The sequence below is a fragment of the Homo sapiens genome, chromosome 5 (genome assembly GCF_000001405.40).
Source record: "Homo sapiens chromosome 5, GRCh38.p14 Primary Assembly".
Lineage (NCBI taxonomy): Eukaryota > Metazoa > Chordata > Mammalia > Primates > Hominidae > Homo > Homo sapiens.
The window spans coordinates 5018183-5594898 of NC_000005.10; the positions used below are offsets into that span (position 1 = coordinate 5018183).

The 576716-nt window shown below is 42.5% G+C and overlaps 2 protein-coding genes, 5 long non-coding RNA genes and 5 pseudogenes across 18 annotated transcripts, besides 44 other annotated features; 4 read left to right on the forward strand and 8 right to left on the reverse strand.

Moving 5' to 3' along the window:
* Positions 7907-8296: an enhancer, noted in NCBI's record as "active region_22317". NCBI's record gives its function as "activates an Ori minimal core promoter by ATAC-STARR-seq in GM12878 lymphoblastoid cells {active_cell/tissue: GM12878}" and the evidence as "EXISTENCE:reporter gene assay evidence [ECO:0000049][PMID:35858748]".
* Positions 8307-8486: an enhancer, noted in NCBI's record as "active region_22318". NCBI's record gives its function as "activates an Ori minimal core promoter by ATAC-STARR-seq in GM12878 lymphoblastoid cells {active_cell/tissue: GM12878}" and the evidence as "EXISTENCE:reporter gene assay evidence [ECO:0000049][PMID:35858748]".
* Positions 8497-8576: an enhancer, noted in NCBI's record as "active region_22319". NCBI's record gives its function as "activates an Ori minimal core promoter by ATAC-STARR-seq in GM12878 lymphoblastoid cells {active_cell/tissue: GM12878}" and the evidence as "EXISTENCE:reporter gene assay evidence [ECO:0000049][PMID:35858748]".
* On the forward strand, positions 16177-51822 carry LINC01020 (long intergenic non-protein coding RNA 1020). The gene is made up of 7 exons (NR_026994.1): positions 16177-16355; positions 20488-20616; positions 39380-39646; positions 41382-41499; positions 48721-48922; positions 49641-49844; positions 51171-51822. It is a non-coding gene; the product is annotated as a long intergenic non-protein coding RNA 1020 (long non-coding RNA).
* Positions 21662-21761: an enhancer, noted in NCBI's record as "active region_22320". NCBI's record gives its function as "activates an Ori minimal core promoter by ATAC-STARR-seq in GM12878 lymphoblastoid cells {active_cell/tissue: GM12878}" and the evidence as "EXISTENCE:reporter gene assay evidence [ECO:0000049][PMID:35858748]".
* Positions 21782-22021: an enhancer, noted in NCBI's record as "active region_22321". NCBI's record gives its function as "activates an Ori minimal core promoter by ATAC-STARR-seq in GM12878 lymphoblastoid cells {active_cell/tissue: GM12878}" and the evidence as "EXISTENCE:reporter gene assay evidence [ECO:0000049][PMID:35858748]".
* LINC02121 (long intergenic non-protein coding RNA 2121) lies at positions 51010-60129 on the reverse strand. Its single transcript, NR_134266.1, has 2 exons — positions 60022-60129; positions 51010-51333 (listed from the first exon to the last, which is right to left on the reverse strand). It is a non-coding gene; the product is annotated as a long intergenic non-protein coding RNA 2121 (long non-coding RNA).
* Positions 98919-98968: an enhancer, noted in NCBI's record as "active region_22322". NCBI's record gives its function as "activates an Ori minimal core promoter by ATAC-STARR-seq in GM12878 lymphoblastoid cells {active_cell/tissue: GM12878}" and the evidence as "EXISTENCE:reporter gene assay evidence [ECO:0000049][PMID:35858748]".
* Positions 107864-108155, forward strand: RN7SKP73 (RN7SK pseudogene 73; annotated as a pseudogene).
* ADAMTS16-DT (ADAMTS16 divergent transcript) lies at positions 113903-121872 on the reverse strand. The gene is made up of 4 exons (NR_109915.1): positions 121774-121872; positions 115686-115888; positions 115455-115588; positions 113903-115050 (listed from the first exon to the last, which is right to left on the reverse strand). It is a non-coding gene; the product is annotated as an ADAMTS16 divergent transcript (long non-coding RNA).
* Positions 121354-121920: an enhancer, noted in NCBI's record as "H3K27ac-H3K4me1 hESC enhancer chr5:5139649-5140215 (GRCh37/hg19 assembly coordinates)". NCBI's record gives its function as "activates a minimal SCP1, AML or CMV promoter by ChIP-STARR-seq in primed H9 embryonic stem cells {active_cell/tissue: H9 hESC(primed)}" and the evidence as "EXISTENCE:reporter gene assay evidence [ECO:0000049][PMID:30033119]".
* Positions 122148-302122, forward strand: ADAMTS16 (ADAM metallopeptidase with thrombospondin type 1 motif 16). Of its 4 annotated transcripts, NM_139056.4 has the most exons (23): positions 122148-122357; positions 122482-122584; positions 127948-128273; positions 163862-164123; positions 167870-168069; positions 169543-169626; positions 171789-171948; positions 173503-173608; positions 181950-182087; positions 190911-191064; positions 204607-204702; positions 214186-214334; positions 216832-217004; positions 218787-218917; positions 220969-221092; positions 221499-221743; positions 223871-224009; positions 244475-244601; positions 285086-285287; positions 285390-285584; positions 288322-288546; positions 299952-300099; positions 300841-302122. In NM_139056.4, exons 1-23 carry the CDS (start codon positions 122286-122288, stop codon positions 300954-300956), a joined length of 3675 nt encoding a protein of 1224 aa, NP_620687.2. In that variant the 5' UTR covers positions 122148-122285; the 3' UTR covers positions 300957-302122. The 4 variants fall into 4 exon arrangements, 3 of the variants coding, with proteins under 3 accessions (NP_620687.2, XP_047272830.1, XP_047272831.1); NR_136935.2 differs by lacking the exon at positions 218787-218917; XM_047416874.1 differs by having other exon boundaries at positions 285086-285584.
* Positions 123956-158032, reverse strand: ADAMTS16-AS1 (ADAMTS16 antisense RNA 1). The gene is made up of 2 exons (NR_198969.1): positions 157813-158032; positions 123956-124189 (listed from the first exon to the last, which is right to left on the reverse strand). It is a non-coding gene; the product is annotated as an ADAMTS16 antisense RNA 1 (long non-coding RNA).
* Positions 127280-128479: an enhancer, noted in NCBI's record as "P300/CBP strongly-dependent group 1 enhancer chr5:5145575-5146774 (GRCh37/hg19 assembly coordinates)". NCBI's record gives its function as "activates an origin of replication core promoter dependent on BRD2, BRD4, P300/CBP, MED14 and CDK7 cofactors, with strong dependence on P300/CBP, by STARR-seq in HCT116 cells {active_cell/tissue: HCT116}" and the evidence as "EXISTENCE:reporter gene assay evidence [ECO:0000049][PMID:35650434]".
* Positions 157021-157521: an enhancer, noted in NCBI's record as "H3K27ac hESC enhancer chr5:5175316-5175816 (GRCh37/hg19 assembly coordinates)". NCBI's record gives its function as "activates a minimal SCP1, AML or CMV promoter by ChIP-STARR-seq in naive H9 embryonic stem cells {active_cell/tissue: H9 hESC(naive)}" and the evidence as "EXISTENCE:reporter gene assay evidence [ECO:0000049][PMID:30033119]".
* Positions 157522-158022: an enhancer, noted in NCBI's record as "H3K27ac hESC enhancer chr5:5175817-5176317 (GRCh37/hg19 assembly coordinates)". NCBI's record gives its function as "activates a minimal SCP1, AML or CMV promoter by ChIP-STARR-seq in naive H9 embryonic stem cells {active_cell/tissue: H9 hESC(naive)}" and the evidence as "EXISTENCE:reporter gene assay evidence [ECO:0000049][PMID:30033119]".
* Positions 160918-161661: an enhancer, noted in NCBI's record as "OCT4-NANOG-H3K27ac hESC enhancer chr5:5179213-5179956 (GRCh37/hg19 assembly coordinates)". NCBI's record gives its function as "activates a minimal SCP1, AML or CMV promoter by ChIP-STARR-seq in naive H9 embryonic stem cells {active_cell/tissue: H9 hESC(naive)}" and the evidence as "EXISTENCE:reporter gene assay evidence [ECO:0000049][PMID:30033119]".
* Positions 160918-162404: a biological region, named in NCBI's record as "OCT4-NANOG-H3K27ac hESC enhancers GRCh37_chr5:5179213-5179956 and GRCh37_chr5:5179957-5180699".
* Positions 161474-161768: a silencer, noted in NCBI's record as "tiled region #429; K562 Repressive non-DNase unmatched - State 24:Quies". NCBI's record gives its function as "represses a minimal TATA promoter and a strong SV40 promoter by Sharpr-MPRA in K562 cells {active_cell/tissue: K562}" and the evidence as "EXISTENCE:reporter gene assay evidence [ECO:0000049][PMID:27701403]".
* Positions 161662-162404: an enhancer, noted in NCBI's record as "OCT4-NANOG-H3K27ac hESC enhancer chr5:5179957-5180699 (GRCh37/hg19 assembly coordinates)". NCBI's record gives its function as "activates a minimal SCP1, AML or CMV promoter by ChIP-STARR-seq in naive H9 embryonic stem cells {active_cell/tissue: H9 hESC(naive)}" and the evidence as "EXISTENCE:reporter gene assay evidence [ECO:0000049][PMID:30033119]".
* Positions 164263-165086: an enhancer, noted in NCBI's record as "OCT4-NANOG-H3K27ac-H3K4me1 hESC enhancer chr5:5182558-5183381 (GRCh37/hg19 assembly coordinates)". NCBI's record gives its function as "activates a minimal SCP1, AML or CMV promoter by ChIP-STARR-seq in naive H9 embryonic stem cells {active_cell/tissue: H9 hESC(naive)}" and the evidence as "EXISTENCE:reporter gene assay evidence [ECO:0000049][PMID:30033119]".
* Positions 165087-165911: an enhancer, noted in NCBI's record as "OCT4-NANOG-H3K27ac-H3K4me1 hESC enhancer chr5:5183382-5184206 (GRCh37/hg19 assembly coordinates)". NCBI's record gives its function as "activates a minimal SCP1, AML or CMV promoter by ChIP-STARR-seq in naive H9 embryonic stem cells {active_cell/tissue: H9 hESC(naive)}" and the evidence as "EXISTENCE:reporter gene assay evidence [ECO:0000049][PMID:30033119]".
* Positions 181316-181832: an enhancer, noted in NCBI's record as "OCT4-NANOG hESC enhancer chr5:5199611-5200127 (GRCh37/hg19 assembly coordinates)". NCBI's record gives its function as "activates a minimal SCP1, AML or CMV promoter by ChIP-STARR-seq in naive H9 embryonic stem cells {active_cell/tissue: H9 hESC(naive)}" and the evidence as "EXISTENCE:reporter gene assay evidence [ECO:0000049][PMID:30033119]".
* Positions 223498-223999: an enhancer, noted in NCBI's record as "H3K4me1 hESC enhancer chr5:5241793-5242294 (GRCh37/hg19 assembly coordinates)". NCBI's record gives its function as "activates a minimal SCP1, AML or CMV promoter by ChIP-STARR-seq in primed H9 embryonic stem cells {active_cell/tissue: H9 hESC(primed)}" and the evidence as "EXISTENCE:reporter gene assay evidence [ECO:0000049][PMID:30033119]".
* Positions 224000-224499: an enhancer, noted in NCBI's record as "H3K4me1 hESC enhancer chr5:5242295-5242794 (GRCh37/hg19 assembly coordinates)". NCBI's record gives its function as "activates a minimal SCP1, AML or CMV promoter by ChIP-STARR-seq in naive H9 embryonic stem cells {active_cell/tissue: H9 hESC(naive)}" and the evidence as "EXISTENCE:reporter gene assay evidence [ECO:0000049][PMID:30033119]".
* On the reverse strand, positions 240368-403947 carry LOC101929200 (uncharacterized). 6 transcript variants are annotated; one of them, XR_001742583.3, is made up of 6 exons: positions 403221-403947; positions 402569-402658; positions 301515-301596; positions 298980-299022; positions 274385-275492; positions 240368-240581 (listed from the first exon to the last, which is right to left on the reverse strand). It is a non-coding gene; the product is annotated as an uncharacterized LOC101929200 (long non-coding RNA). The 6 variants fall into 6 exon arrangements; XR_007059119.1 differs by lacking the exon at positions 240368-240581 and having other exon boundaries at positions 270399-275492; positions 298980-301596; XR_001742584.3 differs by lacking the exons at positions 240368-240581; positions 274385-275492; positions 298980-299022; positions 301515-301596 and adding exons at positions 371944-373021; positions 374766-374898.
* Positions 253113-253773: an enhancer, noted in NCBI's record as "H3K27ac-H3K4me1 hESC enhancer chr5:5271408-5272068 (GRCh37/hg19 assembly coordinates)". NCBI's record gives its function as "activates a minimal SCP1, AML or CMV promoter by ChIP-STARR-seq in naive H9 embryonic stem cells {active_cell/tissue: H9 hESC(naive)}" and the evidence as "EXISTENCE:reporter gene assay evidence [ECO:0000049][PMID:30033119]".
* Positions 274854-275148: an enhancer, noted in NCBI's record as "tiled region #1512; K562 Activating non-DNase unmatched - State 13:Ctcf". NCBI's record gives its function as "activates a minimal TATA promoter and a strong SV40 promoter by Sharpr-MPRA in K562 cells {active_cell/tissue: K562}" and the evidence as "EXISTENCE:reporter gene assay evidence [ECO:0000049][PMID:27701403]".
* Positions 307407-308374: an enhancer, noted in NCBI's record as "H3K27ac-H3K4me1 hESC enhancer chr5:5325702-5326669 (GRCh37/hg19 assembly coordinates)". NCBI's record gives its function as "activates a minimal SCP1, AML or CMV promoter by ChIP-STARR-seq in naive H9 embryonic stem cells {active_cell/tissue: H9 hESC(naive)}" and the evidence as "EXISTENCE:reporter gene assay evidence [ECO:0000049][PMID:30033119]".
* Positions 322796-323297: an enhancer, noted in NCBI's record as "H3K27ac hESC enhancer chr5:5341091-5341592 (GRCh37/hg19 assembly coordinates)". NCBI's record gives its function as "activates a minimal SCP1, AML or CMV promoter by ChIP-STARR-seq in naive H9 embryonic stem cells {active_cell/tissue: H9 hESC(naive)}" and the evidence as "EXISTENCE:reporter gene assay evidence [ECO:0000049][PMID:30033119]".
* Positions 323298-323797: an enhancer, noted in NCBI's record as "H3K27ac hESC enhancer chr5:5341593-5342092 (GRCh37/hg19 assembly coordinates)". NCBI's record gives its function as "activates a minimal SCP1, AML or CMV promoter by ChIP-STARR-seq in naive H9 embryonic stem cells {active_cell/tissue: H9 hESC(naive)}" and the evidence as "EXISTENCE:reporter gene assay evidence [ECO:0000049][PMID:30033119]".
* Positions 333720-334220: an enhancer, noted in NCBI's record as "H3K27ac hESC enhancer chr5:5352015-5352515 (GRCh37/hg19 assembly coordinates)". NCBI's record gives its function as "activates a minimal SCP1, AML or CMV promoter by ChIP-STARR-seq in primed H9 embryonic stem cells {active_cell/tissue: H9 hESC(primed)}" and the evidence as "EXISTENCE:reporter gene assay evidence [ECO:0000049][PMID:30033119]".
* Positions 357450-358662, reverse strand: ALG3P1 (ALG3 pseudogene 1; annotated as a pseudogene).
* Positions 377196-377775, reverse strand: MTCO1P30 (MT-CO1 pseudogene 30; annotated as a pseudogene).
* MTCO2P30 (MT-CO2 pseudogene 30) lies at positions 377790-378153 on the reverse strand (annotated as a pseudogene).
* On the reverse strand, positions 378295-378786 carry MTCO1P31 (MT-CO1 pseudogene 31; annotated as a pseudogene).
* Positions 401101-401170: an enhancer, noted in NCBI's record as "active region_22323". NCBI's record gives its function as "activates an Ori minimal core promoter by ATAC-STARR-seq in GM12878 lymphoblastoid cells {active_cell/tissue: GM12878}" and the evidence as "EXISTENCE:reporter gene assay evidence [ECO:0000049][PMID:35858748]".
* Positions 403229-403741: an enhancer, noted in NCBI's record as "H3K27ac hESC enhancer chr5:5421524-5422036 (GRCh37/hg19 assembly coordinates)". NCBI's record gives its function as "activates a minimal SCP1, AML or CMV promoter by ChIP-STARR-seq in primed H9 embryonic stem cells {active_cell/tissue: H9 hESC(primed)}" and the evidence as "EXISTENCE:reporter gene assay evidence [ECO:0000049][PMID:30033119]".
* Positions 403742-404252: an enhancer, noted in NCBI's record as "H3K27ac hESC enhancer chr5:5422037-5422547 (GRCh37/hg19 assembly coordinates)". NCBI's record gives its function as "activates a minimal SCP1, AML or CMV promoter by ChIP-STARR-seq in primed H9 embryonic stem cells {active_cell/tissue: H9 hESC(primed)}" and the evidence as "EXISTENCE:reporter gene assay evidence [ECO:0000049][PMID:30033119]".
* Positions 403742-404367: a biological region, named in NCBI's record as "H3K27ac hESC enhancer GRCh37_chr5:5422037-5422547".
* Positions 404118-404367: an enhancer, noted in NCBI's record as "active region_22324". NCBI's record gives its function as "activates an Ori minimal core promoter by ATAC-STARR-seq in GM12878 lymphoblastoid cells {active_cell/tissue: GM12878}" and the evidence as "EXISTENCE:reporter gene assay evidence [ECO:0000049][PMID:35858748]".
* Positions 404398-404727: a silencer, noted in NCBI's record as "silent region_15891". NCBI's record gives its function as "represses an Ori minimal core promoter by ATAC-STARR-seq in GM12878 lymphoblastoid cells {active_cell/tissue: GM12878}" and the evidence as "EXISTENCE:reporter gene assay evidence [ECO:0000049][PMID:35858748]".
* Positions 404495-472038, forward strand: ICE1 (interactor of little elongation complex ELL subunit 1). Of its 4 annotated transcripts, NM_015325.3 has the most exons (19): positions 404495-404817; positions 418236-418294; positions 418898-418932; positions 421713-421731; positions 422930-423041; positions 424986-425062; positions 426107-426144; positions 429245-429327; positions 429539-429578; positions 429659-429715; positions 436370-436456; positions 439150-439559; positions 442254-447044; positions 448152-448320; positions 450646-450806; positions 455376-455566; positions 457791-457897; positions 468539-468637; positions 470967-472038. In NM_015325.3, exons 1-19 carry the CDS (start codon positions 404734-404736, stop codon positions 471146-471148), a joined length of 6801 nt encoding a protein of 2266 aa, NP_056140.1. In that variant the 5' UTR covers positions 404495-404733; the 3' UTR covers positions 471149-472038. The 4 variants fall into 4 exon arrangements, with proteins under 4 accessions (NP_056140.1, XP_011512301.1, XP_047273003.1 ...); XM_011513999.3 differs by lacking the exons at positions 468539-468637; positions 470967-472038 and having other exon boundaries at positions 456488-457831; XM_047417047.1 differs by lacking the exons at positions 450646-450806; positions 455376-455566; positions 457791-457897; positions 468539-468637; positions 470967-472038 and adding an exon at positions 447915-447996 and having other exon boundaries at positions 448152-448241.
* Positions 404788-404927: a silencer, noted in NCBI's record as "silent region_15892". NCBI's record gives its function as "represses an Ori minimal core promoter by ATAC-STARR-seq in GM12878 lymphoblastoid cells {active_cell/tissue: GM12878}" and the evidence as "EXISTENCE:reporter gene assay evidence [ECO:0000049][PMID:35858748]".
* Positions 476601-476650: a silencer, noted in NCBI's record as "silent region_15893". NCBI's record gives its function as "represses an Ori minimal core promoter by ATAC-STARR-seq in GM12878 lymphoblastoid cells {active_cell/tissue: GM12878}" and the evidence as "EXISTENCE:reporter gene assay evidence [ECO:0000049][PMID:35858748]".
* Positions 476691-476770: a silencer, noted in NCBI's record as "silent region_15894". NCBI's record gives its function as "represses an Ori minimal core promoter by ATAC-STARR-seq in GM12878 lymphoblastoid cells {active_cell/tissue: GM12878}" and the evidence as "EXISTENCE:reporter gene assay evidence [ECO:0000049][PMID:35858748]".
* Positions 479111-479635: an enhancer, noted in NCBI's record as "H3K4me1 hESC enhancer chr5:5497406-5497930 (GRCh37/hg19 assembly coordinates)". NCBI's record gives its function as "activates a minimal SCP1, AML or CMV promoter by ChIP-STARR-seq in primed H9 embryonic stem cells {active_cell/tissue: H9 hESC(primed)}" and the evidence as "EXISTENCE:reporter gene assay evidence [ECO:0000049][PMID:30033119]".
* Positions 479636-480158: an enhancer, noted in NCBI's record as "H3K4me1 hESC enhancer chr5:5497931-5498453 (GRCh37/hg19 assembly coordinates)". NCBI's record gives its function as "activates a minimal SCP1, AML or CMV promoter by ChIP-STARR-seq in primed H9 embryonic stem cells {active_cell/tissue: H9 hESC(primed)}" and the evidence as "EXISTENCE:reporter gene assay evidence [ECO:0000049][PMID:30033119]".
* Positions 492813-493609: an enhancer, noted in NCBI's record as "H3K27ac-H3K4me1 hESC enhancer chr5:5511108-5511904 (GRCh37/hg19 assembly coordinates)". NCBI's record gives its function as "activates a minimal SCP1, AML or CMV promoter by ChIP-STARR-seq in primed H9 embryonic stem cells {active_cell/tissue: H9 hESC(primed)}" and the evidence as "EXISTENCE:reporter gene assay evidence [ECO:0000049][PMID:30033119]".
* Positions 502108-502754: an enhancer, noted in NCBI's record as "OCT4-NANOG-H3K27ac hESC enhancer chr5:5520403-5521049 (GRCh37/hg19 assembly coordinates)". NCBI's record gives its function as "activates a minimal SCP1, AML or CMV promoter by ChIP-STARR-seq in naive and primed H9 embryonic stem cells {active_cell/tissue: H9 hESC(naive and primed)}" and the evidence as "EXISTENCE:reporter gene assay evidence [ECO:0000049][PMID:30033119]".
* Positions 502755-503400: an enhancer, noted in NCBI's record as "OCT4-NANOG-H3K27ac hESC enhancer chr5:5521050-5521695 (GRCh37/hg19 assembly coordinates)". NCBI's record gives its function as "activates a minimal SCP1, AML or CMV promoter by ChIP-STARR-seq in naive and primed H9 embryonic stem cells {active_cell/tissue: H9 hESC(naive and primed)}" and the evidence as "EXISTENCE:reporter gene assay evidence [ECO:0000049][PMID:30033119]".
* Positions 505047-505326: an enhancer, noted in NCBI's record as "active region_22325". NCBI's record gives its function as "activates an Ori minimal core promoter by ATAC-STARR-seq in GM12878 lymphoblastoid cells {active_cell/tissue: GM12878}" and the evidence as "EXISTENCE:reporter gene assay evidence [ECO:0000049][PMID:35858748]".
* Positions 517743-518243: an enhancer, noted in NCBI's record as "H3K4me1 hESC enhancer chr5:5536038-5536538 (GRCh37/hg19 assembly coordinates)". NCBI's record gives its function as "activates a minimal SCP1, AML or CMV promoter by ChIP-STARR-seq in primed H9 embryonic stem cells {active_cell/tissue: H9 hESC(primed)}" and the evidence as "EXISTENCE:reporter gene assay evidence [ECO:0000049][PMID:30033119]".
* Positions 551250-551786: an enhancer, noted in NCBI's record as "H3K27ac-H3K4me1 hESC enhancer chr5:5569545-5570081 (GRCh37/hg19 assembly coordinates)". NCBI's record gives its function as "activates a minimal SCP1, AML or CMV promoter by ChIP-STARR-seq in primed H9 embryonic stem cells {active_cell/tissue: H9 hESC(primed)}" and the evidence as "EXISTENCE:reporter gene assay evidence [ECO:0000049][PMID:30033119]".
* Positions 552336-552975: an enhancer, noted in NCBI's record as "H3K27ac-H3K4me1 hESC enhancer chr5:5570631-5571270 (GRCh37/hg19 assembly coordinates)". NCBI's record gives its function as "activates a minimal SCP1, AML or CMV promoter by ChIP-STARR-seq in primed H9 embryonic stem cells {active_cell/tissue: H9 hESC(primed)}" and the evidence as "EXISTENCE:reporter gene assay evidence [ECO:0000049][PMID:30033119]".
* Positions 555498-556057: an enhancer, noted in NCBI's record as "H3K4me1 hESC enhancer chr5:5573793-5574352 (GRCh37/hg19 assembly coordinates)". NCBI's record gives its function as "activates a minimal SCP1, AML or CMV promoter by ChIP-STARR-seq in naive H9 embryonic stem cells {active_cell/tissue: H9 hESC(naive)}" and the evidence as "EXISTENCE:reporter gene assay evidence [ECO:0000049][PMID:30033119]".

Below are 576716 nucleotides of genomic sequence, written 5' to 3' on the forward strand. Positions count from 1 at the left end.
CCATTTCTCTGAACAGCTAAACAGCTGTCATGGCCTCCACCTTTCCTCTCCCAAGCATTCTCTGGCTACTTGTCCTGGCCATGGCTTTTGGATTGTGCTTTGTTTGTTTAATGCTCTCTGAATGAGGCATCCAGAACTAATGTGGCACCCACGGATGGGGCCAGAGAGACATCAGAGAAAGGCTCCTGCCTCCTTGACCTCGGCTGCTGGAGTCTGTTGATTCAGCCCCAGGCGACTCAGCCCTTTGGGCTCCCACATCACACTGATGATTCATTCTGATCCCAGTCAATTAGGCCCTCTTTTTGAACACATGCCCCTGTAAGCTGGGGCTCTTCAGTTCTGCTTTGGAGGACATGGTTTTGGATCCCAAATCATCTCGGCTACCTTCTGATGAACTGTCTGACAGCTGACACTGTAAAGATATTCCTGGTTTCACTGGTGACAGGAAGACAACGTAAACTCAGCTATTAGTGTTGGGCCCACAGCCCAAGCTGCAGCCACAGTCACAGTGTCATCACTGCACCATGCCGGCAAGGATGGGGTGCTTGTCTAGGAGCTTTGTGAGCACAGACAGGATGCTGCGTGCCTTTGTAGAGCCAGTCTGTGGTGTCAGGCAGGCAGGAAATGTGCTACCCTTGAGTGAAGCAGGATCCCACACATTTGGCTTGGTTGTCTGAGACCAGATTTGGAAAGCACTAAATCCTGGCCTAAGAAGCCAGGGCTTTATTCTGCAGGAACTGGAAAATCATTGTAACGAAGGGCTAAAGAAGTATTTGGAAAGGTTAACTGGTGGAAAGGTTAAGGATGAACTGAAGATAATACGGTTAACTTTTTATGAACCCCCACAAAGAAGTCAATGTAGGGAAAACTTTGAGTTACATTGTGAGTAAAATAAGAATAATTGTGACATATTTTGGATATAAAGTGAACATATAAAGTCAATCATTCATTCAATACCGTAGCACTTTTGTGTTTTCTCAAAAGAAAACATCCAATTCAAGGTGGGTGAGAGTCAGGTGTGTTTTTTTGTTTTTTTGTTTTTTTTGACGGAGTTTCGCTCTTGTTGGCCAGGCTGGAGTGCAACGGTGTGATCTCGGCTCACTGCAACCTCCGCCTCCTGGGTTCAAGTGTTTCTCCTGCCTCAGCCTCACGATTAGCTGGGATTACAGGCATGAGCCACCACTCCTGGCTAATTTTGTATTTTTAGTAGAGATGGAGTTTCTCCATGTTGGTCAGACTGGTCTCAAACTCCTGACCTCAGGTGATCTATCTGCCTCGGCCTCCCAAAGCGCTGGGATTACAGGCATGAGCCACCGCACCCGGCTGAGAGTGAGTTTTACACAAAATTATTCTTGCTTAACAGGAGTACCAGCATGGTAAGACACATTTGTGGATGCACAGAGCCAGCATGATGCGGTCAGAGAGCAAAGTATCACAGCACAGCAACTTCCTACAAGAATCATTTCTGTTGGCTGCTAAATATGTGATGTGTTCACATGGTTCAAAACCTCTCCCTCTCACCTTGGGGTCCATGTACCTAATCCACACCAGGCCCTCTGCCCACGCAGTTTCAGTTTCTTAGGAATCTTTCCAGTATTTCCTTATAGCAATCAGGCTCCCTTCTGCCTTTTCCTGCTCTTATTTCTTTGATTCTAAAAAAAAGTGAACAATGAAATAGGACACAGTCTAGAAACTAATCCAGAAGCTGAAGTGCACAATGGGCTTCTTAGCACATGTTTATCAAAGACTTATTACCACAACATCCAGTGTGCCTTGGGCTGGAGCGGGTGCCGGGGAGACAGAGCTCTTGTGAGTTCAGAGCTCATGTCCTGCTGAAGGGCCAGGAAAGGCATGAAGAAGAAGCTGATTAAATTATGTCAGGAAGCATCAAGTATTACAAAGAAAAAATAAAAAGCAAAGCAGGATCAGAAGAGTGATGGAGGGTGGGGATTGGGGTGGCCTGATCTGTGTGAGAAAGTGACCGACGGGCAAGACGTCAGAATTGGTTTCTGCCCATAGGGACCAAACAGAAACAACAACAGCAACAACAAATAAAAATTAACGAACAAAGCCATCATGAGCTGTGATAAGTGATCAGAAGGAAAACCGGGAGGCTGGATGATGCATCAGCTCAGCCATGATGTTGGATCTGTAGCCAGTCACAATGAACTGACCCCCAGGTGCATCCCAGTTTGTACTGTGGAATTATTACTCTGTTTTCGACTTAGTGCTAATAGATACTGTGGCTGGTTTATCCAATGGATGGAGTTCACTTTTTCCCTGATAATCCTGTTTTACAGTTTCAAGATAAAAGTAAAACAAAAAAGAAACGAACAAAAACAAAAACCCTATGTAGAAAGTGTTGGGGAGAGGCACGTGGTACAGATACCCCAGACAGACTTTTCTAGAAACCACCTCTCATCTGTCTTGGGCAACATGAGGGGGTACTTGGATTTCTGGGCTGGTCATCCTCTTGTTGCTATTTCATGGAGGACACTGACATTCAGTGCTCCTGGCAAGCTCACTATGCAAATTTATATTATTTTGCCATTATAAAACAAATACACACTGGCATATCAAAGGAAATTTAGAAAATAAAGATTTTTAAAGTCCATTGGCATAATAAATTCAGAAAGAGCAGCTATTTTCAAAATAGTATGCCTTATTGTAAGTCAGTACAGAAACAAATTGTTGTAGCCAAGAGCTCACTGACAGGTGAAAATACTGGAATAACAGAGTAGCAGAATTCTAGAACGGGAAAGTAATTATTAAAAGGAGGAAAGAGCAGAGGCCAGCTTTCTTTAGCTGCCTGCCATTCGCTTCCTGTGAGGTGGATTGCAGATACATCAGGAAGAGAGAACAGGGTTTCACATTTCCCCTGCTTTTTACTCATAAATGTACAGGCTTCACCCAGCCCCGCCCTGGAAGGGAACATGAGGCACAATGTTAAGCAAAGAATCACAGAGATGCATTTATTTATTATGTGTGTTTTTATTTTTTTATTTTTTTGAGACAGGGTCTCACTCTGTCACCCAGGCTGGAGTGTAGTGGCACAATCACGGCTCACCACAGCCTTGACCTCCCCGGCTCAGGTGATCCTCGCACTTCAGCCTCCCAAGTAGCTGGGATTACAGGCATGCACCACCATGCCCAACTAATTTTTGTATTTTTTTGTAGAGAAGGAGTTTCACCATGCTGTGTAGGCTGGTCTCGAACTCCTGGACTGAAGTGATCCACCTGTTCAATCTCCCAAAGTGCTAGGATTACAGGCGTGAGTCACCACGTCTGATGGAGATGCAATTTTTTAAGAAACCCATATCAGTTAAAGATCTAGATTCTTGGTATAATAATGCAACAACATAGCATGAGAATAAACCGTTGCCCTGGCATGCGGAATGATTCAGAAAGCTAGGGAAGCAGCAGCCCAACAGAAGCTTGAGACTCACAGAGGAGGGCATGGGGAGCTCCTGGAGGTGCCATCTGGGCTTGTCAGTGCCATAGTCAAATTTTCATATCTTCATCATCCCGTGAGCCAGAACCTAGGGGTAGAAAATATGCAGAAGGAAAATATACACAATGCATCAAACCATTGCCTATATTATGACTAGATCCAAATTAGCCTTGGGGTATAATGTTTACTTAGTTTACATGCATTATATACTTACTGCAGTAAACAAATTGAAATGTTCATATCACTACTGTACAGAAATGAACACAGGTTCCCTTAATTTTGACACTTTTTGCTTGTTATTTTATTAAATCATAAAGAAATGAAATAAGTCACATGTCTGAACCTCTCGTACCCAGCTCTGGTCACAGGGCCTCCTGTACCTGGGACTAGAGGTGCATTCCATTGTACGAGAATTACTTGATTTTTTCCAGTAGGTTTCCAAAATCAGAGTGATTTTTCACTTGAATTATTTCCTTAGAAATGCATCCCCAAGGAAAAGTGCTACACAAGTACATTTTATTACACTTTTGATCATCAATTTACCAGACCTACTCTTTTATGGAACTGATAATATGAATCTTTCAGTAAAATATGTCTTGCAACACTGGCCCATCATCATCCTCTATATAAAATGAATATACATATGAGCCCCAGAAAAGGGGAATCTTGAAGGCCTAGGTTACAATTGCAGCCATGCCATTGATAGAAACCAAAGTCCTAAAAAATTCCTCTAAAGCCATAAATGAACCAGATATACAAATAACTACATGTGTAAACCTATAAAAATCTTTCTGAAAACAGAAAATATTCGAATAAATTAAGAGTAGATTTGGTACTTAAGACAGTATGTTAAGTATATTGATTTCTTCACGTAACTATGTAAATTAAAGGAAATCGCAATCAAAATTTCCACCATTTTTGGAAGTTGAAAATTCAGTCTTCTGGATAATTCAGAACTAGGCAGGAACATTCTGAACACAGGGAGAACAGGACCTTGCCACTCAATAATATTATATAAAATAAAGCAGCAGTAACTAAAACCGTTCATACTAAAGAAGAATTAAAAGATAGACTGATAGAGCAAGGAGCCCAGCTACATACCAAGTACACATGGCAACTTAATATTTAATGAAGACAGAATTTCAAATGAAGGGAGGAATATATAAATTAGTTAAGGCAATATATAGATTAGTTAAGAAATGGTATTAAAATAACTGCCATCTAGAAAATGACAATGGGTTAACATTATTTCTTACATGAAGAAATATTTTTTAAAATAATTGTGGCCTATGAAATTGTTTTTCTAAACATGAGTGGTTATGTAGATTAGTATATATAACACAGTAATTATTGTGTTGCAAATTATATGCTGAACAAAGTCAAGAAGCAAATAATTTACTCAGTGAACAAAGTCAAGAAGCAAATAATAATGGGATAAAAAGTATTGCAAGGAGGTATTTCAAAATAGCATGTCATTATTTTTGTAATAAAAATTATTTAAATGAAAACCCAGATACACCTATTTATAAAAACATAGTTCCAATATCACAACTGCGTTAAAAAAATTCAAAATCCTCTCCCAGAAAAAGTACTAACTAGAGAGATTTTAATGAGAATTAGGTATTTTTTTTAAGAGAACTACAAATATTATCTAAAAAATGTAAAACAGATTCAAATATATAGAAAAGTGTAACGTGTGTTGGGAGTTAAAATGGATGCCAAAGGACATTGATCTAACTATTTCTTAGTCTCTGAATAACTTGTGGGGATCCTTTAGAACTAAAAGCCTCGCGTAGATGTCTTGTGTACACTGCAAAATCCAGCACGTGTGTGACATTCACAAAGACCTTTTGACATCATCCCAACCACTCACCTAATATGAAACACCAAAGGGAAAATATCCTCAAATAGTTTTTTTTTTTCTGTTTGTGTTTGTGTGTTTTTCATGACATAAGTGAAATACAAGGGGATTCAAACTTCCCTTTAAGTATTTAGCTTGGTGCTTGACAAAGCATCCAACTGAGTGGCTAATTAACTAATTAATTTGAATTAATGTAGTAAGGGAGGTGAAAGAGCAAGATCTGCTGGACTCCTGTAGCTACCATCAGGCAGCTGTGAGCAATCAGAAACACTGGTTTGATAGAACTAATTCAAGTGTGTGTGGTTTTCATCTTCTGGTGGAATTCTTTGAGTCTACAATATGGACACAAGGGGCTCAACTGAAGTGAAAATTTTCCAATATGCAGACGGATTTGTAATTAACGTAGAGAATTAGCCAACTGTCTCTTGTGGGCATGGTCTTATTTCATGGCCAATCCTATTCCATAAAGGAATCTGACACTTTTCTAACCACAGGGGATTGGAGACAGAGCTTTCATCTTGTGTTTGTATATCACCTCCTTTCTCCTTCATTATAGGGGGTTGAATTGTGTCACCCTAAAAAGACGTGTTCAAGTCCGAATCCCCAGTACCTGTGAATGTGCTCTTATTTGGACACAGGGATTTTGAAAACTTAATCAAGTTAAGATGAGGCAATGCTGGATTAAAGTGGGCCCTAAATGCAATGACTCTTTTCCTTATAAAGTGAGAAGTGTCACAGAGACACACAGAGGGAAGAAGGCCACCTGTTTATTCACATTTTCAACTTTATGCCATCTATTCCATCCCGTTATTTGGAAGTCAAGACAACCCTCTTAGCTTTCTTCCTCAGTGCCGTCTCCTGAAACCCAACATGGAGAACCACACAGTTTAGGTACAGGATGGAAGATCCAGACCCCAGACAAGATCGTTGCCTCTCCCCGCACTGTTTACTCTATGGCTACAAATGATCGCCTCTGAGAATGTCTGGATCTAAATGAGTGAGATATTTGTTGTGGTTTGTTTAGAAAGCCTTGTATAGCTTGATTGAGGGTATTGGTGCAGGAAAGTCTTTCTAGCCCCATTGTGAAATCTCTGTGCCTCCTTCAGTTTCCTCATTTGTAAATTAAGACCATTTTACCCCTGTCGTGGGGTTGGTACATCACCACACTCACGGGGCTTACAATGAGCGCATACACCTGCATTTGACCCTCGCTAATCACACTGTGATTAACCAAAGAAGTGAACATGATCTGAATCTGTGAGTCAGGAACCAAGGTAAAGACCCAAATAATATGAAAAACCCAAACCTACATGAAAGTCATGGGATGGTGGACTTTTTGTCATCCCAGGACAGCTGGCCTGTGTTTACCCAAAAACTGGGCAAATTTTCATCCTTAAAAATGGACAAGATGCCCAACACCAGCTTCCTTGCAAGTGCTCACTGAGCTCCCAGCTCCAACGGAACAGATGAAATAGAACAGTGAGTTATCACCAAGAGTGAGTTTTCTATTGAGCAAGATTTTGCCTAGCACCTGTGATCCATGGGATCAGTGAGGCTGTGCTGGTTGTGGGATGTCACCTGGTGGCGGTGATGGGGAGGAAGTGATGGAGAAAAGGTGAATGAAGGAACAGGAAGACCCCTGAGAGGAAGGAAGCATCAGTCTGGAGAAGCTAAGAAAAAAAAAAAAAAAAGAAGCATCCAAGACATTAAACAGAATACAGAAGACCAGATTAGAGGCTCGTTTCAATAGTAGGAGTTATCAGGGATAGGCCAGGGAGGAAGACAGCGCAGCCTGGGCTCCCAAACCATTCTCAGCTGACTTTCCATGTGGCTTTAAAAGGAGCTGGACTGGATGGGGTCTGGACTGTGCACCTAAGGGGACAAATCTCATATTTAAATTTGCAGAAATGTGGGGGCAGGGCCAAGATGGATGATTAGCAACAGCGGCGATCTGAGGCTCCCATCAAAAAAAAAACCAAACAACAACAACAACAAAAAAACCATAATAAGCATGTAAATCCTTCACCGGCAACCAAGATATCCAGGTTATCTCATCAGAACTGACTAGGAGGCTTGCGTGATTCGTGAAGAGAAAGGAAGAGCAGTGTGGTGCGACAGCCCACCCGAGAGCCACACAGGGCATGGAAGCCCCTCCCCACAGCCAAGGGAGGTGGTGAGTGAATGTGCTACCCAGCCGGGTGAGACGAGAAGTCTTCTTCCAATCGAAGGTTTTTCTCAGTCGGCTCATGGTCTCACGGGCTTCTAGGAATGAAGCCTTGGACCACAGCGGTGAGTGTTACAGCTCGATTGGAGAAACGCGCGGACCCAAAGAGTGTGTGGCAGCAAGATTTACTAAAGCGAAAGCAAAAGTAAAGCAAAAGCGAAAGTAAAGCTTCCACTTGGTGGAAGGGAACCGGGAAGGGTAGCAGTTTCTGGCTTGGGTGTCTTATGCTTATATCCCCTCATGACCCCTCCCCTTTTCCTTTTTCTGTCCTATAGAATTAGCTTATTTTCTATCTGCTTGTGGGTTGGCGGGCCTGATTGGTTAAAAACGTCAGGCTGCAGCTAGAGCTTAAACTCCCTATATGATTGGTTGAAGTTTCAGTCCCTTAGCTTGCAGCTATGACTTATTTTGGCTTAGGGGAAAGTCCCCTTAGGGAAGTCCCTGTTGACTCAGGAAGTCCAGCCAACTTAGCCACTTAGTCCTTCACGGGGAAAACGTGCTTTTTCCACGGAACTGTGCAACCCATGGATCAGAAGATCTTACTCACAAACCCAGGCCACCAAGGCCTGGCATCCCCCAACCCCAGAGCTGCACAGATTCTCAACAGCCTCTCAGCTGGAATCTGCTGAAGCCGACTGATCTCCCGGGGGGAGGGGCGACCAGCACCAGAGCTTCAGTTGCCTGCTGTCTACACCATTTGAGCTCCTTGGGTGAGGGGCAGCAGCCAGCACTGGGACCCACAACCGCCTAACAAGCTAAGCTCCCTGGGAGGAGGAAGGGCAGCATCTATCTCTATAGCTCCAGGCTGCGCTTTTCCCCTGCTGGCACCAGGGAGGCTGGACTGCTTGGTCCCAAGATGAGTCCCCAACAGCCCAACACGCCGGCTGTGGCAGTCAGCAGTGGAGTGCCTCTTCAGGCCTGACCCTGACTCATCCTTCCTCACTGGGCAGGGCTTCCCTGCAGAAACTCCAATAACTCCAGCCAGAGGCTCAGGAACAGAACCTGGATCTCTCTGGGCCTGAGCCTCTGGGGGATGGGTGGCCACAGTCTCTGTGGACCAGCAGACTTAGGCTTTCCTCCTGGTAGTTCTGAGGAATCCAGACAGCCCAGATGAGTGGGTTTCCCCCAGCGAGGTACACACCCTCCACCAAGGGACAGTCAAAGAGCTTCATTAAATGGGTCCTGTTCCCCATCCCACCCAACTGGATGAGACTCTCCAACAGGTGTTGTCAGACACCCTATACAGGATCGATCCTACTGGTATTAGGTTGGTGCCCCTTGAGGTCAAAGATCCCAGAAGAAGGAGTAGGCACCTATCTTTGCTGTTCTCCAGTGTTGGAGTAAGCCAGATGAGTAGGGCCTGAAGTGAACCCCCAGCAAACTGCAGCAGCCCTGCAGAAGAGGGACTTGACCATTGGAAGAAAAACAAACAAATAGAAAGCAACAACAGCAGCAGCATCACCACTAACAAAAAAAAAAGCCCCCACAAAAACTCCATCCAAGGGTCAGCAACCTCAAAAATCAAAACTAGACAAACTCATGAAGATGAGAAAGAATCAATGAAAAAATGCTGAGAACCCAAAAGGCGGGAGTGCCTCTTCTCCAAATGAACACAGGGTCTCTCCAGCAAGAGCACAGAACTGGATGGAGGATGAGATGGATGAATTGACAGGAGTAGGCTTCAGAAGATGGGTAACAAAAAAATATGGTGAGCTAAAGGAGCATGTTCTAACCCAATGCAAAGAAGCTAAGAACCTTGATAAAAGATTAGAGGAGCTGCTAACTAGAATAACCAGTTTAGAGAGGAACATAAATGACCTGATGGAGCTGAAAAACACAGCGCAAGAACTTTGTGAAGCATACACAAGTAACAATAGCCGAATCAACCAAGCAGAAGAAAGGATATCAGAGTTTGAAGACCACCTTGCTGAAATAAGGCATGCAGACAAGATTAGAGAAAAAAGAATGAAAAGGAATGAGCAAAGCCTCCAAGAAATATAAGACTTCATAAAAAGATCAAACCTATGATTGTTTGGAGTACCTGAAGGAGACAAGGGGAATGGAAACAAGCTGGAAAACACACTTTAGGATATTATCCAGGAGAACTTCCCCAACCTAGTAAGACAAGCCAACATGCAAATTCAGAAAATACAGAGAACACTACTAAGATACTCCACCACAAGATCAACCCCAAGATGCATAATCATCAGATTCTCTAAAGTCGAAATGAAGGAAAAAATGTTAAGGGCAGCCAGAGAGAAAGGCCAGGTCACCTAAAAAAGGAAGCCCATCAGACTAACAGCAGAATTCTCAGCAGAAACTCTACAAGCCAGAAGGGATTAGGGGCCAATATTCAACATTTTTAAAGAAAAAGGATTTCAAATCAACACCCTAACATCACAATTAGACAGCTAGAGAGGCAAGAGCAAACTAATTCAAAAGCTAGCAGAAAACAAGAAATATCTAAAATTAGAGCAGAATGGAAGGAGATAGAGACACAAAAAACCCTCCAAAAAATCAATGAATACAGGAGCTGGTTTTCTGGGAAAAAAAAAAAAAAACATTAGATAGATCGCTAGTTAGATTAATAAAGAGGAAAAGAGAGAAGAATCAAATAGACACAATAAAAAATGATCAAGGGTATATCACCAATGATCCCACAGAAATACAAACTACCATCAGAGAATACTATAAACACCTCTACATAATAAACTAGAAAATCTATAAGAAATCGATAAATTCCTGGACACATACACCTGCCCAAGACTAAATCAGGAAGAAGTTGAATCCCTGAATAGACGAATAACAGGTTCTGTAACTGAGGCAGTAATTAAGAACCTAGAACCAAAAAAAAAAGCCCAGGACCAGACAGATTTATATCCAAATTCTACCAGAGGCACAGAGAGGAGCTGGTACCCTTCCTTCTGAAATTATTCCAAATAATTGAAAAGGAGGGACTCCTCCCTAACTCATTTAATGAAGCCAGCATCATCCTGATACCAAAACCAGGAAGAGACAAAATGAATAAAGAAAACTTCAGGCCAATATACCTGATGAACATCAATGTGAAAATTCTCAATAAAATACTGGCAAACTGAATCCAGCAGCACATCAAAAAAATTTATCCGCCACGAACAAGTAAGCTTCACCCCTGGGATGCAAGGCTGGTTCAACATATGCAAATCAATAAACGTAATCCAGAACATGAACAGAACCAAAGATAAAAACCGCATAATTATTTCAATAGATACAGAAAAGGCCTTTGATAAAATTAAACATCCCATCACGTTAAAAACTCTCAATAAACTAAGTATTGATGGAACATATCTCAAAATAATAAAAGATATTTATGACAAACCCACAGCCAATATCATATTGAATGGGCAAAAGCTGGAAGCATTCCCTTTGAAAACTGGCCCAAGACAAGGATGACCTCTCTCACCACTCCTATTCAACATAGTTTTGGAAGTTCTAGCCAGGGCAATCAGGCAAGAGAAAGAAATAAAGCGTATTCAGATAGAAAGAGAGGAAGTCAAATTGTCTCTGTTTGCAGATGACATGATTCTATATTTAGTAAACCCCATTATCCCAGCCCAAAAATCCCTTAAACTGATAAGCAACTTTAACAAAGTCTCAGAATACAAAATCAATGTGCAAAAATCGCAAGCATTCCTTTACACCAACAATAGACAATCAGAGAACCAAATCATGAATGAACTCCCATTCACAATTGCTACAAAAAGAATAAAATTCCTAGGAATACAGCTAGCAAGGGATGTGTAGACCTCCTCAAGGAGAACTACAAATCACTCTTCAAGGAAATAAGTGGAAAACAAATGGAAAAACATTCCATCTTCATCAATAGGAAAAATCAATATTGTGAAAATGGTCATACTGCCCAAAGTAATTTATAGATTCAATGCTATACCCATCAAACTACCAATGACATTCTTCACAGAATTAGAAAAAAAAAACCTATAAATTTCATATGGAATCAAAGAAGTCCCCATATAGCTAAGACAATCCTAAGCAAAAAGAACAAAGCTGGAGGCATCAAATTACCTGACTTCAAACTATACTACAAGGTTACAATAACCATATCAGCATGGTACTGGTACCAAAACAGGCATATAGACCAATTGAACAGACCAGAGAGCTCAGAAACAACACCACACCTCTCCAACAATCGGATCTTCGACAAACTTGACAAAAACAACCAATGGGGGAAAGGTCTCCTATCCAGTAAGTGGTGCTGGGGAAACAGGCTAGCCATATGCAGAAAACTGAAAGTGGACCCCTTCCTTACACCTTACACAAAAAATAACTCAAGATGGGTTAAAGACTTAAATTTAAAACCCAAAACCATAAAAACCCTAGAAGAAAAGTTAGGCAATACCATTCAGGACATAGGCATGGGGAAACATTTCATGATGAAAAATGACAAAAGCAATTGCAACAAAAGCCAAAATTGACAAATGAGACATAATTAAATTGAAAAGCTTCTCCACAGCAAAAGAAACTAGCATCAGAGTGAACAGGCAACCTGCAGAATAGGAGAAAATATTTACAATTTACCCATCTGACAAACGTCTAATATCCAGAATTACAAGGAATTTAAACAAATTTACAAGAATAAAAACAACCCCATCAAAAAGTGGGCAAAGAATATCAACAGACACTTCTCAAAAGAAGACATTTACACAGTCAACAAACATATGTAAAAAGCACAACATCACTAATCATCAGAGAAATGCAAATAAAAACCACAATGAGATACCATCTCACACCAGTCAGAATGGCTATTATTAAAACAACACGAAAAATAGATGCTGGCAAGGCTATGGAGAAATAGGAACGGTTTCACACTGTTGTTGTCAAAATAAATTAGCTCAACCATTGTGGAAGATGGTATGGCGATTCCTCAAGAATCTAGAACCAGAAATACCATTTGACCCAGCAATCCCATTACTGGGTATATACCCAAAGGAATATAAATCATTCTACTATAAAGACACCTGCTCATGTATGTTTATTGCAGCACTATTTACAATAGCAAAGTCATAGATCCAACCCAAATGCCCATTAATGACAGACTGGATAAAGCAAATGTGGTACATATACAGCATGGACTACTATGCAGCCATAAAAAGGGATGAGATTATGTCCTTTGCAGGGACATGGATGAAGCTGGAAGACATCATCCTCAGCAAACTAACACAGGAACAGAAAACCAAACACTGCATGTTCTCACTCATAAGTGGGAGTTTAACAATGAGAACACAAGGACACTGAGAGGGGGACAACATATACCAGGTCCTGTTTGGGGGGTGAGGAGTGAGGGGAGGAAACTTAGAAGACAGGTCAATAGGTGCAGCAAACCACCATTGCACATGTATACTTATGTAATAAATTTGCATGTTCTGCACTTGTGTCCCAGAATTTAAAGTAAAATAAAAAATATAAATAAATAAATTTGCAGAAATGAGTGACATTGCCTTAACCTTCTTTTTACTTACTACATTTGCTTTTAATTATGTCTATAACTATTATACCTAGGGATTATTATTGTAACTAATCATTACATTTAATATTAAACATTTGATAAATGCAGAAAAGCATAAGGGAAAAAATAACAATGGCCCCATAATGATACTATTCAATGATTACTTTTAATATTTGGTAAGTTATCTGATTCTTCAAAATGATATCATGCTATTTTAAAAACAAATTTTAAATAATGGAAAATTTTTTTCAGGCAATTGAATATTTTGCCACAAAATTATTTCAAATGACTCTGTAGCCATAGAGACGGACTGATTTACATCTCCAATTCTTTTTTATTGCATAGTTCATTTGTTTTTAGGCTTCAGCATTAAAAATAAGGCCATGTCAAACATACTTGAGACACAAGGCTGAAAAATGTTTTCTTTCTACTGCTTTTGTTTCTACTACCCCTCTCAAAAATCTACACCTTCATATTCCAGTTGTGTTTATACGTTCCAGTTGTGTTTGGCTCTGGGTTCCCACCCATTTCTCATCCTGAATTGTAATTCCTATAATTCCCACGTGTCAAGGGAGGGACCTTGTGGGAGGTGATTTTATAATGGGGGCATTTTCCCCCATGCTGTTCTCGCGATAGTGTATGAGTTCTCACAAGATCTGATGGTTTTATAAATGGTAGCTTTTCCTGTGTTCTGACACGATCTCTCTCACACACACCTGCCACCATGTAAGGTGTGCCTGCTTCCCCTTCCACCATGATTGTAGCTTTCCTGAGGCCTCCCCAGCCACGCAGATCTGTGAGTCAATTAAACCTCTTTCCTTTATAAATTACCCAGTCTTGGGAAGTTCTTTATAGCAGTGTAAAAATGGACTAATACAGGTGTTTAACCATAAACTGGGAAATCATAAACATTTTCATTGTTTTAAACTTTTCCAACTTGACAGGTGGCAATAATTTCACATTCATATTTGAAATGTATACCCCACTGATCATCACTGAGATTAGTCAATTTCAGGGTTGATGGTATTTGTACTGGTTATTTTTAAAATTCCGAATTGCTTATTCTCATTCTTAATTATTTTTTCAGATTCTATCTTTCTTAATTATTTGCGGGACATCTTTGTGTATTAATGATATTAACATTTATGAGTCACATTTATTGTTTTTTATTTGATTTTGGATAATATCATCATATAATGATTTCAAATTTCTGTAGACACGACTCTAAATCTTTTATTCTATAGTTTCTGGTTTAGGTTTTTGTTGCATACTTAACTTGGCCTTTTGCAACTCCAAGTTCTAATAAATAAACTACTTTTTGTTCTTTTTCTGGATTTAACATTTAAATAGCTAATCCCTCTGCAAATTGTGTGTGGGCGTGTGGGGAGGAGATGGAGAGTTTGACTTATTTTCTTTCCATCCCCTAGATTCTAATCTGCCTGGCTAGGCTCAGTTCTTTTTTTTCTCTCTAAAAGAGAGATGAATTTTATAATTATGTTTTAGAAAACATATTCTTTTATACATTTTGAAAAGGTTATGTCATAGCCATAGATTCATTTGATTAAAAAAATAAAGATTTCACATTTTCATTTGTGTCAGATGTTTTTAAAAATCCTAATGTACAGGTTGGATTCACTGGGAAGCAGCCTCTGAAATACAGATGAACATCCTGGAAGTTTTTTAGGGAGTGATCACAGGACCAATACCTATGAATGGAGGGGAAGAGAGGAGAATCGGGCAGAGGAAGAAACGGGTTGAGGTGCAGCCCCAGTGAGATCTCTGCTAACCCTACAGGGAGCAGACCTTATATCTAAAATGCCCCCTAAGAGCGTTCTAGAGTTGGTGTGAGGAGACAGAGCCTATATACTACTGCATTAACCAGTCATTGTCAAGGCTGCCCAGAAGGCAGCAGGACCTTGGGCAAGGTGACTCTCAGCCAAGGCAATTCCTGAAGATCTACCAGCCCAAAATGTTTTCGGCAGCCAGGGAAATGGAGTCCTTCTGTTCTGGAAGGGGATCTGGGAGGTGGAGCCCAACACCCTTGAAAGCCCACTGTTGTGGCCTCTCTGATAGGGTCACTACATGTGAGACCTGGGAGCAGCTCACCCAGGAGGCTGCTAGCATGTCCTCCTGGAAAAACTTAGCAGAGGAAATTTCCTGGAATGAACTACAGTCTCTGCCACTACAGCCAGCCTCAAATCTTCAAATGATGCTCATATCTTTCCCTTCTTTCCATACAAGGCTGTCATCACACTTGGACAGCATCTCTTCTGGTTTGCCTGGGCCATGAACCAGCTCCTGTCCCTGGAGGTCTGAGTCTGTGTTTATCATGCTCTTATCAGGGAATGGTTCCATTCACTGCTAAAACTGGAGAAGAAAGTCCTAAGAAATACCCACGTGGATACCATGTGTCAAGCTTATTTCTCCCCGGCTCCATGGAGAGGTGACGGCACACCCTACTGAAGGCAGGGGCAGCTACCTTGCTGCAGCAGTAGGACCTCTTCTAGGTGGCCTGGCATGCCATGTGCACTGCAGCACCTCCCTTTCTATCAAGTGGGCCATTTAGTCTGATGTGGTGTCACAAGAAATGCCATACTGGGAATCAGTCATTCTGTAAGAGGGTTCCCTTCCTTTGGCACAAGCAGTCTGAACTGCCCACGTGGTGACTGGAGTTTTGCATTCAGTGGAATTCTGAGTGTATCCTTTGGAAATCAGGACTTCTAAAATCCACAGAAATCTCAACTGTCTAGATGAAAATCACACATTCACAAGTGGATATGATGACTGAAGAGGCCACTTCTGCTGAAACCTAATGATTTTATATGTTGGAAATGTAGCACATGAAATGGTCATTGACTTAGCACCTACACTGAATTTTAAAAAATGACCCCTCATCCTCACAGGACATCACCTCTGAGCTGGCCCAGCAGATGTATCTTCGTAGGCTGTCCCATTATTCTGGACTGGACGCTTCTGATGGTGTGATGTGTGGTGAGATTAGTGCTGTGGTCACGTCCCCACCGTCACGTCTCCGTTTTTATAAAGTGGGTCCCTGGGTATGACGTGATGTCACATGAAATGCCTTATTATGCACCAAACATTCTGTAAACCCCCAGAGCAACAGAATACTGTGCTGAGGCCCCAAAACAGAAAGGAAAGCTCACCACCAGAATGTGCCTTTTCCTTATCAAAAAGAATTGCTGCCCCTTACAGGACAGGAGGACTCCAATTGTGACCAAGTTGGAGCAGCCTTGAGCCACAACTCAGACTTATTTTCATTCTCTGCTCATTGGCCATTAGGAACCCGATCCTTATGGTATGTTCACACTGTCTCCAGGCTGGGCACAGTGGCTCACACTTGTAATCCCAGCACTCTGGAGGCCAAGGTGGGTGGACGGCTTGAACTCAGAGTTTGAGACCACCGTGAGCAACATGACAAAACGCTATCTCTACAAACAATATAAAAATTAGCCTGGTGTGGTGGTGCACGCCTGTGGTCCCAGCTACTAGGGGCTGATGTGGGAGGATTGCTTGAGCCTGGAAAGTGGAGGTTGCAGTGAGCTGAGATTGCACCACTGCACTCCAGCCTGGGTGACACAAGGAGACGCTGTCTCAGTAAGTAAATAAATAAATAAATAAATAAATAAATACCTGTTCACAACTCATTCACAGAAATAATGCTAACTTTTATGGTCGATGCATGATGTATACCGTTTTTTGGTAAAAATGTTGTAATTGTAAACATATTTTCCTATCTTGATGGATATTTGTTATAAGCAGTGTCAAACATTTCATGGAAAGAGGTGTTATATACATATTATACATAAATTCATGAACTTCTTTATCTTTCTTTCCTCTGACGTTAGATGTTTAGAATTTTTTAAATTGTTTGCTCTCATTGGTAATGCCACCAGGGAAGCTTGGTTCATCACATCTGGGAGAACAGATCCTTTTTATAAATGCCTAAGAGATGTTTTGAATGATTCAAGTTTTGACTGTCTTTAGAGCTTTCCCCATATGTTGCCATATGGATTTCAAAAGGTTAAATTTTTACATGTATAAAATTATTTAATACATGCTCTATTATATTTTAACATAATAAATATATGAAATACTTTTTTTACATTTTTTAAGTTAACTACTTTAATAAATTTATCATGGTAGTTTTTAGCTGATGCATACAGATTGCCAGGCTATTTAATCAGTTAATCTGAAAATAATTATAGATCAAGTTTCTTAATTCCAGCTTTATTGTAAATATAAAACACACTTGATATTTACTAAAAAAGTAAAATGTAGATTGTGAAGTCATCTTATATAATCACAAGTCAATAGGAGTCAAATTAACAAGATTCTGTATTTATAGATTATAAAGAATAAGAGTTTATAAAGGAACCTAGTTTCTTTTTGCTTACACAGCATCACCCAGCCCTCCACCTGCACCACTGGAGGGATGGCAGGTGTGGAGGTTGGGCTGGTGCTGGTGATGGAGTGAGATACTGGAACAGTGTCTGCTCTCTTTGTACAGCAGCAAGGATTGGAGTGAACAGTGCTGTCTTGTAGCCCCAAGAGTTTATGGGAATTTTCAGCTTCTCCTATTTTTATCATTCTGATCGAATGTCAATAAATTCATACAAGTAAAATAATAAAAAATAAAACCCTCATATTTCCTTATTTGTCAAGATATGAAATTAGTTCTAGTGAATCAAGAACACTAATATTTTGGCTACTTAATTATATCTATGAGTAGATGCTAAGTTTAATTTTAAAGGGATCTATAATAGAAAAAAATACATTGTGATTCTTTATTATGACTTCCTTTCTAGATCATAAAATCCTTTTGAGTCTACCTTCAAAAATATTTAGCTCACCTCCCTCTCTTCCACCACCACGGGGCTGTCACATGTCCTGTGAGGCAGTCACTTTGCCTTCACCCGTTGGATGACCTGCCACCCAATCCTGCTCTCTTCCCACAGAATTATCTTCCAAAAATGCAACTCACTTTATGTCAGGCTCCTGCTTAATAAACCTTTGCTACCTCTCCCTCAGGATGAAGTCCTAATTTCTCGTCACCTTATAAAAAATGATTACAGGCCAGACGAAGTGGCTCATGCCTGTAATCCCAGCACTTTGGGAGGCCAAGGCGGGTAGATCACGAGGTCAGGAAATCGAGACCATCCTGGCTAACACGGTGAAACCTTGTATCTACTGAAAATACAAAAAATTAGCCGGGCATGGTAGCAGGTGCCTGGAGTCCCAGCTACTTGGGAGGCTGAGGCAGGAGAATCACTTGAGCCCGGGAGGCAGAGGTTGCAGTGAGCCAAGATTGCACCACTGCACTCCAGCCTGGAAGACAGAGCAAGATTCCGTCTCAAAAAAAAAAAAAAAAAAGATTACAATTTGGCCACAATCAGCATTTTTTTTTTAACCTCACTCTTCCCATATAATTTATGCCCTAGCCGGCCGGGCGCGGTGGCTCACGCCTGTAATCCCAGCACTTTCGGAGGCCGAGGCGGGTGGATCACGAGGTCAGGAGATCGAGACCACCCTGGGTGACATGGTGAAACCCCATCTCTACTAAAAATACAAGAAATTAGCCGGGCGTGGTGTTGGGTGCCTGTAGTCCCAGCTACTCAGGAGGCTGAGGCAGGAGAATGGCTTGAACCCGGGAGGCAGAGCTTGCAGTGAGCCGAGATCGCGCCACTGCTATCCAGCCTGGGCGACAAAGCGAGACTCCGTCTCAAAATAAAATAAAATAAAATAAAATAAAATAAAATAAAATAAAATAAAATAAAATAAAATAAAATAATTTACACCCTAGCTAAGACCAACAAAATGCAGTTAGCTGATAGATAGATGCGCATGGAATGACAGGGCAGTATGAGGTGATGCATCCTAACTCAATTTGATCTCTGAAACGAATTTCTAGCTCAGAAAACGAAATATAGAATTAATCACAGTAAAAAGTGGGAAAATTCTTTTATATAAAACATTAGATTTGGAAAGGCAAAATACGAAGAACAAAATAAAAATATAAGCCAATGTAAATGTAACCGCATTCACTTTTATTAAACTCTGCTCAGAAACTAAAACTGAATCTTGATGGATTATGTCATAAATCCATGAAAACTGAGCTTTTCAGAATCAAGAGCTTTCACCCTGGTCTCCATCCTCACCCCTGTTGTCTGTATCATACCTTTTCCCGCTGCCGCCTTCTTTTTCCAATTTTCACTCCAAGTATTTCTTCAAAAATCAAAAAAATTACCCATTTTCCAAGGGATCCCCATGTTAGCTTTTAGTTTCATTCCTTTGAACCCCTAAGAAACTCTTCTCTATTCCTATCACTATCCAAAGCCTGTAAAAGTTGGTCTTACAGTACACTGTTGGTTTGGGAAAAAATCTTTTAGAATTCTTGGACCTTTGAAGGGAGTATGTGTAGTATAGGTTTTCTTTTTCCCTCTTGGTTTTGAGAGAAAGCTAAAAAGATAGGGAATGGGTAGAAATTAAACAATGGCTTCAATAAACGGGGAAAACAAAAGTGAAAACAAAAACACTAAAAAATAGAAAAAACAAAAGTCTGCAAACAGCTTCCATGTCTGCTTCTCTGTTTCTTAGTGTTTGTAACATTTGAGTCAAAACAAACCTGTGGGTTCAGTGTTTCTCTGAGCAGGTAGGAGGTTGTCAGCCTAAAAGAGTCAGACTGAAGCTTTCATTCATGAACCTTCACATCTGATCAACTTTCCAATCTCAATTCATCAGCTAAACTGTTCACTATGCAGAAAATCCTTTGCTCTGAAGCCTTAGGGACAAGGTCAGTTTTTTGGCAGAAACCAACTTTTTAATATATAGCTATTATATATATTGGCTATATATTCTGCCTACAACATAGGCAGAATAATGGTCCCTAGTAGTGAGCACATTCTAATTTCCAGAACTTGTGATTACATTACCTTATATGACAAAAAAGACTTTGCAGATGTGACTAAAGTTAAGGACTTTGAGATGGGAAGATCATCCTGGAATATTCAGTTGAGCCTTAATCTAATCATTTGGATCATTAAGAGTGGAGAACTTTTCTCAAATAGGATCAGAGAAAAAGATGGTCAATGGAAGCAGGGCCAGGGAAATGCTACATAGCTGAGTAAGACGATAGAGGAAGGGGCTGTGAGCCAAGCAATCTGGACCACCGCTAGAAGCTGAAAAACTCAAAGTGGCTGATGCTGTCCTGGATCCTCCAGAAAACATCACTGACATTTTTATTTTTGCATAGTGAGACTCATATCAGACTTAAAGACCTGTATGGTAATAAATTTGTGTTGTTTCAAGGCACTGAATTTTTTGCAATTTGTTATGATAGCAGCAGAAAAGTAATGCACCATAGTTCACTTTCGAGTTTTTTTAATTATGATTTTTTTACAGATGTTGTTGCTATGATTTTTCTTTTTAAGACCTGCAGTGACCTGCTGCTACCAGAACTGACTCGCTTCAAAGTGACGGATGAAACCCATATGGAGATATTCCTGGGGTGGGTAGGCCAGTTGGAAGACAGAGTGTTTACACCTGAGAGAGGACTTGAGGTGAGTTGAGTATAGGGCTTGATTATGAGTTTAATATCTACTTCTCTCACTGGACTGCTCCATCACTGAGGGCAGGTTTATCTGTCATGTTCCCCTGTGCTATGTTTTTTTTTTGTCCCTACCTAAGCTCATGTTGAAATTTAATCCCCAGCGTGATGGTATTAGGAGGAAGGTATTAGTGGAAGATGTTTGAGTCACGGGAAAAGATCCCTTGTGAATGACTCGGTGCTGTTCATATGGTAGTGAGTTTTCCATCTCACGAGATGAATTGGTTCCTAAAGGAATGGATGAGTTCCCTTGAGAGTGGGTTGTTATGAATCCAGGACACTCTCAGGTTTGGTCCCCTTCAAGTGCCTGATTCTTCTTTGACCTTCTCACTAGGTTTGGTGCAGCACAGGAGCCCCCACCAGAAGCTGAGCAGAGGTACAGCCTACAGAACCATGAGCAAAATTAACCTCTTTTCTTTATAAATCACCCAGCCTCAGATATTTCTTTGTAGCAACACAGAAAGGAAAAAGACACCCTGGATGCTCAGTTCTTGGAGAAGCACAGGTATTTTGCCAAAGTGCTTAAGAGCAGGCCTCCGGATGTCTGACTACCTAGGTTCAAATTCCAGCTGGGTGGCTTCCAAGCTGTGTGCCATGTGCCTTTGGGCAGGTAAGTCAATGCACCTCCTGTGCCTCTGTGGGGCCAGCAGCAGTACTTCATAAAGGATAGGTTGCTGAATTAAGTATATTATGGTCATGTTTCAACTAACATGTACCTAATATGTGCTAGGTTCTCCTCTGGGCACCCTGGAACCATCAGTGAACAACAACAAAAAAGAATCCTCTGTCCTCTTAGAGCTTACATTCTAGTGTGAGAACACAAATAATAAATATACTAAATGACAAATAGAAAAACAAAATAAGGCAAGGAAAAGAAATAGTATCAAAGGCAGCTGGTCATGATTTTTAAAATATACTGACTATGTGTATTAGCTGGTTCTCACACTGCTAATAAAGACATACCTGAGACCGGGTAATTTATAAAGGAAAGAGGTTTAATTGACTCACAGTTTGGCATGGCTGGGGAGGCTGCAGGAAACTTACAATCATGGCAGAAGGGGAAGCAAACACATCCTTCTTCACATGGCACCAGCAAGAAGAAGTATGAGTGAAGCAAGGGGAATGTCCCTTATAAAACCATCAGATCTTGTAAGAACTCACTCACTGTCATGAGAACAGCATGGGGGAAACCACCCCCATGATTCAATTACTTTCTATAGGGTCCCTCCCATGACACGTGGGGATTATGGGAACCACAATTCAGAATGGGATTTGGGTGGGGGATTTTGGCCAAACCATATCACCAGGGTAGGCTTTATTAAGAAGGACATTTTGAAAACGCTTAAAGGTGGTGGGAGAATTAGTCATTTCTGTATCTATGGCAAGGACTTTCTCAGCAGAAAGAGCATCTGGACAAAGGCCCCGAGGCTGGAGGAAGCCTAGTGGAATGGAAGACGGTGGCCAGAACATCTGGAGTAGAGAGAACTGGGAGAAATTTGGTAGTGAGGAAAATAATGTGGGGCTAGATTATGTGGAGTCTAGCAAGCCATTTTAGAAGAAGAAGGAAGGTTTTCAGCAGTAAGGGATACCAGGAAGAGACATTTACAATGAGCCACTCTGGCTTCTATATCTAGGACAGACTCCAGAGGATGTGGGGTAGGGTCAGGGTCAGGAAAGTAAACACCAAATCCAAGGCCACTGGGAAACAGGGGCATGAGATTGTGGTCCCTCAGAATAAAGTGGTAGTCCTGGAGATGGTAAGAAATAATAAGATTGCTGGACAAGTTTAAAATAAAGCCAAAACAATTCCCTCACTCTAAGGATATGGAATGTTCAAGAGTGATAACAGATGAGAATGACCCCAGGTTTGGGGGAGGCAAAACATTGGTAGAGCAGGGCAGCTAACAGCTGAGAAGGGAAGGCTGGGAATGGGCTCAGTGTTGAATGTGTGGAGAATCCAATGTGGGTAAAGCACCAGTGGAGATGTCGAAAAGACAGTTGGACAAAGGAGGAAATGTCAGGAGGCCGCAGTGTGGACTATGAACTTGGGCATCAGCGTGTGAATGGTATTTGAAGCTGTGAGACTGCATAAGGTCACAAGAGGAATGTGTGTGGACAGAGAGGAGAGGAAGACTGAGCTCTGAGCCATAAAAAGTAAAAAATCAGAGGGGAAAGAAAGGAAAATTTGTTATGAGAAAAACCACAGGAGTGTGGTATTGTGGAATCTAAGAGAAGACATGAATCAAGAGAGAGGAAGGGGTCAGCTGGGTGGAATGTAACTGGTCCCATTGGGTTTAGCGACACAAAGATCTTCCACAATGTGTTTGTGGAGTATAGAGGACAGAAGCGGGTGGAGTGAGGTTAAAAGACAAGAGAGGGAGAGGAAATGGAGTTAGTGAGTATAGATAACTCTTGACAGCTTTATTGAAAATGGGAGCAAAGAAATAGGTGATTGCAGGCAGAAGAAATGGGGTTAGGAGAAGGGTCATCAAAATTGGGAGAAATGACAGCATGCTTTTGTATAGATGGTGATAATCCAGTGAAGAGGAGAAACTTGGCAATATGGGAGAAAGTGGAGAAAGCTCTGGGGGCCGTGCCCTGGAGTCAGGGGAAAACAGAAGGGTGGCACACATCGCTGGAGAAGCTTGCTTTGGTGGGAGCACGGACGGGGCATCCGGGGAAGAGGTATAAAGGGGAAGAAAGTGGAGACAGGTGCTGGCAGATGAAGAGCTAAGAGGAGGGAGTTTGGGGCATTATTTTCTTATTGTTCCTATTTCTCAGGGAGGGGGAAGCCAGGTCACATGGGGAGGAGGTGGACAGCAGTGGCCGGTGCTCAGCAAGGCTCCAGGGTGCTGATGCTTCGACAAGCCATAGGTCGGAACCCTAGAAGACAAGCAAAGCTGCCTGTTGAATTATTGAAGAAATGCATGTGATAAATCTTATTTGTGAGAACCGAAATACTAATTTTTATAGTTCTATGAGCTTCGGCTAAATTTTTTGTTAAGTTACGGTCACAATAATGTGTTTTATGTTTCATTTCAATGTACACTGTAAAGAATTGTGATAGCACATAATCAGGCCTATTTTAGCAGAAAAATTGAAGTGGTAAGTATGCTAATAGTCTCAAAACAAGAATATATGAACTTTTCTCTGAACTGTATTATAATGAAGATGAGGTAAGGAAAGCTCTCTCTCGTGACCAAAAGAGGCATGAATTTGGTGTCTATACTAAAACCTGGGCCCTTGTTGCTCAAATTATTTTTGAAAATAGATAAAGTATGATAAAAAGAGAAAACCAAATAAGAGGACAGAAATAGAGAGATCATAATTTTAAAACAAAGCAACTTTCAGCATGAGCAAGGCAAGCTGAGAATAAATAAAAAGAAGCTACTTCAGAGTAGAAAATCAGATTACAGAGCTCATGACTCCAAGATTTTTACCAGTAAGAAGGGCAAAAAAAATAAAACTGGTTTGAGTAAAAAATAAAAAGCATAAATGAACCTCAGAGGTCAATGTCAGGCCAAGTAAAAAGGTTATTTCATAGAAATCCCAGGAAACTCTTGTTGGCAACAGAATGGTGGGCTTCTTGGACCCAGCTTCTGACTAGAAAGGCAACTTTTCTCTCTTGGTTTAAACCTCAGCTATCTAGGTTATAGAACCTGTGTCAGAGAGTAAGGGTCATGCACTTGATATTAATGATTGCATAGATGGGCTTGTTTTTTTACCATGAAAATATGGAATTCATTTTCTCACCTTGCTTAAAAGTTCTGAGTACTTTAAACCCAGTAACTGACCAATCTCTGGATTGTCTTCATGGGATTCTTACTCAGAGCTTCTCTGAGCTGGCAAACAGACGCTTCAACCATGGATGTCTGAGGAATTATAGAATTCTACCTTGTGAATGGAAAATTGAATAACTCAGGGTTCTGAACTTGAACTTCAAACACCCTTGAGAAAAGTGACCAGTCTGAAAAAGAATGTAATCTAAATTCCCATGCTTCAATGGAAATATGCCCTCTGGGAAAGTTCAATGAGGACTAACTGGTTTTCTACAATGAACTTCAGTTTATAAATGCATTCTAAATTTGTCTATCACCCTGGGATTCTTGTAATACAAGACAGCAAAACAGCAGGATGCCTTCTGCCTCTCTCCTCTGTGGTGGTTGTAAAGGACAACTGACATCCCTTACCACTACTTGGGATCATGCCAGGAAGGGTCCAGAAATAGCATTTATGCTAAAGGCAATGGCTCTGAATTCATCAGCCCAGCTTGGATTTGCAATCCTTCTGTACATTTGGAGTAACAACTACCTTATTCACATGCATATATATGTTTGATGGATATAAATAGATGACATAGATATAGACATAAACAGGTATCTGTGGGTCTATTTATTAATTTTAAAAGAAACATTGTATTGCATACTTGCAATTTGCCAAAAAAGTAGATTTTAGATACTCTTACCACAAAAAGAAAGAAAGAAAGAAAGAAAGAAAGAAAGAGAGAGAGAGAGGGAGGGAGGGAGGAAGAAAGAAGGCAGGGAGGGAGGAAGGAAGGAAGGAAGAAAGGAAGGAAGGAAGGGAGGGGAAGGGAAGGGAAGGAGGGAAGGGAGGGGAAGGACGGAAGGAAAGGGAAGGAGGGAAGGGTAGGATGGAAGGGAAGGGAAGCAGGGAGAGAGGGTATACTTATCTTGATGTGTATATATCAAGATATGTATATCAAAATATATACCTATATATATCAAGATGATTGTATCAGAACAACATGATGTACACCTTAAATATATATAATTTTAAAAACATACAAAGATAAATATTTAATTGCTATTTCATTTATTTATTTATTAACTTTTAAGTACAGGGTACATGTGCAGTTTTGTGACGTAGGTAAACCTGTGTCATGGGGGTTTATTCTATAGATTATTACATGACCCAGGTATTAAGCCTAATACCCACTAGTTATTTTTCCGGATCCTCTCCCTCCTCCCACTTTCCATCCTCTGATAGGCTCCAGTGTGTGTTGTTCTCCTCTACATGTTCATGTGTTCTCATCATTTAGCTCCCACTTATAAATAAGAACATCTGGTATTTGCTTTTCTGTCCTTGCGTTAGTTTGCTAAGAATAATGGCCTCTAGCTCCATCCAAGTTCTGGCAAAGGACATGATCTCATCCCTTTTATGGCCTCACAGTATTCCATGTATTCCATAGTATTCCATGTATATGTACCACTTTCTTTATCCAATTTATCATTGATGGATATTTAAGTTGATTCTATGTCTTTTCTATTGTGAACAGTACTGCAATGAACATACGCATGCATGTATTTTGATAATAGAACAATTTGGATTCCTTTGGGTATATACCTGGTAATGGGATTTCTGGATCAAATGGTATTTCTGTCTCTAGGTCTTTGAGGAATCGCCACACTGTCTTCCACAATGGTTGAACTAATTTACATTCCCACCAACAGTGTATATGCATTTTGTTTTCTCTACAACGTCACCAGCATCTGTTATTTTTTTACTTTTAACACTAGCCATTCTGACTGGTGTGAAATGGTTCTCATTGTGGTTTTGATTTGCATTTGTCTAATGGTCAGTGACGTTAAGCATTTTTTCATATGACTGTTGGCCATATGTATGTCTTCTTTAGATAGTTCAAATAGTTGATGAGGATTACCTAGGAATTTAAAATATGCTTGATATCTCTTTCCAAACCTGCTAAAATATTTATTTTCAAATGGCAGCTTTCCATGTCACTGCATGGGCATCTGGTCCTGCTCTCTGGGCTCATGTGTATCTGGCTACATACCAGTGAGAAGCATGAGTGACCTGAATTCTGCATTAGAACACTTTTCTTATCTTTTAATAGCTTTGCTACAATTTTCTAAACATAACTCAGTGATCCTCTATTCAGAGTTTAATTTTATCACTGGATTTAGAATTTAGAGAAATAAATGCTCCATAATCATTGCAGTATCCTATGTCCCTGATAGAATAAAGAAAACTGCTCACATGACAGCAATGGTATTGTTAAAATTTAAATGAACTTTCAGAGGTTCATGGTATGATTATAGGTATGAGTGGAGGATTATGTATAAAATTATCCATGCATTAATTTTTCATCCATCCATCTTGCATACATGTATATACAAATATGTATTTATGCATATATACATATATATCTGTGCATGTATGTTGGTAAATATACATGTTTCTGTCCTTTGCTCTGTCTCTCTTTCTGTCGTTTTATTCTGCTTAATAATCACATGATAAAATTTCTGTATAGCTGCTCAAAGAGATCAGGTTATTCAAAAATCTCTAAGCAGTTGTGAAACCCAAGGGACATGAACAGAATCCTGCACCGCAGAACCAAGTAATCTCTGTATTCAGGTTATTTGGAAGAGTCCTGCAAACCAAAGTAGAGTTCATAGGAAAAGCCTATTGAGGCTAATTACCTTGATGGAAACTGATAAGTAATTGCTCATCTCATATAATCCGTTCATTTCATTTCAATTCATCTCATTTGTTCTTCACAAAAACCGACACTTGAGGATACCAGGTTTGAGACTGTGCTCCTCTACCTCTGAGCCTTGGTTTCCTCATCTACAAAACAGCAGTAGCAATCATTCTCTTGCCAAGATATGAGAGAGGATGCAATGAGGTGATGAGAGCAGAGTACCTTTTTTAGTACCGTCAATGATACTAGTGCTGCTTGCTATTAGTCAATAGCTGTGTGGGATCTCAACACAACATCCTCGGCCTGGACCCCTGTTTTCTACCTTTGGCTGGGCTTTAGATCAGAAACAAACATGGCAGGAATTCCTGCCATTGGCTTTGAACCAGAAAGAATCCCTAGAGTGGGGGTCCAAGCCAAGCTCTTGAAGGAGAGCTGAGCACCAGCCAAAGACCAAGCAACCAGGCCACATGGGCAAGACGTGAACTGCAATAAGGGTCAGAGCCAAGGCTCACAGGACATAAGCAGAGCCTGGCGGAACCTGGTGGGCTTGGAAGCATGCAGAGGGCACAGTAGTCAGGAGAATGAAGCTGGTGCTGACCTTCCCCAGTAGGAGAGTGGACAGTGGGTACCTCAGACTGACTCAAAGTAACCAAGTCAGGGACAAGTTTTCTCCCAACAAAAAATGACAGTTAATCCTCAATCGCAGGCTCAACTCTCCCTATCTACACAATCAAGTCTTACGTAGCCACGACAAAGGTAAGAATTCTAGTCTAGAGCATTGGGATGTAGGCTTCATCTGAACTCATTCTGACAGCTCAATTCTTTGGTCGGAGGACACTCACCCATGCCTGTCTGAAAAAGTGGACTTTCCACCACTGCAATGAGTTTTCTCTTTCCTATTTCCTGTCTTTCAGGGAGTCCAGATTCATGTGTTGGTACATTTTAATCTATCCTTAACTGAGTTTTGTCCTTTGACATGATACAGGATATTTCAAACAAAATTTCTCAGATGTGCCTGAAAAAGCATTTGCCCACTTATTCTCTTCTGTGATTTAAATTGAAGTTGGTGGTTTTTGTTTGTTTGTTTGTTTGCTCTTTTATTATGACAAGTTATCTTTTGGAATATAATAAGCTTTTGTGACTGTTTTATAATGTTACACTTTGGATTTCCTTGTCCCATTTGTATACCTGGATTCATATACAATAACATTTTGTATCTATGCAATTATAAGGAAAGCATCTAAGAAAAAGATGGCAGATACTATAGCTGACCGTTGAGGGCTGATCCCCTTTGCAGATCTGTTTAGACCTTAGATCCAATATTTATTCTGCTTTTCTACTCTGTCCTTGTTCTCAACATAAAGAGACAAACTTCTTGAAGCTGGAAGCCACATGTTGACAGACGTGGTGATTTTTGTCAAACTCTACAGAAAACTTAGGTTTTCCACATCCAGTTTTTTTCCCTTGTTTTTTTTCTTGGGGCTGTTACACAGTCTCAACTAAAACCATGAACTCTCGTTTTTAAATATTCTGTCTACAGGCAGGTGACAGCAACTTCACATTTCAGACAGAAACATTATGAGTAAGAACCTGGGTCAGGCACATGCATTTTTTTCAATCGTTTCATTGTGGATGATGAACCAAGCCAGGTGGGACCTTGAAAATACTGACTGATTTTTTTTTTCTGGGGTTTTGGCCAAACATGGAACTTTTAATGAAGTTCCATGAGCACTTTTAATGAGCACTTCTCTTGTGCTCCTGACTGAAAATTGCATTCTCAGAGGCAGCTATTAGGTGAGTTTGGGATCATGTTGAGTCCAACACCAGCTACTTCTGATTTTTAGGACGAAAGTTCCGCTTCATAGGACAATTGAATTCGGTCCATGGGACTTCCCACTGTAATAAAGAACTGCCCAAATTTTAATGTTTTAGTCAGTCCTGGCTCAAGCATAACCAGGTGATTTTGCTGTAGTTTTTACATGAAAACTCTAGTGAAGGAGGGTAATGTGTTTCAGTTTCAGTTATGCAGAAGAGCTGAGAAGAATTACTAACCAGGGTATATGCCTTTGAAATCCCCTCTTTAGTTTTTTTTTCCCCTAAAATGAGATCTTTTCAATCCTCTTGGTTTGTGTCTGAAAATCTCAGTGGCCTGAGAACACAAAGGAAATTGATTCAAAGACTTTGGAAAACTTTGCAAAGGGGCTGTCATTCGACTGGCTTCCTTTGTCAGGTGCCCAAATCTGATACTGCCCCATGGAAAGGGTATGAGGGAGATGGAACTCGCCCCTGACCCAGTTCCTTTTCAGCCCTGCCTTGGAGTGGTTGTGCAAAGAACAATCCCCACCATAGCCAAATCCATAATTGTTCTGGAAAGTGTTTTCCCTACGGTTTCTGATAAGTTCTTTGTAGGTGAACTTTCCTCACCAGCCAAGGAACTATCCAAGCTCCACGAGGTTAAACGATTTCCCCAAAGACTATTACATCTTAATCCAATCAAGGAAGCAATCTCATTTTTCTGAATGCATTACCAAAATGTTTTCAAGCCTCCATTGCATGTATCTTTCTAGAGGAATAGTTTTATGTTCATCGAATTGAAAGAAAACTTTTTAAATGCCAAAATGACAGGACACATTGATATTCCTCAGGTCAAGCTTAGAAATGCAATTTAAGTTTACCTGGCAACTGAAAATATTGTTAAAACAGATTAATGCACTCCAAGAATTCAAATTATCTACGTGGAAAAAATATAAAAATCTGTGTTGTAGGTTTAGAAAACAGATGGGCTTATAAAGTATAACCTTTCGAAATTGATCAGCAAAGCCCCTCTTTATTAATCCTAGTTAAAATATAGCAGCTTAGGGAAGTTGTAGGGCCTCAGATGTATCAAATAGAGATTTTTCCTGTAGGAGCTGAAAGAAGAGTACAAGTTTAAAAGAGCTCCACAGTTCCAGGAAGGCTCCCTCCTGAACACACGTGGGCAGCAACCTTAGGCACCTACCCACGAACAAAGGTTGATGGGCAAGCCTCATGCTAACAGGACCCCTCTTTCTAGCCAAGTGAAAGGCAGCCACCTAGAGCTTTCACCAAGAGGTGCACATTGCCAGTGCTTGAAAGGGAATCACAGGTGACTGGTCTGTGCATGTTACTTTTCTTGCCCACTCAAGTAGATTGTCCTGCCTTGTGTCTCCAAATTTCTGCTAAAGGAGTGACCCCTGGGAGGTGACCTCCCTTAGACAAACTTGGTTTACGGTTCCCAACACTGACCCACACTGAGATATGACCTTGGACCAACTACTTAAACTCCTCAGTGTTTTAAAAACAGTTTGCACGACACACATTTTACCCTTTCCAAGCCAGAAAGGGTATCTTTCCAACAGGATGTCCTTCTTCCTATTCCCAATGGACCTTTTTTTGGGGTCCCACTTCTTTACCTGAAAGACCCATCCAGGCAGCTGGTCAGCCTCTCTTCTGATCCTCCCTGGGCCCACTGCCCACCTTCCCAGCTCTCATTGTCTAACGCAGCACTGCCCAACAGAAAAACAATTCCAGCTACATAGGCAGCTTAAAGTTATTTTAGGCCGGGCAAGGTGGCTCACGCCTGTAATCCCAGCACTTTGGGAGGCCGAGGCGGGGGGATCACCTCAGGTTGGGAGTTTAAGACCAGCCTGACCAACATGGAGAAACCCCGTCTCTACTAAAAATACAAAATTAGCTGGATGCGGTGCCGCATGCCTGTAATCCCAGATACTCGGGAGGCTGAGGCAGGAGAATTGCTTGAACCCGGGAGGCAAAGGCAGCGGTGAGCCGAGATCGCGCCATTGCACTCCAGCCTAGGCAACAAGAGCAAAACTTTGTCTCAAAAAAAAAAAAAGTTATTTTGGTAACCTTAGTAACCACCTTGAAAAATAAAAAGAAACTGTTGAACGTTATTTCAACAATATATTTTGTTTAACCCAATATATTAAAAATATTATCACTTCAAAATGTGATCAATGTTAAACCGTAGGTGAGATAGTTTACTTCTTTTCGTACTAAAACTTTTAAATACAGTGCGCCTTATACTTACAGCACATTTCAATTCAGACTAGTCTACTTTCGACTGCTCAGCGGCCGCGTTCAGCCAGTGACTAGCATATGAGAAAGCACTGGTCAGGAGTAGAGCAGCAGTGTCCAGTTGTGCCTGCTGGCCCATAGTCACTGTCCTGTCCTATCTGTTTTTTGTTGTCGTTGTTGCTGTTGTTTGTTTGTTTTGAGACGCAGTCTCACTCTGTCACCCAGGCTGGAGTGCAGCGTCATAATCTATGCTCACTGCAACCTCCGCCTCCCGAGTTCAAGGGATTCTCCTGCCTCAGCCTCCTGAGTAGCTGGGATGAGAGGTGTGTGCCACCATGCCTGGCTAATTTTTTGTATTTTTAGTAGAGACAGGGTTTCACCATGTTGGCCAGGCTGGTCTCGAACTCCTGACCTCAGGTGATCCACCTGCCTTGGTTTCCCAAAGTGCTGGGATTACAGGTGTGAGCCACCCCGCCCAGCCCCTGTCCTACCTGTTTTAACTTCAGTGTGCCATGATGATATTTTAAAACCTAATAATGCCCTCTATCTACTGCTGAACTAGTAAAATAAATGTCTCTTACATTGATGTGACAGGCCCCTTGTAATATCAGTAAATATGTTCCTCTTTCTCTCCTCTCTGGTTTCTTAATCTGTGGTCAAGCTTTACCCCTAACTCACCTTGGAACATACTGCCCTCCATCCGCCTCCACACCATCCCTTAGTTCCCTAGAAAGAAATGTGACCAGATCCCCCTGCCTGCCAAGACCCTTAATGACCCTCATCCAACATCCCTCCTTCACTGGACGCATCATCCCTTTACTGATGAACTCTCATCCAGTCCCTCAACGGCAGCAGGAGCAGCGTGTTGCCATGTGTTGTAGTTATTTATCTGAAACATCACAGCACCGTGTACAGAGCCAGCTCTATGAGACCCTCCTAGAATGCCTAGTGCAGGGATTATGTGAAGGTGGACCCTGAATTAAAACCCTTTCCCTTTTCTCTTCTTATGCTATGTAGAAGGGATCCTAGTGCCCTATCAGTAGACTATCACCTAATTAGAGCTTGTTGAGCTAGCTTAGGGCGCGCATGGAGACCATGAGCATTTGCAATGAGTTTTAGCATATACCTGGACTTATCCGTGGAATGGGCAAGGATATGCGGAATGGCTGCCTCATTAAAGACCTCTGGGCTTCTCCAGCTAAAGGCAGAAAACTGTTGTGTTTGATTGTATCTCTTTGGTTGCCTGGATAATCTAAAGCAATCTCAACTCATTTGATTTAGTCACTGAGAAGCCTGTCATTGTTCTGAAATCACTTGTAAGTTTTCACTGAAACTGGAAAGTTTTTCTTTGTTTGGCAAGATACATTTATAATTTCTTCTACAATGAAAGCCCAGGTGAGAGGGGTCCAAGCAAGCAGGTGGCACAGAAGCATTTGTTGGGTGAGATGTACCTGAAATCACCTGCATCTCCTTGTTGGCCTACGGAATGTCTGGCCTGCAGGGGCCTCTGGATGGGGGTGTGGGTGCTGGGTCTGGCCTCAGTCTTCCAGATGCAGGCTGTGGTCATCAGTCTGGTTCTCCCTCACTGCCTCTTTCCTCTGTTTTGAAGCTTAAGACAGAACTTGACACAGTAATTCCTGGCCTGATCCTGGGTGACTCAGTACTCATTCTCATCTTTCCCTCTCCCTCATGACGGGAATCAGGAGCAGATCTCCTTCACCCCCACCCTGTATAACCCTTTATTAGCTTTACTGTAAACAGATAAAGAGCTTTCTCTGGTGCATTTGGCTACGTTTTCCTTCTTGTTTTTTCTTGTCAGTGACACATGCTGTTTTATTCTTGATCCTAGCATATCTGAACCTTTTGCACCATTCAGTAAAGAGAAAAGGGGAGCTCAGGTGAGAAATATAGTTTTATTATTTATTAATTAATTTCTTATTAAGTTCAAATGTTGTTGATTCCTTACCTAAAGTCTAACAACTCTCCCCATTTCGCATCCAAGCATTCTCAATATTTGCTTTAGACAGCAACAGCAGGATGGCAAATGGACCCTAGATTCCCTCTGCTGGGTCAAAGGATGGCCCAATAAGCAAGTACTCGATAATTATTAACAATAATTGAGAGAAAGATGGAATATGGAGTATTTGCCTTTTAGGAAATAGAGTGTTCAGGTTAATATTTTTCTAAAGGAAAGAAAAAGCGTGACAGAGCTATTCCCAGACTTCCACAGTTTAAACTTGGGCCAGTGGTCTAGGGTGTCTTAGGGGTTTGGTGGAAGGAGATTCCTGAGGGTAGCCCCTGCTCACATATATACTCTTTGCCAAGGATTCCATGCAAGTAGTTTGTGTCACTCTCTTGCTTCAGGTATTTTTCTATGCAGACCAGGATTTTCTTGCATTCTGATCTATTCTCAGAATGAGGAATAAAGGGACCCTAAACAAACACAGGTTTCTCTCACCTCACAATAAATCAGAAGTTCAGTAAAATAATGGGAATGTCCTCTAACTTCAAACTGGGTTCAGATTTTATCAAAGCACTTTACTTGTTTGCTCTGAATCATTCAACAAAGTTACCAATTTTGTTTCCTTTAGAAGGTAATGCCAAAGCAAGTTCTATTTGGTTGATTAATTGATTGTTTGATTACATGTTAATCACAGTGATCTTAAAGTTACTTCCTGCCATTGGGATAACTTCCAGGAGTAGGAGGAGTGGTCAAGATGTTTCAGAGTCACTTAAGTCCATGAGCACATGTTCAGCCTCAGCAGCTTCTGTTCTGATCAGGGTCTGTGCAAAGTCCTTGAAGATGACAGAGCAAAGCCATCGGAGGATGGTTGACTTCATGCTCTCTGCACTCCCTCCAACAAGGGGCTCTGACACTGGACACCTCATGATCAGGCCCCCAGGGCATGTGCTTCTCCCCATGGGCAGCAGCATCTGACCGGTCATCCCTGTACCTTCGCTCCATTGCTTCATTGGTCCCAGTAGGAAGCTGAGCAGAAGCACCTGGTTTCTAGGAGCTGATGAGGGCTGCTGGCAAATGAGTGGATAGTTTCCCAGAAAAGTAGTGGTCAGTGATCATAACAGGGCACTTAATGCTTGGAGGCAGGGGGCATACCATTATTCCAATGAGCTCCAGGACCTCAGCAAAGTTGATGCAGGCAGTGGAGTATTGGTGTTTTGACAGTAAAAGGAAGCAACACTTGCACCGGCCCATCTCGAACAACTAAAAGTTGTAGCTGCTCATCCCTGGAGAGGGCTCCCACTTCACCAGGCACTGTGCCAAGTTCTTTGTGTGTTCTGTCTGGTGTACTCCTCACAATAAGCCAGCTGAGGCAGATATTGTCATTAACCCATGCTGCAAATAGGGAAACAGAATCTTATAGTAATCACTAAGTGACTCGTTAAATTCACAGCCAATCAAAGGCAAACCCGGGGTTTGAATTCAATTTATCTTTCTGTCTGCTGCTTATGCTAAAATTCCGCCCCATTTCCTTTCTCTTATTTGCCTGTCTTAAAGCTTCAATTCTATCGTCACCTCTTCTGTAGAGTTTCTTTGATTTATAGAGAAGCCTTGGAGTTGAGCCTCTCCAGTCTCACTTCCACAATGGTACAGCAGTCAACTTGCTATGGTTAGACTAACCATAACTCTGCTGTTCTAGAGACTCTGAAGTCCTGGATACCTGGACTATATATTTCTGATGTGAGGATTGCTAGCCGCTAGTACCATACAGGTAATATACATATGATGAAAGGAGGAAAAAGAAAAACAGACAGAGGAAGGAAAGAAAGAAGAAGGGGAGGAAGAACACAGGAAGGAAAAAAGCAGACCCTGTCATTCTTTTCAAAAGACTTAACCATAGCCATTTACCTAAAAAGAATATTAATTACTTCTATTGTATAAATAAAAAAAACTAAAAGACAACTGAAGGTGGCCTGAATTTTTTCATTGTGTAAAAATTAATGGGACTGTATCATTAGATGACCCACAGGAAGAAGGTATCATACACCTATTCACAGCGAGTAAGATGTCAGAACATCTTACTTACAGATGGCTATTGTGTTTTCTATCAATAGCCAATTTCTGGAATTTAAATTTAATACATTTTAAGAACGATATCCTGAGACTTACATTATCAATGATCACACTTTCCTTATCTTGAACTAGGATAATAAAAATACGTAAAAAAAAAAAAAAAGTCAATTTTCTAACCTAAAAACCTTTGAAACAGTCACCCTCAGCATAGAGCACGGTGCCAATAATACTCAATGAATTCTTCTTGAAAGCATGTGTAAATGCATGAATGTATGAATCCATAAGGAAATGAATCTCTCTGAACCTTAACATTTAGGCAGTCAAACTGGAGATGGGAGTGGAGAACAAGATACAGTTGAGCTCCCCAAACAATTACCACGTAGTAAGATAGCACTGAGAAAGACGCCAAGAAGGGATTTTATTTTTAAAATAAGGAAAACTAAGAGATACAGAAGATAGATTGAGAGACTCCAAACACTCTCAGTGGCAGCTCGAGAAGATGAAAAGACAATGACACAGAAGTGAATAGTCTAAAAGTTAATGGCTATTTTCCAACTTAAAAGTTCTGCTTTTTCTGTAGGACACTCAATTTGAGTTTAGAGTGAGTTAAGAAAAAAATCCATATTGGGACATAAGCTAGTACAATTTAGAACAGCAAGTTAAAGAAAAAAAAGTAAAAGTTATAAAAAATGTTTTGAAAAGAAATATCTGTAAGAATAACCGCAGACACATCACTGGCAAATTGATGAAGAAATCAATGAAGTATGCTCAGGGTACCTGAGGGAGGAAAATCAATATTGAATGATGTTCTAATCCATGACCATTAGAATTTATGATGCAATAAAGACATTTTCAGTCTTATTTAAGACAGTTTACAAGCTTTCTACATTGAAAGGAAGGACTACATATTAAGAAAAAAAAAAAAAAAAAGCAAAGTGCCTATGGAGGCATGGTGTGGATTACGAAAGTATGCCCAGTAAAGACCTTACTAACATCTATGTGTTCATATAACCAATTCTGTGTCTAAATTTGACTTTTGTGTATTAAACAGTTGCGGTTAAAATTCTATACAACAGGTTGAGTGGTTCTTTAGTTAATAGCTAACGAATACCATGTTCCTTGTCCTGCTGTGGAAGGAGGATACAGGACCTAAATAATTTTTGACACTGTTGAAAAAATTTAGAATAAATCCTATTTATGTAAGTATGAATAAACTTAAAGAAAGTAAAAGAGAATTTAAAAAACTGTTTTAATATCATATAAGGTAATATTAGAAAAAATAAGGAAAGAAAGAAAAAGAAGAAAGAAGAAGGAAGGAAGAGAAAAGCTTTACTGCTAAAAATTATCAAGTTTTTAAATCTTCCTAACATTTCTCTCCAGTGGTTGTGAATTCCTCATGTTGTGAGATGATGCTCTGCCCTCATAAGGAAGAAACCAGCTCTCACTTCGCATCCTCCCTTGCAGCTAAGGTGCAAGCATGTGACCTTGGCTCCAACAATAAGCATATTTGAATAGGCATGAGTGAGGCTTCTGTTCAGAGTCCAGAGAATCTAAAAAGCAGGTGCTTTGCAGCATCCATTGTGGTGAGGGTAAGGGCGGAGACCTACTCTGCCAGGCCAGCCATAGCACCCAGGCCCAGCGCTCTCAGTGTTATCTACAGGGGCTGTGCCCACAGCTCGGTGTTCCTCTGCTGGGGCAGTCCTGCTGTGCCACATGGGTGTTCCAGCAAAGGATGGTTCTCTGGCCTTCTGTGACACACTCTGACGGTCTCTAGTATGCCTAAATAAGTCTCTTTCCTGCTTAAATTAGAACTGATTTGTAATATATAGCCAACAACTCTGAATGGCATCATGCATGGTGAGGAAAACACAGTTTCACCATGGTACTATAACAATTGATCCAGGCAGCATTCTTTGCTGGACACAGAAAATAATGAATGTGAGTTTGCTAAATAGTAATATTTACATACATTCACTGTTATTTGTTTTTTTACAACAGGAATAAAAACTTTAGGATGGGTTAACGTAACACAACCTTAACCAAGTGATCCAACTTAATATCCTCAATAATAGGACAAACTGATATCATCTGCCTACAGTTATGACACCCTGAGGAGGAAACATCACTTCTTTAATATTCCTGCCAAAAGAAAAGAAAAGCATGACCTCATAACCTGAATTCAATCAGGAGGAAACATGCAACAAACCCAAATTGAGGAACATTCTACAAAGTAATTGGGCTGAATTCTTAAAGTCAAAATCATAAAAGATGAAAGCTGAGTAAATTTTCTGGATTAAAGGAGACAAACTGGACATGGCAATTAAATTTAATGTCAAATTCTGAATTGGATCCTGGCATATAAAAAAGAAATGTAGCTACAGAAAACATCATTGGGAAAATTAATAAAATTTGAATATGAAATATGGATGAAAAATAGTATTGAATCAATGTTACATTTTCAATTTTGATTACTATACTGATACGTAAAATCCCTTTGTCTAGCTGAGAGGATGTGCTGAGGTCATCAGAAAAGATTTTGCAAATATGTTGTTAATTTAGTCTCCACTCATAGCTGAGATTTTATCCTGAGGACCTTTTTAACCTAATGGAAATACTGGAGATGAGAAACAAGTTTCTCTCCCAAATTTGAAAATTCTGGCTCTTCCATATTCCCTCTAAATTCTAATTGCAAAATGCTCCATTCTTCCTCTAGCTCATCTCTTTCTTGCAATACCTTATTATACTTAGCTCTAAGAGCCAGCTGAACATTCAACATTCTGCTTCAAAATTTAATTGTTCAAATCAAAAAGTTTATTAGGTACATTTGCTATCTCCCAAGTTAGCAAGCATGAGGGCTTTACGATTTGTTCCACCACCACATGACATGGGTCACCATAACTCCAGACTCAATTTTCCTCCACTTCCTCCAACCTTGACCACAATGCAAAGACAGGAATCTTCGATTTTTGTTATAGTAGCACCAGCACCCCAATTCTGCATAGCAGTTCTGCCTTAATTACCTATTGTCATGATAATGATGTTTTAGAAACTATCCTCAGATGCCTTAAAACAATGTAAATTTGTTATTGCTCATGCATCAGTGGTCAGCTGGGCAGTTTTACTATTCTCACCTGGGCATCTGTGGTCAACTGCAGGTCTCACCTGTGGTCAGCTGCAGGTCTGGTGAGTGCCTCTGCTGATGGAGGCTGGGCTGCCTGACATGTTTGGGGTCAGTGGCTGTGACCAGTTTATGATGGTTTCAGTTGCAATGGCTGAGACAACTGGGCTCTCATCCACGGGACTCTCACATTCCTCAGTCCCTCCACACATGTCATCACGGTAAATGCAGAGAGCCAAAACCCAGCAAGCCCAATTATGCAAAAAGGCACATGGAAATTTAGTGTACGTTGATGTGATTTTCTTCGCATCCAATTGGTTAATGTAAGTCACATGGCTGAGTCCAAGGCAGAGTTGGAGAGAAGTAAAAATTATAGAACTGAAGGAGTAGATATGGGGAGACTTATTAGGATCTTTCTGCAACCAACCTACCACATGGTGACCTGGTTTGTGATGAAGAAACCACTGATAATCAGTGGGATAAGTCTTAGAATCTCCATAGGTAGCGCTAGGTGAATCTGATATCTACATTGAAAAAATGAATTTTGACCTCTAACTTATGCCAAAGACAAAAATTGATTTAATTGGACCACAGAATTCAATGTGCAAGATAAAACAATAAAGCTTCCAGACACGTCCCTGCTGATTTATTACCAGTCTCATGATGGGAGTTGCCTTTTGAAAACACAGATCAGCTCATAAAGTCCCCTTCTCAGAAATGTGACATGGCCCCACTGTCTTCAAAATAAATGTCAATCCTTTTATCGTTGCCTTTAAAATCCTTCTAAATCTTACCTCAAGCTACATCCCAAAAGGGACCTCCTCCCCTAGACATGCCAGGAGCTGCTCGCCCCGGAAAGCAGCTCTGTTTGCAGAATCGCGCACCGGCTCTGCACACTCCCACTCGCTTTTCCGGTTGCTCAGCTTTCTACTCCCTCTTTATTGGTAAAATATAAATTGCAATTTCAGGACACATTTTTTTAAGTATTAGGCTCTTGAAACTTTCCAGAGTACACAGGCAAACGTAACTCCCTCTCTTATGTGTCCTCCCAGAATTTTACTCAGTCACGTTGCTCACTGCTGCGCACTCCTGCAGACGCATCCCAGTGGACTCTGCGCTGCATCCCCAGAGTACAGCGAGTTTCCCGCCTCCCGTTAGAGATCCAACACATATTTTTTTTGAAAGAAGAAACTGATGGAAGACAGGAAGCAAAAAGGAGAGGAAGGAAAGGGATAGGAAGGAGGGGAAGGAAAGGGAAAGGAAGGAAAAGAAAGGAAAGTGAACTTGAAATCCTACAAGGTCTCAAAGTCAAAAAACATGTAAGTCAATTATCACAGAAAATAAAAGAACTGCTACAAGGGCAAGTTACTGGGCCAAATCTGTCACTATTACAACATAGTATGAGTGTGTTCATTTTTGGTCATTGTAATCATTGTTGCTTTGGTTATAGTCATCTATTTTATAATTTGTGGTGTCCATTTAGTTATCTTTTGTAAAAAAAAAATGTATTGTGCATGTGTATGTGTGAGAGACAGAGAGAGAGTTTTTCACAAATGGAAAATGAAGATACAATTTGGATATGGGAGAAATGGAAATTTATTTTAATGCCTGTTGACATTTATTTCACTTTGATAACCATATTATCTCCCACCCTTAATTTTAGAGATTGCTAGGAGGAAAGATGTTGCATTCTTAATAGATCAAGTAATTTAACTTCCAATAATAGTTTAAGCTAGATTTTCCACCCTGCTATTGTTTGAACGTTTGTGTCTCTCCAAGATTCATGTTCATACTTAATTCCCAACGCAGTAGTATTAAGTTGTAGGGTCTTTATTAGGTGATTAGGTCATGAGGGCTCTGGCCCCATGAATGGGAATACTCCCCTTATACAAGGATTTGAGGGAGTCTGTTCATCCCTTTTGCCATGTGAAGACATAGCTAGAAGGTGCCATCTTTGAAGGAGAGTACGCTTTCACCAGACAATGAATCTGCTGGTACCTTGGTCCTGGATTTCCCAGTCCCCGGAACTGTGATCAATAAATTTCTATTAGTTATAAATTTCTCAATCTAAGGCATTTTGCTATAGTAGTGTGAAAAGGCTGAGACACAATGATTCTTTTACTTTTCATTGTCATCAAGGGGAAAAATATCTTTTAAAAGTAGTGGAGAGTAACCATCCAGTGATCTTTCTAGACCTCATGGCTGATGTTGGCTCGATGACCCAGAATAAATGCTTTGAACCAACATTAGTTTTATACTTAGGGCACACCCATAGGAACCTATTATATTTGCAACTGGTTACACTTTAATCAATCCCAGGCAGCTGAAGTAAGTCACACAGTTTACATCTCTTGCTTAACATAAGCTGAGATATATTTCCTGAAATATTATTAGTCCTGGAGTGATTTTCCAGGCAGCCAATGCCAAGGTTTATTTATTTTTAAAGAAGTCTGAATGTTATCAATATTTGACTTTGCTAATAAGATATTTGAAGAATTTCCTTATTTTTTCTCTTTGTATATGATTTAAATAGAGTAAAAGCCTAATATTTTAGAATCACATGATTATTTATATGCAAATTAGATTGAGGTTACCTTACCAAATTCATTTGTTATTATTCAAGTACATACCGTTTTACTGGTCAAAGGTTTAGATTCTGTTCCTTCTAATTGATCAGTCTGATTGCTTTGCTGGTACAGAAGCTACCTCTGCGTGAGTGTCTGCATTGTAGATTTCTGCAGAGGTGCAGATGAGCTATAGATCTGCCGATTTGGCTTATAGATCTCCACCCCTCCTGCCATGCCAGCTCCTTCTTTACTTTTAAGTGCACTTCAAACACAGCATAAAGGTGGTTTGGAACTCAAATAAAACAGAACTTTGTTGAAGCTGTTAGTAGAAAAGGCAATACTTTATAATTTGGGCATAGACTCAATGTCAATTTCCCAAAAATTGTAGCAAAATTCTACTTACGAAATGTAATCAATAATTGCCTAAAAACATTCTGTTGTACTCGGAGAATGTGTCTGTCTTCTAAAATGGTGTTTTAATTTTTAGGATTGCTGTTTTAGAGAATTGAAGATCCTTCATCTTCAAGAATCTGAAATCTACCATGATCTTCACATGTAGCCAAACACAATGGGATGTAGTCATTTAAGAGTGCTGTGAAGGCAGTGTATGTGTACACAGAAGCCCAAAAGGCTAAAATTGGGTGGAGAAGGAGAGAAAGTTGGGTAAAAAATGAAGTCATCATAGTTGGGTGGACAGATACTTGATCAGTGGGCCAGACACACCACCACATGACCACGGCAAAGCGGCAGACATCACTCCATCCTTGGTCCCACATTTTAAGAGAGAAATAGCAATAACTGTTCCAATTTTATCTCCTGCATATTTGTTAAGGGATAATCTACAAAACAGGCACATCGACTTGGAGGTCGTAGATGAAAGCTAACTGACTATAGAGCACTAAATTTTTAAATTCCAACCCAAAGACAAATAGACTTCATATTTTACATTACTCTGATGTGGAATGAGAAAAGAGCTCTAGTGACATTTCAATTTATCATAGCTAATCATATGAACATTATTATATAAATGGGGATTCTAAAGCACTAGGTTTTAAAAAGCCTTAAAGGATAATTTTAAAATACCCTCAAAAATGTATAAAGCCATGCACGGAAATCCTTATGTCTCCCAATTTCTTGCTGAAGTGTCAAAACCAATGCAACATGAAAAGAAATTATCGAATTTGTAAAATATAAAGAGGGTGTAGTTATGTGCCTGAAACGTGGAGCAGCTTTGGCAGAAGACTGAGCAGTCACAACCTACTCGCTATTGGGAAGCCTCTGTAGAAAGAGGGGCAGTGCCTCTCAGCCCCCGAATTTCCAGGGCCCATGAGAAGGTCTTGGATCCAGGTGTCTGAGGACCAAAGATGAGCTGAGTGAGCAGAAATTCTTCTTGGTCATGTTCACCCAGGTTTGGGGGAGGGTACACTCAATGCATCACCAAAGGAGTGCTGTCAATTGTTAATGTCTTCATCAATGAATGTAAGCAAACTAAACTGCTAAAAATACAAAAATACTAAATACCCTACTAAAAATACAAAAATTAGCTGGTTGTGGTGGTGCACACCTGTAATCCCAGCTACTCAGGAGGCTGAGGCTGGAGGATCTCTTGAACCTGCCAGGTGGAAGCTGCAGTGAGCCTGGAACATGCCAATGCACTCCCACCTGAATTACAGGAGTGAGACCCTATAAATTTAGAGGGAAAATAGAAAAACTTAAAACATTAAAACCACTATGCTAACCCTGCCATGAGCACAAAACAATATGGAAGAAACAAAGCATTCTGGGAAATAAAAATCTGACTTCCAAAGTTTAAAATGTAATAGAAGTAAATAACATACAAGCTACCACAAAAATCTAATTAATGAATTAGAAAGTTAGTTTAAAAACCTCCTATTATTTAGAGAAGAGGTAGAAAATAGCTTTCATCTTGTGCACCAATTATTACTGATTGATAGTGGTTGCCTATGTTAAGAAAGATTCTGAGGTACTGCTTGGGTACCAATTCCATGGTTTGACTCCTGAATTTCAATTAAACATCACTGAGGGACTATTTAATATAAAGAAAATAAAACCTACATCTACTTGGAATAGACAATTTTCCTGCAAAGAAACCAGAATCAAATTGGTTTAGATGTCTGTGCAGCCATATTTACCTAATTCTAAGGGAAAATGATTATGACTCTTGAGTTCAACACTCAACTAACCCTCATACATGTGCAACAGCCAAAATTAATTAAAAATTACATAAATAAAATAGGAAATATATCATTTAATACCTCTTTTAACACATGAATTTTTTAAATTTTTTATTATTATACTTTAAGTTCTAGGGTACATGTGCACAACGTGCAGGTTTGTTACATATGTACACATGTGCCATGTTGGTTTGCTGCACCCATTAACTCGTCATTTACATTAGGTATTTCTCCCAATGCTATCCCTCCCCCATCCCCCAACCCCACAACAGGCCCCGGTGTGTGATGTTCCCCGTCCTGTAACACACGAATTTTTTAAGTGAACCAGGATAAAGAAATCAATAAAGAGGAAAGGATGGTACAGAAGAAAGATATCCGACAAATGGACAACATTAAAGCATTTATTTAAACAGAAACAATTGCCATGCATGTATTTTTGAAGCTTAATGCAAATACTTTAAAAACATTCTTGCTTTATACTTAAAATTTAAATTTGCACTGAAATGTTATATGACCTCACTCCAAACTCAGAAATGGTACCTGGATAAGGGAAGAAGAGTAATACTCATCCAGGAGGTATTATTTCACTCTTGATGTTAATTAAGAAATCGAGATTCAACTATATGTTCTTTCAAAATGTGAGTGTGAAATTGCAGAACGGAAAACCTTTTCAAAAAGTCCTCCAAGGAAGGCTGAGGCTTCCGCTGGGAACGAAGAACCAAAATGAAGGATATGGAGTGAGGCGACAAGATGGCGACCACATACGGTTTGAGTTCTAGCTGTCAACGTCCCGATGAATTCTTTCTTTTTAGAGGTGCTTTCCCCAGGCGATTCTTGGTCAGCCTCTCCGCCAAAGAAGAAAACACCCATGTCAGTGACACTTCCTGTGATTCGTTCTGCTGCCCTCCTGGAATAAAACTAAATTAATCTATCCTTTTGGGGAGACTCTTTTCATGTGTTTGCTGACTTGCATTTAAACGGTTTCCTTTAAAATTGTTTTTTTAATATGGATGTTTCAGTGACCAAAAATAGAAGAGTTCGGTTTCTTCTACTGCAAAGAACATGTTCACCTTGTGGATAGCAAAACGGTTGAGCTTTTTATAAATTCCCCAGACCACCTCCAGCCATTTGTGCAAATTAACACGGGGCTAAACTTGGAAACCTGATCTAGTAATTCAAAGTAAAATAATTAAGAAATAAGCATGGTTGTAAATTATAAGTAAAATGAAATATGTTCATTTTAATTTAATGTAGAATTTGTTCAATATTAATGACACATATTTACAGAAACTGAATTGGAAACATAGTAATTATAAATAATGGGAAGAGAGAGTTTTCCTTTTTAATCTAATATGCTTAGTCAATGTCTTAAAGGTTGGCAAAGTCAAGAGCTGCAGACCTAAGGCAGCTGGCAATCTGCCTATGGAACTTCTAGAGACAAAAGGAAATTAGTTACTATTTAAACACCAACCAATGGGGCTTTGGGAAAAGAAGATTCCAGGCTCTGATTCCCCCTGGGACCCTCCTAAGCCTTCCCAGGGTGCTCAGGCAGAAAATGCAGAGAGCACTGTGCACCAGGATGTTATTAAAATAATTTAAAAATACAAGCCCCAGGAAGCTGCGAATTGGGAGAGGAGTTACACACTGATAATAAATATTTTTGTAAAGCTTAACAGAAGAAGAAAAACTGCCCTGTGAACAAAACTGACTACAATTTCCCCTTTTAATTTTAACATTGATCAAGTAAATTTGCAAAATCTGAGATTATATGCCCAGCTAAGTGTACACTAAGTGTACATGAGCATGTGTGCACATACAGAGGCACACGGGAAACTTCCCATGCTACGGGAGGCTTGACGAGAAAAATAAGAGAACAGAAAGTGGATGAGACCATGAAACATGGCCATTGTGGGAGAAGAGGCAGTTGGACTGAACGAGACAGATACTACCTAGGCTATGGAGCTTCTGTCAGTTCTGGAGCAAGTTAGCTCTGATCTGGATTTGAACTTGCTACTCTAAGTCACATTATACATATATATATATATATATATATATATACACACACACACACACCTATATATATATATACCTATATTGCTACAATTAACTGTGCAGCCAGATGTTAAATTTTGTTTTTTCTGGTCTCACCTGAGTCATCAAAGCTGAGAAGAACATGTCTCAATCATACCACATTCTGAAAAGAGATGCAGAACTGTGCATACAGTACATGTGGTGGCCCAAACCTGGTTCTGAGACTATTCACTCACGTCCAGAGTATAATAGAGAATGTTAATGATTTACAGTGAGAAAAAGATTGAGGATTTATCAGGCAAAGTTATTGGAATGCTCTACATTCCTTTCTCACATCAAAACAAACAAGTGTCTTGGAGAGAAAAAATCAGAGAGCAAAGGTGATCTGCTGGAATGAAGACTCACATCTATCTCCCTACCCTCACCCCTGCTGGGGGCTTTCTGAGCTGCAGAAGCTCCCTGCGAAGCCCTAGGGGAGTTCTCTGGGGAGAGCATTCACTGTGCACCTCCCAGAGCGTGTAGGAGACCAACATTGACACTAGACTCTCATCTGGGCAGGTAGGAGCAGCCCCTGCTGGCCAGTTGAGGGGAGTTCTTGTGCCAGTGGTTGGGGCATGACACTGACCTGTCCCATGGCCCAAGAAGATCCTTCCAGAAATAGATAGGATTGCATAATGTGGAAGGCCCTGCCAAGAACCCTGCCTGCCAGGGGATGCAATTCTATCAGAAAGGAACTTTGGGGTATCCTGGAACAGAAGGCACAGGGTGCCACAATCAAGCGTAGGAGCAGAGCTCAGACTTTGCCAGGGAACCACAGGCTGAGTGGACAGCAGGTCTGTGAGGTTTCTACAGGTACCATGAGAGAAAGAGAGACAGAGCCAGCATGCCCCCCTCCTTGCCAGGAACATGGCACTAACCCAGATAGCTGCTGCCTCATCCAGAAAGACTTTCTAACCCTTTATGTCTCCACTTTCCAAGTCCTGACCTCCACCCAAAAGGAGGAGCGAGGAAAACCAGGCAGGCTGGCATCCTCCTGCTCCAAATTGTCAAGCTGGTGATGGTCTCTCCATAGGGAAGGATGTATGCCTTGGGTGTTATGAGAAATTGAAACAGGAAACAGTCTCAACTTTCTAAATTGCTAAAAAATGAGCATGTCCTACTGAAACTAATGGAAAAGATGGGAAACCTGTTTGACAAAGTGTTCAAGGGTGAGACGGGAGATTTGAGAAGCTAAGAATGTGTCCAGAGGTGAGGCAAAAGACAGTGAAGTTAATTTCTTGTTTATGAACGGAAGTAAAATGTGCACCATGCTCATTCCCTAATGTGGGGTAATCATTCATAAGCATATCTTCATTTGTCTTCCTTAGGTTCTTAACAGTTGTCCCTTCTGTACAGTGCTATAGTTGTCATGGGTCCTGCCTATGGCATTAGGTTTTAGCACTCACAGTGGAGAACACAGGAGAAGGTCATCCTTGCCCAAAGACTTGCTCCAGCCTGTTTGCTCCACATTTAGCAGGCATAAATGTATAAGAGATCAACTAGGTTGTTGACTAAGGAGGAAAATTCCTATCATAAAGAATAAAACAAGCCGGGCATGCTGGCTCATGCCTGTAATCTCAGCACTATGGGAGGCCAAGGCAGGTGGATCAATTGAGGTAAGGAGTTTGAGACCAGCCTGGCCAACATGGTCAAACCCCGTCTCTACTAAAAATACAAAAATTAGCTGGATGTGGTGGCAGGCGCCTATAATTCCATCTACTCAGGAGGCTGAGGCACGAGAACGCTCGAACCTGGGAGGCGGAGGTTGCAGTGAGATGAGATGGCACCACTGCACTTCAGCCTGGGTGATAGAACAAGACTCAGTCTCAAAAAATAAAAAAATAAATGAAAGAATCAACACTTCGGAGCAAATTATAGATATGGGAGTGGAAGGGGTGTATGTCAGAAATACCTTCAAGGATTCACGTTGAATCATTGACAGTGGTAATACCATTAAGAAAATTGGAAAAAAATCTATAGGGAATCTGTTTGGAGAGGCCCCTGACAAAGCTTTGCTTATGTGTGTTTACTGATGCCACGGACATCCAAGCAGATGATAGGAGCAGAAGGCTAAAGAAGTTAAAGGTCAAGGAGTAATCCAAGGAGAGAAAGAAATGAGCCAACACTTAACCCATGTTTGAAGCTTGGGTGGTGAGAGAGAGAATGCGCTTCTAAGTTTAGGTCCTGTTTGTCATTAAAAAAGCTAGACTCATATTAATGTGTCAAGTGTTATAAATGTTATGAAGAAAATCCTACAGGAACACAAATGAGGAAGTGATTCCTGCTGGGTGGGAGGCAGTCAAAATTTAGCCGACTCTTGAAGGATAGATGACAGATATGAGGATAGACCTCAGGAGGGAGCTTCCAGCAGAAGCTGTGATGTGATGCCAGCTGTAGAGGCAGGAAGCCCAGGGCGGCTCACGCTGCCAGCCTCTGGGGTCTGAGGAGGGCATACAGCAAAGCAACTTGGTGGGGATAGGTGTCACCAGATCAGATGAGAGACAAGGACTTGTATCTGGTACTAATTTTTGTGAAGTAATGGGTCTATCTATGGTGCTAAGACAGGCAGAGGGCTTTGATGAGAACTGAAGGTTTTTTGGAACAAAGCAACAAAGATGATAAGGATGATAGCTGGAGAGATGAAGAAAGAGTCCTCCTCCTCTCCAGAAGGGTTTCTGTGGGAGCTCATGGCAGTGGGAGCTCATGGCAGAGTGATAATAAGAGCACAGCCAGCACCGTGGCAAAGGGGAGGGCAAGGGAGAGGCACACAGGCTCAGGGACAGATCAATTGCCAGGCGAAGGAAACCAGGTGAAACTGAAGACAGCTGTCAGTTGTTGAGCCTAAACCTCAGAATCATGGTGAGGAGCATGTTAAGTAACAACAAGCAAAGACTCGGTCTTGTATTGGACATGAATACAAGGCATTGCTGGGACACCTAGATGCACACCTGGAGCCAGCTGAACGAAGGTAGAGAGAGAAAGTTGAGACTGCACTTGAGACGGGAGAGTTGAAGCCATAGACCTTAGATGGGTGGTTCTCGGACTTCAGCCCACTGCAGCAGCACCTGGAGGACTCCTTACAGCACAGACTGCTGGACCCACACCCAGAGCTTCTCAGCCAGCAGGGCTGGGAGGAAATTGGCACTTCCTGGGCAGGAGATACTGGTGCTGCTAGTTGTCTGGGGACCACACTTTAGAACTACTGCCTTAAAAGTCACTGAGGAGGCAGTGGCTCAAAGTGTGGTCTCTGGACAACTAGCAGCACAAGTTCTTTCTATGGGGAAAGAACTGAAAAGAACTGAAACAAAAACAGGCCCCCGCCCTCAAGAGGGGGGAAAAAAAGTCAGCCCTGTTCCCCTGAGAGTCTGATTTAGTTGGCCTGGGCCCAGATGATGTCATTGGTATTTTTATTGCTCTCCAGGTGGTTCTGACATGCTTCCAGGGTTGAGAAACACTGATTAAGGAGGAGAAAAGAAAGCAATTTATTTAAAAATTTTTAAAAGAAACAGACAAAAAGCCCACTTTTTTTGGCACTGATCTAATTCTCTTTTCTTTCCTCAGGAAAAGCAGTTGAAATACCATTAGTTAACAGATTGCCCAATGAAGTCGATGACAACTGTGATAACAAGTTACTCACTATCACAGCGTCTCCAAGAGATGAACAGTGGATGATGCTTCCAAAGCACAGATGTCCCTCTCCTCCTCAACCTTCTCTCCCCAGAAAGATGTCAACACTGTGGAGATTGTGCTATGAAGATACCTGGTGTGGCATTGCAATAGATGAAATATTAAGGGCAATTCAACAATTTTCTGAACAAATACATGGATTTAACTTGAAGTTGAATTTAATTTGACTTCAAGAAAAATTATATTTCTGGTCCTCCTATGATCATGCACTAAGAATTATTTAACTGCAGATACAATTGTTACCTTTAGAGCTAGAAGGCCTCATTTTAGAATTAAAATGAATGGCAACCCAGACAGATAAAGTCGAGTCGTGATCATCCCACTGCGGAGGCAGAGCCAGTGCTGGCCATCCCCCGACCACCCCAACACACTCCAGGTCTCACACATTTAATCTCTCTCTCTGCCAAGGGAATTTTTTCTTTCCATTTATTCTTAGAAACAACTAAGGGAGTTTTAAGTTAAATACATGCTGCCAAATTGAATCCAAGGAAACTAAAGTCAAATATATTAGCAAACACTTAATGTCCTCTCCATTTTGACATTTCTCCCTCAATTCCTATTTCTGAGTAAAGGCTGTTCAGATGAATAAAAACATATTTTCAGAAATCTGAGCTCATAAGACCTATAGGTCTGTGAAGTCACAGACCGTGCACTGTCAGCAGTCAGCAATTCTGCTGGGTTGAATTGGCATGTTTCAAACTATGTATTTTTGTTAAAAAAAAAAAAAAAGGTGTGTAAATGCATTTACAAAATAGTTTGTACTCTTTCCCAGTAATTCATAGTTGCCTTCACAGCACCCAGTTCCGGATTTCACACCAAGCCTTTGCTGAGGATATGAGAGTAATAAAAAGGGGAGCCCTGGTTCTTCCTCTCCTTTAGTGTCTTTCCTGGAAGTGGACTGCGAGAAGAGCTTCTTCAGCCACCTTCTGCCTGCAGACAACCTCCATGAGTTTGCTTTAGAAGAAGGCTTCAATTTGAAGAAAGTCAAATAAAACAAGGTAGACTATCATTCCCATAGATGCAAAAGAAGGTGAACCCAGATTCAGATCCTAAGTCAGCCATTCTGCAGGGAACTCTTAGGTGTCCAGGTCAGAGGCTCTACTCAAACTGCCTCATCAATATTGATTCCTCAGTTGTTGCAAATATACCACACTCATGCACGTTGTTAATAATAAAAGGGGAACTGTAGAGGACGGGGTGGTGTATATGAGAACTCTGTACTTTCTGTGTAATTTTTCTATAAACCTAAAATAGCTCTAAAAATAAAGTTTATTCAGAAACAAAAAAATTAATCATCTATCCTGAGTAAATATTATATAAGATTTATCTAAGTTTTTACCTACTTCTTCAAATGTGCTGACCTTTACTGAAAATCTTTTATACATTTTGAATATTCTTTTCACTCTATTGAAATGCAGTCCTCCTGGTAATTTTGTTTTGTACTGTATACCCAGTGTATTCTACATCACCAAAAGCTTTAGAGTAAGTTTCCCAGCCTACCAACCCCACTAAATGCCCACATGCTGAAAGCATAGTACAATAGTCTCTTTAATATCACAGGTTTCAACTGCACAGGTTCTTATATGTGGATTTCTTTTTTCAATCAATACATTGGAACAATTTTGGAGGTTTGCAACAATTTTTAAAAACTCACAGATGAATTGTGTAGCCTAGAAATATTTTTACAATTACAAAATGTTAGATATGTTATGAATGCATAAAATATGCACATTAATCTATTGTTTATATTATCAGTAAGGCTTCCAGTCAGCAGTAGGATATTAGTGATTCAGGTTTTGAGGAGTAAAAATTTATGCATGGATTTTTTTTTCTATGCAGAGTTTGGCTCCTTTAATACCCCGCTGTTCCAGGGTGACTTGTACACACTTATTTCTCTCTCTCACACACTCACATACACACACATCCACACACAGGCACATCCACATTACCAGAGGCCACATCAAAGAAACTTAAATGGAAAATCTCAGCAAATGGTATGAGGTGGGATTCTAGGATTTATTTTAAAAATAGTATTGAATGTTGTGTATGTGATAATTCAAAGAATAAAATGGCTAACATAGAATGTGGAAAGGCATATTAAACGAATTCATTTCAGCCTATTTAACTGGAGTCACGAGAAGGAATTTTTAAAGACTACTCATATATGCCCTTTTTTTTTATTAACCCTAACATAATGTAGATAGAATTTAAATTTCTATTATATTCCACATTTCACAATTGATTATGAAGTCAGACTCCTAAGTAGCGGCTCTGTAGACTCAGCTCTCTCTTTTTTTCTAAGATGGGATTTCTCTGCTCATCAGGTCATTGTGTTTGCAATTGATCCTTGGAGACAGCGACATCTGCGAAGCTTCCAAGCCACGGTGGTTCCACCTTCACAAGTATCCTTCAAAGGCATCCTGCAACCACCCCATCCATCCAAGTACTCCGTTGTAGGATTCAAAAGCAAATTGCAGGGTTTGCTGCCTGGCAGAGAAGCATAGACACAAAGCATGAGAGAGCAAAACCTATGAGTTGACCATATCATAAACACAAATAGATATATGCAGAATACCAGCTAAAAAATAGGCAATAAACTTAAACAATAGGACTATGAGTAGACATAGCAAGTGCTGGGTAGAGATGACAGTTTTGTGTCCTGTTAGAGCTAAGTCAGAAATCTGGGTCGAAGTGAATGTGAGGGAGGAAAAGGCCATTACAATATTTAAGAAGCAGCTCCAATATTTTTAAAACGTGAAGGAAAACTTGCAAGCAATCTCTAGGGCTGGAGGGAGAGAAATGCAAAGCCCTCTCAGCCTGCTCCACCATTATCTTTTGCATTCCAATAACTGACATGCTGCTGAATGTTATGACTATTTGTTTATTGTTGACTGTTCTTGGCACTGCTCAGTGTAGCCAAAGATTCCTTGCCTACAAGAAAGTCTTGCTCAGACAATAAACCACGGAGAAAGAAAATTGTCCTTGAGAATAAGGGCATTTCAGAGGGAAAGGAATTCCACCAGAGGCAAAGAAACCCCCGTCCACCGCAGAATTCGAGCTCAATATCTCCTATGTCTATCTGTGAAAGCCATCATGGAACTCAAGGGCAGGAGGGGGTGGTACACAATGGTTTGTATTGTAATCCCCTGTTTTCAGACACATTTTTCTGAAAGCATAAACTTTGCTGGCTAGGACTGTATAAACCTAGCGGGATTTTTTACTTTTTCTTGGAAGGCATTTGTCTCCCAGCATCATAAAACTTAACAGTCTGCTTTCATAGTAACAGTGTGACCTTGTAGTCCCCGATCCTAAGTGTGTATGTGTACAATGTATAATTTCCCTTTGTTTCCTCTGAATTCTCCCTCTCCATCCTTTGTCAGTCTAAACGGGCTTTCGTTTCTAATTTCTCTCTTTATTTTCTCCAGCAATGTACTAACTTTGCTTCTAGATTACCACTGTGCCTGATTTTGAGGTTGCCATTTTAATTTTAGCAAAATGCTTGGATTTATGGGAATCATCAAAAAGGCAAGATCGTTGGGCTCGTTGCCCTTCCTGGGACTCTCTTTTCACTTTGGTGTCTGCTGTGTTAGTGATTTGATATCAGACCAATCCATGAACCCTTCATTTTAAACCAGGAGCCCAAGGGAAATAAATAATGCCACCAGAGAGAAATGAGAACCCAAAAGCTATTACTAAAATGAAAACGTACTCTCTCTTAGACCTGGCAAATTGTACTAAGACATTCAGATAGTGTATCCAAATGTTATTCAACCCACTCATAGCCATATTCCTTTGATGGCACTAAGGTGGTACTTAAAAAGGAGCAGGTTCCATCTCAGAATCCCCAGCATCATCCCAGATAATCAAGACCATGCATCCTCTTCAGGGATCCTGTTTCCCTGGCGGCTTCTCACCCCTGAGCCTCACTGCCCTGCTGTGCTCTTCATTACTCTTTCACTAACATGCAGAAACAATGCTTTTCTTTCCAGTGCCTTCAAAATTTGGCCAAATTCTCCACCAAACTTCACGAATTATTCATTACCTCACATCCTTTATCCAGAACAACAAACGAACATGTGTTTCAGTGAGCTGAATATTCTGGCCCAGCCCTGCTCTGTCATGCCTGAATGACCATTTTTTAAAATGCCAAAGACGAGGAAAGATAAAACACTTCTAGGGCCATTTTGAGAGCTTGGTCTTGCAACCCTTCTCAGCCTCCTCCGACCCTTCTTTCTCTCTCCCTCATGCTCTGTGCTCTGCCTGTGTCTCGGCAGCCTCCTTTTTGACACTGACACAATCCCATGATCCAGGACATTGGCCTGGCTCCCCGCTGCCCAGGAAAGGAGGGGACACCTGGAAGTGCCTATAAGGCAGCTCTTCTAAGGTGGAGGGAGGTGGGAGGAAGCAAGGTAGATCAAAGATCCCCTCCCTCCCTCTCCAGAATTTTCTGAGGTGTGATCCCTCCCTTCAGCTCTCCTGGAGAAGTCCTATGGACCATAGGGCCACCTGCTGAGAGGCTGGTGGGCCTCCTGGGGGCTCCTGGAGCAGGGGCAATGCTGGACATCACACCACTTCTGCTTCACAGTGTTCTTGTCTCACCACCCTCACCACCTCATGAAGGACTGGCACCTACTTCTCACCCCAGGCTCTGCTCTATGGGGGACGAAGGCTGGCTGAAATGTCCTTCCTGCGAGACATGAAGGTCAACCTTGGAGAGCTCCAGGGACATGAGCATTGAGCTGTCCAGCAGTGTAGAAACGTGCACACTTCTCTGAGCTTCTGTGTGTCCCGACCTGTTGTTGAGTTTGGGGTGGAAAAATGGTGACCGACAATGAAACAGGAACCTCACAGCCTGTCAGTCACCAGGAAGGCAAGTGGACTTCTCCTCTGAGGAGCAGAGAGGAGAACCAACTGTGTGGCCTCTTTCTCAGGTTTAACTTCGTTGGAATAAAAGCTGCATATGGCACTGTGTATTGATCAGGATTCTCTAGAGGAACAGAACTGATAGGATAGATGTATTTATAAAGGGGAATTTATTAAGGAGTATTGATTCACACAATCACAAGGTGAGGTCCCACAATAGGCTGTCTGCAGCTGAAGGGCAAGGAAGTCAATCCAAGTCCCAGAACCTCAAAAGTAGGGAAGCCGACAGTGCAGCCTTCAGTCTGTGGTTGAAGTCCCAAGAGCCCCAAAGCTGAAGAAATTGGAGTCCCATGTTCATAGGCAGGAATCATCCAGCACAGGAGAAAGATACAGGCTGGGAGACTAAACCAGTCTAGTCTTTCCATATTCTTCTGCCTACTTTTATTCTGGCCATACTGGCAGCTGATTAGATTGTGCCCACACAGATTGAAGGTGGGTCTGCCTCTCCCAGGCCACTTACTCAAATGTTAATCTCCTTTGGCAACACCTTCACAGACACACCCAAGAACAATACTTTACATCTTTCAATCCAATCAAGTTGATACTAAATATTAACCATCACACACTATGACATCCAAGTCTTGACCCATTGAAATTCAACCCTTTTGGACAAAAACTCACTTCCTGGTTACAGCCCTTTCTTCATGCACAGCTCAGGGAACAGAGGAGGCCAGTGAGAGGGTGTCTCCAGGAGGAAGATGCCCTGGCTCTAAGCTTCTTCTCTGGAGCTGGGGCTCAGTCAAAATAAAGTGGTGGTGATGGTCCTGCTGGATGGCTTTGTGTTCCCAAGTGTTTTACCATGTACAAAGAAATACAGAGGGTGTACCTATAGAACAACCCAGTCAGATTTGTTTCCAGCCTGAAATCTCTGGGGACAGGCCTCCAGACCGTTTTGTATTCATTGTGTTTTCTTTGTCCCCTTTATATTCCGGTGAGTCCCTCAGATCCAGATCTTTCAGGATTCAGTTCTAATGCCCTTCCACGGAGAGGGTTCCCCAACACCTTCCTGTTCTATTCTGGTGGCATTGCTGCCATCACTGTTGTGAGGATGGAGGTCCTGCCTTCTGCCTTCCTTGCTGTGTCATCCTTCTTTCTAACGTGGCATTATTTTCCCCTATCCTGCACTGCCTGAGCTTATCACTCTGGCATGGATGGATTTTTGATCCCCCTTTCCTCCTGGTGGATGCAAAGTTACTTATGTCAAGTAAATGGTCTGGATTAAATTAAGAGTCAAAGAGTTTTTATCTATTCCTGACAGTGATGTCATCTGTCACTTTTTAATGTAGTTAAGTATCTTACCCTTTTGTTGTTAGGGAGATGCTGAACTAAATCTATGATCACTGTTCATATCGACAGAGGTTCTGGGGAATCACACTGATAGCCACACAACAGTACTGGTGCTCAGTAAAGGGCAGCCACGTGGCAGCAACTTCACAGACCATTGTAAACATAATGTCACTCAGCAGAAACAAGTTGCCTTATTGGTATGCACATTCCCATGCAATGGACTTAATTATGTCTCCCTGATATTCATAAATTAAACCCCCAATCTCCAATGTGATGGTATTGGGAGGTGGGACCCTGGGAGATAATCATGTTTACATGGGGTCCCGAGAGTGGGATTCTGATATGTTTGGATTTGTGTCCCTGCCCAAATCTCATGTCCAATTGGAGGATGGACCTGGTGGGAGGTGATTGGATAATGGGGGCGAATTTCCCCCTTGCTATTCTCATGATAGTGAGTGAGTTCTCATGAGATCTGATGGTTTAAAAATGTGTGGCACTTCCCACTCTTTCTCTCCTGCTGCCATGTGAAGAAGGTGCTTGCTTCCCCTTCACATTCCACCGTGATTGTAAGTTTCCTGAGGCCTCCCAGTCATGCTTCCTGTTAAGCCCGCAGAACTATGAGTCCATTAAACCTTTTTTCTTCATAAATTACCCAGTGGTTCTTTATAGCAGTGTGAAAATGGATTAAATATAGGTGCCCATGACAGAATTAGTGCCCTTATAAGATGAGACTTTGGAGAGCTCACCCTGTCCCTTCCCATAAGCCAGAAAGACCCTTAAGCAAGAAGGTGGCTGTTAGCAAGCCAGGAAGAGTCCTCATCAGAAACCAACCAAGCTGGCACCCTGATCTCAGACTTCCAGCCTCCAGAACTCTGAGAAAACGCATTTCAGTTGTTTAAGTCCAACAGCCTATGGGGTTTTGTTATGACAGCCAGAACTCACTAAAATACCTTGTTTCTCAGATGAGGAACTGAAGCACCAAGAGGTTAATGAACCTCCCCTAGACATACAACCAAAGATGCAAGGGGCTGAAACTTTCATCTATTTCAGTTGACATACAACCAACCAATTAAGTTGAAGTTGATAGAAGCATTCAATTTCTAGATAACCTAAATAAAATTACCTGAATTTCTAGATGATTGAGTCCCATTTATTTATAAACTTTTGAAAGAGACTTTTAAAAATTCTCTATCTCATTATTTTCTTACTTTAAAATTTTTCACATTGAAATAATGTTAAATTTATGGAAGAGTTGCAAAGATACTACAGAGAGTTTCCAGGTATCTTCCACCCAGCTATCTCTAATGTTATCAGTTTACACATGTTGGGGTTCAGAAAACAATGCCTCAAAGTATGGTGCTTTGACCTGCTGGCCTCTTTGAACCAAAGGAGCAGCCCCAGAACCAAAGTCTCTATGACGCCCCCATGCAAGATTCTTGTCCTTCTGCCACTTCAGAAGTACAGGCAAGGGACCTTATCTGAGGTTCACTTCCCGAACTAAGGGAAGTTCCTCTGGAAGGAATGCAGTTGTGCAGAGCCTGCTTCTTATAATTTCATAAAACAATGAAGATTAACTCATGGGAGAAGAGACTAGAGTGGACACCACACCCAGAGCCCAGATAGACTCTGTCCCAGGCATTTGTTGGTTCTTCAAGCCCATTCATCTCCCCCAAAAATCATTTACTTTTCTTCTAACAGTGCCTACAGCCCCTACTTCCCTTTCCCCTGTGAAAAAGGTTATATAAGTCTCATTGGATTGTTAGGTATTGTGATATTTCCATGCACCTAATAAATTTATGTCTTATCTCCTATTAATCAGTCTATTTCAGTTCATTTCTCAGATTCAAATATCAAACCTCAACAGGGGAGAGAAAGGGTTCTCTTACCCCAATATGTAATTTATTGTTATATATTTATTAAAAGTAAAAAAATAATATGAGTGCAGTACCAGTAACTAAATTCCAGGCTTCATTCAGACTTCAGCAGTCTTTCCACAGAACGGCACCCTTCTTTTTTTTTTTTTTTTTTTGAGACGGGGTCTCACTCTGTCACCCAGGCTGGAGTGCAGTGGTGCAATCTTGGCTCACTGCAAGCTCTGCCTCCCGGGTTCACACCATTCTCCTGCCTTAGCCTTCCGAGTAGCTGTGACTACAGGCGTCCGGCACCACTCCCAGCTACTTTTTTGTATTTTTAGTAGAGACCGGGTTTCACCGTGTTAGCCAGGATGGTCTCGATCTCCTGAACTCGTGATCCACCCTCCTCGGCCTCCCAAAGTGCTGGGATTAGCACCCTTCTGTCCAATGCAGGACTCCACATCACCAGGGTGGTTTCCTGGGCACGAAGCCCAAGGAGTGCCAGGGCCTGGCCAATTCTTCAAGTTGCATTTATTCATGTTACCTTCATCTCTTCTGATTGTGGCAGCTTCTCAGTCTTTCCTTGTATTTGACAGTTTTGAAGATTGCTTGTCAGGTGTTTTGTTGAATATTCCTCAATTTGGATTTATTTAATGTCTTCTCATGATTAGCCTGGAGTTATGGATTTTTGGTAAGATGCCATAATTTTTTTTTACATTGACTTCATAAGTGAAAACAAATTACTTAAAATTATTTTAACAAATAGAGAACTCTGGCAAAACTATCGTATGTCAAATAAATCCTATTATTTGCAAAGTATACCATTTCCGTTTTGATTGGTGAGACAATAAATATTTATGGATACATCCAGCCTCTGCTGATTTGTTTTTGTTGAAGTAAATTACACATAGTATAGAATTAAACAGTTTAAAGTGTAACCATTTTAAGTGTACAGTTCAGAGGCAGTTAGTACATTTATTTATGAAGTAAATAGGCAGATAATATAGGAGAAGAATTACATCATGATTCAAAATTAACTTTAAAGCACAATATTTAGTTGTTCATTCTTTTCTTTCCACAATGTACAAATTATGTCTCATTATCCTCAGAAAAAAATGGGCATCCATTTGCCAGTTATGTATATGTGTGTGTTTGTGTACATATGCATATATGTATATTTCACACACGTCTGTGTGAAGAGACCACCAAACAGGCTTTGTGTGAGCAATAAAGCTGTTTATTTCACCTGGATGCAGGCGGGCTGAGTCTGAAAAGAGTCAACGAAGGGAGATATGGGTGGGGCCGTTTTATAAGATTTGGGTAGGTAAAGGAAAATTACAGTCAAAGGGGAGTTGTTCTCTGGCAGGCAGGAGTGGGGGTCACAAGGTGCTCAGTAGGGGCTTTTGAGCCAGCATGAGCCAGGAGAAGGAATTTCACAAGATAATGTCATCAGTTAAGGCAGGAACAGGCCATTTTCATTTCTTTTGTGGTGGAATGTCATCAGTTAAGGCAGGAACCGGCCATCTGGGTGTGTACGTGCAGGTCACAGGGGATATGATGGCTTAGCTTGGGCTCAGAGGCCTGACAGTATATATGTATATACATGTATATATATGTGTGTGTACATATATGTGTACATATATATATATATATATATATATATATATATATATATATATATATATATGATGGTCATATACACCATCAAATGAGTTGCAAGCCTGCTTGTAGAAAATGTTTTCCAGTATCCATGTGAGCAGAACTTTAGTTTATAAACTTTAGTTTGTAAAGAGAAAGAGTAGTACTTATCCAAGGGGAGCAACATGAAAGCATTTGTTAAATGGCATGCTGCTCGTCCTACGCACTTCTCTCATGAATCCTTCCACCACCCACCACACCGTTGGAACTTTCCAGATGTAAATGCATAATGTTGTAGTTAATTTACTCAATTTTTCACTTTGTCTTACATGTATTAATGGAAAAAAAAAGCTAAACTCTGTAAAATACTTGAAGAGGTTTATTCTGAGCCAAATATGAGTGACCGTGGCCCAGGACACAGCCTTAAGAGGTCCTGAGAACACTCCAAGGTGGTCAAGTTACAGCTTGATTCTACACATTTTTAGGGAGGCAGAAGTTACAGGCAAAGACATACATTGATACCTGTAAGTTATACATTTAGTTAGCCTGGAAAGGCAGAACATCTAGAAGCAAGGGGGCTCATAGGTCAGAGGCTGGATTTAAAGATTTTCTGATTGGCAATTGGTTGAAAGAGTTAAGCTTTGCTGAAACCTTTGTAGTCTGCAGAAAGACATACTTGTGTTAAAATAAGGGAAGTTGTAGAAGCTGATGTTCTTGTCATGTAGATGAAGACTCCAGGTAGCCGACTTCAGAGAGAATATATGGTAAATGTCTCTTTTCCAACCTTAAAAGGTGTCAAACTCTGTGGAAAAGATCTAGTAAAGGAAGGACATTCTCTACAAAATGCAAATTTCCCTCACAAGAGAAGGCTGTGCAGAGCCCCTCCAAAATATGTCAAAGAAATATTAATATATAGTGGGGTAAAATACTTTGATTTCCTTCAGGATCTGTTTTCTGCCATGTGATGCTATACCAGAGTCAGGTTGGAATTCGAATTCAGTATCTTATTGCTACAAAGAGTCCATTTTATCAGTCTTAAGATCTCCATTTTAGCATTAATGCTGGTCTGTTATGCCAGCTTCCTAAAGGGAGGAGGGCATAATGCATGTCTGGCCACCTTTTCCATCATGACCTGAAGTGGTTTTTAAAGTTTCTTTGGGATTTCCTTTGCCAAAAGGGAGGTCCGTTCGGTTGGCTGGGTGGCTTAGAATTTCATTTTTGGTTTATGTATGCCTAGCTAGAATACATGAAAGTTTGCAAGCAGAAGCCACAGCAATTCACCTTTAGAATCCTAAATTGAGTATATCATTTCCTAAATAATATCTTAACAGATACTGATCCCTTGCAATGACCCTCAGGAAAGCTCTCCTCTGTCTGTTAAGCCTGTGCTGCCCAATGCTGGACTTCCCTTACAATGAGCCACAGATTCCCCAGCAGAATAAAGGCTAGGACTGTTCTGCTCCAAGAAACCCACCTTGCTCGGTCCAATCCTGCATTTCTGGAACTTGTTTGATCACAGATATCTTCGATCAAGAAACAACTGTTAGCATGCCGTTTGGGAGGGTGCGATCCTAGAAAGTTTTCTTGTGTAGAGTAGAACCTGGTTACCGATCATGATGTTTTAAAGCACCAAAATAGTTTTGTTTTTGTCTTTGTTCTTTTTCATCTGTGATAAACAAACCCCAAAAGGCATGTGAAACACAATGAAAAGGCACGCAGCACAGCTTGGTCACATGGAGAGCACTCAAAAGCTAACTGCAAGGGCATCACAGGGGCAAAATCAGCATTTATATCATGCGCCTGTGACTTTGGTTATGTTAACTAAAATCCTGGTTACTCACTTTTCAAGTTACCCCCAAGACAAGAGTGAGCCTTGATCAGAAATGTTAGAGAGGAAATTGGGTGTTTGCCAAAAGAAATGTGCAAACATGAAACAAACATTTGCTGACTGTTAATGCTTTGTCAGCCTAAGGGCATTCTTTAATGCACTGAAAGGAAACCAGAGCATAAACGAGGTGATTCCCTTGCATTTCCTCACTCCCCAGTTGGGGGCGGAGTGGGGGGAAGCAAGCATAAGCCATGTGCTTAGCATAAGGATTCATTGTTAAGGACCTTCTTAACCTCAAAAGGCAGCCTGTGCCAGTGATGGCTTCCCCCCAGCAGGTTAGGATATTCATACACAGAAAGCTGGTGTTACAGGGGCACAGAGCGGGTGGCGAATCATCGTGAAAGCGGTAAATTTTTAAGTCCTGGCCAAAACAGTGTGATGAAGATAGTCCTCTCTTGAGCATGATGACCCTAGCTGTCAATAGCCAGCGTGTCCTCCACAGCCATGGCCAAGAAAAACCCTTGAGTAAAATAGGACACAAAACTCTGAGAACCTGAGCAGGGTCCCTGGGGAAGACAGGAGCATCCATCAGGGGATGCTTGATGACAGCACAGACTCTGAAGCCAGGAGAACCATCCAACCCCAGCCTGTCCTGGTGCTCTCCAGCTGTAGCCACCACTTAACACCTCTGTGTCACAATTCATCCTCATCTGTAGGTAGGGGTAATAACAGTATTATTACAGAAAGGGTCCTAATCCAAACCCCAAAAGAGGGATCTTGGATCTCACGCAAGAAAGAATTTGAGGTGAATCCATAGAATAAAGAAAAGACAAGTTTATTAGGAAAGTAAAAGAAGGAAGAATGGCTACTCCATAGGTAGAGCAGGGTATTCCCGAAAACAAGAGGAGGAAGGCACCCACCCTAGGTGTAATGCTTGCTTACATACAGGATAAAAAAAAAATCATGAGTGATGTGCTCTACTACAAGGGTTTGTGATAAAAGATTAATTTTCATTAATTACAATATTTTGCAAGAATTGATATTGTTATCTTTAAAGCAAAATTAGGAATGCTTTTGTTCTCAAGCTATCAGAATATCAGGATATTCCTGGGCCTCGGTCTGTTTAGTAAACATTATTAATCTGTTCTCTTAACTGTAAACATCTAGAGGCTGGGAATGCCAGACTCCTGGGAATGAAGCCCAGCAAGTCCAGCCTCATTTGTCCAGGCTTCATTCAAGATGGAGTCACTCTGGTTCGAATGCCTCTGACAGTATCTCCTTTGAAGGGTGATTGGTGGTGATTAAAGAGTTCATAAACAGAGTCTCCAGGAACTGATCATCAGAATGGAGGGTGTTGTCTTCTTGGTACACTTAGGAGCAATGTAGCCAAGCCTGACTTTAAGATTCTCTGGATTACTAGCGTTGCTCCTAACCTGCCTGGAGTAACCTGATAGGGAGGAGAGAACACACCAGCAGTGGACCTCATGGGAAAGAGGGGAGAACTTGAACTTCACACATCACTGCTCTTCCATTCACTGCCGTTGCCCCACACATGCTCCAGGCCTTGCTGGCTCTGAGGAGATGCTGGCATACAGGCTGGGGGCCTCAGGAAGAGCTTTTCTACCCATGCAATGAATGGGAAGTTGTACATACTGGAGGCAGGGCCACTGAATCTTTAATCACCGAACAGGCACTGCTGTGGGTGACGTCGCAACCATGCTGGTCACTTCTGTTTATTTTTCAGTATTTATTTACAATGTTGCCTTTGGACAAGCTGCTTCAGTATTTTCCACTTTGGAAAAAGTCGATGCTTTAGAAAATTACGTTTATAAGCCAGAGTGTCGGATATGCTCTCAACAGTTTAAATTAAAAAAAAAAAAAAAATTGACACAGCCTGGGCAACATGGCTACAAAAAATACAAAAATTAGCCAGATGTGCTGGCACACATCTGTAGTCCCAGCTACTCCAGAGGCCGAAGTGGGAGGATCGCTTGAGCCCAAGAGGTCAAGGCTGCAGTGAGCTGTGATTGTGCCACTGCACTCTAGTCTGGGTGACAGAATGAGAACCTGTCTCAAAAAAAAAAAAAATTTGAGAACACCCTAGGGAATATGGGGAACATTCTCTCTCTCTTTTTCTCTCTGTCTCTCCCCATTGTGGCTGTGTATCTGTGTGTGTTTGTGTAAGGAGAGCTACTATGCCTGTTCAGGCAAGATTGCCACAACCTCCACTTTTAGCACAGGGTGAGCTGGTCTGTGGCCATACCTCAGCCAAGATCCTCAGTGTGACTCCACCACCCTGGGAGCTAAGGAGTTCACTCTGTTTGGATGAAGGGGGAATCTCTCGGCGGGAGGGAAATGGAAGTCCCAGGATAATATATAGCAGGGAGGCTCAAAAAGAACCTGAGACACTACAGCAGTGTGTTGTGTTAACCCCAGTTACTCAGTGATGAGCGTGGTCACTGGAACACTAGAAATACCACTTGGGATCAGAAATAAGTTATGTAAAGAGTGAACAATTAACTGAGGTCGTGAGGTGGTTTGAGCAACGCTGGTCACCCAGGCATTGTCCCATCAGCTCTGGGTCAGGTAGGATGTTATTTCACAGCATCCATCACTGCTTATCATGCAAAAGGGAGACCAGTTTGCTTCATCACATGTTGACTGTCTTATGTCCTCAGTTTCACTCCCATGTGCCTGCAGGGCTTCATGTAAAACCCAGTATGAAAACTGGCAATGTGCAGAGGGACTTGGACACTTAAATCTATAAGCTGAACATGCATATTTCAGTTCTTGATGCCCAAGAAAAAACAATGGTAGTTAGTACACTGATACTGAGCAAAGTAATATCATTCAAAACAGCTGCCCTATTACAGTGACAAACTGTAAGAAACACATCAATTCATTCACATGGGAATAGTTAATATGCGAATACCAATATAAATAAAGAAAAAACATATTGCTCTTACTTCAGCTATTAACTAGGCTTGAAAAATTAAACATTAATTCCTTCTGTCATTTTAGGACATTATTGTCCCCTTTGTGTCCTAAGATATATATTCTTTTATTCTCATCTGGTCTTTATAGATAACTGTGAGTCATTCTGGAACTGTTTTAGTCTTCTAACCTGGAAGTCACATATAGGAGAGTTAATCACTCCTTCTGTCCCCAGAAGTAGTAGACTTGGGTTAAACAAAACCGATATGCATTTCTTTTTCACGAAAGACAAGCTGGCCAGGTGGTGGCACGCTGCGGGATGGGCTTGGCAGGATTTTTGGAGGCTCCTGATCTCTGAGGATAGCACCCTCCTCAGCACTCCACACACAAATACCACTTCATTGTCCAAGATTGTCACTAGTGCTCCAGCCATTGCATCTATTTCCAGCCAGCAGGAAGGAGGCAGAAAAGAGCATTCTTCCTCCAAGGACATTACCTGTTTCTGCTCCGCTTATATTCTGCTAGCTAGAACTGATCTCTTGACATCAACAAGCTTCAGCAAAAACTGCAAAATGTAGTCTTCATTCAGCATGACCCCTGTGCCCAACTTAGAATAAAAAACAAGGGGTCTTATCATTCAGCAAGAAGGGAAAGCCCCTACTGGGAGCTGCTGGGCCAGCCCAGCCATATTCATTCATCTTATGACATGAGTAGATTCTTCAAGTGTTCACAGAGGTGACATTTATCTTGTGCTACAAGTTCTTTTTATGTTTCTGGGTTATTTGGAGCCATGACTGTGTAGGAAACTAGACTATTTCACTTCAAAATATGTGTGAACTAAAAAAGTAAAAGTCACAAGATCTGTCAGTCCTTCACTCCCCCACACTGTCACCTCTCAATCCTCTGACTCTCCCAAAGCACAGGACAAAACTGTTCTCTGAAGTGTCCTTATCTACCGAGAAACCAGACATGTCAGAGAGAAACACAATTGCCTTCCCTGAAATTTCATTAACCAGAGAAGGTTTTTTTTTTATTTTTATTTTTATTTTTTTTTTGAGACGGAGTCTCGCTCTGTCGCCCAGGCTGGAGTGCGGTGGCCAAATCTCGCCTCACTGCAAGCTCCGCCCCCCGGGTTCACGCCATTCTCCTGCCTCAGCCTCCCAAGTAGCTGGGACTACAGGCGCCCACCACCACGCCTGGCTAGTTTTTTATATTTTTAGTAGAGATGGGGTTTCACCATGTTAGCCAGGATGGTCTCTATCTCCTGACCTTCGTGATCCACCCACCTCAGCCTCTCAAAGTGTTGGGATTACAGGTGTGAGCCACTGAGCCTGGCCTAATCAGAGAAGATTAAAATTCGTGTCACAGAGGAAGAGATTGAAAATTAAATACCACACCCGGATCCCAGAGAGACTTAGAACTTTTTCTGTTCACGGGTCTCATTCACCCAAAAATAATTGTTCACAAGATAATGTCTGCCTCATGGGTCCATTCATTCTCCCCAAAGGTCATTTGCTCCTACAGCCCCATCTCCCCTTTTTTATGATGAAGTGCATATAAGAATCCATACCCCATTGGGTTATTGGGTAACCATGTTCCTGTGATTTCTCCATGCTATGCACATTAAAATAAGCTTGTACCTCCTGGACATGATTTGGCTGTGTCCCCACCCAAATCTCATCTTGAATTGTAGTTTCCATAATCTACAATGGGAGGGACCTGGTGAAAGGTAATTGAATCATGGGGCAGTTAAGTTACTCCCATGCTGTCCTCGTGATACTGAGTGAGTTCTCACAAGATCTGATGGTTTTATAAGGGACTTTTCCTCCTTTGCTCAGCACTTCTCCTTGTTGCTGCCATGTGAAGAAGGATGTATTTCTTTCCCCTCCACCATGATTGTAAGTTTCCTGAGGCCTCCCCAGCCATGCTGAACTGTGAGTCAATTAAACCTCTTTCCTTTGTAAATTACCTAGTCCAGGGTATGTCTTTATTAGCAGCATGAGAACAGACTAATACAGACTTTTTTTCCTATTAATCTGCCTTTTGTGGGTTGATTTTCAACCAACCTTCAGAGGGTAAAGGGGAATCTTTCCCTTCACTCCTACAGATTTGGCACAGTGAGCAGGGTAGACCCAAACCACTCTGCTCTTCTGGAAGCCACAGTCAAAGGAACCCAGGATATGACAACCAGAAAAAAAAAAATAGATGATAAGTTCTCACTACTCCCAGTCTCTTTCTCTATGAAATCTCTCTCTCTGTGAAATGTCATCACTACACATCTCTTTTTCCCTTCCAAATTTAAGATTAATGAGAGAAAAGCATTGTATGGCTAGTCTTAGGGGTAGCAACTCTGGTATACTTTTGGTGTGAATATTTATATGGTCTGATCCTTTTCCTTTCAGAAATAGTCTTTGTTTTTCTTTTCTCTTTCTCTTTTTGTATCATTGTGTTGTAAAGAGGGGTACCTTAAGAAAACATGATAAGGTTCTGCTTCATCTAGATTTACACCCTGAGAACCTGGCTTTTGTAACCAAGTGGGAAGGTTCTTCCCCTTGTCTCTGCCAGCTGGGAGCATGACTTCAGATTACATCTAGCGACCATTCTGAAAGGACTGGGAATCTCAAGACATGTAAAATTTTGAGCAGCACGCTCTTTGTTCTGAATGTGCCAAGCTCTCAGGAGAGTTCGTCTTAATAAGTTCCATCTCTATTGTCTGTCTAGTACTGGAAAAGTCCAGTCCCAGAAGTGCCCGCCTGGCAGCCCAGGTTAGCAGGCCTGTTACTGGAGCCACCTCCACATGCCCCTGCATCCATGTGATTCTGAGACCAGAGGCATCACTCACACTGCACCATCCTTAACTGCCCAGGGCAGCAAAGTCCTTTTGCTTTCCTAACCTACCTCTGAAAGTGAATTTTTTAGGATCATAAGGACTGCCTCTTCTATGCCCTCTCCAGGAATGCCTCTTGTTTATACAGTAAAAACATATCCTAAGCCTGGAAGGTGAGCTCCTGGTCTTTCCGTAAAGAGGCTTGTTAGATTGAGTCACTATTGAAATAGGTACACCACTAGAAGGTCTAATCATCTGTGGCCAGAAGATAAATTATTGGCATTAGAAACTCCTATATTTTAAAAATATTTTAGAAATCTCTCATTCTAAGCAAGGCCTTTTTTATATTTACCGAAGGATCAAGTTAAAAGAAAGATGCATAATAATGTCATGACTAGCCTTGGAAATTCTCTTGACAAAACGGAAGAACAAAAATCTAACCTAAAACAAGAGTTAAAATCCTTGAATGTTCCAACTGTCTTCTTCGGATTCCCTGAGGGATTTGTAAAAAAAGGCACCCACCCTTAGACCAGTGGTTAAAATTGAGCACTTACACTGCTGTAGCCTGAATGCAGTTCAATTCCCTGATTCCCTTTCAGGGGGCCAGTCCCTTGGAAATGTAAGCCCTTAAACTCACAGGATAAAAAGAAAATATTTATGAGAATTAGTTTAAATTATTTGTATGTTCCTTGACTTTGGGGTACCCATTTATTATCATTCTTTCTTCCCCCCAGTGATAGCTTTTGATTTCCTATTTGTTTTACTGTTTGTCTCTTTGAATTTTCCATCTATCAGTGTACAAGCTTGTTGGGTTTTTGAATACAGGTAGCCAACCAAAAAGGTGAGAGCCCTGGAGAATATGGCCAGAGATGTGGGTCGCTCCCCATTTGCCACAGGCAAACCTTCCCTTCTTTCAGTCATCATTGTGAGGGGTCTGGATCTTGAAAAGGCTGCAGCTTTTGCTTCCTTTTTAGAGACCTTGGTTAACCCCATAAAGGGCTTCTTGGTTTTATTATCACATGTGCTTATTTGTTTTGGTTTTAAGTCATTTGTTTAGATTTACCTCTGGTTTAAAGCTTTGGTTTATATCCAGAGTGTGATAGTATCTTTTTTCTCATTTATTTTTCTGCCTCTAATGGGCAGAAGAGACATGCCTCCCACCACCTCTGGTATTTGAATTGGTGAACAGATAAGCTGGGATTCTCCCAGACAGGGTGCTGGGTGGGGGAACATTGAGCTCACAGCTGCCATTCCTTTGGTTCCAGCAAAGGCCAGCTGCTTGTGTGACAGAAGGTTTTCTACTCGTAGATTTAAAAGAATTTTTTAGAGCTCTACAGTCAAATGTCAGCTCTTATTCTTTTGTGATCTCTTTTAAATACTATGTCTTCAGTGGGAATGTCTTAGTCAACTAGACAAATTTTTCTCTAAGCCTTGTTAACTATAACATCACTGGCCTTTTGGAAAGCTTAACATCTCCCCTAATTGGCTCTTCTAAGACTTGTTCTGATTCTTTTTCATGCTTTGTTTTCCAGAGTTTACACAACTTTTTTAAAAAGTTATCTATTACTTGCAGGAATTTGGTATACTTTTGGAAACAGAATCAAAACATTTGATTCCCTGATCCCTCCAGAATTTAGAAACTATTCACGGATATTTTTTATGACACTATAGTTATTTGCATAAATTCAATATGAATCTGTTTTCTTTTGTAACAGGACACAATTAGAAACACTGGTTATTTTACCACAGATTTGAATGGAATATCATATTTTCATATGTGAACAGACTGCTTTGAGGGACTGAGGTTAACTTTCATGGAACCAATAAAAAGCCTCTTGGAAAGACTGGCCTGGCACCTTTTCTACGCAGTTTCCTTACAAGATTCCTGACATCATAGTTAAGTAAATAATGTCATTTTCTGACAGGCCTAGGAACCTCAAGATATTTGGAAGACCTCAAGAAGAGAGTAATTAACCCAACTTAAACAGGCAGTCTGGGGCAAGTCAAATCCTTGGATTGGCTCCTTATTCTAGAGAAGTTTCTAATGGTTTGATTTGAGATTCCTTATGAAAAAGTTTCAACAAACCCAATTTAGATAGGTTCTATATCATAAATCACTATCCTTGCTGAACTTATATAATCAGAACAAAGACTAATTTTGCAAACAAATTGGTCTTACTGTGATTTTCTTTGGTAAAAATTAGGAGACTAGAAAAAGAAAAATCATGTTTCAGAAAAAATAAAAAAACTATACTGTACTTGCTGTTTGATTCTAGCCTTGTCAGTTTGTTTTTGAGTTTTTGTCTTTAAAAAAAAAAATCTGGATTGCAATCCTGAATTTTTAGTTTCTTCCAATATCTGGGCTTGACCCTCCAAACTAATGTTTTCCATTTTTCTCCCACCCTTCTGGCTGGGAATCACTAAGAAATTTTTTCTGAGGTTGAAGCTAGTCAACTTAGCTTTTTTAAAAAATCACTTCGAACTTTGTTTTAAACTGTTGTCTGTTTGTAGGTCCCATTTAATTCCCAGAAAGAATCAATCATTCACAAGATAATTTCTGTCTTCTGGGTCCGTTCATTCCCTTTGAAGATCATTTGCTCCTACACCTTTCAGCTTCCCTTCCCCTACAAAGATGAATACGTAAGCATTCGTGTCCTATTGGGTTGCTGAGTGACCATATTCCTGGGACTCTGCCATGCTAAACACATTAAAATAAATTTGTATGTCTCTTTTCTCCTATTAAGCTTTGCTTTGTCATTTGATTTTCAGAGAACCTTCAGAAGGTGAAGAGTAAACATTCCCTAGGCCCCACAACTGGATGCTTGTTTTCTGCTTTTCTGATACTTGAGCTGTTCCTAAAAATACCACATCTTAACATGCATTGAAATCTGTAATTCAACCATTACAATTCCCTTTAAGTGCATTTTGCAAGTAAAACCAAAACTTTAGTCCAAATGCCCGTTGTGCTGTCACTCTAAGTTTTTATCCTATAATTGATAAACCTGTCTAACAAGTCTATTCTCCTTTTGGAATAGACTTCTTGACCAACCCATGAGGATCACCAAAATCACAATCTCATGCCTTCACATCCAAGGCTCATGGACCATAGGCCTTCCTAATTTCTGGAGAGTCCCAGTGACTGGCAGACTCCACATGCCATTATCTTATCCAGGGAACAGGATGGTCATTTTTATATGATTTCTGTGGGGAATCCGAAAGATTTCTTTCTTCCAGTGGCCACTCTGGACAGTCACTACTGTAATACATGTGTGTGTTAACTTTGCATGTAACAAATTATTTTTTCTTAGAGTAAGGGAGGAAACCACCCCTCATATTGTCTTATGCCCAATTTTTGCCTCTAAAGAAAGAAGTAAAAACTAAAAGGCAAAAATGAAATCCACAGGCAGACAGCCTGGCACCACTCCTGGGGCCTGGTAGTTAAAGATCGACCCCTGACCTAACTGGTTATGTTATCTATGGATTCCGGACTTTGTATGGAAAAGCATTGTGAAAATCCTTGTCCTGTTCTGTTCTATTGTGATTACTGGTGCATGCAGCCCCCAGTCACGTACCCATTGCTTGCTCAATCTGTCACAACCCTCTCATGCAGACCCCCTTAGAGTTGTAAGCCCTTAAAAGGGACAGGAACTGCTCACTCGAGGAGCTCGGTTTTTTGGAGACGTGAGTTCGCCTATGCTCCCAGCTGAATAAAGCCCTTTCCTTCCACAACTTGGTGTCTGAGGGGTTCTTGTCTGCGGCTCGTCCTGCTACAAGAGAATCTAAAAATCGATAGAAATATTACCCCACTCCCTTTCTACAGGTGCAGAAATTGAGGCTTATAGATGGTAAGTAACATAGTGGGAGATGAGAAGGAAGTAACATAACATCACAGGCATAGTTCTAGACACAGTCCACTGTAGTGCCTGGTCAGGCAAGGTGGGGCCTCGCACTATATCCTGAGACTTCGTTAAACTAAAATGTGTTTTTAGATGAGATGGCAGCAAGATGCTGCAGACTTTGTTTATATGTAATTCCTATAAGCATAGACAAGCCAATTTATTGTGGTTTCAAAACGAATTTAGTGGCCGCTTTTCTTTACACTGCTATTGTTTCGAATCAAATGATGGGTTGGTTAATGTGAATTTATATGCCTCATTCTTGCCAGTTTTCTCCCCAGAGATGAATTGTTATGTTGAGAGTCTTAGCATTTATATGAGTCTTTTATTTTATGTGGTATTGGAATATTGTGGTTTGTAATAAGAAATACATATTTGGTTTCTGCTCCTGGTTTCTGGCGCACAGCTATTAAAATCCTTGTAATTTTTGACTGACAGAAATGCTATGTGCATCTTCTGTTCGAATATTTGTTCATTGACCAAAGTTCTTGACATATAGGCCCTAATCCCATAGAATTTTCTAGCAATAGGAACGTCTTTTGTTCCTATGGCTTGGTGTGTTCCTGGATGGGGGCTGGTCACCAGAAACACAAAGCCATGGCTAGAAGCTTGGAAGTTTCAGTCCCACACCCCTGTCCTGTGAGAAAGGGAGAGGGGCTGGAGACTGAGTTAATAATTGACCACACCTATGTGGTGAAGCCTCCATAAAAATCTTTGAACTGGAGTGTTCAGAGAGCTTCTGTGTTGGAGAATACCTCTACATGCCAAGGGGGTAGTGCATCCCAACTCCACGGAGACAGAAGCCTCTGTGCTTAGGTCTCTTCCAGACATCGCCCTATGCACCTTTTCATCTGGCTGTTCTTCTGTATTCTTGATCAATTCTTTCTAATAAACCAGCAACATAAGTTTTTCCCTGAGTTCTGTTAGCCATCAAAGCAAATGATCAAGCCCAAGGAGGGGGTCATAGGAACTTCTGATTTATAGCCAGTTGGTCAGAAGAAAGGAGAGCAGCTCCAGGGACAGCATGGATTGTGATTGGCATGTGACGTGGGCAGAGCCCTTATCTTATGGGATCCAACATCAACTCCAGATAGATAGTGTCAGAATTGAATTTAATTATATAACATCCATTTGGTTTCTGGAGAGTTGAGGAATGGGTTGGTGTGGGGGAAAACACACACACACACACACACACACATCTGGTCACACAAGAGTTGGATATGAGTACAAAGGAAAGCCGTTTCTTTCTCTAATAGTCAGATATTAACCAAACCCTGTTGATTTTCTACTTATGATCCCTGGGACTATAATCTGAGAGCTCCCTCAAAACCAGCTTTACCCTCACTACCCGTAATTCATTTTGTTTCAGTAAAAAGTATTATTACCTGTTGCTTTCTAAAAGAGTAACCGAGCTCTAGAATAAAGACAGCTGGTGGACGAGATACCAACAGTGTGGAACGAGCCCTTTCCTGCCTTCTCCCTCTCTTCCTTTCCACCTTCCCTTCCCCTAATTCCCTTAATACTTTTCCCCTATTACTAATAAGGCCATCTAAATTACTAGAAAAATGATGATATAAAGGTATACAGTTCTAGGGAAGATTGTAACTATCAATAGCATCATATTAAATTACTTAACTTTTTGTGCTGTTATATGGTTTGATCTAAGTCATCTTATGTGATTTTCAAAGGAATTATTCTCAGATACAAATGAGGATATTGAGTCAAAATTATTGTGTGATTTACATTAGTTTCTATAACTAGCAACTCAGAATTTCAAAGGCAAATGAAAGTCTCATCTCTTCCTCATTGTCTCTCTATACAGAGCACAGGACCTTAGCCCATGAACTTGACCTTCACAATCATCTCCTCACTTTACCATCATGCCAGTTACCTCAAAGGAGCCCAAAGAGGAAGTGGAAATAGGTTTCCAAGTGCTGTGATAGGTTTTTTTTTCTTTTTTTTTATAAATGAAACTAATATACTTTTAAAGTTTTCATGATAAGAGAAGTTAATTCCAGTTGAACTTATAAACACTCTAAATAAAGAATAAAGAATACACTAAAGAAAAACTCCACCAGTGTTTCCTGCCAGACTTGCACATATTAGGTATCAGATATTATGGTTTTGCAATCCCAGGTGCTGGGTTGATAATTCCCCAAAACGGTGTATTAGTCAGGGTTCTCTAAAGGAGCAGAACTAACAGGATATACGTTTATAGAAAGAGGAGTTTATTAGGAGAATTGACTCACACAATCACAAGGTGAATTCCCACAACAGGCCATCTTCAAGCTGACGAGTAAGGAAGCCAGTCTGAGTCTCAAAACCTCAAAAGTAGGGAAGCCAACAGTGCAGCCTTCAGCCTATGGCTGAAGGCCCTAGAGCTCCAGGCAAACCACTGGTGTATGTCCAAGTATCCAAAAGCTGAAGAACATGGAGTCTGATGTTCGAGGGCAGGAAGCATCCAGCATGGGAGAAAGATGAAGGCTGGAAGACTCAGCAAGTCAGCTCCTTCCACCTTCTTCTGCCTGCTTTATTCTAGCCACACCAGCAGCTGATAAGATTGTGCCCACACAGACTGAGGGTGGGTCGGCCTCTCCCAGTCCACTGACTCAAATGTTAATCTCCTTTGGCAACAACCTCACAGACACACCCAGGAACAATACTTTGCATCCTTCAATCCAATCAAGTTGACATTCAGTATCAACCATCACAAGTACACCCCTTGTCAACTTGAACCCATACATATCTCCTGAAATCAGACATAATCTTCAAATGAAGACAATAATAAGGTCATAATTACATCTAACATAATACAGCTATCCTTCATACAACCGGAAGCGCATTAATCCTTAACCTAAATGCTATTACATAAAGTTACTAACACTTAAATTCTGATATGAGTCAATAAATCTTATGTCACATAATAAAGGAAAAAAGAAAGGAAATAAAATAAAGATATTTTTAGTACAAGTGTATACATACACAAACAGGTTCTTAACAAAATAAGGAGGAAATACTCATGACAATTACAGTCCTCGTTTCTGCAACTGGTCTTGCAGTCGTAGCTGGTATTAATGACTACCTTCTTCTACTACCCATTTTGTATTCCCTTTTCCTTCAGCAAGCACCTCAGCAGGCAGTGTTTTTTACCTCGTGGGGTGACCCAAACCTTCATGCCTGAAGGGTCTGGGCCATTTGTAGTCCTACCTGGATTGGGCTGTTGTATTTTTCCATTGACCTTAATCACAGGGCATGGTAATGCTAACAGACGCCCTAAAGGATCTCCTCTATTCCATGCATACTCTGCCTTACCTCTGTTTTGGAGTAGTAGACTGATTTTGTCTTGATAGTCCGGGTCAGTCACCCCAGCCAACACTGTAACTACCTTCTTAGCCTGTTGATTTAGAGGCAGGAGGAGCCCGAAGTGTCCAGGTGGCAATCTTAACTTCCAGTTTAATGGAATCATTGTCGTGTCTCTTGGTGGCAGCATTCCTCCCTCTAGAACCAAGACATCTAGGCCAGCAGAACATAATGTCGCAGAACAGGGAGCAAAAATTTTGCTAGTGGATTACTAGAGGTGATGGTGAGTGGTACCACTTCCACTTCCACCCTACTATGGTCATTGGAAAGGTTATACAGATAATTGATATTCATAGAATGGAATATTACATAGCAATTTAAGTAAGTAAAGTGGGCTATAAGTATGAATATGGATTACATCAATAATAAAATGTTGGGATGTTAAGAGAAAAATGGTGGGCCTCAAAAGTCATTCCATATAACAAATGAATGGTTGAAAATCTTTATTTGGACAATTAAGTCTCAGGAGGTTAAATGGCTCTTCCAAGATATAAACCATGGTTCCCAAAAATAGACATCCAGGGCCAGTTGACAGTGCTTCAGACATTCTAGACTGATTATCTCTGTTCTGTAACGCCCCATAGAGCATGTAGGAAAAGCAAAAGATTCACAAGTATTCCAGATTTTAAAAAAAATAAAAAAGGATATGCTTACAATATTACAAATGACAGTTCTTGTTTTATATAAATACATTAAGTTATGTGACTATCACAGATGGCCCAGTGACCAGGACTAAGTTTGCATCTGAAAGCATCATAGTATGGAGGAGGGAGAGTTCTGCCTGAGGGCCTGGGTAAGATTGATTGGTAGGGTTTATGTAGACAGCCTAGAGTGCTCCAAGCACCCCCATAGACTGCTGGCTCCTTTAGTTGCCCCTCTGACCACAGATGGCTCCTATGCCATCTGAAGTCTGACACCCAGAATGTCTCCACAACCTTCCAAATAGAAAACTTTCATTCTTGTTTTGATTCCATCAGCAACATAGTGGTGGCACTTGGGCCCCTTGGCCAACATGGGATCATAGATTTCGTTGGCTTCATGGATGCAGGTTGTATATGACTTTCACATGTTGAGAAGTATTCTTCTGGCTGCAGCATATTGATTTTATTCTTTCCAACATGAATTTCTTATGAAATATTTCTTTGGTGGCTATAATCTCCATAAGGACTCGGAAATGCAAGAGGGTTGCTAATTCTGACAGCTCTTCATCCTGGGCTTAAGTGCATGGATAGATATGTACACTTACCTGCTGTATTTTTGTTTGTTTTTCACAATCTGCCTCTTTTCCAAGAAATTCTCCATAAAATCTATTTTCATACATCAAGAATCCTTAGTTCATATATTTTTGAGTCAAACTTGATGATTTTACTTTTATTGCTTTATATTGTGTATGTTTTACACACTTTTCCATGTTAAAAACTTGCCAAAAATAATGCTGGAATGTAATTATCAAATGAGGAGCACAACATTTGGGTCCAACTTTGTCAAGTAGCACCATGCCAACATGAACTGAGAGCCCTGTTTTCAGAGAACAAGCCAGGCATAGAGCTTTGCTCAGCAGATCCGTCAGCCTAGCACTTACTGGCTTCATGCAGGATCTTGCCCAGTTCTCTGTACCTCAGAGAGCTTTTTCCTTCTTCCAAAGAAAGTGTCTTCATTACGTAACTTTGATCTACTTGTGGGCAAATCTGAGTTTCAAAGATTATGCTTTAAATCTTCTCTCCTACTATAACTTCCATTGGCAAACTGTGCTTGGCCACTCTCCTTAAAACGAAAAATTCTTAAAGTAGAGGTAAGTAGCTTTTATGTATGTGACCAGTTACAAAACCGTTCCAGTTTTTATCCCTTCTAACTGAGAATTATGTACTGACTCTATCTACTTGAGTGGCAAATTTGGAGATGAGGAAAGGAAGTGGTACTCAAGAGCACTGGTTTTAGTATTTGCTCCTCAATTAACTTTGTCAACATGAGCGCATCGCTCAATCTCTCTGAACCTCAATGTAGCTGTAAAATTCACACAGTGACTCCTCCTATGCACTTAATAAGGCTGACATCATGAATGGGAAAGCCCCTTGTAAGCTGTTCACAGTTACACAAATATCAGTGTTTTAGTTTAGGTTCCCCCAAAAAAGAGACCCTGACATAAAAATTCAAGTGCAATTAGTTTCTTTGTCAACAGATGATGGGAAACATCAGAAGAGAAGCAAAGAAAAGCAGTAAGTGTTTGAGCCAGCAAGTTACCAATTGGGGAACTCTTGAGAGTGAGAATGAAGCATACACCTCAGTGTATGCATCCCAGAGAACGCTGGGCACTGAGGTGTCCACCACCAACTCCAGTAAGTTATTGGTTAGAGGGTGGATGTGATTTCCTCCACCTCCTATGTTCCCTGAATGAGCAGCCTGGGGCAGAGCGAGCCCTTGGTGGAAGAGAAGCAGGTGCTCAGCAGCTGGAAGTCAGACTAGTCTGCTTTGACATTATGGTACAGAGGAGATGCAGGTGGGGCAGCAACAGCATCTGCTGCCATCAGTATTGTCATAGAATCCTCTCAAGCTTGGGCACCACTGATGATTCTGTTACCTAAGAGAGTTAGCATCTTGCTGTTCTCTTGATCAGTCAATTGTGCTATATTTTTTATTGATACCAAGTACACCTACATTTTTCACTGTGAATAAATTTTAGCATGTTTAATATTTATTTCATTATATTTATTTAGATTTAGTGTATGTGAAGTTCTTGTTAAGATCTTTTGCCATTTTTCTACTGCATTCTTCCTTGTTTTCCACATGGATTTTTTTTAACTTTATTACATTAAAACAATTAACCCTCAGCCTTCATGAACTAACTTTTTTCAGGTCAACTAGTATCTTAGTTCATGTTCTGCTGCTTTAACAGAATACCAGATGCTAGGTAATTTACAATAAACAAATTTATTTGTTTCATGGTTCTGGAGGCTGGGAAGTCCAAGATTGAGAGGCTGCATCTGGTGAGGGCCTTCTTGATGCATCATCTCATGATGGAAGGGCAGAAGGGTAAGACAGCACACACATGAGAGAAAGAGAAGGGGGCAAACTTACCTTTTGCCAGGAACCCACACCCCTGATAAGAGCATTGATCCATTCTTAAGGGCAGAGCCCTCATGACATAATCACCCTCTTAAAGGTCCCACCTCTCAACATTGTTGCATTGGGGATTGAGTTTCCAGCACATAAACTCTGGGGACACACTCAAACCACACCAGCTTGTAATTTTCCTTTTTAATCATTTTATTTTAGTGTAGGGAGGTTTTTCATTTATATGTAGTCAAAATTATGACTTTTTTTTATTGCTTTAGGGTTAGGCCTTTTGTTTTGGTAATAATAGTAAAGTAGGCTGGACATGGAGGCTCATGGTGGCTCATGCCTAGCACTTTGTGAGGCTGAGGCCGACAGATCACTTCAAGTCAGGAGTTCGAGACCAGTCTGGCCAACATGGTGAAACATTCATCTCTACCAAAAATATAAAAATTAACCAAGAACATGGTGTGTGCCTGTAGTCCCAGCTACTGGGGAGGCTGAGGTGGGAGAATCGCTTGAACCCCGAAGGCGGAGGTTGCAGTGAACCGAGATCGAACCACTGCACTCCAGCCTGGGTGACAAGGTGAGACTCTGTCTCAAAAAAAAAAAAAAAAAGTAAAGTAGAAGCAGCAAGATTAAAATTATTTAATTAAAAGTATATTCTGGCCAGGCATGGTGGCTCACACCTGTAATCTCAGCACTTTGGGAGGCTGACGTGGGCAGATCACTTGAGGTCAAGAGTTCGAGACCAGCCTGGCCAACATGGTGAAACTCCATCTCTACTAAAAATACAAAAATTAGCCGGGCATGGTGGCACATGCCTGTAATCCCAGCTACTCAGGAGGCTGAGGCAGGACAATTGCTTGAACCTGAGAGGCAGAGTTTGTAGTGAGCCGGGATAGCACCACTGCCCTCCAGCCTGTGAGACAGAATGAGACTCCGTCTCAAAAAAGAAAAAAAAATGTATATTCTACAACAGGGTGATGCCAGCAGTTGATACAATCACTATTTACATACCTTTTTACACCATCTCAGCAAATCAGGAAGCCACGGGAGCAACTTTCATCTAACAGTTCCCTATAGAGCATGTGCACATGAAGACAAAATAGAAGTCAGTATGGGTTCTACAGATATGAAAAGAGGATCTCAGTTGTTCTGTTAGTAAAAAAGAGCTTGTCCCAGTCTTTCCTAATAAACTTTTTTGGGATATTCAATTAAAACACTTACAGCTAAGAAAAGACCAAAGTGCCTCGATGATTAAATGTAACATGATATCCTGGTGGGATTCTAGAATAAAAAAGAACAGTAGGTAAAACTAAGGAAATCTAAATAAAGGATTTAGTTAATAATAATGTATTATTTTGCTTTATTTGTTGTGACAAATGTTTAATACCAACCTGAAATATTCACTAACAATAAAGGAATCCAGGTGCAGAGTATAAGAGAGCTCTGTTATCTTTGCAATTTCTCTGAAACTCTAAAACCATGCTAGAATCAACAAGTTTATTTAAATAAAAAATACTTCCTAAAATATAAACAAAACTTAGAGTTAAACATGGTCATTAAAATAGAAATTAACAACAAATGGGAGAAACTATATACGGGCTACAAATAAATAGTTAACACATTTATTTAGACAATTGTACTAAAAAGAATTTGTTTAGGGTTAAGCCCAGAGTGAGAAAAAAAAAAAATAAAAACAAGATGGAAAAACAATAAACAGATATACAATCTAATTAGAGAGATAAAAAGATTTTGAAATAAAATAGGAAAAGTAGTTAAGAAATATGTAGGGCAGATTGACAGAAGCAAGGACATGTCTAAATAGGATCTCCAGAAGAGAGCAGGAAAGAGTGACAGAAAGCCAATATTGAAATCGGCAATAAACTGTTTCCAGAATAAAAGAGACATGAGAATCCAGATTCCACGTGTACACCACATGCTGACTAGAATACATGGAAATAAATCTGTTTTAGAAAACCTGAAAGCTAAAAGGCTTTTGCTCATAGATTCGCTGGCTGTGCACTGCACATGGACTGTTTTGTAATGGCACTTTTTAGTTTGTAAAGTATATAACATGAACACCTATACGTGGTGGACCTGCAGGAGAGAAAATAAAAATACCAACGGTGGAACCACTGTTAGATTGAGAGTAAGCATCTCCCTACCAACAAAATCTGCCAAAACAATGCTCTGAGGGGCAAAATTCTATCAACCCAGAAGTGCGTATTGACTGGAGAATAATTTAACCTTAGGAAATTAATAGAGTTCATCACATTGTGGTATTGAGGGATTAAAAAGATATCTACTTTAATAGTTTCACAAAGCTTTTTATAGAATTTTAGACAGTATAAAGTTGGCCTTCAGTATCCTCAGGTTCCACATCTGTAGATTCTACCAACCTTGGATCAACAGTCTTTGAAAAAATAACTAACAACAAAAATAACAATATAACAATTTTGAAAAATATAAATAAAGAGATATACAGAGGCTGGGTGTGGTGGCTCATGCCTGTAATCCCAGCACTTTGGGAGGCCAAGGCGGGCAGATCACTTGAGGTCAGGAACTGAAGCCCAGCCTGGCCAACATGGTAAAACACCTTCTCTACTAAAAATACAAAAATTAGCCAGGCGTGGTGGCGCATTCCTGTAGTCCCAGCTACTCGCGTGGCTGAGGCAAGAGAATTGCTTGAACCCAGTAGGCAGAGGTTGCAGTGAGCTGAGATTGCACCACTGCACTCCAGCCTAGGCGACAGAGCAAGACTCTGTCTCAAAACAACAACAACAAATGAGCAATAGAGTATAACAACTATTTAGATGGCATTTACATTGTATTAAGTATTATAAGTAATCCAGAGTTGATTAAAGTATACAGTAGAATGTGTAGGCTGTTATACATGCAAATACTCTCATCCCTTGGTATTCATGTGGGATTGGTTCCAGGACCTCCATGGATACCAAAATCTGTGAATGCTCAGATCTTTTATATAAAATGGCACAGTATTTGCATAGAACTATAAACATCAATATACCTTTAATTAACTCTAAATTACTTGTAATACCTAATGCAAAGTAAATGCTATGTAAATACTTATACTGTGTTGCTTTTTATTTGTATTAGTTTTTACTATTGTACTATTTTTTATTCTTTTTTTAAAAGTATTTTCCATTCATAGTTGGTTGACTCCTCATGTTCAGTACTCTCAAATACACAGTGTCAACTGTATTATGTCATTTTATATAAGGAACTTGAGCATCTGTGGATTTTGGTATCCACTGGAGTCCTGGAACCAATCCCCTGTGGATACCAAGAAACAATTGCATCCTCCTGATCCACACTTAGTGATTGACTAATGCATGGCTGTTTTTATAAATAATTTGGAATTGTAGTGTTATTCTTATTAAAGTTTCTAATGAAGCAAGATTATTTGCCATTATCTCTGTAATTCACATTTTTCTGTAAGCAATAAGTATTACTACAAGACTGGAAGGAATATGAGAAGTCACAAATAACAGAAAGTTTTAGTGGTAAATAATCATTAGTTATAAAAAGTACATTGGTGTGCTGAAAAACACAAGAAAATCAAGACTGGTTAAAAAAGAAATCAAAAAGCCCCAAAGTTTCTATAAATTAGAAGTAACTGCTTAGAAAATGTTATTGGAAAACAATATTAATAAGTGGCACAGAATTTAAATACAGGACTTTTGTGAACAGAACTATAAGACCTTTTCAGAGGACATAAAGATGTGAACAAATGGAGAATCTCCTCTGTTACTCAGTGGGGAAGAGGCACCAGTGGGAGGTGAAGAGTTTGGGAAAGGCCTTTCAGGGAACACCATAGCCAAAACCCACGCAGGAAAACATTGATAGAGCTGAGAACCAATGTATTTAAAAGATTTAAAAGATTGCTAAAGTCCATTGTCCACTGGGAAGAAAATGTGTGTAACATAGACAGTATAAGAGAAAATGTTTCTATTTTAATATTAATGAGCTCTGTCTTAGTTTATTTGGGCTGCTAAAATAAAATACCCTAAACTGGTGGCTTATAAACAGCACATTTATTCCTCATGGTTCTGGAGACTGGGAAGTCCAAGATCAAGATACTATATTCCGTATCTGGTGAGGGCCACTTTCTGGTTCATAGATGCCCATCTTCTAGCAGTGTTCTCACCTGCTGGAAGGGCAAGACAGTTTTCAGGGCTCTCTTTTATAAGGGCACTAATGCTATTCCCAAAGACCCCACCTCCTAATACCATTACCTTGAAGGCCACAACTTCAACATATGAATTTGGAAAAGACATAAACATTCAGACCATAACATGCTCTTACAAATTAATTAGAAAAGGCTATTCTGTCTTAAAAATAGTTTCACAAAGTGAATTTTCAATGGTCAGAATTCCAAATGGTATCCTGTGCATCATCTTCACTTGGGGGTCTCCTAAGCTTTGCTCCTGTCCCTCATCGAGCCTCCCTGTCCCTTCCCAGGGTCTCTTGCAGGCATGCTCCCTTTGATTCTCCCATTCATTGTCCAGGTGCAAGGTCACCTGCAGGCACAGATCTTAGATCCCCACCCATAGGCTTTCCCTGACACCATTCCCATTCCCAATGGCCCCAGCCTCTTCCATTTCAGCTCTGGAGAGTGGGCACTGACTGTGGAAGGTTCTGGCCTGGCTCTGCCCTTCATCTCTGTCCCCGCCTGCTCTGGTCTTTGCTTGCAACCCCTTTTACCCAGTGACGTGTGTTCCCAGATTCCCTTTGGGCTGATTTCCCCAGTGAGCATTGTCTCACATTATTTACCTGTTGGTTCTTACCTCAAGCCAGCCCTGCCTTTCCTCTGCCCTGCAGAAACTCTTCAGTACTTTCTTGTTTATAGATGGCATATTGGATTTCTTTTCCCATGTGTCAGTGCCAATGCCAGTTGTCTTCCATTTACCCCATTCTTCTTTTCACTTACTAGAAATTCAGGAGGCAGTCATTGTGTAGGGGGTCAGATCTTCATCCAGAACCTGACCTGCCATGTCAGTGGGAAGGCTGTAACTGATGCTCAATCAGTAACAGTTCAATAGAAAATCATAAAACAAGTGTTTTAGAAATGGCAAAAGAATTTTATTTGAGCTGAAAAATTTTAACAGAGGTCGAATTACACCAGAAACAACACAGGATTTACTAGAAAATCTTGACTATAGTGCTGGATGTGTTAAATTGGTTAAATTTAATAAACCAAACACATTTGTTTTTCTTGTATTGCTAAAAAAATTAACCATTCTTTATATGCCTCTCTAAGTCATTGTTTCTTGGAAAAACAAACAAACAAGTTACATTTTTTATAAAGTCTAGTTCTTTTAACAATTCTGTTGAACTATAATTAATGAAAAAAAGTTGTAGATATTTAATATGTACCACTTGATGAGTTTGGAGATAAGTATACACCCATGAAGCCATCACCACAATCTATGCCACGAACCTATTCCTCACCTCCAAAACTTTTCTCCTACACTTTTTATTTACCATTACTATTATTGTGATAAAAACACTTAACATAACATCTACTCTCTTCATGACTGTAAAGTGTATAATAAAGTATTATTAGCTCTAGACACTATGCTGCATAGTAGAGTCGCAAAAATTACTTATTTTGCATAATTGAAATTCTGTATCCTTCAACTATCACCTTCCCATTTTCTTCTATCCAGTTCCTGGAAACCAGCATTCTATTTTATGATTCTGTAAGTTTGACTATTTTAGATTCCACATGTAAATGAAATCATATAGTATTTGTATTTCTGTGATTGGCTTATATAACTGAATATAATACCGTCCACATCTATTCATGTTGTTGCAAATGGAAGAATCTTTTTATTCTTTTTTAATGTGGAATAAAATATCATTGTGTATATATACCACAATTTCTTTCTTCATTCATTCATTGAAGGTCATTTAGGTTGCTTCCATGTCTTGGCTATTGTCAATAATGTTTCAATGAACATGGAAGTACAGATAACCCTTCAATATGTTTTTTTCAATTCCTTTGAATAAACACCTAGAAGTGAGATTGCTGGATGATATTTTATGTTCAATAGTTAATAGTTAATTAATACTAATAGTAAATATTTTTATTTTTCTGAGGAACCTCCATAGTGCTTTCCTTAATGGCTGTACTAGTTTACATTTCTACCAACAGTGTACAAGGACTCCCTTTTTTTCTATTGCTTCTTTGATCTATATGTCTGTGACTACAACAGTACCATGCCGTTTGGATTACTGTAGTTTTTAAATATGTTTTGAAATCAAGAATTGTGATGCCTCCAGCTTTCTTCTTCTTGCTCAAAATTGTAGAAACTCTAGTTTTCAATCGACATTTGAAAACGTTTTCTGTATGTTTAATCCTTTAATCTCTAAACGTTTTATTTTCTGGTTGTTCATTTGCAAGCATCATCTTTTTGGTTATAAAAACTGCCAATTGTTATGTTACAATCATTCATTAAGTATGTTTGTTATTGTCATTGTTTACAGAGTCTGTCTTTCTCTTTGATGACCTTGAATAAAGACAATGAAACTTAGCAATGTGACTGGAGGTGCATGTTTTTTTGTTCCTTTAGGAGAAAGTGTAGGAGAAGTCTTTGGGATTTTATCATAGCAAGGGTGAAGAAAGAGGCGAGACCCTGAGGTCTGCAAATGCCCCTGAAATATCAAGGCCACTTGTCATGAAAGGTGTCATATTTTAATGAGAACGGTTCCAGTATTCCATGAACCATACTTGATTCTCATAAGTACCAGCCTGCAGGGCAACATAGACACAAGGCAGGAGGAACTAAGTAGGGGAGACCCCCAGCCAGTGGCTGCCCTCCAAAGATCAGGAGGCATATCTTTCTTCCATGATTTATTGCCTTTTTCATATCTTCTTTTCTTTATCACTAAAATTCAAATTCTTTCTGTTAGTAGATTGTGATAAAATAAAGTTAGACCCAGGAACTCTGAGTCAAGTACTATATTTGCTACTCCCTAAATGATAAAATGATGCTCTCTGGCTTGGGATTTTTTGGGTTTTCCTTTTTGTGAATAGAAAATAGTAGCCACCCAACAGAATTGATGCACAACTTACAAGAAATACACTAGAAATGAGTGGCTCTCGATGAGTGTTAGCCAAGTCTGGAAGAGTCTCACAGTGCCACTTGAATTAATTCTGAAGTTTTACTCCTTAACAAAGGTAAATAGTGGTATTGAAGAGTTGAGAAACTCTCTCCTCTAACTCCAGACGTATGATCAGTCCTCCTCTTAGGTACAATTCAAGCCCATGTGCAAAGTGGCCAGACTTCTCTGTTCTTGCCAATAGGTCTCCACCTCTTCAGAAACCAAATACTGGACAGCTGGTGACAAAGGGTGACAAAAAATGTTCAACTTATGCAGTGTGATGAGAAAAAGCATAGATTGAGTTCCTATATAAAGCCTGTACCCAACATCTAGCATGAACCTCAGTGTTTGATCAGAAGTAAGTAGAGGCTAAGCCTAGAAATAAAATAAAATAAAATAAAATAAAGCAAAACAAAAACATAACAAACGCGAGCATGCCTATTGCATTCTAGAAACTGTTCTAAAAACTTTTCATATATTAGCACATCCAAAGCTTGCAGCAATCTTGTGAGTAGAGGCTGTAGTTAAGCTCATTTTAGAGATGTGTACAGAGACAGGGAGTGACTTGCTCAGGTCCCCCAGGGAGTGGGCTCTGGCATCTGTGTTCCTGATAGCTGCTCTAGATAGCATCTCTGTGCTCCAGAACAGACCTGTGGTTACAATACTCTGGATTTAGGCACCATTTGCTGAGAATGGAAGAACATAGAATTTAGGGCCTGTCCTTTAAAGAAAAAGAATGTGAGAAGAAGAAATTTAGCTAGAAAAACAAAAAAGGCTATCGTATTTGGCAATCAAGATGACATGAGTGACATTTACAGAGAGGTTTCTGGCATTTACCTGGGGTATGTAGGATGTGGAAGGGGAGATGCTCAGGCTTTTTGCAGTAAAGAGAAGAACATTATGATAGTAGCTTAAGCAAGCCATAGACTCAGAAGACCCTTTTAATGGGAGGAAAGAACTGGGTGCATTCTTAGAAGAAACAGAGCCACATAAGAGGAAAATATAGAAGACACAAGAGAGAGAACTGAGATACTCACAGCAAGAATCCAGAGGAAGCTAGGAGTTGAGGAGACGGAGTCCAGAGCATGGATAGAAGAAATGGCATTGTTAGATAGGAGGAGCGCTTGTCCATCTAAGACAGAAGCACAGGAGATGAGCTTGGAACCAGCGACACCACCTGCAACTCTTCCCCAGCTGCAACATCACTAATGTGATGAATGTGCCCTTACGTTTATCCGACACATATATAAAGTTCATTGTGTGGATTGGTGAGGCAAGATGACCACCCTAGCAAGTGGGTGGCAGTATAGGATCAGCTCATTCAACTCATCAGCCCTATAGTGTAGACAGTTCTACCGAACACTTGTGGCATACTTACTCCTGAAATTCTGTGCCCAAAAAGGAAAGTTAAAAGATGTCTCTCGAGATGGTGTCTCATGTCACAGCAGAGACATAAGCAGTTTCCAAAAGCTGTTGTCAAGATTCAGAATCAGAACGGTCCGGCCAGCTGTGTGCCTCACATGTAAGCATTAACGAGTGTCTTGTGTTTATGATGCTTTGAAGTTGTTACAAGAGATAGATCATTAGATTAACACATACTGTACAAATATTCCATTATCCTCCAAATTCCCCACTGAGAAAAAAAGGCAACTGCAAATCTAATTTGAAAGATTGGTTTGAAGAAAAGCTATGGCAAGCTTCCCAGAGTCTTGTGGTTTTCTGGGTCCCTGACCCTGCATTTGTCTCCTGGAATCACCTCAGCAGTGTGAGCAGGGCCACCAAGCCCAAGCTGCCGGGAGCAGCTGGAGAACACATCTCCAGATTCCTCAAGTGACCAAAAGGAAATGAATTCAGTCACCATACATATTCATACACACATGTATAAAATAAATGTGCATTTTTATATTCAGCCTACTTAATTAGAAAAGTCCCCTGGGCTGTCACTGTCACTGAGTTAATAGTGAGCTTTCTTAGGATTTGCCAAGAATAAAGACATGAAAATACATAGCAAGTCAAGGAAAGATAAGCATCGTCTAAATAGAAGGGCTTATGCTTCAGTTCTTTTATGAATTACTAGCACTTTCATATTTTGTGAGGTTTTCTTTAGAGATTCAATACAATATGTAGAATATAGCACATGATAAAAATTTGATAGCACGATAGAAACTGGATTTTTAAAAGAGATGAAAAAATGAAAGAAAGGAAAGCAATGAGGCCAAAATTACTAATTAATGATCCATTTAGAGGTCAAATAATGAGTATTGGATAAACAAAGCGTGCATGTTCTATTTAATTTCATTTATTGGTCACCACTGTGCCTGAGACGATTTATAATCTCATTTCTACACTCTGTTTTTTTTTCTTCTTTGCCATATTCCAAGCAAAACATCTAATGTGCTGTATTTTGGGGAATAAATGTTGATTCAGTATTTAAAATAAGCATCTAAGACTAGTAAATGCTGTAGAACATATACAGTTGAACAAGAAAACATCTTATTAAGGAGGTTAACTAAATAAGTTAGGTAAGTTAATGAATAAGAATATATGGCAGAATTTAAGTATCAAGAGAAAAGAGGATATTAATCATGCCTTTTTATTGTCTGTATTTTTTATGTTTGACATCTGGGGCCTTGCTAACTCTGGAAAGATTGCCCCTTACAGGGCTAGCTAATTGCCAGAGATATTAAAGGACTTGCCTGCAAATGTACCTTCCATATGCAAATCAACCAATCCAGAGCTTATACCTTGGACCACCAACTTTATTGACACTTATACTCAGGGCTACTACTTTCCTGTCCTAATTACACCAGAATCAGGTAGCAGATAAGGGACACCTCCTAGCCCCCAGTGCATGCTGAAATTATTGAAACTAGCCAATTCTAAGCCTGTCTATACTGTCTCGGCCTGTTCCTTCCTGCAGAAACCACAAGGCAGGCTCTTGCTCATGTTTGCCTCTCATTCCCTCTGCCTCCTGGCTAAGCTGGTGTTTCCCCATGTGGACCTCCATGGTATGGCATTCCTACTCCTCTTGGGATCTGTAACAAACTATCTTTTCAATGACTATTGAATGACATTGCAATGATGATTCACCATACCTGAATAACAATAATAAAATACAAGTTTAGATAGAGAAAGTGATGACAAATAAATGGAGACATCATGTAGGCAAGTCAGGCTTCAAGAAGAATATAGCATTGGCCCAATGTATAAAACATTGAAAGGGTTTGAAAGGCAGAGAAGGAAAATCCTGTGTCCACAGAAACAGCACCAGAATCAAAGTCAAATTGAGAAATTATGCTTGATCAACACAAAGGTCAATGGATGGAAGTTAGACCACATTAAGCTTTCTGCAGATGAGCAAAATGGTAGTGGAAATTAATTCTATAGTATAGAGTATAGATAGGAGAAGACAGTGCCTGAGCGTACTCCAAAAGTCACCGTGGAGCCTGAAATAAATCAACCTTCCTTGACAGATAGGTAGGTAAGGAGGTAAAAACAACATTTAAGTGCCTTTTGCCTTTACATAAATTGCCTTTCTCTTTTATTTTTTTCCATAGGCATGTAAAATGGGTAGTCTCATGTCCCATTTACAGCTGGAAAATGAAGAATCCCAGAGTTAAGAGACTGCTCAGTGTCCAAACATGGTAAAAAGCAGAAGATTTGTTAGCACCCAAATCTAACTCAAAAGTTAATACCACAAAACATTCCAGGTAAAGTGAAATTGAAGGGCATATCAAAGGAAAATAAGAGAGAGAGGTGGAGGGAGAAAAAGAGAGAGAGAAAATAACTAACATAACCAACATAAATCTAAGATGGATAGAAAATCTGCAAGGATTTCTACTCATCAAAAGGACAAACACCACCACCAGTTTTTCAATGACCATTGAATGACTGTTCAGTGATGATTCATCATACCTACATAACAATAATAAAACACATTTTTAAATAGAGGGAGTGATGACAAATAAATGAAGATATTTATTTTGTGGTCAGTATTCCACCTGTTCTTTGCCTCTTGAAATAGTACTCATGTTTAAACATGCTAGAAAAATGACATGTTTGTTTCCCATTCCATGTCACACGACTCAGCATCTCCAATTCTAGAAATTTCAAAACCTAGAGACCTATTCCTCTACTTCCAGCATTGTTTTTCATAGTAGGCAGGCACCTTACTCCACACCTCTGCAATTCAATTTGGAGATGGAAGCTTCCAGAAGAGGACAGGCTGGGAACTAGCTTTTGATCATGCCACATTGCATTTCTGGAGATCTGGGTGGGGAGGAAAGGCAGGAGATGGCCGGTAAATATGAGCTGGATGTTGTGCTAACCTATGCATCCTACCAATGCAGAAGGGCAAGCAGCCATGCTAGAGGCAGGAGATGACTCCACTTCAGCAGTCTCTGGGCAGCAAAGGCTGTTAAGCACTGAGAACACAACTGAAGGCTACACATGCTATTTGTTTTCCATAAGCAGAGTCAATGTTCATAATTTGTTATTGTTGATCAGATCTCAACTTGTACAAGTTGCAACATCTAACTATAATGTATTCATCTTTGTAATTACTGGCAAAGGTTGTAAGTCACTTGCAGATTTTAGAGAAAATGAATGAGAAAATAACAACAAATAATTCAAAAAATATGAAAAATGAAATCACATTCAAAGTTGAATTCAGAGGCAAATACATAGCCTTAAATGGTTTATTATTCAGCAAAAGTAATGAAAACCAAAGAATTAAGCAAGTACTCAATGATACTAAAAAATCAATACATTTGCTATTACTAAAAATTTAGAATTTAAATCAAGGATAATAAATAATAAAAACAATACTTAAAAGACCTGATTTATAAAAGGCTGTGTATTTTTTTTTTAAGTATAATTCTAAGAAAGATTTAAGGACCAGATTTTACCATAAGTTACCTATAGGTTCCAAATAATAAATTCCAATATATAGTAACTTAAATTATGCAATATATTGGCATCAATTATGACAGAAAAGGATCAATATGATCAGTATATAAAGAGCTACATAAAGAGCCCTTAAAATCATGAAGGAAAACTTTAACACCCCAAAGTACAAAGTCAAAGGCAATATTTAATTTACTGAATATATATGAATTGCCAATAAAAATAGAAAATACTTCTCATCTTACCAGTGCTCAAATATGCCAAAAGCAGAGGGTATGGCTGAATCCTTTGCTATCCACATATCTCCACCTTGGCTCAGAGAAAGGGAATGCTTATTTCCCCCTTACCAAAGGGTTGTTCTTCTCAGGGGACTCTTTTCCATCTTTCCTGGGCCTTACTCCCGTGATTTATCTGATGGGTGATACTGATGGATGACTGGTATTCATTGGACCTTATTTCTCTTTAGAGTGACTCTCTTAAAATAAGGATCACATATGTGGCATAGACGGTTGTCCATTGCTTCCTCCTGAACACATTTGTTCGAGTTCATGCGTTTGTTCTCCAAACCTGGAGAGTCAGACCACTCACTTTATAATTTACATTATAACTTGCTTTCTCTATTTGCAATGCGGTGGTCCAGTCAAATGCAATTGCTGTGTATATCACCATAGATATATGTATTTTGATTCCCAAAATTCTAATGTTTTTAAAATTTGAGGTCAACACTACTCAAAACATGCCAGAGAATTGCGTCCCCTGAAGGGTCATGTGTTGGAAACTTAATCCCCAACACAACAGTGTTGGGAGGTGGGGCCTAAGAGAGGTGTTGGGTCATACAGATAGAACCCTCATGAGTGGAATAATGTTATTATCACAGAAGAGGGTGGGTTATCCAGAGAGTAGGTTGTTATAAGTGAGTCCAGACCCTGTTTTCTCTATCTGATATTCTGGCTTCTGCCCTCGCCTTTCCAGCATGAGATAACCCTAGCCAGGTTTTGGTGCTATGCTCTTGGACTTCCCAGACTCCATATGAGAGAAATGGTCTCCATAGGTGAGAAATAAATTTATTTTCCTTGTAAATTATCCATTTTGTGGTGTTCTGTTACAGCAGCAGAAAACAAACCAGGAGAGAACACCAGTCTGATTGCTTCCTACATGGAAGGTGTGATATTTTAAAAATGTATTTTGAAAGCAAATAGAATCTTAGGACCCCAAACTCACTATGCCAAAGGGAAAGTTAAGGTTGGGGGCTGAGTCACACAATACTGCCTTTCTTTTCTTCCCAAGGAGATGTAATTTCACTACTCTATGTCTCACCCATAGGCCAGGTTTCTACAATCATAGGGCCACACGTTTCCCCAGATGACCTCCCTCAAAAATTGCTTACAAGGAAGTTCCTTGTGAGCAGTTAAGTCTTTCAGAATACATAGCTTTCCTGTAAATTAGCCTTAAAACTGAGTTCTGTTGAATCTCACCTTGGAAGTGTCAATTACCAGCTTATTTTCACAGGTACAGGACAAGACCAGAAATCATTCCCCCACCTAGTCTGAGATGAATGCATAACTGACTTTTCCTCTACTCTCTCTTTTCACATTTACTGTATCTTCAGTAAAATGTAGACTTACTGAATGCAAGATAAGGCATAATTGACTTGTCTTCTACTCCCTCTTTTCACATGTAAAATGTAGATTTAGTGAGACTACTCAGAGCTTCACAAGAATGTAACCATTTGTCTCACTGCCTTACCTTCCCTTTTTTACCTCCTGCTTGCTCTTTCCCCATTAAACACTGCAGTTCCCCAAGTTCGCTTTTTAAAAAAACACAGGTCATGTATAGTCCTGTGACTTACGGAGTTTGTTGTTGTTGGTTTGTTTGTTTTCTTTCTAGGTGTGTCTTCCTCAACCTTGGCTAAATAAACTTCCATGTATTGAGACCTGCCCTAGTCACTTTTTGGTTAATAGCATCTTGGTTGGAAATACTTGAATTCTAGGACTACTCAGCACAGTAATCCCTTTAAATATTATGACCTTATACTTTGTTAATAGAACTACTATTAGACATTCATTGGGACCTCTCTTCTAAAATTCACGTCTCTCTATTCTTATAGACATTGGAGAAGCTTTTATCATTTGGTGATGCAGGTTAAGAGAGTCCCTCAGATTGATAGCAGTTCATTAATACACTCTTCCTCTGTTGTCATACATTGCTTTCTTTCATTACTTTGCTCGTTTTAAACGACAATACTTTTTATTTCTAAGATTTTAAAATGTTTTTCATAAGTACATACCTACTGCATTTTGTAACACATCTTTCTTGCTTCATAACTTCCTCTTCTTGATTCTTGATTATTATTTGGTCTATTATTACTTTCAGTACTTCTAAATAAATTTAATGATCCTTTTGCAAAAATCAAAGAACTAAGCACATAATTATACTAAAAAATCTATATATTTGCTATTACTAAAAAATTAGAATTTAAATCAATGATAATAAATAATAAAAACACTATTAGAAAGACCTGATTTATAAAAGACCTTGTATTTAAAAAACAAAAAAAAACTATAATTCTAAGAAAAAATTTAAGGACCAGATTTTACCATAAATTACCTATAAGTTTCAAATAATAAATCCCATTATGTAGTAACCAAAATTATGCAATATATTGGCATCAGTTATGACATAAAAGAATTAATATGATCAGTATATGAAGAGCTATATAAAGAGCCCTTAAAAATCACAAAGGAAAACTTTAACACACCAAAGTATAAAGTCAAAGGTGATACTTAATTCCTGGACCCTCCCAACAAGTAAACTCAGAATATTCTCAGCTGGCATTTGCCCATGGACACCTGATGTGGACTGACAGATACCATCTTGAGAAGCGCTTTCAAATCACTGCAGGGAAACCCATGCCTGCTGGAGGGCTGCCCTGTGCCACCAGTTATGTTTAATGCCACCAGGAGTTTCCCCTGGGGACAAGGCCTCAGCCTTTGGGGGTGGAGCCGACCTTCCCTAGCCAGTCACCTCCTTTCTCAAGCTCTCAAATCCCTCCCATCACTTCTCATTATTATACTGAGGGCAGTGCCCATTTCTCTGTGGCAGAAGGAATGTCCACCACATGGCTGGCCAATTCTCACCACCATCTGCCTCCACTTCTCCTCTTCCAGAGAGCAGGAGCAACTTGACTACTGGCAGGTTCCAGCGAGCGGCCTGAGGTGACCTGCACGCCCCTTTTGGGTTCTCTTTTATGGAGTCCAATTCTCTGCAGAAAGTATATGCTCTCTATTCCTTAGTGGGGTGGGGGCTCTGTCCCTGTCGGAGAGGCTCATCGTTTTCCACCACAGCCTATAAAGGTGTGTGTGTATGTGTGTGTGTGTATATATGTGTGTGTGCATGCGCGTGCATGCGCGTGCATGCACAGCTCAGTCTTTTGAGATATGTTTGAGTAAGGCCCCATTGCGACCACTCCCTGGCACCTACCCAGGCTGAATAGCCCATGGATGTTCATCTGGAACTCCAGCTTTCTACAGGTGGACTGGCTGGCTCCTGGCAGCACAGACAAAGACCAGCTTCGGGTAGACAGCATTCTTGGTCGCAACCTCAAAGAGCACAGCCCTGAAGGCTACAGACTTTGGCACTTGTATGTGGGGTGACTCCATGCATGCGCTAGCCTCACAGGTGCAGGGTTGGCTCATAACCAGTGTGGATCACATGCGGTCTGGTTACTTACACATGCAAGTCTACTGGGCTGGCCACTGCAGCTGACTTTAGCCCGAACTAGGCAGACATAGCATCTACTGAAGCAGGTGCTGAGCCAGGAATTACATTATTCGTGAAAAATATTTGTTTCCTAATAAAAGCTCACCTGGACATAGGCAAGGTTTCAGTCACTCTCCAAGCTTTTAGGGTATTGAGGTTACATTTTTTTTCCCAGTCAGTTTTTAACTGTGTCGACTTGAATGGATTAAGAAATATGTAAAAAGCTGGTAAGGCTTTACTTCTGGTGTGTCTGTGAGGGTGCTCGTGGAGGAAACTGGCCTGTGAGTCGTCGGGAGGAGTGAAGGAGGTCCACCCTCAATGCACGTGGGCACCATCCAATCAATTGGGGGCCTGGATAGAGAAAAAAAAAAACCAGGGATAAGTAAGGTGATTTCCTCTTTCTCTCTTCTAGAGCTGGCATGTTCCTTTTCTCCTGCTGTCGAACATCAGAACTCCAGAGTCTCTGACCTTTGGACTCCAATAATTACACCAGTGGCCCTCCAAAGTTCTCAGGCCTTTGGCCTCATACTGAGAATCACATCAGCCTCCCTAGTTTTGAGGCCTTTGGACTTGGACCGAGCCAATCTACTGGCACCCCAGGATCTCCAGCTTACAGATGGCCTGCCATGGGACCTGTCAGCCTCCATAATCAAGTGAGCCAATTCCCCTAATAGCCCCTTCTTATCTATCTATCTATCTATCTATCTATCTATCTATCTATCTATCTATCTATGTATCCATCTATGTATGTGTATGTATGTATGTATTTATCTATCTATCTTGATCTATCTGTATATCTAGATCTATATTTATCTGCATCTATGTCTGTATCTCTATCTATATCCTATTGCTCTTTCTCTCTGCAAAACCTTAACTAGTACAGTCAAGAATGCACATGTGTCTCTCTCTGTCTTCTCTAACTCATAAGATCAGATCTCTTGCCATGAAGCTTATGAATGAGGGCTGGAATAAACCGCAGGACAGAGAAGAGGTGCCTGGGTCTAGGGGCAGGCTTGCAAGTACTGGCTGGACCTCATTAATTAGTGTTTGTTAATAGAAATCAAAGAGGACATGAACAGGGGTACACAAATAGAGAGAGATGAGGGAGGCAACTCCTGCAGAGGGCAAGCAGGTGCTGATCTGAAAAACACCTCCCCAGGCCAGAACCCCGCAGCAATGGGGACAGCCTGAGCCATGCAGCAAGAGCTGAGCTAAGGCAAATGATTGAGGATGGAGCCTGGGGATCGTTTGAGGGTCAGGGACCTGGTGTTTTGAACAGTGGCAATGTGTGCAGGGACTGGCGTGCCAGTGAAAGGATCCAGGGAAGACCAGAGGCATCATCAACTCTTCATTCTTCTGACTTCCTTCAGCTACAAGCTACCATAATTTAGCTCAGCTAAAGCAGATTTCTCCCCAGGAAAGGGCTATCTCCTCTCTTTTCACTGCCTCTCTCTCAACCCAAAATCCATCAGACACACATTTCTTTCATGTTGAAGTACAGGATATGCAGAGGAACATACCAAACTCCTACTTTGCACAGGCTTCTAAGGAAACACCTAAACCTGGACAGGCTGGGAAGGTGTTATCAAGTCAACTTTAAGATACTTACCTACACAATATGCTTATGGATTTGGGCAGGGCAGAATCATTGTTAACTGCATCCATGCTATTTTGTACTCTTCGATTTGGTGCCTCATTTGTGGGTGAATCTGGGATGGGCAAGTCTATTATGGAATTGCAAACCTATTATATTGTAGGACTCTGAGCCCCAAGCATACTGGTACTTGTATCAGAAACCAGAGATGGTTCCCAGAAATAGAAGCAGACAGTGAATGGGGGAGAAGTTGCTGATTAAGTGCAGGAGCACCCTAACTGTCACCACTTCAAAACACCAAAGCATCTCAAAGAGCAGAAACTCTCCACATCATAGCTGTGGAGGCGGCCAGACTCCCCTTAATTATTATGGATACATAATTATTATACATATTTATGGCTTACATGTGTCATTATGATACAAGCATACAATGTGTAGTGATCAAATAACGGTAATTGGGGTATCCATAACCTTAAGCATTTATCAGTTCTTTGTGTTAGGAACATACTAATTCCACTTTTCTGGTTATTGTGAAGTACACAATAAATCGTTGCTAACTATGTTGGTCCTATTGTGCTACCAAACACAACTTATTCCTTCTATCTGACTGTATTTTTATGCCCATTAACCATCTCTTTTTTATCTCCTTCTCCCCTTCACTCTCCTTCCCAGTCTCTGGCAACCATCATTTACTCTCTGCCTACAGGAGTTCAGTTTTTTTGGTTCCCACATATTAGTGAGAACATGTGATATTTGTCTTTCTGTGCCTGCCTGGCTTATTTAACTTAATGTTACGACCTCCAGTTCCATCCATGTTGCCATGAATGACAGGATTTCATTCTTTTTCGTGGCTGAACAGCATTCCATAGTGTATATACACCACATTGTCTTTACCCATTCATCTGTTGATAGACACTTAGGTTGCTTTCATATCTTGACTATTGTAAATAATACTGCAATGAACATGCAAAGGCAGATATCTCTTTGATATGCTGATTTCCTTTCTTTTGGATATATGCCCAGCAGTGAGATTGCTGGATCATATGATAGTTCTATTTTCAATTTGTTGAGGAACCTCCATATTATTGTCCATAGTTTTTGTACTAATTTACATTCCCACCAACAACGTTGAAGAGGTCTCTTTTCCCTCTATCCTCACCAGCATCCATGATTGCCTATATTTTTGATAAAAGCCATTTTAGCTGGAGTAAGATGATACCTCATGGTAATTTTGACTTGCATTTCTCTGATGATTATTGATGCTGAGCATTTTTTTGTATACCTGTTGGCCATTTGTATATCTTCTTTTGAGAAATGTCTGTTCAAGTCTTTTGCCCATTTTTAAATTGTATCATTTGGGGTTTTTCTACTACAGAATTGATTGAGCTCCTTATACAGTCTGGTTATTAATCCCTTGTTAGATGGATAGTTTGAAAATATTTTCTCCCAATCTGTGGGTTGTCTCTTCACTTTGTTGATTGTTTTCTTTGCTGTGCAGAAGCTTTTTAGCTTTATGTGAGCCTATTTATCCATTTTTACTTTTGTCGCCTGTGCTTTTGTCCTGAATACAGCACACCAATGGGTCTTGAGTCTTTATCCAATTTGCCAGTCTGTGTCTTTTAATTGGGGCATTTAGCCTGTTTACATTTAAGGTTAATGTTTTTATGTGTGAATTTGATCCTGTCGTTATGATGCTAGCTGGTTATTTTGCCCGTTAATTGATGCAGTTTCTTTATAGCATCGATGGTCTTTACAATTTGGCTTGTTTTTGCTGTGGCTGGTACTGGTTGTTCCTATCCATGTTTAGTGCTTCCTTCAGGAGCTCTTGTAAGGCAGGCCTGGTGGTGATAAAATATCTCAGCATTTGCTTGTCTGTAAAGGATTTTATTTCTCCTTCACTTACGAAGCTTAGTTTGGCTAGATATGAAATTTTGGGTTGAAAATTCTTTTCTTTAAGATTGTTGAATATTGGACCCCACTCAATTCTGGCTTGTAGGGTTTCTGCCAAGAGATCTGCTATTATTCTGACGGGCTTCCCTTTGTGGGTAACCTGACCTTTCTCTCTGGCTGCCTTTAACATTTTTTTCCTTAATTTCAACTTGGTGAATCTGACAATTATGTGTCCTGAGGTTGCTCTTCTCGAGAAGTATCTTTGTGGTGTTCTCTGTGTTTCCTAAATTTGAATGCTGGCCTGCCTTGCTAGGTTGGAGAAGTTCTCCTGGAGAATATCCTGAAGAGTGTTTTCTTACTTAGTTCTATTCGCCCCCTCACTTTCAAGGACACCAATCAAACAAAGATTTGGTCTTTTCATATAGTCCCATATTTCTTAGAGGCTTTGTTTGTTTCTTTTCCCTCCTTTTTCTCTAATCTTGTCTTCTCACTTTATTTCATTAATTTGATGTTCAATCACTAATATCCTTTCTTCCACTTGATCAAATCGGCTATTGAAGCTTGTGTATGCTTCATGAAGTTCTCGTAGTGTGGTTTTCAGCTCCATCAGGTCATTTAAGCTCTTCTCTACACTGGTTATTCTAGTTAGCCATTCGTCTAACCTTTTTTCAAGGTTTTTAGCTTCCTTGCGATGGGTTAGAATATGCTCCTTTAGCTTGGAGAATTTTGTTATTACTGACTTTCTGAAGCCTACTTCTGTCAACTCTTCAAACTCATTCTCCATCCAGTTTTGTTTCCTTGCTGGTGAGGAGTTGCATTCCTTGGAGAAGAGGCGTTCTGGTTTTTAGAATTTTCAGCCTTTCTGCTCTGGTTTCTCCCATTCATTTTGGTTTCATCTACCTTTAGTCTTTGATGTTGGTGACCTACGGATGGCATTTTGGTGTAGATGTTCTTTTTGTTGATGCTGATGCTATTCCTTTCTGTTTGTTAGTTTTCCTTCTAACAGACAGGCCCCTCAGCTGCAGGTCTGTTGGAGTTTGCTGGAGGTCCACTCCAGACCCTGTTTGCCTGGGTATCACCAGCAGTGGCTGCAGAACAGCAAATATTGCTGCCTGATCCTTTCTCTGGAAGCTTTGTCCCAGAAGGGCACCCACCTGTATGAGGTGTCTGTTGGCCCCTACTGGGAGATGCCTCCCAGTCAGGCTGCATGGGGATCAGGGACCCACTTGAGGAGGCAGTCTGTCCATTATGGGAGCTCAAACGCCATGCTAGGAGAGCCACTGCTCTCTTCAGAGCTGTCAGGCAGGGACGTTTAAATCTGGAGAAGCTGTCTGCTGCCTTTTGTTCAGATATGCCCTGTCCCTAGAGGTGGAATCTAGAGAGACAGTAGCCATTGCTGAGCTGCAGTGGGCTCTGCCCAGTTTGAGCTTCCCTGCTGCTTTGTTTACACTGTGAGCATAGAACCGCCTACTCAAGCCTCAGCAATGGCGGACGCCCCTCCCCCTACCAAGCTCCCGCATCCCAGGTCGATGTCAGAATGCTGTGCTAGCAGAGAGCATGGCTCCTTGGGTATGGGACCCACATAGCCAGGCACAGGAGGGGATCTCCTGGTCTCCTGGTTGCAAAGACCATGGGAAAAGCAGAGTATTTGGGCAGGAGTGTACCACTCCTCCAGGTAGACACACACGGCTTCCCTTGGCTGGGAAAGAGAAATCCCTGACCCTTGTGCTTCCCAGGTGAGGTGACACCCTGCCTTGCTTTGGGTCACCCTTGGTGGGCTGCACCCACAGTCCAACCAGTCCCAGTAAGATGAACCAGGTACCTCAGTTGGAAATGCAGAAATCATCCATCTTCTCTGTCAGTCTTGCTGGGAACTGTAGACCGAAGCTGTTCCTATTTGACCATCTTGGAAACACCCAGATTTTTCTAATTCTGTAAAAAATAATATTTTATATTCTTATAAGGGTAGCATTGGATCTGTATATTGCTTTGGGCAGTATGACCATTTTAACAATGTTGATTCTTCCAATCCATGAGCATGGAATATTTTTCCATTTGTTTGTGTCATCTCTGATTTCTTTCAGTAGTGTTTTGTAGTTCTCCTTGTGAGAAGTCTTTCACCTTATTGGTTAGATGAATTCCTAGGTATTCTATTTTTATGTGGCTGTTGTAAATGAAACTGTGTTCCTGATTTGGTTCTCACACAGACTGTTATTAGCATATTGAAAAGCTACTGATTTTGTACATTAATTTGCATCTTGAACCTTTACTGAATTCCTTCATAAGTTCCAGGAGCCTTTTGTTGGAGTCTATGGGGTTTTCTATGTATAGAATCATATCATCAGCAAAAAGAGAGAGTTCAACTTCTTCTTTTCCTATTTGGATGCCTTTTACTTCTGTCTCTTGCCTGATCACACTGGCTAGGACTTCCAGTACTGTTTTGAATAAGAGAAGTAGGAGTGGGTATCTCTGTCTTGTAGCAATTTTCTAGGGGAATAATTCCAGCTTTTTTCTGTTCAGTACGACATTGGCTGTGGGTTTGTCATAGATGTCTCTTATTATTTTGAGATATGTTTCCCTGATGCTTAGTCTGTTGAGGGTTTTTATCATAAAAGAATGTTGGATTTTATTGAAGGCTTTTTCCGCATTTATTAAGATGATCATATGGTCTTTGTTTTTTATTGTGTTTATGTGGTGAATCACATTTATTGATTTTCATGTTGAACCAATCTTGCATCTCAGGAATAAAGCCTACTTGATCAAGGTGAATTAACTTTTTGATGTGCTCCAGGATGCTAGTATTTTGTTAAGGATTTTTGTGTCTATAATCATCAGGGGTATTGGCCAAATGTTTTCTTTAATCATTGTTTCTCTGCCAGATTTTGATATCAGGATGATGCTGGCTTCATAGATTGAGTCAGGGAGAAGTCCCTCTTCCTTGATTTTTTTTTGGAATAGTTTCAGTAAGATTGGTATCAGTTCTTCTTTGTATGTCTGGTAGAATTTGGCTGTAAATCCATTATATTAGTCCATTCTCATGCTGCTATGAAAAAATACCTAAGACTGGGTAATTTATAAAGAAAAGAAGTTTAATTGACTCACAGTTCTGCATGACTGGAGAGGTCTCAGGAAACTTACAATCATGGCAGAAGGCACCTCTTCACAGGGTGGCAAGAGAGAGAATGAGTGTCAAGCAAAGGGGGAAGCCCCTTAAAAACCATCAGATCTTGCAAGAACTCATGAGAACAGTATGAGGGAAACCACCCCTGATTTAGTCATCTCCATCTGGTCCTGCCCTTGACATGTGGGGATTATTACAATTCAGGAGAGATATGGGTGGGGACACAGAGCCAAACCACATCATTTATCTGTTCCAGGGCTCCTTTTGGGTGATACAGTTTTATTTTTTATTACTGATTCAATTTCAAACTTGTTATTGGTCTATTCAGATTTTCACTTTCCACCTGGTTCAAAATTGGGAGTTTGTGTGTTTCCAGAAATTTATCCATTTCCTCTCAATTTCTTAATATGTGTGCATAGAGTTGTCTTACTAGTCTCTGAGGATCTTTTGCATTTCTGTGGGATTGGTTGTAATGTCTTCTTTGTCATTTTTTATTGCATCTACTTGGATCTTCTCATTTTTTGTTCTGTTAATCTAGTTAGCCGTCTATGAATCTTGTTTATTGTTTTGAAAAACCAACTCTTGGTTTCATTGACCTTTTATATGGACTTCGGGGTCTCAATTTGTGTAAGTTATTATCTGATCTTTGTTATTTGTTTTCTTCTACCAGCTTTGTGGTTGGATTGCTCTTTTTTTCTTCTTATTCTAGGTGCAATGTTAGATCATCAATATGAGATCTTTCTAACCTCTTCAGGCAGACATTTAGCACTATAAATTTTCCTCTTAATGCTGCTTTAGTTGCATCTCAAAGATTTTATGGTGTCTCTATTTTCATTAATTTCAAATAATTTTTTGATTTTTGCCTTTATTTCGTTGTTCACCCAAGAGTTATTCAGAAACAAGTTGTTTAATTTTCACATTTTTGTGTATTTTTGAAAGATCTTGGTATTGATTTGTATGTTTATTGCACTGTGGTCTAAAAGTGTCTTTGGTATGAGTTCACCTTTTTTTAAATTTATTGAGACTTGCTTTATGGCAAGCTTGTGATTGATCTTAGAATATTCTCTGTGTGTAGATTAAAAGAACGTATCTTCTATGGTTGTTAAATTGAGTATTCTGTAGATTTCTATTCAGTCCAATTGGTCAAGTACTGAGTTTAAATTCATAATTTCTTTGTTAGTTTTCTGCCTCAATAATTTGTCTAGTGCTGTCAGTGGGGTGTTGAAGTTCCCCATTATTATTCTGTTGCCATTTAAGTCTTTTCATAGGTCAAGAAAAACTTGTTTTATTAATCTGGGTGCTTTAGTGTTAGGTGCATATATATTTATGATAGTTACGTCTTGTTTAATTGAATCCTTTATCATTATGTAATGCCCTTCTTTATCCTTCCTGATTGTTTTTTGTTTGTTTGTTTAAAGTCTGTTTTATTAGATATAAGAATAGTGACACTTCTGCTTTATTTTCTATTTGCATGGTAAATCTTTCTGTAGTTTTGTTTATTTGTTTGTTTTGTTTCGGTTTGGTTTTTTTTTTTTTTCTGTTTACTTTGAGCTTGTGGGTGTTATCACAAAGTGAGATGTGTTTCTTGAAGACAGCAGAGGGCTGGGACTTTTTATCCAGTTTGCCACTCTGTGCCTTTTAAGTGGGGACATTTAGACCATTTACATTAAGGTTTAACATTGATATACATGATTTTGATCCTGTCATTATGTTGTTGGCTGTTTGTTTTGTAGACTTGATTGTGTAGTTTCTTTATATTTTATTTGGGCTATGTGCTTGATTGTGTTTTTTTCTGGTAGCAGGTTTCAAACTTTTATTTCCATGTTTAGCACTACCTTAAGGATCTCTTGTAAGGCTGGTCTGGTAGTAACAAAATCCCTTAGTTCTTGCTTATCTGAGAAGGATTTTATTTCTCCTTTGCTTATGAATCTTAGTTTGGCAAGATATGAGATTCTTGGTTGGAGTTTCTTTTCTGTAGGAATGCTGAAAATAGGCCCACAGTCTCTTTTGGCTGGTAAGGTTTCTTATAATAAGTCTGCTGTTAGTCTGATGGGCTTCCCTTTGTAGGTAACCTAATCTTTTTCTCTAGCTGCCTTTATGATGTTTTCTTTTGCATTGACCTTGGTAATTCTGATGAATCTATGCCTTGGTGGATCTCATGATCATCTTGTAGCTTGCAAGGGTTATTTTGTAGTTTTTGAATTTTTATGTCCTCCTCTCTACCAAGATTGGGAAAATTTTCATGGACTATATCCTCAAATATGTTTTCCAATTTTCTATACTCTCTCTCCTTCTCTTTCAGGAATACCAATGAGTTATAGATTTGGTTTCTTTACATAATTCTATATTTTTGGAGGTTTTGTTCATTTTTTGAAATTATCTTCATTTTTGTCTAACTGAGTTGATCAGAAGAACCAATTTTCAAGCTCTGAGATTGTTTCCCCAACTTGATCTATTGGGTTTCAATTTTCTGCTAACTCCTGGTGATCTTCCTTCCCACTTAGATTCTGAATTCCACATCTGCCATTTCAATCATCTCCATCTCGTTAACAACCTTCCCTGGGGGCCTAGTGTATTTGTTTGGAGGTAAAGAGCCACACTGGCTTTTGAGTTGGTAGAGTTCTTGCACTAATTCTTTCTCATCTATGAGGGCTGGTGCTCCTTTAACTGTGGTATAAGTTGAGTATAGTCAGTTGGCTTTATTTCTGGGTATTTGTAGAAGGTCAAGACTGTGCAGAATCTTTATCTGTGGCTGGATTTTTTTCTTAGTTTTCACAGGCACTGTATACTGGCAGCATATTTTGGTGTTGTATTGTGGGCTTCAATCCAGTCGGTGGCACTTAAGAGTATTGGCCAGCAGATAGGCTCTTAGCCTTTTGGCGCAGTTGGCAGAAGTGTTCTGTGGTAGGGGAAAGAGAGATTATCCCCCTCACATGGTCTGCTTCTGGGCTTTGAAAGAGCTACAACCAGTCACTGGCTCTGCACCCATATTTTCTTTGTTAGGTGCTCTGGTCCATGGGGATCCTTCAGGCAGAAGCCATGGTTGGCAGACAGGCCATGCCCTTTCCAGGCTGGTTCTGCAGAGGGAGGTATGCCCCAACCTCCACCAATCCACAAACCCAGGTGTCTCACCTCTCTCAGTGTTCTGAGAGTGAGGGCTCCCCTCCTGCTTGGGTGCCACCCAAGCCAGTGAGTCCTGACTGGCTAGGAGCAATGAGGGTGGGTGGAATCATCTGTTCCACCATCTGACATCCAAGTGCTTCCTGGGAGAACATGGGGCTGTGCCCACCTGCAGAGTTCAGGCAGAAGTGGGTCCACTGTGCTGGAAGTCCCAGCAGGCATGACCCATTCAACTAGGAGTGGGGAGGGTGGGTAGAGTTGTCCGCTCTGCTCTCCGGTTCTTTCTAGGGAAACACAGGGCTGCACTTACCACAAAATTCAGGCAGAAGCAGGACCAGTTTCCTGGAAGCTGTCATTGAGCCTTGTCTAGTGAGGGTTTGTGGAGCAATCTTACTGCTTCCAGGCACTGTCACTGTGGCCGCTATGGGGGCTATGGCACTGGCACCAGGCTTCTCCAGATCCCAAGGCCCATGTGGGGCCCCACAGACATGAGTGTTGCCTCCACAAATCTGCAGGCACTTTCTTTATTGGTCTAGAGGCAAAGAGGTTTAGAGGGAGTCTCTCATTCTCAGCATTTCACAGGCCCTTGTGGAAAGTTTGGATCCCGTGGGGGCTCTCACTCATTCACCCTTTCCCCATGTTGAGGAGCTTCTCCTGGCTCCATACCAATCCCAGATAGGCAGCTACTCAGCTTCATTCTTCTCTGTTCTCCCCTCACTCTTTTGATGGATCCCCATATGGTTTCTTAGATAATCAGCTTCCAGGATCAGTGTTTACTCATCACTTTGTCCCCTCTCTTTAACAGTGGTGATCAGGAGCTGCCTCTGCTCTATCATCTTGAGTCTTTAAGCTGATCCTTACTCCACTCTAACAAAAGACTACAGCTGAATGAGAATGAGTTCACTGTGTTCTTTGAGAGTTAATTCTAGCATATCTGAAATTGACCTAACCTACATGGTCCTGACAATGGACAAGGCATGCTCCTCTGGTGCTTTGATTGCCCTTCGCTCTTAGCACCTGCCTCTGTGCGTGCTCGTGCCACCCCAGCCTTTTAACCACTCCTGTCCCGTGGCTTTGCTGTGCTGCTCTGTGTTGATCTGTTGTTCCTCCGGCCCAGCTCTGTTCACTGGCAGTGCCAGACTCCTTGCCAAGTGCCTATTGAGGTATGAAAGCCCACTTAGGCCTCCCCTTGTTTAGTTCCTTCCCTGGAACCTGATTAACCCTTCTTCACTTCTAGTCATCCCATCCTAAAGAATGAAAAAGGTGCAGCCCAAATAATTTAAAAATATGTCGGCATACATTGAATTGAAAGGCTTAAACATCTCCTTGAAGTCTGGCTATTTGGTAAAGATAAATAAATAAATAAATAAATAAATAAAGGCTTAAACTTTCTTCATGTCCTAAAATATAAAGGTCTAAATTCTCTTCTACTCTGTGCTGACTGCTGAGGGAAGGAATGAGAGAAGGGGTACAGAGATTGAATGTCCATGGTTAATAAGCATTCCACTGGCAATTGAGGGCTTTCTATGCCAGCCACAGTGTTTCTGGGCAGAAAAAATAAGGTCATTCTTTCAACAATTTGCACCACTAAAATACATAGTGAGAGCTCCTACTTTTTGCCTATCATGAAAGCAGAGTTTGAAGTTTTTGAGGACAGGCTGGAGGATATCAGCTCTTCTATTACTGTTCCAGGAAAATAATAGCCATGGATTTTTTTGAATATCATAAAAGGCAAAAAGGAAACTTGTATGTAGACCCATTCCATCATCCAGGCAACTAACAGGTATTCAACCTCACCACGTGCTGGGCACTCTCTGAGTACAAGAGATACAGCAGTGATCAAGACATTCTAGGGGGAATGCAAATGATCAACAGGGCACTGAACAATTATGTTATGTGATTCCAGGCAGTAGAAGAGTGATAAAGAACATAAACTAGAGTGAGGGGATAGGGAGTGATTATCTCCTCTGAGAAAAACACATCAGTATGGTCAAACCATATGACTCAGAAGGGATAGGAAAAAAAGAGAATGACATTTCCCCAGGCCTGTTGTTTTTCACCAAGAATGCTTTTTATACACAGTGATTTTTCAATGTCCAAATTAGTGATTCACAATCAGAGTGTCTGCCCTTGCTAGAGAGATATGTTAAAGGTTTAAGTCAGATAGCATTTGAAAAAGTGTCATCTACAATTCCATTGATTTACTTTGCTTTAATTGTTATATATGCAGTTTTTTACATTCTAAATTACGTTAAAGGAAATTATCAGATATGTACATTATCAAGCTTGATTTTGTTTAAGGATATTTCAGAAACAATAGTCAAATTCATCAGTTCTTTTGAGAGGACAGATAGAAAAAGATAGAGACTGAGACATTTTTATTTTGATTATTAAGATGTGAAAATTAGGCATTGAAATTTCTCATGAGAAATTATTGCTCAGTTATCAGAAGTTAATTAGAGTTTTGTACTCTAGTGATTTTACACACTATTAATTTTGTTCATAAAAGAAACAATACTGTTATTATAAGTACGCTGGTCTTACTCCATAAAATTAAATCGTATGCTTACCAAGTTGGAATTTCATAATTTGGAAACTTGAATTTTTTCATCTCTCGAAGATAGAATGGGACAGCTGAACTAAAATCACTTCACAATGGCGTCTTGATGCTAATTAGCTGTACATATCAAAGTTTTCCACTTGAATCTGTCCCAGGGCATGAAGAACATCATAAACTGTGGTATTTGCAACATCATGGATGATATTCATTATCTCTGAAAATAATCCAGACTTTTCCCATATGCTTTTGCAAAGATTAAGACTGGGTTGTCTTCTCCTATAATTTTTGTGAATCTGATGGGAAGTTTTCCCATTCGTTCAAGGTACTTACAAATGAGATACGATATGGGAAAAATGAATCAGATTTGTCACAACAGATTTGCTGTGCAGTTTGTGGTCTTTGGGATGCAGGAATGCTAAATTCTGTTCAAGAGCTGCAATCTTTATCCTGGAAGGATCACTGGAACTATTTCCCATGTAAATCAACCAGATTTGGAAGCAACATTTAGAGCAAAGAAAATGTTCATGTTGATTTTGAATTTGGTCTTTACTGATCGGATACTGCCAGCTATTTTTTCCCATTTGTTTTATTTTTTAATAATTTGTATTATTTTTCATTTAAATGTATTAAATTTCATTTATATTAAAGTTTTACTAAACTTACATTGCAGTTCCTATGTTCCAGGTATTGTTCTAAGTTCTTTACAAATATTAATCTATTCTATTCTCATAACAGCCTTCTGAGTTGGATTGTATTTTTATCATGCCCACTACACAGATGGAAACATGAAGACTTTTGAAGCTCAAGAAATGCATCCATGCTCATATCCTGTTCTCCCTGCTATGTACTTACCTGAAAAAATATTTTAAATTAATTTAATATTAGTGGAACAATTAATTTAATTTTATATTTCAGTTTTCATTTGCAGTATGTGTGTATTTTAAGAGTATATTGTTAATTTCAATTCTTTACAAAATCTAAGACATTGTTTTGTAATAAACAAATTTAAGCTATTGCGTATAACAGATTAAGTTTTTTTGGATATTCTATTCATCTTATGCCTTCTAATTTTAATTTTTCTATTGCTACAGTTGGCTTTTTTTCTAAGTAGCCAATGTCTATTTACTTCTATAATATATTCTGCTCTTTTTTATCAACAATATATTTCTTTTGACTTTTCAAAAGGATTTTAGTTTATTTCTGATTTTCAGTTATGAATAAAACAGTATTCCCTCATCTGGAAGACAGAATTTCATAGAATTTCACTTCACTTTTCCGCCACTTCTTCCCTTTCTGATCCTTGAAATTATTGTGAACAATATGAAGCGTACCATTTTTATTAACCTCATTTAGCTAAAGATACATATGCATATATAGTTTTTAGAGTAATTGTCTTTGTCATTTTATGGTTTCAACAGTTGTATAAACTCTCAGCTTATCTTTTTTAATGCTAGACACTACTCATTTAATATTATACGTCCTCAATAATGAGCACATAAGTATACAGATCTTTCTAAAGCTGGAAAACAAAGCAAAACTGAGTGTAGGGCTCAAAAAAGTTCATGTTGTTCCAGGCAAAATGAATGGCAAAATGCACAGCCAGACACATCTTGAAAAACACAAGGTCAGAGACACATGAAAATCCTATGAGGATCCAGTCGGAAGAGCAAAAGGGGTTACCAATAAAATAACAAATCCGAACTTGCTTCCAGATTTCTCCTCTGCAAAAGTACGTGTCAGATCACAACATGACATGTCTGAGAGAAAAAAAAGCTGTGGTTTACAATTTCTGTTCCAAGTTGATGTTTTTGGTAATGTAAGGAGCAGATATAAATTGTCAAACATGCACTATTTGTCCCAAGTGTTCCTCACCCATGATAGTTTGACTTCAGTTCAAGATTTTCCCTCCTCTGCCTTGGGAACTCCTCACTCCACGTTGGCCTCCACTCTGTGAGGTACAGTGGTTGACGTGTTCTGGGCTAAATATCTAAATTGTTGATACAAGAGCATGAAGTTCTAAAAAATATGAGCTAAAAGTGAAGGTGAAAAACATATAATGATTTACTCAGTTAATAGAGACTTTTTAGAGACTTTTTTTGTCGTGAAAACTAAATATGCAGAAGCAAACTGTATAAACACAGTGGAGCAAATTAAAAAGGAATCGACACTCAGAAAAATCAAAAAATATACTTTAATGCAAGTTAAGTAATATAGGAAACAAAAGAAGAGAAAGATCAAATTAATGCCAGGAGATAATTTATATACAAAGCAAAGGATGCTCAACAACATACGTAATGGGCTTCCGAATTACAAAGAACAGAATCAGGACTCAAGCAGATGCCAGATACCTGTACTCTACAATGTCATTGATGTGGCTCCAACATCCAGTGACAGGGGTTTTCTTTGCAGGGATTGGGGATGAGGATGGAGGAGGATAGAGAGGAGGTGTGATAAAACACACTGTTATGTTAAATATACATTTAGGTTTTAAGATGAAACCCCAATTTAACAAACATTAAATTGGGGAAAATTAACTTCACAATGGAGGACACATGGACAAGAATGAAGACTTTACTGATCAAAACTGGGGGTAGGCCTGGTGCAGTGGCTTGCGCCTATAATCTCAGTGTTTTGAGAGTCCAAAGCGGCAGGGCTGCTTGAGGCTAGAAATTTGCAACCAGCCTGGGCAACAAGGCAAGGCCCCATCTCTACAGAAAATTGAAAAATCAGTTGAGCATGGTGGCATGCATCTCCCGTCCTAGCTACTTGGGAGGCTGAGGGAAGAGGATTGCTTGAGCCCAGGAGTTTGAGGCTACAGTGAGCTGATTGTGCCACTGCACTCCAGCCTGCACAACAGAGGAAGACCCTTTCTGCAGAAAAAAAAACCAAAAAACTGTGGATGAAAATATTTATAAATGTAGATAGGAAAGACACATATATTTATGTATTTACATTAAATATATTATCATGAATTTGCAACGTGTTTGGAAAAGAGCCCAATTAATAAATATATTCTTAATAAAATATAAAGTGCAAAAATAAAATTATAAGGCACAGTAACCATTCACACAGCCCTCTGTATTTCTTCAAAATATGTGATCAGTGAAACATTGAAACTAACTGTTCAATGTTGTCTTTCCCACTGAGTAATAAGCTTAATGGGGAAGGAACCTCCATGGTGGATTCTCAATAAGTAGATAATTATTCATAATTAAACATGATTAATGAGAGACTAATAAAAAAGTAAGAAACTATTCTAAACTGATTGAAGATCTCAATGAAAGGAACTCTCTTATAGGAGAACATAAACTGAAAAACTGCTTCAAGAAGACGGAGAGGAAGTGAAGGCAATCTGGCTGCAACATGTGTCACCAGGGTGGATTGGGCTGATCTGGCTGGCTAGCTAGATGTCCCCTTCATCCCTCACTGCTCCATGTGCATCTCTCCCAAAGCTGCACACTCAGTCCAAGAGGACAGCCAACCCCAGTAGAAGAGGACTGGTCTTCAGTCAAACCTACGTGAGTAATTATGCTCCCCTGCTAAAACCTCCAAACAAGCTCTTAAGATGATGGAGGAAGGCACAACAGGCCATTAACAATAAAACACATTGAATAGTTAGGCAAAAAATTTCCTCCAAAAAATAAATCAGACTCTAATAATTGTACAAGTGTTTTGTCAAATCATGAAGAAGCAGATAATTTTCACTTGTTTAAAATGTTCCAGAACACAGAAATCATTTGGGAAAATGTCCAGTTAATTTTACAAGTGGCTAAAGCACCAAAAACAAAACGTAAAAAGGGAGGCAAACGTGTTTTAATTGCTTCTTTTTTGCCCCATTGGTGAGGGAGGAATTCCTGCCCTAAGGTTATGGGGAGGGCCAAGTGCATGACACATGGTGCTGGGCAGAGGGGAACGTTTATTAGTCACCTACACCCACAGCCTGGGGAGGAGGACGCTGCACTCCATGGAAGGTCACGTGGGGCTGCACTTGGAACAGACTGAACAACAAGGGCTGTGGAGAAGACTTTGTAGTATCAAGAGGATGAGGTGCCCCTGTTCCCATGGGAGGGTGTGATTGGCCTGTTTGAACGATTCCACGAGATGGCAGAAGACTGAAATCTTCTACTCAGGAATAAGCAGACACTGCTTCATCCCAGTGAAAAGGAAGGTTGTCAATTTTACCAGATGTCAAGACAGCATATAATAGTGACCCTTTTTAGGTCTTACACTACAGTATGTCTAGGGACAACACACAGACACCCCCCAATACACAATTGACAAATATTTCTTATTATTATTTATATAAACATACTCAACAAAATACTCTAAATTTGAATTAATCAGTACACTTTCAATTTAAATTTTAGTTTTATATATTAATCAATATAGTTTAAACATACCAAAATAAAGCAGGATAAATTCATGAATAGCATTGTTCAATTTTTTTAAGTTAGGTAATTACATTAATTAATGGGGCAAAGAAGAATTAAAACTTTTAGAAATTGAAAAAGGAGACACATCCACTCCCCCAACCCATATCAGAGGGATACATTAGAATTACTTAAAAGGTATAAAAAAATCCCCGCCTTCTCATATTTTCTTAATCTCCGGAATGAGAATCATGATGGAGATTTGGGTTTGTTAAAGAAGAAAACTAATCCAGAGAGATTATGTTAAACATTCAATATTCCTTACCACTAGTACTTCTTAGCAAACTAGAAAAGAACTCTTTTTAGCATCATAAAACAAATCTACTGGAAAACAAGGGCTAATACCATCCTTAGGAACAGAATGCAAGAGCCATTCCCACTACAGTTAGGAATAAGACAGCTGTGCTCCTGATCACCAGTATTTCGCTGTCTCTGGAAACTCTGTCCATGAGCTAAAGTAGGGGAAAAACTAAGGTGTAAATACCAGAAAAAAAAAATAGACAATTATTTGAGATAATGTAATTTCATCTTTTTGGAAAAAGCAAGCAAATGAATTAAAAGTTTAGTAGACCTCGTAAAAACAGAGGAAACTGGAAAATAAAATACCTGTACCATTTCTATAAGTTATTTATTTTATTTAAAATAAAACCCTGCATATATAGCACTAATAAGTTTCAAGGACTGTTTTAAGATTTTTTAAATCTTAAAAGACCGTTTTAAGATTATTTAAATATTCACTCATTTAATCCTCATAGCAGTTATGAAGTAAGTGCTATTATTGTCATTATCATTGTCTCCATTTTACTGATGAGGACACTGAGGCTTGGAGCGGCTGAGTGATGTGTCCATACTGACTAAGTGAGCAAGCCAGGATTTATGCCCTAGACCCGGGACATCTGGTTTCAGAGCCTGTGCTCTGATGCAGTGCACCTGGCTGGCTTCCTTTCATTATTTTAACATTCTGGTTAGAAAATGAGATACAATGAGCCAATTGAATTCAATAAAAATATGAATATCCTAGGAATAAACAGTATAAGAAATGTTAAATACCTGTGTGAACAAAAATACACGTATTATGTTTAGAAGTATTTTTAAAATAGGAATACATGAAAAAAGTATTACTTGTCTCATAATATTGAATATTTTAATAATTTTGATATTATCTAAATTAATTCATAAATGTATGTGATCCCAATCAGAATCCCAATGGGATTTTAAAACTTGATATAAATAAACCTAAAATAATGTTGAAAGAATAAACAAAAAAGAATAGACAGAAAATTGTTGAAAAAGAGTAGTAAGAGAATACAAGTCAGCCGGTGTTAAAAATCTATCATAATAAAAAATAAAATATATTAATAACAATTAAAACAGTGTTTTACTGACAGTAGAAAGCCAAAAATACTCCAAATACTTATTATTAAACAAAGTTAAATTTTTAAATGAGTGGTGATAAGAAGTGAATTATTATACAAGTAATTGAGAAAAATGGGATATTTTTAATCCTTTAAAAAACTGAAATTTAGATCTCTACTTTATACCTTGTAAGAAAATAGCAATTTAAATCTATAATTTTGCAAATGTATTAAAATAATAAATACGTTCAGAAGAAAATATGAGAATATTAATTTTGGGAAATATTTCTAATTTGGGGTGCAGATAGATGTCTGAAGAAACATATAAATAGTGATATTGTTTGGCTGTGTGTCCTCACCCAGCTCTTGTGTGGAATCGTAATTCCCAGTGTTGGAGGAGGGGCCTGGTGGGAGGTGATTGAGTCACGGGGGTGGACATCCCCTTTGCTGTTCTCATGATACAGTTCTCATGATATCCGGTTGTTTGAAAGTGTGTAGCACCTCCCCCCTCTCTCTCTCTTTCTTCTGTTCCTTTCATGTAAGACGTGCCTCCTTCCTCTTCACCTTCCGCCATCATTGTAAGTTTCCTGCGGCCTCCCCAGAAGCGGAAGCCTATACAACCTGCAGAACGGTGAGCCCATTAAACCTCTTTTCTTTAAAATTACCCAGTCTCAGGTGGTTCTTTAAAGCAGTGTAAGAATGAAATAATACACATATACAAATAGCAAACACATAAAATATTGACACTTAAAGCCAGCACCAAACCTGGGACAAGGAAGCTAGGGTGAAACCAGTCTCCTCTCCAGGAGAAAAGAAATATCAAGAAAGCTTTGCCAGTCACAGTCAAACTAAAAATTAAGCCAAAACACGATTGCATTCAAGCAGAGGTGGCTGTCAAACCAGTGATAGAAAACGGAGCATAGAAAGGAAGACCAGGGCTCCTCTGGAGAATCACTTCAGGGCTGTCTGTGGACCACAGAGCTCAAGTATGCTGAGCTGAGCAGAGAAGGTGCCACGTGGAAGATGGGGCTCACAGTGCATTCAAGGGGAGCAGGGAAAACAGAGGCCACTTTAGCAAGTTCAACGCAGGGAACTGAGACTTCCACACCAGGGCCTGGGTGGGGAGGCAGAGGCAGGAACCCCTCGGGGGTGAGGAATACATAAGAGACCACTGCAGCCTCTGCTGCCCACAGCACCATGGTGGGTGATTCTCGAGAGGTGATTTCCTGCCCCTAAATAATGCCAAAACCCATCTGCCCTCTGCCCTTGCTGACCCGTCTCTTTGCCTCTGCAACCAAAGCATGTGCCCCTCCCCAGCAAAGCCAAACAGGGCTCCTTCCAGCAAGGGAGCCTGGGCAGACTGGTTTTGGATCATGCACAGCCTCGGAAGGGCGGGCTGGCAGCTGGTATCACCACTCATACCCAGCACACAGTGTGCACCACATCTTGGCGTTTTCTTAGCAGTATAATCTAAACTTTCTTCCATACAGTCCTGATAGAAAACATGCTAGAATGAGTACAGCACTCTAGTATCCCAGATCCCAGCCGAGGTCATGCACAAATAACCCGAAGGTCATGCCTGCACCAAGGAGCTGGCAGATGCAAGATGGAGATAGGTCTGGGGGTAAAGCTGTATGTACAATACGTCAACTGGCCACTGTGGCTACTATAAAGGGTCACGAATGATCGTGAAGTGGATTCACACACACACACACACACACACACACAGCTAATGAAACTTCAGCTCTCGGGCCCTTCACTTGCACTGACCCTTTCTAAAACCCCAGTACCAATTTTATATTTGTAACTGTATAGTTTATCTTAAGGAGAACTCCCAGATGGTGAAAGTGTAGGTTCCACAGAGCCTGGATCTCCCACTCTGTTCAGCTCTAGCTGCAGCAAGTGCAGCCACCTTCACAGGACTCGCAAATGAGCAATACATGGAGAGAGGAAAGACTACAGGATTTCTGTGCATGATGGACACAGTGGCATGATTTGTTTTGTTTTGTTTTGTTTTGTTTTGAGATGGAATTTCGCTCTCGTTGCCCAGGCTGGAGTGCAATGGCGAGATCTTGGCTCACTGCAACCTCCGCCTCCCAGGTTCAAGCTATTCTCCTGTCTCAGCCTCCCAAGTAGCTGGGATTACAGGCATGTGCCACCACGCCTGGCTAATTTTGTATTTTTAGTAGAGTCAGAGTTTCTCCATGTTTTTCAGGCTGGTCTCCAACTCCCGACCTCAGGTGATCTGCCCGCTTCGGCCTCCCAAAGTGCTGGGATTACAGGCATGAGCCACTGTGCCCGGCCCCAGTGACATGATTTTTTAATGTGCAAAGGAAAGAATAGAATGTTTTAGAAATTGGGGAAGAAATGAGTTTAGATACCAGATAGCACTGACTACTCCCTGTGGGGTAGGATTGGATTTTCTTTGGAAGCTGGAAGAGGTGGAGGGAGAGAAGAGAGTGACTATAGAAGTAGACGGGTCATTTATGATGGGATTATGTTTCAAATACCCCTTGCACAACGCCATTGAGGAGAATATTTGGCATCCAAGGGCCCTTTTCAATATGGGAGTGTTTCCTCTTGGGTAATATGATGCTGATGTAGCATTAGATGTTTGCTTTTGTTTGCAGTTAGCTTCACACTCCACCAAGGTCAGTCACAGAAAGAGGGGGTTTCTGAAGGAGGGTCAAGCATGCAGAGGAACAGTGACTAGGGCTCCATGGCACTGGGACAGAAGGCATCAGGCTGGGAGGCCTGGGGGAAGAGCCCAGCCTGCTGCATCCCATAGTCCTGGTCAGCCCACTGGGCTCCCACAGTGGCTGAGGCGCTGCTGCTGGGTGGTGAAACTGAGCACGTCCTCCATCCCTAGTCAGGAAGGCCACCTGTGCCCTGTGCCTCACTCAGGCCCCCTCTCCTGTCTGGAAGCTGAAGGAGAAGCTAAAGTGATAGAGAATAAAGGGGCAGAAAAAGGGGGTGCCAGCTCTGTCCTGGTTGGGACAGCACCTTCAGGAGCCCATAAACTCTTTCCTCTTCTCTTTTATTGTGGACCACTCAGAGGGTTTCTCCTCATGAGACTTCCTCTGACTCTGGTTTTCTTCTTATTTATCAATTAAAGAAGAAAGTGTTTAAAGCAGATACCAAATGTAGTTTTTCCACTGCTCTGTCCAACGTAGTTATCCTGCCAAGAAGCGATGAATGGGCCAGGAGTGGTGGTTCACACTGTAATCCTGGCACTTTGGGAGGCTGAGGCGGGAGGATCTCTTGAGCTTAAGAGTTCAAGACCAGCTAGGGCAACACAGCAAGACTCTGTCTCTACAAACATTTTTCAAAAAAATTTTAAAAAGAAGCAATGACATTGCTGAAGATATAATCTAAATTCCGTAGCCCAGTTTGTAAAAATTAAACATATCAACATTTCTTAGAGAAACATTGCATTATGATTACTTACAGAATAGTAAGATCAGGAGTGAAGATGGCTTTGTCATTCTTAGATTTTAAAAGTCATTCTTTGATTTTTTTAAAGTGAGATAAGGAAAAAAAAAAAGAAAATCTAACCATGCCAACATCTGGTTTTAAATTAGAAGAAATAATTCCACATTTTAAAATGTATTTTATTGGCTTTTTAAAAAACGTACAAAAGTCATACATAATTGCCATTACAATCTAAACAGCGTGAAATGTGTCTCAATATGAGGCCCACGGTCCCTGCTTTTCACCAGGAATCACCCGTACATCTTTTTCTCTAGAAATTATCTTAGAATTTAAAAACTCAAACAATGATATACACAATACTTGGGAACTTTACATTACAGATAGATAGACATCCATACACACACATTTGCATTACGCAACTGCTTTGCATTACAGATAGATGTCCATACACACACATTTGCATTACGCAACTGCTTTACATTACAGATAGATAGACTTCCATACACACACATTCGCATATGCACACTCCAACCAAACTACTCCTGCACACACACAGAAGCATGAACAGTCACTGCACACGCGCTTCAGGGTGGGGCCACTTCCGTGCAGAGAATATCTAAGGGGCTGGGCACGCTGTTGTACCCAGAGCCATCTTCCCTGACGGACACTCAGTGTCTTCACTGCCACACTCCCAGCCGCTCAGCTCGAGCCACCTGGTGTGATTCTTCTGCCCCAGCTCCGTTTCAGTGTCTGCAATGGTGGAATTGCCCCGGGGAATTCTCCAAATTGAATCCTGACATCCAGGCCCTAACCCTTACCCGTGACGTTGGGCTCTGGTGATGGGTCCAGAAATCAGGAAGTTTACAACTCCTGAGGGATTCTGAATGCAGCGCTGAGGGAGGTCCGTGGCCCCGATGAGCCTTCTCGGGGTGGGGTTCACTGGGAGCGGAGCAGCTGTCAGGGTGAGTGTAGCAGCAGGCTGTTCTTAGTGAGGCAGCGGGAACCTCCTCCCTTGTTGGGGCTAACCCCAGTGTTCACAGGCCTCCAGGTTTACCAGGCAGGACTAAGCCTTCATCCCAAGTGCCTTCTCCGAGGAAGCACAGGGCACCTGAGCCCTGCCACCTCCCCTCTGGCCCGAGGCCTCTGCCTGCACTTGCTGCCAACAGCCTCAAGATGCCGGCCTCCCCCAGCTCTCCTGCTGGCAGGCCACAGACCACACACATGCCTTTCCTCTGAAGACCCTCGTGGAGGCGCCCCCAAGCCCCCCCAGCAGCAGGATGGAGTTGTAGAGTGTCCTCCATTAGGCCCTGGGATGGAAAGAAGATTGTAATGGATATTCACGTTACAATGTTTCAACACTCTTTCCTGGGGGATAGAAACGTCATTGGCTCTGGCTGATTGTACGTGTTTGCACGCCCTGAAGGCCTCATTTTAACTTGATCACCTCAGTAAAGACCCGATCTCCAAAGAAGGTCCCAATCTGAGGTATTAGAGTCTAGGCCTTCAACATAAGAAACGGAGTGGGTAGATTCAACTGGAAACACTGATTAACCTACTGTGTTCCAACAAATGAAGAAAACCAAGGCTCTTCTTCACTACCCCTGGAGAGCATGACTGGGGGGAAGGTGCAGAAAGCTGCCTCTCAACAGCCCCACCCCCCACCGCACCCCCACTCCCACCAGCGTCACGGCCCTGACCTAACACCATGTACCTCTGTCCTCGGCCTGGCACTGCCCGTGGTGCAGATACTCCTGGAAGGCATCACACAGGAAACACCATTCCCTAGATCCAGTCTGCATCTCAGGTCACTGACGAAGGTAACATGGGAGCAGCAACAACATGTTCCTTAGATCAAAATCCACAAAATGGTGAGGTTTGAAATGAAAAGCCACAGACCGACGGCAAGCAAGACTACCTTCTCTACCCCTCCCTGTCTTCACACCTTCGCAATGTGGTCTTGCAGCTTCTCCCAGGAAGCAGCAGAGTCTCTTCCCTTGTGTCTGAGCTGCCCATAGAGCTTGGCCAGTAGAACGTGGCAGAAGCAGTCATGTGGGTACAGCAGGCCCAAGCCCAGTCTTCAAGGCCTTCCATGCAGTTACTCTCTCTCAGAACCCAGTACTACCGGGAAAACAAGCCCAGGCTGGCCTGCAGGAGGGTGAGAAACTGTAAGAAATACAGCTGGATCTGACCACTTGTTCCATTAATGTGAGCAAGCCCAATTCTACTCAGCCAACAACCCAACCCCGTGGACAGCACACCTGCGTGAACCCAGCCAAGATCGACAGGGCCCATCATGACCACCAGATAACCAGCCAGGACGCAGATGCACAGGCAAAAAGAACTGGCTTTTGTTTCAGGTTTCGGGGTATTTTCTTACGCAGCAATAGCTAACTGATACACCAAGCTCCGACAATTATGCCGCCTTTGTACCCATTGGAAGAAAGTATGTTTGGCAGAAGCCAGTGTTAGTATGGACCAGAAGTCTTCAGGGAAAAGTGCTGAGACTTATTTCCTGAGGTGTCTGAGTGACTGATCTTCTATGTGCATCTTCAGCACTGGGGAAGAGTGAGGGGTCTCACCGCAAGAGATGCTATGGAATACCAATAGCAATAATAATAAAATAATAACAAATATTTAACTTATTATTATTAGAAAAAAGATAATTATTGTATAATTAGATACATTATTACTATTTAACCTAAGTATTTCTGTGTTTAGTAATAAAAGGAAAGGAGCTTATAAATGCCATATTGTGATTGTCATTGGTTTGCAATTTTCTTTTCTTCTTTTTACTAAAAACAGTCAAGTCTCAAAGTAAGGGAGGACGACAGAAACAAGAGTGCAGTCATGAACAGGATCTTCGTGTAAACCGTGGGCTGACGTGATCTGGTTACTGCCTAGGCATTTGAAGGACGTGTTTGGCCTGTGGAGGGAAGGACGCTAATCCTATTAGCACCGAGGAGCTGAGATGCTCAGGTTCAGTTAGAACTTGGCCAAAGGATCTTGTGGAAACACAGGGGGCTGGGACAAGTGTTGCCAACCACTCCGGAGGCACAGTTCTTCCAGAGCCCTCTGATTTCTAAAGTTATACTGAGTCCAAATTCATAGTGAGTTCTACATTTTATATAATTCATTTAATATTTCTTCTTCAAAATATCTTTTTCTTGTGTTTTACTATGTGACCTTCTCACATTGTCGGGGTGCTGTGAGCACTGGGAGACAGTGCGGTGCCTCACTACTTTTGGCCTATAAATCATCTTATTGCGGAGGGGCCAAGAGCAGGGCTGGGGAAGAGTAAGTATATGAGGCCTGAGCGCTGTGCCCCTACGGTGGGTCCGCAGACCTGCTGGACCTTCCTGGGGCTTGGTTTTCTCAACTGTAACCTGCAAAGAGGGACTAGAGCCACCCATAGGCCTCCAAGCTGGAAAGTTATTTGACATCATTGTGTCTGTGTTTTAATGACACTGTGTTCTCATAATTTGTATAAAGTAATAAAGAACGACTCTAATCTTTCAGAAAAGAATATGAACTACAAAAATTTTGCACACAATCATTGTAATTTTTTCCACTAAAGACAAGTGTTGATGCACAATACAATGCTACCTTCTTTGAAACCTGACTAGTTTCAGCTGTGTGTGAGATGAGGAAGGAACAAAATTACAGACTAAACAGAATCTTTGTAGGGCACAAACACATCCAATTCTTCTCTGTTTCGGTTGTATGGATGGTGGTTTTACATACAAGGTAATGTGCCCACTTGCACTGCTTTAGTTTAAAGTTTATGCAATTTAGAAAAGGGTTATGACAAAGTTTGGTCCTTTTAATCTAAAATGCCATTTGTTTCCACATGAGAAAGGGCCCTGGCTCCTTTCATTGTGAAAGGGCACTGGGCATGGGAGAGCATGCAGCCGTTAGAAGAAACTCTCTCTCAGATCCTTTGCTAAGCACTTTGTTTTTATTTTTAATTTAATTTTTATTCTCTATTGAAACGTCTACTTGATATTCAAAATGACCTAAGTAATCAGAACCTCTGTCTGAAAGGAAACAAGTGCTAACTGTGAATGGTCTAAATAATTTACAGCAACATTTTTCTGTGAAGGGCCAGATGGTAAATAGTTTAGGCTTTGCAGGGCACACAGTCTCTGTTGCAGTGACTTAACTCTGCCATTGTGAAAGCATTCACAGACGATCTGCAAACAAATAAAACTTTATTTACAAAATGAGTCAGCTGGCCAGATTTGATCTTAGGCAGTAGAGAGTTTTCTGACCCTGGATGTAAACAAATGATGACAAAACTGCTTTCCTAAACTTTGACCTCAAAGTTAAGAGTGCTAAGTTCTTGAAGGGCTGCAAAGTGAAGTAGTTTGAGGCTGGCGGTTTGTTTTGACTCTTCCAATATTTGTTCTCAGGGTTACTTTGCTGGGACACCTTTAAACTGAAGGGACTCCATATACATATTTAGATTTCCATTTTACCTTTAAAAATTAGGCAGGTCTGGTCCCCAATACTGTATGGCACCAACCCATGCGCTGGCCACTCAGTGCCAGGAGTCCCTTTTAAGGCAGACACGTGTGCTCCAGTTTGCCCCTCCCTCTCCATCCCTCCCTGAGACGGACAGGCAGCTGCGAGTTACTGCCACCATGTTAGATGGCCAGTCTTAAACTCGGTCCACTCGTGTGTTTTGCATCTCAGCTCCCACTCTGGCCTCTATAGCCTGGACTCAACCACCCCTCTTTGTTACCTGGAGACATTCATACTGCAGGATGAGCGCTGAAATCCGTGCACCGCTAGAGGAACTGGGAAACACTAGTCATTTTAAAGAATGTTGTTTCTTTCTTCACAATGAAAAGAGACTCATTTAGCACTGCTCTGGTCTTACTGTTCTTAAGCATACCGTAAGAGTGAATCCTTTTATATCAGCCATTCTTCTTTTTTTCCATCTGTTTGAACTTACAGAAGAGGGCCCCTAGGTATCTCCATGTGATAGACTGGAAAAAATCTCACTCCCTTTCATGTTACACTGGACACAATTAGAAGTACGTAGAGATCCCCATTTATCAAGCGTGCAATGTACTCAGGACAAGGGAAATTCTGCCGGCAGATTCTGGAGACTTCCAGGCACTGCCGAACCCCCCCTTCAAGGTAAGTGTAAGCTCCCTGAGGTGTGAGCTGAGGCAGACGCTTGTTAGGCATTGGCAGAGAGGAAGGGTGGCAGGTGTTTTAAGGTCCCTCCCAATGCCAGGCTTTATGTAAAAAATATTTGCACTTTGAGGAATGGTTTCAAATAAATGAATAAGAGAGGGAGTGTGTGTTGCTATGGAATGAGGATGCCCATACACAGCCAGGCGGTTCTACTGCCCCTACCTGGGGTCTGGGGCTTCAGGACAGCCCTAGCAGGGCGCCTGCTGGGAGCTCTCCCTGGGTACCCACAGACTCGCGACAGGCTGGGCAAAGAAAGCCAGAGCCCAAGACACCATTTCCCCCATTCATCCCCCTCTCCAAAGTGTGCAAAAGAGGCAACGTCAAGCTAAGCTGGCTGTGAAGGACACTGGAACCAAACAAAGGGCAGCTGAAGGCCCAGGATCCACATAAGGTGTGTGATGGGAAAGCAGCCACGGATGGGGAGCGCCACACACACACACGTGTGCAAACATGCACTCCCACGCGCGCAGTCCTACTGAGAGGTGACAGCGTGCTGGCAGTCCTCAGAGCCCTCGCTTGCTCTGGGCACCTCCCCTGCCTGGGCTCCGACTTTGGCGGCATTTGAGGAGCCCTTCAGCTCCCCACTGCACTGTGGGAGCCCCTTTCTGGGCTGGCCAAGGCTGGAGCCCACTCCCTCAGCTTGCAGGGAGGTGTGGAGGGAGAGGCACGAGCGGGAACCGGGGCTGCGTGCAGCGCTTGCGGGCCAGCTGGAGTTCCGGGTGGGCGTGGGCTTGGCGGGCCCCGCACTCAGAGCAGCCGGCCAGCCCTGCTGGCCCCGGGCAATGAGGGACTTAGCACCTGGGCCAGTGGCTGCGGAGGGTGTACTGGGTCCCCCAGCAGTGCCGGCCCACCGGGGCTGTGCTCGATTTCTTGCCGAGCCTTAGCTGCCTTCCTGCGGGGCAGGGCTCGGGACCTGCAGCCCGCCATGCCTGAGCCTCCCACCCACTCCATGGGCTCCTGTGCGGCCCGAGCCTCCCCAAGGAGCGCCACCCCCTGCTCCACAGCGCCCAGTCCCATGGACCACCCAAGGGCTGAGGAATGCGAGCGCACGGCGCAGGACTGGCAGGCAGCTCCACCTGCGCCCCGGTGCGGGGATCCACTAGGTGAAGCCAGCTGGGATCCTGAGTCTGGTGGGGATGTGGAGAGTCTTTATGTCTAGCTCAGGGATTGTAAATACACCAATCAGCACCCTGTGTTTAGCTCAAGGTTTGTGAGTGCACCAATCGATACTCTGTATCTAGCTGCTCTGGTGGGGCCTTGGAGAACCTGTGTGTGGAAACTCTGTGTATCTAACTAATCTGATGGGGACGTGGAGAACCTTTGTATCTAGCTCAGGGATTGTAAACGCACCAATCAGCGCCCTGACAAAACAGGCCACTCGGCTCTACCAATCAGCAGGATGTCGCTAGGGCCAGATAAGAGAATAAAAGCAGGCTGCCCCAGCCAGCCGTGGCAACCGGCTCAGGTCCCCTTCCATGCTGTGGAAGCTTTGTTCTTTTGCTTTTTGCAATAAATCTTACTACTGCTCACTCTTTTTTTTTTTTTTTTTTTTTTTTTTGAGACGGAGTCTCGCTCTGTCGCCCAGGCTGGAGTGCAGTGGCGGGATCTCGGCTCACTGCAAGCTCCGCCTCCCGGGTTCACGCCATTCTCCTGCCTCAGCCTCCCAAGTAGCTGGGACTACAGGCGCCCGCCACTACGCCCGGCTAATTTTTTGTATTTTTAGTAGAGACGGGGTTTCACCGTTTTAGCCGGGATGGTCTCGATCTCCTGACCTCGTGATCCGCCCGCCTCGGCCTCCCAAAGTGCTGGGATTACAGGCGTGAGCCACCGCGCCCGGCCTACTGCTCACTCTTTGGGTCCACTCTGCTTTCATGAGCTGTAACACTCACCGTGAAGATCTGCAGCTTCACTCCTGAGCCCAGCGAGACCACGAGCCCACCGGGAAGAACGAACAACTCCAGAGGCTCTGCCTTAAGAGCTGTAACACTCACCGCCTAGGTCTGCAGCTTCAATCCTGAGCCAGCGAGACCACGAACCCACCAGAAGGAAGAAACTCCGAACACATCTGAACATCAGAAGTAACAAACTCCAGACGCACCACCTTAAGAGCTGTACCCACTCACCGCGAGGGTATGCGGCTTCATTCTTGAAGTCAGTGAGACCAAGAACCCACCAATTCCAGACACACTATGGGCTCACAGCGTGTACTCGCGCACACGCAGTCAGGTGTGGATGTACACCCGCGCACACCCAGGCACATGTACACCCGCGCGCTCACACACCCCATCCAGCTACAGCAGAATTCTGGCCAGGCTGTTGACCGCACACCTGCTGCCTCCTTGGCCACCCTGTCCACACAGTAGCCCGATCGACCCCCGTGGCGGCCGAGACCCAGGCCCATCCGCAGCCCTGAGACCTCCCTAGGGATTGCACCCAGCAGCCAGTCACCGGCCTCCGCGGCCTGGCCAGTTGAGGGTGGCCGTGACCGCGGGGCCAGGAGCGCCGCCACATCTCGGGGCAAATGGCGCGGGGGAAGAGTTTCCTCCTCAGCCTCCCCGTCTCCGATCGCTCCGCAAACTCCAGAGCGAGGCACGCGCCTTTAAAGGCAGGTCCGCGGCTCTCCCACGTCCTGGCGCCCGGTTTTCCGCACCCAGTGTCCCCACAGCTGTGCCCGGGCACAGAGGCGCGGCCAGACCGCACTCCGCGGGCTGCAGGTGTCCCGGCCTCTGGCGGCGCCGGTGCGGCCCGGAGGTGGGAGCCCGCGGAGCCACTGCAGTAGCTGGAGTCCCGCCGAGTCCCCAGCCCCAAGGCAGGGCAGGAGCGCGCACCGGCCGGAGGTCCATGCTGAGCATCGCCCGCGCCGGTGCCCGGCAGCCTCTCCAACTGTGTGGTCCCCGCGCGGGCAGAGAGGCACGGACTGCAGGCCGTGGGCAGCTCCATCTTCCCGCGTCCTCCTCCTCTGGCGCTGCCCGCTGTCTCCCGCCTTCCCTCTGCTCCCCGCTCGCCTCCGCCTCAGCGCCCCGCTGACCTCGCCTCCTCCCCTCTGCTCTTTGTCCCTGCACTCTCCCCTCCTCGGTCCTCTGACCCCCCCGCCCTCACCTCCTCCCCTCCTCTCTCCCCTGCCCGCCCCGCGCTCTCCCACCGCTCCCGCCGCCCCCGCCGCCGCGGCTGCCACTCCGCCCCCCGCGCCGCACGGAGCTTCAGTAATAACCCCGGCGCGGCGGCGGAGTCGCTGTGGGGAATCCTCCCGCGCTCTGCCTGGGTCGGGTCCTCCCTGCCCGCTCGCACGCTGCCGGCCGGGGACCCTCCGGTGGCCCCTAGCCCCTCGGAGCGCTCCTGGATGAAGCCCCGCGCGCGCGGATGGCGGGGCTTGGCGGCGCTGTGGATGCTGTTGGCGCAGGTGGCCGAGCAGGTGAGTCCCGGGCGCTCCCACCAGCGCGGAAACCGCGGGTCCGGACAGCTGGAGGCGAGTCCCCCGCGGCTCCTCTCCCGCGGACCCCGCCGTCTCACCGCGATGTCGCCGCTGTTTTCCGCAGGCACCTGCGTGCGCCATGGGACCCGCAGCGGCAGCGCCTGGGAGCCCGAGCGTCCCGCGTCCTCCTCCACCCGCGGAGCGGCCGGGCTGGATGGAAAAGGGCGGTAAGTCCGTGAGGTGGGGGCTTCTAATCCTTGCCATTTAGCAGCTCGTAATCTCCGTGCCGCTGGTTTATTAGGTGCTGTGAATGTTCACGACTCTGTGGAACCCTACTTTTAAGATGCTGTTGTGAACTTTTTTTTTTTTTAACTGTATGAGCGAGCCCCGATGAGTGGATTTCCACCAATATTTACATTTTATTCCCTGGCAAAACGGTTTGCCAGAGTTATTGATATAACATTAGGAAAAAGGTGAGGAAGTTCATTTTATTTTATTCTAAAGAGCTTAGGAAGAATCTAAAGCTATTAATGTATGCATCAAAGCCGTCATAAAGAGCAAATTACTTTCTTTTCCGTCCCCTTCTACATCCTCGGATCCTCCTTCCCGTCCCCAACCTTTCCTCCTTCTCCTCCTTTATAGATTAAAATATTCCTCTATCGTTGCTTATTCTCAGTGAAGGAGATAAAAGAAGCGCTTAGCATCTCAATACCAAAGTTAATGCTCCAACAATCAGGGCGTACTTCAAACATAATAGTGCCTGAAATGGCTAATCAGCTGATTGTGACACCATCAGCAACGTTCATATCCTGGGCCACAATTTGACATGAGGGCAAGTCTTATTCTTTTTCAATGCATGCTTTTACTTCTGCCACTTACAAGTGACATTTGGAAATTTGCTGTCTTATGGAAAGGGATCTCTGTGTCTTCATACTGCATCAGGTAAATGAGAACGCAGGTGTGTCGCACTGGTTGCTAGGTGGTTTTTTAACCTGAACCCATCCAATGACAGTTAATAAATATTATTTTGCATTGTTACCAACAATAAATTGCCGTATCAAATGTTAATATTAATTGACTTTTATAGGAAGAACTAGGTTTCATTCTCTCAATGTATTTCCAGAAGATCTAGAAAATTAAAGTTAACAATTCAGAATTTCTCAGTATAGTTATTTCAATTTGATAAAATAACATAAAGGCAAGCACTTAATATATGCATTAACTTTTGAAATTATTCCCTGCCAAATGAGTACACAAATAGTATATAAGGTGACCGGTGTCAGATTGACGCTCACCATAGTACCTTTTTGAGAACCACCAGGGGGCGCTAGGTGCAAATGATATAAAATGTTAAAAAAAATTGTCACAGTGAATTTACAAGAGAAAGTTAATTATCTGTCCATTTACAGACTATCCTCTTGTGGTTGTCCTTGTCCTTTTTAGGGTTTTGCTTACAATACTAAAAGTTAATTCTTACAATTTTAAAGGTTAATTCTAATTCACCTTTTTAAGTAAGATTTTTGTAAAAAAAAAAAAAAAAATTCTAGTTCCCTAAAACCATGAAAATTCCAGAGGGACTCAGGAGATTTCCACAATAGTTTATGGCATTTATGAAGTTTTATTTAAGATAAAACACATTATAGACACAGAAGAAAGAAGAAGAAAAGCCAGGGCTTCGTGCCTAAGTGTGCTTTTCTCCTAAAGTGATTCAATCTGCTTCAGCATCCTCTCTGGGAGTGGGGTGCCAGTGTGCTGCTCTGAACACCTGGCACCACAGTTGTTGTCACAACGTATCGTCTCCATGACAACCACTTATCTGGCTTGGTAAGAACCTGAAGGGGAAGAGGCAAACCCTTCTTAGTGAAGTTCTAGCCCAGTGGACACAGCACACACCCTCCTCCCCTACCTTCTATGCACTTTAGCTCCTTAATTATAAATGGCTAATGTGTGAGTCTGGACATCCACAACAAGCTTTTATGCCACCAGAGAAAAGATCCTCCTCAACAGTGTTGCCTGTTTCCCTCTGACCTGGAGCAGAAGAGCTAGAAGACACTTGGTGACTGCTGGGGTCAACTTACTGTTGCCTGTCTAGGTATCCATTAGACAAGTTGGTTCTGAAATAACTAATTGTAGCCATACATTTTGTTTAAAGTAGCGCATGACTCAAACTATTATTGCAAATCATTCTTGGTGGCTGAAGTAATTACAAAATAGCAAAGAGAACAAAGCTGGAGGTGTCACACACTACCTACCTGACTTCAAACTATGCTACAAGGCTACAGTAACCAAAAAAGCATGGTACTGGTACCAAAACAGATATATAGATCAATAGAACAGAACAGAGACCTCAGAAATAACACCACGCATCTACAACCACCTGATCTTTGGCACATCTGACAAAAACAAGCAATGGGGAAAGGATTCCCTATTTAATAAATGGTGCTGGGAAAGCTGGCTAGCCATATGAAGAAAACCGAAACTGGACCCTTCCTTACACCTTATACAGAATCTAACTCAAGGTGGATTAACTATTTAAATGTTAAAACCTAAAACCAAAAGCAATTGCAACAAAGCCAAAACTGACAAATAAGATCTAATTAAACTAAAGAGCTTCTGCACAGCAAAAGAAACTATCATCAGAGTGAACAGGCAACCTAGAGAATGAGAGAAAATTGTTGTAATCTATCCATCTGACAATGGGCTAATATCCAGAATCTACAAGAAACTTAAACAAATTTAGAAGAAAAAAACAAACAACCCCATCAAAAAATGGGTGAAGTATATGAACAGACAATTTTCAAAAGAAGACATTTATGCGGCCAACAAACATATGAAAAAAACCTCATCATCATTGGTCATTAGAGAAATGCAAATCAAAACAACAACGAGATACCATCTCACGCCATTTAGAATGGCAATCTTTAAAAAGTCAGAAAACAACAGATTCTGGAGAGGATGTGGAGAAATAGGAACACTTTTACACAGTTGGTGGGAGTGTAAATTAGTTCAACCATTGTGGAAGACAGTGTGGCGATTCCTCAAGGATCTAGAACAAGAAATACCATTTGACCCAGCAATCCCATTACTGGGTATATACCCAGAGAATTATAAATCATTCTACTATTAAGACACATGCACACATATGTTTAGTGAAGCACTATTCACAATAGCAAAGACTTGGAACCAACCCAAATGCCCGTCAATGAGAGACTGGATAAAGAAAATGTGGCACATATACACCATGGAATTCTATGCAGCCATAAAAAAAGAATGAGTTCATGTCATTTGCAGGGACATGGATGAAGCTGGAAACCATCGTTCTCAGCAAACTAACACAGGAACAGAAAACCAAACACTGCATGTTCTCACTCGTAAGTGGGAGTTGAACACTGAGAACATATGGGCACAGGGAAAGGAACATCACACACCGGGCTTGTTGGGGGGTGAGGGGCAAGGGGAGGGATAGCATTAGAAATACCTAATGTAGATGGCAGGTTGATGGGTGCAGCAAACCACCATGATACATGTATACCTATGTAACAAACCTGTACGTTCTACACATGTATCCCAGAACTTAAATTATAACAAAAAAAAAATCAATGGTCACATGCTCACTAGCGAACATAATAACAATGCAGAGAATATAAAATAGAATTGTGCTAGTTTCTCTTCCTACCCCCCTCTGCCTTTACTATTTGCCTTCTGCATTTTGTCCAGATAATCTACAAGAATTTACTTATTGCCCTGTGTTCCTTACAGGCTACACTTTTTTTCCTTTAAAAGGTCACTTTGGCTTCAGAGCTTACAACGTACTTTGAAAGCTCATTATTTGATCAACTTTGCCTCATGTGGTGAAATAATATTTTAGATTTCATTCTTTTAGAGTATATTTTTACAAGCTTTAAGGTATTCCTTTCTATAGCTTTATGGTAATTTAGTTACCAATTATCCGTTGTTGATTATTGTTTAAAATTTTACCTCATTACAAATAATACTTCCATGAAAATATTTACATAAACTTTTTAAAATTCGTCTGGGATTATTTCCTCAGGGTGATTTCCCAGGTCAAAGTATTTTGCAACTCATTGCCAAAGCCGACTTTAGGAGGGTAGTGTCATTTTTATTTCCTGATATCAGCAGCGTTTGAAAGAGGTGGCCGGTGGTGGACTGATTTTTTGTTAATGCGATTGATTTCTATTTAGAAGGCTATACATCTCCTGCCACCTGTCCCACCCTTCTGTCTCTGTTTTCTGGATTCTCCTTCCCTGCTATCCTCTTAGGGTGCTCGTGAACATTCCTCTGCTCTTAGAGAGTTACAGGCTCTGTCTTTGAGTCTGGAGCAAGCTGCAGTCAGGTGCCATCTAAGCAGCCAACTGTGGAAAGAGTGGGAAGGGTGGAGCCCGTGGGAGATGCTCCTGTTGGGTGGGCGAGGCATGGAGCTCTGTCCGTCTCCCCCAGCCTTTTGGAATTGAGCTCTCCGAAAACAACTGGGGCCTCACGGGAGCCTTGCAGGGCTTCTTGGAGTTCAGTTTGCCTGAACGCGGAGATTATGAGCCTACCACTTATATATATGAGTTTTTAGATAGGACAAACTTTTCCTCTTGCAAGATTATTGTGTTTGAAGTCTTTCAAATACGTCTTTCCCATTTATGGAAAAAATACTGTATTAATAAAGACACCAAATCACTGTGAGAATAATTAAAATACATACATTTACAGTGAAATTAATTATATTAAAAACATTGCAATACTCAAAGCTCATCATTTCATAATTATTTCACTATATTTGATAATAATCTAGGCTCTTGAGGCCACTGGCCTCTTTTGCATCTGTATGGTAGAAATATCACACACTGGGGGCTGCTGCGTATCTCTGTGCACTGAATATTCAGTGATGGCACAGCAGTCATTGAAATCAGCCATGAGGGGAAGATTTACACCAGGGAAATTGGCAAATGCCAAAATCCAGGTCGTTCTTCTCCAGACAGCGGGTTGTTGAATGTTTATTACCACAGCATTGTGTTTATGTAAACATGGCTTACCAGTAGTTATTTTGCATGATAAATATTATATGTGCCCCCAGTAAAGGACGAATATTTTCTCTCTTCAAAATAAAGGTCATAAGAATATGACTTATTTCATCTGAGAATAATTTGATTTCTTAAAGAGTAATCACCTTTTTATACACAATAAAATGTGCTAACCTTCCACTGTTTGGAACAAGCCATCCTGCTTTCTGTCATCCTTCCCCTGACTCAGCTACAGTGGTAGGAGCTGGTGGGAGGTGAGGAGCATGCCCCTGAGTGGCTGGGAGGGCAGATGACAGCTGTTAACATCACCGCATCACTGTTGGAGAATTTCCTGGCTTGGTAATAGCACATTATGGGGCCCTTGTTACAATTTTTTTCTTTAAACTGTGATGTTCCATATTGCACACTTTGAATTCAGTATGGGTAGGTGTTGCATTTTTCTTCATCATTTTTGACTGGGTGGAAAGGTCATGTGGTAAAATAATATTATATCTTAAGACTTCCTGATTCTTCTCGGAATTCCGAAATGACTCAGCCTCTGCTCACTCTTTTGATTTCAGAATATGACCTGGTCTCTGCCTACGAGGTTGACCACAGGGGCGATTACGTGTCCCATGAAATCATGCACCATCAGCGGCGGAGAAGAGCAGTGCCCGTGTCCGAGGTTGAGTCTCTTCACCTTCGGCTGAAAGGCTCCAGGCACGACTTCCACATGGATCTGAGGACTTCCAGCAGCCTAGTGGCTCCTGGCTTTATTGTGCAGACGTTGGGAAAGACAGGCACTAAGTCTGTGCAGACTTTACCGCCAGAGGACTTCTGTTTCTATCAAGGCTCTTTGCGATCACACAGAAACTCCTCAGTGGCCCTTTCAACCTGCCAAGGCTTGGTGAGTACAGCGCAAGCCCCAGGTAGGGAGGCGAGGTTGGTGATGGTGGAAAGGAGAGCGTAACCAGGACTTTCCCTCGATTTCGCATAGATGTTCTTCTAGTACTGCAGCGCAGATTAAGCAGGAGGAATATTGCCAAGTAAAACTTTTCCAAAAAACATTGCGTGCCTCCTCTGGCCTATTTGGAAACAGTGTGCACACCCACCCTGCTGCTGCTGTTCTAGAATTATTGTGGACGAGCACTTCAGCTTGAAACTTGTGTATAAGAACCGCTGGCCAAATCTGAATTCTTTAGCTTCTTAGGGGATGTTTTTACTCTAACTTACAGCTTCTAACTGACAGAAACTGGAGAAATGTCTTCATTTTGAATAAAACAACACAATTCAAGAGATTGGCCATGAGGATTATTTGATCAGATATTTGAAAGACTTTGAATACTGTACATCTTTCATTCTGATGATGATAATCTGCTTACACATTAGGGCATTCATCCATGGCAGGGCGTTGCTGGTCTTCCTGGACTGATGAATCCAGGGGTGCATTCCCCATGTCCTGCATATCGGGTTTGGAATGGCACATCACTTCAATGCTTCTGGTGCTGCAGTTTACAGGGACGCTAGAGCCGGGGGCTTATGGCCGAGCTAAGAATCTACCTGCATCCCTCAGGCCTACCCAAGTCAAAATCTCAATGGCTTGCTTTTTACTTAAAATATTTTCATATATTTAGGGAGAAAAATCTTTGGAGATTCTTAGATTCTTGGCAGCAAATGAATTGCTCAGGTGCAGAGGAGCGAAGTGTGACTTAGACAGCAGAGTGAAAATGTGTGGTCAACAGTTCAAGGTCTTGAGGATGTTAAAGGTTTGGCCAACAGGTCTGGGACGTTTATTGCTTCTCTAGAAAAAGCTTTCAGTGTGTCTTAAATTTCATTCCCTCTTTGAGGAGAGGGAATTCAGACCCCACATCTCATAAAGATTTTGTGTGTGTGAATTTTGGATGCTGAATTCATAACCAATTTCTTAAAATACTAAATATATGCAAATGCTAAATCCTGTAAAAAAATTTTTTTAGATGTTAACATTCTGCTTTTTAGAGAAATTTGATATGAGTTGATCTCATTGCTATTTCACTTGTAAGAAGTTTTTGGGTTGAGTTGCCAGGGATAGGGTGGTGGTTATTTGGCGCTCTTGTTAAGCATGAAGACAATGGGGCTGATTTCTTCCACACTCTCCCAAGAAAAATAAGTCTTCCTTAACGGACTAGAACTCTTCATGAAATGCACAAAATGAAGATACATCTTCCTTGGTTTTCTTTCACAAGGGCTTAAGCCAGAAATGGAAGCCATCTGTGTGGCAGCGAGGTGTGCCTTGCCCTTTACACTTGGGTAATTTTGGATTTGGTTGTGGAAATTGGTGAGGTGCTTCTTGCTAACCCAGCAAGGATGCAAGCTCCCTGAGGCCCCTGGGTTTCCCTGAGCCAGGGAGGCTGAGCTGTGCCCTGGAATCTGTTCCCTGAATCGAGGTGGTTTGCAGTAGCTTGAAATTTCTGGCTCTTTTTGAGCTTGATCAGAGTTAACAGGAAAAGTTAACAGTAAAGTAAGTGTATAATTATAATGAAAGATAAAGAAATTATAAATAACAGAAAAAAATGCTTCTCTGGATAATAACAGTGGTATCTGATACTGTAGCTGTTGGAAGAGAAATTTATATGTCTTCTTCATTAATCTTCCAAATACTTGTAGTCCAGCTTTACTGATATTTTGTCCATAGATGGTCACTACAAATGAGACCTCAACCAGACTTAAGAGTGTGAGGCTTAGTGTTTTCGTCATAAGACAGGACAAATCAAAGGCATTTGAAAGAGCCCTGTTCTTATTTAGGTATCTTTGCAGAGCCCAGGGGCGATCACTTTGAAAAGAAGATCTCTTCTAGCAGGAAATGCTCTATATTCCATTCTATCTGTTTAATTTGTAGGATAAGAATATTACTTTCAAGTGTAAAAATATATTGCTTAATTATTACATAATATCTTGTATCATTTAATTAGAGAAAATGGTTTACAGTTGTGAAACAATGCAATTTCCAAACTGGTACATAGTTTTTCACCCTGGTTCTGAGATTCTGCATTTGGAAGGATTTTGCTGTTGTCCACTAATGATTGGTTTGAGGAATAGTGTGAAAGTGAATCATTGAGGTGTTGTCCTATTTATAGTAAACAAATATTCATAAAGAAGAAAGGAAAAACTAAACAAACATAATACATTAAATCTCATGTTCACAGTGACAATTTGAGTACTGAATGACCTTGAGAACTATGTATGGCTGCAGCCTAGCAGACCTGGGCCCCAGGAGTTTATTGTCTAATGAGAGAGGCAGGACACAGGCAAGTCCCTTACGGGGGAGGAAACGGGGACAGGCATGGGAGCCAGAAGGACCCAGAGGAGGATGCCTCTGCGTGCCTTGCTGGTAGGTGGAGAGTGTCAGGGTAGGATTTTAGAGACTGTCCAGAAACCAAGTCCAAGCCCTGTCCTCATAGTAAAGTTAGAACGTGATGCCCATAAGTGAAGGAGTAACAAGCAGTCCTGGAGAAGACTGCTGGCATCTGCCAAGCTCACAGATCTTGTAACACTACCTATAAATGTTAAGAGCTTAACATTTGCATATTAAACCCAAGTATAATATATTCAATGGGATCTGTAAACCCTAAAATTATTTCTAGAGTTTACCCTGGTATTGCCACCAAGTATCTTGACTTAAAATATTTCTTATTCAGTTAAGTAAGGGTAATTTTTGGAAAAAGGGTCCCTGTTATATTTATGTCTCTACCAAATTGTCATTAGAGATCTGTTTGTGGTCACCAAACACAAGCACATAAATGTGTGTCACTCAGGTACTTTCCAGTACTTGGTTAAATAATGGATAGACTTAGAGGGCTAGTTATAAGTAAGAGACAATGATGACCATGGCAATAGCACAAAGAACAATAATGACTTACTGAATGTTATACTTTGCTAATAGCTTTACAATTGTTATCTCACTTAGCTTGAAGATAAGTCGAAGAAATAGGTACTATTTTTAAAACAGCTTTATTGAGATGTAACTCACTCTTTAAAGAGTTAATTAGCTCTATTCATTTAATAGAGTTTCACCCTTTACAATGTATCATTCAGTAGTTTTTAGTATATTAACAGAATTGTGCAAATTTCACTAGAATCTAATAGGAGACATTTATATCACCTCAAAAATAAACCCTTATGGGCAGTTCTCACTTCCCCTAATTTCCCCATTCCCATCCTAGGTAGTATAGGTTTGCCTAATCTGGCCATTGATTATAAACAGAAGCATACACTATGTGGCCTTTGTGACTGACTCATTTCACTTAGCATAATGTGTTCAAGATTCATCCACGTTGCAGCACATACCAGTACTTTATCCTTTTTTATTGCTGAAGTATACCACATATTTTATTTACCTGTTTATCAGTTGATGGACATTATTGTTTTACTTTTTTTGGCTACTGCGAATAATGCTGCTATGAACATTTGTGTACAGGTTTTTGTATGAACATGTGTCTTCATTTCTCTTGGGTAAATACCTAGGAGTGTAATTTCTGGGACATATGGAAACTCTACACTTAACGTTTTGAGGAATTTTCAAACCATTTTTCATATTAGCTGTACCATTTTATATTACCCTAGTAATGTCTGAAGTTTCCTATTTCTCCACATTCTTGCCAAATCTTGTTATTGTTCTCTCTTTTTAAATAGCCATCCCAGTGAGTACGAAGTAGTATCCTTTGTGGTTCTGATTTACTGGGTAGAGATTATTGGCTTGTGAAGTGGGTTCACTGTGCAGAGGTTAGCAACTTGTCTGAGTTTGGTGAGACAGCAACCCCCACACACAAGTTACATGAAGTGGCTTTATTACTTAGAGATAGGTAGGGCAGCAAGGGACAGCTGAAGCCTAGGAATCATCACGGGCCGGTGCACAAGGCTCAATACAGCAGCCTGAGTGGATGAAGTCTTGTCTGTGCATGCAACATGGCTGGGGCACCCAGAAAAGCAGCCCACCCTGGGTTTTATACCCGGGCACATGACGTGCTGGACAAGTTCTGCAGTTCAATCATCACAACAAGTTCTACACTTCAGTCATCACGTCATACCACAAGGCAGGGACTGCAACAGAGTCCAGGTTGTTTCTGCCCTTTCCTCCCTATCTCATGATGTTGCATTTCCAGCACATTTTGCAGTCATTCTTGAGAACGGCAAGGAAGAAAATGGGGAGGACTCAGTTGGTCCATAGTCATCCGTAGAATTGTTCTGCATAGGTTGACAGTTTTTTGTTGTTTTACTTTCAGCACTTTCAATATGTCATCCTACTGCTTTCTGACTTCCATTGTTTCTGGTGAGAAGTCAACTGTTTATCTCACTGTGGTGTATTATGCACATTGCATTATGCATATGTTAGTATGTATATTTTGGTATCCATTATGCATATGTTGATATGTTTAATGATGTCCCACATTTCTCTGAGGCTCCATTCATTTTTTCTTCATTCATTTTTCTCTGTCTTCTTCGTTTATCTTCAAGTTCACTGATTTTTTCCTGGCAGTTCAAATATATTATTAAGCCCCCTCATAAATTTTACATTGTGTGTACTGTACTTTTCAATTCCAAAATTTTTATTTCTTTCTTTTAAAAATGTACCTTCATTCAAATTCTCTGTGCAACACTGCCATCATGGCTTCCTTTATTTCTTTTCTCTTATTTATTTATTTATTTATTTATTTATTTATTTATTTATTGAGCTGGAGTCTCACCCTGTTGCCCAGGCTGGAGTGCAATTGCACAATCTCAGCTCACTGCAACCTCCGCCTCTCAGGTTCAAGTGATTCTCCTGCCTCAGCCTCCCGAGTACCTGGGATTGCAGGTGCACACCACCATGCCCAGCAAATTTTTTGTGTCTTTAGTAGAGATGGGGTTTCACCATGTTGGCCAGGCTGGTCTTGAACTCCTGACCTTGTGATCCACCCGCCTCAGCCTCCCAAAGTGCTGGAACCACAGGTGTGAACCACTGTACCTGGCCCATTTTTATTTTTAATGTATTTTTATCATATATATTTAAGGTGAAAACATGATGTTTATACACACACACACGCACACACACACACAATGAGAAGATTACTACAGCCAAGCAAATTTATCCATTATTTCCCATAGTTCCCTTTGTGTGTGTGTGTGTGTGTGTGTGTGTGTGTGTGTGTGTGTGTGTGTATGTGTGTGGGGGGTAAGAGCACCTAAAATCTACTCTTTAATCAAATTTTCAGTATACAATACAGTATTATTAAGTATAGTCTTCCTGCTGTACATTAGGTCTTTATACTTATTCATCCTATGTAACAGTAAGCTTGTATTCTTTGACCTACTTCTCCCCATTTTTTCCTCCTTTCTGCCACTGGGAAGGAGTGTTCTAATCAATACTCTACTTGCTACTTCTATGTATTCAACTTCTTTTTTAGATTCCACGTGTAAGTGAGACCATATAGTATTTGTCTTTCTGTGTCTGGCTTATTTCACTTAGCATATTGTCTTCCAGGGTCATCCTTGCTGTCATAAATGGTTCTTCCTAGTTGCTCACAACCAAAATCTTTATTATTTTTGACAATGCCCTTAGGCATGAAATTCCCACATTCTGCTCCAAATAATTTCAGGCCCTGGAGGCAAGCTCCTTGTTCATGCAGCCTGTCTCTTCTCCTGGGCAAAACCTCCAAGACACCGAATTGCAGATGGGACTGCTAGAATGGCTTGCTTCTCCCACTGTGACACCCTTACTCTATGAGCAGAGCTCCGGTGGGGATGGTAACCCCTTGTCTTCCCTGGTTGTGCTTCCTGTCTTGAAACTTTAACCTACAAGTGAGATGGAGTGGAGGTATTCAGGGTTTCATTGCTGTCGGCCTGATAAGCCTGGAGAGTAGTGTCCATTCTATGTGTAGGGGCTGCTTGGCAGAAGACAAACAAGTTCTGTTGGCCATGCCTGCCTGGAACAGAGCTTCTGCAATATGGAACTGAAGGAATTTCAGATGCAAGTGGCTTGCCTCCCCTGTAGTGCAAATGGAGTCTCAGAATAGAAGTTGGCTGGGGGTAAGGAAATAGGGATTCCTTATCTTCTTGGCTACACATGCCTGGAGAAGAACCTCTGTTGCATTTAGCTGGGGCCAAGGTAAAGACTTAAGCAAACCATGGCTCAAACACTACCAAATTTCACTGTTCTGTTCAAGGTTTATTAAAATGTTTTTCAGTAATTGTTTCTCCATATTTTATGCACTTAAGATAATTTCCAAGGACTTTAAATGGTTGAAGCCTGTGTGTGTGCATGCATGTGTGTAATTTTCAGCAATAAGTGGTTCTTTCACTGGGGTGAAATCCCACATTGCTCCTCAAATTGCCATTCTGGAAGTCTGTCTTCAATAGACACTATTATTAACATATTTTACAGATTATGATCCAAGACCACTTTATTATCCCCATTTTACAGATGATCCCAAAGCTAATTCTTCAAAACATGGGAATCCAGAACTAGCACTTGAAACCACAGTACTATTTCACTTCCCTTAATCATGGAGCTGTTGCTGCCTTACAGGGACCTGTGAGCTCATGCACATGAATTTGCATTGTGTCACCTGAACTTTCTCTAAGGGGTAATGACTTTCTCATTGGTTTCCACTTCAGTGCCATCTTCCTCAGCATCTAATGCTGTTTGAGCTTAGTGACCACATTTGCAGTTTGTAATGTTAAATTTGCAGTGTGTAAATATTAAAGCACATATGTGTACTTTATTCCATAATTATTTATTTACAGGTTTTTTAATACCAGACTATGAACTCTTCAAGAGTCGTTTATCATTCATCTTTGTATCCCAAAGTTCTTGTTAAACATTAACCTAAATTCATTTTGTTCTTGTAATGAGTGATTGTATTTCCAATTTACAAACAGAAATCCTATATCTTCTCAACCTCTATTTTTGGGTATTAATAAAGGTAAAATTAGTTTTATAATCCACTTCATCTGATTTCTTGCTATGACTAATGTCAAACACTGTAAATTTTCTTTTGAAGTGTATAGTTTATTAATAAATCGTTCAATCACTAGGGTTTTTAACAAAACTATTTTTTAGAAACTCCATTAGTCAATATTTTTAAGTGAGGGTTGTTTAAAAATGTTTTCTGTTGCATATGATGGGAATAGATTTTTCTTAGGATTTTCTGAAAGTTCTGTACTTGGATTAGAAAAAAATATATATAATCTGTCGACTGCCATTGGCATAAAATCTGCATGAAATTTAATTCGTCTTGCATAAAACATGATGTTTGTCAAGGCATTAATGCACAGGATAGGTATCATTTTTCCTAAAGTCTAATTATTGTTTTCAAAAATGTTGGAATACTTGTAAATGTTGTAATTCTCAGTTCTGTCTATACTCTCACTTGATTTGACACTTATTCAGGGCCCTGGTTTGAATTGTACTGGGTTTTATTTCTACCCACAAACTCCAGGGATTCCCTGGAAATTCTAGTCATTGAGAGATTTTTCTAAAACACTCAATAAATCCTAGGAAACTGTCTGAAATGCTGCCAGATTTTCAACTGACTTTAAAAAATGTTCTTGAGCCAGTATAATAAAATAGGAATAGAGAGGAAGAACCCACATGGGGGTATGATCAGAAGAGATACTATGATTTTTGAAAGAAAGGTGTCACTATCTGAGAAGACTGCTGATGGCATAAGCAGATGAAAATGTCAGTCTTGGGAGGCATGTGAGACAGCTATTAGGTTTTTGGATAAAGAACGGCCAAAGCTGGTGGTGACTAGGAAATTTAAGGTGGTTGTGAAGAACTAATTGAAAGTGTAGATAATTTCTTACTTTTCTGCTAATTACATAAGAATAAATATAATAGTGCAATTTGGAAATTAACAGAAATGAATATATTTCATTAGATCAAATAATATTTTATAAGGTAATCTTTCAAGTTTGAAGTGATAACAGATTTTTCTATTAATTTACTGTTAGTTGTAAACAAAAATTAGATGACTAGAGAAATTTAGCTATAAAATCTATGGTTTTGTTCCACTTCTCTCATTTTTGAAGTGATGAAACTGAGATCCAAGTGGAGTGGAGTCACTTGGGCAATATCACAAAGTCGGGTGGAATTCAGACAGGTCTAGGGTGCGTGTCTTCAGATTCTCTGTCCAGCGATGTTTTCACCAAGAATCACTTGATGATATTACTTCATCATCATGAAATAGGGATCAGGTGGCATAGCAGAAGTGAGATTTGTAGAGTTCCATCCTCAGCCTCACAAAGCAGAGTTTAAAAGGATAGTTTGGAGTTAAGAGATGACTTCTTAGTAATGCTCAGACCTGAAACTTGATTCCCTGGGTGTAACAGAAGATGATCCCTGTGGCCACTAACTCTCGGGGATGATACAGGCCTGGGACTGTCTGAATGACAGGATGTCTGAAATCTACTTTTAAAGAGAGTGCTTGCTATCTACTTTTAAAGAGAGTGCTTGCTCAAGCAAAAGTCCAGTACAAAGAGAGTAAAAGAGTCCAAATGAAACCAAGCTCTTGAAGGCAGGATCTTGCTTTGCCTGAGGTTTAACGAGAGCAGCCTGATTGTATCTGCTTAACATGGATATGACCTTTTTTTCCTCCTTAAATGTTACCTTTTAAGAAGGAAGTCCACTGGGTCTAGACAGGAAGCCCACTGGGACAGACAGGAAGTCCACAAGGAACAGATAGGAAGTCTGTTAAGGGCTTCCTTGGCCCACCCATCTAAACTCGCCCAGTCCCTGTTTCATTCCTATCCCTGTTTCCCACTTCCTATCCCTATTTTATTTTTCTGTTTGGCATTTATTATTAACTGTATCAATCACAGTCTAGTCAGGAGACAGAAACCACACAAATTATTTGAAGAGAGAGAATTAATACAATGCATTATGTAGGCATTTGAGTACTGAAAAATTAAACAGAGAATATCAAAGCACCCTAGACAACAACTACAAGAATATACTGCCCCTGGGGCTGAAGAAACTAAGGGGAGAGTTTGGGATTTTCAAAATTCAGACGTTTGGAGCTGGGCCTCAAATCCCTTAGTAGTAGGAGCTAGCTGGTGCTAGGACTCTGAGGGAGAACAGTGTAGCTGGTTCTTTAAGTAAGCTACAAACTAGAATCAGCGGCTGCAACTGGAATGATCTGCCACAGCAAGGGTGAAGTGAGAATGACAGGAACAGGAGGCAGGAAGCCCACTGGGGACAAACAGGAAGTCCACCCCTGGGAAAAACAGGAAGTGAGGGAACAGACAGAAAGTCCACAGGAGCTGACAAGAAGTCCACAGGGGACAGACAGGAAGTGAGGGAGCCAACAGAAAGTCCACAGGGGTTAGACAGGAAGCCCACTGGGATGGACAGGAGGTCCACAGGGAACAGACAGAAAGTGAGGAGGCAGATAGGAAGTCCACTGGGGCTAAACAGGAAGCCCAATGGGACAGACAAGAAGTCCACAAGGAACAGACAGGAAGTGAGGCGTAGACAGTCCGCAGGGGCTAGACAGGAAAGAGCAGGTTCTTCCACCTTCCTTAGACTGTCCGCATTGTGTGGGCTGTTGGTGGATGTGAATAGAGAGCAGGTGGCAAAGCAGAAATGGGATTTGTATAGTTCCAGGTTCACATCAGGAAACAGAGTTTAAAGGGAGAACTTTGAGTTGAGAGGCGATTTCTTTGTATAATCAAGCTGCCTACTACCCTAAGTATTGAGAGAATAACTACCAGGGATGTTTGACTTTTTCTTGCTTTATCCCCAACACTTTCAATAGTGCCTGGCATATAGTAAAGCCCTCAATAAAAATATGTGCAAAGAATGAATGATTTTTGCAATGGAGGAACAAGACTTCTGTTGCCTTACAAAAATCATCTGCACAAACACCAATTTGGATGGGGGAAAAGAGATCCCAAAAACTGAAGTAGGAATATTCCAGCCTTATATAGGGAAAGGAATGGGCTAACTAAACCTTGCTAGGCCTTGTGACAGGCTTATTCTTGTATGGGGCTGGAACTGTCAGACACAATGTGTCCGGACATTCCTCCCCCATGGTAGGCTGCACTTGACCTTTTACTGCTTTGATTAAAATTAAGCCTCCTATGTAGCTTGCCAGGAGGGAGAAGGAACAGTTTCCTCAGTAGGCTTGGGGGTTGTATTTCATGACTCATACAGGTATAAATTAGCACTCAGGGGCTTGTGTGTGTGTCTATTTTCAGTCTAAGTTTGGCTACTCTAAATCACTTCTGAAGGAGAAGTTAGGGTATATCTTCTAGAGGCCTGAGGCCAGACTCTGTATCAAAGGGAATTTACACACTCAGTGGAGTTCTGTCCTTCGTGATTGTGGACAACAGCTGTTCTCAGTAATCCCCTACCAACTCTCAAGTGCCATGAGCCGCAGCAGTGAATCAGAAACTCCTAGTTGCACTTGCTCTCCTGTTGATCCTCCATCCCCAGTGATTCCAGGCATGGATCATTTTTACTGACTTTGATTCCTTTTAAAATAATAACATCCATCATTTGTCATTAGTTGAATGTATTTTTCACTACTTAAGAGTTTAACTTTTTTTTTTTTTAGGAAGAACAGCATGTGTTTAAAATCAAGTAAATCAGCATTTTAAATTAGTAGCAAAATCAGTGCTAATTTTGTATCTTCTATAATTTCACAGAAATATATAGAAACTAAATATATAAAAACTAAATTAAAATAATTTATTTGAAAAATGTCTACCTAAAAATAGGTTGAATTTCTATTTTTTCTTCATATTTAATTGATAACAAATGGAAATACCAAATAAGGGATGTACTGGCATTATGTAAAATCTTAGCAGTTTTGTAGCAAAAATAAGCCTCTCTGGGATAAAACTTAAAAAAAAATCATATGCTGATCACTCCCTAGCTTTATATATATGATTAAATGGCTGGTTGCCTTTAGTTTAAATATGGTAATAAAATAATAGAAAGCTTCAATAGTAGTGACATGATGCATCTGGTGGCTCTAATTTTCTGTCACTGAATAGGTATTTGTACAGCCCTTAAGACATTAGAAATTGGACTCAAAACATGTCAAGTGAAATGTGTCTTAAGCAGTTGGTGATTTCTTTTAGTATCCAAAATCCGTGAGAAGTAATTGTCTCAATAACCCTAGGGTCCTTTATTCTTTTATCATAATTTAAATCTGTATGAGTCTTTTCTTCTTAGGTGAAAAAAAGCAAGAGCTTTTCCTTCAATGTGTTAAACCCCTCTTTACGTCCACAGTTGTTGAGAACTTTTTCAAAGAATGTTATTTTTGATTGAGCTTTCCTCCACATAAGGCACTTCAAGTTGTGCCCTGTGGAACTTCCAGCAAAAGTGGGCAAGGGGCCTGCACCAACTTTTTGTAAGTTCCAAAATAAAGAAATTCCCCGTCCCCTCAGGGTTTTAGCGGATGCTGTTGCCTCTGCCTGCAAAACGACTCCCATCCCATTCCTTCTGGTTAAATGTCACTTTGTTCTTTAGGTCTCAGTTGAAAAGTCATTCCCATAAGTAATATCACACTGTTTCACTGTTGCTCCAAGCCAGGGCAGGCTTCCTTCTTATGCATCCATACTACACCTTATTTTTCTCTTTATGAAGACTTATCTCAATTAAATTCTTATTTGGGTTACCAGTTTAGCATTTACCCCTCCCTCTCAATAGACAAAGAGCATTTTAAAGGGCAGCACCATGATTGTTACGATTCCTACAGTACCACCACTGCCTGGCAGCGTTCCCAACCCATGAAAGGAACTGGATGGATGGGTGGGAAGATGGGTGCATGGTTGGATGAATAAGTTGATGGATGGGTAAATGGATGGAAGAAAGATGCTAGTTCTATCTGTACTGGAAAGAGTCTCTGTATCTACAGAGGGAGTGCATTGACTGCAAAAGGCCCAATCTAAAACTGGACCTAAGTTGCATTTGGGAAGCATACACTCCCCAATCAGCCATCATGCAGGTCCAAGGAGTGTCTCTGAGGCCCTGGGAGCATATCTGAAAAGCAGGGAAGCAAATGGGGCAAGTGCTGTTCACATGTGGGTGATCTCAGGAAAGGCCAATTGGAGGTGAGCACTTTTCAGTCCTAACCATGTGAGTCACTTTTCTAGTTACAGATAAAGAAAATCTCTACACAAATTCTAAATAATAAATGTTGCAATACACTTTAAGTAACATGATATGATGTAATTTATATGAAGTACAACTCAAGCAACTAAGTGGCATTTGTCCAGCTCTTAGCCTTTTGTATCTACCGCTTAAGCATAGAGAAGTTGTAATTTCTGTGCTTCAGTCTCTTAGGCATGTCTTATTTAATTACCAAACTTACTCCAAGGAGAGATTGCCTATCGTGTATTAAGATTCTCATGAATAGGCACTTTCACCACCCTGCATCCTCCACAAAAAGTGATACAGTGACCATCTATACTGACACCCAAAGCCGAAAGGCTGGCGCTTCTCGTAAAATCAGAAACATGCTCAACATTTACCTTGTTTGGTTAGTTAAGATAAACCAGATAATAATCAATGTCTTTTATCAAAATCCAGAACCAAGTGAGTCAACAAGCACTTCAGAGAACCTACAATTGAAGGACTGTGGAAGTCATTCTGCAAAATAAATCAGCAGGAAAACATGAACTCTACATGAGAAGAAAGATATTGACTTAGACAAACATTCAAACGAGAAGCAGAATAAAAATGCTTCTTAAGTAAATGGAAAATATGATGGAAAAACATGGCTTTTTGAGTCAGACAGGTCTTGATCAAGTGTGATTTATCTTACTAACCAGCTAGCTCACTACCCTGGGCTTCAGCTTTCTTAATTCACAATTAACACTGTGGCCTCCTAGGGCTGAGTGAGTTTTGAGTAACAACATATGAAAGCCCTTAATACAGGGCTTGGCACAAAGTAAGAACTGAACAAGTATTTGTTCTCCTCAGTCCCCGCCGCCCCCACTCATTATTGAACTGTGTAATACAAATAAAATCTAATCAGAAAATCAGTGCACATTTTGTAATGCAAGCCAGTTCAAACAGAGTTAAGGAACCAAGAGGTGAAGTTATACTGACCTTCAGAGAAGTCCCACAGATGGGATGGCAATAGGATTAGAATGTATTTTATTACATTAGAACCTTCAGAGTGACTTATGAAAGCAATTAGGATGATAAAAAGACATATCATTTGAGCAAGCTATTTAAAATGTGAGAGTGTTCTGCAATGTTTAGAGCCATTGCTGACGCGCACATTTTGAAAGAAAGTTGTCTATTCCCAACACCGGGAGATCACTTGTGCTTAACAAGTTATCATAAACAAGGGAAGTGCCCAGAATAACCAGCATTTTGATTTGTATTCACCCTGAGGCAGTCAAAGGAGCCATAAACCTTGTTTTTATTTGCAGAGATGACCTAACTGAAGATGGGGGAGTTGTTACTATTCCCTTTGCAGGTTATCATTAGGTAATAAATAAAGAATGATGGATTGCAGCTACTAAGCCAAAAAGAAGCTAGGATCTTTTATAGCACATGTCTAGCTGAAATGTACAAGTATGTGTAGAAGACTTGGGTGAGTAAATATTGAATGTTTAAGAATAAAGGGCTGTGCAGAATAGGCAGACCATAAGTAAAAGCAAAAGTCATTATCTGTTCCTTAAGAAGGCCCCAAATTTAATGTAGCCTTATCTTCACCATTCAGCACCATTGTTCTGAATTTCTAGTGTTGCTTTGACATGTAACATAATTATATGTTTACTACTTTAAAACTTTCTTGGATCTAATGTCAATCCTAATTATCTATTCTGCCTTCAGTAGTTCAGTATATTGTCCATTGGGAAATAGTGGTGGGCTCATGCAGTCTAGTTAAATCCCACTGACTCCCAGTACTTTGAAGTTTGCTGTGATTACCCCATGAAAAGTTAGAGCAATACCTCCTCTACTAGATGAAGAACCAGAGCTACTTCGTTTATAAAAATGTAGAAGAATTATCTATGCCCACGTATTTGAAATAGACCCAAGTCTAAAGTCTTGAAATACCTGCAACTGCAACCCCAGGCTGTGGTGGGTGCAAAATCTTTATGGGATAAATAATTTCCTCTGAATTTGGTTTCTCAAATACTGACTGGGTCATGCACAAGTTTACATTTACTTAAACTAGTGAAAGTGCACCTGATCTTGTCTTAAAACTTTACAAACTTAAAAATATACCAAAAAAAAAAAAAAACCAGCTTTACTTGACCTCAGGCCTAAGTTACATGTGTGCACCATTGGCTGAGAACTGGCAAACCCAGCTTTTAGTCCCACCAGAGAGGACAAGTGCCCTGGGAGCCCTGTGCCTTTATGTGTATACAAAAAACACAGTGTTCGATAGATTTGGGCACATTTGTCTTAAAGTGTTAACTATCTTAGAATAATTTGCTAATCTCACAGATTGCAATTTAAATGTAAAAATATCTTAAAAGCCCATACCTTAGTAATCACATTATTGAGTGTCAGCTTTCAGTTACATATACACTAGTTTATTACCTATATTTTTGTATGCACATGGCATTATCTATACTATGATAAAATCAAGAGTTATCTGTTCTATCCAACAGACATATGCAACTATGAAGGCCAAGCATATTAAGTACGTTTTGACATTGTATCACATTCCATTGTACAGTTTGCAGATTCATCCTGTTATTTGGCAATTATTCACAGTTTAGATTTCACCTTCATCTTCTGCACTCTAAAATGGATTAGAGTTGGATACTTTCAAGAGGTCATTTTTGTTTGATCTTGATTTCAAAGTCAACAACAACCAACTTCTTTCTCCAGTTTCCACCTTTCATCCACCCTTTGTCAATGGTGTGGCTGACTCCAGGCTCTGTCATGGGATAAGGGGACATAACACAGCTGTCCTAGATACAATGCACATATGGGTGAAACTGTAGAGTCGATAAGTATAATGGACAGTTAATTATCATGTTGGGCAAAATATCAGTAGATACGTAGATGTGTCAGAAGAGTCTGGTTGCTGTTGCCACCATGTGTGGTTGGATGCTGTGGATAATTTCTTTTGTGATGAGCTAAATTTCCAAATTTCCATACTGTCTTAATTCACCTTCCATTCACAGGTCCTTTCCACTATTTTTCTCTTCACATTAATACCATTCTTGTAGCCCACATTCACAGCCCTTACCTAGAAGAGTAGCTTCTGATGCACTCAATAATATATTTTCTATCATAGGAAGAGCAGACACATTCTTTGACCTGCTTCATTTATGTGGGTCTTCAGAAATGGTTCTTCTGCTCCCTGTAACTAGATAATGGCTGGGGCAGGGGACAGGGACTGTGAAAGTTTTATGCAAAGGGCATTATTTATCTTACTGTTCTTTTTCAACACACATATCCCTTTTCTCCAACTCCCAAACCAAAGCTTGGGAGAAAAACGTTTTCTCATCTTTAGTGTACCCCAGTACCAAGGCATACTTGTAATCTAATTTCCATACTTGGTTGTTATGGAGCAAGCCTATGGTGAATTCTGCTTTATTACGATAGACGTATGCATGTTAAAGTATGTGCCAGTGATATAATTTGAATAGTTTCCAATAAAATCTGAAAATGTACCCATTATAAGTCGGGAAAATAATTGATATTGAAACAAGCACCTACTGTATGCCAGGCATTTAAAAAATTATTTTAGGCAGATTCATTACAGGAGCTACTATTGCATTTAATTATATTAACATTATGAGAAACATTTTTATTCCTATTTTATTTAAGGGAAATCTGCCAATCAGACCCATTATCTAACCTGCCAAAAGTTGACATCTAACAAGGGTGAGAGCCCGGAAACCACAGCATGGCTATGGGATCTCAGTGTAAAGGCTGAGCATTTGACCAGGCATCCGTTATCTCCTCCCAGGAACATTCCCATGAGCATCCTTGGAGTCTAATTGATTGTTTGGGCAACATTGGGTATTGGAGGGAAAAGAGGAACTTAGATGTACAAAGTCTGTGCTTTTAATCACTTTGGTGCATGCACGGGGAACAGCTCTGCAATTCTGTATGACCTTGCTGAGAAAGCCAGGATTCCTACAGAGAATTCTGGAGGGCTTCTTTAACTTTCATAGCTCTGGTGGCTATCAGCTCCCATGATTATATGATTGAGTGATGAAAGACCAGAGAGAGAGAGAAAAAGAGAGAGAGAGGAGAAGAGAAGAGAAGAGAGGAGAGGAGAGGAGAGGAGAGGAGAGGAAGAGAGAATATGGTAGACAGACAGAAAAACACATACATTTAAAGCATTTTTAGATCAAAAACTAATTGAAAGAAGCCTACAGAGATTTCCAGTCCTAGAGAGTGGATGGTCTCCTTAGTTCAGCTTGATTCACAGCTATCTGGAATTCTGCATTTATTGTGGACATAACAGCAATAGTTCCAACAGCATTATTTCCATTTAATGTGGCCAAGCCAAAAATGCTCGTGGAGAATTTACAGGAAGGTGACTTCAGGGAGCTTCGTGGTAACAGCCACCACTGCCTGACCAAAAAGGGTGAGGGTCTCACCTGCAAATTGCTGAGAGAATAGGTATTGGGGCATTTTTATTTATTTATTCACTTATTTTGTGGAGAAAAATATGTAACTTGCCAGGAACCATCCTTGTCAATGAGTGACAAGCATACACACTGCTATACAGTGATTTTAGAAAATTCTTTTTAGAAACCTTTTGTTTTGCTAAATTATTTTATTGGGTAACCTGAGCATAAATAACTTCACTGCCTGCTTTGGTTTGGCTGTGTCCCCACCCAAGTCTCATCTGAATTGTGGTTACCGCATCATCTGAAGATTATACAATTTGAGCTAGCATCCTGAAAGATCATTCATAACTTTTCTAATCCCCACAGGATTCTGACATGTATGAGAGTATATGCAGTCATATATACAACTGGGGCTGGAATTTATGAATGGTCAAATTTGGTAGCCACAGCAACAGATGTTTAAGGTAATGGCCTGGGGTGTTACATGTGTAAGGGAAGTCATGTAGAATATGAGTATTGGTACAAATTATCATCCTCAGGCCCTACAGTGCAAAAGCCATGATGAGGCCATGTCTTTAGTCTGTGTCAGTGAACTTAATGGATGGTTGTTGTACTCAGTATTGCTTTCGATATTTATCTATTTGCCATCAGAAAATTTTGGTGTCTAAGGTCAACTTGCTTGAGAGTAAGGAAATGTCAGTAATAACAAACTCCACTTAAAGTCAGATGGTGTCCTAGCAGTCCTTTGGATATGTGGTGGACACCCCACAACACCATGCTTTCCTGCAGAGGCCATGTCCTGCTCCCTGACTGCAGGGCTGAGGAGAAAAACAAACACAACAAACAGAGCACAGGGTGAACAGGAACTAGCCCTTTGTGATCCATGTGGTGTATCCCAGTGTTGAGTTTGTGAATCTTACTAAACATGTCCTTTATCACACCCCACCCACACCGGCTGAGGCAGAATATTTGGGGAAGGAAGATCTTCTGAGATGATTCCCACAGACAAGAGTTCTGAGTATCATGGGTAGATATGCAGAAGGCGGCAAACTCCATAGGTAACCTTCAACCTATCAGTCCCGTTTTCAGCGCAGATACATTCAGTTCCTGTTGTATGCCCGCAGCTGGGAACCCACAAGTGAAAATATCTCTGACCTTCCATTTCGGGCTGCCCTGTGCAGTGGCAGTGTGGAGGAGGCAGGAAACAACTGGTCTCAAATCATAGCTGCCTTTAGAGTGACGTTGCTGAAAGGGAAACAAAGACTCTTGTCCACAATCTTGCTGTGTTCTGCATAAGTCAAGGGGAGCGAGTTTGGCACATGACGCCTTCCTGGCACTGGCTGCAGTCTCTCAGCTTTCTTAGTTGCCTCTGTGTTCTTTTGTAAGGAATCTAGCCCTTCAGTCAGCCTTCTGAGTCTTTGTGCTGCACTGTTAGACTGATTCTCTTCCAAGGGCACTCTCTCTGAATGACAACAGCACAATGCCCTGGGCACCAAGGAAGCACCACGGTGTGGAGGAAGTGTCTGGAGTAGGAGCCCGCCAGCCCTGGGCTCACCGTGTCCTGGTCACCCTCCAGGGCTTCAGCTTTGTTCTGTTTTCTTTTTCCTTTTTTTCTTTTTTCTTGAGACAGAGTCTCACTCTGTCACCCAGGCTGGAGTGCAGTGGCACGATCTCAGCTCACTGCAAGCTCCACCTCCCAGGTTCACACCATTCTCCTGCCTCAGCCTCCCGAGTAGCTGGGACTACAGGCGCCCGCCACCACGCCCGGCTAATTTTTTGTATTTTTAGTAGAGACGGGGTTTTGCCATGTTAGTCAGGATGGTCTCGATCTCCTGACCTCATGACCCACCCTCCTTGGCCTAGCTTTGTTCTGTTTTCTAAATGCTTTATTGAGGTATGATTTACATAACTACCCCTCACCACTTGAAGTGCACAGTTCAGTAATTTTTTAGTAAATGTGGAGTTGTGCAACCTTCTTCACAGTTCAGTCTTAGATTATTTCCAGCACCCAGAAAGCACTCACATACCCCTTAGCAGTCACTCCAGCCCCACCCCAGCCCCAGCAACCACTCCTCTGCTTCCCACCTCCAGTGCCTTTTTTGGCCATTTCATAGAAATGGAATCACACAACACTGGGTCCTCTGCTCCGGCTTCTTTTGCCAAGTATAATGTGTTTGGATTCATCCATGTTGTGTCTATCAGTACTTCCCTCCTTTCCATTGCTCAGCGGCGCCCCATCGTATCCCACTGTGTTTATCCATTCACCAGTTAATGGACATTTGGATTGACCGAGCTTCAATGTGTTATCTACACAAATGCAGCTGCTAATCCCTACCTTGCAAATCTGTTCCAAGGATTATGGATAATATAATAATATGGTATAAAATACCTGGGACAGAGGCAGAGGTGTAGTAGGTGGTTAATAAGTGAATGCTATCCATGTTGGTATGACTAAGAGAAGAACTATTAATATTGTGTAACTTTCCTGGAAGCTGAACCCTAAAGAGCATCGTTGTGAGAGACTGGATATCAACAGCAAAACCGGTAGGAGAAGTACCACTAGTGTCAGAATTAAATAGAGAAAACAGCTGATTCATGAGCTAAGTGCCAACTTGATGAGCTCAGCATAGAATTTGCCTCAGGCTGGCAGCCTGCTGTGGCCAGAGGGAATGGAGCCATGGGGCCGCACACTGGGATGGAGTGAGTGTGAGTGCAAAAACATGGGTGAGTTCAGCAATGGCTTATAGGTCCAGGTGACAACCCCTCATGACCCATGGGCTCTGATGAGAAACACATGTGCGTGCCTGGCTTTCTCTCACCCCGCCTGCCAGTGTGGCCGCCTCCTCTGCCCTTACTCAGGCAATAGCTATCCTGAATCATCTGCGACTCCCTCGCACTGTCCTTAGCCTTTCGGTCATTTTCAACAGCACAGAGTCCTGCACCCACTTTATCTCCTGTCTTCCACAGGTCCCCATGCACTGCCTTTATTCTTTAAAAATATGTCCTGTAAACTTGATTGATAACTCTAAAATATCTCTTTTTTTGCCATCTTTGAAGTTTATTTAATCTACAGTCATCCTGTGAAATAGTTATGGATTTATCCTCTAATTGGGAACATGGAAACTGGGTATCTGGACATACAGTTACTCTCTCCCCCTGCCCCACTCACCATCACACACACACACACACACAAACACACATACATACACACACACACACATGCACACACACGGAGCTCATGCCCTGAAGACAGGCAGAGTCAGAACTTGCACCAGCTCTCTGACCTCAGAAGCCACCACTGGCTATCCGATGACCACTGTGTGTGCTACAGACCTGGGTCTAATATGAGCTGCACCTTTAAGAGCAACATGGCATGGCTGGAGGGTCTTGAGCTCCCAGAGAGCCTGGGGGAAACCAACACTGGCCAGGGGGTGCAGGCTCCTGGGAAGGCTTCCTGCGGGAGTCCTGGGCTGTATTCCCAGAGACAACGCTGCAAAGTTGTCAGTAGAGGGTGATCTGGTTTATAAATCAGTAGAGAAAAAAATTATAAGGGATTCCAGAGTGATAGTAGCCAGATGACAAGTGTAGCTCTCTGAGGAAGAAGATGGCAATGTCTCAGATAGCACAGAAAATCCCAAAACTTTGAGCTGTCCCTTCCATAGGATGAGCTAAAAGATAATTTCCAAGACAGTGTTTCCAGTTGGAAAATAAGGCCCTGCTGAACTATTATTATTAATTGGTGAAAGTATCATATGTGAATATTTTGCAAAGAACACACATGTCAGTGGCTGCCACGTGGAACTGCAGGTCCTTACAGCATCTCTTCCCTCCGCTGGGCCCACGGCCTTCCCTCCTGTATGCTCACAGCCAGCTGCTCGCTTCATCAAAGCCGTCACTGAAATAATAACCCTATTTAATGATGACCCTACCTGATGACCCTATGTAAAAGTCAAACCCTTTTTCCTGCACTCTGACATCTGTTTTCATCCAGAATTGTTTATTTCTCTTCTTCTTTTTTTGTACTGCTCATTACCTGTTAACTTCTTATGCTTCACATTTTATGATGACTACTGTTGATTATCAGTTCCCCCACCCACATTGGAACCTAAGCTTCATGAGGATGAGGATATTTGCATAGTTTATCCATTGTTGTGTCTGGATTGTGTAGTAGAGTGCCTGTCTCATAACAGGCAGTTCATGAATAGTGACTGAATGACTGAACAAAAACACTACACTCCCTGGATAAGAGAGACTGAGTTTGTTCCACGGTATGGAATGAGATTCATGTCTAAAGGTGACATAGGGTATCTTATGTCCCAGGAATATATTCAGTCCTTTGACTGATGATCATTTGCTTCAATATTTCTCTTTGTGTCTTTGGAATGTACAGGTACAGGATCTCAGAATCTTAAGTTTTGGTTGTTCTTAGTTCAGATGTTTTTGTGTCAACCAAAGCAGTCTTATTGATTAATCAGTCTAGGTTGGCGTGTTCTAAATATTTTAGCTGGGACAGTTTTAGAAGGTCGCTAGTGAGTGTGATTTCTAAATTGCCCCTAACTGGGCTATGTGTGCTACTTATACAGAAATATCGTAGCCACTTCTCCTTTGTCTAGCGAATTAGCCTTAAGTAAGCTTTCAAAGATGTGTTAATTACCCAGGGTTCCAGAGCCTTGCTCTCCACAAGTGCTTTGCCCTGGGATACAAATGTCTGTGCTGTTCAGGGTAGTAGCCACCCGCCACATGTGGCAATTGAGGAGTTGAAGGCCTAAACGTTAAATTTTATTTGATTTTAATTTATTTAAACTTAAATTTGAATACCCATGTGGGGCTGTTCAGTAACTGGAGAAGTGAGTTTTTAACTGTATCCAATTTTAATTAATTTAAATTTAAATGTGCATAGCCACATGTGGCTCATGTCTACCATGTTGAGTAGCCCACATCTGGAAGGCTTCATCTAATAGACTTAGATCCTTTTAGTATGTTGGCCTGAAAGATGTCACAGAATTGAAAAGCGTAACAAATATAACTACAAATGCAACAACAAATTCACTAATGTAAAGTAACAATACTTATTATGATGACATTTAATCTCCAAGAAAAGTTCCATCACTTATTTTAAATCTCAGTCATATATCATCTATTTTCTTGACCTTTTAATATTTTCCTTCATTCCATTTTTATGAGGCATGTCCATTTTGGTGTAAAAATTAGCTCTTGAATTGTCTTGACTCCTTTAATATTCTCATTGTTTTACTCTTTTACGTCTTTATTTATCCGAAACATTATTATTATTATTATTATTATTATTATTATTTTACAATTCCTTTCTGGTTTGCGGGTGGTCATTCTTTGCACTTTTTAAAAACTCTTCAAGTTAATGCCTAGTTTATTTATTTTCTTTACTTTTAATTAAAAAAAAGCATTCAGGACTTTAAATGTCTCTAATTGCACCATAAGTAACTATCACCATTTTTATTATATTTTTATTTTTTTATTATATTATTATATATATTATATTATATATAATATATAATTATATTTTTATATATTATATTATATATAATATATATAATTATATTTATATATTATATTTATATAATAATTATAATTATATAATTATATAAATATAATATATAATAATTATAATTTTATAATTATATAATTATATAAAATATAATTATATAATTATATTTTATTATATTTTATTATAGATAGAGCCCTTATTTTCCACTTTATAATTAACTAATTGTTATAATCTTCTTTTCTTTTTGATCTAGTAGTTACTGATTAGCAAGGAGCAGCTAACAAGCTGGGTCAGGAGTATCCTAACACATTGAATCTGGGATAGCCCCTGAGCCCCGGATTCCTCTCAATAGTACTGTGCAGTGCCGCTTCCTCCATCTCATGAGGTAGTGTTACGTATCCTACCTCATACCCATAGCATGGGTATCCTATGGCATGGGGGCTAGATGTTTTGGGATTTGATTTCTCACTTCCTGGCTTGGAAACTCAGGTTGATGGCTTAATCCTTCATAGGTATCAGTTCCTACAACCTCTTCACAGGTCTACAGCAAAGACCAATAAACTAATACCTATGAAATGCAGTTCCTTGCATAGATGACAGGCTCAGTAAATGGAAGTTCTATTTAATAATTATCACTATGCTCCTTCTGGCAACATTTCTTGTTTCAACGTAGAAGGAAATACTAGCCTTTGGAAAACATTCATGCTTAGCTGCTACGAATTCTCACAGAAGGCCCCTCCAGTTTTGTTAAATGTCCAGCGAAGGCTGAAGAGGGACCTAGGAGGACCCCCACATTCATTCGTCATTGCCCAGCACACTCAGTCTCCTGGAATTTTGTTTTCCATGTTAGTTGTACTATCTGGGACCTCTCATGACTGGATGTGCACTGTGGAATTCCTAGGTGGGCCTCAGCTGGCTTCTGTATTATCACCTTCCTTGAGCCTTTGGTGTACTGGTCCTCCTCTGTTGCATCTGACAGAGCCATTAGTGATTTTCCTCCACATGGCTGGTTTGCCTTTCTGCAGCGTTGATTCTTGTCATTAACATTTAATCACACGATTGCTCGCTAGGTGTCCTTGCTGCATGTTCATAGACCATTCACGGGCTTCTTCTGTGGCTCCTTTTTGAGTGAGAAGCAGGTCGTCCACGCCCAGTTTCTGCTGAGAGGGTGCTTACTGAGTTCCTGTTCTCGCCTGCTCATGTGCCCTCGGGTTCTTGTCTGGACTTGGGTGGACAGCAGAAGTGGATGTGTCTACTCCCTGGAGATGTGTGTCACCTCCTAATTTGATTCTGCTGAACTAATGTTGAGGCTCTTCACCTTCATCTCTAAATATTGGGTCATTTTCTTTATCCATTTGTTTTTTGATGGACATTTAGACTGCTTCCAAACCATGGCTTTTGAGAATAGTGCTATAATAAACATGGGAGTGCAGATATCTCTTCGATTTTCTTCATTTGGATATATACTTAGGAATAGGATTGCTGAATCCTATGGTAGCTCTATTTTTAGTTTTTTGAGGAATCTCCGAATTGTTCTACAGAGTGGGTGTACTAATTTACGTTCCTACCAATAGTATACGAGGATTCCCTCTTCTCCACATCCTCGCCAGCATTTTGTTGCCTGTTCTTCAGGTAAGAGCCATTTTACTGAAGTGAGATAATATCACGCTGTAGTTTTGATTTGCATTTCTCTAATTTTCGTATACCTGTTTGCCATTTGTATGTCTTCTCTCGAGAAACGTCTATTCATATCTTTTGCCCATTTTTATTTTATTTTTATTTCTATTTATTTATTTATTTAGAGACAGAGTCTCACTCTGTCACCCAGGCTGGAGTGCAATGGCGCGATCTCGGCTCGTGGAAACCTTCTCCTCCTGGGTTCAAGCGATTCTCCTGCCTCAGCCCCCCGAGTAGCTGGGATTACAGGCATGCGCCATCATACCCGGCTAATTTTATATTTTTAGTAGAGACGCGGTTTCTCCATGTTAGTCAGGCTGGTCTTGAACTCCCGACCTCAGGTGATCCGCCCGCCTCAGCCCCCCAAAGTGCTGGGATTACAAGCGTGAGCCACCACACCCAGCTCTTTTGCCCATTGCTAAATCAAATTCTTAGATTTTTTTTTTTCCTGTAGAGTTGTTTGAGCTCCTTATATATTCTGGTTGTTAATCTCTTGTCAGATGGGTACTTTGCAGACATTTTCTCCCATTCTGTGGGTTGTCTCTTCACTTTGTTGATTGTTTTCTTTGCTGTGCAGAAGCTTTTTAACTTGCAGGGATCCCATTGGTCCATTTTTGCTTTGGTTGCCTGTACTTATGAGGTATATTCAATAAAACTTTGCCCATTCTAGTGTTCTGGAGAGTTTTTCTAATGTTTTAATAGTAGAGATATGTCACTTCTTTGGTTAATTCCTAGGTATTGTATTTTATTTGTAGCTGTTATAAATGAATTTACTTTCTTGGTTTCTTTTTTCAAATTGTTCATTGTTAGCATATAGAAATGCTACCGATTTTCGTATGCTGATTTTATGTCCTGCAACTTTACTGAATTTGTTTATCAATTCTAATAACTTTTTGGTGGTGTCTTTAGATTTTTTTCAAATCTAAGATTATTTCACTGGCAAAGAAGGATAATTTGACTTCTTTCTTTCTAATTTGAATGCCCTTTCTTTCTTTCTCTTGTCTGATTGCTCTAATTAGGACTTCTAGTACTATTTTGGATAACAGTGGTAAAAGTGAGCATCTTTGTTGTGTTCCAGATCACAGAGGAAAGACTTTCAGCTTTTTTCCCATTCAGTATGACACTAGCTGTGGGTCTGCTGTATATGGCTTTTATTGTGCTGAGGTATGTTCCTTCTATACCCAGTGTTTTGATGATTGTTATCATGAAGGAATGTTGAATTTTGTCAAATGCTTTTTCAACATCAGTTGAAATGATTATATGGTTTTTGTCCTTCATTCTGTTCATGTGATGTATCACATTGATTGATTTGTCTATGTTGAAGCATCTTTACATCCCAGGGATAAATCCTACTTGGTCATGATGAATAATCTTTTTTGTCTTGTTGAATTTGGTTTGCTAATATTTTGTTGAGGATTTTTGCATCAATGTTCATCAGGGATATTGGCTTGTCGTTTCCTTTTTTTTGGTGTGTTCTTATCTGGTTTTGATATCAGGATAATACTGACCTCATAGGATGAGTTTGGAAGTATTACCTCCTCCTCTGTTTTTCAGAATAGTTTGAGTAGGAGTGTATTAATTCTTTACATGTTTGGTAAAATTCAACAGTAAAGCCATCAGATCCTGGGTGTTTCTTCCCTAGGAGATTTTTAATCATGGCTTTGATATTATTATTTGTTATTGGTCTGTTCAGGTTTTGGATTTCTTCATGATTCAACTTTGGTAGTTTGTATGTGTCTAGGAATGTATCCATTTCTTCTAGGCTTTCCAATTAGCATATAGCTGTTCACAGAAGCCTCTAATCATCCTTTGTATGTCTGTAATGTCTCCTTCGTAATCTCTAATCTTATTTATTTGGGTCTTCTCTCTTTTTTCTTAGTCTAGCTAAAGGTTCATCAATTTTGTTTAACTTTTCAAAAAACCAACTTTTCGTTTTATTGATCTTTTTATTGTTTTCTTTGTTTTACTTTCATCTATTTTGGCTCTGATCTTTATTATTTTTCTTCTATTAATTTTTGGTTTTGTTTGCTCTTGCTTTTCTAGTTCTTTAAGATGCACCATTAGGTTGTTTATTAGAAGTTTTTCTACTTTATTGATGTAGGCAGTTATACCTATAAACTTTTCTTTTAGTATGCTTTTGCCTTATCCCATAAATTTTGGTATGGTGTATTTTTATTATCATTTTTCAAATAAATTTAATTTTCTTCTTAATTTCTTCATTGACCCACTGGTCATTCAGGAGCATATTATTTAATTTCCATGTGTTTGTATGGTTTCCAAAATTCCTCTTGTGACTGATTTCTAGTTTTATTTCATTGTGGTTAGAGAAAATACTTGATAGAATTTCAGGGTTTTTAAAATTTTTTAAGACTTTTTTGTGGCCTAACATATGGTCTGTTCTTGAGAATTATCCATGTGCTGAGGAGGAGAATGTGTATTCTGCAACTATTGGATAAAATGTTCTGTAAATATCTATTAGGTTCATTTAGTCTATAATGCAGATTAATTCTAATGTGTCCCTGGTGATTTTCTGTCTTGATAATGGGCATTGAAATCTCCAGCTATTTTTTCATTGGGATCTATTTCTCTGTTAGCTCTGATAACAATTTGCTTTTTATATCTGGGTGCTGCAATATTGAGTGCATATATATTTACAATTGTTGTATCCTCTTGTTGAACTGACCCTCATCAATATATAATGACCTTCTTTATCTCTTTTTATAGTTTTTGTCTTGAAATCTATTTTGTCTCGTGTAAGTTTAGGACTCCAGCCCTTTTTTTTCCCATCTGCATGGAATATCTCTTTCTATTCCTTTATTTTTAGTCTATTTTTATTCCTTTATTTTTAGTCACCTATGGGTGACTATAGGTGAAATTACTTGTAGGCAACAGATCATTGGGTCTTGTTTTTTTTTTTTCTTAATCCATTCAGCCACTCTATGTCTTTTGGCTGGAGAATTTAGTCCATTTACATTCAATTTTATTATTGATAAGTAAGGACTTACTCCTGCTATTTTGTCATTTGTTTTCTGGGGTTTTTTGTGCCGTTTTATTTCTTTCCTTCTTGTCTTCCTTTTAGTGAAGGTTATTTTCTCTGTGGTATGTTTGAATTTCTTGCTTTTTACTGTTTGTGTATCTTTTGTACTTTTTTTTTTATTTGAGGTTGCCATGAGCTTGCAAATAATATCTTATAACTCATTACTTTTTTTTTTTATTTTTGAGACGGAGTCTCACTCTGTCCCCCAGGCTCGAGTGCAGTGGCGTGATCTCGGCTCACTGCAAGCTCTGCCTCCCAGGTACATGCCATTCTCCTGCCTCAGCCTCCTGAGTAGCTGGGACTACAGGTGCCCGCCACCACGCCCAGCTAATTTTTTGTATTTTTAGTAGAGATGGGGTTTCACCATGTTAGCCAGGATGGTCTCGCTCTCCTGACCTCATGATCTGCCTGCCTCGGCCTCCCAAAGTGCTGGGATTACAGGATAACTCATTACTTTTAACTGATGACTGCTCATCAGGATTGCATAAACAAACTAAGAAACAAGTAAAGAGAAAACTAATAAAAATTCTGTGCTTTAACTTTGTCCTCCAGCATTTTAACTTTTTGTTGTTTTTACTTGTATTTTAGTCTTATTTCTCAAAAAGTTGCTGTAGTTATTATTTTTGATGGTTCATCTTTTAGTCTTTCTACTCAAGATATGAGTGATTTACAAACGTAATTACAGTATTATAAAATCTTGTGTTTTTCTTTGTATTTACTATTTCTAGTGAGTTTTCTACCTTCACATGATTTTTCTATTGCTCACTAATGTTCTTGTCTTTCAGACTGAAGAATTCTCTTTATCATTTCTTGGATGACAGGTCTGGTGTTGATTAAATCCCTCAGCTTTTGTTTATCTAGAAAAGTCCTTATTTCTCCTTCATGTTTGAGGGATATTTTCTCTGCATATATTATTCTAGGATTAAAGTTTTCTTCCTTCAGCATTGTAAATATGTTATGCCACTCTTTCCTGGCCTGTATGGTTTCCACTGAGAAGTCTGCTGTCAGATGTATTGAAGCTCCATTTTATGTTGTTTTTTCTTTTCTCTTGTTGCTTTTAGGATTTTTTTTTTCTTTATCATTGATCTTTGGGAGTTTGTTTATTAAGTGCTTTTAGGTAGTCTTCTTTGGGTTAAATCTGTTTGATGTTCTATAACCTTCTTGTACTTGGGTTTTGATATTTTTCTTTAGGTTTGGGAAGTGCTCTGTTTTATTCCTTAAATAAACTTTCCATCTCTCTCTCTGCCTTCTCTTTAGGTCCAATAACTCTTAGATTTGCCATTTGAAACAATTTTCTAGATCTTGTAGGCATGCTTCATTCTTTTTTATTCTTTTATTTTGTCTCTTCTGACTGTATTTTCAAATAGCCTGTCTTCAAGCTCATTAACTCTTTCTTCTGCTTCATAAATTCTGCTATTAAGATTCTGATGCATTCTTCAGTTTGTAAAATGCATTTTCAACTCCAGAATTTCTTCTTGATTCTTTTTAATTATTTCAATCTCTTTGTTAAATGTATCTGATAGGTACTGCCTGGCTGCCTCCAATGCTCATTCAAGGCCCAAGGTGTCTTCAGTCAATGTGTGGTGAATGCTGCCAGGACTGAGACTCACCCTTCAGGGCAGTAGGCTCCTCTCTGACCCAGGGCTGACCCTGAAATGCCATCCAAGAGCCAAAGCCTGGAATTGGTACCTAAGTTGCAAGGTACCTAAGTTGCAAGGCAAAATCCCCATTACTTTTCCTCCTACTTTCCTTAAGCAGAAGAAGTCTCTGCCCATAGCCATCACAACTGGAAATGTGCTACGTCACACATGAAGCTAGCACATCTCTGACTCTCACCCAAGGCCCATGTCGAGTACTGCCTGGGTACCACTGCTGATTATTCCAGGCCCCAGGGCTCTCTACTCAGCAGGAGATGAATCCTGACAGGACTGGGTCATTCCCTTCAATGCAGCTGGTTCCCTTCAAGCCTAGTGTGTGTCTAGAAATGTCATCTGGGAGCTAGGTCCAGGAATGGGGGCCTCAGAATTCTACCTGGTGCCCTATCTTACTGGGGCAGAGCTGGTCTCTGAATTGCAAGACAAAGTGCTCGTTAAACTTTTTTCTCCTCTCCTCAAGTAGAGAGGAGTCTGTCTCAGAGTGGCAAGCTGTGCTTTCTGAAGCTGGGGGAGGGCTAACACACTCACTCCCTTGGCCACCTTGGCTGGCGTCTCATTAAGTTGCATGCCCCCAAGTCCACCGGTTGTACACCCAACATGGCACCAGAACTTGCCTAGGAATTTCAGTTCTTGTGGCCTAGACTGCCTTTCAGGTTTATGTAGAACCTCAGAGCACTTTCACCCACAGTGGCAAGGCTTACTGGATCTCAGGTTCTGTCCACTGGGATGGTTCTGACCCTCCAGCTTGCCCTGGTCTGGTCTAAATGTTCCGTCTGTGGGTGTCGGCTGAGTTCTGCCCTGTGTTGCTTTCCACTGTGATAGGGCAGCACTGAATTCCAAGGCCAAGTCCCATGATCGCTGTTCTCTCCCTCCCACAATCACACAGATTCTGTCTGTGCCATGTGGCCACTGCCAGGAGATGGGGAAGGGGTGGCTTTGGCAAATCAAGACTGTCTCTCCTACCCTCCTCAGAGCCTCAAGTGACTCTTTCAGCAATATGAGGTTAAAACCATGTACTGTGGTTGCTTACCTGAATTGTGGTTCTCATGAAGGTACTTTTTTGTGTGGATGGTTGTCCAATCTGGTGCTCCTGTGAGGAGGAGGTTTGGTAGAAGCTTCTGTCTGGCCATCTGGCTCTGCCTTCTTAATATCAGCTTCTCAGCAGTCTTGTGCTGTTCCTCACTCACAGCTGGCTGCCTCCACCTGACCCTCCCCTTGACACCACAGGCAAGGACAATGGTGAGAACGTCCTCTCTCCCACTGAAATGTTTCCTTGTTGCACTTTGGGTTTGAGAAGTGCTGTGCTCCTGGGTCCTGCCCTTCTTAGAAAACCCTAAGAACTGGGTAAGAAGTATTTACCCCTGACAGAGGATCACCTTTCACTCCAAATTCCTTCTTCAGCCAGGGATGGAGGAAGTCACAAATATTATCATCTAAGCTCTAATCAAAAATTATATCACTATGAAGATTAGATTGTAGAGTTTGGCAAGAAATCTTGGTAAATTTAATTAATGTCCAGGTGAATTAAATGAGTATTAAATACTAAAAATATGAGAGCTCTTCATGCTCTCAGAACAAGGCCAGAAATATGGATGTTCTCAGTGTTGTACCCTTGAGGCTTCAGTGATGAGATTTTAACGTACAAAAAAAATCACTGCTTCTCCTAGTGAACAAGGAACATATAGATACAGGAATGGTTTTGAGTAAATCCACAGTCAATGATAATTTGGAATAACCAAGGATAATCATAGCGCATTCTTAAATTATACTATTAAATTATACTCTGCTTTCTCTAGCCTTCTTCCTGCCATAGAATTCATCCAAAGCCTGATTGGCTGATGACTCAGGTGTGCCCAGCTGTGCAGAAACCATGGGAGGCATGTTGGCCATCTGAGACAGTATTTGTGGGGCACATAGACAGTTGGCACTTCACCCAAGTCACACTTCTGCTGCTGGGATGTTTATTACACTGATCCAGTTTAGCCAGGCCACAAGATCCAGGTAGAACTCAACAATTCCATCTATGCCTATATCCAGTCAACCTCCAGATGACTCCTTCCCAGTCCTGCTTCTCCTTCGTCCAGCCCTGCCTCACCCTTGCCTCCTCTCCTCCTCATGCACAAACAACAGGTATTTATGTTTTACAAATATGTGCTGATATCACTGCAGGAGGAACTGGGGTTTGCGAGAAACCAAGGACTGAGTCCTTTCTGATGGATTATGATGATGGGAGTAACTCATCACTCGCAAGATTCAGCTTTAACCAGAAACTTTGTCAGAGTGTCCAGTGTCAAAGCCTTAGTAGTTTGAGTCTATACATAAGCAACTGGAAAGTGACCAGGGGACAAGTTTAGAGCTGGGCAAATGACTGAAATTGTGAAGCCTGGACTTCTTTGGGTTTAAGATGATGCATGATTCCTGTGACCAGCATATCAGCCCCGTTGTCCTTGAAGACAGAAAGGTTGAGAGAGCCCAGTGCCTAAGTCAGGTGTAGTGGAGAGAGGAACAAAAAGAAACAGACACAAAATTTCTTGGAGAAAAAGGAAGCTTTTTGGTTTATTTAAGATTTTAGCCAAATTTTTTTTTCAAGATATCACATATAATCACACAACAAGAATTACTGTGGCTTTTGGTGTAGATTCATATTTGGCTCTGAGGTTATAAGAAAATAAAAAGCAAAGTTTCACTTTGATTAAAGTTTGATAAAAGTTGAAATTATCTAGTGTTTCTGAAATATCACTAAGAAGACCTAGAATGAATAGAATATTCCCAAAACAAATGACACTTCAGGAGAAAAGATGGAGGAGAGTAAAAATGAAATTACTTGATAATTAAAATGCATCTTTCTTATAATGAGCCCAGTTACTTCTTTACTGTGTTTATTGATAGGTGGCTCTCATGAATAGGGCGCATGGCGTCACCTGAGACACGCTTGGAACTGGTTCACTGGGAGTCTGTCTCATTGCTGTAGAAATAACCTCAGTGACTGGGCGTTTATTCATTTCTTCTTAATTTCTATTTTATTTTTTGATTTATGAAACTTTAATGAGCAGTTTCTATGAATCTCAGCAGATCCCAATTAATACAAATCTACCAACTTTTAATGATGAATGCCAACAAATATACTACAGTAAACATCCTACTGCCGAGCTTCAATATTTTCTTTACTTACATTGCTCAGAGCTAGCATTTCCCAGCAGTAACACAACACATATTCGTTCGTTTCTTATGAAGGCAATATAAGTGTTTGGTGAGTTTTTCTAATGTAAAATGATTTCCAGAATTGGTCATGAGAAAGGCAGACCCTGTGAGAGCGAAGCCTGTCCTTTGCAAAGCCTGAAGGACTTGGCCTTTTCTGAGGCCTGGTTAATAATCCACCCGCCTGACATTCCAGTGGTTACTGTGAGCTACAGGCAGGTTCCCCTAGACATTTTGAGTTTCCAAACAAATATTCTTCATTCTGATAAGAAGAAAACATTAATCTTCTGCAATTTACCTTATCTTTTAGAATAGCTTGCAAACTAATAATGAAACAAGCTAATGAAGTAACTTTTTTGTGTTTTTTATTATCTGTTGTTTATCAAGGCATATCAAAATATCAGTCTTATCAGTTACTATGTTCTATGTATTTAATGAAATTGGAGATTATTTAAATACTGAATATTGTAACTCAGACTAAATTATTAATGAAACAAGTATAATGCTTGATGACTTGGTTAATGAAAACTCAAAAATCTGCCAACTGCAGCTGGACACCTTTGCCTGGGGATCCGGTCCTCTCACCCTGGGCCACCCAGAATGTAGCCTTGAGCCTGGGGGAAAGGAGAGATGGTTCTGAATCTGAAACAGCTGTGTTGGATCACAAGCGTGTAGGCCAGGAACCAGAAAGAGTGTAAAAAGCAAAGCAGCAGGTCAGAAACAAAATTGTGTTTGGGATGATTGTGGTGCTGGGTGCACCAACACTCAGGGCTTCAGAGGGATCTCCAACTGCAGAGTGAAAAATTCCTCAGGGGCTCTCTGAATTATCAGAAGGAAAGCAAAGATCATCAGGGCGAAGCATAATATTTTACATCCTTCGTTTTATTAATTCAGCAAATCTTGTTTGAATGTTCACTAGATCATATACTTTAAGTATATTAAGTCTTACAAACTCGTGACAAGTAGCTGTTCTTATATCTGCATCCTAGATGACAGAGCAGCACAGAAAGGCTGAGTAAATCATCCAAAGTCACACAGCTAATAAGTATGAGAATGGGATGATAAATTCTGCAGTGTCCGACTCACCCGGCCTTTCCCTTCTATCAGTCCGCTGCAACCTGCAGGGGAGATGCTGAATCACATCTATTCTAGGTTCTTAAGGAGCCAATCATCTTCTGAGGGGGGGTTTGAAAAGTGAGCAAGTGTTTGCATATCAAAAAGTGTTGTTATTGGTTTAAGCCATGCATGAATTTTTCTTCTTTTTTGGTTTAATACCTAAACTGGTTACCTTCGGTAATGGAGAAACTAATTGGGTAGCGTTATACAAGGTTGAACACATTGATGACTGCTTACGCTTCTCAGTTAGTTAAAATACAAAAAGGTTGAAAGCTAATTGGCTTTAACCATTATTTAATTTATTTCACACTTGGCATTCCCTGGTAGAACTGTAAAAGGTAAAGTGTTGTTGTGTCTTCGTTTAGTTCCCGGAGTTCTAGAAGGCCAAGAAGGTTCCGAAGTAATTCATGAATAGCACTGCAGGAAAGGCTGCCTCTGCCCTCTCCCTCAATCCTGGGCATAAATTCTAAGAATTTCACTTTCCCATGGCTGTGTGGTATTTGGGCCCCAGGAGGTCTACCCCCCATGGTGGTGCTGATGGCTTCATTGATAGTCTACCAAGCTTACCTTTGTCTTGCCTCCTCTCACCCCCAGTGGTAACACTGCAGCCAATGCTTCCTCTCCCAATATTTGATAAACCTACTCTCCTCTGTCTTTTATGTCTCCCACCCCAAATCCTATTTTCCTTGAGAGTTGTGTTTGGCGTTTTCTCAAGGTCTAGGAAATGCTCCTCCAGGCCTGCAGTTCACACTGTACAAATGTCTGGACTCATCCAGGACAGCCCAGCCCCATGCAGGGCTTCACTACGTGGACATTAATGTGAGCGAACTCTCCCCGCAACTCCCAAGTAAGAATCAGACCCAGGCTCCCCACATCAGAGGCAAATTTAGAATGGACATTGGATGCCGTGGGTCAGCAGCTGAGAATACCTAGTGAGTGTCTCAGTCAGTGGGCAGCACTAGATTTGCAAAATCACTGAAAAAAAAATCAGCATAATAGTAATACTAATAGTTCAGTATTGCAGAGCTCTAAATGATACCCTGATGTTCTGCAGGAGTAGATTGCATTATAAAATTAGAGCAATATGTAATAACATTTATTAGGACTTTTAAAATTCATCTGTAATCCAATGATCCAGCAATGCCATTGACATTATTTTAAAAGAATGGATGCACAGACCTGAACTTGAGTAGTGCAGAGAGCTATAAAAAGGAAGTATAATCTTCTTGCATCCCTCCTACTCAACTTTCTCCTCCTGAAGAGGCTTTTCCCCCTGAAGATGGTTATTGTTCCAACATCAACAATTTCTCTTCAGTCATCCAAGAAAATTCTTTAAGTGTAGATACACAATTTTTAAAATGAACATAATTGAGAGCATGCTATATACTGTATTATATACTTTTAACAAATTAATACCTTTTGGAAACCCTGTAGCATAAACCTTAAACTTACAAGTTCTGAAAGTACTCTGATTTTGTTCTAATCCTTACACTATATTTCCTGGCGAGCTGACCTTGAAAACATTACTGAATCATTCTACATCTCTATTTCCTCACCCATAAAAAGGGGGCACTGATGCCTTACAGAATGTAACTATGGATGAGTAATCAATAGGTATTACGTAGAAAATATGGGCCACAGCTTCAGAAACTTAAAAAAATGTTTAATTATAATTATCATCAGTACGTAACTCTAACTTTTAGTGGTTATATAACCTCCAATTATACAAATATACTTTAAAAATTGACCCTGAATTTACTGGTAACCATTTAAATTGTTTCTTGTTTTTATTATTTTTAGTTTTGTTATTATAAACAAGGCTGCCATACACATTCACACCTGTTCACTGATATTGAAGAAATTCTTACAAGAAATATTTGGCGAGAATTCCCAAAAGTTAACTCCCTGGAGTTGAATTGTGCACGTTAACTCATAATGTCTGTGGTGCACAGATATATGGGCTGGCCCTGGGGCTGCCTCCTGAGTGGGGCCTCAGTTTACATTTCCCAGAATGTAAGATTGCCTGCTTGTCCTCATGCTCACCAACAATCGTGCTACCAAGATCTTAAAAATATTTGTCACCCTAAAAGGTAAAAAAGCAATCGATTTTGTCTCTCTACGATTTTTAACGTTGTATTTAGTCTGTTTTGCCCTACAGACATTTTTGGTATTTTTATAAAATCACTGCTTTCCTATTTCCTTTAATATCTTGCTTAGAGAAACCTTCCTGATTCCCTAAGAACAATTTTTATGCTTTCCTCTAGATTAATTTTGTTAAGTTACCCTTTTCTAGAAAGTGTTACATTTGCTTTGTTTTCAAATTCGTTTTAACAGAGTTTTGCACATTACCCTATTAGGATTCTAATTTTGATCACTTTATCTGAGACCCCTCACCAATATGAATATTTAATATTTAAGTGTGCACGTGTTCTTTCTTGCACCGTCATTACTTTTGGTGTAAATTAACTGACTTTGGTATGCTGTGCACCCTCTGTCCCTTTCTCATTCCTGGAGTCCAGTCCTGGAGCAGCTCCACGCCAGCCTTTCTCCAGGTATGCAGAGCCAGAGAGCTCAGACTGTGTGTGGAGGCCTTTCCCATTGCTAATTCTCAGCCGGGGTTTTTGAACCTTTCCAATGTTCGCTCTCACTGGAGGGAACAGCATGCTTCCAAGAGAATAATAACAAATGCAATGCTTGGAGAATCGGCCCTGGCTTCAACCAGAAAGTCTAATTGTGTTTTCTTTCTTTCCTTTTATTTTTTCCAGTCAGGCATGATACGAACAGAAGAGGCAGATTACTTCCTAAGGCCACTTCCTTCACACCTCTCATGGAAACTCGGCAGAGCTGCCCAAGGCAGCTCGCCATCCCACGTACTGTACAAGAGATCCACAGAGCCCCATGCTCCTGGGGCCAGTGAGGTCCTGGTGACCTCAAGGACATGGGAGCTGGCACATCAACCCCTGCACAGCAGCGACCTTCGCCTGGGACTGCCACAAAAGCAGCATTTCTGTGGAAGACGCAAGAAATGTATGTAAGGGCGAATCTTTGTGTGTATTTAGTGATGCTGACATTTATGTAAGCTGATGGAAGCTTGTACATTTTCTTCAAAGCATGTCTGCCCACGGGGTGAAATCTATGGACTGTCGTTGCTAAACTGAAGCAATGATTCCAGAGAGAGTCCCTTATCTGTAAGTTCAGCACGGGACATCTCTCCATGGCAGATGGATGGATAATGGTAAATGATGTCTTTTTAAGAATTCTTTCCTGGGTAGATTAAATGACACAGTGTGCAGAAGTGCAGAATCTACCAGACATCTTCAAAAGAACCCAGGCATCACTACTCAGTCATTCTATATTTTTGAGGTTTAGATTTATTCAAGCCCACATAGTTTTCCTGCTGAGGTAATTCATTTATATGCATGCTTATATACATTACCACATCAAAAGGGCAGACTCAGTGTGACATAGTAGACCTGCGATTTATCACCAAAGCTTTATCAGAGTCTTTTTTTGTCATGAACATTTAGGAAATGGTTTATTATTTACATTTTTATGTAGAAACCTCTCAGAAATTCAAGAATTGAAGTTGGGTGCTTTCTGGAATGTCCCTCACTTCCTTGAGCTCTCTCCTCAAACATCACTGGGTGAACCTTCCTCAGGAGTCTCTGGACTGCCCCCTCTCCCCCTGCCCATTGTTTCCTGCGTGGTTGGTTTCTATGACTGCTTCACCCAGCACCCTGAATAGAGGCAGGCCTGTTGCAAGTACTTAGTGAATCTCGTTGAATGAGTGAACGAACAAAAATCTCTTGGCACCTACAACAACAGAATCAGTGCTTGTTAAACCATCAGTGCCTTTGTGTCCTCTGAACCCCTTTCGTCCTACCCCTGAAAGTCATGTGCTGCATTCAGATGACTTGAAAACCTCACACCCAGATGAACTTAGTGGGCTCAGGTGCAGGGGAGGTAGCAGGAAGAACCATGCTGAGAACAAACGGAGGTGAGCAGGAGGCTGAGAGAGTTGGGAATCCTGAGGTTGGGTGAGTGTTTGAAAAGGGCGTGCATATCGGCAACAGCTGCCCGAGGCTGCCGTGACCGGCAGGTCAGGACCCAGATGCGTGGCGGAGGCTTCCCCAAGGTCAGAGTCAGGACTCTGCTGCCAGGGCTCACGGTGTGGTTGTGGTCAGAGCAGGACAAATTCCGTATGCCAGGGAGAGGAAGTGGCCCACACACCTGGATCTCAGCAGGAGAGATAGCAGGGCCGTCTTAACCGCTTTGACAGACCACACACCAAGCTCTTAAGCAGACGCCACAGTGGACCTTGAAAACATCAAGCAATGCAGACCACTGTGAGAGGACTGCGATCCTTTCGTTCCTCTCTGAAGGTGGTCGCCATGACTCAGGCTGGTGGCACAGCTAAGGCACAGCTCTGTGTGCAAGGCAGTAGAGATGACCTCAGTGTGGTGTCCACATCTGCGCGTGTGTGCATAGGCATGGGAGTGTGCGTGTGTGTGTAGTGTGTGTTGCCTTGAGAGACACTTCAGAATTGTAATAGTGGTGGTAAGTGAAAGGCAGTTATTTCAAAAAGGATGCTAAACTCTATAACACATTCTGTATTTGAAAAGTGGAAAAAAGTTCCCATGGTTTCATAATAAAACTAGCGAAAGAAAGCTCAACAAACTGCCTCTTGTAGGTGGAGGATATTGGTGATTGACATCCTGCTGTTTGCCAAATATTTCCGTCCCCCCTGGGGTATGCAGGTGATAGTACTACACTCCTGGGCCTCGAGTGGCCAGGGGCCATGTGACCAGCCCAGGCCCCGGAAAAGTGAGCAGAATCAACAGCGCTGCTTCCTACTGGAGCGTGCATCCTCAGGGCCCTGTGTCACCTGCTCATGGACGCACCCCCAGGTCCTCGTGTCACCTGTGCATGGATGCACTGCACCCCCAGGGCACTGTCACCGATGCATGGATGTACCACAGGTCCTCGTGTCACCTGTGCATGGATGCACTGCACCCCCAGGGCCCTATGTCACCTACACACAGATGCACCCCCAGGGCACTGTCACCGATGCATGGATGTACCGCAGGGCCTCGTGTCACCTATGCACGGACACATCCTCAGTGCCCTGTGCCATCTGTGCATCGATATTTCCATGTTGTCCCTGAGGCTTTTGGACTTTCCCTTGAACTCAGGGCAGTCCTGCTCTTCTGTCTTGGTGGAATTCACACTTACAATGATTCTTTCCTATTAGAGTCCCCAGTTCAGAAAATGGGAGCCTTTTCTGTGTTCACTTAGGCATTTTTCGGTGGAAAAGGGCAAACAGAGGCAGGTTGATTTGCTGAAAACCAATAGTGAGGTTGGACCTCAGGCTGATTAGTGGGCCTGCTGCCCTTCAGGTGATGGTGGGTGTGCAGCTGGGGCCTGTGTGTTCTGGGGACAACGTTGCAAGCTCCATATTGAGGGGCAGTCATTTGCTGAGGGGTTTTCAGAGCCGAGGCCCGTGAGATCACCACCCCACGGAGTTTCTGACCCCTGCCCCCAATACTGAGGGCCTGTAGCTGCTGAGCCCTGTGCTAACATGTTGTTTTCATCCTAAAGCCATTTTTCCACCAGGGGTAATTAAGAACAAGAGTTCTAGGACCACACTGTCCAAATCTGAAAGCTATTTCCGACACTTTCGAAGGAAGGGGTGTGAGCCAGTAATGTTCCTCTCCTCTGCCTTCATGACCTCATCCTTAGAACCCCATGCTCAGCCTGGGGTACAGACTGCACGAGTTACACAGAGACATCTCCTAGGGTGGAGCTCACACCTGCGGGCATTGCATAAACATTAATGGCAAATGAGTGCTCAATAAACATTAGCTGGTATCATTATTATTCTCCAAAAGCTTTATTTAATTTTGGAAGTATGTTAGCAAAGGAAAATGAAACGTGTTGGATGTACTAGTCAAACAAAATAGCATCTGCTTACAGTATGCTCCGTGAATACAGTCTGCATAGATTTTGTGTGCATGCCACCTAAATATCTGGGCTTTTTGAAGTCCACTTTCACACGAAACAATTCTAACCACATTTTCTGAGGCATCCACTAAACCTAATTGTTTTCAATGTAGTGTTAACCTAACAATTATACATGCCAAAAATATTTTTAAAGGGATTACTTCAAGAGGAAAGTGTATGCTTTGTCTTCTAATCAAATACATAAATATTTATGGTACTTTCTAGGAAATTAAGCTCTTCAGTGAAGTGGAGCTGCCTCAAGCATTTTATAATCTATTGGAAACAGTGTAGACAAGCTAGTTATGTGTCCAGACATTGAAATCAACTTTAAACATTGTCAAGTCGTTAAAAGTCTTCAAGCAGGAAAACAATGCAAGCCAGCCAGCTCGTGTTCTTGTAATTGTTTGTTCCATTGCTTTGTCTTTGCAGAGGAATCTGTTCTACAAATCCCTATGCTCAAAGTCTCTGAACCCTTTTGCTACCAGATGTTAGGAGTTACAGCCAAAGAGTGCCCTCTCTTGCTGTTTTAAATTAGGATGAAATTATATAAAGGGAAATACAGCCATGATTTCCATGATGCCTAGACTACATGAATTTTACTTAAATTTAGTGTGCTACTTTAATACAAGTTTCTGCATCACAAGGTTTTAAAGGTTTATGTGGTTTTTATCATGAGTGTTCATTTTTGAGACCAAATTTCTCTATGACGAGTTACGGCCCTGATTTTGTGTGTGACTTGTGCTTCCATTTGCCCTCCATGTGTCCCTCCATAGACATGCCCCAGCCTCCCAAGGAAGACCTCTTCATCTTGCCAGATGAGTATAAGTCTTGCTTACGGCATAAGCGCTCTCTTCTGAGGTCCCATAGAAATGAAGAACTGAACGTGGAGACCTTGGTGGTGGTCGACAAAAAGATGATGCAAAACCATGGCCATGAAAATATCACCACCTACGTGCTCACGATACTCAACATGGTAGGATCATCCTTCCAGTTGAGGCCACCTGTGTCATTGCACTTCGTAGGGTGTGTGTGTGTGTGTGTGTGTGTGTGTGTGTGTTTCCATTTTACTTGTTACCTGTGGATTGATGTTCCATATATGAGAAATATTTTATTGGTGATAACTCATTTAGTTTTCTATGCTCCAATGAAAAGAGCCATTTTCAGAACTTCATAGACTAATTCAGTAGGAAAAATCATTTGACCTTCTCTATAAGCCTCTGTAAGCCTGTGAGATGTTTTGGGCTTACTGGCATCTATTTACTGGAAATCTCTAAGGGGTTGCTGAGCCACTGTAGTGCAGTAAATCTGATTATCAGCATTAGATGTGTGATTTTAGATGGCTCTATAGAAATGCCCAACTTTTTAGAAATACTAATGTTCAAATGCTAAATATAAATTATTTTATCTATAAAAACAGGAAAAGTGCAACCTTTTAGAATATCACCTCAGGTAAAATGTGTTTGTGTCTCAAATTGGCAGCTGTATTAATCACTGAAGAGTGATGAGAGGTATACTAAGCCTCATTTCATGTAAGTGAAATCTAAATAACAGAAGACAAAATATTGGGTTGCCAAAGTGTGTTTTTAAGAATAGTTTTAATGACAATATTTTAAAAGTATGTCTTTGCATTCTTCTGCCTCAATAAACAGAGTACCCCTGAATGTGCCCATCTTTCCATGATGTCATGTGATTACTATGGCTAGTGTTATTTTTGGTAGACTGAACCACTAGATTTCTGGGCTCCCAGGAAGCTGAGGAGGCAGTGAAATAGAGCCACCTTCCCGCTGCACGGGGTCAAAGCAAGCACGGCCCTGTTGTCCTCAGCAAGCTGCTCTGACGCGTGGAAGTGTTTGCCTCTCTTCTGTAGAGCTTTTCCAATATTTCCGCAGCGCAGTGGCAAATCACTTCAGGTTACATTCCATGGTGGACGTGCTGTTCCTGCTCCCCACCCCAAATGCCACTGTGATCACTCATTTCCATTTCCATGATCCATCACCTCTGATATCACCTCTAATTGTGTCTTTCTCTCATCATCTCATTACCATGATTTTTTCTTTCTCTTTCTTGTATCCTCTTGGAATCCCATAAGTGCGAGAGTTTCTCTTGCACTTATGGAATTCCTTGCCAGGAGAGCTTGAGAAGTGATTGGCTTCTGTCATCATCATGATTAGCTTAAAAATCCTCTTTATATTCTAAGGGGAACCCTTACCAACCCACAGCCTTGTGATCCTTTCTTAGGTGTTTGACCGTAAGAGGTGGACCCCACTCCCAGCTGAAGCTTCGGCTTTTTACCGTGATATGATTAATACATCTGTCTGCCTAGCAATACAAGAAAGTTAACAGTGCTCTGTCACTGAAGAACAAGGGCGTTGGATTCTAGGCCCGCTAGTAAGTAGGGGGGAAAATGCCATTTATGGGGCTGACATGGATTTCCTGTCTTTTTCAGGTATCTGCTTTATTCAAAGATGGAACAATAGGAGGAAACATCAACATTGCAATTGTAGGTCTGATTCTTCTAGAAGATGAACAGGTAGTTTATCTTTGAAACTATCTACTCTTTTTATTCCTAGAAAAATAAATGCAAAATAATGCTTTTTTCTTTAATATAATTGTTCTATGGGTTCTTCTCTCTCGAGGGCAAAATGTATTTAATATTTTGTGTCTACTGCAAATGAGTGTCTTTTCAATCCTTTTAAATGTTTTTTGGATTTTTTGTGGGGTTTTTTGTGCAAAAGTGGTAAGAAATTATCCTTTAATTGGCCTGTAAGAAAATGGCATGTAAAAGCTGCCTTCAGCATATAGGTGGGACACACACTAGGAATACACAGCACAAAATATATCTTAGCCATCGTGAGCTTTCAGGATGCCAGTGGGAATGAGCCCTTTCTGCTTCTTGCTAGGAGAGTATAAATGTTTTGTGGTCTTGAAGTTACATTGTACTGTGTGGCCCTGTGTTGCTTTATTCAATTATCTCCCAGCTCTTAACCTTCACCATCTACAGTCTGAGATTTTTTATTTTTATTGAGATTTCTATGGACTTTCAAGCGCATTTCCCTCACTGCATGCAAAAACCCAGATTATGCTGGGTCTTGGTAGCAGTGGGTTAAAGATCCTTTGCCTTCATTTGGGACCCCCGTAAATGCATAGAGGTGGTCCCTTCACAGAAAGGATGGACATGAACACCTTGTGGCCTAAGTAATGGGGAGGCATTTTAGGCACAAAATGTTCTCATTTCCATTTTTCCCCAAGCTAATCATTGACTGGGCAAAGGAGAGTGGGTACTGGACAGGAGCCAAGAGCCCAGCCTCAGCTCCACCCTTGCTGACGTTTTCAGAGTCTCCTTTTAGCTACAGTTTTCTTATTTATAAAACAAAGAATTTTTTAGATGAAACCCGAGATCATTCATAAGATCTAAGATGCCTTCGATGTTAAAGTTCTGGGATGCTGCTCTTTTTCTGTGCATGGTGGGGGCATGTGTGGACAGGGCTATTTCTAGTCTGACTAGTCAGGGAAGATACAACCTCATTGTCTTTTGTGTGAGTGCGCAGTTGGGGAGGGGGTTGCTGAACATGCCGGGCTTCTCAGGTGACAGGTTAATTATTCCTGGTATTAAAACCTCTTCACCTTGGAATTCATCCAAGCTGCAAAGAATAAGCGAGGTTATCGTTTGATCGTACACCTGTGTTAACTTTAATTAATGCAGTTTTCCTGGAAATCACCTGCTAAAGAACGCAAGGCTTGCCCCCGTGTTTGTGTGTAGCATTTTGCTTGGGTATATTTGACTTTCTGTAAAAACAACATAAACATTTCAGGAGAAAACATATTCAGTGTCTGAGAGACAAAAATTTCAATACGACATCCTAACAGTGCAAGCTTTAAACAAGCCAGTGTCCTGAAGCTGAGGTAATTAAACCTGGTGTTGTCCCACCAGCCATAGGAAACTAGAGCATGCCGGTGAATAAGGTTCAAATAACTTGGTGCAGGCTGGTCTGATGCATGTTCTTCTGTGTCTCGAATTCTTCCGTTCCCAAGAGTTCCAATGTTCTACGCTCTGTTACTTCATCGTTGCGTTATCTGAACCTAATGGAGACAGAGGAGGTTGAACATGGCTTGCAAAGTCTCCTTTTAGTTGCAGTTTATTTTCCAGAAATAAAGCTTTACCAATTGACCCACCTCCTCTCAGAAATATACTGCCTTTGTAGAAAAGATATTTAATTTAACACTATAATAATAAGTATTAAAAGACTTATTTATTGGAAATCCCACTTGCTTAACTTGGTTATGAGATAAACATATCACCATCTAGACGTGTTTTTGTATATGTATGTACAAAGCCATGTATAAATGATTCTGTGGCTTTACTTAATTTTGAAAAGTGTTTTTGAAAGATTTTTGAAAACAAAAAATTCATGCACAGAAGTAATCTTTCTTGGGTCATTGAACATGCATTCAGGATCAGCCAGATACATTTCAATTGTTTATGTATGGAACCAGAGAAACGTGCCTAAGTGTGTACACTGGATCTGTACGGGTTTTATAGAATACGTAAAATACACGCGTTAGCTTATATGCCATCCAGATCCAGCCATGTATTTGAAATCCAGGTCAATAATAGTTTGCTGTGATGACAATGCATTATAACATGTTTTCTCTTCATTATCATGGGGTCCTCGGTCCTTGTCTCTTGCACAGCCAGGACTGGTGATAAGTCACCACGCAGACCACACCTTAAGTAGCTTCTGCCAGTGGCAGTCTGGATTGATGGGGAAAGATGGGACTCGTCATGACCACGCCATCTTACTGACTGGTCTGGATATATGTTCCTGGAAGAATGAGCCCTGTGACACTTTGGGTGAGAACCTCCAGCAGAGTGTGAGGACCGTGTGTGGAATGTGCACCCCTGGCCGTGACACAGTGTTGAGTATTTTTGCCCTTGTTCCTTGTTAATAAGCAGTAGCAGCTTCTTAGTGAAGGTGTAAAGACTCACTTCCCTGTATAAACTTTAGCCAAACATAGAAGTACGCTTGCATTCATCAAGAGTGATTATTGAACAAGTAAATGTCTTACAGATTCCAGAGTTCCTATCTCTTCTAACAAAATAAATACATATATATTTTTTGTTTCTTCTACTGCTTGTGCCAATGGGGTGGATAGATCGAAGGCTTTCTCATTATATAGTGGAAATAGTACATTGATGAGTATCTGTGGAGATACTACGACCAGATTATATTTCCTGTTTTTTCCCTTCTCTCTCTGTATCTCAATCTTAGCAATGTTTTAGACATTTACGGGGCTGGGTGTGACTTGTAGAGGCAGCACTTTGTGATTCTTTCCGGATGGTCTGTGTAAAACACTGTGCTACTGACCAGGATTCCGCTGAACATGTCTTCTAACTCTCCGTTTCTTCCCAAGTTCCTAGGGAGGAAGGGTTTTTGTTTATAAAAACTTTCAGATAAAGCCCAATTTAATAGCGGTTAGTCTTATTGTGCAAAAGCAAGTTAACGTGGTGTCCCGGCTGCTTGTCCTTAGACAGCCCTCCTCACCCAGTTGGCTCTTGGCTGGACTCCGAGAACTCAGGTTGTAGGATGGTTCCCACTGCCCTACCTCCAAAGAGTGGCTCATTGTGCCTAAATTGTGTGTACAAACAGTGTGGTTTCCTTCTGAGGTTCTGGAATTTTGGCAAACTTTAGGCAGTGGGTGCCTATGTGACCAGCTCCCAGAGAAAACCCTGGACACTGAGTTTCTAATGAGTGTCCCTGGTGGACAACATTCACCTTCATTGCCACGACTCATTGCTGGGGAAGAAAGCACATCCTGTGTGACTCTGCAGGGCAAGGACCCTTAGACGTGTGTGCCTGTTTCCCCCGACTTCTGCCCATGTGTTTTCCCTTTGCTGATTTTGCCCTGTGTCCTTTTGCCATATTAAATAATAACCATGAGGGTGACAAATGCTCGTTATGACAGATGTGAATCATTAAAGCTGGGGGTGGTCTTGGGGACCTCCCAGCACACCCATTCTCTACAGCACCTTTTCACTTGGTCTTTTGGGAACATAGGTGTTTAGAATAAGGCAAAGACCTTCCTCCATCTGCAATAGATTCCACGCTTTATTAGAGCCTGCCCCAGGCTCTAATAGAGTCACGCCCCAATTAGAGCCTGCACCACGAACGTTACATAGAACCATGAATTGTGTTCCACAATACAGAGAGTCCTTGGGCTCCCTGGAAGGGAGTCCCTTCCCCTACCTTATCAAGTCCCCTTTATACGGTTGTCTAAGTGTTTCCCATTTCATATTTTCCCATATGAACATAAGAACTAAATTTCACTAAGGGGTAGAAAATAAATATACTATGCTTTATTTTATTACAACACCGCTATGTGTTCTTTTGATCTTTGTCCTTCACAGGATTTGCACCCATAAGTGGAATGTGTAGTAAATATCGCAGCTGCACGATTAATGAAGATACAGGTCTTGGACTGGCCTTCACCATTGCCCATGAGTCTGGACACAAGTAAGTGCATCTCCATGGGAGGATGGCATCCCGAGTTTTTTCCTTACTGGATGATTTCCATGGAAATATTGACTCATCAAGTCAAGTCCATGAAGGGAATTCACATATATCCAACGAGAATGCCATTGACAGTTATAAAATGCTGTCACTTAGGACTTCTGTTTCTATGTCCCACATCGTGCAAATTTTATTTTTATTTATTTACTTTATTTTGAGACAGGCTCACTCTGTCAATCAGGCTGGAGTGTAGTGGCATGACCTCAGCTCACTGCAATGTCTGCCTCCTGGGCTCAAGCAATCCTCTTACCTCACCCTCCCAAATAGATGGAACTACAGGCATTCACCACCATGCTTGGCTAATTTTTGTAATTTTTGGAGTGACAGGGTTTCGCCGTGTTGCTCAGGCTGTGCACATTTGAAAGCCACAGCAATGCACAAGTTTCCATGTCCCTGGGTCTTTCTCCAACACTCCTGTACACACCTGTGCCTAAGATTGAGGATAGCTGTATCTGTCCCGATTCCTCTGTCCCGTGTTTTGAACGTGGTCTGGTGGGCTGATCTCATTCCATGGTTAGCTGCTAACAGGGGACTCTAAATGATGAAGAACAGTGTCAACCCTCCCATTGCTTCCTGCTGTTACCCTCGCGTTTGTGTTCTTGTATATATTTATGTATTTACAATTTATAGAGATGCTATTTTTCATTGGTACTCCAAGCAAGAGTTTGGAAGAGTGGGTACTGACAAGAGATCAGGCAGGCCTCTAGGAACTGATTTGCCTCCCTTATTCCACCTCTGACTGCACCATTAATGGCTTGGAAATAAAAGTTTCAGGGAGCCCCACGAGCCTGGGGGCTCAACACAGAGGCCAGTCCTAGGTTGGCGGTCTCAGCAATGGGCGGTGGGTCATTAGTGTTTTCACCTTACATGAAATGCTTACAATTGTAGAATGAACAATTTCTAGCAATTATTTGTGGAAACTATTATTCTTAATACAATTTCTGAGGCCAATAATTCTGTGAGCTGCTTTACCTTGAAGTATCGTCTGTTAAATAAAAAAATCAAGGGCCCATTTCCTGCCCAAGCAGCTGGGGACTTCCTGCAATCACCCTGAGTAATACCAGAACCACCAACTGGAATGCAAATCTTTTCCTGCTATGCTGCAACAATACTTGAAATTTCTCCTAGAAAAATTTACAACCAGGAATTATAAGTTTTTATTTTTTTTAAATTTCAACCTGATTTTATTGGCAAAAGGAAAACCAAGGCAAGTGTTTGTGATTTGTGGTTTTGCAAAGCTGACTTATCCATTATTGGAAAATGGACTGAGGCCTCAGACTTGTTCAAAGCAGTGTGTGTGTGTGTGTGTGTGTGTGCGCGCGCGCACATATACGTGTACATGTATGTTTGCGTGTGTATACACATGTGCTTGTGTTTAATGGAATTCCACGAAGGTTCTGCACCCTTTAGCTGTGTGAACTGATGACCTGAAAAATGAAGCTTCATATCTTATTACTGATCCCTTCATCACCACAGGTAATGATTGACTATTTCATTGCTTAGAAAATTACACCTTCACTTTATAAAGCTTTCAGTTGAATCATAGTTGTATTTTTAATAGTCTGCTAGAGTTAAAACTTCAAAAACTCTCATTATTGTAACAACATGAGGCTCCTGCTGTCCTCTGAACCATACCTGAATTTAATTAAACAATCAAGGCAAGAAATATTTAAGTCACTGAGGGCTTAGCCAGTGAACGTTCGATAAGCAGTTGAGATATGGGAATTGGCAGTGCCAGCCGTTGCAGGTGGTGAACTTAACTAAGTTAAACTAGAGGCATCCGACACAAGGCCCTCAGTTGATCTTCAGTGTCAAGCAAGTATCAGTGTTGGCATTTATTTTTCTTAGAAGTCAATTATTACTATTTCCTTTCCTCACTCAAATTGGGTGTAGTTGGAAAAAGATTTTCTCCAAACAAGAAAAAAATATTTTTTCTGGAAAGTCAGAATCTAGATGTGAATAAAGAAAGAAGCCAGTCGGGCGTGGTGGCTCACTGTAAACCCAGCACTTTGAAAGGCTGAGGTGGGAGGATCACTTGAGCCCAGGAGTTCAAGACCAGCCTGGGCAACATAGTAAGACCCCATTTCTACAATAAATTTAAAAAATTAGCCAGGCATGGTGGTGTGCGTCTGTAGTCCCAGCTACTTGGGAGGCTGAGGTGGGAGAATCGCCTGAGCCCAGGAAGTCGAGGCTGCAGTCAGTTGAGATTGCACCACTGCACTCCAGCCTGGGTGGCAGAATGAGACCCTGTATAAAAAAAAAATAAAAATAAGCCCTGCATGTGGATGAAGGAGAGTCCCATTGCTAATATAGGATTAACTGCCAGAAAGTATCAGATCTTTCTTGAACACCTGACTTCTTCAAGTTCTCTGAGACAGAGAACCTGGAGCTTGTCAACGAAAAACCTGCTGACCATGTTGAGAAAATAGAAAATATATGTATCTATCATGTGCTAAATGCCAAAATGAGTGGCAATAATAGTAATAGTAGTAACGGTAATGATAATAGTAGTGTCTGCTCTTCATGGAGCACTTTCTGTAAAATTCACCTAGCAATTTCACATACAGCTCAAACCATGGAAACCACCCAGGACAGTTCCTTCTGTCGCCTTCACTGACTTAGGGGAGACTATGTGGAATATTCAGCAAATGTGTATGAATGGAGTCGGGGAATGAGTGACGCAGGGCGTGAGCAAGCAACAGGTGAGGAGTAAACGTTTCAAATGAATTGTTAGCTGTGACCACCACTTCAAATGAGAAAGGCTGTGATGTGTAAGACTCAATGATAAAACTCCGTGTATCTTAGTTGAACTAAACTGAAGACAAACACATTTGTTCAGTTCATGTATTTAGTGAGTTTTATTTTTGGAAGAAGGAATGATAAGTTTGATGCATGGAGCAAACATCAGAGCATCAACGGTCTGCTTTTATCAATGAGCTCCAAGCAGAGTCAAATTTTTGAGTTCTGTACGTCAAGAATTAAAAAGCAATTCTGAATTTATTATGACTTTTACTATTAAAAAACGTGTAAAACATACTGCTTCGAAGGTAAATTTTACTTTTTCAGTTCTGTTTACATTCGGAGGACATTATTTGGGATGGAGGAGTACTTCTCCATGCCTGCAACTCATAGGTTTCTAACCTTTAACTCAAATAAAGATTTCAGTTAGTGTCCATCCAATCTGTCCTCCTAAGTTCCACTTTTTAAAAAAATCTCAAAATATCATGTAGTTTATGCTAGGGAATGTGACCTAAAAATAGAAATTACTAAGAACAGGTGTTTGGATTTGTGTTGGAAAGAGAGGAGGAGAGACTGGAACCAGAACTGAGATATGTGTTCTCCTGTAGTACATGGGATTGAATCAGGATTTGTATTAAGCTGGTGGTACAAGGAGAGTTTCCTGGTTATGTTAAATCACTTGACACAGGACATGTGGTTTGCTAAGGCAGGTGCTGAAGCATTGGCACAGATGCACCAAGGGCTGAACTGCGCATTTGGGAGAATATGTCATCTGTGCATGAATCCATCTGAAAAATTCCCATTTGCTAAGGGAAGTCATGTCATTTGATGGGTAGGGCTCTGGGACTCAGATTCCAGATCAGCACAGTGCTACCACAGTCTGATAGTGACCAGGGAGGGTGCCCTTAACAGCTCTTACCTAGGTTTCCGATCTGCAAAAACAATAGAGCACTATATGCTCCGTAGCTCATATATGCAAGTGTAATTTAGGTTGCATTATTTGAGCTGTACATTCCACTTATATAAAATAGGCTTAAATAGCCAAGTTGCATTATCACTTGAGACCATTGAGGTGCTATAAAACAAATATATTAACTGTGTGCAGAAGTATTCATTATTCATCAGTCTGTCTCTTGCATTTCCCCAAGTTTATGGACCCAGTCACTGGGCACAATTTGCATTCTGAGAGCAAGGCATTGTGTAGGAGTCTACAAAAAGACTAGTGATCTATGCCCTTCCAAAGTTTAAGAGAAAAGAATAAATAGATATGCCATGCAAGATATCAAGTAATGAGAGCTGTCGGTATTGCAAGAGACCACACAGGGACAATCAGGGAGGTCTTAAAAGAAGCAGCATTGGGCCGTGTGTGGTGGCTCACTCCTGTTAATCCCAGCATTTTGGGAGCCCAAGGTGGGTGGATCATGAGGTCAGGAGTTCCAGACCAGCCTGGCCAAGATGGCGAAACCCCATCTCTACTAAAAATACAAAAATTAGCCGAGTGTGGTGGCAGGTTCCTGTAATCCCAGCTACTCAGGAGGCTGAGGCAGAGTAACCTCAGGAAGTAGAACTTGAACTCAGGAAGTAGAGGTTGCAGTGAGCCGAGATCACGCCACCGCACTCCAGCCTGGGCAACAGAGAGAGCCTCCATCTCAAAAAAAAAAAAAAAAAAAGCAGCATTGGTGTCACTATTGGTATCACTAGTAGTTAGCTTGAAAATACCATTCAGCTCAACCACAGTCACTGGAGATGCCCCTTTCAGTATTTGATGATGACATGTGCCTCCACCCCATTTGTGGCTGTGCTTTGTCACCAGTCTGGGCCTCTTCCAGTGCATCAGGGAGGCATGTGGTGATTTTTAAAGACTTGAAGAATATTGGAGAAAGCCAGCCCCTCTAACCATCATCTGGACTGGGGATTGTCAGGCTGCTCTCTGGGTAGCTGTGGTAGGTCAGAGCATCAGTTCTTACCAATTTTATTTGTTGTCATTCCTCTTAGGATTTCTTGTCTGTTTCTGTGTCCAACAAGTATTTGAAATCCATTAATATTTGGCCAGACCTTCCCATACACATGCATGCACATATGCATACCAACCATGAATGGCACTTAGGTGTTATATGATTTGACCAAGACCACATTTGGATCCTGGAAGGGAATAGAAGTTTTGAATTTTCCTTTCTGATGTGCACAGTCCCAGGCATTCTGTACAGTTCATGAGGAAGGTTTTACTATCCCATTTTATATATAAAGAAACTGAGGCTGGGGGGGTCAAGTAATTTGCCCAATATCAAGCAGCTTGTGAATGACAGAGCCAAGACCCTGACTGAGGTCCCTGCACCTCCACAGCCCATGCTGTCTCCCATTTTCTTCTCTGCCCATTTCCCTCAGTTCCCCGCAACTGCTGTCTTCAGCTCAGCCTTCTATCTTTCATGGAGGGTGAGCTGTGCTTCTCCAGATGCCTGCATGAAGCCTGCGTCAGGGCTCTGGGCAGCTCAGTCTTACCTGTGGTCGCCATCATTATGCCAAAGGTAGACTTTGCCATCCAGATAACATTGGCCCATGGTTCCTTTAAGAATGTCTCATGTCCTTAACCACTACTGTCTGAACAGCCTGAAATAAGTGATACAGCCTCTACAAACACTTGGCTGGTTATTCAGCATTCTCAGTATATCATTAATAATAAACAAATACTTCCCAATAGTAATTGAATCACTCAAAAAATATTGTAGAAGATGATAAAAGCATGACATTGAAATATAATTCCCAAATTCAATTTAATCTGAAATTAGATTTCCGTCTGGGTATTTGAGTTAGTGTTACAGCAGAAAAGGTTGTCCTTCCTTCACTTAACAAACACGAATAGAAACCTGTTAGGTACTGTCAAGTCCACTGGCAGTGGGGCTGTGAGCATGGATAAGAGGCGTCTCTGTCTTTTAGAAACTTATAAACTAGTAAGGGGAAAAAGATAAAATATATTTATGACTTTAGCAAATGGGATGATAACCATTTTAAAGTACTATGGTGCACAGGAGCAAGATATATTCTCTGGTCTGCATAATTTGAATAGTAGTTATAGTTCTTGGTTGCCACATAGCAACCTTATCTTCAAAATGTGTTCTATTCATTCTTCTGTGACTTTATTAATGGTGGTATTAAATGTAATCACTGTGTGCTACTTTTTTATGCTGATCTGCTGGCATTCATTGCATTACAAATGTGGGCATTGTACTGATTGGAGACACAAATTGTGAAATAGTGGTGCTGAGATTTTGGTGGGAATCAGAATCACCTGGGGATGTGTTCCAATACACCCAAATGCCAGCTCCTAACCCTCGACCCACAAAATTAGAACTATACCACTGCAGGCTTGGGTAGCTACATTGTGCTCTGTATCTCTCAGATGTTGATGCATCAGAGTTTGAGACTTGATACTAGAAAAAAATCATTGAAAATACTTTAAATGTAAAAGTTGAAGACCAAGATTTCCCCAGACTTGGGACATTGTGGACTTTGAATTCCTTAGAAAGGTAGGCAGACACGGTAGCAAGTTTATCGAGGGCAATTTCTGGACCGTAATGTGTCTTCTTCATTAGCAGCTCAAGGGCCAGCCAGCGGAGGGTAGTTTGGTATTTCGTGTTCCTCCTTTTCTCCCTAAGGCAGCCTCCCATTTAGGATTTCAGCCTGAATCTTTTTCACAGCCATGACACATTTCCTCTGCCATGTGGTTACCCTGGCCTTGATTAATTGCCTTTAATAGAACTTCAGAGAATGGGTGGAGGCTAAAATGACTACATCTACATCACCCTTGGTACTGATCAAGAATTTTGCAGAAATTCAGCAGTATTTGCACGCCAGATTTCCTTGGATACCGCCTTCAATCACGTTCAGGTTACACTATTACATGAATCCCAGCTAGGCTGTGACATCAAAGTGTCAAGGTTTCAGCCTTGACTCGGTAACCCTGGATGTAGTCTTTCTCCAGTCCTCGGTCTTGCTGTCTTTATATTAAAGCTACCTTGTAGAGCTGTGTTGAGTTTTAAATTAGAATATAGGTTACAAGCGTACCATAAAAGCTGTAAAATGGTGCGTGCTTATAAATGTTAATTACTATATTTACTAGTAATATATTACTAAATAGCTCTAAGCAAAGCAGTTAAATAGACAAATGTGTCTTCAGCCTAGGCAACAAGTACAGATTCTCTTGACACCTTTTGGAGCTGACTTTCCCCTACACTGGTGTCTTCCTGTCCCTGCTGCCTTCTGTCCACTCCTTATGGAATTCTTGGCAGCATAATGTCCCACATAAATAGAAACCACCATGTCCTTCTTTGCTTTCCCTCTCTCTTGCCTTCCCCCTTTTCTCTGCATCTCACCACATGAGACCCTGTGCTCTGGGAATCCATACAATGGCTGGGTGCCAGACATTAATGGCAATAGTGGCTTAGCTCTGCAAGAATGTATTTACCTTAATGAGAGGTCTTCAGAGCCACAAGAGCTCCCAAGGAAGTATGTTGTGTTCTTCTGGGATAGTTGAAAATGGGATCATTGAAATGAGCCTTGAGAGCACTCAAGGCCCTCCTACAGCTTTCACAGGTTAAGAAGAAGAGACTTGCTGATGACGGAGGTAGCAGCCCTGGAAAATGTGATTCTCACAGGTGCACGGCTCCATTTTCTCAGGTGTTATTAAGGGAGTGTTAATTGGCATTGTAGGATCTCAACACCTCTGATGGCCCCCATTAAGGGTTCCTATAGCTGCTGTAGCTTGAGATGTACCTGTACTCTGAGCCAGGTGTGGATCTCCAAAGTGGTGTGGTTTTCACATGAAGGTAACCTGTGCTTCTTCAAACGACACCCATAAATACATGAAGCCATAGTCACCTGTTGGGTTTCTGTGGAGCTACTCTCTCCAAATAGACAGACAGATTCAGGTCAAGCACAGCCCGCCCATCACAGCCTCCAGCAGTGCAGCCCTAATAGTTTGAGATGGAACATCCCCAGGTAGGGGTAGAGACAGAATGTCAGCCCACCATTAGTTGCAGTAGCTGTTTGTAGTTCTCAAATTGCAGTAAGCATCAAACTCGCCTGGGGAGTTTGTTTGGACAGCTCAAACGCCTGGATCTCTCTTTTCTGAGTCAACAATTCCTGGGTAGAAGCCTGGCATCTACATTTCTAACGAACACCCATGGAAACTCTAACGATCCTGCTGAGCAGAAAAGAGTGTGGAGAAAAAGAAGCTACATAGAGCAGTGTTAGCCTAATCAAGAAGATCCCAAGTCCCTCCACCCCATTCAATACGCAGGCATCTGGACATTTCTATGATATTGGTGTACACTTTGAGGCAATTTGGTGGATGGTCCATTCTTCAGAAACTGTCTTGGAATACGTGAATATTCTTAACCAATTGGCAGTTGTGACTTTTATTTTTGCCTGCCTAGCATATAGGGGTGAGGGAGTCTCACAGTCTTGACTTGTAATTGTTAGAGGGTATCAGATAATTTAAACTGTTTTTGTTCTGAAAGAACCATCTCTCTCTCTCTCTCTCTCATAGCTTTGGCATGATTCATGATGGAGAAGGGAACATGTGCAAAAAGTCCGAGGGCAACATCATGTCCCCTACATTGGCAGGACGCAATGGAGTCTTCTCCTGGTCACCCTGCAGCCGCCAGTATCTACACAAATTTCTAAGGTAGGAACTCTTTAAGCTGGTCTTGTGATCTTTCGGGGCCTTTGATGCTCACTGCCTGGTCAGCCAGATCCTGTGCAAGCAGCCCCAGGCTGTGCTTCCTGATGTGGTTCCCTTTGAAGGTGTCTTGAGACATTCAGTTGACCGAAGAGTTTGCTAAAAATCTCCTTAGAGCATGGAGGCCTGTTGGCTTAATCTGACATTGATTCAAAGGGAATCAATGACTTGAGACTAAAAGGGAGCCATAAGACACTTACCAAAATATTTGTCACTAACATTTAAGTTTTACAATTCTCACTTCCATAATTAGGAATCTTCAGGAAGTGAATAGAAAGATCGTACATGTACACATCTGTATACACAATAATAAAGCATAACTTTTTTTGGTTTTTCTTCTTTCTCTTTATTTTTTCTTTCTTTTCCTTCCTTCCTTTTCTTTCTTTCTTTTTCTTCCTTTCTCTCTCACTTTCTTTCTTTTTACTAAATGCATTCCTCATTAGGTGAAGAAACTTGAGTATATAAACTTTAACCTAGCTCTAATATTCTGTAATCTTCAATAATATTTTTAGAAATTTTCTCTAAGCACTAATTTATTTAGGAGATAAAACATTGGGGAGGTAGGGTTTGATCCTTGAAAAATAGTAGATTTGAAAATTTCAGAGAAATGAGGAACTTTATGAAACGTTCTTAGAACTGCTAGTTTATATGCTTGTTCCCTAAATCTCTTTGGCTTTGAGTTTGAAGTTTGGTTTAAATCTTAAGCCAAAACTTTATTTCTGACATTACAGTCCAGTGTGAATTGGAAAGTCTCTGCTCCACACAGTCATTCAGAGACCCAGGTTTCTTCCATCCTGTGACCTTTCCTCTTCCAGGACCTAGTTCCCCACTGCAGCCATCCGGGGACTGAGGACAGAGAGAGCACAGGAGGGTGTGCGGGACAAGGGTGGTGTTCCTGGAGGAACTCATATGACTGCCCAGAAGTGCAAGGGGCATTGAGAAATGTCCTCTACCCATGTGCTCAGGTGACAGAGAGCCATCTGTGCCACATGATGAACCCCAAATCCTATTGCAGAAAAGTAAATAAAAATATTTTTAAAAATTTAAAAAAGCAAATAAAAATTTTAAAATGAAGAACAGAGGGAAGGGCACAAATGTATAGATTCTAAGGAACTAGCTAGTTGTGATAGGAAAGTTTGAAATTTGACAAGAAGAATTATATTTCTATTATTAAAAAGTAGGGCAAATACTAATACTTCCAACAAAAGCAAAGGGTTTTTTTTTTAAGTAACAGCTTTAATGAGCTAAAATTAATACACAAAAACTACACATATTTAACGTATACAGTAAGATGAGTTTAGACGTTTGCATGCACCAATGAAATAATCTCCAGGGAGATTCCAGCAGGTTTGGTGGAAGAAAAAAATAGCTTAGCAGCACCCAAGAAGTCCCCAGGCTAGGAAACGAGATTATCTGCCTTCCAAGTCTTTGTAATGTACATGTCTTTGCAGTCAAAACTAGGAACTAGTTATTCCAAACTGAGAACTAAGAACAAAGTTCCCCTATCCTATTAGATCCTGTAGACTCTTCAGTTCTCAACCGGCCTCTCTGGTTCCTTTCACTGACCTTACTTCTTTGTGTCCTACCTTTTTTTTGTTTTCTTTCTTCCTTTTTTATTCATATATTTAATTAATAGAGCTCTTTTTTTCTGTTGCACAAATTAAGTCTTCTTATTTCTAAGACACTATTTGAGTAGCAGGATCACACCAGTACTTCTGTTGGTTTTACTCCAGTGTACTTTCTGGTGGTCTGTTGCCCCAGGGCTCACCTGGGGCTGGATTGCCCCTATGGCTGCGTCTTCCTTCATTCTCTAGGGATCCTGGCTTCCCATCTTCCCAGCCAGGATTTTGATCATCAGCCTCCAGGGGCTGTGTTCCTCTAGCTTCCTCCTTTTTGGTGTTCCTCCTCCAAGGACTAAAGTATGTTAACACATTAAGGAACAACTGTGTTTCATAGTTTATGCCACCCAGCATAAGTGGCAACAGTTTGGACGATATGTGTATCTTGGTAATATAAACCTGTATTCTGGGAATATACACTTGATCATTTTTTAAAAAAAAATTATATTACCAAAAAAAGACAATGTTAAAGCTATTCTACAACTGACATGATGCATAGGAGTACATTTAGCATTTGTTTTTCCCTGCATGGTATTCTCAGAGTCAAGCTGGGGATTGTTAGCATTGTTTTTAGCTGTTTCTTGCAGCTGTTCACATTTTTCTCTCTGTGTGTGTGTAGAAATTCTACTCTGGGTAACAAGGAAGATTATTCAGTTTAGGCTCACCATGCTGTTATTTGCATTAACAAGGAAAATTCGGAGTTTTCTATATTCCAGATCCTTTCTATAGTTTTCTAGATTCAGAATTTTTTAAACCTCTTTTTCATCTTAATCGTTATGAGGAAGATACAGTAACACTTTTTCTATTTTGAAATATCCTCTGACAACTGAAAAAATCAGGGGATTATAATTTGGGTGTGTAGTGAGAACACCCAAGTTATTAAAGTCCAAAAAAAGTTTTGAAACTGCCAAGAAATATAGGCAGACTCATGGAAAGAAGATAATTACATGCTCGGGGAATAATTATTTTGAGGACGTTGAAAATAGAATGCCATCTTGAAGACATAATATAGTCCTAAGAATGATTATTAAGGTACTGGAATTAAAAGCCATTTTCTTTCTATGATACTGGAACACCTGAACTATAAGTTGAAGTGTGCTGATGTGTTTTTGTGTGCATCCAGCAAAACACTACTGTAGCATTTCAATGATAAACATTTATTTTCAGGGACTTTACCAATTTCTTTTGACCACATGAGTATAAATAAATAGGTAAGGTTTTACGTGCTTACAGATTTGTTTTCTTGAATGGTGAAATTTTCCAAGAAAGTCTCTTGTTGTTAAATTCACTATTAAGATTCATTTTACTCGAAAACCAGTTGCAAATTGGACACTTCTATAGTGTGTTAAATCTTGATTTTTCACTGACTTAATGAATCTGAGACTGTCTTGTTTGATTGTTTGCTGACTTTCTGATTTCCAAGTAATCAAAATACTGTTATATTCTCCACCAATTAGGTGGCTCTTTGGATATGATCCCAACAATGAGCAAGGATAAATGGCTACCTTTTAAGATGAATCTGTTCTCCTTATTAGTAGTCTAGCATTTGATAGTGGGAAAAAATGTAAGGGAACTCAATTGGCCTGAAGTTTTCAGCACAACTCTTCTCTATTCTTGGTAGAGTTATGAAGGCTTGATAGTTTTTTGGAGTGAATTCATCAACCTAGTCAATAAAGTCATGTGTCATTTTCCATTAACCGACACAGACCTCATCACATTACTCATGTCTGCATCCAGGAGGCCTGTGACTTAGGGAAATTTTAGCTCATTATTTTAAATTTCATGACAACAGGGACTCATCTTCAGTTACTTTTTAAAAATTTAAATCATGCCCTGCAGATCAGTGAAAATGCCAGCTCTCTGACCACGTGAATCTGAACACATCAAAGCATGAGAAAGGTGACCATCATCGCAGGGAACTTGGAGTGTAAGCGGCGCCGTACCCCATACTACTTCTGTTGATGGGAAAATGAGATCTGACCTGACAGCCCATTAAGTGTGTTTTTGTGCATAATGGAAATAATACATTTCGAGTCACACACTGCTCTGTGATACAAAGCTCATCTTAAATCATGGCCAGTTGTTGTCTCTGCAGTGCCAGGGTGACTCTAAGACTAGAGGGCAGGCACTTTCCTGCGGAGGAGAGAAGGACCGAGGGAATCAGTTCATGTCTTGTTCACGCATGTCTGGGAAGGTCTTTGGTGGGTAATATAACCTTTTCTGAGGGCCTCAGTCTTCTTAACTGAAAAATGATGGGATATAACTAAAAGATCTCTCAAGCTCTTTAACATTTTTTGATTCACCACTTAGAGTGGGAAAGGGATTTTGAAATGTTGTAATGATACTTTTGACCTTCCTTAATGTGTTCATTAACATTATTTTTGTTTTGGTACGAAATATATACAGAAAAGTACAAAATTATAAGAGTGCCTACAGCTCAATGAATTTTGGCATGATGAACGCAATAGTGTAACTAACTTCTATGCAGATCAAGATACAGAGTGTGGTAGGGACTTTAGAAGCTGCTTCTCCCCACTCCAAGGGCTTCCGCTCTTCCCCAAAGGTAACCACCATCCTGACATGGAACCCTGTGTATTGGAATCAGGAGTTATGCACCCTTGTGCAGTTATGAGATTCATCCTTGTTGCTGCATCTAAATATAGCATTAGTCTACTTAGTTATGTTGCATATAATTTATATACTAAATATATAAATATACTAAAACTTATTCATTCATTCTGTTGGTGATAGACATTTGAGTTTCCAATTTTTGGCGATTACAAGGAACAGCACTGTGAATATTCTCTTGGTTTGCATATGTGTCTTGAGTGTACATAGGAATGGAATTTTCAGAGTCATAAATGTATAAGCACAGGTGCAATAGACAGTACTAATCAGCTTTCCTAAGTAGCTGTGTGAAGTTACACTCCCAGAAGCATTTGTGAAACTTTCAAAATGGTTTCAAATCCTTCCCAACACTTGGTCACGTTGATATTTTTCATTTTAGGTATCTGGTGGGTGTGTAGTTTCATATCAATGTATTAATTAATAAGATTGAATACATTTTATATGTTTAATGGCCACTTGAATAACCTTTTCCTTTTTAGTAAAGTGCTATAATCTTTTGTGCATGTAAAAAAAATAGACCCTGTTTTTTTTCTTCTCTCTTGGTGAGAGTATTGTATACATTCTGAGTATAAACATTTTGTCCCATTCTGGAATATACGTATTATAAAATCTTCTCTGACTCTGTGACTTTTTATTTACACTTTTAATGGTGCCTTTTGCTAAACAGAAATTTTTATTTTTTTAATGGAATCCAAATTATTAATGTGTCTTTAGGGTTGGTGCTTTTGTACACTGCTGGAAAAAAAGAAAAAAAAAAAAGCTCTACTTGTCCCAAAGTTGCAAAGGTGTTCTTCCACATGATCTCCTACAAGTTTTATTGTTTGCTTATCACATGTAGACCACTTAATTTTTGTATATGGCATGCAAAAAGTCAACATTCATTTTATCCATGTGGTTATTGTGGTCGATTGATTATAAAATGGTTGCAATGATTTTCCTTTCTGCACCCACACTTTTGGTGGTTGGACCATTTTGCATTCTCACTGGAGGTAAATGAGAGTTCCTGTTTCTCCACATTCTCATCAGTGTTTGACATTGTCAGTGTTTTGGATTTTCACTATTCTAAGAGGTGTGTAGTGGTGTCTCACTGATGTTTGCCTTTGCAATTCCCTAATGACATATGATGTTGAGATCTTTTTATATGCTTATTTGCCATCTATATATTCTTTGATTAGGTGTCTGTTCAGATTTTTGTCCACTTTTTGTTATTCTTGTTGTTATTCTTACTGTTTCTTGTTCTTGGATTGTAAGTGTTATTTATATGCTTTGTGTAACAGCCCTTTATTGGCTATGTCTTTTACAAATATATTCTCCCACTCTGTGTCTTGTCTTCTCATTTTCTTGACATTTATTTCACAGAGCAGACATTTTTTATTTTAATGAAGTACAGCTTGTCAATTATTTCTTTCATTGATTATGCCTTTGATGTTGTATCAAAAAAGCCATTGTCATATCCAAGGTCACCTAGATTTTCTCCTATGTTATTTTCTAGAAGTTCTGTAGTTGTGCATTTTATATTTAGCTGTATGATCCATTGTGAGTTAGTTTTTGTATGGGGTATAAGATCTGCCTTTGGCCGGGCGCGGTGGCTCACGGCTGTAATCCCAGCACTTTGGGAGGCCGAGGCGGGCGGATCACGAGGTCAGGAGATCGAGACCATCCCGGCTAACACGGTGAAACCCCGTCTCTACTAAAAATACAAAAAATTAGCCGGGCGTAGTGGCGGGCGCCTGTAGTCCCAGCTACTTGGGAGGCTGAGGCAGGAGAATGGCGTGAACCCGGGAGGCGGAGCTTGCAGTGAGCCGAGATCCCGCCACTGCACTCCAGCCTGGGCGACAGAGCGAGACTCCGTCTCAAAAAAAAAAAAAAAAAAAAAAGATCTGCCTTTAGATTCATTTTTTAGATTTATTTATTTATTTTATTTTTTGAAATGGAGTCTCACTCTGTTACCCGGACTGGAGTGCAGTGGTATGATCTCGGCTCACTGTGACCTCTGCCTTCCGGGTTCAAGCGATTCTCCTGCCTCAGCCTCCTGAGTAGCTGGGATTACAGATGCACACCACCATGCCTGGCTAATATTTTTGTATTTTTAGTAGAGACAGGAATTCATCATGTTAGCCAGGCTGGTCTCGAACTCCCGACCTCAACTGATCCACCTTCCTCAGCCTCCCTAAGTGCTGGGATTACAGGTGTGAGCCACCGCGCCCGGCAGATTAATTTTTTTACGTGTAGATGACCAATTGTTTCAGTATGATCAGTTTAAAAGGCTATCTTTTCTCCATTCCATTGCCTTTGCTCCTTTGTCAAAGATCAGTTGACTATATTTATGTGGGTGGATTATTGGCCTTTCTATACTGTTCCACTGATCTATTTGTCCATTCTTTGTAACTTTATAGTAAGTCTTGAAGTTAGGTATTGTCAGTCTTTGTTCTCTTCCTTCAGTATTGCTCTGGTTATTTTAAGTGTTTTGCCTCTCCATATAAACTTTGGAATCAGTTTGTTTATATCCTCAAAATAACTTCCTTTAGTTTTGATTGACATTGCAATGAAGCTATAGATTAAAATGGGAAGAACTAATCTCCTGACAAGATTGAGTCTTCTGATCTATGGACATGAAATATCTCTCTATTTAGTTTTTCTTTGATTTCTTTCATCAGTTTTGTAGATTTTTCTCATGTAGGCTTTGCACATATTTTGCTACATTTATATCTGTTTCATTTTTGGTTGCTAATATAAATGACATGTTTCTAATTTTCAATAAATTCTGTTTGGTTGTCACTGGCATATAGAAAAGCAATTGACTTTTGCATATTAAGCTTTTATCCTGCAACTTTGCCGTAACTTATTAGTTCCAGGAGTTGCTTGGTGGATTCTTTCAAATTTCTACCTAGACAATCATGTCATCTATGAACAAAGATAGTTTTATTTATTCTTTTCCAGTCTGTATGCCTTTTATGTAATATTCTTGCTTTATTGCACTAGGTAGCACTTCCAATACAATGTTGAAAGGGAGTGGTAAGAGGAGTCATTCTTATTTGTTCCTGATTTTAGTGGAGAAGCTTTAAGTTTCGCACCATTAATTATAATGTTAACTATATTTTTTGTAGATGGAAGTTCTCCTCTATTCCTAGTTTGCTGGGATTTTTTTTTTTTTATCATGAATGAGTGTTAAATTTTATCAAATGGTTTTTTTCTTCATCTGTTGATATGATCGTGTGGTTTTTCTTCTTTAGCCTATTGATGTAATAGATTACATTAATTGACTTTAGAATATTGAACAGACCTTGCAGACCTAGGATTAATCCCACTTGGTCATAGTATATAGTTCTTCTCATGCATTGTTGGATCCAATTTGCTAACATTTTGTTGAGAATTTTTGTATCGATGTTTATGAGAGATAAGAAAAGCTTTCTTTTCTTGTACTATGTTTGTCTGGTTTTGGTATTAGGATAATGCTGACCTCATCTTAAAATTTAGAAAGTATTCCCTCTGCTCCAATTTATTGGAAGAGATTGTAGAGAATTGGTATAAGTTCTTCCCTAATCTCTGGTATAATTCACAGAGAACCCATCTGGGCTATATGTTGCTTTTTATGCACGGAGTCCTGAGCTCTGAAGCAGTGGAACGTGGGACTGGGGGTCCTAGAAATGAGCCAGAAATCTTCCAGTCAAGGTGGACAACCACTCAGAGCCAAGTTTGGAGGATGATCTGCCATTGCTCATTGTATTGTGATTCTAGGTTTTTGTTTTTTTGGTTTTCTCAGGGAAGGGCCTATTGAAATTTGTAGGAGGGATTTAGTTGCTATTTGAAAACACAAAAATGTTTAAATACACTTTCCCAAATGCATAAATTATACCAAAGAACATCCTGGAAGAGAAGAGGATAATCTATTTATGGAAAAAGAAATTATTACTTGTTCTTTAGCCATCTACCAATGATTTCAGCAAGGTTAATTTTCTGCTTGACTTGGGGGTCATCAGAAATCATCCTGAGCACAGAGCATTGCTGGTGGAAATCCAGTGATCCAGGAAGAACCTCTACAATCTCGAAGATAATATACATGTCCCCTAGCCTAGAGGGAAAAAGAATGAAAAGCAAAGAAACAAAGAAAGTTCCAGTCTTTGAAATAGAGTATGTTTTATTTTTATAATGCCCATCTTTTGGTTGATTCTGCCAAGAAGTGTGCATAAAAGATGTCCATCATAAGAGCTTCTCATGTTGAACACTGGTTGTAATTATTCAGTTGCACTTTTCCTCATGATAAGTTTAAGAAATTTAATAAGTACAAATCGTCTCCCTGGAACAGGTACAATGTATAATAAACAATTTCAGAAAATGGAGTCTCTGTATTTAAATATAATTAAGATAAGTATTATATTGTAACTCAGGAGAAAAAAAGTTCTCCTCTTTGTATACACAATATATGTTGTAAAATTACATGGGGGAGAAAGGCATAATTAGTTGTAAGTCCTTTGGTTACTCTACGGGCAGTTACTAGTAGCTCATCTCCTCTTTGTTTCAGCACCGCTCAAGCTATCTGCCTTGCTGATCAGCCAAAGCCTGTGAAGGAATACAAGTATCCTGAGAAATTGCCAGGAGAATTATATGATGCAAACACACAGTGCAAGTGGCAGTTCGGAGAGAAAGCCAAGCTCTGCATGCTGGACTTTAAAAAGGCAAGTGATTATTGGCACATGCTCAATGCAACATGATTCATAAGACTGTTTTATTTAGTGTAACTGATGTTGATATATTCTGCATTTATTGGGTACCTACCAAATGTCAAATCCTGTATGTTAAGGCTGGTCCTGTATAACGGGAAACACATGTTTCACTGGCAAAGAAGACGACAGGAGATACTGTTGTGGGTATCAGTTTTCATTTGAGAACCGACTTGGCCTGTTAGGTTGGATCTTTCTTTCTGATTTATCGTGTGGGAGCTCAGCAATAACTTTTAGTCAGTGTAAGTTGGCAAATTAATACTCTGCATTTTTTTAAATGATTTTAAAAAAACGAAGTCCCCCTCCTCTCTCCCAATATAAGCATACTTTACTATAAAGCAGCAGCTTACCTAGGGCTACTGATTAATAAATTTCCCTCAAACAAGGTATTTATAGAGTTGTCTCTCATAGAAGGTAATACCTACTCCGTCAACCCCAGGAACTTTACCAGAGTGATTTAGTAACAGAAATTGCTCATGTAACACAGAGACATATGCTCTTGCTAGAAAGGGAAAATCGAGATTTAGGAACCTGCTCTATCAAACACAGGAAAAGCTACCCATAAATTAAATAAAAGTAACTATTTTTAAGGTTTCTTTTATTCTAGTTTATAATAAAATCAAGAAGAAATTAGAGAAAAATATAATCCTCCAGAAACTTCCAAACATTTCAAAATGCATTGGGAATACTCCCAACTTAAATCTAACGTGATAATCATCTTTCTTCTAAAGTCAAGCAGAGCTCCCCCAAAGATCAATTCCAGCTATGTGCCAGAACTGGATCCTTATCTCTTCAGCTGGGGAGTCCCAGACTGGAACAAGATCTGTAAATCCGTCAGCAGCAGCAGACATTCTCAATACTGCCTTTTCTTATGGGCAGAAGATGTGAATTCCCTGAGAAATTTTTTTTTTAGTGTTACTCTTCTGTTTGTTAAGGAAAATGGACATAAAACTAATGGGTTTTTTTCAAAGATAGGATCTTCTAGATTGTGCTTCTGGTTTCCATGGTAGTTAGCTTTGTGACCACGGACTGTGTCATTCATGGTGCCCTGTTGTCATTTGGAAAACATAGGCAATGAAAAGTTAGATGCAAGGTGCATTTTTATTATTGAGGACATATTTACATGGAGAGAAACACATTCATTTTACATGTACAATTTGAATTTTAACAAATGTATTCTCACATGTTACTGGCATCTTAATCAAGACACGTTTTATTTGCATAAGCCAGAACCTTCCCTGTGCCCCCTCCTTCAACCCCTCCCTGACTCCAGTAACAATTATTCTCATTTCTATCATAATTGCTAAATGTTGCCTGCTCTTGAATGTTATAATTACCTTGCTCCATATAGTAACATTAAAAGTAAATTGTATAATATTTCACCATTAATAAGTATGATGTTAGCTGCTGGTTTTTATACAGATACTCTTTATCAAACTGAGGAGGAAGTTCATCTCTAATCCCAATTCGTTCAGAGATTTTATCACACAATTGTGTTGAATATTGTCAAATCTTTCCCTACGTCTATTGATATAGTTATATTGTTTCCTCCTTTGTTCTATTAATGTGGTGAATTATTTTGATTGATCTTTAGTTTTTTCCATTGGACTTTGAATGTCAAGTCAATCTGCCTTCCTGGGATAACCTCACTTGGTCGTAATCTATTGTTCATTTTTATAATCTGCTGAGTTGATTTGCTGATATTTGCTCATGATTTTTACATTTGTGTTCTTGATTGATATTATTGGGAAATTTCTTTCTCATAATTTATTTTCAAGAATTGATTATCAGAGTTGTGCTGACCTAATAAAATCAGTTGACAGTATCCCTTCCTCTTCTGTTTTCTGGAAGAGTTTGTAAAAGATTGGTGTTGTTTCTTCCTTAAATGTTGATTAGAATTCACCAGTGAGCTCTGTCTATGGAAAGGTTTTTGTAATTACTGATTCAACTACACTAATAGATAAAGGGTTATTCAGAAGACACTCCTAACTAGACTGATCAATTTCATTGGAAAAAGTAAAGAAATCATTAAAAGTGACACTAAAGGAGATATTTTTTCAATGAATGGTTATGAATTCCTTTAATTACTGTAAGATCTATAATGATATATCCCCTTTCATTCCTCATAATGATAATATGTATTTTTAAATCTTTTTTTCTTATCAGTCTAGTTAGGAGTTTATCATATTAATCCTTTCAAAAGCATCAATATTGGGCTTAATGTTAATTTGTAAAATTTGTTTGTTGGATTCTTTTCTATTTCACTAAGTTCTGTCTTGTCTTTATTATATTCCAAGGCTAGTATGCCTGTCTTTTTCGTGCCCTTTGAAGTAGCAGCTTGAATCATTGACTTTAAACCTTTCTTATTTTCCTAATATAACCATTTAATATATTTAGAGCTATTAATGTCTTTCTAAGCACATTAGCTGTATCCTGAAAATGTTTACATACTGGGTTTTTAATATTATTAAGCAAAAATATTTTCTAATTTAACTGGTAATTTCATTAACCAACATATTACGTAGAAATATATTAAATATTATTTAATTGCCAAATAATTCTCCAGATAACTTATTAGTTTTGATTTCTAATTTCATAATTTTGTTCAGAGAATATACTCTACATGTACTTTTGAAATGTATTGACACATATTTCATAGCTTAGCCTATGATCTGTCTTGGTGAACATTCTGTGGAGACTTGACATGAATATAAATTCTGCAGTGGTTGGGTAGAATATTCAAGAAATAACTGTTTTTTAAATAATATTTCTTACATCTTCTGCATCATCCATCATATTTCCTACTTGTTCCACCAGTTTTACAAAGATGAGTGTTAAAATCTCCAGCAATTATTACGTATGTTTCTATTTCTCATGTTAGTACTATTAGTTTCTGGGGTTTTTTTTGTTTTGTTTTGTTTTGTTTTTTTTTTTGAGATGGAGTCTTGCTCTGTCACCCAGGCTGGAGTGCAGTGGCACGATCTTGGCTCACTGCAAGCTCTGCCTCCCGGGTTCACGCCATTCTCCTGCCTCAGCCTCCGGAGTAGCTGGGACTACAGGTGCCCACAACCACGCCTGGCTAATTTTTTTGTATTTTTAGTAGAGACGGGGTTTCACCATGTTAGCCAGGATGGTCTCGATCTGACATCATGATAATTTCTGTTTTATATATTCTGAAGCTTCATAATTCGGTGCACATACATTTAGGATGGCTATGTCTTCTGACTCTTTTCTCGTTGTAAAATACCCTCCTTTATTGTTGGGTAATATTACTTTGCTTGATTTCTACTTATTTGATACTAATATAGCCACATCAGCTCACTTAGGATTGCTCTTTGCATGATCACTTTTTCCATTCTTTTGCTTTCAATTTATGTGTGTGTTTATATAAAATGTGTCTGCTGTAAACATCCTTTTGCCTAGTATTGCTTTTCTGTTCATTGAAACAAACTCTGACCTTTTACCAGCATGTTTAGTCTATTTATATTGAATGTAAAAATTATATAGTAGATTTCAATCTACTGTTTTACTATTTGTTTTCTATTAGTCTCATTTCTATTTTGTTTCTCTGTTCCCTTTCTTCTGCCTTCTTTTAGATTAAACTATTTTTTAAATTCAGTATTTTACCTTGACTTGCTTTTTAACTGTACTTCCTTATGTTAATTGATAGTGGTTGCTTTAGAGATTACCGCATGCATCCCTAATTTAGAGTCTATGTAGAATTAACTTTGTGCCCACTTCGTGCAAAATGCAAGGTCCTTACAACAAATAAATCCATGCATCCCTCTTCCTTGCACTATCATTGACATATATTTCATTTCTCTGCAAATTAAATGCAACAAAATGCAATGTTGTAGTTTTTGTTTAAAAATAGCTGCTTTTAAATAAGACAAGAAATTAAACCATCTTTTATATTTATTGTTTAGTATCTATGTTTTCCTATAGGTCTGTTTCAAAGTGGTATCATTTCCCTAAGGCCTAAAGAACTTCCTTTAGCATTTATTCTAGCACGTATCTGCTAGCCACAAATTATCTCCAATTTTCTTTATCTGAAAATGTCATGAATTCATCCTCAGTTTTGAAGATGAAAAGTGTTTGGATAAATCAGTGAAATATACCTTTGGCTTATTGTAAGTTTTAGTTCCAGAATTCCATTTTTTATAGTTTCTGTTTATCTTCTGCATTTTCCCATTTATTCATTTATCTCTACTTTTCCTTGAATAGTATATTATTTTATGTTATAGATACTTCTATTATATTATGTTATTACATATAAGGTGAGTCCTTTTGATCCCCGAAGACTTTGCTTTATTCTTCATTAGGGCTCATCGCTTTCAGTTTTCTCTGGGCCCTGTGGTGTAGCCGGTACTCTCGTGTGTGGTTCTTCCCCATGAGGCATGGACTTCTGGGCTTTCCACTGAATGCCCAGGATGCTCATTGAGGTCTCTCTACTCTGTGTGAGCCAAAACTCTAGTTTCTCCCAGCCCTATGCATCCTCTGTCTTGAAGCCCTCATCAGCTTTCAGCCTGCAGCTGTGGTCCTCTGCTAGGACACCTGGAATCTCCTATGTGGCAGCTGCTCACCCCTTACCGTTAGGACCTGCAGCAAAACCTAAGACAGACACCTGGGGCCCCCAGCCCAATGCAACTTTTTTCTATATGAGCTGACTCTCAACTAGCTGCTGAACAGGCCTCTACTCTGACCTCTGCATCCTCCAGTCAGTGAGACTGCTATCATCCACCTGGTATCCACCTCCCAACAGCGGGGTCTGCAAAGTGCTCCCAGGCAGAGAGGTGGGCAAATGCGGCGTTCATTCTCCTTGCATGTTTTCCTTCTCTCGAGCATCACAGTACTGTGTTGACTATTGTCAAGACCTGAAACAATTGGTCCATATATGTGGTGTATATAACTTCATAGTTTTGTGGCAGTTTTGTTTTGTTTTGCAGAAAAGTGAATTTGATACCAGTTACTTCATAGTGGACGGTGGGAGAAGTAAAGTATCTTTTAAAATTGAAAAAACAGTACATCTATTAAAATCACATAATGTCAGATCATTCCTTATGATATATAAAATTGTTCTTTAACACAAACTTTATGTATTTTCTTTTTTCTTTTATTTACTTATTTATGTTTTGATGGAGTCTTGCTCTATCGCCCAGGTTGGAGTGTAGTAGCACCATCCCAGCTCTCAGCTTACTGGAACCTCTCCCTCCCAGGCTCAAGCAATTCTCATGCTGAGTAGCTAGGGTTACAGGTGCATGCCACCATGCCTGGCTAATTTTTTGTATTTTTTGTTGAGACAGTGTTTCACCATGTTGGCCAGGCTAGTCTGGAATTCCTGACCTCAAGCAATCCGCCTGCCTTGGCCTCCCAAAGTGCTGGGATTACAGCTGTGAGCCACCGCACCCAGCTTTGTATTTTCTTTTAAAAATTAGAAGCTATTTGTGTGGCCAGTATCTCTCAGACACCAAATCTCAAAATTACATATGGTGTGGCAATTAGAGATTTTTAAAAATTTTCTATGTGAATTGAAACATCTCAGAACAATTTAAACTATAAAACTTATTTTTTTTAATGAACACCTGCTCAATTTTTATTTAAAAGGGCCTATTTTGTTCAGATGAAATGTAGAGATCAGGAAGTTTCTTAATGGGAGGATATAAAACAAGAAATAACAATAAGAAGCAAATGGCCCAGTGCCCAGACCAGCCCTGGGCACAGTAGAGTCACTCAGAAATATGCTAATCTAGATGATGGATGGATGATATTTTAGGAAGGGATGAATCTCTTTTAAATAGCTAACATTATTTCCTTTGAAAAGTGAATAGACAATGTAAATGCATATGCATCCTTTTTTTGTATATGTGAATGTATATTTGATGTGTATGTATGTTTACATACTTATGTATAATATGTGACACATATATGACAATGGCTTTTTCTGTCACTGATGTAGAGTGATAATCAGGATTAGTGATAAAAGCATCTCACTGCTTGAAGAATAAATAATGACAATGCCCTGTATATCTGACTGTAACATCAATTGTAACTGCATTCTTTTTTTCCATAAGTCATTGGGGTACAGGTGGTATTTGGTGACATGAGTAAGTTCTTTAGTGGTGATTTGTGAGATTTTGGTGTACCCATCACCCAAGCAGTATACACTGCACCATATTTGTAGCCTTTTATCCCTCGGCCCCCTCCCTCTCTTCAGTCCCCAAAGTTCATTGTATCATTCTTAGGCCTTTGTGTTCTCATAGCTTTGCTCCCATATATCAGTGAGAACATACAATATTTGATTTTCCATTCCTGAGCTACTTCACTTGGAATAATAGTCTCCAGTCTCATCGCTCACTGCAAATGCTGTTAATTGATTCCTTTTTATGGCTGAGTAGTATTCCATTACATATATATATATATATGTGGTATATATATATGTGGTATATATATATATGTGGTGTATATATATGTATGTGGTATATATATATGGTATATATATGTGTGGTATATATATGTGTGGTATATATATGTGGTATATATATGTGGTGTGTATATATATATATATGTGGTGTGTATGTGTATATATATATATATATATATATATATATATATATATATATATATCACAGTTTCTTTGTCCACTTGTTGATTGATGGGCATTTGGGTTGGTTTCACAATTTTGCAATTGTAAATTGTGCTGCTATAAACATGTATGTGCAAGTATCTTTTTTGAATAATGACTTATTTTCCTCTGGGTAGATACCCAGTAGTGGGATTGCTGGATCAAATGGTAGTTCTACTTTTAGTTCTTTAAGGAATCTCCACACTTTTTTCCATAGTGGCTTTACTGGTTTACATTCCCACCAGCAGTGTAGAAGCGTTCCCTGTTTACCACATCCACACACAAACATCTACTGTTTTTTGATTTTTTAGTTATGGCCATTCTTGCAGGAGTAAGTGGTATTGCATTGTGATTTTGATTTGCATTTCCCTGATCATTAGTGATGTTGAGCAGTTTTTCATATGTTTGTTGGCCATTTGTATATCTTCTTTTGAGAATTGTCTATTCATGTCCTTAGCCCATTTTTTTTTTCTTACTGATTTGTTTGAGTTCATTGTAGATCCTGGATATTAGTCTTTTGTCAGACGTATAGATTGTTAAGATTTTCTCTCACACTGTGGATTGTCTGTTTACTCTGCTGACTGTTTCTTTTGCCACGTGAAAGCTCTTTAGTTTAATTAGGTCCCAGCTATTTATCTTTGTTTTTATTGCATTTGCTTTTGGGTTCTTGGTCATGAAATTCTTTTTTTTTTTCTATTTTTTTTTATTATACTTTAAGTTTTAGGGTACATGTGCACATTGTGCAGGTTAGTTACATATGTATACATGTGCCATGCTGGTGCGCTGCACCCACTAACTCGTCATCTAGCATTAGGTATATCTCCCGATGCTATCCCTCCCCCCTCCCCCCACCCCACAACCGTCCCCAGAGTGTGATATTCCCCTTCCTGTGTCCATGTGATCTCATTGTTCAATTCCCACCTATGAGTGAGAATATGCGGTGTTTGGTTTTTTGTTCTTGCGATAGTTTACTGAGAATGACGATTTCCAATTTCATCCATGTCCCTACAAAGGACATGAACTCATCATTTTTTATGGCTGCATAGTATTCCATGGTGTATATGTGCCACATATTCTTAATCCAGTCTATCATTGTTGGACATTTGGGTTGGTTCCAAGTCTTTGCTATTGTGAATAATGCCGCAATAAACATACTTTGACAAACTGAGAAAAACAAGCAATGGGGAAAGGATTCCCTATTTAATAAATGGTGCTGGGAAAACTGGCTAGCCATATGTAGAAAGCTGAAACTGGATCCCTTCCTTACACCTTATACAAAAATCAATTCAAGATGGATTAAAGACTTAAACATTAGACCTAAAACCATAAAAACCCTAGAAGAAAACCTAGGCATTACCATTCAGGACATAGGCATGGGCAAGGACTTCATGTCTAAAACACCAAAAGCAATGGCAACAAAAGACAAAATTGACAAATGGGATCTAATTAAACTAAAGAGCTTCTGCACAGCAAAAGAAACTACCATCAGAGTGAACAGGTCATGAAATTCTTTTCTAAGCCAGTGTCTAGAAGGGTTTGTCCAATGTTATCTTCTAGAATTTTTATAGTTTCAGGTCTTAGGTTTGAGTCTGTAATCCGACTCAAGTTGAAGAGTGTAGTACAGACAATTTGAGGAAGTGAATCTGGTAGTGTGCCATTCACAATATTGAAGCACCACAATGCAGTTTCAGCCCAGCCATCTGAAAATGTTGGTTTTACCTGGGGTGTTATGTTGTGGTGTTAAACCTTAACCAAGTTGGTATTACTGAAATTGGTTTTTGTGAACATAACTCTTAAATTATGGACTAGAATAAAAAGAGAGAGGCTTCATTAAAGATAGTATACCTTAGCTACAAAGATAAAGCAAGAGTAAATACTCTGCGTAGGTTTTGACTCTTTTCTGCCCAAGTTAGGTATTTGTTATTAAAAACATTTTGTCTTCATCGTGTACCTATCATGCTTTATCATCATTGCTTTGGTGGCCTGACCCTGCAATCTGAAACATAAGCCGCCAGAATTGCTTTGAAATTTGATCACCTCAGCATCCTAGGTACTGTTGTTAAATTGGGAGTAACCCCAAAACCCAGCAAGTCTTACATTCCAACTGCCTGGACTCTAGAACCGTGATTTAATAGGATCTTTGTTCCAAGAAGACTCTGAAGTTTCATTAAGGATATAATGACCTACAACAATAGTGCTTTAATAAAACCATGGTATGTTATGTACCATAAAGTTAGCAGTTAAGTCAAAGTGATAAAGTTGGACAGGACAATTGGTTTTTGGCTGCTCATTTGTAGTTTACTTTTCTTTTTTTAACTTTTTCTATTTAATGTTTATGGATACAGAATGGTTGCACATATTTATGGGGTGCTTGTAATACATCGATACTGAAACAGAAGAGTTCCATTTTCCCCCTTGCAGGACATGAGACAGGGGTGTGGCTCGCTCCTTCTGTCACCCCTCTGCTCAAACCCCTAGTGGGAGCACGCAGACAGGCAGGTACAGAGACTGTGGGGAGCACTCTTGGGCTCCGGCCCCACGGCAGCCTCTAGGAGTGGGTGTCTGCAACTCCCAAAGCCCAAGTGAGCATGTGTTACGGTGTGCTCCTTCAGCTTCTCCATCTGTGGATGGCTTGTGTTAACCAGTTCAATAGACCCTGTGCCTTATTCCAAGGGCAGAGGGCCAGTGTGACAGCTTTCTGTATCCTAAGCTCTTTCCCAGTGTACTGGAAAAACTGGGTCACCCCTGTGGCCTCAAAGATGAGTGCGAGGTTTTATTGAGTAGTGGAGGTGGCTCTCAGCAAGGTGGATGGGGAATCAGAAGAGCAGGATGGAGTGGGAAGGTGGTCTTCCCCTGGAGTCAGGCTGCCCAGTGGCCAGACCCTTCTCTGGCTGCCCCCAGCTGAATTCCCCTTAGCATCCAGACATCCCTCCTCTCTTCCTCTGCCACGTCATTCATCTTTCCACCGTCACTGGTCTGCCGGTCTGCTGGTGTCTGCTGGTCTGTTCCTCTGCTTCTCTTGACCACGTTCAGCCACTGTGTGTGCCCATTAAGGTCTCAGGTTTCCACGGGCACAGGATCGGGGGCGTGGCAGGCCAGAGTAGTCTTGGAAAATGCGACATTTGGGCATGAAAACAGGAGTGTCTGTTCTCACTTAGGTCTGTGGTACAGGCCTGAGTGTGGAGCCCTCTCCAGGGACCCCCCCTTCTCTACTCAGCAACTCCCTGCCCCCTCCCATATCAATACAGGCGTACAATGTGTAATATTCAAAGCAGAGAAACTGGGATATCCTTCACCTTAAATGTTCATCATTTATTTGTGTAAAGAACATCACACTCTTCTAGTTATCTTGAAATATACAATAAATTGTTGTTAACTATCGTCACCCTATGGCCCTACTAAACATTAGGTGTTATTCCTTTTATCTAACTGTATTTTTGAACCCATTAACCAACTCCTCTTTATTCCTCCCATCCCCCTCCACTACACTTCTCAGCCTCCGGTAACTATCATTCCACCACTACAAAATCCATTTTTTCACTTCCACGTGTGAATGAGAATGTACAATATTTTTATTTTGTCATCGCAACTCTTTAAGACACTATAGTTTTTATTCGTTTGTATGGGACAGAGTGTCATGTTTATTAAATGGCAGACAAGTACATCTACAGGATACCAAGGTCCCAAATTATGTTTTAAGTGTTGAAAGACAATACCGTGGGTTATATGATCGTCAGTTTCTTCTAACTTTGTGATTTATTCCAGCCTTGAGGACTGGAGTTGGGGATTGAGCAGGTCCCAAAATGAGGCTGAAAAACACAGATGGCATGAGCCGAATCACAGACTGAATTAGAGAGCCACATGACTTGGCAGTGAGCTGTCACCAGCATCCTATATTTGAAGGCTTTATACTTTAAAAAGTTGAAAGCCCAAACCTTTAACAATATCATCATCAGTATTTATTCTGCAAAATGCTCCCCAAAACTAAAACCTAAGAATATTCTGAAGTTACTCTGAATGGTAGTCTGAATCATGGTCATCTTAAGTCATCTTTGGCTTTTTATGATCACGATTTCCTGATTCTTGCTAATGTTATTGTACGTAAAGCTTTCCTGGTCCTCTGTCACTGGTTTTCACAGGAGCAAATGACTACATGTTCCATGTGCCCAGAAAGCATTTATTGAAAGACGAGTAGCAAGCACTGTACCAGATAATGATAAGGAACATAGTAAAATAATTTAACTTTTTTTTTTTTTTTTTTTTTGAGATGGAGTCTCACTCTGTCACCCAGTCTAGAGTACAGTGGTGCCATCTCGGCTCACTGCGACCTCTAACTTCCAGGTTCACGCCATTCTCCTGACTCAGCCTCCCGAGTAGCTGGGACTACAGGCACCCGCCACCACGCCTGGCTAATTTTTTATATTTTTAGTAGAGACGGGTTTCACTGTGTTAGCCAGGATGATCTCGATCTCCTGACCTCGTGATCCGCCCGCCTCGGCCTCCCAAAGTGCTGGGATTACAGGTGTGAGCCACCGCGCCCGGCCAATAATTTAACATTTTAAAACACACTTTACCTTGTATTATTTTGAGTAGCCTTAGAAACAGCCCTGTGAATTAGGACCCTAGATCCCTAAGATCACAGCAGCCACACGGCAGAGCCCTGAACGCAGACGGAGACCTGTGCCATTGTCTCCTCAAGCCCTTAAGCGAGAAAGGAAAGGTGCAGTGCCCTAGTGCCTTTACTTCAGGTGCCAGGCCCTGAGCTGAACACATTACCTATAACCACTGCATTTAGTCCCCAGGACAAGTCCACGATTAGACGTTGCTGTCCTCATGTGCACAGTGAGGACTCAGGGGTCCTGCCTGCCCACATCTGCTTGCAAAATTCACCCTGGAGCTGCTTATCTACCTGGGAATCCCAAACTCTACTGGACCATTGTGGCCATCTCCCAGATCACCCAACCACACAAGCAGCTTCTGCTTTCACCCTCATTCATTCAGTATGAAGGAATCTGCTTTCACACTCATTCATTCATTCCTTAGGTATGCATGCTCAGCCTCCTGAAGCAGGAGGTCTCTACGCCCCATCGGTCCAGGAGGCCTCTGTGAGCCGCCCAGGGGCTGCTCAATCTCTCTCCCTAGTCTCCCGTTCTGACCTATCATATTGCCACCCAGACATCGAGCCGGTGTGCACAGGCTGTGGTTTTAAGGGAGTTTATTTTTATCCTGGCATTCTATCAAGTTGTCATTCCTGCAAGCAAATAGAGCTGGCCAGTTGTCTGTTTGGAGAATTACATTCAGGACCCTTGAATTCATGGGTTCCTTGGGTTCTGCATACATTTTTTTTAATCTCTAAACTCCGTTCTGGCCAAGAACAGAGGCCCCTGACACCATATAGTAATGAACGTAATTAAAGCCTGTCTGAAAGAGAACATACCCGGGTGCTCGCAGCAGTCTTCATGGGAGCAGCCATAGGAGCATCACTGTTTGTTCCCTGCTGACAAAGACCTCAGCCAGGCAAAGCCCTGGCCATTAACACAACACACTTATCACAATGGCGAGGATCCCAGGGGACTCGAAAGATCATGACATTTCATTGCACAGTGATTGTAACCATATGAGATTTTAAACCACAGCGCAATATGAAAGCAATTGATATCTGAATTAAAACACTGAACGTTTACTTGTTAACATTTCAAGCTCCAAAATCTGGTTTATTAGTGAAGGAGATATAGCCAGGGAAAATACGAAGCTGTGTCTTTAATAAGCACCTTAACTTCTAAGTATATAATGAAATACATGCAGGAGATTTAAGAACTGGTGTTAAAACCCTTCATGAGATGACTCACACAATGCAGAAAACCTTCCTTTAACATGGTGGAAATATGGAGTGAGATCACCAGGCAGCAAAATGCCATCTTCCCAGCTGCACTACGTCGATGTGTTTCACTGCCTTGCATTTTCTTCATGACATGAATCACCCAGTAGATGCATCCATTTAATTTCTTGGGGGAATAATGCAGCACTTGTTTAAATGTTCTGAACACTTGTGCAGACAATTTAAGAAATGTTTTCAGCATGTCCAGTTGAGTCTACCGCCAGCATTCCAGAAGGTTCCATCATTTCACAAGTCCTACTGTTTGCCCTTCATTGAGACATTCCTTTGGACTCAGTAAAAACAATTCCTTGCACTCGGAGAGTCTTTTATAGTTTACAAATCTTTTTCATTGGGGCATCTCTTTCTGTATGCGCCAAATGGTGATTTACAGCAAATTCCTTCTTTACCCTATGAAGACCAAGAGGCAAAGAAGGTCATGTTCACAATGGAACCTCTTGCCTGGCAAGATGCCTCACATATTTTAAGCCTTAATCACAGATTTGGGGATGGTGGATGCATGGTTAAATGGATGGATGGATGGATGGATGGATGGATGGATGGATGGACAAGTGAACAAGCATCCTAAACATCCTTAATTTAAAAATAAGAATTCAGACTTGGACAGATTCAGGAAGGTGGGGTTGAGAAGGATACATTATGAAATATTAAGTTTAGTTTTTTTATTTTAACTTTTTATAGTTTTCTGCAATGTCTGAATTAAGCATATTTTACATTTTAATTTAGAAAATATAATTTTGTTAAAAAGATAATATATAAATAAAACAAATAAAGTATAAGAGATGGAATTAATTTGAACCAAGTCTAGAGCATGAGTCTCCTTACACCTTACTCTATTATATGCTATCATATTGCTAAGTAGGCATTCGCTTGTAAATTATATCTGTTGTTTTCACCTTAAATCTCTCAGTGATATTTTTATTATAGATGAATTGACAATATGATGTAATCCTAATGACCTTTTACAAAATTTCTTTAGGACATCTGTAAAGCCCTGTGGTGCCATCGTATTGGAAGGAAATGTGAGACTAAATTTATGCCAGCAGCAGAAGGCACAATTTGTGGGCATGACATGGTAAGAAGCTAACTGTAGGTACAGCATCGTATTCAGATGCTAGTCTTTCAACCCATGCATCTTTGCTCCTCTTGCATAGGTATTTTTAAAACATGTATTTCTCATATACATATGCATACCCATGCTCCTATCAAACACTGTGTTTATTTTATATTGATAATGTGAAGAGGAATCCTTTTCTCACTTTTGTGAAAATAAAATTGATGAGCTACCTGGAATTCATAGACATAGAAATCAGACAACAGGTGATGACAGATTCAGTCTATTGAGGGGAAACATTAAGCCATTGACCACCATTTATCATGGAAAGGACCAGCATTAAACAGTGCTGTGAAAGCCACAGAACATCGGTTTGAAGACCCTGGAGCACATCATTTTCACCTATTGTTGCCTCTGTGAGAAGAGAGAGAGCTATGGTAGAGAAAAGAAGAAGTATACAAGATGTTGCAGCAATGTGGACGTAGTTGGAGGCCATTCATTATCCTAGGCAAACTAATGCAGGAACAGAAAACCAAATACTGCATGTTGTTACTTATAAGCAGGAGCTAAACACTGAGTACACATGGACACAAAGATGGGAACCATAGACCCCGGGGACTACTTAAGGGGGGATGGTGGGAGGGGGCAAGGGTTGAAACACTATCCCATATTGTGCTTGCTGCATGGGTGATGAGGTTATTCGAATGCCAAACTTTAGTGACACGTAATCTACCCATGTAACAAATCTGCACATGTACCCCTGAACCTAAAACAAAAGTCGGAAAAAAAAGAAATATACAAGATAACAAGTTTATTACTAAATGGTAAAGAATGACAATTTCATTATTAAAACTTTAAAAAATTATAATACTCCATACTAATATTTTAATTCTTTTGATTTAACTTATAATTACATTTTTTAAATATAAAAGACTATTAATAAAGATAGATCCTGGACCCACATTATCACTATAACTATTTTTGCTTTTTATGTATCTGAGTTTTTAGTGGCATTAGTGAATATGAAATGATATTTAGGCATTGATCTAGTATGGTGTTTGAACATGCCTAAATATCATTGTTCTATTATGTTTAAATACCAAAGAAAATATATCACATCTTATACATATTCGAATGTGACTACAGACAGAAAGGTTTTAAAATGTTAACAACAATGCTAACACACGTTTTCAGGTTAAATTATTGCAGTGCCAACTGAAGAAATGAACAGAAATAAGATAAACTTATTGAGAATAGCCCCCAGCCACCATTCATTCTGGACACATTGCTAATATGCTTTTTTTTTCAGTTCCTCGAAGGGCGTGAAATTGATCATTGAATTCTTCTAATTCATTGAATTCTACTAGTGATCCAGTGATCCAGTTGATTTAATCCATAATATGTAATGGTAATAGCAATGCTTTCAGTTTCTTTTCTGTTTTTTGAGACAGAGTCTTGCTCTGTCACCCAGGTTGGAGTGCAGTGGTGCGATCTCAGCTAACTGCAACCTCCGCCTCCCAGGTTCAAGCAATTCTCCTGCCTCAGCCTCCTGAGTAGCTGGGATTATAGGCGCCCGCCACCACACCCAGCTAATTTTTGTATTTTTAGTAGAGACGGGGTTTCACCATGTTGGTCAGGCTGGTCTCAAACCCCTTGACCTCGTGATCCACCTGCCTGAGCCTCCCAAAGTGCTGGGATTACAGGTGTGAGCCACCACATCCGGCCAACTGCTTTCAGTTTCTTGAAAGAAAATGAGTATAATGAGATATGGCATGGAAATTCTAATTGTCAAAGGACATCAGGTAATTTACTTGAGTGTTAAGCTGCAGATAATCATGACTTTTCTGCTGTCATTGATTAAAATGGATTATTCAGGTGATCATTTGCAAAATTATGCCTGTTTCTTAAAAGACCAACAGCCTTTCTGATGTTGCCTTTGAGCTATTGCCTGCATGAAACACAAGGTGGTCCTCCAGGCATCCTGCTTTCTGTGTGGTCAGGTGCTACTTTTCCCTGGGTAATGTAGTTGTGATGCTTTTTCACAATAACCTGTACATTCTGGTTACATTTTATTTATCTCAAAGGCACCATTAAATTGATTTCCATTGATATTTGACATTATTTTCCCTTGTATTTCAAATATAGCTTTTTCCTTTGTACCAAAAAAAAACAAAAAGGCTATGCTGAGATAGAGTAGGTTCCTAAAAATTACACAGCTGAACCATGGTCCAAAGCAATAAAGTTCTGTCCAGGGTCACCTGGCTGTTCAGTGGCCAGTGTGGGACTCTGTAAGCCAAAGCAAATAACTGAGGCAAATCTCAATGAATGTAGAGGTTTACCTTTCCAAAGTTGGGGATGTGCTCTGGGAGGGGGCGGGACAAAAATCACAGGAGGACCTGTGATCCCTGCTCTTTCCAAAGAGGACTTTAATGACTTCAGTATATAAAGAGGAAAGAGACCGGGCGCAGTGGCTCACGACTGTAATCTCAGCACTTTGGAAAGCTGAGGTGGGCAGATCACGACGAGGTCAAGAGATCGAGACCATCCTGGCCAACACGGTGAAACCCTGTCTCTACTAAAGATACAAAACTTAGCTGGGCGTTGTGGCGCATGCCTGTAGTCCCAGCTGCTCGGGAGGCTGAGGCAGGAGAATAACTTGAACCCGGAGACGGAGGTTGCAGTGAGCTGAGATCATGCCACTGCAATCCAGCCTGGGCAACAGAAGGAGACTTGGTTTCAAAAAAAAAAAAGGAAAGAGGAGCAAAGGAAGCAGGAAAGAAGAAAGAGGGGAGAGTAGACAAATAAGGCCAGCAGTTGCATTCTTTGGAAGCTTCAGTCAACACTCACTGAATCCACATTTTACATGTGAGTGGAGGATTGAAGATTCGTGAGTATAAAGAAAACATAGAGTAGAGGAAGCAGGCAAATATGCATTTGCCTGGGGTGAGTGGAGAGATGAATTTTAGTCTTGTCTTTGCCCTGTATCTGTGAAGATAATTAATTCACATGGTCATGGTGAAATTAATTCATTAATTCACATGGTCATGGTGAAATTAATTCATTAATTCACATGGTCATGGCGAAATTCAACAGAGCTCTGTTTTAGGGTAAAGATTTGGGGGCCCACAAAGAACTTCCTTGTGAGTAATTTGTGAGGGAGTCCACCCATGGAGACACGTGGCCTTCCATCTTCGCATCTCTCTATTTAGAATCAAAATGGGAGGCGGTTTTTGCACGACTCAGTTCTCAAGCTTAACTTTTCCTTTTGGTATAGTGAGTGTGAAGGTCCAAGATTTTATTTTCCTTTCATACGTTGTATTTTCTCAGGCTGCTGACAAAGATATACCTGAGGCTGGATAATTTATAAAGGAAAGAGGTTTATGGACTCACAGTTCTACATGACTGGGGAGGCCTCGCAATCATGGTGGAAGGCAAAGGAGAAGCAAAGTCATACCTTACATGGTGGCAGGCAAGAGGGAGCTTGTGTAGGGGAACTCTCATGTATAAAACTATCAGATCCCATGAGACTTATTCACTGTCATGAGAACAGCATGGGAAAGACCCGCCCCCATGATTCAATTACCTCCTACCAGGTCCCTCCCGTGACACATGGGAACTGTGGGAGCTACATTTCAGATGAAATTTGGGTAGGGACACAGCCAAACCATATAAGACATCCAAGTCTCACGTAAACAGTCCCTTTTGATATTAGTTGTGTGTCTGTGTGTCGTTGGTTTGCATGTACCCCTGAGGTTTATCAGTTTAGATGTGTGTGTGGCCAGCGGTCAGTATCCCACTGTTGTTCTTCTTGATGGCACCTCGTCTCCTCTCTCTGCTACTGAGGGTGCTGCTGAGGCTCCACAGTGGTTGCATAAGGTGGTAACATAGACTGATATTTATTTCATTTTTAATGCCAAATTCTAAGCTTAGTACATTTCATCCTCAAAACAGCCCTACAGGTGAGCCTAGTGCAGTCCCCATTGGACATTCCAGAGTTCTTCTGGGAAAGAGACCCTGGGTTCCTCTGTGGTCACCCCAGGAGAAATCCAGGGCAAGGGGTGGGGACCACAGCTGAAATGCGTATCTGATGGATTCTAGCTCTTCGGTCACTGGGGACCTCTCTTGTGAAATCAAACCAGCTGTCACTGTGTGATTCTATCAGGTCCAGTGCTAGGCACTTGGCCTAGTCCTTACATTGAACCCTCCCTCTGAACTCATTCTGGTAGTTTCTATCATCGCTAATTTCAGAAGAGGACACCGGGCTCAGAGCACATGGGTGCCTTCCCCAGGTCACGCAGCTCGCAGAGCAGATCTATGATGCCCATTTGATGACTCAGTGCTTTTTTTCCTGCTTTAATACACTGCTCCCCTGCATCTACTGCGTTTAGGTGTGACGTGCTTATTTTGTGAACAGTAATCGCCACAGGCGTAGGGACTGTGTTGCGGCATCTTACTCTCTAAGATAAAGCCTTTTTCATAAGTCATCGTATCTGTCAATAAAATACAAAACTGTGATAAAGTCAGTCCTAAGAAACCTAATTGGTATTTCCGTGGAAATCTATATATATATTTAACACAGCATTCTTAATTTTGACCTGATGGCTCCACCGGTCTGTTGTGTGCCTAAAATTAGATCTAATACTGTGTGTGTGTGTGTGTGTGTGTGTGTGTGTGTGTGTGTGTGTCTCTACATGCACTTATATTTCCCCCAACCTCCTTAGCAGAAGATACAGTGCTTTCTCATCAGATTCTCAAAATTTTTTTGTTTTAATACTTTTTAAAAGTAGGAAAATCATTTAAGGATACTCTAACAGAAATAACAAAAGATGTAAAAACCAAAGTTACTTTTGCACTGTCTTAATAAATGCATCTTTTGGTGTTTCCTTTGCCATTACTTTTGATTGCAAAAACTGCAATTGCTTTTGCATCAGCCTAATACAAGGAATTGCAACAGTCATTATCACAGCAAAAGACTGGAAATAATGCAAATGTCCATCAGTAGAGGACTGGTTGGATAAACACCCCATGGAATATTATGTATCTGTAAAAATGCGATGAGGGACATGTCTATATACTTCTGTGGAATGATGAACAGAACATATTGTTAAGTGGAAACGTAGGATGGAAAAAATTCTGTGTAATATGCTGTCATTTATCAAAGAAAAGGAAATACTAATCAATAGCTATTTGCTTACATTAAAAAGGATAAACCCTAAATGCTGAAAAAGCTTGTAAATATTTTAGATAACTTAAAATGCTGTTAAATAATCCCTAAACATCAAAGGCAGAATGAAACATTTTGAATGTATCAAGTTGTTAGCTTAACCAGAATCCTAACAGAAGAATTATTTCAAGAGACTTTAAACTCCAGTATTAGACTGTACATTCCAAGTGGGATAGATTCAGTGGAGAAAAAAGATGCTACAAATAATTTTAAACTGTTTTCAGTAATCACGTTATTATTGATGGATTTATTTTGCTAGGATAAAGGAAGTACTAACTGTGCTTATATTGTTAAGAACCAAGATTTTTAATATATAAAAGAGATACAAATATAAAATCAAAGAAGCTAAGTAACATTTATAGTCCTAAATTTAAAATTAATACATTTCTAAGAACTAATGAAGTATTTTTTCTTTAAAATTAAAATTTTTAAAGATACACTCACACAAAAGCTCTATTTACCAACTCAGTAACAATAACCACCCTTCAAACAGATTAAGAGGCTGTAGCCTCTTAATCTAGTTTTCTCAATAAAAGGAGCCAGAACTTTTTGTATAAATGGATGATTCCAGGCCTATAACAAGTGTAAACAGTGTAGTAGAGGTTCCTCTTCAAAGAGACTTTTCTCCCCATCTAATTAGGAATAAATACTAACTTCCCTTAGAAGCAAAATTTATTCAAGACCCGTGCTAGCATTCTTAGATATCTGCTAGCCGTAATAAAGAAATCAATGTACTTTGTGTTCTTAGCTCCCACATTTTAGCCTGAATATTTGCCCTGGCATGCTTATACTGGTCCAAGCAAGCATTAGGTCATAGCCTGTTCCTCTTCCTTATTTGAAGGTGTTTTTACCTTTGTCAGCATTCCACAAGTTACTTCTTCCTTCCTTTGTTCTCCTCTGCCTTTGCCTCTTTTAAGAAGTTCTAAGTTGGCCGGGCGCGGTGGCTCACGCCTGTAATCCCAGCACTTTGGGAGGCCGAGGCGGGTGGATCACGAGGTCAGGAGATCGAGACCATCCTGGCTAACACGGTGAAACCCCGTCTCTACTAAAAATACAAAAAATTAGCCGGGCGCGGTGGCGGGCGCCTGTAGTCCCAGCTACTCGGGAGGCTGAGGCAGGAGAATGGCATGAACCCGGGAAGCGGAGCTTGCAGTGAGCCGAGATTGCGCCACTGCAGTCCGCAGTCCGGCCTGGGCGACAGAGCGAGACTCCGTCTCAAAAAAAAAAAAAAAAAAAAGAAGTTCTAAGTTGCTAACCAATTGGGATAAATAGAGAACGTTAGGTTCCGTTCCAGTCAATGGAAACCAGACACTGCAGTAAGGTGGATGTGTCAGGTTATAAATGACCTTGTATCCTTTGTTCGGTGTACTCTGGTGGCAAAACTGCTGGCGTGTATACCCTTTCTGCAGAAAGTAAACTAGCCTTGCTGAGAGATCCTTTGTCTCAGTGTTGATTTTTTTAACACCAAGCAGCAGTTCCCAACACAAGGAATGTACAAGATGAGCCTCGGATACCTTGCTGAGTCAGAAAGCTAGAAGCCTGCCAAAGATTCCTGGCTCCTGTCAAGAGGAAACTCAAGAAACATTTCCAAAAGAAACATATGACATTAGCATATTTTTCTTTATCATTTAGAGAAAAGCATCGTGGTTTTCCTGTACGATCTCAAACTCAGGGTACTGAGATATTTGGTGAAGGTTGTTTTTTCTTAAAAGAAGTAATCCAGCCAGTCATGAAAAAGAAAAAAGAATTAGAATATCATTAGCCTTGCAACACTCAAAGATGTAAAGGATCTGGGAAATGATTGTTAATGGCTGCTAAAAGTATTAGGTGGGAAGCTGATGGGGACCTTTGCAAGTCAGCCTATATTCCCTGAACACTGAAGCATCCTAACACCAATGCTCTGGGCCTCACCAGGCATTCTGTGTGCATATACATGAAGCCATCAATGGTGCAATCTTGCCAAAAATCCAACTCTGAACCTAACCAATGCCTTAGATCCAATTGCCTGATTATAGCAGATCTAGAGAACCCAGGGGACGTGTTCAATGGCACCACAGAGATGGAGCTGGCAAGATCCAGAATATGGGAAACTCCCAACAAACAGATCCATTATTTTATCACGTGAATTCAGGAAAAACAGAACGTCAAGGGAGAGTTTGAATGTGGAGAGAGACATGAGAAGCATGTCAGCTGAATGCAATAAACGAACCGTGTTTTGATTGTGATTCTATGTTAACTGAGAGAAAATAAAATACCAAATTGGAATTTTGAATACTCACTAGACATTTGATGATATTAAGGAATGATTGTAGGTTTCTAGGTATGATAATGGTGTTGTGGTTATGTTTTTTAAAGTTCTTAATTTGGAGAACCCTTAGTGAAAGAGCTTCGAAGAAATGATTTCAAGTCTGGGAGTCAGTGTTGGGAGAGAGAAAGTGGACAAGCATTTATGTGAAATGAGACTGGACGTGAGTTATTAAATGTTGAGGCAGGACTGCAGGTTTCAAGGGCTCCTGTACTATTTCCTCTACTTGTGTATATCTTTAAATCTTTCATTAAAAAATAAGCTTTTTACAAAAACAAAACAGTGAAAGCTATTACCATGTCAATACGCCTTTCTGAGTCTATGAACTTTGCCAGGTAACAACAGCAAATCAACAACGATGTTATGATGCACATTGAGTTTGCTCACAGATTCCTGGTAAAAACAGTGCTTCTTTGATAAACATCCTTGCTTTTGAGACAGCGCTCCTGTCTTCCACTAACCTGACCTCATTCTGGGGCTTCGAATCCTGTTCTTCATCTTCAAACCAAGAGAGATTTTCCCAGAAATATTTTCAGTTATTCAACCTGTTGAAATTCCATTTTTATGTTTCATGTCTCCTGCATTAGAAAGCTATGACCAGATGGTTTTTAAAAAGGGGGGAAAAGAAAACGACAACAACTAGCACACACCTGGCATCTCCTTCCTCTCTGACAACCGGTGCAACCTCACTCCTGTCCCCACACCTGTAGGATGCTGTCCAAGAGCAGGAGCCTATTCCAGGCAATGGGCTTCTCCTTGAGCCTGAGACAGTGGACTTTGTTCTACACCGGGTGGGAGGGCAGGCAGGGATGGAAGAGATGATGTTGTTTTGCTTAAAGAAAAGAAATGAATGGATGAGGCTTTACTCTTCAGAATTTCTTGTTTTTAAATGGAATTGTTCTTACTTAAATAGCATTAAATGGGGCCATTTGAACTGCCATAGTATGTGCCAACACTGGTCAGATATCAGTAGTTTGATATGTGTTACCCTAATACCTCAACTAATAATAGAAGTATTACTTTCCTCCTATGAAAGTAGCCTTTTTTTTTTTCTGTCAGTACAAATCTAGTGGCTCTAATCTTGGAGATAAAAAGGGACTTGACTTCAGGTCTCCCCAGCCCACAGACCAAGCTCTTCTCACTCCACTGGGGCCAGGACAAGAGACAAACATCTTCCTTCTTCCTCGCAACAGACAGTCTGGACAGTCTGGACCTTTAAAATCTTAGAAGTTCATACCAAACCACCCAGGGAACCACCGCTGTTGGACACGGTGTTAAATAGTGCATAGCACTGATGTGTGGTGCAGTGAATTTGCCATGCGGAATTTAGCATGAATTAAAATGAATGAGCACTTGTCTGGAGAAAGGGGAAGAGATAGCATCTCCAGCCTTCGTGGGGACAGATGAAATTCCACATGGATTGCTTCATCACCCTGGAAGCTGCGTGACCTCTAACATGGCATCAGTTAATCGTCCCAAGGCTCCGAGCCCAGGTGCTTTGGGGGGAAAGCACAGACTATGGGCCTGAAATGACAAGGTGTTGAGCCATGTGGAGCCTCCAGCTGTGCTTTCCTACCTGAGACTCTCTCTGTTCTGAACATGAGATGTGAAAAGCACCTTGTTTTCAGGACAGGTCAGAGTTCACCGACTTGGGAGTTGAACAGCCAGACTAAGTATTCAGATAACACTCCTTCATTAAAAGTGTCAAGTTTCCGGGAGATCAGACATTTGAAAATGATTTTTCTATTCATTTTCCCTGTATGTGAATTTATAGGAGGATGCTAGGTTGGGTAAGGAAAAAAAAAACAACATTGAATGTACTGTATTTATATTAGGTGCTGCTTGAGTGTAGGGGGAGGCTAATGTCTGCATAGTTTACAAAATTCCCCACTGCTCAGCCTTATAGCAGTGATGAGATGAACCCATCTATCCATCTGTGTGAGTCAAGTCAACTTATTTATGTTGAAAATTTTAGTGGTGCCGGGGAGGACAGTGTGTGAAATATGGTGATGAAGGCCCCAAGCCCACCCATGGCCACTGGTCGGACTGGTCTTCTTGGTCCCCATGCTCCAGGACCTGCGGAGGGGGAGTATCTCATAGGAGTCGCCTCTGCACCAACCCCAAGTAAGTATGCCTTGACCTCCTTCCTCACAAACGACTGATTTCCATGCCATGAACCCTCCAAGCAGTATGCCTGTGTCTCAGCTCTTTTTTTTTTTTTTTTTTTTTGAGATGGAGTCTCGCTCTGTCACCCAGGCTGGAGTGCAGTGGTGTGATCTTGGCTCACTGCAACCTCCGCCTCCCGGATTCAAGCTATTCTCCTGCCTCAGCCTCCCAAGTAGCTGGGACTATAGGTGCCACCACCACGCCCTCCTAATTTTTGTATTTCTAGTAGAGACACGGTTTTACCATGTTGGTCAGGCTGGTCTCGAACTCCTGACCTTAGGTAATCCACCCGCCGTGACCTCCCAAAGTGCTGGGATTACAGGTATGAGCCATCGCGCCCGGCCTCAGCTCTTAATAGCAAGCCTGTACTGTACATATAATCGTAAGAAGCACTGAATAGGAAAGGTATTTCACTCAAGCATTTCTTAATTACCTCTCTGTGCTATAACTTAAGATGCTTATAACTACCTGACCACAGCAAAAAAATAACAGCAGCAACAGTGATATTCAGGAATTGAATTTTAACCACATTTACTTGACATACCAAGGATCTGCTTAAAACAAATAAATAAATCATAAGAAAAGTGTATAGAATACAAATAAATAAGATCAGTAAGAACAATGGTTTTACGTGGAAAAAAGCAAATTTGGGGGTTTTCCATCAAATATATTTACCTTCACAACAGGAGGTTTAACTGCCAGCTTCTGTAAGAAGTAAGAATGAATGTGAGAAGCATCACCAGTGTGCGGAAGTGAAGAGGCTTTAATTTTTAATTTTTTAAATTTAACTTTTATTTCAAGTTCAGGGGTAGAGTATAGGTTTGTTACATAAGCAAACTTGTGTCACGGGTGTGTGTTGTGCAGATTATTTCATCGCCCAGGTATTAAACCTAGTATTCATTAGTTATTTTTTGCAGTCCTCTCCTTCCTCCCACCCTCCACCTTCCAACAGGCCACAGTGTGTATTGTTTCCCTTTATATGTCCATGTGTTCTCATCATTCAGCTCTCACTTATAAGTGAGAACATGCGGTATTTGGTTTTCTGTCCCTGCGTTAGCTTATTAAGGATAAAGGTCTCCAGGCTCCATCCATGTTCCTGCAAACAACATGATCTCTTCCTTTTTTATGGCTGCATGGTATTCCATGGTGTGTATGTACCACATTTTCATTATCTGGTCTAACATTGATGGGCGTTTAGGTTGACTCCATGTCTTCGCTATTGTGAAGGTGCTGCACAATGAACATTCATGTGCGTGTGTCTTTATGGTAGAATGATTTATATTCCTTTGGATATATACTCAGTAATGGGATTGCTGGGTCAAATGATATTTCTTTTTGTAGGTTTTTGAGTAATTGCCACACTGTCTTCCACAATGGTTGAATTAACTTACACTCCTACCAAAGTGTATAAGTGTTCCTTTTCCTCCATAACCTCGCCAGCACCTGTTATCTTTTAGCATTTTAATAGTAGCCATTCTGACTGGTGTTTTTCACATCTCCCTTTGCCCTTAAGCTTGTTTAAGATGTGTCACTTGGCTTGTTGTTTCAGTCCCATCTTTAAAGCATGAGCTCACCTCACCCCCTACGCCACGCTGTACCCCTTGCGCTGCCCGCATTACCAGTGTGTACATGCAAATTCTCTGGGGTGAGCTGTCAGTGCCAACCAGCAAAGGTGACTGGTTCTTTAGTCTTGGTCTTTGGGTCCTGGCCTTGTCACCAGAAGACTGGTGGTGGAAAGAAATTTTGGTCTTGAAAGCAAAGTCATTGAACTTCCCTCTGAGTTCCACATTCTCTCAAATGTGCTATCCTGGGAAAGTGTGGTCCTCCTCAATCAGCCCCTCCCTGTGCAGGGTGAGGACAGCCCTGCCCACCCTGCCTCACCACTGCAGAGGCACTGGGCCCAGAGAGGAGCAAAGACAGGCCAGCCTGCCCTGCTGCTCTTGTAAAGGATTCACTCAATAGAAAAGGGAGTGCAACCTTACCATTCGTGTGTAAGAATGTGTTCTAGACCACTTAGAAATCCACTTTTCCAGCTGGGCGTGGTGGCTTCTACCTGTAATCCCAGTACTTTGGGAGGTTGAGGTGCACGGACAACAGGGTCAAGAGATCAAGACCATCCTAGCCAACATGGTGAAACCTCGTCTTTACTAAAAATACAAAAATTAGCTGGGTGTGGTGGCGTGTGCCTATAGTCCCAGCTACTCGAGAGGCTGAGGCAGGAGAATCACTTGAACCCAGGAGACAGCGGTTGCAGCGAGCCGAGATCACACTACTACACTCCAGCCTGGGTGACAGAGCGAGACTCCATCTCAAAAAAAAAAAAAAAAAAAGAATCCACTTTTTTCCTAATTACCCATTCTAACACTCTTAGCTTCATCTCTCCAATAAGCCTAATTTTAAAGAATTTAGTAGCTACTAAAATATAAAAATTCTAACTTCAAAATACACATTCCAGGCCATCGCATGGAGGGAAGTTCTGTGAGGGCTCCACTCGCACTCTGAAGCTCTGCAACAGTCAGAAATGTCCCCGGGACAGTGTTGACTTCCGTGCTGCTCAGTGTGCCGAGCACAACAGCAGACGATTCAGAGGGCGGCACTACAAGTGGAAGCCTTACACTCAAGTAGAAGGTAAATCTCAAACTGCTTTCGGGTAATAGCCTCATGCTTTACTACCTTTACTTTTTAAAGAAGTACATGATTGAGAGTGTGGTGCACAAATAAACCAGACGTCGCTCTGGGAGGTGAGGGTCGCATATTCTCTTCTGGAGGTTAGTTTTATTTTGCCAGCCCCACCATCACGACCTCTTATCTAAACTTCACCAGCGGTGAGGTCAGAAATCAACACACCAGATAGAAAGCGTGTGCATAATACAATGAAACTCATCAAAGAAGTGATAAAAAACACAAAGTAGATCCTGCATGGAAATTGAATCAGTATGTTTTTGAATTAAGAATTACAGTAGTTGTTGCTATAAGCAAGTTACCCATTGAATACTTATAATTGTCAAAGAATGAAAAAGAAATTTCAGTATATTTTAGAAAATGGAACAATTTTGAAGCATAGTATGTTCAGAAAGTCTTGATCTATAACTATACACCAAGAAGTTTATTTGTGGCATGTATAAGACTTTACTCCCCAGTGGGAAAGAAATAAGTGTTGTTTTCATGATTAAAATAACTTAAAGTCAGTAGCTCAAGTGGCATAATTAAGGAGAAATTCAAAGAAAACCTAATCATCTCATTGCTTGAAACTGGGAACATTGCCCGAAAAAATGACAGAAGCCCTTTGGATGTACATAAGTGGGACGTCCCATCTGACATTCCCATTCATCATCTCAGTGCATACAGTGTTTTCACAGTGTCAGGTTCATGCAGTTAGAAAATTCTGAAAGGAAATTACAAGCAATTTCCCGGAAGCATGTTTGGTTGTCCCTTTACTCCTAAATCTGTACAAATGTAGCCAGTATGATACAGGCCACTAGGGAGGAGAGAAAGGTAGAATGAACTTTGAAACCGTGGTTCAAAAATGTGTGTGTATTCCTCCTGACTGCCAATCTTCAGTGAATAAGCTCATTAATCATGGAAGCACACAGTAATCATGGACGCACACACTAAATTTGATTCTTAGAATTATTCAGTTGGGCCTCTTATCTTGAATGATAAGGAAAATATCTGTAGATGAGTCTCAGGCCTATAAAAATTTCTAAGACAGATGAAATTTTCATCATTAATTGTCCCTCCCCTTTTTTTTTTACCAAGAAGAGAACAAAAGGGGCAAAATGGTTTGAAAAAAAGTTCATATTAAATATAAACCAAAAACCTTGAAATGGATTATTTAGGAAGGAAGTAAACTTCCTATTTCTCTAGGTACCAATATTTTAAAACAGTTTATTGTATTTGTGGAAAACATTGTTCTCGAGACTTCATCTAAGTTATTCCTTTTATTAGTTTAATTTTTATGTATTTTACCAAATGCGTTAAGAAATTCAGTGATGTTTTTGATTCTTTTATTACATTTTATCTGTAAGAATTTTGTGTGTTACTACAAAATGGCAGTTTTTTTTTTTGGATTTCTACAAGATAGTAGTTAATGATACTAGTGAAATAGTAAAGCATTAATGTTGTAGCCAACAAATATTTATTGAATGCCTACTATGTGCCAAACACTGTATAAAAATCAAAGGTCTTAAAGGACACTGTAGAGTAAAATTTAACATTGAAGCAATAAATAAATTTAAAGAAACAAAACAAAACATAATGAGGCAACCATTAAAAATGCCATTGTAATGTATTATTGTGTGGGAGTTATTTTATGGGGGAAGAAAGAAAGTCTATCTAAAATTCAGAGCAAAAATGATCAGAGCTTAAGTATTTTTCTTATTTGTGTTTGTGTGTGTATTTCTTTTTAAGATCAGGACTTATGCAAACTCTACTGTATCGCAGAAGGATTTGATTTCTTCTTTTCTTTGTCAAATAAAGTCAAAGATGGGACTCCATGCTCGGAGGATAGCCGTAATGTTTGTATAGATGGGATATGTGAGGTAATCATGATCCTTCATTCATTCAACAAATGATTCCGGACAGTCTGCTTTGTGTCAAGCATCCTGTAGAGGCTAGAAAGACTGGACATATGAGACAAGCCTTTCCCTCTAAGTTGCAGCCCAGTGGGGAGAAAGCCAGAAGAACACATTGATGACATGCTGCTTTGCTGCAGTGGAAGTGTGTGCAGAGCATAAGGAGAGGGAGGGGCCCGTTCTGTCTTAGATATGGGTCTGGGACATTCGTGGGGCTCCTAGGAGAAGGGAACATCCACATCCAAGCTAGATCTGAAAGGGTGAGTTGGAAGAGGGATGTCAGGAAAATAGAGAGGGGACGTGGTGGTGCCAGATGCATGGGTTGCTAGCCACTGATTCAGTCATCAGAACGCCCAGAGGGAAAGTGGGGGACTGGGGGATGCTGTGGGAAGGGTTGGGGTAAGAAGAGGGTCTCCAAGGCCGACTCCAAGGCTGGATAAGGAGTTGGGATTTTTATCCTGTGTCCATGTAGATAGAGCAGGCATTGAGTCTGGGAACAGTGGAGCCACAGGATTTGGTTGCGGTTTGTGGGCAGTAGTGTGGAGAGTCAGTGAAGCAGGGGTGGGTGAGAGCCTGGGCCACTTCGCAGCTCGGACAGAGGCCTCAGCAACATAGAGCAGCTACACTTTCACTGAGGAGGGCGGGCAGACAGGGATGCAGGAGACAAGCTGGGGAAGTGTTGGTGGCTAAAGGAACTTAAGTGACTGATGTTACCCTTACCCTGATTGGCAGAGGGAAGGGGTGGAAAAAAATGTTATCATAAACCAAGTGAAGGTGTTAGCAGATCAAACACATTGCATGTAGACAATGGGGTTTCAAATGAAGAAGTTTTTCAATCTGCATATCCTACGGAGTCCAAAAACATCTTTTCTAGTTCTCGCTTCCCCTAAATTATTGACCATGGTAAAGTTGAATCATCCACTGAGATCCTTAGTGTAATCATTTTGAATACATGAGGGTTAGGCTGGATGATTCCATTAAGATCTCTTTCATTGTACCTCAGCTGTACAGTCCTCAATTTTGTCTAATTGTTAATTGATGTGTTCACTATTTTATTGTATTTTGGTATTCTTAATGATATAGTGTCATAATCCCTTATTTGTAACTCTGAAATCCAAAAACCTGTGAAAATGTGGGGGACCTGAATTTGTTTGGTGGCAAAGCCTGCCCTGAACTGATGTGAGACTACTGATTGGTTTTATTTATCTCACTTACTGTAAATCTGTAGGGTTTTACTATAGAAACATTAATTAGTTAATTATGGGATGCCACCCTAAGCCCTTGTGGGATTCTCATATGCATTTCATACGTCACCTTTTAGACATAGGTCTAAAATTTTAATTTTAGAAAGGTAGTATCTATTACCTTTATAAAATTAAAAAACACTGTAAGTTGTGAAATACATCTGGCCCTATGGATTTCAAGCCAAGAATTGTAGTTATTTTGCTTCTGAATGGATTTTTTTTGTACATATAGAGCCTATTCTCTTTGTTAGAAAGTGTAATACAAACAAACATCAGAGTAATTTTAAAGAGCTCCTAAAATTCTAAGGAAGTGAATAAACATGCCCTTTATGTAATTACTACTGAGGAGAATTTCTGTGTGTCATCTGCTCCTTCTCTGTCATTGCATGAGACAATTAAAGCCCACAATGGCATATTTTGTTAGAACCTTGTGTAGACACATTGCTTGTCATTGTACTAAGCCCTTTAGGTCAGTGTGAAATTCACCCATCGCTCCAACATGACAACCTACAGGTTTAATTTGGGGCCACTTGTGTAACAATACTAAAGAGGACAGGTTACGGTTCACGGTTTAAAAGCTTCCTACATTTTTGAAGGGTAACACTGTAGCCCCGCTGTGCACATATTAGGTATCCAATAAATATTTGTTAACTACCCTATGTTGGTGAAATTTTCAACTCTAGTGGGGAGGAGGTTTCTTGCATGAGATTGGTGACAGTATTGCTGTGTTGTCCTTTCTTTCATGAATGACATGTGACCTCATGGGCCCTCCAGAGAGTTGGATGTGACAATGTCCTTGGATCTGATGCTGTTGAAGACGTCTGTGGGGTGTGTAACGGGAATAACTCAGCCTGCACGATTCACAGGGGTCTCTACACCAAGCACCACCACACCAACCGTGAGTACTTTAGAGCTGCCTGCAAGCCTTGGGCAAAGAAGATTGTAACTGGGGCTTCTTAGCAGAGCTTGAGGTGACAGTGAAAACAGCAGGACTTCCTTCCGCTGCCTCGCTTCCTGCCTCAGCTGGCGCTTTGCTTCTCGAGCCTCTTGCTTTGATTGGAAGTGGTTGCTGAGTTATTTGCAATAAAATTGTTCTTAGGAAAAGTGACCATCACAGGGGCTCTGCTCCAATTGATAAAAAGCAGCCGGGTGTAGTTCTAAGGCAACTGATCACCAGAACACGTCTTCACCCAGTTCCAAATGTGGATTCTCAGGTTTTGTTTACCGAGGACTGGGGTTGCTTAGAGATTTTGCCCCTGCTTTCTGGAATGAAAAGCTGTATCTTCCCCATTTCCTTTATCTAGAGTATTATCACATGGTCACCATTCCTTCTGGAGCCCGGAGTATCCGCATCTATGAAATGAACGTCTCTACCTCCTACATTTCTGTGCGCAATGCCCTCAGAAGGTACTACCTGAATGGGCACTGGACCGTGGACTGGCCCGGCCGGTACAAATTTTCGGGCACTACTTTCGACTACAGACGGTCCTATAATGAGCCCGAGAACTTAATCGCTACTGGACCAACCAACGAGACACTGATTGTGGAGGTAAAGTCCAGCCTCTTGATTTTGGGGCTTGGATTTTGGGGGTGTTCTGGTGTCTGTGTAAGTTAATGGCTGTTGGCATAATTTTAAGAAGAATGTAAACAGTTATAAAAAGAGTGATCCATCCATAGCCGGAATGAGGCAGCAGGCTTGTTTTTATCATCATTCACTTTTTGGTGTATGATTACGTTTGTATTTAAGTGCTCACCTGTGTTCCCATTTGGGGGTTTTAGCAGTAGGTGTTTGCAGAAGTCTTCTTCTGTCCTGTAAGCTCGATGGCTGTGAGATGCGGCCACTCTTGGGGGAGGGAGGTGGGGTCTGACTTCGCCTGTGTCTGGGGTGGGATCAGCATTTCTGCTGCGTTCTGTGGCAATAGGAGAGGAGAGCCCAGAGGTGAAGCCCCTTGCTGTGTGATGACCTACCTGTGTCACAGCATTGACCTTGGCGGGCCACAGCTCCGCAGTCACATCAACCCAGTGTCCAGTGCGGGGGTCACCCCCTGAACCGAGCAGTTCTGTTTACTCATGAATGCAGAGGCTCACAAAATATAGTCAGATTCTGACAACACCATCCTCGCATGCGACTGTGCAGATGGCAGTGGTGGGCAGTGGATGTTCTAACTCCCCACCTTGTTATGTTTCTGTGCACAGTTGAAAGAAGGTTCTTGGTTCAAAAGTTGCCCCATCCACCTACACCTTGCTGTGGAGGTACAGCCACCTGGATACCCCCACCTGTTCCCTGGGACAGGCCGCCCTATCCCATCCTCTTGCGTCTTCCTGGGAGATGCCTCCCCAGGCATTCGGGGTGTGGTTTAGATGGAGCAGCTGCTGCATCTCCACAGGTCCTACTTCCATCTCCTGTCCTGCCCCTGAACTCTTTCATCCTATCCCTTTATAAACAAATTTATCTTGAATTCTTTCCTTGATCAATTTATCTTGAATTCTTTCCATGATCTTTCCTTGATCACGTCTCCCACCATCTAAGGCTTTTAGCTTTAACAATCAGAGAGAAAGATGCCTCCGGGTTGAAAATAAGTGGGGCTTGTTAGGAAACTGTTCTCCACGGAAGAAGAGTTGCAGAGCCTCAGAATGTCAGGGCTGGAGAGTATCTCAATGGCCTTGCAGTGCAACCCCCTGTCCTGGGCTTATACCTGTCCCACAACATCAGCACCACTGAGACTGGAGCTGTGTCATCAAGCAGAGGGTGGAGCATGGGGCCAGGACACTCAGGGGAGGGTGAGGATCTTTTTCTACATGGGCATCATATCAGCATGCAATGCCTGTCAGGTGCAGGCATGGGATTTATGTCAACAGGTTATGGTGAGTTTTCCAGAAAAGTCTTCCAACTAAGATTCAAGGATCTAATACATTTATGAGAGAAATGGTGGCTGGTCCATATGATTGGGTTTCAAGCTAGGAAATGTAGAGTCCAAACCCATTCCATGCCCTAAACTATGACTCAGTGATCTTCTTTACTAATAAAACACCTTTTCCTGCGGACTTAATGGGTACCTGCCCGTAGGCAAAAGTCCCCTTCATCTCTCCCCATAGAAAGTGCTCTAACTTAACTTTGGTCAGGCATGGATCATACCTATTGCTGTTGAAGTGTCCTGCGTTATTTGAATTCACCAGGAAGCATGACGATGCTTTGTAGGTATCTCTTTCTGATTTGCTCAGATGCAGGGATTTGCAGGGGATCCCTCAGATGCAGGGATTTGCTCAGATGCAGGGGATCCCAAAGAAACACCAATGAGATAGCCAAATGCTTTTGTTAGGATGTATCAGATTATCACATATACCCCCAAAATATGTGTATCTGTTATGTATCAATAAAAAATGATAACTTAGAAATGCTTTTTCTAAGTTGCAAAAGTGTTTGAAGTTTTACATGCGGGCATACACTAACTGTAAGGAGAAGGTACAGTCTAGACATTTTTTTAGATGAGCTTGAATCTAGATGGGAGGGTTCAGAAATTTTATGTAAAGTTTGGATGATAGTCTGAATGTATTTTATCATCATAACAAACTTCTTGTTGATTGATTATTGTTTTAAGTAGTCTAAATCCCGTTAGCATGTACTTGCTGGTTTTGCATTAATTTGTTTTATTTTTTCCCCTTTCTTATTTTGTAGCTGCTGTTTCAGGGAAGGAACCCGGGTGTTGCCTGGGAATACTCCATGCCTCGCTTGGGGACCGAGAAGCAGCCCCCTGCCCAGCCCAGCTACACTTGGGCCATCGTGCGCTCTGAGTGCTCCGTGTCCTGCGGAGGGGGTAGGTGCCTTCCAGTGCTGCTCCTGGAGGCAGCATGTCAGCCTTCAGCCACTGCGTACATTGCACTGGCCTTTCTTGAATCCTAATGAGCAGCCCGGGGCTTCTCCCTGCCAGTAGCAGTGACATTCCCAAGGTGGGGAGTGGTGGTCCTGAGTGTCACTTGTCGGCCCGAGCTGCCTTCTCCAGTCTATCTGCTTCAGTGTGTGACTCTGAGGAAGTCAGTAGATGCATTGCTTCCTACTTTCCATCTAATTTAAGGTTTTTTAGAGGATGATTTTGTTAATTGAGATGAGTCAAATGAAAGTCACGGTAATTATGAGATACATCATGTTGACGGTGAGAAACAGACACTACCATGGAAAATACACTGACCTAGAGTGGGTTTTTTAATCTAACTAATCTTGTTCAAAACGTTTCCTGGAAAGAGCTTTGCCTGCAAGTCAGATAGTCAGATTTGTCCAGAAAATAAAAGAATATTTTGAAAGTTCCAATGAAAACATCAAGAAAAAAACATGTCAAAAAGAACTGCACATGTCAATTGAGTGCCTTGTCGCCTTCATACTGTAAACAATGGAAGCTCACATTTATATCGGTAAAGCTACTTCCACTTAAAGGAAGTTTTTAGCCAGAGCCAATATGTACTGACTGTCTGATATAAACAGTGATGAGTAAATATTTGCAAGTTTAAAACAACATAGTAAATTCTATCTGATATGTATAAAATACACAAGTTTCCATCTGGCCAAATGGATTTCAGCTTTATGCAATCTAGGTTTTCATAACTAAGAAGTTAATTTAGACAATATTATGTTTAAGTAAAAGAAAATGGTTCATAAATGAGAACTGGCATAAAGTTAAGAAGGTAGTGAATGAACAAAAATAAATAAAAATAAATTTACATGTTCTCAATAGTTGCTCTAAATAAATAAGGTGAAGAAACTAAAGGAAAACTGAAAGATTAACAAAAAGTTTAAATAGTCCTAAAAGTTAACACTATGTGCTTGACATATGTTCATTCTTCCCAGTATGAACTAAGGATGAAATAGTTAAATTATGGATGCTGGTAAAGCTAATGACTGAATGAAATACTGTCTTAGGAAAAACATGACTACCTTCTGCACAGAAGGATAGCAAGCATGTTGCTCTAATAGTGACCAGAGAGAAATATGAAGGAAATCTCACACTAGTGATATGGCCCAAGTCAGCCACCAGTTTACTTTATTTAGAAAGCAGTGGAACAGAAGGACATTGTATGCTCTTCTCTCTGTGTGACGTGGGACATTCCTAACCATATGTATTTTTCCTTTCTTTTCCCTCTGATCTTAAAACCATAACCATGTTTTTATGGATTATGTTGAATGCACTTGATTTTACCTCTCCCTATTTAGGATCTTCTAATAAATAGTAGTTGGTTAGGATAATAATAGAATCAGAAAACTTCATATTTGTTTAAGGAAAGTATGAATTTTTGAACTCTTTCTTGTACATTTTCATTTGGTAAAAAATGTATAATGAATTCCATGGAAACATCTGTAGAGAATGGCCAGTCGATGATTCTGTTTCAATATACCAGATTCACTGGTGTCTTTCCTTTGAGCATCAAGCATTCAGGGGAACTCAGTGTTCTCAGCTGCTAACAGGCTAGTTGTTTCAGTATCCTGAAACACTGAATGGATGATTAGTGTATTTGCAAGTCACCTAACTATCCCTAAGGAATAATTGAGAGTTTCTGGGGGAAATCAACCCAAAATCCATTCCCAAATCACTTTTCTAAAGAGCTGCATTATAGAGCTAGTGAGTTCTGTTTGTTTTTAATTTCAGTGGAAAACGGGGATTCTCAATTCAACAGCGGGATGGAGTACAGGATGTCTGTATTTCCCACATTCTGTAGGATAATGCTCTGCAGCCTTCCTTGTAAAAACCTGACCTCTTCATAGGACAGAAGACTCAGAACCTAATCAAGGCATGCTGTCACTGCCCATGTGTGTATCATTAGGAAGGGGAACACTTGCAAATGGTATCCTGCAGGGTTTGAACTATAGTCGATCCTCCTCTGTTTTCGTAGATGGATAAAACCACAGCCTTTCTCTCCTGTTCTCTCTCTTTCCTTCCCTAGTATCCCCAGAATTACTTTCTATAGAAGCAAGATGAAAGCAAGAAGCACGTTATTGCCATGTATTGAGCACCTACTATGTGCTTTCACATATATTATCTTGTCAAAACCTTCGACAGGGTAAGGGTAGAAAGACCACAGGTTTGAGGCAGCCATATCAGATTCAAGTCTTGGCTTCATCAGGCCATGCTCCTTAGAAATTTTGAACAAGCCTTTCATGTCTGTGAAGTTTAAAGATTGTATGAATACCAATGCCTGGAAGCAATCCTTATTATCATCTCAGAGGTTACAGGTAACTTGGTTCAAACAGGTTTACTGACTCCCATTCTTATGTCACCCCACCACAGCCAAACTGCAACTTAGCACATTACTGATGTTCACATTCTTTAACAAAGATTATTCTGCCAGGGAAGCACAACGTGTTCTTCGAACTTCCTGTCTTCCTTTCATAATACAGCTTCTACCTGGCAATGGGCGTTGCAGTCCATTGAACATAAGATTGAAATATCAGCAATGAGGAGACGACCTTACACGTAGGCGGTGCTCATGTTTCATGGCCATTCAGGGTGAAGGCTGATCTTCTTCAGTTCTGGTATTCAATTTTCCCTTGATCTATGTTTGGAGGACTTGTCAAATTTCCCCCAATAGTCTTAACTAAGATAGTTATTCACTGAATGTTAATTACAGTGACTGCTTCTGAGATAAGGGCTTTTATTTCCCAAGATCTCATTACTCAATTTTAAGTGGTTATTTTGATTAAGCACTTTTTCAGAATTTACTGTCTCTGCCTTGTAAACTTTAGGAGTTTCAGGATTTGATGCTATCCGATGACATAGATCCTTTGGAACTAAATCCTCAATTACTTTAAGTTTATTAAATGCTTCATTAGGTGTATCCCATTGGAGGCTTCTAAATTTCAAAAGTTAAATCAGATGATTTAAATTATGTGGTATCTGACAATAGCATGTTTTAACTGCTTGGATGATTGATATTGGAGGGTGAAAATCCAAAATGAATCTCATTCTCAGTTTTTCAATTTTGTGAGATAATAATTAACTTTGCCAATGAGCAATAACCTTTGATTATTGTTCTCATTTCTTAGAGGGTGAGGTCAATGCATCACCTGAAAATTCTTGACCTGATTCCCAAAGGAAAAGGGAAAGTATAGATGGTATTTTCCTCTTATCTGCATATTGTATAATTTTTAAGACTTCTACTTGCATAGACCTCCTGATGTTCTGAATTTGAAACGTTTAAATCATCTTTTTCTTAGCTCTCTCTTTGAGAATTTAAGGGTCTACGAGGGGCAGTTATGGAATTCATGAATGGGAAGAAGACAGCTGGAAAATTTCTCCCACCTCTTGCTTCATTCCAGAAACATTACTTTGCATCAAAAGAGGACGGATAAATCTTTTTGATTTAAAGAGATCTCATTTCCTTATCTCTTACAATGGGCCCATCTCTCTGTAGGAAATAAGGTTTTCACACAGCCAGGTAATGCCTTTTATCTCCCTTTTGACAGCTTCTTCTTCCCTTTTGACAGTTTCTTTTTTCTCTCCTCTCACTTTTATGACATAACTGCATTTTTTAATTTCAATGTTCCTGCTTCGTCATGCTCTAACTGGACTCTCAGTGAGCATCTGGGGCATTGGTAATGGGACATAAAACTCAAATAGGGAAACAGCATGCCAAGAATATTGCCCAGAACCAGTTTATCTTATTGTGTCTGTCTCTGAGACAGAGACTTTTTGGTGTGGTAATGACTTCACTAGACTTTTGTTTACCTTGTCAAAACATCAGTTTTTTCTCAAAATTATATACGCTGTCATCTTTTAAAGTCAGTATCTACAATTCACTTGGCCCAATGTATTCCAAATCACTAATCTTCAACCTCTGACTTATTTCCAAATAAAAATACTTATTAAAATTTGACCTGTGTCTTAAATTGTCCAACATGTATGCTGTAATGTCTGGGGATGATGTGTTTTTATTCAAATGGAAATATTCATCCAATTCACAGCAAAAATTTCTCAGACAAATCTTAAACTGGCTTGAAAACCATCCTCTCTTACATTTTTTTCAATAATATTCTCTTCACCATCCACAGATATTTCTAGGGCTTAAGGTTTAATTCATTTAGGGATTAGGTTTGAAAAAAATGATTGAAATCGCTTGCAAACTTGCCTTACTTTGCTGATATCAAACCATCCATTTATCCATTCATTCATTCATCATCAGTCAGCATATGCTTGGGTGTTTGGATCTGAACCTTAAACATCTTAAAGCCACCTGAGGAAATACAAGAGACTTTTGCTTGATTTCTTCTCTATCTGAATTGAGCAATGAAATGCCAAAGTCGGTGTTGCTTTACATGAAAACTATTTAGTGCCTCTTTAGTGTCATAGCTAGTTGAGGTATTGTACATTTGTGCATCTTAATCGGGGAATCGAGTACTTCGATCCAGTGATTTTTTCTTAAATGTGCGAGCCGCTATGCTGAGTTCGGAGTGTATAAGGACAGATGGTATATACTTGGCCCTGTCCTCCAAATCATTTGCAGTCTGGAGCAAGGAGTTACCCATATGCCCATGTGTGACAATGCAAGATGATAGACTGCGTTGTGTTCCAAGAACTGTGAGAATTCAGAGAGATCTCCAGGCCTGTGGGCAGGAAGAGTCTCAGCTCAGCTGCAGTTGGGACGCCTGTCTTCCTCTGAGTTCCATTGCTGGGATGGCTTTAAAGAGCAGCAGTGGGCTTTGGTTCCTACTGCTCATCTGATTGGCTAACATTTCTCCATCTTTTTCACAGGAACTGCTTCAAATGAGATCTTCCCCATCCTCACTTTGTGTGCTAGAATGTTCTGAATCCCAGAGTGGGTGTGTCTCTTTCTCTTTTAAACTTCAGCTAAAGGGTTGGGTCCCAGAGTTCAACTTGAAATGATTCTGGTTTCTTCTTCCCTGCCTTTGGTCACCTTTGAGCTGATCTACTAAAAACGTCTCCCGTTCTTTATTCTTTATCTAAGTCCCTATAAATTACAAAATATATTACCCCCCCGCCCCCCGATCCCAACCCCTTTCTTCCCAAAAAAGCAGAGAGAAAAACAAAGGTTTGTTTCCCAGAGAGTGGGGTGTATTCCTCAGGGGCCTGGGCTGTGTGATGTCACCCAGGCCCATTTCATCAAGTGTGCTCAGAGGTCCAGGGTAAAACAAGGAAGCCCACATCTTCCCAAAAAGCAGGAATTCTTTCCCATTCCCAGAGTCTGTGCAGTTCCAGCAAGCCTCCACTCATCAGGGGTGCCGGGGTCCCTCCCACGTTCCCACTACGTGGCCATGGCCTGTTCTTCTCCACCTTCGCTGTGCAGGTCACTTGTACCCACAGGTCTTAACGTCTGCAAATTTGGAGCCCTAAAAATGGGCGATTACTGCCTATATCCAGATGGGCTGCATTTCCCTTTGCCATTGACAAGTCAAGGCTGTCAGGGAAATCAGCTAGTGAAGCCAGCCCCTGTGAAGCAGGGAATCTGCCTCTGGTAAGACATGTGAAGGTGCCTCAGCCTCCAAGCTCTAGTAAATGTTGGGATAACATGTGTCCACAGCAATTGTGCAGGGCCAGCCTGTCACTTAAATACACTGGGAACCATTCAGAATTTGGACTGCATCCAGGAATACACCTTTGAGCTATCTTCCCTCTTCCGAGTTCAAGGTCCTGTAATGCGCATGCATGAGGCATCAATAATATATCTAGCACATGTGATAGAAACAATGCATGCTTCTTTTGAGAGCTCATGCGTTCATTTATGGAACACCGTCTGGTTTTCCATGTAATTTTGCTTACAGAATTCGTTTGATTTTTTTTCTTTTTCTTTATAAAAGGAGGATAAAGCTTTTGGCAACAGCTGGAATTCATTCTATAGTTCACATTATGGAAAAGTCAGCAATTTTTTGATGAAATCATGATCTTTCAGACTTAAGACTCTTCTTCTAGACAGCCTGGCAAACATGAGGATTTTTAAGCGGTTTCCAAAGACCTGGCCAGAGTTGGTTTCTGAAAAAAGATGAAAGCAGCGCCCAAGCACATTGCTCATCAAACTCACCACCCCATGGGCAGGGTTTGTCTTTCCACAGCTAATGGATTGTTCTCTCCAAGTTTCTTACATTACCTTTTGAAGCTTATGCCCTTCCTTTCTCTTATCTATTAATATAGATCATTTAGAAAATTGGCCTGCGTGATTCTGGCATTCAAATAGATTCTGTGATTTTTCTTTCTGACAAAGTTAAGTGATTGTAAGTACTGCTGAGAAGTTGCTTCATGGACGTGCCATTAGTCAGAGAAATAATACCTGAGTCTCCATAAATGTTCGGAGAAGTAATATCTGAGCTTAATTGCCAAGGAGGCTCTCCATTCCATCACGTGAGATGCATCTGAAAACATAATCATCCAAAATCTGGTATAACAATAGACCTTGGAAAGCCTCAATACCAGTGGACATATGGCTGTCTGTACATATTTTTACATTCTCAGAATATTCAGACATTTGGAATTAGTCAATGGAATAAACATTTAAATTCACTTTTGTGTCTTACTGTTTATATGGCTTGGTATATTAGGGTCCTCCAGAGAAACAACCAAAAGGACGTATCTGTCTATCTGCTCATCTATCTATGTAGAGAAAAAGAGACTGATTGGGAGAGATTGGCTTACATAATTCACTGAATGCAAGCTAAAGAAACAGGATAACCAGAGAGGTGTCTTCCAGTCTGAGTCTGAGGTGATGGCTGAAGGAGAATGCTGTGAGTCCTGGAGCCTGAAGGCCTAGGACCAGGAGTGCTGATGTCAAATATAAGAACTTAATACTTTAGGTCTAAGTAGACTAATCCAAGATCTTGAGCAAGCAAATTACATGTGTATTGTCATAAAAAGTCTCTGATTAAGGACCCAAGAAAAACCCTTTGAAAACAGACAGAGTATGCAAGAACTGGAGTGTAGTTTCTTTTGCTTAATTTTTAGTTCTTGCAGTTTTTCCTACATGTGAGGCGGACATGTAAGAAGTAGATGTCTTATTACTGGATAATGGAAACACGGATTGGCACGGTGTTCTGAACATGAGATGGGAGAGTGCCCTTGACTCCCTGCATGAGACCCGTGAAGGGGGTGACTCGTTTACTCAGCCACCCTGCTCAATCCCTTATGAGAAGGAGCACACAAGCAGATGGGTATAGGAACCAGAGTGAATGAACGTTGGAACTGGCTGGTGGCTCCTGCGTGGCGGAAGCAGGCTTTGCACGGGCCCTGCAGTAGCATCCAAGTGTGTTACAATACTCTCTCAGCTCTGCCATCCAGGAAAGGGTGTCTGCGACCCCTGGAGCCCCAGAGGGCCTGTGTTACAATCAGTGCTCTTTTAGCATTTGTAGACTGCTAAGTATTAACCAGCTCAGTGGAGGGTCAGGTGACAGCCTTTTACACCCTGCCCTCTTGGTACCCGAGTTCTTGTCCAGCGTCCAGGAATAATCATGTCACAGGAACAAATTGAAGGGTGGTGAACATGGAGGACTTTACTGAGTTGTGAAAGTGACTCTAGTGGGAAAGGGAACTGGAAAGGGGGTGGAGTGGGAAGATAATCTTCCCCTGGAGTCTGGCTGTCCCCAGCCAAACTCCTCTCCAACCATCCCTGGCTGAACTCCTTTCCAACCATAGTCTCCAATGTCCAGCTACTTTTCTCCTCTCGATGTTCACATGCTTCTCTCTTCCGTGTATGTGTGTGTCCACTGAGTCTGAGGTTTGGGGTTCTTATGGGCACAGGATAGGGGGCAAGGTGAGCCAAAAGGCAACATTCTTGCAAGAAAACAGGAAGAGTTCTCACTTTGCGCTGTGGGTCCAGGCTTAAGGGTGGAGCCCTCACCAGGAACCTGCCATCTTCTACCCAGTATTTCCCTGCCTCCTGTTCATATCAAATAGACAACAGAAAAGCAAGAGTTTGAGAGAGGATTTAGGGAGAAATCCTATAGGGGAACTGTTCTGATAGGAGCCATGCAGAAAATAAGGGACAAAATCAAAGATATGGAAGAAGAAATCTCAATGTCCCTGGCCAGCCTATGACCTCAGATTTTCAGGTTCTCCAACCAAGCAAAGACCTTCTGATCTCATGTGTTTCCCAATAGTGCTGGATTAACCATGAAAAATGGTTTCTTAAAGCATAACTCAAACCTACTCTTTAGTAACCCAACCATGTGACACCTGTGTGATCCCTGAGAGCTCAGGTATGAGTGTTGGGGCCCAGGCCCAGGAGCAGGACCCTGGTGTGATGGATGGTGTGGTGGAGAGGGTGCTGTTTGGGACTGACTTCTATTCTGCCTTCTGCTAAGAAAGGTACTTGAACTGGTTCATCACCCTGTCTGTCTCTTCTCTCTGTGTGTGTGTGTGTGTGTGTGTGTGTGCGCGCACTCCTGGAGAGGCACAGAGATGTGTGTTTTAAAGGGGCTTCTAAGGTCTCTCCAGTTTGATATTCTGTGGTCTATGTCAGTCAACAATATATAAGATGAATCAAAGTAAAACCAAATGTCAGCTGCCTGGTAGTCCCTGACTCCTTCCTCCCTCCATTCGTCCCTTTAGGCCTTTGGATTCAGAGTCCTCGGGGCAGTCAGGGGAAGAAGAGGCCATAGCAGTGGTGGACAGAGAGTGTAGGCAGATAAGAAAGTTCAGAGCAGTCGGGGCCTCCTCCCCAGTGTCCTTGAGCCAAGCCTGCCCGGGGCGTCAGCAAGACAGGATATCCACCTTCATGAAGGCTCAAATTTGCAAGTTTTGGGCATGTTTTTCATTGCGAATGTCATAAATAAATGGAAAGTAAAGAACACAAATCATTCCTGAGACACCCCTCCTTGAAAGACATCACTGTAAGCATCTTGGTGCACCCATTCGGTCTCTCCCTCCATGCACAGCTCTGCAAATGCATACCTTCCTAGTGATCAGCTTTTTCTATGTCACTATGTCATCTGTATCCTTCATTTGCAGAGAGTTTCTCCTTAGGTATGAGCATGAACAGCCCACTTCTAATGTGGCAGCTCACATTCTTGAGCAATTATGAATATATCCAAGTGCTATTCCTACTTTCAACAGACTATAAACAAATAATGCTTCTATACTCCAAAGAAAGTTCCTTAGAAATTACAAATATTGGCTTCATTTTTATGGAGAGTGTTTCAAATGGGGTGGTTTCTAAAAGTCTAAAACCTTTTCTGTTGGGAAAACCCTGACTACAAATATGTGTGCATGTGACACACACACAGAGATTTTTAGTTTTCTGTGGCACAGAGACTGAAGGGAGATGGAGTTGTAAAGATTCTGATTTCACTTTCATGAACCTGGGTGCCTACCAGGGGTAAGATCACTGTTTCAGAAATCTTGTGGAAGAGTAACTGAGATGCTCTCTGCATCGTAGGACCCCAGGCCAGCAGATTCAGCATCACTTGGGAACTCCTGAGAAATGCAGATTCTCGGGCCCCCAGCCCAGACCTACTGAATCAAAAGCCCTGGGCATGGGGCCAAGTACTCGGTGCTTTTTTTTTCTTTTTTTTGAGACAGAGTCTCACTCTGTCACCCAGGCTGGAGTGCAGTGGCGCGACCTCGGCTCACTGCAACCTCCCGGGTTCCCGCCATTCTCCTGCCGCAGCCTCCCGAGTAGCTGGGACTACAGGCGGCCGCCACCACGCCCGGCTACTTTTTGTATTTTTAGTAGAGACGGGGTTTCACCGTGTTAGCCAGGATGGTCTTGATCTCCTGACTTCGTGATCCGCCCGCCTCGGCCTCCCAAAGTGCTGGGATTGCAGGCGTGAGCCACCGTGCCTGGCCGTCGGTGCTTTTAATACTACATCCCCGTGTCTACAATGCACAGGAAAGTCGCTTTCCATTGTGTTTTCACCAGGGGACTTCTCTCCAAACACATCCTGTGCAAAGGACACTCACCAGTCCTTGGCTTGTACTCCAGGGAGCCCCCAGAGAGATTTCTGGAATCTCTGGCATTCAGAAGTCACAATGAGAAAATGATTGCCCTGGGGGGAAAACTGCATTTTAAGGAAAACAATAATTCCACTGAATGCAGCAGTTAATTTTAAAGTGGCATTTCAGGGATTGGGATAGGGAAAGGCCCACCTTTACGACCTTTGAAAGGTGAGTGTAGACGCCTTAGTGCATGGGGGTGAAAACTGAAGACAAGGGCTTCCCTGGAGAACTCCCAGGATGCAAGCCTGAGGATCATTAGCGGACCGCCCCCCTCATATGACTTTAATCATGGTAATTTTGTAAAAAGAGGAAAACAATTTCTGTTAACAGAATCCCAAACCCTACTGATCTTTATAGATTAAAGTCAAAACTTTACCCTCAGAAGCAAATTGAAAGCCAAACCCATGATGGAATATGCTGCAATAGGTTCCATATGTTTTTGTCTCCATCAGCCTAGGTCTCTGCGTGTACACCAGGCAGTTTCCGTCCCCCTATGCAGGAAAGGCCATGCCATATGTAAGCATCAGCTTGCTCCCACCACCTTCTCTCAAGGGTCCCCTGTTACTCATCTTTTCTTGTCTTTTTGCCCCAGAGGGGATGCTTCTCTCTAAATGAAATTCTCCACTGGTGCTCTTTATCCCATTATCCACATTTCTTATCATCAAATATACCCTCTTTTTCATTCCATGTCATTCTTCCCTCTCCTTCCCAACCATTCCTTTTTCTTAAATGTGCTCATGCCTCCATAATCTTAAACTCTTCTTTCTCCTACTTCTCTTCTTCCTTCTTTGCTTTTCAGTGTGAAGCCTGTGAATGCAAAATATCTAAGACAGGTCTTGGTCAATTAGAAAGTTTATTTTGCCAAGATTAAGGACACTCCTATGACACAGCCTCAGAAAGTCCTGAGACATGTGTCCAAGGTGGTCAGTGGTGCAGTTTACTTTTGTACATTTTTAGGGAGACATGAGACATTAATCAATATGTGTAAGATGTACATTGGTACAGTCCGGTAAGGCGGGACAACTCAGAGTGGGAGCTTCCAGGTTACAAGTAGATACAAGACAACAGGTTGCATTCTTTTGTGTCCTTGATCAGCCTTCCACTGAATACACTATTTAGTCTGGCTCAGCACTTCTGCATTTTTACATAAACAATAGGGGTGAGGAAGCAATCAGATATGCGTTTGTCTCAGGTGAGCCTCAGAGGGATGACTGACAGAAGGGGAGGCAGGTTTGCCCTAAGCAGTTCCCAGCTTGACTTCTCCCTTTAGCTTAGTAATTTTGAGGTCCCAAGATTTATTTTCCTTTCACAAGGTTTTCATCAATGCAACCCGCACTTCCTGCTTGCGTTCCCACCCAGGGACCACCAACTCATCCCTAGTGCCTCAGTTTCATCTCTGCAACCCACATCTTCGAAGATTCTCCAATCCAGACCCCACCTGGTCACCACATCCACAGGCTCTTTCTCAGCACTTCCTCCCTGGCCTCCCTGCAGCCTTCGACAGCTGGTCACTGCTCCCTTGAAACTTCTTTCCTCTGGACTTCCAAGACCTGTTTATTCCCATGAATGCGGATGTCTAACAAGATCAGGGCCCTCCTTTCTTTGTATTCTCCCTTAGAGTGATGGTTTATCGAATGCTTTTCCCCACCATCACTACCCAGGAAAGAGCTTGTGTCTTTTCGCGTGAATCTCTGCCTCTATCTCTGTTCTCTCGTCAGTCCTACACCTACGGTGGCCTGAAGGGCACCTTTGCTTGGTTTGCCCCATTGTAGCGAATTCACACTGTCTTGGCAACAGGGGTCATTTCCCAGTTACCTCAAAGACTTCTCTGGGCTTTTTACATTCAGGCTTGATTTTTTTCAAGTTACCCAAGAATCTCTGATCATTCATCTTGCTCTCCCTGTTTCTAGTCCTTTCTTTTCCCCACTTCCAATAATCAGTTATCAGATCCATCTTAACACCTATTCTCTTGAGCTTCCTAGATACATAATCATACCACATAAGCTTTCCCGTTGTCATAACTTTCATGCGCCCTATATTCTTTTAATTTTGTCAAATTGTGTCAGCCAGCATCTCCAAAATAATTTTAACTTATAATAATTTTTTTTATTTCTGACCTTAATGGGAATATTTCTAATGTTTCCCATAATGCTAGCTTCTAGGTTTAAATAAACATACAAGTACCTATATTTATATATGTAGATACAGATATACACACATAAACACACAAACTCATACAAATATTCAGATATATTGATGTGAGTAAATATCCATCTGTTGTCTGTTTCATTAATATTTTTATAAAAAATAGAGGGTAAATTTATGAAATGCTGAACTTTATTACATTTATGGAGTTTATGTTTGTCCTTTAATCCATTACATGGTGAAATATATTAACATATTTTCTTGACATTGAACCATCCTTACATTCCTGCTATGAATCATTATCTGGTGATTTATTTCTTTCTAATATGCTACTTGATCCTGCCTTCTCTTAATTTATTTAGTATTTCTCACATTAATACTCCTAAGTATTATTGAGCTGTAGTTTTCTTTTGTGTGCTAAAATATACTACATTAATTTCTATAAGTGTATTTTTTATGCTCTGGAACAATTTAATAGCTTTGGTGTTAACTATCTCCTAGCATTTGGTAAAATATATTTGAAGCAGCTGAATCTGCTGCTTTTTGAAGGAGTTAGATCTTTGATACATTTTTATATTATTATGTATGGTAATTGGACTACTTAGATTGTTTATCCCTTCTGGAATTAGTTTTTCTAATTAAGAAAACCATCTTTTTAAATGTATTATTTAAAATTTAATTTTATATATTTGAAAAGAGTATCCCATTAGATTATTTTCATTTCTTCTACATGTAAATATTTTCTTATTCTCATTTCTTATCTTGCATGTTTGTACTTACTACTTATATTCTTCATGAAGTCAATGTATCAGTGACAGTTTCACCAAAAAAATAGAAACCTTTCTAGGTATTTCACCAAGAAAATAGAAACCTTTCTAGGTATTTCAAGCAAGAAGTTATTTAACACAGAGGATTTGTTGTTTACAAAATAAATAGAGAGATTGAAAGAGTAAAGGCCAGACATCTGTAGCTCTCAGAGTTACTCCGGATTTTGAAAAGTCAGAAAGTTGCAGAAAATTTTAGAGATCATTGGTGATGATTACAGATAATCCAGCACTGGAGCAAGTGATTCCCAGGAAAATGCTTGAAGATGGCCACAGACCTTTGCATCTGCCAAAGCCCATCCTTACATCCACTGCTTCCAGAGATGGGAGCATGTGGCTTCTCACTCCTCCACCTTCCAAATCTCATGCTAGTGCCTCTGATTAGTGGGATCTAACTGAAAGCTTCACAGATATGAGAGTTAGAAAATGTACTCCTGATTTTTAGAACCTGTGATACAGAGGAGAGTGTGAAAGAAGAAGGTATGCAAAGTTGTATGTTATTATGTTCAACATATTGACCTCTGTTTCTAATATATTGACTTTTGTTTCTATATCAGATCCCTCTTTCTGCTTTCTTGGGCTATCCTTTATTTCTAACATCCTAATTAAAAATATCTGGTTCACTTATTTTTATTCTTACTCATATATTGACATAAGTATTTAAGGCCATGAATTGTCCTCTGAATACTGCTTTAGCTACATTCCACAGTTTATCTTTTGTAGCATTTTCATCATTATTTTCTTAAGTAAGTTTTTTTGGAACCTGCTACCTGATCTTCTTTTTGCTCTATTTCTGTTAATTGCTAAAACTTTCAAAGGAACACTTTACATTCCTCTTTTATTTCCTAATTATATACTTACCTTATGTGCTTTTCATCCATCAGCATTCTCAACTGAAGATTCTACTGTCCCTCATAAGAAGCATTTGGAAACCCATGGCAGTATTTTAGTTGTCATGATAATTGGGAGAGCGATGCTACTGACATTTACTGGGCAGGATCCAGGGAAGCTAAAAGTCTTGCAATATGCACTGCTGTGCTGCATAACAAGGAATGTTGTTGCCTAAAATGCTAGTAATGTCTCATTAAGGAAAACAAAAGATTTCTAAAGTCACAGCTAAGACATAACTGGCCAAGGCAAAACTTGCACCTGCATTGGATAAACACAGTGTTTTTCATTGAGTTTTAAATTTTTTTACTACATTGTTACTAAATTATCACATGACTTACTAGATCCAGACTTCCCTGTTATCCAATTAACAGGTAAATTTCTGGGACTTGGACTTGGGACTTTGCCCACACTGAGGCAGCTCAAGAGTGAAGCTAAACAAATGTCTCCAATAAGAAAGAAAACTAAGGACATTAATAAAGCCAACTTCTGTTTCTATTTCAAAGCAAAACAGATTCCTTATTTGCTTAGTTAAGAGACCGTACCTTGTGCAGAATCATCAATGATCATAAAGGCATGACTCTTTGTTCAGACTTGAACAGAAGGTTTGAATTTCACATGTTTTTAATTTCAAAACAGGAAACCAAACTGAAGCCATTATTTATAGAATCACACCTCCTAAAAAGCCGTAAGAGTTTGGTTAAGAATTAAAAAATGGACTTTAAACTTGAAAAGTAAGTGTAAGGAAAGGAACAGATTAATTTTCATTTGTATTCATTAGACTTCTAACAGTTTTAGAAAAATAGTGTGGTTATTCAGTATGTTTCTTATTTAAATCGGGTTATCATAACTATTACACTTAAGGAAGTCCGTAAGATTTTCTGCAGAACATTTTTAAACAAACATTTGTTTCTTTTTCTAATTTAATAGTCTCTCAGCCCTAGTTAGCAAGTGGAAAGTAGGTCCATAAAACATCTTCATATTGCATCTCAACATTAATGCATGAGTCAGTCATTGAAATTGTGCCCCAGTTTGCCCTTAAGTAATACATAAAGAAAAGAATATCCCCTATTTTGATAATGTTTGGGGGGATAAGTATTAGTTAATCCACTACTAACTTGTCCAAGCTTATATAACAGAATTATCCAGTGGCTCAAAAACTACTTAATAAGTGAAGTGACAAACTAATCCATGCATGCTACTGAAATTATAACAATGAATAACACATGCACTCTGCCCCCAAGAAATCTGTTCCAACAGATGACACACAAATGTTAACAGAACCTTATAATTAGAGTCACCATGTAATGCATTACTGGGATGCAAACTGGGATGTAATGCAAATTGCGACGTAATGCAAACTGCAACGTAATGCAAACGGCAATGTAATGCAAACAACTGGGATGCTTTGAGAGGAAATGATGTTACTGCTATCATTTTTCAGGGCAAATGTGCATAAAGCTGAGCTAGCCGGACATGAGCTGTTTTTATTCACAGCACTTCTGACACCAAATTGGTGGGGTTTTTCCACACTAACAACCAGTTCTCCAATTCTCTAGATGCTGGCAGCTTGGTGTCCTACAATTCAGTTCAGTTCTGATACTGACTACCTGGAATTAGCATCAGACTCCAGAGGATTAAGAGCTCAATTCCCCAAGACTTTCCTCCCCTCAGATGCCAGTTTCCAGTCTTGAGTCTCATGGGTACCCACAACTTGCCTACAAAGTCAGGGGTTCCCACAGGCTTTCCCTTTCAGGTTTGCTAATCTGCTAAAATGGCTCATAAAACTCAAGAAGCCACTTGATTGACGATCATGGGTTTACTACAAAGGTTACAAGTGACAAAGAGTTACATAGGTCTTGAGATCTCGAAGGGTCCCGAGCACAGGAGCGTTTGACCCCTTGGAGTTGGGATGTGCACCCCCACCATGTGGATGTGTTTACCAACTACCAATCTCTCTGAACTCCGTCATTAAAGAGGTTGAATGACATCGGAATGATTGATTGAATCATCCGCCGTTAGTGATTAGCCAAGTCTCAAGCCTCTCTCCCCTCTCTGGATGTTGGTGAGGTCGGGGAGTGGGGACTGAAAATTCCATATTCCAGAGATCACAGGGGTCTTAGGAGCTGTGTGTACTAATGACACCTGGGTAAACTCAAATAGAAATCAATGGTGGCTTCTAAGACTGCCCAGAGCAGACTTACACTTCTCAAAGTGTAGTCCTTGGTCCAGCATCAGCAGTAGCAACTGAGCCTTTGTTAGAAATGCAAATTCTAAGACCCAGCCACGGACCTGCTGCAGCTGAAATCCAGAAGCACAGCCTGGCACTCCGTGTTTTAATGAATGAGCCCTTCCAGGGTGCCCTGATACCAACTCAAGCTTGAGAACCGGTGAGCCAAGGAATCCAGAGAAGCAGGTGTTTGAGTTTGATTGAAAGGGATGAGAAGAAACCTGCTGGCGAAGCCCACAGGCATGGCTGTAGAGGACAGCACTCCAGGTGGAGAGAACAGCAGGTGGATGGTCCTGGGGAGTCAGAGGACATAGGAGAGGTTGCAGGGCAGGGTCACAGCATCACAGGCCTAGAAGGGCAAGGCTGGGAAGTCCAGAGCTGAAACACAGAAAAAATAGGCTTTTAATCTGGGAGTGGCAGGAATGTGTGCATGCATATGTATATGTATATGTATATATATATATAATTTTTTTTAGTATTTATTGATCATTCTTGGGTGTGTATGTATATTTTTAAAAGGCAATGCCATTTTTAAAAGGACATTCATTTGTTGGAAAACAGAAGCTGATCCAGAACAGAGTGCTGCTCTCCCCTCCTGAGGGCAGGAGCCGTTGTGAGGCCTTGGCTATGAGGCATTTGGGGCACATTGTTGCCCACCCCTCGGTACCCGTGTCCATGCTGGGTGTGACGTGGTGGCTCACAGAGATGGTCCACTGCTATCTCAGGGACACTGACAGCGATAATTTTCTGGGACATCACTTCCTTTCACAGTGACTTCCACTCTGCGGCCATTTGGGTTATCGTGCACAGCTACTGTGAATCCTGTACACACCTGTGCATGTCTCTGGCCTGCTGAGTCCCACCTGAGCTGCAACTGAGCCTTGTCCAGCATCACTGATGGGGCAGGATCCTGTGACCACTCAGGCTTCTGCAGATTCCACTTCTGCTCTCATCTCCAACACAAGGACACATCTGTTGAATCGAGGTTCAGGCAGCTGAGCATCATAATTCTAGAAGCCCACCCTGTTTACTGTAAAAAGTATCTGAGACAGGTCTCAATCGAGTTTATTTTGCCAAGGTTAAGGATAGGCCAGGAGAAAGGAATACAGAATCCCAGAAACACAGTATGTGGTTTGTGCCTTTCTCCAAAGATGATTTATTTTGAGAGCTTCAATATTTAAAGGGGAGAAGTGGGCTAGAGGGGAAAGAGTAAGGTTATGGTCCCACTACTGAATCCACAGGTTGCAAGGGAAAAGGAGCAGGCAGGGAATCATCAATTGAGTATTCATCTCACTCAGTAAATCGGCACTGTACACAAGATAAGGTGAACATGCAGTAGCTACCAGTGGGGATGTTTAACCTTGTATCTGCAGCTTTCTTGTTAGGAACAAAAGGAAAGGCAGCTTTTTACATAACTCAGCTTTCAGCTTCATTTTTCCTTTTGGTGTAGTGAATTGGAATCTTGAGTTTTTATTTTCTTTTAGCATTACTCTCACCCCGCTGTGTCATCCCCTTTCAAAGGCTGCCCTGAGCAGCTCCCTCCCCCGACCTCCACTTCTCCTGCCTGGGGGGACTTTGGACACTCAAAGGCCAATCCCAAATCCATCTTTGATTTTCCTAAATTGATCTTTTAGAACAGATGTTGAATCTACAGACTTACCAGAGTGCTGGAAATATTTACTTGTATTGCCTTTCTGTTGCCCCAAGGGATTGAGGTCCATCTTCAATGGACGCCTCCTTGGCCCTCTTGCTTTTAGTCTGTAGTGGTTTAAATCTTGTACTTTCATAGAAATATTCTTCTTCAAGAGGCTGAATATGTTAAAATAATTTTCTTACATTTCCAGAGTTTAAATCTTGTACTTTCATAGAAATATTCTTCTTCAAGAGGCTCAATATGTTAAAATAATTTTCTTACATTTCCAGAGTTTAAATCTTGTTCTTTCATAGAAATATTCTTCTTCAAGAGGCTCAATATGTTAAAATAATTTTCTTACATTTCTAGAGTATATATCAAAGTCATTTTTAAATAACCTATTCCTGATCAGAGATCACTAAAATCAGAGAAATAATTGCAAAATTCACCTTAAGGGAGCACCATGTGCAAACCACTTACCTGGGTTAAATATATAATTCTGCCAAGTTAGCAGAGAGATGACTGGTTTTACCAAACTGTGAGGGTCCTATGTAACCACTCTTTCTGCTTTATCAATGCTCAAAGGGCTAAACCTCAGGAAATGGGTGGTTTGGGGCTTAGAGCCATGAGCTCCGACAGTGGCTCCTGCTTTGGAACTTAGGAGAGCTGCCCTCCTCTTTACACTTGAGAAAACTGATACTGTACGGAGTGCAACTTTCCCTTCTGAAGGGCCCCACTCCTTTTGACTAAGAAGCCCCAAAATGTCCAACTGGTTTTCAGTGTATATTTTAGAGACTTTCAATTTTCCTTAAGTCAGGAAGGGTTTGACTTCTGTGGAACTGGCATGAGGGATTTTTGTGCCTCGTGTCTACAGTCTGTCCCTTTGCTCCTCTGAGACAATCTCTTTGTTGTATTTCCTTATGAGCAAACTCTGAGTTGTCCGAGTCCATCTGAGTTGTACACGGCTTGGGCTGCAGAGGAGTGAGAACAGGTGTTCCACCCAATCCACAGGACTTCTTCATCGGTATTTCCAAGGGGAGTGATAAAATCACTCTTAGATCTGAATATATTGTGTGTTAATATTAAATCAACACTGGCTGGTTCTATTTATTTTATCCCCTACTGCATCAACTCGTTTGAGATAGGGTTTCCCTCTATCATACAGGCTGGAGTGCAGTGAAGTGCCATTTCGTCCCACTGCAGCCTCTACCTTCCAGGCTCGAGTGATCTCCCCTCAGCCTCCTGAGTACGCGGGACTACAGGTGCATGCCGCCATGCCTGGCTAATCTTTGTATTTTTTGTAGAGATGGGGTTTCGCCACATTGCCCAGGCTGGTCTCAAACTCCTGGACTCAAGCGATTCACATGCCTAAGCCTGTCAACGTGCTGGGATTACAAGTGCGAGCCACCATGCCTGGCCCTGCATTCACTCTTTAATATCATTCCTCAAAGTGTCTTTTAGTTATAGCCTCTTTTTTTTTTTTTTTTTTGTCAGAGTCTTGCTCTGCCACCAGGCTGGAGTGCAGTGGCACAATCTCTGCTCACTGCAACCTCCAACTACCTGGTTCCAGCGATTCTTCTGCCTCAGCCTCCTGATAGCTGGGAATACAGGCACGTGCCACCACGCCCAGCTAATTTTTGTATTTTTAGTAGAGACGGAGTTTCACCATGTTGGCCAGGATGGCCTCAATCCCCTGACCTCGTGATCCACCCGCCTCGGCCGCCCAAAGTATCTCTTTTTTATTGTGGCAAAATATATGTGAAATTTGCTATTCTCACCATTTTTGAATGTACATTTTACTACTATTAAGTACATTCACATTGATGTACAATCATCACCACCATCATCTCCAGAACTTTTTCATCTTCTCAAATGGAAACTTTCTGTCCATTAGACATTAGCTCCCAACTCCCCCTCCTCCAAGACCCTGGCCAGCATCATTCTACTTTCTATCTCAATGAATTGACTATTCCTGGTACCTCACTTAAGTTAAAATCCCTTTGGGATAAATTTAATTAATTGAAATATTGAACAAATATAGGAATGTTCACAAAGTCTTAAATAGATAGAGGCTGAGAATCAAACAAACTTCTATTTCCATTGACTTCCTTCTATACAACACCTAAGTCATGATTGTTAAAGTTAGCCTTTCAGATTTAGCTCTGTGCATTCTCTGGTGACAAACTGCTTGTTAGTTTGTTGTCTATGTTTCCTGCTGATTTATTACTGTTTCTTGTTGTCATCTCAAGTGGAAATGTGGAACAGGTGTATTTAATATTGGTGTTTCTGCTGAAAATCCACTGGTGTTTTCAACTATGGAAAGAGTAGAAAAGAAGCAGGTACATTTCAGCAAATGTATGATGACATCAATCGCAAAACAAATGTTGACTTTAAAGATGTTAATATAAAAATATGGAGGGAAAATATGTGCATCTTAGAATGAATGAAATTCACGAATTACAACTTATGAAGACAGGTCAGAAAAGTGGAGTATTAATAGTTGGCCAGTTGGTCATTAACACAAACACATGCCAGTATGGCTAAGATTCTTTGAAAGAGATTTTATTAGCTCATCATCTGCCTTTTACTGTGGGGCATGCATGTGAGTCTTTATTCTACATTTCATCCTTGCCTGCAGGACAGATGACCGTGAGAGAGGGCTGCTACAGAGACCTGAAGTTTCAAGTAAATATGTCCTTCTGCAATCCCAAGACACGACCTGTCACGGGGCTGGTGCCTTGCAAAGTATCTGCCTGTCCTCCCAGGTAAGAAGCATCGCGTTCATCAAAGCAGGTTTCCCAGTTTGCAGACGTGCTCAGCGAGTCTTGCAGCTCCTGATTTCGAGAGAGAAGTGCTGATTGCCATCATGTCACTCATAACAGTGGAGAAGCAAAGGGGACAAGAGCTGCCTGGACAAGGGACCTAGAGAGTGTGTTTAGGCGGGAAGTGGTCTGGAAATTCTTGTGACTGTAAGTGGACATTCTTAGAATGGCGTCCTGTTTGTTGTATTTGTGCTTTAATTGGTTGCAGGCTGGCAGGAGTGATAACACGCTATGGTGATAATGATGCATTCTCTCTGCTGTCCTGTCCACTAGTGTGTGCTTTTCTTGCTGAATGAAACTTGCTGGAAGAACCCATCACAAGGCCTGCCAGTGGGGAAGGAACCCTGGATTCCTCAGTGCCTTGCAAACATACAGCTGTGAGGACTGGAGCCACAGAAAGCCAGGGCTCTTGTCATCCACTCTACCCTCACTGCTACTGCCCCTAGGAGTTCCTAAACCCAAGCTCGGGTTCTCTGAGGCAGGAGGTGGGGAAGGGCCCCTTGAGGCAGCCATGGTCCTGCTGCACTGTCAGGAGCCATCACGTCTGGGCAAGGCCTTCATCCCTCTGGTCTTCATTTTCTTCATCTTTACATGGGACATGTCACAGAAGGTTGTGAAAACCAAGGCAGGATTTTTCTCAGGCTCTTTGCTGGACTCCCAGCAGGGGTGCCTCTCTACTTGGCCTCCTGAACTCAGCCCCTTGTGGGAGGGAGCATGTGAGCAAGTGAGTACAGGATCCAGCTGGTCACTCTGAAGACACAGGAGCAAGCTCTGTGCAGAGCCCACAGCCAGACCAGGCGTGTTGCCTGGAGGGGAACACAGTGGCACCCAGGCAAGGGTGCCCGTGACCCCAAATCCCCAGAGGGGGTGTTAATGTGCTAATTAGCTCTTTTAGTTCCATCATCCACAGCCCAATGGACGGAGGTGTGTTCGCAGCTCAGTCAGCCCCTGACCCTGTAGTGGGGGGCAGCTGCCCTCCACCAGCGGGGGCAAAGGGCCAGCCTTTCTGGTACCCACACTCAGTGGGCCCCGAGCTCTTGTCCACCATCCAAGAAGAATGAGGTCATGCTTGACCACTGAAGGATGGTGAGGGCGGAGAATTTTATCAAGCGATAAAAATAGCTCTCAGCAGAGAGGGTAGCTGGAGAGGGGATGAGAATGGCAGGTCATCTTCTCCCAAAGTCAGCAGGTCTCCTCCCCCAAGTCAGGCCATCTCCCCTCTACCAACTGAGCCTGGGGTCTTTAGAGGCACAGGATGGGGGCCGGCCAGGCCATATGTACTATTGGAAAGGGCAACATTTGATTGCTTAAAAGGCATTATTGAGAAAGAACCAATCGGAAGAGAGCAGGCAAACAGGAATGGAAGTTCTCGCTCTGGTCTGTGGGTTTCAGATTCTTTTTGGCTTGAAGCTGGGGTTTCACAGGGGACCTGCCCCTGTCTGCCTAGGATTTCTCTGCCTCCTGCCTCTATTAAAAACCACCTGAGATCACATATTTACAGAATGAAATTCTAACTCCAACTAGATCTTTCAAATAGCTCAAGGCACTCAAAGACTTAATACAAGATAATCTAATACATTTTGATAAAGATCCACAGTAGCTGGCAAATTGATCCCAAGTTTGCTGAACTATGGATCAAAAGCATGAAGCTGGGTACTCTCCCCGAGGCAATAAAATACAGGAAGGTGGGAGGCACCGTCTCTTTTTGTAGGTGTTACCCCTGGTCTCTCTCTCAGTAAAGAGAAGGAGGTCACTTACCAATATTTGAAGGGCCAGGACCCCTCTTGCAATCACAGTAAGGAGGACACCTCCTTGGGAAGATCTTGTCCTCCCAGCACACCTGCCCCTGATGTGATCGGGGACCTGTCACCTTATAAAGCCACCAGCCCTGCCTCAGCCACAGTTCCTGAACCACCACTCCCCACAATCTGCTATCAAGAGAGAATTTACACAAGAAATTAAGTGCTTAAGATGCAGCACACTGAGGCATGGGACACCCTCTGGGGGACCTTCCCAGTGTCAGCCAGGGCCTGTGGAGTTGATGGACACACACGACGATGCTCCATGGCCCTCACCTGTCCCTGAGCCAACCCTGTGGGCCACTGCAGGAGAGCTGGCTGCTGGCCTTTCCCACCCAGACAGGCCTCCAGCCTATGCTGAGCTCCATGACAAGAGCACAGCCCACTCATCAGGGGCTCCCTCTGTGCCTGGAATGACACACCAAATGCAGACACACCCTCATCGTTTAGGAAATAAACCCCATGGCTGGCTGAGGCAGAATGTAGCATGGCACAGTTGTCAGCAAAAGTGATCTTCCTGTCCGAAGGAAATGGAGGCCCCTTGCTGAGTTGTGTCAAAGACAAACAAAGCCAAACACTAGGTAAGGTGGTCAGGACAGATTTTAGTCAGTGATCCCTGCTGCAATAGGGAAAAGATTGTGGCCTGAAGTGAACTCACCTTCGATCAGCAGAGGGACTGGGCATTTTACAGGGAGAATAGAAGAGCGGGAAGGGGCTGAACCAGGGAGAGCTGGGGAGGTGAAGAACTGCAAAAAGCGTGAAGAAGGGTTGGTCCTTGTGGAATCTCGGTTTGCCAACTGGCGGTCATAGAAGTGAGGCTCCCACCTTCCCACAGAGCCTGGGAGACAGGGGTCCTATCTGCAGGTGTCAGCCAGAACAAACAGGAAATTCTTTGGGAAGCCTTGAGATTTCTCAGACAGGCACTTTAAGAGGGGCTGGGGTTATCTTAGGGATGTAGCCTTGAGCTGTTAGAAACCATGTTGGTGTTTGTTCATGACTTTATAAGCCAAGGTGAGGCCTTGTGGTAAAGTGGGCTCAGAGGAACCTGGCTAGAGTTTGGCCAAGGACAGAACATTGTCAACTGCTGCACCAACTTGACCTCACACCCCCTGCTCCCCGGACAGTGGGGTCTGCTTGTGTTCCAGTTGGTGTTGACATCACTGTAACCTTGATTGAAGGTCCTTGCCTTGACATATGGAAGTTGGGAGCATCACTTCCTGTGCTGAATTCCTCTTTCCATACTGTGTTTAGTCCAGGTTTCTTAAGGGAGAAGCATCTGTGATTCCTCAAGGCACCGAGTTACCAGTGCTATGAAGTGGGGAAACCAGTAAATTAGACTTAAAGAAGTGTGTGTGTGTGTGTGTGTGTGTGTGTGTGTGTGTGTGTGTGACTTTCACATGCAGGAGGGACTAGTGTTACTAGTTCCATGTGGAAGTAAATCCATCAGGATGTTAAATCTCAGGGTAATTGGAAATGTTGAGTGCTTGAATGCTATTTCTCAAGCTAGTCATGTTAGTGGATCAAGCATACCCTTGCAGTCTAGTCAGCCCTGGTCTACTCTGTGAAGCCCATCTAGAGAGAATGCTAGAGAAAACTCACCCCAACACAGGAACAAGCTACCAATGTCTGGGCTCCTAATTGTGTGCTTTGAGGTATCACATAATTCAGATATGAAGTGATAGTTGGGACACCCCTGAAGAGGCCCCTTTGCATCTGCAAACCCCACAGGACCAGGCATAGAAAGCAGGAGAGCTGGTGACCCCAGGGCAGCAGAGAGAAGCAAAAGCAACGGCAGAGTGGAGCAACTAAGTCCTTTCCCTAGGACGGGCCTCCGCCCTACCGCATGGGGAGAATGCTGGCAGCTGCTTCAGTTCTTTCTTGGAAAGAGCAGAAGAGTTCATTTAAATCACAGTTGCCCATTGTTGCAATCTGCTTGTTGGTTGTTTGTTTTCTTTCTTGCCGCCTCCCCCATACTGCCCAAAGGGACGTCCTACTTGACACTCACTGCAAGAGGAAACCTGGGATTTTGGGGATGGCCCCAGTGGGAAGGGAGCTCTCCTCCTCCTGGGGCTACTCTTCCTGGTGTTACCCATACTTCTTCTTCAACCAAACCTCAGGTAGAACATGCTCAACAGATTATGTGGCGCTCGTTTACTGTCACTCTTAGTGGTTTGCTGTTTCTATATCATCTCACCCTGTTTTAAATCTATCAAAACATCACTTTCCAAGCGAGACCATAATACAATTATTGAATTTCAGTAATGGAAATCTAAGCAGTCTTATGTTGTCAGGCAAAATTGCCCTTACCACCAACCATTATCCAAGAATGACATCCTCACCTCTTGTATTCACTTAGATAAATCTTTGTTCCTGGTGCAGAATTTTCATACTAAATATGTGGGAAAATCTCTTTGGAATTGAAACTGGAGGAGCTCCCTTTTCCCCCTCGCAGGGTGTGCGATGAGGGCGTGGCTTACTTCTTTGGTGGCCCACTGCTCAAACCTCTAGGGGGAGCGGGCAGATGGGCAGGTTGTGGGGCTCCGACCCCACAGCAACGTCTAAGGGTGAATGTTTACAGCTCCTGAACTCCCAGTGGGCATGTGTTACGGTGTGCTCTTCTAAGTTTGTCGTCCCTGGGCAGCTTGTGTTAATCAGCTCAATTAGACCCTTTGCCTTATCCCGAGGACAGAGGGCTTTCTGTATCCTGGGTTATCGCCTTGGTGTGCTGGAAAAATTGGATCACACATGGGCTTGGAGAATGAGTACAAGGTTTTATTGAGTGGCGGTAGCTCTCAGCGAGGTGAATGGGGAGCCAGAAAGGGGATGGAATGGGTAGGTGGTCTTTCCCCTGGAGTTGGGCTGCTCCACAGCTGAGTTCTCCTCCGACCGTCCCAGACAAACTCTGGTTGATGGCCTGCCGGCATCTGCTGGTGCCTGTCAGCGTGCCCCTCTGCCGATGTGTTTCTCTCGATGTCAAATCACTTGTGTGTTCTTCCACCAATATGTTTCGCTCGACGTCCAGCTGCTTGTCTATGTGCTGGCTAGGGCCTCAGGGTTTTTATAGGCCCAGGATGGGGGCATAGTGGGCCAGGGTGGTCTTGCAAAATGCAACATTTGGCCACGAAAACAGAAATGTCTGTCCTCACCTAGGTCCATGGGCACAGGCCCGAGAGTGGAGCCCTCACCAGGGACCGCCCCCTTCTCCTCCCAGCACTTCCCTGCCCCGCTCCCATATCAGAATCAGATCTTTGCTTTGTCCACTAATACATCCCAATGGATGAGAATCGTGCCTGGCTCACGTGGGACCTTAATAGGTGTTCGTAGGAGACACGGATGAACCATGGTCCCATTAGGCCAGGAAGAGACACTTCAGGCTTGCGGTGTGGCCTTGGGGAAGTGGCTGCACCTCTTTATGCCTCAGTTTGCCTGGCTGTGAGATGACAAAAAGAAAATGTGTGCAGTCACATCCCAAGATTATAAGCTCTGTGACCCCACTCTCCCTTGGGGCTGTTCTGTAGAGAAGCTTGACAGATCCTGTCTGGATTGCCACCATTGAGAAATAGGCACTACTCAGACATCACAAAGCTTCTGGAATCAACTGTTCCTTAATACATCTAAACCACATTTGTATGTTCCCACGTATCTCCCATGTAAAGTATCTGCCTCACGTCAGCCTCCTTCAGGAGCTCCCCTGGGAGGACCCCAAGATAGGAGCATTTGCGGTATCCTTGACTCACCGTACGTAGCACTGCAGACGAAGGTCTCATCAGACGCTCGGTCACCACAGCTACTGCAACTGCGACTGCTACTGCTGTGGTCAGTTTGTCAACATTAAATCCACCCGTGGGATCCTTCCAACGCACCTACCTCTCTGTTCCTTGACTGTCCATCAAATGGTCTCCCCTGATTCGGTCTCTCACGCCTGCCATCAACAATAACTGCCCAGAGGTATCCCTCAAGGTCCATTTCTCCTTCCCGTCTTTGTTAATAGAAGCCGCTGCCCCATACACTGCATACATCCACCTGCACAGGGATCCCGACTGGACACTATTTCTGTCCTCCCAGGCTAAGGTCTGGCCCATGGGATGTGAGCCTATGCCCTCCATGCTAAGCCCTCAAGAGGCAGCTGCTCCTTCCTCTTTCTCTGCCCACCTCTGTGGCTGCAGCAGGTCCTGGCCTTAGTGAGCAGCTGCAGCCCCTCAGGCAGGGGTCACCTTCTAGGGGAGTAGAGGGCCAAGACGGAGGTAGTCGAGCCTGGTGACCTGGAGAAGGACTGCGCTCCCCGACCCCACAACTGCCCACCAGCTCAGACTCGCACAAAGGGAACCGCTCCCTCCCTTGTTAAGCCATGCCTGCTGGGTCTAGTTGGTGCAGCTCAGCCACATTCTGAGCTCATACACACCTCACCTGTGACCTCTCGGTCCTTAACACCCCTCTCCAGACAGGCCATGCCTCTTGTCATGCAGCTCCTATGCTTCAAGATCCACACTGAAGTTGTCCTTCTGTCTCACTGCATGGCTGATCGTCCCACCGCTCACTGCCCAGGACCCCGGAGCCCCCACCCAGGCCAGAGGCTGTGGCAGTGCTGGAACCCTCCCCTCACCAGCACCTGAGCTGCCTTGCTTCACCCTCGCTCCCCTATACTACCCTGGTCACCTCAGCCTGGATACCCCCAACTCTTGACCCACTGTGCACATGGAGCTCAGCAGTAAATGCTACCCCCAAAATCCCATGTTATCACTCTAAAAGTGTGGTCACCCAAGGATGGTACACAATCCTTACACCTGCCCCTGGGTCATTTGCTCCCCACCTCCCAGGACATTGAGTTCACATCACCTGCAATCTCCTCCATCTCCCTGCCCCACACTCTCCACCTGGGACCTCAGACTAAAGAGAAGGAAGCAATGACCAGCCCTTCCTCTTGCCAGAATCTCCCTGTGCCTCCAACCCCGCTGCTCTGCCCTCCCTCCCATCACAAAGGGCAGATGGTCCCGAGCCTCTAGAGGAGCCTTTGGAAGTTACTATTTTTTCCATATAAGTGACCCATTTCGCCCAGTGGTTCCTGTTGTTTTTCTGGCTGGGTCTCCTCTGCCTCCACCTCTCTACGCTTGGTCTTTCTGGTATTGAGAGATTTGGAGCTGAAGACATCCCTGCGTTCTGCTGTGTCCTATCTTCTACACTTGACTCTCTCAAACACGGTTTAATACACACATGCTGTCAAGAGCACTGTGTGCTGGAAGAAAAGGTGCAGTTCAGCAGCAGAGGGCCAGTCTAGGGGAAGCTGGAGCTGATGTGTCCTACAGCAAGTAGAAACATGAGACTGAGGCTGCCCCAAATCCACTTCAGTCAACCCTGGAGCCCTCCATCCGATGGCACCCTTTGACATGTGGACCTCCTATTTTGGAATGTTCATATTGCCCTCTGAAAGGGGAAACTTTGAGACAATACAGAAGCCTCTCTGTGAACCCAATGCCATGCTTTCCTGCCTGGGAGAATCTTAAGGAGAACCAAGTGGATCTCCCCGTCCATCGCCCACAAATAGCCAGGGCCTGATCGCACATGGAGCTTAGTAAATTTCTGTCTCACAGGAGAAACAAGATCTCCAGGCTCCCTTCCCACAACTCTCCTGCACTGGAATTCTTTCTATGGAGTGGTCTGGTTGCCATGGGTTATGTCCATGGGCCAGAGTCAGACAAAGGCGCTGGGCGGCATTGCACCTTGTCAAAGGTGCAGCCGTGACACTGCCTGCCTCCCTGGGCTCGACCCTGCCTTCCCCACTTCGGGCATGATCCAGGTCTCCTGTCTCCTAGGATAAGGTGAGGATTCCACGTAAATGCTCTCAGGTGTGATAAACACTCACTAAATCTTGGCTATGATTATTGTTGCTGTAAAAGGAGAAAGAAATTCACAACAGTTATGAATTTAGTCTATAAAGCAAAACTATCCATGGCAAAAACACAGAATAATGGACCTACATGGCATATGTCAACCCTTGGGGATTGTTGTTTCATTGTATGATTTTAACAATTGAGTTGGGAACATAGATTTTAATTTAAAATGTTGCTTTACTTTTCTTCTGAAATGCAAAATATATTTCTATTATGTCCTGGATACTAACAATTTTTTGTTCCTGATTAAATGTTCAGGAAACCCATGTTCCGTTTCTCTGAGGATGGAGTGTGCATCTTTCTTACTGAATTCTGCCTCCCTGAGAGGCTTCCCTGGCCTCTAGGCTGCAGGTACTCCGAGCTCTGTCCTCAGCAGCCTGGCAAAGCTGGAGCCACAGCCCCGAGGGAATAAGCCGCACTCTCCTTCCCCACAGTTCGTGCTCTGTCTGACACTAAGTGGGGCTCAGTGGGGTGTGATCTGATGTTTCATGTTCAACTTGAAGGAGGGTTCCACAAGGATTGAGGGGTGGAACCTGTAAAACATCTTAATCCACAGCCTTATCACTTTTAACTTAAATGAAAAAGGAAACCTGCTGTGCTGGCTGGAGCCCCAGCCTCCTCCTCAGCACCCAGAGGCCGTCCTGCAGCCTTGCAGGCTCCTGCAATTGCATTGCCAGATGGGATCCCCTAAGTCCTAAATCTCTGCAGGGGGCAGGGTGTTGGGTGTCTAGAAGTCTTCTTGCTGGAGATTCTCTTAAAATGGCTGTGCAGCCTCGGCCAGCAGGAGTATCCTGGAGAAATAACAGGCATCAGCAATTCCCAGTGGCTCCTCCAGGACCGGGGAGCTGTGCAGCCTGTGGCTCCCGCTCCTTCCGCTCCTCCCGCTCCTCCCTCACACGGAGGCTCCTCCCTGCGCGGGCACTGCCCAGACAAGCAGCCTACGGCCCTCCCGCGGCTGCCCCGCCCCCATCTGCATTCTAGCATGAATCAGGCCTTTTTATCACTTGCTTTTGAAACATGGATGATAAATCACACAAATATTTATTCCCTTTATACTTCTCAGTTTATCTAAATGGAGTGGCTCTTCGGGTCATTCATCTTAACTCTCGTTTTCTAAGCATTAACACTAATCACACACCTGCCAGGACAGGGGATTGAAGATACAAGAGGAAATGCTTTCCAGATGGTAAATGGAGACTTCCCCTCTGTTTTCAGGACTCTTCTAGGGATGCCAAGTAAGAGTCTAGATAACGCCGAGTAAGAGTCTGGATCACATATCGTGATCAAATGCTTTGTTTTCTCTGTAGCCCCGTCTCCACTTGATATTTGGATGGCTTATTCTTCTTGCTTATACAAACCCATTAGTGGAATAATTCCTTTTACAACCAAGATACATGGGTCCGTAGCTCTGCCTGCTGGTTGCACACTCTAGAAATGAAAGATAAGGCTCAGCAGGGCAGCTTTATTTCCACTGCTCTCCTATAGAAACACTTGCAATGAAAAGGGGGGAGCAATTTCCTTTTCTGTAGTTGCTTATCTCTTTTCGATCTGAGGCCGTGAAAATACTAATCACCCAGTAATGCACCCGTTACCAAGGGAATGAAAAGAAATCTGGTTGCTTAGGTGGTGTTTGTGTAGGAGAGGGTTTTGCTCACAGGAATGCTGGAGAAGTGAACATCTCGGTTCATTTAATTATCTAAGTAGCTGAGCGTTCCCAAGCAGCAGGATGGGCTTCCTGGGAGTGAGACCTGCGCAGCCTCCAGTGCTCCCTGCTCAGAGGAGCCTCCTGTGTAGTTTTATTCTCGGCTGTTGCTGATATGAAATTCCAAAGGATTTTTTTTTTTTTTTTTTTGAGATGGAGTCTTGCTCTGTCACCCAGGCTGGAGTGCAGTGGCGCAATCTCGGCTCACTGCAAGCGCCGCCTCCCGAGTTCACACCATTCTCCTGCCTCAACCTCCTGAGTAGCTGGGACTACAGGCACCCGCCACTACGCCTGGCTAATTTTTTTTTTGTATTTTTAGTAGAGATGGGGTTTCACTGTGTTAGCCAGGATGGTCTCGATCTCCTGACCTGGTGATCCGCCTGCCTCGGCCTCCCAAAGTGCTGGGATTACAGGCGTGAGCCACTGCCCCCGGCCCCAAAGGATTTTTAACAAGGGGCCTGGCACATTTGTTTTGCACTGGGGCCCACGAACGGCACAGTCAGGGTGGCAGGCAGCCCCACTTCTGTGTCAACATGGCTTTCTGGAATATTTGGGGATTGTATTAGAATGCTTGGTGTTTTAGCAAATCTACTATGCATTCATTACTTGAGTTCAAGAAGCCATTCTATACTGTTGTCAGATCATGGGTGTGAGCCTCCAAGGTCCGCAGGCAGTGGCTCTCTGCAGTTACTTTCTTTGTGCTTCTGGAATGAGAGCCAGTTTTACTCAACTTTGGAGTACTTGCAGGGGGAAGAAGTAACCATGAGGGGCCCTTCCAGAGTCATTAGAGCTTTGTTCTGTAGATCCCAAGGTTTGCCCTCTCTGCTGAGAGAGAGCCCAGTGGGGTGGACACGGGACTGTGTGTCTCACCCACAGAAGCCACCGTGCTGAGGCCCACCTGATCGTCTTTGGGTACCTGTTTGCCCTCCACTGTGCCCTTTGCAAAGACATCTAACCAATCTCAGTCTAATCAGGGAAACCAGAAGTGCTATGGCCCCTCCAGAATGAGTGCTGGGCCTGGCCCAGTGACTCACGCCTGTAATCCCAGCACTTTGGGGCAAGTGGACGGCTTGAGCTCAGGAGTTCGAGACCAGCCTGCCTGGGCAACATGGTGAAACTTCAGCTCTACCAAAAATACAAAAAACTTAGCTGATGTGGTGGCACACGCCTGTGCTCTCAACTACTTGGGAGGGAGAGGTGGGAGGATCACTTGAGCCCAGGAGGCAGAGGTTGCCCTGATGGCACCACTGCACTCCAGCCTGGGCCACAGAGTGAAAACCTGTCTCAATAAATAAATAAATGTATGAAATAAAAGATAAACACTGTTAGGGAGCTGTTCAGCTACAGTGTGACGTCACCAGATCAGGTAGGAATGCCGTGGCTTGAAACTGTCTGATCACCTCAATGTGCTGATTCTGAGGTATAAAAGATGACACCTTACTGTGTCTCCCCTGGGGAAAATGTGACTTTGCACCAAAACAATGAGCTTGAAATGTATTTAAGCAGGTACAGACATTGGCCTGCATACGTCTCTAATGAAAGTCAAGTGATAACTATAGACAAACACAATAAACCGTAAGCCAGACTAATTGAACTTATTTCATGAAACACTGAAAAGGAACATAGAAACCATTGCAGAAGCAGTGGGGATACAACATTAACTTTCTGAATTTGAATATGTCATTGTACATCTAGAAATGTGCCTTAAGTAGTCCTGTAAGGTATTTTGTACTTTGAGTTTTTATATTTTGTTTGCTTGATTTTCATTGTGTTGTATGTGTATGTGTTTTGTTTTATTTACTTATTTTTAAAGACCTTTTTTTCCAGCAGTTTTTGCTTCATTTCATGGCAACATTAAGCAGAAAGTAGAACATTCCCATATATTTCCTAGGCCCACACTCGTCCACCCTTCCCCACCATCAACATTCCCCACCGGCGTGCTCCATTTGTAAAAATTTGTGAGCCCACATGGACACATCCCTATCACCCAAGTCCATAGTTTACATGGGCGCTCACTCTTAGTGTCATACATGCTGTGGGTCTGGACAAATGTATTCTGACATCAATCCACCATGATAGTATAATATAGGGGAGCTTCACTGCCCTGCAGATCCTCCATGCTCTGCCTGTTCATCCTCCCTCCCGACCAACCCCTGGCAACCGCTGCCCTATTTACTGTCTCCACAGTGTTGCCTTTTCCAGAATGTCATATAGTTGGAATCATACAGCATGCAACCTCTTCAGATTGGCTTCTTTCACTTAGTCACATGCGTGTAAGTTTCCTCCATGTCTTTTTGTAGCTCATTTTTTCTTAGCATTGGATAACATTTTATTGTCTGGATGCACCAGGTTTATTTATCCAGTCACCTGCTTAAGGACATCTTGGTTGCTTTACTTTTAGTACATTTTTAGTATTTTATATGTGTGTGCATGTGTGTATATGTGTATATATATACATATATACATATATATACACATATATATGCATACACACACATGCACACACAGATATATATATATACACATATATGTATATCATCCATATAAGAAAGGGCAGAAAGATACCTTGTGAACTAAAGAATACTTCTGGTTTTCAGGAAACTTAGCTGGTTATTTAGGTTAAATCATTAAATTTTTCATTTCTGTTTTCTGGGACTCAGTGTGGTTGGCTCTAAAATTCACTAAGATTTCCCACACTCAGCGTAACTGTCCCCTAATAATTAAAACCGTGGCACATGCTTCAAATATTTTGGAATGAGAATGCAAAACAAACTGGTGGATAGATAGAATAGATAGCTTGCATTACAAATCTCTATCTATGTCCATGCAATTACTGCAAATGTGCTCATAAGTGCTTCCTGAAATATTTGCTGAAAAGTGCAAGCTTCATTCAGAATCAAGGTTCTGGGGTTGGAGGGAAGAACACAATATATTGTTTTTAGATACAATTAGGCACCATTGCTCTATTCTCTGACCCATCAATAATTTAGAATTGTGGTTCTATATTTCCAAATGTATGGAAGCTTCAGGGTACATTTTTTTCTGTTATTTAAAGTGTTCTTATATTGAAATCAAAGGAAGTTTTAAAGTTATCTTATTTTTGGCATTTTTGAGACTTCCTTTATGGCTTAACAATGGGAGTTTGTTATAAATATTTCCCGTGAGAATCAAGGAATGTGTTCTGAATAGGGTTATTCATATGACAACTAGATCAAATTCCATAGTTATTTATTTAAATCTGTTATGTTCTTATGTTTGTCTACTTTCTCTGCTTCTGAGAGAAGTCTATTAAAATTTCACATTATGATTGATTGTTTTTCCATTTTTTCTCTTAGTTTTACTTTACAATTGACTTTAAAATTCCACTTTGTATTGTTAGATAGTTATAGTTTCTGCATAAATTGTTCTTTTGTTATTAAGTAATGACCATCCTTATTTCTGATCTTGCTTTCCAATTTATGATTTATTTTGTCTGAAATTAACACTACGGGCACCAGCTCCATTTATTATTATTTTTTGACTCGGCTTACATTTCTTAATTATTTTTATTTTTAAATGTTTGTGTCATTGGGTTTACCTATGTCTTTAGTAAATAATATTCTGCTGAATTTTAATTTTATCAAATGAAGAATCTATTTTTTTTTTTTTTAAGACGGCGTCGTACTCTGTCACCCAGGCTGGAGTGCAGTGGTGCAATCAGCTCACCGCAACCAACATCACCCAGGTTCAAGCAATTCTCCTGTCTCAGCCTCCCGAGTAGCTGGGATTACAGGCATGCACCATCATGCTCAGCTGATTTTTGTATTTTTAGTAGAGAAGGGGTTTTGCCATGTTGGTCAGGCTGGTCTTGAACTCCTGACCTCAGGTGATCCACCCATCTTGGCCTCCCAAACTGCTGGGATTACAGGTGTGAGCCACAGTGCCCGGCCAAACCTATCTTTTCTTTTAACATAAGCTGAATCTCTTCTTATGGAGTGTGGTTATATTTGGATTTAGGTCCACCAATTTATTGTATGTCTTCTACTTACCATGTCTTCTTTTCTTCATCTTACCGTTTCATGTCTCTGCTCATTTCTAACGAATCTGTAGAATTGTCTTTATTCTCTTCTATTTCTACTACTGCTGGAAGTGATATATTCTTCTATAAGACCACCACTTTCTGATTTAAAATAGATAAGACAGACCCGAGTGTAAATTACTGTAACTTGCTAGATATCCAGGATTACTCACACAAGATTATCTTAAAACTCTGAGGAATAAGGAATTTATACAAAGAGCGAAGTGAGCTTAAACTGAAGATTAAATCTTTTTGCAGACCTATGATGCAGAGTTCCTAGATTTTCTGTGCACATTCTTCAAGGGGTGTTGGAAAGCAGCAGGCCGAGAGCCAGGCGCTACGCAGCAGACACACTAGCATGGACAGTCTCTGGGGAGGCTGGGCCAGCGAGCAGGAGAGAAGGCATCGCTGATTCACACAGTGGGGCTGCTTGCATTTGGAGTGGGGTCAGCCAGGACTGTTGAGCCCAGAAACAGGACCCAGCACAACTGGCCCCGGAAAGAGAACATCTCCCTCAGAGTGTGACCACTAGCCTCGTTTTTCTCTTTTTTCTTGCCAAAAACAAGAAACAAAACAAAATGAAGGAAAATGAAAAAAAAAATCTTCATTAACCCTGTGTTTATTAAGAATAAATATGTTTTAGTGTCACGATTTCTTTCAAGATACTCACCGAGGCCTCGTTTTCGAAAGCACTGCACTCTGTTAAAGAAAACATGGCGAAACATTGCAGTCTTTTAAACCATGCTTTGATTCTGAAAATCGCAGATGCTAAATGTGTTGGACATGAAACCTATGAAGATGTCACTAATTTAGAATTTGTGATTTTCAATGACAGAGTTGGATTGAAATCTCCCCCTTACGCTGTCTCCCAGCATGAGGTTTGCTAAGGTAATTTAAAAGAATAGTCAAATGTCAGTGGAAGGACAGATGCTTCAGCCGCATCACAGAAGAAAACCAGGCTTCCTCCCCATTCACCAAGACAGCTTTTATCAGGGAGATAATATATACTACAGCATGTGTTCAGTTACTCGGCAGATACTTACTGAGTGACAGACAGCCCAACACCTGCCACGGACTACATGGTTTGGAAATGGCCCCTGAGCTATAGGGCCAACGTGCTAGAGAGGGGCGCTTGCTCACCAGGCTGACCAGTGAACGCACAGAATCATTTCAAGGTTTGAAATGATTGCAGTCATCATAAAGGAAGACCACAGTCTCCTAGAATGCATGGGTTTGTCTGGATCCAATGCAAGGCAAGAATCCATGCAAGAATTCCTCTCTCAGCTCCAGCCACCCACATTGTCCCAGAGTCTGATTTTACTTTTACGCCAAATGAAATTCCAATAATTAGGGCTTTTTCATTGTTTTGATGCATTTATGATATATTTCCTTAATTTACAAAGACTAAGCTGGGTGTGGCGGCTCACCCCTGTAATTCTAGCACTGTAGAAGGGTGAGGCCGGAGGATCGCTTGAGATAGGAGTTTGAAACCAGCCTGGGCAACACAGTAAGACCCCATCTACACAAATAGTAATAATTTTAAAAATTAGCCAGGTGTGATAGCATGCACCTATAGTCCTAGCTACTCAGGAGGCTGAGGCAGGAGGATTGTTTGCACCTGGGAGGTCAAGGGTGCAGTGAGCTATGATCATGCCACTGTCCTCCAGCCTAAGTAACAGAACAAGACTCTGTCTTAAAAAAAAGAAAAAAAAGACTAAAGAGAAGTAAAGAGAAGAATCTGTTTAAATTGTTAAAATTGAACATTTAAACTAAATGTAGGTTTTTGTTTCTGACATCTATTATTTCAGTGAACTTATTACTTAGTGACCACGTGAACATTGTTTAAACCCTTCATTGTATTGTACTTTAAAGCCATCTATGAGAAGTCACAGCTCCCTGCCCCAGCCACTCACCCATCTCCAACCTCAATGACCCGGTGCCAAGAATTCCAGTGACTTTGGTTCTCCATTCTGGTATTCTGATATTTGGAAATAACATGCATGATAGCCGGTTTCTATTTATTGATTTTAAAGATTATCCTATTATCCATTGCAGGTGAGGACTTGGCCTTTTTGTGGCACCTTTTATCAGTTTTATATCACTCAGCTCTCTTACCACCAAATTCGTGTCCCTCCGTCCTGCTTATGTGATTAGAGCCCATGGTTACTCATTGTCATCACTCCTTATTATTGTTGCTAGCTAAGCAGAGCTCCCTGATTCTATCTTCTTACATGTATAAAATGTTATTTGTCTAGAAGCTAATGATTGCCTGACTTTTGTTTGCTTAGGTTTGTTATATAAATTCCAAAAGATATATCAACTTCATGGATTCATTTAACAAATATAATTGAGTGTCTACTATGTGTCAGGCCCTTGGGACACCTTAGTGAATAAACAGACAAAGCTCCCTGTCCTGGAGGAGCATGTGTTTAAGTTGGGGGTGACAGAGTCAACAATAGATACAGTGTTTATTTAGACCATATGCTTAGACTTTATGTTTATTTCTCTTTTTGTTTATTTATAGATGTTTATAAACATAATGTATTTTAAATGATAGCACATTTTAGAAAGTGATAAGTGTCATGGATAAAAATGAAAAAAAGGGGGAAAAAACCAATAAAAAACCAACCAAACAAACAAAAAAAACAAAACGAAGGGAGAAAGGGAGATTAGAATTCCAAAAGAAGGGGGTGCAGGTTGTAGGTAGACTGAATAGAAAGTGCCATTTGAACAAAGGTTAGGAGGAGGTGAGCATGTGAAATGTCCACGCTCTATTTCCCCCACACAGGCCAATCTCTCCATCCCTTTTTCCCTGCACTCCTCATTCCCAGTGCTGCCCTCCTTGTTCCAGCCCAGGCCTGTCACCCTGCTGGAGCTTCCTGTGTGTCTCTGCCATGCTGAACACCCTGTTTGTGGATGCCAGGCATTGTCTGTCTGTGGGAAACACAGAAGCAATCTTCTGACTGCCTCCAAGGCTTCTCAGCTAACAAAGAGTTAGAGAACAGGATTCTGGGGTGGAAGTCACTTTCCCCAGGAGTTTTAGCGTAATGTCCTTGACTCCCATCCACTGTGGCTACTGAGAAGTCCATTGTTCCTCTAATCCCCAGTCCTTCATTTGGAAACTGTCTTTTTTTCATTTTCCTCTCCCCTTTCTGGAAGCTTTAGGGACTTTTACTTATTCCTGGTCTCTTACGTGCTTTAATGGCTTGGTATTTTCACTCATTTGCTGAGTCCACAGTGGTTCTTTTCAATTTGGGGAAAAAAGATTTTATTAATACTCTCCTTCATTTGTTTATGCTCTTGCCTTCTGAACTCTAACACAGTAGACAAATGTTATGATGTTCTTGTGTTTTCTTTTCAGATGTCCATCTCTTTGTCTTTTTATCTTGGAAGTTTTTTTGAATTTTATCTTCCAGGTTTTCTGCTTTTTGTTTTGCTTTTGTTTGTTTGCTTGTTTTATACCTGATTACCCTCCTTCATATTTTCAAATGCTCATTTTATTTTTTGGTCTTTGTTTCTTCTCTTTTAAGGCATCCTGCTCTACTTGTTTCTCTATAAAGATACTAGAGTTGTTTATTTTCCTTCCCTCCCTCCCTTCCTTCCTTCCTTCTTTCTTTTCTTTTCTTTCTTTATTTCTCTTTTTCTTTCTTTCTTTCTTTTTCCTTCCTTCCTTCTTTCCTTCTTTCTTTTTTTCTTTCATTTTGTTCTTTCTTTTCTTTCTCTACTCTTCTCTTTGTCTTCTGTAAAGTATTTTTATCTGTAGAGTATTTTTCCTCCACAATCCTTCCAGTGTCTGAGTGGTAGATTTTGCTCCTTTTTTGTGTGTGTTGATATCTTCCATAAATATCTAATAATCCTGAACTGAATCCTGAATCCTGAATCCTGAATCCAGGCACGTTAAGACTGAGTCACCAAGACTTTACTTAGATGTTCTCAGTGTTGAGAGACTCCTTCATCAATGGCTGGGCAGGAAGCCTTTTATTTCTGCCTTGCCACCTCCCAAATTATTTCCTCCAGGTTCATCCATTTCTCTAGAGAAGGATCCTGTGGCGGAGTGAAGGACAATGGAGGGGTGTGTGTGTTTCAATTTATTATTGCTAATTATTACAATGAACATCTTATGACTACTTAGTTGTAAGTTGTGTGTCTTATGACTACTTAGTTGGAGGTGTGTTTGTATTCCAGGGGTGCATCAACATGTGTGCCTAGTACTCTGAAGCACAGAGACAAGGTTGGGAAAGTGTCTTGGAATTTCCCGTTTAAACACCTCTGGCTGAGGTTGGTATCCCCAAGTCAGTCTCTGCAATGGGAACCTCCTTCCTGGCCTTCCTTAGAATTGGGGATGGTGGTGGAGAGGTTTAGTACATGCTAAACCTATCTGTTGAGTAACGGAATTCTATTGTTGCTTAAAGCGCCACCTAATTAGTCATAAGACATTCATTATAACAATTAGCAATAATAAATTGAAGTTAAAGCAATTGAAATATGGAAAAAATGATATAAGCCTATAATTAAATATATTGAGAAGAAAATAAAGTAAATTACCTCTAGGGGAACCTACTCATCCCACGTTGCTCAGAACTGTTCTGGTTTTACAACTGGAAATCCCAAGTCTGGGAACCCTCTCAGGCCCAAGCAAACCAGCGCAGCTGTTTGCTCTACCCTATCTCTTCATGTTTGATAAACATACTGAATTATAGTAGAAAATGTTAATCCAGTTATTTTCCTTCTAGCCAGCAATATTCACCATTGGATGCTAAATAATGACAGTTCTTTAAAAAGAGAAGCAGAAATGTCCAGGGAATACAACTGGAGTGTCAGTGCAGAAATGATAGTAATTACTGGGGAGGAGAGCATCACATGAAGCCAAGAAAGCTGAAGCTTTAAGGCTCTTCTAATCGCAAGTTCCTAATTTTGAAAATACTCTTCTTACAAGGGGTAGCCCTAAGTTACATAAGCTCCAGGCCTCACAAAACCTCCAGGATCCACTCAGATAATAGATAATAGCGCTTATGATGATGATAAAAGGTTTTTAAAACTTTTGTATTAAAACATGTATTTTAACACTTCGTTCCTTATATCAAAATAAATCTCATTTTGATCAAAATCAAATTTAAAGTAATCAAAATGTTTGAAGAGAATATGAGTAAATATTTCATAATATTAGAGTATTAAAAACTTTATAAGTATATCATGTAAACAAGAATCTATTAAGGGAAACTTCATTGCATAACACAAATATAATGTGTAACAGCAACAAATCAGTGTGTCTGGCAAGATGCTACAACAAAATCCCATGATTGCTACACAGAGCGTGAAGGTTATGCCCTGAGGACCAAACAGTTTATCTCCCAAACCAGGCCATAAATTTTGTATTTAAAACATGTGTAGATGCAGAGACTGGGGAGTTGGCCACTGGGGATTGTAGAGTGAGAAAAATACCAGGGACATGCTTAATCCACTACCCTATTGGGTGGTTTATAGGCAATGAATGTAAATGACTCCATATGAAAGTGTATTTCACAGACTCTTATTTTTACCTTATTAATTTTTCGTGTGTGTATGTGTGTATTAGGAAAATATGTAAATACAGACACATATCTGTGTGTGATAAAAGTGAATAATGTGTGTTTGAGTGGGTGTATACAAAATACAGAAAACGAAGGCCCTCATGATGAGTGTAATAACGTGACAAGTTACTGCATTATGATGATGAGTGTGATAATGCATTGGTTTGCTCAGAACAGTAGTATATGCTCACCCGTTGAGCCTTTGTTGGCTAGCAGCCTCCGACCCTCATGAGTGGCTGGTTTGGGAGATAAACTGTTTGGTCCTTGATGCATAACTGTCACGCTCTGGGTAGTGATCATGGCCGTTCATTGTAGCATCTTGCCAGACACATTGATTTGTGGCTGTTACACATTATATTTGTGTTCTGTAATGGAGTTTCCCTTAATAGATTCTTGTTTACATGACACATTTAGAAAGTTTTTAATACTCTAATATTATGAAATATTTACTCATATTCTCTTCAAACATTTTGATTACTTTGAATTTGATTTTGACCAAAATGAGATTTATTTTGACATAAGGAATGAAGTGTAAGGTTCCCAGTTATTCTTCCAATGCCTACCAATCTGTACCAACAACATTTATTGAAAAATTCATTTTCTCTGCATTGAGTTGGAAGGCCAGCCCTCTCCTCACTTAAATCCACATGCGGTTCACAAAGCCTGACTGTCCTTCCCCGCCCTTCCCTGTGGCGCTGGCTTCTCCTCCCCACTGTTTCATCCCTGCAGTGGTTCCTAAAGCTTACTCCCCAACAGGGAAAGCCCACCTCTCAACACTTGTCTTTCTTAGAAGGTTTAGGGCTCTTCCTGAATGTTTTTCCCAGAAGAAATATATATTCTTGTTGTCAAGTTTAAAAATAAAAAATAATCTTTCTGAAATTTTGGTTGGGATTACATTGTATTATTAGATAAATTTAGGCAAAGTTGAAAACTCAAAAACTTGGAAGCTACCTATCAGAAACCATTTTAAAAAATTTTTACTTTAGTCACTGTTTTTTTCAAGAACAGTTTATAGATTTATTTATGTAGGGGAATATAAGTGTAGTTATTTTTTCCTTAATAATGTTTAATAATTTTTATTAATATCGGAAATAAAATTTTATATTTTATTTAGTATTATTTTTATAGAGTAAAACATTCATTGTGTAATCAGATCCTAAAATTTTATATTTTTACATTTTTTCAAACAATAATCATATATTTTAATATCATAAGTCAATACTGATAATTTTGGCTTCCCTCTCTAGTGTGTATATCTCTTATTTACCCCTGCCCTTAGTTTAAAGGCAATGACATATATTTCTAGAACAATACTACAATGTATTTTTTCCTGTCCCTGATCTCAGTTAGAATGTTTCTGCATTTTCACAATTAAGTGCTGGCTCTTATTTGATATGTATCACATATTACATTGTAATTTTTTATCTGATTATGGAAACATTCACTTATTTCCATCTTCTCAGCATGACTAAATTTTTGCTCATGGCTTTTCTCCTACATAACTATTCTATAGTGGCCTTGGAGAAATTGTAAGAAAAGAAGTTGACAAATGTGTTTTTTAAAGTTTGTGACAATCTGTACACAACACAAGGAAGAGACCCATGCCCCTCCCCCCACCTCCCCCCCAGAAAGCCCACAGGACTCTGTCACCTCAAGCTCTGTGTCTACCAATCCTTGGTGACTTTTTCTTTTATCAAGAAGATTGGCCTTGTCCAGTCACACAGGATCCTGGGCTCAATAGGCAAAAGGTGTAAACTCACGAGACCCCAGGATCACAGAGTCACAGAGGATGCTGAGTGTTGACTGATGCTCTGTGTCTTTATGTACATGACACTGTGTTAGCTCCATCAGTGAAGAACACTTGAACCCATGCACATTTCCATCACTCAAAAGAAGTGAGCAGTCATGACTTTATATTTGTGAAGAAAAGTGCACCTCAATCTATAACCTTAGGTGAATGAAGCTTGGGGTGTGTGAGTAATTAAACCATCCTTGCACTCCTGTAATGAGCCCCAGTTGATCTTTATGTATTCTTTACTGGTCTGGTGGCTTTAATAGTATTTTCTTTATAATTTTTTATACATTTCATAAGATTGGTCTATGATATTATTTGTGTGTTACCTTTCAAAAGATGTCTTATATTGTTTAATCTAAGTTTACTTCTTATTTGAATTATTTAACTTTTTTAATGTTTACTTTTCTTTTATAGCTTTTGCTATATGACTGTCTTCTTTTTTGTACCCTTTGGTTATTTAGAAAACACACCATATATTTCTAATACTACTATAGTTGCCTCTACAATTTAAAATCATTGCTTATGCCACTCTTTCTTGATTGATTAATGTTACAAATTAAACTAAAGCCATAAAGACCTTCACAGGCAAAATAAAGCTATTGGCACATTTCTACCTCTTTCATTTTCTAGTCCTCTCATTTCAGTTCAAGCTCCAACCTTTGTTATAATTGCTTGCAGTTTCCTTATTTCAGTTTCACTTTAATATTTTATATTGTGTACCTCTAACCTTTCAATAGTAATGCATGTAAATTCTGTTTTACAATCTTCACCACAGTTGTTCAGGTTGAATTGTCTATGTAAGTGGATCCAGTGGCCTTGCCAGTCCTTCTGTGCCATAGCTTTCTGATTCTCAAGTTTGATGGTATAATCTCCCTGCTCAGAGAGTGAGCATCTCAGGAGTGTTGTTCAGAAGGATGATTGCTCCTGGATTTCCTGGCTGCTTGCTGCTTCTCTGTTGCTCCATGCCAGCTCGTTAATAGAATTCTGTCTTGTTTTCTCCACTTGGTGTCTTCATTGAATTCTCACTCTCTTATGTTACCTGACAGTGTAATCATGTTTTGTGAAATTGATTTGCTTAAGTCGGTCTTCTTCCAGAATATTTTTAAAATTTTAATGCCATATACCCTTTTCACATATGTGTTTTTGTAGGGAGGGGTTTGTAATTTTTCTGTAGGTTCCATGTGAGGTTTCTTTTTTCCCAACTCATTCTGACCAGGGAATTTCCATACAAGTCATTTATAGACCAAAAATGGAGCTGATCTCCCTGCTGCAGGCCTTGTTCCTCTGGCGCACTTATTCTGAGTGCTTTATGGAACCAATACCAATGGCTTGTAACAAGAATAGTGCTTTTGTTTTGGTTCTTTTGAGATGTTCACAGTTTGTCAGCCTTTACTTGATTTGGGGAAAAGGAATCTGTACTACCTCACTTGCACCATCTCTCCCAAAATGACCACCATGATGTTTAAGATAAAAAAGAAGTTTCAGAGAGATGTGTTTTTTTAAAAAAAATAAAGCTATCAAAGAGTGGTCCACACCCATCAAATAATTGTATGGCCTTATAGATACCAAAGACATTAACTCAGAATCTGGTGTGTTGACCAACAGAAGCGTTATTTCTCTCTGAAAACCATGCTGCCTTTCCACCTGCAGTGAAGGATGCTTGTGAAAGGTTTCTTCAGCACTGGCAGTGGCCACACTCTCCCAGTGGCCACTGTGCCCACATCTGGGATGCGCCTTTAGTCTACCTCTGAATGGTGGGTCTCACAATGTTCCAAACTCGGGTGCAGCCCCGACTGCCTGTCTGTGCTGGGATCCTGGCTCCACGACGTGCTCCTGCAAGCCTTGGGCACATTTGTTAGTATTTCTGCACCTGTTTATTAATCTCTGAAATGTGCACAATAATCAAAGCTACCACACAGATTTGTTGTGAGAATTAAAAATTTCATGCAGGTAAAGCACCTCATTAAATACTAGCTATTAGTATTATAGGAACTCTGTAAACTAGAGGGATTTGGACATTGGATTAATCAGCAGGGATCATCTGACTGTAGATGGTTCAGAGACTTGCAATAGATGTTGATTTCTTTAAGACAATGAGATTTTTCAATGTCTGTTCAAGGCCACTTAATGCCTTTTAACTCATAATACACAACAAACCATATATTAGATATCTGCATTCAACTCTCCAGTAATATCAGCATTTCAGATGCCTTCACTTCTTCTTCTTCTTCAGTAGAACCTTTTCTTTACTTCAAATAATTGAATTTCCCCAGTGCTTTCCTGAGTTTGTGAATGCTAATGCAATTCTCTGTTGCGACTTGTGCGTATGTAGACTTTGCATCATAGTGGCATCTCAAGGAAGACATCACAACACTGCCTAAACTACCCAGATGCTGCTCCTCTGTTCTACATATGACCCTTCGGAATGAATCATTATAAATGCTACATGGGTTGGCTGCTTTCCCATTTAAATGGGATGAACTAGAGAATGAGGTCTTTAAATACAGCCTTTCTCTACCCCCAACTCATTGTAACAATACTGAGCATATGTGAAACCACTGAAATCTAAAATAGAGTATTTTCTGATGTCTGTATTTATATACATAAATACCACAGAATGATTAGGCCTTTTTGCAGCATAGACCAATAAATTATGCCAATGATAATACAGCTAATTTCATTATACAGTACAGTATATTCCTCCTCATATTCCCTTAGTTTTCTGGACCAATGTTTTTAAGAGCAATAGATAAATATGACATTTTCAACATGATTCATTTGATAAGTTTTGTGATGTAATGGCTAAAGCTTTACATTTGGAAGTTGGAAGTTGATTCCAAAGAATGAAACAGTAATTGTTGTTTAACTAATTATTTAGCTGACTAAATATCTAACAATATTATTTAAATATTTTAAAGAGTTTTTAGCCAGGTGAGGTGGCTCACGCCTGTAATCCCAGCACTTTGGGAGGCTGAGGTGGGCAGATCACAAGATCAGGAGATGGAGACCATCCTGGCTAACACGGTGAAACCCCGTCTCTACTAAAAATACAAAAAATTACCCAGGTGCGGTGGCGAGCACCTGTAGTCCCAGCTACTTGGGAGGCTGAGGCAGGAGAATGATGCAAACCCAGGAGGTGGAGTTTGCAGTGAGCCGAGATAGTGCCACTGCACTCCAGCCTGGGCGATGGAGCAAGACTCCGTCTCAAAAAAAAAAAAAAAAAAAAAAAAAAGAGTTTTTATAACCCTTTAGTATGTGCTAACATATAGAACCTACTTGATGGGAAAAAGATTCAACCAATGAGTACCTAAGACTTAGTAAGAAAATCAGAAATAACAATCTGAAGGTATCTTGAAGAAGAATGAAGGCATCAGAAAGGTAGTTTCAAGGAACAGGAGCCAGGAGGTTACATAAATATTGTTCTACCTACTCAATATATTCATTTCCTGGAGCTGATTAATCTTCTCAAAGTGCCACAGTGTGAAGTCCTTCCTGCAGAGAATGGAATTGTTCCAGACTTATCAAGAAAGATGACTCCAATGTCAAATGTTAGCCATATACTCTTGGCAGACCCCTGGCCCAGCAGCATCTATTGGCCAGAAAAACTGTCTGCAGCGTGTGATGCCTTCACACCTGAGTCTCATCGTGGTAGCTATTTGAAAGCTTAAAAGATAAAACTTACAGATTCTTACAAATCATTGTAAAAATTCAAATCCTATGTGGAAATGACAGTATTCCTGAGTCTGCTGTCATTTCAACTCTTCACTTTTCAATTCTTTGCCTAGACCCATCTACAGAGGCTTATACCTCATATGCCTCATCATTCAGTTGCCATTGACTGCTTTCACCAATTTCTTTAAAAGCAAGGAAATTCGACTCCCAGTTTTGTTTAGCATGAGCAAGGTAACCACTAAGAAAGCGACGTAGAGAGTTCTTGGATCCAATGATGTGACCAAGATATTCTTACTGCCTGAGAGTAAAGAATGTCCCTGAGGCTCCGGGCGGGATATTGATGTTGATTTCACGGACGGTGTCAGCTTGCTTGCGGATTTGATTTGTGTAAAATATGGATTCAATCTGCTTCTTTGGTTTCTTTCTTAAAACCCATTAGATTTATGGTGATTCCTGGTGACCCCGTCACTGAAGACTTTACATAAAACCTTTGTGGATGGTCCTAACTGGCCAGTCCTGCTCGGCCCAGACCCTCACAGCCCACGCACTGGTGGAGCTCAGGAGCCTTAGGAACTGTGCGGCTGCAGGTCAGCCTCAAAGCATCCAGGTTCGCTGCAGGAGGACACCTGGAAAAAAATCTCAGAAAAACGGCTCAAGAGCCTGGAGAAGATCATTTCTAAGTATTAGTCTCAGAGTGAACATCCAAGAAACCCTGACGCGAAAATGCCAGAAAAGCCCGAAACTAGAGGAGGAAGGAGGCCATCATTTTAAAATCCTTGTCATAAAAGGAAGGAGTCGTCACAGCGGGGAGGGTTCACGTCTGTAATAGAATGGGAAACTGACAGTGTTCCCAAGAAAACGAAGAGCCGAAGAACGGAAGCCCATACACAGTTGCTAGTGAATCCTCCGTGATTTAAATTGCATTTCACACCTTGAGAAATGAATTAAACCATCTCCCGTGGGAAGGTCATTCATTTCAAAAGAAAGAAAAATGAACCTATGTTACTCATGAAATGTTTAAATTCATGTTAGACACGTAGGCTTTCCCTAGAATGCCACGTAAAAGGCTCCGGTGAGAGGCAGGAAAAGATATTTCAGATGTTATAGATAATCTGTATGTGCATAATGACTAAGGGAAACCTGTTTGGAACGACTGAGGCTCTGAATAACTTGACACTGATTCAATACTGAATCATTCAGGAATTTTCGGAAAACTTCTCCGAGTAGATAATCAGCCAGAAAGTAGAAATACACAACTTTTACCAGGAGTAATGAATTCTTTACTTATCTGGGTATAAAATAGATAGGCATCACATAAATTGCCGTTGTCCAGTTAAAATATTCAAGCCCACAAAATTACTAAATGTATACATTTTTTCTAGGTCATTTTAGAGCTAAGGAACATTAAATTACAAACTCACGTCAGATTTTTCTCCAGCTGACAAGCCAGCCTTGTAGAAATTGTATTTATCTGGGAGCAATGCAGCATGGTGGATAAGAACCCAGGCTCACTGGGCTCCCTTCCTGATCCTGCCACTCCAGCTGTATGATGCTGACCATCAACGACCTCTGTGGCTGCAGACAGGGTCCTCGGTGTCTCTAGCCTCAGCTTCCTCGTTCATGAAATGAAATTCTAACAGCAGTGCCCCATAGGGTTGTTAAGTGGGCTAATGCATGTGAATGGGTTACTTGGTGTGTATGTGTGCTTTAAAAGGAACCAGAACTGGTCATGAGAGTCCAGGCCCTGGAGCTGGGCTTCCTGGGTGTAAATTCCATCTCACACCACTTATGTCACCTTTCTGCACTTCACTTTTAGGAAATAATAGCATCTGTCCACATCATTGGTTTGCAGGGAAAATTAAACCACTCAACAGATAATAGAAAAAAAAGCTTAGTGCCCTGCCTAGCATTTGGTTTGTCCTCCAGGGGCACTGATTCTGCGTGGCTGTTAATAACCAAATTCATACACTACATGTAAGGTGCGACTGGTTTGCTTTCTTACTTACTGCAATATTTGAAGCCGTCTGCATAAGCTTCATTTCACCCCTTTAAGATTTGCAAATATTTTGTTAGAACTTCAGGCTTTAATATGTGGGCTTGTTGTTGTTTGTTGTTATTGCTGTTGTTTCATTGTTAACATTCCCAACAATGGGGTCATTTGTCCTAATCTCCTAGTAATCCATGATAGCTAGGCTCAACATAGGTATCAAACTCCAACAGGTCTATCTTGTAAGGTGTCTTGGGTGCTGTAAAAACACTAGTTGCTTTCTGGTTTTTACAGATATGTCCAGTTCGATTATTTATAAGTAGAATTGGTTAAATCAGCAGGTGGCAACCTATGGCCTGTGAGCCAAGTGCAGCCTGCCATACCTGATTGTGTAAATAAGGTTTCATCAGAACAGTCAGGCCTATTCATGTACATGGGGTTTCCAGTGGTTTTCTCACTGATGCAGCAGGGATGAGTCCTCACAGCAGAGATCTCCACCGGCCTGAAATATTTACTATCTGGCCCTTTAATAAGATACTTGCCAACTTTTGGGCTAGATGAAAGCATCCTCCAGCAAAATGAGTGTCTTAATCAAAAGTGCTGTCTCTACATCACCTTTCAATCAGGGCAAAATAGCAGTGTTAATGGCATGGCAGCCAAGAATTTCCAAGCAGTTCAGAAAACCTAAACCTAGTTTCAGTCTACGGTCATCTCATTATTAGCATGCAAGTATCTTTCATTGACTTAGATGATGTATTGTTTAGTACATTTATCTTCTCAGCGATTTAGGAAACATATTTCCTTTCTCAAGAAAATGGCTTGTCTTCAGGATAGCAAAATCTCCTGAGGTAAAGAAGCAAGTCAGATCTGAAATCATCAAATCTGTGTAACCCACAAGCTTGTGTTCTTGCAGCTGGCTTTCACCGAAACTGTATGAGGAAGACATTTCCTAGTCAGCTGTTAAAATGTCTAAACGAAGTCAGTGGTCTCACGATCACAGTCCATGAACTTTGTGGCAGAAGGGCCACTTCTCCCCTGGGAATGTTAATAAGGTGTTGCCTAGGCCGGGCGTGGTGGCTCATGCGTGTAATCCCAGCACTTTGGGAGGCCGAGATGGGTGGATCACCTGAGGTCAGGAGTTTGAGGCTAGCCTGACCAACATGGTAAAACCCTGTCTCTACTAAAAATACAAAAATTAGCTGGACGTGGTGGTGCATACCTGTAATCCCAGCTACTCAGGAGGCTGAGATGGGAACTTGAACCAGGGAGGCAGAGGTTGCAGTGAGCTGAGACCGAGCCTTTGTACTCCAGCCTAGGCAACGAGAGCGAAACTCCATCTCAAAGAAAAAAAAGGTGTTGCACAAAATAGAGGCGCTAAAATTCTTGTTTCCATGCTGCAGTGGGCTTCAGCAGCTTCTCTTGGGAGTTAATCAAGTTTTTAATATCATTTTTCTGTTTGAAATGAAGGATTTGTAAGAGGCACTGGCAGTCTTTTCTTTCCCCTTGTAAACTTTCACTGTGTAGGACCTGAAAGGCCTGTTCTTCCCGCTGTGACCATTTGCTTTCATTCTCTCCCCAGACGAGGTGGAGAACACCTGTGCGGGCTCTTCGGGCGTCACTGAGATGGCGTTCACTTTCTTTTCGTTAGGTATAAATAAATCCATCCAGTACAGTTACCACCACTTGGGAGCATTGTTTTCTGCATTCTTTCAACCTCCCCATTCTTCTAATTTTAGAAATTCTAAAATTTCTCAATAGTTCTCATAAGAGTAAATATTCCAAAATCACATAGTTCCATGTGATGACCATATCATGACATCATTTTTACCAATGCCGGAAAATCACTGAGAGGCAATACAACAAAATTAATGTCTGTGTCTCTGTGATTTTTTTTTTAATTCGTATTTACCAGTCAGGTCTTTGTTGATTTTCAGAAGGGATGTATATAATAAGTATAAAATAATACTGCTATAGGAAAACATGGCTTTCCCTCTTGTACACAGGCTGAGGGACTGAATGTCTGGAATCCTGTGGACCACATGTGAATGAGCTCCCTTTCCCAGGTGAGGGTTGAGGAGGAGAAGAGGCAGGGGACAGGATGAGGAAGAGACAAAGGAATGAAATCATGATAACCACAGCCAGCCCTTCCCGAGCACTTCCTGTCTGCTAGTCCTCCCAGCCTGCCCAGCACTGCATAGAAAAGCTACTGTGACCATCTCCCCTTTGCGGAGGAGAGAATGGAGACATTGGTGTCCCGTGATTTCCTGAAGGCCGTCCAGCTGGCAAGGTTGGAGCTGAGGTTGGAACCCAGGCATCCTGACCGCAGAGCCACGGCTTCCCCACCCCCCCACCCCCACACCACAAGGCCTTAGACACAGAAAGGCTGTCCTCGGGCAGTCAGCCAGCCAGGGTCATGGACCAGGGCAAGACTTCACAAAGAACTTTGATTTGTGTTGCCCTGTTGGTGCCTGGCTATAACTTTATGGATTTCTACATCCACAGGCAAAAGCAAATCTGCTGAAACACAGGTACATTATGGTGAGCCCAAAAGGAAACTTCTAGTGATGTTACTATATTTAGGAAATAACATAGCTCTGTATATGTGAATTGAGGAGGGTGACGTTCATTGTCAACTGGTCAACAAATGTTTAGTATTTTGCATGTGCTCAGTCCTGTGAGTTTCACAGAGGCATTGATGAAATGTCAAATTATAAAGCATAAATTCTGTGGACAGACAGAATGGCCCTCTCTAATGGAAATGAGGCTCTGGTCATAGTCAAGCCACCAGCCTCTCACTCTTGCAGCCTCAGGAGACTTGAGTAGAAATTTCTACCTACAGTCTAGCTTCCTCTAGTGTCTTATTCATTCTGCAGTCGCAGTGATCTTTCTAAAACACAAACCTGGGCCAGACGCAGTGGCTCACGCCTGTAATCCCAGCCCTTTAAGAGGCTGAATGGTGTGGATCACCTGACGTCAGGAGTTTGAGACCAGCCTGGCCAACATGAAGAAATTCCATCTCTACTAAAAATACAAAAAATTAGCCGGGCATGGAGGTGCACGCCTGTAATCCCAGCTACTTGGGAGGCTGAGGCAGGAGAATGGCTTGAACCCTGGGAGGCAGAGGTTGCAGTGAACTGAGATTGTGCCATTGCACTCCAGCCTGTGTGACAGAGTGGGACTCCAGCTCAAATAATAATAATAATAATAATAATAATAATTTTAAAAATAAAAAATAAATATAAAATAAAATACAAACCCAGTATAGACACTTCTCCAAGTCCAGCCTTCCATGGCTCTCCATTGTCATTTGCTTGGTGCCCAAATGCCGTCGTGTGGCCTCCGTGACCCTCCAGGACCTGCCACTGCCTCCTCCAGTGTCTTCACGGGCCCTGTCCTAACAGCCCTCATTCCTGCCACACTGAAGGCCTCCTTGCCCTGCTGTCACCATAACCTTTCACTGTTGACTTCCTGCACAGCCTATCTTAACGTTCACCCCTTCTTGGGACACATTTGTTTGTCATCCCTCTTCATAGCCATTGTTAATGTCCAGGGAGGCCCTTGATCGGGTATGGCAGGGTGCACAGGCTTGTGGTGCCTGGCCCATGGGCCCCACGTGGTGTCTGTGACAGGGATAACAGGCATTCCCTCATTCCCTTCAACATAGTGAATGCTGTGGATGGAGGGCAAGGCACAGGCAGTGCATCTCATGGGAATGGAAGCCACAGTGACCCTGTGAGTCTAGGGGACCCAGTGGAGGACACAGAGATGGAGGGCACCTTGGCAGGCCATTTCCTGGCCTGGGTGCAGGTGTCAGGAAGATGCTCTGATGGTGTCACGGTTTTCTAGCTCTTTTTTAGTTTATGAGATGTAATTCCTAACATTTTTCTGATGATGGCGCTGGCACATTCTTAGTTCGATGGGTGTGGCATTGAACCTGAGGACAGTTAGGAGTCACTGCCTCTTGTGGCTGTGTGTTCCCAGTTTCCTTTCTCGGTTCCCTCATGCAAGTCCTTTGTGTGAGAAGAAAATATTCAGTGGGCAAAGTGGCTTCCTACCCAGGATGAAGCCCTCAGAGCTCTTTCATGCTGTTTCCTCTTGATCCGCAAACCAGTCTCTCTCATTCCCTTAAAAGATGTGATTTCATTCTTGCCATCCCTGCATCATGATGTCTCCTTTCAGCACTGTCAGAAAAGAGCTGGCTGGAGAGCACCCCAGGCCGGGTTTCAGGAGCTGAGGCGGGCAGGTCTGTCCTGGAGCTTGGATGCTATGAGAGGGGGCTTCTCTGTCCTGAGATCGGGAGCAACTGTGTTTCCGTCCTTGTCCATGCCTTTCCAGTGTGCTTGCAGTGAGCTTGCGTTCCTTTCCTTTAAAAGGAAAAAGAGTTTACTATATTGCTGAGGCAGGGGCCACATATAGGGCAAGACTGCCAAATTGAGCGTTTGGTAAAAAAGCAACCAGTAGACATGTTAGTTAGGTACTTGGTGTGACCAAATGAACCGTTAGGTCTGGACGTAAAGGAAGCAACACCAGAGATTTGCCATCCTGTGGTATCTTGCCAACACAGCCCATCTTTACTCTAACAGCTGAGGGGCCCTTTCCTGGGAGCTTTGAACTCCCAGAACCTCTGGCACACTGGGGCTTGTGGACATTCAGACAGGTGGGGGATGGAGGCCACAGGTCCATGTGTGTGAGCCCCGTGCCCTGGGAAATGGGGAGCCATGGAGTGTTTCATATATTATAGTAATGTTGTGTGTTCATGTTCGCGCTGGAAATACTTCTTCTTGGCAGCAGAGTGGAGATTAGCTTTTATCAACTCAGACTTAGAAGCTAGGGGACAATTAAGGAGCAATCCCTGTGAAAAATGACAGGGATCTTGTATTGGAGTTCTGCAAAGAACCAGAACCAATTATATGCGGATGTGCCTGTGTGAGGTAAAGGCTCTCCTGGTTGCAATCATCTATAAGACTTCGAAATAAAACTAATTCTTTAAAAGCCTGCCTTTTCTTTAGCTGACAAGAGACAAAGGAAGATTTATTTTAAGGAATTGGCTTATGTGATTGTGGGGACTGGCAAGTCCAAAATCTGCAGGACAGATCAGTGGACCAGAAGCCCAGGAAGGAGTTGCAGTTTTGCAGTTCAAGTCTGAAGCCCAGACTTTTTTGGGGGATACCTCCCTCTATTGAGGCCTTCAACAGACTGGATGAGTTCCACCCCCATTACAGGGGTCATCAACTTTACTCAAAGTCTACAGATTTGAATGTTTATCTCACCTAAATATGCTTTCACAGAAATGTCTAGAATAATGCTCAGCTAAATATTTGTCTACTGCAGTCTAGACATGTTGACACATCAAGTTAACCTGGACTCAGCCAACATGAATGATACACAGGAGGGAGTAGCTTTGCTGGAAAATTGGAAAGCCGAGTCTGTGTGATTTGGTGGGATCAGGAAAAGGCTGGAGGATGAAGCCAGGGGCATCCCACTTCTAGGATGACAGGAAGGGCAGGTGACAGGAAAGGAAGAGGGTGCAAAGATGGGGACCACTGGGTCTGAATGCCCATTACCCACCAGACAGAGATGTCTATAAGCAATGGTTTATACAGCTGTGGAGTGCAGAGAGGATGCAGGTGTCAATACCAGACAGAAGAGAAGACCTCTTACTCTGATGAAAAAAGTAGATAGAGGGAAAAATTATTTAAAAAAAATGCACACACATACCTGAAACATTTATTTTCACTTAAAAGACACAAATGCGCATTCATTTGCTAATTCTTTTAATTATGGCCCAAGCATTTTTTTGAGTAGGGTCTGCCTATGGAAGGATCTAAGTGGATTATTTCATAAAACATGCTCATTGCATATAATTTCCAGTTTGAGTTTCTTTAAAGAAGGATGAAACTTGTCCCATTTATCTGAGTGGGAAGTTGTTTTAAAATTTGTATGTTTCCTCAATATTTTACTTTTGTCTCAGCCACACCTAATTTGACAGCAGTGCTGTTTAATGACTGGTCTCCACTGAGTTATTCCAAAGATTTAACTTCGTTTTCATAGAAACAGCTCTTCTTTTCTAATGCTCATGTTTCATAGAGCTACACCAAATTATATTACATAACTCCAATAACAAATTCAGCTGCCATAAACAGATTGGAGGACAGATTCAGCCCATTCCCTGTGAGCCCTGGAGTGGCAGCAGAAGGATGCTGACATCCCTGGGCAAGGCTGGCACCTCACCCACGGGTGCTCAGCATGGTGTGGGCGGCTGCCAATGTGTTTTGCCAAGGGATGAAGAGGCACAGTGAGTCTCATGTGTCAGCTCAGAATGACTAAAGAAGAGTTTCTAACAAGGCTGGAAGTAAACCAGTGGGCAGGGAGGAGCCCATCCAGGCAGCACATCTAGTGTCCAGAGATGAACGGAGCAGACAGGTAGAGAGCCACTAGGACAGAAATAGATCCAGAGAATACTCTAGTGCTCTGCCCTCCAGAGAGTAGAAAGCCGAAGGGTCTCGCACAGGAAGTTATATACCCAGTGGAAAACCACTTGTGTGCTTCCATGTCAGGGTAGCAGAAGAATGTTTGTAACCTGAACAGTTATCAGTACATCCATTACAACCTTCTATGTCCAAATACAATGTAAGTTTAAGATCTTGCCCTAAGGGTAGGACATCCTTGGCTAGGATTATCTCCTCAGTTCTTAAGCTGAGTTGTTTAGGAGGCTTGCAAGAACGTTAATATTGGAGACCATTACCTTTACTTTTCAGATATCTGTATTTCAATGTTGGAAGAGTCAGTATGTAAGGAAGCGTCTGTGGTCCATCCCAGCTCCGAAACCCCTTTGGTTCTGGGTGGGTCCCTCTTTGAGAAGGAACTCAAGCTTCCATGACTTTGCACTCACAGAGGCTAAGTCACAGGCTCTGAGCCAGCAGCCTGCTGCAGACACAGTCTTCAAAATCAGGAGGGCTGTGCAGGACCAGACAGCCTGCTCCACAGAGGAGCTCAGATGGGCTTTGCTGAGATGCTAGTGACAGGGAATTAAAGCATCTGTTTTCCTCCGGAGGAATCGGTTGACCGGACTCCCCGCCCTCCCCAGTTTTTTTATTGCCACATCCTAGTTAGTCCTCATAATGGGTAAAAAATAAAATTAGTACAACTTTAATACAAGAAATTGACGCCACAAAGGGGAAGGGAGGGTAGCTCAGAACTTTCTTGGCCAGTCTCGGGGATTTTCTGAAGAGCTGGATGTTACATTTCAAAAATCGTGTTTCCAAAGCTGCCAGTCATCCAGGCCCCCAGGCTTTGCACAATTTCAGATTCCTGACCCCTAACCCCTAGAGAGCCAAGGCCGTTCAATTTCTGGTTCATACAGAACAGGAGCGAGACCAGGAATGTGCAGGTGTTTGAGAGCCCCACGGCAGCTGCCCCTTTGTGCTATCGTTGGACATGAGAACTTTGGATGTTAAGCCTGGTAAAGAGGAGGGAGTTACCTCTTACTCAGACAGGACTCAACCTCAGATGTAATTAGGTCTAGATCGTTAGGTTGCCTACCCGTGTGTTACCACCACAGTAGTTTTTAGTCCATAGCAAAGGTAATTGTAGTAGAAACCGTTGGCTCAATGGGTGGGTGTTGAAGGGGCACAGAAGCGGCAAGGGAGAGGTGGCCTTCCAGCACAGAAACCTGAAGAGGGCAAAATACTCTTGTTCTTTTGAGTAGAGCAGGAATGATTCTGACTGTGACAACAGCACTGTTTTGGAGAGGGGACTGGCAGTAAAATGTGCATCACCTTGCTTCTGGGAGCACAGTCTCCACACACATAAGACGAGGCTGGTAAATGCAATCAATGCTGGAGCCCTTCCCAGCACATAGAGAGCAAAGATGGGGACCACTGGCTCTGGATGCCCTTTACCCACGAGACAGAGGTGTCTGTAAGCAATGGCGTATATGGCTGTGGATCACAGCAGAGAGGATGCAGGAGTCAACACCAGACAGAAGAGAAGACCTCTTACTCTGATGAAAAAAGTAGAGTGCGTTGCTCTTTCTTCCAGTCTTCCCTGGAAAGTGGGCAGAGGGGCAGCATCCCAAGAACCAGAGTGCTGTTGCCAATTAGAGTTGACTGGTTTCCCTTTTAAAAGGGAATGCAAAAGCCCCCAGTGTTCTGCAGAGGAAACCCTCAGATGAGGGGTTTTTGTTGAACGAGGGAATTACTGAGGCTGTCTGTTTTGAAAAGCGAGGTCAGTTTCTTTGGTCTGTGTGTCTCATAATTCCATGTTCCTGTCTTTCCCCCATCAGTGAAAGCTCTGTAGATCATACTGATTCCTTTTAAGATAAGCTCTGATGACAGGATGGTGAGACAGGAAAACCTGGTAAAAATGGCATGCTGGCCTCGGAGTAGTATCTCCTCCACACCTTTGGCTCCTCACAGTCCCTGAAGATGACGCCCACAGCGCTGCCTTTGTGAGGAGCTTTGATGTCCTCGGTTTGGCTATGTGTGCTTCAGCAAAGAAATCCTGCATTTAGAGGTGAAAACAATTCAGTGTCTGTGTCTGGCTCATTGTAAATCTCTCCTTGGGTTTCACAAATCGGGCAAAGTGGTTTGACTTTTGAGACTGAAGAAAATGAAGTGACTGTCAAGTTGCAAGCTTCCAAATGCTCACAGCGAGCCCTGGAGTGCTGGGCCCTGTTCCTTGCCAACCAGTCATCAGAAATGGGCTGTCCGTTCCCACATGAAAAACCAGACTAGACCCTGGCATTAACTCCTAGATGGACACCTCCCAGGAGACAGCCCAAGGGTCCTGCCCTGCCAGACAGTGTCAGGAACATCTATGCAAACCAACTGTGGCTGGGAGGGATGAGCTGGCATGTTGCTGTCATTTCTGATGTCCTGACTGCTGGGTTTTTGGAGGATTTGATTTCTGATATACTGACTGGTGGACTTTAGGAGGATTTGGAGACTGGAGTGCATTGCTCCAGCAGGCATCGTGTGTGGGCACAGTGCAATCTGTCTAATAACTCATTCTACCTACTGTGCTCATTTACCTACTTGGTCACAGAGATCATTGTTTATTTCAGAGCTGGACTTCTACCTTTGAACTTGCTTGGAGTGTAGCTGGCACCAGGTGATACTGATGAAGCGTCCTTTGTCCTAGACCCATAGCAAATCCCCAAGCCAACCGAGGAGGATGGCAAGTAATAAGGCCCTTGGCCACCTGCCAGACAGGCTTAGGACATCATTGTCTCCCAAGTTCTGCTGATCCTGGCCTCTGTACTTTCAGCTTACAGCCGGCCTGCACTCTTAGTTAATTTGCTAACTAATGTTTTCCCTATGGAAGAGGCAGATTTTTCCAACTGACATCTCTTTATTGTTGAATGGGCACTGCTATCTTTAAAGCATTCAATTTACTTACATTATATTAGATCTCAAATTATACATGTGAAGATGCTGCTATTTTATATGAAGACAAGGTTGTAGTGTCTTCAAAAACCAAGTAATATTGATCCTGTCAGACCATGTTGGCAGCTGTCTTGACCCCTGGGCCATTGAGTCTGCAGTGTGTGAGTATCTGGGTATAGTCAGTGACACGAATGGTTTAATTTAGAACAGCCTACTGGACAGTTGTGACCCATACAGCAGCTTGCGGAAGTCAGGAGTCCCCACGTCTAACTCTGATGCTGAAGAGGCACCGCCTAGCGAATGCTGTATTCTAATGTTGCGTCTCACGGCATCCAGCACCCGCCACTCTGGACTAAATCCAGCTGGCAGCTGGAGCCCTGATACTTATCAATGCCTCGTGTAGGTTTGTGTCGTGACAAGGTTTCTGCCCCATTGTTATTCTCTGTCTTTATTGTGTTATGAGAGACTCCTGCCTAGAATTCCTAGAGTTATTCTTGAAAATAGAACAACAGAATGCTGGATGGTGAAACTTCAAAAAGAATCAGCAAACAAAAGACACTGAAACTAAATTCTAAAAGGGAGGGCTCAGGGAGACTTGCTGATGTGAAAGCCACAAGCAGAGCATGGCTGCCCTGGCGGGGCTTGGCCCTAGGCAGCAGCTCGGGCCCAGACCAGGGCTGGCCTCTGCATCTGAATTGTCATTATGACACATAATCTGCTGATGTCGTGTGTAATGACAAGGGACTTTACTAAACCCTTTTTGGAAACTTGCATTTTCAAAGAAAGCATTATATGCAAAAACCAAAATGTCATTTTAATTTTTTTTTTAATGGGGAAGAGGGAGTCATTTTGTTGAGAAATGACTAAAGACTGTTCGGCATTAGGGATATTGCATATTGATTAGATGATACCAGGAAATCCTGGGTAGACCGTTGAGCGAAGGCTGTAAACCCTGTCACTTTCTGGGTAGTGTTGAGAGCCACAAAGGAGCACCCTGGGAGGGAGCCTTGGGCAGTGGAGGTCCTGAGGGCCAGTGGGGACTGCGTCTCCAGAGTCCCGCAGTGGAAACTGACTGATTTGGGTAATACCAGCCACTTTGCATTCTTCCAGTTGGTGGACTTAGGAAAACCAAAACAAAGCGAGAACGCTTGTGGCCACTGGTGGGCAACTGAACACAGCTTGTTACTGTTCATGGAACCCTCAGACATTAGCACAGAAGCTTGCGTGGATTTTGACTCATTCATGAGCTGAAATGAAGACATTCCCCTAAAGCTCGGTTTTTTAAACAAAACAGACACTTGGTGTTTCCAGATGTGGTATGAAGGAGCTTTGTTCAGGAGGACTGTTTGAATGGAGTGCAGCTAAGAGAGAAGGCAGAGAATGGATCGACCCAGTTGGAACGTCTTAAGATGGTGGAGACAGAAGACTTAACGAGGCGGTGTGAAAAGCTCTTGAGCAGCCAACGTGTCTTTTGCAGCCTCAGTGTAGAATACCCATTGTAATTTATAAGGCTGCAGGATTGAGAGAGCAAATATAAGAAATGGGAGGAAAGTTAAAAACAACAGGAAAGCACACAGAAGCGGCAACAGAGTAACCGAGAGGCTTTACATGGAGAATTATCACAGACGGGAAGCCAAGAATCAATTTTTCATAATGAGGATGTGTATGTAATTTAGGTGGCTTAACATGGAATTAAAAAAAAATCCACTAATCTCGTTGACACTGGAAAATGGAAGCATTACCACAATCCATATAGGGCAACTCCTACAACCCTGACATGTGTATTTTTTATGTGTACACAAATTTACATTTTAGTCTTTGTATAATTTTCTTAAAAATATAATTGAATCTTTTCAGTGAAAACACTTGGTACAAAATAATTCAAGGCTTCTACAAACCAAAGCAAGTAAAACGATCATGGTGCTCGGTTTAAAGGCCTTAAGTAATGTGGTGTGGCTATCAAGGGTTTGGGGCGGGATCAATTCTGTTTCCCATCCAGGAAGTAGCATCAATTTCCCTCTCCTTCGAGGTTCTACCACCTAATTCATCCTCAGGACTTTCAGAAGAGTCCAAACCTTGGCTCTAAAATTACTTGAGTCACAGACTCCCTGGAGAACTTGAGGAAAGGCACTCATCATTTTGTTCAGAAATCACGTCCAGCCAGGCATGCATAGAACTGGAGCAGTTTCAGGATGTTCCTGGATCTCCTGGAGCTTGAGGTCCAAACCTTTTTGATTGTATTTTCTTACTTAGATATCTGTATACCTCGATCCAGATTGTGGAATTAGAGACACTCAAATGTGTTTATAAAGGCTTTGAAGTATAAGAAAAACACTTGTTTTGGACAATGAATTTTTATTTTTATTTATTTATTGTATTGTATTCTATTTTTTGAGACAGAGTCCCGCTCTGTCACCCAGGCAGGACTGCAGTGATACAATCACAGCCCACTGCTGCCTTGACTTCCTGGGCTCAAGTGATCTTCCTGAGTAGCTGGGACTTCAGTTGTGTATCACCTCACCCAGCTAATTTTTGTATTTTTTGTGTGTGGAGATGGGTTTTTGCCATGTTGCCCAGGCTGGTCTCAAGCTCCTAGGCTTAAGCATCCTCCTTCTAGGCTTATTCCTCCTGCCTCAGCCTGGAATTACAGTGCTGGGATTACAGGCGTGAGCTACCACACCCAGCCTAGACACTGAATTTTTTGAATGCTGAATAAAACTTGCATATACTGCCTGCTCTGAACCATGTTAAAAATATGTTTACACACAGAAAGCACTGGAAGCAACAGTCGTAGTGATGTTCATAGAAGGGATCATAGCGGGATTTCCCTTCTCCTTTCTGTCTCTCACTGTGTAACTTGGGTCCACAAATGCCATTCTCGAGAACACTTCTCCCAGGTGCCGTGGCTGCTGCCAGAGGCACCTCCGGAGTTCCTGGCCAAGCTCTCTGGGCTTCTGCTTTGACACCTAACCTGAGGGTGACTGTGGGGTTCAGTGTGGGGGCACAGGATGGAGGGTCAAAGGAGAAGCCTGAGCATCTTCACAAGTCCTCGGGTTTACCCTGAGATTCAGGAGCAAGTCACTGTTGCCCTAACTCTACTCAGCAATGCCGTAGAGTGGAAGACAGGATGCCCCTGTCCTGGGTTCTCAGCACAGACACAGCTGCAGGCAGAGCCTCGCAGGCGACCCCTAGGTGGGACCCCTGGTGCCCTGCACTGATGTGCTTGCAAGGAGGTGGTGAGGAAGCCAGCTCCCCTCTCATCCCCTTGTGACTGGCCCACAGGGAGTTGCACAGGGAAATTAACATGAATGGAAATCATCAAGTCCTCAGAAGTGACTCCAGGAGGCAGCTCAAGCCCTCCTGCCCAGTGAGTCCCTGTTATGGCGCCATGTTTCCCCCTTCCTCTTGACGGCCTCTCCAGGGTGCACACCAAGCCCTCCTGCAGATGGGCTTGTGCAAAACCAGCTGAGGCTTGGTAGACACACTCAGGCACAGTGTCTTGATCAAAGGTGATGCCACTGGGCAAAGCCTGGCTCAGACTCCACTCTGCACCCCATCACTTGACAACATGCACGTTGATGGGGTCTACTTTAATCACCAGGAAAGAAAAACACATTTACAAGCATCAACAGCTGCTAACAAATTGAAAGAAAGATAATCAGACATGATGAGCCTCCTGCTGGAAGAATGCCTGATAACTTACGCAATAATCATACGAGAAAGGAGAACCAGGATCTAAAGAAGCCTCTAGAACCAACCACTAAAGAATGAAAAGATAGAGGACAGAGAAACACAAGAACCAACACCACAGAGATGTAATTCCAAGAATCCTGTAACCAGCAAAACACACTGTGGAAGACTCAGTAAGGGAAAGATCCGGTTTCTTTAACAAATACATTGAACATAAAAATAAAATTTAAGGTAAAGCCTAAAGACTAAAAGAGAAGATGTGAATCTGTTGCACAATCTGGACTTTATTAGGATCCTCAAACAAACATATTAAATTATGATATTGATGACACAGCTGGGAATTGGAACACTAGCCCTTCAGGGATGTTAACGAATCATTAATGCTCTAGATGTTATGGTGATATTACGGTTATGTTTTAAAAAATCCTTATTTTTTAGAGATGCATATTGAGATATTTTCATGTCTGGAATCACCTTCAAAACGCTGTAGGGGTTGGGGGCATACACTGAAAATTGTGAAGGCTGAGTGGACAGGAACCCAGAGGTGTTTTATTTTTTATATGTTTGAAATTTTGCATTTTTTAAAAAAGAAGAGAACAGACACACTGTGCCGAATAGGGTTCTTTCCAAGTCCACTGGAACCCAAAAGCCAGAGGAAGGGAAAGAATGACAGAGCATGAATCAGGATCAGGGAGGTGAGAAACAGCAGGCGCAGGGAGACTCCGGTAGGAATGCTCACCCAGGAAAGGTGGAACTGAAAATAACGGCACACACACGACCGTGGCTGGGAAATCGCGCCGCTGCCTCCACATCAGATGTGGGGCCGCTTCTATCAGAGTGATGGAGCCATCCCTCACCGAGGTCTCTTTGTCCCTGCCCAGCTGGTCCGTGGGGAACTGGAGTGCCTGCAGTCGGACGTGTGGCGGGGGTGCCCAGAGCCGCCCCGTGCAGTGCACACGGCGGGTGCACTATGACTCGGAGCCAGTCCCGGCCAGCCTGTGCCCTCAGCCTGCTCCCTCCAGCAGGCAGGCCTGCAACTCTCAGAGCTGCCCACCTGCATGGAGCGCCGGGCCCTGGGCAGAGGTAACCAGGGTGGGGTTGGCATGGGTGGCAGCAGGGCCCCTGCATGATCTGCTGTGTTGCACATGGCCCTCACTGGGTGCTTATCCTGACTGTTCTGTGCAGTGCTCACACACCTGTGGGAAGGGGTGGAGGAAGCGGGCAGTGGCCTGTAAGAGCACCAACCCCTCGGCCAGAGCGCAGCTGCTGCCCGACGCTGTCTGCACCTCCGAGCCCAAGCCCAGGATGCATGAAGCCTGTCTGCTTCAGCGCTGCCACAAGCCCAAGAAGCTGCAGTGGCTGGTGTCCGCCTGGTCCCAGGTAGGTGCACTGGTCTCGCGGGAGCGAGGTTGACTAGCTCTCCCCTCGGGACTGCCTCTTCTCTCCTGGTTTTTCTCTTCTCACTTCTCTCTCTTCTCCCCTTATATCTCTTCTTGGCTTCCTTGCACCTTCTCAGCTTCCAACAACTTCATGGGGTTGCTTAATCTCCTTTGGCTTCTGAATCGTGTCCTGGGAGCAAATCACACAGTGGCGTCCACGTCATCATCACTGGTCCAGCGTGGAGCAGAGGACGAGAGGGTTGAGGGGGTGTGAGCGTGAGAATAGGGGTTCACTCATCTCACTGACAGCGGGGCCCTGGAGACTCACCTAACTCCTGGGCAGGTGTAGCCACATTCCAGGAAATGCGCGGCTCCTGAAGAGCAGGAAGAACATGCGTTGCTTGGGAAGAAACAGTACCCATTTCCTGAGACAAGTTTCCGGGGGCAGCTGTTCTATTTGCGAAAGGAAACTCTCCTGTTAGTTTTGTTGAAATCGATCACCTGTTGCTGCAGGAGGCTGGGAAGCCGTTTCCTCTACACCATTCAGGAGCTGTCCTGGAGCCCTTCATCATGGGAATAACGTTGGAATCATGAGTTTGGAATACTGATGGTTTCATGACCAGCTTTGGACCAAGTGGTTCCAAAAGCACTTTGGAAATCTTACACCCCACAGAGTGGCAACAGCACCACCAGCCAAGCATGAACCTGTCTGAACGGGGTATTGAGAGATCACCGTAACCCAGAGCTGTGCCTCTGCATTGCCACAGCAGCTGTGGGAAGAAAGCTCCTCCCTGATCCCACGCTCCTCAGGGAGGGACCCGGATCTCATCAGGCACTGCGTTTTCTCCACCCTCGAACGATGGCTTCTTTGTTCAGATTGGTAGGAAGTGCCAAGCAAGGCATTGAATCCTGTTGAGACTCTGTTTCAGTTTGTTACTAAAAAATAAGAACACCCTTGCTCGCTTAAGTGAGCTTGCCATTGCTAACAATGCACTTCAGGTCCTCTTTCACCTGGAGGGTAGGAATGAGTGTCCCACAGAACTGAACGCACTGTCATTGGAAAAGACACATCCCTGGGTGCATATCCCTAGAGGCAGAGTCTACAGAAAATAAGCGATGTGGGCTGCATAATCTATGGGCTGTGTCCAGGTAGAAAGTCCTTGCCCTGAAATTTAATACATGCACACACATCCCACACCACACACACACACACACATCCTACACCACACACACACACACATCCCACACCACACACACACACACACATCCATCCCACACCACACACACACATCCCACACCACACACACACACACACATCCCACACCACACACACACACATCCCACACCACACACACACCCCACACCACACACACACATCCCACACCACACACACACACATATCCCACACCACACACACATCCCACACCAAACACACACACATCCACACCACACACACACATCCCACACCACACACACACAATCCCACACCACACACACAATCCCACACCACACACACACATCCCACACCACACACACACACATCCCACACCACACACACACATCCACACCACACACACACACATCCCACACCACACACACATCCCACACCACACACACACAATCCCACACCACACACACACACACATCCCACACCACACACACAACCCACACCACACACACACATCCACACCACACACACACACATCCCACACCACACACACACAATCCCACACCACACACACATCCCATACCACACACTCACACATCCCACACCATACACACACACACACACACACGTCAGAGCTTCTCTCTTAGGCCTGGATCAGCGAGCAACCAAGAGGAGTGTTCCAAGTCCTCTCCATCTTCGATCAGGATGCACAAAAAGCACACCTGTAAGCCTAAAGATGTGAGTGCAAGGTCAGGACCTGGGCAGGTGTTGCCACCTGGGCTCCTCTGCTGGGGAACCTGGGGACACTTCAGCCAGAGGTCCACTGGAGCTGCACAGCATCGTCCGCTCTACCCCAGCAGGAGACAGCAACGCCAGGGGCCGGGACCTCTGTCCCAGAGACCCTCCGCGCCCAGTCTGTGGTGGGACAGTGTGCCTTGCTCCTGTGTGTTCTCCCTGCAAGTGGGGGCTGCAGCCTCCTGCCTGGCCTGCTCGTTTGCACAGGGCACCTCTGCACAAGCCAGGGTGTCTGCAACTGGAGCAGCTCAAGCTTAGAGCCTGCCTTAGTGGAGAGCTAAGGGACGTGCTCTCCACGCACGCTTCCTTTCCTCGCAGGCAGCACTCAGATGCCTAGGGAAGATTGTGAGCCCTGAGTTTCTTCTACCTGCCCCAGCTTTAGGGGCCAACATCACTGCATTTGCGTGGGTTAATCCATGGACCCGTGGTAGTTACCACATGTACTTATGTATTAAGTTTCAGTATGCTTCGATATCAGTGACAGCCCAACATTTTAATTTTCCAGTGAAACGGTAGCTTTAGAATTACTCCCTTCATGGTTTCTGACTGCCCTGCCCCTACTTATGCCCCATGATGCTGTGCCACTGACTTCAAGTTCCTCTTATTTTTAATGATAGATTCTATAATGTCTCTTAAAAATGCTAAGGTCCAATAATTTTCACTGAATGTTCACACTTATATAAATGTTCAAGCAGATATCTCTGATATTTTAACCCACAGATTTTGCAAAAAAAGAGATTTTTTTCACTGACTTCTTTTGTTCTCTTCTTTTTAGTGCTCTGTGACATGTGAAAGAGGAACACAGAAAAGATTCTTAAAATGTGCTGAAAAGTATGTTTCTGGAAAGTATCGAGAGCTGGCCTCAAAGAAGTGCTCACATTTGCCGAAGCCCAGCCTGGAGCTGGAACGTGCCTGCGCCCCGCTTCCATGCCCCAGGCACCCCCCATTTGCTGCTGCGGGACCCTCGAGGGGCAGCTGGTTTGCCTCACCCTGGTCTCAGGTAGGGGAGGCCCTCGGTTCCTGGAGAGTGGGCGAGCACAGCTTGGCCTGGGGTTGGCCGCTGGCTCCCGGGGATGCTTCTGCGAGGGTGTTTTCCCCAAAGCTGGCCAAGCTACTGCATGAGGTTTTCTTTCCAGAGCATGTGCGGGTGGCCTGGTTCCTGGGTGTGGGTGTGGCTTTCTGAGGATGGTCTCCAAGTGTTGCTGAATCTTTTAGGGCACATATGTTTTCCTCTAAATGTCACCCAATTAAGTATAAGGAAATGCAATGCCTTGGGTAAAATCTGGGCTGAATTCCCCAGAGATGAGTGTGAACAGGAAAGGAATGCGAGCCCTGGGATAAATAGGTGGTTGTTCTTTTCAGCCCACCCTCAGCCCTCACTGTTTCCTGATCGGGTCGCTAGCAGCCTCATGCCCACCATGGAGCGGGGGTTCCTTCCTCGGGGTCTTTGTTCCTGTGTTTCTCCTCGTCTGTGCCCGCGCCTCCCACCACCCCTGCGATGCTGCTGGCATTTCTGCTTTCGGGTCGGGGTGGGCCCAGACCCCTTAGGAGTTCCGAAGGCTGACACTCGGTTCTCTGCAGCACACTGCAAGCGTGTGCACTGGCTTGTGGCTGCCCGGTAGAGAGGCGCTTCATCTGGTCTCCTTTTCCCATCTCTTGGCTGGGAGAGTGAGCCTCTTTCTAATTTACACAGAGGCCCTCTGCCTGCTGCAGAGGCCCTGGCTCTGATTCTCTCCTTTTGGAGAGATGGAGGTGGAAGGAAGCAGGCGGAAGGGAATAGGAGTGACTGCGTGTGGCAACAGCCCCTACATGTGCTCTCTCACTGTCTCGCCCATCTCCATGTGGGTCCCTAACTGGGTGCCACAGTGGAATGGACAGGAATAAGTGCAGGGACAACAGCTAGCCACCGTGGAGAGCCCTGTGTGCTGGCGCTGCTCTGAGTCAATTCCTTTCTCTCTCCTATTAGCCCTCTAAGGGGGTAACCTTATCATCCCTATTTCACAGATGAGGCAACTGAGGCACAGAGTCAGCTCCCACAGCGCTAGTGAGAGGCACAAGCTCACCTGCTCGATGGGGTCCACACGTGTCATTTGGCTTTGGAGAATAGTCACTGCACTGGGGTCCTTGGGTCCTAGACATGGTCCTGCCCGGCGCCCTCTGCTCTATATCCCCACTTCTAGGAGGCAGACAGAGGTTGCATTTCCTGGGCGAGGGCAGCAGAACAAAGACCCGGTCGAAGCCTATTGTCATGGGGGCTGAATGCTGGTTGCTAAAAAGCAAATGACAATGACCTCATGCATGTGCTTCTGCTTCCCACCTCATCAAAACACCTCCGCCTCCGGCCAGGGTTGCATGACCATAACAGGTGGCACACCCAAGGTGAAGTCTTACGTTGATCGTGCCACCAAGACACCCGTCACCAAAGCCTTTCCCGCATCCTCCGTGGTTTCCAGCATCTGATTCCAGAGGCCATTGGGCTGTGGCCTGTGCTCTGTCATTCAGAAAAACTTTCACAGGTCTTTGCCTGTCTCCAAAGACATTTCCCAAGTGATCAGCGTGGTGTCTGGTGCCATAGGAATAACCCTATCCACAGTGTACGTACAGCCTTCCCTCTCTGCCCACCTCTTGCCACTGTCCACAGAGAAGTCCGTGCTTGGCCTCTCACAAGAGTCCTCTTCCCAGTTTGCCCACTCATCCACCTCTTCAGGCCAACCTGTTCTGGGTCCCCCTGCACTGTACCAGGTGTTGCTGTGAGCTATCAGCATAACAAGCCCATCCCAAGGAGGAGGGAGCACCCTCCCAGGGAGCACCTCACACCCTCAACCTCCCCCAGGGCCTGTGCTAAAAGGAAGTATGGACAGAAAACAGACAGCTGCCTGGACACGCTTCCCATCCCATTGTGGGCCCCGAGCCTAGTAAGGCCAGCATAGATCAAGGCTACTCAAAAGCAGATAGGATCCCTGTAATCCCAGCACTTTGGGAGGCCGAGGCACGTGGATTACCTGAGGTCAGGAGTTTGAGACCAGCCTGCCCAACATGGTGAAACCCTGTCTCTACTAAAAAATACAAAAATTAACCGGGTGTGGTGGTGCACGCCTGTAATCCCAGCTACTCAGGAGGCTGAAACAGGAGAATTGCTTGAACCCAGGAGGCAGAGGTTGCAGTGAGCCTGGATGGCACCACTACACTCCAGTCTGGGTAACAGAGAGAGACTCCGTCTCAAAAAAAAAAAAAAAAAAGCAGATTGGATCACATGAAAACCATCAAGAATGATGTTTATCCAGATTGCTTTGTTATGCTATGTGTTTTACATGTATATTCTATATATTTACCAGTGTGCATATTCACTCACATACGCACTCACACACACATGCATAAACCACATATACAGTCATCCCTCTCTACGGGAATTGGATACCAAAATCTGAGGATGCACAAGTTCCTGATAGAAGATGGCACAGTATTTGCATGCAGCCTACACACATCCTCCAGGTGGCTGAAGCCATCTCTGGATTGTTAATAATGCCTAATACATGCTGCACACTTCTTCGTTCTCATGGCGTCAATGTAGTAAGTGGTGCGCTTTTTGGAATTTTGTGAAATTTTTTTTTCAAATATTTTTGATCTGCAGTTGGTTGATTTGGTTGGTTGATTTCAGGGATGTGCAACCCACAGATAAGGAGGGCTCACTGTCTTTGATATACCATATATATGCCAGCCATGCGCCTAACCCATAGTAAGTATTCAGGAAATGCTTGCTGAATGGTGAATTTTAAAGGAAAGGCAAATTCAATGAGCGGGTCCCGGCAGCTACTAATATTCCGTCTTTAGAGAAGTTTCCTCCTGCAGCACAGAACATCAAAGCACACACTGGTCTGGGGTTTTTCTTTCATTGTGCGTGGATACTGTGCATCTGTTGAGAGACCTGGTTTTGACAGTATCATCTTTAAAAGCCAAAGGTAACCCTCACTGGCCAACCATGTGCTTCCTGGCTGCTGACCCATGATGCAAGTGGAAACAGATACACCCAAGCACACTGCTGGTTTGGGGTGGGCTGGAGAGTGCATGTGTGGGTTTAGGAGAGACAGGTCATGTCCTCGTGTGTGTGTGTGTGTGTGTGTGTGTGTGCATGTGATCAGAAGAGGGAGAGGCGCTGCCAGAGAAAGCAAACGGAATGTGGCCAGACGAGCTCATAAACAGTCGTGCACAGTTCACATCCCAGTCAGGTGGCCAGGTCCCCTAGTAACCAATTTGATTGGGTTTTTAAGGATTGAAGAATTCCTGAGACTGACCTGCCAGTGGGGCAAAACCCACCATAGGCCACTCCGCAGGCAGAGGAGTGCAGAAATTAGTGCAGGTGCCTGTTGGGCAGCCGGGGTCAAGGTGTGAACAAAGGAGGCTGAGCTCAGCAGCCAAGCATCCCCCAAATGCTTGGTCAGATGGAACCATTTGTCCCTGACGATGACCAGCTCTCCCCAAGCCTGTGTCTCTCCTCTCATGTCCACCATCCTCCAGCTCGTAGGACCCCACCCACACTGCGCAGCCCATCTCTCATCCTTCCTAGCCCCCAATTCCCTTTTCTGTGGCCACTTCCAGCCCGCCACTGGTCATCTCTCCTCTGGAGAGGGACCCCACACTGTGTCTCATTGGCAGCGTCCTGCGCTGAGTAATGTCTCCAAAACTCATGTCCACCCGGGACCTCAGAATATAATCTTATTGGAAATAGATGCAGATGTAATGACCTGGGCTGACATCATCCTGGATTAGAGTGGGCACTAAACTCAAAGACTGGCTGTCCTCGTGAGAAGACCACAGGAAGACACAGAGACTCCTCACATGGGGAGCAAGTGGTGGGTGGCACTGGCTGTGTGATGGGTGACAGAGGCAGGCATCGGAGTGGTGCCCATATGACAAAGAACACCGAGGACTGCCAGCACCACCAGATTCTGCACCAGGCATGACGGGCCCTCCCTCAACCTCCAGAAGGCACCACCTCTGCTGCTCATACCTTAATTTTGGATTTCTGGCGTCCTAAACTGTGAAAGAATAAATTTCTGTTATTTTGAGCCCCTAGTTTGTAGCAATTATTACAGCAGCCCCAGGGAACTCACATGGGTGTTATTTGTGTCCTTGTCTCATTTTGTCTGTTCCTGACCCCAGAGAGGGTCAGCTGCCTGAAGGCAAGTGCCTTCTTTCACTTTATATGCTGCAGAGCCCTAGCCCAGAGCCACGAGGACCAGAGATATGTGAGCAGCAGGGGCTGGATCTCACTGAATGCCCGTGGCTTCTGCTGGCAATTGGACTCCTCCCGTGTCAAGCTAGAGACACAGAATCAAGACCTCAGGGCCCTGTGCCTCGCAGCCCCTGTGGCCAGGACATTGAGAAGTGAGGGACTTGCTGGCTTGTCCACTCTCGGCCTTCCTGACTCCCCCTGAACCGAAGTAGCCCCAACTCTGCAGGCCTCTGGCATCACTCACACCCACCACCTACCGAGACCTAAAATCAGCATCTGCCAAGTTCAACCCAGCCCTGCACGGGAAGCTGCAATGGACCAGGCGAGTTTGACATAGGCAAAAAAAAAAAAAAAAACAAAAAAACAAAAAAACATTCTTATTGTTTTATCTAAATCTAAAGGAAACAAACAAATATTTATCTGAACCAATTTAATCCGCCCTGGAATCTTTTTTCGGTATTAGCTAAAATTTAACTAAAATAAAACCAGCTCGAAATCCCCTCCAAATGACACGACCCTTCACTCCGCTCGCTGGAGCTCCGGGTGTGCATGTGTGAGACGGCGTTGCTGTGTATTAGTCTGCTCCTTTTTTTTTTTTTTTTTTGAGATGAAGCCTTGCTCTGTCACCAGGCTGGAGTGCAGTGGGGTGATCTTGGCTCACTGCAATTTCCGCCTCCCCAGTTCAAGTGATTCTCCTGTCTCAGCCCCCCGAGTAGCTGGGACTACACGTGCACACCACCATGCCCAGCTAGTTTTTGTTTTTGTTTTTTTTGGTTGTTTTTTTTTTGAGATGGAGTCTCACTTTGTCACCCAGGCCCAATCTCGGCTCACTGCAAGCTCCGCCTCCCGGGTTCAAGCCATTCTCCTGCCTCAGCCTCCCAAGTAGCTGGGACTACAGGCACCCGCCACCACGCCTGGCTAATTGTTTGTATTTTTTAGTACAGTTGGGGTTTCACCATGTTGGCCAGGATGGTCTCGATCTCCTGACCTTGTAATCCACTCGCCTCAGCCTCCCAAAGTGCTGGGATTACAGGCGTGAGCCACTGCACTCGGCCATCGGTTCGCTTCTTTAAAAACCGTAGTGTCCGAGCCTGTCTGCTGCTGTATTTCTTTATTTCTCCACAGAATGTTTGGTCCCAGTCCCTGAGCTCTGCAGGGACTGGGAACCCGGGGAGAAGCAGCTTGTAAAGAGCTCTCCCCAGCTCTGCGTGCTTTGCTGTGTTGTGGGCCAGCTCCACCTCTGCTTCCTGTTTACCTCCAAACCAGATGCAGCTTTTTCATTTAGAAATACATGAACCCCTCCCCCAAAAGTATTCCAGTTAGAAATAAATAATTGAAATTAAATTATTGGAGCAGGGAGCATTTGAACTCTATCCTTTGCAAGCATGTCCTATTTTAAATGGACAAAAAGTATCAGTAGCTACAAACTTTGCCCAGGAGACCTCTTGTCATTTTCTCTCTTTTTTTGTTGTTTTTTGTTGTTGTTATTTTTTTTTTTTTTTTGAGACAGAGTTTTGCTCTTGTCACCCAGGCTGTAGTGCAGTGGTGCAATCTCAGCTCACTGCAACCTCCACCTTCCAGGTTCATGCAATTCTCCTGCCTCAGCCTTCCAAATAGCTGGGATTACAGGTGTGCTCCACCACTCCCAGCTAATTTTTGTAATTTTAGTAGAGACGGGGTTTTGCCGTGTTGGCCAGGCTGGTCTCGAACTCCTGACCTCAGGTTCGAGAAGTGGATTCGCCCACTTCGGCTTCCCAAAGTGCTGGGATTTCAGGCATGAGCCGCTGCACCCAGCCCCCTTCCTTTTGTTTTCTTCTGAGTCTGCTGTCTTTTGAGTCAGGTAAAGCAGCAAGTGAGCTAGGCAGCTGAGTCGAGGCATTTCTCAGGCAGATACTTTGCCTTCTCTGTCTGTGGGAAATGTGGGTCAGGGACAAAGAGGAAACTGAGGACGCTGAAACTGAACCCTAACCTCTGGCTGCCAAGCCCACGTTCACCACCCTCCTGCTTACTGCAGAGACTTCAGGCAAATTTAGAAAGTGGAAAACAAGCTTTATCATTATTTAACGTATACCCTAAAATACATCTAAAACCTAAACTGTATCTTCAATAGCTGTTGCCGGTCTGAGATACTCAATCTGTTTGTCTAAGTCATTTTTACCACAAGCTGGCTGAAGTCTTTATCCACCATGATTCATCTGCTATGTTCTGAGGTTGTAACTTTTCCTGGGGGTGGTAATGGCTGAAAGGGCTGTGTTTACCATAGCACTTGTGCCCAAGTCTCTGCCTTCACACTGTGGGAAATTGTCAGACGGTAATGAATGGCCCGGGCCTGGCTGAACTTTGCCACCAGACAGGCTTATTCTTGTGACAGTCTAAAGATCGCCCTTCCTATTATTTGGTCTGCAGGATTTCCATTGATTTAAATGTTTTGCTTATCTTCACATTTCATGGTGCAGGGCAGCGCAGGACTGATTTAAATCACTGCAGTCATTTGGGCTTAGTGTCAGGTTGTTCCCACGCTAATTTGGTCTGGGAATGGCTTGCATGCGATCACCTGTTGGAAACTGACCCCACATGCAGAGACAGGGTGTGCCCTCAGTGCTGGGCAGTGTGGGGGGTGGGGGCTGGCTCATTCTGGGAGCTCCCCACAATTTGGTCAATTTGTGACCAGGACAGCGCACACACTGATTTGGAAACTCATGGGCACTGAGGGGCAGCAGCCGTGTCAGAGAATGAATTTGATTTTCCACCGTGGCAATTAAGACTGCATGAGACTGCATTCTGCACCAAGTGCACACGGGAGCACACATGTGCCTGCGTGTGTACGCAAACACACACAGAGTGCATGGAGATCTCAACCGATGAGGCTGGGTGAACGCTGCGCAGTCCATCCCAGGGTTATCCCCTGAACCCTGATCTAGTCTCCCACCTCTGATAATTCCACACTAAATCTGCTGTCATCATCTCCCAAAATTATGTGGTGCCCAGAAAAACAAGAACCGGCCTGCTGCTGGATAGAGAAGGTGACCATGCACACCTCCTGGGTTTGAGGGAGTTTATATTTGTAACCAGTGGGATTTGTACAAAAATTCACAACGTCGGTTATGTGGACAGCAGAGGTGTCTGTGAATGAGGCCATTGAGGTCTCTGCCATCCCATCCTGAAATGAGCATGGACATTTGGTCCTGGAATAGTGGAAAGTTGCAGGGCAGAAGCTCTAAGCTGGGAGAGAGAGAGCACACCAAGGCCCTCAGGAGGAAGGTGAATAAAGAGAGGGACTTAGAGCAGGCCTCTCAGGAGAGACTTCACAGTAAGAAAATAAATGTGTGAAGCCTGTGGCCTCCAGGAATTAGCATGTATTTATTTTCTGTTCCCTTTGTTTGAGAGATGAGCTCTGCCCCGCAGGAGTCTGTGTGATTGTCAAGGCTCCAGGTGATTTTTAGGATCCGTCTGTTTGGAAGTCACCAAGGGAATGCCTGGAAGGTGAATTCTAAATGGCTGTGCTGAGTTTTAAGCCATCGTATTTGGGAGACTGAGGAACAACTTGGATTTTTTTCTTCCTGGAATGAAAAGTGAATAAACATTTTCAGGTTTCTTCTTTTTCATCTCCTAGTATATCACCATCTTTATCCATTCAAAATATTTTCAAAATGTGCAGCTGAACATCTTTCTTTCATCTTACATAAAGAAATGAAAATTTTGAGAAATGTGGAAGCTTTTCTCCCCATGGATTTTTTTCACGGGGAATTGTAAAACTCTCTGGACTAGTGCTTCTCACACCTGTGCATAGGAATCATCTGGGAACGGCACCGATTCTGACACTGTGCATCTTGGAAGCAGGGATGCTGAGAGTTGGCCCTGATAACAAGCTTCCCCACAGGCCCCTGTGGCTGGGCCAAGAACCTCACTGTGAGTAGCAAGGTTTTGCAACTGTCCTAAGGCTCAGGGCCAAGTCGACTGTGTTCATTACTTATGTCAAGTGCCTAGAACAGTGCCTGGTACTGGGGAGGTGGGCGATTGTATTAGCCCATTCTCACGCTGCTAATGAAGACATCTGAGATGGTCAATTTATAAAAGAAAGAGGTTTAATTGACTCACAGTTCCGCAGGACTGGAGAGGCCTCAGGAAACTTACAATCATGGTGGAATGGGAAGCAAACACGTCCTTCTTCACATGACGGCAGCAAGGAGAAGTGCTGAGGAAAGGGGGAAAAGCCCCTTGCAAAACCATCAGATCTCATGAGAATTCTCTCACTATCACAAGAACAGCATGGGGGTAATTGCCCCCGTGATTCAGTTACTGCCCTCCTGGTCATGCGGGGATTATGGGATTATGACACTTAGGGATTATGGGAACTACAGTTCAAGATGTGATTTGGGTGGGGACACAGCCAAACCATATCAGTGATTAAAATCTGCTGAATAAGTGAATCAGTGACAAAAATGAATCAAACCACATATTAATTATTTTGGAACTGTTTAAATGATACAAAAAAAAAAACCAATGGCTAGATCTCTTGATTTCTAATTGAGGCATATCTTAAGCAAGAATGGAATTCTGCCTGAGCCGCTTATCATAAAATAAATCTAACTCAAGAAACGAAAGATGTTGTGGACACTGATGGATGCGGATGTGGCCAAAGGGTTCCTGTGAGCTGCTGTCTCAGCAGGGTGACCACAGCCCCAAGGTTCTCGGCGCACTGTGTGAGCTAAGAGGGTGTCTGGAATGCAGACAGCAGAGAAAAAAGGCAGAAATGTGGTTCTGCAGAATGTTCCGAAAGATGTAATAAGTGATGGGCAACATCTGGCTCTATCCTTGTGACCCTGATAATTCTGAAATCAAACGTGAATCTCCCCACATTATTTTTTCTACTTTCCGTAGTCATATATTGTTGGCAACTTTTTCTAAAATTGGGTTTGAAGCAAAGGGAGTAAGCCTCCCAGATAAGTTCCAGACACATGCTCAGGGGCTCAGCCATTCCTCATCCAGAGGGGAAAAAAACAGACAAACAGTTTCAGCTTGTGACTTTCAGGGCCATTTGTGTCTCCAACTTTTCTCCTCTCAGTGGGCAGATAAAGATGTTTGACTTGCTCCATCACTGAATCCCATCCCCAGCGATTTAAGTCACTTCGTAAAGCTCTGATTGCAGGAGGTCCCAGAAAGGTTCAGTCCCTGGTTGTTCACTTGCAGGCTGGTTTGGGCTGTGGAGAACCAGCCCCAGGCCTGATGCCTTCACTTGCTGGAATGGTCTCTGACATACTCTCTTGTAGGTTTGGGGCAGCAAAGGGAGTCATGCATGTCCCCAGTTTTTCACAGTGTGATCCTTGCATTTTAAAGCAACAGTTTTGTTGTTTTTTTCACCCACCATGCACCAGGACTTCCAAAATGTTATCTGACCCAATCTTCTTGCAGGTGCTCCTTTAATTGCTTACATTTCCAACATATTCCAACCCTAGCCTCGTTTGAGCACAATTTACATGATTTAGTCTAGACAGTGGGTAGTTTTATTTTTCAGATGACTCAATCACAGATTCCAGTGTCTCTGTATCTTTAGCTGCCTAACCACTGATTTATTTTCAGTGGTTGATCTCAGATGGGTCCTGCTCATGTTCTGTGGCATGTGCATTATGCCAGCTCATGAAAGATAATCTAACTGAGCTCACTCCCTTCCTTCCCTCTCTCTCCCTGTGCTGTTGATACTCCAAGTATTGGGGGAGCCTCAATAGGATGCCAACACCTTAGCAAAATAAGCCCCAGCAGCTGGCAGTGCCCACCCTCATGCATCAGGGGCCTGGGAATGTGGGTGATGGTGCCACTGTAAAGATTGGCTTGTCAAGCTTCTCCCCGTCGGACCACCAGAAAGGGTGGCTTGTCAAGGGCATTCCCTGAAGGGCACTACTTCTTTCACGCTAGGCTCAGAGAACAAGCCTGGTATCCCCAGATATGCACCAGTTTCCTTGTGGCCATGCAACCATCATTGACACACTCAAAAATACTCTAGACTTCCAGACACTTCTCCTTCTATCCATACCTAGATTAATTTTGGCCAGCCACTCACAGTTGTAGACAGAGAGACCACCTCAAATGGTCTGGGTGGAGGGGCGGTGCTTTCAAATGCAGAGGCAAGAGGAAATGAGGGGTTACCCCAACCAGCAGTGACAAGGGCTGGTCCTGGGGACAAGAGTTAGGGAAGTAAGTACCTTTGCGCCAGGTCCCAGGTGGTAACATCAGCAACCGTGTTCTCTGAAATACCGTAAATAGAAACCAAGATGTTAAGTCTTTTCATGTTTTTCAATCAGAAGGATAACTTGTAGGTAACTTTATTGGCAGGGGGATCTAAGTTTGTTCTTCCTTGCTGCCTGTAATTTGAGGAGATAATATGCCAATCCATGAATATCAGCTTTTTTAATCAGTATACTTACTTACTTACTTACTTATTTATTTATTTTTGAGATGGAGTTTTGCTCTTGTTGCCCAGGCTGAAGTGCTGTGGCATGATCTCAGCTCACTGCAACCTCTGCCTCCCAGGTTCAGGCGATTCTCATGCCTCAGCTTCCCAAGTAGCTGGGATTACAGGTGCCCACCACCAGGCCCAGCTAATTTTTTTTCTTTTTTTAATAGAGACGGGGTTTCATCATGTTGCCCAGGCTGATCTCGAACTCCTGACCTCAGGTGATCCACCCGCCTCAGCCTCCCAAAGTGCTGGGATTACAGGCATGAGCCACCGTGCCCGGCAGTATATTTACTTTTTTAAAAAGTGAACTCAGCCCCCACAAAGCCCAAGCCCGGGAACCGTCTGTTGAGACTATAGAATCCAACTCTAGCGGTTCAAATCCCAGCCTGAGCAAGTCCTGTCACCGCTCAAGGCTCAAGGCTGTCTTCTATCTGAAAACAGGAAGGGTTCCAGGAGCTATGTCAGCTGGTTGGTTTGGAATGCTCTGCTAGAGGCCTGGCCCAGCACATGCCTGGTGCTTGCTTCTGGAAAAGGTGAGCAGGGACCGTGCTCACTCGCGCACATCGTGGCCAACCATAACTCCACCTGCCTCTGCGACTAAGTCGCTCTTCCCTCACTGGCCTGCAGCAGCAGGCCTTTTAGAAAGGTGGGCACACTGAGGTTGACCAGGTGCCTGAGAGCCTGGGGCCATGGTGACATGTGTGTGTTGCTCTCACAGTGCACGGCCAGCTGTGGGGGAGGCGTTCAGACGAGGTCCGTGCAGTGCCTGGCTGGGGGCCGGCCGGCCTCAGGCTGCCTCCTGCACCAGAAGCCTTCGGCCTCCCTGGCCTGCAACACTCACTTCTGCCCCATTGCAGAGAAGAAAGGTGAGTACATGGGGCCCCTCAGCATGACCTGGGCATGGGGCTGGAATGTCAGGTTTCTGGAGCAGTTCCTTGGGGGGCCTGGAGTTAGGGTCTTGCGTCTGATCTACCTTTTCTCTCTTTGCATCTTCTCCAGTTTTACAATGAAATGGTCCATAGAGCAGACCGGGCTGCCTCTCATGATGCCCCAGGACAACATAGATGGTAGTGACATAAGCGTGACTTCTTTCCTATATCAATGCTGTTCACTATATTTAAAGAAAGCAATCTTAACTAAAGCAGCTTTTCTCCCTAGGATAAACAAAAGCCTCCCTTATTCACTGGGTGCCCTCTAAATGCCATCCCTGTGCACACACAAAATCCCCCAGCATTGCGGAGACAGATGGCTGGGCGCCTGTTAAGGCTATTCTGAGAGATAATGTGGCTTGAGGAAGGCGAGTGGTTTGGCTCAACCAGAGAATTGGAGAATTGAAATTCAGTCAACAGAGGCTCCAATGGGTAGATGCGTGGTTGAGTGAGTGGGGTCAGCACAAGAAGAAAATTTCAGTTTTGCAGAAAACTTCCAAGAAGGCTCTTGTGAAAATAATAGGTTCCACGGGACCCCCATCAGACCTGGGGGCTGCCTCTCTGCAGCAGCCGCAGAGCGTGACAAATTCGCTTTTATTTGCCAGACAGAGCTATTAGCTGGCAACATCAGTCGCTGCACTCGGGATCGCTGAGTAATGCAGCTCTGCTCATTTTCAGATGCCTTCTGCAAAGACTACTTCCACTGGTGCTACCTGGTACCCCAGCACGGGATGTGCAGCCACAAGTTCTACGGCAAGCAGTGCTGCAAGACTTGCTCTAAGTCCAACTTGTGAGTTGGGACCGCTCTCCGTAGCAGAGAAAGTGCCTGCGTGGCACAGAAATTTCCCACAAATGAGCTGTGCAATCTACGTCGGAATACATCCAAGGAAGAGCAAAGCCAAAAGAAGAAAACCGTGTTAGGCTCTTTGACCAGGAGTGTATGTATGTGTTTCACTGTGAGCCTGGGTGCAGACCTGTGTCCCCATGCACACAGTGTCTCCTGTCAGGCTGAAATGTGGCACCCTGGCAGACAGAGCTGTGGCTCGTGAGGCAGAAGGCAGGCACCACAACGGGAGAGGCAGCACTCACCCCTGCCTGTTGCAGCTAAATCAAGTCAAAAAGACAGGCGAGGCTGAACTTGCTAAATGTCTGGTGCCTTAGAAAAAGAAGGAAAGGCCATGAAATAAGGAAAACATACAAAATATGTACCCCCTAGTTCACCAGCCTCCCCTCCCACTAGGAGGGCCCCTCGAGCCATCAGGAGTGACCAACTTCCTGGGTGGAGGTCAGGGGAGCTCCAGGAGGCTGCCCAGGCTCCTCCTCCTCCTCCCCAGCGGCCGAGCATCTCTTACCAGGAACCTGGAGCCACCGCCGGAGCCAGCGTCATCTCTAGGGTCACTGGCCAGGGGACTGCATTCTGGTTTGGGACTTTGCCTATGGAAATGGGAAAAATGAAATTCCTGCTAAGGTGCTTCTATCTCTTTCAGATTCATGCATTGAAGGAGAGATTTTTTATACTTTATGTTTTATCTTTCTCAGTTATTTGCAAGTGAGTGTCCTTTTAAAAACACACTTCTTCATGCTTTTCTTTGTAAATGACAGATCGAAGTATAGGTTACATCAAAACCCTACCATCCTGAGAAGAGTTATGGTTCTATTATAGCAGACGTCAGCCACACAGCCTATGTGACAATAACCTTAGAGTCCTGTGTTTTGTTTTTGTGTGTTGTGAGATTTTAATCTTTTTTTTTTCGGTGAGTCTGGCCATTTCTATAATGCCAGGTGGGAAGCCAGGCTGCGGGTGTTAGGGTGGGAATCTGCCCGGCGTCTCTGGCACCCTCCCTGCCATCCTCAGTGCGGCTGCTGTTCTCCTGTCCGGTGCTGTGGCTCCATTCCAAAGGGGCACCTGGATATTTATATTTGCTGAAGTTTTATAATAAAGTTTATATGGTACAGTGTGCTTCTGAACTACCTCATGATTCTTCACAAGGTTTGTTTCTGAAATCAAAGGATGGAACTAAGATACCGGGAGACAGGTCTCAAAGCGGAAGAAATGGGGCTCTAGACTGCAGGAGAAAACTAGAAATGGCCTAGAAGAAAGTGCCCCTGAGTGAAGAGGAGGCTGCAGGGGAGATGGTGGTGGTTGGTGATGGTGGCTTCCTGCTGCATTTAATTAAAAGGAGGTGGGACCTCCCCGTGCCACCTCAACTCCTATTAGTCAGGCTTCTTCAGAGGAGCAGAACCAGTAGGACATCGAGAGGGTTGGTGGGGCGGGGGATGGGGAGCAAATTATTTTCAGTAATTGGCTCTCAGGATTGCAGAGGCTGGCAGTTTTGGAATTTGGAGAGCAGGCCGGCAGGCTGGAGATACGGTAAAAGTTGATGTTGCAGCCTCGAGTTTGAATTCCACAGGACAGCAGCCTGGCGCCTCAAGCAGAGTTTCTTTTCTTTCTTTTTCTTTTCTTTTTTCCAACTTTTATTTTAAGTTTGAGGGTACATGTGCGGGAAGTATAGGTTACATCAAAACCCTACCATCCTGAGAAGAGTTATGGTTCTATTGTAGCAGACGTCAGCCACACAGCCTATGTGACAATAACCTTAGAGTCCTGTGTTTTGTTTTCGTGTGTTGTGAGATTTTAATTTTTTTTTCAATGAGTCTGGCCATTTCTATAATGCCAGGTGGGAAGCCAGGCATTATAGAAATCTTATGTGCAGGTTCGTTCCATAGGTAAACGTGTGCCATGCTGGTTTGCTGCACAGATCATCCCATCACCTAGGTTTTAAGCCCAGCATCCATTAGCTATTCTTCATGATGCTCTCCCCTCCCCCAGTCCCCCATCCTCTGACAGGACCCAGTGTGTGTTATCCCCCCCACCTCCTGTCCATGTGTTCTCATCATTCAGCTCCCACTTACAAGTGAGGAAAGGCAGTATTTGGTTTTCTTTTCCTGCGTTAGTCTGCTAAGGATAATGGCTTTCAGCTCCATCCATGTCCCTACGGTGGACATGATCTTGTTCCTTTTTATGGCTGCATAGTGTTCCATGGTGTACATGTATCACATTTTCTTTATCCAGTCTATCATTGATGGGTGTGTGGGTTGAACATGTCTTTGGTATTGTGAATAGTGCTGCAATGAATATACACCTGCATGTGTCTTTATAATGGAACAATTTCTATTCCTTTGGGTATATGCCCAGTAATGAGATTTCTGGGTTGAATGGTATTTCTGTCTCCAGGTCTTTGAGGAGCCACCACACTGTCTTCCACAATGGCTGAACTCATTTACACTCCCACCAACAGTGTAGAAGCGTTCCTTCTTCTCCACAACCATGCCAGCATCTGTTGTTTTTTGACGTTTTCATAATAGCTATTCTGACTGGTGTGAGATGGTATCTTATTGTGGTTTTGATTTGAATTTATCTAATGATCAGTGATGTTGAGCTTTTTTTTCATTTATTTGTTGGCCACAGGTAGGTCTTCTTTTGAGAAGTGTCCAGTCACGTGCTTTGCCCACGTTTTAATGAAGTTCTTCGTTTTTTTTCTTGTAAATTTGTTCCTTGTAGATGCTGGATATTAGACCATTGTCAGATGCAAATATTGCAAAAATTTTCTTCCATTCTTAGGTTGTCTGTTCACTCTGATGATAGTTTCTTTTGCTGTGCAAAAGCTCTTTAGTTTAATTAGATTCCATTTGTCAATTTTTGCTTTTGTTACAATTGCCTATGCCTATGTCCTGAATGGTATTGCCTAGATTTTCTTCTAGGGTTTTTATAGTTTAGGGTGTTACATTTAAGTCTTTAATCAATTTTTAGTTGACTTTTGTATATGGTGTAAGGAAGGGATCCAGTTTCAATTTTCTGCATATGGCTAGCCAGTTCTCTCAACACCATTTATTAAATAGGGACTCCTTTCCTCGTTGCTTGTTTTTTCAGGTTTGTCAAAGATCTGGTGATTGTAGGTTTGTTATCTTATTTGTGGGTTCTTTATTTTGTTCCATTTGTCTATGTGTCTGTCCTTGTACCAGTACCATGCTGGTACTGCAGCCTTGTGAGATAGTTTGAAGTCGGCTAGCGTGATGTCTCCAGCTTTGTTCTTTTTGCTTATTGTTCTTGGCTATTTGGGCTCTTTTTGGGTTCTATATTAATTTTAAAATAGTGTTTTTCTAATTCTATGAAAAATGTCAGTGGTAGTTTAATGGGAATAGCATTAAATCTATAAATTGAATCTATAAATTGAATCTATAAATTGCTTTGGGTGGTATGGCCATTTTCATGATATTGATTGTTCTTATCCATGAGCATGGAATGGTTTGTTTATGTCATCTCAGATTTCTTTGACAAGTGGTTTGTAGTTCTCCTTCAAGAGGTGCCTCACTTCCCTTGTTAGCTGTATTCCTAGGTATTTTATTCTTTTTGTAGCAATTGTGAATGGGAGTTCATTCATGATTTGGCTCTTGGCTTGCCTTTTGGTGTATAGGAATGCTAGCAACTTTTGCACATTGATTTTGTATCCGGAGACTATGCTGAAGTTGCTTATCAGCTTAAGAAGTTTTGGGCTGAGACAATGGGGTTTTCTAGATGTAGGATCATATCATCTGCAAACACAGATAGGTTGACTTCCTCTCTGCCTATGTGAATACGCTTTATTTCTTTCTCTTGCCTGATTATCCTGGCCAGAACTTCAATACTATGTTTAAGAGGAGTGGTGAGAGAGGGCATCCTTTTGTTGTGCCAGTTTTCAAGGGCAATGCTTCCAGCTTTTGCCCATTCAGCATGATATTGGCTGTGGGTTTGTCATGTATTGCTCTTATTATTTTGAGGTATGTTCCTTCAAAACCTAGCTTATTGAGAGTTTTTAACATGAAGGGGCGTTGAATTATATTGAAGGCCTTTTCTGCATCTATTGAGATAAATCATGTGGTTTTTGTCTTTAGTTTGTTTACGTGATGAGTCACATTTATTGATTTGCATATGTTGAACCAAACTTGGCATCGCAGGGATGAAGCCAACTTGATCATGGTGGATAAGCTTTTTGATGTGCTGCTGGATTCAGTTTGCCAGTATTTTATTGAGGATTTTTGCATCTGTGTTAATCAAGGATATAGGTCTGAAGTTTCCTTTTTTTGTTGTTGTATCTCTGCGAGGTTTTGGTATCAGGATGATGCTGGCCTCATAAAATGATTTAGAAAGGAGTCCCTCCTTTTCAGTTGTTTGGAATAGTTTCAGCAGAAATGGTACCAGCTCTTCTTTGTACCGCTGGTGGAATTCATCTGTGAATCTGTCTAGTCCAGGGCTCTTTTTGGTTGGTAAGCTATTTATTGCTGCCAGGCAGGGCTTCTGTGTTGCAGTCTGTGAAGTGCTTAACATTTCAATCAATTGACTGTAAGCAGAGTACCCTCCATAGTATGGGTGGGCCTCATCCAATCAGATGAAGGCTTTAAGAGCAAAGACTGAGATTTCCCTGAGAAGCAGCAATTCTGCCTCAAGACTGCACAGCCACATTGCCACATAAAATTCACCATTATGCCCCTTTCCCTGGGGTTGGATTTAACCAGCAGTAACTGGGACCCGGTGAGAAGCCAGTACCACTGGTGTGACAAAGGCAGACACCTGCTCTCGGGATGTCGGCTGTTGGAATGGATGGCGGGTCCCACACATGCTCTGGCTGCCTGGTCTGTGCATAACACCAGCTGTTGACGTGGCACAACAGGCTCTGCACCACCTCTTCCAATGCACAGACCCACTTATGGGAGGAGATATTCCCAATCCCATTTTACAGAGCAGAAATTCTGACAGAAAATTTATATAGCTTTTTCTGGAGTTGCCAGAGAGAAAGGGGGATTCTGCAGAATTCTACAGGATTCTGGGGAGCTGGGGGCAGCTTATTCCAAAACCCAGAGCCATTGGGTACCACAATCTTACTGACTCACCCAGGCACTGGGGCTGTCCTCTAAACCTCCATCCTTCAAACAGAAGCTTTTCAGTAATCCTTCTATCACATCGTCAATAGCCCTTCATGGGACACCTGCTGACCTTGTTCCATGAAGGAGGCAAAAATGGCCAAGATGTGGGCCTGCCTTCAAGGGCTTTTTGTTCCAGCAGTGAAATAATGTATGGCCGCAAATGGATGCACTATGAGGTTGACCATGACCACAGGATGGGGCCAGGCTGAGGGGGTGGATTTGCTTCTGTTAAGGAGGGAAATGGTAGACCAGAAACCTGGGCTCTTCAACCTGGGCTCTTACAGTGAGAAGAGAGCATGGGCAAGAGGGGCAGATGGAAGAAGCACCCATAACCTTCCCAGGATCCACCCATGATTTGTCTGCGACTTGCCAATGATCTACCCATAATTCACCCGTCACCAGTCTGTGTTCTGTTCATGACTCTGCACTTGAGACAGATGCCGGGTGGAGAAGGGTGGCGTGGCAGGTGAGGTGTTGCCTAGAGCCAGGGTTGTTGGGGCTGCAGGACTCATCGGCCAGGCACCTGGTTAGCATCTCTCACCCAGGCCGTCTCTGTGTCCCAATCCGCTGCTCCAACTGGCCTGACACACCCCTACAACGGGCTTGAGAGAGGCTGGCTTAGATCATGTCAGGCACTGGCCAAAGCCTTCGTCTGCTTCTATAGCCAACATCACAACATCCAACTGGGGTGGGCTGCATTTGCCTTAGGCTATATTTAGCATTGGCTGTGTGCCAAGCCCTGAGATGAACGCTTCATGTGCAAAGGCCCATTTGACCCTCCCTTGGGGGAGGCACCATCAATGGCCCTGTCCACGGCGGGAGGAAGAGGGAGCAGCACATCGAGGCCTCGTGACTCTTCCAGGCCATGGAGCCAGTAAATGGCACAGCTGGGTGTTCAACTGTGACCTCGAACCTCACCCTGTGCCCCTCACCTTCCGTTCCTCTCTTTACATGGTCTGTCTTTTGTGGACACACAGTGCCCATGTCATCTCAGCCTCTGTGGCTTTGCCGGGCCACATCCATCATCTCTTGCCCAGTGCAGCCTCTCCCTGTACACCACCATTTTCCTGCCTGCACCTCCTTGACTTCCTGATGTTCTGAGAGCTCTTCAGAGGCAGGTTCCTGGCCTTGCCCACCTAGCACTCTGGAAACTTCTGGCCGCCAAGAATCTCTTTCCATCTGGAGTGACGGGGTTTGGGATTCTTCTCTTTGTTTTTTCACAATATAGTCTCCACATGTTTGGCTGGCAACAAGCTCTAGATGTGAAGTTCCTGGCTACCACAGGGTGACTTCGAAATCCAAATCTAGAGAGAGCTCCTTCACTCGCATCCCATCCTGACATGAATATCTTGAACCCTCAGCCTCAGTGGATCCACAGGTGCCCACGATTCACTCCCCTCTCCACTCAGTCGCAGGCCACCATGCTCTTACACTGCAGCTCCCCAGAAGTCGCTGTGTGGTTCCTGGGCTGCGGGGGGCTTTGTCTGGGAGGTGTTCAGTTAACCTGATTCTCACGAATTGCGGTGTGATCCTCACTGCCCTTGCCTGCCCTAGATGGGTGAAAAGGGGGCCAGGCTGGCACAGTTGCACAGCCGTCTTAGCATCTGGACAGCACCCTGGCTGATGTATAGGTGGACGCCCAGCTGCACCAGGTGGTGAGACCCAGACTTCTCCTCATCGCAGGGGGCTGCCTGTGGGGATTTTCTCCACTTGCTTCTCATTGCCTTCCAGTGCCAGGACAGAGCCCAGAGAGCCTTTGTTCTAGTCTCGCTGGACACCCCAGAAAGCCCACCAGGAGCTGCCCCACGGAACCTGAAGGGGAGAAGGGCATATCCCCATGTGCCAGGAAGCACAATGCCCTGGACTAAAGGCAGCCCCCAGAAATTCCAGGCTGAGTGAAGGAGTCCAGACAAAACAAAGCTGTGCTGGAGGAGGAGCAGGGCTGGCCCCAGCCAGACACATTCCAGCCCGCAATCAGGCTGCCTCTTTCTGTCTCCCTCCAGCTCTCCAATGCCACCCCCACCCCCACGCCCAGCTGGAAACACCTCTAGCTCCCAGCTCAGCAGCCTTAACAAAGAAAGTCAGCAGGAGACTTGGGAAAGTGAAGAAACTCTCCCCAAAACCCCAGAACGCTGCACCTTTCCTATGACAAAAACTCACGTGAAACCCCCCACACCACCGCTGCCATCCTGTCTGCATCCTGAACAGTGTGTGTGAGCCTGGACCAGGGGCTCAGCACAGGCCCTTTCTCAGCCTGGAATTCTCACTTCTGCATCGCACAGGATGGGTTCAGAGGCTCCTCGGGCCAGTTTGCCAGCAGAGTCTGCTCCCCAAGGCAGCAGGCCAGGCTGCCCGGAGGCCTCTCTGAACCCTCTTGAGCCCACCCTGTGCCCTCTCCCTGGTGTTCCACTTCTCCCAGCCCCCTTCCGAGAGCTTCAGCAATGCCAGGTGCTGTACCTGTCCCTCCCAAGGCACCCTCCTGCCCCTCCCCTCACTTATACAAGTTGTGTGCCCTGGTCCCTGTGTTTGCTTTCTCACTTCCTCCATGAGGACGGGGTCATCTGGGACATCCCGCAGAGGTGGGCCTCCTGAGACCCGCCACTAGTGCTCGTCCCCTTAATGGGAATCATGTCCAGGGTCCACAGGCAAGACCAGGCCCTTCCCTGCACAACAGCCTCTCCTCAGCTCTGCACGAGGACCACAAATCCACTCACTTGGAAGCCCCTGTGGGAAGGGAGCCGCTCACTCCCTCTTGCCATTTATTTCTCCTGCATATACCAAAAGAAAACCCGGTAGATCCACAGATCCTCTTTCCCCCATGATACATTGTTGCTCAGTTGTGTCTGGAGGGGCCATTGGCAGAGGCAGCAAGGCTCTGCTCTGGGGTAGGTAATCACAAGCTTCCCCTCACCACCTCTCACCCCAGCCCAGACACAGCGATAAGGGAGGTCGGAGCAACCAGCGCTCTGCTGGAACAGTGGCCCCAAGCTCTGCACAGGGCACACCTGCAGAGGATGCACACCGGCCTGCCGTCCCTCCCAGCCACCGGGGCTCAGGGTGCAGAGCTTAGATGGCTGGAGGCCAAAAACCATGTGGTCACATCTCATTGCATGGACAGAGGGCCGAGGGTACATCAAACGTTGTCACCAACCCCTCTCTGCTCTAGTGTCTCATTGTAGTTTAAGTAATCAGAAGTATTCTAGGGAGGGGAGAAAGGTCCCATTTCGGTGACCCCTCAAGTACCACCCACTCATCTATTGTCCCTGATTCCTGCCCTGCTCTCTCTTGGGAAACTGCTGTTGTTAAAGTTGCTGACAGCCTCCTGGTTGCCAAATCAAGGCACACTGGTCATTGCTGTCTTCCACAGCCTCTCTCAAGCATCTCCGCTGTAGACATGTCCTCTGCCATAGAGCTCACCTTCCTAGGCCTGGGGCACACCTTTCTTCTGTCTCCTGTTAGTTCTCCAAATGCTCCCAGGCACTGTGATGCGACACACCCCAGGCCAAGCTCACTATTTCCTACTCTTCAGCCCCTAAAGTTACCCCTCTTGTCTGCTGTATTCTAGGGTCACTACTCACACAGTGTCCTCAACTGGAAACTTAGGGTCATCCTTGGACTCCTCTCTTGCTCCAGCTCCACTCTATAACCCCCTCCAAATCCTTCTCTGAGTGCTGTCACTATCCAGTCTTAAAAAGTGTTCCGTTCTATTGTCTTGCCTAGATTGTTGCAATAGTCTTTTAAATGGTCTCCATTCAATTGTCTTCTCTTATTCTATCTGCCAAACTAAACCCGTCAGATCACAGTCAGCCGCTGGATGAAGGACTTGTGGGTAAAACCTGTGCTTTTCAGTGGGGTGTGCAGAGCCCCTCACTGTGGGCTGAGCTTCCTCTGCTTCCTCCTAATTGGCAATAACCTTTCACTGGAAATCTCCAGTCACCCCTAAGCCAGGACTGCGCTTTTCTCTCTAGTGCAAGTGGAAAAGTCCAGCTTATTTAAGGGTCTCCCTCTCAAACAGGGGCACCTTTGAGAGGCCTTGACCAGCCTCCCAGGTTCCTCTAGTCCCCAGCACTTGGTCATGGAGACCCCATCACAGCACCAGCCACAGCGTGTGAGGCTGGTTGGCCTCCTGCCTCTTCACCTCGGGGGGATTTCTTCAAGGGTAAGAACTTTGCTTTCAGCCAACCGTGCATGTCCTGGGATTAGCAAGGGTCTGGCATCTAGTGAGCCTCAGCAAACACTGAGTGTTAAGGTTCAAGAAAGGACTTTATACAAGAGGAAGTCAAAGAAATAGGGAAAGGTCGGCAAGAGTGGTACCAAATAAGAGGTACCAAGAAAGAGGAAAATAATAAGCAAAGGTGGGATACAGCCTCCAGGGACATCACGTGCTGGGCTCTGGCTCACCAAGGCCAGAGACCTTGTGGAAAGGGCTCCAAGAGATTTGACCGAATGGGATAAAAATGTGTTGAGAACCAGGGTGTATTCGTCCGTTTTCACACTGTCGATAAAGACAAACCCGAGACTGGGTAATTAATAAAGAAAAAGAGGTTTAATGGACTCACAGTTCCATATGGCTAGGAGGCCTCACCATCATGGTGGAAGGTGAAAGGTACATCTTATATGGCAGCAGGCAAGAGGGAATGAGAGCCAAACAAACGGGAAAACCTTTTACAAAACCATCAGATCTCATGAGACTTATTCAATACCACGAGAATAGTATGGGGAAAACCACCCCCGTGATTCAGTGGTCTCCCACTGGGTCTCCCCCATGACACATAGGAATTGTGAGAGCTACAATTCAAGATGAGATTTGGGTGGGGACACAGCCAAACCATATCACAGAGGTGCAGGTTGTCAGAGCTGAAAAGAATCTTAGAGATGCTGCAGTCCAGGCCTAAATTTATAGAGGGAGACCCTGACACCCAAGAAAGACAAGTGCCTTCCCCAGGATTTCATAGCTCAGGGGAAAGCTTTCACATTTTGCCCTTACTATCTGATGGCAAACTTTAAACCTCAGAAAGAAAAGCAACTACCATTTGGAAAGAAACAACAGCACCTCATTCGACAATGTTTTGCAATTTTTTTTGCAAGGAAATATTGTATTAAGGTTAAAATTAAAGGCTAAATATAAAAGTCCCATATTTTGACATTTAATTCAGATGCCATTTTGTGGTTGCTAGAATGGAGGAAAGCCTATTGCAGTGTAAATTAGGATGATTTTGCTCACACTAAAGAGGACATGGTCCCAGCCTGAGGCCATCTCAGTTATCTCGAGCACATCTTTTTTCTGCTCCTAAATTGTCATTGATTCCAGTGTCAAATTTATAGTTGAAAAGTAAAAATATTCAGTAGGTACTTTTAATGTACTCTTTTTATTTTTTAGAACTCAAGAGCTTCCTAATAGACTCTCATTTCCTCTGCTGAATCCTAGAACAGATTATCACCTCATTGCAAGCTCAGCTTTGCAGAATTCACCGTCTCCCCTTACCCTGTAGAAGATTCTGCTCTTTAAAAGACCATTTTCAGGAAGTCATAGGAGTTTGGAACACAGTGAAACTCTAATAGTAAATGGCAGCCATCCAACAGTGCCATAAATTCAGATGCTTGAAAATGGATTCCTCTGGGCGTGGGCAGCCTGGGACCCTGGTGAGGTCATGGAGCAGCCAGTCTGGAAAATGGTTCCACTGCTGCAAGCAGAGAGAAGGGTCTGCATTATCAGGCTGAGTAGGTGCTGGCAGATCAGCAGGTCATCGGAGGCCAGTGCCCAAATAACTCGGTTAGTTAATTTTGTGATAATGTTAGGTATCAACTTGACTGGGTTAAGGGATGCCCAGGTCCTTTTAACTCAGAGGTGTCCAATCTTTTGGCTTCCCTGGGCCTCATTGGAAGAAGAAAAATTGTCTTGGACCACACATAAAATACACTGACATTAACAATAGCTGATGAGTTTTAAAACACACACACACACACACACACACACATACACACATAGACACAATCTCATAATGTTTTAAGAAAGAATGTTTAATGTTAGCTGCATTCAAAGCCATCCTGTGTCGCATGCAGCCCGCAGGCCTCGGGTTGAACAAGCTTGCATAACCATTATTTCCAGTCGCATCTGTGAGGGTGTTTCCGGGGGAGATTAACATTTGAATTGGTAAATTGAGTAAAGATCTGCCTTCACCTATGTGGGTATGCACCATCCAATCCACTGACGGCCCAAATAGAACAAGAAGGCAGAAAAAGGGTACATCAGCTCTTTCTGCTTGAGCAGGGGCACACACTCGTCTTCTCCTGCCCTTGGACATCAGAGCTCCCCCGAGTCTGGGGCCGTTAGACCCCAGGACTTACACCAGCCCCTTCCCAAGCCCCAGAGCTCTCGGATCTTCTGCCTTGGACTAGATTACAGCACCAGTTTTCCTGGTTCTCCAGGCTGCAGAGGGAATAGAGGGGGACTTCCACAACCATGTGAGCCAATTCACATAATAAATCCCCTCTTGTATATCTGTATATCGATATTCACATCTGTCTATGTATGTAAGCATGTATCCTATCGGTTCTGTTTCACAGAAGAACTCTGACTAATGCACTCATCTTGGGTTAACTTGGTATGCTGACTTTCCAAGCTCAAGAGCCTTTCAAGAGCCTCAAGATCTCAGCCACTTACAACAATAAAGGTTCATTTCTTCAACACGTTATATCTTGGCTGCATATTGCCTGTGGGTCTGTCCTCTGCATTTTTTTCAGTCCAGAATCCAGGCTGAAGAACAGCCCCTATCCAGGACATCCTGTTGTTCTGGCAGAGGAAAAGGAGTGAAAAGCTACTGGAAATGTCAGCTGCCTCTTAATGCTTCTGCCCAGAACCAGCACCCTGTCACACACTCATGCCCCACTGGCCAGAGCAAGGCACATGGTCAAGTCCAATGTCAATGAGGCAGGGAAGTGAACTCCTACAGGCAGGTTCTGCATGGTAAATGTCAGTGGTGGGGTATGTAAGGCACTCACACAGAAAGGGAATGAATAATTCAGAACAATACCACCCACCACACCTACTATGTTCCAGGCTCCAAACTAAATGAGGCGTGACCCCTTCCCTTAAGTTTCCACAGTGTAACAGGTGGTTATATTAACTAGCTGGGTGGCCCTGGGCAATTCATTTTCGTTCTCTGGCTGTTGGATTTGTTACTTATAAAACAAAGGAATTGGATTCCTTAGGCTCCTCCAAAATTCTGAGATGCCAGCCTTTCCATTTCACTTACTATTATTAAATTAATCCGTTGCTTAAAGTCATGCACCAACCTTTAAAACAGAATCTCAACTCATGTAATATAGGAGACAGATAGGAAGTTATGCTCTGAAATAGAAGCCAGGCAAAGTGGGCTCTGGAGGATTTTTAAGGATTTTGGTGATGCCTATTCACATTTTCACAGCTACATTTACAGTCTTCCTGCTGCCGACAGAGCCAGAACCACCTGTAATAACTTCGAGAGGCCAAGTGAGCAGAGTCCAGGTCAGAATATCCAGGGCTGCCTGTCCACCTGGCAAATCCTCCTGCCAGTGGTCCTTCGCAGAAGCTTTGTCCAGGCCCACGAGCCTGCCAGACTCACCCAGGCAGCGACCTGGCTCCCCTCCACAGACCAGATGCTTGAGAAGAGTCTCGCAAATCTTCCCACTAGTGCCAGCCTCTGGGCATGGTTCTCAGTGGCAGGATTTCTTCTTCTGACTTCAGGGTTTAGATGGCTGGCCCAGGCAGCTGACTCCCAGCTGGAGGCTGAACCACAAAGCCTCTGTAGTGGGTTTGCAATCATTAAGAACTTTAATCTGCAGTCTGGAAATAGAGCCAGCAACACTCATGTGCCCCAGGGCTAAGAGTCAAGAGAGTGCCGGGCCCTGGTGGGAACCCAGGCCTGAGGAGTTCTGCAGGTGGGTGCCCTGATCGTGGGGAGAGGGCACTGCTGCCTGCTTTGCTTGCACATCTGGTCATCACCATCCTTTCTTCAGAGCCGAAGAAGGCATGCTGGTCTCCCCAGGAAAACCAGGCTCAAAACCATCAGGATAAGTGAAAGGCATGCTACATTTGTCTCCATAATCCCCCTGGAGTGCCATTTCCCCTGGTTCATTTCACCAAATAACTCTGCACCATGGTGTGCCATTAGCTTCCCATTCTCACTCAACCTGAAAACCACGCCTTCTCCTGGAGCATTGGAAGGTTACAAAGCTGTCCTCCCTGGGGGAGGCCTCCTGCAAATGCAGAAGGGCCCCTAGCTCTATTTGTCTTCTGTACTTAGTGCACCTAAATAGCCCATCACTGCACGTGGGAATCAGTGCCTGAGCGGAAACAGACCAAATATTTGTTCAGCTTTAACTCTATCCCCTCATTTTTGAATGAGTGCAATCGTTGAATGTGCTATGCTTTGTCATACGTCTGTACCCACTAAGCTTACTTCCAGACCCTTAAGTACCCAAAACCACTCCTCAGGACCACATGTCATGGGCTGAATTGTGTCCCCACAATTATGACTGTATTTGGAGATAGAGACTTTAAGGAGGTCATCAAGGTCAAATGGGGTCAACAGGGTGGGGCAAGAGAACAGGTGTCCTTATAAGAAGAGAAAGAGGCACCAGAGACCTCTCTCTTGCTCTCTGTGCACACAGAGAAATGGCCATGCGAGGGCACACTCAGAAGGTGTCACCCATGAGTCTGGAGGAAAGCCACCACCTGAAACCAACCCTGCAGGGGCCTCCAACTCGGACTTTTGGCCCCCAAAACTGTGAGAAGATAAATGTCTGTTGTTTAAGCCCCCTAGATATGTATGTCTCTATCTTTCTCTCTCTTTCTCTCAAAAAAGAATTTTCTTATTCTTTCTTCTATTTCCATTTTCAAAATGAGCCCTGTATCTTCACCGGCACCTCCATTAGCTCCTGGTGAGTTTAAATGAAGGAAGGAGAGGAGATAGGAGGAAAAAAGCTGCTGGTGCTGTTTTGATTTATTTATTTACTTTTTTGAAACGAAATCTTGCTCTGTCACCCAGGCTGGAGTGCAGTGGCGCAATCTCGGCTCACTGCAACCTCCACCTCCCGGGTTCAAGTGATTGTCCTGCCTCAGCCTCCCCAGTAGCTGGGACTACAGGTGCATGCCACCACACTTGGCTAATTTTTGTATTTTTAGTTGAGATGGCATTTCACCATGTTGGCCAAGCTCGTCTGGAACTTCTGACCTCAGGTGATCCGCTCGTCTCGGCCTCTCAAAATGCTGGGATTACAGGCATGAGCCACCGTCCCCGGCCCCGATGCTGCTTTTAGAAATTGGTGGTCACATAGGCCTTAAAGTTATAGGCACAGCCATTCAACATTGGAAGTTTCATCAAGATAGAGCAACCTGCATGGATAATTTAAAAACACAAACACACATGCACACACACGCAGGCACGCATGCATATGTACACACATACATGCACACATGCAGGCACATACACGTGCACAGTAGTTGGTTTCATTATCGTCTTCACTGAGGGTGCAGCCTGGGAAGACCCCATGACCAGTGGCATTGTGTCTTCCATTTTGAGAAACAGGAAACCACAGTAAATAAACATCAAGGATCTTCTCGGCATCAGTCCTTCCTTCTCAGGCGCCCCTCAGCAGCAGGACAGAGTTCCCAGGACTGTGGTCTGTCACTTTTCGCATCCACCACGTTTCTGTCTGTACACGGACATCAACCCCCATGGCTTCCCAGGGTATGGTGATTTTCTACAGGGTCCAGTCTCAGACATTGTTTTATGTCTCAGCCTCTACTCCATATACTCATGATTCTCCAAACTCAGGGAGGGAGTTTTGTTTCTGGACGGAGTGCAGGGTTGGGTTGCAGATCAGCAGACAACGGGGCAAAGGCTGTGTGTGGACAATGTTGCCACTTGCATTTGGTCAGCCACAGAGTTGTAAGGTCTCTGCAAGTTCTATTCTAGGGGCTGCAAGAGGCAAAACCCAGGGCCTGGGCAGTTCTCAGGGCCTGGGCAGTTCTCAGGGCCTTCGTGGAGGGCGCAGTTCCTTCCTAGACTCTGAGTAGAAGAATGACCTTGCTCCAGCATGCTGCAAACACTCATCAACCTGTTCTCTAGATTTTCGCCATGGTCACATGGTGATTTTGGAAGCTGAGCTCTCTTTGTCTATTTTAGACCCAATTGAGTCAAAGACGTAGAAAGACAGAAGCCCCCAGGCTGATTCTGCGTAGCTCGTCTCTGACGGTCCGTGGCCACCTTGTCTGCTTGGCAGCAGGGATGACTCCCGTTCTGCCTTTCCCAAGAGCTCCCTGTGCCCAGTTGACTCCCTGCTTAGTCTTCAGCCTCCAAACCCTTCCCGCACGGGCCTCTGGTTGACAATTGGCCCCTGAGACAAGCTCCCCTGGGTGTCCTGGCAGGGCCACACACTCACCATGTGCAAGTACAAGCTCAGCACGTGCCCCCAGCTCCCTCCCAGCCGCACTGGGCTCCCACAAGCCCAACACCCTTATCCATTCTTCTCACCCCCAGTCCCTCCACAGGACATCAAGGGGTCCCCAGCACATTTTCTTCCTGCCATCCACACAAGAACAACCTACCTTTCACCTTTGGTCTGAATATCCTTAGACCTGGCTGAATTTACTTTTAGAATCTCAGAAACGCACTCATTTAACCGAGGAAGTAATTTAATGAGGAAGGAGCCCCTTTTCTCAATAGAGTATCTAGTCCCAAGAAAATGAGGTCACTGGCACAGTGATGAAGGATCCGTGCTGCAAACGCACCTGGTTCTCTTATGGATGGGAGCGCGTGGTGAGATATTTTCATTTCAGCCTGAGTGCTTAGCATTTCTCCTCAGCTTACTGAAAAGAGATAGAAAAAGATGGATGGCTCAGCCTAGAAGACCAGGGCAGAGAATACTGGGGCCTCAAAGAAGAGTCTCTGTCCAGTAGCAGATGGTGTTTCATTGGCTGAGGTATCTGACACTCCAAAGCTCTCAGGCAATAAGTCTGCCAAAAATGAAAAGATGAGAAACTTCTTCCTGCCTTCCACAAACATCATAAATGGGCAAATATGTGCAGAGTAGAAAAACAAAGATTATCTTCCAAATAGGTCCCAATTTTCTTGCAACTTAGTTTGGTGAGGGTGGAGGTCAGGAATTATTGAGAAGAGAGTAAATGTGTATGTTTGAACCATATTTCCTTGTCAATGAAATAGCAAATGTAAAGATGATTAACAAATACTCAGTGTTTAATAAGGATTATTTGAAATTAAGTGGGTGGCCCAAATTATGTATTTATGCACACAAAACCATGGAAAAGGAGAAAGACCTATGCGTGGGAAGCTGGTATGCTGGATCTGGCCTCCCCTTGAAAAGTAAATAGATAAAAGACATAAAAATACTTGGAAAAGTTGAAGCTGTATAAAATGTAAGATACTGTTTTGATAGAGTCATCTATGACTCAGTCATGATTAATTACCATTTTAAAAGGATTATCTTAAGCACACATCTCAGACCTCCTTAAATCACTCCTCGGTTGCTATCTTATGACAAAGGAAAACAAAACTAATCATTGAAGATACCTTTTCTTTTCTCTTCCTCAACTATGACATCTTACAAACCAGGGTTAAATGAACAGTGAGTACGAAAGCAGCCCCTGAGTGTGCATTCTTCTTTCATGCAAAGAGTGCTTTCAAGTAAAGAAAATACCTACTCTCCCTGGAGTTTTAAGCTGCTGTGTGCCAGGAGTCCCCATCCCTGAGGTCATGCTTTGGCTTTAATCACATGAGACATTGTTTGCAGACGCTGTCAGGTCATGGCACTCAGGGACTAGTGTGCACACATTCCTCGAGCCTCAGCAGTTCTGTCCTTAACACCAGGACCACAAAGTTTGTGGTTTCTAGGGTCACAAACCCCAAGAACTTTTCATTCCAGAAACCTCTCCAGGAATCTCCTTCAGTTCCTGTTTCTCTTTGTTTTCCTGTTTTTTACCCAGGTCTATCCACCCTAAGTCACTTGAGACATTAAAACTTTCCAATGTCTGGTAACACCCTGAGGTTAGACAATGTTGTTCTCAAAATCACAAAGGCTAAAAGCACTGGAGGCTGAGTAAGTGTTTAGATAAATTCATTTCACCTAATTCATCAATAACTTTGTCTGAGTTCCTACTGGTGCTACCTAGGTTGAAGAATGAGAAGTGTATAAGCCAATCCCTGTTCTGGAGTGGCTTTCTAATTATATTGTGGAAATAAGTTTTCCAAATTTGAAGCCGCAAGCAGCTACCATAAGAGCCTGCATAAATAAGCATGGAAATTGACACGTTGATTTTAAAATCATGGTGTTGATGTTGAGTTTGGGATGAGGGTGGGAAGAGGAGCCACTTATCTGATTAGGAGGAACTCGCTGAGGTCTGGAGGCAAAAAACTCTCCAGGCTGATGTCACAACACAAGCACAAGAAGCAAAATATCAAAAGTACACGTAGGCTGTGTGAACCATGTACACCGGCTAAGTGCAGGGCCAGGATGGAGGGCAGGAGAGGGGCTGAGGAGGAAGGGTACCTTCCCACAGGAGCCATGGAGTCAAGGCTGGAACCAATTCTAAGGATGAACTGAGACTTGCCAGTCAGTGAGAGAAGACTGGACCATTCAGGAAGCCAAGACAAGTGCCATGGGCAGCACAGGGAGGAGGGACGAGGGTCCTCCTCAATGATGTGGCAAAGGACTGAAGCCGGAATGGGAAACAGGAAGAGAAACTAAGAGGTAAGTCACCAGAAGTACGGAACATAAAGAAGACCCCATGAGCCCTGGATTTACTGCCTGAGCGCCTGAGTCATGGTGCCGGGGGAAGGGGAAAGGTAGGAGCCTGAGAGACACAGGTCTTCCATCTTAGAGGCAGAGAGGCCAGGTTGGGCCAACCGTCAATCTAACTCTTTTCCTTCATGGATCCTAATTCTGACTGATTGTGTGACAGATGCTTTCTCAATAATTACTAAATGGAGCTTTTGGAATTTTTATGAAAGCTAATATAGTGTTTTTCTTTAGAAGCCAAGGTGTCCCAAAGTAGACATCACTGCAGTGGGAGCAGGATCATTCTCCACCATGAGCGAATGTTCTGGTGGCCCACTGTGGGGTGGTAGGTGCTGCATGCCTCTTCTCCAAACGGAACACTAGGCGGGCCTGCCCTCCATTAGCAAGGACAAACTAGAACAGCATGTGCATTCCCTATGCTCCCTGGGGGTGGGGGCAACACCCCAGGGGGAGCCACAGCCAGGTCATTCTGCCAGGGGAAGATGTACACACTGCCAAGATGAGCACGGCCTTCCATCTGCGCAGACGAACGTGGGAGGGGGCACGTGAATCAAATCGGTAATTATACCTCAGTGTAGAAAAATTCACTCATAGAAGCATGTAAAATACCAATTCCAGAAGCCCAATCGGCGCACAGAGGAGGCTCAGGGTGACTTCAGCATAGGAGGAGAGACTGGAGTTGAGTCTTAAATGGTAAAGGGAAGGCTGGAGCATTTCAGGAGTGGCACAATGGGCACACAGACACATTGTAAGATATGTGTGTCCTTACAGAGGACACACCTGACATTTTTCAACACTCAGCTTTTGTGTCTCCTTTAGATCATTTTGAACATGACAGCTAAAAACAACCAAACTTATAGGAGATACTGTCCAGTGAAAAACACAACAAATGACTCTAAGGAAACTCTGAGGTTAGAAAAAAAGTCAGTCAGATAATAGATTTCATTTTTTATTTGCTATCATAGTTCATCCAAGACAATTCAATGGGAAAGAATAGCTTTTCCAAAAAATGGTGCTGGTGCAACTTGATATCCACATGGAGAAGAATAAAGTTGGACTCCCACCTCTCCCTGTCTTCAAAATCAACCCAAAATGGAACAGACACCTCCATGTACAAGCCGAAATTGTAAACCTCTTCTATAAATCTGTGTGACACTGAATTTGGTAACAGTTTTCTTATTATAATACAGAAGGCGTAAGCAACAAAAGAAAAAAAATAAATTGGACTTCATGAGAAGTATAAACTTTTTTTTTTTTTGAGACGGAGTTTTGCTCTTGTTTCCCAGGCTGGAGTGCAATGGTGCAATCTCGGCTCACTGCAACCTCTGCTTCCTAGGTTCAAGCGATTCTCCTTCCTCATCCTCCCAAGTAGCTGGGATTACAGGCGCATGCCACCATGCCTGGCTAATTTTGTGTTTTTATTAGAGATGGGGTTTCTTCATGTTGGTCAGGCTGGTCTCAAACTCCCGACCTCAGGTGATCCCATGCTGGGATTACAGGTGTGAGCCACGGTGCCTGACTAAGAAGTATAAACCTTTATGCATCAAAGGACATCATCAAGAAAGTGAAAAGACAACCTGTAGAATGGGGAAAACATTTTCAAATGAATTATCTGAGAAGGGTCAGCTGCAGTCTGAATGTTGGTGTCTCCCCACAATTTATATACCGGGATCTTATACCCAATGTGATAGAATTAGGAGGTGGGGCCTCTGTGAAGTGATTAAGGCATGAGGGCTCCACTCTTGTGAATGGCATTAGTGCCCTCATGACAAAGGCTCAAGTGAGATTCCTTGCCCCTTCGGCCATGTGAGGATGTGGTGATGAAGCACCATCTTTGAAGCAGAGCAGCCCTCACCAGACAGAGAATCTGCTATTCCCTTGATCTTAGATTTCCCAGCCTTTGGAACTGTGAGCAATGCATTTCTGTTGTTTATAACTTACCCAGTCTAAGGTATTTTGTTATAGCAGCCAGAAAGGACCAAAACAGGCTCTACTATCCAAAACATATAAACGCTCATACAACTCAACAATAAAAAGGAAAGTAACCCAACTAAAAAATAGTCAAAGAAATTAACTGGATATTTATCCAAAGAAGATATACAAATGGCCAACAAGAACAAAAAAAGGTGCTACGTATTATTAGTCATTAGAGAAATGCAAAACAACGGAGGGATAGTGCCTCACATCCACTAATGCAGCGATATATTTTTTTAAGTTAAATACCAAGTGCGGATGCGAATGTGGAGAAATTACCCTAAAACCTTGCTCTCAGGAATGTGAAATGTTGCAGCCTGGAACAGCTTGGCAGTTCCTCAAAAAGTTAAGCATAGAATTCCCATATGCATAGCAATTCCACTCTCAGGTGTAACCCCAAGAAAAGTGAAAGCATATTCAGTGAAAAACTTAAACATGAATATTCATAACAGCATTATTCATAGTAGCCACAGCCAAACTTGAGGGTGAGCAACACACTAGACTTTGGAAGAGTACATTTTAATTCTCTCTCTTCATGGAACAGTCTATTAGGAGCCTAATAATTGTCATCATTTTCTAAGAAGTCAAGGAAGAATCCATTTCATTGGGCAGAGAAATCCCTGTGCCTGGGGCCAGCCTGGAACCACATGCCTTTGCCACGGCCTCTCCTGGCCATACTCTCAAATCTGCATCAGGTAAGCGGGGGCCTGGAGATGTTGGAATGCACCCCCACCCGCCATTCAATGTTTCCAACAGCCGTGGTTGGTAGCAGAACAAACTGTGGCACAGCCAGGGTCTGTGCACCTACACTCCCTCCTGGATTTGGCAAACCTGGGACCTGGAAGAAGCAGGTTTGAAGTTTCCTTGACTTTTCTCAGGACATTTCTATAAGCCCCTCCCAGAGTGAAGTTTAGAACACGTAGGCTAACCTATTACCACTTATGTTTCTTTTCTTCTCAAAGATATTAAACTATTTCTGGGGCAGGGACCCTTTTTGTTTTGATTACTGTGTTTCATGATAAATCCCAAATTGTTCACATTGAGTCCAATTGTATGGAACAATTTTCATTTTGCCTCTTCCATTTGTGTTCATACAATTAGTGGTAAAATTGCCCAAACTTGGCAGCTTCATCTCGGTACCTCCCTATCCCCTAGAAGGATTTGAGGCCAGAATAGAACTGCGTGTGTCTCCAGAGAGCCAAATGCTTGGCTGAGAAAGCCAGGGGGATTGAGCAACATCTCAAAGGCAAATCACCGAGGAAAGCAATCGACCTACCGATCCGCTCAGGAAAAGTCACTGCAAGGAGACTGTAATTGGCAGTGGGGGATACCAGGAAAGATGATCCTAAACATTAGCACACTTTCCCAGACCTCCTACGCTCTTGCCACATGCAGCGTCCCCAGGCCCCCGCTGGCTCCCTCGTGTGTGTGGAATTCTCTGTGCATTTGTTTCCTCTCGGCATTACTCATCCCACGATGGATGACTCAGCTTTCACAGGCCTGAGACTCCCTCCCATCCCCAGAGGGCTCACAGATCACCCTCTCCAGTCTTCCTTTCTTAATGGATTCTGATTGATTTATCTCTAAGTATCTGGAAAATCAATTGCAGATGGAACTCTATAGCATTGCCGCTCTTCGCAGCTGCCTCCCGTGTCTTTCCTACAGCCTGGCTGGGGTTTTCCCAGGCCCAGATGTCCCTAAGTGGTCCAGGATTGCACTCATGGAAACAGGGCTCTCGATCAATTTGCAACACCCAACGTAGGACCCTTAAACTTGATTGAGGAGTTTATTTGGAGGAGTGCTAGCCATTCATCAGAACTGAAGATCGAATATGAAATCACAGAACAACATTATGAATTAACCAGCCAGTCATTGAGTGATCCTGAGTATCTCTGCCATGAACAGAAAGGTAGACCCTCCAGACACCCCCAATATAGGCATTAAAATAGAGGAGCCAACCACAGTCATGGAAACACGTTCATAGAATGTGATTTTTCTTGGGGACGGGTGCTGGGGGGGAGAAAATGTTAACTGTTTCCTTGCTTTCTGTATTCTTGACTCTGTGGTGTGTGTGGCCTCCCTGATGGGAGAGCCTGATCTTTCCAGAACTACTCAGCATCTAGAGCCAGCGACGGGCTTACCCTGGAGTGTGCAAGCCAACCATCCCAAATCCATACCCCAAACCACGCCCTTTATCTAACTCTTACTCACCAAGCCAGTATATCCCCCATCCTAAATCGCCCCAAAGCCAGGTACCAGGCAACCAGAGACCACCGCCGGAGCCCAGAGCCTGCTGACACTATTGTAACCGTCCAGTGCCAAGCCCTTCCCATCAGGCCTTGCCTTTCCCACAGAAAACACAAGCTGCAGCCCAGTCTCTGCACTCACTCCTCCGCCTTTCTTCCTCTTGCCAGACATGGGTGCTTCCCCATGCGGCCCCACTTGGCATGGTGTGACCTCTCCACTCGGAAAACATGAAGAATAAATATCGACTTTCAGTGGCACTCTCCGTGCCATCATTCAGTCATCCTCATGAATTGCAGTCCCAGGGGAGGACCCTGTCACGTCCCTGCTTATTGACCCTCCTTGTCTGCATTTGTCGGCTGTGACCAAGCCCTAGACACAGAATCCGCACCCGAGGCTGTGGCTGCAGTGGGCAGTGGGGGAAGGCATGCTTGTCTTAGGCTGAGACCCTGGCTGAGCTCCCTCTGTGACCACCTCACTGAGTTACGTGTCCTCTAAGCCCCTGGAGAGTGCTGGAATGCCTGAACTGTGCCATATACACCATCCAGCCTCCAGGATACCCCAAGAAATGTTCTTTAAATACATCCCCCAACATCTTATCTACAAATGGCTTGTAGATGCCTTCCTAAGACATAATTGGTACACTACAAAATTCACCCTTTTAACCTGTACAATTCGGTATTTTTAAAATATTTATATGTACAAAGTTTTGCAATCCTCACCACTATCTAATTCCAGAACATTTTCATCATCCCAAAAGAAACTCCATACTATTAGCAGCCAGAGCCTCGGCCCCTGGTAACCACTGATTCATTTTCTGTCTTAATGATTTAGCCCCAGGCATTTCACATCAGTGGAATCATATGCTACATGGCCATTGTATTTGACTTTTGTACTTGACATAAAAAAAGGATAAACCTATTCATTGCAGATAGTGGAGGTCCCACATTTTGTTAACTCTTTCATCTGTTAATTCTTTCATCCCCCGATGCTGCTGTAAACAATGTGTGTACAAGTGTCTGTGTGAACACGCTTTCATTTCTCCTGGATTTATACTAGGAGTGGGATGGCTGGGTTGTATGGAAACTCTGTGTTTAATATTTTCATGAGCTGCCATACGGGCTTCCCAAGCAGCTACACCATTGTGTCCACCAGCAGGGCACGAGGGTTCCATTCTCTCCACATCTTGTTATCCACCATCTTTTTCACTGTAGCCATCCTAGAGGGCCAGAAGTGCTATCTCACAGCGGCTTTGATGTGCATTTTCCTAATTACTAATGACATTGAGTGTCTTTGCACATGTTAATGAGACATTTATATATTTTATTTGAATAAATGTCTATGCATGTCCTTTGCTAATTTTTAATTTGGGTCATTTGTGTTTTAATTGTTGAGTTGCAAGAGTTCTTTACATACTGTGGATATGAGTCCCTTATCAGATATATGATCTGTGTTTATTTTCTCCCATTCTGTGGGTGGGTTTTTTTTTTTTTTTTCACTTTCTTGATAGTGTCCTTTGAAGACAAAAGTTAATTTTGGTGAAGTCTAATATATCTATTTTTTTTCTTTGTTGGTTTTGCTTTTGGTGTCATGTCTAAGAAATGATTGCCTCATCCAAGGTCATGAAGATTTATGCCTGGTTGCTTCTCAGAGTTTAATCTCCCTTTGCTTTTGATGACTCCAGTGATGATCTACACTCTTCTAGGAGGATAAGGAGGAAAAATATTACAGAAAAATGAGTCATTCCAATGCACTCCTTTTTTAGTAATCCCAAGAGATTAATGGCTGACATCATAGAGAAGACCAACACTTAAGACTACATGGAAATTATTAAATTGTATATTTTGGGAAGACTCCCTCTCCTTCTTTCTTTCTTTACATGCCACGAGTGGCCTTCAGGTTTGCCTTCTGTGCAAGTGAATTAAATGAGCTTGTTATTGGCACTGGGTAGTGGAGGCTGCAAGCCTTTGGAGACCTTCCCATTCCTGTCTCCTTCCATCCACTCTCCTGAAGTTGAATTTCTGTTCCTTTTTTTTTTCTTTTTTCTTTTTTTTTTTTTTTTTTTGAGACAGGGTCTCATTCCTTCACCCAGACTAGAGTGCGGGAGTGAAGTGGCTAGGTCATGGCTCACTGTAACCTCGACTTCCTGGGCTCAGGTAATTCTCCCACCTCAGCCTCTTGAGTCACTAGAATTATGGGTGCATGCTACCACACTCAGCTAACTTTTGTGCGTGTGTGTATTTTTAGTAGAGATGGGGTTTCACCATGTTGCCCAGGCTGGCCTCGAACTCCTGGGCTCAAGCGATCCACCTGACTTGGCCTCCCAGAGTGTTGGTATTACAGGCATGAGCCACTGCACCCGGCCCCCTCTCTGTCCTTTTACAGCTGCACTGCCTGCTGCTGCTATGGACTGTCACAAGACCCCAGGGGCCAGCACTTTTCAAGAGTGTAGCCATGTGTGACATGCAGTGGCTGCCTTCTCAGGGCCAAACCAGATTAAGAAGGCCATCGTTGTGTTCCACGTTACACAACAGACTTGAAATCAATGAAAAGGACTCTTGTTGAGTCTTACTTCAACAAAACTCTACCTAAAAATCATTCCACACCCACATCTCAGCTCCTCGGGGCTCTTCCTTTCTAGATTGTGCTGCACAAATCTGAAAAATCTAAGTTTTTATCATCACTGCAGAACAAGGGACCTTCCAGCTTTGGTTCAGCCCTGATGCAGATGGAAACATTTTCCAGCCACCTGAATGTGATGCATTAGGACATTCTAGGCCTTCGTCATGGATGTGATGCATGCTTCCCTCTCTCCCAGACACCAAGATGCGTCCCACAAAGGGGACTCCCAGCCTCCACAGAGGTGCAGCTGGAGCTCTTCCCTCCTCTCCAGTCTGCAGTTCCCTGAGCACAGCACTCCCTGGCTGCAGTCCTACCCCCAGTCCAGGCCTCTGGGGCTCAAAACTGTTGCTTACACATTCAGGAAATTAAGAAAAAATAAAATAAAAACTCATTCAACCCACACTTCCTGCCCTGGAAAAATCCGACTATTGTTCTTTCTAGGCAACGTCCTTAAAGCCCCACATTTTCCCAGATTTTATCACATCTGCCCCTGGAGGCTGGAGCTTCTCATTAATATACAGTATTCCTGGAGTGTGTTTGGTTTGGTTTTCTGCTGCCAAGCCTGGGGGAGTTGGCAGTTCAAGCCAGCTCCTGACATTTAATCACACTTTGCATTTTACCCATCCACTCTCCCTACCCCTTTTACTAGCTCACTTTTAATGAGAAAGAAGAAACTAATTTTAAACACGCACACATCACAGTAGTAACACTGTCTCCGATTCATTCATCCATCAGCTCAGAAATTATAATTATAATGCATATTAATTTGCAAATGCTACATAATTTGATTTGTGTATTTAATGCCAAAAGATTAGACATTTCTCATCTTACGCTGTTCCTTCCAGCAGCAATTCATTCTCTATCCAAGGTGCTGCTCTATGGCTGACGCGGGCTCTACTGGTCAGATTTGAGGTAACACAATGATAAACCACTTCCTGCAAGCTGATGTACATCCAGATTCTCTACACTTTAACCAAAATTATGACCAAAATCAATTAAGTGATTTAAAAGTAAAATGTACTGGGTGAGCTTTGTGTAGGGAAGACAGTACTCAAGCAATCTACTCTGAATATTCAAGTAGAAACTGGCAAAAAGTCTCTAAAATACCTGAAGTCAAAGTGTCCCCAGCCTTTCTGGAAATTACAGGACTAAGATAATTTATCATGCAAGGATTCTTTCTCTAGATTGGACAATAATCTTTACTTTGATTTTATATTTAAGGCATATAAGTTATGAGAGGAATGTGCAGCTACTAATAATGTGTATTAATAACAAAACTCTAACTATAAGCCAGGAAAAATACTAAATATTTACAACCAGGACTTCAAAATTTATAAAATAGTATTAACATTTTTATTTATAGAACAATCAAACTAAGTCAAAAAAATATTTTAAGTAACTGGCCTAAGGTCACATGGACAGTCAGTGGAAGATCAAAGCACAGGCAGTTTCACTGACTCTGAAGCCAAGTTCTCAATCCCCAGAGCTGGTCTTCAAGTCCTATGTCATTTTGACAACTGGCATGACCATCTGTAAATTTGCAGTTTACAGCCTGAATTTCCCCACTTCAATGGAAACTCTACAAAGGAAGGTAACTTCACCATTTTGTTCAATGTTGTACATTCAGCCCCTAGAACAGAACTGGAGTCTTGGTAATGACAATAAATCTTGATTGAATAAAGGAATGAATCCAAAAGGTGTCATGAGGTCACACCACCATCATGTGGTCATTTATGCAAGGATAACTGCAAATGCAAAAAAGATTCAGAAGCCTCTCTGGACTGAATGTAAAATGGTTTATGCTCAGGCCGGGCGTGGTGGCTCACGCCTGTAATCCCAGCACTTTGGGAGGCTGAGGAGGGTGAATCACAAGGTCAGGAGTTCGAGATCAGCCTGGCCAATATGGTGAAACCCTGTCTCTACTAAAAAATACAAAAATTAGCCTGGTGTGGTGGCATGCATCTGTAGTTCCAAGTACTCGGGGGGCTGAGGCAGGAGAATTCTGGAACCCAGGAGATGGAGGTTGCAGAGAGCCGAGATCATACCACCGCACTCCAGCCTGGGGGACAGAACGAGACTCTGTCCCAAAAAAAAAAAAATGGTTTATGCTCAAATTGTGCAATACTAAGGAAGGATGTTAAATAAATGCCACACTTGTTTCTTTTATTATTAGCGTATACATTTTAGTCTCTTCTCCCTAACATCTCCACCACAATAATCCCCTCAGTCAAAGCTGTTGTTGATTTGATAGTGAGCTTCACAGCTGAGCATCTTATACTCACAGAAATAGTCTGGTCATATGGGCTCCCTGGTTCTGATGCTGATTCTTGATGGTTCCCGCAATAGACAGTCTCTCTTGAATCTCAGGGTTCTCCTGGCAACCCCTAACACTTGCTGTGGCTTTCCTTGTGTCCACTTGTCCCTGGTTGTCGAATTGTCTAGGGGGCAGCTGTATTTTGGTGTCTGCTCCAGCCCAGGGGTGCCATCCTTGCCCATCTACCATCACAGGCCGTTGCACCTGCAGACTTGCATACACTACCACTGCATCCAATCTGGCCACAGCCTGATGTTCCAGGAAATACCTTCTTAGCAGCAGAGAGGGGGGACTAGAAATTCTGGATAAGCAAGTGGTGCCTTTTTCATAATAAGTTCAAAAAGAAATATTGCAAAAGAAAAAAACTCAGAAGTCAGTCTTTTCACTTGTGTTCAAAATCCTCCTCCAGCCCTCAATTCTTTCAAAAGAAAAATTAGGATCCCAGATGCTCCCCAAAATCTCTTCCAGTTTTAAAAACTCTTCATTTAATCAAGTTTTATCTCCATTTTGGATTACTCCATAAAAACGTTGAGTTTCTTAAAATAAACACAAATGCATTTTGTACCAAATCAAACAAAATTAAACTTAAGAATGTCTTTAAGCTTACCTATCTCACATCAAGCTAATCATCATCTAACAGTCACCAAACACTAGCAAACAATGGATTGTGCCACCACTGAGGATTCTAGAGATGCAGTTTATATATGTTTTGGCTACACTTATTCTTGCTCTCAGGTTTCCTTAAGAGAAAAACCATCATTTTGATGTGAACAGACATTGCCAAAGAAGGGTTTCACTCTCAGTCACCAGTAGGGTACAAATAAAATTATAAATCCACACAACAGGCAGGGTGGGGAAGCTGAAGAGACCCGGGCAAATTAGAGTGTGCATACTTCAGTGAAAAATGTTCAATCACATTATCTAAAAAGTAAAAGCTGTGTAGGCCAAAAGTAGATTATCTGTTGCTACTCACTGAATGTTTGTGTCCCTCTGAAATTCACATGTTCAAACCTTGTGAATTTATTATGGATGGTTATTAGGAGGTGGGACCTTGGACAAATGACAGGTCATGAGGGTGGATCTGTCATGAGTAGGATTATAGCCCTTATAATAGAGACTCCAGAGAGCTCTCTCACCTTTTTCACCATGTGAAGACGCAAATCCCAGAAACAGGACCTCATCATGCCCTGAATGTGCTAATGCCTTGATCTTGGACTTCCCAGCCCCCAGAAATGTGAAAAATAAATGGTTGTTGTTTAAGTCACCCAGCTTGTGGTATTCCGTTATAGCAGCCCCAACAGACTAGGACATCTGCACAGGAGATACGTGACACTGGGAGAGAAGCTGGAACTGATGCCACATCATGAAACCAACGTTGCTGTCACCTGGACCTCAGACTTCCGGCCTCCAGAACCGGGAGGGGATACATTGATCTCGTTTAGGCCATCTGGTTTCCGGTGCTTCATTAGAGAGGCACTAAGGAACTAACACACACACACACAAACACACAGTATGCACACAAACACACACACAAACACACACACATAAACATACACACATAATATGCCAAAAGGTTTTAAGAGCTATGGAGAAACATGATAAACAGCGAGGGCAGTGGGACTCTGGGAGCGGGGATAAGGGAGGGAGGGACATCGCTGCTTCATGGGAAAGCCTCACTATACTCAGGGCATCTGAGAGCTCAGAGAAGGAGGACAAGGCCAGGCAAGTGCCGGGGGAAAAGCACACTGGTCAGAGGGAACCGCAAGGCCGAGTCCCCACAGCAGGACGTGGCTCGGGAGGTGGAAGGGGCCTCTAGGAGCTCAGGGAGGTAGGGTGGGGGCCCGAGTGACAGGGCAGGGCGCCCTGGGATGTGAGGTCTCCTGGACCACTGTGTTCTCCTATGTCTGCTGAGCTGCAGGCAGGAGGCAGGCGCAGGGGGCGGGGAAGGAGGACTGTGACTTGTAAGACCCTCTGGCTGCGGTGAGGAGGAAGTGATGAGGAGGAAGGAAGGGTGGAGGCTTTGAGGCCGACTGAGAGGCAGTCACGAAGATGCTGGTGGGAGACAGCAGCTCCAGAGTGGAAGGCATGGGAAAGAGGCCGAGCCCGGATGCCTCCTGCAGGTGGGGACAAGGAGCCTTGCTGATGGACAGGATGTGGGCGTGAGCAGAGTGGAGCCAAGGATGGTGTCAAGGTTTGGGGCCGACACATCTAGGCAGATGGGCCTGGGCTCCCTGCAGTGATGGAGCAGGGATGAAAGGCAGAACTTATCGGCTCAAAACACAGCACGGCAGCCAGGCAGCACATGTTTTGCAGAATTTTTGAAGAATACTAAGGTTTCATTTGCATTCTTATTTGGCCAAACATTTTCCACCTTAAACTGTCCATTGTTGAAAGTTAAACACCTCCTCTGTAATGCCAGACAGAAGGGTTTTAAGTAATAGGTGCCTCAGCTTCTACCAAACTGTCTTCATTCCTGAGCCACCTCCACCACCTGTTCCAAGACACTGGACAATTCTCCCTGGCTTGAGTGGAATGGATTGTCAGTGACAGGCAATCAGCTAGGAACATAACATTTTTCTTCTCCAAGCTGCAACCCAGCCAATCTTTTTTAGGACAACTGAAGCAACAATTAGGCATCCAAAAATCTAAATTAAAATCCAGCTGTGTGAGTTGCTGCCAGTGCTACTGAGGTGACAAATGGATGGATAGAAGTACTCCCTTTGTGTGCACATGCGTATACACATACAAATAAAAATAACACAGAGAAAATGAAGCCAGGAGAACTGTGCTGACCTGGTGTAAAGCAGTAGACCTGGTGAAGTGCAATTTACTTTATTTAAAGTTGAAATAGAACTATTATGTTTGAGAAGAACCAGTGTTCTGTGAAGGACTCTTTAGAAGAAGAGCTCATAGAATCCACCTCTATTTTATAGGCTGAACAGCTGAGAGCTGAAGAGTTTCAAGGACTTTCAAGGTCACGTCATGGAGAATGGCAAAACAGGACCAGGGCTCCTTACAGCCCTACCTCTCTGTCCGTTACTCGAGAAGCAACTCACAACTTCCTCCCTACGTGCTCTGCCTGTTCCTAATGTAAGACTCTCAGGAACTTCAAATTCCTTGTTTTCCATAGCCTGCAAGCCATCCAAATACCTAGCCAAGAACCGAATACGAGAAGAAACACTGACAATGGCGAGAGAGGCTGCAGCAAGGCCACCTCTGATGGCCGACCCCCTACTTTGTGGCCCCGTTGTCCATGGAGACCCACAGGTGCTCCACAGGCCATCCCTGGGTGGGTTTGCATGAGATGTCATCCCTTTAGAGGGAAAGCTAGAGAACCTGGATTGAGGGACATTTAGAAGGAAAGGAATGTGGAGGGCAGTTCTAGTATAAGCCTGAAGTTGAAAGAGCGAAAACACCTCACAGGAAGCTGTGGAGTGGGCTAGTACAGGGAGCTCCTCCTGGGGTCCAAGGCACGTTGAGCTGGGTGAACTCTGGGGCTTGGGGGTCAGAGGAGCAGAGGAGCAGCAAGGTGACGTGGAGGAGGAATGCTGTGGGGCTGTTGGACGCCAGCACATCCACGAGGGAGAGGTCCTCTGGCATCTCATAGGAAGAGTTACTTTTTCCCCAGCTTCTCTTTGCGGTTGCCCCGGGACCGTCCAGGGGGGACACTGCCCGTTTCGCTGTGCCCGGGCAGCCTGTATTGTCTTCATGGTAGGTTGTTTTCTTTTCTATTTGCACCCATGCTTTGAATCCCAGATCTTGTAAACCTTCTCAGGCACTGAGTTCTAAGATCCTAGAGACAAGCTGCAGCACTTGTCAAGAAGAGTGAAAAATGGACGTACCAGGATGACATGGAATTTCTAAATCAGCACTAAATACCCATCTGGGCTATAAACGTCTCAGGTCTCTTTCGTGCTGCAGAGTAATGTAAACAGTATTTGTGTGCCTGTCTGACCACTCCTCGGTTCCCCCGATTTCAGGCTGTCAAGTCATGCTTGGGGGTGGGGGAGTGGGGACCACGGAGCAAGGGTGTGGCTTAGTCACCGTCCTTCCCCCAGTCCACAGCAAACATTCATTGTGTCCCAATGAGTCACCCCTTACTGGAGCCCACGGGGGCTCTTTCACTCTGGCCGGTGAGCTCCTCTCTTCCCAGGGGGTTCAAGGGCCAAAGAAAAAAATGTTGTTTGCAAGTACACGAGGATCCAAAAGTAAAACTGTTACTTCATTCATCACTGTGAGGACACTGGACTCCTAGGTCTTCTGCAGGGTCTAAGATCAGTGACAAGACTAAGACATCTTTGCACAGAACTTTGTCAGACAAAGATGATGGTTTTCTTGCTGTTAAATTCCAATGTATCACAGAGTGAGAGGAACAGAAACACTTAATAACAAATCAGCCCACATATGAAATTTCAGAAGTTTTCTCGTTAAAGAAGAGATGACCCATCCATTAATCTCGCCGACTTTTGTGGAGACCTACCATGCATCTTACCACCTTCAGAGAGCTGAAAAGAGACAGACCCCAAACAAACCTTATATTAAGCCAGAGAAAGGCTACAGTAGGGTCATGGCATAAGGGAGGGAGGGACAGGGCCCTCTGGGGTCTGGTGCACGGGACAGGGGAGAGGAGGTGGGGTGACAACAGCAAGGTTTACAATGGGAAGTCTTCAGTTCTTTGCACAATAGCTAAAGAGATGAAGTATTTCTGCAAGAATTTTCTATTTGGTGATGCCACTAAGATATCCTTAATCATTTTAAACTCATACTTTCTTACACTTCAATGTTTCTGTGGGCACCTAAAATATCCAAATTTACCAAAAGAAAATTTAAAAAGGCCAGTCTTTGAGAGAGGCTGTAACAATATTCTGTTTTCAACCATCTACCAGTTATTTCCCAGAAAAATCTAGATTAGAGGCATGGTTAGTGATTTAATAGAAAATTAATTTTTTTAAATTTTAAAATTTTATTTTCCCCATTTATCAGAAACACATAGTCAGAGCCAATTTAATAGGGTAGGGCTCTCTAGAGAATCCATCTAAGACCTGAATACACAGTGCTCGTGGTATATTAGGAAAGGATATTTGGTCTTTGTCTCCAGTGCCTGACTCAGAGCTCCTAAAACCCTTGGAATTTTCTGAGTGAGAAGAGGGATTAGAGAATCTGTTGTTCTAATGGGGCAGCTCCCTGTGGGCTCCTGGAAAGCTTCAGGAAAGGGGTGGTCATCCGAAAGACCGAGCCTTGATTAGAAGCCTGGGGCTTTCAGCCCCACCCCACAGGGAAAAGGGGCCAACGGTTGAGTGAATCATCAACAGCCAGTGATTGCGTCAGTTCCGTCTATGTTATAAAACCTCCATGAAAACCGCTAAATGACAGGTTCAGAGAGAGCTCCACATGCCTGGAGGGAAGATGTCGCACCCCAGCTCCACGGTGCAGAAGCTCCTGTTCTCAGGACTTCTCTGACCTTGGGCGATGCACCCCTTTATCTGGCCACACACTTTGCCCTTTATAATAAACTGGTGGTCATAAAGGGAGTGGCTTTGCCAGCTCTGTGAGCCATTCTACCACATCATCCTCCTGAGGAAGCATTGTGGGTCCCCCAGCTTGTAGCCACTCGGTCAAAGGAACTGGGAGCCCAACGTGTGGGATTGGATTGGCGTGTGGAGTGAGGACTGAGTCCTTCACCAATGGGATCAACATGTGGGATTGGATTGGCGTGTGGAGTGAGGACTGAGTCCTTCACCCATGGGATCAGCATGTGGGGTTGGATTGGTGTGTGGAGGGAGGACTGAGTCCTTCATGGATGGGATGTGCCTGTGGGGTTGGATTGGCCTCTGGAGGGAGGACTGGGTCCTTCACCAATGGGATCAGCATGTGGGGTTGGATTGGTGTGTGGGGTGAGACCAGTCTTGTGGGACTAGTCCTTCACTGATGGGATCTGATGCTACCCCTGGTAGAGAGTGGCTGAATTAAGTTGAATTTTCAGACACTCAGCTGGTGTCAAAGACTTGGAGAAGTGGCCTTAGAAAAGACACCATATATTTGGTGTCAGGAGGGAAGGGAACCTCCCAAAGCCTCACCCTGGAAAGGATGCCGAGCAATGCTGATTAAATCAGTGGAGTTGGCGGGGCACGGTCGTTCACACCTGTAATCCCAGCACTTTGGGAGGCTGAGGTGAGTGGATCACTTGATGTCAGGAGTTCGAGACTAGCCTGGCCAACATGGTGAAACCCTATCTCTACTAAAAATACAAAAATTAGCTAGGCGTGGTGGTGGGCACCTGTAATCCCAGCTACTCAGGAAGCTGAGGCAGAAGAATCACTTGAACCCAGGAGGCAGAGGTTTCAGTTAGCTGAGATTGTGACACTGCATTCCAGTGTGGGTGACAGAGTGAGACTCTGTTTCAAAATAATAATAATAATAATAAATTAGTGGAGCTAATGGAACTCTATATTCAAAGTATCAGAAACGAAGGTACTATCACACACACGCACACATACACACACGCACGCACACTCACACACACGCATGCACACATACATGCACGCACGCTCACACACATGCACATACACACATACACGCACACACACGCATACACGCACGCAAGCACACTCACACACGCACACATACACACGCATGCACACACGCCCACATGCACACACATGCACACTCACACACATGCACACACACGCACACACGCACACGTACACACATGCATGCACACTCTCACACACGCACATACTTATTCATTGATTGTTCCAGTCAGATTTTCATCTTAAGGAATGAAAATCACTTAAAAGGTTTCTTTTAACCAAACATTCATAGTCAGTAGATCTATTTCACATCTGTGATTATATTCTTAGCAAGTCTAGACAAAAATTATCTTTTTAAAGAAAATTTATTTTATTTTTTAATTTAATTTAACTTATTTATGTATTTTGAGAAGCAGTCTCACTCTTGTCGTGCAGGTTGGAGGGCAGTGGCGCGATCTCGGCTCACTGCAACCTCCCCTTCCTGGGTCCAAGCAATTCTTCTGCCTCAGCCTCCCTAGGAGTCGGAATTACAGGCATACGCCACCACGCCCAGCTAATTTTTGTATTTTTAGTACAGACAGGGTTTCACCATGTTGGCCAGGCTGGTCTCGAACTCCTGACCTCAGGTGATCCACCCACCTCTACCTCTCAAAGCGCTGGGATTACAGGCATGAGTCACTGCACCCGTCCTTTAAAGATAATTTAAGTAATTATCTTTAAAAAATTATTTTACAAAATAATATTTTATTTTGTAAAAATAAAAATAGACTCCAGGATATTTTTTTCCTCATCTGGTAAATGCTTAAGAAAAAAAAAATTGTCTCTATATACACACATAGATGTTTTTTCTTAAAGAGAGAGCGAGAGAGAGACGATGAAAACACCTGGCTTTAAAATAAGTAGATGATAAAATTTCTAAGTAAATATAGTGTGGATCAGTTCCGCTGATGATCCTGGCCCCCCTGCTGCTGGGGTCCAGCCAGTCTCTCCCAGACACTCAGCCCAGGTGGCACAGTCACAGGCAGACTCAACCCCGACAGAGGGGAGGGAGAGCAGCCCAGCGCCTCTGGGTAGCATGAGCATTGCCCGAGCCTCTCTCCACCAGCGTCCCTCCAGTGGCCCCTGAAAGAAAGAACACGGCCTCTCGTTTACCTGCCAGGAATGTAGGAGCCTGAAGCTACAGGAGAAGCTGTTGCTCTTCATAACTTGCGGGCGCGTTTTGATGCATTTTTGGATTGTTTTCCTCTTGGTGCTCTCCAGAATTCACTGCCCCAGCCCTGGGAGAGGTCATTGTTTCATATACGGATGTCCAATGGGCCCAGCACCACTTGTTGAAATAACTTATTTTGCACAACCTGTATAGCGACACAGCTCTGGACAACGTGCTCTCTGAGAACTTTCTCACTAGGTTGATGACAGTCCTGTGAAAATTGAGGGTGGTATTGACATCTCTGTCTGTGACAGATAGAGAAAACAAGGCAGAGAGTGTATGAGTCCTTGTCCAAGATGGCCCAAGTGCGAACAGGTGGAGCTGAGACCTGAACGGTGTCTCCCTAGCACCCAGTCCCAGGCGCCCGTGCATTTCATTCTCTGCCTTGAGGGAGAGCCTCAGGTGATCTCCTTAACCTGGGAGTCACTCCCACTGAGGCTTCTGCAGGACCAGGGATGCCCAGCGAGGCAAGTCTCTTCACTAGCTCATGGGCTAAACGTGACTTGAAGTTTCAGTGTATTAGAATGTATTCAATACACTTACCCTATAATCCTGCCTCTGGTGAACCTGTCAACCACAACTGGCACAGAATTGCCTTTCCCTCCCCTTCCCTACAAGACATGGCGTGGGCAGGAGCCACAGGCTCCTCCTAGAGACTAATCCACATCTCATAGGAAGAAAGACCTCGACAGAGAAGGCCTCTCCAATGCCAAGGCTCCCCTTTCAAAAGAAAGGAAACACCATCCCACCCGGGATCAACATCTTAATGTGGTCCCACCCGGTATAAACATCGTAACGGAAAAGGCAAGGGATTTGTGTTTTGTCGCATTTTTGGGCTTCCTTTATCCTATTCTAAACATTGGTTTTGGACCGCGTGCTAAAGCCCCACTCCTATTTGATGTAATCCTTTGTAAAATCATGGCATCCCAATGGTCTTACACTCCTTTTAAGTTTTCAGTAAATAAATAGAGTCTGGCACAGCTGCCCCCCATGGTGTGACATGCCAGCACCCCAAAAGCCTCTCATCAATCATAAGATGGGGAAACCTTGTAATTCTACATGTTTCTGATATTTCCTTACTTAAGAAAATCATGTGCTCAGCTATTTAAAAATTACTTTTCATCTTAGATTACTCTAGAGAAATGCTTGCCCAGTGAAGCCTAGAAATCTGTGAGCCCTTTAATTTTAGACCTTCGATTCATTGAAAGGAACTATAACCTAATAGTAAACATTAATGTTACCCCCTGTAGGATAAAGGTGGGGGGTTAACATTGGACTTAACTCATAGACTGTTTTTTTTTCTTTTTGCTTAGGAAAATAAATTGCTTCATCTTATTGCTACAGTTTGATAATAATATTGATGACACAATTTTATCAGTCAATGTGTTATACTATTAATCTCCATTCAGATTTCAACCATAACTAACAGCGCTTGGTTATGTATGACTTTCTCATATGCCCTCAACATCGATAAAAATTGGTTTCTCCATGGCAAACCCAGGCCTAGCCTGTGGCACAAATCGTGTTTACTGAGCCACCACAGGCCCCAGGGATTCTGGGATGGTCCTTAACACTCCAGGTGGAGTGAGGAACTGCCGGTGGTCCCGGCCAGAATCACAGCTTCCTTCCAGATTGCGTTCTTACTCCAAGAGCTACACTGCTAAGGAGAACAAGTTAGGCCACCTTCTTGGATACCCCCATTTCCTCACCAGCCCTAAGGCGCTGGTGTTAGACACCAAAGGAATGTGGTGTCTTCAGGCACTCTCCCAAAGCTCCCTCCTCAGTTTCTATTCTACATTTCTCTTAAACGCTTCAAAGTGAATGAATCGACCTGAGAGAAGAGAGTCAAGCTGTGTGAGATACACCTCATAATATGTAATTCCTTGCACTATTTCCCACAGCAGAAGGAAAATCCAACTCACTAATGTAAGAAAATAAAGACATGAACAAAAGAATGAAGGAATGAATGAGTGGCTGGCTGGATGGATGGTTGTATTTACGAAACGTCATTTTCTAACAAATCAATTTTATTTTGTTTAATATGGCCAAAATATTTGGAAGTTAAGGTCATAGAGGTTTAAATTACACAATTAGCAGAAATTTGAGGCCAAAATTAGTTTTTACTTTTCTTTGGAAATCATTTCACCAAAGTACACAATCCCTCCTGGAATGATAAATTAAGTTCAGTGTTACTAATTCTGAAAAATATGCCAATCCCTACTGAGGTGTTGTAAATTATTTGTAAAGTCTGTGGATTAGATGTGCATTTTCATTTTTTTATTTTAAGTTCCAGGGTACATGTGCAGAACGTGCACGTTTGTTACATAGGTAAACGTGTGCCATGATGGTTTGCTGCAACTATCAACCCATCACCTAGGTATTAAGCCCAGCGTGTATTAGCTATTTTTCCTGATGCTGCCCCTCCCCCTGCACACCCCCCGACAGGCCCCAGTATGTATTGCTCCCTCCCCGTGCATGTCCATGTGTTCACATTGCTCTGGATGGAGCTGGAAGCTACTATCCTCAGCAAACTAACACAGGATCAGAAAACCAAACACCACATGTTCTCACTATAAATGGGAGCTGAAAGATGAGATGTGCATTTTTAAGTAAAAATCCAATTTTTCAGCAATGAAGTAGAAAGTGTGATTATGTCAATACTTGTGTTTGTGTGTTTGTGTTTCTATAGACCTCTTAGAAATAATTTAAAATTATAACATTCTATTTATTTGTAGAATAAAAAGTATAATTAGCCACCTTGTGTGTCAAGCCTGAAGATTTGAGAAATTTACCTTCAGAAAGAAGTGATTTTTTCCTACCTTAAGTTTGTCACATCCTGGAAATGCCTATCAAAGTGAAACTTTGGACTATTCTCAAGCCAGAGATCACAGGCACTCTAGAGGACAAAGAGGTTGGTGTTTTTGAGAAACCAGTGTCAACTATACTCACTGAAATCATTAAAAATGTAAACAGCCTCTGATCATGACACAGAAACTCACTTTTGGACATGGTATAGCCCCACACCTAAAAGCAAAATAAACCAGCCCAAAATACACAAACATAAAGCACAGGGTCACCAAGGAGCCACTAAAGGATTTCTTATCCTACTCCAGATCATAAAAGACAGAAGTGAATGCAACCTTACCTAGGGTTGGGGACCTCATCTATGCATGAGGTCCCAGCAGCCAAAGGACCCTGGGAAGCATCCAGGTTACCATAAAGAAAAAAAGAGATAGCTTGGAGAACCAAGCTGTCCAGACAATACCAAATATTATTACCTTGACTAATAAAATATTTCTCTCATCACATTAAGATGAGTGTCTATATTCCCTGACGTTCCAAAGAGAAGATAACTGCAGCACATGTTATGGAATTAATATTTCAGGTTGTTTAATGTTTTGAGCTGCCTTTTTAAAAACTTTGATTGATCATCAGGTCAATATAAAGTTAAATCCCTTTGTATGCTTTGACACAGCCTGAGCTAAGGTCCTTATAATTGTGACTTACTTAAAAGGGGACTAACAACATACCTATGCTGGCGTCCTTCACGAGGGTGTTGACTGATGGTCATAGTACATGACAAGCTCAGATGTCAGATATGAGATATACGTGTCAACTTGCTTGCTTTATAGAAAACAGCGTTTCAGGGACAACATGCGTATATGACCAATTTTTTAAAGGCAAATCTTCATGTAAATTTGGGCCAACTATGTCCAACTCTTCCTGTGGGTGCCTGCAAGGGAGCCCTAGACCCTGAAACTACAGATGCTGTTTGGAAGCTTTGGTTAAGAACCAAGACTGAAGGTCTATCAAATCTTCAGATAGACCAAGAATGACTGAAATCCATTGGAGAATTCTGAGGACCAACACAGATCAACAGTAAGTATTAAATTGTTTTATTTCTTTAGCACCCAACTCTTCACTCCCAAAAACATCTAAGTTGTTTCTAAAATTAGGTAACAATATCATTAACACTAGCATAAAATGATGACAAAAAGATGAATAGTATTCCACTTGGCCTTTGGTATTTTTCTTTACAGGGGGATATCTTTCATTTACTTTCTCATCAAGACTTATATGGGTCCCAGGAAATGGATGGTGGCAACCTCAAACCAAGATGTTTGAGGGGTGCAACTGGAGCCCAGTGAGCAGATTTTCAGCCTTGCTAGAGAAGGGAATCAAAATAACATGTGGAAGAACACTCTGTCCCATTGCTTCTCCGAATGTCCTCTCCTCTCTTTCCCCACACAAATGCATTTCTTTTTCAAGTACTCACATTTCCACAAGATAAACAAGGCAAATATGGAATTTCCCTTCCACATACTTTCTCTTTTATTTTTAAGCAGAAAACATACTACACACAAAATTCACTGGGGAAAATGGTTCTATTCTTGACAGGGAAAAAACAAAGATCAAGTTGTAAAATTGTAATTAATAGATTGTCAAGACTGCAAGCTCTCTCCGGAGTGCTGGTTAGACCAGTTCTCTCATTTTCCCTCTCTTCTTATGCCTCTTGGGTTGGGTGCATGGATTCGCCATCCCAGTGCCCTGGATTTGCTCAGGCGGCAAAACTTCCCAACATGTATGTCCCCTGGTGTTTCTCAGGCCATCTGTGACCTGCCTGACCGAGATCTCCAGCAAGGCCCGGGGTGACTAGAAATCCTGCTGTCATCCTTCAGAACCAAAAACCCAAAATGGGCCGGGCACAGTGGCTCAATCCTATAATCCCAGGACTTTGGGAGGCCAAGGTGGCTGGATTACCTGAGGTCAGGAGTTTGAGACCAGCCTGACCAACATGATGAAACCCCATCTCTACTAAAAATACAAAATTAGCCGGGTGTGGTGTCGTGTACCTGTAATCTCAACTACTCAGGAGACTGAGGCACGAGAATTGCTTGAACCCAGGAGGTAGAGGTTGTAGTGAGCTGAGATAGCGCCACTGCACTCCAACCTAGGCAACAGAGTGAGACTCCATCTCAAAAAAAAAAAAAAAAAAAAAAGAAAGAAAAAAGAAAAAGAAAAAAGAAAAAAGAAAGAAAACCCGAAAATGAAAACCTGAAATAAAACCCAAATGCCAACAACACCTCCTGTCATGCCCCCCATGCCATGTACTTCTCCTGGAATTGATTTCCATCTCTTGTTCTAAGTAATGGAAATCACTCAAGAAAGCAGAGGTTGGGAGAAGAACGAGGCATCACAGGGTCTCGGTGAGCACAGCTCCCATTTCAGCAGCACCCCCAGGACGGGCACACATCATCAGTGTACCGCATCGTCCCCACACTTCGGACATAAACTGCTAGTGACAGGTGAAATATTTATGCAGAGGAGGATGTTCTGATGTGCTGTGGCTTATTTAATATTGATATTTCTCTAGAACAATTGGGGGATTTTGCTCTGGAATGTGCTATTGTTTCTATCATTGTTGTTTTGTTTTTATCATTTTTAAATCAGATCAATTTTTTGGGACACTCCACTGGTGGACTGGAAATGCCACGGTTGTGTGCCAGGAGATAGCTGCCTACAGGTTTATAAAATCAACCCTATTACTAAGAGTTAACCAGTTAGTGGGTGTTTGCTGCCAGGTGTGACAAAAGAATTACCTACATGATGTCATCACACACTTGGGAAGTAGGTAATATGGTTCCCCGTTATAGACGAGGAAAGCCTTAAGTGTAAAAGTCTTTTCCAAGGCCATTCAGGGATTAAGTTGAGGCTGGAGCCATGATTCAAAAATCAGATGTGCCTGGCTCAACCCAGAAGACTTCGCTGTGTGCCGCCAGAGGGAGGACTCGTGGTGAAGCTGATGCAGCAGACGCTTTGCTCCCAGGTTCCTCTGGGTAACCCGGGCTGCTCTGCTCGGGGCAGGCAGGGAGGGAAGCCAGGTGCACTCCAGGAGCAGTTTCCAGGATGCATTTCTCATAAATCTTTTCTTGGAGTCCCAGGAGAAAGTGACCTGAGCCTCTCCCGTCTTTGGTTGGGCTTTCTTTTCCCATCCCAAATCAATGCTCACTTTTATACCTAAAGTATTATTTTTCTTACAGAAGGCACAACTGGTGAAGCTTCAGGCCCCCACAAAACCTGGATCTTCCCCTATCAGTCACTCAATGATCATCTTACAGTGGGTGTGTCTAGCAGATTATTTTACGCAGAGCAGGGTCTTAAGGCACTGGAATGCAGGGCAAGTGTGTTTGGGTAGAGGGGACAGAAGCAGAAGTTCATGCCTCTGAGGACACATTCTGGACCAGAGAGAAGGGCTCATTCGGCACACAGCAGAAGGATCTACGTGCCCAGAAACAGGTGGATGAAGAAAGCAAAGCTAAGAGGAGGGGAGAGGAAGGAAGGGGTGAGAAAGATGATCCTACAAGGCACCCGTTAAAAGGGCAGGGAAGGGGCTGAGTTTTTAAATGGCAGCAGTCACCTCCCTAAATCAAGGCTGGAGGCCTACAGGGGCTGGAGAGCAAGACCTGCAAGAGAGAGGTCTCAGAGTCAGCTGGTCTAAGTGTGGGCTGAGAACAGCTTTGAGAAGAGGTGGACACAGAGTGGGCTCCCCTGCAGGGAGGCAGCCGGTGCGTGGGAGCACAATGTGGGGATGTTTTAAGTGCACATGCTTAGTTTAAGGCAACAAAAACAAGCCTGCTTTGCTGCGCTTTGGTCCCTTATAGTTGACTGATGTAATTGCACTATCAATTTTACATCTACGTTTCCCATACTCTTGCCTACTGAATCCCACTCTCTGTTATGTGCGCGTCTGCTGACTGCGCCCCTCCTACAGAGCTGCCACACATTCTGGAGAATATGAGGACAGGAGGATCTGCTGGGCACACAGAGGCCTCTCCCCAGTAATCTGTGTGACTATGCTGGACTTGTAAAGGATGGGCTTAGGACCAGCTGTCATATTTGATGGAAAATAACTAACAGGATAACCAATTGTCTGACAACCAACACCCTGTGCCCCAAATCGCCGTGTGACATCTTTGGAAAACATAATCTCAACGTTTAGAAGTTGAAAACACAACCTCTTTAAATGAGCATTTCCTGTAGTTTTGCCTAAACAGAGGGGTATTTGAGCAGATTCAGAAAGCTAAGCGAATAACAAAAAAAGAAGCAAAGTGCTTTTTCTGGTCTAAACTGAAGAACTGTGAACTCTTGGTTATCACGTGTTAGCCTCAGTGAACTCTGAACGCCAGAGGCTCAAAGCCTGAGAACTTGTGACAAACCAGTGGCTGGGGCCATCCTTACCCCTGTTGACCTCTGGTTTCTCTCATTGTGAAAGCTCTTTCAGCCTGTGCAGAAGACAAAAGCCATCACCAGGGACACCAGACGAGTTTGTTAAATAGAGCCGTCTGGGCACAGAAGGTGCAATCCCATAAATCTTCATTTTTCCTCGTCTGTCCAGAGTGATTAGGATAAGCGTCTATATGAGGGACATTCACCTGGAAAGCAGCACAGAGAAGGCATTGGCATCCCAGGGCTGTGACATGGAGGCAGGGCTTCATAGGATGTTGGCAGGACATGGCATCTTTATGCCTGCTCAGTTCTCCTGCTGTCACCACCCATCAGAGACAGATTCAACCGTGGGGACTCGCGCGTTAAGGGACCACTGCCAGGAGGGCATTCCTTTACTGTATAAGAATTCAAACTCAAAGCACAAGATTTGTCAGAAGAGCTCAACAAGTACAAAGTCGCTGAGACTGGGAGCACCTTTGTGGCTCACTTCACTTATAAAAAATGATAAATAACCACAGCCCAACTGAATACAAAGAAAATTGCCTTCTTTTTGGTGTTTCATAGGCTGGGTCTGTTTTAAAACCATTGTTCTTATATAATAGTCTCACGTGATGATTGTTTATACCAGTAAAAAAAAAAAAATCTTAAAATCTCCTTTAAATTAAAAAGAAGATATAAACTATCACTCCCTTATAGCACCCCTTTTTATAAGCATAATATTGAGACTAGTTAGATTTTATCTGAAAAAGATGTATAGTTTTACATTCAATCTATACATGAAAACCAAGTGATTTTTTTCCAAGAACTTTACAAATAAAACTGAGTAAAGGGGACAGGCGTGATGGCTCACACCTGGAATATCAGCACTTTGGGAGGCCCTGGAGAATTGCTTGAACTCAGGAATTTGAGACCAGCCTGGGCAGTATAGTAGAACTCTGTCTCTAGACAAAATAAAAACAGTTAGCTGGGCATGGTGGTGCACCCCTGTTGTCTCAGCTACTCAGGAGGCTGAGGCAGGAGAATCTCTTGAGCCCAGGATGTTGATGCTGCAATGAGCTATGATCACACTAGTGTACTCCAGCCTGAGTGACAGAGCAAGACCCTGTCTCAAAAACAACAACAAAAAACTGAGTAAAGGGATTGAAGCTCTCCTTACATGAATTTAGACATGGCCTCAGGAGTTGTTTCTTGCTTTGTTTCTTCCAATTGTTTGCCCGGAGGCATACTGTACAATAACAAATTAAAGTTCTCTAGCTCTTTAAAATGTTCATGAAAGGAAAATAAATCTTGGGGCCCCCAAATCACCAAGCTACATGCAAAAGTCAAGCTGGGAATTGCTTAGGGCAAACCTGCCTCCGGTTCTATACAAAGTCACCCACCTGCTCATTGAGATAAATGCAGATCTGATTGCCTCATTTGGAGAGGCTCATCCAAGCCCAAAACAATGTAGCCATTTTTCTCTTATCTACCTATGACCCAAAAGCCCCCTCCCTGCTTTTGAGTTGTCCCGCCTTTGCCTGGAGTTGTCCCAGCTTTCTGAGGTACAATTTACACTTATTGGTTGACATCTCATGTCCCCCTAAAATGTATAAAACCAAGCTGTGCCCCTACCACCTTGGGCACATGTGGTCAGGACCCCCTGAGGCTGTGTCACATAAAATAAACTTTTTAACTTAACTGCGACCTTGGCAAAATAAACTTTTTAAGTTAACTGAAATCAGTCTCTGATTTTCAGGGTTCACATGTTTCATATGCAAAATAAGTTCATACATTTAATAGGTGTTTTGTTATTGGAGAAAACTAACTCAATGCCACTCTTCTGCCTCATTAAGATAGTTCCCATTTTTGGCTAAAGTTAGAGTCAGTTCCCACCCCCCCACCCCCAACTGCAAACAAAACCTGACCCTTTATGCCTGAGGAAGACATTATTGAGTCATACCTCCCAGATAGTCACATCTGAGGTCAGTTCTCTCCTATACTCTCATTACATTTTGTCCTGGGGGGTTTCCTGTTTGCTAAGGTGGCGGGGGGTGAGTGGCGGGAGCACTCTATTTGAGAGCTGAGACCAGGATTTTCATCACAGTTCTGCTTCCCACCTCTGTTTGACACTAGGAGGGAGGCTTCTATTTCGACAAGAGGAAAAGAAGCAGTTTGGGGTGATTGCTCTTTGGGGTCCCTTTCAGCTCAAATTGACCTAAGTGTGCAACTCCTCTCTTGTCTATGGAAACCCGCCAGCTTTAGAGCTTTACTGAGGAGCCTCCCCCAGGGGATCATTTATTGATGCCTCTTGTCTGGAAACTGCTGGTTTTGGATCTAGGGTCTGGATTTGAGGCTGGAGGCCCATGACACCCTTGATGGCTGCCCAGCCTGAGCCGTCGGCACCCTGGAGCTGCTAGACTGCCTGGGTACACATCCAAGCTCTTCCTTTCCCTCCTTTCCAGTGAGTTAGGTTCTCCAACCTACTACCGTGAAGCAGGGCTTGTCCTGGGATGTCCCTTCTGGAGCTCACCCATGAGCCACTTCCCCACTCTAGGGACAGAGCCTCTTTCCTGTGGCCATGGCAGCTGAGCTTCCTTGAGGGTCAGCAGGCCTCAGGTCCAAGGGTCCCAACTGCAGGGACACACCTGGGCATCTCCGTGGACCGAATGTTGAGAGGTGACAGGCTTCCTGAGGCTAGGACATGAGTGTTTCCTGAGCTCCTCCAAGGCCACTGAGACTGCTGTAGCCTCACCTCAAATAAAAACAAAGGCAGCCTTCTTCATCTAAGGAGAGACTATTCGAAAGGATTATTGCAAGAGGACAGGGCGCTTGCATGGTGGGATGAAGGCTGTTGCAGCAGAAGGCTCTGACCAAAGGTCTGCAAGCTTCTCAAGGGTTACGAAAAGGCTAGAAAGAACTGGGTAAGGTAAAAGGGAATGACATGGTAGCTGATGGGACCACAGATGAGAGAAGACTTCTCCCTGAGGCCAGGCTATTTCTGGAAGGGAAGCCTGTAGACTCCAGCTGAAGGTGTGGCCAAACCTCAGTGGCCTAAAGGAAGGGGATGCTGATGCCAAGCTTGGTCCACAGGCATTTTGTTCCAGTGTACTCATGAGGACAAGACACGCAGTGTATCATTTTGAGGTGGAGAATGGGGGTTTGCAGGTCTGTGTCTGGCTGGTGCTGGACAAAATGGGGGCATCTGGGAGTCTCATGGCCTCATATGGGAAGAGTGGTCTTCACAATGAGCCCATCTCCGGAACACAAAGGGTGGGGGGATTGCTCGGCCTTCACTGTTAGGCAGGAGCTCAGGGCTCCAGTAAATTTCAACCTTGTTGAGACCCAGATCCCCATGAGAACCAAGTTCTGGCTTTGCCCCTATTTTTTGAGCCAGGACAATAGGTCACTGGCCGTCCTGGGATTTGGGCCGCCCGGGTCAGAATCTGTTAGGTCTAACTGCGTCATGAGTTCCTCCAGTTCAGTGTCTTGCTATGCTCTATAAGGTGAGAAAAGAACAGAGAAAAACAATGGCAGCAACGAGAACCGGGGCTCTCTTTCGGTTGCTGCAGAGCCTTGAACTCCAGCGCTGAAGAGGCTCTGAGGAGCCCCCAGATCTGGAAGGTAACTTGAGGAGAACAATTCTTAGTGGTTTTGGAAGAAGAAACTTGAAAATAATGCTGTCAAAAACATTTAGTAAGCACCCACCCCCTTTCAGGCCTCATCATCTAGGCACAGGGGACCAGAGAGAAATTAGAAACCACCCCTGCCCTGCGAGAGCTCCCAGCCCACAGCACAGAACAGCGGGGGCTGCTGGGGGCAGGGGTGGCCTGTAGCATCTGCTCAGGGCTTGGACTCCCCTAGAGCTGGAGACGCCCCTGAATTGGCTGCAGTGGACTCTTTCTTTTCTATGGTGAGCAGCCCAGGAACTGAAAGCAGGCCTGTGAGGGGACAGCCCGGCCACCTGCTGGGGCTGTGTGGGTGATCTCAAGGGGCACAATTTGGCTACAAAAAAAGCACATATTGTAAAAGCCACTAGACAAGCGTTCTCTGCATGAATTCAAAGAAGGGCATTCATGAAACCTCAGGGGCGCTACAGAAAGGCAGCAAGGAGCGGCCAGTGGAGGAATGGTAGGGGAGGGTTACCCCAGACTGCCGAAATAGGGTTCCAGGAGAGGGGCCCAGCACTGCCATGGAAGACTAATGTTTGAGAAGCATTGGATAGATCAGGGGACTGTGGGGCCTGTGGGCCTGGGGTCCTGGGATAAATAAGAGACTATTCCACGCAGAGGCAATGCTCTGTGAAAAGTTCCAAAGGTGGAAATTGGTCTGCAAATACACGAGAATGTCCTGTGGACCAGAGTTAGCGTGAAGGGAAATTTCCTGCTGGGGAGAGGCCTTGGAGAAGTAGGCTAGAGCCTGTGGAGAAGATTCTAAATACCCCCACCACTGCCCCAAAGAGCGGGGACTTTGTCTTGTAACCAATGAGAAAGCCTAGAAGGGGAAAGTTAAACTGAGGACTACTGCTGCATTTTTCTTTTATGTTATTTACTTAACTTTTTTAATGGTAAAATTTGCATAGCAAAAATTTTATGCAATTCCTTGGCACATAGTACTTTCACAATTTTATTGAAGTTCATGACCCTGCTCTAAATGAAATAATAATTTGTGATTTTATTTTGTAATCAGTGATTGAATCTAGAAATAAGCATAGTGGTTGACTTTATATTTAGATCAGAAAGGACATGAAAGAAAATAGCTAATTCCAGGTGTGCTCAGAACCTCCACTTGGTAACAGGGTTTTGTGAGTGAAGACACAATGTTTAATATCAAATGTGTGCGTAATATTGCATATAATAGCTTTTTTTTTTTAGATGAAGTCTCACTCCGTCATCCAGACTGGAGTGCAGTGGCACAGTCTTATCTCCCTGTAATCTCCACCTCCTGGGTTCAAGAGATTCTCCCGCCTCAGCCTCCCTAGTAGCTGGGATTACAGGTGTCCACCACCACACCTGGCTAATTTTTGTATTTGTAGTAGAGACGGGGTTTCACCATATTGGCCAGGCTGGTCTTAAATCCCTGACTTCAGGTGAGCTGCCCCCCCTTGGCCTCCCAAAGTGCTGGGATTACAGGTGTGAGCCACTGCGCCTGGCCTATAATAGCTTCTTAATATCCATGTGGACTGTCAGAGAAACTGACTCACGCATAGTAAGTCGTGCTCCACAGTGGACTCCTGGCTGGCAGGAGGACTGGCCTGAGAACACAGGGTCTCACTGGTATCACAGCTGCCTCCAATGTCCTTCCCTACAAGTGCAAATAAGTGTTTCCTTACCTCCCTCATGATACCTGTCAAACTAAGCTGCCAGCTCTCTACAAAAGCAAACTGAACCACACACAGAAGACACGAGCATTAGTAAGCCTGGAGGCACAGCTGGTGCCCCACACACGTGCCCTGGGGAGCAGCCGGCCTAGGCTCCGTGCCTCCTTGTGTTGTAGGAGTTTCTCCTTAGTTCAGCTGAAAACGGGGTCTTTGTCACATGGCCATGAAGTATTAGGCTCGCAGACACTTCGAAGAGTGAGAAAAATGGAATTTATTAGATGAAAAGGAAAAAAACTCAGCAAAGCGAGAGCGGTTACTGTTAACAGGCCCCCATCTAACAGATTGCCTCCCCGGTTACCACACAGCAGAACAGGAGAGAGAGGCCAGGCTACTCCCCCTTGCAAAGGGTGCCAACTTCCCAGGGCTCCACCCCCGTGCGCAGCCCTCCCAGTGTGCAGGCCGGTAGGTGGTCCTGCCAGGGAGCCCTTCCCACCAGGCTGTCTCACCTGCTGTCCAGACGCCTCCAGCATCACTACCACTCCAGACACCTGGATGTGAATCTGCCAGATGTGCATCTCTCCTTTCTCTCCCTCCTTCTTCCACTCTCTCTCTCTCCCCATTTCACTCTTTTTTTTTTTTTTAGACGGAGTCTCACTCTGTCACCCAGGCTGGAGTGCAATGGCGTGGTCTTGGCTCACTGCAACCTCCACCTCCCAGGTTCAAGCGATTCTCCCGTCTCAGCCTCCCGAGTAGCTGAGACTACAGGCACCTGCCACCATGCCCGGCTAATTTTTGTATGTGTAGTAGTAGAGACAGGGTTTCACTGTGTTGGCCAGGCTGGTCTCAAACTCCTGACCTCGTGATCTGCCCACCTCAGCCTCCCAAAGTGCTGGGATTACAGGCATGAGCCACCGCACTCGGCCCCCTTTTCACTCTTAAGTGACCAGTAAGACTCTGTTAGGTCTTGAAGGTTATAAGGATGGTGCACATGCTCACTCATACATATCTGCATGGACAAACACACATACATGCACACATATTCTAACACATGTGCATGTACACAAACGCGCGCACACACACACACACACACTATTGGCTTCTACCCCAGAACCAGGTTAGGTTCAAGAGTTCTCTCCCCCAGGCCCATGACCCATCTCCCACTGTTTCTTTTTTCATGAGTATATGCTATTTTTTTCTATCGTTTAGTCATTGGAAGTGCAGCTGAGCTGGAGACTTGCTGTAGAAAAACATGGACATTCTCTGCAGCCTCTTCAGAGCTTCTTCAGAACACTTTTAAACAACTTTTCTTGCTAAGGAAAACTCCAACTGTTTATTTTCCTTCTTGGCAATAGGTTTTCCACAAGAACAGGATTCAACCCTACATCCAACTTGCTCTCTTCTCTGGAATTGCCTTTGGCCTGCGCCATTCTCCTGTTGCAGAATACTTTTTGTTCTTCTGTCATCCTGGCTTAGAGGCCATAGAAAGAGGCACAGCATAAATTTAGGATGGAAGATAATAAACAACTCAGGGACACATAAAATGTGTTTAAGGAGTGGCTGCTATTGCACTTCCTGCCAATTTGAGTGGAGATCTATAAATTCACAGCTTTCTAATTACCGACTTTGATTTTGGTCCCTGCCACTTAGACCTTCCAAGGCCTTTTTATGATTTCTGCATCCAAGTTAGATAAAGAATGTGTTTTGATGAGGATTGTGGCAGCTTCCTGAGCCACTGGCCCACGAGTCCCTGAAGATTGCATTGCCTGTCCCACTTTATCATGATTCACTGTCATTATCTCACCCATTCTTGGCTTCAACTTTGGGGAGGAAGCTGAGCATCTACAGAAAGACCAGGAGTTCTGAGAAAAGCTTGCAGAGATATTTTATGTTTATGGCTTGGGTTTTAGCTCATTTTACACATAAATGTTGCTTTTCCTATGGAAATGTGATAATGACATGTTATTATGATTACATAGATTCATTTATTCACTTTATATTTATTGAACACCTACTATGCACCAGGTCATCAGGTGGAGACATTGAGGTAAAAAGGATGACAGGATTGCTGTGCATGGAGAGCCCCCCATCCAGGGGAGAGGGGGATGTTGGCACGGTGGGGAGGGCCACAAAGAACCCTGAGTAGTTTGGGCCTGATAAATTTCCGTCTTGGCTAACTGTTAATTCCAGGTCATCACATTTCCTGCTTGAGCTACAAGTAGTCTCAGTCCAGAGCAAAATGAAATATGTAGATAACATCAGCCATGCCTGCGCCAAAGGGATACTGTATTAGTCCATTTCTTGCTGGTATAACAGAATACCACACACTGGGTACTTTATAAAAGGAAAGAAGATTGTTTGGTTTTTAATTCTAGAGGCTGGAAAGGCCAAGGGCATGGCACCAGCCCCTGGCAGGGATCATCCCATGGCAGATGGCAGAAAGCAGAAGGCACAAGCAAGCTGGAGAGAGACAGAGAAATGGGGCAGAACTTACCCTTTCATCAGGAGCTCACTCCCATAATAATGGCATTATTATTAATCACCTCTTACAGGTCCTACTTCTCAACACTGTTATAATGGCAATGACATTTCAACATGAGTTTTGGTGGGAATTCAAATCATAGCAGATGCTGTCCACCTACTCAGGCTGGAAGAACTTACTAGAGGAGCAATGTTCTACCCTGCTCCTTTCACTAGAAAGCCATGCAAGCTCAGGATATGTTTCTGTGTCCCTTCTGGGGGCAGCCACTCACAGCTTGTCTATACCCCACCCACACAGTCAGAAAGAACCCAGTCTTTTTCTGCACAATAATGGAATCTTATGTAACATGTTGGAACAGAATCAGGGAAGGAGTCCTTTCTCAATTTAGATAAGTTGTGCTTTCCTTATAGCAAAACTTTGTTTTGTTGTTTTACTTTTTTGGAGATGAGCTTACTTGGTCGGCAGGTCATCCGTTCCAAGCATCACAGGCAATATGCTCACTAGTGGAGAAAAAGCAGAACCATGGTCCCCAGGGTCTCCACAGCCTGCACTTATGGTGGAGGGAAGGGGCCGACCCAAAAATGCACCAGCAAAACGACCTTCACAGAGAAAAGAAGGGGCTCTCCTGGGAGAAGGATTTGGTGGCCAGACTTTAGCAGGGCTGAAGGGAGCACAAGCATGGATTCGGGGATGATCAGGGTAAAGCTCAGGTCATGGGGTGCTGCCCCTCCCCTCACAGGGGCAGGGAAAAGCCCCTGCAAGGCTGGTCCAACCTGCATTCCCCCAGACCCTGCTAGGAGGCCCCGCCCCTTGGCCTGGCTTGTTCAAACACACTCAGAGTTCCAACTGGACAGGTCTAGGTGGGGTCCAACAATTTGCATGTCTAACAACTTCCCTGGGTGATGCTGATACTGCCAGTCCAGGGACCCCACTTTGGGAGCCACTGAAGTTATCCCTTCAGCTTGCTGTATGGTAATTCCACGGACCCTGTAAACTCTAGATGCTGCAATGACAAAGTGAAATAATGGATGGAAAAGAAGTGGCCAGAGAGTCACAAGGAGCTCAAGGATTTTCAAATATATTTTGATCATATTATTGTTCACTTAAAAATGAGGATCATGGAAGTCTTTGGGCCTAAGACATTGGATTTTTAAAGAACTTCTTACGACTAAAGAACTACAGCTTTAGTTCTTAGCTGTGGTTTCCTTCCAGTTGATGTCAGCTAATATTAAGCAGTATTACGTCTCCTAAATCACTCTTTACAGCCCCCATGGTATTTAAAATATCTTCTGTTTCCAACATCCTGGAATACTTAACTAACCCTTTTCCAGATCAAATGAAATCCCTGGTGTTTTTGTTTATTTACAGTTTTTGGAGGTGGCATGAGAGCTGAGGCTTATTGTTGGCACACAGCGGGTGTTTTTCACCCTGTGCTACCTAGAGGTTAATTGAAATGAACACCCTGGAATAGAGAAAGTAACCAAATACGAGGAAGGCAGAAAAATGTGCAGCCTCAGGTCCAGCCTGCTGCTCCATTGATTAATATAAATGGCAAAATCCCAGAAACTGAGAGCACACAGGCCCCAGGGCTGCGTCTGAGTGACCCAAATCGTCAGCCAGGACTTCGGACTTACTAGTCCTATATTTTGTCCTTTGGGGATATCTTGCATCACACTTTTTATTATGGTTAACATTTTATTTTGGAAATAATTTTAATCAACATTTAAGAAAAAGTTAGAAAAACAGACAAGAACAACTGTATTCCCTTTACTCAGAACCAACCGTTGTTACCTGTTTGCCCACCTGCTGTTTCATTTATTCTCTGTCTCTGATTATGTGTGTGTGTGTGTGCGTGGTTTTTGTAATATATGTATGGTATGTATGTGTATGTATATTACAAAAACCACACACACACACACACACACACACACACACACACACACACACAGAGCACTTTAAGGCATGACACTCTCCCGCTCTTCATCAAAATCCACCTGCCCCCTGAATAGACCAAGCATTCACGGATGCCGAAGCATTCACAGTTGCTGCGCATTCATGATGGTTCTCATCTGAACCATTCTTTACCATGAAGGCTACGGAATGAGGCTTTTCGAAGCTCAGCACACCCTCCTCATGGACCAGCCCAACTTGGCACTTGACTGCAAGCAAGAGCTTCCCCTTCTCCCCTGTCTATTTTATGGACCTATTTATTATTGACATTGACTCACTGACTCATTTGCAATAATTCACTGTTATCCTTATTTTTTTGGAATGCCACTTGTCCTGGGCTTGGCTAGTGGGAGCTCCTTCCTGTGGCTCCGTGTCCTTGTGTGACATGCTCCTGTCATTTTTTATTTTAAGCAGTTTCTTACTTTCTAATGCAATAAGATGTTTCAAACTGACAAAGATTCTCTCCTTGACCAAACTCTACTCAGGCCCTTTTGAGATCTTTTTCAACTAGACCTTGACTTTGGGACTTCTGGGTTTGTCTCTGTGTTGTCCAATTTTAGCAAGAATTTGTTTAAGTCAGTTCAGCCCGAATCCACCATTCTCCATATCTAGTCATGCTAGATATCTAATCAGGTTTCTCATTCCCCACGATCCCCTGGGAGATGTCAGCTCACCCTGTCTGCCTTCAGCTAGTCTCTCCCCTGGCCTCCAATGTTTCCCTTCAGTAATTTTCCATCCACTGATGCCCACCCTGCCCCTTGGCTATAAATTCTCCCTTTTTCATGTATTCAGAATTGAGGCCAGTTCTGTACTGGGGTCTCTTTTACCCTATTGCAATAGTTTTTCTGAATAAATATGTTTTCACCATTTTACCTAACCACTATGTATGGTTTCTCTTTGACAAAACTCATCTATTTTCCCCACCCTCTCTCTGGGTTCTATCTTTTTTATGCCTAAAACAAGGCAACTGACATCCATCTGGTTTACTTTAATGCTATAAAGAGTGTGTTCTTTACTACGTATCTGGGGTTCTGAATGGAAGTCTTCTGGTCAAATAGGACTCCTTGGTAGCAAGAGACAGAAAATCTGACTTGAATGAGCATGAGAAAAACATCCATTAATTGGTCAAAAGAAGCCAAGGGAGAGTTGAACAATGAACCCCTGGGAGGGGAGGAATGCATCTGGCCCCAGGGACCGCTGACAACGAGGATGCAGATGCTGCCAGGAAGTCTCCCAGAGCCTCATCTTTGCTTCTCCCAGTGGGCCACTGCAGCCCTGAGCCATGTCCCTCAATGGCAGAACATGGCATGACACCCCTGCTCAGTTTCTACCACCAGGGAATTCCTGTTCAAAAAACAGGGAAGAAACTCTGAATCTTCTGGCTTGGATGAGGTTTCCAATCCTGGGTTAATCAAGAGGGCCACGGATGCAAGCTCATAAGAGAGGACAGATCTGGCCAAACGGAAGGAAGAGTGGAGGAGGGCCAGGAAGCACTGAGCAGACAATCGTGTGCCTGTCTATCACAAACATGATGGCTGCTGACTCCTGCTCACTATGCTTAGGTGTCAAAAGGGAGTTACTTTTTTTCTTCTAGGTGATACTGGATGGTAAAGTTTCCAACAACTACAAAACCATATGATGTTCCTGACAAAGTTACATGGGTAATAGCAGTGAAGTATTGAGAATGTCAACCAACACCACCTCCTTGTCTCACATTTATTTGTCTGCACTGTGGCATTATGTTTATTGTGTAAATATTGAAAAAGCCATCAGGAGAGAAAGGCACTTGGAGATCGGTCCTAACTTTCTGTAACCTTGGGCAACTGGCTCAGCCTCTTGGACATATGTCAGCAGTGGTGAATCCTCATGGGTCTGCAGCAACCTCAGTTCTTGCTTCCTCAGAAAAAAGAAATTTGACTGAGGAGGCAGAAGGCAGAAGGAAAGACAGAGACTGAGGCAAGTTTTAGAGCAGGAGTGGAAATTTATTAAAAAGCGTTAGAGCAGGAATAAAGGAAGTAAAGTACACTTGGAAGAGAGCCAAGCAGGCGACATGAGAGATCAAGGGTACTGTTTGACGTTTGACTTGGGGTTTTATATGTTGGCATGCTTTTGGGGTCTTGTGTCCCTTCTCCATGATTCTTTCCTTGGGGGAGGCTGTCCACATGCACAGTGGCCTGCCAGCACGTGGGAGGGCCACATGGGCAGTGTGTTTACTGGAGTTGTGCGCGTGCTCACTTTGAGGCGTTCTTCCCTTCCAGTTGAATGTTCCTAGAAGGTCACAGACCGGTTAAACACCACCATTTTGCCTCTTGATGTGCAAGCTTGAGCCCACTTGCCCAACTCTTGAGATGTTATCGGGAAGCTGCCGATCACCAGCTTCAGCTGTTTTCTATCTATTGGGAGACTGGTTTTCCCTGTGCTGGCTGTGACCAATTATTATTTTAGAGAGACTGTAACAACTGCCTGAGCATCACCAGATGGTGGCCTGACATTCCTGGGGGAAGGGAGGGGCCTCTCCTGCCTTGCTCATCTCCACCAGACTACCCACTGTAACACTTGGGCTAGCTTGAAAGTCCCTTGCTGCTCTAACATCCCATGATTGCATGGTCTGTGTTCAAGGAGGCTCATTATTTTGACAGTTTTGGCCTTGCTTTGTGTAGAGCTCAGCCAACCCATGACTGTTGGTGACCACAGATGGACAGAGAACCCAGTCATGGACCAGCCTCCTTCCCTCCCTATTACCTAATTCCCAACTCCCTTCTGGCAGCCTTTGACATTCTTCTGGTTTGGAATCCATCTGTGGGTCCTGTTTCATCCATCAAATTCCAAATTATGTTCATCTATTGCCATAACAACAAGTGGACAGCATGAGGCTGCCGGCCTTTTCTACCCCAAAGTGACAGTCACTGTGCTTATCATCCGGGAACAGCCTCACCACACAAAGCCACCCATGTTTGCAGACCTCATCATCACTGCCATGGTGGTCATAACAGCAGCCACTCCCACCACTCACTGGGAGGAGCTCCATGAGGCTAGGGCCTCCACCAGGATTACAGGACCTATAGAAAGACATTTGGAAGTGGGTGCTGAGTTACAGGCAGGGTTAGGTGACTTGTGTTTTGACTCTATTATGAATGTGTCATGTTTTTGGGAGTATGAACATGCCTGGAAAGTGGAGTTGAGACTAAACTATTGGTTCCACCATAAGGGATGGGATTAGTGGTTCCTGGGCCCTGCCAGCAATGCAGCTGTATAGACAAGCCACGGTGACCTAATCTCCCCAAGTATGAGCTGGCTCCTCCAGCTGTGACGGGGGAGTTCTAGCTGGAGGATGTGAGATAGATTTGAGTGGAGTGGGAAAGTCTGTGAGTGTCTGTGGATGTGAGAGGAGAAAGGGGATGGCTGTATTAAAGAGAAAGTAATATACCTATGATTACAGAGGGAGACCATGTGGGCAGGTGGTGAGTATTCCTGTGCTCAGGAAAAAGGAAAAAGGAAATGGAGAAGATACGGGCACCAAACAAATTAAGAAGAAGGCAATGCCCATGGGAGAAGCAAAGACCAGCAGAAAAGGGGACGGACCACTCTCGTCCAAAGGAAGTGAGTCATGCTCCATTTGCAGAAAAGTGGCAATAAAAAAAGTTGGTAAAATCAGTACGTTTTAAAATATTTGGTTATTTTCAAAAAAAGGATTAGGGAGATGTTGAGTCCTCATTTTGAGCAGACTTTCCCTGGTGCTGAGTGTGGTCAAGCTCACATCTTCCCCCACATGGTTCCTTGAGACTTAATGAGGAGGCATTCTTGTACATATTTCTTCCATTCACCTCGTTAATTTCCAGCACATTATTCCAATTGTAGTTAAATCATTCATCGTGTAATTAGCTGATGGTCTAATTTTACTCTCTCTCTTCCTTTTCTCCTTCCCTCCTGCCATCCTATCTCTTTTGGATAGATTGACAGGTGAACAACAACTTAAAGCGAAGAAATTTCAACAAGTCTTTGGTTTATTTTAACCAAACTTTTTCTACATATTTTTAGATAGTTAAAAAATCAATAAGGAATTATTGAAAGCATGTTTTTCCAGGCCTTTTGAGCTTAAAAATTAAAGACAATATCCCAAGGAAAGGATGCAACTAAATTTTTTAGACAATAAACTTCAAATACTCATATTTCATGTATTTATTTATATCAAAATGAAACTGAATATTTAAACTAGAATGATAGAGCACGTAAATTCAATTACTTAGCTGTCACTCATTCTAAGAATACAAACATATAAGTGACTCAATCAAAAGTGGATATTTTAAAAATATATAGAACAAATTATAATTTCTGAAAGGCTCAAATTAACCAGTTTAGAATGTTCAAAATTTGGTCCAAAAGCTGGAAACCAACTCCTGTAAAATTAGCATACTTTATACAAATGGATTAATCCAGAAGACAATACAAGATCCCTGTGTACTCCTGTGAATTCAGCTTCCTTCTGTGTCTTTGTGTCAATATTGTAGCCATAGCATTGTTGATCGAGATACATAAAAGTCCTAGTGATTTTGACTGGATGTGTGGCTGTCTGTTGCCTTTCCATGCACATCCTGTGTGAATCCCTCTATATATAGAGAGAGGAAGTCTATGTGTGTGTGTGTGTGTGTGTGTGTGTGTGTGTGTGTGTCTGTGTGTGTGTATTGGACTTGGCAAGGTTTATTTGGAAGGGCACAGAGTCTATCTCACTCCCCCAGGTCCTGAGAGTGCACTGGAGGGAAAGGGGTGGATTTCAGGGAACTTTCTTGCTGTGTTGGATGCTCTTGGGGAATGGCTGCAGGCCCAGCCAGAGCTGCAGCAAGAGGACAGCATGGCACACATGCTGGGCAGCAGAGCAGTAGGATGTGGAGGGGTATGTGTTCCAGGAGAGCTCCATGAGCCCCACCACCAGCAACCTGAGCAGGTGTGTGAGCCAGTGTGCAGTCCTGGCCCACAGGAGGTAGGGCAGTGTGTGGAAATACCAGACACAGAACTGGTAGTGGAGGGAGGTGGCTAAAGCAGATGCCAATGAAGTTAGAGGTGAAGAGGGTAGAAACGATCTGGTTGGCTATGAAGGGCTTGGGTGGAACCTTCCTTTTGGAGGGATCCTTCATCAGTGACAAGATACATTCCCCCATCCTGGGCCACCAGTAGAGGGTAAACAGCAAGAGCAAGGTGAGGTGGGTGGCCATCAGGGCCAGGTGGAAGGCACGGTGCAGGCAGAGAGCCCCTGGGAGGAAGCACCAGTTCATTGTCCAGCAGAACAGAAACTGGCGGCCAAGGTCAAAGGAGCGAGACAGGTAGCCAGTGGGCTTCTCCAGCAGGAAGGGCAGCCCCAGCACCACCTGAAGGCCAACACAGATGCCCAGCTTGGGGAAGGCCCCACGGCAGCCAAACTGTGTGAGGAGAAGAAACAGTAACCCAGGGGCGAACAGCAGCACTTTCATCTTCACAGAGGCTGCCAGGCTGGAACACCAGCAGCCCCAGCCCCAGCGCTGGACCAGCAGGAGGCTGATACCGAGGGCACTGGGTCATAGGAGAGCCACAGCACAAAGGTGCAGTGGACACAGTAAGAGGCGTGGCACATGAAAAATAAGATAAAGGGAGGTACCTTGTAGGTCTGGAGGTAGATCAAGAAGACAAGCAGCAAGGTGGCCAGGCAGAGCACAGCAAAGATGTTCTGGACATGTGAATGTCAGTGCCTCGGCCAGGGGCATAGAACAGCCCCATAAAGATGGACACAAAACCAGCTGGGTACACAAGTGGCCCACTGTCACAGGCCACTGTCATAGACAGCTGGGTCTAGTCATAGGTACCGCTGATGACGCCTTCCACCTGGGCCATGTAGGCCTTCTGGTCGATCTCTGTGTCTTTCACTAATTTTCAGATTTTGTAATAGGAGTCGTTCAGGTACCTGTAGAGGAACTGGCACAGGATGTGCAGGGAAAGGAGGAAGACAGCCACACATCCAGGTGAGCCAGGTGTGAGAAAACATGGATAGGGCCAGGCGTGATAATCCCAGTGCTTTGGGAGGCCAAGGCAAGTGGATCACCTGAGGTCAGGAGTTCGAGACCAACCTGAGTAACATGGCGAAACTCCATCTCTACTAAAAATACAGAAATTAGCCAGGTGTGGTGGCGGGTGTCTGTAATCCCAGCTACTTGGGAGGTTGAGGAAGGAGAATTGCTTGAACCTGAGAGGTGGAAGTTGTAGTGAGCTGAGGTCATGTCACTGCACTCAGTGAGCTGAGATTGCACCACTACACTCCAGCCTGGGTGAGAGAGCAAGACTCCATCTCAAAAAAAAAAAAAGAAAAGAAAGAAAGAAAGAGAACATGAGCAGATGCATTACAGATTTGACTCAAAAGCAACTGTTTCAGAGGTTCAAATTGATCTATGCACCCTTCTAAGGGACTCAAATGGTTAAGAATGTCACCAGACGAATCTCAGAGTAAAAACCAAAGCCCAAAAAGACTGCTCCAAAAAGAGACTCATCATCACGAACTTCTAGGTCAATTACACATTTTAAGGTCACCAGAGCAGGAATGTCACTAAGGCGAATTTTTTCTTCAGGACCTGCTAAACAATGACAATACTCAGATCAGGAAAGTAAATGAACTTATTGGGACCGATTTTAAATTATCTCAATTGCCTGAATGAGCGCTATATTCATTTTCATCGTTGTCCCACCCCAGGCTTCTGGTAAAGCCCTAGCGTTTCAATTACTTTACAAAAAGTCTTAAAAAGCAAGTTAATTCTCATTTCACACTCAAGTGAATCAGCTTTTACTTTGAGTTTCCGTAATGACAAAGTAAGTCTTTGATATGCTTTGGCTATGTCCCCACTCAAATCTCATCATGAATTATAGCTCCTGTAATCCCCACATGTTGTGGAAGGGACTCGGTGGGAGGTAACTGAATCCTGGGGGTGGATTTTTCCCATGCTGTTCTCATGATAATGAATAAGTCTCACGAGATCTGATGGTTTTATAAAGGGAAGTTCCCCTGAAAGCATTCTCTTGCCTGTTGCCATGTAAGACGTGCCTTTGCTTCTCCTTCGCCTTCCACCGTGATTGTGATGCCTCCCCAGCCATGTGGAACTGCGAGTCCATTAAACCTCTTTTTCTTTATAAATTACACAGTCTTGGGTATTTATTCATAGCAGTATGAAATGGACAAATACAGCCTTAATGAAAATTGCCCTTTGAGTATAAAAATTACAGGGCCAGAGCAAATCTTTCCAAAGCAAGCAATCTTGGATTCTGTCTACAAGTTGCGATTAACCCACCTGGGACAAGAAGAATGTGTGTTTTCAAATGGCCACTGATCTGTTGCAATAAATAGTATTTTCAAAAGTAAGGGATGCGGGAGTAGAGCAGCAGCACTTAGTCAGCTTAATTTTTTATTACCACACTTAGTGTGTACCCTAAATGTACCCTGAATGCAGGTTCTTGAGGTGCCAGTCTTTTGAGATGTGCTGGACCTGAGAAAGGGGCCAGGTGTAGTGGGTGCTTAGGGCCACCAGGTGCTTTGAGCCATGGCAGAGCTCAACAGTCATCCTTGTTTTCCTAACACACAGTCTGTGGAGGCTGTTGCCCTTGTGAAGCTGTCCCGACCATCCTCCAGTAAAGCCACAAGCACAGGAGGGAAGAAGGCCAACAGATATGGGAGATGTAGGAGAAATACATGGAGAAAAACATGGACTACTTCCATTTCAATAAAACTTCTTTGAGCATCTGAGCATTTTTTGTCACTACATTTTTGTCCCCTTGCAAATCTGGTGCTGGTACATAAATCTGTTTCCATGAATATTTACTGAGTTGACCATCTGCTAGAACTTGAATTTCAAGCTGGGAATGCAGGGCTTAAGGAATACCTGTGATGCTGTGGACGGCCCAGGCAGAAGGTCAGGGCCCACCCAACTGTAGAACCCCGTATCTCCTGGCCACCAAATGTGCCAACTTTGAAGTGAAATAAAAACCAATAATCTCTTCTGTCCATTTTAGGTGTGAAAGGAAAATAAAATCTTTGCACCCCAAACTCATTATGCCAAGGAGACAGTTAAGCTTGGGAACTAAGTCATGCAAAAAAGAAAAAGAAAAGAAAAGAAGAAAACTTGCCTTCTTTTTTGTTCCCACACAGATGGCTGCAATGACAGAAGGCCACATATCTCCCCAGGTGGCCTCCCTCACAAATTGCTCACATGGAAATTTTGTATGGGCCCCCAGATATTTCAGAATACATATCCCCCTTATAACCCATAACCCTAAAGCAGAGTTCTATGGAATCTCACCTGACAGTGTAAAGTAGTAGCTTATCTTCACAGGCATGGGACAAAAACAAGACTAGAATGCTCCCTCCCTCTGCCCACCCTGAAACAAATGTACATTTGACTTCTTCCTCTACTCTGTGTTTACCTTATCCTGTATAAAATACAGATTTACTGAATGCAGATTTACAAGTGCAGATTTACAAATGCATAATTAACTGTTTCTCTACTCCCTCTTTTCACATGTAAAACGTGGATTCAGCCAGTGCTAATCAAAGCCTCACTAGAATGTAACACTCCACTCATCGTCTACCTTCCTCCCCTTCTTTTCTTCCTTCCCTTGCTGCTCACTCTTTGCCTTTTAAATACAGAAGTCCTCAAAACCTTCTTTGGAAAAAGCCCTGACCACAAATCCTATTGTGACTTATGTCTCTTTCTCCTGGACACATCCTCAACCTTGGCAAAAATAAACCTCTAAATTGATTCAGATCTGATTCCGATACTTTTTGGTTTACATAGTCCTCTCAGTAAAGGTAATACATTGTTTTCCTGGTTAAATTTGCAAAAACCAGGACAATCCAAGGCTTTTCACTGGACACACGTGGGGAAAATCCAGAGTGCCAGGCTGAGGTCGGTGCGATGCAGAGGTAGTGGGAGTTATCACAAACCTCTGCTTTCTCCTGAGCAACCCAGAAGTGCAGAAGGAGTTTTTGCAAGACATACACAGATTCTTACCTACATGTACTTGAGCTGTTTCTCTAACTGCCCTGATAACTTGCCTCATAGGTGAACTTTTACAAAGTAAAAAGGCAGGCTTAAGGAAACAAAAAGATAAAACTGCTTGTCCAGAATGAGATCAAATCTGAAACTGGATTCTATTCAATTGCCATTACTAATTCAAAGAACCACCAGAATCTAAAACTGAAATATCTCCACGCCTCTGTTTCTCTCCCTTGCTCTCCCATACCAAAGTTTGGGGTCTTAAAAAGGAAGCCAAATTCAACAGGGACAGATATTTTAGAAGAAAAACTCATTTTATTTAAAACTTCATTTTATTAAACTCAAGGTATTTGTCTCTAGTTGATCTGATGACTCAAAGTTTTCATGTTGGCCTCCTCTGAGGGCTTTGGAAAGCCTCGCATGCCCACAGAGGATGCAGCTGATAAAACAGAGACGGCCAGAGACAGTCACTTATCCCAACATCAATGGGTGCTTTCAGTTGATTCAGATGTAATTGAAATGCCCCATTTGCATTGAGTTCGCCAGTGCAGGAAAACACAGAAAAGAAGTGTCGGCCTTGCCCCGGGTTATAAACAATGTCCGGGTTTTTCATGAATTACATCTTATGACTGTTTCTAAATTTGAGAAAATAAATTGTCTAGCCACCAATGTGTGCAGATCTCATTTCATCTTCATTCAATATCCACTCAGCAGACAAAAAACCAAATGAACAAATCACCAGACTCCATCCAGAAGAGAAGACATTCCTGCCAGGGCGTAGCCCACATAGTCCCCACCCCGTCCCCTCACAGCAGCAAAAGTGTGCTTTAAAACAGCAGATTTCTCTGGCAGCTGTGTGTTTGTAATCACCAAAAGAAATATGTCCCCCACAATAAGCTCAAAACCATCACATACGTATAGAATGATTAGGTGCAGATGTTGACTCTTGTACAAATATTTTACTATGGATTCAATTATTAAGCTTTTGCCATACTTAATCACATAAACTATGCTTGAAGAATATATATACCTCTTTTCAACGCAGCAAATGCTGGGTGATGCCCTGGATTAGAGGAGGGATAGGACCATGTGCCGCTGTATATTGGGGAAAAATTCATTTTCTTCCTAAAACGACCCCATAGTGTGATACGAGAGTGACTGGAGTCATTTTATTAAAATGTTTAGTGTGAAATAAGGCAAAATTTTTAGACACACACACACACACACACACACACACACACCATGCTAACATCCATGCCTTTAGTTATTACAATTAATTAGTAGAGTAGATTTTACTTAGAAGAACTTAGTTGACAGATTTGTTTGTGGTAGAGCATCTCCCCCTCTACGGAGCTAGAAATATCACGGTAAATGTGGCGGTTAACAACATCTCTATCTGCTGCTAAGAAAGTGTTGACACACATGTTTGGCTAATCATTTATAGCAAATAGCTATTCCCATAAAGGCTAAGATTAGTCGGAATTGGCATGCACTTCTTTCTTCTGTGAGTCTCATTTGATTATGGATGATGTTTTGTTAGAGTGTATCCATGCAACCTCATAAATGATGTAAAACCCAAGAAAAACACAGACTCTGTGCCAAAACCGAATTAAATACACATCAGAAAAATGTGAGCTTGATTCAGGTTCAGGTACGATGAAACTTGCCTTGGTCTATTGTTGTTAAAACCTTCAGGAAAACTATAAAAAGCAAGCTTGACATTAATATCAATTTAAAGTTGGCGTGGCTGCCAACAGTTATTCCACATGAAGCTCAGCTGGCTGCACCATCTCCAGCACAACATATGGTGGCAGCAATTGCAGCCTCCAAAAGCTGTGAAAAATGGCCCACGCAGACTGGGCAAGGAAAAGCCGTCTTATCTGTGTAGATGTGCTGCCACTGTCAGCATTTTTCTAATGATGAGCACAGACCCGTCTGGGAGTTAGTTGTGGAGGTAATTGTTCCTCCCACTTGCGCTCTGGGTGAGCAGTTTCAGAGTCTCTTATCGGTGCCATATTCCCTTTCTCCTTCCATCAACTGACCCCAAGAGGTCTATTCAGCATGCCACCTCTTTTCTCTGCTCTGCCACCCCCTCCTCACACAGATTCTGGGAGATCCAAGCAGAACTACCCATAGTATTACTTCTGGAGCCTCTCAAGGAATCTGGAAGTCCTCTATCTTATTTCTCTACTATCCACAGTCCCAGGAATGGGGCTTAGGAGAACAAGGGCAATACCAAAGCCCAGTCGAGCACCAGGGCCTCCAACCAGGAAAGCATCTGTTCATCTGTGACTTGAAACATCATGTATTCATATGGTATGTGCCTGCTACTGGGAAGGGTTCTACCAGGTGTTGGGGGAGAAGGGAGAGGGACAAAGACCTGGGTGTGAAATGGTTGCATAAACTTCACCTGCTTGCCTGCTCACTAGGGAATGGAATCATAGACACCAGAAAGCAAAGTCACAAAGGGAAAGCAGGTAGAGGGTGTGAAGAGTTGAAACTCTCGAGTATCAGGTGGGCTGATAACCATTTACCCTGGCAAGGAAATAACTGACATCAGGTGAGTCGGAGAGAATGCCAAGTTAGCTTCCCCCAGGGGAGGAGGCTAGGCCATTAACACTGTGAGTACACGGAACACCCAAGTTTGTGGAGGAACCCTGTTCTAAAGCTGAAACCACTACTTATCACAGGAGTGTCTCATGTCCAGAAACCTAAGACTCTGACTCCCTTCTTGAGAGTTTTTATTTGTATGAAAATATAGCGTCCCCTTCAAAATTCATACTGAAACTTAATCTCCATTGTGGTGGAAGTAGGAGGTGGAGCCTTTTAGGAGGTAATTAAGAGGGATCCACCCTCATGAATGGATTAGTGCCTTATGAAAGGGCTGAAGAGAATGAGCTTAAGGCCCTTTTTGCCTTTCTGTCCCTTCTACCAAGTGAGGACAGAGCGTTTTTCCCCTCCTGAGGATGCAGCAACAAAGCCCATCTTGGAAGCAGAGACTGGGCCCTCATCAGAAACCAAACATTGATCTTAGACTTCCCAGACCCTAGAGCAATGACAAAATAAATTTCTGTTCTTTGTATATTAGCCACATGGGCTAAGTCCAGCAGCTCACACAATCTTACTCCATCTCTATCTCCCAAATGCAAGTTAAGCTGCTGCTATGCCATGTGACTTAACCCAGTACTCCCCCCCCACTTTTCTGTTATAAACTCCTATATATGTCAATCTCAACAAGGAAGAAAAGTGGGATGCTCTTTTATTTTAAACAAAAGCTGTAGGGAAGAGAGGGGAGAAGAATGGGCAAGCAAACACAAAAACACACTCAGACCTTTCCATCTTGTGCTGAATGCTTTTTACATTTGTATTTACTTTCAAGATACTTAATAGGGTCAGCTTCTAATCTCCTACAGTCTTCATTACCGGATAACTCCTGGTCCTCCTTGAAGACTTGGCTCAGAAGTCAGCAACTGCAGGCCCCTTTGGCCTCTGGGCATCCTTAGCACCCATTCATACATCTACTAGGGACTAATTAGATGGTGTTGACTCACCTTTCCTTTCCCAGTGGATTGAAGTTCTTAAGAGAGGGTAACAATGCCTTTAGCAACATTTGATGGAACTGTGTTCCATCAAATGGAACTCTGTGCAATGGAACTGATGGCAATGACAAAAACGTTGTACATCTGCACTTCCCAGTTGGCAGCCACCGCCCACACGACTATGGAGCATTTGAAATGTGGATGATGTGACTGAGGAACTGAGTCTTTTTTCATTATATTTCATGTTAATTCATTTAAATGTATATCTCAATCACTGCACGTGGCTAATGGCCCTCATATGGGACAGTGCAGCTCCCAAAGCTCCTATACTGCTTGGAATAGGGAACCCGGCCCACTGTTAATAGAATAAACTGACCTTAGGAGTTCAAAACTATCTTAGTTCTTGGCTTAAATGGTGAAAACTTCTGAAATATCAGGGAAGTTACTCATCTCTGTCTTTATTCATTTTCCACACATTTGACCAATCGCCCTGTGCCAACCTGGTGGGACTGCTGTCTCACTAGACCCCCATTCCATGCAGCTAGGGCCTCCCCGCAGAAGCGCATGTGAACAGAGACCTGCGCCTTGTGTGGGAAGATCTGGAGAGGACGATGTGTGCTCCAAGCAGAAGTCCAGTACCTGAAAAGGCCCCTAAAGTCCTGGTAAGTGAAAAGGGGAGTCTGCTCTTGAAGGCAGCAGTGGAAGAGGTGGTCTCCAAACAATGCAGGGCCCTACAGGCATCAGAACATTTGCATTCTACTTTAAGCATACTGGGAAGCCATTGGAGGGCCCTGAGGAGGGGCACAATGTGATGTTCCTGAGGGTTTAAACCCACTCTTCTCACAGTTGGGAGAACACTAGACACAGGTGGGGGGCAGGAAGGAGAGCAGGAAGACAGGTGGGGGGCAGGAAGGAGAGCAGGAAGGCAGGTGAGGGCCCCTCCCCGGTGGTCTGGGGGTAGAACTGGCCTGGCCAGAAGGAGGCAGGCAGAGGGACAGAGCCAATAGGATGTCTCCAGGTTGAGCTGGAGTACTGGGCACTCCAGACACAGAGATGTCTCCTGCAGTGAGGTCGGAGTGGGTGGCAGACCTGCTTGCTGAGGAGTCCAAGATTTCAGGATTGCCAAGGTGGATGCAGGGAAGAAATGTTGGCGATCCCCAAGGGACATCTATGTGGGCATCTATGTGGGCATGTGGTAGGTGAAAGCAAGCAGGGAGACATCCAGAAGAGCTGACCTCAGCAGCCACCACCACCCTTTGCTCTGAGATGTAAAGCCTGTTAACACAAGAATACACTGTGATGGGAGCAGACCAGTCACATGCCTCTTTCTCTCTCTCAAAGATTACAGGAGAAGGTCCGCCCAGCGACTGAGCTCGGATCCCAAAAGCTTGGCACAGGGCTGGTGACCTACTGGGGTGCGCAGGATGGCTGCGGCACTTTAAATCGCCCCGGAGCTCTATTTCCCATGGACTGAACCCTTAGATATAGTTGTTGAGAAGAACTGGGATGCCCCCCAGATTTTCTTAAATTTTATTTCTCACAGTGGACTCTCAGCAATGAGATAAATTTAGATTCCCAGTTAAGCAACGCACCATGGTAATTGTGCAAATATGATGTTTTAAATTACACTTTTATTATCTTGCTTTTCTCTTCCAACTTCTAATTCTCCTTTCTCATCACTCTCTGGTTGTTCCTGATCTGTAACCCTTCCTCCTCACAGGACAGTCATTAAACGGCTCCGATCTCCAGTAAATGGTGGAAAGAATGAATGGGTTTGGCTTTAAGCACTCCTAAATAGACAGTTGGGAAGTGGTCGAAAATTAAAACCAGGCAGCTTAATGATATTAATATGGTCTGTTCAAGAAAATGAGCTTCAGCCCCTTGTCTCTGGGCTTGGCTTCGTCTATGACCTCAGAGCTCAGAGGGAACAGCTGGGAAGGGGAGGCTGTTGGTGACTGGGCCCCCCAGCAGAGGAAACCAAGCAGTGGGACTCCTCTCTAGCCCCCAGGGTAGCTTCGCTCGCCTCACGTGGAAACAGGAAATCCAGCTTCCTTGGGTCAGAATGGACAGCCGACGGTTCCCGCAGAGATGAGGCTGGTGGAGGCTGAGCGGATAATCCCTCAGCATCTCTCCAGCACCTCTTTCCCAACTCTGCCTGAATATGGAGAGCTGCAACCAACTCACCCACACCCCAGGCAGCCTGTTAGGGCTAATGTTTTTACTTGCTGGGATCTCACTGAAAACTTTACAAATGGAGGAAGTTTTACAAATTTGACATCAAGAATTCAGAAGGTGAATTCACCAGAAGCCTGGTGAATACAATGCAAGGATGTGATATTCATATCCAAATGTCTCAGTGTGAGGATTTGCAGTGGGTCATTGCTTTTGATTTATCATTGAGGGCAAACAAAACGTGAATTATATTAACATCTTGTCAAGAATAGCAGTGCCATGATTGTTTGTCATTTCATTGCCCCAAATATATCGAGCACCATATCAACTGCAGACAACAGCGAAGCCTAAAATGGATACTTTTAAAATCATGCATAAAACGGCAACTTTCTAACAACTATGCCGATTCTTTTGATCTCTAGAACGGGAGGCAGGCAGGAGGGAACGCATTTTGTCAGACATAAAGACTTTTCCAGGTTGTCCTCATTGGCATCTTCGGATGCATTCTACTCACACTAAAACAAATCTGTTCTGACTCATTGATTTCCCCAATCACATGTGGATCATCCTAGTAGCACAGGAAGGATCTAAAGCAAGTACAGTCCTGATGCCCCAATGAGAACGAAGTGAATGAGGGAGGCAAAGTTCTAAGATGACCCCTGAAAGTCCCTGTTCATCCCCGGCCCCAGTATACACAAATTGTCACCCAGTTATTAAATCAATTACTAATCTAGGTTCTGCTGTGAAGAGATCTTGCAGATAAAATCAAAGTCTTGAAGATGAATCCAATGAACTGACTTCAAGATACAGAGATTATCCTGGGTGGGCCTGATCTAATCAGGTGACGAGGCTCTTCCTGAAGAAAGATATTTGAGGGTGACTGGGAGGGAGATTCTCTGTTGCTGGTTTGAAGATGGAGGGGTCCATGTGGCAAGGAATGTGGGGAGCCTCTAAGAGCTGGAGTTCTCAGTCCTACAGCTAGGAGGAACTGAATTCTGCCAACATGAGGCCTCTGCATGAGGCAGAAATAGATTCTTCCCAGAGCCTCCAGAAATGAAAAGTGCCCTGCCAGCACCCAAATTCACTGCACAAAACCCCTAGCACGAAATCCAGCCTCACTGCACCCTGACTTCTGACCTATAAGATCTGTGAGCTAATAAACGGCTATTGGTTTCAGTAATTAAGTTTGTGGTAACTTTTGCACAGCAAAGGAAAACTACAAAATCTGTTTTGGAACCAACAGATAAAGATTGCTAAGAAGATGCCATGGCTACATGGTGTCCCTGCTCAGCCTTGATTTCCTCACCATACTGGCGTGGTAATGCCTGTCTGTCATGCCTCGTTGGGAAGGGGTGAGGACTGCCAAGAAAATGTGTAGAAATCTCTCATAAAAATAGAAGCTGCCACCAAAGGTAGAATAAATCCTATTCTTGTTGTCAATGAGTATAAATAATTACAGTTGTTCTTATTTTCACTGTTGGAGACATTTCATTTTTTTTTTCACAATGTTTTTAGAAAACACAATAGTATCAGGAAAATAGCCTTTCCCAGGCAGCAGTGCTCAGAAGGCAAGCATTCATTGAGATGTTGGTGGTTGTTTCTTGAAGAAGGGTGCCAAGGTCTAATAATCATCACATTCTCGGACAGGGTATCAGAGATTAAAGGTCCTGAGAAGTCCTGCAGCAGAGGAACTTGCTCAGTATTATCTAACCTGGCACATTTTTCCTCACTGACTCAACAAGCACGCTCCTCCAGCCACTCAGCTGAATCTCATGGAAATGCAGTGGTCCATGGAACCCACTTTGAGGAGCTGGTTGAGAAGCTAATAAAAACAAACAAACAAATGAAGATCTGCTGACTCTCTGTAGCAGGTGATCTGTTCCTTCCATCATGTCAGGCTGTGAGAGTGCCTGTACCCCATCTAGTGCCCAGGGCTCTCTGCCAGCTTTCAGACACCCCCATCCCTTTGACCTTGGGCCTCAATGTTCCAGGCACTCTGGGCAAAGGAAAATGAGCTCTGGTAACAATATTTAAGGTGAGGGGCACCGCCCTTCAATACACGGGGAAATGTACATCCTCAACATGTTCACTAAGAAGTTAAAGGCATTTTTAATGGGAAAATATTTGGCTAGATAAGAGAATGAAAAATCACTGTCTTTAAAAAAAAAAACCCACCTTTTAACTTATCCAAATTCCATAAAAATAAACACTCTATCTACTTGCAAATAAAAGATAAGGCATTTAAAACAAGACCTGCTATGCCAGATAAAGAAGTATATTATAAATCAACAGGAATTTATATTGTATGGCCTTGGGCCAAGACAATAGGCAGATCAAGGGAACAGAGTAGACAGTCCAGAAACGGCCTCTCACACACAGGGACTAACACATGAGCAATATGACTTAAAAAGATGAATTACTCAATAACAAAGTCAATAAAACTTGCTAATTCTTTGGTAAAAAGAAAAAACAAAGTTAGTCACCAACTCTCATCTTATTTTAAAATAAATTTCAAACGAATTTAAGTATAACCTCTAAATATACTAAAAAAAAAAGGATACATAAATATTTAATCTCAGAGTTAAGAAAGAACTTTTCTACATAATCCCAGAAGTGAAAGCACAAAAATAATTGAGACTACATATAAATTTCTATATTAAAGAAAAACATAAATGAAAAGGCAAAGGAAAAATGGAGAAAAATATTTGCAACACTTATGAAAGACAAATGGTGTTATACAGATGTAAATGAATAAGAAAAAGTTGAATTCCCCAAAAGGAAAATGGACAAAGGACATGAATAGGCAAAGTAAATTAAAACACAAATGGCCAATAAATATGTGAAAATATATTTGACCTCACTGTTAATGAAATAAATGGAAACAAAATAATGAGTTATCTGTCCAATAGGGTATAATAAAAATGAGTGATAATCCTTCCTGCTGGTTTGGTTATGGGAACGGAGTCAGTTGAAGGGAGGGTAAATTTTAAAATTTCAGGAAGGGAACGTAAGAAAAAAAAAATCAAAACTTGGAAATAGTCAAAAGGATGGCTCTGTCCGTGTTCTCATTAGGGGTAACGGTCTTTGCTTCGACTTATTATTTTCTATTGGTTAGAATCACCACAGCCATGTGAGGGTCCCTGGTATTATAACACACAGAACACTGACAGCAGTGCCCATGAGTCTTGTCTGGTGTTGACACAAAGGAACAACGCCCCGTGGACTTGGAAAGGACCGCAGCCCAAGCATCAGGGTGTCCTTGTATGACTGAATGACCTTCTTCCAAGGCTTCTGCGACCTCTTTCTGCACTCTGTTGCCATGCTGCTGCAGCCTCACTGTCCTGCTGGCTGTCTCATTGCATTAGAGAAATACACCTTTGACATATGCTCTGTATGTGTTTGTATGAAAGTCATGTTTTTAACTTTTTAAAAATGATACTTGGACAGAAATTTGGCAAATATATATCAAGGTTCTCAAGTGAATATCTCTTCTCTGCAACAGGAATGTCGCTTCTGGAAATTTTCCCTCTGAATAGAATTAGATAGAAGTTGAGGCCAGGTGTGGTGGCTCATGCCTGTAATCCCAGCACTTTGGGAGGCCAAGGTGGGCAGATCATGAGGTCAGGAGATCGAGACTATCCTGGCTAACATGGTGAAACCCCGTCTCTACTAAAAATACAAAAAAATTAGCCAGGAGTGGTGGCAGGCGCCTGTAGTCCCAGCTACTCAGGAGGCTGAGGCAGGAGAATGGTGTGAACCTGGGAGGCGGAGCTTGCAGTGAGCTGAGATCATGCCACTGCACTCCAGCCTGGGCAACAGAGCAAGACTCTGTCTCAAAAAAAAAAAAAAAAAAGAAGTGAAGAGACATCAGCAAGGAAGTTCAGGTGGCTTTGTCTCACAATGATAGTTTTAAAAAAAATGCCATTGGTTCTCAACCTAGGGTGATTTTGTCCTCCAGGGGACATTTGGCAATGTCTAGTGACAGTGTTGATTGCCACAGCTAAGGTGAAGGGATGTTTCTGGCACCCAGTGGGCAGAGACCAGAATGTGAAGCCACATCCTGCAGTGTCCAGGGCAGGGTCTCTGAAAAGGATGGGCTAACCCAAACTGCCCATGGTACCAAGGCTCAGAAACCCTCACTTAATGTACCACCCTAGGGATTAGGAGGAACAAATTAAAGTGGAATGTTTCACAACCATTTTAATTATGATTAAAAAAAAAAAACTACGATATTGTCCGTGTATATTTATGTTTAAGACTTATTGTTAGGTAAAAAAATTATAAAGTTATATTTGTGGTGTTCATATGATCAGAAAAAATTAATACATTAAAATTTCATATGTAAAGAATATTACATCTTTCATGTTTTCCACAGAATGAATACATTTTTGTATATATGTGTATATACACAGAGAGGGAGAAAGAGAAAGTAGCATATAAATAAAAATACATACATTTTATTACCTATTACAGTATTTATTCTTCTACACACTTCTCAGTTCATGTATATACGGGAGCTTTCTTACATCCTGCACGGATGCCTGAGGTTCCACCACTAAGGAGTCTTGTCTCTAGGTGAAGAGGTCATTAAAGCTGTTTATGTAAAGCCTGTGTCTTGGAGACAGGGTGTTATCTCTTTATCAGTCACATGCATTGGGTATGAAATGGCCAATTGGACTGGCTGGTGTGCCTGTCACTCAGCACCGCCCTGGGACCAGACAGCTTTGGTGACCGAGCTGGAGAGGGGCTCCAGAGCTGGACTGACCCTGAGAAGACTCCATCTCAGAGCAGCACAGGGAGGAGATGAGGCCCCACTGGTTTCCCTGGGGCCAGGCCTCATGTCAAATTGCAGAAACAGCCTGAGGACAGAGCCATGGAGAGCCGATGAGAGGGCAGGCTTGTCCATTCCAACTTCCATCTCTGCCTCTGACCCACATCTGTGGAATCAGGGCGGTGAACCAGAAGCCTCTGGAGTTTCTCAGTGCTCTGATCCCGTGAATTCCTCCTCTGTCCCCGCGATTTCGCAATGAATGGATGCTTCCCATTCTCACCAAGTGCCTGTTGAAACTTTCCTCAGCCTGACAACTTTCTTCTGTTACTTTCAAATGATCACAGGCTCCCAGGAGGAAAGTTTAGGTAGACCTCTCTTCAAGTGCTGCGTCCCAAAAGTCCCAAAGAACTGTCTACCTATGAGGCGCTCTCAGGACCTGGGACGGTGTGATCATGGTATCTGGGGATCAGCCAGCGCTGCTTCCTGGGGAGGAGGAGGCACCGGGTTACTGGCTCTGGGCTGCATCCCCTCGTCTGGGTCTGTGCTGTTCCTGCACTTCATAACATAATTTTCCTCTTATTCCTTACGGCTCAACAAGTCTTCTACTGCTCTCAGTCACTTTATCCTGGGAGTCGGATGTTTGCCTGGTTTTTTAGTGCATGTGAATACCTACCCAAAATTGCTATGTGATTTCCAAAATGCTGAATTCCGTAGATTCTTTGAGACCAGTGACTTTCACTCTTTTAATCTATTTCCATTGGGTTGAACTGTGAAGTATGATGGGGAGAGAAAAGAACACCTTTGTAAATAGCAAAAAAACAAAACAAAACAAGAAAAACCTCCACAATGTCTTGAACTTCACAGACTTGTACAAGGTTGGAGCCAGTGTTCTTAACCCTGGCACTATTGACGTTTTAGGCTGGACAATTCTTTGTGGTCAGAGACTGTCCTCCCTGTGGAAGGGTATTTAGCAATGTCCCTAGGCTATACCTACCAGATGCCTGTAGCTCTGCCCTTAACCCCCACTACAGGGTGAAAAGTCAAAAATGTAAAAATGTCATATCTAGGGCAACATAAGGATCCATGTGCCCCGTTAAGCCTTCACTGTGAAGGTGCAGAAGAAGCCCAGAGCTCGTCTCTCTTCTGTGGAGATGGATGCCTCCTCTTGGTGGCCTGCAAGAATGTGGTTGATCCCAGACCATACTTCTGAAGAGTCAACAGTCCCATTGAGCAGTAGACCATAGCTGGGATGGTTTATAAAAACTGGTCCAGTACCTACATGCAAGTGTTACAACTGATCATCTTTGTGGTAGAAATTGTGATAATTAGGAATGATAATATGTTCTTTGTATTCATTCATGCAATCTAAATTGTCTATGTTTATTCATTTAGTAATTTTTTAAAAGCTCAAGAAATGGAAGAAATGAGAGAGATGTTTCATGTACTCTCAGGTGATGTGGCCAACACACCCTAATGTCACCCCTCCCCGGTGATCTATGTTTTGGATAATCCACTCCCCTGAGCATAAAGGGGCTTGTGACATAATTCTAGATAATAGAATACAGCAAATGTGATGGTTACATCTGATGTGAGATTCTGCCTTAGCAAGTGGGGGCAAGAGAGACTCCCTCTTGCTGACTTGTGTAAGAAGGGCTGCCGTCCTGTAGGAAGGACTGTGAGAGGCCACGTGGCAGGAACCATGGCAGCCCCTGGATGCTGAGAGTGGTCCCCAGCTGATAGGTTTGGCTGTGTCTCCACCCAAATCTCATCTTGAATTGTAGCTCCCATATTTCCCACATGTTGTGGGAGGGACCTGGTGGAGATAATTGATTCATGGGGGCAGTTTCCCCCATACTGTTCTCATGGTAGTGAATAAGTCTCATGAGATCTGATGGTTTTATAAGGGGAAACCCCTTTTGCTTGGCGCTCATTCTCTCTTGCCTGCTGCCATGTAAGACATGCCTTTTGCCTTCCACCATGATGGTGAGGCCTCCATAGCCACATGGAACTGTGAGTCCATTAAACCTCTTTTTTTTTTTTTTTTTTTAAATAAAGTACCTGGTCTCAGGTATGTCTTGATCACTAGTGTGAAAATAGACTAATACACCAGCTGACTACCCCCCAAAAACAGGAACTTCAGTCCTACAACCACCACCAACCTGAGAGAGCCTCTGACAGGACCACAGCCCTGACTGAGCCCTGATTGTAGCCTACTGAGACTCAGAGTGGAGGCCACAGCTGGTCTATGCCTGAACTTCTGACCTACTGAGAGTGGAGGTAACTGGTGTGTGATGTTTCGAGTCACTAGGCTGTGGTCATTTGTTATGCAGCCTCAGGTAACAAACACAGACAGCTTCCCTCTCCTTTGAAAACACATCAGCCAAATGCCTTTCATTACTGCAGCCACCTCTAGGCTAAGAGAATGTGAACCCTTGAGTATTCAGTATCTGCCGGATCAGAACTTACAGGATATTGAGGGGGACATGCAGCCTGGAAGAGCTGGAAGCTCACCTGGCTCTTGCCGCTCTGCCTTGATGGACTCCTATGGACACAAGCAATGCCACAGAGCACCAACACTGGACAGGGACACACTGTGATGGTGGGGGCGGGGGAAAGGCAAATCAATACCCCTCTGTAATCTGGTCTGGTCACAAACAAAAACAAGAACGTGGTCAATACCACAAATACGCCTAGGCATCCCCCACCCCGGCTTATGTGAGCAGCTGCTGCTTTTACATCAATTGTAGCACCAGCCTCACTCCATTTCTCCCACCTTCCAGGACAATTAAGACATTCAACCACAGAATTACTCCCACTTCCAGACAGCACTCCATCTGAGCATGGCCTGTGTATTAGTCAGGGTTCTCTAAAGGGACAGAACTAATAGGATAGATGTATATATGAAGGGGAGTTTATTAGGAGAATTGGCTCACATGATCACAAGGGGAAGTCTCACAATAGGCCGACTGCAAGCTGAGGAGCCAAGAAGCCAGTCTGAGTCCCAAACTTCAAAGGTAGGGAGGCTCACAGTGCAGCCTTCAGTCTGCGGCTAGAGGCCTGGGAGCCCCTGGCAAACCAATGGTATAAGTCCAAGAGTCCAAAAAAAAAAAAAAAGCTGAAGAACTTGGAGTCTGATGTTCGAGGGCAGGAAGCATCCAGCATGGGAGAAAGACGAAGGCTGGAACACTCAGCAAGTCTGCTCATTCCAACTTCTGCCTGCTTTATTTTAGCTGCTGTGGCAGCTGATTAGATGATGCCCACCCAGATTGAGGGTGGGTGTGCCTCTCCCAGTCCACTGATTAAAAAGTTAATCTCCTTTGGCCACACTCTCACATATACACCCAGGAATAATCCTTTGCATCCTTCAATCCAATCAAGTTGACACTCAATATTAACCATCACAGCCTGTTTCCTTGGCCCTCCCCAAGATCACCTTGTATAAGCCAAACCCTCCAAGTCTTTCCCAAGGCCCTCTCACTGCTGCTGCTGAGCTGCTGCTGGGTCCTGGTGGTGCACAGCCTTCCTTGTTGTGATGAGCCAGTCGATGGCTTCAACTTTGCTGAGCTACAGGTGTGTTCCTGGTGGCCTTTAGATGACATCATTGACAAGATTATGACCAAGATAATTTTGATGCATCCTAGTTTCAGCTTAAAATTTGGGAAAACATTCATTTAAAAATAACCCATGCCAAGGTTTTCACAAAATACAATCAAAATCAGGGCATATTAGTAGCTAGCTCATATGTGTACCTGCTCGGTATGTGCTGTTGTCATTGATGTCTGGAATGAAGTAATGAATTAGAAAGTCTTCAAGCACCAAAGAATGATTTAATTAACTATATTTACATAGTGTATATAACACATATAACATAATTACTATGTACTAAAAGATAAGAAATTATAATTGTGCATTTTAGAAAGATTTGGTCAAACGAGGAGGTATGAGGATTTTATCATGATTCTCAATTTCACAAGCATTTCTGTAAATCAGGAGCCTACTGTACTAACTAGAAATGGTGGATGGGTTTTTAACTTCAATTCCATCCATCACGTCCCATCTAAATGCTCTGAGGTGGTAACAACAAACTGTGTCCTAGATCTTCTTCAAGCTGAAGTGCTTTGGGATGATCGCATATTCCAACAATGCCCCCTGGAGGCCAGTTGGCCAGGGCCAGTGGACACTTATCCCCACAGAAGCAGGTCTGTGCCACTTCTCAGCTGTCAGGGTTTGGATTTCCACCCTGATCCAGCTGCTAAACTGTCCCTACCACGTGTCCCTCACCCACTACCAGCCAGTGACTCCTAGCTCATGCAATTTCCGGTGCTCACCTCTTGCTGTCCCCCACCTGGCCCTATCATAAGTTTGTGTCCATGTTGCATTCAGTGCATGAGACACTGAGAGTGGTCCCCAGCTGACAGCCACCCATGATTCATTGACAGAAGAGAAAGGGGACACAGGGAAGAAATCTGTTACACCGGCGAGACAGAAGCTGCCCCTTTACAAAGGTGCATGGTGGGGAAGGCAGAGACATCCCAGCTGTACTGCAAAAAGACCACATTTTGAAAGATGGTTTCAAGGCCAGGCATGGTGGCTTACGCCTGTAATTCCAGCACTTTGGGAGGCTGAGGCAGGCGGATCACGAGGTCAGGAGTTTGAGGCCAGCCTGGGCAACATGGCGAAACCCCATCTCCACTAAAAATGCACCAATTAGCCGGGCGTGGTGGTGGGTGCCTGTAATCCCAGCTATTCAGGAGGCTGAGGCAGGAGAATCGCTTGAACCCAGGAGGCGGAGGTTGCAGTGAACCGAGATCGTGCCATTGCACTCCAGCCTGGGCAACAGGAGCAAGACTCCATCTAAATAAATAAATAAATAAATAAATAAATAAATAAATAAATAAATAAAGATGGTTTCAAACCACATGTTCAGTCAGTGTAGAAAATACATAATAGCAAAATGAGCTTTAGCCTAGGCTTGATTGAGTATATAGCCTGAAAATAGAGAGAATCAGTGAATAAAACCCCCTATAATAGCAAATACGGCTCCTATTGATAAGACGTAATGTAAATGGGCTACAACATAATATGTGTCATGTAATTACAATATCCAATGATGAGTTGGCTAGTACAATGCCGGTCAAGCCTCCTACTGCAAAAAGGAAAATAAACCCCAAGGCTCAGAGCATTGCAGGGGATCATTTAGTATTGCCGCCATGAAGTGTAGCTAGTCAGCTAAAAACTTTGACGCCAGTGGGAATAGCAATAATTATCGTAGCAGAGGTGAAGTAGGCTTGTGTATCTACATCTATGCCTACTGTAAATATATGGTGAGCCCATACGATAAACTCTAAGAAAACAATTGATATTATAGCTCACATCATGCCCCTATATCCAAATGGTTATTTTTTTCCAGAATACTATGTTATGATATGGCAAATTATCTTGAAGCCTGGTTGGAGGAGGATGTAGACTTCAGGGTGACCAAAGAATCAGAATAAATGTTGACAGAAGATAGGATCACCTCTGTCTGTTGCTGGAAGTATATGAGAGTCAAAGCTTAATTCTTCATAATCTGTATATTCATAGCTTCAATACCATTGATGCCCAATTGTTTTAATGGTGAGAGAAGGGTTCTTGATTTTGTCTGTTATATATAAGATGCATAGAGATGGGAGGGCGATCAAGACTAAGATGATGGCAGGCAAGATAGTTCAGATGGTTTCTAGTTCTTGGGCATCTATGGTGTTAGTATTAGTTTTGTTGTGAATATTACAGAAATAATGTATAGAAGTAAGGAACTGATTAGAAAAATAATTATAAGGGTATGGTCATGGAAGATAAGTGGTTCTTCTATAATAGGGGATGTGGTATCCTGAAGGCCTAATTTAGCTGGATGGGCCATTAAGATATATAGGGCTTAACCTATAACTTAACTTTGACAAAGTTATGAAATAATTTTACTAATATCTTATCGAAGAAGTCATGGAGGTTATGGGATTGGCTTGAAACCAGTCTTTGGGGGTTCAATTCCTTCCTTTTTCATTTAGGTTTTCATGTAGGTTGGTTCTTCGAATGTGTGATAGGGTGGGGGACAGCCACATAGTCATTCTAAGTTGGTAGATGGTCGTTCAATTATTAGAACTTTTCGTTTTGAAGCAAAGGCTTCTCAGATCATGAAAATTATTAGAATTACTGCTGTCAGGGAAATAAATGAGCCTATGGATGAGATAGTATTTCATGTGGTGTATGTGTCGGGATAACCGGAGTAGCGTTGAGGCATGTCAGATAGGCCGAGGAAATGCTGTGGGAAAAATGTTAAATTGACGCCTATAAATATAATAGCAAAATGAGCTTTAGCATAGGCTTGGTTGAGTATATAGCCTGAAAATAGACAGAATCAGTGAATAAAGCCCCCTATAATAGCAAATACAGCTCCTATTGATAAGATGTAATGGAAGTGGGCTACAACATACTATGTGTCATGTAATACAATATCCAGTGATGAGTTGGCTAGTACAATGCCGGTCAAGCCTCCCAGCTGTTCCTATAGGGATTATAGTCAGTCATGGGAAGCTTCTCTTATTGTGCAAAGGAGAAATAGATTTCCTTACAACACCACGTGAAGGCAGAATTCTGGAAACCTGCCTTGGGGACTATCTTTCCTTAATTAAACATCCTAAGAAACAAGGGCAAAGCACTGTAGCCTGGCATAGTTTGGATCTTCAGAAAATCTTATCAGAATTTTCCAAAAATTGAGAAAAGAGATATAGGATCAAAATGAGACTTTCATGAAATGCCTCACTAAAAAAGAGCTGGAAGAGAACTTTCCTGAAATAAAGTAGAAAATATTGACAGAAAAAAAATACTGCAAGAAAAGCCCATGTTTGTGTGCATGGTCAGACATTATTTATAACTATTAACATGTTTTGGACACAACTGAGGAACAAGGTATCACACAGAAGAGGACAGTAAGAACAGAAAATTCCAGCTAAACCACTGAGACTGACCCAGCATAATCTTACAAATAGCCACTGTCCACATGCTGATGGCTGATCAAGACTCAGATCCCATCTACCTAACTTGCTGTGAGCCTCACTAATGTGTGGGGGCAAAGGTGCGTATCACCCTCAAAGCTGGCTTAGAACAGCCACACTGTATTCATCATGTGGACATCCTTAGGCACGTCCTAAAAATCTGAAAATATAAATTAGGCCATATTTAAGATGGACTTGCTGGCTGTCTATAAGATATGTAAGGGGAACTTGTGGTGAATTGTTTTGGAAATTCAATCTGGCCAGGCATGGGTGCTCATGCCTGCAATCCCGACATTTTGGGAGACCGAGGCAGGAGGATGGCTTGAGGCCAGGAGTTCAAGGCCAGCCTGGGCAACATGGCAAGACCTTGTCTCGACAAAAAAACACAAAAATTAGCTGGGTGTGGTCGTATGCACCTGTAGTCTTAGCTAATCAGGAGGCTGAGGTGGGAGGATCTCCTGAGCCCAGGAGGTCGAGGGTACAGTGAGCTGTGATTGCTCATTTGCACTTCAGCCTGGGCGACAGAGCAAGACTTTGTCTAAAAATAATAATAATAAATAAACAAATAAGAAGAGAAAATTCTATCTGGCTTCCCCAAGTTTATGTCTTTCATTTTTTTCTAGTGGGTTTTCATGGGGCCATAAGGAGAATGATGAATATAAAAATGCGTGAGCTCCTCTTAGGCATTTTGGAGGCTATGATGATTAACTTCATGTGTCAATTTGGCTGGGCTATGGTGCCCAGTTGTTTGATCAAACACTAGTATAAATGCTGCTGTGAAGCTATTTTTAAAATGTGACTCATAAATTAATGTGGGTGGGTCATCCAATCAGTTGAAGGCCTCAAAAGCCAAGACTGACATGTTCCAAAGAGCAAGCAATTCTGTCTCAAGACTGCAGCACAGAAACCCTGCCAAGGTGCCAGCCTGCTGCCCTGTGGAACTCAGACTCACGGCTGCAAGATCAACTCTTACCTGAATTTCAAGACTTCTCACCTGCCCTGCAAATTTAGGGCTCACTGGCCCCTCCAATCATATGAACAAATTCCAATCAATAAATAAGTAAATGAACAAATAAATCTCTCTCTCCCTTTATCCATCTGTCTCCAGTTGGCTCTGTTTTTTCTGGAGAACCCTGAATGACACAGGGCCTGCAGGTCACTTCCCGTCTAAGGATAGAATATCTGAGTGCCTGCACTGTTCCGTTGTCTTCTGCTAAGTGTCCATTGCTGACTTTCCCTTCCTTACTTCTTTTGGCCCCTTCCACTCAGTACAAACCCAGGCTATTTCTTCCATCTTTGGGTTGCTTATCAAGTGAAAATGAATTATGTATGCCTAAGACACGATGAGGAAGATAATTCTACTGCCATTAACACTATATAGTTTATTTCAAAGCCAAACAGAAATAACTTCAGGGCTTTGTACTGTTTAGAATCACCTCTTCAACTGGTTTCTTTCACTGACAAGGCATTTTAAGGGATGAATCTCTGGCATGGTAGAGAAAGCTGTGCATCATCCATTGACCTGACTGTCAGCAAATAGTCATGGAGGCCCTGTGGGGTATTCGGCACCGTGCCAACCACTGCCTCCCAGAGTTGGGACAGACAGACACCCTGCCCATATGCAGCCTCATAGACATAATATAACACTCAGTATTAGAGAGATATGAGACCTATAATAACAATTCTCAGTACTTATTGTCTGCTTACTATATCTTGGACACTGATATAAGTGCTTTACATAAATTAACTCATTTAGCCTTCGTACAAACCCTAGGAAATAGGTTCTGTGTCTATAATGAAGTTTAAAGTTATAAAAAAAATGAGTTAATTTGTTTCCAATTTCTGCTGTAGCAAATTGCCATAAAGTTGCTGGCTTGAAATAACAGGAATGTGTTGGGTGTGACCTACAGTTCTGGAGGTCAGAAGTCTGAAGTCAGTCTCATTCCAGTGTCTGAAGTCAAGGTGTGGGCTGGCTCCTTCTAGAGGCTTGAGAGGAAAACACATTTCTTTGCCTTTTCAGCCTCTGTTGGCTACATGCATTCCTTGGCTTGTAGCCCCTTCCTCTGTCTTCAAAGTGCTTCACTCCAGTCTCTCCTTCTGTCTGCACATTGCCTCTCCTCTCTATCAAACTCCCCTCTGCCTTCTCTCATAAGGATACTTGTGATTACATTTAGGGCTCTTCTGGATAATCAAGAACAATCTCTCCACCCCAGGATCTCTAAGCCTAATTATATCTGCAAAGTCCCTTTTGCCGTACAAGATAGAAGGGGTTGGCAGTGGGTAACTCTGGAGCCATTATTCAGCCCACCACCCGCAGACACAGAGACAGGGCTTACCCCAGATGATGGTGCTGGTCAGTGTTGGCATCTAGATCAATGGCAGACACTTTTAACCACCTTGCACATGGCCTTGCATGGTCCTCAAAGAGACGTGCACTCAACAGTGAGCACAGGACACCAAGCAACTACAATGACCTGGCCATGATGGCATTTCTGCTACCAAATGCTGCTCCCCAAAAGTCCTACCAGAGCAGGCTGGTGATAAAGCAAAAATGAGCTTGTTGTTTACCAAAGTCAGGGGAACACCATCTGGATTGTCTTAGGTTCATCTTGGAAAGGGTGGGACAAAGGAGGGACATTTATGAGGTTTTCATTGTCTAGTTTACAGCAGGTTTTCAAAAGGGGAGGGTGGTTAGGATCGGTTAGTGTTCATGATACACTCATTTGGGAGGGGTGTGTACATCTCCTAAGGTATAATCTGTTATAGAAGATCCAATGTCTTTATTGTATACTGACTAGCTGAATGTCGATTTAAGTTAATTTTGGAGAAGTCACTGAAATTAGCAAAAATGTTGTTTGATAAGTTTAATCTTCCTGGGCAAGAGTTAGCTGCAGTAGCAATGTCAGGTTGGTTAAGACAGTGGAAGAATAAATGGACGTTAGTGTAGACAGTAAACTAATGTGGGTGTAGATGTTTTGATTCTCAACACTCAGCCCACCAAAAATGCCTGGGTGAATCAGAGGAAAGAAAATCGTGTCGCAGTGTGAGGCTGTTGCCTCTGGGAGGCCCCCACTTCATAGAAAACCCAGAAGTCACCCCAAGACATTGAGAGAGCAGTGGCGAGTTGGGAGCGGAGACTCTGGGTGACCTACAGAGAAGGCAGCTGTCGGACAGGACATTTTCTTCACAAGACTTCCAAAGGCCACACCCAGAATGACTTCCACGGGTGTGTTCAAAAGGAAATGGAGAAGAATTCCTTAAGGGACAACCGCGTGTGCTGCAAGCGATTAGCCCACAGAATTCTGATCTGCACACCCACTAGCCACGTAGGAGTGCATTTCCACACTGGAAGAAAGAGCATGCCAGTTACTGTGTGCTGGGGTTAATTTTAAAAGTGGGCACAATGTGAGCCTTTTTAAAAGAAAAAATTTGAAAAAACAAGGAGGCCATTTTGTTAACCACGTGGACCTACTTTCAATGAAAGTTCAGTCTGCAGCAATGGGGGAGACAGAAATTAACAAGTACTGAGATTTTGACTATGTCTTCATATTTTAACTTCTGTTACTTACTGGGAACCAATTTGTCAGCCAGATACATTATATATGCAATGACCTCAACACAGGGGAAAGTCTTGTTGCCCTCATTTTATGACGTGTGAATAAAGACCCTCTTCAAAGGTTATGTGGCCACGGCCACACAGTAAGAGGTTGTGTCCTAAGAGTCTCCGTCTTTGCATCACGCCTTGCACATTTCTAGAAGTCAAGTATTTCTAGAAGGCAAGCCCCTTAGCTTCTGCTCCGCTTACTGTTACACTGTGCTGCGTTTGCACAGTATGTACATACAAATCCACACGCTGGCATGAATCATCCACTGTAGTCTGTGCGTTTTTATTTCTGTCTCATAGAAAAAAAGAAATCCATCCCTAGAAAGGTTTCTTCCTTGGAAGTCCAAATTGTTATACAAATCTCTTCCATGCCCTTCCCTGACTTCCCAAAAAGCTCAATATTCTTGCTTCCCAAATTCCTTCCCTGCAACTTAAAGACCCCTGAAACCCACTTTTACATAATCTTTCCTTATTACTCCCTAGACAATCTTCCTTGCAGCCATATGCTGATACACACCTCCCTTCATTAAGCCAATATTTTTATGCCAGGTGCCCTTGCCAAAATTGTTCCGTCTCCCCTGGGAATGCGCTAACTCTAATGGCTCAGTTCTTGGCAATCCTGTCTTAGCCTCCAGCTCTGAATTCAAGGCCTATCTCCTCTGTGAAGTATGCCTGGATGTCCGGTGAAAAGTCCTGCCCTGACCCTGCCCTGCTACCCCTGCGCCTCTGTCATTGTGCTCAGGGGAGAGCATCATAACTCGCAAGGGGCTCACCTGGCCAGTATGTGAACACCCTGAGGACAGGGAGTATATCTTCGCCACCTCTACTTCCCCAGAGCAGTGCCTGGCCTGGAGCAGATGTTTAGCTTGTTCGATAAATTAGGATCGAATAGGAATGTGTTGATTTCTAACACAAACCCTTACTTTTCTGGGAAGATGTTTAGATGAGGAAATCATGTACTTTATTCCTATAACATACGGGAGTTTCATCAATCTAGTGGGATATAGGAGTTTCCCCTCAAAAACAACAACAACAAAAAATAGTAAAACTTTGGATAAGTGAATTGAAAACATAAACTCTGGCAGAAACAAGGATTTTTTTCTTCTTTTCTAAATTAGTACCACTTGGTTCAAGGACAAAAGGTCACCTTTGTCAAGTTCAAAATTTATCGGATTTCTTTTGCTTCTCTCAAATTTTAGATCCGTGACTTAAACATACTTCATGAGGAAAGTTACACTGGTCTCTTCATGTTGCTGTTTATCAGAGGAAAGAGACGCTTTACAAACAATGCTGCACTTCACAGGACTCCTGATAAATGAGTCAACAGATTTACTCCCATTTGGGGGGCAGGAAATCTCAGATACAAGTGAAAAAACATTTTATGCACAGAAGACACGCATAACTGAGCTGATATTAGAACACACAGTATTTACCATCACCCTCCAGGGTTGATTGCGTGAGCTGTTTCCCCATCCATGATTCCCAAATGTCCCTTCAGTTGAATAATTATGGATTAAACCCTGCTTTACGAATCGATTTGTAATATGCATTGTGTATGACACAGTGATAATCTGAGTTCTCAGGATTTATAACCTACACATTAAAAGAATATAGAACAGTTTAAGAGCTAACAAACCAAAAACAAAACAAAACAAAAAAACACATAAAAACAAAAACATCCAAGAGATAGCACAAGGCAGTGTGAGATTGAATGCATGGCTCAGTTCTTTTCTAAATCCTGCAGGCGTTCACAGGACAGAGTGGTTATTCTGAGCTAGATAAATGAGGGGCAAATCATGGGAAAGGTGGGTCCTGAGCAGGAAGTCAAAGGTGGCAGAATTTGGGCAGATGAAGGTAGCCAGTCAGCACTCTCCAGGAGGGAGATGTTTGGAATGAGGGCACAGCTAGAATGATCTGCTGCATGACAGGGGGCTGAGAGTTGGTATAATGTACCAATCAGTAATAAGGCTTCAAAGACGTGCGGGAAGCAGAGGGGAGGCTGCTAACTCCATACTATGGTGTTGGGGGCTTTGTCTTGTAGTTTACCTTAGTGACTGGGTTTTTAAAACAATAAAATAACATGCTTATTTTTGTTTTGTTGTTTTGCTTTGTCTTGAGACAGGGTCTCACTCTCTTGCCCAAGCAGGAGTAGAGTGGCACCATCATAGCTCACTGCAGCCTCAAACTCCTGGGCTCAAGTGATCCTCCTGCCTCAGCTTCCCAAGTAGCTGGGACTAGACGTGTGTGCTACCATGCCCAGTTGATTATTTTTTGTATTTTTTGTAGAGATGGGGGTCTCACCGTGTTGTCCAGTCTGGCCTCAAACTGCTGGCATAGAGCAATCTCCCTGCCTTAGCTTCCCAAAGTGCTGGGATTACAGATGTGAGCCACTGTGTCCAGTTCTCTTTTTTTTTTTTTAAGAAAATGAATGTGTCAAAGCTCTAAAAGCTCTAAAAGAATGCGGAATGGGATGAGTGAAGCCACATCATAGATGAGTAGGTGATGCTGGGTATACCTGTGTGGTCATGGAGCCTGCCTGTGCTGGGAGTGAGGCAGTAGGGAGGAGAAGAAAGAGAATTTCAGAGAAGGCATGAAGAAAACAGTCAGCAGAGAGCTGACAGGGAGAATGAGCTATCATTGATAGAAAGGAGGAAGATAAACTGAGAAACCAGCTTGGGAAAAATCGAGAGTTCATATGTAGTTTTTGTGTCTTCTTCCAAAGCACTGGAAGAAAGTATCCAAGCCATACTCAGGCTAAGAAGCAAGAAGCAGGAATCACTAGCTATCTTAAATAGCTCTGCATTAATAGCTTAATGCATTCTCTGCATTAAGCTACTCTTAACAGGAAGCGCACACAGCAGGGATGGGCCAACTCAGCCTTAAAGAGGCAAAGCCCATGTTGTGGAACTCATGTTTAATCTTCATCCCTGACACCATGGCCGTCTTATTCCTGAACTCACTGGGAAAACACAGATGGCATAAGAAAAGGCTGCCTGACCTTCACAGGCTGGTCATCTCCCCACGTGGTTCCTGAAACACTTATCTGAAATTGATGTCCTTTGGTTAAGAATCATAAAAAACATAAAGAATCATAAAGAACACAAGTATCCTATATTCTGTGCTTATGCCTCTTCTAGAGAACTTTTTGTCACTGATTCTCCAGGGTTATTTCTTTCAGGTCTTCAAGTATCCAACCTGCCATCGACTTCCTATGAATCAGTTGTGAGCTATACATCTGGACGTGTATCCTTCCAAAAAAAAAATAAGACATTTCATATTCTGCTCGATTTCTTCCCTTGGGAGAAATTCCCTTTACTACTCTTCTGTCGGAGCAAACCTGGGAAGAGCTGCAGAAATCCCTCATGAGCTGTTACCAGCATACCATGCAGAACCTTCTGTAAACTAGCATCAACATTTGTTTTCCTCAGGCAATCAAGGGAGGCCACAGTTGAGGGCTGGTTAAAAGAGAGACACCTGTGCGTCATTGGTGGGCATGCTGAGAGATGAGTCTCTGGATCACGCTTACGCTCAGCCTCACATATGCCACTTTCATTCCACCCCGTGCTGTTATAAAAGTCAAATTGTGTGACTCATGATTTAGATCTTATGGTCACTTAATGTCCCATAGTTAGGCATCTGGTCTCTACCAGGGCCCAGGAGCAACAAAGAGCCATTTCAGAAAAAAAAAAATGTTGTAATTATTTTCCAAAAAAGCATTACTAGGTGATATGGTTTGGATTTGTGTCCCCCGGCCAAACCTCATGTCAAATGGTAATCTCCAGCGTTGGAGGAGGGTCTGGTAGGAGGTGACTGGATCATGGGGGCAGATCTCCCGCTTGCTGTTCTCCTGATAGTGAGTTCTTGCAAGATCTGGTTGTTTAAGAGTGTGCAGCGCCTCCTCCTTCTCTTTTTCCCTCCTGCTCTAGCCCATGTAAGATGGGCCTGCTTGCCCGCTGCCTTCTGCCATGATTGTAAGTTTCCTGAGGCCTCCATAGCCATGCTTCCTGTGCAGCCTGGGGAACCATGAGCCAATTAAACCTCTTTTCTTTATCAATTACCCAGTCTCAGGTAGTTCTTTATAGCAGTGTGAGAATGGACTAAGACACTAGGCTTGCAATAGTTTCCATGAAGCATCTCGTCCTTCCTCTTGCATCAGCTGGGATACCAGATAGCAGATCTCATTGCCCTCTCTTGCTTCAAGCTCTCCTTAAAACTGTATTTTCAAGGTACTCAATAAGTGGGTCAGCACAGCATACCTAAAGGAGGTATACCCTGCCTCCAACATCAGATTAAAAAAAAAAAGGCTGACCAAATAAAAAAGGAGCATTGAGTTTCATTTCAATATCAGATGGAATGAAAGTTTAATGCTTATTTTTTAGTTATAGGGTGTCAAATAACAACAACTGACTTTCACTCCCCACAGTTGGGTTACATCTGGCCTAGCAGAAACTCCAAAGTTTTGGTGGCCCTTGCAAATTTTCATTGGGCTTTCATCTCCCCTGCTCTATCTTACATGTGATTGCCAGGATATTTCTGGCTTACCTAGTTCAATAAGTATGATGTCATCAAGAAATTGAACCAATATACTGCCCTGTTGAATGGGAAGGTAATCAAGTTCCTTAGGGCTAAATTGTGATAGAGAATAAGAATGCTGGTATCTAGCGAAAGTAAAAGACTCCAGAATATCTGATACATTTTGCCCAAACTCATGTTCCTTTTACCCTGGCTTAACATCTTTATAATATATGACAAGACATATTACCTAGCATCTTCTGTAATTCAATATGAATAAATGTAAATTAATATAAATAAATATAAACAAATTGTAACGCATTGTAAGTACATTGACGAGTAACTCCTTTCTTCCTGAGTCAGATTCTGTACTGTGCCTCTGGGGTATGCGGGGATCTGATTATAACTATAGGTGTAGAGGCTGTGGGGGAGGTAGAAATTGGTATGAGAAGAACCGTCCTTTCTTCCAAGGTAACTACATTAGGTGTCGGTAGGTTTGGCCTCATCAAAGGAGGAGCCTCTGTTAGCAGGAGAAGCTCTGAAGTCCTCATTCCCTTGTCTCCTATTCTCACTCCTAACCAAAACATTTCCTATATTTGCTAAAGAAGACCTGGTGAACGAAGTTCTGAATCAACTTACACTGTAATTCAGTCATGTGCATGATTGGCCTCCATTTGGGAGTTTTGGCGAAATCTGGCCAGCAGCTACAAGAGATAAGCAATCATTTAGGACTTAGAGGCTTGTCACTGGACATACCTTGAACTGAGAATGTAAACCCCTGAGCTGGAATTTTCTTTCTTTGAACGCTTCAGTTTGGTCATGAGCAGCTGGCCCCCGCCCTCCTTAGAGTCCTCATTCTCACTATGATGTTGCTGCAGTCACTGGGTCCTCCCTCTGCCTTCAACAGGCTTTGTATTCCCAGGGACCACAGGTGATAATTTAAGCAGCTGTTTCTTAGTGTGTCATATGTCCAAGTTCTCATTTACTAGTGGTAATTAGGTTCTTACTGCCTTCAAATCCAACCAAGGCTGATAAGCAGTTGTATGGTCTTGTTCTTGAGGAACTGTTGCCTACAACTACTTTTTCTACCAAATTCCATATTAGTAAGCATTAAATTGCAAGAAATAAAAACAGGCACAAAAAGAAGAATACTGCATGATCTCACTTACATGTGGAATCTTAAGAAGTTGATCTCGTAAAAACAGAGAGTAGAAAGGTAGTTACCAGAGAGGGGGGCTGAAGGGTAGGGTCAGGGGAGATGTTGGGAGCTAAACAATGTGTACGCATGGACATAGAGAGTGGAATAATAGACATGGAGATTAGGAAGGGTGAGAAGGTGGGAGGGGTGAGGGATAAGAAATTACTTAATGAGTATAATGTACACTACTCCAGTAATGGTTATACTAAAAGCCCAGCCTATGTCACCACTACACAATATATCCATGTAATAAAAAATTGCACTTATACCCCTAAATTTGTACAAATGTTTTAAGCAAGACACAAAATTTCAATTAGCCTAGAGGAATAAGTTTTGGTGATCTACTGCACTGCATGGTGACCACAGTTAATCATAATGTATTGCATATTTCAAAACTGCCAAAAGAATAGATTTGTAACATTCTCTTTCCACACACACAAAACAATAAGTTAGTGAGGGGATGGACATATTAATTTGCTTGATTTAATTTTTCTACAATGTATCTATAAATCAAAACAGTACATTGTACCCCATAATATACACACTTGTTAATTTAAAATATATAATTTTTTAATCCCACCCTAACCATTTTAAGTAGAGAGGAATTTAAAATGGAGTGTCCACAATATTGCTGTACACCGGGTTGGAAAACTGGTTCCATCCTGGGCCTTCAGAAAGGACCCCAGAGCACTGCAAGCCAAAGTAGACCGAAGGCTGCTACCTCTGCTGAGTGAGGAAGGCACAGAGTCAGGAGAGCGTGCACCTGTGTCTGCAGGTCCTCCTTTCCTAGCGAAACAAGAAGGTTCCAGCCATCTCTGCTGCAAAGGGTCTTGATGCCTACAAGACGAGTGAGGACATCCTGGAACACTATGGGGATGGCAGGGCAAGCTCTCCTATACAGCCAGAGCAGCAGAAGCTGTTCTTTCCCTTGCTTCTTCCTTCCACAACTTCTGTGAGTGCATCTAATCGGCAGGCTCTAACTCACATCCAAAACTCTAACCATGAACATGTAGGGTTAGCTGTCTAGACCCTCCAATCCACAAAAGACCTACCAGAGGGAAGATTAAGGATGCTGTTGCCGACCACCTCTATCTACCACATTAAGCCATGTTTAAGATGATATCTACCATAACTTAATGCAATCATTTCCTTCGCTGTGATTTATCATATGCGTCATTTGTTGCAACCTCAGTACCACTGGAGAAGTTTGTGGTTTTCTTTTCTAATTGTTTTTCTACAATTTGTTTTCATTTCCGTTACTTAAGTTTTAGGGTCCTATGACAGCTACTTAATCCAAACAACTAATCTTCAGCTGGGGAGTTAACTAAATGAGTGCTGAGCAAGCATTTTTGCTCACTTCTTTAAAATAACTACTCTCCTCGGGTCAAATGTTTTGCTTTTTATATGATATTCACAGAAAGCTCTTTTTTTTTTCTTTGAGATGGAGTTTCACTCTTGTTGCCCAGGCTAGAGTGCAATGGCACAATCTCAGCTCACCGCAACCTCCATCTCCCAGGTTCAAGCAATTCTCCTGCCTCAGCCTCCCGAATAGCTAGGATTACAGGCATGAGGCACCACGCCTGGCTAATTTTGTATTTTTAGTAGAGATGGAGTTTCTCCATGTTGGTCAGGCTGGTCTTGAACTACCGACCTCAGGTGATCCGCCTGCCTCGGCCTCCCAAAGTGCTAGGATTACAGGCGTGAGCCACCGTGCCCAGCCCACAGAAAGCTCTTTAAATAAATATGCAGATGTAAAACTATATATATGTAACAGGGTCTTGCTCTGTTACCCAGGATGGAGTTCAGTGGTGCAATCACAGCTTCCTGCAGCCTCAACTTCCTGGGCTCAAGTGATCCTCTTGCCTCAGCCTCCTGAGTAGCTGGGACTGCAGACACACATCACCATACCCAGCTAATTAGAGATGAGGTAATGTGTTGTCCAGACTTAAAGCAATAATTTTTCCTGTGATATTTTATCATTAGGTTTCTTAAGACTTCTGTTTTTTTCTTTTATGGTTTCGATGGCAGGCGCACTTTGCTCCTAACTCTCAGTTATTAGACTCAGAAGAGTCTGAACCTTCACAGCTTAGCTGTGGCTTAGTTGGGGCTCACTGCTACATCTCTACCAGTAGGCAAGTTCCTGGGGAGGAGGCCCACTGAGTTTGTTCACCTCCATGTCCCAGCACATGAAACAGGGCCTGGCATGAAGCAGGCCAGCAGCTCTATAAAACATGTTCAATGAATGGACAAATTAATGGAGTTTGCCTTCATAGATACCTTCCCAAATCTGGTTTCCTACTATTTAAGTCTCTATTACAGTCAGTCATCTTAGGAATAAAGGTAGGCATTGACCACCCAAAAGGCTGTTTCTGTCTTCTTCACAAAGTGGGGCTGGAAAGTGGGTGGCATTATCACTGACAGAGTCTTCTGTAGCGGCCACTTGCATGACAGGAATGGCCAGTACCCAGCACCTTTCCATGGTAGTCATGCCTGATACCATGTGTAAGGAACATGGCTGTGCTGCCGCTAATCAGGCATGGGGCAGCAGGCATAGGCTGAGGTAAACAGCCTGGATGACTCAGCAGGTTTGTGGTGCAGGCGCACAGTCCCATGATTTATATAATCACAGCCATGTGGACATAACATAAAGAAGCTCACCACCTGGCTCTCAGCCACTATTGTGTAATGTATAAAAGTAACACTGACCCTGTGAGGGAGCTGCTGAATAAAGGCATGCCTCATCTACCTGATGTCTCTTGAGTGTTGAGTGTTCTTCCAGCTCCCTGCCCCACATCCACCTGCTCCTCTCAGCCCTCATCTGGGGCTGGAACCTGACTCTGAGCATGACCCCATGTAGGTATCTGCCCTTGTCTGTTTGTGCGGCCCATGGGGCAGGGGGAGCTGACTTCACTGCAGTAGGGCAGGGCACAGGACTGAGACCCAGGCTTCTCTCAGCTGCAGGACTGGTGTGAGGTCCAGTATGAGCACCTGACCCAAGTGAGCCAAACATAGTGAAACATGGGATTTTGTTTGCTAGTGGCTGGCATAGATGTTCTTTCCTAGCGGATGAGAACCCAGAGGGATGCAGACCAAGGAGTGGCTATAACCCATCAGGTGATTATGAAGAGGGGGCTTGTCTGATCCTTGAAATAGAATCCCAAGGTCAGATCCACTGAACTCTGGATCTGACAAGTTACATGAGCCAATACATTTCTGTAACATAAAATGAAGTTGAACTTTCTGTTTCTTACAACTGAAGTGTTTCTAAGTGATAGAACTACCTGACTTTGGCAGAATCTCAGATAACTTTGCCTGATCAAAAGTCTCCATGATTGTTTATACTTCTGGGGGGGAAAAAGGAAACATCGTCTGCATTTTTCCTTTCCTCTTCCTTTCCAACACCTTTGAGTTTCTTAGCCAGTTCTTGAAAGCAAGGATGAGTCTGACAACCTGCAATGTGTTTTTCAGAGTCTGATTATATGTCTTTGCAAAAGTCCTTCTCGTATCTTATTTCTGAACTTTCGAAGAGGTCTCAACCTGTACTTCAACAGATATTTAAGTTTTCTTCTTAACACTCATAAAGCCCCTTACTAGACAGGAAATCTTTTAATAGAAATTTATAATATAAATAAAGAGGATATATTCAAGAGACATTTGGGGTTCATACTTTCCTATCTTTTTTTTTTTTTTTTTTTTTTTTTGCCGTGAAGACTCTTTTTCACTATGGTGTAAGTTGAATAACGTGTAAAAGTCTTGAAACTTTCAGCACATATCTGGAATGTGTTGTTCAAGTGTAGCACTGTTTTTCTTTATGTCAGGGCTGGAAGATGAGGCCACAAGAAAATTTCTGGCCAAACATGTTGTTATTAAATGTTTATTCTCTCTGAAACCCATGTTGAAACTTAATTCCCAGTATCACAGTACTAAGAGGTGAAGGGCCAGCACAGTGGCTCATGTCTATAATCCCAGCACTTTGGGAGGCTGAGGTGGGTGGATCACTTGAGGTCAGGAGGTGAAGACCATCCTGGCCAACATGGTGAAGCCCTGTCTCTACTAACAAAAAAAAAAAATACAAAAATTAGCTGGACATAGTGGTGCATGCCTGTAGTCCCAGCTACTCATGAGTCTGAGGCAGGGGAATCACTTGAACCTAGGAGGCGGAGGTTGCAGTGAGCCCAGATTGCACCATTGGAATCCAGCCTGGACGACAAGAGCGAAACTCCAAGTCAAAAACAAAAACAAAAACAAAAAAAAAAAGAGAAAAAGAGGTGGAGTCTTTAAGAGGTGAGTGGAGTAATCTAGTCCTGGATTAATGGGTTATAGAGGGCACGGGTTGGTTTTCAGAAGAACAGATCTATACTAAGAGCCAATTTCGCCATCTCTGCTGAGTCCCTACCATGTGATGTTCTGCACTGCCTTGGACCTCTACAGTGTGTCTCTACCAGCAAGAAGGCCCTCACCAGATGTAGCCCCTAAACCTTGAACTTCCAAGTCTCCACGTCTGTAAGAGCTGTGTGATCTTTCTTTGTTAAATCTAGAAAGAAAGTAAACAATCTCCTCTGAGTTACAGGTATCTTTGAAGTAACACATCTCAATTTCCTGCCTAAAGCTGACTCTTCATTCCCAGTTCAGGATGACAACTTCCCACCCCTTCTGTACTCTTACTTTCTAGTGGTTCAAGCTGGAATCTCAGGAGTCGCTCATGATGATTTTCCTTAATTCTACATGTAATCCCCATGACTGCCTTGCTGGCAATAACTGCATGAATCCTCACTCCTTCTTCTTTTTTTTTTCAGTTATTTTATTTGAAATTCCCTGTCATTACCTTGCATTTACTTTCTATTTAACATCTTTATTAAAGTATAATTGACATATAATAAACCCCACATATTTAAAGTGCACAACTTGATAAGTTTTGACATATGTATATGCCCGTGAAATGAGCACCATAATTAAGATAATGAACATATCATCATCTGCAAAAGTTTCCTTGGGACTTTCTGTAACCCCTCTTTCTTGCTTCTCCCTACTATCCCCAGGCTACCACTGATATGCTTCCTGTCACTATATATTAGTTTGCATTTTTTAGAATTTTACGTAAATGAAATCACATGGTATGTACTCTTTTTTATTGGCTTCTTTCATGCAGCATAAGATTCAATAATTTTGTAGCATATATCAATAATTCATTCATTCTTTATTGGGAAACTGTTTGCATACTATCAATAGAATGCAATACAATTCCACAATAAAATATGAATGTCACAGTTTGCTTAGCCATTTGCCCATTAACATTTGTTTGTTTAGCCATTCACCAGTTTGTTTAGCCATTCACCAGTTAACATTTGGCTTGATTTCAAGTTCTGGCTATTACATATAAAGTTCCCATGAGTATTAATTTTTTTTTTTTTTTTGAGATGGAGTCTCGCTCTGTCACCCAGGCTGGAGTGCAGTGGTGCGATCTCAGCTTACTGCAACTTCTGCCTCCTGGGTTCAAGCAGTTCTCCTGCCTCAACCTCCAGAGTAAATGAGACTACAGGTGCACACCACCACACCCCTCTAATTTCTGTATTTTTAGTAGAGATGAGGTTTTCCCATGTTAGCCAGGCTGGCTTAAACTCCTGATCTGCGATGATCCACCCACTTTGGCCTCCCAAAGTGCTGGGATTACAGGCATGAGCCACCATGCCCAGCCAGTACGAATCTTATATAGTCAAATGTCTTCATTTATCTTGGGTCAATATGTAGAAGTGGGATGTTTGCATCATATAATACATGTATGTTAAACATTTACAAAACTCCCAAGCATTCCTATACACCAACAATAGACAAGCAGAGAGCAAAATCATGAATGAACCCCCATTCACAATTGCTACAAAGAAAATAAAATACCTAGGAATGCAGCTTACAAGGGACATGAAGGACCCCTTCAAGGAGAGCTAAAAATCACTGCTCAAGGAAATAAGAGAGGACACAAACAAGTGGAAAAACATTCCATCCTCATGAATAGGAAGAATCAATATTGTGAAAATGGCCATACTGCCCAAATTAATTTACAGATTCAATGCTATTCCCATCAAGCTACCATTGACATTCTTCACAGAATTAGAAAAAAAAACTACTTTAAATTTCATATGGAACCAAAAAAGAGCCCATATAGCAAAGACAATCCTAAGCAATAAGAACAAAGCTGGAGGCATCATGCTACTTGACTTCAAACTATACTACAAGACTACAGTAACCAAAACAGCAGCTACTGGTACCAAAACAGACATATAGATCAACAGAACAGAACAGAGACCTCAGAAAATAACACCATGCATCTACAACCATCTGATCGTCGACAAATCTGACAAAAACAAGCAATGTTTAATAAATGGTAAACTGGCTAGCTATACGCAGAAAACTGAAATTGGACCCCTTCCTTACACCTTATACAAAAATTAATTCAAGATGGATTAAAGACTTAAATGTAAAACCCAAAACCATAAAAACCCTAGAAGAAAATGTAGGCAATACCATTCCAGACATAGGCATGGGCAAAGACTTCATGATGAAAACACCAAAAGCAATTGCAACAAAAGCCAAAATTGCCAAATGGGATCTAATTAAATTAAAGAGCATCTGTACAGCAAAAGAAATTAGCATCATAGTGAACAGGCAATCTACAGAAAGGGAGAAATTTTTGCAATCTACCCATCTGACAAAGGTCTAATATCCAGAATCTACAAGGAACTTAAACAAATTTACAAGAAAAAAAAAAAACCCATAAAAAAGTGGGCAAAGGATATGAACAGACACTTCTCAAAAGAAGACATTTATGTGGCCAACAAACATATGAAAAAAAGCTCATCATTACTGATCATTACAGAAATGCAAATCAAAAGCACTATGAGATACCATCTCACGCCAGTCAGAATGGTGAGTATTAAATAGTCAAGAAACAATAGATGCTGGTGAGGCTGTGGAGAAATAGGAATGCTTTTACACTGCTGGTGGGAATGTAAATTAGTTCAACCACTGTGGAAGACAGTGTGGTGTGATTCATTGAGGATCTAGAACCACGAATACCATTTGACCCAGCAATCCCATTACTGGGTATATACCCAAAGGAATATAAATCATTCTACTATAAAGACACATGCACTCGTATGTTTATTGCAGCACTATTTACGATAGCAAAGGCATGGAACCAACCCAAATGCCCATTAATGACAGACTGGATGAAGAAATGTGGTACACATACACTATGGAATACTATGCAGCCATAAAAAAGAATGAGTTCATGTCCTTTGCAGGGGCACGGATGAAGTTGGAAGCCATCATCCTCAGCAAACTAACACAGGAACAGAAAACCAAATACCGCATGTTCTCATTCCTAAGTGGGAGTTGAACAATGAGACTATATGTACACAGGGAGGGGAACAACACACACCACAGCCTGTCGGGGATGGGGGGCAAGGGGACAGAGACCATTAGAACAAATACCTAATACATGTGGGGCTTAAAACCTAGATGATGGGTTGATAGGTGCAGCAAAACCACCATGGCCCAAGTATACCTGTGTAACAAACCTGCACGTTCTGCACATGTATCCTGGAACTTAAAGTAAAATAAAATTAATTAATTAATTAAAAAGAAAAGCAAATTGAGGAAGTGTGCATTAAGGAAATACACAAGAGGAATTACTACCACACTCATATTAAATTGGCTAAAATTAAGAGACTGATTATATCTAGTGTTGGCAAGGAAGGGGAGGAATTGGACACTCATATATACTGCTGGTAGGATGTAGTACAGCCTCTTTGGAATACACTTTGGGATCCTCGCTCCTTCTATTTCCATCTAACTCCACTGCCAGGACTGCAGCCATGCCTCCATTCTCTGTGTCCTGGATCACAGCCTGGTCCCTGGTGTCCTGGCTTCTTCTGCTGCCTTGTCCCAGTCCATCTCCCATGAGAGGCAGTATGAAATATGTTTAAAGTAAAGTCAGATTATGCCACTCCATTTCTTTAACCTCTTCAAAGATCTAAAACTTTTCTACCCTGGCTTACAAGACTCTACATGATCTGGCCTGTGCCCCATCCCTCCTCTTAAGTAAATCAATACCAAGTGGCTCCTTGTTCACTATAGTCTGGGTTACCTGAGCTGACTTCTGATGCTTTAACATGCCACATTCACTCCAGATAGGGAGACTTCCTGTCATTACTCCCACTGCCTGGAAGTTTGCTCTTGGTTTTTGTTGTCTTTTTTTCTCCAAAGAGACTTTATTTTTTAGAGCAGTTTTACTTTCACGGCAAAATCAAGCAAAAAGGACAGAGTTCTCATATACCACCTGCCCCCATGCATGCACAGCCTCCTCCACTATCAACACCACACTCATAGTGGTACGTTTGTTATAACCAGTGAGTTTACACTGACACATTGTTACGTGTCACGCCAAAGTTCATAGTCTACATTGGGGTTCACTCAGTGTTGGACATTTTAGGAGTTTTGACAAATGTAACACATGTATCCACCGCTATGATATACAGAATTCTTTCACTGCCCTAAAAATCCTTCTGCCTGTTCATCCCTTCCTCCCCTATCTCAAACCAAGGAAACCACTTTTTTTTTTTTTTAAAAATGTCTCTATCATTTCCCTTTTCTAGAATGCCATATAGTTGGAAGGACACAGCATGTAGCCTTTTCAGGTTGACTTCTTTCCCTTAGTAATGTTCATTTAAGGTTTCCCCATGCCTTTTCATGGCTTGAGAGCTCATTTATTTTTTAGCACTGTATAATATTCCATGGTTTGTGATATGGTTTGGATGTGTCCCCACCCAAACCTCATCTTGAATTGTAGCTCACATAATCCCCATGTGTTGTGGGAGAGACCCAGCGGGAGGTAATTGAATCACGAGGGTGATTACCCCCATGTTGCTATTCTCATGATAGTGAGTTCACACACGATCTGAGGGTTTTATAAGGGGCTTTTCCCGTATTTGTTTGACACTTCTCTTTCCTACTGCCATGTGAAGGGCATGTTTGCTTCCCCCTTCCTCCATGATTGTAAGTTTCCTGAGGCCTCCCCAGCCCTGTGGAACTGTGAGTCAATTACACCTCTTTCCTTTATAAATTACCCAGTCTTGGGCAGTTCTTTATAGTAGTGTGAGAACAGACTAATTCAGTCTGCATGCATCCCAGTTGATTTATCCATTCACCTACTAAAGGAACATCTTGCTTTCTTCCATGTTTTGACAATTCTGAATAAAGCTGCTTAAATATTCATGTGCAGGACTGTGTGTGATGTTAAGTTTCAACTCATGTGCAGGATTGTGTGTGATGTTAAGTTTCAACTCATCTCGGTAAAGACCAAGGAGCATGATTGCTGCAGCTTTTGCTTTTTAACCTCACTGGATTATACTTTTACCCAGATATCAGCTGTTTAACATATTAATGTATTAATTCACTCAGCTTACTGATTCAGCAATCATTTCTTGGTAACTGATGTTTAGGAGACACGGTCTGGGTGTTGGGGACATGACAGTAAGTAGAGTGGGTTCTGCCCACTGGCACGGATGTCAGGGCACAAGGACTGGAGAGGATGATGCACACAGTGAGAGGTGCTGGGAGTCACACACATGCTGACTATGGCTGGCTGACCCCGTGACAGGGCGTGGGAGTAAAGAGGAGTCAGACAAACTCCTCAGTTTTCGGTCCTAGCAAGTGGGAGAACAGGGGCACATGCAGGCATCGTGCTGCAGGGAGATGCTCCTCGCAGGACCCAGGACAGAACCGGCTGCCAGGGATGGCAGCGACCATGATGGCTGTGGTGGGACAGGCAGACAGCTATCTTACCAACAGAACTCATGCTGCTTATATGTGGCGAGGAGACAAAGGAAAAAAAGGGAAGGACCAAGAATGATACCAAAAAAAAAAACCAAAAAAGTTTGATATTCAAAACTCTATCAAGGACATTTCCCATAGAAACTGGACTTGAATGGACCTTAGAGAACTGGTTGGATTTACTGCCTAGGATGGAAGGGGGTGCCACTTGCACGCCAAGCCCAATATTGCAGAGGGGCTGATTGGAGCTGTGCACTGTGAAGGATGAGAGCTGGGCACACACAACAACTGAGGAATTCATTGGGAGGTGAGTCAGAAGGAGGAGGAGGATGAAGAGGAAGAGGAGGAGGAGGGTGAGGAGGAGGGAGAGGGGAAGGAGGACGGGGAGGGAGGGGGAAGGAGGGGGAGGAGGAGGAGGAGGAGAAGGGGCTGCACATGCCTCAGCAAGGGCAGTACTGAGCAGAAGATGATCATAAAGTCACTTCCTCCATGTCTTGGTTTTTAAATCATTGCTGTCTGTGGGATTTGTCCTCTGGGCTCCTTCTTACCCCAGATGCAGTCTTGGGCACACACCCTAGCCTTTCCAGTCACTCGGAGACAACACAGTCCAGTGTGATGTGCTGTCACTTATTTCCTGTCTTCAACTTAGCTTCTTACCCATGGAGCTGGTGGCCGTTCTTAGACGCTAGCAAGATGGGTGTGGGTGGGTGGGAATGGGGCAAGACAGGCTTTTCCTCTGTTCCAACATTTTCCTTATTCACCAGCTTGTTTGTGACCCCTCCAAGCTTGGGGTAGGAGAAGGGATCAGGAGAAAAAGATGCAGTCTTTGTAACCTGGCTTCCCAAAGTGCTTGAGTCATAGTCCAAGAACAAAGAACAGGCTGGTGGGGTGGGCTTCTCTCCTGCAGCGAGCTCCTTGGGACGGAAGAGCATCTTCCGCACAGGACTGGGGCAGAGCTCAGCCAGGAGACCCACATTACACCCAGATTATTTTAAGAGAGAAAAGGTAAAAGCAAAACACTAAAATATCACAGGAGGAGCCACCGCAAGAAGCAGCTGACACCTTGGGCTGGAGAGAATAAAAGAAGGAGGAAGGAGTGAGCAAAACTCAGAAATGTGGAGGAGCTGCCACCCAGAAATCACACTCAGACATATGAAGAAGGGACCTTCTGGGCTGGTGCTGAGGCCTCTGCTCTTGGACTCAGGGCTCTGTGGAGCTGGGAAACCAACTTTGCTGGTATCTCCGAGGGGATGCTATGAGGCTGGCTCTGCGTGTGTCAGAGAAACTGCAGACCCAATTCGTATGCCGCTCTGTTCATGAACTGCCACTGCCAGGTGCGAAAGCAAGGATAGCAAGACGCTAGCAGGACCAGGAGTCGGACAGGACAGAATGGGAGGCACAGGCCCCTCTCCTACCTCTTATCTTCTGGTTTCCTTGTGTATATCTGTTGGCACAGCTGAACAGAACTCTGGCAGGAGAGGTGGCACGTGGCTCCCCAGTCCCTACGTCACAAGGCAGAGTATAAAAGGGAAGGTGTGGGGCCGAGAGACAGTAACTTAACCACCAGCTCAGGGTCCTGGGATTCATCCCTCTTCCAGTCAGCAGGAAGTGACAAAGAGCACAGGAAGGCCCTAGGGGCCAGGCCCCTTTTGCTGATGTTTGGCTGGTAGAACTTAATCACATGTCAGGTGCAGGGAGGCTGGGGAATAACTAGACAGAATAGAAACAAGTTTTGGTGAGTGGCTGCCACTGGTGCTGTGTGGATACAGTTCAAAGTGAGGACTTTCCAGCTGTGGACATCCAGCTACAGTTCTTTGAATGGGGGATGGAAGAGCAAAGTTTTATTTCTGGCTGCTCACTTTGCCTCAGCCTCGCTTTCCTCGCAGCTCCCACTGAAATGCCCACCGTATCCAGTATGCAGAACTCCTGCTCATCCCAGTGCGGGTGAGCATGCGGCTCAGTCACCTCCAACCCATCTCCTGGAGCTGTCCCACGGTTCCCTTGGAACCACTCTAGGGCATGTAGCATCTGACTCTGAGTGCTTCACTTCGTGGGGGCACTGATTAAAACAAAGCTCTGGAATATAGCATCATCGAGAGGCAACTGTTGATTTAATTTATTAACATATACATCCACTGAAATGGCTGCTAGATGTGGTCTAGAAACCAAGGAGACCCCCCACTGGCCTCAGGTGAAGGGGAAACATGTCCCTCCCTTTCCTATCCCTCCTCAGAGTTAGGTGGGACATGCCCTTGCCAGCTGCTCTACAGAGAATCCCCTCCTCAACACCTGTCACCTCTGAGCACCTGCCGCCTTCTTCCTCCGATCCCGGAAGCTACAAGAAGCTTCTCGTGTGACCAACTCTTACAGCCGCCAGGTGTTCACAAACCCGCAAGGCAGAGTGGGCTTGTCCTCCTTTACAGAGGGCGACTGCAATGTGAGAGTTGTGAAAGTCCTTTCAAATGTTGCTTTTTTTTTTTTTACTTTTCTCAATCAGCTTTCTCAGGTTGAAGAAAATTTTGCTTAATAATCATATCAGTTTTGCTTTCTATTTCAAACTAATTGTTTCAAAACTAAATTTTATTTGTCCGGTTTCTAAGTAACATCAGTGTTTCAGGAAGAAGCAACATGTTTACTCTCTGGCTTCAAATCACTTTGAGGGTAAGAGCTGAGGCTGTGAGCAAATTGCTGATGTCTGAGGACAAGTCGAAACCCCACCACTATAACCCTGAGTGTTGAGAAAAACTGGAGCAAAGACAGCTTAGGACTAAGCCTGGTGGAACGTGTGTGGGCGGATAGCAAAGTGGTTCCCACAAGACGCCTTCCACCCTAGGATGCCCCAGAGGATGGCCTTTCCCCTCAGCAAGAAGGTTCGGTTAAGTCCTAATACCGTCGGAAATTCTATTTATGTGGAAAACACACAGGGAAAGACAGACATCTTGTGGGCATATGGTAGCATTACATCACAGGTCTGGAAATTAATACCTAATAATCAGGGGGTCATATCATTGAATAACACACTGTTAGTCACAAACAATTCCATCAAACATCTCTCCAATTAAAAGAAACAAATGAACATATAGTTCATTTTTCTTACAGTTAAATGCATCAATTAAAAGCACAGCCTTGAACTTCCAAAGAATAGACAGCTTTCCATTTTGAGTTCTCCTTGGTTTCTAGACCATATCTATTAGCCATTTCAGTGGAAGTATATGTTAATAAACTAAATCAACAGTTACCTCTCAATGATGCTAATTCCAGAGCTTTCGTTTTAAGCAGACACCAAGTATCTGAGAGGTAATGAGCGTGTGGGGTGAGAAGTGAGACTTTTTGAGTTGGATCCTCTGAACAGCTGGCTGGATTCGACAGGCACAGGGAATCCCAAGACCAGAGACTGGAATGCAGACATTCCTCCGGGTCTTAGGGCTTCTCTGGCAGAAAAACAACAAGTTTATCTTGGAAGTTTGACAGGAAAAATGCTTTTAAAGAAAAAGCAAACCATCTTTTTCCTATGAGTCAGTTGAAGATATATTTATCTCCTTTCCAAAATGGATACCACCATCAATAAATTATTAATAACTATTTGTCTAGTGAATCCTATAGAGTGGGTCCCATCCTTGTCACTTTTTACTTAAATTACCGTTGGTCCTCTGTAAGGAAACACCAGCACAAATAGGTCATTTGCGTAAGAATTTAAAGACAGATGTGTGGTTCCAAAGCCATAGTTCACCACTTGCAGTATACACACTTGCTTGTTTGTTTCCATCGTGATGAAAAAACAGGTGTGGCCCATCATGCAGGAAAGAGAAAAAATGTAATTCTGACCATTCCTCAATTAGTGGCCTACTACATTTTCATTATGACCAATAATCACACCTGTTTTTTTACACCCTGCATGTTAAGAATGACTTTCACATTTTGAAGTTTCTTAAATAAACAGAAGGTGACAAATAGGTGGCACAGACCTGTGTGACCTACAAAGCTTAAATATTTACCATGTGGCTCTTCAGAGTCTGCCTATCCCTGCATTACGTAAACAAGACTCGTTTTCATTAGATGTCTTGAGAACTGGCTTTGAGAAAGGTAGGAGAAAATACACTTTTATTAACATTTTTGAAGGGAAATATTTGTTGTTTCTTACCTTCAATTATTTGCAGCACATTTGATTCTTTCTGACTTTCATTTAACATCTACTATGCAGCACTTTGCAGCATTTAAAGGGAAGACTCATCTGTAAGACATAAAAACCACCATCATCCAACTCAAAATGTGATGTTACTAAAAATTACTCCGTGCTAAGGGGATTTTTTGCCCCTTAGGTGGCAGATCCTTGGGGTTGTGGAGGTAAACCCCGGAGCCTGGAAGAGCAGGTAGGATTTCTACACCTAGAGCTAGAAGGAAGCGTGTTCCAGGTAAGGGGAAAACACTAGCAAGGGTGCACAGACAGGGAGGCAGCAGTGAGAACTCCAAGTGCCCCTAATCATAAAAGTGCGTCATGGCTGCGGGTGGATGGTGTAGAGGGAGAGAGAGCTGGTGTCTTCTCCAGTAAGGTACTTTGGAAAAACACACATTTAAGTAACTGTACATAAAAGGGAAGTAATGGTGAAGATAAATTTGTCTGGGATCAGACGCTAGCACCGGGACGATCATGATCCCTACAGGTCTTTCTCTAATACCTGCTGCCCCTTTCCCTAATGGGTCACATGGTCTGTCTTCCACTGTATAGCTGCGTCCCGCTATGGATCTGCTCACTTCCCTTTTCTTTTTTAACTTTACCCTTGTTTTCTGCCCACCTGTCTCTGAGAAAAGCTGAGACTTCTATCACCGGCAGGTCCTCAGTTAGGTACACGCCTGTCTTGCTTGGGTGTCAACGACAGGAAACTTAGCTATCGCTGGATGTCTGCTTCCGCCACTCCACAGCAGGTGGTATCCAGAGTGTGTAAGCAAGGTCAGGGGTGCGAAATTTGGAGAAGAAAACTCAGAGAAAAATGCAGACTGCTTTTTTTGGAAGGGGTGTTTTCAGTTGCAATTTCCATACTGAGGAGCTAGAAATTGGCTGGTAAGGTCTAGACATTAACTTAACTAAACGTGCATTCCTCCTCTTGAATTTGGACTTTATAAGGAATTTGGATTGTATAACCACACGATGGAAGCTGCGAGAGGCTTCTGAACAAGGTACTGACGGCGACCAGCTGTGATGACTAAAAAGACGATTCTGGTGGTGGTGGATACGGTGGCTGGAGATAAGAAAAACCTCGGTTCAAACGAGATCTGAATTTACCCACTAACTACGACCACGAGGAGTTTATTCCTTTATCTTTCCGTTTTCTCTCTCTCCCGAGAAGTGTCAAAAACAGGATTTGGAGGTGGCAGGATAATGGCCAAAATGGGTAGACAAGGTGGCGAACGATTCAACCAGGCTCTGGGCTTGGCGCATGGTGGGCGGTGGCGCCCACACCTGGGCCTGGGAACCCGCCGCTCGGGCATCACTGGCTGCCGCGGCGACCGGCGAGGACACATGACCGAGGAGCGAAAGGTCAGAAGACAAGGGGACTGTTACAGGAGCAGGGGAGCCGCCACTGGCTGCTAAGGCCGTGCAACTGGCGCCGAAGCGCACGATCTCCGCCCGCCCCGCAGCGCGTCGGGAACTGTAGTCCCTCCCTCTCCTGCTCCCTGGCCCAGGACGGGCTCCGGGACAGCGCCTATCCCTCTAGCTGTAAATCACGCACTTTCCTGTCCTGGACGCCGGGTCCTTCCACTTCTCAGGCGTCTGGAGCTTACGTCACGGGCGGGTCACCGCCCACATAGCGGAGGCCTTTAGGTGTCTATGGAAAGCCTGTCGTACAGCAAGGTGGCAATAAAGGATCGACCCTTAACAGTGGTAGGAATGCACCTTCGATCCTTCTACTCCTATTGGCTGCTCCTCTGTGGGCGTCTCCCCCGCCGCATAGCACAGCTCCTCTCCCGGTGTTGCTCAGGCAGCGCCTTAGGCAGCCCCGCGCCCAGGGGAGGGGCGGGGCGAGCCAGGGCGGGGCGGGGCGAGCCAGGGCGGGGCGGGGCCCTGACTGGACTGCGTCGCGCTCGGGGGCCGCGCCGGGTAGCGTTTCTTTTTAGTGCCTGAGGCAGCTCTGGCTCGGAGAGCCTTTTGCTAGCCCCACGGGGACCTCTGTGCACGGATGGACCCGCCCGGACCTGGCGGGAAGCGGCCTGGCAGGCGGCGGCCCCGGCGGCATCAGCAGAGACAGGACGGGGCCGACGCCGCGGGCCCCTGAGGCGTGCGTGCCCACCGGGCCCGGCGGCGGCACCATGATGCCGGGCGAGACCCATTCGGCGGCGCCCGGGACGGCGGCGGACCTGTCGCGATGTCAGGGCTGCGCCTCTCTGCAGCAGGTGCAGCACCTCCCGGGGCCCCGGGCGCGGGGGGGGACTCGGCTCGGCCGGCCGGGAGCGCAGGGATGTGGGGTCCGGCCGCGCGGGCTGTGCCTCAGTGCGCTGCTCTCCCTTCCCAACCGTAGCTCTTGCTCGCTCGTCTCTCTGCTCTCTTTTTCCTACATGAGTTTTGGGGACGGCTTTCTTTGCTTTATTTAAGCTTGAAACCCAGAGTTCATTGACTGGAATGCGCTGGTGTAACGGTGGGGGTGGAGTAAGCGAGGTTTGGAGGGCCCCCCACCTTCCCTACCCGGCCTCGGAGCTCCCTAGGGCAGACTCCGTAGGTCAGTGAGGGACAGGTGAAACGCCGAGGGCAGTTATCTCCCTGAGGATAACGCTTTGGTCTTCTGGCCCATCCTGAGTATTTGTTGTTTGGAGGCAGAATCTTACGTGACATGTGGGTTGTCTGAGTCTTAGACTCGAAGAGTCTAGGGAGGCGTTTCAGCTTATAGCAGATGTGCCATCCCGAGGCTAATTTTTTAAAAAGCAAGCCAAGTAATTGGTCAAGTAGCTTGTCAGTTGTTTGATAAAAGTAGTTTATGAAAGGCATGCAGAGACTGGAGGTTTCTAACAGCGGCGTGGGCTCTTCTTTAGAGTGACATAAGGGAGAATTGCTAGAGTATGGCTCCAGATCTTATGGGGTGGTACTTGGGCAATAGTGCCCCTCATTTCCCACGACTCTCCTAGCTGCCTGATGTCGGGGGTCTCTTTTAACTTCCTACTATCGCGGTTTCAGTGATAAAACGGAACTCACCAGCACCTCATTACCTACTCTGCCTAGTGTTCTAGGAACTACAGACATTGTGGTGAACAAAATAGGATCTCTCATAAGTAAGATGCATATGTGTGAATAAGGCCTCAGAAGATTTTAGGTGTTAGAAAATAAAGGAGGATGTTGGAATATTGGTCTTGTCTCTTAGCTAGAGTAGTCAGGTAGGGAATTTTTGAGTCAGTAACTTTCAGATATTTGAATAATGGGAAGGATCGGGCTGTCAGAAGAGATGTGGGAAGAGCTTCCTGGATAGAGGGATTAACAGGTGGAAAGGTTCCTTTGGTGAGAAGGAGCAGGGTGTCTTTGATGAGCAGAACATGGTATGGTTGGCATGAGCATAGTGCACACGGAAGATGGTTGATGAGACCAGACGGGAGTGCAGGCTAGGTAGGCCATGCCGAGAAACTTGGTTTGCATTTTAAGTGCAATATCTGTGAACTGATTGCAAACATTTTAAGTGTTGAAGGAAGGGGAGGAAGGAAATGTGCTGCTTTTGTGAGTAGAAGGAGAACTAACAGATCATTGCCTTCACTGAGCTGCATTGTGTAGGTATCTTATAACGCCCCCCCGCCCCCGCCACCACCACCCCAGGAACGTGATTGGAGTTCTCCCGAATCTTTAATACATTGTATTTATTATTCGAGCCAATTCACTCAACAAACATTTATTGATCACCTGCCGTATTTTAGACACTGCAATTATGGCATTAGGGGAGAAAAAGACAAAAATTCTTGATCTCTTGGAGCTTCCGTTCTAGGAGGGTGGCAGGATAAATGAAACAAATGAGTTATGTTAGAGGGTAATGAAAACGTTGTTGATGAATTGAACAGAGATGGGGAGGGAATGAATGGGTGAGGACTAGGCCAGTGGCTGTTGGAATTTAAGTAGGGAGTCCTGGAACGTTTATATTGGAGCAAAGGTGAGAGAATAATAAGCTCTGTAGAAATCTTGGAAGAAAAGTCTCCCATACAGTGGAAACATCAGATGTGAAGAACTGTAGCAGGAGCTGGCTTGGTGTGCTTGGGAAGAGCAAGAAGGCCAGTGAAGCTGGAGCGGAGTGAATGCTGGGAGTCAGGAAGGTAGGAGGAGGGCCTGATTGTGTGGGCTCCTGTAGACCATTGTTGGGGTTTGGGCGATGGAAATGGTGAGTCATTGGAGGCTTTTGTGCAGAAGAACTACTGATGTGAACTGTGCTTTTCAGTCATGGATCTGTTATGGTTAAATTTAGCAACTGTATTCTTCTGGTTGCTTAGGCCAGAAACTAGATGGCATCCTTGGTGCAGCTCTTTTTTTCTCATAACCTGTATCCAGTTTATCAGATTGTGTCCGCTCTGCCTTCATTATTCACCCACTTTTCAACATCTCCACTGCTTCCACCGTGGTGTGAACTACTCTAATGTATGGCCTAGAAATTGAATCTCCTTCCTTCTACCCTTGCCACATTTCCTGCTGTGGGTTCTCAAAACATCAATAAGAGTAATCCTAGATCCAGAGGTCTGCAAACTTTTTCTGTAAGGAGCAAGATCACAAGTATTTAGGCTTTGGGGACTTGCTCAGAACTGCTCAGCTCTGCCATTTTCATGTGAAAGCAGCTGTAGACAATTCACAAAGAAATGAGTATGCCTGTGTTCCATTGAAACATTATAAACACTGGAGTAGGGCCTTAGTTTACAGAGTTCTTCTCTAGGTCAGGACACTATTGCATTTGGATTTTCTGTGGCCTGGAATTGGATTACCTTTTTAGGGGAAAGTTACGAGTAGAGTCTCTGGAGGAATTCTGTAGTTGTGCAAAGTGAGTCTAGAAAAATAGGTTCCTGGCAGTTTATAGAGAACCTTGAATGGTAACCATCATAAATTCTTGTACTTATTTCTGTCAGTGTTATGGGATGGTGAAGGTTTTTGCATAGTTACGTTAGGACAGTGCTTGTAGTAGAAGTAACGGTGGTATGCAGGATGGATTGAAGGGGGGTGCAACTAGGTATGGTAAATTATTTTACTAATACATAATAGTGATAACAAAAGTCTGAAGTAATTGAAGGTTCCTGGGAAGGGGAATAAAGAAGAAAAAGGTTCTGAATATGAGACAGTGTAAAGAATGGGCAGGTCTCATGTCAGGAAATGGAAGGTCCCGAGGTTTAAAACTCAAATGACCATGAGAACTGTGGTAGATACAGGAGGAAGAGGAAATCAAGGTGGAAGGGACTGAAGTTGGAATGACATCAGAACTAGGAGTGTTCAGCCATTTTCAGATTTAATGTTTGTGGAACACAGTGCTTCCAAGGTGCCCTAATATCCCTCAAGGAAATAGCAGGCCAGGTTAGATGTGCACTGTGTTCAGTGTAAGAATTTTATCTGGGCTGGGAGCGGTGGCTCATGCCTGTAATCCCAACACTTTGGGAGGCCAAGGCAGTGGATCACGAGGTCAGGAGTTCAAGAACAGCTTGGCCAAGATGGTGAAACCCCGTCTCTACGAAAAATACAAAAATTAGCCGGGCATGGTGGCATGCGCCTGTAATCCCAGCTACTCAGGAGGCTGAGGCAGGAGAATTGCTTGAACCTGGGAGGCCGAGGTTGCAGTGAGCCGAGATGGTGCCACCACTGCACTCCAGCCTGGGTGACAGAGCAAGACTCCGTCTCAAAAAAAAAAAAAAAAAGCTTATTTGACAGAAGGGAGGTGTGAGGATAGGAAAATGGGGCATTATGTTCTGTCACTTAAAGGAATCTTTGAAACCATGAGGCCAATTCATGGGATTACATGCTATCATTAGAGTCAGTGACGGAAAACCAACTAGCTGATGTGTGGCCTTTGATGAAGGGGAACATGGAATGGTGAGGAAAGGAGAAACAGATAAAGTATGTTAGAGGGTTAAACAGGGAGTGCGTTCCAGAGGGAATCAAGAGTTCCAGAGGGAACCAAGATCGGAAAGAATGAGAATTAAGGAAAAGCAATTCTTTTGGTCAATTAGTAGATAACCGCTTTTTGGAAATAATTTTCGCATGTATTATAACTACGTGAAGTTCCATATTTCAATTAAACTTTCGTGTGAGAGAGAAACTAAAGAGGTACAGAGAGAAGATATTCTGTGCTATAGTTTTAACTTTTTGATCATGCAGAGAATTTACAAGTGTAACATAGGAGTCAGTCTTTCCAATGGTAGGCAACCATATTGGTGTTGTGACTTCATTCTGAACTGTAATGTTAGGCTAACTTGCCTCTCTGTCTTGAATAGTGGTTTGCTTGCACTGAAAATCTTCCTTTCATTTCTTAATCCTCCCTGTCCTTTTTTTCTTTAGTTGTTGAAGAGATAACAGTACCTTTGCAGAGATCATTATTTGATTCAGAAGTGTGCAGATTGACTACATTTTCTGTGTCTTTTGCTCGTAGTCTCACAAATCACTTCATATCTGTTTTGTTACGCTCATTGATTACAGTAGTTCATTGCTGATCCATAGCCCAATGCCCAAAGTTCTGGGTTGCAGAACTTTGGCAGTCAGATATAACAGTGTGGGTCCTCACTCTAGTCATATTATGTATTATGTATGGTTAAGTAAAGTCTTAAGTTGTGTGTGTTTAAGTCAAGCTAGTGAAGCTGACATAGTCTCTTTATTCTGATGAAGGAGAGGCCCATATTTGCTGACTTCACTGCAGTGCAAAACAGTTGGATTCTCCTGGGGATCCAGATGAGAGTTTGAAACACATGATTATATTGTTCATCTCATGTATCTAGATTAGATTCAGTGAGTTTGATGTATGGTTGTCCTTGGAACAGATTTGAGCCTGTCCATAAACTTGTGCTGGACTCCCATTGATAATCGCTAGTGATTTAAGTGTCATCGTTTGGAACTTGAAACATTTTATTCCAGACCTATTGATTTAGAAATGGTTCTTTTACAAGGAATGCTTACAAAATTGTAATTCATTCATTTGCCAAACACATTTATTGAGCTTCGATGTATATATGATGCTATCCTGTGTTTCAGAATACAATGATGAACAGAAGAGGCATGGAGCTCATTCTTGTTGAGGTTACAGTTAAGTAGAAAAGCAACCACAGTATAGGTATAATATAAATATTATGGTAAGGGACATATGAGGTACTCTGGGAGCATGTAGGAGGGACAGTTATATAGGAATTGTGCCACCTCTCTGAAGGCTTCATAAAAGTGAATCTAAATTGAGGTCTGAAAGATGATTTGCAGTTAACTAAGAGGGAAAAGATGGAGGGAGAGTGTTGTAGACAGAACAAGTTGTGCCAAGGCCTGGAGGGGAGAAAGTAGTTGACGATAGATGAAGCACAGAGTAAAGGTGGGGATAACTGAGGTGGGGCTGGAGAGACTGGGGTTTGCCTTCCCAGCACCCAGAAGCCACTCTGCTTGGTTTTGGTGGGTGGGTGTGGTTGGGGCACAGTTAGAGAGAGGTGGACATTCCTGCCTTGTTGCCCTGTTCCAGTCCACGCTGTGCCAGAGGTTTTAACAGGTGAGAAGACACACTCATCTCTGCTAGATATCAGTGTAGGCTTTGATTTTAAATAAGAGCAGTTAGTAAACAGCAAGCACACCAGGAATAAGTGGTTTATCAGAGAGGAGTCATGCTGAACAATTAGCCAGATCTCTCCCAGCAAAGCAATAAATGTGAGTAGTGTGATTTTTAAAAATAATTTATTTTGAAATAATTTCAGACTTACAATAAAGTTGCCACAATAATACAAATAACCCTGATGTTCTCAAATTCACAAATTGTTAACATGTTATTGCATTTGCTTCATCATTGTCTGCACACATACACTTTGTCTCCTGTACATGTTCCAGGGTATACTTCCTCCAGATATGAACGTTTTCCAACATAATTACCCTACACCCCTCCAAATCAGGATAGTAACATTGGTGCAGCTGTAGACCTATTCAGATTTTGCTTGCTGGCCTGGGAGTGGCTTTTTGCTTTCTTACTCAAAGTCATGTCAGGAATATGTGTTATATTTTATTGTAATGTCTCTTCAGCCTCCTTCATTTAGTCTTTGTCTTTCATGTTTGTGAAAGTTTAAACAGCAGAGCCTTGCATTCCTCAGCGAACGTTTTACTACTTCTGAAGACATTTTTGATTGTCAGTGTTGGAGTCCCTAAGACCATGCTCATGTTCAGTACTCATAGGACTTAGCATATAGTTATACTCATGGCTGTGGTTTCTTACAGGGAAAGCATACAGAGTGAAGTCAGTAAAGGGAAAAGGCATATGGGGCAAAGTCTGGGGAAATCAGGCACAAGCTTCTGAGAGTGTTTCCCAGTAGAGTCACACAGCACATGCCTAATTGCTCCAGTATCGTGTTGTAACAGTACTTGTGAAGTGTTATCTGCCGGGGAATCTCATTAGGGACCTAGTGCCTGAGTTTTTTTTACTGGGGGCTGGTCTTGTAGGCACCCTCTGCCTAGCAAGCACCAAGATTCCAGACCCCCACAAGGAAAGCAGGTGTTGAGCATAAACCATACATGATGAGCCATTTTCATCAGTTTGGGGAATGATGGGAAGGAACTCTCCAGAAATCCGAGTCCTCAGGTGACAGCCAATGGCCCACCTTGCAAGCAGGTCTTGCTAAGGATCGTGTTCTCAGGCCTGCTGGGTTAATTGTTTGCTGCACACACACCTTGGAGCTTGGGGAGTGCTACAGCCAGCTGGTAGAGGCCAGGGATTCTGCCGAACATCCCGTCTTCCTTCTAGCCCAAGATGTCAGTAGTGCTGAAGTTAAGAAACTGTCTTCTCTTACATATTTACTGATTTGTTTGAGCAGACTACATATCCCATTATCATCTGTATTTATTTGTTTGCTATATTATCTATATACTTACTACCTTAGCATAACCATTTTCCTGGCTACACTGGCCATGTCTTCTGTCATGTCCTCTCAGCTGGTATGCCTGCTAGCTTGCTCCTTGCCCTGTGTGCTCAGCCAGGTGTGATTCTACTTCCCCAAGAAAGGAAGGAAGCATGGGCATCAGCATTCACAGTGACAATTCAGGAGGGTATTGTATGGATAAAGTTAAAATTGTCTGGTAGAGGGGAGAAGTAAATGGGAAACAAAAAGTCTTGAGTAAGAGAGTGGGCTGCTCTGGGAATTGTGTTAGTGAATTAGTATAGCTTAAGAAATCACCCAGAAGGCAAAGAAAAGATGGTAGTTATGAGAGAAAAGAGGAGAGAATTGAAAATAAGCCTGAACTTTCCAATAGACTATATAATAGAAGCTCTAGAAGAGGAGAGCAGGGCTGCTAAGAGAAAGCGATAATCGAGGAAACAACCCTTAGTATCTCCTGGAGAGGAAGAACACCTTGAACCTCACTTCTTCCATAGCAGCTGGACCTGTGCAGGAATGAATGTGGGTCAGAGGAGCCTGATCGCCCTTCACCCAGGCACACCCTGCTCACTTTCACAATTGCGAGGTTCATTATTTAGAGGCCTTGGTTTCAGCCAACATAAATGACATCTGAATCTGATTGGAGGAAAAAAAAATGTTTTATCAGAGTATTACAATATCTGACCACAGATAATACAGTATCTGACCAGATTTGAGCTGATATGCAGCAGGGCCTTGGGAAATAATGTTAGTCAGAGACTAGAATGCTATCGGATAACTGAGAAATCTTTTGTTTTCTCATTATACTGTTTTGTGATCTTGTTTTTTGTTTAATCACAGTTAAATATAAAAAGGCAGCTAGACAGATATACAAGAGTTGTTAAGACAACAAGTCAGCAGCCCCCAGCCCCACTCATCCCTGCTTTCCAAGACAGAACCATTTTTAATTGCTTCCACTGTGTATTTTACAATGAATTTTCCTGTTGTTAAATAGTAGACTCATTGCTGACTTTGGGAGGTGAGGATTCAGCTCTCTTACTGCCCCATACTCCACCATGCCTAAGCATATCTCTTCTTTCTCCATTTGTTCAGTATAGTTATGATTTCAGTTAGATCAGTATTTGAAGTTGACATTATTAGGACTGTTATTTGAAGCTAAGCTGTGGTGTTTTCTGCATGGTTTCTTGTTTTCCCTGATAATGATTGTATCTTTAATTCAATTTTTCATCCTGAAGATATTAGTGAGTGCTTACTGCTATGCCAGGGACTGGATTGAACACTTTATATGGTGCATCTTATTTAATCCTGATAGTATGCCAGTTATTTAAACTCTTTTTGCTTCAGTTTCTCCATCTGTAAAACTGATGAAATAGTTTCGAGGCAGGGGAGAGGTTAAATAAATTTGCCCAAGGTCACTTAGCAGAAAGTGGGGGTGGAATAGGAATGTGAATCTGACTCTGTGACTCTGGAGCCTGAGGTTTCTTCGGGGTCTCTGCCTAAGTACTTGGCAACTCAAAATGACATCTAGAAGCATGGGAAAGATGAGCTAGGGTACCAAAGAACTCAAAAGAGAATGGGAGAAAAAAGAGGAAGAATCACTTTTATTTTAGAAAAAATAATAGTTTAAATGCATGTCCAAAAATAACTGCATTCCCTTGCAAGTCTCTGCCAGTTTGGTATAAATACTCGAATGTTTTCAGTCTTTCATTTTCTTCTCCCTTCGAGCTTTGGGGCCTACTGTCATCTGGTACGCAGCAGCATTCTGAGGGCTCTCTTCACCCCCATCTCCATTCCGAAGGACCATGTTCACATCTTTCAGTACCCCCTGAGAAAGAATGTCTGGGAAGTAAGTTTGTAGAGACTTTGCAGATTTGAAAATATTTATTGTGTAGAATTTTATCTTGGAATTACTTGCCCTTTGCCATTTCGAAGGCTTGCTTTCTAGGTCTAGTTTTTCGTGTTGGTGTTGAAGTCTGAAGCCATTCTATCCCCGATTCTTTGTGTATCACTTGATGCCTTTTATTTTGCTCTTGGGATTCTGGTAGGGTCTTTGCTTTGTCTCCAGTGGTCTGAAATTTTGTGTTCTTGTTTCATGGTTTGAATCCTATTGAAGTCCATATTCCAGGCCCTTTCAATTAGAAATTTCTAGATTTGCTTCTGGGAACTTTTCTTGAATACCAGTATTTTTTTTTTAATTAGGTCTCCATCTTCGCCTTATTCTTTATGTGGAACTCTTATTGTTGGGTATGTGGGGCCTCTTGTGTTGATACCCTATTTGTTTTTATTTATTTTCCTTCTTTCTCGTGTCTGGGTTTTTATTTTCTGCATCCTTTTTTTTTAACTTTATGGTCAAATATTTTGAGTCTTTGTTAGCTATAACAGCATTATTGAAATATAATTTACATATAAAATTCTGCCTTTTATTGTATACAATTCAGTTCAATTCACAGAGTTGTGCAGACATCACCACTACATAGTCCTAAAACATTTTCATCCTCCACCTTCCCCAAAGAAACCCTATACTAGTTACTAGTCATTTCCTGTCTCTGTACTCTTCCTCCAGTCTCTGGCAGCCACTGGATTACTTTTGGCTCTGTTAAGGAAAATTCATATGAATGGACTCTAGAATACACGTGGACTTTTGTAACTGGCTTTTTTCACTTAGCATAATGTTTCAAGGTTGGTCCATGTTGTAGCATGTATCATTCGTTCATTTTCATTGTCAAATAATTCCTGTTGTATGGATATGTGACATTTTGTGAATCAGTTCATCCTTTGATGGACATTTAATTTATGTTCACTTTTTGGCTAGTTTGAAATAGTGCTGCTATAAATATCAGTGTGTAAGTTTGCCGTGGACTCTATTTTCAGTTCATACCTAGGAATGGGACTGTTGGATCGTTGGGTAACTATTTAACATTTTGAGGAACTGCAAAACTAGTTTGCTCAGCAGCTGCCCCATTTTATATTCCCACCAGCAATGTATGAGGAATGTATTCAGTTTCTCCACATCATCATCAACACTTGCTATTGTCTGTCTTTTAATTTTAGTTATTCTAGAGTGTTCATTTTTAATTTTTAAGTTTTTTCAATTTTAAGAGCTCTGAATATTCCTTTCAAAAATAACTTGTTTCGCAAATATAATATTATTTATCTCATCCTATTAATAAACATTTTTTAAGTTTTCTTTTCAGTTTTTGTTTACTTCAGGTTGCTTTTGCTTGTTTTAGCCTCTTTCACACTGCAGGTCTGTCTCATGTTTGGAAGTCCTTGCAAAGAGCGAGTAGCAGATACACTGAGGATGTGGGGCTTCTGGACCCTGAGTGTCAAGGCAGGACAGTCTGGTTGGGCCATTTATTGATTGAAGAATGTCTAGTGTCATTACCTTTAGATATTATCTGTAAGAAGGTATTTCCCTTCTTCTTCCTGGAAGACAGAAGGACTACACTGTTTGGAAGCCTAATGAAGAGAGACAGGCAGCCAGTCTTAGACCACTGTGCTTAGGTTTATTTAATCTTTATGCTTTTGACATAGTACACCTGCCCCAAGGGTCCCTGGTGTTACAGAGACCTTCAAAAAGCAAACCTCTTTCTGCTGGATGGGGGAGGAGTGATTTCTCTGAGGCATGGTGGATGGTTGGGGATTGGGATTAAATGCTTATGAGAAAGTTTGCAACTAGTGCTTGTTTTAGTTCCATTCCCCTTCACCTTCTCAAAAGAATCCATGTTACTGATTCTCAAGCTTGTTGAAGTTTTGCAGTATAAATGGAGCTGGTTCTCACTTTTCCCCACTGCTGGCTTTCTTGGGTGCTAAATCAGTACTCTTGAGTCTGCTTTCCAGTTTCCGTTTGTCTTTTATCCTCTTGTCATCCTTGTTGGTTTTGCCTTTTGAAAAAAAAGTTTTTGACTGTATTTTTAGCTGGTTTTAGGGAGGGAAATAAAAGCAAATGCATGCATCCACCCTCTCTGCCCAGAAATCTGGATTAGGGCCCACTCTAGTCCAGTATGACCTCATCTTAACCTGATCATATCTGTAAAGACCCTATTTCTAAATAAGGTCATTCTAAAATACTGGGAGTTAGGACTTAAGCATGTCTTTTGTGGGACAGGTCATGATTTAACGCTTAACAGATGGTGACCCAACAATTCTGTACCTAGCAAAGTCTTATTCATGCATGAGAGGTGTTCCTAGTTTACTCCCTCCTTACAGTTTTTAGCAAGGGAAAGGCATCCTAGTAATTTTAGTGCAAAAATGGTATAGGCATATCACTTATGAACATAGATGAAAAAAAAAAACCTAAGTAGGATATTGGGGAATTGAATCCTCAGTGTGTTTAAATAATGTTAACATAGTGTTCAATTACTTTTATCCCCAGGAATGTAAGGCTGCTTTATCATTAGAAAATCTATTGTAGTTCACTGAAATTAATAAATAAAGGGAGAAAAATACATATTCAAACTAAATACAGAAATTTATTTGATGAAGATTGATACCTATACATGAAAATCTTTTAGCAGACTGTGTGTAGAAGTTTCATAACATGATTAAAGGATATCAACCAATAACCTGGAACAGAGCAAATTTAATTAACTAATTCCAACTTTTAAGACAAAGACACCTGTTATTACCCTTACTATTCAATATTGTGCTGAAGCCTTAGTCAGTTCAGGAAGGAGGGCAAATGAAATGTAGGCATGAGTAAAGGTAGGATAAAATTATCAGTGAATGTTACAACTATTCACATAACACACCCAAGAGAATCTGCAGATAAATTATTCACTGCTGGATTTACTTTGCATATATTTTATTTAGATCTTTTGTGTGTATGTTTATAAGTGACATTGTTGTAAAATGAGCTGGTCTTACTGTAATCAACAAACAAAAATTAGTAATATTTTTGCATACCCTTAAGAACCAATTAGGAAATGTAATATAGCAAAAACAGCAACATAAAGATAGTACTCATGCTAGTGGTAAAAACAAATTAAGCTAGGGTGTAAAAGCTAACCAGGATGTAGAAAACATCCTTCAGGAATGCGTAGAGGAAAAATAGAAAAAATTATCACTGTGTGTGTTTTGATTTCATTATATGCTGCCAAAATGCTCTTCAAATACTACCACCCATAGTATGAATTGTATTTTCCTTACATCCTTACCAATATGTTTATTTTAGTCTAGCCTAGTGGATGAAAAGTAAATTTTTGTTATTTTAGTTTTGCATTTCCTGATATGAAAAAGGTGGAATACGTTTTTTAAAAAATGTCTATTGACTATTCCAAATTCTTAATCTGTGAATTGACAGTTTATATCCTTTACCTTTTTCAGTGTAAACCTCTGAAATGCATAAGTCTGGTCCAGCAGTACCAGTATTTGGGCTTTATTCTCAGGAAAAATAGAACTGTTTGACAAAGGAATGGGCAAGGAAATTCATGGCATGCTGTCTGTAAAGACTGGAAAAGGACCTAAACCTCCCTCAACAACAATTTGATAGATGGAGTACATCCAAAAATATATTTTATATATGTGGTGGCAGTTCTGAAAGTTGAAAGTTAAAAACACGCTGAGTGATTTTTGACAGATGGTGAGATTACAAGAGAAACTATGCATTTGACTTTATTTTAATGTGTAGATGTTTTAACAGATATGTAACATAACTGAGAAGAAAAGGCAGACATTATCATAAAGGGAAATATTACTGTAACTATCAAAATCATTTGGATTATCTGGAAAACTATTGGGATAATCAGTGAAAATTGAACATAGTTTGGATAATTTCAAATTATTACTTGGTGTAATTATTACTTGTGAAGGGCTATTGTGGTTATGTTTAAAAGTAAGTCCTTATTTCTGAAGTATTTAGTGATGGAAAAAGGAGACATTAAAGGAAAGAAGTTAATGAAAAGAAAAAATTAGCTCATTTTAAAATCTTAGGAACATTTCAACAGTGTAACTAAGGATGTTTTTCCTTTTGGGTTGATAGCGGTAATTTAGAGCCAAATTTGTGTTTTTTTTTTTTTTTGTTTTGTTTTTGTTTTTTTTTTCGAGATGGAATCTCACTGTCACTGGAGTGCAATGGCACGATCTCGGCTCACTGCAACCTCCGCCTCTCAGGTTCAAGTGATTCTCCTGCCTCAGCCTCCTGAGTAGCTAGGATTACAGGTGCCCACCAACACACCTGGCTAAATTTTGTATTTTTAGTAGAGACAGGGTTTCACCATGTTGGTCAGGCTGGTCTTGAACTCCTGACCTCAGGTAATCCGCCTCAGCCTCCCAAAGTGCTGGGATTATAGGCATGAGTCACCGCACCCGGCCTAGATCCTTATATATTTTTTCACTTAATCTTAGTCCATTTTAATATTTCTATTCATCTCCCCCATGGTTTCTTTTTTGTTGTTATTTTTTATGATTTATGTGTCTTTTGGGGTAGCCTTAAATCCTCTCAGAAACAATGCAGGGTAAAGATTGATGATTAATAGCAAACTAAAAATAGTTAATATTTATTGAGCTCTGTGGCTAATTGCACACAGTAAAAGCATATTTACAACTAACTACCTTGCTGTTAAAGGAGTACTATCATTCAGATAAACAGGTTTGGAGAGAGGCACCATAGGCTCAGATTGTGCTCTACACAATATAAGTAATGCATTAACATTTCTATGTTTATATAATTATTAAAATTCTTAGATATGATAAATAATGTTACAGACAATAATTATATTTAAAGTAATTGATAAAAAAGCTGACTGTGGCTTTTTTTCTTTCAGAATTTGAATGAATATGTTGAAGCATTAATTACCTTGAAACAAAAAATTATCAATACAGAGTAAGTATATTTGCATGTCGTTTGGCAGAACTTTGTAAACCTGACAAACTGGCTGAAGCAGGCGGTGCTTTTAGGCCCCCAGGGCTGGAATGAACACTAGAGTTTCTCCTTTGGAGGCCTGCATGGTACTGATTATAATTCCCCGTGAGCTTTGGGACTTGAACCTTTTGTTACAGGTTCACAGGCCTTTAAAACAAAGCTCGTGGGTTAGTAGGAAGTTGTTTTTACCAAACTGGACTTCTTAAAAAATCTGTTTTCTGTCTTCAAAGCCTTCTTAGCTTTACTGCTGGACCTCAAACCTCCTAACAGTATTTTATAGCCATGGTGTGAGATTTCCTATTTTTTTTGTTTTCAGCTTTGTAATAGTCTCATGAATGTATGAGCCAAGATACTACTCAGATCTAAAGGTTTCTAAATAAAAGGCTTGTATATCAACGTGATGCTTTTGAGAAATTTAAGGTGATATAGTCATTAATTTAGCATGCATTTGTTTCAGGAAATCTAGGAAGTCTAGAGGGTGCCTTGCATGGATTGAAACATAATTTTAACATAGTATATTTTCTAAATTAAAAAGTAACCTAATTTTTCTTTTCTTTTTTGCAGTAATTTGTTAACAGAATATCAGAAGAAATGTGATGATATCCTTTTACTGGCTTTTTCTGTTGAGTTTTGGAACTAACTTATGTTTAATTCCTGAAAGAGATGTGAGAATTGTTCCTCATAGGCCTTCTGGAAGATAGTACTTAACAGGCTTCAGTAGGGAGCATGTCTCACAAGCACAGTAAACAGACAGTCCTTTTATTCTTAATCCATGTTTAATGATGAGTTTTAAAAATGAGATTACTTTTCTTGTTGATTGTGATTTTCTTAACGTCTCATAAGCTTTTTAGTGGGTGGGTTTCTCTTAATTTGTACTGAGGATGTGGCATGTTTTTTAGGTTTACGAATAATGTGAAACTGAATGTGATACTTGCTGAATGTTATTTTTGAATCTGCAAGAAGTACAGTATGGGAAATTCAAAATGTTGGGCAATTGACTTTCATTAATTATTTTTGTGATTTACAGGGAAATGTGTGTGTATATATATATCTCCAAAATCATAGAAATAGCGTTGCTGTATATTCATGAACGCTGTGGGCAGTCAGAAGACAATTCTTGGCCTTACAGTCACCACTTGTTCGGTAGCCATTTAATGAGCTCGGTTGTGGAGTTAGTGTCTGGTCAGCTATTTTTTTAGCAGTGGGAAAAAGATGTGTATAATTGATCCTTCCATGTCTTGCTGTGGTAATACCTTGATTTAAATCTCTCCTGTAAAAACTTAAAGTTTCTCTCATAAAAGTAAACATACGTATACTCCTTTAGGGAGTCCCTGAAATTTAGCTTCATGTTCGATGTCAGGACAGATTCAGCTGTTCAGCTTTGGCAATAACTTGAGGCCTGCTTCAATATGATTTATGTCATACCTGAACTTACATGTCATCATCAGTTATTTATTTGTGTTGGTACCATCTGTACTAGTTGATTCTCACGCTGCTATAAAGGACTACCCGAGACTGGGTAATGTATAAAGGAAAGAGGTTTAATTGACTCAGAGTTCTGCATGGCTGGGAGGCCCCAGGAAACTTATAATCATGGCAGAAGGGGAAGCAAACACATCCTTCACATGGTGGCAGGAGAGAGAAGTGCAGAGCGAAGCGGGGAAAAGCCCCTTATAAAACCATCAGATCTCGTGGGAACTCACTCATTATCAGGAGAACAGCACTGGGGGACTGCCCCCGTGATCTGATCACCTCCCACAAGGTTCCACCCCAGCACCTGGGAATCACAACTTGGTTTACAATTCAAGATGAGATTTTGGGTGGGGACACAGCCAGACCATATCATCATTTCTAATTTCTGTGAAAATCGTAAAATTAAGAGATATCCTTTAGATTTATTTTTACTATCTGAATTTTTACATTCAAAAATAAAGGTCATTGGAAATCTTCTTATGTGCCTCATCTGTTAAAACCATCAGTCCATTTAACTATACGTGCATATTATGGCAGAAATGATATCTTCAATTGTTAGTGAAAGGTGTATGGAAACAATTATCACAACTTTTAGAAGGCTAAATAGGGAAATAGATGGGCAGTTCCAGTATTAGGAGAGTATGTGTTCATTGTATCATTCTTGGAAAAAATATGCACACTCTTTGAGTTAACTTATACATGTAACCTAGCAGAGAAATAATTGTTTTACTTTTCTAAAGGTTGGCCAGAAAAATTTTAAAACAAAAATTATCAGAATCCTTTATTAACGGATAACACTTTTGATTATTCCTGGATTTCAGAAGTTCATTCTGTAATATGATATTTGGCTTCATTGTCAGCTACAGATAGATACATACCTTTAAAAAAATATGTTTCACATTTGCTCCAAGTATGCATTTGTTGTACCTCAAATATGCAGTTGTTTGCTCTGCAACTTGAAGTGCCGATGTCACAGATTTAACATGGCTTTTAAAAATATAATTTGATTCCTTTTGCTACTAAAGTAGCAGTGCATTTTCCCATTTTTTTCAAGATGGGAAAGTTATTTCTTCCATAACTGCACTATGATAATTCAGTATTTCAGCTCTTTTTTGTGTAATTCTGACCACTTTATTATCACCTCTTTCTAAATGGCAAGAAATGTATTTTATTTCATCAGGTATTTTTTGAACTTTCCTATTTTGCAAAGATTAATTTAGGATGAATAAAATATAGTTCTTGTTCTTCAGAAACCTTCAGAAACTTACATTCTAATGGAGGATGCACACGTTTTTATGAACGTACATGTCCTATATTGTGATAAAAATACAGGAATTCCTAGGAGATGAAACATAAAGGAATTGTTTTTTGCTATCTTAGAATATTTTACTAGCAGTATGAGATGGTAAAATAAGGTTATCAAATTACATAAATTGTAAAAAATGAGAGTTTTGTAGATTTTATGATCTGTTTTCTACAAAACATGCTTATATATGGTTTTTGTAAGTACATAACTTTTGTTTGCTGGAATTATTCTCTGCACTATTTGAAAAATGAAGGACAGGTTGTTTGGGGATTCCGCTATGTAGAGAAATCAAGGTATTTTCTATTAGTTGCATATTGCTTTGTCTTTCTTTTAATTCTGATCATACATTTATTCACAGAACTCTATTTAGAGAAACAGATATTTTGACTTGGTACATGTTATTATGGTAAATGGAAATAACTCAGTAAAAAGACTTACCACTGTGTTTTAGATTGCATTTTGAATATAGTTTTCTAGTATTTATGATCTTGCCTGTATATATGTTGAACACAAATTATTAAAGATAATTGTAAAGTGAGTTTTATCTCCAGAGAAGTATCAGAAGATAAAATTCTCAGAGTTTTCTTTAATAAGTTTTACAGCTGCAGTTTGCAAGAAGGTGAGCCAACCTGTTTCATAGTTTATGATACCACCTATATGAGTAGTTGATCTGAGATAGACATTTATTGGAGCAGATTTTTAAGCAGCTTTGAGCAAAATGTACATAGGATTACTCATAATATAGAATGCTGCTTTGATGCTCATAATAAAATAGGACTCAAGTTCTCCTACTATTAAATTTTTCAAATGAATTTGTTACTAAGGTCTTGAATTACAACTGGGTGTTTCACTTTTGAGTAACTTGTACTGACTGCATTGCCATTGAAGTGAAGCTTATTGTTGTCAAATTAACTGTTGTTTACATGGTTCACACTTTAATGTGGTGGTTTATCTTCTGTTACTTTAAACAGTTGAAAATAGGCCTACATAAAATTTTGGCAATGTTTCATTCTCTGATTGGATTCATCACCCAGATGAAGGCGAAACGTGGTTATAAACTAAGCCATAAAATTGCCTGTCACTTAAATTGAATAAATGGGTATGAGCTCAGGACTCAAGATTGGAACAGCCGGATTCTCAGCCAGGCTGTTTGAGTGATTTTACTGTAAAGTATTCTTCAGCAAATTAAGAATCTACTTGTTTCTCACAGAGCTTTTTGGTAGACTTTTATCAGAAATAGATTACTAGGCTGGCCGCAATGGCTCATGCCCATAATCCCACCACTTTGGGAGGCCAAATTATAATAGTAATAGTACTATTTAATAGCAAATAGTACTATTTAATAGTAAAATTTTTATACTATTAAAATTTTTTTTAATTAGCCAGCTGTGGTGGCACTCAAATAGTAAATAGTACTACTTAATGGTAAAAACTTTTTTTAAATTAGCCAGGTGTGGTGGCACATACCTGTAGTCCCAGCTGCTTGAGAGGCTGAGGCAGGAAGATCACTTGAGCCTGGGAGATTGAGGCTGCAGTGAGCCGTGGTGGTGCCACTATACTCCAGCCATTATATTCCAGCCCAGGAGACAGAGTGAGACCCTGACTAACAAAAAGAAAGAAAAGAAAAAAAAAATACTATGCCTAAGAAATAAAGGCAATGTGAAGATCATGTTGGTGTAGAGAGAAGTGCATTTAAAAAGACTTTTTCATCCTTTTTTTTGTTCCAAGTTAGCAATAAAATCTGAAATTATAAGCACATATATTTAATACTTCGTTATAGATCCTTTTCTGTAATAATGTTAATTCATTGTCTTTAGAGAGAATAGTAATCTGCATCACCAAGTGGAAGAGATGCTTCAAAAAATTTCTCCTCTACAGAAATGTCAGGAAGAACTGGGATCTTTAAAAGCAGAGCTAGAAGAGAAAAAGGTATGAACAATAATTTTCTGTAAAGATTTACGGTCAATAAATTAGGATGAGCTTATTCGGTATAATTGGGACGAGGGGGCTTTTGATGTGTTAAAGGAAATAAAGGCTAGTCAAGACTCTCAGTGTATTATTAGCTTTAGAGAACATTGAACTAACTGCTTAGTAGCTTAGTCTTTACAGTGATTATTAGCTCTGCAATACTGTGTCAGTTGCTTATGCTTTTTGAGAGGGTCAGCAGAAAATGCTTCTCACTATGAATTTGTGTGGTTTTATGTGTTCTGCATTAATTGATTTTTATACCTTTGTTTTTTGCTTAAATGTAAAATAACATGCAAAAATTCAAACTTTAAATGTAGAGGAATCGTTGTACATAAGAGAGAGGGAGCAGGAGAGAATTTTATTTCTTCAGTGGCTCTGGCCTATCTTTGGAGAGCCCAGTGGTGAATGAAGCGTGTAGGGCTTCTGCTCTGGTATGAGTTAAGATGTCCTTTAAAGAACCTACTCTCATAATTCATAAACTAGTCAATATTTTAAGCAATGTCTGTATACTTTACCTCTGTAACCCTAACTGCTTTGTTTGATCCCTTTTTAAAAAATCTCTTTTCATTTCTTTTTTTGGCAGTCATGTATAGTCTCTTGTGGTTTCTCATTGTCTGTGAGAGGTACACAAAAATGAGTCTTTCAATAATGCTTTTATAAGTAAGCGTTCAGGTTAGGGGTTATTTCTTTTAGGGCATGTTCGATCTTTTTGGGTGATACTTATTAAGCTGAGATGGAGCATTGGGAGAAGATGCCCACTTCAGATATGAAAATACGTATGTCTTTTCATGGAAGCTCTTCTTCTTTTCAAAGTCAAGTTGCAGTAAAACAGTTTGTTTAAAATGCTGTAAACTCCCTTTTCTATGTAAATTGTTGTTTACTCCCTACATGAATCTTAGAATTCATAGCTTTTACAGATAAAAACATTAAAGTCCATAGATTTAAGTGGTTTGCATGAGCCAAGTAGCAGCCACCTGGAATGATCCTCCTTTCTTAACCTCTTCTCTCTAGGCGCTTCTCACGGTAGTGTTTGTGCCTCTCAGTCTTCCTCAAATTGTGCTATTTTAGTGGTGACACGTAGCTGTCTGAGGTCTTACGTGCTTTAATAGTACATACTTATTTTCCTCTTTATAGAAATTCTTACTATATGTATAACTATGCTGTCAAAGTTAAACAGAAACAATCACAGTGTTCAATGATCTCTATTTGGTTATATAATCTTTTCAGCCATATTTGAGAAGAAGCATGAACATTGGAGTTAGACCTTAATGATAACCCTCATTAGTTGTTCAGTTACTGTCTTTGGAAGAGCAAGTCATCCTGTCAAACCCTGAGATTCCTCATTTGTAAAAAAGGAATAATGAAACTGTTGAGATTAAAGAACTCTCTCAGAGCTGTTGAGATTAAAGAAATGTATAGTTATCATACCCTGCTAGAACTCTCAATAACAGTGTCTTTCCCATTTTATAGTAGCTGCTAGGGTGTATATATCAGTGTTCACACATTTTCCCCAGTTATCATTAAGTATAATGATTTGTTTTAAATTTTCCCTAGCAATACCGTTAGCTCATATTTATTATGCTCTAATATTTTTTCAGGATATGTTGAATTTTAATTAGTTGAGGCAAAAATATTAGCTGTTTGATATTTAAACCAATTATGAAGGTTTAGAATTGCAATAAAATTAGTATATTGTTTTTAAGTTTTATAGTTTTTGTTGGATTATATTGTTAGTCATATTTCATCTATTAAGAATCTGGTTACCTCTATTAAAATATTCAGTGACTATTTTTTCTGCCTAATGTCTGTTTATTTGGTTAATAGCTTATCAAAGGCAAAGCAAGTTATGACCAATGGTCAGTGACTTTCATTTTGACAATATCTGTTTTTTTTCTTTTTTTAAAGAGTTCTTTAAAGTTGTATCAGGATACTCATCAGGAATATGCTCGTGTAAAGGAAGAATGCTTGAAGAGTGATGCTCAGTAAGTAGTTACTAAATTACTATAGAAATACGGTTTTCAGTTTTGAAAATACGTAATTCTTAAGTCGGTAGTGTTTTTTTTTTTACAGTCTTTGGATTTCTTGGCCATAATTAGCTGCATGGTCTTGAACTAGTTAGTCTCTCAACCTTGGTTTCCACATCTGTAAACTGGAAGTTATATCTACTTTGAAGGGTCATAAGGAACATTAAATAAATTGTCATATGTTAAAGGGCTGCACAAAGAACTCCATAAAGGTGTTTGTCTCTGTATGTATATGCATTATATTTGCATGCACATGTGTCTGTGTGTGTCTAAAGGTGTTTGTCTGTGTATATAATGCATTATGTACTCATTCACTTGTGTCTGTGTGTCAGAACATAATGACTGACCCCTTGCTTTGTGCCAGTGCTTTAACCGATAGCATGTGGAATGGGTATCTTTGCTACTATTCATAAAAAGGGCTGTTCAGAAGCATCCCCTTGATCATTGAGGTTCATACTATAGTCATGTTATTCACAACAAATGTGAGCTATACATAAAACAGTTGAATGTAGATGTAATGAAGCAGTGACTCAGAGAGTTATCCACCTTTTCAGACTCTCAGAAATCCATCTTAAAGCAAGTGTAGCTCTTCAACCACTGCTTTCCATACGGTGGTGCTGTGACCACTGTTAACGCTATGCATGCTCCTGAAGAGTAACCTTAACTCATTAGACTCTGGACTGACTCTTAGAGACCATCTAGAAACTTCAGCTAGTCTCATGAATGATGCCACTGCAGTTCAGGAAGGGTCCCAGATGTACTCATGGCAGAAATTTGACAGGCCCATGGCATGTGTTTCAAGTGGAAAGAACAGAATTTTTTAATCCACTGTAAAGATATTTCATACTAAATAGTATATTATTCTCTCTTAGGATACTAGTTCAGACTGAACATTTGTTATACAAATATTTGTAATTTAAAAAATATGTGCCACAAATTATAAGGCATATTTTTTCCTATTCTCTCTTTCTTGCCATTTAACTTACACAATTTCGTTATTAGGAAGAAGAAACTAGAAGCTAAGGTGAAGAAGCTGCAAGGTAAGTGGCACTATTGTTACCTGAAGTTTTCGGTCAGTACAAAAATCACTGGTAACTGTATGAGGAGGTACTTCTTGATCAAATAGTTGAATTGTTATGGTTTTTGATGGTACATCCATGGATGACTGCATCAAGGGGTCTATTAGAAAGAAGTGTGAATACTACTCTCCTCTCAGTTACCAAATGGTAACATAGAGATGGAATGTGGCAAATCTCCGAAATGTTACTGCACTCAAAGTAATCGCAGCCCATACTTTTGCTATAAAAAGCAGTAATTAATGAAAGAATTTAATTTGGAAAGTTGAATCTCATAGGGCTTTTTCTTTTTTTCTTAATGAAATAAGTAGCTGGTGGAAAGGGTGGCTACTTTTAGTACCAAGAAACATGTATTTAGATAGTTATAACACACATACAGAGATTTCGATGAAATTTTGTACATTAGGGATTGTCCAGTTTGTACCTGATCCTCACCCGTGCCTCACCCTCTTGTTAGGGGTTCTAGCCTACAGTGAGTAGGTACGAGTGCAGAGGGACCATGCGAGAATCTAAGTCCTCACATTTCAGCTAATAACCTTTCAGGAACTGGTAGGAATTGAACTCAAGATCTTTTTATTTGCTTTTTCCTCCCTTCATTGTGTGGGTGGGACACAGACCTAATACCAAGTAGAGACAAAGGGGCTCTGCCAGATCCATCCTGCACACGATCTTCCTGTCATTCCAGCCTGGACTGCAGCGGGCATCTTACCTGCTATGGGTTTCTGACCCATTATCTTGCTAGTGCTCTACTTCAGAGATGGTTTATGTTCATTTAGAGCGTGAAGTTAGAGTTTGAATTTAGTTACATCCGGGCACATAGAATAATAGTTGCGGAAAGTATTTCTAGTCACTAATTTTTCTTGATTGAACCAAATTTTTTGGACTGGAACTCTAAATATTTCGGTAACAATTTTTCCTCTGGTTTGATTATTGCATGAATACTGACAATATGGCAGTAAGAATGATATTTTGTGTTCTAAGTATTGGTGTCTCTTGTAAGAATATGGAGATAAGTGTCTATTGTATTTAAACAAAATTTTTTTAATTTTTAAACTTTTTAAATTTTTTATTTATCATATTTTATTTTTTGAGACAGGGTCTCTCTCTGTCACTCAGGCTGGACAGGTGGTGCGATCTCGGCTCACTGCAACCCCTGCCTTCTGGATTTAAGAGTTTCTCCCACCTCAGCCTCCCGAGCATCTGGGACTACAGGCACGCACCACCAAACCTAGCTAATTTTTGGCTTTCACCATGTTGGCCAGACTGGTCTCGAACTCCTGACCTCAAGTGATCTGCCCGCCTCAGCTTCCTAAAGTGCTAGGATTACAGGTGTGAGCCACTGCACCCAGCCACATTTTTTATTTAAAAAAGAATTTTTTTTTTTTTTTGAGAGGAAGTCTCGCTCTGTCGCCTAGACTGGAGTGCAGTGGCGTGATCTCGGCTCTCTACAACCTCTGTCTCCCGGGTTCTGCTTCAGCCTCCTGAGTAGCTGGGCCTATGTGTCATGTGCCACCACACCTGGCTAACTTTTTTATATTTTTAGTAGAGATGGGGTTATGTTGGCCAGGCTGGTCTTGAACTCCTAACCTCAGGTGATCCGCCTGCCTCAGCCTCCCAAAGTGCTGGGATTACAGGCGTGAGTCACCGCGCCTGGCCCACTGCTTTTATTTTTTAGAGACAGGTCTCACTCTGTTGCCTAGGCTGGAGTGCAGTGGCAAAATCATAGCTCATGGTAACTCTGCCTTCAGGTGATCCTCCAGCCTCAGCCTCCAGAGTAGATGGGACTATAGGTGTGTGCTACCACACCTGCCTTTTAAATTTTTTGTAGAGATAGGGTTGCCCAGGCTGGTCTTGAACTCCTTGGCTTGAGTGATTCTCCTGCCTCAGTCTCCCAAAGTGCTGATACTACAGGTGTGAGCCACTGTGCCCAGCCAAGGAAATTATTTTTTTGAGACAGGGTCTCACTCCGTCACCTAGGCTGGAGTACAGTGGTGCAGTCATGGCTTACTGCAGCCTCAGCCTCCCAGACTCAGGTGATTATTCCACCTCCTGAGTAGCTGGGAACTACAGGTGTGCACCACGACACCCGACTAATTTCGACTAATTTTTGTAGAGACAGAGTTCCACTATGTTGCCCAGGCTGGTCTTGAACTCCTGGGCTCAAGAAACCTGCTCATCCTCCCAAAGTGCTGGGATCACAGTCGTGAGCCACTGCAAGGAAACATCTTTAAAGAAATCTGAAGTGCCAGTGAGACTATATATACAGGTTTTAGAACAGACTTTCTGTGAAGCAAAATGCCGCCTTTATTTTTCGTGTATAAAAAGTAGTTTTTCTAGTAAAAAAAATTTATCGGTGTGACTTAATAAAGATTACTGAGAAAAAAAATATCCAAACTTGTTAGAGGAGTCAGGAGAGGATTGTTACTGAGGTGTTTCATGGAGTTTTAGTTAGTAATTGTATATGAGCATAGTTATGTAAAGTCAGTACTGGTCAGATTCTTAATAGTATGTCTGGACCATTTGAGGCTTCAGAAACAAAAATGAAAATGAAGGATTACCTAAAATAGATCTCTAATAAAGGTCCTAGGGATTATGTTTAGCTAACTTGTTGAAGAGAATTCCAGGGAAGAATAACCATATCTATAATAAGCATTGAGAAAATCGCCTCTCCCCTCCCTAATAAAGAGGCTATATTCTGAGATAAAATCACATTTCTAAAATTTCTAGGACTTTAAGGTTGCCAGTGATTGAAATGGGACGGCAACTCCCTTTTATGCCTTGAATTCTTCCTTAACTAGGGGTTGGGATTGCTGTGCCTGGTTTGGAAAGAATTCTTAAGGCCTGCGCTAGTTCTGTGGTTTAAATGACAGTTAAAGAAAAAAGTACATTGCATTCAGCCCTGACGATAAAATATTGAAGGAGCAATGGCTTTTTACGAAATTTATTTCAAACTTTTAAGAAATGAGAAAAACTTGTAATAGATAAGATTTTGAGTATTTCATTAACCACAGTAGTAAAGTTAGTAAATTATTTTTCTCTCCCTATTGCTTCATTGGACTTAAAGAGGCTGCTGTCAAGCAAACTCAGGACTTCAAGCAACTGAGAAATGAAAAGAAAATACTTGAAAAGGAATTTAAGAAGACACAGGTACTAGATAAAAGCAGCATACACACACCTTAAATACGTGGCTCCAGGGTCTCTGTAGTGTCTCTGTGTTGTAACTCACGTAGGAGTCAACATGAGGCCCCCTGGCAAAAACAGTCCCAGCTGCCTGTTAAGTTGCACCTGTTTTACATTTGGTCTAGAATGGCTGCACTTCTTATTCAGCATAAACACTATTAATATTTTGTTTTCACAGGAAAGGCTTGACGAATTTTCTAAACAGAAAAATGAAAAGGGTGAGTATTCAGTTAATGCTTACATAAATTTATTTTTGATATGTAGTATTTTATTAACCGTTTTTTCCCCATGCTTTTAGAGTTGAGACATATTGGAACACAAATTTCAAGTGATTCATATGGAAGCATAGATAAAAGTGAGTATATTGCAACTTTTGTTTTAATGTTGTGTATTGCTCTTAGTGGGTTGTGAGACTGTGTTTTGCTCCTACATATAATTGTGAAAGTGCCAGGGCTTAGTAGATGTTTCGTTTTAGTAGAAGTCATATATTATTGTGTCTTCATTAGATCCAAATATAATCAGCTTATTGTCTTATAAAATAATACAGTGAATAAAAGAGTCAAAAATCAATATTGTTTGGGATAGGAAAACTAGTTGGAGATATAACATCTGCTTTTTTCAATTAATGAATACAGATTTTTTTCTCTGGATTATAATTTATCAAATTAATTTATTAAATTTCCTGGGTACCAAGTATATAAGAAAATGTTAAAGTCAGGCAGGAAAACTATAGAATTAAAGCCTTATAGTATATTATATAGTAAAGCCCTATATAGTATAGACAGAAAAGTTTAGGGAAGGCCCACAATTGCAAAGAAAAGTGGTGGTCACGGAACAAGGGAATGTCATACAAATGTGGACACACACTGCGTTACTGAGCGCCACGTCTCATAGGTGAGAAGCATAACTCTAGAAGGTGAGAAATGAGAATTTTCACTTCCATCCTTCCATTTGTTGTGTGACTCTGCCATTTACTTTCCTTTTTTTGTATTTTCATTTTCCTTTTAAAAATGGAAATATGAATTTGAATTTCTGCTCTATCTCACAGGTTTTTTGTGGGGATGCATTTAAAATGTTTAATTAGTAAATAATGGTATTTCATCTCACTAATGTGTTATTTTTTTCTCCAAGTGGAAATGATTAAAAACATTTAAATTGTGTGCAGGTATATGGTGTCTCTTTTAGAAGTCACCTTTACCTTTTTTTCTTTAATTTTTTTTTAAAATTCAGAGTACAAGTTTATGTTTTCCTTGGTGTAAGGCTTTAACAGTTCCCACCTTTCAGCTGCCTGGGCATTGATTGCTCACCTACCACTATGACTAGATATGATTCCATGTGCTTTTGACTAGATTCTTTGTCTCTTGTGTATGGAAAGTGAGACTTTAAGTAATAGTTACTGCTGAGAGAAATAGAAGACGTGACAACGTTTGCTTTCCCATTCAGTAGTCAGCGGTTGAATGGAATTATCTTCGTTTTTGGACTGACAGATTTGTTTTACAATTCAGCTATTCCCAAGCCTTACTATTCAAAGCAGAACCCTTCTGTCTTCTTTCTGTAGTTGCTCTCTCTCCCTATATTCTGTTGTATTTTTTTCAAATAACTTATTACTATCTCAAGTAAAATTGTTTTATGTTTTGTTTTTATCTACCCTCTTAATCAGGGCAGGGATATGTCTGTTGTATATTTTACTTTTCCCAAATACATAAAGTTTCTGGGAATCTGCTGGTTATTTAGCTGTGGACCTTGATGGGTTTATCCTTACTTCTTAAGTGTATTGTTAACACTAATACTTGACTTATGGAAAAGATTTGCAAAGTAAGCACCAGAGTATTAGGTTGACTTCACTTTACAAAAAAAGGCCATCTGAGTGCTACTTTGCCTTTCTTTTCTTTAAAATTCCAACAAAAATTTTCGACCGGAAAAAAAAAAAACAAAAACAGCAGCAACTCCTGGATAGTTACAAAGATTACCATCAGTAGAAGAAATGAGGAAGATGCACAGCAGATAGTATCAATTGGTGATGAAACCCGCAATTGCAGAGAAAATAGCAGCTCTCACAAAGTAAGTTTTCATTGCAGAAGCTGCGAGTTTCCCCAAATCAGAGATGGCAGGGAGTGGGAGAAGGAGCAGGACATTAGCATTTTGCCAGGTAATTGATTAAAGGGTGAAAGGAATGCCAAGCTTCTGGTTTCAAAAACTGTTTCTGGCCTTTGCTCATAAACTGTGGCCCCAGTTTCATTTTCTAAAGTTTTAGCTATGACAATGGAGCTCCTCAGAGTGGGCGTGGATATCAGAAAATTGGGTAATTATGGCCACTTTAAGGGCTAGCCCCTCCTCTTCCCAGAAAACAAGATGTTTATATACTCCATGTAAACCCTCACAACTGCGTCCACTTTCCACTGCTTCCCCTGCAAGGCAGGGTCCCACAGATTTATGAAATGAGAATCTACATTTACTGCTGAAGGAATAGCACTAAAAATGTAGGCTGAAGAAATACACTTTGTCTGCCAAAGATGTTCTGCCTAAACTCTCATCTAAAACTTAGAGAAAAAGCAGTGAGAAAAAAGAGAAAAGCAACAGACGCAAGAAGACTGAGAGAAACAGTCTTTAATTATGAATGAGAAGGAAATGCTGAAAACTGATTGCATTTCCTTTAGAGAAAGTCTAAGAACATGTCCATAGGCTGCTGCTATGAAATTGAACCAGATAGGGATCTTGAAAATTAAAAATCCAATTGTATAAATAAACCCAGTAGAAAGGTGGAAATACTGGATGAACAAATAAAAGATCAATTAAGTTGATCCTAGAGACTGAATCCTAGGCGGTTGAGAGCATCATACAAAGGGACAAACAAATTAAAGATATTAGAGAAAATAACAAGATTTGGAGGATAGAGCCAGATGTCTCAATATGCGTCTCCTAGGACTTCTCAGAGGGGAGAACAGAAACAGAAGGAGAGAAGGTGATCAAGACATGACAGAAGGGAACTTTCCTGAGCAGAGAACACATGGAATATTCATATTCATAGGGGCCACCAAGTGTTGAGCGTGATTTTTGTGTACAGTCTCCGTCTCTGACACCTTCGTAGGAAATATACCTAAAATCAAATGAAACAGACTGAATATTAGAGGGATGGATAAAAATATTCCAAGCAATGCTGACATTAAAGCAGTCATGTAAGGTAAAAAATAATAAAAGCTTAGAAATGAATTTACATTATTGAAATGTTGATTAAAAGTATAGTTTGCCATGAAGATACTGCTAGTATGTACCTAAGAGTGTGAAACGATGTCAAGCAATACTCTTGGAAATCTAGGGGGACTGGCCAAATCTATTTTCGTCGTGAGAGACTTCACAATGTTTTTTAGAAAGAGAGAGCAAAAGCAGACAAGGGATGGAATTGGAATCACAGTTCCAAATGGATAATTTATATACAACTGTTTGTAAACCACACACCTGGAGTTTGTTAAAATACTTTTCAAATGTATAAAAGTTGACTAGTAAGTGAACAATAAAAAATACCTACAATTTAATATGAGCTTTTAATAAAAATCCCCCTCCCTCTGCAAAAACAAAACCTGCAAAACTTACCTAATAACTAAACTCACATAAGACACACAAAAAACCTCTCTTTGGTAACAGAGAAAATAAGAATTGAAATACTAAACTGTTTTGAAAGTAAACAGTAGGGCAATATTTATTAAAATCTTTAAGATATAGCCAATTCCTTCACTATTCAAAGGAATATGTTAAGGCCTTACGTGATACATTGTCACTTTAGAAATAAATACGGAGAATGAAGTGTTTAACTGAAAGAAAAAATTGATGAAAATGCAAACTTAATGAAATAGGAAACAAAGCAATTGATTTAGGACAATTAAATCTGATAGCTGGTTCTTTGTAATGCTAGTGAAACCAACAACTCTTTGGTAAACTTTGATTAAACAAACAAACAGAAGGAAAAACAGCACCAGGATTGAGAAACAGGTAAAACTACAGTCAAGAAATTTCATAATTCACAAGTTCATATTCAGATGTGAAAATGTAAGTAGAATGGTCCATTTTCAAGGAAAACATGCTCAAATTGACTCAGAACAATTGCTACAAACCTGAACAAAAAATAGGAAGAAATTTTTAACAATAGTTAAAGATCTAACACCATAATAAATCCGGATAATTTATAGGTGAGCTTTGTAAACGTTCAGTGAAAAACTAGTGTCTCTGTTATTAATTTTTTTGTTTCAGAACTTAGAAAATAAGGAATGTTTCCATTTTATTCTCTTAGGCTAGCATAATGCTGTACCAAAATCAAATAGCATGCACACATGTTCTCAAGATTCAGGACTCTTGTGTTGTTAATATAGCTGCAAAAATACCAAATAAAATTTTAAGAAATTAAATCCACAAATTTAGAGTACAGACAAATTATGCTTGAAGATTTATCTCAGGAATACTACAGCTGGGTCAGAGAATGTTGTGATCATCTCAATTCAGCACGTAGTCCCAATTTCAAAAAATTGATGAGGTAATGGAAAAAAAATTTTAACTTGAGAAAGGTGAAACATTCAAAGTATAGTTATTACTGTCAAAAACAAGGCAAGCATGCTTTTTGTTTGTTCCATTTTTTTTTTTTTTTTTTTTTGTACTGGAGGCCTGAACCAGTGCAACAGAATAAATGCAGAAGAGTAGGATCTGTGAATACTAATAAAGAAAAGTTGAAATTGTCATTATTTCAGATGATACTACTAATGTAGAGAATTTAAAAGACTCAGAGTTGGAATTAGAAGTAATAGAGCTTGGTAAAGTGCTGGCATATACAATGAACATATACATTGTACCGTTATTAACCTGTTAGAAAAGGAATGGAATAAGAACAACCCATTCTCAAGTGGCACCTGAACCAGCAGATGTCTAAGAAAAGACCTGAAAGCAGTATACAGTGTTTCTGAGGAAAACTGAAACATTCCTTAAAAGCGTTAAGGAAGACCTGAGTACATAAACATGTTCCTGGATGAGAAGATTCAAAGCATAAAGATGTAAAATTTCCCCAAATGTATTTATAAATATACAGAAATATTCAAAGTCCCATAGATGTTTTCTATGGAAGAGCACAAGCAGATGGTTTATAGGGAAAAGTGTATGTTCAGAATAATACAATTTTTCAACAGGAGAAAACTGAATAATGATTACGCTCTAACAGATATTCAGTAACCTACCCTGATTAAAGAAGTGTGGTATGGATACAGAAAATGACAAAGCAATGAAGTAGAAAATAAATTAAATAAATAAATATGTAAGTCCTTAAATATTCATACATGCCTTAGAGTTTGATAAAGGCAGAATTTTAAAGGATCAGGGAAAGTTGTGCAATTCACTTGAAGGAGGTGTTGTCTTCACAACTAAGTGTGAAGTTAACGCTGAAGATGTTTTTCTGCTTTGTTGGGAATAGAGTGCTTTTATTTATTTATTTTTTGGGTCAGATTAGCAGTAATGAATGCTCAGTTACAAAGGCATAGCTCTGGATGATAGCCTCCATAAGAATGGAAAAGTAACTTTTTTTCTTTTTTTTTAAGGTTCCTTGTTTGCTGCTTTGGGTATACGTAATAAGCAGGGATCCTGGTCAGGTCATTTAAGCAAAGGGGATTACAGTATTTGGAAGCAGGCTTTTGGGTAGGTTATATCACAATGTAGATAAGCTACTCGATCACAGAATTTTGGAACTGAAAAATGGATATGGCTCACACACAGTGGCAATCAGAAGGTTGTTTTGGCTCAGGAGAGTTGGCAGTGTCCAGCCTTTCACACTTACCCGTGAACTGTCCTCCACAGTTGTCCTGCCCCTTTCTGTGGACTTCATTTTTTGAAGTGATGCAGTCTGCCAGCTTAAGTAGAGCTAATCTCTTACAAAATCTGTGATTCCCTGAGACATTTGGGTTTTTAAAGTTTGGTCTTTTAAGCTTCTCTTGAACTGGAGTAAAGATTTCACTAATATCAGTAAATGCTTAAGGTTAATTAAAAAACTTAAGTTCAAGGAAACTCTAATAAAACTTTTTAGGTGGCCTGAAAGTTGTATACATATACTTAAGCTACTTTTAGTTGAATTTTAATTCGTGTGGGTTGTCTTTTTATGCACATTTCACCACAAGCTATTCATAGTTATATTTTCATAAATACTTTTTGCTTTAGAAGGTTTTGAAATTTGTATTAATGTAGAAAAGCTTTAAAACCATAGTATAATATTCTTAATGTTACATTTATTTCATTAGGGCTGTCTTAGTTACAGCATCCCTTGGCCTTTCAATTTGAATTACTGGTTCTTAACTATTTTAGGAATTTACATCTCTTTGAAAATGTGTAAAAATTCCAAAGGTTTTACTTTCCTTATAAAAGTATGTGCTTCTCTGTCTGCTCGTGTGTGTGATGATCGGTTCCTACCCATATGTTCATACGCACACATTCCCGTACCGTCTCCCCTCAAGTCCATTGATGGATTACCTGTAATCCCTGAACTCCCCAGGTTAATTACAGCATGGTTAAGTCTAGTGACTTTTCTGATAACCTCTTATAACTTAGGGATGCTTCTCTACTCCTTGTAAAATACATAGAGCCCAGATCCCTTATCAGTTATTAACTGTGCTTCCTTCCCCCATCTCAAAGCACTCTCTGGTGAAAATATGTGGGCCAAAGATTCATTTGTCCCATGCATACATAAAGAGGTAATAAAAGCCTTTCACAGCAAGTACACATGGTCTTTTGAATCCCCTGCCTCTGCCACCAATTTTTTTTTTAAAAAAGCAAACAAAAGTACCTTCAGCCTTCAATTTTTAGCTTAAGTATTGCAGACCTTTTTATCAGTAACTGACTGTATTGTGCACAATGGTTGAGTTTGGGGAAGATGTATATGTAATTTTCTAAGTCCCTAATAAACCCTGATTTCACAGAAGTATGTTCTGGCCTTGTGTACGGTGAGCCAAATGACGTGACTTTAATGCTTTGCTCTGTTTCACAGGAAAAGTGAAACTGCTTCTGAAGGAACTCTGGCTCTGTGTAAACACAACACACAGACTACCTGGTGAAGGCAGCAGGTGTGTCCCAGGTGAGAGAGAAGCTTACAGAAACCGATTTCATATGTGAAAGTACAGAGCTTAACCATAGGCATAGCAGCCGTTACTTTTTAATAGCTCCTGATTCTAACATTGAAAGAATGAAGTAAACTAGAATGGGTACTTTTAATTATACAAAACTCGTTTCCCTTCAGTGTGAATGTTAATCCCAGTAAATACATTTAGCTTTCATCAGAGAACCTTCAAAAAAAAACGAGAAGGTCAAGTAGCAGAGGCATATCTGGCAGGTGGAGAGGGGATACTTGAAGGATGCAGTTTCTTCTGAATCATTTCATGAATTTGATCAATCTGTGAGCACTTTAGCTTCGTTTATTTTTAGTGTAATTTATCAGTTCCTTTGGTTGAACATCTTGACTCTCAGAGTATCATGGGGGCATTCTAGCACATTCACAGTTATAGTCGATTTAGCTGTCCTGAGTAGAAGGGGAGCAGATAGCTGTCTTGTATAAGATTAAAGTGCTTCTTATTTAGCTTTTTGTCATTTTACTAATTTCTTTTGATTAGCTGCTGTAAATTCACAGGTCATTGAGGTTCTAAATCTATGGAAACCTCCACCTTATTTTCCTCTCAGGCTTCTAAAGACAGTTGGAAAAAATGTTAAGGGACAAGTTACTGATTCTTACTTATGGTGGACTCAGAACTTGTCGAGTGTACGGAGGCATATTTGATGGGGTTTCTTTAAGTAGATGTTTCCCTCAGTTCACCTGCCAGGTACCCATTGGTATTAACCACATGGTGCCCGCAACTCTTAAATTAGTCACCTCAGTTCATAATTTATCAATTCATCTGTTTAGGCAGAAGCAACCAAGGGATGCTTTTTGGCCTTCTATATCAATCAGCATTCTATTTTAAGCATTTGATTTTATGTTGTCAAGCTGTTATTAAAAGAGCTGTTCTTCATTTCATAATCTAATGTTTGTATTTAAAAATATGCTTTTGAGGGGTAAATATATTACGTTAATTTTTCCAAAGTAGAAGGGAAAACATGGTATCTTTGGAATCTTATTATACCATAAGACATATTCTTTTGTTTTAACTTTTTATTTTCATATGAGGATGGTTACAAAAATAGTTCAGAGAATCCCCATGGATCCCTTAGCAGATTGCAGGATTTTTAACATTTTCAGTTACCAATGGTCAAAACCAGGACGTTTGGTACAGCCCTATTAACTAAACTGTGAATTCCACAGTTTTCCCCAGGAATCCTCCTTTCTTTCCAGGATGCAGTACAGGAACCCACGTTGCCTTTAGTAGTCATCTTGCTTTCACCTCCTCCAGTCCAAAAGTTCCTGTTTTTTTTTTAATCTCTCATGTCTTTTACACTTTGGGAGAATATTATTTTGTAGAATAATTTTGTAGAAAGCCCATTGTTTTGGCTTATGTGATGTTTTCTCATGTCAGATTGAGGTTGTATATTTGTGGCAAGAACGTCACAGTGGTGCTGTTTCTCTTTGCTCAGGGAGTTGTTCTAGGGATAGGTGATGTGGATATGTATTATCACTGGGCTCTAACCTTGAGCACTTGGGTAAGGTGGTATCTGCAAGTTTTTATGTTGTAAAGTTACTCTTTTTTTCCTAATGAATCAACTTGAGAAAGATTCTTTAACATTGTGCAAATATTCTGTTTCTTTCCAGTTGTCACCTGCTGATTTTGGCCTACAGCAGTAGATCTTGCCTGCTATAATTACTGCTTTAGTGTTTGCCAAATAGTGATTTTTTATTTGTCTCATTCCATCTGCATTCATTAATTGGAATTCTTACGTAAGGAAGAGCTGTTCCTTATCTACCATTTATTACTTGTTTACATCAGTATAGTCTCATAGATATTTATTTTATTCGTAAATAATAATTCATTGCTATCCTTTTAGCTTTGGTGGGAGCTTGTTCAGATTGGCTCTGGGTCCTTCATAAATACTCCATTTTTTTTTGAGTTGTTTACTTCTGGTACCGCAAGATGTTTCCATCTCTGCTTGGATTTTCGCTTCCCAGCCCGATAATCAACCGCCTATCCAAGGAGCCCTGGATCCTCTATAAAACTTATTTTTAAAGCTGGCAAATATAATAAATGGTTATGGAATCAAATGTTTTTGTTAATAGTACCACTGAAGTTCACCAAAATCAAGACCAGGATTAGGTTTTTATAGGAACTTTTCTGTTGCATTATCATACTGAGTATTCATAGACCTCGTCAGATCTTTCAGTTAGAGAGCATTGTACAGATTTGGCCGTGGGTAGGCTTGATATTAGTTGATTTCAAATCACTTTTTGGACAGAAAATAGTGTTCTGTATCAACCTATAGGCACAAAGTTGTTTCTCTGCCAGATTCTGCTGTTTGTATGGGAGGATTCATCCAGAGACCGAGTGAGCCAGCAAGGCCCGTTTTCATGGCTGTGGATGCCTTTCCAGCTGTGTCATCCATCCACCCACCGGTCCATCTCACCTGTCTGTCTCACTTTTCTTACTGCAAGGCTAGCATACTTGTATGAAATGTATTGATTTTCTAGGATAATGTTTAGAAAGCGATTGGTTGCCTTTTAAAAAATTACTTGGACTTAATATTTCAAGCATTTTGAACTGTTGTAATAAGGTTTCTTTCTTTCTTTTTTTTTTTTAAGTTTTCTTGATATTGTAAATACCTGATACCTACTTTTGTTCCCCCACATAGAAAAACCTGCCAAAGCAATCACCAGCTCCAGAGTGCCTGGGGAAGATGGTACGCTACCTCCAACACAGGGCAGCCCTCTCAGGACCTCAAATGTGCAGACATGCCTCACAAAACTGTCCATGGAGATAAAGGAGGACTTTTTATGTCAAAATGTGGAAAAACAGAGCTCCAGTGGAACAAATTGTAGTTCTGACCATGTTTTTAATGAGAATGGAAATCTTGAGGTTTTAGTACAAAGTCATCGTGACGGTGGTAGTACTGAATTTGTTGATCATGATCATTTTTTTGATGAAGATCTTCAAGCTGCAATTGACTTCTTCAAACTTCCCCCTCCTCTTCTGTCACCAGTGCCCTCGCCCCCTCCGATGTCATCACCTCACCCGGGTTCCTTACCGTCTTCATTTGCACCTGTGAGTTTTGCTCTCTGAATTTGAATTACCAAGTGGGTACATTGTCTATCCTAATATGTCCTTGATGCTCAAAGGATATTAGTGATATTCTTGCACAGATTATTCATTTTAGCCAATTTTGTTAGGGGGTAACATGAGGTTTTTAAAAAGCATGCCACTACCCTTTGGATCAACATATATAATATGTACTTTTTCACTTTGTGTTAGGGTTGCATTTTTGTTAGTCTTTATCCACAGCCAAATTACAAGTTTTCTATAGGAAGGCTGTGTCTTAATTGTTTTTATCTCTTGATATGGAATGACTGAATTAAACACATATTTGTATACATGGAGTTATATAGTGACAGGAAAATCCATGTATATAGCATCCATGCCCCTTAACCTGGTGTAGCCGAGTTTTCTACCTTTATTTGATGAATTCATCATCTTGTGTGTTTGCGGAATGGTTTACAGTAGTTTCTTAGGAAGTTAGTCTTTATGAAGCAGATGTATATATTTTTGGCTTAAGGAACAGATATGTGTTTTGCTCCTGGAATCAGTTTCTTTCTTTATGAAAACACCATGTGTGCCTGTTATGTTCCAGGGACCAGGCTAGACACTGGGTGTGCAGAGGTGACGAAAGATGCCATTGCCTCTCAGTGGGCTTCATTGTGTGGAGGTGGGAGCAGTAAAGGAGCAAACAGATTCATTGCTGTGTAGAGCCCTGCAGTGGTGGAAAACACGCTGCTTGGGAGCATAAAGAAAAGCAGCTCAGTCCTGAATGGAGGCCAGGGCAGGTTGCGGGGCAGGCAGGATTCTTCTGAAGATTCAATCCCCACACTGAGTTTTAAGGTGTGAGTGGGGTTGCTTCAGGTGGAGGAGCTGTTCTCACAAGAATGTAGAAGCAAGGGTGAGCTCTGTGTGTGGTAGATTCATGCAGGTGACACTGGGAAAGGCCATGTGCATCCTCCCAAGGAGTTCCTACTTTATCCTGAAGGGGGAAATCTTTGATGAATCCAAAGACATAGACTGAAAGATAGATTTTTATTTGAAAGTTTCATTTCAATATGAATGAGTAGGGAGTGGGGGGATAGTCAGAAAATAGACAAGACCACAGGCAGGGTAGCGGCTTAATAAGCAGCTCGCTTAAAATATTTTTTCTTTTTTTTTGAGACAGAGTCTCACTCTGTTGCCCAGACTGGAGCACAGTGGCGCGATCTCGGCTCACTGCAAGCTCCACCTCCTGGGTTCACGCCATTCTCCTGCTTCAGCCTCCTGAGTAGCTGGGACTACAGGCGCCCGCCACCATGCCTGGCTAATTTTTTTGCATTTTCAGTAGAGATGGGGTTTCACCGTGTTAGCCAGGATGGTCTCGCTCTCCTGACCTCGTGATCTGCCTGCCTCGGCCTCCCAAAGTGCTAGGATTACAGGCGTGAGCCACCGCGCCTGGCCACAGCTCACTTAATTTTTGATACCTGAACCTAAGTTGTGGCATTGGTGTTAAAGAGGTGGGAACTGGTTTGAAAAATGTTATGAGGTCAAATGAGCAGCATTTGGTGACATTTTTAATGTGGCAGTTAGGGGAGATGGAGGAGTCAAAGATGTTGAAAAATAGCAAATATAAGAAGTGACCCTGTTTGGGAGAATAATGTATAGAATGTTAGGTATGAGGTATGCATGTACACAGGTGAGATACTGGAGGGAGGCTGTGGTGGTGCACAGACGTTCAGGACCTGCCAGCACTTGAGTGCAGTGGAAGTCATGCAGCTCTGATGTCATCCAGTAAGAGTATGGAAGAGGAGAAGATGGAGTCCCAGTCAGGACCCTGGGGAACCGTCCCTATGTAAGTGACAAGTAGAAGAAGTGTGAGGAAAGGAGATTGAAAAGAAGGGCAGAATAGACGAAAGCCAGGAGATGATGGTACTCTGGAGTTCAAAAGAGGAAAGAATTCTTTCACTAGGAGCAAGTTGATGTCAGCAGCTGTTCATCTTCACCAGTCCACTGTTCTCTAACAGAATAGAGACAAGGTGGTTGATGCTGTCAGTGCACGCCAAGTGGGCCACATGCTCTAGGCAGTTAACTCAAGAGGAGACGAGTTGGGGGTCAGGGAAAGGTTCTGGAGCAGAGGTGGCTGGAGAACGGGCTGGGAGGGAGAAAGCTTTGTAAGGGTAGCACAGGTGGGTTGATGACATCAGTCAGGCTGCAGCACTCTGTGAGGACATGTTGGGGAGGAGATATGTGGTGGGAGATACCCACAAGACAGCGTCCCTCCCCCCCTGCACAAGGCTGTACCGGGCACAAGTCAGACACACCAGAGAGAGAGGAAATAGAGGGCCGTGAAGCCAGAGGCCAGCAACCTGGGTCAGAGCCTTTGTTACTAGATGATGGGGAAGTAACAGTGTGCAAGTAGGAATGTTTGAAAGTTAAGAGAAACATAACCCTGTGTAGAGTGGGGTGTGACACTTGGAAGCATGTCTGTTATTGGGGGAGGTGTCTCTGCGGGGTGCTGGGCACCCTTAAGGAGAGAGCAGAACAGTGTTGGACCAAAGCTGGAGAACTCCCCACCCACCACAGAGATTCCTAGCCTGCCCCTGCTCAAACGTGATTGTAAAGATTCTTCAGGAAACGTGTACTTTTAAAAAATAATGCATTTAATTGATAGTCATGTTAATCTGTTGAATTAGTGTTTGACAAGTGTAATTCATATTTTTTAAGGAAACCTACTTTGGAGAATACACAGATTCCAGCGATAATGACTCAGTCCAGCTTAGAAATTCTGCTGAGTGTGTTTCAGAAGATGATACAACTGAATCACAGAATTATTTTGGCTCATTGAGAAAAAATAAAGGAAGTGGCACATGGGAGGAAAAGCCCAAATCACATGAAGCTATCCAAGCTCTGAATACATGGGAAGTAAATAAAGTGACAACTTCTGGACTCGAGACTTTCACAGCAACACTGAGAGAATCTTCTGCCACACACTCCTTAGTTGGTGAAAAACACTGGACCACAGCATCTCGATCCATGAGTGATAGAAAAAGAGACATTTTACATGAGACAAAAACACAAATGGAGGTTAGGGAGATGGATAAGTCAGTACAAACTGAGAAGACCATTCATAAACTCACTCGAGGTCTATGCATTGAGAGATTGTCTGCCAGCCCTGCACAAGAGAAGGAAGCTGCCCCTGGGAAGTCTGAGTTGTGTTCTTCTCCCCTTGGCAAAAGGCCATTAAATGAACTCATGGAATCTGAAGGAAAAACCGTATTGTCTAAAATGATGGGATCGCCCAAATCAGAGTTTACTAAGTGGACACGAATTAATGAAATCACTTCTGAACCAGACCGTATCACAGTTTCTGGCCATTTTCACAGACTATCTAGAGAATTGGAAAAGGAAAAAGAAGATACTCAAGGGTTCACTTTAGGAGAATCACCTGAATCAGAAGATGATGACTCAGGTGATGGAATGGATGTAGCAGGGCTTGACATTGAAACCAGTTTTTCTTCCTCTTCTACCTTGGTAGCATTGTCTGTTGGCAGTAATCCCCAGTCTTCTTCTGGGTTAGACTGTGGTAATGATACAGATATTACTACTAAAGTATTCTCTACTGAACCGCATCATTCAGAACATAAATTGCAAACTAAAACTTTAAACACATTACATCTGCAGTCTGAGCCACCGGAGTGTTCTATAGGAGGAAACAACTTGGAGAATAGCTTGTGTGCCTTGAGCCCTGAATTGGGAGCATCTAATTTTAATGATCAGAAGAGCAGTGGGATAGAATATACAAAAGTAGTAAAAGGCTTGACCAAAATACATTCACTTCCTCGGTCAGTATTTATGAAAGCTACAAAAGATGGGCAATGTGAAAGTCAAGATCCAAGAATTGAGCTCACACTAAATAAGCCAGATTTCACATCATTAATAGGTTCTCAGGCTGCCTTGATCAAGAGTGGTTTGGGTTTTGTTAAAAGTACTTCATGGCACCATAGTGATTTATTAAGGAAAGGTGGCGAAGAAAGTCTGAGAGCCAAATCAGAACATGAACAGAAGACTAGCCATCAGTTACAAAAGGCAATGCCATTCCTACAAAATAGAGGACCAACACCCAAGCCTGATCTTCTTAGAGAAAATAACAATCCTGTAGAATTCAAGACCACTGCATCGGTGTTGCCTAATCAAGTATCAGTTATCACAAAACAGACAAGACCTGAAAAGGTTCAGAGTGCCAAATTGGAACACTTGAGGCCACATAGGGTTGAGCCTACCTTAGTAACAGAAAATAGTGGCAACAAAACCGGTATGTCAACTGTAGCAAAATGTGATGGGGAAAGAGATGATACAACACAAAACATCACGGAGGTGGCTGCTGTGAAAAGCATTTCACCAGAAGTTTCTGCCTCTAGGAGAAAATTAGATTTTAATTCTCCAGGTGGTTCTTCACCAGTAGAAAATTCTGATTGTTCCACAAATAGCAGATTATCTTTCTCTCCTGAAAATATCCTCATCCAAAACCAAGACATTGTGAGAGAAGCTGCAGTGCAGGGAGATGGGCAGAAGCAAAGGCAGCCTCAGGCCACAGATCTGGACTCCAGTGGGACACATGGCAGTGAGATGCTTCCAGCCACAGAAGTGACTGTGTCAGGAGGGTTTTCTGTTGAAGAAACCAGCTGTGGAGACACAGGGAGATCTGGTGGTGAGGCCCTGGCTGTTGCAAATGATTCTACCAGCACACCACAAAATGCTAATGGACTTTGGAAATTGAAATCTACAACTCCCGGTGGTGCTTTGCCTGAGTGTTTTGGCACCACAGACACTACTTTTTCTTCAGCATTTTGCAGAAAACATGGAGAGACACAGGATACCTCCCAAAGTAGCCTGCCTGGTACCTTACATTGTTACACAGGCATTCGAGAGGGGGGAGACGACACTGAGGTAGAGAGTGAGGCATTTAGCTGCAGTGAGGGGAGCGAACAGCAAGATGCTCCTGATGACTCACAGAAAAATTTAGGAGACACAGATGCTGCTGTAGCCGAGGTGAGACCTTCCTTAGAGGTAGGTTATTTGACGTCAGCTCTGCAAGATTTTAACATAAGTACTTTTTCTGAGCTGGATAGACTTTCCACATCAGAGGTTGTGATGTTTCTTGAGAGCTGTCAGTTAGGGGATTATAGTTCAGGGGACTCTGTTTCTGAATGTTCTAGTAAAGGAACCCTAAGTAAAGAAATGAACAAAGAATTAAAGGCAAGTGAAATAGGAGAAAAATACAGAAAGCAACCCTGTGAGGAAGAAACACTTGGAACCTGTGAAGAGTGGATTGAATCAGAGGAAGATGATTATTCGTTAAAAAATACAAGTCAGCTCACTCAGTGTTCTTTGGAAACTCTGTCTGAGGTTCTGACCAAGATTAGGCAAGAACTTCAAACAAATTCTGAAGATTGCAATGGTAAAGATACTGGCAGTTTATTGCTCTTAAATGTAAATAACAACATGACCACTGAGAATTTAAAAGAGAAAAGTCCATTTCGGGAAACGACTGGCTCCTCATCACATGCTTCAGAACCAACCCCACAAGCAGCTGCCTTGGACACTGAGGGCAGCTCTCCCATCAGCGGTATGCCTCAGAATGAAAACCCTCAGAGCAGACCAGAGGCCCGTTCAGATGCAGGCAGGCAAACCGATGGTGGGGAAGAAGACCTGCCAGAACCTGTGGAGCCATCAGCCTTGTGCTCTGACTCTGTGATGGAGCCATCCATAGAGCAAAGTTCTAACTGCGAGGCCGAAACAACATTTCAGTGTCAGATAGCAACAGTGACCTCAGAAGTTATAAACGTACTTATAAATAAGGATCAGAATCTAGTCATTGAAAAGGGGGACAACTGGACAATCATCAGTGGTGTAGCTGTCTTGCCACATGTGGACCAGGTCACACTGTGTGACATTCCTGGAGACATCCCTATTTCTCAGGATCAAGGAGAGCTGGAAGCTGGTTGCATCCCAGTGACTTCTGCTGAGAAGTCCCCAGAGGCCAGTCACACTGGCCCTGCATTTCAGGAGGCTCCATGTGGCAATAATCTTTCATGTCCCCAAGAGGATGTTTCAAGCAGTGGTCAGAGCACCAACTTTGATAAGAGTCGTTTGCGAAATAGACCCGTTAAGCCTAGTATATGGATTAGTTCTCAAATCTATGATCAAAACTTCGAGACTCAGATTGTTGCGTCTGATCACACATATTATAACTCAAAACTAGAGCCATCTGGCAAAAATAAGAATCGATCAAAGATTTCAAACAAAGATCAGTCAAACAAACCAGTAAAAACTTCAGCGTCGAGCAGAGTTGAAACTCATCAGAGTGAAGTTGCTCAGTCATTTTCAGGGGAAAAAGCTAATACAAAAACTCAAAGAAGCCAAACTCAGACCATTTTAGCAAATGCTGATACATCCACTCCTACAGATTGTTCTCCTGACACACTGAGTAAAATACGGCAAGAGGTGGGGCCTCCTTTGCCGCCTCTGCTTGCTCCTCTGATAGCTACACCTCCAAGGACTTCACAGCCACTGTCTCCACTGATATCGAGTTCTAGTCCTTCCTCACCAGCCTCTCCTGTTGGCCAGGTTTCTCCCTTCCGTGAAACCCCAGTGCCTCCTGCCATGTCTCCATGGCCAGAGGACCCCAGACGTGCCTCTCCTCCAGATCCTTCTCCATCTCCATCTGCAGCTTCAGCCAGTGAGAGGGTAGTGCCGTCTCCTCTGCAGTTCTGTGCGGCCACGCCGAAGCACGCACTTCCTGTGCCTGGCCGACTCCCACCCTGTGCATCTGGCCACGCTGCTGTGGGAGGGCCTCAGGAGAATTCTGTGAAAATCCTTGACACCATGTATCCAGAGTTATCTGCCAGGGCCCGGACCCTCAACATCCTCAAAGGGAATATTCAACTCACACGAGGTCCGCCTGCTGACTGTAAGAATTTACCGGGACCTGCCAGTGCTATGATAGGATTCAAAACGATCACTTCAGCAGCAACTGCTTTTGTCAAAACTGGGAGCAGCTCTGGTGGTGACTGTAACCAAGACAAGTCAAGAGATTTGGGGACTCAGCAGGATTCAAGCGGGAAAAGAACACTGTCAACGTCTACACTGAGAAGTGCTAAAAGACTGCGCCTGGACACTGGGTCCCCAGAACCAGAAACCAGGGGAGTCACTGCAGAAGGAATCCACAAAAACCTCCCAGGGAACCTCCCTCCAGCTGAAGTTGCAACAACAAATGAGGAAAGAAGTTGTTCTAGTCCAGCCGTCAGTGCAGTTTCACAGTTGCCTTTAAGCCCAAAAGAAACTGTGGAGTCCCATGATAAAGCCATAGCTAATGCCCTGAAGAAAATTGCAGAGTTTTCTTTTGATCTGTTACCTGTCATTCGTAGTCATGTGTATGTGGGAAATATCTCCAAAAAGCCCGTAATGAGAGATCAAGAGAAGGAAGTTGTTTATGAATTTAGCACAACAAAAAAGGTATGTGGCTGCTCTTTTCTAAGTGCATTAGGGATTACATGTCCTCAAAGACAGATGCTGTTTACTGTCAGCAAAATGTGTAGATGACCATGAACAAAAGTTTTACTTCAAGGATGAGAGTTATCCATGTAAACATTACGACTATATTTCTAGCCAGCATTTTACAGATTTAAAATATGATAAGACACTGGAGATTTGGTCATTTCTATTCATTAAATTACTTAAATTTTTTTAAAGTATCTGTCAGGACTAAAATTACATATATCCACTTGATCCTGGCATGTTTAGAGGCTTAAAATTATTTTCTTCAAAGCTTCAAATTATCACATAATTTTTCTTTTCCTTGAGTTTTTGTTACAAATCAAACAGGAGCAAATGCTTAGTGTCAAGAGAGGGAAAAAAGGGATGGTTTAAATTTAAATATGTAGTTTATTAGGACTTTTATAGTTCTATATTTTCTAAATATCCACTGGTACCTTGCTTGGATGACTTCTAGTGCTAGACGGATCACACTTAGTGCTTATCTGCAGACACTTGGAGTCATTTTGGCATAAATATTTATTTTTTTAGATTGCTTCCTTGCAGAAAGCATAAGGAGCTCCGTAAGTCACTTTGAAAGGAAGTGAATGCATATATCAAATTATGTAATGCTCCTCTTAGGACAAAAAATGTTACTTAGTATTTTAAATTTAAACAGTATATAGAGTAAATTAGAGTTTAGAAAACAAGAATGAGAGTAGAATTACATACTGTATTTCATATACTCACACAGATTACATAAGGCAAAACCCAAGAAATTATGATTATTTGACTAGTGGTAGTGACAGTATGCAGCTAGGTCTTTTGAGACTTGCATTCTGGCATCTGCAGCATTTACCAGCCATAGGAAACAGACAGGCGTGGGGATTTCTTCAGTACCCCCGACCTCGATTCTCATGATTTACCATGCTAGGTAAGTTCTTACCAGTTACTATGCTCTACCTTCTGATGTAGCGCAAGTTTTATTTTTTCAATAGATACTTAAGTTTTGTAACTTTTAGATAATCTTTGGTAGGCTGAAGATAAGTATGAGTGTACATTGCCTTTTTAATTTTTTTTTCAATCCAGCATTTAGCAGAGTGCTTGCTTCACTCTATTCTCTCAGAACTAAAAATTCAGAAGATATCTATGGACCACAATTACATTCACGCCCTCTGCAGGGTGTATGTGGGTATTTGTCGGCAACTCGGAGACTTGGAAAGAGCTCGTTTGTTTTGCTACAGCCTACTTAAAGAAGGTATGCTTAGATTGTGACAATTTTGTATTGAAAATATACGATTGCCTTTTTCCCTTATACTGGAGTCTATATTTTCAGCTCTGATTACTGTGTGTCTTTTAAAATAATGTTATGTTTTGTCCATTGAATAGCTTTAGCTATACCCAGCTGCACCTGGTCTTTAGTAGGGCTTACTTATATCAGCACTATATTTCCACTTGTAAATAAATGAGTATCTCTCATTACTGTGTATTTGTTCTATGCTCTGTGCAGCTGCTTTAGAATTAGATATAGTTGCCTTAAAGTATGGGATACTTTAAAGTAAGTGACAAGCCAAACTGCTGTACCACTAGGTGGAAAGGGCAGCAACTTTAAGATGGAATTGTAAGCTGATGAAAAGAAGTAGATGAGAGAAAGCTGAAAGGAGACGGTGACATGAGGGTTGTCCTTTGATTCTCTTTTCTCTTTACTATTTCTTCCATCCCTACTAGTGGATCAGACTGGGAATCATTCTTTGCTGTATCAAATCATCAGTATTTTTAAATCATATGATATACAAATGAAACCTAGTATCGTATCAGTCTTATCTCAGTGGTAAACATTTACCATCTTTGACTACCATGTTTATGGGGCTTATAAATCAGGATAATTGAGTATATCCATCACTTTTACTGTTGTGAACGAAGCTGTGAAGTGTTTCATTTGCCCACTTCATTTCTTTGTTTACTCTCTCAGTCATTCATTCAACAAATCATTATGGAGTGAATGTTGGGATTTCTGTGGTGATTAAAATCAGATGGAGGTACACTTGTCCAGTGGGACTGACAGGCCATAGTCATATCACAAAAACACACATGAAGTTCAGCAGTTGGTGGGTGGTGGGACGGAACGGGTGTGGGCTCGGCCAGGACCACGATGGATTTCTTCTTCTTCCTCAACCACAGCAAGCCCATTCTTAGCTCAAGCTTTTGTGCTGACAGCTTTCTTGCTCTGTTTCCCTCAACTCTTGTGTTTCACTCCATTAATTTCACATACCTTCCTAGTCATCCTGGATCCCTTATTTTTCTTTATTTGCCTTCCTGGCACTTACCACTTCTTAAAGATTAAATATTTTGTTTGCTGTCTCTCTGCTCCTCTAGCTTGTATACTCTGTAAGGAGAGAATTTATTTGTCTTGTTTCTACTCTGAAGTGTCACCAGATAAACATAGGATTCAAAAATTAACAGATGAAGTTTAGTGCAGTGAGTTTATGCTTTGAGCTATCTATTCTTAGATGTGTCAGTGATAGATAAAGTAGAACAAAGAAAACTAAAAAGATGTGATTGTACAGCAAACAGGATAAAAATCTTTACTTTGGAAGGCTCTTTGACAGTTTCTTATGAAATTAAAACATTCATTTATCCTATGGCTCAGAAATTCCACTCAGGCACTTACGCAGCAGAAACACAGAGTTAGATCATGACATCATTACATAAACTAGCACGCGGATGTAACATCTTGACTCATAGGAGCCCATAACTGGAAACAAATGTCCATCAGCAGGTGAATGGAAAACATTTTGATATATCAAGCAGTTAAATACTACTTGGCTATACAAAGGAATAGACTACCAATGCATGCAACAACACGGATGAATGTCAAAACCAACATGCTGAGTGGGGAAGCCAGACAGAAGAAAGTACCTACTTCACAAATCCATGAATAAATATTTGAGAAAAGGCAAACTAATGTATAGTGACAATAGATCAGGGCTTCTCTGTATCTGGGGTGAGGTGATATACTGCAGAGCACGAGAGCGAGAGAAGTTTTGAAATGATGGTATTGACTGTTGTGGTGGTGGTTTCGTGGATTTAATCATTTATCCAAATTCATTGAACTTTATACTTTAAAAGAGTTTATTTTATTGTCTGTAGACTACACTTCAATTAATTTTTAAAAAAGAGACAAAGAGTGTAGGAGAAAGTATTTACAACAAAAGAATTGTCATCTAGAATTTATTTTAAAAAATTCTTCAAATCAGAAGCTTTATGTGTTCAATGAGTAAATGTAATGCATAAAAACCTATGTAATGTAATACAAAACCTATGTAATGCAAAACCTATGTAATGCATAAAAATTGCCTGTAATGACACATACCAAATGGGAGAATTCTGAGACTGAGGAAGTTGGAGAACGGATTTTGGAAATGACTGTGACTGGAGCCTCATCTGGGCTCCCCATTTACAGCTTCCTCCATTGCAGGATGCCTGCAAGGCACCAGTGAAATTAATACAATTTGTTCTTAATTTGCAATTTATTTACTCGATCATACATCAAAGAGTTATTGTATTATTTTATTTCTGATAGATTTTCCGGAGTCTGAAAAATTAACTTTGTTTATTGCAAACATGTGGCATGATATATTTCTCTCTCAATCGGTGATTAATAAAGCAATGCAGTTAGTTGCCAGGCAACGTGCTAAAGGAGAGGTTCTGAACTGCTTGAGAGCTTTTCTTAATTGGGAAAAGGTGAGCCATATTTCTGTTTCTTACAGTATCTTACTTTTAGATATTATATAAATGTTAATTATTTTGTTGTGTATTTAGTTTTATATTAGTTCATAGGCATTTTCTTCTTTCTAGATCTTTTAAAATTTAATCAGTTTAGCCTAAGCTTATCCATTTTGTTAATTAAGAATGCATGAGACATTCAAGGAAGAATTGTAGACCAAAGGATTGTGTTAATTAACAGTTTGTGTTATACACTAATTTGTGACTGATGAAACCCACGCATAGGTGTATATGTTTAAAAGTCTCAGAGAAGCTACAAAATTATTTGGTTCTTCAATAGATACTTAGGTAAAAATATATATATTTCAGTTTTTTCCTATTAGGATTTTTAAAATCTAATATGCTTAATTTTTCTTTCCAGTTGATAGAATTTGTTTTTATGCTGACTAGTTTGTTCCCGTGTTATCTTTTATTATTATTTTCAGTTATTGATATGTTAAAGTAAGTGTCTAGATGGGTGTTCTTTCATCATTTTCTTTCATTCATTCATTTTACCTAATGAGAGTCTAACTACCGGTAGCGAACTTCAAGAAGAGGTACTGAAGCCAGTGATATTGATTTTTTAATTTTATTTTCTGTTTTTAATGAGCATGTATTTCCTCTTCTAAAAACTCCCCTGGGCTTATGTGTGGAGCAGAATTTTATATGCTGTTTTGCCTTTTTTTATTATTACTTTTGATGTTAGTATTTGTTAGGCTTTTATTTTTTATAAAACGTAAAGGAAAGAGCTTTTGGTGGTCAAAAGTTAGGTAAATATTAAAAAGCAAGTTTGTAATGATCTCTTCATCAATCTATCTAGACACAACAGAGTAGATTCATGTGAGGTATTGTCATAAATTCTAGTTGGTCATTTTGTGTCAGGAGAGACATCCTGACTCCTACTAATGGATACCAGCAACCACATATATATCTGCTCCAGAGGGCTGCCAGCTTCCGGAGAGTTACCTGCTTCTGGAAGGTTACCTGCCTCCAGAGACTTACCTGCTTTGAGGGTTACTGCCTTCCGAGGGTTACCTGTTCCCAGAGAATTACCTGCCTCTGGAGGGTTACCTGTTCCCAGAGAGTTACCTGCCTCGAGCATTACCTGCCCCAAGAGAGTTAACTGTTCCCAGAGGGTTACCTGTTCACAGAGAGTTACTTGCCTCCAGAGGATTACTTGCCTCCAGAGAGTTACCCGTTCCCAGAGGGTTACCTGCCTACAGGGGGTTACCTGTTCCTAGAGAGTTACTGTGTCTGGAGAGTTACTTGCCTTCAGAGGGTTACCCGCCTTCAGAATGTTATCTGTCCAGCCTGCTTCTGCTCTCACTTGGTCTTTCCACTTGCACACTAGAGCCCATCTCCTTTCACCTGTTCAGAATTAAGCAGGATATGGTTAAAAAGACATTACTTATGAAGAACATAACATTTTAGTAAATGTATTTGCTAAATATTGTATCAAATAAAAATACATAGAGCTTTAAGAAAGGTGAGAAATACTTGGGGAATAAAACCCCATTATATTACAGGATTTCCAAATACTCACTTACAGAATTAAACATCTGGTAAACAAAAATGAGGACATAGTACAGTTCATTAATTTAAAAAGTAAATGTGTATGAAGAATATGTATTTTTTATATATCTATGACACATTTGCACAAATGAATGATGAATTGGCCACATGAAAACATTCATTTCTAAAAGCAAAGATTTGACACTCAAAATTCCCTGGTAATAATTCAGTAAAATTTAACAGAAAAAAAATTCAAAATATTTACATTTACTTTGAAATTGAGATATACATTCTTAGACAATCTGGGAACAAATAAAATATGCAAAGTAAAATCACAGTCTTAAAAGTCAATGAAAAGGTAAACTCAGAATCAAATATCTCTAGCTTTTTTGGAAAACATGTACTCATTAAAGTATCTTAAATGTCTTAGTTGTTTAGCAGAAAATAAATGAAGTTAACTGTTACTCATCTTCAACATTAGAAATATGACAAGGGAACCAGAGAAAAAGAATAAATTTTAAGAGATAGTAGTAACTAAGTGGAAAAGAAACAGAAACACATAGAAGACAAAAATACTACCTTTAAAAAATGCCAGCAACATAGATAGCTGACAGTGCAGATCAGCAAAAACAGAGAAAAGCAAAAATAGTGAAGATTTGAAATGGGAAAGTAGACATATAGGACACAGAATGAGAAGACTACTACCTGCAGTCCTATAGCAGCAGATTTGGAAACAGGGTGATTTCCTGGCAAAATAAAAATGATGAATATTGGCTTTGGGGTAGAAAACTTGAAAAGACTGGTTGAAAAGATGATTAAAACTTTTCTGTACAAAGACATGTGTAGATTCCACCTGAGTTTTAATCTAATCTTTAAAGAACCAAGTAACTATAATCTATTTTAAGCATGAGGAAAAATTGAAAGCCTTCTGTTCATTTCTAGTAATAAAACCCAATTAAAAATGCTATAAGAAAGAGAAAAAAGCCAGTTTTTAGTGAGTCACTTAGATGTAAAAAGTGTCACTAAACAGGAGATTTCAGTATGTATTCAAAGAATAATACTTTATAACTAAATAGAGTTTATCCTGATAAAACAAGGAGAATTCAGAATCAGAAAATCAATACATTACTAAATTAAAGAAGAAACCCCCATGGGATTATTCCTAGACTAGGAAATGAAGGAAACTTATTAAATATGATACTACTAGTTAACAAGAAATCAGTAGTATTGTCTTCAGTGTAAATTTTGAAATTATTTCAGTTTTTAAAATCATGAGTTAGGGATTCCTGCTGTAACCATGGTGGGAAGTATTTCCCTGGGTTGGGTTCTTCAAGGTGGTTCCTCCTCCAACTTTTTCTGGTGGAGGTGATAAAATCTTTAAGGATGCTCTATATGTAGAAGTGACTTCCTGGTTTAAATTACTGCTGAATTTTAAAGTTGTAAATTTATAAACCTTTTAAAAAAGCATTTAAATTCATGAGTCATGATTCATTTATAAATCAATTAATTGTTAACAAAGTAAGAATGTGTTTACTTTGGCCATTGATGAATGTTAGTTAACTCATGTATTTAACAGATTCACATTTCCTAAATAATCTTATTTACAAATTTCAGATTATCTTAAAACTTTAAACATATTCATAAACTTAAGATGTATTCTTCAAAAACACTTAAAGTAGGCCTTCAAATCTAATAAGCATAATCTTTTAAGCACTTAAGCAACTCTTGAATGTAGAACATGAGTTGTAATAAATATTCAATGTTTACAAACTTAATTACATTCTGTTAAACATGTCTAATTAAAATTATGATTCTAATACCAAATACTTCAATTACAGCCACACCTGAAACATAGGAGATTCTCAGCACTTTATGGAGCGTGTATTGTATACATGCAGATTATCCCATGTTCACAATTACTGCCAAATGTAAAATAGGTACTCAAAAAAGTGAATATATGGATTTGATTTCTTTCATGTCAAAATTTATTTCTGCATCTGCTCAGGTTGCGAAGTCACTGATTTTTCTAAGTGGGAAATATTTACCATTCTGGCTGAGTTTTGGTTATCAGGTGTATTATTTTGAACCATGATTTGGCTATGGATTATCTTATAGAAACCTTGAGACTTAGAACCTTTCAGGATATATATGGCCAAGCTACAGGTTCACTTGTGGAGTCCTTCTAGTAATAAAGCAAATTTCCAAGCCCAAGCCTTTTCTTGTATTAAGTATATTGAGTATTATATGTGTATTATTTTTATAATGAAACTCATGCAGTGCTGGTGGAAACGTGAAAAGGCATGACTACTTTGCAAAATTGTTGGGCACCATCTTATAAAGTTAAGCCATTTCTTAGCCAGAGGCCCAGGAGTTCCACTCTTAGGTATTTTCAAGAGAAGTGAAATTTACATCCTCACAAAGGCTTGCACGTGAATATTCATAGCAGCATTAACAGTAGTCAAAAGTGAATTGATAAACAGTAATATGTCCATATAATTGGTTATTACTCAGCAGTAAAAAGAAGTTCAAACTACTCTTTCATGCAACACTATGGATAAATATCATAACACATTATACACAGGTGTGAAAAAAGCCAGAAATAAGAATTCATTACTGTCTGATTCAGTTTTATGAATTTCTCGAAAAGGCAGACTGATACTCAATGTCAGAAAAATAATAGAATTTAAAGAATTTTTAAAGGTTTATTTTTATAATTATAACTAGCTTTCTAACTTTAATTCTCTAATTTGAGTTGATGAAACTGTGCTTTCCTATCTGGATTACAGGTAAGCTCTTTTCTACCTGATTGGATCCTGCATCCTGCCTATATTGCTTTTTAATCTGGCTCATCCAGCTACCATTGTGTAATCATTCTGTGACTAAGATAAACATGGTTCCTTAGTCAAACTGTTTTAAAAAGCTATTTCAGATTAAATGATTAGTCATCGAATGCTTATTATAGTCTTTTAGATAACTAAGGTAAGATGCATTCTATTTGAAACTCCAGATTTTATTTTATTTCTTTTCATTTGCTAGAATGCCCCGGTAGATGTTGGCTTCATGGTTTCTAAGCTGCTTTTGACCATACAGTTATGTCCAAAAACAGAATTTCAACCTAGTGAAAAATTTGGTGAAGACCTAAGTGATAACACTTGGGAATACATATTTGCCATTGATCTGCTCTGCTGCCATCAGAAATGGATCTGGACGCATGATAACATCATAAGGTTAGTTATTTTACTAATTTAAATAAAGATATGTTATTGTAAGGTTGAATTGTTGAACACTGAATTGTGGCTTGAATCATTTTTGTCGTTTAAGTGTGTAAGGCAGATGAAACATTTACAAATTACACTGTTTTTATTTTATAAGAGTTAATAAAACTACCCTTAAGATACCTTCATCACGGCCGGGCATGGTGGCTCACGCCTGTAATCCCAGCACTTTGGGAGGCCGAGGTGGGCAGATCACGAGGTCAGGAGATCGAGACCACCCTGGCTAACATGATGAAACCCCGTCTCTACTAAAAATACAAAAAATTAGCTGGGCGTGGTGGTGGGCGCCTGTAGTCCCAGTTACTCGGGAGGCTGAGGCAGGAGAATGGTGTGAGCCCGGGAGGCAGAGCTTGCAGTGAGCGGAGATTGTGCCACTGCACTCCAGCCTGGGTGACAGAGTAAGACTTCATCTCAAAAAAAAAAAAAAGAAAAAAAATGCTACCTTCATCCCTATCACATTTTCTTGCTTTATTTTTCTTTAGTACCTGTCACTAGTTTTTGTTCAATTCTGCTATTGTCATCTCTCTCCCCAGTAGAAATGACTCTGGAGGGGCGGAGGGTGGCCTTGGTTGGCTTGTGGCGTATCCCTAGCATGCGGAACAGTGCCCACACAAGGGGAGCACCTGGCGAATGTATGTTGAATGAAATTAATTATCATTATCGTAACATACAGATACTCACAAAACCTAAAGGGAAGAGAAATATTCAAAATTATAAATTAGCAGCTTCTGTCACCTGGGAGAAAATTAAGCTCTCTGACATTCATTGTATGTAGTAAATTAACTTTTCTCTGTGCATCTATAATTCTGGCACTAGCTTTGTACCATCTCTGAGAGAATGGAGAAAATTGTCACTCAAATAATTTTTCTGTAGGTCTTAATTTTCTTGTGGAACCCTGGCTGAGAAAGGCTGGTTTAAGGGAGTTGGTGACATTAAAAAGGATGCATCAAAGGTTTGATAATCCATATCCTTGAGATACTTGAAGCTGTGGAAATTACCTTGTCCATGGATCCATGTGTGTCCAAGGATGTCTGTTACTCTTGTTCATCATCTTGACACTAAGGGAAGATTAGACATCTGAATGTCAAACAGTAAGGAATCAAATCATGGCACTCCTGTATGAGATGATAGCTATATTAAAACACATAGCTATGAATGGATTACTATGTATTGACATGGAAAAGTATTTCCCAGTCTGTTACTAAATAAGAAAATGACAGAACAGTCTGTCCAGTGCCAGTCTGTATAATGATGTGTCAGGGCCTGCTGTGGGCCTCAGCTTTCTGAATCCTCATGGGAACCCATGAGGCAGGGCCCTGCTGGCCCCAGTTATGCATGAAGAGACCAGGGCTGGTGCCCGTCAAAGATGCTTCGTCCACGATCCCTGCACTCGTGATGAAGACATCATCAAACATGAGGATCTCCACCTGAGCAACTGCCGACCCTGCTCCCTTCCTCAGCACTGGTGGCTCTCTCCAGGTTGTTTACATCCATAGATAGTAGGGAGTATCTAGAAGAAAAGCCAGAATTAGAAGAGTAATAATGATCTGAGACTGAGTTTGGAGTGCTTTTAATTATCATTTTTCTTTTGTCTACATTAAACTTTTCTAGTGATACTTTATGAATACCATGAAAGAAGTAGATAGATTTTTGAAAAAACAGATGACAAAGAGGAATTGGCACTGTTTTCAGTCAGTGGAAACTTTCTTTTATCCATCTAAAGTGTTATTTGATTACTGAAGTTACAGTTTTCCTCTGGCTTAGCTCCTTTTGGTTTACATGCACAGCTTTATTTGTCTGTGATCCTGCCGGATAACTTGGCTTCTAAAACACAGGGGCTGCTTTTGCACCTGGAGAGTCCAAGTGAAAACTCAGGCTCTACCACTTCGTAGTTCTGGGACACTGGGGATGCTCTTCAGCTTCTCTGTCCAAAGCCTTGTTCAGAAGAATTAGAACAAGATGCAAGCACTGAATTTGCAGCCACGTTTAAGCTAGCATGGGCACAACTATGCTGTTGGAGAAGATGTGAGCATCCAGTATCTGTTCTCACTTGAACTTACAATGTTAGATCCTCAGCAGTTATCCTCTTTCACTTATTGCTTAAGGATCATTTATAAGATATTAGTATTATTTGAGTGATGATGAGCATACATCTTTTCATGTTGTTTTTTTATAGTAAGGAGCTGTGGCCTGTGATGGATAAATGGATAAAATACAGAAAAGGACATGCAAACATTGCGTATACTCCTGATATTATTATAGCCTCAATACTGAGGCTGATTGGTAAGTTGTCTGTTTTATTATTGTTTTTTTCTTGTTATTGATATCTTGGTGGAAGGCTGGGGGGTTAACTGTATAATAAAATATGCTGACTTTGAAAATTTCTGATTTTACAACCATCAGAGTAGATACTTTTGTACTTAAGTCATTCTCCTTTCTCTCTCCTTGTAAATTAGTGTTTTATTCATCTTTTTCAGAGATTAAGATTTTTCATATTAGTACATTTTAGTTACAATTGAGCTCTTTTTAGATGCTAATACTAATATACATAAAGACTAGGATATATAAGTCGCTATAAATTATACTGTAGTTTCATTTGGTTTCTAAAATAAGGATTGTATTAAGCCATTCTTGCATTGCTATATAAAACTACCTGAGATGGGATAATTTATAAAGAGGTTTCATTGGCTTCCAGTTCTGCAGGCTTTACAGGAAGTAGAATGCTGGCACCTGCTTGGCTCGTGGGGAAGCCTTAGGGAGCTTTCAGTCATGGTTGCAGGTAATGGGGGAACAGATACATCACATATGGAAAGCAGGAGCAAGTGAGGGGTAGCGGGGAGGGGTCACACACTTTCAAATGACCAAATCTCCTGTGAACTCAGAGCAAGAGCTTGCTCACCACACGGATGGCCCAAGGCATTCATGAGGGATCCGCTCCCATGATCCAGACACCTCCCACCAGGCCCCACCTCCAGCACTGGGGATTACAATTCAACGTGAGATTTGGGCGGGGACAGATAAACAAACTGTATCGAGGATATCTTCACACCACCTGCCCAATTTTTTCATACTTGCTTGATAAGGGTCACTTAAGCGAATTACAGAAATGAAATGATTGTTTAAAAATATTTTAAATGAGACATGGATCCTTCTTAATCTCATATTTAAAGAGGACCTCAATGGCCATTTGGTTCTGCTTCCTTATTTGCTACAAATCGTTAGTTTTTATTTTTACTTATCTCCTATGAATCTTTATTTTTATTTTTATTTTTACTTATTTTTTTCCTCTGTCTTGTCTTCAACAAGCTGCTGTCCAAGCCCTGCAGAATTATCAGTGATAAAATCTATTAATTAGAAAGATCTCTTAGACAGAAAAAACCCTTCAAAAAAATCAATGAATCCAGGAGCTGGGTTTTTGAAAAGATTAACAAAATAGACCACTAGCCAGACTAATAAAGAAGAAAAGAGACAAGAATCAAATAGACACAATAAAAAATGATAAAGGGGTTATCACCACTGATTCCACAGAAATATAAACTGCCATCAGAGAATACTGTAAACACCTCTATGCAAATAAACTAGAAAATCTAGAAGAAATGGATAAATTCCTGGACACACACACTCTCCCAAGACTAAACCAGAAAGAAGTTGAATCCCTGAATAGACCAATAACAAGTTCTGAAATTGAGGCAGTGATTAACAGCCTACAAACCAAAAAAGCCCAGAACCAGACAGATTCACAGCCAAATTTTACCAGAGGTACAAAGAGGAGCTGGTACCATTCCTTCTGAAGCTATTCCAAACAGTAGAAAAAGAAGGAATCCTCCCTAACTCATTTTATGAGGCCAGCATCATCCTGATACCAAAACCTGGCAGAGACAAAACAGAAAAAATTTCAGGCCAACGTCTCCAGTGAACATCGATGCGAAAATCCTCAATAAAATACCGGCAAACCAAATCCAGCAGCATATCAAAAACTTATCCACCACGATCAAGTCAGCTTCAACCCTGGGATGCAAGGCTGGTTCAACATATGCAAAGCAATAAGCCTAATCCATCACATAAACAGAACCAGTGACAAAAACCACATGATTATCTCAATAGATACCGAAAAGGCCTTCAGTAAAATTCAACATCCCTTCATGCTAAAAACTCTCAAACTAGGTATTGATGGAACATAACATAATTAGAGCTATTTATGACAAATCTACAGCCAGTATCATACTGAATGGGCAAAAGCTGGAAGCATTCCCTTTGAAAACTGGCACAAGGCAAGGATGCCCTCTCTTACCACTCCTGTTCAACATCGTATTGGAAGTTCTGGCCAGGCCAATCAGGCAAGAGAAAGAAATAAATAGGAAGAGAGGAAGTCAAACTGTCTTTGCAGATGACATGATTGTATATTTAGAAAACCCCATCGTCTCAGCCCAAACACTCCTTAAGCTGATAAGCAGCTTCAGCAAAGTCTCAGGATACAAAATCAATGTGCAAAAATCACAAGCATTCCTATATATCAGTAATAGACAAGCATAGAGCTAAATCATGTGTGAACTCCCATTCATAATTGCTACAAAGAGAATAAAATGCCTAGTAATAAAACTTACAAGGGATGTGAAGGACCTCTTCAAGGAGAACTACAAACCACTGCTCAAGGAAAAAGGACACAAATGGAAAAACATTTCATGCTCATGGATAGGAAGAATCAATATCGTGAAAATAACCACACTGCCCAAAGTAATTTATAGATTCAATGCTATTTCCATCAAGCTACCACTGACTTTCTTCGCAGAATTAGAAAAAACTACTTTAAATTTCATATGGAGCCAAAAAACCCATATAGCCAACACAGTTGTAAGCAAAAAGAACAAAGCTGGAAGTGTCACAGTAGACTTCAAACTATACTAAAAGGCTATAGAAGCCAAAATAGCATGATACTGATACCAAAACAGACATATAGACCAATGGAACAGAACAGAGACCTCAGAAATAACTACACATCTACAGCCATCATCATGATCTTTGACAAACCTGATAAAAACAAGCAACGGGAAAAGGATTCCCTATTTATTAAATGGTGCTGGGAAAACTGGCTAGCCGTATGCATAAAACTGAAATTGGACCCCTTCCTTACACCTTATACAAAAATTAACTTAAGATGGATTAAAGACTTAAATGTAAAACCCAAAACCATAAAAACCCTAAAAGAAAAACTAGGCAATACCATTCAGGACATAGGCATGGGCAAAGACTTCATGACTAAAACGCCAAAAGCAATTGCAACAAAAACCTGAATTGACAAATGGGATCTCATTAAACTAAAGAGCTTCTGCACAGCAAAAGAAACTACCGTCAGAATGAACAGGCATCCTACAGAATGGGAGAAATTTTTTGCAATCTATCCATCTGACAAAGGTCCAATATCCAGAATCTACAAGGAATGTAAACAAATTTACAAGAAAAAACAACCCTATCAAAAAGTGGGCAAAGGATACGAACAGACACTTCTCAAAAGAAGACATTTATGCGGCCAACAAACATGAAAAAAAGCTCATCATTCACTGGTTATTAGAGAAACGCAAATCAAAACCACTATGAGGTACCATCTCACACTAGTTAGGATGGTGATCATTAAAAAGTCAGGAAACAACAGATGCTGGTGAGGCTGTGGAGAAATAGGAATGCTTCTACACTGCTGGTGGGAGTGGAAATTAGTTCAAGCATTGTGGAAGACAGTGTGGTGATTCTCAAGGATCTAGAAACAGAAATACCATTTGACCCAGCAATCTCACACTAGTGGGTATATACCCAAAGAATTATAAATCATTCCACTATAAAGACTCATGCACACATATGTTTATTGCAGCACTATTTACAATAGCAAAGACTTGGAACCAACCCAAGTGTCCATCAGTGAGAGACTGGATAAAGAAAATGTGGCACATAATATACCATGGAATACTATGCAGCCATAAAAATGAGTTATGTCCTTTGCAGGGACATGGATGAAGCTGGAAGCCATCATTCTCAGCAAACTAACACAGGAACAGAAACCCAAGCACTGCATGTTCTCACTCATAAGTGGGAGTTGAACAGTGAGAACACATGGACACAGGGGAACATCACACACTGGGGCCTGTCGGGGCATGGGGGGTAAGGGGAGGGAGAGCATTAGGACAAATACCTGTGGGACTTAAAACCTAGATGATGGGTTGATAGGTGCAGCAAACCATCATGGCACATGTATACCTATGTAACAAACCTGTACGTTCTGCATGTGTATTCCACAACTGAAAAAAGAAAGCTCTCTTAGTTTTGACCTGACTTCTCTATCTGCAGCATGTATTCTTTGCCCCTGGGGAATATAAAACAAGCTTCATCCAATTTCTGCATTATAGCCCTTAGATACTTTGAAGATAATTATGACTTTTAAGTATCTTTGGATTTTTCTTTTTCTTTTTTTTTTTTTTTTTTGAGATGGAGTCTGGCTCTGTTGCCCAGGCTGGAGTGCAGTGGCACCATCTCGGCTCACTGCAAGCTCCGCCTCCCGGGTTTGCGCCATTCTCCTGCCTCAGCTTCCCTAGTAGCTGGGACTACAGGCGCCCGCCACCACGCCCGGCTAATTTTTGTATTTTTAGTAGAGACGGGGTTTCATCATGTTAGCCAGGATGGTCTCGATCTCCTGACCTCGTGATCCACCCACCTCGGCCTCCCAAAGTGCTGGGATTACAGGTGGAGCCACCGCGCCCAGCCGGATTTTTCTTAATGAAAACTCACAGATAGCATCATTTGAAATAAGGTTAGTGTTTGAGAATCGGTTATATAAGTCAGTCTAAAAATAGATCACAGTAGGAAATACCCTGTGAATTTTGTTACTGTATCGGCAAATTTGCATTCCTCCTCTGTGTGTACTTTGCATGCAAATATAGCAACATTGCCCTAAGTAAATAAAATGGTTCTAGACAAAAACCTGGTTACAAAGTAGACACCAAATTTCACTGGAAATAACCAATAATACACTTGGAGATAAGTTACCAAACAAGAGTGTAGGAGAACCAAATGATTGCCAAAGACTATGAATTTGGTAGAGATACATCAGAAGATAAGCAGAGGCACAGAAGTGGAAATGAAACTATGCCATGTGGTGTACAGGTTCAAAACTGTTTTGCTGAATTCCTTAGTTCAAGATACCCTCAAGAACAATTTTCATTCTAGCTGTGGAGCGCTAGGGAACACAGGAGGGTCAGTGATGGCATTCCCCATAGTTAGGTGACATCTATATATCTGGAAATGCTGATTTCAGTAGCAGCTTCTCTTATGAATTCAGGAAAAAATGCTCATGCTTTTGACTCATTCTAAATTGTGAAATCTTTTTTGAGAGTTAAAAAAAATTAGAAGAGATGTTTTAAGGTGTAAATAAATATGTTATCCTAGATAATCTGTGGAATTTTCAAAACAATATGGTATTTTTTTAAGTCACACTTTAAAATATGGTGATTTTTTTGTTCTTGTTTTACTGGTTGTGTTTCTGTATTGGTTAATCTGGAGAGGAAATAAGAGTGAAGACTGTTTTTTGTGGTCAGCAGCCTTATACGACAGCGGAAGCAGCCTCTTTGCGTTTATAGAGGAGGGTCAGCTGTACCTGTGATTTATCTTGGTGTCTTCTCCAGTGTCTCTTCTAACTAGTGTTTATCTTCTGGGATTACCAAATTTGGCTGGCCATCCAAATTGCCAGAGAAGCTTCTTAAAAAACATAGATTCTCAGGTTCCATCTTCCAAGGTTCTGATAGTGTTAGAGTAGTGTCTGCAAAGCTCTATAGGCATGCTAATGAAATAATGGGTTCGGAAAAGAATGATTGCCATAAATAAAATAGTATACACGGTCATTCACCACATAACAATGTTTTCATCAGCAGTGGAGCACATACCAGAAGGTGATCTCAGAAGATGATAATACCTTGTTTTCCTGTACCCTTTCTATGTTTAGATACACAAATGCTTACTCAAGTGTTATAGTTGCCTCCAGTATTCGGTACAGGAACATGCTGTACAGATTTGTAGCCTATCAGTAGGCTACCCCATATAGCCTAGGTGTGTAGTGGCTACTGCATCCATGTTTGTGCAAGTGTACTCTAGGATGATGTTTGTCCAAGGACAGAATCTCCTCAAAGATGAATTTCTTAAAATGTGGTCTCCTGACTAAGCGACCTGTGACTGTACTTTACCTTTCATTTAGATGTCACAAAACTCTTTTAAAGAAAACTATTTAAGATTATATACTTTCAAATATGTACCTTAAAATATGTGAATTAAGAATATGTTAATAGTTTATTTAAAAAGAAGGATGTGTAATTGTAGGGATAAAATATGGCTTGTAATTTTGTTCAAATCAAGTCTAGTTTATTCTTTGAATCTAAAATTCTGGCTGTTGAGAGCCAAATAATTTATGACTATTTAATAATATGTATTATTTAGAGTAATATATGCATACTTATACAATTAAGACTGATATACAATACAATTATATGTTATAGAGAATAAGAATAATGTGTAATTAACATAATATATAATTGACAATACCATGTACTAAAATGCTTATAAACATATAAAAGCAGTTCAGAGGATGGATAATTAGAAAGCGTAATGTCAAAGTAGGAGCAAAGTCAGGAAGAATAAGCCCTTCTCAGGTCTGCTGATGAAGTCGTGTGCATGAGCAAGATGGGTGTGGGGAGGCTGGAGCACAGCCTAGTGGGCTGCCACGTGTGCACAGGTGCACCAGCACAGGAGAGGAGCAGCAGAGCCTGGTCCTGCCTGTCCTTTTCGTGCCGTGGCACTATACGCAGGAGATGGGACTCAGAGCGAGGCAGTTGCTGGGTGACAAGGACAGTAGTGTGGGCTGAGGGCAAAGGGTGAAAGTGAGTGAAGCCTGCTGTTTAGGCCTGGCAGATTTCTCAGAGGTGACATTAACACCCCCACCCCCCAACACACACACACACACACACACACACACACACACACTCATCTGGATGAGAGTTTGAATTGTTACTAAGGAGAAACTGTTAGTGAACTTTCTTGCCATTTCTGAATCTGACCTTGACTGAAAAATTGAGTAAAAAATCAAGTTGGTAGGCTGTGATTTAATAATAATAACTTAAGTCACACACTAATCTTCATAAAATAAAGGAATTGTCTTTATTCTTTTTTTGTTTTTTTTGAGACGGAGTTTCGCTCTTGTTGCCCAAGCTGGAGTGCAATGGCGTGATCTCAGCTCACTGCAACCTCCACCTCCCAGGTTCAAGCGATTCTCCTGTCTCAGCCTCCCGAGTAGCTGGGATTACAGGCATGCGCCACCATGCTCGGCTAATTTTTTGTTGTTTTTTTTAGTAGAGACAGAGTTTCTCCATGTTGGTCAGGCTGGTCTCAAACTCCCGGCCTCAGGTGATCCTCCTGCCTTGGCCTCCCAAAGTGCTGGGATTACAGGTGTGAGCCACCATGCCCGGCCACTGTCTATTCTTAATTCAAAATTTGCACATCCTATTGAGATTTTTACTCCGTGGACAGTAAAACAAGCTTTAGGTCAGTGAGACTTGCGTTATCTAATGTTGGATTCAGGTGTGAGCATTGCTAACAGCAAATGGTCACAGGATTAGTACACGGGGTTTACTCCAACCTACCTTAATGATTAACTATTAAAGAGCATTTTGTGGAATGCTTGAATTGCTCTAGAGTCACAGAAATGTGGTGGAGAATAGAAACTGATCTCACTGCAGTGCTCAGTTCTTGGCAGAGCTGAAGCCTAGAAAGATTAAGCCCTTCTCTGAGGCCATCCAGTGGAAAGGTAGCAAAGTTGGGACAGAAATTTGCCTACCACTGGATTCAGTGGAGTGTAAATCTGTAGAATACCACCTTTCTGCCCCAAAGAGCTTATAAAATCCTGAATAATTTGCCCCTCCTTGTATTAACTGGAACCTAGAGCTAGAAAAACACTGTGTCACATGTCAGGTTTCTGCAGGTCAGACCGAAGTAGCCATTATTCAGTGATTTCTATCTGTTCTCTTGGCAAATCTGTCAGCTTTCCTTTGAAATTGTGTCAGCTCACCTTTCCTTTGCAAACTTGCATCCAGAATCTTAAATGAAAACCCTGCTGTCTTTATCTTCTAATTAGTGTTTATTAGAAGGGTCTGCCTGTAGACTTACTTTCTGTGCAGGCCTCAGCTCTGCTGGGGCTCCCTTGACAGTGCTGGGGATTGCATTGTCATGGACGTTGAGATTAGCTCCTCATTTCTTATTTGTATTCTAATACGGCTGGATGGCCCTGGAGTGTCCTCACATACCTTCTGTGGGGAGCTCTTCCTCCATCATGGCCAATCTGTCATCTCTGTCAGGTCATCGTATATTGAGTCTTTTTCCCCAAATCATCTACTAGACTCATGATTTCCTCTTATTTTACTCCTTAGCTCCATTAATTTAAATCACTTATAAAACTGAATTTCATTAAGTGCTTTTAATTGAAAGGGAGCCCTTATAACATGATGATATATTTCCTGGGAACGCATGCACATCCCATGATTGAGTAATACCATAGCTGTGCTAGATGTGCATCCCTTTCTCTGCTGTTAGTCATACAGTTAATATCCGTGGTAGATTGTTCCAGAGGACAGATCCAGTGGTATGCTGGTAGCAGTTTAATCTGATTGCAAAGAGATATTTGAAAGTGGTCAGTGACCTGAAATTTCTGATTTCTGAAGTAAATTACTTTTCAGTTTCCTAGGCTCCCTAGAAATTATTCAGATATTTACAATATCATCTTACATTGGGAGTTATCCTGATATTCTTTGATCAGTAATTATGTACTGAGCATCTGCTGTGTATCTCAATATTCAGGCTGCACGTACCTAGCACTAAGCTAGTTCCTGTAGAGGATACAAAGTAATGCAAATTACTTAAGCGTCCCATGCCTCAGCTTCTCCACATTTAAAATAGAGATGAAACTCATATGCTGGATCCACATATAGACCTGTGGGACACTTGTAGTATTGAGAGAGAATGTGAACACAGAACGCTGAGCATACAATATGATACTGTTGTAAAAGCACATCCAAGATATGTTCGCAATTCTCCTACTTAGGAGTCAAAAGAAGATGAGGATTTGCCTGGATGGAGGGAACAGGATTCCACTTTGAAGCAAGTTCTCATCCATAGGAGAGCTCCTGGAGTAAGGGAAGGCTGCGAGTGTAGGGGAATGGGGGGAATGATGCCATCCTGCTTGCTTTAGCCTTTGGGGAATTTGGTTGCCCTGTGATCTCCATCCTTGGATCTTTGGTTCTCATACCTGTTAGTTATTATTGAGAACCCTCAAAGAACTTTTGTTACTCCAGGTTACATCTATCTGTATTTACTTTGTTAGTAATTAAAAACTCAGAAATTGTTTATTTAGTTATTCATTTAAAATGAACAGTAATGAACCCATAAATGACGTTTTTAATGAAAGATAACTATATTTCCAAAACAAACAAAAAATAATGAGAATCGCATTGCCTTGTTGCAGACCTTTGTACTGTCTGGTTTGATATCAGATGGCTGATTTTTCATTATCTGTTCTGCATTCATTCTCGTGTGTTTTTCATATCCGTAAGACTGAATATATGAAGAAAACCCATTCTCATACAAATACACAGTTAATGGAGGGCAGAATCTTTTACTAGCCTTTTCAAATACGGATATTCTTTTTTGATGCTACAATAAAACTCAACAAGTAGTAATTTCTTAAAGGGTACTTGAAGTGTGAAATCTGAAATGCTGTCAGTGAGCTTTTTATACCTTGTTACACTAAAATCCATTGAGCTAGCTTAAATGTTGAAGGGATCCTTTTGCCCACTTATGATTTTGTAACCTGCATTATTCACTTGGAAAATAATTGATTGACATAGATCTTCGAAATGCCAACAATACCCAAAAATCACATTTAATATCACCAATCTCATCACAGAAAAGTCTTAAATATTGTAAAGCTGTCAAGCTCAGGATAGCTGATGAAAATTGTTCCAAACTTTTAATTTTGCTTAAAAGCTCAGATGTTATTGACCACGAGGATAAAGTTCATTTAAGTTACAGGTTCACTTTGTTTATTGTTGAAAAAAATCTGCGTTGTTCCAGTTAGCCATAGTTTGTCAGTTCTTTCAATCAAAGGTGGTGTCCTATGAGAAAAAAGCGCCTAATTTCACTCACAAGACAAACAATTGGATAAGTGCATTTCTTCACAACAACCAGTGTACTCAGTGTATGGGGGAGTGCTTCCTGTGCCGTCTACAGCATGTTACAGAGTTCTGTGCTTAGGGGTCCAGGTTTAGTGAGAGTAATTGTGACTAAGTAAAATTGGCTTTTTGAGTGTGAGCACCTGGCAGTGGAGAATAACTCCCATTTAGCGAGGTGCCACTGTCTTGACTTGCACTCACAGTCCGGTAGTTTGATCTGCTGTGGCTTTTGCACCATCAGACCACATGTCAGCACTGGGAGGAAGGCACTTAACTTCTTAGCATTGTTGTGAAGTAGTTTGACTTAGAGGACACTAAGGTTTCTGTAGACTACACTTGAGAATTACTGCTCTGTGGTATAATAGCAGTTGCCAAAGTGTCAGACCAAAAATACATATTTTGGTGGGACCATAGTCTTATCTTTGATCTGTTAACTTAACAGAAGTCAGGCGTTTCACATTGGCCCTACTGAAACCATTCTTTCTTCTAAATTCTATTTATTCCATTGTAACTTGGAAAGCAACACATTGTATATCATCTGGTATAGGTGATTGCAAGACGAAATGATGAGGCATTTTGATCACCTCTTGTAAGAGAAGTGGACCTTTAAATTCTTAGGAAAAGTTAATCAACATTTAACTGGACTGTTTACATTTTGGTTTGTTTCCCCTAGGTCGTTTAGGCCAATTGGGTTTGAAAGAAGGATTTCCATCTGCTGTGAAAAATATTAGTTCGGTTATTGGTATGTTTATACAGCATGCTCACGATGAAGGTAAAACTTACATCTATTAAAATTACTTTTAAGTAACTTGTGTTTCTCATAGTTAAACCTTTTTTGGGGTCCTTGCTGTGTGCTGTGCTCTGTGCTTTGCTTGCTGCCTCATAGATTAGGGAATATTTGCAAAACATTCCAGCATTAATATTGGAATGTGTGTGTGGATTTTGTGGTGGTATTTGATTACTTAAATAAAAGTCGTTTGCCTTGTTGGGCACTGCTTTCCTAAGGAAGAAGAAAGTCTCTTCTCTTCCTGCGGCTAACATTCTGCCTCTAAAACTCTGTACTGTGTGATCCCTGACAAGTGACTTAACCTGGGCTCTCTGCGAGGCCTCCTGGGTGGAGCTGTGTCTTGACGGAATGAAATCCGTGATGTACAGTGAGATGCCAGGTATCACAGAGTACTTAGCATCAAGGGGGGAGAGCTTGGAAACCTGGAGACCTTGTGAGCAAGGCTTCGTAGTGGGGATTTCTATTATCATTTACGTATTGCATAGCATGTAATTTTATCTCTTGTGGGAGAAGCTTAACTCAAAGTAACTCTTATAAGGGATGAATCTAGTTTTTATTTTGAATATTGTATAATCAAGGAATAATACAGTTAAGCAACATGCCATCAGAAATGCACAGAGTTACATTTTAAATACTGTATAACACCCAAGATGATCTTAACATGGTAGGTTGTCTTCAGCTTTCAGTGGGAGACTGTATATTTAGCTTAATGAGAACAGTGTTTCTCATTTAAGCTGCTTTATCTGAAATACCTTCTTTAACTTTAGGATAGCTGCTGAAGTGGTACACATTTCTTCCATATTACAGTGTACTTTTTTACAATTGAGGTTGTATATTGACATAAAAGAAAGTAGCCAGAATAATGGCTAATGAGTTGTTTTGCCAGCAGATGCAGTTTACTCTGATACTACAGTGGGTGTAACCTAGAAGCTGTGGTAATCCTCGTCCCCATGAGGGAGAAGGAGGAGCTGATGTTGGGGCCTGCTATAGATTAGACCTTGTGCATGGCACTGCCCCACAGCCTAACGGGATCCCCAAGACAGCCATCTGAGTGGATGGCATTGTCCTTCTTGTATACAGGAGGAAACCAAAGCTCAGAGAGAAGAGTGATTTGCTGAAGGTGAGGCTAGGAAGTGCCATCCCTGCTGTTTGCCCAGGTCTGTCCCTCTCCAGAGCTAGCTCTTTAAATAGTGCCACATGCTGTTATTTATTAAAATTATTTTTAACCTCTTGTGTTTCTCTTACTGTTACACTTTTTTATTTGTTTGAGTCATGGCCTTACTGTGTGCCCCGTGCTCTGTGCTTTCTCATTGCTTGTGGTTTATGGGGGGGAGTAATATTAAGAGCTGCAGTTGTGCCTGCTTGTCAGCATTCATGTTTGAATGTGTGGGCTTTTGTATTATTTGAAATAGTGCTAGTTTACCTTGTTGGAGAAAACTGAGGTACACATTGAGTATATTTTATTTGAAATGCTTGGGACCAGAAGTGTTTTAGACTTCAGATTTTCTTGGATTTTGGAGTGTTTCCTTTATATTTATGAGTTGAGAGCATCCCTAATCAGAAAATCAGAATGCTCCAGTGAGTATTTCCTTTGTGGGTCATGTTGATGCTCCAGAAGTTTCAGCTTCGGAGCATTTTGGATTTCAGATTTTTGGAGTAGGAATACAGTGCAACCTCCAACTTTAACTCCTAAATTGTTTAACCTAAATTATCTAAGTAAATGAAATTTTCATAACTCTGAAATAAACTTACCTTAAAAGAGAACTGTGATAATACACTGTAATGTATAACTTAGCTGTAATCCAGAATCATACACTGTAGTTTTTGAAAGTATGGTACGCTACAAAAAGTTTTTCATTATATCTCTTATTATGTTTTCTCATTTCCAAAGTCCATTTATAAATGCTTCCCGTGGATATCTCATAGAGTCATATGTTTAATGAAGGTTTTAGGATCACGTTTTATTAAAACTTAAATATGGGAGTGTGATCCTTCCAGAACTGTTTTGGGAAGCTCAGTCGTGGCCGTGGGTGACTGGGATCTTGGAGGCCCTCTCCTTTTTAAAAACACACAAACAGTCCTCAGAACACTGCTGGGGCCAGGAAACTACAGACAGCTACTGTCTGGCTTTTCTTCTTTTTTATTTGTGGACAGGTCTTAAATGAATTTTTTTACTGTGGGTTTTTTTATATTTAATTTTCATTGCTGGCAGAAAGCATTCTGTATTTGAATAGTATTCCAGTAGGTTACATCACTAAAATTTTGAATAACAGATATTTTCTTGTTTTATGACTGATCTGAAATTTCTTTTCAGATATACCATGGGGTATACAGTTAGCAGCCGTGTATGCTCTTTGTGACTTGAGTCCCAGCAATCCAGCAGAAATTTCCAAGATCCTGGAAGCTTGGCGGAGAGAGGCCTCCAAAAGCGTTCCGTCTGCGATTGTCAGCTGCCTAGAGGAAGTCAGTGCCCTGAGCACAGAGGAGCTTGGCTGACCTGGGATGCCACTGAGGCTTGAGAAGTGCCTTGACACATTTTGAACACAAATAGTTTGATCAGCTTTCAGAATACAAAGGGAGGTTTCAAAACAAAAAGACATAAAATAGATAAAACAGACCAGAGGCTCTCCTTATTGTTTGGCAAGGAGACAGGAGAAACAAGCAGTCGCATAGTCGTTTTTCCCTAAATCTAATACGTTTCACTTAAGGCTGTTGTGATCTGTGACATATGGGTTATATTATTGTGTCTTTGTCAAACAACAAAAACTTGAACTTAGCCCTTTTTTTGCTGCAGAAAGTGTCCTTTTAGTGGCTTCTTAAAATTGAGTGGCATTTTATAATGAACTTACCAATATAAAAACATGATTTGGTTCCTGAGCTGTTGTTGTTGGACTTGTGTTCCAATGAGTGACTAGGAAAAAATAAATTGGCAAAAACCTAGAGTTTTCTGCTATCTTTGCTGGAAATGAGTTGCAAAAGTTTTTCTCAAGATGTAGTGCGTAATTGATCAGAGCAAAACATGCAGAGCCCTTAGCAGAAACCCACTTTAATGCATTTTCTTCATATCCCTAAAGTTCCTTAAAAATATGTGACAATGCATCAGGAAGAGGAGAACTGAAGAGTAGAAGTTCCCTTGCAGATTTTTTTATCAGTGACATGTAATGAGCAATTCACAGATGAGCGCAGGCAGAGCTCTGTGTGCCGTGTACATATGGACCGTGCTATGATGTGTCTCACATTGGATGATATTCCACTTTGGGAATTTTAGTATTTGTATATAGAAAATGGGTTTAATAACTCACCATGGTTTTGATTTGTCTTATATTCGTTATTTCTTAAAACTCTTGTATGTGTTTTTATAATAAAAAATAAAAGTAAGCCATGGATATTACTGTTCTGATTATTAGAGTGAAACTGGGTGTTACTTCTGCTCTACCAAGGGTGAAGAAGACATCTAACCAAAGATAGAAGAAAATGGTCATTCCTAAAGAGACCTGCCTTCTGGTGATAGAAACATTGCATTGCCAGTACTTACCCAGCTTTGAGTATTTACGGAGATGCTCTTTAGTGATACCAGATGCCAGATAATTAAGTGTTTACAGGCCCTCATGATTGGATTTTTTGTTTAATTACAGCTGCTGCCCTTTAACAATTGCATTTGGCAGCAATTTTGTTACTCCTTCCTTAAGTAATTATAACAGGCAGAACTGAAATTTTTAAATCACTTGGTTGTCCTTTCGGAAGCTTTGTGTTGATAGTCATTCTTACTACCAATATGTTGAACATACTCTGCCAGGTGCCTTGCTGGGAGGAGCTAGTCACATGGCATTTGGGTAGAGGAAAATCCTAAACGAGTGGTCACCCAGTATATACAACAATCATAAATTGGGGAAATAGCAACAAAGAAAACCTGGAGCTTTGCGTATAGAGTAGCAGGGTAGATGCCTCTTTCCACATCGTGGTCGAAGAGGATCTCTCTGAGGAGGTAACATTACAAGGACCTGGATGGAGGGACCCAGACTTGAAAGCAGGCAGGAGGAATGTCCCTGCTGGGGCAGCCCTGCAAGGCAACAATCCCATGAGTGCCAGAAGGAGTCTGCTGGAGCCAAAACACCTGTCACGTGTCCATGGGATCAGGTTAGATAACTGCCAGTCACTCAAGACAGCTGGGAGCACTTTCATGCTGAGTGGCATCTGAGGCTCCAGGGAGATTGAGTGGAGGTGTCACGTGCGATAGTTCACTGGAGCTGTTCTGATGAAAAGGGATGTGAGAAGGGCAAGAGGTGAAGTGGAGAGACCTGTTAGGAGGCGACTGCAACAGGTGGAGCTGGGAGCTGACGGTTGTGAGGGTGCAGATGACAAAGGGCAGATGGACTTCACATCTATTGGGGTAGAATTGATGCTGTGTTCATGAAGTTCCGGGGAAGAATCAGGGAAGACGTCCAGGTTACTGAGTTGAGCACCTGGAGTTGGGGATAGATGCACACAGGTTTAGGAATTACAGGTGGTAGGAATCACGACTCGAGCTTTCCATTTGGGACATGGGAACCATAAGACCTCCAAGGAGAGGTGGCAGGGAACCTTTACAGGAAAAACTATATAGAAGGGATGTGACAGAGCTTTGGAAGTTGATAGCATATGGAGACTACTTAAAGCTCTGTGTGTGTATTTCTGCGTTCACCTAGGGAGAAAAATAACTTCCCCCCAGTCCCTCCTATAATTTGAAGTGCCATGGGAGAGGGAGAAGATGAAAGACGGGGCAGGAGGTGTTTTGGGAGGAAACTTGTCAGTCATGTATTGTCCAGGCACTTGGCTACCGATGTGGCTGGAAGCTGCAAGGTCAGGTGAGGTGAGTGACCTTGGTGAGCATCTCCCACATACTGATGGGCTTGGAATGGGTGGCACAGGGAGTGGGAAGTAAGGAAGAGAGAAGAGCAGGGCGTGGTCCACTGAGTTTGTGGAAATTGTGCTTAGTGAGTGGATTTGTCAGGTGGTTCAAACATGTTAAACCTCAGCAGTCGTATGTGTTTTTAATTAATGGAGAGGAGGGGCACTGTCGTTTATTAGCACCCGTGCTGACTTTTGCTTGCCATACTTGTTCCTTGAGTTTACTTGGCAGCATCCACTCCATATGAACTGATGACGACAAATAATAGGCTTGAAGTTGCCCACTGTACTGTGTTATCCCCAGAGAGTGGAAAGGTTTTAAGCTGTTATTAATTTCTAGTACCGAAACAGAACATTATTTTAACGTTTTATTACTTGAACCAAAAAAAAAGACTAAAACTGTAAACACAAAAATGAACACTTTTCAGCCTGGAGTTAGATGAGGCTTTCAACTGGTGCTTGGCGGCTCAAGCTGGTTCCCCTGCAGCTTGATAAGCCTTTCAGTGCAGAGGTAAGCAGGAGACACTGAATCAGGCTGCGCTGGGCAAAGGCAGAGATTCTCGGAGCGTCTGCACATGATGGTATTTGCGTGGGAAGCCAGGGCAGCAGTGAAGAGGGTGAAAATGGTCAACAGAGTGTGGACGGACAGCAAGATGATTACACACTTCGGAGTGTCATTTTTCACAGAGAAAGTACTCTGTTACATTGTTTGTTTTTTAAAATAGGATGTGGCAGTGTAATTCAGCAAGTTCAATATTTAAGGAACATGAAATAGAAATAAATTCATACCTGGACTTGGAAAGAACTGCACTGTAGCCATTAGAGGGCACTGTAGACTCACCCATGAACAAACCATCCGGAAGAGACAGGGAACCTTAACTGGAGAGGTCGTCTGGGTGCAGAATTTGGCGCTCTGAGAGCCTTTCTATCAGGGAAGCATTTCCATTCACGTTTGGGGTGTTCCTTGCACTTCCTAGGGCCATTATTAATAAGTAAATGGGGAAAATGTGTGGATAGAATAACATGTAAAGTTCGTGTTTAAGAGCACATTTCAAAAAAGAAAAAAGCAAATACTTAAGTCCTTTGATCAAAAAACAACAAGAAGAAAGGGAAGGAAGGGAGAAAGAAGAAAAGAAAGAGAAAGAGAAAAAGAAAGGAAGGAAAGAGGAAAGAAAAAGAGAAAGAAAAAAAGAGAAAGGAAAGAGAAGGAAGGAGGGAGGGAAGGAAGGAAGGAAGGAAGGAAGGAAGGAAGGAAGGAAGGAGGGAGGGAGGGAGGGAGGGAGGGAAGGAAGGAAGGAAGGAAGGAAGGAAGGAAGGGAAGGAAGGAAGGAGAAAGACAAGCAAGTGACCAGGTGAGTAATTGGTAGTGGCAGTGAAGTGAATGGCAGGTTGTGTCACTCTCCTCTGATGAACTGGCAGGCAAAGAAACTAGTCAATTAAGTCATCCTGCCCACATTGAACATTACTTTTTTCAAGCATCCCTGACGCATTATCTTGTGTAGAACCATATTACAAAGAATTTATAGTGCGAATAGAGCTCACACCTGGAAATCTAATCAACCGCCCTCATTAAGACTTAGGATGCAACAATGTTTCAATGAGGGGTGTTTTAAAAATTTAGGAGAAAGTTGAAAAAGTCAGATCTATAAACTTGTAAATGCTTTCCTCTCTTGCTTGCTTCCATCTACCTGACGCTTTCTCAAGGAAATTCAGAGTGCATAATTGTGAAACAAGAAGTTCATTTTCTTGCCCCTCCAAGGGGAATTTTGAGGAATTAAAGCGCCCTCACTGTATTGTAGTCAGTTTGTTTTGCACAACGAAATAGGTTCTGATGACAGAGGCAAAAACAGAAGTGTGAGTGAAGAGCCATAAAAATGATATAATTCAGTTTTCTATGAAAATGAATGCTTTTGCTTGCTTTCATGAAGAACTTTGTGTTTTTGTGAAGGACGTTAGTACCTTGGAATGCCTTGGCTCAGGCCACCTTGTCTTCCAAAGCACACAAGATGTGTCTCATCAGGGTGTCAAGGTGCCAGCGTTCACCCTGGAGCCCAGCTCTCATCAGCCATTCTCTTAACTGCACCTTTCGCGGGGCCTGTCGGCAGTGGGGAGCCTAAATCACACCTGGCTTCTTAGGACTGGAGATTCTAGAGCTTCACCCAAAACCCTTGAGTTTGAAACTCCGGGGGTGCCTCCCGGTGACATGGATGCCCCCAGCAGTTGGGTAGACACTGCCCAGTAAGTTCTCTGAGCATTGCGGCCTGCTCTGTTCTGCACCCGAGGTCTGCTCACCCTCCCCCTGCCTGAGCGGCCTCTGCCTTCTCAGCTGCTTTCTGTCTTCAGAGGGTCACAGCTCTGGTCTCTAGATGGCTTTCCCCACCGTCCCATCCCTTGATCCATTTCCATGGAAATTTGGAAAGAGGAGAAGGTAAGCTGTTCACTGCCTTCCACCACCTTGAACTGAATCCAGTCCCTAGCTGGTTTTGTTTTTAATTTTTCCCATAGTCTTTAAGAATATTACTTTTTCCTTAACAGTCATCAATTGCTGCTCTGAGATAACCTCACCCTAAATTACGAGTACACAACTGAAAAACTCAAAAGGGAAGGCGAGGAGCTGAGAATGTAAACCCTCAACTACCAGACCTTCCACAGCCATAAACGGACCCTCCTAGGTATTGTTTCTCTGTATTAATTATTGTTATACTATATCCATTTTAATAGTTTCACTTGTAATGCAATATATACTATTCTTGAATAGCCTCCTCTTGCCTGTGTATTATTGTATGCATATAGCAAATTAAACATTGAAACGGGTCGGCACTGGAATGCCCTCTCCCTGTCGCCCAGGCCCTGTTCTCCCGGGGCTGCACTGACTGGCGGGTCTTTGGCTGCCCTCGCAGAGATGCCCGGGCAGATGGAGGTCTCAGGGCTGAGGACACCGCCTTCGTAGCCCCGCCCTGGCGGCCCCGCCCGTAGCCTGAGGCCCTGAGGCCCAGCGGCCCCGCCCCCGCAGCTCCGCCCCCGCAGCCCCGCCCCTGCAATCCTGGTACCCGAAGCTGCGAACCCGCAGCGCAGGCCCAGCCTCCGCAGCGCCATCTCTGCAGCCCAGTCTCTGCAGCCCCGCCCCCGCAGCCCCACCTCCGAACCCACAGCCCCGCCTCCGACTCTGCAACCCCGCCCCGCAGGCCTGCCGGCAGGTGCCTAACAGTGACCTCGCCGTGCTGCACTCCCTGCGCGTTGGTCACTTACAGTCGTCGCAGAGGTGGATAAAACTTGAGGTGCCTCCTTCTGCCCTCTTCAGCTACTTATTCCTGCCAGTGCATACTCCGGCCCTGTGCGTGCGCTTCCACTGGGGAAGTTGTCCCCTGGGGTGGAAGGGTCGAGGCCTCCGTGGGCTTCGGGTTACTTGGGGAAGCTCGTGACCCTTGGAAGCGAAGCTGCTGGGCAGGCTGCGGGAAGGCTCGCTGGCGCGGGGCTTAGGATTTGGGATGCAGGAGCTTCCTCTAGGGGTGCGCCTCCTGGCTCGCCGCCAGGGACCGGGCGCTGTCAGGCCTGAGGCCCCTGTGCCCCAGATCCTCCACGGCGGCTGTGCTGGAACCCCACACTTGCTGGACGTGTGTGCCGGGATCCCCGAGTCCAAGCCAACACCAGCGAGATTCTTAAAACTATCCTTGGTAAAAATGTAGCAAAACCTCAAATAAAGTAAACATTTTGATTTTTGAATAATAGTCACATTTAGAATATTGCAACAGTTTTGTAAGAAAATAACACCTTGAAATGTTTCAGGAGTTGGACTTCAGAGGCAAAAGCATGTTTGCGATGAGGTAACCTGTCTCGGTGTCTTTGCATCCTGCTGTGCCCCACCGTGTTTTGAAAGAGGGTTGCAGAGTCACTGACCCTGTGGGATGGCCAAACTGCACATGCCCAGCGCTCTGCCCGCCCCAGGGCACCTCTCCCACCTGCCAAGGAACCTGCTCCCACCCTGACCACTCGCAGATAATCCAAGACTCACTATATCTTAATGGAAAACCACAGTCACATTGGCAAATGTTTGGACAACCCGAATCTGACCTCCAGAAAGGAGAGCCCCGCGCACCCCCTGCTCAGGAAGACTTGGCTGTGCGAGTGAAAGTGTGCAGCTGTGAGGAGAAAGCCCTTCCTGGCCTGTTGCCCTGTATTTTCTGACCACTACGTTTCCTTTGGTTAAAAAAAAAAAAAAAGTCTCTGGAGAAAGATGATAGAGTCCTTTATTAAAAGGCATTTAGCCTACAGGAATGTCTTCTGCTAAATGAGGTTCTCTGTCAGCCCTACAGCTGCCTCAGACATAAAAAAGGTGTATGGGGAAAGCTCCAGGGTCCTGAGCCTATCGAACAGGTGATCCTGAGCCACCCCAGCCATTCCAGGACGCTCCCATTAGTCACTCAGAAGCTGTTCATAAGCTTCTCTTTCAAATCACCCCTCGTGTCCCGGGAAGAAGGGGAAATGGTCTACAAGGCGGAAGAACCTACAAATTGTAGGATGTTTACTTAATCCAGGGCCTTGTTAGTGTGGAAACACATCTGTAAATGCAGAATTGAGCTCACAATGCCCTGGCAGCAGCGATGCTCTTTAGAGCTGTGTCGCTGTGTTCCAGGAGACATGTGTTCGCCAAGGAGGAGAAAACCAAACAGGACCCTGTGCCTACCTTAAAATGCGAAAGTGCTTTATGAAACAATGAGCTTCTCTTGCAGGTCATTCTCCAGAATGCCAATTACATACTTATTCTTCCTGCTTGAGAAACGGGAAACATATTCCGTTGTCCAGGAGAGCCATCTGCATTGTGGTTGCTGCACCTTCATGGAAGGAGGGAAATTGTGACTTGCAGTCGAAGCCGAGGGTTCCAACAACTTTTGTTCTGAATTTCTGTAACGGAGGGCCATCCTTTATTTGCATGTTGAAAATCTGTTTGTTAAGTCTGCAGTGGAGCAGAAAATAGAATTTTTAAAGCACTCTCTCCTGACCTTTTCTATTTCGTATTTTTTAAGAGACAGAAATTTAACCCCTATCACATTGGCAATCATCCGGAATAATGTTTTAAATGCATCTTTGTGTTTGTAAAACTTGCTTCGAGATGAGAAAGTAAGTTTTCTGGATTTTGACGCAGTTTTGAAGTGCAGCATGTTAATTTCTAAATAGAAGCACTGGCATTGGATAAACTAAAGTAACGTGAATATAATTCTAGGAACTATAAGCTTACTTTCCTTATTTCTGGCTTTCTTTAGCTCTACGTATCTATTTTTTAATGCACTTAAGAAAAAAGCTATGCAATTGTGAAGGGTTTTTTTTATTATTATTATTCACAGGTTGAGGTTCATTTTGTCTTTCATCTGACAATTCTTTTCATTTAAATTCCACAATATGCCCGAGTGAGCAAAGAGAAAGGAGTCAGGGAGACAGAAATCTTCAAACTAAAACAAACAAACAAACAAAAAACATGCTATGCCTGGCTTCCCAAGCTGATTTTTTGGTTACTGTTATTACTAACCCCATACAAGTGTTTTTAGTGGGAAATAATGTTGATTCAGTTCCCCGGCTCTGGTGCCCACGTGAGCCCTGCAGCCGCCTGTCCTCCCCAGCAGGGAGAGCTCTGCGCTTTGATCATGAACCCTGGCTCTCAAAACGGTTCTTTCATATGGAAGCTCTCCTTCTTCAGACCAAGAACAGGCTTAGGAAAGAAAAGAAACAAAAGGCGTATTTCAAATCCACCCAATGCCATCTTTTTTCAAACATGTTCCTCATGTATATTTCAAAGGGGCCGTTTCCACAGAAGCAAAGACTGCATGAGCCAGTGGCGGCAACGCTTCTAAAGCGCTTGAGAGGGAACTTCCAATAAAGAGCTTTACAGACAGCATTGAGAAATTAGATACTTTTCGAATATTGCAACAGTTTTGTAAGAAAATAACACCTTGGAATGTTTCAGGAGTTGGAGTTCAGAGGCAAAAGCATGTTTGCGATGAAGTAATCTGTCTCTGTGTCTTTGCATCCTGCTGTGCCCCACCGTGTTTTGAAGGAGGGTTGCAGAGTCACTGACCCTGTGGGATGGCCAAACTGCACATGCCCAGCGCTCTGCCCGCCCCAGGGCACCTCTCCCACCTGCCAAGGAACCTGCTCCCACCCTGACCACTCGCAGATAATCCAAGACTCACTATATCTTAATGGAAAACCACAGTCACATTGGCAAATGTTTGGACAACCCGAATCTGACCTCCAGAAAGGAGAGCCCTGCGCACCCCCTGCTCAGGAAGACTTGGTTGTGCGAGTGAAAGTGTGCAGCTGTGAGGAGAAAGCCCTTCCTGGCCTGTTGCCCTGTGTTTTCTGACCACTACGTTTCCTTTGGTTAAAAAAAAAAAAAAAAAAGTCTCTGGGGAAAGATGATAGAGTCCTTTATTAAAAGGCATTTAGCCTACAGGAATGTCTGTATTATTGTGATAGTGATTATTAAAAAATAATCGCAATATAACTTGCCTGGAATTGTTGTTGTTAAAAAGGGTTAGGAATACTTGCATGTCTTTCAGATCGAGGTGGAAAGGGGAGCACCTATAGTTTCTCATGGCTTCATGGGGCTCCTTGCACCCCTGGTAATTGTCTTTTGTCTTGGTGTAGCAATTATGAAACAAGACAAGTGTATCATAAATCATATTTTTATAAGAGTCATCCCCAAATTTTTGGTAGGGCTTAAAACTTTTTTTCGACACAAAATACAGTGCCCCCAAGAAATGTCCATTCAGATAATGAGAATTTGACCTCACAAGACATTTCCGCTCAAAAGACATTTCTTGGGCTGGGTGCGGTGGCTCACGCCTGTAATCCCAGCACTTTGGGAGGCTGAGGCAGGATCACCTGAGGTCAGGAGTTTGAGACCAGCCTGACCAACATGGTGAAACCCGTCTCTACTAAAAATATGAAAAAGTAGCCAGGCGTGGTGGTGCATGCCTGTAACCTCAGCTACTCAGGGGGCTGAGGCAGGAGAATTGCTTGAACCTGGGAGGTGGAGGTTGCAGTGAGCCAAGATTATGCCACTGCACTCCAGCCTGGGCAACACAGCAAGACTCTGTCTCAAAAAAACAACAAACAAGCAAAACACACACAGAAAAAAGACATTTCTTTGCATTAACAAAACCGCACTGCATTTTGTTATTCTGGCAAGGTCCTGGTGGTTTGTTAGTTTATAGAATTAGCAGTCTTTCACTATTGAGATGAAGTAATTTTGATCGCTTTCTTTTGCCTTTATCTTTGATTTTCATTTTGTTTTATGGGGATGGAATGGGCAGGGATTTACATGAAATTTTCAAGTTTAAACATAGATATTACAATATTGTTAATTATTGAAGTAATTTCATGCCACTAATTTTAACTAATTAGGCATTACAAAAATCTTTGCTTGATAAAGAGTTTTTCAGAACTAACTTGGTTTTTCTTTTAAACCAAGGAATACTCAATCTCTGTCTTCCTTAGAACATGCTTGAAAATCAGATATTACTATCATTGTATCTGCTTCTAAAGCTGAGGCACAGGCAGGCTAAGTGACCTTAACATCAATGAAAATGTGGACTTGTGAAAAGCACGAAGCAGATTCTCTAAACCTGCCTGCTGATTCCAATATCCTCATGAAGTACCCAATGGCCTAAGATAAAATGTGTTTCCTCTCCCCCAGACCCTGTGTTTTCACCATCTTAAGCTGGGGAAAGAAACGACAAAAAGTGGCAGAAAGATTAGACTTGGTTTATAGTCATTTCCATCATCTCTTGGAAGAAGAAAGATGCTGGTTACCTTGGGCCTGTAGAGCAGGTCCCGGGAATTGACCACATGAGGCACATTTGTGCGTGGAAAGCAAAAGCAGTGTGTTTTCGGCTGCCTGGGGACCTGGGCACCAGGCACAGTGCTCAGAGCAGCCATCCCGAGGCAGATTTCACCGTGCACAGCCTATGGCATAAGAGCCATGCTGCAAGAGCCGGTGAGTGGCAGACAGAAGTTGCAAACTAGGTCTCTCTGCCTGTTCTCTGGAGCCTGCCTTTTTCCTGGGTGCATTGCCCCTTCTCACTGCCATATTGTATGCATTCATATGTGAGGTTCTTCTTTTTCTGCAAGAAAAAAGAACAAAACACATTAAGGATTTCAAGATTATATCCACCTTATTCAATAGATTTTACCCCAGATAATTTCACAACCTTTTTATATAATTCCAGATTTGATTAAACACTTCCCTTCTCAGTTCTGAAACTTGCATGGACTTAGTCAACCAAAATGTTTTCTCACAAAAACCTCAAAGAACAGTTAACACACACAATTTCTAGTGGTCATGTAAAAAGATAGTAATATATATATTTCTACCTATTGATTCATTTAAAATTAGAAATAATTGCTAAGCATTTTGAGAAAATAATTAGGACTAGTTTGAAGTTTAATTTGGGTAGAAGTCAGTTTGCAGGAATGATACATTTACTTTTAAATTTAGTCATATCCATATTCAGGTCAACATTTACAGTGACCAAAATAAAGACTAATATAAAAATCATTTTAAGAGAATATTTTTAAAACAGAATATTTTTACAGTTGCAATGGACCAGCGTCCTGAGGAAGGAGCAGGCTTCCCCTGTTGATGCTCTGCAAGGTAGACCTGCAGAGGACTGCCTGGCTCCCTTGTCTAAGAAGGGCAAACATCTTCACCTCTCTTAGATGAAGCCTGAAATGTGCTTTAAATCCATAATCCCTGGGTACTCCTGGAAACCACAAACCTGCCCACTCATTGTCAGTAGAGCCCAGTAGAAGTCAAAAATAAAGAGGGGGTTTCTGCAGAATTGTAGACTAATAGCATGATTAAGATGCTGACTAAAATATATATATATTTAACTTTTATATTTTGAGATGAAGTCTCACTCTGTCACCCAGGCTGGAGTGCAGTGGTGCGATCTCAGCTCACTGCAATCTCTGCTTCCCGGGTTCAAGCGATTCCCCTGCCTCAGTCTCCTGAGTAGCTGGGACTACAGGTGCCTGCCACCATGCCTAGCTAATTTTTGTATTTTTCAGTAGAGACGGGGTTTCACCACATTGGCCAGGCTGGTCTCGAACTCCAGACCTTGTGATCTGCCCACCTCGGCCTCCCAAAGTGCTGGGATTACAGGCATGTACTAAAATATTTTTAATGCACAGTTGAGCTAGCAGCAAATAAAGGAATCTCTTCAAAGTGAGAAAGGACAAGAAAGCTTAACTCCCCAGGAGAAAGGAGCACTGAAACCATTTGCCCTAGATTTGAACAGGGTGGGATGTAGACAGTCTCGGGTGGGATGCAGATGGAAGGTTACAGGCCACATAGAAGGGCAATGGAGACAAAGTCTGGGGCCAAAATTAGGGGATGTCATATCAGCGACAACCCCACCCCCAAAAGCCAAGTCTCACATAGGGAGATATCTTGGGGGTAAGCCAAAAAAAAAAAAAAGCCCCCAAAGAGGAAGAAGATAGGGATGCTAACCTACTGTTAACCTAACTGTGGGTGGATCAGAGAAAAAAGCACACACAAACAGCAATATCTCCCAGAAGAATTTCTACCCAAAGGCCTGCACTCATGAATTTGGGACAGGAATATATACTGCTAGTGGGCTCAATTCCCCCAAAATGTGTTTTCAGTGATCCCAGGTTAGAAGTACCATCGAGGACCTGCAAAGGCAGTTGCAAATCTTCACTACAGGGAAGTTATTTTGATTCCAGTCCTTAAAAGATCCCCACACATGAAGTTCCAAGGATCATGAATTCATACTCCTACCCACACAATCCTAAGCAGATGAGAAATAAAAGAACAAATAAAACATCATGAGAGAATTTCCAGGAACAACAAACTGTGCTTAGAGGCAGACTTACAAAATTTGTGTATATTTTATTTACCACATTTAGAATGTCTAAAATATGTGTGTTTAATATGTTTAAGAAATAAGAGAGGAATGCAAAAGTATGACAAAAGAATAAGAGATTACAAAAATTTACCAAATTTGAACAAGAGCAAAATGGAGCTTTTAACAACAAGACCACACGAACATAAATATTTCAAAGTATAAAGCCAGGAAACAAGGATAAAAGCAGATTAGTTACAAATGATGAGATAATTTATGTATGATTTGTCTGAAAATACCCAGAAAACAGCACAGGAAGACACAGTGATAGACAATAGAAAGTAAGAGGATGGAAGATTTCTCTTATGTTTAGAATGTAGAAAATAACAAGAAACTATTATTTTAATGAAATAACCCAAGCAAGATGTAAGAAGCAACAAAATCATAGTCTTTCTAATCAGAGAGCTGATGATTAAAAAAAAAGAACCCATACATGATTAAATTCTAGAAAATAGCAGAGAAGACAGATATATTTTATCTCTGTCTTCATTAGAACATGCTTGAAAATCAGATATTATTATCATTATGTCTGCTTCTAAAGCTGAGGCACAGGTAGGCTAAGTGCCCTTAACTTCAATGAAAATACAGACTTGTAAAAAGCCCTGAGTAGATTCTCTAAATCTGCCTGCTGATTCCAATGTCCTCATGAAGCATCTAATGGCCTAAGATAAAATCTCTTCCTTTTCTGGGAAGGGAAGAGATTCTCATTCTTCTTGTAAACACAAGAGAAAAAGAAATCTGCCATAGATGGGGATAAAGATGAATTAGGATGAACTTTAGTAAAGGTGCAATGGCATATATGGCTGACAGATTAGAATTCTGAGGCTCCTCAATAATAGAATATGCTTCCCCCACAGGCTTTCCTCAAATGCTCAGGAACAGTATGTGTGATGGTTAATGTTAGGTGTCAGTTTGACTGGATTGAAGGATGCCTAGATGGCTGGTAAAGTATTGTATCTGGGTGTGTCTGTGAGGGTGTGTCTTGAGTCAGTGGACTGGGAGAGGAAGACCCTCCCTCCATGTAGGTGGGCACCATCCCATTGGCTGCCAGCATGGCTGGAACCAAGCAGGAGGAGGAAGGTGGGATAGGCTGGCTTGCTGGATGTTCTGGTTTCCTTCTTTTTCCTGTGCTGGATGCTTCCTTCTGCTCCTCCTGCCCTTGGACATCAGACTCCAGGTTCTTCAGCCTTTGAACTCTGGGACTTGCACTAGTGGCTTGGCAACGACTCTCAGACCCTCATGCACAGACTGAAGGCTGCACTGTTGGCTTTCCTGGTTTTGAGGCTTTAGGACTTGGACTGAGCCACTACCAGCTTCTCTCTTCCCCAGCTTGCAGACGGCCTGTTGTGGGACTTTGCCTTGTGATCGTGTGAGCCAATTCTCCCTATAAAAACAAACAAACAAACAAAAAAAAAAAAAAACAAAAGAAAAAACCAAACCAAAACAAAAAAACACTCCCCCTTTTATATGTACATATATCCTGTTAGTTCCATCCATCTGGAGAATCCTGACTAATACAGTATACCAGAGCCTGCGGTGGAGACCAGATAGAGACCTGGAGATTCCCCTGAAGTCCAAGGCACCTTCTCCCAGACCAAGGCAACACCTACTGAAGGAGGAGAGAAGCAGAGCGTGAGATCTGTGATAAATCAACCCAAGGCACTCACCATTTTTAGTTCCCAAGAGCCGGGCATAAACAAGAGACCTGAGGGAATCCTCCTCTCTTAAAAAACAAAAGCAGTGGACCAACTATGAAGAGGAAAATTTCTGCCTTGAACTGTATCTGAAAGATGTTATTTGGGAAAGAAAAGAAAGAGAAGAATGGGCAAAGAAGTAATCACATGGTTGAAGTCTGTGGATGCAACTGTTAATGAAGATGGTTAAACTTGAAATAAACAATTTTAAGAATTATTTGGTCTGCAGATATTTTACTTTAAATAAATGTCTATTGTAATGGTAAAAAAAACAAAAACAAAAACAAAACAAAACAAAAACAAAACAAAACCAAAAAAACCTCAGGCTTTCAACTGACAATAGCTACGGGTGGGGCAGAAAAGATGAAAGAAACTCCTCCAGGGCATTCCAGACAGAGCAGGAGCTCTATGTGGATCCAAAAGCCTGGGCTGGACTGGAGAGCAAAGAAGATTCTCCAACAATGTACAAACCATCATTTGAGTTTTAAATCAGAGAGAGATCTCTCATGATTTGAAAAACTGGTGATTTGGGTGACATGAAAAACTTTGGGGAATTTCGCTAGTGCTCAGAAACCCACACACTGCAGAATGGAAAATCCTGAGCCCACTTTCAAAACATTTGAACCTAGTAGTAAACTGAAGCAAGCTTAACTTGCCAAATAGCTCAGACACAGCTTAACTGCAGAATACGTCTATTGAGTGACATGAAACCAGTGCCTGACATAAGAAGGGAAATCGTGTGCACTTTGAGCTCTGCTGTTCTGATATCTTACAATAAAGAATAGAACAGTTCATAACTAGACATACAGATGGGCCAGATGTTGAAATTATTTGATGGGGGCTTTAACTAAAAGTGTGCTAAATAATATTTTGGAAAAAGTGTACAGCATGTAGGAAGAGATGCCGAATATCACCAGAGATATGGAAGCTGTGGAAGAGAATGGAGTGGAAGTGCTACACATGAGAAATATAATATCAGAAATAAGTACCTTATTGGATTTTGTAATAGAGTGACTTAGCAGAGGAAATAATCAGTGAACTTCAGGACAAGTTATTAGAAAGTATCCAAGCTGAAATACAAATTAAAAATTGACAAATAAAAAATAAACATAAAAAGACCAAAAAAAAAAAAACCCACAAAATCCAGAATAGGTTATGATGCCTTTCTTTGTGAGACAATATCAAATGACCCAACATACATATAATTGGGACCCAAGAAGAAGAGAAAATGAAGAAGAATAAATATTTAATATGATATTTGCTGAGAATAGTCTAAAATTGATAAAAGACATAAACTCACAAATCTAAAACAATGAGAAAACACCAATCAGGAGAAATACAAAGTACCTAAGCACATCATAGCTAATTGGTGACCACCAAAACTAAAGAGCAGATTTTTAAAATGAGCCAGATAAAAGATGCGCATTATGTACAGGAGAACAAAGATAAGTGCAGTCACTGACTTCTCACCAGACTTAATAGAAACAACAGACAGATATCCTCAAAGAGCTGAAAGGATACATGAGAGCATGCATGCACACACATATGTACAAATAACTACCAACCTAGAATTCCACATCTTGCAGAAATAGCCTTCAAAAATGAAGATAAGCCGATTTCAAAATATCAAATACTGTGTAATTTCATTTTTGAAATGAGAAAATTATAGAAAGAGAAGACAGATTCATGGTTACCGGGGTCATGGATGGATGTAGGGAAGAGACAGTTAAGTGTTTCTAAAAAAGGGCAACATGAGAGATCCTGTAGGTGATGGAACTGTTCTACATCTTGACTGTATCAATGTCTATACCTGATTATGATATTGTACTATAATTTTGTAAGTTGTCATCATTGGAGGAGACTCAGTAAAAAATATGTGGGATCTCTCTGCATTTCTTACAATTGTATCTGAATCTACTATTATCTCAAAAAGGAGATTAATTTTAAAATGAAGGGAAAATAAATACATTTTCAAGAGATAAAAGCTAAGAGAATTTCTCTCCATCAGACCTTCTCTTTAAGAAATACCACAATTGGCTGTGTGCAGTGGCTCATGCCTGTAAATCTCAGCACTTTGGGAGGCTGAAGCAGGTAGATCACTTGAGGTCAGGAGTTCAAGATCAGCCTGGCTAACATGGTGAAACCGTGTCTCCACAAAAAAATACAAAAATTAGCTGGGCCTGGTGGTGTGTAGCTGTAGTCCCAGCTACTCGGGAGGCTGCAGCATGAGAATCACTTGAACCCAGGAGGCAGAGGTTGCAGTGAGTCACAATCATGCCACTGCATTCCAGCCTGAGCGACAGAGGGAGACCCTGTCTCAAAAGGAAAAAAAAAAAAAAAAAAGAAATACTACGATAATTGTCTCAGGCTGAAGAAAAATTATAACAGATTTAACCCTGAACCTGTAAGAAGCAATGAAAAGCACCAAAAAAGGGTACATATTTGTATAATTATAAAAAACCTTATAAATTTGTGTATGAGGGAGAAAAAGAGAGTATGTTTATTCTTTAAACTGTGCATATATATCCATGAATGGTAAATTTCATAATTTAAAAAAAGGAAAGAGAGAAAAATATCAAGGGAGGCAATACCATCTGGAGAATGTCTGTCACATGTGCTGTGCTACACACAGGGGGGATGAAAATAAACTTCTATTTTGACAGCAAGGAAACCGACAGTGATAAATAAATGTGGTTAGTAAGTCAAAGTAGTCCCAAGTAGAGGAAGTGGAAAAGCAAGAGGAGGCGGTGAATTACATGAGTTTCTCTAACCCTCTCAGGTGTACTAAAGCCAGTTTTCAAATCCCGTGTTAACAGCCAAATGGAAGCAAGTCTATATTGCTACTCTATTACAGTTGCTCCTGAACAATATGGGTTTGAACCCTGCAGACTTTCTTTTGCTTCTGCCACCCCTAAGACAATCAGAACAATTTATCTTCTCCCTCCTCCTCCTCAGCATACTCAAGAAAATACAACCAGGATGAAGACCTTTGGGAAGATCTGCTTCCACTTAATGAAAAGTAAATACATTTTCTCTTCCTTATGATTTTCTTAATAACATTTTCTGTTTTCTAGATTACTTTATTGTAACAATACAGTATATAATACACACAATATAGAAAACCCGTATTAATTAACTCTGTTATTGGTAAGGCTTTCAGTCAACAGGCTATTAGTAGCTAAATTTGGGGGGAGTCAAAAAATTTTGGACTGTGTAGAGGGTTGGTGCCCTTAACCCCACATTGTTCAATGTTCAAGAGTCAACTGTAATCAATATTTTGTAATTATATTTTAAAATGTGCCTTATGTGAGATCCACTATAAAAAGAACTTGATCACTAATATACTGCATACAAAGTCAATTTGAGATGAATTATGGACCCAAATGTAAAAGCTAAAACAATCATAAAACTTCTAGAAGAAAACACAGAAGATTACGTCTGTGATCTTGGGGCAAGCAAAGATTTTTTAGGAGACAAAAAACATGCTGATAAAATTAAAAAACGATTAATTATACTTCATCAAGATAAAACAATCCGGCCAGGCACAGCGGCTCATGCCTGTAATCTTAGCACTTTGGGAGGCCGGGGTGGGTGGATTGCTTGAGCTCAACAAATACGAAAATTAGCCAGGCATGTGGATCGCTCCTGTACTCTCAGCTGCTTGGGGGATTGAGCTGGGAGGATCTCTTGAGCCCAGAAAGCAGAGGTTGCAGTAAGCCAAGATCATACCACTGCACTCCAGCATGGGTGACAGAATGAGACCCTGTCTCAAAAAAAATAAAATCTTCATCACAAAACATTATCAACAAAATAAACAGTTAAGTCACAGACTGTGAGAATGTATTCATAAGAAAGAGGATTTGTATCCAAATTACATGAAGAACTTCTAAAACTCAATGATAATAAGACAAAGAACACAATTTAAAGGAGAAAAAAAGCAAAGAGGCTGTTCACAAAAGAAGACATAAAAATGGCAAATAAGCACATGAAAACCTGCTCAACTTCATCAACCATCAAGAAAATACAAACTAGACACCCCAGGAGCTCCTACCGCATGCTGCCCTAGAAGACCTGCAATGCCCAAGGCTGACTGCAGCAGGTGCTGGGAGGAATGCGGAGCCCTGGGATGCTTATCTGCTGCTGGCAGGGGTGGAAAATGGTACAGCCACTTTGGCAAACTGTCTGTCTTCTCCTAAAATAATATACTTCCATCCTATGACCCAGTGATGTCATTCCCAGGTATTTGTCAAAAATAAATGCAATATATTCATAAAAGTTCCTTTACAAAAAAGACTTTTATAATAGTCAAACCTGGATTGTTTAATCAACACGTGGGTAAATTATGCTTTGCTCATGCACTTGGATAGCAGTCAGCACACAATATGCATGAGTCTCAAGAGTAACAGGCTAAGAGGAGTACAGCAAACACAGAAGTGTACATCCCAGGTGATTTAATCCATACAAACTTGAAGAAATAAGCACAAGAGACTGAGGGTGACAGAAATCTGATCAGTGCAGGTTTTGCAGTGGAGGACTCACGGGAAGGAGAATTAGGTGCCTTTCTGGGACGGGGAAGATGCTCTGTGTCTTGACAGGCACCGTAAGGTATACTTGAGATCTGAGCACTTCCGTGTATAAATTGCACTAAAATTAAAGTTTCCCTTGGGTGCATCTGCATAATTATGTCACCCCTGAGGCTGAGAGAGCATGGTAGGAACCACCATGGTCCTTGGAGATTCCTCAACAAAACCGTCTAGGAGGAAAAAGGGCAGAATCTGAGAGCAGCGCAAGAACCACCAGCTGTCTGTCCCTCCCTCTTCCCTCTGCAGTTCCCCATGCTGGGAGCTCTTGTGGTTCCAGGACAGCAGCTGATGGACCCCAAGGACTGGCCGCTTTTTGGGGGAAAATCACTGTTCTTGCCCTGTGGAAGTTCTAGAAAGAAGACAATCTATGCCAGCTCGGATGATTAATTTTATGTATCAAATTGCCTGGCCTTTGGTGTATGGTAGTTTGGTCTAACACCAGTTTACATGTTGCTCTGAAGATCTTGTCCAGATGTGATTAACATCTATAATCAGTTCACTCTAACTGAGATGACCCTCAAGGATGTGGGTGAGCTCCATCCAATCAGTGGAAGGCCTGAAGTGCAAAGATGGAGGTTTCCCAAAGAAGAAGAAATTCTGTCTGAAGACTGCAATATGGAAACTTGAGTTTCCAGCCTGCTGCTCTGTGGAATTTGGACTCAAGATGGCAATATCAACTCTTCCCTAAATTTCCAGATTCTGATGCCTGCCCTATGGATTGCAGACTTGCCAACCTCCACAAACATGTAAGACAATTCCTTAAAATTTCTCTCTTTGTCTGTCTATCTGTCTGTCTATCCATCCATCCATGCATCCATCATCTGTATTGTATTAGTCAGGGTTCTCCAGAGACACGGACACACCGAACCCATGTGGGGATCCATCCTCCTGGCTCTGTGTCTCTGGAGAACCATGACTAGTGCACACCAGCTCTGCTTTCCTCTGCACCCACGCAGCATCCCGATTTGGAGGAAGCAGGTGGCCCAGTGTGAAAGGTCATTTATCTGAAAGGAAACATTCCTGAAGTGACTGATGAGTGTGCCTTTCAGCTGGCATATTTGGGGACAGGGGCATTCATATTTCTGAGTCCAGATTCCCTAAAATGGGATGCTGTATTGCTCATCACATAAGTCTTTATGATGTACCTGTTCATTATTTTCTCAACGAAAAATAGTGGTTGGCTGCAAATTGTGAAACTGCAATCTCTCTCCATCTCAGGGTATGTGGGCTTTTTAATCACACGGGCCCTCTTTCTTTTCAAGGGCAATTATGTTGTTGATTACTCCACTGTGAGCTGAGCAGTGACGGAAGGTCAAGTTCCCAAAGTCATGTTCGGATTCATTCCTTGGTTGTGACTGGAAGCCCAGAGTGAACTGAGGTAGGAGGGCTTAGTCCACACCAACACAAGCCCAAGCTTGTGGTCCCACTCACACTCAGGGCTGCTCCTCCCCTCCCTTCCCTGCCCCAGGATTTATTAAGCTCTTGCTTCTGTGTCCCCAAATCAGAAATTCCTCTCAGTAGTCATACCATGGCCTCTTCTAAGGTCCCTGTCCTCATTCTTTCAAGGAAAGTGCGGAACTGTTTGCAGAACCCCACGTGGCTCCAGCTGCAGCCAGCCACCCTCAGTGTGTCAGACCATGGGGTTGAATGAAGAGAACCACATCCAGAATGGGACAAGCTACAGGTTCTGGAACAGAAGGGACATCAGAGTGGGAGTTGAGGGGGAAGAGGGCAGGAGGAGCAGCTCTCTCATTCTTCTGAGGGACGTTCAATTGTCCTGCTGTGGACTGTGATGAACCCACCTTCATCTGTCCTCCATCACTTTGCCCCTGCTTTTTCCACTCCCCTTGTCTCTTCTTCCCTCCTTTTCAAAGTCACAGAGAGGTGAGGAGTCTGGGTGGCGCCAGGAAGGCTCATCCATTTCCTAACACCCCTCACTGTCAGCGCTGACACCACGAAAGCCTGCAGCCTCATACTAGCCGTGAATCCATGTCCTCTGCTGATCTGATCCGGAGTGCGTTTATGTCACTGTCTCTACAAAGCACATGACCACCTGGATTTTACCCGTTGCTCTGGGTTGCCTGTTCGTCAGGGCCCTTGGGGAAGACACCCCCCACTCTCCCACTCTGCCTGTGAATACCCCCCACTGGGTCCAGCGCCTCTGGGCGCACCCTTGCTGTTCCACCCCTAGGACTTTGCAGAATTCCAGAGCCAGGGATTTCCTTCTCTTTCTCTTGGATAAGCACTGAGCTTTCCCCACACAGCCTAGGACCCGCCCCTCTTTTCAGCTTTCCTCTCGCCCTTTCTTAGGGAGGCTCGCTGTCTACCTTCCCCCTCCACCCTGGCAGGTGCTGCGCCCCTCAGTTCTGCGTGAAGACCCTACACACTTCCTTCATTGACTTCTGCTCCTTCCGGTCGGCTATCACCTGGACCCTCCTGGACTGGGCTTTTGCCTAAGAACTTTCCAAAAACCACACAAAATAGTGAATGGCAGTTTCTCCAATAACAATTCCAAATTATCTGAAAATAGCAAACCATGGCTAATTTCTAATGAACAATAATACTCTTCTCTATGACTGAAAGGGAAGTGCCAAGCACAGATGTGTGAGAGGCCACAGATGCATGGCCCTGAGCTGAGGGGGAAAAGCGGAATGACTCTGAGCTGATGTACGGCTCAGTTCAAACAGTCAGCATGGATGGTAATTGCTATCTGTTTTCCTGAGATCGGAAAGTTGCTTGTAATACGGGTAGGTAAAAAGAATCAAATATAATAGAACTGAATAACTTTTCAGTACTAGAATAAAATCAATATGTTGCAAGTAATTTCAGAAGCAACAGCAGCTTCCAAGAATAACTATTTATCAGGATGGGCACTTACGCATGTTTAGGGATCTTGTGAAATAATTTAGTGGTGTTTGGTCAACAGTCAACCGTTCATTCATTTTGCTGTTCCTGAGCCTCCATTGCACACACGGCAAAGTGCTCACAGGTGCTTGCATGGAAGGATTCCCTCCGCAGCTAGAAACTTACATTTAGGGATGATCACGTGTTACAAAATTATGTTTACATTTAAAACGCCAATATTCTATCACGATTGTAAACACAGATGGAGAGCAAGGGAAGCCACTGTTTATTCACCACTTGCCTGTGCTCTCTCTGTTCTTGTGACCTGATGGATTGTGCAGGGTCGTAGTAAGGAAAGGGAGGTTGTCCTGGGGCCAGGTCGCTGAGTATGCAGTGGGCCAGGTCCCACTCTGCAGCCCCTAAGGGCCTCACCCATAATTTGACCTTGAAGAGAAACCTCTTCAAGTCTCTCTGCCTCACTCTTCTCTTCTGTGAAACAAGGAGGACAACAGAACCGCCCTCACAGGTAAACGAAGAATTGGAGATATTGAACGTAAAAGTGCACAGCACGATATCAAGGATACAGGAAATGGGCAATAAATGCTGGCTTCTCTATGCTTGATTCTCACAAGCCCATGAGATAGAGCTGAGTGCTTGAAACCCATCCTGCACTCCCCAGAAGGCAAAGCCTGGGCAAGGCTGCCCAGCTCCAAGTGGGGGCCCTGGAATTAAACCCTACTTTGCTGTTCTGTCCTCTGCTTGAACTGCCCCCTTCGCTACACAGGTCCCATCCTTAAGGGCAAACATCTGCGGAGCTGCAGAGTGGGACCCACTACTTAGATCCCTTGTGGGGTCAGCCCAGGACGCTTGCACCAGGCAAACACCTTCTGTGGTTCCAGCCAAATGGTATTAAAAGCCACCATGGTGTTTTCAGTTGTTTTCAAAGGCCCTCAGCAGAAACCAGGGCTTTCCAAATGGGGAGTGTTTGTCTCTGTGGAAGGAAAGCATGTTGGAAAACACCAGCAATCTTTTCAAAGGGCACCTGGACATGAGAGGTCACTTTCTGTTCCTTTGTAGTCTCGATGTAAACAAGAGAATTCTTCAGAAAATGGTGTGGAAAGTTGTCCCCAGATCCCCTGAGATCTTACAAAATGTTATATTTTTCACGTGACTGAGTTAGATTTACTACGAGAACTGAAGGTGGAAGAATTCACACAGGGGCACATGATAGTTACAAGGAAGCGATGGCCCCGGGTCGCAGGCCCATAGCTGGCCCTCTGGCTGCCCTCAGCACTGCACAGAATCCTGGAGAGCAGGGACACAGGAGGTGAGGCAGGGCGTGGACCCCGTGGCCGGAGGGCCAGCGGCCGTGGGAGAACAATGCTCTGAGACAGTGTCATGTGGCATTTGTGTGGCTTCTCTCCTTCTCTCCACATCAGGCTACCCTCATGAGTGGCTGGATTTACCTGGGGCCAGTGCTTTGAAAGTGGAGAGATGAATCATTTTCTGTTATATTGTTGTGCTCATGAAGTAGAATCACACATAGGAAATCACCATGCACATGGTAGATGAGTAGACAAATAAAAGTGAGTTTGGGTAATGGACAAACCACACCTGAGGTATCGATGTTGCTTATTCTATAAACTTAGAATACTCCGTGTGTCCAATTCCTGGCGAAGCAGAATATAAAATTGCGAGATGTGAGTAACAAGTACTTGAATGCGATGTGGGGGCAAATTAGATTTCTTTCTGCAAGTCCAGTAACTTCAAGAATCGTGAATGACATAGGCTCCCAATGCCAATGCAGAAGACAGCCTGAATTAAATGAACTATTTTATCATCTGTTACTCTCTGGTCCTCTTGTTTAGGAGACTTAATTGGTGCTTTATCCTGTATTGTTCTTGGAAAAACCAAGTAGCTGATGATATCAGTTTCAACCGTGTGACGCATTTTTAATCAGATATTTACTTACATTAATGTGCTACTGCCAAAACCAAGGCTCACATAAACCAGATGTTTTTATCACGAGCCTTTGGTATCTGGAGAAAAAAAAAATAGGACAGTACAGCATGCTGGCCATTAAACAGAGGGAATTTCAAGGAAAACCATCTTTATAACGTTGTTTTGAATATTCCCATAAATTTCTTAGTTTTAGGAGCTACATTTGCCTAAACAAGTGGAAATGGTAGTTATTTTGGAAAATAATGGTAAGGATATTTGAATCTGTTTGGCCAAATTCATTCTTACTCCAGATTTTTTAATAATATTTTTTTCTAACGCTATTGATCTAAAGCTTGTGTTCTAACCTCTAGCCATCCTCTGAGGGAACCACGGGTGATAAACAAGGTGGAATTCCATCATATTGATGCCACTGGTCAAGACTGTTTTACCCACTTTCTTTTTTTTTAAATTTTCTTTTTTAGGGGATGGGAGCAGAGTCTCACTCTGTTGCCCAGGCTGGAGTGCAGTGGCTCACTGCTACCTCCGCCTCCTGGGTTCAAGCAGTTGTCCTGTCTCAGCCTCCGGAGTGGCTGGGACTACAGGTGCACACCACCACGCATGGCTAATTTTTGTACTTTTAGTACAGATGGGGTTTCTCCATGTTGGCCAGGCTGGTCTTGAACTCCTGACCTCAGGTGATCTGCCCACCTTGGCCTCCCAAAGTGCTGGGATTACAGGTGTGAGCCGCCATGCCTGGCTTATTTTTTCTCTTTCTTAATGACTCTCGTCTGGTCTTTCCAATACCCTGGTCTAATTCTGAGATCCCTGCATTTGCTTGGAGTTTCTCCTCTGCTTTTGGCTCTCCTCCCAGCCTTCATGCATGTGGGCCTTGCCATGGGCTCCGTGTCTCCCTTTCCCGGCATTGCTCCATCTCTCTTTTGCTCTGCCTCACTCTTTCCCTCCCCAAGGCTTGACAACCATTCCTTTGCATTTCCCTTTTCTTCTAAGGAATAATTTATCTGTTTTTGTATCTGGTGTTATGATGAACCTCTTATTCCAGCAACCCTTCTTGTCACTCCACATCTACCTGAATTTGTGAGATAAATAAAGCTATGAGTTTTATACTTCAAGTCAATATTTTTCTTAATTGTCTGTTTAAGTTTAGCTGGAGAGGGTACAGTGATACAAGCAGGCTCATATATTATTGGTGTTACCATGAGTTGTTATAACTTTTTGAAAAGAGATGTGGCAATATGCCTCAAGAGCCTTAAGTCATTAATCCTCTTTAACCCAGTAACTGAACTTCTGAAAATCTATCATGTGCAACAAATCTCCAACTGGAGCATAAAATCACACACAAAGATATTTATAATAGCATTATTCATAATTGTCCCAAATGCAAAATAATCTAAACATCCCATAATAGTAAAATGTCCTGTAATAGTGAAATAATCTTTAAAATGGCAGTAAATAAACCAAAATATTATAATGAGAAAAATATTTGTGTCAAATTGAGTGACTGGTAAAATGGAAGACTTGTGTAAGGACTTCCTTGGGATTGAGGGGTCTGTCTGGAAATGGATGGAGAGTGGGGGCTCTGGACAAGTTCGAGGAACGTGGCTGACAGTGGTGTAGAGGGTTGTGCTTACTAAGGGCTGTGGAAGTGGCCTGAGCCTGAGTGGTGCAGGGCAGCAGGCGTCTTATTATGCTCCCAAACCATGTGGGCCAGGAAATTATACAGAGCACAGCGGGAGCACAGGGGCCTCATTCAGAAAGACGAATGGCTGGAGTGACCTGAGACTGGGCCCTGGAACCATCTGGAAGCTTCTTCACTCAGATGTGTGGTGCCTGGGCTGGGATGACTCGGTACCAGCCTCCACTCCCATGGCTGAGCAAGTGTGAGCACATGGCATCTCCAAGTGACCTGGGCTGGGTCTCGAGGAGTGCTCCAAAAGCCACTGCTGCTCGAGGCCATGTGGAGGCTGCGTGGCTGTGTATGGCTTCACTTCAGGAGCCCTAGGGCATCATCAGCGCCACCCACTGCATTGCTTGATTGATTTAAGGGGAGAGGACATGGACCCAGTCCCTTGAAGGGAGGAGTGTTAAAGAAGTTGTGACTTTTTTATTTGAAGCCCCACATTGGGAAAGGGGTAACATTCAATTTGGCTTTTATCTATGAAGACCTAAGCACCAAGGCCCAGGTGGATGGAGGAGACATCACCAATGAGAGTGCCCATGGATCAGGAAACTTTAGAAATTCATCATGGAGCTAAAGTCTCTTTTCCTCTGCCCAGTGCCCATGTGTTCAGTAAGAGGAGAACTCATGACACAAAGGGGCTTTAATGTCAAACGCTTGATTCAGTGCGCTCTCAGATCTTCATTCCTTTTCTCCACAACCTCACCAGCATCTGCTATTATTTGACTGTTGAAAAGGGAGCACTTCTACACTCTTGGTGGGAGTGTAAATGAGTTCAGCCATCATGGAAAGTAGTGTGGCGATCTCTCAAATAACTTAAAACAGAATTATCATTCTACCAAGCAATCTCATTACTGGCTGTATACCCCAATGAATATAAATTTTTCTACCACAGAGACACACGCACTTGTATGTTCATTGCAGCACTATTTACAATAGCAAATATATGGAATCAACCTGAATGCCTAGCGACAGTAGACTGAATAAAGAAAATATGTTACATATACACCATGGAATACTACGCAGGTGTAAAACAGAACAAGATCATGTGCTTTTTGCAGCAACATGAATGGAGCTGGAGACCATAATCCTAGGCAGATGCAGGAACAGAAAATCAAATTGTCAGGCCTCTGAGCCCAAGCCAAGCCATTGCATCCCCTGTGACTTGCATGTATATGCCCAGATGGCCTGAAGTAACTGAAGAATCACAAAAGAAGTGAACATGCCCTGCCCCACCTTAATTGATGACATTCCACCATAAAAGAAGTGTAAATGGCCAGTCCTTGCCTTAAATGATGATATTACCTTGTGAAAGTCTTTTCCTGGCTCATCCTGGCTCAAAAAGCTCCCCCACTGAGCACCTTGCGACCCCCACTCCTGCCCGCCAGAGAACAAACCCCCTTTGACTGTAATTTTCCTTTACCTACCCAAATCCTATAAAACAGCCCCACCCTTATCTCCCTTCGCTGACTCTCTTTTCAGACTCAGCCCGCCTGCACCCAGGTGAAATAAACAGCCATGTTGCTCACACAAACCCTGTTTGGTGGTCTCTTCACACAGACGTGCATGAAATTTGGTGCCGTGACTCGGATCGGGGGACCTCCCTTGGGAGATCAATCCCCTGTCCTCCTGCTCTTTGCTCCATGAGAAAGATCCACCTACGACCTCAGGTCCTCAGACCGACCAGCCCAAGAAACATCTCACCAATTTCAAATCCGGTAAGCGGCCTCTTTTTACTCTCTTCTCCAGCTTCCCTCACTATCCCTCAACCTCTTTCTCCTTTCAATCTTGGCGCCACACTTCAATATCTCCCTTCTCTTAATTTCAATTCCTTTCATTTTCTGGTAGAGACAAAGGAGACACGTTTTATCTGTGGACCCAAAACTCCGGCGCCGGTCACGGACTGGGAAGGCAGCCTTCCCTTGGTGTTTAACCATTGCAGGGACGCCTCTCTGATTATTCACCCATGTTTCAAAGATGTCAGACCACACAGGGATGCCTGCCTTGGTCCTTCACCCTTAGCAGCAAGTACCGCTTTTCTGGGGAAGGGGCAAGTACCCCAACCCCTTCTCTCCTTGTCTCTACCCCTTCTCTGCTTTTCTGGGAGAGGGGCATGTACCCCTCAACCCCTTCTCCTTCACCCTTAGCGGCAAGTCCCGCTTTTCTGGGAGAGGGGCAAGTACCCCTCAACCCCTTCTCCTTCACGCTTAGTGGCAAGTCCTTTTCTAGGGGGCAAGAACCGCCAATCCCTTATTTCCATGCCCCGACCTCTTATCTCTGTGCCCCATCCCTTATTTCTGCACCCCAACCCCTTATTTCCACTCCCCAACCCCTTTCCTGCTTTTCTGGAAGGTAAGAACCCCTGAACCCCTTCCCTCCGTGTCTCTACTCTCTGTTTTCTCTAGGCTTGCTTCCTTCACTGTAGGCAACCTTCCACCCTCCATTTCTCCTCCTTCTCCCTTGGCCTGTGTTCTCAAAAACTTGAAACCTCTTCAACTCACACCTACCTAAAACCTAAATGCCTTATGTTCTTCTGCAATGCCGCTTGACCCCAATACAAACTCGACAGTAGTTCTGAATAGCTGGAAAATGACACTTTCAATTTTTCCATCCTACAAGATCTAAATAATTCTTGTCGTAAAATAGGCAAATGGTCTGAGGTGCCTGACGTCCAGGCATTCTTTTACACATCAGTCCCTTCCTCATCTCTGTGCCCAGTGCAACTCGTCCAAAATCTTCCTTCTTTCCCTCCCGCCTATCCCCTCAGTCCCAACCCCAAGTGTCGCTGAGGGTTTCTAATCTTCCTTTTCTACAGACCCATCTGACCTCTCCCCTCCTCGCCAGGCCAAGCTAGGTCCCAATTCTTCCTCAGCCTCCGCTCCTCCACCCTGTAATCTTTTTATCACCTCCCCTCCTCACACCTGCTCTGGCTTACAGTTTCATTCTGTGACTAGCCCTCCCCCACCTGCCCAGCATTTACTCTTAAAAAGGTGGCTGGAGCCAAAGGCATAGTCAAGGTTAATGCTCCTTTTTCTTTATCCCAAATCAGAAGCGTTTAGGCTTTTTTATCAAATATAAAAAGCCAGCCCAGTTCATGGCTCGTTCGGCAGCAACCCTGAGATGCTTTACAGCCCTAGACCCTAAAAGGTCAAAAGGCCATCTTATTCTCAATATACATTTTATTACCCAATATGCTCCTGACATTAAATAAAACTCCAAAAATTAGCATCTGGCCCTCAAACCCCACAACAGGACTTAATTAACCTCACCTTCAATGTGTACAATAATAAAAAAAAAAGTTGCAATTCCTTGCCTCCACTGTGAGACAAACCCCAGCCACATCTCCAGCACACAAGAACTTCCAAACGCCTGAACCACAGCAGCCAGGCGTTCCTCCAGAACCTCCTCCCACAGGAGCTTGCTACAAGTGCCCGAAATCTGACCACCAGGCCAAGGAATGCCTGAAGCCCAGGATTCCTCCTAAGCCATGTCCCATCTGTGCGGGACCCCGCTGGAAATCGGACTGTTCAACTCACCTGGCAGCCACTCCCAGAGCCCCTGGAACTCTGGCCCAAGGCTCTCTGACTGACTTCTTCTTGGCTTAGCGGCTGAAACTGATGCTGCCTGATCACTCGGAAGCACCGTAGACCATCACGGATGCCGAGCTTTAGGTAACTCTCACAGTGGAAGGTAAGTCCGTCCCCTTCTTAATCAATACGGAGGCTACCCACTCCACATTACCTTCTTTTCAAGGGCCTGTTTCCCTTGCCTCCATAACTGTTGTGGGTATTGACAGCCAGGCTTCTAAACCTCTTAAACTCCCCAACTCTGGTGCCAACTTAGACAATACTCTTTTATGCACTGTCTTTTAGTTATCCCCACCTGCCCAGTTCCCTTATTAGGCTGAGATATTTTAACCAAATTATCTGCTTCCCTGACTATTCCTGGACTATAGCCACATCTCATTGCTGCCCTTCTTCCCAATCCAAAGCCTCCTTTGCATCCTCCTCTTGTATTCCCCCACCTTAACCCACAAGTATAAGATACCTCTACTCCCTCCTTGGTGACCGATCATGCACCCCTTACCATCTCATTAAAACTGAATCGCCCTTATCCCGCTCAACGCCAATATCCCACCCCACAGCATGCTTTAAAAGGATTAAAGCCTGTTATCACTCGCCTGCTACAGCATGGGCTTCTAAAACCTATAAACTCTCCTTACCATTCCCCCATTTTACCTGTCCTAAAACCAGACAAGGCTTACAAGTTAGTTCAGCATCTGCGCCTTATCAACCAAATTGTTTTGCCTATCTACCCCATGGTGCCAAACCCATATACTCTCCTATCCTCAATACCTCCCTCTACTACCCGTTATTCTGTTCTAGATCTCAAACATGCTTTATTTACTATTCCTTTGCACCCTTCATCCCAGCCTCTCTTTGCTTTCACTTAGACTGACCCTGACACCCATTAGACTCAGCAAATTACTTGGGCTGTACTGCCGCAAGGCTTCAGAGACAGTCCCCATTACTTCAGTCAAGCCCAAATTTCAACCTCATCTGTTACCTATCTCAGCATAATTCTCATAAAAACACAGGTGCTCTCCCTGCTGATCGTGTCCTATTAATCTCCCAAACCTCAATTCCTCACAAAACAACAACTCCTTTCCTTCCTAGGCATGGTTAGTGCAGTCAGAATTCTTACACAAGAGCCAGGACCACACCGTGTAGCCTTTCTGTCCAAACAACTTGACCTTACTGTTTTAGCCTAGCCCTCATGTCTGTGTGCAGTGGCTGCCGCTGCTTTAATACTGTTAGAGGCCCTAAAAATCACAAACTATGCTCAACTCACTCTCTACATTTCTCATAACTTCCAAAATCTATTTTCTTCCTCATACCTGATGCATATACTTTCTGCTCCCCGGCTCCTTCAGCTGTACTCACTCTTTAAGTCCCACAATTAGCATTGTTCCTGGGCCGGACTTCAATCCAGCCTCCCACATTATTCCTGATACCACACCTGACCCCCATGACTGTATCTCTCTGATCCACCTGATATTCACCCCATTTCCCCATATTTCCTTCTTTCCTCTTCCTCACCCTGGTCACGCTTCATTTATTGATGGCAGTTCCACCAGGCCTAATCACCACACACCGGCAAAGGCAGGTTATGCTATAGTACAAGCCACTAGCCCGCCTCTCAGAACCTCTCATTTCCTTTCCATCGTGGAAATCTATCCTCAAGGAAATAACTTCTCAGTGTTCCATCTGCTATTCTACTACTACTCAGGGATTATTCAGGCCCCCTCCCTTCCCTACACATCAAGCTCGAGGATTTGCCCTCACCCAGGACTGGCAAATTAGCTTTACTCAACATGCCCTGAGTCAGATAACTAAAATACCTCTTAGTCTAGGTAGACACTTTCACTGGATAGATACAGGCCTTTCCTACAGGGTCTGAGAAGGCCACCGCAGTCATTTCTTTCCTTCTGTCAGACATAATTCCTCAGTTTAGCCTTCCCACCTCTATACAGTCTGATAACAGACCAGCCTTTATTAGTCAAATCAGCCAAGCAGTTTTTCAGGCTCTTAGTATTCAGTGAAACCTTTATATCCCTTACGGTCCTCCGCCTTCAGGAAAAGTAGAACGGACTAAAGGTCTTTTAAAAACACACCTCCCCAAGCTCAGCCACCAACTTAAAAAGGACTGGACAATACTTTTACCACTTTCCCTTCTCAGAAGTCAGACCTGTCCTCAGAATGCTACAGGGTACAGCCCATTTAAGCTCCTGTGTAGACGCTCCTTTTTATTAGGCCCCAGTCTCATTCTAGACACCAGACCAACTTAGACTGTGCCCCAAAAAACTTGTCATCCCTCCTATCTTTTGTCTAGTCATACTCCTAATCACCATTCTCAACTACTCATACATGCCCTGCTCTTGTTTACACTGCTGGTTTACACTGTTTCTCCAAGCCATCACAGCTGATATCTACCTTTTATACCTGTTTTTCTCCTTCTCTTATTCCATTTCATTTCTCAATTCATCCAAAACCATATCCAGGCCATCACCAATCATTCTATACGACAAATGTTTCTTCTAACAGTCCCACAATATCTCCCCTTACCACAAGACCTCCCTTCAGCTTAATCTCTCCCACTCTAGGTTCCCACACTGCCCCTAATCCTGCTTGAAGCAGCCCTGAGAAACATCGCCCATTCTCTCTCCATACCACCCCCCAAAAATTTTCGCCGCCCCAACACTTCAACACTATTTTGTTTTATTTTTCTTATTAATATAAGAAGGCAGGAATGTCAGGCCTCTGAGCCCAAGCCAAGCCATCGCATCCCCTGTGACTTGCAGGTACATGCCCAGATGGCCTGAAGTAACTGAAGAATCACAAAAGAAGTGAATATGCCCTGCCCCAGCTTAACTGATGACATTCCACCACAAAAGAAGTGTAAATGGCCAGTCCTTGCCTTAAATGATGATATTACCTTGTGAAAGTCCTTTTCCTGACTCATCCTGGCTCAAAAAGCTCCCCCACTGAGCACCTTGCGACCCCCCACTCCTGCCCACCAGAGAACAAACCCCCTTTGACTGTAATTTTCCTTTACCTACCCAAATCCTATAAAACAGCCCCACCGTTATCTCCCTTCACTGACTCTCTTTTCGGACTCAGCCCGCCTGCACCCAGGTGAAATAAACAGCCATGTTGCTCACACAAAGCCTGTTTGGTGGTCTCTTCACACGGATGCGCATGAAACAAATACCACATGTTCTCACTTATAAATGGGAGCGAAACACTGAGTCTACACGGACACAAAGAATGGAAGGACAGACACTGGGGCCTCCTGGAGGGTGGGAGGAGGAAGAGGATCAAAAAACTACCTTTGGATACTATGCTTAGTACCTGCGTGATGAAATAATCTGTCCACCAAACCCTTATGATACACAATTTACCTGTATAACAAACCAGTACATGTACCCCTGAACCTAAATAAAGGTTACAAAATAGAAAATAAATAAACAATGAAAAGAAACATTTTAATTTTGGGAAAAACAAGACCTTGATTCCAGGACAGCTATTGAGTAAAACAGCCCATCTTGGATAGTCTGAAAATATTTCCATTTAAAGTTGGATGAATTTGCATCAGACTCTTGGTTTCTATGATTCATTCATAGAAGTCATTTTCTCTTTTCCTGATCTTTGAAGATTTATAACCAGAGATTAAAATCCATGCCACGATTCCTGAGATGAATTGTTTTACTATCGAATGCTCATTATATACAATCCCTGAAAGGGTCCAGGAAATGGACCTGCATATATTATAGACACAGTTTGTTGGTATCTATCTGAGGATTCCAGGAAAAAAATAATATGAAGGATCAGTCAATACATGAAATTTTGAAAGAAATATTTCTCCCTTTTTTGCCTCTTTGAATTTGAGAGCAAATTATAAGTATTTTAGAAATGAAATTCATGCTCATTCAGTAATCATTCAGAATGTTTATTTCCAAATCTCTTGATTCCATGTTCTCCCATGATATTGTAACTGCCCAGTGGGTTCACCTTGCCCGCTGCCTAGACAGAGCCGATTCATCAAGAGAGGGGGCCATAATCCTAAGCAGATGCAGGAACAGAAAACCAATAGAGAAAGAGTAATTCATACAGAGCCAGCTGTTTGGGAGACCGAAGTTTTATTATTACTCAAATCAGTCTCCTCAAACCTCCTAGTTTAGGGGTTTTTCATAGGCAGTTTGGGAGAATAGGTTGGGGTGGCCAGGTAACAGGTGCTTACTGCTGATTGATTGGGGCAGAGATGAAATCATAGGGGGTGGAAGCTGTCCTCCTGCAGGCTGAATTGCTTCTGGGTGGGGCCACAGGAGTGGGGTTGGTGGGTCCAAGTGGAGCCATGGGTGTCAGACATGTAAAAAAAAAAAAAACTGAAAAGATATCTCAAAAGGCCAATCTTAGGTTCTAGGATACTGATATTATTTGCAGGAGCAGTTAGGTCAGTTGTATGTGGCTGACAATCGTTTCTGCCTGCACCTTAGCAGGGTTAAGGTTCCTCTGCTCCTTCTAGCCTGCCAACCTCTCATTAGCTGGGGAGGGCTATTATCATTTAAACTATGAACTAAATGTCTCCCAAAGCTAGCCCAGGAATAATCAAAGGCAGCTGGGGGTGGTGAAGAGACTAAAGCTAGGAGCGGGGTTGAGCTAGAACAGATCTCCCCCATTGTCACAACCTTCTTGCTGATTCTAATTTTGGAAAGGCAGTTTCAATATTTTCTTTGAGTCTTTCCAATAGTGTGTATCTTATCCTGTCTTGGATTATTGTTTTTGTCCACTTATCTAACTCATTATGTGCTAGCTCAAATATGCTTAAATGATATTCTATACAGTTAGTATAGGGCTCAAGCAAATGTTTGTTTAACTGAATTAAACTCCCTTTTTCCTGCCTTCTTTTTCGATAGGCACAATGATTAGCAGCTAAAGTTTTCAATGATGATGGCATCTTTTATTTCTTCATATGCTTGCAACATTAACTACTTATGTTAAGTCCACTTCTAATATTAAGTTAATCTATATTCATAACCATTCATAACTTTATCTTTTACTTATGTTTTATAAAATATTCTGAATGACATGTTTAATTTTTTATCATGAGTGGACAGGATCATTTCTGTTGGGAGCATTCATTGTGTTTTTTTGAGAGCAATGCTATAAATATTTTTGTCTAGTTCATTTGTTTAACATGATTCTCTGATTACTGGGCACCGACTTGTCCTTCTTCCAACCGTTGGAAAGTTGAGCAGGAATCGCAGCAGCGGTTGTCATAGGTGTTAGAACCAGAGTGACTCCATTTTGGGTGAGGGCTAGGAAATGGAAACTGAGACTCCATTTTGAGTGAGGGCTAGGAAAATGAAACTGCGACTCCATTTTGAGTGAGGGCTGGAAAATGAAACTGAGACTCCATTTTGAGTGAGGGCTGGAAAATGAAACTGGACTTTATTTTGAGTGAGGGCTAGAAAATGAAACTGAGACTTGCTAGGCTGCATTCTCAGAAAGTTAGGCATTCCGAGGCTCTAGATGTTTAAGGTTAAGGGGACAAATTAATAATGTTTACTAAACAAACCCAAACTTGGGAGTGTCCAGATATCCTGATATCTGGACATCAAAGGCATTCCTAATTTTGCTTTAAAGATAAGAGTATTGAATCTTGCAAAATACAGTAGTTAAGAAAATTAATCCTTTATCACAAATCCTTGTAGCAGAGCACACCTCCCCATAGATACAAGCATTGTACCTAGGGTGGATGTGTTCCTCCTCTTACTTTCAGGAACATCCTACTCAATGGAGTAGCTGTCCTTTCACCACTTTACTTTCCTAATAAACTTGCTTTGACTTTGCACTGTGGAATAGCCCTGAATTCTTTCTTGCGTGAGATCCAAGAACCCTCTCTTGGGGTCTGGATCAGAAACCTTTCCTGTAACACGGTTACTGAGGACCTGTGGATGATGTGGACAAATCCTGTTACATTCCCTGCTGCCGCTTTCTCACCTGTTAAGTGGGATTTATAATACCTGTCTTATCTACATCATGAAGTTGTTTTGGGAAAAAGTGAAAAAGTAACGATGTACTTTGACATGCCCAAGCACATTCTGGAATGATTATGATGATACGCTTCTTCTAAGGAGAGAAGTGGCAAACGCACAAGCCCTGTGCTGTGGCTGTGGCTGACCCCATTCTTCACAGTGACCTTCTCCTGGACCTTGATTCAGCCTCAGAAGCTTTCTCAACACAGTACCAAGAGATTAAATTTGGCACAGGATGTAAATTTGCTTTAGAAAGCATGTTTTAGGCGACCCAAGAGATGTTCAATATGATTGAGCTGAAATACTCTATGCAGAGGGTATTTGCAAAAAGTACTGGGTCCCTGGCTTCTTCCCCGCCCTTGCCCACACACGTCTACAAGCACATCTCTGTTCACTCACACAGAGGCCAGTCCCTCAACCTCGCTGTCTGCTTTTTACAAAAAGCTTCCCCTTCTTGCCCTTTCTCCTTGCCCTGAGACCCAACCTTCCCTCTCAGGCTCACTGATGGAGTCCAGAGCACAGACACAGCCTGGGGTCAGAGGGAGCAAGCACAGGTGGCTTCTGAACAAGGTTTCATCTCCTACTCATGCTCCTAGCTGAATCTCCAGAGGAAATGGATTATAAATAAATGTCTGTAAGATTGACTTGCTTGATTACATTTCTCTAATCTGTCATTTTGCTTTTTAAATTAAAATTCTTTTTTTTCCCCCTGAAAACACATTATTACATTTGTGGTTAGGTTGTACATCTTGAAACCCTTTATTCTGCCCCAACCACTACTTGGAAACTTATAATTAAGTAACCTGGCATGCTTTCATAAGAAGTGGAAATTTTCTAAGAACACAATGTGTTGGTGGATGTATCCTGAGAGAGATTTCCTAGTTAAAAAAAAATTAACTCTATAGGCCCTCTGTGACAGAAAGGGGTAGAATTTCTTTCTTTTTTTTTTTTTTTTTTGAGATGGAGTTTCACTCTTGTTGCCCAGGCTGGAGTGCAATGGCGCAATCTTGGCTCACTGCAACCTCCGCCTCCCGGGTTCAAGTGATTCTCCTGCCTCAGCCTCCCGAGTAGCTGGGATTACAGGCATGAGCCACCATGTCTGGCTAATTTTGTGTTTTTAGTAAAGATGGGATTTCTCCATGTTGGCCAGGCTGGTCTCGAACTCCTGACCTCAGGTGATCCACCTGCCTCAGCCTCCCAAACTGCTGGGATTACAGGCATGAGCCACAGCACCTGGCCAGAAAGAGGTAGAAGTTTCAAAACCAAAGAAAAGTTTGTTAAGGAAATTAACACAAGAGTAACATTCTTAAGAGAATGTACTAACACAATGCACTAAGTCATTTGCCATTTGCCCAGTGAAATGAGTTTTTTCTCCTATGTCTTTTCCGATAGTCTTTCTGCTACATCTTTGCCACAGACTGCTGGGCTTTGGAAGCAAATAAGAGAACCTCTGCAAAATTGCTGTAAGCAATTAAGAAGAGACTTCTAATTCTGCTAATGGGAGACTAGATAATGAAGACTAGTCTTCCTACCAGGAACAATTAGAAAAACTGAACACAACATAAAGAAAAAAAAAAAAAGCTCATCTATCTGTTTAAAACTTTGGAGAACTTCCAAGACAGCAAGAACTCGAAGGCCAACTGATGTGGTTTGGTGCTGTGTCCCCACCTAAATCTCACTTTGAATTGTAGTTCCCATAATCCCCATGTGTCATGGGAGGCACCCAGTGGGAGGTAATTTAATCATGGGGGCAGTTACCCTCATGCATTCTCATGATAGTGAGTGAGTTCTCATGAGATCTGATGGTTTTATAAGGAGCTTCTCCCCCTTTTGCTTGGCATTTCTTGCTGCCACCATGTGAAGAAGGACATATTTGTTTCCCCTTCCACCAAGGTTGTAAGTTTCCTGAGGCTTCTCCAGCTCTGCAGAACTGGAGTCCATTAAACCTCTTTCCTTTATATCTTGCCCAATCTCAGATATTTCTTCTTAGCAGCAGGAGAACATACTAATACAGTAAATTGGTACCGAGGTAGTGGGGAGCTGCTGTAAAGACAGCCAAAAATGTGGAAGTGACTTTGGAACTGGGTAACAGGCAGAGGTTGTAACAATTTGGAGGGCTCAGAAGAAAACAGGAACAATTTGGAGGACTCAGAAGAAAAGTGTGACACTTCCTAGAGATTTGTTGAATGTCTTTGACCAAAATACTGATAGTGATATCAGCAGTGAAGCCCTGGCTGAGGTGGGCTCAGATGGAGATGAAGAACTTGTTGGGAACTGGAATAAAGGTGACTCTTGCTATGTTTTAGCAAAGAGACTGGTGGCATTTTGCCCCTGCCCTAGAGATCTGCGAAACTTTGAACTTGAGAGAGATGATCTAGGGTATCTGGCAGAAGAAATTTCTAAGCAGCAAAGCATTTAAGAGGAAGCAGAGCTTAGAAGTTTTGAAAATTTGCAGCCAGATGATGTGATAGAAAAGAAAAATCAATTTTCTGGAGAGAAATTCAAGCCAACTGTAGAAATTTGCATGAGTAATGAGGAACCGAATGTTAATCACTAAGACATTGGAGAAAATGTCTTCAGGGCATGTCAGAGACCTTTGCGGCAACTCCTCCCATCACAAGACTGGAGGCCTATGAGGAAAAAATGGTTTTGCGGGCTGGACCCAGGGCCCCCTCTGCTGTGTGCAGCCTAGGGACTTGGTGCCCTGCATCCCAGCAGCTCCAGCCATGGCTAACAGGTGACCAAGGTACAGTTCAGGACATGGTTTCAGAGGGTGCAAACCCCAAGCCTTGGCAGCTACCAGTGTTGTTGAGCCTGTGGGTGCATGGAAGTCAAGAATTGAAGTTTGGGAACCTCTGCTTAGATTTCAGAGGATGTATGGCAACCCCTGGATATCTAGGCAGAAGTTTGCTGCAGGGACATAGCCCTCATGGAAAACCTCTGTTAGTGCAGTGCAGAAGGGAAATGTGGGGTTGGAGCCCCCACTCAGAGTCCTCACTGAGGCACTGCCTAGTGGAGCTGGGAGAAGAGGGCCACTGTCCTTCAGGACCCAGAATGGTAGATCCACCAACAGCTTGCACCATGCACCTGGAAAAGCTGTAAGCACTCAACACCAGCCTGAGGAGGCAGCCAGGTGTGTGTGTGGGGGGGTGTACCCTGCAAAGCAACAGGGCTGGAGCTACTCAAGGTTGTGGGAGCCCATCTCTTGCATCAGCATGGTCTGGATGTGACAAGGAATCAAAGTAGATCATTTTGGAGCTTTAAGGTTTGGCTGCCCCACTGTATTTCAGACTTGATGGGGCCTGTAGCCCCTTTGTTTTGGCCAATTTCTCCCATTTGGAATGGGTGTATTTACCTAATGCCTGTACCCCCATTGCATCTAGGAAGTAACTAACTTGCTTTGATTTTACAGGCTCATAGGCAGGAGGTACTTGCCTTGTCTCAGATGAGACTTTGGACTTGGACTTTTGGGTTAATGCTAGAATGAGTTAAGACTTTGGGGGACTGTTGGAAAGGAATGATTGTGGTTTGAAATGGGAGAACATGAGATTTGGGCAGGGCCATGGTGGAATGATATGGTTTAGCTCTGTGTCCCCACCCAAATCTCACCTTGAATTGCAGTTCCCATAATCCCCTTGTGTCATGGGAGGGACCCAGTGGGAGGTAATTTAATCATGGGGGCAGTTACTTTCATGTTGTTCTCATGATAGTGAGTGATTTTTCATGAGATCTGATGGTTTTATAAGGGGATCCCCCCCTTTCACTTGGCACTTCTTGCTGCAGCCATGTGAAGAAGAACGTATTTGCTTCCCCTTCCACCATGATTGTAAGTTTCCTGAGGTCTCCCCAGCACTGCACAACTGGAGTCAATTAAAACTCTTTCCTTTATAAATTGCCCAATCTTGGGTATTTCTTCACAGAAGTGTGAGAATGGACTAATACCCCAAGATTATGGGAAGGCGATTACAGTGAAGAAACCCTGACATTAGGTGCCACTTTTTCCTTCAGGGCATTTGTAGTAACCAAATTTTGAGAATCTGAACAGAGCTCTCAGCAGGCTCCCAGACCTGGAAAAACAAATATCAGATATCAGAGACCACTGTGAAAAAGAGGTTCTGGGAAATACCCCATGCTTTCAGTTGGAAATCTTGCAGAATAACATGTAAGAGTAAGGATTAACCATAAATGGAACAGGCCCCAGAGAGACTGAAGCCCAGCTGGGAATCAGCTCAGTCCTCTTTTGGATTAAGGTCATCTAGCCCTACCCTGACTCCCCTTCTAAAGCAAAAGTAAGTGTTCCCCAGAGAATGATAGCATAGATCAGTCCCTCACATGATTTCTAATTTTCCATACATAATGTACTAAATAAAGTTAAAAATAACAGATAAAAACAGATAAGAATAGACCAAAACCAAACAGAAAATACTAGACAACAGGAACAGAAGCGCAGGAAATCCAGATATCAAAATTATCAGAAATAGACTTTAAAGTAACTATGATTAATATGCTCAAGAATTAAAAGTCAAGTTGGAGAATTTCACCAGAGAAAAAGAGAATAGGTGAAAGACAATGAAAAGAATGAACCATAGAAAAAATAAATGATGAAAAATGTGGCAAAGAATAAAGAGAAATATTCACAAAAATGAAAGGTCTAACATTCATAGAATTGAGTTCCCAAAGGTGAGCAAACAGAGTCAACAGCAGTCTTAAAAGAGATAATGGCTGAAGATTTTCTTTTTAAAAAAATATTTACCTACATGTTTATTTTATTTTATTTTATTTTAAAAACTTTTATTTTTGGTTCAGGGGTACATGTGCAGTTTTGTTATATAGGTAAACTCATTTCATGGGGGTTGTTGTATAGATTCTTTAATCACCAAGGCACTAAGACTAGTACCGAAGAATTATTTTTTCTGAGCCTCTCCCTCTTCCCACCCTCCACTCTTAGGTAAGCCCCAGTGTGTGTTGCTCCCTTCTTTGTGTCCATGTGTTCTCATCATTTATCTCCCATTTATAAGTGAGAACATGCAATATTTGGTTTTTCTGTTCCTGAAATAGTTTGCTAAGGGTAATGGCCTCCAGCTCCAACCATGTTCCTGCAAAGGACATGCTCTTGTTCTTTTTTATGCCTGCATAGTATTCCATGGTGTATATATACCATATTTTCTTTATCCAATCTGCCATTGATGGGCATTTTGGTTGCTTTCATGTCTTTGCTATGTAGAATAGTGCTGCAATGAACATATGCATGCATGTGTCTTTATGAGAACTATTTGTGTTCTTTGAGTATATACCCAGTAATAGGATTGCTGGGTCAAATAATAGTTCTGTTTTTAGCTCTTTGAGGAATCATCATACTGCTTTTCACAATAGTTGAAATAATTTGCACTCTTACCAACAGTGTATAAGCATTCCCTTTTCTCCACAACCTCACCAGCATTTGTTATTTTTTGATTTTTTAAAATTATTTTTAATTTTTTAATGTTTTATTTTTTTTTTGAGATGGAGTCTAGCTCTGTCGCCCAGGCTGGAGTGCAGTGGTGCGATCTTGGCTCACTGCAATCTCCCCTTCCGGGTTCCTGCCATTCTCCTGCCTCAGCCTTCCGAGTAGCTGGGACTACAGGCACCCGCTACCATGCCTGGCTAATTTTTTGTATTTTTAGTAGAGACGGGGTTTCACCGTGTTAGCCAGGATGGTCTCAATCTCCTGACCTCATGATCCACCCGCCCTGGCCTCCCAAAGTGCTGGGATTACCAGAGTGAGCCACCGCGCCCAGCCTTGACTTTTTAGTAATAACCATTCTGACTGGTATGAGATAATTATCTCATTGTGGTTTTGATTTGCATTTCTTTAATGATCAGTGATGTTGAGCCTTTTTTTTTCATATACTTGTTAGTCACTCGTATGTCTTCGTTTGAAAAATATCCATTCATGTCCTTTGCCCACTTTTTAATGAGTTTTTTTCATGTAAATTTAAGTTCCTTATAGGTGCTAGATATTAGACTTTTGTTTGCAAATATTTCCTCCCATCCTGTAGGTTGTCTGTTTACTTTTTTGATAGTTTCTTTTGCTGTGCAGAAGCTCTTAAGTTTAATTAGATCTCATCTGTCAATTTTTGCTTTTGTTGTGATTGCTTTTGGTGCCTTCATCATGAAATCTTTGCCAGTTCCTATATCCAGAATGGTATTGCCTAGGTTGCCTTCCAGGGCTTTTATGGTTTTAGGTTTTACATTTAAGTCTTTAATCCATCTTGAGTTAATTTTTGTATATGGTGTAAGGAAGGGGTCTAGTTTCAATCTTCTGCATATGGCTAACCAGTTATTCCAGCACCATTTATTGAATAGGGAGTCCTTTCTCCATTGCTTGTTTATGCCAGCTTTGTTGAAGATCAGATAGTTATAGGTGTGGGACCTTATTTCTGGGCTCTCTATTTTGTTCCATTGGTCTATGTTTCTTTTTTTGTACCAGGACCTTGCTGTCTTGGTTATTGAAAAATGGCTGAGAATTTTCAAAAACCAATGCCAAGACATCAATTCCCAGACACAAGAAGCTCCTTAGCAATTATCACGTTGTGATATTTATCAAGCTGTATACCCCTCAACTCTGATTTTCCTGTGTGTAGGTCATGCCATAATAAATTATTAAAAATAAACAACTGCAAAGCACTGGAAAAAGAAATAACTAATGGTGAATAATAAAAGCAAAATGATTCAAAGTGGTATGCATGATACAGTGGCATAGAAACTCTAGGGCAGATGTAAGATATAATGGCTGTATGTCAAATGCTTTTTTTTTTTTTTTTTGAGACAGGATCTTGCTCCATCATCCAGGCTGGACTGCAGTGGTGTGATCATGGCTCACTGCAGCCTCAAATTCCTGGGCTTAAGCAATCCTCTGCCTAAGCCTCCAGAGTAGCTGAGACTACAGACAGGCAAGTGCCACCATGCCTGGTTAATTTTTTTTTTTAATTTTGTAGAGATGAGGGTCTTGCTGTGTTGAGCAGTCTTGTTTTAAACTCCTGGCCTCAAGTAATCTCCCAGTTTCAGCCTCCCAAATTGCTGGGATTACAGGCATAAGCCACAGTGCCTGGCCTAAAATGCAACTCTTTATCAAGTAGTGGAAAGATTAATGGCTTTCAAGTCAGCTAGATTGAGATTTAAATCCCAAGTAGGTATCTCACTAGCTCTGTGACCTTGGGCAAGTAACTTAACCAATTTCTTATCTTAAAGAAAGATGAATACTTCTCAATCCATAAACTGAACTCCCTTGTTCCTCTCTGTCTGCATCTCACTTCCTTGGCAAGGCCCCAGTCCTCTGGCCATGCTGTCCCTTCCCTTGTGCTGTGGGAGGCTGGACAGAAGAACACCATTGTGCTGACCCTGCTCTTGTTAAATTTGTGGCCACTGACAGCCCTGAGAGCTGCCTGGCCATCATGTTACATGTATAGATCACTGTCTGACACCTTCTCCTCTCTCAAAACCTGCGTCAACTCTTCCTTCATCCTTGTATCAGCTGATTTCTTTGCTTCTTTAGTTTCATGGAGGAAATCAGAGTGATCAGAAAAGAATTGCTGCCAGCTCCCTCCCCGTCATCCACCCACCTCCCCCAGCTGTGCCGACTCCTCCATTTCCTCTCCTGTTACTAAGGATAAATCCTATCCCCTCTCGGCTTCTCAAGGACATCACTCTGGTAATTCTCCTCTCTCTCCTTCGTGATCAATTTCTCCCTCCCTATTGGGTCATTTCCATCAGCAAATGAACATGCCATTATTTCTTTCCGTGTTGCAAAATGACCTTCCTTTCTTTCCACTTTTCGTTGCAGCAGCTGCCCTCGTTTTGCTCTCAATGTGACTCAAATCAGACCTTTGTTCCTACCGCTCCTGGGATCTCTGGTCAAGGTCACAGGTGATAGGCCCAAGGTTATATCCAGGGGTTAATTCTAAGTGTTCCTCCTTCCCCCAGCAGCAATGCCCAAAGCTGGTCCTCCTTTTTTGTGAAGCATCCTCTTTACTTGGCTTCCAGAACACACAACTGGCTTTTCCCCTTTAGTCTCCTTTGCAGGGTTCCTTCTGTTTTCTTTAAACCTTGATATGCCTCAGGTTCTATCCTTGAATGTCTTTCTTTCTCTATCGATGCTTTAAGTCTCTTGGTTTTAAACACCCTAGATTTGCTGTTGCTTCTCAATTTATATATCTAGCCATGATCAACATCCTGAACTCCAGACTACTGTATCTAACTTCCCATACAGCATCTTCAATTTTAAGCCTAACAGGTGTCTGAAATTTGCTATGTCTGATCTAAAATTTGCTATGTCCGGAACAAAACTCCTGATCATCCTCTTGCAACCTGTTCCACTTGCTCTTGTTATCACAGTCAATGACAGCTCCATCCTTCCAGCCGCCCAGGGTCAAGACCATGGAGTGATTGCTCAGTGCTTTCTCTCACCCTCTCTATCCTGGTTCTCAGTATATCCTGAGAGCTGTACCCCAACCCGTATCCCGAATCCAGCCCCACCTCCCCAGGCCCACCTCTACAGCCCTGGGCTGAGCAAGCATTTCTGTCACTTAGGCTTGTGCAGTGCCTGCCTGGTCTTCCTTCTGCTCCTTGCTCCTCACCCATTTCAGCCCAGCAGCCAGGAGGGTGTTAAAACATAAACCAGGTCACCCCCTTCCTTGGCTGTTGCACCTTTGAATTTCCTGTCTCACTTGGAATGAACACAGATGTTCTAACGTTGAACCACGATGCTCTGCAGTACCCATGCCCTCCCTGACTTCATTCTCTGTGACCCTTCCCTGACTGACTCTGCTCCAGCTTCTCCAGCCCTGAGTCTCCCTGCTGGTCCTCAGCCCTGCCAGCTCTGCTCGTGCCTTGGGACCTGGGCTCCACTCGCCCATCTGTCCGGGATGCCCCCCAAGGACGGCATCAAGGCCGCCTCTACCCGCTTCTCCTTCCGTCTCCACATGACCTCCCCTCCCAGTGATACTTCCCTGCCTACTGGTTCTCTTTCCCTGCTTTACTTTTCTCCTGCCCACCTTCACATGTAATACATGATGGAGGTTTAAATTTATGTTGTTTATCATCTCCCCTCTCCTGCTAAAACAAGAAATTTGTCAGGGTGGGCGTTTCCTCTGGTTGGCTGCAGGCTGGAATTCCAGGGAAAGTGCAGCACACAGCAGCTGCTCGGGGAGTGTGTGTTGAGGGATGAAGTGTGGCTGCAAAGTCCTGGCCTTAGAAGGCACCCATGGGGTTCCCTCCTCTCCACTCTCCATCTCTGCTCACAGCATATCCACAGGAGCTGAGTATGGTGGGCTACAGTGACTGATGGTCCTGACTCAGCGCTTCCCCCATCCCGACCCCAGTAGGAAGTGTGGCAAGCACCAGTGTCCAGCCTGTGTCATGGCAGCAGTGGCTCTGTGGGGAGGTCGGGGGCGCAGTGTCAGCAGACACTCAGTGGCCGAGCTGGGACTCTAATGGCCAAATTGGCAAACTGAGAAATGAAACGTGTTTCCCTTGGGCTGTTGAGCAGGGGCTCCTCACTGTCAGCACCGTTCTGCTCACCCAAGCCAGAGACCTGGGCTATGATGTCGAGGGCTTACCTCCAGAAACATCAGAGTGGTTGGGGCCATGGAACCCACCTGATGTGACCTATGGGCATGGGCCGGTGCCCTCTGCAGGAGAAAATCCTTCCTCCACTCTGTGCCCAGGATTGCAGCTGACCCCTTGACCCCTGCACACTGTGGGCCTTTGTTTGTCCACATTGGAAGCAAAGCCTGCTTTGGTCTACATGGACATTTTCTAGTTAAAAATTTAATAGAGCCTCAAGGTCCCACAGTTAAACATGGTCTAGCCTTTTCATTTCACCTGCAGGAAACTGAGGCCCAGAGAGGTGACAATGTGCCCAGTGCGAAGAGGACCCATAGAGCTTGGCTTCAATGCCCGAGCAACTGACTCCCGTTCCATGTCCTTCGGGTGCTGCTCCTGGCTGTCTCCCTGATCTTTCTAGAAAGCAGGTGCATGCAGTGTAGTTGGTGTGAGATGCAGCTCCTTGGGAAGCTGATGGCAACTCCCGCACTACTGCACCTGCCACAGGAGCCGCCTCCCCAGCCCGCCTGAACTGGCAGGTGTTTGAGGCTCAGCATGCTGAGACCACGTGGTCACTGGCACCTGGGGCCAGCAATCAGGCAGCCCAGTGAGCCAGGAGCTCCAGCTGTGGTCCTGGGCCCCCACCTACAGCTCCAGGGCAGGCTGGATCCAACTCCCTCCGTTGGCGCCAGCTTCTGTGGCAGCCTTTCCTGCCTTAGAGAGTGCTTGGCCAGCATCAAGCTCTCCATGCGTGGGGAGAGGGGAGGGGTCTGCAGCTGAAATGGCAGCTCTGTTACTAAGTGGATATTGTGGCTGTTGGAAACAATGCTGATGGGGTGTGCCCAAAGCTGGCCATGTTTAGGGGATTCAGGTGTAGAGGGCATTGTGTGAACACTGCAGGATCAAACAGTTGGCTGAAGACCTCAGCTCTGCCCTTGACTTCCTCATCGTATCAAGGTGTCACTCCACCTTGCTCAGCCACAGTTTCCTCATTTGCAACAGGTAATGACAGACCCACCTCTGGGCTGTCGTGAGGTTTCACTAACCTGACCAAGGTGTGTGCTCAGGCCTTTGTGACATTGTGACATTACCCTGCAGTCATGAACACGTAATCACTGGAAGCTGATTTTGATATCTATTATTGCACATTGGCAAAGACTCTCTCTTTGACCAAACTTTAGACAGGTGCCTCTGAGCATTCTTTTCCACCAGCCCTGTCCTCAGGGTGTCTTAACAAAGAACCCTGCTAAGCCAGCCCCCACGGTGATACCTGATCCCCCCCCACACCCCTGCATTCAGCAAGGATCCAGGTAAGCTGGCTTAGCAGGTACTCCCTACCCTGATGTCTCCTCTTACTAATTTCCATCCACGGACTGAGCCCCTGGCACTGCTCCTTGGCCACAGAGCCCAACCTGGTTTTGTATTTGGAGCGGAGCTCAGCTCCATACTGAAATCTCCTTTCCCTGGTTGCAGCAGCACTGAATAGAATCTGTCTTTAGCCCCGTAGACTGTGTCCAGCTCTGTTTCTCCTTGACAAATGCCAGGTCCTGCTTTCTCTTCAGTTGTTCTTCCGGGAATTATGTGCATATTGGAAACACTGTAGAAGCACAAACTGGGGGAAAAGAGAAAAGAGAGAGGAGGGCAGCCTTCCTGATTCACAAAGGAGCAAACAGGGCTTGTCCTGAATGGCTGTTCATGTTGTATGATCACCTGAATACTGTACAAAATTTGGACTGTGGACAGGGGCAGCCTCAGGGGCAGCCTTCTGCCTGAGCCTGGAGACTCCTTCTTCAGGATGTTGGGAGACTGGGGTGGTGGGAGGCAGGGAGGCTAGGGGCTGGGGAAGCTGATGGAAGACGCCATCTCTTATGTAGAGTGCATGAAGGGGTCACCCATGGCTTCACTCAGACTAAAGCTGTTCATCCCAAACCAAGTCTACTTCCTTTGTGAAGAGCTCCGAGGTGCCAAGGGCCTCCCTCCACTGTCCACACTCACTCGAGGTGGAGGCTGTGGTGGGTACGGACTGGGGGAGGTGGGGTAGGCGTGGCCACGACATAGCCTGCACTGGCACAGCTCTCACCCAGGGAGTTCCTCCATCTTAGATAACTATTTTGTTTTGAAATATAGATTTGTTCCTCCCAGAAGTCTAAAGCCAGGCACTGTTTAGCCTGTGGCAGAATCTCCTTTAGCCGCTCTGTGGCACCTCAGTCTGAGGGCTCCGGGGAACCCTGACCGAGAACACTGCAGCTCCAGGTGCAGATGGGCACCTCTGTCTTCCGAGGGGAAGGGGGCTAAGAGTATGTGGCCAGGACTGGCTGCGGTTTCTTAACTGTTCTGGATAGTCAATCTTCGCACTTGGAAAAACGAAAGATACCATCAGAAATAGTAGACACTTTTCTCTGAGAATCTCAGCCTCCAAACATGGAAACATTGCCTCCTCTGTGAAATTGTTTGGTCACTGACCCTTGTGACGGTGTGTGAGGGTGGAGGGCCAGGGAGGGGAAGAGATGCTGCCATTTACACACCTTTGTGCTCTGTGCACAGTCAGTGTGAGGGTCTTGTTAGCAGCTAGGAGTGCCAAGATGCGGCAGAAGCTCTGCAGGCACCGACAGCCGAGGGGAGGAGCAGACAGACAGACATTTCTACCTGGCTGTGCCGTGGGCTGTGATGAAAGGTGCCCTGGTTCTGGGAACCCCGAGGAAGCCACATGACCCAGCCTAGGTCAGGGCAGGAGCGACGAGAGGCTTTCTGCAATCAGCCCTGCATGTGGTCTGATGACACTGAAGCAAGAGCACAAGCAAGAGCATTCCAGCCCTCACTCTCGAAATAAAGACAAAGGATCAAAAGCACACCAAATGAAACATGCTGCCCTGGGCTTGGGTCTCCACATGTCCAGGATCATTAGTGTGATTTTGGATGTTCCAGATGAGGCGAGAGGTGGTAGGCAGGGCCTGATTTGGGAGAACGGTGAGAATCAGGCTCAGAGGCTCAGACTCTCCAGCTGCAGAGGAGCCTCCACTCCCGAGCAGGCGAGGGAGGTGAGCAGGTCTCTGCTTTGAGAGGACCCTCCAGCTGCATTGCAGAGGACAGACAATGGACAGCAAAGAAGGGAGGCCAAGGGGCCCATCAGGGCCTCAGCCAAGGCCAGGCTCTATGAAAGGGAGAGAAGGTGGAGAAATGGGTGTGATACTCACCAGACCACTGTGGGGGGATGGGCATAGAACCAGGGCAGTGCCCAGGAGGACGAGGAGGCCGACTTAAGCTGGCTCGCTGCTTCCACAGGTGGGTGCTGTCAGTGGAACTGGGTCTTCCAGAAAGATCTGTTGAAGTCCTAACTCCCAGTACCTGTGAATGCAACCTTGTTTGGAAATAGATCTTTGCAGATGGGATCAAGTTAAAAATGAGGCCGTACTGGATTAGCGTGGGCCTTAATCCAAGAACTGGTCTCTCATAAGGAGAGATGCAAAGGGAGCAGGAGGCACAGGGAGAATGACAGGGGACAGCAGGCAGCGATCTGCATGATGCAGCCGCAAGCCAAGGAAGGCCAGGATGGCTGGGAGCACTGGAAGCCAGGAGCCAAGGGCTCTTCCCCAGGGCCTTTAGGGACACTGACAGCACCTGGATGGCATAGTTCTGGCCTCCAGAACTGCAAGAAGATAAATTTCTGTAATTTTAGCCTCTCAGTTTGTGGAACTTTATTCCAGCAGCAACAGGGAACTAATACATTTAGCTTGGAACAGCAAAGAAAAGGCATGAAAGGAGGAAGGTGTGGGGGTTCCAGGAAGCCTCACGCACAGGGAAATACAGCAGGGCTGCGTTCAAGGCTGAGTGGAGAGGGCCGTGAGTGAGAGAGAAGCTGTGGGGAGAAGAGGGAGATGGATGGAAGTGATAACAGAGGCAGCGGTGGCCTTAGACATGAGGTGAAAATTCCAGAATCTCCACTAAATGCCATTTACCGTCAGTGAAGGACATCCCCGGCCTTTGAAAATCCAGGCTGGATGATGAAAGACACGCGGCTTTCTGGAAGCCCTCTTGAGAATGAAAGGAAGGCATCCGTGTCAAGGTTGACAGAACGCATGGAGCTGCACAGCAGAAGGAGTCAGTGTCTGTCAGTTCCGATGCCCCAGTGACCTCCCTTGAGGATGTGTTGTTTAATCCACTGCCACAGCTTCTTCCATTCACAGATTCAGAGGGTACTCAGCTGCTCTGTGACTGTGAGTTCCTGGAAGGGAGCTGAGTCTGTGGAATCCATTCTCTAGATGACTAAGGGGCTTTGGACTAGTTTCCTAGGACTGATATAACAAAGTGCCACAAACTTTATGGTTTAAAACCAAGGAAATGGGATTCTTTTACAGTTCTGGAGGTTGGAAGTCCAAATCAAGGTGTGGGCAGGGCCATACTATCTCTGAGAGCTCCAAGGAGGGGCTTCTTGCCTCCTCTTGTTTTGGGGGGTCACTGGTGGCTCATGGCATTCCTTGGCTTGTAGACACATCACTCCAATCTCTGTCTCTGTCCACACGTGACATTCTTCTCTGTGTGTCTCTGTGTCCGTTTTCCCTTTTTATTAGAACACCAGTGTTTGGGTTAGGACCCAGCCTAATGCAACATGACCCCATCTTAACTAATTACATCTGCAAAGACCCTATTTTAAAACAAGATTATACTCTGAGGTTCATGGTGGACAAGAATTTCAGGGAGACACTCTTCAGCCTGGAAGAGACCTCATAAGTATTTAACTTCGTTCACGTCCTGAGTCCTGACACCCCTCTGCTCCGCTCACCTTGCTGGTCTCATTTGCCCATTTTGTAATTAAGACATTCTTAAGTGTCTGCTCTAGCAGAGGCCTTGTAAAAGGGGTTTCTTCTGTACTATCCAGTTCCATGTCCACCTTTCCTACCAAGGACAAAAGCTGAATTAAAAATTGCATTTCACTTGTAAAAAAAAAATACTTCCATAAGGCGTGAATGGCTTTTGTGGTAAGAGTCATTTGAGAATGGTAAAATGTGAGTATATACCTAGAAGTGGAAAAAAAAGAGAGAATGGCAAAACAACTAAAGAGATGGCAAAGTTATGTCTGCACCCACGCAAACCAGTTTTGAAAAAATAAAATTATTCATGAGCAATCAGTAACTTGGAAATATGGGGGTTTTTTGGGGTCTAATTGGGTATAGAGATCACATTAGAAACCCAGTGACAATATATGTTTTCTATATATTACCTATCTTTTATAGAGTCATGAAACCTCATCTGTCACAGGAGTAGAGAAAAAAAAAAGTCATGAAAACTGAATATTTTAGGAACTTGAATGTTTTTTCTTAGCAACCTCATTGAACACATAACCTCTCTCCCCGGCTTGGTATGAAAGATGGCTGGCTGTGCTCTGCTTCCGCCTGGAATGGAGTTTCTCTGTGGGCATTTGTCTTTCAGGTTTCTCCCTGAGAGCACTCACAGAGGCTGGCGTGTTCCTTATTGTTTTTTAAGCACCATTATCCATTTGCATCTAACATCCATTGCTGTTGTGTTGGATCTACTAGGCGCCGGCCACTTAAGCCTTTAAGTGTGGCTAGAACGTCTTCTCTGACAGAAGGAAAACCTACCATATCACTTCCGCAGATGATGGGTTTTGCTGTTCTATTCATCTTGCTGTGTTTTCACGTTTTAATAATTGTTTTGTTTATATTTCTCCTACAGACATGTTCTCGTGTTTATAATGCAGGACCAAATCTTTCCTTGGCAGCCTTAGAGCTTGGTGGTCTTGCATTCAACATCCCCCAGCATCGCTTTCCAGGGGCTGTGTGACAGTGGCGGTTCCTGCATCCCAGCAGGCTTTGTCCTTGCCTTTCTTTTCTGTACTGATTCAAAAAAACAGAACTATTCAAGTATTTTATTGTAAAATTAGGAACATATAGCTTGCTTTTTTTCAAGAATATTCTCTTTTCAAAGGAACGTAAGATTAAGGTGCACACATCTGCAGTCTGTAAAAGGCCTTGAGGATACATCTTTTCAATAAAAAGATTGTCTTTTTATTTGCTTTGATTAAAAACAGCAGCATTCCCTGCTGCCAAATAACTCACCTGGGTTTCATCTCACTCATCACTATCAATGAGCGGAAAAGGCATGCATCACAATGAGCTTCATTCAAAACATCAAGGCAAAAGAGTCTCAAAAAGGATCCCTGTGGGGTGTGAGTGGGTTGCATGTTCAAGATCACAGGCAGCCAATTTCTTAACATCTTTATTCTCAGCCATCTGGTCAGACTGCCTCCGGGGACAAGGAGGCTGTCATGCTCTGTATCCCTTGAGCATATAGCCACGCATCCAGCCTTGTCCATGGTGAGTCTGGATCATGCAGTGCACAGCTGCTGTTGACATGCATCCCTGCCATTTCATGTGGTCAGAGAGAGAGAACATGCCACTTTGCCAGAACCTCTATGATGGGCATGGTCAGGTGCATTCTGTTCCAAAGGTCTCAGGTGGAACACTCAGGGGTGTGGGAGTTAAAATTTTTTTTAAAAAGAGACAGAAGCAACCTACCCGTTTCAGAATGATGTTAATGGTGGTGGTGATGATAATGTTGGTGTTGATGGTGATGACAATATTGGTAGTGGTGGTGGAGAGGATGATGATGATGATGGTGGTGGTGATGATGATTATGGTAGTGAAGACAGTGATAGTGATGATAGTGGTGATGATGATGTTGATGGTAACGATGATGGTGATGATGATGATGATGAAGAGAATCATGGTGACAGTAATACAGACAGTGATGGTAATGATGATGATGGTGATAGTGATGATGATGATGATGATGATGGTAATGGTAATGGTGACGGTTATAACTATTATTTATAGAGTTTACTCTGTTTGAGACGCCTCCCTCTTATTTAATGTAATGTAAGCCTCAAGTCCTGGGATGCACTTACTATTATTAGTATGATTTGAAGACCTGGGAACTCTCCTTGGTGGAGTCTCGCTCTTCTTGTTTGGGACAGTTCTTTTCGTAAAGCCATCATATGGCCTCTTGGAAGGGCCTGCCATGTTCCTCTCCTTGCATGTGTAGTGGTGAACTCAGGACTCCATCCGAGTCATATGATCCCATGAGGTACAGAAGTAGAGAGTGAAGACAAACATGTTTAGGAGTGGGTGAGAGTAGATATTTTTTTAAAAGGGCTTAATGTCCCAGCCTTTGCCAGAGGCATGACAGTGCCTTATGCAACCAAAGTAAATGGGCATTCTCAGAGTTACTGGTAAAGATTGATGCAAGAATATCATTGCTGATCATAACTGTACTGTTTTCTGAACTGAGCAGAGCTTCTACTGACAGGCCAAAAAGAAAGAAAGAAGCACACGCTCAGGTCAGTGATTCTCCAGAAGACCTCGGCAGACCCAGCGCTACATATTTGCTCTCAGCCTAGAGCCGTGAGATGCATTCTGTCACCTTACGTCAACTCTCTGAAGACATCCTCAGTTACTCAAAATCTCAGAAGTGCCGAATGTTGGATATCTTCTAAGAAAGTGTGTGGACCACCTGATTTCTCATCAGATACCTGTTTTTCCATGGTTCCTCCACTCCCATTCCCAATGGGAGTTCTGCACATACAACCACCTACATTTTATTTCAAATTTATATTAATAAAATTCTATAACTGTAATATTTTATGCTTTTAAGAATGATAAAATAGTCTATATTTTATCTTCCAGTTTAAAATATCTGCTAATACAACATAGTTTAATGGTTGACCTCGGTCTAAACTATAGATATTTTGACTTCAAATTCCATGTTATTTTTTCTACTTCTTGGGAGCTGCCTTTATATATAGTTCAACATGGCCCTTCTCTGGCAGAGGTCAAGAGTCCACCTTTTTGAAGTACCTGGTATTCCCTTATCAGGTGCTGGCTTCTGGGCCAAAAGACATACCTGGTCTATGATTAATATGTGGCAGGCCGTTGGTGAATGACAAGAAGGGCCTCTTTCTTCACAGTTGGCCTGCCCTTACTCCCATAGAATAGCAGTATTCTTTTTTATGCTCAACGTTCCGTTTATTTATTCCATAAACTTTTGTATCTTTTAGAACACCAAGCACAGGTACCATAAACAGAATCTATTTTAACCAAACATATCAAAATCTGGCCCAGAGGCTAAGTTCGAGGTTCTCAAGAAACTTATTTCCAACTTCAGCTACCAAATTTTAAAGTTCTTATGCTTTCAAGTTTGACATTTAAAAGTACACCATTTTTTCTTTTCAGGGTGAAATATAATACAGGTACACAAAATACACAAATCACTAGTTACAGCCAATCAAATGTTGGCACTTAAATATCCTTATTACCAATACTTAGACCAAGGTACAGAACATCGTCAGGACCCCAGAGTGTGGCTCAGGCCGCCCCCAGTCACTGTGACCCACCACGTGACTTTCACCATCTTAGATCAGCTTTGCTCATTTTGAATTTTGCAAAAGTGGAATCAGGTAGTATAATCCCCTCATTACTGGCTTTTTTCATTCAGCTCCACTTGTGAGATTCAGCCACGTTGTAGCACATAGCTATGGTCAGTTCATTTTCGTTGCTTCATGATAGTTGTGTTAGTTTTCTACCATTTATTTCGCATTCCACTGTGGATGAACATTATAATTATTTTCAGCTGTTGGCTATTTTGAATAATGCTGCCATAAATATTCTCATCCATGTCTCTTGGTGTATTTGTGCATGCATTTCCTTTGGGTATAGACCAAACAGTATAATTTTTGGGTTGTAAGGTAGGCATTCATTCAAAATCAGTAGATAATATCAAACAATTTTCAAAGCTGTTGTGCTATTGCTTGTTACCATCAGTCTTTCAATTTATCCATTTTGGATGGTGTGTCATGGTACTCTATTGTGGTCTTTATAAAATATTTCCCTAGATGCCTAAAAAATTAAACACATTTTTTGTGTTCATTAACCATTTATTTAGATGTGCTCTTTTGTGAAATACCTATTCAAGTTGTAGGGGAAGAATAATTCCCATAGGTCCTTAGTTGGAATGGACCCTGTAACAAAAGGCAGGTTAAGAAGAGAAAAACAAACAGAAGTGCATTTCATATGTACCTGGGAAGTACCCAGGGAATGAGCAGTTCTCAAAGATGTGGCTTTGAATTCCAGCTTATGTGGCATCTGCAACAAAGGACAGTAAATTTTTAGAGCAGTGACAAGACAAGGGGACAGTCCATTGGTCTCCAGAGACTACAACTTGAAGGGAGGCAGATAACTGTCAGATAAAGGCGAGCTGGTGAGGCTTGCTCATGCAGAGTCCTCTGGGACCATCGCCAGGCAGATAAGGACCTATGTTGTTGTCAGTGGGTAACTTTTTTCTTCCTGGTAGAAGGGGTGGGCAGGATTCCCTTTGTCTTTGTAAATCTATGTCTGGCTTTTAGGCAAATAGAGCACGGAGAACTTCTCTGTTTCTGCTGCTTCTTAATCGCCTTCAGCTCAACAATTCTTCATATATTAGGGTCCATATTCTGCTCTCCCTGCAAGTCTCTTGCCTGCTTTTCTCTATAGGGTTCTCTTTTTCTTGTTGATTACTAGGGTTTCTGCATGCTAGTCCTTTGGAGGTTGTCTGTGATGCAAAGATCTTTTGTTACTCCGAGGCTCGCCTTGTCACTCCCTTATTAATGTCTTTTTTGATGAACGCACTTTCTTAAATTTAACACAGCTCTGTTAGTCTTTTCATTTATGTCTTTTCCAAGGTCATGAAGATATTCTGTCATTCTCTAGAACTCTTTTTGCTTTATGTTTCACAGTTAGGTCTTTAATCCACCTGGAATTGATTTTATGTCCTGTGATTCATTTACTTCCCTATGGGTGTCAGCACCATTTACTGGAGAGACCATTATATCCTCATTGTGTTTCAGGGCCACCTTCGTGGTGCAGCAAATGACCATATGTAGTTGCTTATGCCAGTTTTCCAAAGAGGTTATTCCATTTTTATAAGATTGTTCGTCCTTATGTCAGTACCAAAGTGTCTTAATTATGGTCTAGTAAGTCTTGATATCTGGAAGAGATGTTCTTCTTCCTTGTTTTTCTCCTTAACATTGCCCCTTTTTATTGAATTGGTTAAGTATTTTTTTATAATAATTATTTCATTTCTTCTTCTTTTTTTTTTTTTTTGAGACAATCTCGCACTGTCACCCGGGCTGGAGTGCAATGGCACTCACTGCAACCTCCGCCTCCCGGGTTCAAACAATTCTCCTGCCTCAGCCTCCCCAGTAGCTGGGATTACAGGTGCCTACCACCACACCCGGCTATTTTTTTGTATTTTTAGTAGAGATGGGGTTTCACTATGTTGGCCAGGCTGGTCTCGAACTCCTGACCCCATGATCTGCCCTCCTCGGCCTCCCAAAGTGCTGGGATTATACGTGCGAGCCACTGCGCCCTGCCTAATTATTTAATTTCTTAGTCTTAGTTGGTTCAGGCTGCTGTAGCAAGCTTACCATTGACTGGGTGGCTTAAATAGCAAACATTTAATTCTCACAGTTCTGGGGCCTGGAGGTCTGAGATCAGGCTGCCAGCATGGTTGGGTTTGGGGTGAGGGTCTTATTCTAGGCTCACAGATGGCTACTTTCTTACAGTGCCCTCACATGGCACTGCCCTCACAGAGGGAGAGATTGGGCGGCTGGGGAAGAGAGAGACGTGCTCCTTATATAAGAACACTTATCACGAGGGCTCCACCCTCCTGATCTAATCACCTCTCAGAGGGCCCGCCTCCTAGTACCATCTCATTAGAGATCACTGAGGGTTCAGATTTCAACACAGACATTTTTTGGACACAGACATTCGGTTCATTACTCGGTCGTTATACACTCTTCTAAAACCAGTGATCCTGCTAAGAGAACATAACAGGTGTCCTTGACCTACCAAGTCAAATATACATAAGCAGGTTCACTCCTTTGCACTCAGTGCAGGAAATTCAGGCTGCCCTAACTCCATTTAGCTTCCTCCCACCTTATGTATTATTATGGCCATTTATTTTAATTCTGCATTATTGTCGTTTTAATCAACAATTCTGTTTAGATTTACTCACATATTTCAAGCTTCACCTCTCTTCCTTCTTCAGGTTTTAGCAGCAGATGAATACATTTCCTTGAGCATTTTCTTCAGTGTGGTTCCAATGCTGACACATTCTGTCAATTTTGTTTGTCCCAATGTGTCTTAATTTTACTTTTGTCTTTGAGATATATTTTTCTAGAACCTAACTAAATTTAAAATCTTGTTGTTTTTTTTTTTGAATTTGAAGATATCTTTTTATTCTCTTCTGGTTTTTATATCATTTCGAGTGAGACATTTGTTTTAAGTCTTATGGAGACCACTTCGAAAGTAATTTTCTTTTTTTCTCTGCTTGCTTTTTCTTTTGTTTTTAGGGATTTTTCCATCCTGTGTCTAGGTGTGGTGTTTTGCATTTATCTTGTTTGGGGTTTGTAGAACTTCTTGAATATGTGGCTTGAGGGCTTCCATCAATTTTGGAAAATTATTATTTTTTGCTTCTTTATTTTTCTCTTGTGTTTCTGGAAATTCAGTTATAAGTAATGTAGACCATCTTACCACATCTCTGCATCTCTTCTGTTCTTTCTGTAATTCTCATTACATTGTCTGGATAATTCTTTCTGACCTATCTCAGTTTAATAATTTCATCTTTAGCTTTTTATAATTTTCTCTTAAATCCATTAGCATGCTGTTATTGCAGTCCTAGAACATCCACTTGGATTTAGAAAAACAGTTTCTGGTTCTCTACAGGAATTCTCAGTGTAGCCTTTATTTCCTTAAATGTATTAACCCTTGCTATTTTGAAGTCTGTATCTGATAATGCCATTATCTGACTCACTTATGGGTGTACTATTTCTCTTTATTTTAAATAATTTTTTCTTATCTCCTTATGCATAATAATTTTAGACTGGGCATAGGCATTGTATTTGAAAACTTGTAGAGCTAATTTGAGTCTCTGGATGATGCCATCTTTCTACACAGAGGGTTTCAATTGGCTACCAGAGGGTAACTAGGCTAGGGAGTTCGAAGGCCAGGATTACTTTGACTCCTCAGGGATCGGCATGGCTCAAAGCTTGGATACTGATTTTGTCTGAGAGTCAGTGTGTTTCTGGTTGCTCTTAATTCTATAATATAACTCTTTGATGTCCCAGCCTAAATCATAGGTGCTTACCATAGCCACCGTCTGTACCTGAAGTGCCTTAAATTCCAGTTTCTGTCTCTGTCTCTGGGAATCTGTCAAGGGCTCTGTTCATCTTTACTTGTTCTGCAGCTTATTTCAGAATAAAGAGAAGCTTTTAGGGGTAAAATTGGCCCACATGCCAGAAACACCTGTCTATGTTTTATTTTTCTCTCAAACCTTGGCTGGGTAAATTTTTATTACTACATTAGCTTTCTGACACCTTTAAATACATTTGAACAATATTTTCTCAGATTTTCTTCTTGTTCACATTGAGGAGGATTCATCTGATATTAGCAGAGGTGGAAGTCATCTATATAGCGATATCTTAACCGCATATTAGATAAATCTATTTCACAAGAATGTTGTACATATGCACGGGAAAGTATTAGGACCCACCCATGTAGCTAAGCTCCCGAGACCCTGCCCCTCTCCCACCAGCCCTCTCCTCCCTGGTTGTGATCGTGCTAAAAAAGATAGTGCCCGCATAACAATGCCATCCTTTTGCTCTGAAATGTTCACAGCATTGGGACATCTGCCCGCTTTGATGTTTTTCTGTTATTAACTGCCTATGAGATCAGCATGGAGACTGTCATGCCTCAGACACTGCGTGGACCACCTGGAGGTTCCACCTGTGATCCCACCTGCCCTAGAAACTGCAGTCCTGGCCACCACCACCCCTTCCTCCTTGAAGATGGCTTTCATGCTCAGGTTTCATCACAGCCCTCATCCAAGTCTGCCTTGGTTGCAGTGCACATGGCAGCTGATGATTGGAAACCATGCTGGTTCACTGTTACGGCTGTCATTTGCTGGACCATTACCGTGTGCCTGACACTGCCATTAAGTGCTCTCCTTATAGGTCTCGATTACTTCTCACATCATTCAGCAATTTCATCTTTCTATGTCCACTTTACAGATTAGGAAATAGCCCCAGGAGATTAGTTTGATTGCCCAAGATTATACAGGAAGACTGTGGAGGATCCCAGGAGTGGACTCTGGCTGGGCTGACTCCAAAACCTGTGCTTCTGAGCCTTGCGCCTTACTGCTTTGTTTAAGCACTTTGTGCAAAGAAAATCACCTCAGTTTCTAGAAAAGACAATTTAGGGGCAGAGAGGGACTCATCCCCATGTATGAGCAATGTTCAACACTATCTACTTTGATTTTATTTAATAGCACTTTAATCAAGGAAACCCAAACTTATTATCACCTGCAGGTAGACAAGTAGTACATTTTATAGACTTTCTTTACTGCTTTTTATTTGTTTTTGGGTTTTTTTTGGATTTCTTTTTGCTTGAAGATGGATAATTTCAAACTCCCTGGATAAGTTTTCCCTCTGTATATGTGTATAAATGTCATGTACCACAGAATGACATTCCAGTCAACAACAAACCACATACATGAGGATGAGCTCATAAGATTATAACACGATATTTTTACTATACCTTTTCTATGTTTGGATATGTTTAAATACACAAATGCTTATCACTGGGTTGCAATTGCTTACAGTATTCAGTATAGTCACCTGCTGTACAGGTTTGTAGCCCAGGAGTGATACACTGTTCCCTGTAGCCTAGGTGTGTAGTGGGCTGTACCATCAAGGTTTGTGTAAGTCCACTGTATGATGTTCACACAACAATGAAATCACCAAATGACCCATGTCTCAGAACATATCCCAGTTGTCAAGTGACACATGACTGTGTATGTGATGGGTAATTTTATGTGTCAATTTGGCTAGATCATGGCAACCAGTTTTTGGTCAACCTCAAAATGTTGCTATGAGCCTGTTTTTCAGATGTGAGTCACATTTAATCAGTATTCCTGAAACTGTAAAACTGCTAGAAGAAAATAGGGGAAAGCTCCACAAGATTGTTCTGGGCAATGATTTTCTGGATATGACTGCAAAAGCCCAGACAACAAAAGTAAAAAATAGATAAATAGGATTAGATCAAAGTAGAAGTCCCTGCACAGCAAAGGAAACAATTAACAAAGAGGCAACCCACAGTATGGTGTGGTAGAAAATGTTTGTAAACCGTACATATGATAAAGAGTTAATATCCAAAATATACAAGGAATTCAACACCTCAACAGTAAGATGACAAAAAACCCTATTAAAAAGTTGGCAAAGGACCTGAACAGACATTTCTCCAAAGAAGACATACAGATGTCCAATAGATTCATGAAAAATGCTCAACATCACCAGTCATCAAGGGGATGCAAATTAAAGCCACGAGGAAATATCACCTGACCCATGTTAGTATGGCTATAATCAAAAAGATGAAAGATCACAAGTACTGGTGAGAACTCAGAGAAAAGAGAATCCTGGTACACTGTCACTGGGGGAGTAAATGAGTGCAGCCATTATGGAAAATAGTATGGAACTGCCTCAAAAAACTAAAAATAGAACTACCATGTGATTTAGCAATCCCACTTCTGTGTATCTATCCAAAGGACTTGAAATCAGGATCTAAAAGAGACATCTGCACTCCCGTGTTCACTGCAGCCTTATTTACAATAGCCAAGAATGAATGAATTAATTCATTCTTGAATGAATGTAAGTTTCCATTAGACCAAGAAGAAAGACAATGTGGTGCACATACACAATGGAATATTATTCAGCCTTAAAAAAGGAAGAAGGTAATTCTGTCATTTGCAACAAAATGGATGAACCTGGAGGACATTAGGCTCAGTGAAATAAGCCAGGCAGCGAAAGGCAAGTACTATGTGATCTCACTTATATGTGGGATCTAAAACAGCTAAACTCATAGAAAGAGAGTGTAGGACAGTGGTCACCAGAGCCTCAGTGGCAGGAAAGTGAATGGGGAGATGTTGGTGAAAGGGTGCAAAGTTTGGAATAAGTTTTCCAGATCTATCGCCCAGCAAGGTGACTATTGTCAATAAGAATGTACTGTGTATTTCAAAATAGCTAAGAGTAAATTTCAAACATCTTACCATAAAAATGATAAGTGAGATGTTGAATATGTTTATTAGTTTGACCGAATCATTCCATGATATATGTAAATCAAAACATCATATTGCACCCCACAAATGTATATAATTATGATTTTTCTCATTAAAAAACTAATAAAAAGCATTAAATCAGTAGACTGAGAGAAGTAAATTACCCGCTATAATAGGGGTGGGGCTTATCCAATCAGTGGAGGCCTTAGTTGGAAAAGACTGACCTCTCTCAGAAAAAGAGGGAATTCTACCTCTCTATTGCCTTTGGACTTGAGCTGCAACATCACCTCCTCCCTGGATCCCCTGCTTACTGGCCTGCCCTGCACATTTCAGACTTGCCAGCACTTACAAATGAGTGAGGCAATTCCTCCTTAAAATAAATCTCTACCTCTATCTCTATTTCTATCTCTATATGTGTGTGTGTGTGTGTGTGTGTGTGTGTGTATACACACATTACACATCCTATTGGTCTGTTTCTGTGGAGAACCCTGCCTAATGTATTTGTGTGAATGAGTATTTCATTTGTGAGTAGATTATTGAGTCTCAAGCCTTTGTAGACATATTCACATTTAATGCCGCTCATGTCCTGGGGAAAATCTCTGTGAGCAGAGCATGATTTTCTGTGGGCCATTAGAAACAGTGTTCTAGTAGCCCACTATTGAACACTGGAATGGTTTTCCAAAATCTCAATGCATAGTATTATTTTTAAATGGTCAAAAACACTCTGTGGAGCACATGCAAGAATGCTGTATAATAGAATGGTTTCCGAAGCAATGTAGAAGAACTACATGAACTCATGGAATCATGAAAACTTTAAGTGAAGAGAAAAACTTAGGTTCTGGCACCAATCCCTCTCATTTGGAACTGAGAAAATGGGGAACCAATTAGGGCTTGGGACTTACTCAAGACCTCTCTGCAGGGGACTTCATTTCTGACGCTCCCAAAGTAGTCTGTGGGCCTGAAGGCCTTCTGTGTGATGGAAGCTGCCCAGAGCTGCAAAGCTCCCTGAACAGGGCCTGCAGGGGCTGCAGGGGCTCTGCTGGCTTCAGGAGTATGGAGGACCAGCCCACAGATGGTGGCCACCCACTGCTGTAGGCTGTAGTGAAGACCAGGGGTTGGGTGAGTGGACGAGGGTGGTTCTGGATCCTTCAGTCACATCACTATGGATTGAGGGTATAACATTAAGCAACATTTAAAATTTAGCTCCTCACACTAAATACCTAATCATAAAAAAGAGCATGATTTGGAATTTATGCCATGATATTTAACTATGATTTAGATACATGAAAACCACTATTGGGAAAATAGCCATCTGTAGATGAATAATTAGTGTGTGCACTTATAATGAACAAAAATTCTGTTAGAATTCTGAACACAAGGAATTCCTGGAGATGAGAAAAAGCCCCTGGATAAGGAGGAAACTCACTGTTACTGGATATCTCGCCTGGGTTACGCACTCTATATTAATGATTGCATGTCATTTTCACAAAAACTCAAAGAAATAGGTATTATTATACCTGCTTAGAGATTGTGAAAATTAAGCTCAACTGGTTTAAGGAATTCAGCCAGGTTTTTCGAGCTGGTGAAGGTAGCTCATTCCCACTCAACTTTAGGCATGCTAAAAGTAGGCCATCTACCATCTCTTCACTATCACAGGGGTAGGGACACTTCTCATGTAAAGGACAAGACAGCACAGTGTTTAGGCTTTGTGGACTATACAGTGTCTGCTCAACTATCCAATGCTGCCATTGTAACAAGAAGGCAGCCTTGTATTATATAAGCAATATATCAATGAATGAACTTGGCTGTGTTCCAGTAAAACCTTATTTATAAGAACAGGAGGTGGGATGAATTTGGTTTACTGGCTGCAGTTTGCTGACCCGGATCTATCACCTTGTCCTTGAGGATGGTTGACTTAGCTGATGGGCTTTTATCCATCACTGTGTGAATATATATTATGTACCTGTGAATGTTGGATAAACTCCAGCTCATTAATAATGACATTGTTAGTGTCCAGCCAACACTGTGTTTACGGTTGAGAATATGATGCTTTTACTCACTTAAGTCTTACATTGAACAGATTGCTCTTTTGTATTAGTCCATTCTTACACTGCCATAAAGATACTACCTGCAAGCTGTCAGTGGATGTACCTTTCTGGCGTCTTAAGGTTGGTGGCCCTCTTTTCACAGCTCCACTAGGCAGTGCCCCAGTGGGGACTCTGTGTAGCAGCTCCAACCCCACATTTCCCTTCTGCACTGCCCTAGCAGAGGTTCTCCATGAGGGTTCTGCCCCTACAACAAACTTCTGCCTGGACATCCAGTTCCAAAGTCACTTCCATATTTTCAGGTTATCTTTATAGCAGTGCCCCACTCTGCTGGTACCAATTCTCTATTATTAGTCTGTTCTCACATTGCTATAAAGATACTACCTGAGACTGGGTAAGTTATAAATAAAAGAGGTTTAATTGACTCACAGTTCTGCATGCCTGGGGAGACCTCAGGAAACTTACAGTTGTGGTGGAAGGTGAAGGAGAAGCAAGCAAGCACCTTCTTCACATGGTGTCAGGAGAGAGAGGGAGAAGGGGGAGCTGCCAACCACTTATAAACCACGAGCTCTGGTGAGAACTCACTCACGGTCATAAGAACAGCAATGGCGGAAACTGTTCCTGTGATTCAGTCACCTCCCACCAGGTTCCACCCTTGAAACATGCGGATTACAATTCGAGATGAGATTTGGGTGGGGACACACAGCCAAACAATATCACTTTTCCCTTCAGTTGAGGCATCAGCATTGCATTGGACTTCTTAGAATATGAAGTCATTCTAGTAGGGTTCCAAGTATCTTTATTTTCAAAGTAATTTGTCTTTCAGATGTTCAGTGTGAATTCTCTAGGGCAGAATTCTCACTGAATGTTGGACAAGGATCGGGAGTAAGTGCTTTTCTGACTGACAACCATTGCAGCCGTCATGACGGGCTGGGAGATGCCTCATTTGGCAATACAGAATGTGCAGCAGAATTAGACAGGCTGCCCAGGGGACACGACAGATAGGGATGGAAGCAGTATTGAAACAACCAGATGGACAGGATGAAGCACTTGATCTTCTACAGCATCTCTCTCTTTTTTTTTTTTTATCTCTTTAAAGGGCTGGGTGAAGAGGGAGTGGGGCCACCATCAGCACCATCAGGGAAGCAGACTATGAAATCAATGTTTTAGGCACCTTCATGTGTTGGCCTTTGGGCATCCATAATAAGGAGCATTTACCTTAGTTTGGCTGCTGTTTGTCTTTGGAGTCAGACAAGAAAGAGATTAATAGAAGAACAATGCTATTTCACTGTTTGGATGTGAGAAAACCAGCAAGCTTCCAATATCATGTTTTATCCAGCTTGGATTTCCCTACCCTCAGTGTCATGATGGTCCTTTGAAGCAAAACAGGATGGGTTGCCCCTCACGTGGAGCCCTTATGCATGCATTGTTCTCAGTGACAAAAGGAGGCTTAGAGGTTAGTGTAGACGCCGCTGTGCAGAACCAGCCACTGCCCTGGAAGGCGATCAACATTCATCAGGGAGAGGATGCATGCACCCCTGCTTGGGGGAAAAGCCTACCTTTCCAGCTGTCTGCAAGCTCCTGGTTGGTCTGACTTTGCTCTCTACAGCTGGAATTCTCAGATGTGAGGTGTGGACTTGTTGAGGTATGGATTCTTTATTTTATTTTATTATTTTATTTTATTTTATTTTTTTGAGGTGGAGTTTTACTTTGTTGCCTAGGCTGGAGTGCAGTGGCGCGATCTCAGCTCACTGCAACTTCCGCCTCCTGGGTTCAATCCATTCTCATGCCTCAGCCTCCCAAGTAGCTGGGATTATAAATGCCACCATGCCTGGCTACTTTTTTTTAGCCTGTATTTTTAGTAGAAACAGGGTTTCACCATGTTGGCCAGGCTGGTCTCGAACTCTTAACCTTAAGTGATCTGCCAGCTTCGGCCTCCCAAATTGCTGGGATGACACTGCACCTGGCTTCTTTTTAATGGCAGCAGTGGCAGTGTGATAACTCTTTCCTATTCACAAGCCACACATTCAAGAAGCTTTGGAAGGACATTGTAAATCATGGGGAAACATTCACCTTTCAATGACTTCCATTTTGAAGGAGACATCTGTCTTTGGTTTAGGAGCTCGTCAGAAGATTTCTATAAATAGCAATATTAGGAACAAGAGAGTAAATAAAGTTATGCACTAACACTGACTCGGTGATGCACAATGCACAGAGTTAGACTCGAGATTGGTGTTGGTTGGGGTTGGCTTTTATTTCATTTTTATTATTATTATTTTTTTTTGACAGAGTCTCGCTGTCGCCCAGGCTGTAGTTCAGTGGTGCAATCTCAGCTCACTGCAAGCTCTGCCTCCTGGGTTCTCGCCATTCTCCTGCCTCAGCCTCCCGAGTAGCTGGGACTACAGGCGCCCGCCACCACACCCGCCTAATTTTTTGTATTTTTAGTAGAGACAGGCTTTCACTGTGTTAGCCAGGATGGTCTCGATCTCCTGACCTCGTGATCTACCCGCCTCAGCCTCTCAAAGTGCTGGGATTACAGGTGGGAGCCACCGCACCTGGCCGGAGTTGGCTTTTAAAAGGAAAGCAGAGGCTGCACACAGTGGCTCACGCCTGTAATCCCACCACTTTGGGAGGCTGAGGTGGGCAGATCAGGAGGTCAGGAGATCGAGACCATCCTGGTTAACACCGTGAAACCCCACCTCTACTAAAAATATAAAAAAAAAAATTAGCTAGGCATGGTGGTGGGCGCCTGTAGTCCCAGCTACTCGGGAGGCTGAGGCAGGAGAATGGTGTGAACTTGGGAGGCAGAGCTTGCAGTGAGCCGAGATCGCGCCACTGCACTCCAGCCTGGGTGACAGAGCAAGCCTCCGTCTCAAAAAAAAAAGGAAAGCAGGAAGGTTATGGGGCTATATGTCTGGGTACATGCATGCATTAGCATACATTCTGTAGTTGTGCAGGTATTACAGATTAAATTGTTTCCCCCCAAATTCATATGTTGGAATTCTAACCCCCAGTACCTCAGACTGTGTCATTATCTGGAAGCAGGGTCATTGCAGGTGTGTTAGTTAAGATGAAGCCTTACTGGAGTAGGGTGGGCTCTTAACCAATATGACTGGCACCCTGATAAATGGGGAATCTGGACACGAGTACATGGATACAGGGAGAATGCTGTGTGAACATGAAGGCAGACACAACAGTGACACTCCCACCAAGGTGCTCTGCTAAGACAGCCCTGGCAAACTTGTCCAGGGTGCTCTGTATATTATATACCCATCTTTATATACATGTTATAGACATGTGTGTGTGCAGCATACATGTACACACACATTGAATGTGTCTTCCAAATATATAAAGAAGATCAGTCACGCCCCTACCCATACTCCAAAGTCCTTGTAGCCTTCCCTCTTCACAGGCCCAAGAGCAGTCTGGGATTATAGGCAACCTGTAGTAGTCCATTTTCACGCTGCTGATAAAGACATATCCAAGACTGGACAATTTACAAAAACAAAAACAAAACAAAAAAACAAAAAAACGAAAAACAAAACAAGTTTATTGGACTTACAGTTTGAAATGGCTGGGAAGACCTCACAGTCATGGTGGAAGGCAAGGAGGAGCAAATCACATCTTACATGGATGGTGGCAGGCAAAGAGGGAGCTTGTGCAGGGAAACTCCCATTTTTAAAACCATCAGATCTCATGAGACTTATTCACTATCATGAGAACAGCATGGGAAAGACCTGCCCCCATGATTCAATCATCTCACACATGTGAGTCCCTCCTACAACATGTGGAAATTATGGTAGCTACAAGATAAGATTTGGGTGGGGAAACAGAGCCAAACCATATCACAACCCCAGCTGACACACTTGCCCCTCTTTTTCTGTTCCCATCTGATGCTGAAGGTGCCCTGCTGCTACTTCTCAATGGTCTGCTTCCCATCCTTTGGTCATATCTGAAGAGCCCTGGTGGGACATAAGCGGACTTCTGGGTATGTACATTGTCCTGTGCAGAGTCTTTGGGAACTCTGCTGAACACTGTCTCCACCAGTTAAGAAGTGAATATTTGATCCCAGTCTTAAAAATATTCAGGTTCCTAAGGAGGAAGTAACATCAGGAACAGGAACAATTTCGAGCGGGAACAATTTCTATTCTCTCCCTCCTCCCAACTTCCATCCTCCAGTAGGCCCAGTGTGTGTTGTTCCCCTCCATGTGTCCATGTGTTCTCGTCATTTAGCTCCTACTTATAAGTGAAAATGTGCTGTATTTGGTTTTCTGTTCCTGCATTATATTTCTAAGGATAATGGCCTCCAGCTCCACCAATGTTCCTGCAAAAGACATGATTTTGTTCTTTTTTATGGCTGCATAGTATCCCATGATATATATGTACCACATTTTCTTTATCCATTCCACCATTGATGGGTGTACTCGATGCAAATAATCCCTGTTGTGTGCTCTTAATCAGGGGTCCCAACCCCTGGGCCATGGACCAGTACTGGGCCATGGCCTGTAAGGAACCAGGCCACACAGCAGGAGGTGAGTGGCAGGTGAGTGAGCATTACTGCCTGAGCTCCACCTCCTGTCAGATCAGTGGTGGCATTACATTCTTACAGGAGCTCAAACCCCACTGTGAAATGTGCATGAAGGATCTAGGTTGCACACTCCTTGTGGGATAGTTTTATCTTGAAACCATTCCCCCTTCTCTGTCCATGGAAAAATTGTCTCTCATGAAACTGGTCCCTTATGCCAAAAAGGCTGGGGACTGCTGTTCACAAGCATATAAGTTCAGCATTAATAGACTGCCTCTGCTTACGTGACAGTGTGATCAGCACAGCCCAGGTGCAGTGTACAGCCGTCTATAACTCTGTGTGTGTATCCAGGTAAGCATGTAGACCAGAGAAGCCTAGGAGGAGGTATATGTTATTTGGACCTTTATATTTTAATAGTTTTATTTTCCTTTTCAGTTTCAGTGAAGGCTTCAGCTGTATGTGAACATTTATGACAAAATGCACTCGAGCATCTAGAGTCATCTTAAGATGGAAATTACTTTTCTTCATAGTTGGATAGCTTCAAGTTGGCTATGATGATTTTTATATCCTGTGTCCAAACAAAGAAGAAAATAACCCATCCTTCCAAAACCCAAGACCATGTCCATGTGCATTGGAGGCACAAGACTGAATGAGAGAAACTGTGTTAAAGTCAGATTCCATTGGCATGTCTGTCCGCTTTTGCAAAGAACATGTTGGTGGAAACATGTTCCACATGTCAGTGGTTACCCTGATTCTTTGAATTTAATGGTGGGGCTGGCAAAGAAAGCTGGAGCATTTGGGAAGCCTGAAGCCTGCCCTTCCTGGCAGCATCAGAAAGCAAGGGGAGATGTTGGTGTACAGGCAAAAGTCAGCTCTCAACACAGGTGATGGAGGACTGTGTATGTAGCCAGGGATAAAGAATCCAGGAGGGGCCTGAAGATGGGTGGAACCAATGAAATGAATCATCCCAGGTGTATCATCTCTTGTTTGGAAATATCCTAGCCCATTCCTACCTTCCTTTTGTTTAAACCACCTCCTTTTCTGAATGGCTGTGCCTTTTCATTCTTGTCTTCTGATCATGCACGGACTCCGGCTCCCAGCTTGACCTGAGCGTTTGCAGGAAGCACACTAAGGTTTGGGTAAGTCAGTTGCTGTTACTTGCTCCATGTGCTGTCCACCATGCTACGTGCTGATCTAGCAGGTGACATTGTGCTCTGCTTCTTCACCAGGGCTCTCTAGAGACACGGTTTTGACTCCAGGGCTGGAGGAAACATCACTACCAGAAGTGGATGTATACTTCGAGGAGGAAGGTCTTGGATTTCCAGGGAGTAGGCGGTCATCTGTGCCGCAGGTTGGTGTTGGCCATGATCACACCAAGTCTCACTGAGTCACAATGAGAGGAAGCTACACAGAGACATAACAAGTGAGAATGGCAGGAGCGTGCCTGGTTAATGACAGGGAGTGGCATTTGTTCAACGGCACACATTCATTTATCCCATTTTAAAATGGTGCCACCGAGCTGCAAGGCAAGGAAGCTACTGAACTTACCATCCACAAACACCTGGTGTACTGATAATTGTTGCTGCTTGCTTAACTTTGTTTTTCCTAGTCAGTAGATCCAGAATAGAAGTCAGTTCCCCTTCCCTTTTATTCAAAAGAATTCATTTAATCAGGACTTCTAAAGTGAAGTTTTCCAAAAAACTTTAAAAAATATTCATTTTAAATTTTTGTGGGTACATAGTAGGTATATATATATATTTATGGGGTACATGAGATGTTTTGATATACGCATACAATGCATAATGACCTTATCAGGTAAACAGTGAGTCCATCAGCTCAAGCATTTATCCTTTGTGTTACAAACAATCCAATTACACTCTATCAGTAATTTTAAAACATACAATTATTTTTGACTACAGTCATCCTGTTGTGCCCCCATATGCTAGGTCTTATTCATTCTTTCTTACTATCTTTTTGTACCCATTAACCGTCCCCCTACCACTTCTCCCACCATCCTTCCCAGCCTCTGGTAACCATCCTTCTACTCTCTATCTCCATGAGTTCAGTGGTTTTAGTTTTTATCACCCACAAATAAGTGAGAACATGCAAAGTTTGTCTTTCTGCCAAGACATGTTTTTAAATTGAGGTAAAATTCATGTAACATAAAATTTACCATGTTAGCAACCTTACAGTATACAATCTACTGGATTTTAATACTTTCCCTATGCGCTGTGCACTATCACCTCTACCTAGATCCCGAACATTTCACCCCCCACGAAAATGAAACAATGCGCCCATCAGTAGACACTCTTCCTTCTCCCACCCAGTCCCTGGCAAGCGCTAATCTATTCCTGTCTCAATTGACTTGTGAATTCTGGACATTTCACGGAAGTGCAATCATACAGTACGTGGCCCTGATGTGGGGTTTCTTTCACTCAGCGCAGCAACTTCAAGCTTCTTTCATGCTGCAGCATGTATTAATACTTCATTCCTTTTAATGGCAAAATAAGTCCCGTTAGCTGGATCTACTGCATTTTGTTTATCCATCATTGCTTGATGTACTTTGGGACTGTTTCCACCATTTGGTTATAGCGATACATTAAATACCTTTCTTTTGTTATTTTTGCCACACATCTTCGAAAATAGACAACTCATTCTTCTGAACACATCCCGGAATACATGTTCTCGGTAGATTCTTGTCCAGGATTAAATAATGGCCTTTATTTTCTTAATATCCTTTTTGACAATTGGGATAAGGCAGCCAGAAGGTAACTGACTTCTATCAAGTTATGGAGCACATCGTACAGAGGCGAATGTAGGCCTTTCCAATTCTTGTCCCCAGATGGACTTGTGTGACTCTGCTGAGGTTAATTCTTTGCAGCACGCCTATCCCTCACGCATGCACGAAGTTCTGGAAGTCTCCCCTGCTACATGTTGCTGTGTAATTGTGGCCTGACTTATCCACCATGAGCATGAAGACTGTGACTCAGCAGAGATCAAGGCCACAGCAGGCATCCTTACACACCCATGTTTAGATGTGCAGAAGCTGGGAGCCTGTGTTTGTGAGAAGGAAGACAGGCTTAGGATTGAGGTGAGAAATACCTCTCATTGCAGAGGTGGTGTCCAATAGTCTGATTCATGCCTGTCCCTCAGTTAATCACGGTTTCTTAACTGCTGCTCTATTGACATTTTGGACCAGATAATTGTCCTGGGTGTTCCCCTGTGCTTTATAGGATGTTTGCAGCATGCTGGCCTGCACTCACTGGATGCCGATAGCACCACTCTGCCTTTCTCTCCCCATCATGATAATCTAAAGTCTTTCTCCGGGCATTGCCAAATGTCCCTTGGCGAGGGGCAAAAATCATTCTTGCTTGAGAACCACTGGATCAGATAAAATTAAACAGACTTTCTATTCCTCAGACTCTAAGCCTGGTGCTTGATGGGAATGTGGGGACAGATAACGCCCAAGGAAATTACAGGAGTAAGAGGGTTATCTGGAGCAGGAAAACGTGCCAGGTAAGATGCGTGTTTGCTTGGGTTTGGGATTTTCTTATCTGGGGACCGAGTGGCTGATTACAGGCTCAGGGCTCATTACTCCCAAATTACCCGTCTGTCACTGCTCATTAGAGGAGTTTTCATTTGAAATCTGTTTCTGGTTGTTGCCCTCTTTGAAGAGAAGAGTGAATGAGGTCACAGGGATTAATGGCTGCTAAAAGCCATTCGGTTTCAACATTTCTCCAAGGAAAACGAATCATCATGTTTTCTGAACGCAAAACTCCGAAATAAAGATATGGGGAGTAGCAGGCCCTCTCCAATCAGACAGGCTCAGGAAAGTTTCCCCTACCAAAATAGAGCTGCTTATAACAAACTGGAGTGGAGAGAGGGTGCAAGAGGGAGCTCCCAGGCACCTGCCTGGAACCTGCCTCATCACAAGAAAAGCCTGCCGTCCCACACGCCACATGTGGCCCATGCCTTTTAGCAGAACCTTTCTCAAGAGCCTCCTGAAGACTTCAGGACTCTGGACAGGCCACCTGCTGAAGGACACTGACCCCAGCAGCGGTGTCTCCACCAAGAAAGGAACAGTGAGCAATGAACAGCACCGATTCCTACACTGAGCCTCTGTGACCTGTGGACTTTGTTTCAAAACAGCTTGTGTGGGCTTCCTTTTGTCCATAAAAGCTTCCCCTTTGTCCCGGCCCCCTTGCTAGGACTGTGATCATCGTAGAATGCACATCCCAAGTTGTGGCTCCCTCCACTATTTCCAAATAAACTTTCTGCTTGGAAAGTTGGTCTGGTACTCATTTTAGGTTGACTGTCTATGTAGAAATCTTTCCATTTTAGGTTGACTGTCTATGTAGAAATCTTTCCATGCCCTTTTTCCAAACCTCCCTGGCAGGAAGTTCAAATAGGAAAATAAGGGCTACCAGCAGAATCATTTAACCCAGCATTATACAATTTTAATCAAAGTCTTTGATGTGAGCGTTGCCTCTGCCAGGTAATGCTAAGGGTGCCATTACACGTTTCAATGTGCAATTAACGTTTTCCTCTGCGGTGGTGTTTTGCATGATGAGTCTGTGAGGGTGGGGGTGGGGGTGGGGGTTCTGCACAGTTCTCTTCCATAAAGCTATCTCTCCTTCACGTGGTCGCTTTGGCAGTTTTCCTTATTACCTGCTGTGTGTGCTGTTCTCCTTTTGACTTTTGATATCTGTGCTTTCAACCAACTCATTCTGAACTATGTTCCCCTTCATCAGCTGTTATCTTTCCTCACCCCCATGCAGCCTGGGAACTGCTGTGAAATCCAGCTCTGTTTTCCCACCCCAAACTTTCCTGTTTTGACTCCTTTCCAGGAGAGTCTTTCCCATTCATTTCCTTCTGTGATGTGTAAACACTGCCTCTGCTGCAAGTCACTCAGCCACCTCCCTCTGCTCTGCTTCACATCCGGGCTCTTAAATGTTTGTGTGTCCTTGTCTTTTTCACATTAGCCCATGAGCCAGCAAGAGTGAGGAGACCTGGGTTAAGTCTACCTTCTACCACTAAAGAGCTCTGTGTCCTTGCTCAGGCCATGGGTGGCTCTACCACACTGTTTCATTATAAAAGCATACCAGATGCTGTCTTTCCCTGTGGTATACTTAGGAGATTATGAGATGATCATATTTAAAATGCCTGGTAAAGTTAAAGTAAAAATGGAAAGTTGTGTCTCTATTTATTTCTACTTACCTTATTTGCTGACTTCATCACAGACTTCTCCTTCTATCACTCTCTCTAGCATATTTTTTAATCCTGTTCGATCCTGGCATCTTTTACATTTCTCCTTGTTTCCAGTTTCTCATGCGCTCCGGGTAATGTCCTTCCCTCCCCCCTCCCCCCCGCAAAATTAACCATCTCTTGGCAAAGGAGGCACATCACCAGTCCCTCCCACAGGCCAGTCCTTGCTGTCAGCACTTTATATGTGTTTTCTTTTTTCCAGTTTTTAATTTTATTTTTCCGTAAGTTATTGGGGTGCAGGTGCTATTTGGATGGATGAGTAAGTTCTTTGGTGGTGATTTGAGAGATCTTGGTGCATCCATCACCCAAGCAGTATACACTGCACCCAATTTGTAGTCTTCTATCCCTTGCCCCCCTCTCTCACTTCCCCCTAAGTCCCCAAAGTCCATTGTATCATTCTTATGCCTTTGCGTCCTCATAGCTTAGCTCCCACATATCAGTGAGAACATACAACGTTTGGTTTTTCCATTCCTGAGTTATACTTAGAATAATAGTCTCCAATCTCATCCAGGTCACTGCAAATGTGGATAAAAAAACTGTGAGATATATATATATATATATATATATATATATATATACACACACACACACACATATATATACACAATGGAATACTACTCAGCCATAAAAAGGAATGAATTATGGTCCTTTAATGGGTATGAAAGTATATGTACGTTTCAGGGTCTCTTTCCTCTGAGATGCCTCTGGTACTGATGGCTCAGCTGGAACCAGGGCTCCTCCAGCAAGTAAGTGTCTGCTTGACTCAAATATGCAGCCTCCCTTCTGGGTGGGAAACTCTCCTACCTACCTGGCCTCTTCTCACCTTCTCCCCAGTGGGATCATCATGCAAAGAAATAGACCAAGACTTCCCAGCACTTCTTTCAACCTCTGCTTTCTCATTCTCATGTGTCCGTTTTTGGGAAAGTGGTCAGAGGAGAGAGAGACAAGAAGCCATAAAGGAGAGACTCAACCCTGCCTGGCCTGGAGACGGCAGCATTCAGCCCAGACAGGACGTACTGGGCTCCTCTCCTGCCCTCTGGGAATGGCAGGGGCAGCTGCCTGGAGTACCGCGCGCAGGGTTCCCTAAGAAGGCGAATGGGCTCTGCACCGTGTAGGGTGGGGAGTGGGAGCAGTAATGCCAGATTCCAGACTCCCCTCAGTCCAACTTCGGTTGGTTTCTTCTTAGGGGTTGTTCATGACTCAACTACAAAACTGGCTTCCTGGTACCCTTTACTTTTCTGTCCTTTGACCCTAGAAAAAGAAGTATTTTAGCATGCTTCTGTTTGGCGAAAGGCCCTTGGTGAGAAAACTCTGTTGGTAGCTCCTGAGCTGCAACACCCGTCTCAGAGTCAGAGACGTTTCAAGTGGGGAGATTCTATTGTTTTCCGCATTCTGCATGGCAAGGGCCCTGCCTTCGATTCCCTCTTGTGCTGTTTGCGAGTCCCCACGCTGAGTTCACAGGCAAAGGAAGACGTTTCCATCTCAGTGAAACTTCACAGTCTATGTGGCTTCGATGACATGTCAGCCACAGTGGAGAAATTTTCAGAATGGTTTTGTTTCAAGGGTGCAGGGAGGAAGGGCTGTCTCCCAAGTCAAATGAAGCATTCCTTCTCTCTGTCCTGTCATTCCTACCCAGTGGGCCTGGAGGGCCTTTGCTAACCAGCATGACTTAGTTTGGAGACTAGTAGCTTTGTTTACATTGGATATCTGTTGCCAGTCTTCACCACTGCACCATCTCTATGCTAAAGGTAATTGCCAAGAGAGTATGTTGTTATATTGCTCTATCAGGGTGCAGGACCCCATGGAGTTAACGGCCAAAAGCCACACACTCACCACGCAGCAGAGTCCTGACTGCATCCTCACATTAGGAACAGGGTTTTCAGGTTTTTTCAACAGAGCTTATCTTTTTTTTCTGTTGGGGGTGGGGAAGATGTAGTCTTGCTGTCATTCAGGCTGGAGTGCAGTGGTGCAATCCCAGCTCACTGCAACCTCCACCTCCTGGGTTCAAGCGATTCTCCTGCCTCTGCCTCCTGAGTAGCTGGGATTACAGGCACGCACCACCATGCCCGGTTAATTTTTGTATTTTTAGTAGAGACGGGGTTTTGCCATGCTGTCCAGGCTGGTCTCGAACTCCTGACCTCAGGTGATCCACCTGCCTTGGCCTCCCAAAGTGCTGGGATTACAGGCATGAGCCACCACACCCGGTCTGAGCTAACCTTTTTTAATCTTTGGGATGAAGAAGGAAAAATGATAGCATTACAATTTCTGATGTTCAATTAATTTTAAAACAGTGAAAAGAAGGAGAGTTGATATTCAACAAAGTTGTAGATAGAAGGAGAGTAGACACAATTATTCATGGGGTACAACTTGGGTAAAGAGAGAAGGGAGTGCAGGAACCGGGCAGGCTCTTCCAGGCTGGAGAGAGGATAAACTTGCCAGAGCTGTTCTGGAAGGGAATTTGGCAGCAGCTACAAAAGTCTGGGAATTTTGGATATATTTTGATCCAGTGATTCCACTTCTAGGAAGTTATCTGAGGAATAATTGTAGGTCAGCTAATTCATTAAGCTACAAATGTGTTTACAATGGTGCTGTTGATAACAAAGAAATATGGAAAAGCTAAACATAAAACGTCTCGCTTATTGGGATGTTAAGTCTTGCAGAAGTTGTTTCACTTATTAAGTAAAACAAAAAAGTTTCAAAAGCAGTATATGCAGCTTTAGTAATCAAAACAGAGTGATATTGGTATAAAAATAGACATATAGACCAATGGAATAGGATTGAGAGTCCAGAAACAAAGCCATATGTCTATGGCTGATTGATTTTCAACAAAGGTTCCAAGAACATTCAATGGAGAAATAGCAGTTTCTTCAATAAGTTGGGCTGGGACAACTGGATATCCACAAGCAAAAGAATGTAGCTGGACCCCTACTTCACTCCGTATACAAAAACTAACTCAAAATGGATCAGTTACCTAAATATCAAAGCTAAAACCATAAAAATCTTAGAAGAAAACTTAAGGGTAAATCTTCATAATTTTAGATTTGGCATGAACAACAAGAAAGATAGATAAATTGAACTTTATCAAAAGTAAAAACCGTGTATCAAAGCACATTATGAAAGAGTGAAAAGGCAATGTATGGAATGGAGGCAACTATTTACAAATCATCTATTTGATAAGGACCTAGCATCCAGAATATATAAAGAACACTTAGAAGTCAACAACAAGAAGACAAACAAACCAATTAAAAAAAAATGGAGAAGGACTCAAACAGACATTTCTCCAAAGAAAACATACACATGCCAAAACCACATGGAAGGATAGCCAACATCATTTTTCATCGGGGAAATGCAAATCGGAACCAGAACGAGTTATCACTATATACCCTCTAGCATGATCATATTTTTTTTTAAAGGAAAATAACAAGTGTTGGTGAGAATGTGGAGAAATTGTAACCCTTGCACATTGTTAGTGGGACTATAAAATGGTTTAGCCTCTTTGGAAAACAGTTTGGTGATTCTTCAAAAGTTAAACATAAAATTACCATATGACCCTACAATTTCACTCCTAGGTGTAGATTTAAAATAACCGAAAATAAACACTCAACAAGTACATGTCTATAACCATAAGTTCATGTGTAATAACCAAAAGACAGCAACAGCCGAAATGTCCATGAACAGATAAACTGTGGTATGGTCATAAAATGGTATATTAGTTAGCTATAAAATGGAATAAAGTACTGATCCATGCTACAGCATGAATGAATCTACACGACATTATGCTAAGGGAAAGAAGTAAGACATAAAATGTCACTTATTGTATGATTCTCTTTATGCGAAATAGCCAGAATAGGTAGGTCCGTGGAGACAGATTGCAGATTGGTGGAGGCCAGAGGCTAGTGTGGGGGAAGAATGGGGAGAAACTACTTAATGGGTAAGGGATTTTACTTGGAAGTGATGAAAATGTTTTGGAAATAGAGGTGTGGGTTGCATAAAAAATGTACTAAATGCCACTGAATTTTTCACTTTAAAATGGTTAATTTTATGTTACGCAAAGTTCACCTCAAAAAGCAGCATATGTAATATCTCATTTTTTTGTGAAAAATACATACGGGAAAAGGCTGGAAGAGCAGCACTCGTTTAAAAATGTGCTAATGGTGGTCATGTCCAGGTAGCACAGGAGGGCACAACCCCAGTGCTGGAGCCTGGTTCAGAGTGGCTCAGTCACTTCTAGCTGTGTGACCCTGGGCAAGCTACTTGTCCTCTCTGCTTTGCAGACTTGACATGAGGGTTAAATGAGATAATGCAGCACTCAGCACATATCAGTAACGGTTAGCTATTATTATTTTTAAAGGCATTTTGACTTGTCTTAGTTTATTTGCATTTTCTAAATTCTTGACAATCAAAAAGGTTTTATTGCAATATCTAGCAGAAATGCAGACTTTAAGAGAGGAACGGATTCAGACGCCCCTGTGTGTGACTGGAGGAAGGTATGTATTTTGAACAAATATGGGATATTGCATCAGCTACTTAAAAAAAATACCTCTGTGGTGGAGCCCTCAGCTCTGCAAAACCAGGGCAGAGATAGAGAGGGGCTATGGAGTCAGTGTGATGTGATATAAAGAAGAGAATTGAAAACAGAGCTTCTCTCAATCCACGCACACAAGCTTTTAGTATGAATGTGCAATGTTAAATGCTGAGAAATTACAGCTATTAAATAAAGACTCTCTAATGGGGCTTCCTTGTCTGGAAGGCCCCACCCTCCCTACTCTGTGCCTCCTCCTGCCCATCCCACAGATCCATGCTGGGATTTTGGAGCCTCCTTAATTAGGGTCCCCTGGTACATTATCTCTTAGCAATTCCCACTTTCCCTTCCCAGCTGTTATAACAGATCTTCATTATTTATCAAGAACAAATGCATCAGGTATATTCAATGAATGGCTCTCCACGAGGCAAGTGTGCTGGATATTTTGTTCACTGTATTTCCCCAGTTCCTAGTAGGAAGCCTGGCATACGGGAAGGGTGTTGTAAATATTTTTTGAATAATCAGAATGACCAGATAGGTATAGTTCAATAATCATTATCAGACAATCGGCTTCCATTTCCATTGATTCCATTAGACTATTCTTCACAGGACAGTCCCACAGGAGGGTAAGCAGTATGGACGTTAGTGCTGGTGCCGTTGTGGGGGATCAGCACAGAATCTTACAATCACTTGGGGAAACACAGGCCCCCTTTTCCGTACTCCATCTGCTTTTGTTTGGTTCTCTTTTCCATCCTGGTCACTGCTTTTCACTGTACACCCTACCTGTTCTCTGGGATGCTGGTGAAGTGTCACTGGGCCACACGGTATCTTTTATACATAAAGAACAACAGAAGATGGTTTGATTCTATTTTGTTCCTTAGTGCTTTTTATACCTACTAGACTTCCAGCACAACAATATGTGGAAATAATCTTTAGTAAGTTCTTGGGTATCTGCTCTTCAGCATGGTAGCTCTTCCTCCAAATACAAAAGCCATAACTTAAATTTCCAAACTCATGTGATCACAGGTTCCAGCTGATGCTAAAACTCTAAGTCAGCGTCTGTCATACAAGGCCTGCGATTCTGAATCTGAAAATATTCTCAGGTGATTTTCATGATCAGACAAGTCTAGGAAATGCTTGCTTAAATAAACAGTGCAACTAGCAAGCTATTTTAGAACTTTAGAAGTTGCTGCTTGCAAGGGAATCCAATCATGGATATGGAGGCTGGAGCTATGCCTTCCATCTTCCTGCTTGGTTTCTCCAAGGAGCTTGAACTAAAGGAAACAAAGGTTTAGTCTCTAATAATGCCTCTTCTGCACTCTGCCACACCCCAAAGAAGTAGAGAACCTGGCAAAACTCAAAACTCAAGACATCATTTGCTCTTGGATGAAGAAACGGCATCAGAAAGGGGTGTGCTCAAAGTGTATAATTTTATTCAAGACACAGTTACTGGAAAACATGCCCACATGAGTCTACTGCCCTATAAGCTTGCCTGATTCCATTCCAGTTTATTATACTTGATTAATATCTACCTGGAAGCCTACTTTCCTGGTGCAAAGAGAAACAGAGCATCTGTGAAAAGCAGACTGGGAAGCATTTCTTTAGCGACTTAATATTTAGGATGCTGGATGCTCGGATTATATGCAGCCGTCAGAAAAGAAAGATGCAATTCAGTTGTGAAGGATGTATTTTAAAGCCATTTGCTAAAATGTCACTGGAATTTGTAGTTGAACCCAGTGAACAGCTGGAGATGCCGTAGCAAGTGACAGTCTCGCGTCCATCTGTGGTTGTTTCTAACATCACTGAAGTGGACAATGACAGGATCAAACGCTGTGCTGATCCATCAGTAGATAGACTTTCTTGGCATACTGGGGATGCCACCAAGACACTTTATTTGGCTTAGTTCCTGCTCTGGGGGTCGGAATTTCTCCAGCAGCTGGGCGTCACTCTGTGATCCTGTGTTTTTATTGGAATGCATTTGCTTGGTTGGTCTTAGTTCAGTGAAGCTGAGCTCCAGCTATACTGCTCCACATATCGATCGGTTCCTAGAAACACCTGGTCCTGGGACCTGCTTCCCAGGTAAGCTCATTGGTCCTGGGACCTGCTCATTGGTAAGGGATGAGACATTGAAACAGCTTGTCACATGAAATAGCCTCAGCTCACCTATCAAATGTGGGTGGTTGCCGGCTCATATGTGGAATGAAGACCTCCCCAAGGATAAGGAGACAAGAGAGGTAGTGAAATTAAGACCCTTAAACCCTGATTTTTCCCTTCCATACTGTTATTTGGAAGTGAGTCACTAAGTCCAGCTCATAATCAAAAAGATTGGTGGGTTGGAGGAGGCCCACCGATCCCAGAGGGGAAGCGTCTACAAGGGTGATATTCAGAATCAACACTTGCTTTGTTGGTTTTCTCCATGATGTACAAGTCCAGTTTTAATTAACTTTTTTTGGATAATCCTGGAGTCTTTTTACTCAGGTTAAAGAAAAATCACCCAATTAGGGATTTTTTATTTTCATTTTCCTGACATCTGAGGTGTTGGATAGATACTATGACTGCTTCCTCCTTCTGGAAAGTGTATCTTGTGTCCCAGACTCTGAGACACTTCTCCGGTACCTTTGGTTTGTGATCTCAATTCTCACCTGCAGCCCCTGACCCCACGTGCCACATTTCCTGACCCATGGAGAGGCACCTGCGGCATCCCCTGCCCAGCCCGGCTCAGCTGCTCCACTTCTCATCTTTTCCCGGAGGAACCCTCACCCCTTAACATCCCTGTTTTTATACATTGATTTTCTAAGCTATAGTCATTTTTATTTTCCTTCTTTTTCTTGCCCTCCAGATTAATTTACCACCCAGTCTTATACAGCAGGTCCTTGAGGAACGACATTTAGTTCAACGTTTTGCAATAATGTTGTCGAGGGAAAACTCAGTTCTGGCCGGGGCCACCACCGGCAGAGTTGGCACACTCTCCCCAGGTCTGTGTGGGGTTTCCCCATGTACTCTGGTTTCCTTCCACATAGAAAGCTGTGCCCGTTGGGCGAACTGGCATGACTCTCTAGTCTCCGTCTGGTCTCTACATGGCTGCATCTGAGCTGCCCTGTGATGGGACAACGTCCTGTCCAGGCTGGTGCCCGCTTTGCACCCTGAGCTGCTGGAATAGGTTCTTGCCACCCACCACCCTAAATTGCAGTAAGTGGGTTGGAAAATTGAATGAATGAATGAATGAATGAAAATTATTGTAAAATAAAAACCCATAAACTCTACGATAATCATTCAAATGTGCAACAATATACCATGCAGTACGAGAGGGCGCTGGGTGAGCCCCCACGTCTGTGACTGTTTGTGTTTGAGCTGCACGATGGCAGGGGGTTCCTGGCGCTGTTCTCTTTGCAAACACTCATTGCTGGATCTACCGCAGCAGGACTATGGCTGCCGCCACTCACCGGTTCACCAAAAATTGAGTAAATAATTCTCCTACTTGTTTTCATTAATCTTTCTTAAACGTATGCGTAGCTCACATTTATGCCAGTGCTTAACGTTAGACATGTTTTGGGTCTTTAGTTAGCAGTTTGGTAGTTTTTTTGTGATCAGAAGTATGCCATCTCAACTCTTGTTTACATCAATTACTTATTGTAAAATTGATTTTGTTATATGTCATTTTGCTTAAAGTCCCAATTTCCAATAACCTATGGACGAGGTTAAGTGAGAACTTACTGTAGATTTACGTTTTTTTTTTCTCTTTTCCATTTCTAATACCTTACTATGCAATAATGGATGGGACATCATCTTTGGGGTCAGACAGACCCATGCACAAATTCTGAGTTTTCTCTGGCCTCTATATGTCTCTGTTTTACTTGACTTTTATATATCTGTGTCCTGGTCTCTAACATGATGGTCAAGCACATAGCTTTTAGAGTTGTGAGGATGCAGGAAGGGGCCCCAGGAAGGGCCTCCTGGAGTGTCTGGCTCTGGGGGCCTTGGACACGCTCATGTTGCGCCTGGGGATCTCCTTCATGCCTTTCTCTCCTCACCCTGCCCCTATTGGTCCTGCTTCATGTCAGCCCACACCGTGTAAGAAGCCATCCCTGCGATGATATCTACCCTGCGTGTTGCACCCGCATCACAGCTTTCTGAGTCCAAACATCTTCAGGGGTTCAAAGCCACCCTGGCTGGTCCCCATGATCATGTCCTGTCTCATCTGCTATCTCCCGAACATCCCAGGCCCTGCTCCTTCCTATCTGCCTTAATCCCAGTGCTCTCTGGGCCGCCTCCTCACAGCCCAACTTCACATTCCTTGGAAGCCACAACAACTCCTCCCTCTGCCAGTGGAGCCTCGGCTGCCCTCCAGGGCCTGCTGTGGCCCTGCTCTCCCCGGTCTCTGTGGCTCCTGGGGACCCTGGCACTCTCTGCACCCCCAGCCTGGAGGGCAGATGGCCAGCATGCAGGAGGAGTGTGCAAACCAACATCATCCCAAGAGGTGGACAGTGAGCCAGGCTCTGCTTTCTGTGTGGACCCATGACTGTGGAAAAATCACACTGTCCTTAAAAAGCCAAATGGTGCCTTTTCTCTTGACTAACCCTCCAAATGGGATTTTGAGAGAAAGAAAAAAAAATCACCCCTTTGAACCATATTAAACAAGCCAGGTCTTTCTGAGTTTGAAAGAAAACCAGAACACTGAAAGGAGGTCACCATGGGGCACTGGGGTTCCTGCAAGGACCCCTCGGGGCTGGGAATGTGTATTCCCGAGCAATGAGCTGCCTCCGGTGTAGTCAATTGCAGAATGTCCATTCTGAGTGGATACTGGAGTTTTCGCTGCTTTACAAACTTCACGGAATGCTGTGAGAGTCTGGCTGGGGTTGACAGGGCAGGCCTGTGCTTGTGGGCCCTGGGGCCCCAAGCACAGCTGAGGTTCTGGGACCATGTGCCAGGGTCCTAAGTCAGTGAAGTTGACAACTAGAGTGAGCAACTGCTGAATATGATGTGGTCTCTCCTTCCTGAGAACCAGAGGCCAATGTGAAGGTGGGATTCTGTGACTTCCCAGAATGGGGAAGTGGGCTGGGGTGGCAGCTGGCAGCTGGGCCAGCTTTGTGGCCCACCCCAGCCTGGAGCCTGTGCTCTTGAGTGGGGCTGCCCCACCTGCCGGCCTTCATGCCGTCCACGCTATTACCTCAGGGGCTAGAGGGCATACTGCTGGTGGGGAAGTTCGGCTGGGACCACCCAGCTAGGGAAAAAGACTGGAAGGACCCAGGGCTATTTGAAAGAGGGATTCTGGGGCTCTGAACTCTACAGAAAGTTCCAGAAGCAGCGTGCACTGGCTCTGGTAGGCACAGGCCCTATTAAGACTCCATAGCCTTTTCCTCCTGGAAAGACTTACATGGCTCAAGGAGGGACAGAGGGAGCATGTGCGGGGCAGGGCCAAGGGCAGGTGGGACTGTTGTGCTACCAAGGATGGGAGGAGAATGCCAGGAAACTGGAAAGCTCCTCAGGAACTGCAACATGTTGGGAAGCAGAGAGCCCCTTCTTGTTGAGAAATGGCCCAGTTGTCCCTCCAGAGACACACTGGCCTGCATCTCAGCCAATGACACAGGACTGGGACCCTGTGTCCCCACACAGGCACCTGCTCTGTGATGCACCCGGCTTCTCCAGTGACTCAGCTGCTTGGCCTGGGCCTGCTAGAGATGCAAATTGAGGTCTCATCAGCTGCCCTAGCCCTGCCCAGACACCCTGACCAGTGTCCGACCGGCCCTGCCTCAGTGGGTGCTTGGAGGGGCACAAATGACTCAGCAGGAGTGGGAGTTGCCAGGAGCTTCCAGGAGTCTTGAAGCCAAGTGTCTCTCCAGGGTTGATGCCAGCTTCGCATCGGCTTGGCTGCGCCAGGAAGACCACCAGGGCAGTGCAGAAAGTGATGGAAGGACCTGCCATCGGGTCACGCCTGAGCCACAGCTGGGCCCTTTCACTTTAGAGTGAGAATCCTCCACTTCCATGGTGAGGGGAGGCGGAGGGGCTGAGAGTGAGGAGTGGGAGGGCGTCCACCACCTACCTGACACCCACTCACTGTGGGACCCGGGGAAGTTCCACAAACCCTCTGGGGCCTCAGTCTCCTCATCCATAAAGTGGGGACACTTAGAACAGCACCTGACTCCCACGTGGATGGGAGCAGCTAGGCCCTGATGCCCAGAGAGCCCAGGACCGGGAAGCAGGATGTGTGCCGGCTCTTCCCGGTGGGGCATCCGAGGGGCACAGCCCACTCTGAGCCTCAGGTCTCCATCAGTCGAGGGAGGATGCCCATGATTCCTGCCTCCAGGCCAGCTGGGAGCCCGCACATCAGGAAATAGGACAGCCTCATTGGCTTTTGCTCAGCTTCCAGGGAGAAATCGTCAACCACAGTAGCCTGCAGGAGAGATGGAGCTACAACCCAGCATTGGAAAATAAAAGCCCAGGAACCTGGCAGGAGTGGAGGCCAGCGCGTTGGAGAGCCCCGGGCCATAGGAGACAAGCCATTCCCTGTCTCGGATGGAATCCCTTCTGCCTGTGTCCCTCAGCACTCCTGGTTTGTGTTGGGTGAATGAAACCACATGTGTGGAGTACTTTTTTTTTTTTTTTTTTTTTTTTGAGACGGAGTCTCGCTCTGTCGCCCAGGCTGGAGTGCAGTGGCGCGATCTCAGCTCACTGGTTCACGCCATTCTCCTGCCTCAGCCTCCCGAGTAGCTGGGACTACATGCGCCAGCCACCACGCCCAGCTAATTTTTTGTATTTTTAGTAGCGACGGGGTTTCACCATGTTAGCCAGGATGGTCTCGATCTCCTGAACTCGTGATCCGCCCACCTTGGTCTCCCAAAGTGCTGGGATTACAGGCGTGAGCCACCGCGCCGGCCGTGTGGAGTACTTTTTAATGGCAGGGGTCTCATGCAGGCCTGCCTTTTCCCCATGCTTCTTCTCCTGGTTCTCTGTCCAAAGCTTTCCCCTGTCTATCTCCATTTTCATCCCCTTCCTGGCGATCACAATGTCCTTCTTCTCCCCTTCAGTGTCCCCTCCGGTGTCTGCCTTGGGAGCCCAAGCCCTGAGAGCGCTCCTGGAGTCAGGAATCAGTATCTGTCACTATGACCCATGAGCCATAGCACGTCCACTCAGACAGTGGCTTGCCTGATGTGGAGAGAAGGGCGAGGCACGAGTTATGGTGGCTGATTTGCACACCGCTCACGCTGTCTTAAGAAGACTTACTTGTTGATATTAATTGCGGAATAACATAGGAAAAAGTGTGAAGGGCACTGCCGACTCTAAAAAGAGAGGCAGCCCCACGCAAAGTGAAGGGGGGCTTGGGCCCCTGATATGGACAAGCGTCATGGGCTTCAGCAGCCTGTTTCTGCGAAATTGCAGAAGAATGAGGCTGGTGACTCCGCCCAGAACCCCAGCCCCCGCCCTCCCCAGTGAACAGATGAAAGCTGATGGCAGCGAGCAGTGGCCACTCCCTCGTAGCGGATTCGTTTGGAGCCTCTGCCTTTCTTGCCCAAATGTGGTTCGGCTCAGTCTAGCTACAGAGAAAAAAATTGCATTCCCGGCTGGGATTTCGAACAGTGATTTATTTTAGTGGAAGTGCCTATAATTAAAAGCAGCCACAACAAAAACGAGGCGTGAGAACATATGAGTCCCAGACAGTTACCAAGCCCAGGAGGCCGTCGTGACGGCAGAGGTGACAGCAAACTAAATTTACAGCCCCATTCTGCCCCTTTCCAGGGGTGTGCTCTCAACAGGGGTCAGTTTACGCGAGGGATTAGGAAGAGTGAGATGCCTCTTTTGGAAATGATGATGCATATGTATTTTCGAATGTTGAAAATACATAGGTGTGAATACCAGGAAGATGTGGCAGGGGACTGTGAGGCAGAGGTGTCCCTCACATGGAAGGACAAAGACTAAGGGAACTTCTGTGCAGATGGCGCCAAGGTTAACTCAAGGTAGGAACGTCAGAGCAGCATCACAGTGACGTTGGCTGAGATGAAAGGGAGAAGGAAAGCTCATTTCCATACCTCGCAGCCCACACTGCGCTTCCAGCTGAGGTCGGGAGGGAGGGGGCAGTGAAGCCCTGGGTGCAGCGGCAGAGACCCCGAGGCCAGTGCCCCCGCGGGGGCCTGTAGGGTTCCTGTCCCTTTGTGTGAGGTTGATGTACAGCCCCACAGCAGCTCTGTGGGCGCTCCAGGCCAGCTCCTTGGAGAATCCACAGAGGCCCTCAAAGGCTGCGGAAGTGCACTTGTGAACATTTTCTATGCATTCAAAAATCACATTCTTTTGAATTATTTCCAGCAGCCTGACCATGTGACACAGTCCTTGTGTGGTGGGTCCCCAGGTGAAAATATTTCCTGAGGAGATGCCTGAGTGCTGAGATTCAGGCATCCGGAGGATACCGGTCTAACTCACTCTGGCTCTGAGTGGGAGGCCCGATCCAGGCACAAAGGGCAGTCCTCTCCCTCCGGGCTGGAGCCTGGCTGCTGGCCCAGAGCGTCCGAGGATGTCTTCCCTGTGGAGAGATTCCACTCTGCTTTCTCCTCCTCCTCCCACGCTCTGGCTCTCAGAATTTATAGCAAACATGGGCGTGAGGGGCTCAGGCTGCTGATGAGTGGGTCCCAGAGGAAGGAGAAGACCTCCACGGAGGTTAGACAGTGATTGTTGTTGAGGAAGAGAGGAATGGCTTCAGGACTGGCCTGCGTCCAGGTCCCACTTAGGGGTCTGCCAGGTGGGGGAAGCCCCCGCTGCTGCTCTCATGCGAGATGGGCAGCCGCAGGACCCTGCTCCTTAGGGCAGAGCCACACAGGGACAAGGTGGCCAGGCAGCTGTGCTCACCTCCCGTCTTTGCAGATGCGGCGTCCCCACCTGGCTGCTTGGGAGACTCTTGACGGCAGGTATGCTGGGATCTGAGCTGTGTTTCTGCTCTCGCAGGTGTTTGAATTTCCCAAAGCGGGTGGGAGCTGCCAGAACTCCTAAGCGAGATGAGGCATGAGCACTGGGCTGCCCAGCGGAGTCCTGGTCAGGGTGGGTGAGGCTGTGCAGGGATGGCTGAGCTTGGGTATTGACGGGGCCTGCTGCCCCAGCCGGCTCTGCTCTGTGCCCTGCACCAACATGTGTCCTGGGTTTCCATCCTCAATCACTGTGCAGGGGGCAGGCAAGGACACAGGCTTTCTATCCTTCCAGGCTTCTAGCCCTCAATGCCCTTTCTGTCTAAACCCCACAGGGAGGCTGCGGGGATTCCTCATCTTAGCCCTGCTGTGAACCACCTGCAGCAAGGACTGTCTCCTGCCTTCTTTGGGAAGCCAAGCGTGGGCCAAAATCAGTAAGAGAAGCCAGGTTTAGGAATCTCAGGAAGGACCATGTAAGAGTTTGCTAGGACTGCTGTCACAGAGTACCACAGCCTGGCAGCTTAAACAGCAGAAATGTATTGTCTTGCAGCTCTGGAGGCTGGAAGTCCCAGAGCAAGGTGTTAAGGTGTTGGCAGGGCTGGTTCCTTCCGAGGATGTGAGGTGCCTCTTCCCTGGTGTCTGGTGATGCTGACAATCTTCAGTGAAGTCCCAGAGCAAGGTGTTGGCAGGGATGGTTCCTTCTGAGGCTGTGAGGTGCCTATTCCCTGGTGTCTGGTGAGGCTGACAATCTTAGTGCTCCTTGGTGTGTAGAAACCATGATCTCTGCCTTCATCTCCCCATGATGTTCTCCTTATATGTGTCTCCCTATATGTATCTGTCTACAAATTTTACCCCTTTTATAAAGATTCTGGTCTTATGGAAGTAGGGCCTGCCCTACTTCAAAATGACTTCATCTTTATCAGTTATATCTGCAATGACCCTATTTCCAAATAAAGTTACATTTGAAGTACTGGGATTAGGGCTTCCACATATGAATTTTCAGGGGACATAATTTAACCCATGGCAAGCCAAGACTGACTTTCAGGGCATGGCATTTCTTACCCAAAATGTAACAGGACGGGATGGGGCTACAATGGCTGGACTGGTCTCAGTAGAGAGAAATGACATCACTTTTAATTTCCATCAGAGTAAGAATGAAGTACAACATAGATTAGCTTTCTGAGCATGAAATAACTTGAAATTTTAAGGAGCTGATTGAGGGATTCTGGGACTTGTGATTGTTCTCCAAATCGAGTAGCAAATTACTCCAAAAATAGTCAAGTGCCTCAGTACCCCATTCATTCAGACTAATTAAAGGGAAGCCTAGCCTTTAGAAGTTGGAGTTCTTTTCACAGATTTCCTTGAGAAATGGACTATACTTTTATTTTTTTAGCCTGGAATCAGCCCTGCTCCCCACCCCATGTGACAGGAGCCCTGGTTAGATATGGGAAGGGGGTTTGGTGAAAACAGGAAGGAACAGCTGTGGGGGGCTTGGAATTGGTCTAACAATGGCAAGTACTTAGAACTAATTGGGGGAAGAGAGGCTTTTAATTACCTTGGGTTGTTTTCAATAACTTTGTAATTATTTCCTCTTAGAAAATGAAAAATGTCCAAGTCCCTGATTTGTGGACTCTGCCTGCAATGAGATTTGATTATATTTTTCAGTGAGGCATACAGAGGACAAAATAGAAAGTCAGAAAGAGGTGGGGCTTTGTGGGGAGCTGGGCAAAGGGTTATTCAGTGTAGAATTTACCCTTGTTGAACTAAGAATACTCACGGCTGTCCTGAGAAGTGCCCTAAGCCTGTGATGTGGAACGGCTGTTGGTTCCCCATATCCTTGCTCCATGCCCTGTGCTCCATGGAGACTTGGGTTTAGATGGCCTTAGTATAGATATAGTTAATATTAACATTTTCATTAATATTACCTTCACATCAAGAAACTGTAGCATAGCCCATTTTTTCCTCCAATCTTTCCAAATATTTTATATATTCTGCTTCTAAATTAGATTTTATAAGCATTTCTTAAGCACCTACTATGTGCTAGGCAACATCCTTGGGTCCTGAGGATGCGAGCATGCATGCCATATAAGTGAATAGATTTCCATGTATTGGGAAGAGTGTACCAGTAGACTTCCTGGGAAGGTGGGAGACAAGGAGAGGAGTGAATAATCCCTGTGAGGTTGAGAGGGGAGCCTGGAGGTGTCAGGAAGTTTCCACCTTGGGAATTTGAAGGGAAATGAGGGAAAGAAGATCATCCCAGGAGCTCACTAGGATAATCCAAAGCAGAGAAGAAGGAGATGAGTGCTCTGATTGATTCTCTGAATGCAATGTAACTCATCCCTAGACAATGTTCCAGGTTGGCCAAGGTATATCCCATTCCAAAGTTCCCATCCAAGGTGAGAAACAGGAAGTAAAATGGCAGAAGTCATCCATGTAGAGTATTGCTTAGCTTGAATCACATTTCTTTGATAAAGGGATATGTCAACTAAGCATGTTTTTGTTTATACTTGGAAATGTTGCCCTATCCTATAAGCCCTGAATATTATTATTAACTTTCATTCAAGCCATTCATGGAACTTTTTATGCCAACATCATAAGATGCCTGAGCATCTTATGTGAGCATCAGCCACTGAGCAAGCATCCCCATCTACAGGTGAGGTGGTTTGAGCTTTCTGTTTGTGGGCAAGGCACCAGATGCCCAGAGCCTTCTAAAAACAGCAGGTAAGCATGCTCCCTGTGGGTGCCCTCCTTTGCATTTATGGCAATGGCTCGGCAGAGGTCCCTTCTCACCTTCTGGAGAGATGGGAGGTGCCAGAACTTTGTGCAGCTGCCTTTATCCTGCACTGACTCCCCCATGATGAGGGTGACTTTTCAGGCATCTCACAGAGAAGATTAACTGCCAAGGTAATAAAGCAACTGCATTTAATCATTTTCCTAATTGATGCATTTATTGCAGCTCCTTGCTGCTTTTCAGGCTGAACATAATGAGCATGAAGGAAGCGAGTGTCACAGGGATCCCACATTTTCACCTAAAGGTTAATTAACCTGCAGATTATCGGGGAGATGACACCCACCCGGTGACGGCAGAGGAAACGCAAAGTCAGTGCTAAGTGCATCCAGGCCTGAGTGTAGAGCAAGGTCACAGAAAAGGAGAACTTTGGCTGATGGCTGTAGCCTTTGAAAGGATGTTAATGTGGATATTGATTTAATTCAACATGGAACACATTGTGCTTGGAAGCTTCTACTTGGAAGCTTCTAGTAAACGAAAAATGAAAGAAAAGAGATGGCGAGCAGGAACATAAATTGAAAAGGTGCCTCTATCCTGGAGCGTGAATGAAAATAGACTGCGTGTCTGTTCACATATTGATCTGGGTTTATATCTTCCATCTACAGCCATGCTGAGGCAAGGGCTGTCTTCAAACAAAGGCGTTGATAGACCTCCATGGGGAGGTCCTTTGAACAAGCTGACGGATCTTCCAAATGAGTGTGTTTGCACGCGGTATTGATGAAGGTCCAGTTTTAGATTTCTGAGGGCACAGTGCCCTAGCTTTACCAAACACTCCCCACTGTTTATCAGCAGCAATGTGAAGTCAGCTCGGCCCACCCTGAGAAACTCAAGAAGAGAAAGAATCATGCCTCTCTGGGTGGGAGCTCCCAGTTGTTTGAAAATTAGTTTACCATCCTACAGAATGAGATTTGTAAAAGCAAAAATGACGGTATCCCCTGCTACCTCTCACCAGGCCACAACATTAAAAAACAGATGGAGGGCCGGGTGCGGTGGCTCATGCCTGTAATCCCAGCACTTTGGGAGGCTGAGGCAGGCAGATCACAAGGTCAGGAGTTTGAGACCAGCCTGGTCAACATAGTGAAACCTGTCTCTACTAAAACACAAAAAATTAGCCAGGCGTGGTGGAGGGCGCCTGTAATCCCAGCTACACGTGAGGCTGAGGCAGAAGAATCGCTTGAACCTGGGAGGCAGAGGTTGCAGTGATTCAAGATCGTGCCACTGCACTCCAGCCTGGGCGACAGAGCGAGACTCTGTTTCAAAAACAAACAAACAAACAAAAACAGATGGAGCACAATTTGGGAAAACACACATCAAAGGTCTTTAAAATAAACGTGGCACTTAGAAAAATGTTATGCTACAAAAAGAATCACAGATATGCATAAATATTTGGCCAGGAAGATAGTCATTGTATAATCTTTAGTAAAAAAAATCAGAGAAAGCCTAACACATACTATCTATGTAATGTTGGGTATGTGACCACTTGGTGCCTCAGTTTCCCCGGTTGCAACTTCACAGGTTTGCTTTGAGGTTTAAATGAGACAAAGCCTGTGAAGTACTGAGGACAATGTCTACCCCAAAGGATGCCTTCAGCACTATTATCTAATTACTGCTGCTGAGATGACTGGTTACTGACAGAGTGCCATAGGGATGGGGCATTAACTTGCAGTTAGAGTGATGTTGACTGTTTGCTGAACGGAAAAATGCTCACAGTAAATTAAACAAAGCATGAATGAATGATTCTATTTTTAGACAAAGGTATAGTACATGTATGCATACATATGTACTGAAAAAATACAACATTTTATATAGAAATGTAAATACTAGGAGACTAAATAATAAAACGTTAGCAGTGATTCTCTTTGGATATGGGAATAAAAATGATTTTAAATTTAGTCTTTGTGTTTTGTCATGTTTTCCAAATTTTCTACTGTGAAAATACCTATTTATTTTGCAGTTAGAAAACAATCTTTCAAAATAATATCTATTTAATTTAACCAACATCAGATTCTAAAATTGAGGGTTTACGATTGAAACCGAGAGCCATTTGTTGTGGAGAACACTGTTCACATAGTTACATGTAAAACTATAGACTCTGTTTTAACATTATTTGTGTTTAGTGATGTCGTCAGACAGAAGACAGGAGCATGTTAGACAAAATACACACTCAAAGAACTGGGACTGAAGTTGGTCTCTACGTCTCTAACACTATCAACATCTTGAGCATGTTTCATACCAGGGTGCCAGTGATTCTCAGGATCGAGAGGCTGGGACCATACAGGCTGTGTTGCAACCCCAGAAGGCAGTGCCATGGGTCTGGGGACAGAGGGGTTGAAGTAGCGTAATGCTGCCTGGACCATGCAGTTGGTATTTTTTGCCCACTGATGGTGGCTCCTTAACTGTTGAGAAGTCAAACAGTACAGAAAGATGTGAATGCAGGAAAGTCAGATATTTAGCAATCCTTTTCAACTTTCTCATGAAACACTAACTAGAGACTGGAAAAGTATCCTGGTAACATTTTATTTTCCTTAAAACTTAGTTTGCAGTATTCAAGGTGCTCAAGGCTATTCCTTCATAAACAAACAAACAAACAAACCAAACCTTAATGGGTCCCGGAGTTTGGAAATACCACTAACTTTTCTCTAAGCTGGCCACACAGGCTAGCCTTAATCTATATCAGTTCCATGATGGGGTGATCTAACCCGTGTGTGGGCAGAGGAGGGAATGGAGGGTGGCAATGAGTAGAATGAGGCGCAGGAAATAGGAGCGCAAAAGACATTTTGCAAAATTAGCTTCCCCTTCAGTTTAATCCTCATTAAATGTAGCTCTTAAATGAAGATAGTAAAGTAAGAATAGATTTTTCTCTCCTTTTCACATCTGCTATAAAATCACATCCTTAATTTGTGGTCACATGAATAAGATACGAAGTGCTGGCACTGGGAAGGGGATCAATGAGTTTGTAGAATCATTTTATAAAACCTTCTCTGCAAACACCTCATCACCTTGGGAATCTTCCAGCAAATTTCACTCCAAAAGAAGGGATTAGCAAGTGTAGTTTCTCCCCATTCCTTAAAGTGCCCATATTTTTTTTTTATTAAACAGGTATTCTTTGCTTAATAAGGGGCACTGTTTTGGTCAAAGGAATTTATTGGCTCAGGAATATTTAATGCATTAAACTTTTATTTTTCTAGCCTCCTTCAGTTAGGAGAGGTTGTCCATTACTTTAAATATTTACATTTTTTATGTTCTCACATATTTATTTTATCTGTACTCTTTATAGAAGCAATAAATGTTTCCAAATTCTTTTTGGCTTGGTCTGGACTATGGTAAGCGGCAAGCATTGGCTCCTTCTCAGCTCTCTTGGGGCTCCACCCCTGTGTGGCAGTAGAGAAATCAGTAGCCCCTTCTTGACAACTGTGTAATTCTTTGTTTCCATTCCCTGAACTCTGGGGGTTTTTCTTCCTTACTGATATGGTTTGGCTTTGTCCCCACCCAAATCTCATCTTGAACTGTAGCTCCCACAATTCCCATGTGTCGTGGGAGGGACGCCGTGGGAGGTAATTGAATCATGGGGGCAGGTCCTTCCGTGTTATTCTTGTGATAGTGAATAAATCTCATGAGATCTGATGGTTTTATAAAGAGGAGTTCCCCTGCACAAGTTCTCCCTCTTTGCCTGCTGCCATCCACTTAAGATGGGACTTGCTCCTCCTTGCCTTCCTCCATGATTGTGAGGCCTCCCTAACCATGTGGAGCTGTGAGTCCATTCAACCTCTTTCCTTTATAAATTATCTAGTCTTGGGTATGTCTTTATTATCAGCGTGAGAACAGACTAATACATCCATCTTGACTAATCCTTCTCAGGTGTATTTTTCCTTTTTTTTTTTTTTTTTTTGGTGAGGTCTTGTCTGAGGCTTTCTGTCTGTGCTTGCTGCCTTTGGAAAGCTCATTTCATCCAGCGCAGTCAGCTCTCAACTGTGTGGATGCATCTTTCATCTGGATTCTGGCCCCAGTCTTTCTCCTCAACTCCAGGTCTGCATTTATCTTATGTAGTGAACACTTCCATCTGCAACCACCAGCATCTTAAACCTCATCCACCAAGAAAGAATGCATTATCTACTATTTTTCTCAGACCCACTCTACCTAATTTCTCATCTGTTAATGTCAATGCAATCATCCCCCAGTCTTCCAGATGGTTACCAGTTACATTTATAATTATTATGCCGCTGTTGAATGCCTATTACGATGTAGGCACTGGGCTAAGTGCTTGGGTTTTCTGTTTTTCAAGCTTGTGCTTGCAAGCATGACATCTACAGCTTCTTAATTAAGTCCAAGTGCCAGAGAATTCTATCAGATTCCTGATTATGTTACTTCATGATTAAAAGTCTCCACTTCACAGCTGACCACTACATTCCAGACACCCTGGCCTCAGGTGTCAGCTCCTCTGCCCACTCCTCTCACCTTTTGTTTCCACTTACCCCATGCTCTGGTCAAATTAAACAACCTGCTGTTCTCTGCATGCCACGTGGTTTGCCACCTCTGAAATCTGGCTCGTTTTCCCTTTCTGCCTAGAGCTTCTTCCATTCCATCTGTATGCCCAAATCCTTCCTGGTAGTCAATGTGCTTGGAAGACATATCTAAAAACTAATCTATGGTCTTCCCAACCAACTCTCATGTCATCGTCCCTGCCATGTCCTGCCCATATTACTTCTCAACATCACTTGGTATCGCAAAGATTCTCTTATCTTCTTAGAAGTAAGTTACTCAAAAGTAGAGGCTGTGCATGCCTGTAATCCCAGCTACTCGGGAGGCTGAGGCAGGAGAATTGCTTGAATTTAGGAGGCAGAGGTTGTGGTGAGCAGAGGTCACGCCATTGCACTCTAGCCTGGGCAACAAGAGTGAAACTCCATCTCAAAAAAAAAAAAAGTAGAGGCTGCATCTCACTGTGTTTGCACGACTGAAGGGAGGCATTTCTTCACCCAAGGAGTTCCTTGATGAGTAACACTGAGAGAAATAATTAGGTAAATGCACAACTTAGGTCATAGGCCTACTAATTATCTCTCAGTTCCCAAGATCAGACACTGAGTTACACAGAAAAAATAAAAGTACAATGAACAGGTGGAGGATATGTAGTCTACTGCAGAAAGGTCCTTTTGAGGATATGCAGTTTATTGTGGGAAGGTCCTTTTGAGGACAAGCGGTCTATTGCGGGAGGGTCCTTTTGAGGACATGCAATCTATTGTTAGAAGGTACTTTTTGTTAAGAGGTGGTATGTATGTTTGTGCTGAGAACCAACAAGGTCCACTGATTTCTTTCAGCCACTGCCTTTCTGGGGTTCAGAATAAGACAAAAATGAAAAACAAATGGTTCCTTGTGTTTTCTCCCTGACAGCCAGCATCTCCTCAGTGGCCTTCCCATTCTGCTGTAGCATTTGGAGCCTGTTCTCCTTCTCTGCCCTTGACATTCTCTGACAATGCTCAGTATGGGTCCTGACCATGACCTGGGGTTCTCCCTCAGCTGGTACCTGATTTAACAAAGAAATACGAAGCTGCGGTTCTCACTGTTGTATATTACCCGAGAGTCTCTTTAATGACAGGATATGAGGGACTTGAGTGGACTTAATTAGCATTTAAAAGAAGAAAATCTTGACATGGTGATTTAATGAGCTTAGCAAAGCTATTGCTCTGAGCATTGTTGCAAAGTTGGTGTTAACTGGAGTTGAGAGTGTGTAGCTAATCTAAATATATTAGATCCATTGAACCCTTGCTTAGCCACAAGGACGGAGTTATTGATGACATAGATGGTGACATGTCACCATATGTGGATAAGACCACAACCATGGAGTCAGATGCATGAGACAGCCGCAGATTGATTCCTTACTTTTTTTTTATTTCTCATTCCCCTCATCCACAAAATGGAACATTAGCATCTACCCTTGCAGGTTGTCCTGATAATTCACAACACAGTGAAACAGTAAATGGTCAGCACTTAGCCCAGTGCTTGGCATATAGTAGACACTAAAGAAATGTAAGGGAGTAATGAAAATAAAATAACAAATATTAGGAGAGCAGTAGGAGATATGTGAATGTCAGGCTAAGAGATAACACACATCCAATAGGCAATGAGCAGCCATTGGTGGTTTAGCAGTGGCAAACTTGTTCAAAGAACGGTTTTATGATGATTACTTTTGCAATAGTATAAAAAAAGTGAACTGGAGGAGAATAAGGGTAGCAACAGTGAGGATATAATTGCAAAAGTCCAGGCATGAGGAATAAATATGGTGATGAAAATAGAAACAAAATGCAGATAGAAATGACTTAAAAAAAACACTAAAAAAATTAACTAGAAAAAGAATGAAATAAAGTTATCGAGGAAATTATTTCAATTAGGAGACTGAAAAAGAGTGGAAATAGGAATATTTGGAGGCGGAGTTAATTGGGGAAATGCTAAGTTCTACTTTCAGCTTATTGAGTCAGACAATAGTGCAACATCGGTGGAGATAAACTTGGGGTGGTCAGTGATTAGAGAGGCTCCAAGCCAGGACCTTCTGATTTAGAGTTGTCTGTTTGAACTGGATGGTTGAAGCCATGTGAACGAATGAGAACTACAAAAGGGAAGAGTGAGAAGTGCAGAGACTGAGAATTCCACATCAACAGTATAGTTGGTAGAGGGAACCCAGTAGGAAAGAACTGTGTGAGAAGGGAGGCAGTGCTGAGTGATGCCAAAGACTACAGAGAGAAGAGGTGAAATGAAGACTAAGCACAAGCCATGGGCTGGTCAGAAGTGGACTTGAGAGCTGAGCTGCAGGGTCACCCTCAATGCAGTGCTTGTGGATGAGAAGAAAGTCAGATGGAGCCTTGTTGATGAGAAGGAATGAGAAGCTGGAACTGTCTGAGGTGCTGCCCCGTTCTCTAGCTGCCAATTGTTCATGGATATTATTTTGCTTTTTCAATGGTGATGGTGTTTTTCCCCCCTAAAGTTGAATTTTGTGACCTTGAATAGGATATCCACATTATAAACTTTTAAAAGCCCCTATGGGAAGATTTCCAATACTCTGTTCGTTTTCTGAGTAAGAAGGTGGGTCAAGATCCATCCCCTTTTGGAAAACTGAGCTCCCCGTAATGTTTTCAGAGCCAGTTTTCCCACTCAAGAATGTTCTCAGAGCCATTCATGCAAATGGAGGAGAAGACCAAGAAGTCAGAAAATGGGAGACCATGTGGATGAGCTTGCATGATGTCGGCTCCTCTGGCCTTTTCGCCTTATCTCCCATTAGCTGCCCAAGCAGATGCTGGGCTTCAAACATCCCCAAACTCAAGTCACCCTACCACGGACAGATTTTGCTCCTACCAGTTAAATGGAAAATTCCCAAATGTCTGTTTCATTAAATTGCCACCACAAGGGATAAATAGGTCGCCAAGCTGTGCCTACATTCATTGTATTTTCATTGTGTGCTTCTTGCATCTTTCTAATGTGATTACTGTGCAAAGATGCAGACAGTGTCTGTGGGCAGCTTAACTGTGTCCTCGAAAATTCTTTGTCTTCTGCTTACCAGCCATATGCTAAGAAGCAACACCTTCTAGCACAAGTACCATTATCCTGTGGCAGCTATTTCGACCCTGAAGACACAAGGCTTGCAGAGCTGTTCCAGTGTGGGTGAGACAGGGAGAAGACCACCAAGTCCCATTACCACACTCACTGAAGGGTGCTTTTGGATGCATGAAGGGTGTGCAGATGGCTGGAATTTGAGGACCAGCCAAGAGATGTCCAGGTGGTGTGTGGTGGCTGCTGGCTGCCTCTCAGACTTTTGGTCCTAGGAGCAGAGTGAAGCTGAAAGCAGAAAGATAAAACCATCTGTAGGGAACCTGCTGTCAGCAGCCTGCAAGGACAGGGTAGTACAGTGTGACCAGGACGAGCTTTTCTCCTGGGAGACCTCACCAGCTAAGAGCAGGGGGATAGATATTTTGGTTGCTAGAACTGTAAATCAGCAAATATTTCTAGGTTGTGAGAAGCATACAGGTCTTGTGAACTCAGCGGGTTTTCTGGCTGCAGATCCTGTCCTCTGGTGCCGTGGGCTCCAGCTTTGCATGCATCTCTCTGGACACAGCCCCTGGCTAGCAGGTGGGACTGAGCCATGCTAGCTTTGTGGGGACACGGGCTCCTGTCCAGCCCTCTTCTCACATCTTTCAGCGGGTGGGGAGCACAGGTGTTCAAAACCCAGCTTCTGGGAGGGTGAGTCTCAGTTCTATCCCTTCCTGGCCATGTCACCCTGGGCTAATTACTTAACCTCTCAAGGTTTGTTTTCTTGCCTGTCATTTGGGAGTGATTCTAGAACCCCTTGGTGGTGATGTGGGGGTAAATGAGATAAGCCACATAGAGAAGTTTATCTGTCACTTAGCCATTGAAGAGATGTTATGTCCTTTAATTCTTTTCATCCCTCACTCACTGGCCTATTGACACTGTCCGACGAATGGCTTTTTTTTTTTCTTTTTTTAAGCTACATTTAAGCCCCTATTACCGGTTGTTTAACTTTGTTAAATTCTAGTCATTCTTGGCAGTAGCTCAAGATATAAGAAATTGTTCTCCCTACCAAATAATTAACTCCTAAATGTCACCCTTAAGCAATTTAGTGCTGCCATTGAAATGCAAATGTTACTTCTATAAGCTTGGCGCTTTTATCTCGCTGATAACTTTTTTTTTTTTAACCAGAGAAGTTCTAAAAGAAATATAATTTCTGTCCATTTCTAGAAAGCCTCCTTTGAACTAAAATGGAAACTCAAGGCCTCTGTAAAACCATGTAGGCTAACCTTTTCTTTTTCTCTTGAGATGCCCAACAGGCTAAGGAAACAATCTGACAATTAGGAAGTTTCAAAACAGAGATTCAAGAGGCACATGGGCCACTATCCAGCAAATGAAGGAATCCTTAAGGCCATGGCTCATGATCTTGCTAACATTGGAATCAGCCAGGGACCTCTTAAAAATCCTGACACCCAGAATGCACCCCAGACCTGTTAAAGTAGAGCTTCAAAAATATTATAAGGTCCAAAGTGATGCTGATGCAACATTCTGTTGCAAGATTCTGATGCAATAATCTTGCAATGGTTCTTGTCTTCACCCAGGAAAGAATTTAAGGGCAAGCCTGTGGTGTTAGACAGAAATCTTTCATTGAACCAGAGCTACTCCATGCAGAGCGGGGCGAACTCATAGGCATTGAGCCCAGAGCAATGTTTGGGCAGTTGGCAACTGTATTTATACTCACATAAACCCACTTTCAATTACCTGCAAATTAAATGGTGAGTAAATGCAAATTGAGGTCCAAGTTATTTAGATCTTTCTAGAAAAAGGGCGGTAACTTCTGGGTGCCATGGAAAGGAGTGGCGACTTCTGGGTTGTTGCCATGGCATTTGTAGACTGTCACGGCTCTGCTGGGAATATCTTGTGCTAATGAGCAATGAGAGCAGCTGGGGATCACCTCCCTGGCCATCTGCTGGTTTTCACCGGTTTCTTTACTTTATCCTGTCCAGACCAGATCATGTTTTGGTCAGCAGGGTTGTGATCAGAAAGCAAGTCCAGATGGTCTCCCACCTTAATCCTGGTGGGCGTCCACCATGGATCTGCACTTCAGAGAGGCGTCTCCACTGCTCATCAGTCTCTCTTTGATGAAGGATCCTACCTGCAAGGAGCTCACCACTTTGCCAGTTGGTTGATGATTTCATTTGTGTCTTAGGCCATTTGGGCTGCTGTAACAAAGTACCATCGATCGGTGGCTTATAAAGAACAAATTTATTTCTCACGGTTCAAAAAGTTGGGGGTCTGAGATCGGGGTGTCACAATAGCTGATTTCTGGTGAGGGCCCTCTTCCAGGCTATAGACAGATGACTTCTCAGTGTGTCCTCACATGGAGGAAGGAAAAAGCAAGCTCTCTGGCCTTTTTTTTTCTTTTTATAAGGGTACTAATCTCATTAATGAGATCTCCGTTTCCATGACATAATTAGCTTCCAAAAGTCTGCTTCCAAATACCATCACGCTGGCAATTAGATTTCACATAGGAGTTTTCTGAGGGGAGCAGGATCATTCCAGTCCATAACTGTTAGCAAACCATGGAGGCTGCCTCTGGTGGGAGGAGAAGATTGCAAACTTTACACAGGGCCAGACACACCCAGTGGCCACCCCCTGGCTCCAGCAGGTTGGTGTCATGTGGAATGCAGATAGATGGTTGCCAGATATTCTAATTTATGAAGAAGAGCTGGAAATTCAAATATTTATATCCTTGATTTTAAATGTGAGCAAATAATTTACAGAGTTAAAGCCCAGTAGGAAAAAATGCATTGTACTTGCAGGCCTTGGGTTTGTGGCTCTGCTCTGCAGGGCTGAGCATCCCTGATATAAGGAGAGAAAGGGAGGCCTGGGCGCTGTCTAGAGGGGAAGAAATTGGAGAGAGTGATGTATACAAACATGATGGAAAAGGAAGATGGGAAGAGGCACCAGGAGGAAGATACACAAGGCATGCTTTGAGAGCAGAGGCAAGGGCCGTTGACACTCTCCAGCGTTTGTACTTTGGGTTGTATTTGTTTTCTCTCCTATGAATTATGCCCAATTGGAAAGAGTCAAAAATCTCACTGCTGAAAGTCCCATAACAACCTCCCTTATCTTGCCACGATCCCTCAGAACCACTGGAAATTAAGGAAACAGGAAGATCCCTACTCTGATCACAGGAAAGGCAGATGCCTTCTGTCTACACTGGCCACCAGAGGAGGACTGAGTGCTGTAGCTTGGGCTGGGGTGGGAGGCAGATGAGAGGCGGTCTGTCAGAATCTGCCATGGTCAGCTGGTGTTGGGAATGCCTCATCCAGAGGTCCCTTCCTGTGGCTTACTCACAGAGGTCCAGGGCCTGAGCTCTAAGCAGCAATGACTCTAAATGTCCATGGATTCAGGTAAGAAAGGGGACAGACCAGGGCAGGGGTGCAGCTGGTGTTGGCCTCCTCATGGGCATCCAGATGACAGGGCAGGGGACAGTGCAGGACTCAGGAGCTCAGGAGAGTCATCCTTTCATAGAGGGTCGGGAGCCCTAAGGCCAGGGCAAGGAGCCCGAGGGTTCATGAACTCTGGAGGAAGGAGGAGGGAGTCAAAGGCAGGCAGCTGGGAGAAGCCAGGAGTGGGTTGGCTGGAGGTATTGATTTGGCCATCCCTGAAGCATCTGAAACTTTCAATGGCTGGAGTGAGAAGTTAATCCTCATGATCCTTTCTAAAAACGACATTCTTTTATTGAAGACAGGTTAAATAGGACATGGGAAGAAGAGGGAAAATAGAAAATAAAAAAGCATTTGAAAGGCAAGAGCACAAAATAGGTGCCATTTGGGGAGATAACACTGTAGAAGGTTAAAGAGAAACATCGCCTTCTCTGCTGTTTTCCAACCCCAAGCCAAGTATCTATGTTCAGGACAAGTTTGACTCAAAGACTGTGTCAATGGTCTCCAAAGATATGCAGAACCCATTAAAATAGTAACGATGTCTTTAATTTGCTGTAGTTTTGTTTCCAACCCTCGATGGGTAGTGAGAGTGAGGAATCCAGGTACCCATTCTGAGACCAGATGACACAGCCCAGCATTTGTTTCCTAGTATCCCTGGATACTTTGAGAAGCACGCGAGGCCATACAGAAAGATGTGTTTTGGGCATGATGGGTTTGCAGGATCCAGGCAGCCCCAGAAGGGCCATGGGTGTTTGGAATTGAGCCCTGATGTTCAGGTGGGAGAAGAGATTAGGGACAGCTTTGTCTCTTGGCCCGTGCAGCTTCCCAAGTGTCAGCTTCCTTTGTGAGGTGATTTATAAGCTGGTACAGTCTGGCCTGAGAGCTGTTTGCCAGTCCCTGCTCACCAAGGTCAATAGTGACTCTCGCTGACACATTTGAGATGAATGGAGATTTTGTATTTGGTGTCTAGGATTGGGATTTTCCATGCAAGAGTTAATAAAGATTATTGGTATTTACCATCATTTTGACAGGCCACATGGGGCTCAGACTCTCCTTGAGAGTGCTCACCTGACCCTTTTCTTTTTGGCTTCTTTTCTTTGAGAACAGAGTGGCTGCCACCACCAGAGCCACCACCAGAGCCCAGGGCATCCAGACAGCATGACAGAAGCTGCACCATCCAGGGCGCATTCACAGCCAACAGAGACAGAGAGCGGTGTGTGAGTGGTGATGCGGTAGTAAACTGACTGAGAAAGGCAGAAGGCACCTGCTCAGCAGAACACGGCCTTCATAATCTGCCTGGTCTCCTTGGAAACTCATAAATAAGGAAAATTAAAAGACACTTGCCCACCGCTCTGGCTCTCATCTGGTAACAAATATTGGCGGATGCTTTGTTTTAGTGCCTGCTTCCCTGCAAACTATGTGCAAACAGTGAATAAGGTATCGATTTAACTGCAATGGGTTGCATCAATCATCTTGAGATTTGTACACAGAAGGTAGGGTCTGACAGAGTCACAATAAGGAAAAGGCCTTCAATAGTTGAAGGATTTTACGAGGAGCACCAGGAAGGATGCTGGGCAGCAGCTCCCTGGTGTGAAGGGCTTTGGGGGGTATGCCCTCGTGTGATGTAGGTGGGTTGGACTTACTACCCGGCAAATTGCACAGGTCTGGGGGTCTGGGTGACTTTGCAGAGATTGGTGCAGCTGTGGGGGCATCAAGAGTCTGTGTCAAGAGGAGGCAGTGTCAGTTTCAGGCTGGATATGGCTCCTCAGCTCCTGAGTGTGCCCTGCCTCCTCCTATCACGGAGGCTTGGCCCAGCTCCATGTAAGACAAAGTGACAGATGAAGGTGATTAAGTGTGGGGGACAAACATAACTCACTCACTCTGTCTTCAATTCCAACTAGAGGAAGGGAAGTGACCTATTCAGGAATTGGGCTAATGTGACTCAAGTCCCTCACAGGCCCCGCACCAGGACACTTTGACAAGGGTGTAAAATCTCACTGCCTCTCTTGTTCCCCATTTGCAGAATGAGGAGAGCATTAGCTGCCATGAGCTGTTGAGACAGAGTAACTTGGATTCCACACACTCTGCAAACTTCCAGGTGTGTAGTTATTTACGGCAAATGGGAGAGGCTACTATTGTGGCCTGAAGTCAGAGGCAAGGATGGTTTAAAGTAGCAGAAACCAGGCCAGTGACGGTGGCCACCGACAGGCGTTTTCTGAGCATCCAGGATGTGCCGTGCGCTGCACAGTCACTGGTAAGGCAAACACGGGGTGCGGGAGCTCCCTGACATGGGGGGGCTGTGTGTGACCAGGTGGTAAAAGATGACCAGGGGTGACAGCGTGAGGGGGAATCTGTCCAAGGCCCGCCCCTGCCTTCTGGTCCTGCTGGCAGTTTTCCGTGTTCGTCACCTGGTGTTCTCCTCTCTGTATCTTCTTTGTTTTTTTGGAGACAGGGTCTGGTTCCATCACCCAGGCTGGAGGTGCAGTGGTACAATCACGGCTCACTACAGCTTTGACCTCTTGGGCTCAGGTGATCCTCCTACCTCAGCCTTCTGAGTAGCTGGGACTACAGGTGTGCACCACTATGTCCAGCTAACTTTCGTATTTTTTGTAGAGGCAGGATTTCACTATTGTATTAGTCTGTTCTCATGCTGCTAATAAAGACATGTCTGAGACTGGGTAATTTCCAAAGGAAAGGAGGTTTAATGGACTCACAGTTCCACATGGCTGGAGAGGCCTCACGATCATGGCAGAAGGTCAAAGGCACATCTTACATGGCATCAGACAAGAGAGAACGAAAAAAAAAAACCAAGCAAAAGGGGAAACCCCTTATAAAACCATCAGCTCTCATGAGACTTACTCACTACCATGAGAACAGTATGGGGAACGACACCCCCATGATTCAATTACCTCCCACCAGGTCCCTCCCACAACACGTGGGAATTATGGGAGCTAAAATTCAAGATGAGATTTGGGTGGGGACACAGCCAAACCATCTCAACTGTATCCCAGGCTGCTCTTGAACTCCTGAGCTCAAGCAATCCTCCCACCTTGGCCTCCCAAAGTGCTGGGACTACAGGCCTGAGCCACCACACCTGGACTCTGTGTCTCCTTTTCTGTCTCTTATAAGAAAACTGGCCATTGACTTTAGGGCCCAACCGGATCCAGGATGATCTCACTTCCAGATCTTTGCCTTACCTGCATCTGCAAAGGCACGTTCGGAGCTTCCAGGTGGAAATGACTTTGGAGGAGGCATCATTCAACCCCACTGCACGTGGGAGGCCCTGGTGTCACCGAGGAGGTGCTAGTTTCTCAGAGAGGCAGCCTCTCAGCTGAGGAGAAGCATCCAAGAGGCTGGCGGAGATTGGAAATGAAAGCGAGCAGGGTTTTCACAGCGAGCCAAACAGCCTGGAGGCCAGGAGGAGAGGACAAGGAGTCATGCGACCTGGTAAAGCAGCTCCTCTCTACACACCCCTCTGGGGAATCTTAGTGCTGAGAGGAAACCTTGGAGGTCTTATTTCTCTACAGCCTGGAATTAGATGTGTCTGCCATCTTTCTGAATTTTGGGAATAGGTCTAAAATAGTGGCTTTTGGAGGCAGACAGATGAGTTCATATCTAGGCTGTGCCTGGGGCGTGTCCCTTGATTGTTCTGAATTGCAGTAAAACTCTCTTGCAAAAATGGGGCTCCTGGTTCTTACTGACCTGTTAGGCTTGGAGGATGACATGCGATAATGAAAGAAAGGCAGCTGCCTGTAACAGCAGCTCATTTCAGGTCCATTTCCTTTCATTTTCTTACTAAGCCTCATTGCTTCTAAACTCAGGCAGCCTCTCAAATTATAATTTAAATTTAAAAATTCAAGTATAGATATTTTCAGAACATTTCCTCCTAAATACAACCCAGCCTGAGCAATCACATTTTACGTTTTTAACCTTATCCCAAGAACCAATTTCTGAACCACCATTTAATGAACGTTAGACAAAAAGGGTTACAATAGAGAGCAGAGAGCCCCATGCACCCCGGAGTGAGGCTTTACGAGGGAGGAGTGCTGCTCTGCCCAGCGTCTAACCCAGAGATGCCTGTGCTTAGGGAAAGAAGAAGATCCTCAGCATTTGTTGTAACCCCAGGTCTTATCCCTCCCTTCTTTAGAATGGAAGGTTCTGCCTCTTATGCATATTTAGGTCTCATTTCTTCCCCTTACGATAAAACATTCACCATGTCTCTTGTGCTTGTTTTGAAGTGGAGACCAGCAATGCTCTTTATTTTTCTTTTCTTTTTTTTTTAGTTAAATTTAACAGGTTTTTCTTCTTTTTTTTTCTTTGACAGGGTCTTGCTCTGTTTCCCAGGCTGGAGTACAGTGGCATGATCTCAGCTCACTACAGCCTCCACCTCCTGGGTTCAAGAGATTCTCATGCCTCAGCCTCCTGAGTAGCTGGGATGACAGGCATGTACCACCACACCTGGCTAATTTTTGTATTTTTAGTAGAAACGGGGGCTTTACCATGTTGCCCTGGCTGGTCTTGAACTCCTGGCTTCAAGTGATCCACCTGTCTCAGCCTCCCGTAGTACTGGGATTACAGACATAAGCCAGGACCGCAGCCCAGGAACGCTATATAGTTCTACCTGATTTGTGCCAAGAATGAGGCTTGGCGAGAAAAAGAAAGGAAATGGACTGGAAATCAGCTGCTGTTATGTGTAGCCACCTTTCCTTCATTATACCATGTTATCCTCCAAACCTAATAGGTCAGTAAGGACCAGAAGCCCCATTTTTGCAGGAGAGTTTTACTGCAATTCAGAAAGTTCAGGGGACTTACCCCAGAGGATGATTTCAATGTTCCTGGGAGGATAGGGCTCTGTTTTCAGGAACAGTCCTTGCTCTGGTTTGGCTATTAAGTAGCTGATAATATAGATTCCTCCTCCCTTAGTCACAGACTGTGGCTTTGTGGCATCTACTTGACCATCTTAGGAGCAGCTCCTGGGGCCCGTCCATGGCAGAAACACTTGCAGCATACTGGGCAAGGGTCCCAACATCAAGCATGACACAAGCACCCATGAGGCCCGCAGATCGCTGCCTGGCTCCTTCCGCTGCCTGGTTATGTGGTGGAGACCATGCTTTGCCTATTAATGGATGTGTAGTTTACATTGGACATAACCCAAAATTTTAGAACTTGAAGATAAATACTATCTCGATTGGAACTGCATTGTGATGAAGCATTTTATTTCAGAATTTCTTGGCTGGCCTTGGAGCTATTTAAAAGGACAACACTGAAGTCAGGAAGTGAGATGCCTCCAGCTTCCTTCTTTTTTTCCTCAAGATTGCTTTAGCTATTCTGGGTCTTTAGTGGTTCTATATGGATTTTAGGATTTTTTTTTTCTATGTCTATAAAGAATGCCATTGGAATTTTGATAAGAATTGCATTGAATCTGTAGATCATTTTGGCTAGTATGGGCATCTTAACAATATTAATTCTTCTAATCTACAAACATGAGATATTTTTCCATTTATATGTGTCATCTATATTTTTTTGATCAATGTTTTATAGTTTTCAGTATACAGGTCTTTCATCTCTTTGGTTAAATTTATTCCTAGGTATTCCATTCTTTCTGATGCTACTGTAAATGGGATTATTTACTTGATTTCTTTTCCAGATAGTTCAACATTAATTTATACAAGTACAACTGATTTTTGTATGTTGATTTTATATCTTGCAACTTTACTGAATGTATTAGTTCTAACAGTTTCTTAAGGAGTTTATATGTATAAAAAGCTATAATTAAAAAGAGTATAGTACTGGAATAAAACCAGACACATGCATCAAGGGAACAGAATAGAGAGTCCAGAAATAAACCCAAGCATGTACAGTCAACTAACTTTCAACAAAGGCATCAAGAATACACAATAGGAAAAGACAGACACTTCAATAAGCAGTGTTGGAAAAACTGAATGCCCACATGCAGAATAGACCCTTTTCTTACACTATACACAAAAAATAAGCTTAAAATGGATTAAAGACTTAAACATAAGACCTGAAACCATAAAAATCCCAGTAGAAAACATAGGGGAAAGTATTTTTGATGTTGGTCTTGGCAATAATTTTTGGATTTGATGCCAAAAGCACAGGCAACAGAAGTAAAAATAAATGAGTGAGACTACAGCAAACTAAAAAAACCTCTGTACAGCAAAGAAAACAATCAACAAAATGAAAAAGCAACCTATGGAATGGGAGGAAACACTTGTAAACCATATAGACCATAAGGGGTTAATATTCAAAATGTGTTTGAAACTTATAAAACTCAATAGCAAAACAAACAAAAAAACCTGATTAAAAATGGGCTGAGGATCTACATTGACATTTTTCTAAAGAACACATACAAATGGCTAACAGTTATATAAAACAATGCACAACACTAATCATCAGGGAAATGCAAAAGAAAACCACAATGAGATACCATCTCATGCGTTAGGATGGCTATTACAAAAATCAAGAAAGATAAGTGTTGGCAAGGACATGGAGGAAAGGAACCCTGATACACTGTCGTGGGAGTGTGAATTGATGCAGTTATTATGGAAAACAGTGTGGAGATTATTTAAAGTAAAATAAAAATAGAACCACCATGTAAAATAGAAATCCCACTTCTGGGTACAAACAACCTAAGTGTTTATCAACAGATAAATGGATAAAGACAATATGGTATATTTGTATTATATGCGTGTGTGTGTGTGTGTGAGCACATGTGAATGTGTGTACATATATAAGGGAATATTATTCAGCTTTAAAAAAGGATATCTTGCCATTTACAACAACTCAGATGAAATGTGAGGAGATTATTCTAAGTGAAATACCAGGTAGAGAAAGAAAAATACTGCATGTCTCACTTATATATGGAATCTAAAAAAACAAAAATTGAATTCAGTAGCAGAGAGTAGAATGGTGGTTGCTGGGGTCTGGAACGAGGAGGAGGGGAGACAAAAAGGTACAAATGTTTAGCGATGAGGTAAGTACTGAAGACCTAATGTACAGCATGGTGACATAGTTAATAAAATGTACTGTATATTGACATTTGCGGAGAGAGTAGATTTCAAGTGTTTTCACCACACACAAAAAACGGTAACTGTGTGAGGTGTTGAATATGTTAACTAAAAAAAAAAAAAAGAACAACATGG

What these genes read in the sequence shown, in the direction of transcription:
- ADAMTS16 (XM_047416874.1), top strand. Translation starts at nt 122,286, where the DNA reads ATGAAGCCCCGCGCGCGCGGATGGCGGGGCTTGGCGGCGCTGTGGATG. An exon ending in CTGTGGAAGACGCAAGAAAT is followed by an intron (nt 164,124 to 167,869) that starts GTATGTAAGGGC and finishes GTCCCTCCATAG; the next exon opens with ACATGCCCCAGCCTCCCAAG. An exon ending in GCATGCTGGACTTTAAAAAG is followed by an intron (nt 191,065 to 204,606) that starts GCAAGTGATTAT and finishes AAATTTCTTTAG; the next exon opens with GACATCTGTAAAGCCCTGTG.
- ICE1 (NM_015325.3), top strand. Translation starts at nt 404,734, where the DNA reads ATGATGCCGGGCGAGACCCATTCGGCGGCGCCCGGGACGGCGGCGGAC. An exon ending in CAGAGCTAGAAGAGAAAAAG is followed by an intron (nt 423,042 to 424,985) that starts GTATGAACAATA and finishes CTTTTTTTAAAG; the next exon opens with AGTTCTTTAAAGTTGTATCA. An exon ending in CTTTTCTTAATTGGGAAAAG is followed by an intron (nt 450,807 to 455,375) that starts GTGAGCCATATT and finishes TTCATTTGCTAG; the next exon opens with AATGCCCCGGTAGATGTTGG.